The following is a 576,716-nucleotide window of genomic DNA, read 5'->3' on the forward strand; positions in this document are numbered from 1 at the left end:
CCATTCAACCCAGGCATTTGCATCCCCGTACCCAGTCTCTATCTCGATGGTCTGTTTCAAATCCTTTACCTCTATAATTTTTACTACTTTAGGATCATCGGGAGGGGTGAAAGGTTATATCTCATTACCCAGTAATTCTACCCATTTTCCCTGTCCTCTGCTAATTCGAAAACAACAGCCCACAAACTCCTTCCCATTTGCTTTCATTTCAATCCCAAATGTTTCATTTAATTGTATCTCATAAGTGCCACCTCCCAAAACTGCTTCGTGCCATGTGGTTTTTCTTATCGTTAAATATATGGGGTTACACTTTTTATCGGGACAATCGCGTGCTGGTCGGAAGGGGGTCCGGTGTATTGTGACAAGACCATTATACCAGGTACCATCCCCGAGGCCATCCCCATAGGACTTAAGATGTATCTCTGAGCTGCGGTATTGTCTCTGATTAGCTACATCCCCACAATTTACTAAGCTACATACATCAGTGTCTATTACTTGTGGATTATCAGACTCAGGAACCATTAATAGTACATATGAAAATGATATTTGACAAAATCCTAATACCAAGAGGACTAGCATCATAACTCTAAGCATTCCCAGTATTCTAATCACTATGCTAAAACACAAAAAGGCTTAATATACAATCTTACAGAAATAATCCCGCGCTCGCGTCGCCACTGTATAGTCAATTACTCAAAGTCTCTTTAGTCTGAGTTTCAGCGGGTCTTGCGTTGATTGCGTCCAGACTTCTTCCTCAACTGGAGGGTCCACTGGCCCTTTGATCCGAGTATAATGAGTCCAGCCTTTCTCCGCCGTCCTTATTGCCGTTTCGGTAGTCAAAAGAGCCTGATACGGCCCTTCCCAGTCTGGCTGCAGCTTAGTCTCTGTCCATGATTCTATTAAGACTCAATCTCCTGGCCGGATGGGATGAACGGCAAATTCAAGGGGCGGAGTCTGTGCCAATAGACCCTGTTTTCTGAGGAAAGATAAAGAGGAGGACAAGCCCAGTATATACTTCTTTAAAGGAGAAAGTGAGGTCTGCAGATGCTGGAGATCAGAGATGGAAATGTGTTGCTGGAAAAGCGCAGCAGGTCAGGCAGCATCTAGGGAACAGGAGAATCGACGTTTCGGGCATTCCTGAAGAAGGGCTAATGCCCGAAACGTCGATTCTCCTGATATACTTCTTTAAAAACAAATCTTTAGTTTCGGGAATTGGCAATTCTCCCTGCGTTCCCAGATAAGGTCATTCAAATAAGATTTCATAGGGGGATAGTCCCAAATCTTTCCTCCGCCAAGGGACAAGCCCAAAAGGCATCCTTTAAATCTATCACACTAAACCATTTGTGATCATGAGGGATCTTACTTAATAATGTGTAGGGGTTTGGCACCACTGGGTGCCTGACCTGTACTATCCGATTTAATGTTCTCAAATCCTGCACCAATCGATAAGTTCCATCAGATTTCCGCACTGGTAGAATTGGGGTATTATAAGGAGACATACATGGTTCCAATAGTCCATCTCTAATTAGTCCCTCAATTACTGGCTGCAGTCCTCGTTTACCTTCTATGGAAATAGGATATTGTCATTCACAGATAACGTCTCCTTTTCGTTTTAAATTTATTGTAAGGGGAGGGATCTGTAGTTTTCCACGATTCCCTTCTCTAGCCCATACAATAGGGTCTATTTTTCTCTCAGCATCCTCTGTCAACATCGCCAGTTGTACAACTAATTCTTTTTCCTGAACTCCAATCTCCAGTCCTAAAAGGATAATTAAATCTCTCCCCAGTAAGTTACTTCCTATATCAGGGATATACAGCAGTTCCCCTGTGATCCTATCCTTAGGATCTTCTATCATCATAGGTTCAAATACTGGAACAGTAAATCCTTCCCCTTTTACCCCTGAAACAAAGAAACAATAATTGACCGTGTTAACATTTCTACCTTCTTTGTTTTAAATTTCAGCAATGACCGTGCTGCCCCCGTATCTACTAGGAAGACTACCTCCTCCCTACACGGTCCCACCTTCAAGTTTATCAAGGGTTCCTGGTGGGCCCCCGAGGGCAGGAACCCCTGACACCCCTATTCTTCATCATAATTCATAAGCAGAATTGCCTTTTCTTCCCTTTGTAGATCAGGACACTCCCGCTTAAAATGCCCTATCTTTCCACAATAATAGCATCCTGCCTATAGCGACTTCCATCTCTGCCCCTGTCGCTCAAACCCTCTATCAAATGTTCCCCCTTGTCCTCTCCCTCTTCCTCTTCCTCTCTGTCCTACATGCTGCCTCCCGCTGCTCCGGTTGCCCACTATTGGTTCCATTCTCCCCTTAATTACCTCATCCACTGTAGCTACCATCATTTTCACCTTCTGTTTTTGTCTCTCATCCTCCCTTTTTACAAATACTTTCTGTGCCTCTCTCAACAATTCATCTAATGGTTTTTCGCTCCATGCTTCTATCTTCTGTATCTTTCTCTGTATGTCTGGCCATGCTTTTGTCACAAAATGTACTTTCAAAAGACCCTGTGCCACTGGGTCCTCAGGGTTCATTCCAGAGTAGTTCCGCATTGAGTCCCTTAATCTTTGCAAGAAAGCTGAGGGAGTCTCATCTTTCTCCTGTCTAATTTCAAAGGCTTTAATCAAATTCTGTGACTTCGGAACTGCCTCTCTTATTCCTTTTAGAATCAGGTCTTTCAATTCCCTCATTTCTTCTCCATGCTCTGGGTTTTGGTTTTCCCACTGGGGGTCTCTCCCTGTCCAGCATCCCCATCTCCAATCGGGTGTTCCCTGTCCCATATTTTAATGGCAGCTCCTCATATAAGTCCCCTTTCCTCCCCAGTAAATAGTATATTCAAAATAGACATTAATTCAGCCCAGGCATACAGACTGGGCCCCAAAAATTGATCAATTTGTTCAGACAACCCCACCGGATCCTCAACCAGGACCTCCATTTCCTTTTTAAATGTTCTGACCTCCCCACTGGTGAGGGGGGCACTTACAAACCCAATCTCTTTGTCCCCTATGGGTACCTCCCGAAGGGGATAAGTCGTTACGTTTTTCCCCTTTTTCTTTTTTTAAAGAAATATTGCAATATTTCTAGCTCCCCATAACTTCAAACACCAATTCATCAATTCATGCTTGACTAACCTTCAAAGCCTGTTCCTAACTTATAAATATATTTATATATATTTACGTTCATTTCTTCAGTATTTAATAGTCAAAATGCAAAATGCATACAGTTCCCAATTTTGCAATTCACTGTAAATACCCAGTTTTAGTCCTTTAATTTAGATCCAAAATTAGTTTTCTTAAATAGTCCTGACCAATCATTGCTCAATTACAATACTATAGGTCGTAAAATAATCAGAGCTTGCCTTAAAAGAATTTGTCTACTCAAGTTTTTTTTAAAAAAAAACTTCTAATGCATGAACAATGGCTGAATCCAAGGTCACAGATATTAACCATAGAATTTTGCTTTTACCACAATCTAATGTTGAACTGAAACTTCAACTGTCCTCCATAAATCGCTGTTATGTAAAGATAAAAGAGATTAGTTAGAAACTGATAGTAAGGCAGTCATGATCTGTAAAAAGAACAGGAGTTATCATTCCTTTTTTTTTAATCTCAATAGAATCCTTAACCTTAAAAGAAATCATGTTAAGTTTCCATAACAAAATCAGATTGAAAACAGTCCTGGAACACAAGCTCCAGGGAATAAAACACAAACATTCAATCACCAACAAACAAATGTTCACTCAAACCAAATCACAAAGGGTTAAACTTCCTACCAGCTGTACAGCTCTTTACATTCTCTCTCTCTCGCACATGGACATATAAACTCAGATATTCACAAACCCAGTCTTCGTCCGATCTGTACTTTGGCCAGAAGACAGCGGGACGAAGAATGGAGTCCTTAGTCCATACAAAGCAACAATATTTAATCATCTTTCTCCCTTGTACAAGTATTATTTTGCCAATTTCCACAACATCCTGCCCAAAGGACTTTCCGGAGGAATGTTGTAAGGGACCCCGCCACCATTTCCATTGCCGTGTCCTTACTTTGTTTCCCCGGAGGCTTTTTCCTTACCCAATGCGCAAGCCATAGTGAGTTCCTTCGTTAGTCCCTTATTAACTACTAAAACTCAATCCCGGCCACCAAGGCAATACTTAAAAGTCAATTTTCTTACCTTGGTCTGTGCACAGAATTGCCTGGCCCCTTTTATCACCGTATCTTCTATCGAGCTCCAATCACTGTCTGATTCAGATGTCTCTCTTATAGGATTCACATCAGTCACCCAAGGGAGCAGACCAAACCGGGACACGAGACCGTTCCTCAATGGGGAACGGGACGCGTCTTCCCAGTGTCCAAGGCCAGCCACTCCCCCCGGTGATGGAAGAAAATCCCGGACGAGCCCCCAATTGTGAGAAACAAAAGCTCACTCACTTTAATAATTTCAGTCCGAGACGAATATCTGAATCAGCCGTTTATTTGTACACCTATAGGTGGGTGCTTTGTCTAATTACCAGGTAAGGCAATGACAAAATGCACACCAAATCCAACAAACTCTCGAAATTTATACAGTTTGAATCCCCATATTTTTCCTTATTCCATTGTTTGTTCCCTGCTTCGCTTACATTACAGATTTCCTTAAAACTGATCCCACAACTTCTGTTTATCCTGTCTTGTCCGTGACAAACACTTATCTCTGACTCCCATAAGGGTGTTTGACGTCAGTCTATTGTAGATTATTGATTAGGCATATCTTTTCTTCTATCAGCATCTATCTCCATCCAGAGGCCACTTTGACCTCTTTAATTAGGGTTTGTTCCTGTGTCTCTGTGCAAGCGAGGAGAACAGATGTTTTCCTGTTTGCCCATATATCCACCATTGTTCTGTATTCACGTCTCATGCTAACATATCCTTTCTTTTTGCTGAATATCTATTTTCTCATTCCTGTTCTGTATCAGAATTTATACTTGCAGAAATAACATTAATTCATTTATATCCCACAGTCCATAAACAGAAACTGCTGGAAAAACTCAGCAGGTCTGACAGCATCTGTAGGATTAATGTTTTGAGTCTACTGACTCTTTCATATCAATGAATATGGTCCCTATACTTTATGTTTTCTCAGATTGCAAAATCTGAGTTATAATGGGAGGTTCAGTGGTATTATGGATACACAGCAAGGGGACTGACACTGAAAGATGGATTTGCGCCAGCAGAAAGTTAAGGGGGAGAAGAATCTATTAAAGGTTTTAGTACCCATCTCTTTTCCTGGTTCAAGTTAAAAATCACACAACATCAGGTTATAGTCGAACAGATTTATTTGGAAGTTCTAGCTTTCAGAGCGCTGCTCCTTCATCAGGTAGCTGTGGAGCAGCATCGTAAGACAGAATTTATAGCAAAAGATTACAGTGTCGTGCAATTGAAACGATATATTGAACAAACTTAGATTGTTCACCCCAGTCTAACACCGACACCGCTAAATCATGTTTTGCCGGTTTGTTTACTTCCGTTTCAAATCACTCCAAAGCAGGAGGAAGGGCCATCGATGTCAAATGTTAACTCTACAGATGTTACCAGAACACCAGCTGAGTCATGCCTGCATTATCTCGATTTCTAATAGACGCCTACTCCTTTCCATTGAGCTGCCGCTGGACCACAACTGATGGATACATCGCTCCGACGCCGGGGAATGATACACTGCTCAGAATCACAGCCAATCAGCGACCGGGGCGACACAAAGCGACACATTCCAATTGCGTGGGCAACAGCCAATCGGCGCAGTCGGACGAAATGATTGACAGCAATGGAAAACCGCTTAGCGGAGGTGCGGACGTGACGTCTCGCTCAGACACAGAACCAATCAGCGGTCGCTCTGTGGACGACCAGGAGGCGGGGACTGCGAAGTTGTCAACGTCAGTTGTCCAGCGTCACCTAAAGATGGCGACTACCAGGAAGAGGTGGGATTGGGAGCTGGAGACATTATAGTAGTTGACTGTGTGTGTGAATGGGATGCCCCTGTAGAGTTTTTGGCTTGTGTCTGTGTGTGTTTGTGGGTGGTGAGAATCGGCCCGATGAGCGGTATCGGAGGTGACAGAGAGAGGTTCCCACCCTCAGCCCTGTTGGGGTGGATGCTGCTGCTCGCTGTGTCCTGCCTTGGACTGAGGATGGTGGGCGCGATGGAGAAAGAGGAGAAACGCCAACTCAGGTGAGTAGATGTCGCCCTTTCACCTTCTCGTGACGCGTCACCAATGTGTACAAAAAGTGTGCCTTCTAAATCGGCAGTTTTTGCCACTTCAACACACCAGCCTGTTCCCAGTCCAACATCTCTGTCTCGGGCTTGCTGCAATCGTCTCGAGAAGCTCAGTGCAAGCTGGAAGAACGGCACCTCATTTTTCGCTAGGGAACTTTACAATCTTCTGGACTCAATATTGTGATCAGCAGGTTTTGGCGCTTGAGACACCTTCTTCCATGTCCAAACCCCAACTCTCTCACATCTGGCCTTGTTATCACATGGTCTGTTATTACACACAACTCATCGTTAGCCGCGAATAATCACCAATTAATAGCTATTCATTCTCCAAGTCTGACCAACTGTTCTTCAGTCTTTAGTCTCTCTCTCTCTCTCTCTCTCCAACTATTGTTTACTCCTCCGTTTCGGGGGCCATCTTCTGCATTTAAAAAAACTTCTTCCTAGCTACTATCAGTTCTGAAGAAGGGTCACCACCAGATCTGAAACTTTAACTCTGATTTCTATCCACAGATGCTGCTGTATATGCTGAGCTTTTCCAGCAATTCCTGTTTTCCTTCTGCTTGGGGTTAGTTCCCAACTAGACATTTGAACTTTAAGTGGGGGAGAGAAAAAAATCTGGTTTATTTCTTTAGATTTTGACCTAATGAAATAGTGACTCTTCCAAGAGGTTTTTCATGTTAAGTGTATCTTATGGAATATCTCTGTGCAAAAACAACTTCTTCCTAGCTACTGTCAGTTCTGAAGTCATTTAAGAGACTGCTGGACATGCATATGGTCAAAGAAATTTGAGGGTGCATACATGAGGATCAATGGTCAGCATAACATCGTGGGCTGAAGAGCCTGTTCTGTGCTGTACTGTTGTATGTTCTATGTTTAAAACGATTGTATCATTTTTCAAAAATGAATTGTGGTTAGTATGACTGTGTCTCCTGCTAAAATCTGACTTGAGAGTTCTTTGTAATTTCTTAAGGATCAAAGCAGAGACCATTATTTAGATAGTTTTCACGTTTCTGTCGACAGTAGTGCTGTCATTATTAAAAGATGGTTGTATGGGTCAGGAAATAAGAAAATATACTCATTGCAATGGGCAGTTTGTAATTTTGCACAACGCAAAAAAGGAGATATTGTGTGCCAGATCTTAATAAATTCAGTAGGGAAAATAATCTTTAAAGAACAGGGCTTTTACTGTTGGGCAACTAAAATAACATGTATTAGGTCTACTAGGTATTTTTAAAAATAAAAATAGGAACATTTCAAAATTATTTTTAAAAGTATATGACGGGTTTTGTATTTTTGAAGTTCCTTGCTGTAAAGGAAGCTCTAAAGAAGCATAGAGTTAGGTTAATGTAGTAGAGTTATTCTGCCTGATTCACCCCTTCATGTTTAGGTTTTTAGGTCATTGATGTCAGCTTCTCATTGCATCAATATTTCCTGGTTTTAAACAATTAATATTTAAGGTGTTGAATGAAAGACTGTGAAAATCTGATTTGCTATATTGACATTTTTGCTGGATGTAAACTGATATGTGAGAAAGTAATGATGATTGGATGAGGAAAATTTGTAGGCAAATTGTTTAAATTCAGATTTCATTATGGGACTGTTCACTTTGTAATATTGTTCAAATATCTGTGGGGACAATTGGTATTGACTGATGAAATTATCTGCAGATGGAATTCCTTTGTAAAATGAAATATTTATGTCTCTACGTATGGTTTAAAGAAGCACTTACAATTTAAAAACTGCTTCAAATAATTTTGTATAATGCATGCCACACTAAAAAATTGTCAGTTGAATGATAGTAGCTGGCATTTAGTCATTTGACTATAGATTATATATCTGATATACAGTTGGTCCTGTAGCCTTTTTCTGTAATATGAATGGAATATTATCACTGCAATGGGAAGTTAAATCTACATGTTCTTGTGTTAACTATTGCAATCAATTGTAATTACTGAAGCTTTTATCACTTTTTTGTTTGGACCATAAAGGCGAATTGGCTAATCTAAATGGACAGACATGGCTGTGATGCCTTATAAGCTGTACGGACCCCATCCACTTAGTGATGGATACTTCATGAGAGAGGTGAAAGGACTGATAAAATAATAGGCTAATTATGGGATAGATCCTGGAAAACTCCACTGTAACTCCTTAGGCAGTTTAAACTAAGTTGAGGAATTCACACTGACTTTGACATACATCACAGATTCCTCCCTTTGGTATAGCATAATTTCTGCCCTAGACTGAAGCAGGTTCACCTCTTTTCCTTTAAAACAAAAATGCAATTAATCTACATTCAGTACAAAAATTAGCAACCTGTTTCACAGGCTTACTATTCCTGAGAGAATAACTTCTAACTATTCAACATTGTCCTGTTCTTGGATAATCTATAAACATGGCCTTGTTCTTTGTTTGAATTCATCCAAAGCATCTTATTTTCAAATCAACCTGTTTCAGAAGTATTATTACCCACCTCTGGACAGGATAGAATTTGATCCTGGATGTCCTGGCTCAGAGATAGGGACATAATCACTGTGCCACAAAAATCCCATTATCCAAAGTATACAGAATCAAGTTCTTTGACCTTATTTGCATAGTTAAGGATTTTAAATTGTGAATAAATAATGTGACTCTCTCTTTAACATCCTCTTGAAAACCTCAATATCTCCTACCATGTGAGACCAAAATTGGACATTGTATTCTAATCAATGCATAACCAATACCTTAACCAACCAGAACAAAATAATATATTTTTGTTTTGTAATGAATTTTCCTCTGAGTAGGATATAGAAGACTGTTTCTGTTAGCTATTATTGCAGTTTATTTGTCATGACCATTTCATGAGTGATGTACAATAACATGGATTTTTCTTTCACTTCTTGATTAAATTAAGTTTGATGTAAGGTTTATATATAATTACTGCTAAATTTGTTACATGCTTAACACTACTTTTTTTTTTTCTCAGTTTAAACATGGTTTGCCAAATATTGATATGTTGTCTCAACATATCGAAGTTGACTTGCAGCAGTTGAATATTTGTTTCAGTTCCCATGCAGCTTAGTTTCATCCACAAATTTTCATATCATTCCTTCAGTGCACCCATCTAGGGTCATTAATGTAAATAATAAAGCTCTTACAGCTCAGCACCAATTGCTGTTTATATCTGCTGTTGCCAATTTAAATTCTATTATTTCCTGCCAAACTGTCTTGTAACCATCTTTGTACATACATCACTAATAATGCTTATTCATTCTTTTGAGACTCTGTGATTCTTTGTTTCCTGTGAAAGGACTTGTTGTTTTTTGATATTTTGCATCTGCCCTCTACCTGGAACTAATCAAGGATTTCAATATTTCAAGTTGAGTTTTAAAGTTTGGTAATGTTGCAGTAGGATTATTGATTTTGAAACCAAATTTACTGATTTAACTGGCTGTGGTATGAACTCTAGTGCTGGTTCTGTTATTAAAGGCAACATACTCAGTAACTTGGCTACTCCACATTTTTGGGAGTCCCTGTTAGGTTGTGTTAAATTGTATTCATCTCCATTGATTGCTGCATTGTTTTGAAACTGACAGTACATTCCAAAATCAATAAACAAAATTTTTCTCATAATGTAAACTATCCAACAGTATTGTGCTTATTTCTTTTTAATTTTTGTGAAATGTCCATGCCACTCAAAAGTTTTAGATTAGATTAGGTTAGATTAGATCAGATGCCCTACAGTGTGGAAACAGGCCCTTCAGCCCAACAAGCCCACACCGACCTTCCGAAGCGTATCCCACTCAGACCCATTTCCCTCTGACTAATAGTTTTAAGTTAATAGTCCAATAAATAATAAGGTACTTTCTCTTCCACCAACAATAGATGTGGAATGCCTGAAAACATAAGTGGTGTACTGTGGAAGATGGAATGGCACTTTAGGGTTGGTTTTGTTTTTGTCCATGGAATGTGTTAAGAATTTACTTCTGTTTACATGTTTTACTGATGTACTTAATAGTGGAAAAAAAGTCAAAATGTATTTCCTGTGCTCTTAGTGTTACATATGCTAAAATGGTGAGCACAGTTTGGAGATTAATCAGTTAAGATGTGGCTTTCTCAAATTTCAAAGGGGTAAATATTGGAATTGTTATGGCAAATAAACCTCTGAGAGGATGACTGCAAAGTACAAATTAATTATATCAGCCTTGAATGGCTTTATTGGCTGTAAATGCTTAGTTCCGGATATGTTGCCTATAGCTACAACAGATGTGATTACCAGCATTTTCAATAGACTACCAATATCTTTACTGTTTGTTGTTCTTGGACGGAATTACACTAAAAATAGTGGTGGTATGTACAGTTATGTCCTGTATAAATTGTTTAAAAATGTAAAAGGCTCTGAAAACAATATAATCTGTTGAAGAAGTTAATGTTAAGAATCTATAGTTTGCAAAACAAAAATTGCTTTTGTGCATTCCACAGAGTGAGAAATAGTGTGTAGGTTTGCTCACTGAGCTGTAGGTTTGATACTCAGACGTTTCATTACCTGGCTAGGCAACATCATCAGTGGCGACCTCCAAGTGAAGCGAAGCTGTTGTCTCCTGCTTTCTATTTATATCTTTCTCCTGGATGGGGTTCCTGGGGTTTGTGGTGATGTCATTTCCTGTTCGTTTTCTGAGGGGTTGATAGATGGTATCTAGATCTGTGTGTTTGTTTATGGCGTTGTGGTTGGAGTGGCACTCCAACCAAAACGCCATAAACAAACACACAGATCTAGATACCATCTATCAACCCCTCAGAAAACGAATAGGAAATGACATCACCACAAACCCCAGGAATCCCATCCAGGAGAAAGATATAAATAGAAAGCAGGAGACAACAGCTTCGCTTCACTTGGAGGTCGCCACTGATGATGATGTTACCTAGCCAGGTAATGAAACGTCTGAGTATCAAACCTACAGCTCAGCGAGCAAACCTACACCTTAAACCTCAACTTGAGCTACAAACCTTGCAAAAAAGAGTGAGAAATTGTTGCTCTATCATTCATAGTTTTTTAAACCTCCTGCTAACTCTCTTAATTTTATTTAGATGATCACAGAATGGTTACCATGCATACTCTCATGATTTACCCAAAGGACAAATACAGTAAAGTAATAAGAGGAGAGAGAAATAACTTGTATTTATTTAGTGCATCTCATCTCTTCAAAGTCCCAAATATTTCACAGGCAATAAATTGTTTGAATTACATACAAATTGCTGCATTTTGTCTGTACAGTATCAGGGTCTCACAAACCAAACACAATAATTTACATTTAACTTTTTAGGAATTGATAATTAATGGGTAAGTGTTGGCTCTCTCTCTCGCTTGCATGCTCTTTCTCTCACTCTCTCCACTACCACCACTCTCTGTGGTATATAGTACCATGGGGACCTGTAAATTGAACAAAGCAATCCCTTTCCAGTTGTCTGTACGACAGTAACACGTCTTTTAAATACCTTTTTTAAAATGTGTATTTTTATCTCATGTGTAGCAGTAAGTGCTTAATACATAAAATGCTGAAAATACTCAGCACAATCCGTCAGCATCTGTGGAGAGGAAATCAGTTAATATTTCACATCTGTAACCTTTCAGATGTGAAACAAATTCAATATCTAATGGCACAGTGGGAGGGCAAATTGTAAATCATATGAACTAAGAATTTTTAAATGCGTTCTAAATCCGTGATTTATGAAGTCTTAATTTATTTGATGAAATCGTGGAACAGATTGATTTAATATGAAAATGGGTGGAAACTTTGGGGTAAGGCTGATCAGAGATGAATTGCTTAAATGATTTTAGAACAGGTACTTTAGAAATAATACATTTGTCCTTTGCTGTATTCTTTTTTTAAAAAACTTCCAATCGTCAGATATATGATCACTTCTGGTCACATTTATAATGTGTTCTCTAATTGCATACAATTTTTAATTTCCTCTGTCAGCCATGCTTGACTGACCACTTCAGAGTTTTTGTATGCTGAACAAATGTACAGTTGCTGTAAGCCATGTAATAGTTCTTTTAAAGACTGTTTGTTTGTTGCCATATCTTTTAAAATATTTTTCCAATCCAATTCAGCTAATTTTGGCTCATGCTTTCATTATTTTTCCTTATCAAATGTAATATACTTGTTTGTTGTTTTTTTTTGGATACATGGTACCCACCTACTTTTTTTCCCTTTTGTTTTACGTGAGTGTCAAAAGCTAGTCTTGCATCCGTACATCTCCCTGCTGTATAGTATAAGAGAATCAGAATACAAATTGTGGCACTGATTCTGCATACACCTTATTAAACTTGTAGCAGAATCAAAGCCTATATTTTCATAGGGCACCGATGCCATTAATTTTCTGAATTTTGTTTTACTATGGGATGCTGTTGTTGTAGGGGAATGTGTGAATTTTATTGGCTACATTCCTGTCCGAGATCTTAGTATTTTGGTCACCAGCCTGAGACTAGGCAGTGTACAGATAATATTTTTTGAGAAGGTAACGAGCAAATTCTACAAAGGAGAGCCAGTGAATGTGACTTGTTTGGATTTCCAGTAGGCTTTTGTTAAGGTGCCTTACAGGATGCTGCTAAGTAAGATAAGAGCCCATGGTGTTAAGGTCAAGGTACTGGCATGAATTGAGGATTGGCTGACTGACAGGACACAGAGAATGAGGATAAAGGGTTAATTTTTCAGGATGGTAGCTGGTGATTACCGCAAAGGTCAGTGTAGGACCACAACTATTCACATTATAAATTAACGATCTAGATGAAGCAACTGAGGCCATTGTTAATAACTTTTCAGATGACACAAAGGTAAGAGCAGACAGTGTTGAGGAAACTGGGAAGCTATAGAAGAACTTAGGCGAGGAGAGTGGGGGCAAAGTAGCAGCAGGTGGAATAAAGTTTGGGAATGTCTGCAGTTATGCACTTTGGTAGGAAGAATAGAGGTGCAGTCTTTCTAACTGGACAGGAGCATTTTGAACACTGGTTAGAAGATAGTTAAAAACAATCAGTTACAGAGGTGTAATTAAAAGCCCCTGGAGCAGGCAGAACTTGAACCCAGACGCCCTGGCTACCACTGTGCCATAAGAGCCTTAAACAATCTTTTGTACTCCGCTATATAGTGAGATATTGGGGAAGATGGCTAAGAATTTAGATAAAGATGTTGGTTTTAAAAGAATATCTTAAATAAGGAAAGAAGGAGTTGGTGATATCCGAAGAAGGAATGTCAGATTTAAAGACCCCTGCGATTAACTGCAAGCTTCCACTGATGGAGCGATTAAAGATGGTCTTGTTCAGAGGGCAAACCCTATATGAAAATAAGGATGAGAAATTTAAAATCAAGGCATTGTTTAATTGGAAGTCATATTGATCAATGATCCCAGGGTGATGGTCAAATTGAAGTTGGTGAGTGTTAGAAGACAGCCAGCACAAGTTTGGATGACCTCCAGTTTATGGTGGATAGGAAAGGTGCTAAATTATTTTGAGTATGTTTAAACTAAAGTTAATTTGGGATTATGATTGGCATGGACTGAAGGATCTGGTTCTGTACTGTATGACTCTATCACTCTACAATGTTTGGACATGAATACATAGGATCATAACTGTTTCAGAAAATTTAAGACACGTGTTATTTTCTTTTGACCTTTTAAGACAAATAATTTGCTATGTCCCACATTCTAGTCCACAGTTGTAAAGTTTGAATTGATTGCAAGTTGCAATTGTGATGAACAGCAAGTATTTTTCTCTCGAGTAAATTTAGAAGTAATAGTTGTAACTTAAAACTAGTCAAGTTATGAGCACAATTACATTTTCAATATAAGAATATGCAAATTTTTGGCTTCTAATAATATATTAAATATCTTGGTATTGAACACTCTGAGAATAACTTTTCAGTCGAGTGTTAGTTTTAAAGTAGCATGAGATTTGAAAACATAACTGAAATTAGCATTGGGGATTTTCCCTAAGTGAATCAGGTAAAAATATCATGAAGTCTTTGAGATTTGTGTGGGGGTAGGAGAGAGGATTCTGTCGTGACTATTCTAAAGCGACTCAAAAGTGGCATAAGTTGTACAGTGTGCTCTTCTTTGCAAATAATACCATGCTGGATATGTAGCTTCTGAGTTTAGAATTTCAACACAGTAACAACCATAAATTTACTTCGGTTGAAACTAAATTTTGTTCTGTTCTTGGCAGTTATAGAGGAAAAATGTAGTTGTGCCAAATACCACATTTATTCCTCATACTATTAAACTTTAAATGAATTAAAAATAGCAAAAGGGAAGGCTTTATTTATTATATAAAATGGCAGAAACTTCACAAGTGAAATTAATCGTTGATCACTGGCTTGTTCTAAGAAGTTTTCAAATACCAGTCAGCTTTCTCTGCTGTACAGCAATTGTGGTCCATGCAAGTTGTAAATGTACATAGAAAATCTTGCATTAATAAAGTGCTCTTCACAACTAATGACTTCTCAAAGTGCTTTACAACCAATTAAGAAATTTTGGTGTGTAATTGCTATTGTTATGTAAAATTGTGTCCTAATTACAATTGTACTAAAATTTTGATTTTTTTTACTTGCAGGGATCAAGTACTAGAGATGTTTGATCATGCTTATCAAAATTACATGGTAAGCTGCACCAATCTTTGTGTTGAGATGGTTTAAATTTGCATGCATTTATGTTTTTCTAGGAACGTGAAAACATTGCATTTAAGGGACAGTTCTACTTCCGTAAAGACAGAAACGAAAATTGTGATTATCAAGACAGTGTTGAAAGATATTACAACAAAGTCCATATCTCCAACATATTGTAGAAACTTAAATGAAGATTTGATTGTTTTTGAGTATTTAGGTCTATTACTTGTGTCCGTTAAAATATTTCAAATTGACATGTATATATTATTCTTTGCAGCTGTTATCATCAAGTCATTAGCACAGTATTATACCAGACATTTTGCAATAATTATGCAAATGAAGGTTTTGGACTTTGAAAGTTTTTGTTTCTTAAACAATTTGTTAATTTAAAATGAGGAAAATTTTACCAAACTACTCCAGTCAAAACACTGAGTCTTCAGTCATTTGTGTACAGTTTTATTGTTCCAGTTTGATCATTTTTACTCTGCATTTGCAATTTGATCCATGGTCAGGTGCCAAAGCACTGAACTGGTTCAGCAAATTTACAAGGTTAGCAGGTGTGGCTGTAGAACTAGAGACTGATAATTTAAAGCCAACTATTTGCTAAGAGGGCTATAATTTTATAATTTGCCATTGCAGTCAATTCTATGTTAGACAGGATCTAACAATACTAATGTAATTTTAGAACAATGTGAGTAGTCAGCGTAGTTATTCTGCCAAGTCATATTTGATCAAGTGAGAGGCAAAACTGTTGGGCAGCCTCCAATTGCTGGTGAAAGTTCGAGTGTTATGGAAGATAACTTGATCATTGCTGAATTTGAATATTGCTGAAAAAAAGATATATTTTGTCAAAGCTTTTAGTTTTGCACTCATCAGGACAATTCACAGGAACATCAATGGAAAGGTGAACAACATTCTTTTAATGCTACCTGTAAAGGCACTGCCATAGAGAATACACCAGTTAGATAATAGCTGATTTGTTGACTGCCAGACTTTATTTAACTTTAAATCAGGCAAACTGACTGTGATTGGTCAAGGCTTTGCCCTGTGAAATGCACCAGAAAATTGGTTTCACCTATATTGTTCAGATGAAATAGACACGTTTGTATGAAAATGTTCTTTCTATCTACAAAGGACAGGATCTTGTATATTATTTTAAAATATTTTTTATGAGGTGGACTTTTCTGGCTAACCCAGCATTTATTGTCCATCCTTAATTGTCCAGAGGCTAGTTAACAGTCAACTGCGTTGCTGTGGATCTACAGCCTCATGGGTGCGAGGTCAGGTGAGTGGCAGATTTGCTGCCCAAAGGAAACGTGTAAACCATATGGGTTTTTATGATAATCAGCACTTGCATAGTCACCATCAGATTTGATTTTTATTGAATTCAGGTTTTACTGTCTTCTACTGGAGTTCACAACCACGTCCCAAAACATTAGCCTGGGTGGTCATAGATTGCCAGTTCAGTCACATTACCACTACTCCACTACTTCCTCAATTAACTGAGTTATGTAGTTTTTGGTACGCTCTGGAGCATTATACTGCGATCTTAAAATTGATTGTCAGCGTAATTATTAGCACAGTCTTGATTATTTAGCAAATGTTTCACAATTGCAAAATTACATTTGCTGTTAGGTATTGTATTTAAAGGTTTGCAATCATAGGCTGATTGTGTATGGTCAATATATAGTGTGGTCCTGAGAAGTGTTCAGTCTACCTCTGATTACCCTTTTAGGTATGAGATATCTCAAAAGTCTGAGCAAAAGTTGAAGCTAGCTGTTTCATAATGCATTCACAAGTGGTGGTTGCCACTAACAGTATCCTCCTGTCAAGTCAAAGACATTCAGCCAATGTCAAATGAGTAATATGGTTTGTGAATTTTGTTGTTGATGTGTTGCCAAGCCATAGGCTGTCACCCCAATTATAGATAGTCTATATTGATTAGCGTATATCCTTGTTTATTGGCATATCTCCTAGTGTCTCCCTTGCCTTGCAAAGTACTGATTGTATCCAATCAGTCCATGTTTACAAAGTTTTCTAACATTAGATGTGGTCCTATGATTGGATAATGAAATAATCCTGAGTGTGCTAAGAACTACACTGACATTTAAGTTTGTCAGTCAAACTCACAGTATAATGCATTTATATGCAACTTCCAGTGCATGTAAAAATGTAGGGCCCAATTCTTTGCAGACAGGGAGAACATGTTCACCACACTATACCTGTTTCAACTGAACAGAATAGGTAACAACCATTGTCTGATTCACTGGTGCATTCCTCTGATAATGCCTCGATGAATCAGAGTCCACTTGCCAACCAATCAGTATGTTATTATCATATAATATTAAAAAATTGTTTCCCTTTTTATCAGTATCCTTGTGAATGGTCCAGATGAGTGCAGAATGAAAAATTTCAGCAAAGTGTCAAAATATTTCAATGTTATCAAATACCTATTTTTAAATGTTACAAAGGCTACAAAGGTCCATTGGTCTACTTTTGAACGAAGCAAGGAAAGCATTAGTATTTAATTTGTGCCTTGTCACAAAGTGCTTCACTGGCACAGATTCACTTTTTGAAGTGCTACCATAGTTACTATGTAAGCCAATGCAGCATCTAATTTGCACACAGTAAAGTTTCTCAAACAAGAAATGAGCTGAATGATTACTTAAGATCATAAGACCTAGGAGCGGAAGTAAGGCCATTCGGCCCATCGAGTCCACTCCGCCATTCAATCATGGCTGATGGGCATTTCAACTCCACTTACCCGCATTCTCCCCGTAGCCCTTAATTCCTTGTGACATCAGGAATTTATCAATTTCTGCTTTGAAGACATTTAGCGTCCCAGCCTCCACTTCACTCTGTGGTAATAAATTCCACAGGCCCACCACTCTGGCTGAAGAAATGTCTCCGCATTTCTGTTCTGAATTTACCCCCTCTAATTCTAAGGCTGTGTCCACGGATCCTAGTCTCCTCGCCTAACGGAAACAATTTCCTAGCGTCCACTTGGCTGAGAGATAAATTAAAAATGTTCATTAAATTGTGCCAGGGATCTTTTCTGTCAGTAGGAAGATGGACATTGACATTCATTTGACATCTCATTCAAAAGTTAGTAATTTTAATAATGTAGCACTTAGTGCAATTAGGCTACATTGTTCATGCCCTGAGCCCAATTTCAGCAATGGAGCTTGAGCCCATGAACATTTGATTCAGTGATATGATTGCTAAATAACTGAACCAAACTTAATTTTAAAATTTAGGAGTTAACTTTGCATGGTTATCATTATAATGAGAAATTTGCATTATTGATGGCACTATCTCAGTTTAATTTACATGCACTATAACATAGGATAGATTCGATAAAATATCGAGATGTGGAAATTTAACTTAAAACTGCATTTAATACGATGAACTTGTTTTGTGGGAAACTCCATAATCTATCAAAACAATGTTATGTAAAGACTATTATTTCAAGTTGATTGTAATACAGTTCTAAAGTATAGTGATTGATTATAAGTTAAATATTTAATTTTCAATTATTAGCACTTTAAATTAATGTACTGTGGTAAAAGAACTGAGTCATGGTACTATACATACATTTTCTTAAATTCCTAGTTGACCATCGGTTTCAAAATAAAAGCTGAACATTGCAGATGGTGGAGATCTGAAGTCAAATTCTCCAGAAAGCGCTGGAGAAACTCAGCATCTGTGGAGAAATAAATTAAGTTAATGTTTTGAGTCTGATATGACTCTTTGGAACAGTTTCTCCAAAATTTCTGTTTTTGTTTGTTGCTATACTAAATTTGATATTCAGGTCAACAAGATTAGACAGTAGGAGAGGACTAACTGCACCTAGGTGGAGGTAGAGGATAAGGTGAGGGAGAGGAGGAGGGTGAAGGATCAATTTTAGAGCAAGCTGATAAGGTTATCAGGGTAAAAGAAGGCTTAGATTATGGAAGGAGGGTTCAGCAAAGTTTGGAGACATTTTTGCCTACTCTGTGGTTTGAGAAGAGGATTCCAGATCTGATTTTTTTTTTAGTCTGATCTGATTCCCTCATCACTGTCAGGATGGAAAGTTCGTCTAATATTTATTGTCAGCTGGTGATGATAACAGCATGACATAATTTGTGAGAATGGGTAAGATGAATGAGCAACGTGACTCAACTGGAGATATGAATGGCAAGTTTTTTTTTCACCTGAATAGGAGGGTAGATAAACTGTTCTTGTCAATGATGGAAAGGGATAGTTAGATTTTGTTAGGTCAGAACGGAACTGTGAGGATTGCAAAAAAAACAATTCAGATTTTCTAGTCATTGTAGGTCAGAGAGAGAGAGGAAAACAAGAGCTGATTTTGTAGCCCCAGAATGACTTGATAGGAATCGGCAAGGGTTATTGGCTGCAATTGTTCTCAGTGATATTCACAGATCTGTCATTGGAAGTTTACTCTGAGTTCCTTTTTTATGTTCTTGTTCATGTGGTTCATTTTAGATTAGATTAGGTTTCCCTACAGTGTGGAAACAGGCCCTTCGGCTCAACACCGACCCTCTGAAGAATAACCCACCCAGACCCCTATCCCTCTGACTAATGCACCTAACGCTACGAGCAATTTAGCGTGGCCAATTCACCTGACTTGCACATCTTCGGACTGTGGGAGGAAACCCATGCAGACACTGGGAGAATGTGCAAACTCCACACTGACAGTCACCTGAGGCTAGAATCGAACCTGGGACCCTGGTGCTGTGAGGCAGCAGTGCTAGCCTCTGAACCATCGTGCCATGAATATTTTTGAGTAATTATTTCCCTACATCCTATTTTTGTCCAGATATTTGAATGAATCAAGATTTCCTGTGGGATTTATGATGGAAGGATACTTGATTAAGACTAGCATTGTTGGGAGTTTTGTCCTTTTTTTTTGTCTTTGTCTTTGTATGGAAGGTCTGTATCAAACCGCAAGAACCTTTACTGTATAGTTTGTAATAATGTATAGGCAAATCATTTGATGTAGAATTATTATATAATGTTGGTTGAACCCCTTTGTAATTATGTATACATGGCACGACCTTCAGAATGCGAGCTAGCGAGCAATGTATGTGGAATGTTGCAATTACATGCTGTTTTTAATCTGTTATAAATAGACGGAAACTTGATTTCAGTTCAGGTAGTAAATACTTTGCGTTACAAAGTACAACACTGAGCATTTTTAAAAAATAATGTCTTGTTGAAATATTGAAGGTTTGGTGTTGACTGAACATGAATTTGTGGATTTTGATCATTGTAGAAATAATTATATTCCAATGCAGTGTTGATATTATTAGGACTTTTCAGTGGTAGAAATGACATTTGGCCTGCAAATAAGAATTAATGTTGCTACGTTCCAGCTCGGAAAAAGCAAGATATAAAAATACCACATCTCTGTCCATCAGGTAGAAAACTATTTGTTTTCCCAGTTAGATTCTGCTGTGGTCTCCCTGAAATATTGTCAGATGTGCAAGTGTAAATAACACATTCTCAAGATTTATTATCTTTCCATTGCTCAGCTAAGTTTCTTTCTATTACTGTAACCTTTACTATGTCACTGGGATGATCACAAACTTGAAAAATACAGACTTCCAGTTGCTCTAATAGCAAACACAATAAAACACTATCATTAACTCTGATTGCTCTGTGTTGAATAGGTAGCAATGTGGTTATTGCAGCATTCAAATCTGATGTTTTCTTTTGTCACTGAGCTCATATTGTCTATCCTTGGTAAACCAGCATATGAACAACTGATTTAACAGTTCACATCTGTGTAATAATTTCAAACAATTGTAAAAAGCCTCATGTTGGTAATAAGGAAAACTCTTGAATCTATCACAAAGGATGTGATAACTGGATGCTTAGAAAATAGTAGTAAGATTGAGCAGAGTTAGAATGGACTTAAAAAGGGAAATGATATTTGACAAACAAATTAAATATTGTTTGAGGATGTACTGTGCAATGCTAATGAGGGGGAACCAGCTGATGAGGTGTATTTAGATTTTCAGAAGACTATCAATAACAGAGGGATAGTAAGCACAATGAAGTATATGAGCTACTATACTCAGATGGATTTTGAATTGATCAATAGAAAATACAGCATAGAAATATGCAGTAATTGTCAGGCTGGCAGTCTGTGTTAGTCGGGGTGCTGCAACGATCAGGCGTAGGCTATTTGCAATATTTATTAATGATTTGGATTTGTGAACCTAATGTAATTTTACAAGTTTGCTGATGACACTAAGTGAGTTGTGAGGAAGGTGAAAGTGGCTTCAGGGTGATTTTAGATAGGTTAAGTTGAGTCGGCAACAGCATGACAGATGGAATATAATTATAGAATATGGGATGTAATCCACCTTGGTAGGAAAGTCAGCAGAGTATTTCTGAACTGGTGAAAGATTGAGAAGTGTTAATGTTCACAAAGACTTGGGTGATGATGTTTATAAGTCACTGAAAGTTAAAATGCAGGTCTAACAAGCACAAGAAGGCAGTTGGTATGTTGACCTTTATTGCAAGAGGACTTGAGTAAAGAAGCACATATGTATTGCTTCATAGAACCTTGGTGACACTAAACCTAGAGTATGGTGTTGCCTGACCCCAGGAAGGGTATTCTTAATTTTCACAGAGAAGGCACAGCAAAGCTTCATCAGAAGTAGAGACTTCTATCTGTTTTTTCTTTGGGGGGGAAAGTAGAAATTTGCCAACTGATGCCTCTATGCATTTTTATATGCATTCATGTTTCAAGTTCTCTCCCAGTATACACTGTCTAGTTTGTACCTAGATAACATAAGTTTGATATTGTTAGCTGGATTTTGCATTGAACACACCAGAAGTCTGGGTGCCACATAATTGCTGTCTGAATAGTCCTACTCTAAGTGTGAATGAATAACTACAGTCAAAGGTTCTTTTTCATGATGCTGGTTCAGTGCAACTCTATAACATTTAAAATATAGGACTTGTATTCAAAATGTTTGTCTCATCTAACCAGTTCTAAAGCATCGCAATAGGTTATCATACAATGATACTGACAAAGGTGCTGATATTTTTAGTTTGAAAGTCATGGTTTTATAATCCCAGCACCTTTTTTTTAACAAAAATAAATTGAAAACTCCCAGTCATTCTAATCAAAAGACAAATGCCGCAAGGTTTCACATCTTAACCAAAACATTTCTCTACAAGAGTTGAACAAAGCAAGCATTGCTAATTTCACACTATATTTCACAAGCATTTGTACTCTTACCCCAATAATTACATCAGCGCACACCCCATTCTATTTTTGTTTTCCTTTTAAGAGTTCCCCTATACTTTAGTGATCTTGAGGGTTCCTTCCTTTTCCTGGAACCAAACCAAGGTCTCGGGAATTCTTTTTGAATCTCGGGTGTTCCTACTATGTGAAAAATAGGAAATTTCTTGCGCCCTTCCACTGCCATCTGACTAGGTGAACCCTCAGACTGTATCTTTCAAAACCTCACTGTTATTGATTCCCCAGTTCCAGCATGGACCTCATGGCATTCTTGTTAAGTCTCTTTTTTTTAAAGAAAAAGCTTTTGTTTTATTCACTTGTGGTAGGTGGACTTTGCTAGCATTTATTGCCCATCTCTAGTTGCTCTTGAGAAGGTGATAGTGATCTGTCGTCTTGAACTGCTGCAAACTGATCCTTGTTTATGATTGTCCTCTGTTTCTGGTCCAATAGCTTTTGGCAAATTCTCTTTGTATGTTTCAAACCTGCTCCCAGCGTGTCCCAAACTACTTCTGTCCTGCGTATCTGTGAAAAATCATGCATACAAAATCCAAACCCAAGCCCTGCCTGGCTGCTATTGTTCTGTATTGAAATGGAGTGCACTGGGGTATCTCAGAAATTTAAACAAATTAATTATCTCTAACTTCAAACATCCTTTTTATGTAAATCCATGATTGAAGCAGTGACAGGATCTTGGCGTTTACTGAGGTGATCTTTTATTGAGATTGATGCAATCCAGGAGCGCTCTCTGCTGTGTCTGGAGTGTGAACGTCGGTCAGTGGAGGGCATTGGGGTGCTGGAGAGAGAGGCAGATGAAGGGCTGGGCTGGGTGTAGAGGGTAGCTAGGGAAGGAGGCTGCATGTGTTTTGGGGGTTGGAGAAAGGAGTTGCACATATTAGTGGTAGGTTTGAGGAAGGGGCTGCATATGGTGGGGCTGGAGAAGGAAACTGAAAGCAGGGGATGGAGCGGATGAATTCTGCAAGTGAGGGGTTCTAGGGAAGTTGGAGGATCCATGGGGTGTGGAAGAGGGCTGCAAGTGGCAGAGTGGAAGAAGGCTTCTATAGTGGGTGGAGAGGGTGGTTGCAAAGGATTGAACACTTTTAAACCCATCAGCAAAGGCACTTGGGATCCAAGTAAACTTTGAATCACCGAGATGGTGAATTTCTTGAAAATAATATGAAATCACTGGTTTAAAAATGCTTCACTTCAGGCACTACTACATTTGGAAAAAAATGTAGTGAGTTCTTCTAACAAACATGAGCAATTGTTAAATTTTAAATTTTGAAATGCAGAAAACAGAATAGTAGATGCATGCTTAATATGGTTCAGTTTTTGAGTATGTATGATGGAAACAGATTAGCTGTGACTTCATCCATCTGTGGAAATTCTGCTTTTGGGAGCATTTTTTGTGTAGAAGTATGGATCAATCATTTTGAAAACACATTTGTTAATTTACAACTGTTTTACACCAATTTTGAACAATGTAGTGTCTAGGAAATTAAGAAAAACATTGTGTTGTGGCTTTAAATTTAATGGAAAGCTACGTTTCCTCTTCTGTGTGGATATCCAAAGTCTGTATGCGGCAGGAATTCTGAAGCTGGAAGTTAATGCATTGGGCCACCGATTAGCCTGCATGGACCCTCAGAGTGGTAGCATGGCCATGTAATCTAGAGGGAGTGTTGTTGGAGAATAGATAATTAATGTAGATATTGATGACTTATTCTAATTCTAGCAACATAGAAACTGGAGTAGACCATTCAGCCCCTCAAACCTGCCCACCATTCAATAAGATCATAGTGAATCTATGGTCTAACTCCATATATCTGCTTTGGGCCCATATTCCTTCATACCCTTGCTTATTAAATACTTGTCTATCTTATGTTTAAATTCAATAATTGAATTGGCATTGACAGCTATTTCAGGAAGAGAGTTCCAAACTTCCACTACTGTTTGCATGTAGAAGTGCTTTCTTATATCTCCCCTGAATGGCCTGGCCCTAATTTTTAGTGTTGAGAATGTGTTGCTGGAAAAGCACAGCAGGTCAGGCAGCATCCGAGGAGCAGGAAAATTGACGTTTCGGACCGGAGCCCTCCATCAGGAATGGAAGAAGATGTGGCTCTAGTAGTGAGTCTGCTTGAGGACGTGGCTGAAGAGCTTCAGGGCAGAGGAGAGAACCTGGGGAGTACTGTGAGAGAGGGATTTACTGAGATCTTTGTAGAGAGAGGAGAGCTTCTTCAAGGTCCGCATTCTTTGAAGAGGCTTTGCAGTAAGGTTGAAATCAACTAGGAGATGGTGAGGTCTGCAGATGCTAGAAATCAGAGTTGAGTGTGTTGCTGGAAAAGCACAGCAGGTCAGGCAGCATCTGAAGAGCAGGAAAATCGACGTTTCTGGCCAGAGCTCTTCCTCAGAAACACACTCTCAACTCTGATTTCCATCATCTGCAGACTTCAACTGTCTCCTGGGCCAAATTTTTAATCAATGCCCCTGGTTCTGGACACTCCAACTAATGGAAATAATCAATTCTTTTCTACTGAGTCTTTCCCTGTTCATATCCTGAAGACTTTGATGTCAATCACCCCTTAACATTCTCAATTCTAGAGAATGAAGGCCACTTTGTCTAATCTCTCCTCATAACTCTTGAAGTCAAGGTATCATCCTCGTAAACCTACATTGAACTTCCCCCAGGTCAAAAGATCTTTTCTTGGGTGTAGTGCAAAGGTCTGCTCACAGTTCCTCTTATTGGGGTCTAACTGTGGCTTTGTATAACTGCAGCATTACGTTTATATCTCTATACTCCAGCCCTTTAGGTAGTCAAGACCATGGAATGATGGCCTTGCTATCTTCTGCATCTATGCACCTGAGCTCCCAAATCTTGTTGGGCATTCACTGTATTTAACTTTTTTGAAAAAAAAAACCCTGATCTATCTTTTCTCAGTCCGAAATGGATAATCTCACATGTGCTCACATCTACCACAGCTCTGCCACTAACCTAATCTATCCATATCTTGTTGTAATTTTGTCCTGTTGTAAACATTGTCTGCAATGCTGCCTAATTTTGTTCTGTCATAAAATTTAGATATTTGACTTTTTTAATGACACTGTCTAAGGTTGTTAACGAATATTGTGAATAATTGAAGCCTCAACACACATCCCTGCAAGATATCACTCATCTCTTTCTGCCAATTTAGGTACTTATCTATTATTCCAAACTTGTTTCCTGTCACTGCAACCAATTTCCTATCCACGTCAGTCATTTACCCTCATTTCTGTGTACTTCCAACTTAGCTAACAGTCTTTTGTGTGAGACTTTACCAAAAACCACCTTGAGGTCCATATAAACAATATCCATTGACTTACATCAATTGCCTTTGTCACCTCTTCAAAATGTTCTGAGATTTGTCAGACATGACCGAACATTTGTGAATCCCTGTTGATTCTCCCTGATTAACTGCATTTTTTTGAGGTGATCAGTAACCCTACACTTGATTATAGACTCCCAACAATTTCACCACCGCAGACATCAGGCTAACTGGTCTGTAATTCCCTGGTTTCCTTTTGACATCCTTTTAAAGAGCAGAAAGACATGAGCAAATTTCCAATCCCCAGGTACCACTCCTGAATCCTGGGAACTGTGAAAGTTTATGGTTAGGGCATTAGGAACATGCGTCCCTACTTCCTTCAACACCCATGGCTGAAAACCATCAGGTCCTGGGGATTTATCACTCTTCAGTTCTATTCATGATCACATTATTGATGATTTACTTCAGCTAGTTTCATTTAGACCTGTCCCTGATCCTCTGTTAATTTCTTTTGTACTTCTGGCAAGCTATCCTTCTTTTCAGTTGTGAATACAAAGCAAAATAAGCATTCAGCATATCTGCTATTACTCCATGATCATTAATAATATCTCCATACTCTCCCTTCAGTGGATCAATCGTACTGTCTTCCTGTTTGTCCTATGTAGTGTTTTGTGCAGTCCTTGCATGGGATTTTGTACACTACATTGGTTTTGCTCATGCTGGGTATCGGGTCCTTCGTCCTGGTGAGTTGTTGTCTGAGAGTGGCTGTTGGTTTGTGTGCTGTTATGAGTCCTAGTGGTTGCAGTAGTCTGGCTGTCAGTTCGGAAATGCTCTTGATGTATGGTCGTGTGGCTAGTCCTTTGGGTTGTGGCATGTCCTCGTTCCGTTGTCTTTCCTTTAGGCATCTGTTGATGAAATTGCACAGGTATCCATTTTTGGCGAATACATTGTATAGTACACCAGAACTGCAAAAAGAGGAAGAAGAACACCTATACAATGTATTCGCCAAAAACAGATACCTGCGCAATTTCATCAACAGATGCCTAAGGGAAAGACAATGGAACGAGGACATGCCACAACCCAAAGGACTCGCCACGCTACCATACATCAAGAGCATTTCCGAACTGACAGCCAGACTACTGCGACCATTAGGACTCATAACAGCACACAAACCAACAGCCACTCTCAGACAACAACTCACCAGGACGAAGGACCCGATACCCAGCATGAGCAAAACTAATGTAGCGTACAAAATCCCATGCAAGGACTGCACAAAACACTACATAGGACAAACAGGAACACAGCTAACGATCCGCATCCATGAACACCAACTAGCCACGAAACGACATGACCAGCTATCCTTAGTAGCCACACACGCAGATGACAAGCAACATGAATTCGACTGGGACAACACTACTATTATAGGACAAGCCAAACAGAGAACAGCCAGGGAATTCCTAGAGGCATAGCACTCATCCACAGATTCCATCAATAAGCACATCTTCTGGACCCAATATACCGACCACTGCAGCGGATAGCTGGAACTGACAACCGGAAGCGGCAGATTCAAACCACTACAAATGCCGGAGGAAAGATCACAGAAGCGCTTCACAGGAGGCTCCCAAGCACTGAGGATGTCACCTAGACAGAGGACAAAACGTCTGCAACACAAATTCCCAGCTCAGCGAACAGAACCACAACGAGCACCCGAGCTACAAATCTTCTCTCAAACTTTGAAAAAAAAAAAAATGTGGCCCGAAAGGAGACCTTAAATAATAAAAATGTTGACCCTTGATGCATGGCAAGATTCGCTGCTCAACCTTGTGTGTACAGGTTCAACTAGTGATAGGTTAGAGGATTTATTCATTCTTTGTGAAGTTTTTTTTAAAGGCTCAAATTGTATGATTTGAACAGAGGTGAAATGGCATATCTTCTATTTTATTGATGAAAATATTGATATAGTCTTTCTGAATGCTTTTTTGTACTGAGTTCAATTTTTAGAGAGAGAACTTCGGTTTTTGCATTTCTGCAGGAACACGCTTACCCAGCTGATGAACTAATGCCCCTGACATGTCGTGGCCGTGTGCGTGGTCTGGAACCTAGCCGTGGTGATGTGGATGATGCGCTTGGCAAGTTAGTGTATTTTAAGTCATTCTTGCTGTTATCCATAGCTATAGATTTTGTACAAGCTGAAGAAAAGGTAGAATGCAAATCTAAAGTTTAGATTGACAGTTTTACAATTAATATATCTTGAACGCTGTAATAAGTAAAAGTTAGTATTAATTTGGAACTATAGGAATTCAAACAGCTACGTCAGTCTAACTTGAACATTTTCAGTTGATACTTTTTCTTGTTTTGTTTCCAGAAGTACCAACTAAATTTATTAGGCTTTGGCCAACTGACTTGCAGGACATTGGAATTATAGAATCATAGTATCCCTATAGTGTGGAAGCAAGCCGTCAAGTCCACACTGACCCACCAAAGAGCTTCCCATCCAGACCCACCTCTCTTTTGTGTGGGGATTTACCTGTAGCTTCAGTGTAAGTTGGAGCCTGCATCCAACCATTTTCCTGCGTGACAGTCTCTGAAAAAAATAATATAAATCTACTAAGGCTGCAGTCTACTTAATATCCTGAGGAAAGATTTTACAAATTGAATTTTGAGAAGATTTGTAATTTTCTGACGTTTAGTCACCATGCTAGGCAACATCATCTGAGCCTCCGGTGAAGCTTCGGTGATGGTGTTATCTAGCGTGGTGACGAAATGACTGAAAATGAACTTTCCAGCTCAGTGAGCAAACTTACATGCAGATTTCACAAAGTTTTGTTAAGTTCCTTCCAAAAAAAGAAATCCATGAATTTTTACATCCGGTAGCCATCAGGCAACCCTGCATTTCCCATGGCCAATCCACCTAACTTGACACCTTTGAACTTGGATGTTGCAAAGAGTATTCTGAACTCTCTCAGCATTTTATTCAACTCAACGCTACATGGCTTTTAGTGGAATTCAAACCTACTGCTAGAACATATTAATTCCTTCAGGATACATTTTAATGTGCAGCAACTGGAACATTGAGAGCTCATTTTACATACACTCTCATGCATGTGATAAAAAAGGAGCACATTCGATTATGCATGTATAATCTGAAAACAGTTTTCATTCCAGCAACAAAATGTTTTATTGTCTGAAAGCTCTAAACAGTCCCAGTTGAGTTGTACAAACCATGTAGTTGGTGATCTAAAATACATAAATGTATCAGTCAGGGAAAAGGTTTTTGTAAGTCTTTTCTGGGTATCTGCAATTATGCGTTTGGCAGAGTAGGAATGAGACTGGGGGGGATTTAAATGGTGTAGCAGTGGGCTAGAATTTTCTTTGCTCATTTTAGTCCGGATCAGTGGTGCTGGAAGAGCACAGCAATTCAGGCAGCATCCGACAAGCAGCAAAATCGACGTTTCGGGCAAAATTCCTGATGAAGGGCTTTTGCCCGAAACGTCGATTTTGCTGCTCGTCGGATGCTGCCTGAATTGCTGTACTCTTCCAGCACCACTGATCCAGAATCTGGTTTCCAGCATCTGCAGTCATTGTTTTTACCTCTTTGCTCATTTTAGTATCTACCAGTAGTTCATTTAGGGATTGCTAGTGAGGCTACACAATGTCTGGTACAACTAATTGGAGCTCCTCCTAATTGTACCTGAATATTGCTGGAGATTTGGGAATCGCATTCTACAATTGTGTTTTTTATCAAGAAAAATATGAACCTGTAGTCATATGCATCTGTTCCACTACTGAACCTGTCGTAGTAAATATGGTGATTTTCTTTTTTCCTTACGTTTTTTTAATAAAAATTATCTAGAAAGCTACTAACAGAGTTCCAACTAATGTGTAAAGATGGGTTAAGTGGATACTAGGTTCAAAATTTGTGTATGTAGTCTTGTGTAACTAAAATTATTTTATTCCATCTTTGGATCAACTGTAACTACTCTTTCTTTCAGATTTTCTTTGACTTTAGTTGATACTCTGGACACCCTTGCAGTAAGTTAAATCTACTTTGCTCATATTTTAAATGGACTGAAGGACGAACAACTAGACAATATTAACTCATGTGCTTTTGTGTTGTAGCTGCTGAATCAAATAGAAGAGTTTGAAGTTGCTGTGAAAAGGGTTATAAGTGATGTTCATTTGGATAATGATATTGTAGTCTCTGTGTTTGAGACCAATATTAGGGTACTAGGGTAAGTTCTGAAAAAAGATGTCACTAAAATTTATTTTACTTATTTTCTATTTCTTCGGTAGAACACAGCACATTTAGATTGCATTTTGAAACAATATGAAGAGTAATTATAAAAACGAGCCTTTAGATCATAAATCAAAAGCAAGAATTGAAATGCATGAATAAAGCCAGTTGGATGCCTAATATAAATATTTTATCCATTAGGGGTTTGCTGGGAGGCCATACAATGGCTCTTATACTGAAAGATCAAGGAGAGCAGATGCAGTGGTATAATGATGAACTTCTCGACATGGCAAAGGAACTTGGGTACAGATTATTGCCAGCATTCAACACTACCAGTGGACTTCCCTATCCTAGGGTGAGTAAAGCATTTCATTTAATTTAATTCAGTTATATACAAATAGAAATACGAAGTGGGGGATAAATAAGCCAAGACCTTAGACCATCAGTAGAAATTAGAGGGCAAATTGTATGCGACAGATTAAATAATGGAGAAAGGAGGATGGGAAAATGGTGACTGGAGAGGTGAAAGTGAAAGACAGAATTGGAGGGTAACAAGAATTTGAATGTGAGGCAGGAAAGAGAACAGAAAAGGAGTGGGTCCTCCGATGCAACAAAAAGTAAAAATGGTTGCTGGAATAATATAGATGGAATTAAAAAATACATGCATGTGAAGGTCTAACTATGTTGGACGATTCAGGGAATTGATTCTGCAGCTGGAACAGAAATACTGGTTGTTAGCAGCTAAATCACAATCTGTTGGCATCTAAATGGTGTAGTTTTGAGCTGGGAACCGCATGGATCAGATTCACTATTAGAATAGACTTTCAAGCTATACTACCAACAGTCTGGAAAGCAGCCTGAATTGTAAGAAAGGGAGATGGATGGTTGGCAATCCTAGCCAAGTCCTTCCAGTAGTTTAGGGTTTACATAGAATCCATACAATCCATATAGTGTGGAAGCAGGCCATTTGGCATTTCAAGTCCACACCGACCCTCTGAACAGCACGCCACCCAGACCCAGCCCTGTACCCTACCCCTATAACCCTGCATTTCCCATGGCTAATCCATCTAGCCTGCACATCCCTGAACACGATGGGTAATTTAAGCTAGGAGAAAACTAGTTGTGTGTGGCTTCTAAAAATAGTGAATTATGAGTTATAGTCATTTTCATTGGTCTTATGACTGTATTACTGTAGTGCACTTAATATTTATTAGAGTTGGCATTAGAAAGCAACTAAGTGTTTTAAATGTTGGACCTTTTAATAGGACTGATGTTTTGGTATTAATATTTTAAAATTGCTAATTAAAATGATATAGAATTAATTATCTGGAGATCCTTTGCGTGTTGTGCTGTTTTTATTTTCCATTTTGATTAATTGCATTTTTTCTGAAGTACAGGTCAATCTGAAATATGGCTTGAGACGACCTGAAGCTAAAACAGGTACAGAGACAGACACCTGTACAGCTTGCGCAGGGACCCTGATTCTGGAGTTTGCAGCTCTGAGCAGACTCTCTGGAGATCCAATTTTTGAGGTGGGTGGTAATCTGCTGCTGTTGGAGAGAAGGGAAGTTGTATTACATAGAATGAATCCAGAATTAAAAGCAAATGAGCTCTGTTCCCCTACTAATTTTGCATTCCCAAAAAACAAACCAAGATCATTCAGTGTGTGACATATGTGCCTACTCTGTAAAAGGACAATCACATTCTTTTGCAATCCTCTAAATCTCTTAGATTTTTATTTGTTTTTCAATTATTTCTCTTTACAGTCATTCATGGAACCTGTCTGACAGGACTTTTCAAATGCTACCACCCCTCGAAATCATGTTTGCTTTTTGATAACAATCCTAAACTTATACTCCTTACCTACCAACTTAGAACAGTAAATACCTTTTCTGTCTCTTTGTCTTATTTAAGTACCTCATAACTCTGAACACCTACATTAAATCTCACTTTAATTCTCTCAGCTCTCCTCATAACTAAAATCAGGTATTAAAATGAATCTCTGCTCCATTGTCTTCATGGCCTTGTGTATGTTGCCCAAACCTAGATACAATATTCTAACTTAGCATTTGTAAATACCTCTGGGTTAATGGTCAGAATCGAACTAAACTGATTAATACAAAATATCAAAGTACATGCTGCAACAAATGTGTATCAGTCGTCATGCCAAGAATTTGTTAGGTCTGTTTAATAAGAGTGCTGGAATTGTTATGATGTGGCAGATCACAGTTTCCTTATGTCTGGCTTATTTGGTCTGCGCTGTTTCGTTTTTGAAGTGCAATTTTTAATTAATTTCTCTCCCTGGCGCTTACCCATTTTCCTGTAATGCTTTCTCCTTCAGGCCTGTTTCCCTTTTGAAGCCTACTGTAGAATCTGTATCCCTTACCCTATTAAACAGTGTATTTAAAATCTTAAACTTTGTTGGTATAAGGTTCTTTCCTTGTCATGTATGATTCTTCTACCATCCACAGTCCCATCAGCCTTTTAGCATCCAAAATAGCAAATCCAGCTATTGGATACATGACATCAATTTGAAAGGGCAGAAAATAAAATCAGTTTTGATCCATTTAAGGCAAAACACAGTTTTGCCCTTTTCCACCATGTCCTAATCCACAAAATTTAACTTGTGGTTTCTGCATTCATAGAACAGAGCGCAGAACATTTCAGCACAGAAACAGGCCCTTCCGCCCTCCATGATGCTATTCTAAACTAATCCCCAACTGTTTGCACGTGGTCTACATCGCTCTCGCTCTCGCTCTCTCTCGCTCTCTCTCGCTATTCATGTGCCTGTCCAAATATTCCTTAAACGTTGCTAATGTACCTGCTTCTAGCACCTTCCCTGGCAGCGTGACCCAGGCACCCACCACCTTTTGTGTAAACAAAAAAAAGAACTTACTTTGCACACTTCCCTTCACCTTTTTTCTCTCACGTTAAACCTATGCCCCGAGTATGTGACATTTCCACCCCTGGAGAAAAGGACTCTGTCGATCCACCCTATGCATGCCTGTCCTAATTTTATATATTTCTATCAGGTTGCCTTTTAGCCTGTGTCACTCTAACAAAAACAAACAAAGTTTGTCCAACCTCTCCTTTTCACTAATTCACTCCAGTCCAGGCAACATGTTCTGCACTCTCAAGTCTCCACATCCTTCTTATGGTATGGGAATTAGACTGCACATGTTACTCCAAGTGTGGTCAAACTAAAGTCTTATACAGCTGTAACATGACTTGCCAACTTTTATATTCAGTGCTCCGACTGCTGAAGGCAAGCATGCCATGTGCATACTTTACCACTTTATCCACTTGGGCTGCTATTACTTCCAAGGTGCTATAGTCTTGGAGCCTAAGAACCCTCTGTATAACCATTACTTCTAAGGGTTCTGCCACTAACTGTATACTTTTGTCTTGCATTTGACCTCCCAAAATGTATCAGCTCACACTTACTTATCTGGGTTAAACCAAATCTGTCACTTGTCCATCCAAATTTCCAACTGATCTTTCTTGTGCTGTATCCTTTAATAACTTTCCTCATTATCCACAATTTCACCAATTTTCATGTCATCTGCAAACTTACTAATCAGACCATCTACACTTTCATCTGAGTCATTTAAATATATACTACAAACAACAGGTCCCAGCGCTGATCTTTGCAGAACAATACTGATCATGGACCTCTAGTCATACAGACACTCCTTCCGAACTACCCTCTGTGTTCTCTGACCAAGGCAATTTTCTAAGCAATTTGCCGACTTAACATGGATCCCATGCGATTTAATCTTATGGATCAGCCTACCACGACGGACTTTGTCAAATGCTTTATTAAAGTCCATGGAGACAATATCCACTGTCCTATCCTCGTCCTTCATCTTCATCACTTTCTCAAAAAGCTCAATAAAGTTTGTAAGACAGGACTTCTCATGCATTCATTCAAGGACTGTTATGGGGTTCTGTTATTTGTAAGTTAAGTTGGGAAGTGAAAAGAAGGCTTAGACCCTATTTTATTTGAATATCTAATAAACTACTCTACATTTTTTGTGCAGCAACATGCACGGAAAGCCCTCGACTTTTTGTGGGAAAAAAGACAGCGTAACAGTAACCTGGTGGGAACAACTATTAATATCCATACTGGAGACTGGGTCCGCAGAGGTAAATCTGAATTTTGTTATTTCTGATTTCCATCTGTTCAAGATCAGGAACTTTTAATGTCGTAGATTTCTTTATCACTGGGAACTAATATTTTTCTTCTCTATTCTGACCTTATGATATTATTAGCCCTATGGATACAATAATATTATAGTCTTTGAAATGACTCGTATCTTCTGAATAATGTGAACAAGTGGTTTTCTGTGCATTTCAATTAATCTTTTAGATTAGATTAGATTACAGTGTGGAAACAGGCCCTTCGGCCCAACAAATCCACACTGACCCGCCGAAGCGAAACCCACCCATACATTTACCCATAACCTAACACTACGGGCAATTTAGTATGGCCAATTCACCTGACCCTGCACATCTTTGGACTGTGGGAGGAAACCGGAGCACCCGGAGGAAACCCACGCAGACACGGGGAGAACGTGCAAACTCCAGGCGGTCAGTCGTCTGAGGCGGGAATTGAATCCGGGTCTCTGGATATAGTGTAATTAAATTTTTTAAATTCAAAGCATTGTCGAGTGATTGTGTTGAATTTTAAGCGCATATTTGTTTAAGCTGAGTGAAAACAGGGCATAGATGGAGGTGAGGTCATAGCTTTGTCACAGGAGAAGGTACTGTGGAATTTGGATAGGAACACAGAATGCCATAGTGTTAGCGGTAGACGTGGTAGTATTGACTTAGGAGGAGGAGATTACGTTTGTAATACCATAATCTATGTTTGTTTGTATTTGGTCTAAGAGGAGAAGCTGTCCTAGCACTGAAACAGGTATAACGTTTATGTAGGAGAGAATGTTGTCTTGCTGAGTATACAAGTAGTAGAAAATCACAACTAACAAAAACTGAAATATATATGGTACTATTGAGATTATTTAACTGCATAATCCACTTTATGATAAGCCAGTTCTGTGTTTTAATTGCTAGAACTACTGGCATCATTCTTAACAGTTCATTCTATTTCTATATTGAATAGGACCTGTTGACTTTTTTTTGTTTCTTTTTACATATGTATTTATAGGATGTGGTGCCAGAGTGAAAAGTTTTACAAGGCCTAATTTTACTCCAGCATAATTTTGTAAAACCTTAATGTCTTCACCCTGATGCCTTCAGGAACTACAAGCGTCCTCTTAATTGTAACCAAGAAGCAATAGAATAACCATTTTAGTGAGGTCTAATTAGTATTTTTGTACCTTTTAGAATCTTTCCATGACCTTCCAGTTTTTTTTTCCCCAAGGGTAAAATGTGGTCTTGCTTGAATGTTATTGATATCATCTGGAGAAATGCTGTGATGTGCTCCTGATCCAGGCAGGCAGGGATTCTATTTAATTATAGGTAATGAATCAGTAATGCAGTCTATATGGGGTAAAAACAATGACTGCAGATGCTGGAAACCTGATTCTGGATTAGTGGTGATGGAAGAGTACAGCAGTTCAGGCAGCATCCAAGGAGCAGCAAAATTGACGTTTCGGGCAAAAGCCCTTCATTAGTTATTCCTGATGAAGGGCTTTTGCCCGAAACGTCTATTTCGGTGCTCCTTGGATGCTGCCTGAACTGCTGTGCTCTTCCATCACCACTAATCCAGAATGCAGTCTATACCACTATTTTAGCTTCGTAATATTTTCTGACTCTGTAATTTCTGAGAGTGTGTTCCTTTTTGTCCTCCTTGCATACTATCATCACTTATTCAACTGGTTATAGTTGAAATTTTAAAATGGTTTTTGCAGTCCCCATATGTATCTCTCTTTAATGTAAAAGTCATTCTGATTGTGAGTATTTTGAGTTGTTGTGAAATGCTTCTTGTATGTTCCTTAATATAGAGATTTTGCCAATTTTGAACATTTTGCTGGAACAAATAAGCTGATCGATCAGGTTGACTCATTTTCTTATATTTAAAATGATGTATTGAAATAAATTTATCTTTTACTTATTTCTTTTTAAAGATAGTGGAGTTGGAGCTGGGATCGATTCATATTATGAGTACCTCTTCAAAGCATATATTCTACTTGGTGATGATGGTTACTTACAGAGATTCAATACTGTAAGCTCTACTTTCTTGTTTGATCTTAGTGTATCTGTTTTTATTAATTCAAAATTCTTTCCTATCTTGCAATACAACTGTTTACTCAAAGGGTGATGAGTTTAATGTGCCACATTTATCAAATTGGGAAGCCATTGGAAATTACTGTTTCAGTAATGCTTACTAGTGTCTTAAATAATGTAAGATATGATTTTATATCCTGAAATTTGAATGGAAGAAAATTGAAATTCTCAGAAATATATTTGTGGCCATTGTGCAGTTCAAAGTGACAATCACTGTAGGTTATCAATTACTGCTACCAACACCATTTTCATTTGTGTTTGTTGTAGAAAACAACATCCTTCACAGTCCAAGAGTTTATATTCAACTTACTGTTTAACATATTATATTCCTAACTGATCTGTCATTCTTTTATTTGATTTCTTATTATCAAAGCTTTGTATGTATAGTGGTTCAGATAATGCAGTTCCAACAGAAGTCTGAAAAGGGCATGACTATTGTGGATCACAACAGAACAGAACACCTACCTGGACAAACTACAGTGGAAATTTGGACATATTCAGCAATACTTGCCTCAATACGGGGTGGCACAGTGGCTCAGTGGTTAGCGCTGCTGCCTCACAGTGCCAAGGACCCAGGTTCAATTCCGGCCTGGATCACTATCTGCGTGCAGTTTACACATTCTCCCTGTGTCTGTGTGGGTTTCCTCTGGGTGTTCCGGTTTTCTCCCACAGTCCAAAGATATGCAGGTCAGGTGAATTGGCCATGCTGGTTGTAGGTGAGCTAGTTTTAAAATAAAAATAAAGTTTTAAAATATCTAAAAACACGTGCTAGAATGCCTGTCGTCAAGGTGAATGGAGTCCACAAGGGATGTCTTCTGTTTCTGACATCAGGGGGGGACGAAGCTTTGGTAGGATTATGTATTGCACTAGAGATCCCTAGTTGCCTGATCATTGGATCCTCACTGCAGCTTGGAGAACAGGTTTCCCCTGCAGAGAAAGTAGGAACATAATTTTAAATGCAGGCAGGACATGCTCTTTCACTTTGGCCCAATCTTGCAATCAGCAATGATGTGTATCAAAGTATGTGTTACCGTCCCACTGTTCATGTCAATATGTTCTGCATTGTAAATTCGCAAATATGTTTATTAAGGTCAAACTATTAATTTACTATATTGAAACCAAACATGTTCCAGTTATTTATTGAGATTGTTACAAAAAGCTGGTTAAAACTGCCCAATATCGGAGTAAGATGTTAGTTTTCAAGCTGTAGGTTAATTAAAGGTAATTATAATTACTCTTATTAGCATAACCAATTTAATTGGAGCAATAACAAATCATTGCATAATGTAGAATACTTGAGTGTTAAATCTGGTAACTAAAAGTATGTTCATTGGTAAATTTGAGATTTGTCACTGGAATGTTTGGCCTTATGATTGTTGTTTGTAAATAGTTCTGCATTTACAGTATGTCATATCCTTAATTTGGGTATATCTTGAAAATTAAATCCTTAGAACTATACCGGCTCATATTTACTGAGATGACTAACTGCGTAATACTTGTATTTAAGAGGTTTGTTAGTTTGAAGTTGTAAAGAGTGTGTTCAATATTTTAGAAACAAAAGGCACTACAACCTAAATGATTTGTGCTACTTATACTTAAAACAGTTCTTAAATTTTAATTTAATTTGTTTTTAATTTGTGCATTTACAAAAAGAATTGAAATATTTCAGCTGAATAGTCTCATTCTGTAAATATACCAGTGAAGGGATGGCAATATTGTAATCATTTTGTTGTTTTTCTTCTAGCACTATGCTGCTATCATGAAGTATATAAGCCAACCCCCACTCTTACTGGATGTTCACATACATAAGCCAATGCTGAATGCACGGACATGGATGGATGCTTTGCTAGCATTTTTCCCAGGCCTGCAGGTGAAATGTGTTCATTCTGTCAAGAATTTTTTGAGTCTTGTACATATTGCTTATTAAAGTTTATTTTAATTTATTATTGATAAGGGAAAATTAGCTTAATACCTCATCCTCCTTTATTAGGATCAAAATTACACCAGTATTCAAATATGATGCTGACCCACTAGGACCTTTGTTCATGAGTATTAAACTGACGAGACAGTTGTTAAGGATTGACCACTGTAAAACTGTAGTATGTTGTGCATTGTAATTGACCTCAATTGCACATAATAAGAGTTGATGAGTTTAGAATTGCTGCTTCCCTGCAGAGAGAGAACATTGAAGTGAGAGTTTCATTTTAAGTTAAATGAGATTAGCATCGACAGAGCCTGTGTCAGATAATCCGTTCACAATAGAGTCAGAGCGGTCTGTAGCACTGAAAATGGCCCTTTGGCCCATCAACAGTGCGCTGGTCTAAAACACGCACCTAACTATTCTCATCCCATTTTTCCAGCACTGATAGTCAATAGCCTTGTATGCCTTTGCATCACACGTACCCTTCTAAATACTACTTAAATGTTATTAGGGTTTCTGCCTCTAAAACTCTCCTAGATATTATTCATATCTTGTGAATATTGTACAGTAACCAAAATGACACCGCTCTGAGAAATATATTCCTAATAAAAGAAAATTCTGGTCATAAACAAATCTCGCAGCTAAAATGTCTTCAGATTTTTTTTTTAGTGATCTCACTAGTTGTCAGCATAGTGTGTCTCCTCTGTTTTGTTGCAATGTCACAAAAGACGAACATCAAGTACAAATGTAACCTTGGATAAACCATTGATTGAAAGACTGTTCATTGATAAGTGATTATTTGCCCTTGTTTCATGTTATGCTGATTAAATGAATCTTAAAATAAAATTAGCCTGGTGGACAATCTGTAGGTGAAATTCTATGTTCGCAGGTAAAGGGACGGTTGGAAAATGGAAAGCCTTCAGAAATGAGACACCAAGAATCCAGAGAAAGTATATTCCTGTCAGGGTGAAAGGGAAGACTAGTAACTATAGGGAATGCTGGATGCCTAAAGAAATTGAGGGTTTGGTTAAGAAAAAGAAGGAAGCATATGTCAGGTACAGACAGGATAGAACAAGTGAATCCTTAGAATATAAAGAAAGTAGGAGTATATGTAAGAGGGAAATCAGGAGGGCAAAATGGGGACATGAGATAGCTTTGGCAAATAGAATTAAGGAGATTCCAAAGGGGTTTTACAAATATATTAAGGACAAAAGGGTAACTAGGGAGAGAATAGGGCCCCTCAAAGATCAGCAAGGCGGCCTTTATGTGGAGCCACAGAAAATGGGAGAGATACTAAATGAATATTTTGCATCAGTATTTACTGTGGAAAAGGATATGGAAGATATAGACTGTAGGGAAATAGATGGTGACATCTTGCAAAATGTCCAGATTACAGAAGAGGAAGTGCTGGATGTCTTGAAACGGTTAAAGGTGGATTGATCCCCAGGACCTGATCAGGTGTACCCGAGAACTCTGTGGGAAGCTAGAGAAGTGATTGCTGGGCCTCTTGCTGAGATATTTGTATCATCGATACTCACAGGTGAGGTGCCGGAAGACTGGAGGTTGGCAAGGGTGGTAAGGACAAGCCAGGGAACTATAGACCAGTGAGCCTGACGTCGGTGGTGGGCAAGTTGTTGGAGGGAATCCTGAGGGATGGGATGTACATGTATTTGGAAAGGCAAGGACTGATTCGGGATAGTCAACATGGCTTTGTGCGTGGGAAATCATGTCTCACAAACTTGATTGAGGTTTTTGATGAAGTAACAAAGAAGATTGATGAGAGCAGAGCAGTAGATGTGATCTATATGGACTTTAGTAAGGTGTTCGACAAGATTCCCCATGGGAGACTGATTAGCAAGGTTAGATCTCATGGAATACAGGGAGAACTAGCAATTTGGATACAGAACTGGCACAAAGGTAGAAGAGAGAGGGTGGTGGTGGAGGGTTGTTTTTCAGACTGGAGGCCTGTGACCAGTGGAGTGCCACGAGGATCGGTGCTGGGCCCTCTACGTTTTGTCATTTACATAAATGATTTGGACGCGAGCATAAGAGGTACAGTTAGTAAGTTTGCAGATGACACCAAAATTGGAGGTGTAGTGGACAGCGAAGAGGGTTACCTCAGATTACAACAGGATCTTGACCAGATGGGCCAATGGGCTGAGAAGTGGCAGATGGAGTTTAATTCGGATAAATACGAGGTGCTGCATTTTGGGAAAGCAAATCTTAGCAGGACTTATACACTTAATGATAAGGTCCTAGGGAGTGTTGCAGAACAAAGAGACCTTGGAGTGCAGGTTCATAGCTCCTTGAAAGTGGAGTCGCAGGTAGATAGGATAGTGAAGAAGGCGTTTGATATGTTTTTCTTTATTGGTCAGAATATTGAGTACAGGAGTTGGGAGGTCATGTTGCAGCTGTACAGGACATTGGTTAGGCCACTGTTGGAATATTGCGTGCAATTCTGGTCTCCTTCCTATCGGAAAGATGTTGTGAAAGTTGAAAAGGTTCAGAAAAGATTTACAAGGATGTTGCCAGGGTTGGAGGATCTGAGCTACAAGGAGAGGCTGAACAGGCTGGGGCTGTTTTCCCTGGAGTGTCGGAGGCTGAGGGGTGACCTTATAGAGGTTTTAAAAATTATGAGGGGCATGGATAGGATAAATAGACAAAGTCCTTTTCCCTGGGGTTGGGGAGTCCAGAACTAGAGGGCATAGGTTTAGGGTGAGAGGGGAAAGATATAAAAGAGACCTAAGGGGCAACTTTTTCACGCAGAGGGTGGTACGTGTATGGAATGAGCTGCCAGAGGATGTGGTGGAGACTGGTACAATTGCAACATTTAAGAGGCATTTGGATGGGTGTATGAATAGGAAGGGTTTGGAGGGATATGGACTGGGTGCTGGCAGGTGGGACTAGATTGGGTTGGGATATCTGGTCAGCATGGATGGGTTGGACCAAAGGGTCTGTTTCCATGCTGTACATCTCTATGACTCTATTGGATAATCTTTTGACTAATACACTACATGAGCACCAAGCTCTGATGGTTATATGGGTAGGAAACGCTTCACACTTAGAGATTTCATGAAAAATATGGACAAAGCAATGTTATTCAGAATAAATGGATTTCTGCCAGGCTGTTGGTTAGGGAATGTGATTGCTCTAAGGAGGTAAGAAAGTTAGACAACTATTGTCCTGCAATCCCTTCCTAAGGGGTGCAGCTGTTCAAGAATGACTTTAAAGAAAATAAATCACATTTACAAACATTAATGAAATGTCGGTACAAGTTACTTTGAGTTCTAAATTAGGTGGGAAGACAGTATCTGAATCTCAAAGTCAAATGGCACTAAATGCTAACCGAACCGTGACAACCACATCCCATGAAAGAATTATTCTTTTTAAAAGAAAACACAGGAAATGAACAGAACCAGGTCACTACTCATGGTCAACTTATGTTTTATCTGGCCCATCTTTGCTAATTGTGAGAAATTTGTATTTCCAATAGGTTTATTGTTGGTGTTGAAGCATACATCCTGAAAGTGTCTTCAATCACATTTAAGTATAGTGTTCAGGCAATTCAAGTATTACTCTAAGGTGTTATCAAATACTAAAATAATACAGATTTGGAAGCACTTGTAGCTTGTAATATATTCTGATTTTAATATCAAAAGCAATAGCAGTTTCACAGTTAGAGAAGTAAAATACAGTGGATGCAGGTAATCTGAAGTAAAAGCATAACAGTTGGAGGCCTTCAGCAGGTCAGGGAATAGAAGCAAAGGTAATATTCCAATTTGACCTTTATTGTTAGGATTTCCTTTTCTCTCTCCACAGACGCTGCCAGGCTTTTCAGGCATTTCCAGCATTCTTAGTTTTTAATTGATGTTTCAGCATTTTTCTTTATTAACACCATTTGACTTTGAGATTCAGATACTGTCTTCCCACCTAATTTAGAACTCAAAGTAATTTGTACCTACATTTCATTAATGTTTGTAAATGTGATTTATTTTCTTTAAAGTCAACCTTAGCAACTTTGTCTTACGTTTATACAGGCAGTTGCTTGTGCAGGATTTGAATCATGACTTGCATCACAGCTGGCTAGCTATTAACAGTTGCTTGTAATTCATTTTATTTGTTACCATTTAACTAAAGCATGATTGGCAGTTTTTTTTATAATTGTGATGAATTGAAATTTATTAAATGAATCTGATACAATGTTATTGTGAACTTAATTTTGTTTAATGTATGGAAACTTCGAACAAAAACAGGAAAATTCTGGTAATGCACAGCGGTTCAGTTAGTATCAGTAAAGACAAACATGCAAGTTCATGTTTCAGTTCACACTCAGTTTAGCCAGTCTCACCTTATTTATGGTGTCTGTGATTTGTGTTTCTAGCCTTTTCCATTTATAAGTGATATTGTGTTTAACTTAGTACATTATGAAGCATTTGCTAGTGTGTACAGTTCAGTCTTTATATCATATACAATTGTTTCTTAATTTTTAGGTGTTGAAAGGAGATATTCGCCCAGCCATAGAGACACACGAGATGTTGTACCAAGTTACGAAAAAGCATAACTTCCTGCCAGAGGTAGCAAAGCTTTCTGAATGCTTTAAATGATCTGACTTTGTTTTTGTTCTTTAAGGCTATTAATGTCAGTGGAGCTATTCGTTAGTCTATTTGACTATTCTCCCTTGACTTCCTTATGATACCAGATTTGTAGGAGTGGTTTGCAGGTCTCATCTGTCACTTCTGCAATTCTGTTTCTACTGAATTTCTGGCACTTGTCAAATAATGGTTGTTCTCTTTTGATAGATGTTGCTCATACTAAAAGTCTTCAGTTAGACCTTTTTTTTATGTAATTGAAGTTGGATGTCAAAGGTGAATGGGATGAAATTGAGTAGCTTTTTCAAATATATGTTGTGCCAAATGGCCTTCATCTGCATTGTTGCACTCTGCATTTTGAATAACGGCCACCTTAATATATTCTGCATTAACTCTGGCAACCAATTTAATTATGAACAAATGGTAAGATGTTAATTTAAAGGTTTTAGGTGTATGAAATGTCACATTTGCCTATATAACAGTAAGTATGTTGAATATAATTTATTCTAGATGAAGTACTTGGGTACATTTCTGAAAGATGTCCTTTCCTTTTATTTTCTCTTCTGTGAAGGATACAAAGAAGCATTTATTTATCAAATAACATCTTCCTCAGCTTTAGTCTCTAATCTCCATTGTGACAACCTTTTTTTTCCCTTCTTCAGTAATTACTACCTTGTAACTCCTGTCTTGCTAATAGATTTTTTTTGACTTCCGGCTTTATTTACCTTCAGACTCAACAAGTTCATTCTTAAGAAATGGTTGTTGCTGACAAGTCCAATATTTACTGCTAATCCTAGTTTGTCTGAGAAATTATTAATATGCCACCTTCTTGAACTGCTGTTGGCTTTGTGCTTTGCACACCTGAAGGCCCATTGTAGGCTTGTGTAGGTTTACTTCCTGAAAGAACAATAGCGAACCAGTAGATTTTTTGACAGTTTTATGACCATTTTTACTGATGATGATTTCATTTCAATTCCAAATTCAAATTCTCAAACTGCCACGGTAAGATTTGAACTGGTTTTCTCAGGATAATTTATCAATGTTGCTGGACTTATCCAGAAGCTATCTCTTGACTGCCCTCAGTCTTCTTTCCACAATCTTCAGTCTTTAAAATGCAGTGTTTAGTCACCTTGCATTTCTACCTGGTTCTGTTTTGTAGTTGCATTTGCTCTTTCAATCTTATTGCTCTCTTGCACTGAACTTTTAACTCTTCACAAAGTGCATTATTTTAAGAGAAATGTTTTCAAATTTATGGAGAAAAGAATTCTTAGGAATATTACTTTAAAGGCTAAAGTTGCAATAAACAAGTTTTACAAATCTAAGTTTAAACTTGTCAAGTTAATTAACAATATTTAATGGTTTCTGCTCCCAAATTATGAAACAAAATGTAAATAACTAATGTGTCAAGTGATGTGACTGCTATTTAACATCTAAATGTTCAATTCACAAAACTAATCTCAACATTGTTCTGTAAAATGAGAATTTTCTAATTGGAAATATTTGTTTTTAGGCCTTTACCACTGATTTTAGGGTTCACTGGGCTCAACATCCCCTCCGACCTGAATTTGCTGAAAGTACCTACTTCCTGTACAAGGTAAGCTTGTGCTTTATTCGTTGGATTTTTTCTTTGAAAATAATTCTATTGATTTTAATTGACACCTAAATATTGGAAGAATTCTGATTCATGTGTAAGTGACTATCATCATTACAAACAGGCTACAGGTGACAAATATTATTTGGAGGTGGGAAAGACCATCATTGAGAATCTGAACAAATATGCTCGTGTACCATGTGGCTTTGCAGCAATGAAAGATGTTCGTACAGGAAGCCATGAAGACAGGTCAGACCATTTATCATTTGCTGTGGGTAGTTCATTACCAGAAAACAGTATCTGGCAAAAAAATACCTAGTGTAATCCATAGAAGTTTGAGAGACAGTTGTCGAAGCTATGAAATAATTTCAGTCTTGAATAATCTCTGTTCTCACTTCAGTCATGGTTATTTTAACGCACAGTTTTACTATGTCTATGACTGTCACCATTTGGTCTCCAGAGGCAGGACCCTGGCTAACCATTTTGTATCATATCCTGCCAATCAGTATGTTATTTTTATTCGTGCTGTGTGCCTCCTACCCCTCAACCAATTACCAACTACTGTGGCTCAGGGTTATCTCTGATTCAACGTGATGTCATTGATGCCCACTAATGCTATGCAGACATTTATCACCTTAACATTTGGAAGTATTCCAAGCATTTTTATTTCGCCTCCTAGAGGTGATAATAATAACCTGTCGAGTTTTGGGAAGATTTGTAGCTCAGGTTGAGGTTCTGGATGTAGGTTTGCTCGCTGAGCTGGAAGGTTCATTTCCAGACTTTTCGTCACCCTACTAGGTAACCTCTTCAGTGGGGCTCCGGGCGAAAAACTGTTGATAATTCCTGCTTTCAATTTATATGTTTTGGGTTTCTTTGGGTTGGCGATGCCATTACCTGTGGTGACATCACTTCCTGCAGTGATGTCATTTCCTGGTCTTTTTCTCAGGGAGTGGTAGATGGGGTCTAACTTGATGTGTTTGTTGATAGAATTCCAGTTGGAATTCTCATGCATGTCTCTGTTTGGCTTGTCCTAGAATGGATGTGTTGTTCCAGTTGAACTGGTAGCCTTCCTCCTCTGTATGTAAGGATACTAATGAGAGGGGTCATGTTGTTTTGTGGCTAGTTAATGTTCACAGATACTACCTAAATGGCTTAAATACAAACCACCCCTTAACACCCCACTAGCCAAAACAACAAACTCTAAGTACTACCGAGAAGCTTTGCACCAAAAATCTTTACTCGCTCGTGCAACAGACCATAAATGGACAGAGACAATACAACAAGCCATCGATATTAGACAGCGATAAACGCAGAAAATGAAAAAATGATCTGCAGAAAAAACCTAGACAAACTTACACAAAATAACAATACTTAGAACACAAAAGCATAGATAAAAAACCTATCTGACCGATGTAAACAGACACTGAAAAAGCCGTCTTAGTAAGAGGATTAAATTACAACTGCCAGGATGTTGATAAGAAAGATTTCTTAGCAGCATTAGAAACAACACTAGAAGACAACCAATTCACAGAAGAAACCCAGCAAACTATCAGACAGGTAGTCGCACCAACGTTAAGCAGAAAAAAGGAAGGAAACACACTGAATACACAAGAAATGAAAGCACTGGAAAGACTAAAAAAAAAGCATTGTTATTTGCAGACAAAGGACACTTGACAGTCATTCTAAATTGAAGAGACTACATTGAAAAAGCGACTGCACTACTTACAGATACCAACACTTACCAACAAGTGGCAATAGACCCGACCCCACAGCTAGAGAACAGAATCACAGCCCTACTCAAAAAAAACTTCAGAAATCTTGAGAAATAAATAAGACCGAATTCCAAAAAAGAAAATTGATCCAACACACCAACGCTTCTACAGATTACCCAAAATTCACAAACCAGGAGCCCCCCTCAGACCCATAGTCTCGTTACGTGGAATACCAACTTACAGGTTGGTCAAGGAGCTATACCAAAGACTAAAACACTTAGTAGAAGACTCCCACCACTCCATCCACTCCTCCAAAGAATTCCTGAAGACCATCAAGGACACTAAGATGGAAGAGGATAAAATAATGGTCTCCTTTGATGTAACAGCCCTGTTTACATCAATCAACATTAACCTGGCCAAGGAAACACTGCCTACACAATTAGAAGACCAAAGACATGTACACCAAACACCACCAACTTCATCAGCAAGGATAGTATCGTCAAGCCAGTGGACCTATGCCTTACCACACACTTCACCTTCAACAACAAAACCTACAGACAAACCAGTGGAACACCCATGGGATCTCCGATATCAAGATTCTTAGTAGAGGTAGTAATGCAGAGACTCAGACAAACAGCTCTGGCAACCATCCAACCCAAACTTTGGGTCCGCTTTGTGGATGATACCTTTGTCATCACTAAATGAAACAAATTAGAAGAAACCTTCAAGTCCGTCAACAATATCCTTACTGGGATAAAATTCACTAAAGAGGAGGCAAACAACAACAAACTGCCATTCCTAAATGTCACAATAGAGCAAACAGCAAATGGGGAACTTGTCCGCTAGGAAAACAACACATACTGACCAAATACTGAACTACACAAACCTGCATCAGAACATTATTCCAACGAGCCACCACACACTGCAGCACAGAGAAACTACGCAGAGCAGAGGAAAATTAGCTATACAAAGTATTCAAAAAGAACGGGTACCTAATGAACACAGTTTGCAGATTTCTCAAGAACAAATCCGAACAAACAGACAAAACACCTCCAGAAACCCGAGCCACTCTCCCCTACATCAAAGACATCTTGGAAATGACCGCCAGACTACTCAGAACCCTTGGCATCATGGTAGCCCACAAACCCACCAACACACTAAAACAGCAGCTAATGAACTTGAAAGACCCTGTACAGACAACAAGCAAAACTAATGTTGTTTACAAAAGACCATGCAAGAACTGTAACAAACACTACATTAGACAAACGGGCAGAAAACTAGCCACCAGGATACATGAACATCAACTAGCCACAAAACGACATGATCTTCTCTCACCAGTGTCATTACATACAGAGGAGGAAGGACACCACTTTGACTGGGACAACACATCCATCCTAGGACAAGCCAAACAGAGACACTCATGAGAATTCCTAGAAGCATGGCATTCCAACAGGACCTCTATTAACACACACACCGAGTTAGACCCCATCTACCACTCCCTGAGAAAAAGAACAGGAAATGGCATCACCGCAAGAAATGACATCACCCACCCAAAGAAACCCAAATATATAAATAGAAAGCAGGAATTATCAACAGTGTTTGCCCGGAGGCCCATTAAAGGTGTTACCTAGTAGGGTGATGAAACGTCTGGAAATGAACCTTCCAGCTCAGCGAGCAAACCTACATCCATAATCACCAATGGAAGCGGAGCCCACAAAATAAAGTGAATAAATTATTTTCTTAAATTTTTTTTTAAAAATCCACTGAGGACAGATTGAAAGATAACCCCTCCAAACATTGCAGTGCTCAGATTAAAGTTATTTCCTGATCGAAATTTAGGCTCTTAAAAATTATCAAAATATCCTGGATTTTGAATACCAAACCCATCACATTCAGATAGGAGCCATAAGTCAGCTGCAAATACAATCAGGTGAAAATGAGGACTGCGGATGCTGGAGATCAGAGTCAAGATTAGAATGGTGCTGGAAAAGCAAAGCAGTTCATGCAGCATCCGAGGAGCAGGAAAATCGATGTTTCGAGCAAAAGCCCTTCATCAGGAATCATTCTACAAATACAGTCAATCAGGAGCCTTGTATATATTTCAGGATTGTGTGATTTCATTTCCTCATGAGCTTTCTGCTAGAGAACTGTCAGCAATGTATCAGTATGGCTGCTTAGCTGTTTTTGTGCAATGACCAAGTTTTAAAATGGCAGCTATCAAGCTAATACTAGGGAAAAATCCATTGCTTGTTTGATGCTAGTAATAGATTCAGATTTAATGTTTAATGCTTCCTCTTCTCTTTACACAGAATGGATTCATTTTTCTTGGCTGAAATGTTTAAATATCTGTACCTGCTGTTTGCAGAAAAAGATGATGTCCTCTTTGATGTTGAGGATTATATCTTCACCACTGAGGCCCATCTGTTGCCACTTTGGCTCTCTACCAATTTTAGCAAGAATAGAAATAATCAGGTAGGTGAATCACTTCAATTCTGCGAGTAGTTCAGAGGTATGATGAACTAAAGATAATGATGGGTGTGATAATACAGGAATATTAACTGGACTACCTGCTACGTTGGATACAATATGCTCCAAGTAAGTGAATTCTGTTAGTTGTAAAAATCTGAATTTTATTTTGGTATGTAGCATAGTTTCATTTTATTTAATGATTTTCTATGAATGTGCAGTTTGATTTATATAGACTGATTCTAATCCATTTACAATATTCTCCCCTTCATGCTGTAATGAGGTGCTTTTACCTCTTGGGTTGCATGTGGTTAATGAGCAGCTAAATTGTTTAAAAGTAGCAACTCTACATTGCATTATTTTTGAGTAGTTATGAAAGGAGATGCATTACTATTGACTTTAATGGGGATGGATGGGATTAGGCATTCTGTAGAATGTAGGGGAAACCAGGGATGACTGTATTGCACAGATACGATATCATTGATTGATTGGTTCTCCACCTGAAAGGCAGGTTGACTGACCGGCGTGGCTTAGAACGGTCCATCGATGGCTGCGGGGCAAGTTAAGCCTGCACTTAGGTGATCAGAGTTTGGAGCAGTGGTGCGACTGATCAATCCTAGGTGGAAGGTGGTGGTGATGTCGGAGGTCCAGGCATGAGGGATAAATCAAAGACTTTGGTGGGAGGGATGAGAACGGGGCAGAAGTTGTCTGATGCTTCATGGCATGACATGATCCAGCAATATCCAAAACATCATTGGAAAGATTAGGTATGTCAGAGCGTGGGGACTTGCTGTCCCAGCTGGTATGCTGGACCCAGACCATAAATGGAAAACAGCTTGACACCTGAACCTAACAAAATTTGACTGGGCTTAGCTGCTAGACTTCCCAAGATTCTACAAACCCAGCTGTAATTTTTAAATTGGGAATAACAATGAAATTGACATGCAACCTCATTGTAATATTTGAAGTGTTAACTCATCTCCTTGTAACAGGTTGGCTGCCCAACTCTGTTAAAGCTGATAATGGGATGTTTGGTGATGGGTTCCAGGTGGAATTTAGGTTAGTAACATTTTTTAGTCTGCAGCCATTTATTTTTGGATTTAAAAGCCCACTCTTAGCATCGAAGAGGAAATGTAACTGTAATTTTCTGCTGAGGGGAAGAAAAAACCATATCCAGAAAATGTAATGAATTCTTTTCTTTGAATGGAATAGCTAATAGCCATTATCATCTGTGTATTTCAAAACTTTGTATGAAATAGTGCAGGTGCACTATCAGGCTAATGTGTATTTACATTACTTATCATTAAATTGTGCAATTATGGTTATGTTATGGCAGGACTTTGCTTGTATGTGTTTTTAGTTTATTGGTTTGTGGAAGAAATAAGAAAAGTGTGCAAATGCTATTGGATTTGTTTCCACATGCTTCTACAAATGAATGACCTCTTTAAAGTTACTCCAGTAACAAGGTCCAAAGCTCTTGCAATCCTTTTGAAGCGAAATACATCCCCTCATCATCAAACTACTGATAGCATCTCCTGCTGGCTGTATTGACATTTTAGGTTTGGCAGTGAGCAAACTAAGGCTTCATTTGGCATTTGTTTGTTTATGTAAACATCCCAAGTATTGGTGAAGGACTATCCAGATCTCAAGTGGCCAAGAGTTAATTATATTTTTGAAAAAAGCCACGTTTATGATTTTAGAAGAACTGTGGTACACAGATATCAAATAACACACCGCGTGAGAGTGAAGGGCACCCCTGCAACATATTTCTAAACTTGTAGGCAAGCTGGATTTCCTAAATATTAAACATTAGTATTATTAGTACAGTTACAGCATAACTGTAGGAGACCACGATTTCTGACTTGGATTGGAGGCAAGTGCTGTATACTTCCCCTACAAAGCTCCACAGAAAACTCCAACTAGATTTGAATCACAAGAAAGTATGATTGATCCAGCACTTGGACAGGTACCCTCAGCCTATTGACAATATCTTTTATGGCAGATTGGTTGTTTCTTTGCAGAGATTGCCAATAAAACTCCCGTCAAGACATGGCATCACTGAAATAAACTAGTTTCTTGGCCAAAAGATGATTTCCTCCTGGATCACCACTAGCCCATTCTCAGTAGTGTGTCATCATGCCATCAGATGACGCGGAAAGCTTGCAGTGATCCTTGGAATATAACATGGACCATCTTTTCTCAGGAATTGGAGTATGGCACAGTGGCTGAACTTCATAGCTTTCATTAAACCTCATCTAACACAATCTTTGAAAATTTCTCCTTCCATTGGCAACTCGTTACTGATAAAACAAAGGACAAATAGGTTTTGCCCAAGCAAATGTTTGGTCCTTTTGCTCCAAGTGGAGTCTCAATCAGTTAGTCATGATGTTTCTCATTTTCTCTCCCTCAGCCTCCTGACAGTGGGGTGAAAGATTCATATCCATCACATCACTCAAGTTTAGCATTGTTTGCACATATGCGCACACAACCACACTATTTCAAGTGTGGACTTTCTCCAATTGAGAAAGTGAAGCACAGGTCATGTCTGAATCTAAGAAAGCAGATGTATGTCCTTTTCCATCAACTTCACACAGTCAAAGCAGACTACTGAACAAACAAGTCCCAAATCCCACCATTCATTGATTCTTTTTTGTCTCCTCCTAGACGGCAGGTTACATAGATTTGGACGACAACAACTTTGACTGGTCTTGCCCTAACACACAGGTTTTGTTTCCAAATGATCCGTCTTATGCTAACAGCATTCGTGAACCTTTTAAAAACGTGGTGGACAAAACTTGCCCAAAGGCCAGCATCCGACAGTAAGAATGGCTTGTATTACTAAACCCTGAGACTGCGTGCAAAATTTGTTTAAAGTCTTGTCTTTTCCAAGTGCACCTAATTTTGAATGCGTTATCCTGATTTAAATGAACATATAACATTTTATCAGTATACATCATTACTATACCGAGCTGTACCTACATTGATTTATCTTGTTTTTGTGGACATGCTGCTTGCCAAGTTAGTTTATCATCAGATTGCTAAAACAAAAGCATTTTCACTAATATGTTTTAAAAAGGCTTAATAAAGTGAGTAAGTCTCATTGGATACCTGTGTTTCAGTTTAGAGAGTGAGCTTATTTTTAAGCATTTATATTAAACAAATTGCTGTGTTTTTATTGAATTAGTTATAATAATGTAAAACTGGTGCAAATAATATTCAGTTTGTTTAAATTTGTGCAAAATGAAATTCAGTTTGGAGTATTTCCAAAATGGATTGTTCATTGCCTTTGCTAAGGTAGTTTTGTGTGGCAAGCAAACAGTGCATAATGGTTCATTATTTTATGTCGCTTTTCTTATTATTTTGCTGAAGGAAATTTAAATTCCTGTGTGTGTCTCTCTTGCAGGGAGGTAGGTGATGATCCTGGGACCAGGTCTCATCTGAGGGCCAGGGACTTTATGGCCAACAATCCTGAACATCTTGAATTACTGAAGAAAATGGGAGTCAGTTTGATTCACCTGAAAGATGGCAGGGTTCAGTTGGTTCAGCATGCAAACCAGGTGAAGTTGCTGCCATATAATATTGTCCATAAAGTAGGCATATATGCAATTTAAAATTATTAATGTCTAGGGAAAGTACAGAATGAAAATGGGTGGAAATTGTTTGGAAGATGGAATTTGCAATAAAAATAGAATACATGATATTCTCTGAGGTACATTACAAATAATAACAGTTGGATCCTATTAATATGATAGATATAAATAAAACAGATCAACAAAGCCATTTTCACTGTATTACTAATGGCCACGTGTGCAAAGACTGTTTTAAATGAGTTATAATAGAAAATCTCCATGCCATTTGTGTTCTACAGTCTGAGAACATATGAAGTACTTAGAGCAAATTAATAGATTCATCTGTCAGTGAATCAGAAATATTCTCATCTTTTATTAAAGAAGGGCCAAGCCAGGGAAACAGAGAGAAAACAGGGAAATGTGCACAACTTACACCCGGGTGCTGAGGGAAACTAACTTTGAACTTATGCTAGTAATTAGACAATGCATTTTCAGCAGATGAAAATGAAAGGATGAATGCCAAATTGCTGCTGTCTTTTAAGGAGAGTGAATTCAGTAACAAATGAACAGTGTATTGCTTTTCTCCTCCCCAGGCAGCCAGTGCACATGATGCTGAGGATGGCCTGCGCTTTATGCAGGAGATGATTGAATTGTCAAGTCAGCAACAGAAGGAACAGCTTCCACCTCGAGCTGTTCAGATTACCTCCCATCCATTCCTTGGTAGAGTGGTACTTACAGCTGGACCTGCACAGTTTGGAGCGGAACTTTCTAAAATTAGCAGTGGGGTATGGAGCCACTAGGACTCACCAATGATGAAATGTTTATGCATATATAAAATACAACATTTGCCAGTTTTTCTTTAAAATGAAATTAGACTACCTTGCAATAATTAGTGTTAGAGTAAGTTGATTTATCTAAGAGAACCACATATAAGCTGTTGCACTTTTCAGTGACTTGGTAAATTTATTTAACAACATTGTTTAAATATGAAATAACGATACAGCTGTACTTAGGGAGGATATTTCTTGGGAATACATCCAGGGAAGTTATTTGTGTCAAATTGAGAAATAAGAAAGGATCACCTTATTGGAATTATACTACAGAGCCCATAATAGTCAGCTGGAAATTGAGAAACAAATTTGAAAAGAGATCTCAGTAAGAATAATAGGGTGGTAATGGTGGGGAATTTTAACTTCCCAAACATAGACTGGGACTACCATTGTGTTAAGGGCTTCGATGTAAAAATTTAAACATGTACAAGAATATTTTCTGATTTAGTATGTGGATGTACATACTAGAGAAGATGCAAAACCTGACCTAGTGTTGACCTAAACTTGAACTGAGGCAAGGCAGGGTGACTGAGGTGTCAGTAGAGGGCCACTTTGGGGCCAGTGACCATAATTCTATTAGTTTTCAAATAGTGATGGACAAGAAAAGACTGGATCTAAAAGTTGAAGTTCTAAATTGGAGGAAGGCCAACTTTTCACAGTATTAGACAAGAACTTTCAAAAGGTGATTGGGAGCAGATGTTTGCAAGTAAAGGGATGGCTGGAAAATGCAAAGCCCTCAATGAGAAGAATCCAAAGACAGTATGTTCCTGTTCGGGTGAAGGACAAGGCTGGTAGGTGTCGGAAATGCTGGATGACTAGAGAAATTGAGGTTTCCGTCAATAAAAGGATGGAAGCATGTATCTGGTATAGTCAGTAGAGATCGACTGAATCCATGGAAGAGTATAAAGACAAAAAGAGTATACATGAGGGAAATCAGCAGGGCAGAAAGGGGACATGAGATAACTTTGACAAATAGGGTTAGAGAGAATCCAAAGGGATTTTTCAAATATATGAAGGATAAGAGGGTAACTAGGGAGAGAATAGGGCCTCCTAAAGATCAGCAAGGTAGCCTATGTGTGGAACCTCAGGAGATGGGGAAAATACGAAATTAATATTTTGCATCAGTGTTTACTATGGAGAGGGGTATGGAAGAGACAATACATGAGGAAATCAATAGTAACATTTTGAAAAATGTCCATATTAGAGAGAAGGTGCTGGGCATCTTAAAGTGCATAAGGATGGATAAATCCCTGGGACCTGATCAGATGTATCCTAAACTCTAAGGGAAGCAAGGGAAATGATTGCTGGGCCCCTTGCTGAGATCTTTATATCATCAATAGCCATAGGTGAGATCCTGGAACACTGGAGGTTAGCTAACGTGGTGCCACTATTTAAAAAAGGTGGTAAAGAAAGGCCAGGGAACTATAGACCAATGAGCTTGACATTGTTGGTGGGCAAGTTATTAGAAGGAATGCTGAGGGACAGGATTTACATGTATTTGGAAAGGCAAGGACTGATTAGGGATAGTCAACATGGCTTTATGCGCAGGAAATCCTATCTAACTAACTTCTATAAGGTTTGTCATAGTCGACTGGTTAGCAAGGTTAGATCACATGGAATATAGGGAGAACCAGCTGTTTGGATATAGAACTGGCTCAAAGATAGAAGACAGAGGGTGCTTTTCATGTTGGATGCTTGTGACCAGCGGTGTGCCACATGGATCACTGCTGGGTCCATTACTTCTCGCCATTTATATAAATGATTTTGGATTTGAACATAGGAGGTATGGTTAGTAAGTTTTCAAATGACACCAAAATTGGAGGTATAGTGGACAGCAAAGAAGGTTACCTCAGATTACAACAGGATCTCGATCAGAGGCCATTGGGCCGAGGAGTGGCAGATGAAGTTAAATTTAGATAAATGTGAGGCGCTGCATTTTGGAAAGGCAAAGTAGGGCAGGACTTATACACTTAATGTTAAGGTCCAGGGGAGTGTTGCTAAACAAAGCAACCTTGAAGTGCAGGTTTAAAAATTCCTTGAAAGTAGAGTTACAGGTAGCTAGGATAGCAAAGAAGGCGTTTCTTATGTTTGTTTTTATTAGTCAGTGCATTGATTATAAGAGTTGGGAGGTCATGTTGCAGCTGAAGCAGTTCAAGCCTGTAGCTATCTTTTCAAGGGCGACTACAGGCAGGTAATACAAAAAATACTGGCCAGCCAACAATACTCATGTTCCTCAAGTGAATAAATAAAATAGGGTGTAGCAGTTGTTCATCTTCCAGCACATCCTGACAGTGCTGTAAACTTGGTTATTAAGGGATACAGAGGACATGTCCAATATTTCCCTCCTTCCTGCTGGGAATTTTATGACATCCACTCAGCAATTGCCCTGGAGTTGTGACAGAAGTCGAGATCAAGGTGCATAAAAAAAGTGTTGGGAGCCCATAACCTATGAAGTTATAAAAAGCAGCATAATTCCTGAGTTTTGTGTTCCATTTTAGTTGTTATTTTCTATTTTCCTGTTTTGGTATTCTGTACATAAAGTCATTGGCCCTTCTTGTTTTAACTTTTGGCTTTAAAACTTCATTTGAATTGCACATTTTGAGCATCTTGCATAGATATCTTGATCAGACAGAATACAGTATCTCCAAAATACTTAACATTTCACCCTCTTCAGACTCTAATGTTCCACCACTTCAGCTATCTGATCCTGATAGTATGTCATATTTCTCATAAACATCTTTCCCCTTCCTATCACCTTTTATACCCACCCAGTACGACCATAATAATGAACACACAGAACTCCAGATGCTTAAAATCTGAAACACAAATAGTGTTTGAGAAATGCAGCAGGTCTGGCAGCATTTGCTGAGAGAGAAACCGAGTTAGCATTTCAAGTCCAGTGATCCTTCATTTAGACTCAAAACATTAACTCTGTTTTTCTCTCTTAAGGTGCTGTCAAATCTGCAATGTTTTCCAGCACACTTTTAATGAAAATTTGCATTTGTTCGAATGTTTTTATTAGTTTATGTAATCCTGCTGCTATAATACTAATCATAAATCATTGTTGACATATTTGTATATACAATATCTTTCATACTCAGTGCGTTAAAGGCAGACTCTCGCAGTAGAGTCATCAATGTACAGCATGGAAATAGACCCTTCGGTCCAACCTTTCCATGCTGACCAGATATCCCAACCCAATCTAGTCCCACCTGCCAGCACCCGGCCCATATCCCTCCAAACCCTTCCTATTCTTATACCCATCCAGATGCCTTTTAAATGTTGCAATTGTACCAGCCTCCTCCACTTCCTCTGGCAGCTAATTCCATACACGTACCACCCTCTGCGTGAAAACGTCAGGGAAAACAGCCCCAACCTGTTTATCCTCTCCCTGTAGCTCAAATCCTCCAACCCTGGCAACGTCCTTGTAAAGCTTTTCTGAACCCTTTCACATTTCACAACATCTTTCCAATAGGAAGGAGACCAGAATTGCGCGCAATATTCCTACAGTGGCCTAACCAATATCCTGTACAGTTGCAACATGACCTCCCAACTCCTGTACTCAATACTCTGACCAATAAAGGAAAGCATATCAAACGCCTTCTTCACTATCCTATCTACCTGCGACTTCGCTTTCAAGGAGCTATGAACCTGCACTCCAAGGTCACTTTGTTCTGCAACACTCCCTAGGACCTTACCATTAAGTGAATAAGTCCTGCTAAGTTTTGCTTTCCCAAAATGCAGCACCTTGCATTTATCTGAATTAAACTCCATCTGCCACTTCTCAGCCCATTGGCCCATTTGGTCCAGATCCTGTTGTACTCTGAGGTAACCCTCTTTGCTGTCCACTCCACCTCCAATTTTGGTGTCATCTGCAACCTTACTAACTGTATCACTTATGCTCACATCTATATCATTTATGTAAATGATAAAAAGTAGAGGATCCAGCACTGCTCCTTGTGGCACTCCACTGGCCACAGGCCTCCAGTCTGAAAAACAACCTTCCACCACCACCCTCTGTCTTCTACCTTTGAGCCAGTTCTGTATCCAAATGGTTAGTTCTCCCTGTGTTCCGTGAGATCTAACCTCGCTCAGTCTCCCATGGGGAACCTTGTCGAACGCCTTACTGAAGTCCATATAGCTCACATCTACTGCTCTGCCCTCATTAGTCCTCTTTGTTACTTTTTCACAAAACTCAATCCCATGCACAAAGCCATGTTGACTATCCCTAATCAGTCTTTGTCTTTCCAAATACATGTACATCCTGTCCCTCAGGATTCCCTCCAACAACTTGCCCACCACCGAGGTCAGGCTCACCGGTCTGTAGTTCCCCGGCTTATCCTTACCACCCTTCTTAAACAGTGGCACCATGTTTGCCAATCTCCAGTCTTCTGGCACCTCACCTGGGACTATCGAAGATACACATATCTTAGCAACGAGCCCAGCAGTCATTTCTCTAGCTTCCCACAGAGTTCTCGGGTGCACCTGATCAGGTTCTGGGGACTTATCCACCTTTACCCATTTCAAGACATCCAGCACTTCCTCCTCTGTTATCTGGACATTTTGCAAGATGTCACCATCTGTTTCCCTACAGTCTATATCTTGCATATCCTTTTCCACAATAAATACTGGTGCAAAATATTCATTTAGTATCTCCCCCAATTTCTGCGGCTCCACATAAAGGCCGCCTTGCTGATCTTTGAGGGGCCCTATTCTCTCCCTAGTTACCCTTTTGTCCTTGATGTATTTGTAAAAACCCTTTGGATTCTCCTTAATTCTATTTGCCAAAGCTATCTCATGTCCCCTTTTTGCCCTCCTGATTTCCCTCTTAATTATACTCCTACTTCCTTTGTACTCTTTAAAGGATTCACTCGATCTATCCTGTCTATACTTGACATATGCTTTCTTCTCTTTCTTAATCAAACCCTCAATTTCTTTATTCATCCAGCACTCCCTATATCTACCAGCCCTTCTTTTCACCCTGAGAGGAATATATTTTTTCTGGATTCTTGTTATCTCATTTCTGAAGGCTTCCCATTTTCCAGCCGTCCCTTTACCTGCGAACATCTGGATCCAATCAGCTTTTGAAAGTTCTTGCCTAATACCGTCAAAATTGGCCTTTCTCCAATTTAGAACTTCAACTTTTAGATCTGGTCTATCCTTTTCCATCACTATTTTAAAACGAATAGAATTATGGTTGCTGGCCCCAATTACAGCTCCCCCACTAACACCCTAGGCGCCTGCCCTGCCTTATTTCCCAAGAGTAGGTCAAGTTTTGCACCTTCTCTGGTAGGTACATCCACATACTGAATCAGAAAATTGTCTTGTACGCACCTAACAAATTCTTCTCCATCTAAACCCTTAACACTATGGCAGTCCCTGTCTATGTTTGGAAAGTTAAAATCCCCGACCATAACTACCCTATTATTCTTACAGATAGCTGAGATCTCCTTACAAGTTTGTTTCTCAATTTCCTTCTGACTATTAGGAGGACCACGATACAATCCCAATAAGGTGGTCATGCCTTTCTTATTTCTCAGTTCTACCCAAATAACGTCCCTGGATGTATTTCTGGGAATATCCTCTCTCAACACAGCTGTAATGCTATCCCTTATCAAAAATGCCACTCCCCCACCTCTCTTGCCTCCCTTTCTGTCCTTCCTGTAGCATTTGTATCCTGGAACATTAAGCTGCCAATCCTGCCCATTCCTGAGCCATGTTTCTGTAATTGCTATGATATCCCAGTAGTGTAATTTAGTAATCACTTTAATTTATATCCATCTTTTTTAAGATGTTAAGATATTTAAGTTGCATAAAGTAAGATCCATGTTTGTAGAAACTATATATAGAAACATGTAGAAAATAGGAGTAGAAGGAGCCCATTGAGCCGATTGTATATGTTCTGCCATTATGATCATGGCTGTTCCTCGATTATCGTATCATACCACTCCCTCACCATCCCCTTGACACTTTTAGCTTCTAGAAATCTGTGTTTCATTCTTGAACATTTTCAGTGACTTTGCCTCCACAGCTTTTTGTGGTAGAAAATTTCAAAAGTTCACCACCTTGAGAATGTTGAAATTTCACCTCAACCTGATAAGTACCCCTTTATTCTGGAACTGCCCAGTCAGGGGAAGCATCATCCCTCTATGCAGTCTCTCCAGCCCTATCAGAATTTCATACATTTCAATGAGATCTCCTCTCATTCTTCTAAAACTGCAGTGAATACAGGCCCAGTTAACCTTTCCTTAAATTTGCGCATGCATCCAGGAGTGGTCTCATCAACCTGTACAGATGCAGTGAAACTTCCTCACTCTTCTCAAACCCTCTGGCAATAAAGGCAAACATACCATTTGCCTTCCTGTCTTCGAGAGTCAGGGGACAGCTGTGAGTGTAGTGACATCACTATAAAGAGGAGGTAATAAGGAAGCTGAAGGTGGATAAATCACCTGGATCAGATGGAATATATCCCAGAGTTCTGAAGGAGATAACTGAGGAGATTGTTGAGGCATTGGTGGTGATCCTTCAAGAATCACTGGAGTATGGGAGCGTCCCTGTAAAATGGCAAATGTAACACTTTTGTTCAAGGAAGGAGTGACACAGAGATAGGAAATAGGCCAGTTAGCCTGACCTCGGTTGTTGGTAAGATTTTTAGAGTTCATTGTTAAGGATGAGTTGCAGAGTACCTGGAAAGCATGGCTTCGTCAAGGTGAGGTCAATCCTGACAAATCTGTTGGGGTTCTTTGATGAGGTAATGAGCAAGTTAGACAAAGGAGAGCCAATGGATTTCCAGAAGGCTTTTGACAAGGTGCTGCAGAGGCGGATGTTAAATAGGATAAGAGCCCATGGCATTAGGGGCAAGTTACTGGCATGGATAGAGGATTGGCTGACTGGCAGAAGGCAGAGAGTAGGGATAGAGGGGTCTTTTTCAAGATGGCAGACAGTGACTAGTGGAGTTCTGCAGGGGTCCGATATGTGAACAGATGTGGTCCTATTATACATTAATGATCTGGACGAAGAAACTGAGGGTTTTATTGCTATGTTTGCACACGACACAGATAGCTGGAGGGAAGGTAGTGTTGAGGAAGGCTGCAGAAGGACTTGAACAGATTAGGAGAGTGGGCACAGAAGTAGCAGATGGAATACAGTGTGGGAAGTTGTGAGGTTATGCATGATAGTAGGAAGAATAAAGGTGTAGTCTATTTTCTAACTGCTTCAGAAATCTGAAACACAAAGGGACTTGGGAGTCCTAGTTCAGGATTCTCTCGAGGTTAACATGCAGGTTCATTTGGCAGTTAGGAAAGCAAATGCAGTGTTTGTATTCATTTCAAAAGATTCTTAGAATACAAGAACAGATATGAATTGCTGAGGCAGTATAAGACTCTGGTCAGATTGCACTTGGACTATTGTGAGCAAGTTTGGGTCCTGTATCTAAGGAAGGATTGGATCCAGAAGTGGTTTACAAGAATGAACCCAAAACAAAGGGCTTGTCATATGAGAAACAGTCGAGGACTCTAGGTTTGTACTCAATGGAGTTTAGAAGGAAGGGGGTGATGGGTGGGATTTCATTGAAACTTACTTAAAACTGACAGGTCTGGATGGATTGGGTATGGAGAAGATGTCTCTACTAATAGGAGAGATGAGGACCCAAAGGTCCTATTTGAGTGAAAGGACGATACTTTAAAACTGCAATGAGGAGGAACGAGGGAGTGGTTAATCTGTGGAACCTGTTGCTGTAGAGGGCAAGTCATTTTGTCTGTTTAAGACAAACAGGTTCTTGAGTGGTAAGGAGGTCAAGAGTTATAGGGAGAAGGCAGGAGAATGGGTTGAGAAACATATCACATGGTGGATATATCAACATATCAAATGGTGGAGCAGACTAAATATGCCAAATGGCCTAATTCTGCTCCTGTGTCTTATGGTCATATGGTCTTACATTCCTAACTCTCCAATGCATCAATACAAATTAATTTTTATTTTTCTTACTAATATTGTCATTGCTGGGATTGTCAATCTGGTTTGAATACAAAATTGGCCAGACCTGCTGCATATCTCTTGAAATGAATACAAACACGGCATATCAGAAGTTCTGCTGTATTTCAGTTCAGTCAATATATTCGTACTCTATAATATTTTTAATAGAAACATTCCATAATTCTGAATTTCACACCATTTCAATTCTATTTGCCAAATTAAGTAATCGTGACAGTGAGAATAATTATTAAAATATAGTAGAACGTACTTTGTCAGCTGAGTTGCAGGTGTTTGCAAAGAAAGAAAGGATTGGGTGGGCCAGTGGATGAAATGTTTCAATTTCCCCACAAAACTTTGAATCAAATTCAGCTGAATCGATCTGTTAGTTTATAAAAGTCCTACCTGTGTAGTCCGAATCCACTTTTGAAGGAGCACTGATCTCCAGTGTAAAGCAGCAAAAACTTGCCATTAAATTAGTCATCTCACTTACAGATTCCATAATGTGTCTGGAGAATGCCACCTTGATGTAGTTCGGGCTTCTCTCCTGAAATTGGAGTTGAAAGCTGACGCTTATTGCTGGAATAGAGCAGAAGGAGCTTTGATCTGAATTTACATGTGCTGTATCCCATCTTTTGTCTTTGTGAACCAGTTAGGTGTATATTGTGGAGTTTCCGAGGCTTCAGAACTGGTTTGAAGAAGGGTCACTGGATTCAGAATATTAGTTTTGCTTTCTTTCCACAGACACTGCTAGACCTGCTGAGTTTTTGCAGTAATTTCTGTTTTTGTTTGATTTTTCAGCTGATGCATACTTTAATTAATAAGAAGTAAAACAAACATTTAGCTGTGCTGTCAGCTAGCTAATGTTACTCTTCTTTAATAGATGAGGTTGAATCATCAAACAGGAAAAACATTGTAGGTGGCACTTTATTGAACAGAAAGTTCATAGTTTTATTTTACCTTACATGTTTTGAAACTTGTACAATGAGTTCACTGCTGCAAGGCTTCTCTCAATTGCTATTGTGACACAAACAACATGAGGTTTCTGTCCATGTCACAACAGTGAATGGTACTTCCCAGTGTCTACTTCTGTCATGCCTCCAGACCTGATTACAATCTTCTCCATACTTCCGTTTTAAAATGTGATGGATTCTGCACATCCATCGTTAGTCTTCAATTGAATAATAACTGTGAGTTCTGAACCACTGGACTGACTAGCAGAATGGTTTAAGAGGCTTCATTCCTCCTGCCTTGTCAAGCTCGGAGTTCTTGAGCTGAGAATGGCAAAACGTTGCCAAACAGACTTTGTAGAAGTTAAACTCAGACTACCTTATTTGAGTTATAAACCTGTCAGATTGTTGCTTAACTACCTCATTACAGTCTTTATATCAATTGTACTTTCACATGACAATATAGATTGGCTTTGAAGAAATTTTTCACTGTAAAATTTGACTGCGTGTTTTTCTAAATTCTTGATAGGTACGTGGTTTTGTTGCTAAATGTGAACCCTATAATGGCTGCTCAGAGATATTAAATCCTGAAGCAATCAAAGGAAAAATTGCTCTGATGCAACGAGGTCATTGCATGTTTGCTGAGAAGGCACGGAATGCACAGAAGGCTGGGGCGATAGGTGGCATTGTCATTGGTAAGGAATGCAGTTCTTACTTTCACATTTAAGTGATGTTAAACATATTTATGTATATACTGTTGAGAGAATTATCATGTCCACCTGATTATTACAGAGTTAAAATAGTTTGGGATTCTCTGATTATTAGTGATTCATATTGTTGAGTGAAGATTCACACTAGTTAATATAACACTAGGTGATATAATATCCAATGCACAAGTTGAATCTTAATGCTTGTTTAGTTTTATCTGCAAACCCAAAATAATGTGTACGCATCTTTTTACTGTGTTCCCTCATCAATATAACTTCCGTGCTTGTGATCGTAATGCATTATCCCCCCTAATCCCCTTAACCCTGCTGCAGGCTTACCAGACAGCTAACCTTACTGTTCTCTTCTAATACCTCTCCTCTGTCATTTCACTGGATGGGTATTCCCTCGCTTGATTTCAGTCTTACTTATCCAGTCATAGCTATAGACTCTCCAGCAATATCCGTGTACCTTGTAAGCTCTGAGGGGGTCACTTGGCTGTTTGCAATGCAGAGTGATGCCAAGAGTGCAGGTTCAGACCTCACCAGCTGAGGTCAACTTGAAAGTCCCGCTTTCTCAGCTTCACCCCTCATCTGAGGCACAGTGAACCTCCAGTTAAAGAGGAAAAGCATCACCAGTCATCTATCTATCTTTCTATCTCTAATGAGAGAGTAGCCGTGTACCCGGTCTCTGCACTGTTACCTTTGGATTCACCTGAGGACCTCTCTTTGGCTGTCTGCTCTTCCTCACTTCCATGCTTTATCTTCAGATTTAAGATTAATTAATGAAGCCCAGCTCTACCTCTTATCATTTCTCTTGAACCTTCTACTGCTTCTCTGTTGTCAGTCTGATTTTTCAAAATCCTGTCATGCAGAAGCTACAATTTCCTTGGCTAAATAGCGGGAAGACCAAAGCATCAGCCCCACCACAAATTCCTGGTACTCTTGCCAATGACCCCATGCCTCTCCTTGCTTTCTACCTTTGGTGAACTAGAGTATTCACAACTTTACTGTCCTGCTCAACCTTGAGCTGAGTTTCCTCTCTGTCATGAAGACTACTGACATAAATCTCCATAGCATTGCCTGCGACCACCCTCACCTCATCCCATCTGCTGCTGTAATCTTCAATTTTGCTTTGTCAACTCCAGACTAAATTTATTTTAGTTCTGAAGAAGGGCCACAGGACTCATAGCCTTAACTCTGCTTCCTCTCTATAAATGCTCCCAGACCTCCTGAGTTTCTCCAGCGATTTCTGTTCTTCTTTATTCTATTGTTTAATTCCGTACTGCACCTTTAGTAAACTTGAATTCCTGTAAAATTACAGCACTTCCCATTCCTTCAACTCTCCCCTCACTATCCTTCATATATTTTCAGTTTCAAGACATGTCATCTTTAAAAATGTTCATGATTCGGAGATGCCGGTGTTGGACTGGGGTGTACAAAGTTAAAAATCACACAACACCAGGTTATAGTCCAACAGGTTTAATTGGAAGCACACTAGCTTTCGGAGCGACGCTCCTTCATCAGGTGATAGTGGAGGGCTCGATCGTAACACAGAATTTATAGCAAAAATTTACAGTGTGATGTAACTGAAATTATACATTGAAAAATTGATTGTCTGTTAAGCCTTTCATCTGTTAGAATACAGAGATAGTTTCATTGCTTTCATGTGTAAATCACAAAACCCTTTTTTTTTAAAGTTGCATTCTCGGGTTAGCTGTTAACAATGGTGATAGCTAGACAATATGTTAAAGGTATTAGACCCCTGTGTTCTCTGTCTATGACCTGATGTTTACATTGATTCTAATCTAAAAAGTGAGATAACAGAGTTTTACATAAATTCATGCAGTTTTTTGAGCTCAGAGTTCTACATGAATGTATGCAGTAATTGAGCAAAGTGCAATGTAACTCTGCAAGTACAAATTCACCACACAAAATATGTGTGCATGTGGGTCTTTGTGTGTGTGTGTCTGTCTGGGGTGGGGGTTGTGAGTGTGAGAAAGTGTGTGTGTGTTTAGTGAGTGCAGAGTGTCTTAAGTCTGTGAGGGGGTGCATGTGAGAGTGTGGGAGTGTGAGGGGGTGCATGTGGGAGTGTGTGTGTGTGTGTGTGTAATATGTATGTGTGTGTAGTGCAATGGTGATCACCTGTAATGTGACATGAACCCAAGGTCCCGGTTGAGGCCCTCCCTATGGGTACCGAACTTAGCCATCAGCCTCTGCTCAGTCACTTTCCTCTGCTGCCTGTCCCGAAGTCTACCTTGGAGGATGGTCACCCGAAGGTCCGAGGCTGAATGTCCTGGACCACTGAAGTGTTCCCCAACTGGGAGGGAACCCTACTGTCTGTTGATTGTTGTGCGGTGCCCATTCATCCGTTGTCGTAGCCTTTGCTCGGTTACCCCAATATACCATGCCTCCGGGCATCCTTGCCTGCAACGTATAAGATAGACAACGTTGGCTGAATCACATGAGTACCTGCCATGTACAAGGTGGGAGGTGTTCCCACGTGTAATAGTGGCATCTATGTCCACAATCTGACACGTCTTGCAGCGTCCACCGTGATACAACCCTGTCACGTTGCAGACTTCGGGACAGGCAGCAGAGGAAAGTGGCCGAGCAGAGGCTGATAGCTAAGTTCGGTACCCATAGGGAGGGCCTCAACCGGGACCTTGGGTTCATGTCACATTACAGGTGATCACCATTGCACTACACACACACACAGATATTCCTACACACATACACTCTCACATACACATGGACACAGGTACACACAGACTTGCACACAGACACCCACAAACCCTTCTAGACACACATACTCCCACACTCTCACATGCACCCCCTCACAGACTTAAGACACTCTGCACTCACTATACACACACACACACACACACACACACACACACACACACACACACACACACACTTTCTCACACTCACATCCCCACCCCAGACACACACACACACACTTGCACACAGACAGACAAAGACCCACATGCACACATATATTTTGTGTGGTGAATTTGTACTTGCAGAGTTACATTGCACTTTGCTCAATTACTGCATACATTCATGTAGAACTCTGAGCTCAAAAAACTGCATGAATTTATGTAAAACTCTGTTATCTCACTTTTTAGATTAGAATCAATGTAAACATCAGGTCATAGACAGAGAACACCGGGGTCTAACACCTTTAACATATTGTCTAGCTATCACCATTGTTAACAGCTAACCCGAGAATGCAACTTTTTTAAAAAAAGGGTTTTGTGATTTACACATAGAATACAGTGATAGTTTCACTTCTTTCAACAGATGAAAGGCTTAACAGACAATCAATTTTTCAATGTATAATTTCAGTTACATCACACTGCAAATTTTTGCTATAAATTCTATGTTACGATCGAGCCCTCCACAATCACCTGATGAAGGAGCGTCGCTCCGAAAGCTAGTGTGCTTCCAATTAAACCTGTTGGACTATAACCTGGTGTTGTGTGATTTTTAACTTAAAAATGTTCATCCTCTTACTTAAATCCCTTTCAAAGATCCTTTGGTTCTTATTTAGCCTTTGAAAGATGTGCCTGAGTGCTTGATATTTCTGAACAGTTGAATCTATGTTATGTTGAGTCTATTTAAAATTTTGTCCTGAAGCACGTTGCTGGGAGCAGAATAGAGAGAAAAGTAATCTTGTCTTTAATCAATTAATGTGCTTTGTGATTGCCCCAGTGCCTGAAATGTAAAATACTGTAGAATTAACATTCCTCTGTGACATCAAGTATAATTTTTTAAAAAAGCATTAAATGTAAAATCTCCACAGCTTGAGAGAGAACCATTTACTCTTCAACCCTCACCTATTAGCTTTATTATGACGTATAATAAAATCTTCAGTAAACCCAGAGAATTTTGCATGTCCAGGTGTACACTGCAGCTGTTATAACTGAATTTGCTATTGGGCAGATGACAATGAAGGAAGCAGCAGTGATACGGCTCCCCTTTTCCAGATGGCTGGTGATGGAAGGAATACTGATGATGTTACAATCCCAATGCTTTTCCTCTTTAATAAAGAGGGGCATATTATACTCAATGCCATGCAGGAGTACCAGGAAGTGGAAGTGCTGCTGTCAGATAAAGCTAAGGATAGAGGTAAGTTTATAAAGTAACAGCAAATGACCTTTCATTTATAAATTGAATAAAATGAATTGTCCTAATATTCATCATTCTTTAAATGTAGGCTCCAATCTGAATATTTCCACTATGTCCAGCTTGGCAAATTCAGTTATCTTTCTCTATTTAAGAAGTAATAATTTATGGTGAGGAGATTTTAATTTGGTTTTGAGAAATGCAAAGCTCCTTGGGGCAGCTTTTCTTTGAAAACCTTTTCATAATCACACAGAATGAGGCTAAAATAAACCCTTAATATTATGATCAAAACATTAGACTGTAAGGACTGTATAACTGGATCAATAAACCATATACCACAAACATTAACTACTAAAGCATGTGAAGAAAAAAGAAACATTTATTCATTCACATGAAATGTGGACATCATTGGATGGCATTCGTTTCTCATTCTTAATTAACCTTAACTAGATAATTTCAGATGGCAGGTAGAAATCATAAATTTCCTTTTAAAAGGATGTTGATGACCATTATTGATGCTAGATTTTTATTGCAGATCTGTTTCATGACTGAATTTAAATTTAGTTGGTATGGTGTGATTTTAAACCCCTATGTTAGTCTCGGCCTTAGGATTGCTAATACAGTAATTCACTTTTTAATGTACTCTATCCTAATTTTTCTTGAAATTTTCTGGGGTTTTTTCTTTAAAGATCAGTGGGTACCTGCCGTTGTGTAGATCTTGGGCCTGGCCATCTATAATGGGTTTGGAAACTAAGTTGTAAAGATTTGGATTGGATTTTTTAAAATGGTTTTCCATCAATTGTGGCTCATTATCTGGAAGGTTAACGTGTTTGTTTTGTGATTTTACTTTAAACACAGCCATACACGACTGTCTATTTTTAGAAGATATTGCTAAATCATATGGGGATTAGCAAAAAGTACAGTGCTCCATTTCTCAATAATGCCTCTGAGAAGCTAGCCCTTGAGCAACATGCTGCTCTCAATTGTGGCCCTAGGCAAAGATTTAGTCTTCTGTATTAGAATAAAATAATAGAGATGTACAGCACGGAAACAGACCCTTCGGTCCAACTCGTCCATGCAGACCAGATATCCCAATCTAATCTAGTCCCAAAGTGTTTCAGTGCCAGCAGAGTACCACTTAGGGGTGCTGCATAGGTCACTAATTTTAGGAAAATTACACACATTTTGCTGACTAAGCTAATGATATTAACAAAGCAGGGCTGGGTAAGAGATATTGTCCTGTCCTACTGATCTAAATTTTTGTTACAAGTCATGTTTTTATAGACTCTGCACATATGTATGAGTTTTTTTGTACAAATAGCCATGAAATGAACGTATACAGATATTCATTTAGTGGGCTTAATAGTCACAAAACTGGATAGAATTCATAGGTCAAATTTAATCTATGACCTGGAGAGTGTGTGTGTGTCCGTCCAGCTGTAGAATAATGACAGATTAATTTTGAATGATAACCAGTTTGCGTGACACTGTTTTTCTTTTTTGCATCACGTGGACAAACATAACAGCCACAATTATTAAAGGTCAAAGAATTACAAACTACGTTAGCAGTAAGTAGTTTTCTTCAAATATGCCATTACTTTTGTTGTCCAAGTACATCAGCAGTAAGATAATTTCTAGCACCCTACCATATCCTGCAGTAAAGAGACTGGCTGGCTGTTTTGGCCTTCGTTGATGCTACATTGAACCATCTACCAGACGGTGTATCATAATGATATTCAGATATTTATTCATTCAGCTTTCCTCCTCCTTCCCTAGGGAAGTATATTCTAAACAAAGAACTGTGGATGCTGGAAACCAGAAACTGCTGAAAAAATGCAGCAGTTCTGGCAGCATCTGTTGAGAGAATGCAGACTTTGGAGTTCTGGGAGAAGGCCCACTGGACCCAAAACTTTAACTCTGCTTTCTCTCCACAGATGCTGCCAGATCTTGAGTTTTTCTAGCAATTTTAGATTTTGAAGCATATTCTAACTTTGTTCAGTTGCTTCCCATAGCAACACAGCTGAGACTTGGAATACAAGTGTATGAACAATCCTGAAATCCAAGGTCATGCTTTAGTTTAACCATGAGGTTCTGGGGTCTCGTGGGGAAATGATATGAGAAGAGAAGCTATTGAAGGAAACTCTAATTGGATAGCTGGGTATGAAACTAGACAACTGATGTTGCAACCAGCTACTAGAGAAGGTACTGTGTGAGAAGGATGGTGTGGAAATTTTGAGAGGGACTGAGAACGGTGATGATCTCAGTCACACAGGATGTCATAGTCATACAGCATGGATCCAACCAGTCCATTCTAACCATAACCCCAAACTAAACTAGTCTTGCCTGCCTGCGCTTGCCCATAACCCTCCGTACATTCCTTATTTAGGAACTTCTCTAAATGTCTTTTAAATGTTGTAACTGTACCTGCATCCGCTACCTCCTGTAGAAGTTCATTCCATCTGTAACTTTAAGAACAATGTCATGCTTTGACAGGGACAGAAACTTGTTTGAAGGGATTTAAATATGGAGTAGCATGGTCGCCATTCTGGGAGGTAACATTCTTAAGGATTTTGTGGAAGTAAGGAAAGTTGGATATGAAGCAGTAGTTTGCATGGATAAGAGGTTGTGTGTCAATTATTTTGAGGAGAGGTGTGATACTGGCAGATTTGAAGGGGAGGGTTAGTAGCTTGAGAGAGATTACAACTACCATTAGCTAACCAGGGAGTCACGCAGGGAGGTTGAGTGGTCAGCACTTAGGTGGGAATAGGGTTCAGAGAACAGAAATTCAATTTCATGGATAAGGTGAGTTCAGAGCGAGAAAGCAGGGAGTTGAAGAGAAGGACATGAGTTCAGCTCCAGGGCAAAGGAAGTGGGAAGCTGAGGGAGATTAGTGAAAGGGACGGAGGCAGCTAAACAATTGGTCAATTCTGGCACAGTGAGCAGTTTTAACATGTGACAGAAGGTGAAGATGCTTGATGTAATCCAGTCAGATCTGACAATGAATGATTAAACATTCAAGTAAAATTAGAAAATACAGAGATGGCAGATGAATCGAACAGTACTTTTATATTGGTCTTCACTATTGAGGGTACAAGTAACATGCCAGAAATATGACTAATTCAGAAAATAGGAGGAAGAAAATTGTAATCCCCAGGTAAGTGGTAGTGAGTAAATTGTTCATGGCTGTGGGCTGGTATGAGTCGAGAGTGAAGTGCTGGAAAAACACAGCAGGTCAGGCAGCATTGGAGGAGTAGGAGAATCAACGTTTCAGGCATAAACCTTTAATCAGGAATGAGGCTGGTGAGTCGGGACTGAGCGATAAATAGGATGGGGGGTGGGGTTGGGGGCAAGGTAGCTGGGAAAGTGATAGATGGATGAAGATGAGGGAGAGGATGAAAGGTCAGGGGGGTAGTGATGGACGGATCTGGAGGGCAGTGTCAAGTTGGAGGTTTGGGACTGGGATAATAAGGTGGGGGGAGTGGAGAATGAGGAAGCTGTTGAAATCCACATTGATCCTGTGTGGGTGCAGGATCCCAAGGTGGAATATGAGGCGTTCTTCCTCCATGCATCGGGTGGTAACGGTTTGGCGGTAGAGGAGGCCAGGGCCTGCATGTCCTTGACAGAGTGGGGGGGAGTTAGTGTTCAGCGAGGGGGTTGATTGTTGCGGGTGTCCCAGAGATGTTCTCTGAACTGATCCACAAGAAGGCGTCCTGTCTCCCCGATGTAGAGAAGACCGCACCGGGTGCAATGGATGCAGTAGATGGCATTGGGAGAGGTACAGGTAAATTTCTGACGGATGTGGGGCCTTGGCGCCTTGGACGGTGGTGAGGGGAGTGGTGTGGGTGCAGGTTTCACATTTTCTGCGGTGGCGGGCAAAGTGCCAGGTGCCAGGAGTGGGGTGTGGGTGCGGGGATGTGGACCTGATGAGGGAGACACGGGGGGAATGGTCTTTTCGGAATGCTGATAAGGGTGGGGAGGCAAATATATCTTGGGTGGTGGGATCCGTTTGGAGGTGACGAAAGTTGCAGAGGATGATGCATTGTATGCAGAGGTTGGTGGGGTGGGAGGTGAGGACCGGGGGTTTCTGTCCTTGTTGCATTGGGAAGGGTAAGGTTCAAGGGCACTGGTGCATGAAGTAGAGGAGATGCACTGGAGGGCATCGTCAACCACGTGGGAAGGGAAGTTGTGATTGTGGAAGGAGGCGGCCATCTGGTGCTTTCTGTGGTGGAATTGCTCCTGGGAACAGATGCGGTGGAGGTGGAGGAATTGGGAATAACAGATGGTGTTTTTACAGGAGGTAGGGTGGGAGGTGATGTAGTCTAGGTAGCTGTGGGCTTGTAGTATATGTGCGTGGTTAGTCGGTCGTCAGAGTGATGGAGAAGTCCAGGAAGGGGGGGAGAGAGGTGTCAGAGATGGTCCAGGTGAATTTGAGGTCAGGGTGTAAGGTGTGGGTAAAGTTGATGAACTGTTCAACCTCCTCATGGGAGCATGAGGCGGTGCCGATACAGTCATCGATGTAGCAAAGGAACAGGTGGGGTGTGGTGGCAGTGTCACTGCGGACGATGGACTGTTCCACTTAGTCAACAAACAGGCAGGCATAGCTGGGGCCCATGCAGGTGCCCATGGCTACCCGTTTGGTTTGGAGGTAGTGGGAGGATTGGAAGGAGATGTTGTTAAGGGTGAGGACCAGTTCAGCCAGGCAGATGAGGGTGTGAGTAGAAGGGTACTGGTTGAGTGGATGAAGATGTGGGAGAGGAAGAAACGGGGGCTTGGGGATCTTCGACGTGTACAGGGGCTGGATATCAATGGTGAAGCTGAGGCTTTGGGGGCCGCGGAAAGGAAAATCTTGGAGCAGGTGAAGGGGATGGATGGTGTCAAGAACATTGGTGGGGAGTTCCTGGACCAAGGGGGACAGGATGGTGTCGAGGTAGGAAGAGATGAGTTTGGTGGGACAGGTGCAGGCTGAGACAATGGATCGACCGAGGCAATCAGGTTTGTGAATCTTAGGAAGGAGGTAGAATCGGGCAGTGCAGGGTGAAGACTGTGGATGGGAGATCCCCAGAGGTGATGAGGTTGTGGATGGACAAGGGATCCTTCCACATCTGTCAGAAATTTACCTGTACCTCTACCAATGTCATGTACTGCATCCGTTGAACCCAGTGTGGTCTCCTCTATATCGTGGAGACAGGACGCCTTCTTGTGGATCATTTCAGAGAACATCTTTGGGATGCCCACGCCCACCAACCCCATCGCCCTGTGGTTGAATACTTCAACTCCCCCTCCCACTCTGTCAAGGGCATGCAGTCTTTGGCCTCCTCCACTGCCAAACCATTATCAGCTGATGCATGGAGGAAAAAAGCCTCATATTCTGCCTTGTGACCCTGCAACCACATGGGATAAATGTGGATTTCAACAGCTTCCTCATTTCACCCACCTATCGCTTTAACAGCTACCTTCCCCCTCCCCCCCAGCCCCACCCCCCTCCCATTTATATCTCAGCCCAGATCCACCAGCCTCATTCCTGATAAAGGGCTTATTCTCCTGCTACTCGGATGCTGCCTGACCAGCTGTGCTTTACCGACACCACACTCTCTACTCTGATCTCCAACATCTGCAATGCTTGCTTTCTCCTGTGGGCATCTAATCCAGAGCGTTAGATGAAGCAGTTGCTACGTTGGTTAGAATTGTACAAGGCTTCCTAGATTTGGTGAACATTACATTAGACTAGAAAATGGCAATTATAAATCTTTTAATCAAGAAGGGAAGAAGACAGACGAAACAAACTGCATAGGTCAGTCAGCTTCACATCTGTCAGAGGGAAGATGTTAGATAATATTATTGAAGACTTGCAGCAGGCCACCTAGAAAAGTGTAGAGCCACCATGGTATTATAAAAGTGAAATGCACGCTCAACCAATTTGATAAAGTAGGAGCAGAAGGTCATTCAGCCCTTTAGGTCTGCTGTGGCCATTCATGGCCGACTTGTTAACCCTCGACTCCACTTTCCTGATTTTTCCCTAATAACCCTTGATTAAAACTTCCATCTATTTCAGCCTCAAATATACTTAACAACCCAGCCACAATATCACTAAACCTCTATCTATCTAATATACTACGCTAATACGGGCTTGTACTAAACAGCCTACCATATGGTACGTTATCAAACTCCTTTTGAAAATCCAAATATGTTACATCTTGATTCCCCTTTATCTGTCCTGCTTTTTGCCACCTCAGAGAATTCTAGTAAAATTGTCAGGCATGATTTTCCCCTTCAGGAAGTCCTATTGACTGTGCTTGTTCATATAATGTATTTCTGAATTGTTTGCTATTACATTCTTTATGATACACTTTAACATTTTGCCAATAACAGACTTTAAACTAATTGGCCTACAATTACCTGTTTTTGTCTCCTTCCCTTTCTAAATAAAAGTATTACATTAGCAGTTTTCCAATCTTCTGAGTCTTTTCCAGAATCTTAGGATTCTTGAATGATTACTACTAGTGCATTAGTTATTTCTGTAGCTATTTCCTAGCTACTTCCTTTAATGTCCTAGGACTTACTGTAATTGTTTGAAATAGTAACATATGTTGTGGATAAAAAGGAACCAGTAGATGGACTATAGAATCAGTTCTACTATGACGCTGTCGTTCCATTCTCATGCAATTCTGTGTTACAAGAAAATCGCATAGTTGATTACAACCAATACACACTTTAAAACTTTGCGCTTTAGAAACAGTGTCCTGAGTTCGACAGTCGCATTACAACAAATTTGCTTTAATGAAACACGTGTAATAGCAACATGACCTGTATTTAAATTTCCGGAAGGTATTTGGTAAGGCGTCAGAGTAAAGTTCATTTGGATGATAAAATAATAATGGCTAACAGACTTGATATATTGGCATTAATCGGAGATCTACAGCACAGAACAAAATTGTGTCTGTGCCAGTCAAAAAGAACCACCTAACAATTCTAATCCTGTTTTCCAGAACTTGGTCCATTGCCTTGAACGCTCGGCATTACAAGTGTATGTCTGAATACATCTTAAATGTTATGAGGGTTTCTGCCTCTACCATCTTGCAGGCAGTGAGTTCCAGATTCCCATCACCCTCAAGTGGGGGAAAGAAAATTTCTTTATATCCCCTCCAATCCTTCTTACTAACTTTCTGAATTTGTCCCACTTCTCTGACACAGATATTCCTACAGGTATCGGCTCCCAAGCCACTCTAGCCAAATCGAACTGATTTTGTTAAAGTTGCTCTTCCCCAGTTTAGATTCATACCCATCCTTATCCTTTTCAATAACAATCATGAATCTAATGGAATTATGATCACTGTTTGCAAAATGCTCCCTCACTGATAAATTCAACCACTTGCCTGGATTCATTACCTGAAATTAAGTCCTGGACTACCCTGTCTCATTGGGCATTCTACATACTGCTTTAAAAAGCTCTCCTGGATTCATTTTAAGAATTCTGCTGCTTTTAAACCTTTCACACTGTGACGGCCCCCATTTAATGCTGAGGAAGTTGAAATTCCCTACTATCATTACCCTATTATTTTTATACTCCTCTGAAATTTGCTCTTCTATTTCTCTGACTGTTAGGAGGCCTGTAGTACACTCCCAGCATTGGGATTGCTCCTTTTTGGTTTTTAGCTTCTTTCAATATGGCTTCAGTTGAAGAGCTTCTAAGATATTATCCCTCCTTAATGCTGTAATTGATTCCCTGAACAACATTATTTTCCCCTTCTTTTATCTATTCCCTGTCTTGCCTGAAGATTCTATTGAGCTGCCAATTCTGCCCCCCCCCAACAATGTTTCAGTGATAGCAATGACATCATACCTCCATGATTTAATTTGTGCTTGCTACTCATTTCCCTTATTTGTCAGACCCCTTGCATTAAAATAAATTCAATTCAACCTTGCCAAACTCCCTTGTACCTTTTTAAATGACCCACAATTTCCATGCTGCTTTAAATCACTTATTATTTCTTCTAATTTTGGCCATTTATCTCCCCCTACTGAATCTCCCACCTCCCTGTCAAGTTAGTTTAAACTCTCCCCTCCCCATTTAGAAGTTTGACTGAGAAACAGTAAGTATAAATTGTCCTTTTCTGGTTGCCAGCATGTCATGAGTGTTGTACCATGTGGATCAGTGCAGGAAATTCAACATTTTATAATTGATATAAATGACTTGAATGTAGGAACCAAACAAAGATTGATCAGAATGTAGGTTGTGAATAGGATATAGGTTGTCTACAAAGGGATATTGGTAGGTTCAGTGGGTGGGCAAAGATCTGGCAAATGAACTGAAACCTTGGAAAATATGAAATGGTCCATTTTGGCATTAAGAATAAAAAATTATCTAAATGGTTCGAGATTTCAAAGCTCTGAGGTGCTGAGGGATGTGGGTGTTCTTGTACTTGAATCATAACATGTTAGTAATCAGGTACAGCAGATAATCAGAAAAGCTAATATAATAATATATTTTACTGAGCGAGGAGTTGAGTACACTAGTAGGGGTGGGAGAGGTGCTGTGCTTCAGTTATACAGGACATTTGTGAGACCACATCTGGAGTAGTGTTTAGGTAAACATGTAAATGCATTGGAAGCAGTTCATAACAGGTTTGCTAGTCTGATACCTGGAATGGTTGAGTTGACTTAAGGTTGGACAGGCTAGACTTGTATCTGCTGGAGTTTAGAAGTGTGAGAGACAGTGTGTTTCACATCTCATTGAATTTATATGCTGGAAATCAAGCCCTGCTATTTAATTCACAAAAATTTTAAAAACATTCCAAAACTACTTGATTTTTCAGACCAATGTTGATCAAAATCACGGACAAGGTTTCTGTACTTAACAAGAAATCACAATTTATTGCAGGTCATTAGATTTTAACTACAAGTAAATAAGTAAACTCAAGAAAATTAAAGCTCTAAACTTCTTATAAACCCTATCTTTCTCTCATAGACAGACGCAAATAGGGAAAATAAACACGTGGATGGAGGGAAAACAGTTCTGTGGTCTGTGTTAACTAGATGTCTTGGGTTGGTGGTTGATGATCTAAACGTTTGCCTTCGACTTTCCTTTTTTTCCCCAATGTTTGCACTGGTTTGAAAATAACACAGGGTGGCTAATTCACTTATGAAATCTCTCTGACTTCTCCAATTCCAAGTCACAACTTGCAGCATTGCTGGTTTTGTCAGGTTTAAAATGGCTTACTGCAGAAAACTGAGAGTTTTTGTTTGCTCCAGACCTGCTGATTTCTCATCTAAGCTGACTAGCTTCTCAGTCTTGTTCACTATCCAAGTTGTTTAACTAGCTGACCATCAATCACATGGTTGTTGGCAGATAGAGGACCTTTGTCATTGATAGTTGGTCTCTAGTCCACAAGCTAATCAGCTTCCCTTTTAAACAACCCCTCAACTCCTGATCATTCCTGGAACTGACAGCTACACAAACAGGGTTCACAATATCAAATTCCTTACTTTCCAAACATTCAACCATCATTGTAAATTTTAAAACAGTTCTTTATCAGTTCAGAGTTTTAAAAAGAACAAAGAAATAAAGAAGCAAACTTTCCACTTGATTGAAACAAAAGATCCTGACTGTACTTAACACCTCTCCAGATCCACTGTTTCCTCTTGTGTGAGAAGTTAGAACTGGGGTCACTGTTTCAAAATAAGAGGTGCCCATTTAAGACAAAGGTGCAAAAGTGCTTCTTCACAAAGGGTCACAGGTCTCGGAAATTTTGTCCACAAAAGCTGCTGGAACTAGAATCCGTGAATGTTTTAAGGGAAAGGAAAGTAGATTAGCAAGTGGACTAATGGTTATTGGAGATAGGCAGGAATGTGGGATAATTCAGCCATGACCTGATTGAATGGTGGAAGAAGCTGGGGAGGCTGAGTGGCCTATCCTTGCTTCTAATTCATGTCCCTTGCTATATATGATATGGACTAATGAGAGAACTAAAACATTTATTTGGATAAGGGCATCAAAGATGGAGGTGAGAGTACAACTGAGCAGAACAGTAGCTACAAAAATGACACTTAGGAATTTGAAAATGCAGTTCAAAGTGACTAAAATCTCTTTTCCAAAAGCAAATACAGAAGTAATTGTAGTTGGGAGATGGGGTGAATGAATGAAAATTGATAGAAGGAAGTGATCAGTGACATTCTTATCTTTGATTGACATGATGGAACTTAAGAGGTTACCTGAGATGGCAGAGTCAAGTAGGTGATCATGAATATGGGTAGCGTAGGTGTGGGGGGACAAGTTTATGGGAGAATAGAGGCATAATTAACTCTAAAGAGGGGCAATATGACTTTAAGTAGAGCTTGAAGTACAAGGGCCAGAATTTAGTAATTGGAGAGGAAGGAAGTGTTAAGTATTAGTTAGCAGGCAGTTTATTGTGGGACATGTGACACATTTTTATTCAACCTTATTATCTCAGCACAGGCACAACCCTTAGAAGGTAAGGTAGGTGCAAACATGCTGGTGAGCTCTATATGACCTGTAACTAGCACATTATGTGCCTTGGAACTGGAGCAATGTCAAGAAATTGAATAGAATTTCCTTCTGACGTTCTTCAGTAGTAGTTTGCAATCTCTTTGAATTGTTTTAAAAAAATGTTCTCTCTATATCTGCTTCAAACTAATTGACACCATTATTGGTAAGAGTAAGGATAGTTCATCTCAAACTCAAAGACTCCTACTTTGTCTCTCAAACCTCCTGTGGGTTTTGGCTTATTTTCAGCTAAACTATAAATTTTGTTATAAGTTCCTAAACCAAATTAATCAAACATCAGTGATGAGCAGGGTTCGTCTAATTTTCTTTCTGTCAATGCGGCCCTCCGGGGTCTGTGCGTGGCAGTGACTTCAAGCACCAGAAGTTGATGCCATGATCCGCGTGCTGACACCAGTGGAACTCTGGAGTGGTTGTGTGCACAGCTTAGAGGTAATGGTGATATGAGATGAGCTGTTTGGTCATACAGACTTGAGAATTGCAGGGGGATAAAAAACATCTTCCATTAAAACTTATCATTTTGCACACATCAAGACAATTGACAAATTCTGTATCAAAGTAAAAGGAAACAGCAATTATACTATACGAGAGGGTACTGTTGATGGTAGAGGTGCTGTCATGGAAATATTGGCCAGTTGTGAAACCTGAGCTAATGTTGGATGCTATGTTGTGAATTATGCAAGCGTTGGGCTGGTTGGGTAGAGTCAGTATCCTGTTTGTCACAAAAGGACACCAGGCTGTGCTATTTTATATAATCTGTCAATCTTTGGCTTATATAGCCTATATGTCTGGCTGACATGAGCACTGAAATTCATATAACATATTATTCGTTTATATAATAGGCACAGCTACTTTTTTGTCTTTTGGAATGGCGTCTAACCCTTGCAGATCCTCCAATTTGTAGATTAACTGCTTGCTATGCGAGTTCATTTAGCTCAATTGGCTGGCTGATTGGCTTGCAAAGCATTGTGATGCCAACTGCATGGGTTCAATTCCCACACCAGCTGAGGTTACTATTTTCCTTCTCAACCTCTCCTGGTGTCCCTCAGATTGAATCACCACCAGTTGTCTCTGTAATGAAAGAGCAGCCCTATGGCCTAGTAAGACTGTGGCAACTTGATTTGATATGTTTGCTATATTTTGAATCCACGGCTGCTTATAAGAATTTCCTTACTTCCCTTAATGGGTTTGATCCTGTGCTGAAATTCACCATCAAAATGGAATGGTTGAATTGTTCTCTTTCCTTGATGTCCTGGTTGAGAAATTGACCGGGGGCTGTCTACTGCTCTACTACAAACCTATCTTCACTGGCCTCTATTGGTGTTAGAGTACCTACAGTGCCATGCGCGGACACGCATATATAAGATTGCCTTAATGGCACCCTGCAAAATAGGCCCCTAGTTATTTGGTCACCATGTAAATGTGGTGCTGAAATAGGGTACATCAAAGCCATCCTGCAGGATAATGACTACCCTGATCAGGTCATTTCTCACTTTATATTGCACATACTCGTAAACAAGCAACAGCCATTATTTCTGGCCCTGAAAACTGCTAGGTCTATTTCAATAAGCTGGATGTCTCCAAAGTTTAACCAACAGATTCACCACTGCCAAATTGTAAGCAATTTCATTGCTCTGAAGTTTTGTCAAATTTTATTTTGGAGCAAAGAAAACAAATGGATTAAAATTATATTTCGGTAATTATTATACACCAGAAATTAAGTAATTTGTCATTCCTGTTTGGTGACCAATTGTAAACTTGTAACATTACACTGGCCAAATGAGATCGGAGTATATGGTTTTCAAAGGAAAATTGTCATTTGCCTTATAGTTTTATATACTTCCATATCTTATTAGGCAGGGCCTTATTCTTTGCATCTAGAAAGAATGTGTGCATTCTGCACCTATTTCAACAGAAGATAACTGACGGCCATTCTTTGGTTCAGGGCACAGCCTGAGCTAATCGGAATCAATCTGCCTGGTTTAAAATTTAAATAAAGCTTGGCAGTTAATGGCTAGTCATCATTAACCAGCAATCCCTCTACCAATAAGCCCACTTGTCAACCAGTACAGTCTAATTGTAGTTTTCCCTTTATTTTGTTTTTTTTAATGAATTACCCAAATGAGTACAAGATGGAAAACTTTGACAACATGTTTTGTTTTCTACAACACTTGATGAGATTAGTAAAGTTAAGAACTATTTACAGACTTGTGATATCATGAATAAATACCACTGTTTGTAATTATTAACATTCTGAAATAAAATTAAGCTGTATTTTCTGGTTGCTCAGAACGCCAGGTGCCTAAGAATCCACTGTTTTGAATTGTTGGAAGAATTCTGCTCACTTTAAAGAAAATGTAGAAATAATTGCAAATAAATGGCCAGAGTTACTCAATATGCTAGTTAATGCAAGAATATTTTGCAGTTTCTTTTTTTTAAATATTTTAATCTTTGATTTTTAGATCTGGACATGAAAGACTCTGAACAGAATTCAGAAGATAATTTGCAGTCCACAGGACCAAAACCAAACAGTTTTGATTGTGAGAATGAAGCAGCATCATACGTTGTAAATCCTAGCAGTGAGAAACCAGATGCAACAACAGGTCAGTGGGATGCTAGTGGTCAGTCAATTGTGCCTGATCCAAAAACACAACAGGGGGATGATTATTTGTGTGAGTCGGAACAGAACTCAAATACAGCCACCACTGAAGTGTCATCAAATACTGCTGATGCAAAGGATCAGGATGTACAAAGGACAGATTGCCATGGCAGTGCTGCCGATGAACAGAGATCTTGTACTCCTACTTCAGAATATGGGAAGAAGGAGACAGAGGGTGAGGTAGAGTCAGAGCAAGAATCCAATCCAAATATCAGCCAGGAAACAGAGGCTCGGACAGTTGACTCTTTGTTATCAGACTGGAAGGAAGAGATAGATGCCTTTGAAATGATGGATAAGGATGAACTATGACCGTGAATCATATACATTGGAATGTTTTCTTTTCCCTTGAGGATCTGGGTACAGTTGTGCACAGTAACATTCCCTGACCGACTGGAAGAATCTGATGATCAGTTTCTGATTTGTATCAACATGTGTGTGGAAGGAAGATCAGGATTTACTGGTAAACATTTCTGTCAGGTCATTACATGGTTCATTTAAAGATGCCAGTCACATTAACTCCTGACTTCGAACACCTTGGATTCAGCTGATTGAAAAGTTGGGGGAACTTTCATTGCATTGTTTTCTTCTACTTTCTTCCTCCTGTCTACACACAATTTTCCTTTGTTGTGGAGCAGCAATATTTTGTGGTTTGATGCAGATTTCCTTTAAAACTCCTGCAGACATGTGCCATTTGTCCAGCGTAATTTAACAGGTTTATAATTGCTTTCCAGATTGGAATGCAAAATTGCTAAATGTATGGTTTTAATTAGTGAAATATGATTTTAGCCCATATGTTTTCTTCATTTTTTTTGAAAGGCGTTTAAATAATATTTGGTAAATCTTTGGAGCAATGAAATTTTGGCAACATAATTCCAACTAAATCGATAAAAAGTTCGAAAATTACTTGGACTCAATTTTGCCATCTATTATTTTGGCATTTGTAAAATTTGATTCTGCTTTTGGTCTGTTCTGTCTTAACTGTTCATTGTTTTATTCCTTCATTTTGGTCTTGAGCTTTTTGTCGAGTTTGTACTATGCTACAAGGATCAGACCCAGTGTATTCATGCATGATGTAAGGACTGACATGGGGGCAATGTTTCTACTCTTCCACCAACAAACAATGGGTTTTCTTGGTCAGGTGAAGATCCTAACATTGACACTGGTTCTAAGTCAGGAACCTGGAAGTAGCTGCAGCAGGATGTCCGTTACTATTGACCTGGTTAGCTGCTCAATGGTGAAGTTTGATGGATAGATCGGGGAAGCAGAAGACCAGTAGGGCAGTGATGTCTGGCCACAGCACTACTGGAGAAGAGAAAGATCTGAGAGCACTTCTAATTTGAATAAAGGGTATTACAGTAATGTGGATGTTTTCAGGATGGAGGGATAAACTTCTCCAGAACAGTCCCATGGGCTGACCTGAGTCCTTGTAGACCTTGTGGTCACCGAATGCAACCTGCAGTGGCCATAACCCTCCTCGTGAGACACTGCCAGGGTCTTCAAAATCAGAACAGGGCCACTCTGATGGAGGGAAGCTGCTGTTGCCTTCAGGGGGAAGAAGAAGCCATAAGTGGGGCTTTAACTGGACTAATTGGTTAATGGTCTCCATGGAGCATGCTGCTGACTTTTTCTCTAACCTGGCTCAGGAACCTTCCCAGAGGTAGGAAGGTGATGGGGAGCTGTCCCAAAGAAGCTTCCCCTGCTTTCCCGTGCAAATGCAGACACCTGCACCTCTCCCCCTCAGTAAACCCATCACCATGGGCCTGAAATATCGTCTTCTTCAATTTCTTCAATTCATAGACATTAACTGAATAATTCTATTGCTGTGAATTTCATTACCAGTTTTAGTCTTGGGCAGTTAGTTAGTTTCCAGCCACTAGGTGTCACCTTCTCCATACCATTGAAAAGGTAAAGATTTACTGCCAGGGATGGATTAGTCTGTAGGATCATTTCGACAGCAGTTAGAAAAAGTGTGGGTTGATGTATAGAAAAAGTCTAATTGACTTGCATAAAGCCACAGAACAGAATATTATTTTAGATTGGTACTTTTGGGGTTTAATACTGCAGTGCATAAAAACAATGTTCTATTAAAACGTTCACAGGGGTTTCCAAAAGATAACTGGTTGACATTGAGCACTTTGCAGAAGTATTTATCTGTTGCAGATTTCTTTTCCCACTTATGATGACCTAGAACACGCAAATTATTTAACCTTTGCATGTTTCAATTTTGAAGCAATGTTTGCTGATCCATAGGATTTTAAACAATTTCTGTCTTTTCTTTCTACCTGATGCAATGAAATCCTGTAACAGATAGCATGGTGGTGTGGTGTAATAGTTAATAGCTGTGGGACACTGTGCAATTAGTCAAATAGGCACTGACACTAACCTAAGTACTCCTTCAAAGTGATTCACCACTGTACCTCACACATTGAAACAACTAATTGATAAATGTTTCTATGCTCCTAAAACATTCTGCCATGTTAAAATCAATTTATGAATGCAAATGATTAATTATCTTATTAAAGAACAGTGAGGGAAATGTGTATTATCCAATGTGCTACTGGGTCCTGTATGCCAAATTCGAACTCTGTTGAATTGGCTGATTGCTATTGAAGGACTACAGCTGGTGTCACCATCACGAGCCCAGGGTAAGGAATGTGAGAGATATTTCCTGGAGAATTTCTGGCTCAGGTCAGCAGGTTGATTCTTTTGGCATTGAGGCAAATGGGTGTTCACAAACTGTCATCTCTCCTGGCTTTTAACATCTGGACACATGAAGAGTAGCCACTTGAGTAAAGTCCAAGGAACTTGCCAGCATTTGTAAAACTAATATCAATACCAAGATATGAAAAGGAGAAAAAAGGATAGGAAGATTTTCATTTTTAAAAAAAACACAGAAAATTGTCTCTTGGATCTGATTTTAATTTTTCCCAACAAACATTTTTTACAGTTAAAATGTCTTTGTACCCAGTATTCTTGTTAAACATTATGACTTTGCACACAACAGTTTATGACCTGAACCTCCTTATGCTGACAGTAAGGACGTACCTGTTCAGCTGAAAGTCCTTGCAAATTACTGTTGAATGCATTAGATATGTCAGATCTTAAATACATATTTCCCAGTTTATGTGGTTTAGTAATGTACTGTATATGAAAATCTGCTGGAGCCAGCAATGTGGATCCTTCAAGGACTCAAATTACCTTTTGCACATTGAAAGAATGTGCACATCTTTTTGTTCTATGAATGTAATTATTACAAAACTACCTTCACAATAGTCAGAGAGAGATTATCATTACTGTTTCTTTCCTTGAATATTGAAGCTGATTTTATTCTCCTTTTTTTACAGTGCAGAAATGCAGTACAGTAGTTTTCAGAGGGTGACATTGCTAAGGACCTTTTTGAAAGCTAGGTTGCTCTTTCTCTCTACTGTTGAATTGACAATCTATGTCACTATTACTGAGTATCAGATAATTATTATCTGAGTAAATAATCAATTATGCACATTTACAAAGTGCTTACCCATGTTAGTTTAATGTGGTATATCACCATTCTTAATTAGATCATATTTTGTCAACAGATGTAACATCTGTTGACAGATCTATAATTTCATTATAATTTGGAGCAGACATCTGGCAAATATAAGAGTTTTCACTTAAAAGTTGCTGAATGCTAGAGGTATAGATTTAATTGTTAATTTACAATTAAATTAACAATTATTGTCCTGGCATATGCATTAGGGAAGGAATGTTGGATTATCCAGATTTAGTAAAGACAAATGCATCTGCGGTAGTTAAATTGTTGCTTAACTGCGAAATATGACAAAATTAGGGACTAAAGTCATTTTATTTTAAATTGGAAGGGACGATTGGCATAGAATTTGACTGATCTTAAAATCCAGTAGGTGGCAGTATCTTTATCTGTTCTCCCTTTGGAATGGTTCTGCAGTTTGGGTAACCAATTCTTGTAAAATGGGTAAACATCATGTGATGGGAAATGCGCAATTAATGCACTCAAAAGTAAAACTGCTTAAAATTTTTAAAATGTCTATGTATAAACAAAAGTGATGGGTTTCTAAGGGTTTTAATTTGAATTGAAATTAGATTTCACATTGGGTTCTGTTTCTTCAGTGTGATTGTGGCATTTCTGCATTAATCAGACAAGCGTAGCTGTAGACTTTACACAGCAGGTACAGTGCAGTGTCTTTCTTTTAAAACAAAAGTGTATGCACCTCAGAACTCTGTAAATAAATGGACAACTGTAAAATGTAAGCTGTGATGTAAAACAGTCTGGTTAATTTTGTAGATATCACTGTATATATTTGTGCATTTGATTACTGTGATTACTTCTGACTGTAAAAATTTAATAAACCAATGTAAATATAATTGTCTTTTTCTATATTCTGAAAATTCAAGAATTTTAATCTGAAATTATTGCATTCTGCTCAACCTGTGAATTTTATAATTTTAGGTTTTACAATTTAATGTAGCCCTACAAAATGCACTGAAGAGTAGTGAATATTTTATATCTCTCTCTAACTGTTGTTTAGTGGTTTGTACAGCATCTATAATATGACACTATTAAGATATTCTAAATGCACACGCAACAAATGAATTCAAAGCATCAACCTTGTTGATGATAAATCATAGAGAGGATGATGGAGACACTCAGCAAGTCTGGCAGCATTTGTGGAGAGAGAGAGAGAGAGTTAACATTTTCAGTCCATTACGACTCTTGTACTTCAGAAACATTACTCTGTTTCTGTCATCACAGATTCTGCCAGACGTGCTGAGTTTCTCCGGGAATCTGTGTTTGTTTCATACATCCTACGCACCGCAGTATTTTGCTTTTAAGCTTGCTGATAACTTGGTTATTGTCAATATACCCAAAGAAACTGAGGCAGCCCAGGTAAAAGGAAAATAAGAATGTTTCCTTTTTTTGTATCTCAACATGTTAAAATGTTGACCTGGCAATATGAAAAATTTTGTCTTATGAAAAGTCACAGGGTAAAATCTACATTGGTGGTCCAGTGCAATACTGAGACAAGACATTAAACTGAGGCTCTTCCAGGTGGATGTAAAAGATCCCTTTTGAAGAACACAGGTGACATCTCCTTGGTGTCCTCATCCATGTTTATCTCTGAAGCAACTTTAGCTTAAGATCACTGCTTGTGGAATATTGCTGTGCTGCTTCATAATACACTTCAGAAGAACGTTTTTAGCAACAAATCAGTTTTAGAGATCCTGAGATATTGGAAGTCTCCATATAAATATAAGCCCTTTTGTAAGGAAGCTATCACAAAATGGACAGGTTTTTCAGTGACAATGAGCCACTCCCACCTAAATGATTCAACTTTGTCATAAGTGTATAGTTTGTTTTATCGCAGAGTCAATCAATTTTCTTTCTGTTTTAGAAATTTAAAGCAAATAACAAAAAAATTATGTTGGATTTTTAACTGTTTTTTGGAACTTAATTTCAAAACAAGGAACCTGATCAGGTGCACCCTAGAACTCTGTGGTAAGCTAGGAAAGTGATTGCTGGGCCCCTTGCTGATTTTATTTTTATCATTGATAGCCACGGGTGAGGTGCTGGAAGACTGGAGGTTGGATAATGTGCCACTATTTAAGAAAGGTGATAAGGAAAAGCTGGGAAACTATAAGACGGGTGAGCCTGACACGGGTGGTGGGCAAGTTACTGGAGAGAATCCCGAGGAACAGAATTTACATACATTTGGAAAAACCAGGACTGATTAGGGATAGTGCGTGGGAAATCATATCTTGCTAATGTGCTTGAGATTTGTTTGAAGAATTAACAAAGGATTGATGAGTGCAGAGCAGTGGACATGATCTAATTGGACTCCAGTAAGGCATTCAACAATATTCCTCATGGTAGATTGGTTAGCAAGGTTAGATCTCATTGAATACGTTGAGAACTAGCTATTTGGTTATAGAACTGGCTCAAATTTAGAAGACGGTGGTGGAGGTTTGCTTTTCAGACTGGAGGCCTGTGACAAGTAGTGTGACACAAGGATTGGTGCTGGGTCCACTGCTTTTCATCATTTATATAAATGATTTGGATGTGAACGTAGGAGGTATGGTTGGTAAGTTTGCAGATAACATCAAAATTGAAGGTGTAGTGGACAGCGAAGATGGTTACCTCTGAGTAAAATGAGATCTTGATCAGATGGGCCGATGGGCTGAGAAATGGCAGATGGAGTTTAATTTAGACAGATGTGAGGTGCTGCATTTTGGAAAGGCAAATCAGGGCAGGACTTACACACTTAATGGTGAGGTCCTGAGGAGTGTTGTTGAACAAAGAGACCATGGCGTGCATAGGTCCTTGAAAGTGGAGTTGCAGGTAGGTAGGATAGTGAAGGTGGTGTTTGGTATGCTTTCCTTTATTGGACTGAGCATTGAGTACAGGAGTTGGGAGGCCATGTTGCAGCTGTACAGGATATTGGTTAGGCCACTTTTGGAATACTGTGTGCAATTCTGGTCTCCCTCCTATAGGAAGGATATTGTGAAACTTGAAAGGGTTCAGAAAAGATTTTCAAGGATCTTGCTAGGATTGGAGGGTATGAGCTACAGGGAGAGGCTGAATAGGCTGGGGCTGTTTTCCCTGGCGCATCAGAGGCTGAGAGGTGACCGTAGAGGTTTATAAAATCATGAGGGACATGGATAGGGTAAATAGGCAAAGTCTTTTCCCTAGGGTGGAGAAGTCTAAAACTGGAGGGCATACGTTTAAGATTATAAGGATAAGATTTAACAGAGACCTTTTGGGCAACTTTTTCACATGTATGGAATGAGCTTCCAGTGGAAGTGGTGGAGGCTGGCATAATAACAATATTTAAAAGGCATCGGAATGGGTATATGAATCGAAAGTATTTAGAGAGATATGGACCAAATGCTCGCAAATGAGACTGGATTAATTTACGATATCTGATGGGCATGGACGAGTTGGACAGAAGGGTCTGTTTCTGTGCTGTACAACTATGACTCTAAATGTATCTGAAATTATTTGCCATTTAGATGTTATCCAGTCAGCACACTGACTGATTAGAAACATATTGAAAAACATTTTATCAGCAATTATGAGCTGGAAGACTCAAACCACAGAAAAATTGTAAAAATTGAACAGCTCAAAACAGACACACCCAGCAGTAGGTAAAATGGCCTTATTTCAATTCTAAGAGCTTTATACAATGCAATAATAGCCCAATAAGCAGCAGTCAGAATGGATTCTGAACGGAAAATTTTGCTGTGTACAACCTTAATTACTTCAGGCAAGCAGCAATCCAAACAGATTGTTAAAAGCTGTAAGGGTGATACTTAAACTCCCAATCAAGGTTCCACACACCATGCTATTTCTTACACAGAGCAGCTAGGGGTACTTATAATATTGGGTGATGGTTAGAAAGCAAATGATACTTTGAGGTGTTTTTGGCTTAGAGATTCACATTTCGGCCACTGCTGTTTCTAATTTACACCAATAACCTGCAGGGTTTCAGAAACTTAATGTAAATTGGTACTATTTAGATGATATCAAATAAGGAGGGGCATTGAGTCCAAAAATGCAAGTTCAAAATTTACGAAACAAATTGCACAAACTGGTAGGCAGAGAGATGTGCAGTTCCCCAATTTAGAGAGGAATAATAGTGCCTGGGGATGTATGCCACTCATATTCCATGAATATTATTGGAATAACTAAGAATTAAGTTGAGAGAGATCCAGTGATCTTAATACGCTTGATGCTGAAATGTCTAACTAATCAATAAAGCCAAATCAATGTTTAACTATCTGGTAAAAATTTTAGAATACAAGTCTGAGGAAGCAGTTATCGGATCATACTGTTCTCTTGTCAGATCAGTGTCCAGTAAAGGTCACCAAAAGGGAAGGCAGACATTTAAGTTTTCTTTAGTGGTAGATCAAAGTTATGAAGAAAATGGAAGTTTGGAGGAAGTGTCTCTGAGGTAACCTTACAGAGGAGAATGGTATGGTCAATGACACGTTTGGTAAATCTGTAAAATTTTAAGCTGTGTTGAGTATTGCTGAAAAAAGAAATTAGTTGTCAAACCTTCTGTCTTACACTCATCAGGACAAGTTACAGGAAATACCAAAAGGAAATTCAACATTAGTCATGTGACAGAGGGGAGTGCTAGTTATTGGCAAGTGGATTCTTGATACAGGCACTGCCATGGAGAATGCAGCAGCTAAAATGACAGGTAACTGCCAAGAATTGTTTACATTCTGAACTAGGTAGGTTGACTCTGGTAAAGATATTGCCCTGAGAAGAGAACCAGTGATTGCTTGTCACTTACTTTGGTTCAGTTGTAATAGGTGCAGTGTGTGTCCCTGTGCTTTATCTACAACAAGCAGGTCACTGAGTTAATAGTACATGCAGGTGTTCCAGACCGAACACAACTGACAATTCTAAATTGGTTGTCAGTTTAATTCTCCACACACATGGTTATTTTGCAAATCATATATCATGTTAAACATTGTGCTGAGTTTTGTAAGTGCTAATTGGTTGAGTACGATCAGTATCTTTTTTGTAAACATCGGAAGGGATATGCATTTTGATGCAACCAGGAATTTTTTTGAAATATACAGTCTACATTAGTAACACAGATGCACACAGGCAAACAATATTATGGGACTAGAATGAAAGGTAATGGACTGGGAATTTGTTTAGGAGAAAGTGAGGACTGCAGATACTGGAGATCAGAGCTGAAAATGTGTTGCTGGAAAAGCGCAGCAGGTCAGGCAGCATCCAAGGAGCAGGAGAATCGACGTTTCGGGCTTTCCTGAAGAAGGGCTCATGCCCGAAACGTGGATTCTCCTGCTCCTTGGATGCTGCCTGACCTGCTGGGAGTGTGTTTACCCATGTTTAGGGCATGGGATCATGATTCAGGATCTGCCATGCCCTAAACTTTGTGTATCCATCCCCTCTCTTTATTTGTAGTTGGCCGGTACTTGGAATTTTCCAAATGTTTGACTTGGACAAACTTGTAGATATGCAACAGAATTAAATGGAACCAAGTGTAAACATTTTGTGAAGCTTGTTACTGGAAGAACTTTGGAAAACATTTAAAGTACAAACACAACCATTAATGTTTTTTAAATTCACATTTGAGTCCAAATGCAGGCAAAGCAGTCAACTGCAATGAAACAATTAGTCTCGAGAGTATTGCTATTTACTTAGAACCAAAGCAAATTGTTAATTTTCTATTTGATTACAAATAGGAATGAAAACAGAAAAAAATAGTAACACACACCCCAGTTTATTTATTATCATCTGCAACAAATCCTAGAATGTTCATCATAGTTTGTATAGTACACTTCAAACTATTGCCATTTTTAAGAACACACCAATCATCAGTCACCCTGTACACTATGCATCTGGGCTTTTCAATTAACTTGTGTACAACTGCATTAGGATAGCCATACCCTACATACTCTTTTTCTGTCATGATTTCAATGCTAAAATTTATGTGAGCAGCATTCTGATAACAGTATATGTCCCAATGTAGCACTGAGGAAAAGATGAAAATGAGATGGGACCTTATTTAAGTGGGTATTTAAGGACCTATGCTTGAAAATGCTGTATGGGCATTGGACCAGAGTCAGCTATCAGGCTGTTATGTAGATGGAAGGATTCCCAAAACTTTGTCTACAGGCTGAAGCATTGCTGTCAGTGCTGGTGAAACTTTCCTCTCGGAAGAGACGGTAGATCTTTATGAAAGCTGTGCTATTTATCCAGAAGCTTGCTTGAGGAGGAGTTAAAATACCAACATAATTGGGAAATGTAATTTTCATCAATAAATGAGAAATAAAAAAAAGCATTATTGGGAATGCTGACTTTGTAACTACCAGATTATTTTTAATACTGCTCCCTAATATCCTTTTAGGAAGTGAATCTTGAAAACATTATCTTGTTTGACCCATGCATGATGCCAGAATTGTTGAAATAGTAGGGAACTGGGAATGAGTCATATTAGTAGATGCTGACACCCAAGTTTCATGAACGAATAGAGTACAGGAAACTGGAGAAAAGTTCATGTACCTCTTATACCACTTGCCTTATTTTAATCATCATTTGAGACACCCAAGATGTGCTGTATAGAATATGACGCTAGCTCCCTCACATCTAGAGTAAACACTGTAGTTTATTACGCTGATAAATTGGAAAAGTGCCTGGCTAGATCAGGGTCACTCACCTGATTCTGGTAGTTCACAGGGTTAACTGAATGTGATGTTACAAGTAAATATTAACAGAATAAAAAGAGTTTTTAGTTCAGCTTCTGGCACTTTCTCCTTTTCTTTCCCTGTCCCTAGTCCCTGTATTTCAGGCCTGAGCATTCTGTTCTCCAATGAATTTCCAAAGGCTCCTGCTGTTGTGCTGCTGGTTGCAAGTCGTGAAAGGAAACCTATTTCAAGAGCAGTTTGGCACATTTTCAGAGATGTTTCACTCTCTTCCTGGCCAGTTCTGGAATTCAGACTGTGAGAATAAAGAGATGACCGACATCTCGAAGCAGAATGGTGAGTGAGGAAAAATACGTGAGACATTCAAGAATAAAGTATCCCTGTTAATGAGTTAAAGACCACAATTTCATTTAAGGTTTGGCTGGAGAATAAAATAACATGTACGTGGGAATGAATTACAGACTGTAATCAAATGTCAATTTCCAGGAATTATTTTAACATTGCAATCTGCTTTGGGAGATTCAAATAGATACTTGAACTCAAGTAAAGTATACCAGAGTATTAAAATAACAGAAATGAGGCTAGAACATTGTGCCTGGGAATCACTGCACAGTCTGTCTATTACAATGTAGAAACTAAGGTTACATTGGAAAGGCTGGGGGTTGGTTTCCTTGGAGCAAAGGCAATTTAGAGGAGACTTGATAAAAGTTATCAAGATTAGGACAGCCTTAGATAAGATATACTGGGAAAATTCTTCCCATTAGACACTTGTAGAATGACTAAGAGTCACAGGTTTAAGATTTTGGGCAAGAGACGTCTGTGGAATTTTACAACTTCCTCAGTGAGTGGTAATGACTTGGGATCTGCCGCAAGCAAGGTGGAGTTCTAAGGACGATTGGACACTTGAAGAAAATAAACTTGCAGGGCTCCAGGGATCATAGTTAACCTGACTGAATTGTTCTGAGGAGTAAGCCAGCATAGACTCAGTGGGCCAAATGATTTTCTCCTGCACTATAAATGATTCCATGATTTTAAATGCTTGAATTTGCTCCCATACTCGGATCAGAATACATCATCCCATCTGACACCCCAATGCAATACTGAAGTTAGACTATATTGTCAGACTTATTCCTTCAGATGAGCCGTTAAACCAACTTTGTGCACTTTTACAGGCACTACTCGTGGAAGAGCTTCTTTCAGTCTTCAGGCTAGCATTCTTACTCAATCAGGAAAGACTGAAATAATTAAATTAATCCTACCTCTTATGTCTGTTTGAAGATTAGATGCTTTATTTGTTCTGATACCACTAACCACATTCCATAAAGTAGTTCATTTTGTGAAGGGCTTTGAAATGCAGCCAAAATGTTTCCTGCCAAATAACAACCTGCATCAAAAGTTACACCTTTCACATTACTTTGTGATAACATGTAGTTATGTTACTTTCAACATGACAAAATTTATAGGTAGTGCGTTTGAGCGATCTAATATCTCCCTAAATTGTAGCAAACCTAGAATGTTGTCCCTGATACCACGATGAGAGTATCATCATCACAAGGTTTCAAGGTGACAGCATTTCACTATCGCCTTCACTGTCCCCTCAGAGCACGAGGCATGGATAGAAAAAAACCTTTAATGGTAACTAGTCAGTTCTGGGCTTTACTTAATCTATCTTGCTTCGTTCCTCTAATTATCTTCACTGATGAAACTCCCTTTCCATTATTTAAAGTGTTTCTGATTATTTTAATATTTAATGACACCATTTGTACCTACGGATAAAACGTGGTAAAGATGTTACTCAACATTATTCATCTTTTCCCGTTTCTAAATTTTGTCTTAAACTGCACAGAACATTCAACTATTTAACATCCCTCTACATTCAAACCAGAGTCAATAGGACTCTGTACTTCTACAAATTACAGTTAACCAACTTTTATGATCCATGACATCAACCTAGATTTACAGATAAAACTAGTTGAAGGAAAATCACGCTTAAAACATATGAATGACAAAAGTTTCATAAAATCTTTTATAACCCACACCTCACTTACTGAGAGGCATGTGAATTGACTAGAATACAAGAAGTGACAGGCTGATAGAATGGTTCCATCATGCCAATGTTTCAGGTGGTTGAAATTATGATGCCTTGATAAAAGATTTTTGTGTGTATCATTGTGATGATATTATAGTTTTAAAAGGTGTATTTTGTCCCACTTTTTAAGTGAAGAGAGATTGAGACGGAGGTGAAGAATGGTCTGTTCCAAGCCAGTAAAGTTAACAGCTTGTGAGCTTTTGACTATAAGTTGGAACAATAGAAGCAGCATGAAGGAGTAGAGTCAAGTTCACATAGAACCAGGATTTTAGTTTAAATTTCAATAACTGTTGGGGTTTGGAAGCTGCTATGTATCTCTCCCTGCTACAGCAAAACGCTTCAGTTTTCTCTCAGAGTTTTCTCTTGATGTTTTCTCTTCCTGCTCTAGAGAATTGGGGAATCTGTGTGTCCCTTGATGACTTTTAGGTGCCATGGTATGGTGATTTATAAACTTTTCACTGTATTTCTTTTGTAAAAATACATGTGACAATAATTTGCTATTCTATTCTATTCTAATTGCATGTGCAATGATCTAGTTTACTGAACTTGCCTTTGCCAAGGGTGTTTATGGGATGTTACTACATTGGGACAGCTGCTGTTTAGTAGTTGAATATTCTATTATTCTGTTAAGATTTCCAATAGAGTGTAGTTATTCCGATTCTTCTTTCTTTTGTTTGTATTTATGTTATAGTATAAAAATAATGTGTTTTGCGTCAAGTCTAGTAGTTTGACCAATCAAATTGCATCGCAACACAATACCTTATACTTACCTTTAAAGATAAGTAGTAGTTGGGTTATAGCAATTGAATAGTGTCATCCTTAATATGTTTTGAGGGGGTTTGATCTGGTCCATAATAATCATTAGTAAATATGCCTGTAAATTACACAAATTTACATCTATTTCCCTCCAGATTTTTAAAAAAACTATTGTGGCCCCTTTACAGTTGATCTATGCATGCTGTTTGCTAGTGTTGAAAGCAGAGGTCCCTTCAAACTGAGTTGTCATTCACAGACAGAGAAGTACACCTTTCATCTGTTAACTCAGAAGGCCACACCTACTCTGCAAATTCTTCAACCTGAAACCGTCGGAGTGTGTGCAGACAGCCATTGCTGAAATTTACATATTATGAATCCAAATCTTACACCACTTTAAATCTTCAGCTGAAGATTGTGAAACCTGAACCACCCTGTCCCCCACTGAGGCTACTATGTCCACAGAGATAAGATCTTTGCTCTATGTAGGAATCCATGGGATTTCTCTTAGAACTTTTACTGTAGATGGACTTGTGATAAAAAGAGAAAAGTAGTTCTTTGAGATGACTGATTCAAATCTACCCCCAAATCACTGCACCATATTCATTGTACCAATGAGATGGCATTTCTTTGCACCAACTCCTGTCACCATATCCATCGTGAATAGATCTGAAAGCTGAAATGCCCTTGCTGTTTTCACAACCACACAGCACCATATCCAAGTGTGTGATATTAGTGATTTTAATAAAACTTTTTGTTCTATGAAGAGGCTTCTAAAAGTTTCAAAAAAGCTCGGTATAAAAATACTCTATCAGTATAAAACACTTTTTTCTCTTTGATTTCAGCAAAGACTTTGGAGGCCTGGTCTTTTTTAATCCAAGATGGTTATCAAGAGATATTGAGCTGGTACTGCAGTGTACACGAGTGCTGTGAATCAGGTGATTGCCGGCTAATTAACAACATCACAGGTTTGTAGATAAAGTTAAAATCACACAACACCAGGTTATAGTCCAACAGGTTTATTTGGAAGCACTAGCTTTCGAGGTGCGGCCTCTTCTTCAAATGGTTGTGTAACGTGACCATGCGACACAGAATTTACAGCAAAAGGGTTACAGTGTCATGGAGTTGTAATAATATGCTAAACAACTTTAGCTAAAACATCACAACAACACCAAGTTATAGTTCTTAAACAAATTTAGATTAAGACTTTCATCTTTTCAATTGGGATATGGTGGTTAGGTTCTTTAATATGTAAATCCTAGAATTCATTCTTAAGGTGGTATCAGTTTATCTAATAATAGGTGTCATCTCATCTCAGACAATGCAGTAAATGTGTGAAGGTAAAGTCTGTACCAATGTTGAGTCAATTCTATTTCTAAAATGGAGCTTACAAAATCTTGCATGCAGTTTTTGAGCAAAATAAATAATAATTCTGCAAATACAAATTCATAAACTTATTTTACCCCAAAGATACCTCAAACTTATATGTTGCGTGTGCAGGAGAGTGGGTGTGTATTTGTGAGTGCATGGGAAAGAGTGTATGTGTGTGTGTAAGCTTGGTCAAGAATGTGTATGAATGTGATGGGGTATAAGTCTGTGAGGGGAGGAGTGTGGGGGGCGGGTGGTTTGGTGCATGTGTGTGGTGTTTTTTGTAGACATGATTAATCTGTACAGTGATAGGTGTCCTTCAGCTGTAAGGAACACTGAATCTGTGATGAGTTCTATTGTTTTCATTTTGATAACCTTAAAAGTCACATAACACCAGGTTGTAGTCCAACAGGTTTACTTGGAAGCACTGGCTTTCGGAGCATCGCTCCTTCATCAGGTGGTTGTGGAGTACACAATTGTAAGACACAGAATTTATAGCAAAAGTTTACTGTGTGATGTAACTGAAATTATACATTGAAAAATACCTTTATTGTTTGTTAAGTCTGTTGGAATGACCATGATAGTTTCACTTCTTTCATGTAGATCACAAAACGTTTTTAAAAAGTTACATTCTCAGGTTAACTGTAACAATTGGTGTCAGTCCAGATAAGATGTTGAGATGGTGACTGTGTTCTGTTGCCTGTGCCATAATGTTTAGCCTGATTCTAATCTAAAAAGTGAGTTAACAGAGTCTTACATGGATTCATGCAGTTTTTGAGCAAAGTACAATGTAACTCTGCAAGTACAAATTCACCCCACAAACCTATGTGTGTAAGTGTGCGTGTGTCTGGGATGGGGGGTTGAGAGTGTCTGTGACACTCACTTTTTAGGAAGCGAAACTAACATGGTCATTCTAACAGATGAGAGACTTAACAAACAATCAAGGTATTTTTCAATGTATAGTTTCAGTTACATCACACTGTAAACTTTTGCTATAAATTCTGTGTCTTACAATCATGTCCTCCACAACCACCTGATGAAGGAGCGTCGCTCCGAGTGCCAGTGTGCTTCCAACAAAACCTGTTGGATATAACCTGGTGTTGTGTGATTTTTAACTTTGTACACCCCAGTCCAACACCAGCATCTCCAAATTTTGATAACCTGTTCTTCCTAAGGAACTCTCAACAGTATCTTGCAAATAACTGGCACTGCGTACACTGATACTGATTCAAGACTTCATCCCAGTTGATGACAATATCTTAATGATGATGAAATACTTTGATGCCCACCAGTGACACCCAGGATATTTCCCAACAGCACCACTGACATTCCATCCCTCCAACTGTGGATCTTGACAGACTGAGCGCTCCATGCACCTTTGGTCTTTTGTTCATGAACTGCTTGGCTAAACTGAGGGGTTTCTGTGCTCCTCAGTTTTCCAGCTCCTTTTCTCAGTTTCCTCCAAGAAGTAACCAGAACCTGCCTATTCTGCACACTGTCAGTAGGCATTGTGTGTGCACTAATTCCTTTCCAAATGCTGTAAGTTTAAAACTTGATGAGAAAGTGGTGCAAGTGGAATGGAGCCCAGTTCCACCGCAATAATATTCTATTTAGATGAAAAAACCAGTCACAAACAGAATTTCCTCAATGATGGGAAATGGGAAAGTACAATAAGCCTTGGGTTTGTGTTTTCTAACTAGGACTTGACCACGATCTGAACAAAAAGTTACATGGACAGCATCTGGCCAAGGAAGTTGTGGTAAAGGCAGTGAAAGGTTTCTTAGCAACCAAAAACCCAGAGAAAGCACTGGCACTTTCCTTCCATGGTTGGTCTGGTACTGGCAAGAACTTTGTGGCCAAAATGATAGCTGACAATCTGTACCGGGATGGACTGAGAAGCCAATGTGTGCATTTCTACATCGCTCCTTTCCACTTTCCACATGTCAACATGGTTGACATCTACAAGGTAAGCAGAGCTGAACAGAGCAAATGGATAGTCAACTCACTCAGCTGTACATTTCTGTCAATTTATGGGCTGAATGTCATTTAAATCTGCCCGCGAAATAAAAGATGCTTGTTCGATATTATTGAAGGAACACAAGTGTAACTGGTGAAAGTGAAGGGTTTCAAATTGAGCATAACGAAAAGGACAAAATGTGTGGTCACCTAGGAAAACTATAAAAGGAAGTGGAGATTAAAATAACTTATTTCTCATTTCTACTAGAATATTTTGAACCATGCTAGTATTCAAATATTGCAACTGTTTTCTTGATACGTTTTTAATTAGACCCGATAAGTTTAGTTACATTGATGTTTTTGGTAAATCTGTGTTTTAATTCTGCTGCATGATTTGGCAAATCTGCTATCAGTTGTAGTTCTATGTGGGACACTGTGCTAAGGTGGCATTTTAGGGAAGGGGCAAAAGGGAAAATGTGTATTTAATTGATACCTTTGAATTATTTAAATTAGTCTGTGCTTCCAACTTTATAGTAATTTTGAATTAATTAAAATGGAATATTATCAGCATTATTTTTAAATGTGTTACCCAATGTGAGGGAAGTTTAGCACAGGGTTGATAACGAAGTGACTGAGGCAAATGAGTCTTGATGCGAAGGGCAATGGATCAAATGTCAAATCAGTCATTCAGAACTATATTATCTTGAGACTATCTCCACTAATCTGACACATCTGTTGAGACCACCATCAACATAGTCATTCATTCGGTTCCTCTCAGTCATAGAGATGTACAGCACGGAAACAGACCCTTCGGTTTGACTCATCCATACCGACCAGATATTCTAAATTAATCTAGTCCCATTTCCCAGCATTTGTTCTATAACCCTCTAAACCCTTCCCATTCACATATCCATCCAGATGCCTTTTAAATGTTGTACCTTCTGCATGAAAACGTTGTCCCTCAGGTCCCATTTATATCTCCCCTCTCATCTTAAACCTATGCCCTCCAATTTTGGACTCTCCTACCCTGCGAAAAAGACCTTGTCTGTTTATCCTATCCATGCCCTGTGATTTTATAAACCTCCATAAGGTCACCCCTCAGCATCCGAAGCTCCAGGGAAAACAGCCCGAGCCTATTCAACCTCTCCCTATAGCTCAAATTCTCCAACCCTGACAACATCCTTATAAATCTTTTCTGCACCCTTTCAAGTTTAATAATATCTTTCCTATAGCAGGCAGACCAGAATTGAACACCATATTCTAAAAATGGCCTAACCCATGTCTTGTACACCTACTACATGACATCCCAACTCCCATACTCATTGCATTGATTAATGAAGGCAAGTGTGAACCTGCAACTCCACTGTCAAGGAACTGTGCACCTGCACTCCAAAGTCTCTTCGTTTGGTGACACACCATAGGGCCTACTAGAAATTGCATAAGTTCTGCCCCGATTTGCCTTAGTAAACTGCAACATCTCAACTTATGTAAAATAAACTCCATCTGCTACTCCTCACCCAATCGGATCAAGTGATGGTGCATGAGCAGGAAATGGATTGTGATACAAAGAATGAGGCCAGGGAAAATAAATATCTAACATAGAACATTAAAAGCTGGGAACTGCCACGTGCATTTATTCTCTCTTTCAGACTCAACTCCGGCAGTTTATCCAGGCAGCTGTACAACAATGCAAACAATCGTTGTTTATATTTGATGAGGCAGAAAAGTTGCATCCAGGCCTCATTGATGCTATCAAGCCTTACATTGATCATTACGACCACGTGGATGGGGTGGATTTCAGAAAGTCCATGTTTATTTTTTTAAGGTAATCCAAAGATAAAACAGTAATGTGGCTTAGTCAGAAAAAAAGTAGGGCCTAGTACAACCATTACGAAGTCTTTGAAATGAATTTGAGGTGATTGCTGGCTTGTTTGGCTGTAACAACATTTCCAAAATCACCTCTCGCTCTGAACTAATATAAGTAGGCCAAAGAGAGTTTTTCTCAGGTAGAAGGTTTAATTGTGCAGTGTTGGGTTTCTTTGTTGAAGTGTGTCAGCATAAAGGATTTTGTTTCACAGGGATATCATTAAAATAATGAATAGTTCATCAATGCACCATCATATTTAAATGAACTCCAAATTTTGCTCAGAAGACTAATATTAATTTTGCATGGCCACCACGTCAGTATATAGCTATATATATGCTGGGCAAATAAGCATATGGTTGGATAGTTAACATGAAGTCTTTTTATTAACCCTTACTACGTTATAGAACAGTACAGCACAGTACAGGCCCTTCAGCCCATGATGTTGTGCTGAGCATTTATCTTTATCTAAAATCAACTTAACCTACAAACCCCTCAATTTACTGCCATCCATATGCTTGTCTAGCAGTCAAATAAATGGTATTTAATATGTGTTATTGGAACTTGTCCTTGTGTTAGCTCCTAGGTAGAGGGAAGTAGTTCTGTGATTCTGCCAGAGAGCTGAGAGGTGGATGAACCAGAATTGAATGACTTGAGTTTCGTAGCCTGCTGGACATGCAGGAAGGGAAGATTTGTCTTTGAGCTACAGTGTTATTCAGTAACTCCAGCCAACTCTTGATTTGATAGTTATTACTGTAAACAAAATCAAACCAAATGAACTTAAAAGCGCACAAAAGTCCACCACCAATGTCTCTGTACTCACAACCCTATTTCTGAAAATCGCCAACTCAAATCAAATTTACTATTGCTAAATGTTGCGCAAAGATCAAATACTGTAGTTGCAGTGTCACAACACCATTTAAAAAAACTGTAGATGTGGAACTATCTAAATCGATGCTATTGTAGCTGATTGCATGTAGCTTGATATAACCTGCCCTGACACCACATTTGTTTTCATGGGTACTCCAAGTGCAATAGGACGTTTTGTGACGAGGTAATTTATAGTTTTTTTTATCCCTCCCCCAATTCACCCTCTGCTTCAACTTGTCACAACTTCTAAGCTAGCCTCCCTTTTAATCTAAATTTTCCAACTCACTAACGTACAAGAAAAATAACCTCCCTTAACTGGTGCAAAATTGAGAGATTCACAATAGCCTTTCAAAAATATAGGCAGAGTCCCAATTCCAAATGCCATCCAATGATTTCTATTGGAAAGTGTGTATGGGGTAGAATTTGATTAGATAGAAGTAGATGTATTTGTATTCTCAAATACAACTTGTATTTCTATTAATAAAATATTTCAAAGCTTAACTGGAGAGGATAATCAACAGAATTAGGAGACTGGAAAAAAGAGAAAATAAAGTATCTAAAACCATAGATTTTGAGAAGATTGAAGTTGGTAACAAGGCAGAAAATTTCAGAAAAATAGTGTAGAGAGAATAGAGAATGATTGCTTAGCTACTACCCATAGCAACACTAAGTGCTATTGAGTTAAAGTAGTGAAAACTGTCAGCCTTGAAGATTAGAATTGCATTGAGGCCAGGAAAAAAATGGCCAACATTACAGAAAAGACGTGCTGAAAGTGGGGAGTCAGAGTTAGGGAGGGAATGGGAGTTGAGGAAATGAGATTGAGTTAGCTTATCATTGATAATGTTGCAGCAAATTAGCTGCACCCTGACAGTCTTTGGTTAAAGGTAGTGCTGGGATAATAGTATTAGCACACGTATGACAGCTAACACTCAGTGGACACTGTCAGGTGAATCTATTTAGAAATTCTCCCATTCTAGGGCCAAACATTAAAAAAACCCAGTAGAAATGACTTGCCACTGCGTTCCTGGGGATTTCTGATCAAAGCCAAAGCTTTGATGAATAGTCAGATGAACCTTGCTAGAAAGTTACTCTATTTCCTACTAAGGAGAGGCATATATAAGAGAATAAAGAGAAGGAAAAGTATGAAACCATGGACCTTCAGAGGTGATTGCATGAATACAGCTGATGCTTTTGAGGGAGACCAGAGGATGAGATGGAAGAATTTTGGGTTAGGTGGAGAGAGACAATGAGGCTTTAAACAGGGTTGGCAACATATATCATAGCCATTCTCAAAGGGCTTCCTAAAGTCACAATCCAGCACAAGTTTGTGCAGTCTGCTGGAAACAGGGTTCTGGGACATCCTCGAGGCTGTGTAATCAGCTGCTAACTTTGACTCACTTCAGTTTATCAAAGGCTTGCTTTATAGGGGAAATTAATGAAACTTTGTCTTCTTCAACATTTCTTCTTGCACTGTGAACTCAGTTATTGTGCCATTTTGTGAAAAAAGTGCAAGGGAAAATAATTATTCGACAAACTAGAACTGTCTTAAATCTCATAAGTATTTTTAACTGCACTGATGTACAAAGGGCAATCCACAAAGTGAATAGGTTTTAATCTCAGCAGGTGAAAATCAATTTCCCTTCGTTTGGAAAAACACTGATTCTGATAAACTATCCACCCCGTTTTTGCCTAAACTTTGGAACTCAGCATAAAGGCTGACATTATTGAGAAACTTGTTATAATTCGTGACCTGAAATGATGGCTTTCTGCATTGAAAGGCAAGTCTGTATGGGGTTCAAAATATGCAATATTTGTACCAAACTGAGATGCTGCTGTTTCTATCTTGTTGTCTCAGGCTGGAGTCTGAGAACACACTTTCTCCAGTCTATCGATGACATCATCGATGGTGCTTCCTTCTCGTCTGGAATTCAAAGTTCCATCCCTCTGTCACCTTTACCCGGTCTGTATCCAACTCCTCCCTTCCCTTCCTCAACTTTACAGGAAGCAGGGTTTGAGGATGTAAAGTTTCTATTACATTCTCCTAGTTCCTCTCTTTCCTTTGCATCTGTTCTGATGATGTCAACTTTGATAAAGTTGCCTCTGAAAGGTCCACCATCTTCCTCAACCGAACACTGTGGTTGACACTGCCCTCAGCTGTGTCCAAATTATCTCCTACAACAGTGATAAGGTCCCCCTTGTCCTCACCTACCTTCCCACTAGCAGCCACAGCTAGAGGATCATTAGCTGCCATTTCTGCCATCTCCAGACACACATTCTCTTTCCCTCCCTTGTTTGCTTTCTGTAAAGCCCATCCCCTCCAGGTCCACTTTCCCTTCACTCCCAACACGTCCCCACAGCCCACTGCACCTTCCCCTGTAATTGCAGAAGGTGTGACACCTGCCTGTTCACTTCCTCCTTCCTCCATATTCAGTGTCCTAAATGCATCTTCCAGGTGAAGCAGAGATTAGTTGTACTTCACTCAATCTAGTGCACTGCTCACAATGTGGGCTTCTCTATATTGAGGAAATGAAGCGCAGACTGGGTGACCACTTTGCAGAATACCTATGTTCTGACTGTGAAAAAGACAGAGGTTCCAGTTACTTGCCACTTTAATATACCACTTTGTTCTCTGGCCAACATCTGTCTCAGGCTTGTTGCAGTGGTCCAGTGAAGCTCAGCACAAGCTGGAAGAACAGAACCTTGTTTTCCACGCGGGAATTCTACAGCCCTCTGGACTCTATTTTGAGTTCGACTATATCAGGGTTTGAGCACCCCTGCCCCCACCTTCTCACACCAGGCCTTGTCATTACATGAGCTGCTACACACATGACCCATTGTCAGCCATTAATTGTCCACATTAGCAGCTTTTTATTCTCCCAACTGACTTTTCATTCACCCCTTGTCTGTCCAATTCACTTTCTCTCTCTTTTGGCTCTGTCTCTACTTCTTATTTATTTTTGCCCCCACCCCATCTTCTGTACATAAAATATAACTTTTTTCCAGCTAGCAGCATTTGCGAAAAGGGTCTGAAAGATCTGAAACATTAACTCTGATTACTCCACACAGATCTGCTGAGATGTTCCAGCAATTTGTTTTACTTTGAGTACGTTGCACGGCCTCATTCTGAGGATATGTAGCATAATTGACTGTAATAAATAGTCACCTTGGCTGCTATCACAGATATTAAATCTCAGTCATTAATCCTTTGTTGTTAATGTCCAAGGACACTAAAGGTCAACACTGGCATTGACTGCTAGGCAATGCAAGAGACAAAACTGAAAATAAAAGTTATTCTCTTATGAATAATAATTGATATCAGAGTGATTATAAGCTAAGGATCTAGTTATAACTCAGATAAGCATTCAAATGACCTGGGATTCTTAATTTCTTTTTAAGTATCCAATGAAATAAAACAGGAGCAGGAGCAGACGACCTGGCCTTTTGAGCTTGCTATACTGTTCCATATAATCTTGGCTGATCTTCAGCCTTAACTGTGCTTTCCCTCCCAATTCCTAAATTCCTTGATTCTGAGTGATTAAAGATCTATCCGCTTCATATTTGAAACTGCTGAATGATGAAGCATTCATAAGCTTTGAAACGAGAATATTTCTCCTTGCCTCCATCCTAAATAATTGACCCCTTACAATGAGGCTTTTACCACGTCTTCCAGATCTCCCAGCAAGGCTAACTAACAAATCCCTTAGGAATCTTTTATGGTTCAATGAGATCGTCTCATTCTTCTAAACTCAAGAGGGTATAGGCTCAATTTATTCAGCCTCTTCCAATGTACAATCCTCAATCCGAGGAACCAATCTAGCGGACATTTGAAGTAGCACCTCCAATGCAAGTAGGCTTTTCCTCCGGCATAAAGATCAAAGTTTTATATAGAACTCCAGGTGTGGTCTCATCAAAGCCTTAACAATTGCAGGAAAATTTCCTTATTCTTGCATTCTAATCCACATTCAATAAGGGCCAAATACCATTTAACTTCCTACTTCCTTGTGCTACCTGCAAGTCAATTTTGTGTTCCTTGTACTGTAAAAAAAATCCCACTGGACATCAACATTTACAATCTTCACATCTTTTAATAAATATTCCAGTTTTCAACATGACCACACCAAACACAGCTACAGAGTTGTTGGTGAACCATGAATTTGGATGGCTCAATTAGTCTCCTTTTTAGTTTTTTGAGCATTCAATTTTAAAAATAAACAGTAGGAAAACTTCAGTCTAAACAAGATAAGGATTAGTTTATTAAACAAATATTGCTGAAAAATTGATGAGTAAAATTTTAAAAATATATAATAATTAACTACAATGCAGATCTAAAGTTTAGAAAATAGATATGGATAAACAGTACTTAGAAAGATGAGATAAAGACCAATCTGTTAACTTTGCAGGCCTGTTACTTGAAGAATTCTCTTTCTGAGGTGAAGAGGTCAAAAACTAGAAATCAAACTCTGCTATTATGATGGCCTTTGTAGTTGAATAGTTTGAGTTTGTTTGTAGAGATGGGCACATTGGACAGTGCTGGCTTAGAGAGCATTTAAGAGGCATCTGGATGGGTATATGAATAGGAAGGGTTTGGACGGATATGGGCCAGGTGCTGGCAGGTGGAACTAGATTGGTTGGGATATCTGGTCGGCATGGACGGGTTGGACTGAAGGGTCTGTTTCCATGCTGTACATCTCTATGACTATGACTATGACTCTCTCTTTGGGCCTGTTCTTTGCTTTCTGTCTATTATCAAATCCTCTAACCATACTAATATATTAACACCAACATCATGAGCATCATCTTGCATGTTAACCTTTTGTGCCATCTTATCAAATGTATTTTGGAAATCTAAGTATGCCACACTGTATTGGCTCAAACATTATTCCCATTTTGTAAAACAACATTGATTCTATTTAATCATACCATGATTTTCTAAAAATATTGTTCAGACTTCCTTAATGATAGATTCCAGTATGTGGTTCTATACTCCGCCTCTTCTTCCTTTCTTAAATAGCAGTGTTACATTTGTTCACGTCCAATCTCCAAAGACCGTTCTAGGGAAATCTGACAATCATAATCAGGAAATCCACCACCTCCGCACCTACCTTTTTATGAAGCCTTGAATATAACACATCATTTATTGACTTTTAGTACCTTAAGTTTCTCTCAAATGTTTTCTCTGCTGAAATTAAATTCCTCTTTCTCAACTGCATCTTGGATTCCCTCCATTTCTATAATGTAATATGTATATTCGAGAATGAAAACAGATAAACCATTTGCTTAATTCTGTTTATTCCTCATTCCCCATAATTCCTTCTTTCTCTCTCCCCCTAAAGGGCCAGTATCCATTTTTGATATTCTCCTCCTTTGTGGATACTTGTAAATGGTTTTACAAACTTATTTATATTCCTGCCAAGAGCAATGTTTTGGCCAATGTTGTGTGTTAATTATGTTCAAATATTCACTGCTCTCTAGCAATATAGGGGGAAACTCCATAAATAGGGTGACACTGGGATTTTGGCGAGCTGGACAAAACAGAGAGGATATCACTATGGAAGATTTGGAGCACCAGATCCAAAGAGAAACTGCAATCTCAAAAGGTAAATTACATTGGGAAAGAATGGAGGTGAATGAAAGAAAGAGCGATAACATAGAGGAACATGTCAAGAAATTCTGAAGAATAAACTGTAGTGCTGGTAATGGAACAATAGTGCATTACCAGGGAATCAGATAGTTAGAATGAGAAGACACAAGAAAGCAATTCAAGGAAGGTATCAGATTTTAAGTGGAGGCTGATGGGCATTAAATGATTATTTGGATAAAAGTAATGTGCAAGGAAATGGGGAAAAGCTATAGATTGACACTAGGCAATGATAGGTCAGGCAGCACCCATAGGAGCAGGTGAGTTGAGATTTTGGGCATTAGCCCTTCATCAGGAATATGGAGGGGGAAGGGGGCTGAGACATTAATAGTGGGTTTTTTTAGGTGGGGGTGGGGATGGGGATGCACATGGATGCTCCTGATCTGCTGTGCTTTTCCCAGTGCCACACTTTTCAACTCTGACTGTCCAGCATCTGTAGTCATCATCTCCTACTCAGCAATGATAGTCATTTAATGCATCAGTGCAGGCGCAATAGACCAAATGGCCTCGATCTGTACCATAACATTTTGTAGTTGTGATTTTTGTGCGATGATAATCAAAATAGTTTAACTGCTGTCTCTAAAATCAACTCAATAGCAACAAGTGGTAAATAGTTACCAGCAACAATGCCATCATGTATTTCTGGCAAAGACAATATACATCAGCAAAACATTTTAAAAAATTGCTAGACTAATGGCATCAGAAAAGGTCAGAATTAGAACTATCAATTCATGAATTGTTGCTTTGGAACAGGGTTCATGACACCTTCACTCAGTAAGGCTTTTGATAAGGTCCTAGCTAGGCGAATGATGACTAAAGTAATAAAGCTCAAGGGCTCCAAGGAAATTTGGTTAATTGGATACAGAATTGGCTGAGTGGCAGAAATCAAAGAATAATAGTTGAACGGTGTTTTTGCAACTGGAAGCCTATATCCAGTGGGATACCACAGTGTTGGGGCCCTTGCTGTTGATGGTATATATAAATGATTTAGACCTGAATGTAGGAGGGGTGATCAGTACATCCACAGATAATACAGAAATTGGTGGAGTGGTAAATAGTGAGGAAGATTGCCTTAGATTTCAGGAAGGTATAGACAGGCTGGTCAGATACTAGATTAGAGTGGTGCACAGCAGTTCAGGCAGCATCCCAGGAGCAGGAAAATTGACATTTCGGGCAAAAGCCCTTCATCAGGAATAGAGGTAGGGTGCCTGAAGGGTGGAGAGATAAATGAGAGGAGGGTGGGGGTGGGGAGAAAGTAGCATAGAGTTCAATGGGTGAATGGGGGTGGGGATGGAGGTGATAGGTCAGAGAGGAGGGTGGAGTGGATAGGTGGAAAGGAAGATAGGCAGGTAGGACAAGTCATGGGGACAGTGCTGAGCTGGAAGTTTGGAACTGGGGTGAGGTGGGGGAAGAGGAAATGAGGAAACTGGTGAAGTCCACATTGATGCCCTGGGGTTGAAGTGTTCCGAGGTGGAAGATGAGGCGTTCTTCCTCCAGGCATCGGGTGGTGAGAGAGCGGTGGTGAAGGAGGCCCAGGATCTCCATGTCCTCGGCTGAGTGGGAGGGAGAGTCAAAATGTTGGGCCATAGGGCGGTGTGGTTGATTGGTGCGGGTGTCCCAGAGATGTTCCCTAAAGCGCTCTGCTAGGAGGCGTCCAGTTTCCCCAATGTAGAGGAGACCGCATTGGGAGCAACGGATACAATAAATGATACTGGTGGATGTGTAGGTAAAACTTTGATGGATGTGGAAGGCTCCTTTAGTGCCTTGGATGGAGGTGAGGGAAGAGGTGTGGGCGCAGGTTTTGCAATTCCTGTGGTGGCAGGGGAAGGTGCCAGGATGGGAGGATGGGTTGTAGGGGGATGTGGACCTGATCAGGTAGTCACGGAGGGAACGGTCTTTGTGGAAGGTGGAAAGGGGTGGGGAGGGAAATATATCCCTGGTGGTGTGGTCTGTTTGGAGGTGGCGGAAATGTCGTCAGATGATTTGGTTTATGTGAAGGTTGGTAGGGTGGAAGGTGAGTGCCGGGGGGTTTCTGTCCTTGTTACGGTTGGAGGGGTGGGGTCTGAGGGCAGAGGAGGGGGATGTGGATGAGATGCATTGGAGGGCATCTTTAACCACGTGGGAAGTGAAATTGCGGTCTCTAAAGAAGGAGGCCATCTGGTGTGTTCTGTGGTGGAACTCCTGGCAGCAGATATGGTGGAGGCAGAGGAATTGGGAATATGGGAAGGAAGCAGATACGTTGATCAGTGGTGAATTAAGGTGATGTCCTTGGACAGAACAAACAAGACAAAGAAATGGCAGGACATAGACAAAGTAGACAGGAGGGATCAGTGTAGACAGGTTTAAGGTAGGGAGCAGTAGGTTTAGAGTGATGTGAGGAAAAATCACTCAAATGGTGTTGGGAATCTGGAACTTATTGCCTGGAAGGGTGGTAGAGGCAGAAACCCTTATAACATTTAAAAAGCATTTAAATGTGCACCTGCAATGCCAAGATGATCAAGGCTATGGATCAAAGGGTCTTTTTCTGCCCTGTGAACCCCACAAGTTTATCCAATAATGTGAGTGGATTAAATAAACCACCAGCTCAATTAATAAATCAAAACGACAATCAGGGAGAATCAAAAGTTACCTTTTCTCTGTTATTTCCAGGTGGATTTGCACACAGTGGCCTCGTGACTGAGAACCTAATTGACTTTTTCATCCCTTTCTTACCGCTGGAGTACAAGCACGTTAAGTTGTGTGTGCGTGATGCTCTTCAGTCCAGAGGTATCAAGTATGATTTCGACATCCTGGATGAAGTAGCTAAGGGAATGGTATATGTTCCAAAGGAGGAAAAGCTTTTCTCTGCACAGGGCTGCAAATCAGTTGCACAACGGGTCAACGTTTTTCTGCCGTGAAACTTTAAGGAGTTCAAGAAGCATCCTTGAACAAAGTATTCGAATGGAACTTGAATTGCAAAAAAATAAATTCTCTAACACTCTCAGAAAAGTCATGGCCTTTTTCATTTCATGGGCCAGGACAGAGATTTAGCCCAGAAAACAGAGAACAAGTACCTTTTAATTTAATTCAAAGACAGGGAAAATTAAATTCTGGTTACCTGAATCTCAAGTAAACCATTCTTGCTGCTTTGCCTATTATTGGTACAATCTCAGTGTTAACAGGAGAAGTTAGTTTATTAACGAATCCCAGCACTAAGTGGAAGCATTATGCCATCGGCATCATTATTCCTGTAACTTTTCCTTCTTGTAGAACCTTTTAAAGCAGCAGTCCTGGACATGTCCCCTGCAGAGACTCAGCATTCTTTCTCTCTCTCAAATCCTCAAAGTGAAGGTAAAAAGAAAAATATCCTGACATACCTCTCAAGCTGACTTTACCTTGCACTTCAGGTAGAGGAGAAAAGGTTAGAGAGTTACCTAACTTATCTAGTTGAAGACTGAAATTGGAATTAAGATTGAATGTGACTGGTATAGCAGTGAATAGAAGTAGGGCGAAGTTGAACATATTTTATATAATATGTAACTATTAGTTGCACTGGAGTATAAAATACTGTGTTGTTTTAAATGCTAAGTGCCATTTCACTGGGACCTTATTGTATTGTTTCAGGCATGTTTATGCATTCAAAATACTTGAAAGCACTTTAGTGTTGTGACATGTTTAGGTTTTTAAAAATGTATATATAGATACTTCTAAAAATGAAGATCATAAGAAAAATCTGATTTTGAAAATAAATATAGGTTACTTCTTCAGTGATGACTGATCTGTTGACTATCACCTTGCTTCATTCTTCCTCAGCCTCTCTCTAGTATTTGATAACAATAAACAATAATATAGTCATGGTTATGATGAAGTGGGGAAAGACGGTGACTGGCTCCCGTCTTTTCCCAGTCCTTGTTTGGCTGTAGCAAGGTTTTTTGTGAAAGGATATGCTTGCCAATTTAGTGGGTGTTTAACTATTAGCACACTGTGATCATAAAAGATCCAAAAGGACAGGTGGCCTTAAAGAAAGAGGTTATCCTAATTGCACAAAACCCAGTTTCTAAGAAAAGGAAGAAAACGCATAGCAGCTTCGTACTGTCACACATAGTCAAAATTCACAAACACAAATAAATTAGAGTCAGGAAGGAGTGATGTCTAATTAGACTCGAGAGAAATGCAAGGGGGATATAATTGTGGAGGCCAGTGACTCCGCGCATACGTGGCTGAGGAGCTGGTGCAGGGGAAGGGATTCAGATTTTTGGATCCCTTCTGATTGGCCAACTTGTCCATGCCAAAGGGCCTGTGTCCATGCTGCATGCCCCTATGACTCTAATTGTGAAGTTTAAGCATCAAATCATCATGGTTGATTTATATACAGTTGGCACTTAAAAGAATACCTCCCTGCATGGCAATTTGAATCTATTGATTGACTCTTTATTTGGTCAGATAATTGACTTGCTTAAAATTTCTGGAACCAAGCTCTGACAAAATCTACATAACAAAGTTCTGTGGCCAGTAGTGATTGCATTTTCCTACCTTGCTCAAGTCCCACCACTTCTCCAAGATGAGTGTGTTTCAAGGGAAGACTGAAGAGAAGGATCAATAACAGCCACGCCACCCACACCACAACACCCCCCCACCCCATAAAGATGTGTTGTCGGAATTTAAGCAGTTAAAATTATGTACACAGAGATTTGCCTATTGTGCAGCTGGAGCCCCTTAAACAGCATATTGATTTATAAAGCTGTGTAACAATACAAGCTCCTAAAAAGATGATTCCACAGAAACTAAATTAGGATGCAAGTGAAACTTGACTACCAACTGTGGGCGGCACGGTGGCTAGCACTGCTGCCTCACAGCGCCAGAGACCCGGGTTCAATTCCCGCCTCAGGCGACTGACTGTGTGGAGTTTGCACATTCACCCCGTGTCTGCGTGGGTTTCCTCCGGGTGCTCCGGTTTCCTCCCACAGTCACAAAGATGTGCGGGTCAGGTGAATTGGCCATGCTAAATTGCCCATAGTGTTAGGTTAAAGGGGTAAATGTAGGGGTATGGGTGGGTTGCGCTTCGGCGGGTCGGTGTGGACTTGTTGGGCCGAAGGGCCTGTTTCCACACTGTAAGTAATCTAATCTAATCTAAAACTTTCCAAAAGGAAGTAACTGAAAACAGGAATGACATGTTAATTTTCCAAATTACATTTTCAAGCAGTCTCTTTTGTAAGTGGGTAAGAATCTGAATTTGTTAATGATTACTCTCCACTCTAGTAATTTCATATGAACTTGGGAGTAGAACAGCTTAAGGTTTTAAAGGCGAAAAACATACATTTTTCATTGGCTCTGTCACAATGTCTATCAAGTCACTGTAATGTGTACTCATTTGTTGCTGTGTAATAAACTACAACTTGCTCAAGCCAACAGCCTCTACGCATTAGACTAATAACGGATTTATCCTATAACACTCTATACCAAGCAAATCCTATTGGCCCTCATTTAAAAAGATGACGGAGCATAATAACTTTGAAAACATGGTTAACAATGGTAATAAACATATTGACATAGCTTGTAGGTGAAAAAACCTGCAGGATTTTCCAAATTACCCTGGAGAGAAACTGTACCAATTAACTTTACTGGGTCTGTAAACTTGTTGGCTGGATGGCATAGTTCAGTTGGCTGGATAGAGTGGGGGGGGGGGGGGGGGGGGAGGGTTGGTTTAATTCAGTTGGCTGGATGGTGGGATTGGTTTAGTTCAGTTGGCTGGATGGCTTAGTTCAGTTGGCTGGATGGGAGTTGGTTTAGTTCAATTGGCTGGATGGTGGGGGTGGTTTAATTCAGTTGGCTGGATAGCTGGCTTGAGATGCAGAGTGACACCAATAGCATGGATTGAATTCCCACAGTGACTGGAGTTACCATGAAGAATTGTCTTTCTTAATGTCTTCCCTCACCTGAGGCATGGTGAACCTCAGGTTGAACACCACCAATTGTCTCTCAAATAAGAAAGCAGACCTATGGTTTGGTAAGACAATGGCAGCTTTTAATTTAAACTTGGTTGACTTGTTTTAAAATTTCCATGTAATAATCACATGGCAGAAACATTTTCCACCACCTGAACTTCAATCAGTGTCTGTGTTCACTTAATTCAAGTTGGCACTCCTGTTTCCCTGTTAATGCTGGGAACAGCTCTTCTGTTCTTCTCAGTTCACAGATACATTTCCAAAATACAAGTTTTCTACCTCCACCAAGACAGCTCTTCCCTTCAGCAAGTAAACTGTTCCCATTTTCAATTTCAACTGGCTCAATTTGAATTGATTCTCTTCCTTCTCTTAATCCTCAGTTAGTCAGAGTCCGACAGCACAGTGACAGGCTCTTCGGCCCAAACTGGTCCATGCTGACCAAAATGTCCATCTATGTTAACCCCAGTTCCTTGCACTTAACCCACATCCTTCTAAACCTTTCCTATCCATGTATTTGTCCAAATGCTTTTTAAATATTGCCAATGTCCCCGCCTCAACCACTTCTGCTGGCAGCTCATTCCATATGCATACCACCTTCAGTGTAAAAATGCTGCCTCTCATGTTCCCTTGTATTCTTTCCCCTCTAACCCTAAACTGATGCCCTCCAGTCCTTGATTCCCCAACTCTAGGGGAAAAAGACGGAGTGCATTAATCTTATCCATGCCTCTCATGATCTTATAAGTCTCTATAAGGTCCCCAAGCAGTTTCCTACGCTCTCATGAAAAACGTCCTGGCTTGTCCAACCTCTCACTAACTCAGACCATTGGATCCAGGCAACGTCCTTGTAAACTTCTTCTGCACTCTTTCCAGTTTAATAACATCCTTCCTATAACAAGGTGTCCAAAACTGAACACAATATTCCAAGCGTGGCCTCACCAACATCCATATAACTACAACATAACTTCCCAACTTCTATATTCAATACCCTGACTGAAGGCCAGTGTGCTAAAGCCTTCTTTACTGCCCTGTCTACCAGTGACTACACTTTCAGAGAACTGTGAACCTAAATTACAAGATCCCTCTGTTCCACTACACTCAAGTCCCTATCGTTCACCATCAAACTCCTACCTTGATTTGACTTTCCAAAATGCAAGACCTCACTTTTCTATTTTAAACTCCATTTGCCATTTCTTGGCCCACTTCCCCAGCTGATCAAGGTCCTGCTGCAATATATGATAATCTTCCTTACTGTCCATAATACTGCTTATTTTAGTGTCATCTGCAAACTTACTAATCATGCCTTATACATTCTCATCCAAATCATTGATATAAATAATAAACAGCAATGGGCTGAGCACCGACCCCTCAGGTACTCCACTAGTCACAGGCCTCCAGTCCAACAAGCACCCTTTCACTATTACCCTCTGCTTCCTACCATCAAGCCAATTGTGTAGCATCCAATTTACCAGCTTGTCCTGGATTCCATATGATCTAACCTTCCATAACAGATTACCATGTGGAACCTTATCAAAGGCCTTACTGAAATCCATATCGTCTATATCTACTGCCCTGTGCTCAACCACCTTCCTGGTCACTTCATCAAAGAACTCTAACAAATTTGTGAGGCATGATCTCCCATGCACAAAGCTATGCTGACTACTCCTAATCAAACTCTGTCTTTCCAAATGCATGTATTACTGTTCAGAATCTTCTCAAGTAACTTACCCACCTCAGATGTTAAACTTACTAGTCTATAGTTCCCAGGCTTTTCATTGCAGCCCTTCTTGAATAAGGGCACAACATTCACTACCCTCCAGTCTTCCAGGACCTCACCTGTGGCTAACGATGATGCAAAAATATCAGCCAGGACCCCCACAGTTTCTTCTCTAGCCTCTTGCAGTGTTCTTGGATATATCTGGTTAGTACCAGGAGATTTATCCACCTTCATATATTCTAATACATTCAACACCTCCTCTACTGTGATATGGACTGTCCCCAAGAAATCACCAATAATTTTCCTCAGTCTTCCTATCTTTCTCCTCAGAGAAGAAATATTCATCGAGGACCTTGCCCATCTCCTGCTATTCTACACATACATGTCCGCTTTGGTATTTGCGGAACCCTATTCACTCTCTAGTTATTCTTTTTCCTTTAATAATCTTAAAGTACCTCTTTGGATTCACCTTAATCTTCTGAGCTAAGGCTATCTCATGGCCCCTTTCGCCCTCCTGACTTCCTTCTTCAGTAAACTCCTGTATAACTCCAGGGAATCTCTTGATCCCAACTGTACCTGAGACACACCACCTATTTTCTGGTCAAAGCCTCAATTTCTTTTGTCATTCAGGGATTCCTATTCCTGCCAACCTTGCCCTTGACCCTCACAGGAACATATAGATCTTGAACCCAACTATCTCACATTTAAAGGCCACAGTTCCCTTTGCAAACAAACTACTCCAATCAATGCCTGCAAGTTCCTGTCTAATTCCATCAAAATTTGCCTTGCCCAGATTTAGAACTTGAACCTGTTCAAGCACCTGTTCTTCTACTATTTCATGTAGGCATGCCTTTCTCTATGTGACTGAAAAATTACAGTGTCATGGATGGAGAGAGAGAGAGAGAGAGTGGGAAGGCAGATCAATGGTACCTGTCCACAGGGACAACTGTGATATCTTTTTGGTTTGTCAAGTCTTGCTGCTCCTTGATCTTCCTTCTCCAGTTAGTTCCACTAGCTTGCAGGAGGCATAGAGCAATTGATTCACATTTATAAATTATCTGACTTATTGTCTGGGAGACTGAAAGAAATAATCCACTGCCATTGCTACTCACTGTGTGGTCTCCTTTGTCAGGGAGACCAAATGCAGATGAGGTGACTGCTTTATGGAACACTTCTGCTCTGTCCATGATTTCTCAGATCCTTTTCATTTCAATAAACCACCTTGCTCTCATTCTAACATTTCTCACCTGGACCTGTTGTGGTGCTCCAAAGCACAATGTACAAGGTCAAGAAACACCATCTCAATTACCACTTGGGTGCTTTTCAGCCTCGAGATCTCAATATTGACTTTATGTGTTCTCCATTTTTCTGCGTACATCCACATTACGTTAAGGCCATATTCAGCTCTGACAGCACCACCTCAGAGCATAACTTCAAAAGATCAAGCTCAGTTAATGCCCATATTTCATTTATATTTGGTTTGTTAGATTGTAACATGAGGTTTCTGAAAAAGGTGGCCACAAAGACAACAATATGTGCCTTGTGAAGTGGCATTCCTCACTCAATGAAAAAGAGAGCTGATATCATCAGTTCCTCATCTTTAAACTGCATTCTCATGCAGAACAACTCTGGATTGCCAGCCCTCTGCTCTGCTATACATATGCCTATAATAAGACTTTGTACATCTAGACTAAAAAAAAAACAAAAAATGTCTTACTGTTTCATTAAGCAACTAATATTTTCTTGGGTTAAGAAAATATTGATTTACCATGAGGATAACCCTGCAGCTAATGGATTGCACTGCAAAGTTACAGAAATTGGCATAATCTTCAGACAACAAACAGTTGTTGCAACAAAGAGACCTTGGCAGTTTTACTAATTGATATGCAGAGGTGAATGTGCATTCCAGTCACTGACTTCTCCAAGTGATTTAAGTTCAGCGAGTAAAAGTCAGGAAGGAGCACAAAGTTTCAGTAGATTTCAAGTTCTGTGGAAACTGAAAACGTGATTGATTGGTTTAATACAGGTGATACAGAAAAATAAATAGGTTTGCAATTTGACTGAAAGTAACCCTGTTCGAACAATAAGTGGGCAGTACGGTGGCTCAGCGGTTAGCACTGCTGCCTCACAGCACCAGGGACCCTGGTTCAATTCCATCCTCAGATGACTGTCTGTGTGAAGTTTGCACATTCTCCCCGTATCTGCATGGGTTTCCTCCGGTTTCCTCCCACAATCCAAAGATGTGCAGGTCAGGTGAACTGACCATGCTAAATTGCCCATTGTGTTAGGTGCATTAGGCAGAGGGAAATGGGTCTGGGTAGGTTACTCTTTGGAGGGTCAGCATAGACTTGTTGGGCCAAATGGTCTGTTTCCACACTGTAGAGAATCTAACCTAATGTAATCAACCACTTGTCACTCAGTCAGAAAAGGAGAAAGGAATTAGTTTTGCAGAAATTGAAAACTTGAATTAATTGATTGCTTCTTCTGATTTATCTGTCAATTCAGTAACTCTGCAGTTATATTTCCTCTTTCAATCTTAATCTAAATCTAATGCAACAATTGTACTAACGACTCCACTGGCCAGTTAACAAATTCCTTCTAATTCTAACACGGTCGTTAATTCATTTGCTGGGCAATTGGTGAATCAATAAATCTTCTTCTCCACTGCCATGACATTTGATTTAATCATAAATTCTGTTCCCTTCAATTGTTCAAACACTTTCAAGTTTAATCAATGTATACCAAACCCCTGCAGTGGTTATAGTCTCGACATCCTTTACAAACTAAATATTAGTATCTGATCATTATCTCATCATGGCTCATTTAATCAATCTTGGCATGTCCTGCATTATGAACTTTAACCCACTTCAGCTTTTCAGTTTTAAAAAGTTCTATATATGTGCTGCTTATCAGAACCAGATAGTTTAACTTCCAAACTAAGAGTGAAGTTGAGCAGAGGAAAAAGTGAAAGGAGGTGTTTGAAATGGTTAAGAAAGTTCACACTCCATTAGAGTAAATTTAGTTTCATTAATATGTGGTTTTCTCATCAAGCCTTCAGGGATGTCAATACGCACTTGATCCAAATATTGAAAAACTATACTCATGATTAACATGGATTTAAATAGGCCTAACAATCCTGAACCCATGTGCTCTTTTCATTTCAGAATTTAATAAAGCAAAAGATAAACAAGATGTTAGTTGTGGTCTATACCATAGGGGCAGGAAGCTGGTCATGAGGAAATTTCATAGCCTCATTCGAATGAGAGGGGCTTCTACCTAGTGATAGGGTTAGGTTTAAGGAAGGAGAGAAATTAGTTCAATGCTGTGTCTGGACTATGATGAGCATAGTGTTTTGCAGCACAAGGCACAGCTCGAGAATTTAAAGAAAAATTATTATATAATACAAATAATTTTCAAATTTTCAGTCTATTCCAAAGTTACAAGTGTATGTTTATAGCAAGATCCCACAAACAGCAAACAGATGAACATGCAGTTCATTCCTCCTTTTGCAATATTGCTTGATGAACAAATGTTGAACAGGACAATAAAATTTACTCTTCTAATGATAACACTGCAGTCTTTCTGCATTCACTTAAATAGATAAATGTGACTATGGTCTCATTCAAGTGTCGACATTTTCAACATGACAGCACTTCAGAACAGTACTCAAGAAACAGTCTAGATATTTGTGAAGTAGGATTCAAATCAACATTTTCCAATTCCTAACAGTTTAATTATGACAGAAAACTTTTATACAAGGCAGACAGGAAAGGATTGTTCGATATGAAATGCACATGCACAAGAGCACAACTAAAGCATTAAATACAAAGCTTCCATGTACCCACATATACATATCTAAAAATCAGATATTGTTGAGTAACGGCTCAGTTCAGAGATTTGTGAACCTAATCATTTCCTGAGTAAATTCATCACAGAAATTTGTCACAAAAATTAACTATCTATGGAGGTACTTTTCAAACCTTACATTAATTATCTTACTTAGATTAGTTAATTCTTCTAAACCATATGCATGGAAAAAATGTGCATGCACATTACATCACTACTTGTTTGGAAGGTGTTTTATAATGCATCTTTTCTCACAATTTCCTAAATGTATTGAGATGAGGACTTGTCTGCAAATTACACCTTAACTTGAATCCTGGAGGCTCAATATCTTGGTAACTCAACAGTTCTCAAAGCTGAAAAGTGGACAAATCTTTCCAGTGACATGGACAATAAAGGGTTATACAGCTAAAGTTGTCATTCTGTATTTTTCTATAAGTCTGTTTGGCTGTGAGAATACTATAGAATTTTTGAATAAACTAAAGCGATATAAGTAACAGAAATCAGCCATTTATCCCCTTAAATTTGTTTCATCATTCAATGAGAACATTTCTAATCTGCACAACTCAATCCATAAATGCACATTTGCTCCATAAAGCTTTGGTTAACAGAAATCAACCTCATAATGAAAATGTACAATTGATCAAGCTTAAAATGTCATTTGCAGAGGAGTTCCAAATTGCTACAATCCTGTAGGTAAAGAGGTAGTTCCTAATTTCACTCCAGAAAGATCTGGCTTTAAGGCTTAATTTTCAAACTGTCTCCTGTCCCAGGTCACTCAACTACTGGAAATAGCTTTCTGCCTACTGGTTCACCTTAATTCTTCTTCTAGCAAAAAGAATGCTAATGGCCTCCCCACACTCTGAAAAACCTCCTTCATGATCTGGAGGTGAAAATTCATCATCTGTAATGTATACCTCATATTGTGATGAAAGGCAAATATGTATCATTATTTTTGCAATTTAGAGTATTTTTTAAAAAACAGAGGAAACTGGATTTGGTTGGTTCAATGAAGATTCTTTTTTAAAAATCAGTCAATTTGAAGCAGTGACTGAAATACATCAGTTCAAGAGAGTATGTGACTACAGCTGAGTGCCTGGGAGAATCCCTGGGGTATTAACAGATAATAGGTTTATACTGTGGGTGTATGACTGGCCGAGTTTATTGACATAAAATCAATTAGTTTGGTTTTGATGTCAGAATAGGAGGCTCAAAGAACTAGACTTCAGTTCAGAAATGTTTAATTTTCTTAGGAGAGCAGTTTTTCAGTTCTATTTAGAAGAACCAGGTACCTCAGCGGAATGTTTTCTAATCTGTGGCGTTTCCACTCAGTTTGAAAAGAAATCTTCAAGTTGTTAGAACTGAGAACTTGGTTTTGATGCTGGTGTTAAGACTTTCTAACTATCCTCTCTCCACGTACATATAGCATTAAGTTTATTACACAAAAGGAAATATAATATTCTATTATTACAGAATATCTGCAGCTGGACTGTTTCAATAATCAACTGTGTTAGGCAACTGCAAACATTTAACAGCAGTTCTGAGGAAGGGTCACTCGACCAGAAATGTTAAATGATTTCTCTCCACAGATGCTGTCAGACCTGTTGAGCTTTTCCAGCAATTTTTATTTTTGTCACAAACATTTAACACATGATCTATCAAACTAAGTTGCAATGTGTGATCTGACTTGCGTATATGAAAGCAAAATATTACTGTTCAATGTTATCATCATCATGGATCATAACATCACTGAGACCTACAGGTCATCCTCTGAAACTCATTATGCAAAGAGAAGGATCAAAGTGCCACTTCAACCCCATCAATTTCAAAACATAATTGGGGAATTCTGGCAATGGACCATCAAAACTCAATTAATCAATCAATTTCCACTGTGGGCCAACAAGAGCAACAATAATTCTCACTTAAAAACTCTTATTTGTTTTAATCCATCTCCCCATTTCTTGTAACTTGTCATGTTTGTTTGTATGCTGTGTTCCTATATGTTAGGGATTTGGGATGAGCTTTACTTTTTAATAATGTTTTTGGTTTTATTGTACCCTTTCATTAAAAAGTAACTCTTTAGTCTTGATCGATTCGAGATCTATTGGCTTGGTTCTTCATAGGTCGATGCTGGATCAGATATAAATGGCATAAAAAATACATTTTTAAATATTTTAAACTTTTGTTGTACCAACCTTAAGAGTAAAAATGAGAGGATCACTCCTCCTTCAGTCGTAACATTTGATTGGAGAGCTACAAAGACAATCTCTGCAGCATCCATTGCAAACTCTCAAAATTCCAGCAGATTCAAATTTCCAAAAAAAAGTTTTCTTCCTTTACTTTGCAAACATAATCTCAGCAATGCAACATTATGCAAAGGAGCATGCATATTTGTAGCGTGATCCATTCCTGCTTATAACAAAATGGCCCATGTTTGCTCACACAAAATGGCTGAGCAGCCTGTCCCAACCTTTAAGTAAAGAAAACAATTATATCTTTGAACAAAAACTACACCAAAGCCAGTAAATGTGGCCTTGAGCAGCAACCATCCTGGACAGTTAAGATAAGAACATGTCTACAAGACAGGGTAAAAACAATGACTGCAGATGCTGGAAACCAGATTCTGGATTAGAGTGGCGCTGGAAAAGCACAGCAGTTCAGGCACCATCGGAGGAGCAGGAAAATAGATGTTTCGGGCAAAAGCCCTTCATCAGGAATACAAGCACCCTTTCGGCATTCTGCCTGAATTCCTGATGAAAGGCTTTTGCCTGAAACGTCGATTTTCCTGCTCCTCGAATGCTGCCTGAACTGTTGTGCTTTTCCAGCACCACTCTACTCCAGGTCTACAAGACAAACAAGCAAATATTAGATTAGATTACTTAGTGTGGAAACAGGCCCTTCGGCCCAACAAGTCCACACCGACCCGTGGAGCGCAACCCACCCATTCCCCTACATTTACCCATTTTACCTAACACTGCGAGCAATTTAGCATGGCCAATTCACCTGACTTGCACATCTTTGAACTGTGGAAGGAAACCGGAGCACCCGGAGGAAACCCACGCAGACACGGGGAGAATGTGCAAACTCCACACAGTCAGTCGCCTGAGTCGGGAATTGAACCCGGGTCTCTGGTACTGTGAGGCAACAGTGTTAACCACTGTGCCACCGTGCCACCCAAATGACAGATAAAATGATATTCTCAGCTTATTAGTGAAAGAATGATTATGCCACGAAATGGATAAACACCAGGTGGAAGATGTAGTTCATCAACTCCCTAAGCAGCTAAGAGAATGACAGATAAAATGATAGTTTTTTTTAAAAAAGTTACTCAATGTTAAAAAACAATAGGTTCTAGTTAGTTTTTAAAAGAATCATAGGGATAGTTTTCAACATAAAATATATAGTTAACCAATACTTAGAGGTATTAAAGAAAAAGCATTTAGACCTAGATGTGAAGTTAACTACCTTTAGGAAAATGACTTCTTTTATGCCATGAACATAGTTTGTTCACAGCATATTAACCATAAAACACTGAAGTAGAAATAGTTGTAAAACTTACATTATAACTAACTTTGTATCAGAAATTAACATTACAAAGGTTATAGCAACTTGTTAAAACTGTCTTTTTTTTTTACACACATCATTAGGACAGTAGGAAATATAAGAGGAATAACTGAATTTGATAAAGATACAATTAATAACAGAATTCAAACTGTCTCTACAGATAAAGCCAGCCGGAGAGGCCTGAAGAAGTGTAGCAATTATTTTTGGATTGCAAATGAATAGGATGCATAGAAAGATTCCAAGGACATCAATTATAGTAGCTGGTAAACACAACAAGGCCATGGGAACCTGAGGCTGGCCATAAGAATGCCCATCATTGATTAGGTGTTTTACCAGTTTAGATGTATGGATGAGGGGGGAGGGGCCATAACCAAATTGTATGGGATCATTGTAATACAGAAATGTATAAAAATACAGCTTTTTACTGTACAAGTTAGAGTGCGTGTCACTGATCTATCTTCTCATCTGAGCTATAGATTAAGCGAATACAGGTCATTCTGCTTTAACCTGCATTTTGTTAACACAGATTCCCAATAACACGATTGATGAATTGGGGGACACAGTTTCTAAAGGCCAAGTTTTAAACTGTCTATTGGTTATAAAACTATTCTGGCCCCATTCGTCTAAATGGTGTTGCTATTACGCGATTTTCTTATAATACGGGATTGCACAAGAACGCGTGATAGCATAGCTGACTGTAACTGAGTTTGTATGTTGAGGCCAGATTCAGGGAAGATCCTTTGGCCCTCTCCCTGCTTTAACCAGTTTCTGCATGAATAAACTTCCACTTGTCTGAGCTCTGCCTGCCTCCTGAGTTTTAATTCCCTAACAGGGGAAAATGCTCCTACAATATTGTTGTCAAAAGGTAGATTGTGCACTTCAGGACTTGCAAAATGACTCTGGTACTAAGTGTCAATATTTTTAAGAACCTATGTTAGCATTGGGTCTTCTTACAAATTAGAAGTAAAATGATATTTGGATGGCTATAGCTAGAAATCAACAAGATTAGGATTGAGATGTTAGATAGTGATATTGAATAATGCAAAAACTAGGCGGATGGAATATATTTTGGGAAAATGAGAGATTAAGCACTTTGGCAGACATATTAGATTAGCTTAATATGATTTAAGAGAGAAAGACTGCAAAAAGCAGAGGGATTTGGGGGTCCTTGTCCATAAATTGCAAAAGGTTAGCATACAAGTTCAATGGATAATAGGGAAGGCAAATGGAATATTAGCCTTTACTGTATTAACAAAGGGCTTGCTACATAAAATTAGGGAAGTTGTGCTAAACTATACAAGGCACCAGTCAGACCACATTTGGGACACAGATTTCGCTCTCAAATCGAAGGGAAAAATATAGTGGCATTAGAGGCAGTCCAAAGGAAGTTCTCTAGGTTGATACCACCTATGGAGGGATCGTCTTATGAGGAAAAGCTGAGGAGGTTGGGCCTGTACTCATAGGGGATTGAGAGGTTAGAGAGATGGTTTCCCTTTAGCAGACTGTCAAGGCACAGACGGCATAAACTCAGAATAAGGGATCGCCCAGTTAGGACAAAGATGAGAAGGAATTCTTTGCTTAAGAGGGTGGTGAATCTGTGGAATTCTTCAGAGAGCTGTTATGGCTGCATTAAGTATATCCAAAGCTGAGATAGAGAGATTGTTAATCAGTATGGCCATCATGGGTTCTAGGAAAATGGAATTGAGGATCATTACATCAGTTATGGACTGAATGGCCTACTTCTCCTACCTTGTGATCTTACACTGTGGCAGCATTCGAGGGGTGGAACAGTGGTCGGCACTGCTGCCTCACACCGCCAGAAACCTGGGCTTGATTCCTGCCTAGGGTGACTGTCTGTGTGGAATTTGCTCATTTTCCCTGTGCCTGCATGGGTTTCCTCCGGGTGCTCTGATTTCTTCCCAAAGTTGTCCGGGTTAAGTGGATTGGCCATGCTAAATTGCTCATAGTGTTAGGTGCATTCGTCAGGGGTAAGTATAGGGAAATGGGTCTGGGTGGGTTACTCTTCAGAGTGTTGGGCCAAATGGCCTGTTTTCACACTGTAGGGAATCTAATGTAATCTAAGCTTACCAAACTCCTATGATATTAGCGGCAGAGCAGCAAGGTGGCATGGCAGTTCAGTGGTTAGCACTACTGCCTCAAAGCACCAGGGATCAGGGTTCGATCCCAGTCTTGGGTAACTGTCTGTGTAGAGTTTATACATTTTCTCCGTATCTGCGTGGGTTTCCTCCAGGTGCTCCGGTTGCCTTCCACAGTCCAGAAGAAAATATGCAAGTTAGGTGGATTGTGTTTTCACCACAGTTAATGTAGGCTTTTGTGAATAAGGTGGGATGCTCTTCAGAGGGTCAACGCAGACTCAATGGCTGAATGGCCTCCATCTGCAGTGTAGGGATGCTATATTTGGGAATTCTAGCCTTCAATTGAATGGATTGTAAAAATATATGAAACTATTTGGTAAAGGAGGCCCTTTCAAAACTTCTCTTTACATTCCCATTCACTTACATGGCCACTGAGCATGAACACATTTTGTGCAGACATACTTTCCTGGATGATAAATAAGCGATCCATGATTGATAAACGTTTAAGAACACAAGAAATAGGAGTAGATGACATTATTCACCCACCAGCCTGCTATATAACTCAACACCACAGTTGATCCTCACTTCCACTTTCCCACTCAAATGTGCATATTAATTAGTCCCTTTGGATTTCAGAAATTTAATAATATTCAAGGTTGAAATAATTAATGACTGAGGATCCAGATTCTTCTCAGGTAGAGGTTTCCAAAGATTCACAACTTTGAGAGTGAATACATTCCTTGTCTCATTCTGAAATGGCTCATATGCTTCAGGGAGTCACCTTATTCTTTTCAACTCAAGATACAAGACCAATTCCATTCAACTCCCTGCTCACATGATAACTTTCTATTCCCAAGAATTATTCCAATGAACCTTGATTGCATAACCTCTGAGGCAAGTATGTCTTTCTTTAGCAATGGTGATCAAAACTAAACACAGTACTCCAAATTTGGTCTCAGCAGGAAACATAGTCACCAGAAAGGTTAATTTGATAATGAGGTGGTATTAGAGAAGCAGCCAGTGCTTACAGATGTAAGATGTCAGATTAAATGCATCCAAGGCTATTGAAGGAGGTGAGAGTGAAAATTACAGCGGCGTTGAGAATTATCTTTCAATCTTCCCCGGATTTGGACATGGTGCTGTAGAGGTTTGAAAAATTTCAAATCACTCTTCCTTAAAAAAAGTTGCTAAGATCAACCTATCAAATCCAGCCCACTCAGTTTATCTTCAATGATGGGGAAACTTCTGAAAACAGTTATTTGCTATACAAATAATAGCAACATGGAGAAACATGGATCGATTTGGAAGAGTCAGCATGTATTTAAGGGAAATTATATTCTTGACAACTTTTTAAACAGGCAAAGACGACTAATGAGGGAAAGGATGTTGACGTGATGAACATGGACTTGCAAAGGCGTTTCATGTAGTCCTGTAACAACTTAAGGAAAGTCATAGGTCACGGAATAAAAAGGGTAGTAGCAAAGTGCATACCAAAATTAGCTGAGGGCTAAAATACAGAATATAATGGTTAGCGAGTAGTTTCTAGGCTGCAGGAAGGTTTGTACAGGATTAACCTAAAGGTTGGCATTTGGACCATTGTTTTTCCTGACATAATGATAAGGGCCTTGGTATATAGGGGACAATTTCAGAGTTTTTGGATGACTGAAAACTTGAGAGAATTGTACACTAGTGTACAACTTCAAATGGATATTGCTAAGTTATTTCAGTAAGGCCTTTGATAAGGTTCCACATGGTAGGCTGTTATTGAAGGTTAGTTCGCATGGAATCATGGGGGACATGGCAAATTGGATACACAATTGGCTTGATGGTAGGAAGCAGAGGGTAATAAGAGGAAGGATGATTGTTGGACTGGAGGCCTGTGACTAGTGGAGTGCCTCAGGGTTCAGTGCTGGGCCCACTGGTCTTTGTTATTTATATCAATGATTTGAATGAGAATGCATAAGACATGAGAAGGAATTTTGCAAATTACACTAAAATAGGTGGTATTATGGACAGTGAGGAAGGTTATCAGAAATTGCAGCAGGACCTTAATCAGGTGGGGAAGTATGCCAGGAAATGGCAAATGGAATTTAATATAGAAAAGTGAGAGGTGCTGCATTTTGGAAAGTCAAATCAAGGTAGGAGTTTCAAGGTGAATGGTAGGGCCTTAAGGAGTGTGGTAGAAGAGAGGGACTTGGAGTTCAGTGCATGGTTCTCTGAAAGTGAAGTCACATGTAGACAGGGCAGTGAAGGCTTCTGAAACACTGGCCTTCATCGGTCAGGGCACTGAGTATAGAAGCTGGGAAGTTATGTTGCAGTTGTACGGTATATTGGTGAGGCTGCACTTGGAATATTGCGCTTAGTTTTGGTCACCTTGTTGCAGGAAGGATGTTATTAAACTGGAAAGAGTGCAGAAGAAATTTACAAGGATGTTGCCAGGATTCAAGTGACTGAGTTATAGGGAGAGGTTGGACAAGCTAGGACTTTTTCTTTAGAGGATAGGAGACTGAGGGGGAATCTTATAGAAGTGTGTAAGATTATGAGAGGCATGGATAGTGAATGCACTCAGAGTCTTTTTCCCAGGGTTGGAGAATCGAGGACTAGAGAGGATGAGTTTAAGAGGGGAGAGAATAAATGGGAACCCGAGAGGCTACTTTTTTTTTAAAAAGAACACAGAGGGTGGTATGCATACAGAACAAGCTGCCAGCAGACGTAGTTAAGTGGGTACATTAACAATATTTAAAATACATTTGGACAAATACATGGATAGGAAAGGTTTAAAAGGATATGGGTCAAGTGCAGGGAAATGGGGTTAATGTGAATGAACATTTTGGTTGGCATGGACCGGTCTGGGCTGAAGAACTGTCTCCATGCTATAGGACTGTCTGACTCTCTAATTAGTATCAGTGTAATGCAGAAAAGAATAAAATATGCAAACAGATGAACAAACTGTCAATTTCATGTCATTGTAAGTTATTGTCCAAACTGAAACACATGTCAATGTACTTCAGAACTAACGTGAGACACTAAAGTGTATCAAATATGGAGAGGGGTCTGATCATTAAAGGCATAACAAAAATAAATTTGTTTTCAGCACCTTGAACTTAGCATAGACTTAAAAATTTAACATTTTGTAGCATTGGAAAACCTTACTAACAATGAACTGAAGATATATATCATAAATATTTACCAAAACAATTCTTCATAAAATATTTGAAATACTGATATAACTTTTAACCATGGCATAGAGAAAGAATTTGTCACTTATAGATTCTGACCATATGCACAATAAGCCAGCATCGCCAAAAACAGTTATTTTATAATTCAGTGATAATTTAATTACAAACGCAAACATATTTATAGTACAAAAAGAACAAAATACTGTTTGTGTCATTTAGTGTTCATTCTGGTAGTTCTGCCATCCCTCAAACCCCAGTTAATTCACATATTTACATATCAAAGAGTGTTTAAAAGGCTGGGATAAATTCATTTCCACTTTCTAGCAAAACCTGATATATGTTCATATATACCCAATCAGTCTGCCCCAATCGTACCGCACTATCACTGAACACCTCACAAAAAAAAAAAGGTATTTTCATCAGACTGGGAATAGTGAGGCTCCATTGTTCCCCTTACACATTAACCTGCAATTAAGGATAAACCTTTTCCTTAAACATGCGAGGATAGATAAGCTGATATGTGTGTTCCAGTGAATCACTGAATTCTTGCACATATTAAGGTTTAGAACTACACTGCTACACTCAGAAATGTCATTGTTTAAAAAAGATTCCTTGCTGTAACACATCAACATTCATGACCTGCGATAAACTTCTCTTTCATAAATATGAATGAAGAATTAATAAAACACATTTCAGTATGTTTGTAATGATCAGTATAATTAACAACCTAAGTTGATTACAATTTTGAAAGTTAACATACTTCTGTTTATTCTGCAGTTGCATTGAAAGGATGAAATGGACATTACAATAACCAAATCAAGGCTAACCCTGACTGAGATTACTGATTTGATATGTCACAGCATGTCTGGCTAATAATTTTGAAATGCTAATCTCTACTGGATATGTTGCACGCTAAATCAAATATAAAACTTAAAAAGATTTTCTGACAATTTTAAATTTTAATCCAAATTAAAGAGGCTCCATTCTGCTCCAGATTGATTTTTTTTAAACATGCTGTCATTGTGACACAATAATCTAATTCAATGCAATTTTTCACTATTGGAGGATATTAAAATATTGAGGGGGAAAGCCACAAATGTTTTTTTAAAATCCTTAGAGTGAATCAGATCTCAATTTTAATTTTGCTTTTGACTTTAATTGTGCTTTTTGTTGACCTCTGCCGCATCAGACTGACCTCTGTGAAAGTCTGTCAGTTTGCAATGGTTTATGAAATTAGTACTTCCAAAGAATATGGAATTTTTGGCCCAGTAAAGTATCTCTGCTGTGCTCAATTTTTTCCTTTCATGTTAAATGTGTGAGGTGTTTCTGTTGGGTTGAAGCTTCTCTACAGCTGCACCTGCGTGGACACCTAAACATCCTGACAAATGCAGAAGTATGAGGTCGACTGTTGTATTTTGTGGAGACGCTATTAGCATTAATGCATTTGAAGTTTCAAGGGAGGTGCAGGTTTGTTTTGAACATCACAGTGAAGGTAACTGCAAAAACCAAATGTGCCACAGTCAACAATAGTTTTTCCGGGATTTCAATTTCTTGATAATTCTGGTTTTACCTTTTATAATTAGAGTCTCAGAAATTTTTCAGGCATAATTTTAATGATTTTTATAGTTGTGAGAATTTTAATTATTTTCATGATGTTAATATCATTTTGTTTTTGCAAGGAATTTGAAGTACATGTAAAGGAAGAGACTGCTTGGTCAATCAAGGAGATTTGTTATGTGAAAGCAGTTAACAAAATCAGGATCCATTATCTAGAAATGAGTTTAACCCAGCCTAAATTGCACAAAGAAATGACTGAACCAAGTGGCCTTTGGTATAAATGCACACAGAGTATTTCTGCAAATTATCAGCAGCAGTCTGAATTGACAGTCCACAGGCAATACTGCAAACATGATCAGAAAGTCACAGCACTCAAAAATAAAATAAAAATAAAAATTCTGTATTTCACTGGACACAGCAAGGTTATTCTATGTTTTCAGAAAACAGTACTTTTTTAGTTTGAGAACAAACAGTAGCGCACAGCGGAGGAGCGTGACTTGAGGGGTTGGTATCAAGTTCCTAGAGATCAGTACTGTATGATACAAAGGTATTTGCTTTTCCTAAAAAAATTGACACCACATATTATGAAGTGCTGCCTTTGTATTAACTAGTGCAGTCACAACTCCAAATCCCAACATGAATAAAACTCACCCTTGGTTGCATATCATGATGTTGCCTCTTTGTTCTAGGCACAGTGTAAACATCAACATTTTTTTTCTTTGAAAAGAAGAAATGTTTGCTTTTATTAAATATATGGCCTTATCTGAAATGATCTTGCCTAAGTGCACATGCTTTGGGACCACTTTGAGAGGCAACAATGAGCATGTTGGATGGAGTGTAGCAAGCAGTGAACATTTTAATAATTCTCTGATGCAATTAAATGAATTGGAACACCTTTAAAAGTACCACATACACATTGAGGATCAGTGCTATGATGGCATAGAGAAATACAGTTTTAAGAGTAGGTACACTGGCCTCCCATGGGCTCGTGTTTTAAAAAAAATTAAAAACTGAAAGAAGTTGATGGTAAAATAGCTACATGCTGGAAAGTTGTAAGGACAGCTTTTCAGGGAGAGTGTAAAAATTATATTCCTGGTCACTAATTTGACAACTAGTTGTTTCACAGAACTAATTAGTTAATTCATAGATAGGAACCTGTATTAAGAAGTTTTTCTTTAACAATCGTATAAAAATGGGAAAATGGCAAACATAAATGGTGCAAAACATCAGTATTTGTCATTGCCTGAATTCCTTTTACCAGAGAAACTGGGTTATCTGCACAGGACACATCATTTAAAGAAGTAATTCAAAAATTCTGTAATATTCTTGGTATAATCTATTGCTGTGAACAGAGAAAAAAAACAGATGCAATTTGTTCCTGTGGGACTTCATGACGACCCAGCACCACAGGATGAGTACTTGGGCAGGGAGGAGGGGTTTGCGGTCATTAATATTGACTGTGGTAGGGCTCTGACTTGACTGTGTGCATGATTTAGGGATGTCATTTTCTACACTCACAGCAAACACAGTAGATTCACTTAGCAATCCCAAGGTAAAACAATTCACATTGTCATTCTGAAGTCACAGCAGATTCTGCCACATAACTTGTTTTTCCATTCACCAAAAATAGAAACACGAGGTCCACTCTGAGAAGCAATATTACATAGGCATATCTTTAACCCCAAGACAGTTCTGAGGGACTTTTTGAAGTAGTGTTCCCATGGAATTCCAATACTGCTGCAAAAGAAGACAGGGCATTACAAAGGAGAAAACACTGCTACTTTGGGAAATACAGAAAGAATTATCAACCTGAATTAAATTTACAGGTCTGCTGATATTACAGTTTTGCCTGGCTCAGGCATTGTCAGCAAATTCTATCTGATATAAAGAGGAAGCGAACAGACCTAAGCTTAGATTTGCAATCTTGTCACTAGCATTTCAGTACAGGTTAAAAACGGGTGCATGACTGTTCATAATGTGTTCACCTGAATGGTGAAAAAACACCTGGCAGAGCTGATTACATTCACACTTCAACATGTTGGGGTGGCTGGTCAGAGTTTTGCAACATGTACCAGTACAACAAAGTACCTGTACTACTATTGACTGTGAAGGGAAAAGTGGATTATAAATTATTACCACACGAGCAATAGAAGGACAAAATTAAAGCAAATTGCTAACTTTTTTTTTGATAGTGCATCGGTATGAGTACACAGAATGTGTTCAGTGACAAGACAGTTGTGTTCTTCACTGGACAAAATGATCATAACTACATGATTAGGTTTTCAAAAACTATTAGGTGTTACTTCCTGTTCAAAAGGGAGAAGTCCCTGAGAACTGTCCAGTATGGGGAAAAAAGCTTACCTTGGCCCTGATTCAAAACAGCTGGTTTTGGACCTTTTCCACCAAATGAATTTAATATAGGAGCAGCATTCACCAGTAAAAACTGGATAGTGCTCTCCACACCCTCACTATGCACAGATAGCTCTAATCAGGACTTCACTGATTGAAAGAGATGAATCTGTAAACATTGAAAAGCTGAACATTTTGCTGAGGTACTTCAGATAATAAACTTGAGTCACTAAACCTCACACACACAGTATGGCCGCCTTGGCTACCTCTGCACAATGTCACTTAAGTCTTTAACACATGCCAGTACGTTACTGAGCACAGGATTTGTTGGAAGTCCTGTCGAGGCTGTGCAGGATACCTGGAGCTCATGCAGGCTCTGTTCTAATTTGTTTACAGCTTCACGGAAAGCAAACTTGTTCCTCATTTGCATAATGCAATCCACATAACCAGTACAATGATCAAGCAACCGATATCCTGCTTCAACCAACTGGCTGTTGGTGGTGGACTCTGAGCCACTGTCGATGACACTAGATAGAACCTCAGCACATTCTAATAATGCCTCCTTGCTGATTTTTTCTGTTGGCACCTTCTCCGGTGGCAGCTTGGTTTTTCGCAAAGAAATTCTAGCACTCGTAGTTACAGAGGCCCCATTTGCAAGTTTGGAGGAAGCTACCACAGGAATGGATGAAGCTGGAGGCACTTGAGGGGGTGGCAGAGATGGTCTGGAGATCTTTCCTAATGCAGCCATTGTTGGCCTTTTGCCACTTTCACCATTAATCTCAACCTCTTGTTGTGATGTGCTCTCACAGTCCTCTGCTGTTTCTGTGCTGTTGGGACCGGTGCTGGGAGGAGGCTGCAACAGTTTGAGAGGAGGTGGAGGGGGTGGGGGTGGGGGCGGGGGCGGTGCACATTTTGGTTTTACAAGCCTGGGCCTCTCCCTTTCTGATGCAACCTGGTGCTCTGACAGCAGTTTGAATTTGTTTCCCAGAGAATCTGTTCCAATCAATTGAACTTCTGCAGGAGCATGTTTCAAAGTTGGAGATATCAGTACAGGTACTTTGTGGTTATGAGTTGCTGGAAGAGTTGCAACAGTCTTAACTGGAGAGGACCAACTTCCCTTCTCCACATCCTCTTTCATGCCCACAGATCTGGAATGGCTATTAGATTCTGCTCGCCCAACTTGCATTGAATTTAGATTCTGTGAAAGATCACTGTCTCCATTGCCTACATTTGTCCTGAGAGGTGGTGTTGCAGGACCCCGTGCCAAGAGCTTGGCTTTTGATTTGTCTCTCAATGAGGAAACCCCATCTTCTGCTTTTCGATGTAATGGGTCTGTGAGTCTCCCATGTTCCTCGTCTTTAGAGATTATGGGAATTGGATGTTCTAGTTGAATTCTGTTGCGGTGACAATTTCTAGGAAGAGTCAAGGCTAGTCGATCCAGCTCCTGAAGCCCTGAAGACATGGAAGAAGTAGAATTTGACCGAGGGAAAGGTTTGGTGGCTTCCAAGCTTGAATCATCATTACTTGAAGGCTTCCCAGCTTTTAGGCCAAGTGTCTTTTTTATTAAGCGTGGTGTGAAAAATCCAGCAAATCCTGCCCACCCTCCACTAGTTACACCACCATTTCTTTGAACAGAACCCCTTCCACAGCACCTAGCCTGTGCGTGAGTCCCGTCAGCATGCGACTGGACAAATGTAAGACCATCTGAGTGCTGAAAAGATGAGAAAGAAGAAAAGTTACCCGTTATCTCATATTTCTTGTGTGGGTGGTTCTCCATCTCTCGGAAGGAGCTGCTGCGTTTAGGAGGCATAGGGACAGTTTTCTTCTTCATAAAAGAACTGAAGAAGCCAGCTTTTCTATCTCTAGTAAACAGGGTCTCTTTGCTATCGTCCAGGAGACCACTGGGAGATTTATCTCTTTGCTTACGAGGCAATGCAGGGGAGATGCTACACGGGGCTGCACTTGTTCCCATTCCTATTGGGAAACGAAAAACAAAATAAATGTAACTTGAGATGGAAGAAAACATGCAAGTGTATGATCAATCCACATTCATCATCTTGTTCTGTTTCCCACCACTTTTTGTCTTCTCATTTTCCACCTGGGTCACTTTTATATCTTCCTGCCTTAGTTCAAACTTAGCCACTTATGCGTGGCATTTAATATTGGGACTTTTAAAATGGATTATATTTACATTAATTTCTTAATGCTATAGAAACTGAGTGTGGGGAAACATAATTATATGGAAATTTTTGTACATTACAGTCAAGCAAATATTCATCATTTATGCTTGAGAATTTTATACAGGATGTTGATACTTGACCTGCAATCTCTCTGGACATTGTGTTTAAAATTAAACTCAGTCTTCCAGACTTGTATTGCATCAAATAAATAAACTTGAAGAAATTGCCAAGAATTGCAACTAAATTGCTCACTTCAAACTACATAAACTAAGAGTTGTTGGACAGGTGCCTGGACGTTTTATAATGTATTATTAGACAAAATAAAAGAACTGGCATTTGGACTATCATGGTCTATTACAAAATATGTTGAAAGGGGTTGGGCATGTTTCTGACCCGCTGCCACTTCTATCAAAAAAACCCTTGCTCCTCTGCCTCCAAATTGCCAATTCAAAAATCAGAAAGAGTTTGGTTCCCTGTTGGTGGTATTGCTGACATTGATTTACATTTTTTAAGTCGCTACCAAGTTAGCTAAAGGAAACTTTGCACCAAGGGGAAGGGACTAAGACAGGCAATATAAAGACAGAAAATTCAGAAAACAACCAAAAGGTGGACAAATACCTTGCAATGTGGTTTGAGCCAAAGCAGGATGATCCATGTCCATGTTTTCCTTATTTTCAGCATTTTTCTTTAGTGTTCGGGTTTTTGTTGGGAGCAGGGGTAATTGAAGCTGGTGGGTGATCACAGTTGAAGAAGCCGTTTTTCCAAGCTCTTCTGCAACTTCTGCCAGAGGAAAAGGAGCACAAGCAAGTTTGAATTTCTAGTTTTAGTCTTCAAAACTTATAAAAAATTAGATCAAAGTGAGATAGAAACATAATATAGACCCAGAGGGGGAAAGACAACATGCAAACAAACAGTGGAGCTGTTGGACACATTTTTGAGAATACCTCAGCCAAAGTATGAGGAGAGCAAGGGAGGATTTGACATTCATAAAATCATCAAATCCCTACTGTGCAGAAACAGGTCATTTGGCCTATCAAGTCCACACCGACCCTCTAAAAAGCATCTTACCCAGACCCAACCCACATCCATGTAACCGTGCATTCCCCATGGCTAAGCCATCTACCTGCACATCCCTGGACACTATGACAATTGAGTATGAAGAAAGTGAGGATGGTAGATGCTGGAGATCAGAGTATGAAAGTGTGGCGCTGTAAAAGCACAGCAGGTCAGGTAGTGTCTAAGGAGCAGGAGAATCGATGTTACAGGCATAAACCCTTCATCAGGAGGTGGTGGTGGGGTCTGGGGGGGGAGGAGGGGAAGGCAGCTGGGAAGGTAGATGCAAGAGGGGAGTGATGATGATAGGTCAGAGCAGAGGGTGGAGCAGAGAGGTGGGAAGGAAGGTGAACAGGTAGGAAGGTTGGTTCTGGGATGAAGCACGGGGAGGAGAAATGAGGAAAGTCAGCACTGCCCTCTTGAACTGTCCCACCTGTCCATCATCCTTCCCACCTGTGCTGCAGAATTTAGAAGCTTATTGAATCTTGAAGAAAATGTAAATCAAAGTCAGCAATACCACCATCAGGCAACCAAATTCTTCCCAATTTCTGAATTAGCAATTTGTAAGCAGAATGGCAAGGTTTTTATTTTAAAGCAGCAGCAGATTAACACGCTGTCAGCCTGTACTCATTGACTACACATGTAGGTCTTTTTAAGGGCCTATGAAAGTTCAACGTACCAAATATCATATTGAAGCAAATTAAGATCAGATACATGTAAGGAAAGAAGCGTGCAATATGTTTCGTGGGTGGCATAGTGACCTATCACCATCATTCCTCACCTGCATCTACCTATCGCCTTCATTGCTACCTTCTCCCCCCCCCCCCCCCCCCATCCTTCCAGACTCCTATTTATCTCTCAGCCCCCTTCTCACATGCCTGATGAAGGGCTTATGCCCGAAATGTTGATTCTCCTGCTCCTCGGATGCTGACTGACCTGCTCTGCTTTTACAGTGCCACACATTCCAGCAACTTAGCACGGCCAATCCACCTAACTTGCACATCTTTGGACTATGGGAGGAAACCAGAGAACCCAGAAGAAATCTACGCAGACATGGGGAAAATGTACAAATTCGATACAAACAGTCCAAGGCTGGAATTGAACCCGGGACCCTAGCGCTATGAGGGAGCAGTGGTAATCACTGAGCCACCATGCCACCCACGAAACATATTGCACGCTTCTTTCCTTACATGTATCTGATCTTAATTTGCTTCAATATGATATTTGGTACGTTGAACTTTCATAGGCCCTTAAAAAGACCTACATGTGTAGTCAATGAGTACAGGCTGACAGCGTGTTAATCTGCTGCTGCTTTAAAATAAAAACCTTGCCATTCTGCTTACAAATTGCTAATTCAGAAATTGGGAAGAATTTGGTTGCCTGATGGTGGTATTGCTGACTTTGATTTACATTTTCTTCAAGAATCAATAAGCTTCTAAATTCTGCAGCACAGCAGAAAGTTACAATGTTATACTTAGGACTAAGATTGATTGATATATTATTCATTAGTGTCACCAGTAAGAGATTTATGATCCTCTGTTCCTGGAACATCAAAAAACTGACTACTATACTGAGTTTTGTAAGAAGCATACTACTGAAAAGCATTACATTTCACTGACATCTTTTACCTTCTGAAATACTGGAGTCATGGAACATGGTCTCAAATGCTTGATGGATCTCAGCAAATGATGGACGCTCCATAGGATTCCACTGCCAACCTAAGTGAGGTGAACAGACACATGCTGCAGCTTAGTTTCATACCATCTTCTCACGTGAACATGCAGTTCTCAATTTTTGTGCAATCATAATAGATTTTAAAAGTTAGCTGCGCAATATGATAAATTACCATGGCAATTACAGGAATATTTGATGATGCTGTCACAATTTTATGACATGCTGCTCTAAACTTTAATGAATTTGTCAAGTTCGACTGTAACACAATGCTGCAGTTTTTTTTTCATTTGAAGTATTAGAATTAGGACTATCAATTAGAAACAGTTTTTCAATCATTATATCACCCTTTAGCTATTAAGACAGACAATTATCATTGGTATGACCAGGAAACCCAAAATATCCTAAGACAATAAACTTCAAAACAGAGACAAAGTTTGATGAATTCAAATAATTATAAGAATCACTCGCTTGAAATAGCTCGTCAGTGATTCCATAAATATCTGAACTGATGAGAGATAAATGTGATTTCTATTGGTTATATCAGTATTGACAAACACAAACTATGATTACAGAAAGACCCATCAGAACCATGGTCAAAATTAGCACTTTTTGTTCACTTACATGATCTCATCAGTTCATAGACTTTGGGTGGACAGCCCTCAGGTTGCTCCATTCTGTATCCTTTCTCAAGTAAATCATAGACCTGAGATAGATCAATTCCTGGGTATGGAGACATCCCATATGTGGCAATTTCCCACAGAAGCACTCCAAATGCTGAAAAGAAATTTAAAACAGACAATTTGATAAATGTCAAAACTTCCAGTACACCAATAAAAAATTGGAACAATGAGCTATATTTGCTGATATTGCAAACTCTTCTGATACTCAATACTTTACATACACACTTTTCTTCAGATAAGAAATAATATTCGATTAGAACAAAATTAGCCATTTAACCAAGAGTTTGAATTAATTCTCATTACTGTAATACATTAACTTATTTCTTGTAGCACTGTGCAAATCTCATCTTTAGGTGAAACTAGGATAGTCAGAGAAAATTGTTCAACAAGGCAGTGCAGAGGCAATTCATTTTCCATTTCAAAGTCTTACATGTTGTCTTCATTTTTACATTCTCCTAACAAATTCGTAATTCTACAGTTACATGTAAATTGAACACAAAAACATGTTAAGCATTAATGATAGCCAACCGCAGGGATTGCAGTAATTCAAGAAGGTAGTTCACCAGCAGATTCATGAAGGCAATTAGGAATGAGCAATAAATGAAGACCTAGCCAGTGACACACTCATCCCATGAATGATTTAAAAGAAAAGACAAACATTGGCTAAATGGATTATAGGATTTTACTATCTGCCATTTGTTCACAGCAGAACCACATCCTGCATCAAAAGAACCATACGGTGGTGATATAGTTTTTCAAAAGTGGAGAATTTGGTCGACTGAGACATTCAGAATTCAAGAATTATTTTTAAAAAGTTGCTTTCCTTCCCCTATTCCACCAAAAAAACTAGTTTGGATATTATGTCAAGAGATGAAAGACTAATTTGAGCTCAGTTCTGATTACTGATACTGAGTTTTGTTACTGAGTTTAACATTTGTTAAATCCTTGTACATACCCCACACATCAGATTTTATTGAGAAGGTATTGTAGGCAAGACTTTCAGGTGCAGTCCATTTAATTGGGAATTTGGCTCCAGCATGGGCAGTGTAGGTATCACCTGTCATTAACCTGCTTAAGCCAAAGTCTGCAACTTTCACCACGTGATTCTCACCAACCAAGCAGTTACGAGCAGCCAGGTCTCTGGAATGAAGAGCCAAAAGCTACATGACTAAATGTCCACACAATACTTGCATAAGCAGTTCAGTGGCAAAGCAAATAGCATCTACAACCCAAAATTAATGTCTAACCTTTCTAATGAATTTTCTGATGCACAGTAAATTCACCATGCCAACATATTTGGGACAGACTCAAACAAATAATCTTGGGCTGATTCTAAATCTATGCTTTGTATTCTTTAAAGTGCCTGACCTGTGAATGAAGTTCTTTTTCTCTAGGTATTCCATAGCAGAGGAGATTTGCGTGGCCATGTACAGCAACACAACAGCATTCACCTCTTCTTTGTGGCAATCACGCAGGTAATCCAGCAAGTTCCCATGGGGCATGTACTCAGTGACAATGTAAAACGGTGGCTCCAAAGTACAAACACCTGAAGGCAAACAATTCCACATTAGGTCCATCAATGACTGAAGTACATACATTCCACAGGCAAACAGTAACCAAAACAATCCTGCTTTTATTCAGCACCAGTTTTGTGTGCACAGTCCATAACTTTCTTGAAACCCATCTTCAGTTTTTCTCAATAACTTGCCCTTCTACAACAGTTTACATAGCCAATCAAATGTGTTTTGGAATTTACTCATAAGTACAACACAAGGAACGCAACAACCAATTTTCATATAGCAAAGTTACAAATTGCAATGAACTAACAGTCACATTATGTGATTTTGAATATATCTGTAGAGGCCAAGATATTTGGGATCTACTGCTTTGCTTCACCTAAGTTTTGGGATAATTTATATCCACCCAAAAGGATGAAGGGGGCCTGGTTTGATGTCTGGTGAAAAAGACAATCTCAGAATTCCACCTTTCCAAGGCTCTGCACTGAAATGTCAGCTGAGATTAAGTGCTCAAGATTTGGGCAGGACTGAAATTTTCAACCTTCTAGCTCAATGCTACCAAGACTGATACAACATAAACTTGACGGGGAACGTTCAAGACTGGAATATTGTATCCCAATCTCAAAGGCTCCATTTGTACTCTCACTGCTTCTCACCATGATGAGATCTTGCTTGAAACATTAGCAAGCTTAAATATTTAACGTGCAGCCTAAGCAGAAGACATGAGAAATCGTTTGATCACATTCAGTGCACTGACAATTCATGCATTTTCATGATGGAAGGGCCTGGTAGGATGGAATCTAAGAAATGTGAAGTCAAGTTGTAGATTGCACTACAGTCAACACTTGCCCTCATTACAATACAACTGATTCCAGAAACACTTGCCTAGTAATTGAACCAAGTTTGGATGTTTAATTTCTTTCATTACAGCAGCTTCCTTCAGGAATTCTTCTACCTCCATTGTGTCCTCCTTTTTGGGAATAAAGAGACAATCATTTACTAACTGACAAGATGTACCATATTTGACATAAATTGGAAATCTGTAATGTTGATGAGTTATTTTTACTTGGCACTGATGTGCTGAAGATAATGTGGAATCTACTGATTCCAATACACATGCATATTTCAACAATTCAAATGCTTATCATTACTTTACTTTTAAGCAGCTTTTTTGATTTTATTAAAGGCATACTTTCTTAGATTCTTGGTCTTTCATGCACCAAGTATTAAGCCTAGGAAAGAACGCATTGTGTCCTGCACTAACTTTGACAAAATGGTTACTTAGGTAATCTTTAGGCCAAGTACACATCACAGATCTAAACCTTGTGTTGACTTATTTGCATTGCCTATTACTCCAAACCACAGTGTGCACTAGACAGTCTGTTCCCAACTTTCTCCAATATTACTCTGCAACCAGTTAAAGCAGAAACGGGATTGTGAGACAGTTTGCTCCATTACATGCCTTCTGTATCATATGTCTGGACTCAATTCATGCCTTTCATTTAATGTCACAGGCAGAGCAATAAGGTCATACTTTCTGTATCAGATTGGTTTGATGCTTGCATTCTTTTGACAAATTACATTCTATTTGCTAAAGACATCTGCATATCTAATATTGGTAGATTTTAAGGCATCATTACTTCAATTTCAGCACAAAGCAGATAAAACTTAGCTGCAGAAATATGGTCTTCATACATAAGGGTGCGCTCTCTCCGTAAAGCTCGGAAACATTCTCTACTTGCTATCAGAGCTGGTTTGAATCATTTTATGCAGGAATGCAAGGATATTGCAAAATGTTTTATAACCCACTTGGACTTCTCTGGGGCCAGTTGGCAGAGACATTCGATTGGTAATGCATTTCCTTTCTCCAATCTGATGTCAAGGCATGAGGTCTGAACTGGATATGAGCGAGCAAACATAAAGCTGATGCCCAGGTGGATGACATTACATAAAAGTCAACTTGGTTGACACCTTTCTAGAGTATCTCTGGAATTGTTGCTCTGATATAGAGATTACTTCAGGGTTTGGTCTCATCTTTGAAGAAAAAGAGTTCCTGATTTTTTGAGACTGCCCTCAACATATTTTGCTCACTCTGAAACCACAGATAGTTGCATAACACTAGCTATGAACATGGGGTTTAAACAGCAATTTACAGCTGCACCAGTTAGGCAGTTTAACTAGTTCAAACAATGTCATGAAAATCCTGGACCAAATTTAAAAAGAAAATGTATTCAAGTTGCTTAAGCTGATTGCTGTCAGAAATAAAGCCCCTGCTAACAACATTAATTAACAGGAAGCATAAATCCCAAAATAACACAAGGATTTTACACGGGATTCATCTCAAGGCTGACTTTCCTCATTCTTCTAATCTTATGGTCAAGATTGGAACTGAAGTGGAGTGACCACTGGATGGAGCCATAACACCTTCCATAAACAAGTGTTATTACAATTAATTGAATTACTTAATTAAAAAACTAACAGAATTGAGCACTAAAAAGAAACTTCATTTTGCAAAAAATGGAGGCCTTGCTTTTCAGTAATTAGAAACTGCTAATTTTCTAACCATATAGCTTAAATGTGCTGAAGAAAGCAGATGGATCATAGAAAAAGAATGCCCTACAGAGAAGATACTACAAAAACAAATTAAATATCTGCCCTTTATTCAAATTAAACCACAAAGACCAACAAGGTAATTTCTTCTGAATGAACACAAGCAATCTTGCTAAACCTCTCAAACTCCAATCTCCATCAGATTCTCATCTTTTCCAGTTTCAACATCACATCATCTTTTGAGAGAGAGATTTGAAACTGCATTCCAGTCCTTCGTCAATAATATTGCACTGTAATCACTCAAGCACATGTACTGGAGCTACCTCTTCCTCATTTGCCCATCATCCCTTCCACTATATTCACACCTTTGATATGGCACTGAAATGGTCCATTATCAAGACCAGGAACTCAAATGCCTGCAAACTATCTCCTATTGCCCTGCATAATGAAAAACACCTAGAATGTCTGCATTTAGTTTTTAACAACATGCATAAACACAATTATTAACTAGATAAAGCATTGTATGTCAGAGTTTTTCTCCAAAAATCCAAACTGACAATAAAGAACAGTCTGCAAGTTTTCATTGAAAGCAAATATATTTTAGTCAAAATAGACTGCTGTATTTGCTGACCATAAGCTCTTGGAAACTCAAGCCATCGTTCTCTTCTAATATAGATCAAACAGGTATAATAATTCATTAGATATATTGGAATTGCATGTGATTTGTGAGAAAAGTCTTCAATTCATAACAGAGGACTTTTGTGCCTCTAACTGCACACTTGCACAGGAATAAAGATGACATGGGAAAATTAATTTCTCCAGTTCAATTTATTTACTTTCATAAAGAGATGATGTCTGGAAGTTGGGTAAATTCAAGTTGGAGGTTATAAGCTGCCAATGGGATTGCTAACAAATCTGTATCTCAGCACACCCTTGCCTGTAAAGTTCGACTCTTGTATGGTGTAATATAATACCTTCAGTGTTTTTACAGCAACAGTAAGACTATATTTCTTCCAGACTCCGACGTACACCTCCCCATACTGCCCTCCACCTAGCTTGTGCTTCATTGTGATGTCAGTGCGTTCCATCTCCCACTTGTCATGAATGGGAGAAACTCCGTAAACAGTGGGTTTGTTGCATTTTGGAGCAGGGTAGTGCAGGGTTGTGACCAGTCCGTCAGCCACAGTGGAATGGTGATGAACAAGCTCTGCCAAAGTGTTAAACCGGCTCTCTGCTGTCACGTACACCTGCGGAAAGAAAGCACACCTACTTATTGGATTGATTTTTGCCCAAGTAGCAAAGTAGTTAAAACAAACAGTAGCACTTCCCCCAATACAGAGACTTCACGTGACAGCAATAGAAAACACTTCAGGCTGTGTCTAGATGCACTGCACATGCAGATGAAAGAAAGCAAAACATAGGAAGGTCATTCTGAGTGCAATTTTTAAAATTAAAAAGTTGATTGAGCCATAAAAACCAAACTAGGAGAAAATAAATTTAAAAAATATAAAATAGAAAAGGAAACATTGCTGGGCACGCTGGAGAAAATGTAACTCAGGGCAACAGTAAATTTACATTAATTTAAATAGAATGCATCTGCCTAATTACATTTTCTGTTAATTTTCTTATAGGATCATGCCATCTCATGCCAACGTTGCAAAGTCAAAGGACTAAGTTCTTAAAACTAAAGCATGAACCAATTGCAGTCACATCAACTCAACCACTACCCACCACCTAACCAATTGAGGTTTAATACCATTCATCAAAACTAAATGTCACCAGTCACTACTGTCAATTTAAGAACAAATGTTCGCTTTGACGCAAGTTATTTTCATTTAGAAATCAACGTTGGATATAAGTTTGCTTGCTGAGCTGGAAGGTTCATTTTCAAATGCTTTGTCACCATTCTAGGTAACATCATCAGTGAGCCTCTGGTGAAGTGCAGGTGTTATGTCCTGCTTTCTATTTATGTGTTTAAGTTTCCTTGGGCTGGCAATGACATTTCCTGTGTCAATGTCATTTCCTGTTCTTTTTCTCAGAAGTTGGTAGATGGCGTCCAAATTGACCTGTTTGTTGATAGAGTTCCGGTGGGAGTGCCATGCTTCTAGGAATTCTCGTGCGTGTCTCTGTTTGGCTTGTCCTAGGATGAATGTGTTGTCCCAGTTAAAGCGCTGTTCTTCCTTATCTGTACGTAAGGATCCTAGTGACAGTGGGTCATGTCTTTTTGTGGCTCGTTGATTTTCATGTACCCTGGTGGCTAGTTTTCTGCCTGTTTGTTCAATGTAGTGTGTATAGGGTCTTTCAAGTTCATTAGCTGCTGTCCTAGTGTCTTGCCATGTTGCCAAGAGATCTGGGTAGTCTGAGAATCATTTCCGAGATGTCTTTGATTTAGGGGAGAGAGAGAGGCTAGGGTTTCTGGATGTGTTTTGTCTATTTGTTTGGGTTTGTTACTGAGAAATTGGTGGACTGTGTTCATTGGGTACCCGCTCTTTCTGAATACACTTTTTGGGTGATTTTCCTCTGCTCTTTGTAGTTCCTCTGTACTGCAGTGTGTGGTGACTCGTTGAAATAATGTTCTAATGCAGCTTTTTTTGTGGGTGTTGGGATGATTGCTTCTGTAGTTCAGTATTTGGTCAGTATGCATGTTTTTTCCTGTAGACACTGGTTTGAAGTTCCCCATTGACTGTTCGCTCTATTGTGACACCTAGGAATGGCAGTTTGTTGTTGTTTTCGTCCTTTTGAGAGTTTTATGCCAATGAGGATATTATTGATGGTCTTGAAGGTTTCCATAAATTTGTTTTGTTTAGTGATGACAAAGGCGTCATCCATGTAGTGGACCAAAGTTTGGGTTGGGTGGTTGGCAGAGCTGTTTGAGTTTCTGCATTACTGCCTCTGCTAAGAACCCTCATATCGGAGATCCCATGGGTATTCTGTTTGTCTGTAGATTTGCTTATTGAAAGTGAAGTAGGTGGTATGGTATAGGTCCATTAGCTTGACGAGGTTGTCCTTGCTGATGAAGTTGGTGGTGTTTGGTGTACGTGTCTTTGGTTCTTCTAATAATGTAGTCAGTGTTTCTTTGGCAAGGTTGAAGTTGATTGATGTGAATAGGGCTGTTACATCAAAGGAGACCATTACTTCAGCCTCTTCTATCTTGGCATCTTTGATGGTTTCAGTAATTCTTGGGTGGAGTGAATGGAATGGCATGAGTTTTCTACGAAGTGTTTTAGTCTTTGGTGTAGTTCTTTAGCTAATCTGTATAATGCTGTTCCAGGTAGTGAGACTATGGGTCTGATGGGGGCTCCTGGTTTTTAAATTTTGGGTAATTCATAGAAGTGTTGTGTGTTGGATCCATCTGGTTTCATTTTTTGGAAGTCTGTCTTGTTTAATTCTCCTGATTTCTGAAGTGTGATTTGGTTCTCAAGTTGTGGGGTTGAGCCTATTGCCACCTGTTGCTAAGTGCTGGTATATGCAAGCAGTGCGTTCACTTCGTCAATGTAGTCTGTCTGGTTTAAATTGACTGTCAAGCGTCACTTGTCGGCAGGTAGGATAACAATGTTTTTATCTTTTTTTCAGTCCTTCTAGTACTATCACTACTATCCTTGCATACAGATGAGGAAGGACACCACTTCGACTGGGACAACCCAAACAGAGATACGCATGAGAATTCCAAGAAGCATGGCATTCCAACCAGATCGATTTGGATACTATCAACAAACAGATCGATTTGGATACTATCTACCACCCTCTGAGAAAAAGAACTGGAAATTACATCACCAACACAGGAAATGACATCACCAGCCCAATGAACGCTAAACACACAAACAGAAAGCGGGACATAACACCAGCATTTCACCGGAGGCTCACTGATGATGTTACTTAGTATGGTGACAAAATGTCCGTAAACAAACCTTCTGGCTCAGCAAGCAAACTGACATCCAGAACCTCAACATGAGCAACAAGTCTTCTCAAAACTTGCCAAGAAATCAATCTTATTTATGGTAGCTAATTCGGGGAAAGGGACAAAAATATAGTGTTCTATGTTCAAAATGATAGATGATTTAGACAATAATAATTCAGATGTTATAATTACACAAAACATGCAAGCACAAATTAGTTTTACTCGAGAACTGTGTTGGACAATTAAATCAGAAGTAGATGATATCAGGGCCAGGAGGAGCAGGTAGGAGCTAGCTTTTGTTGATCTTCTGGACTGAATGGTTTGTGTTTCATGGATACTGCATTGTACTATATAACTTCTATTCAACATATACTGATCTGCAGAAATTGATTCTCAACGTGAGATGTGCATTCACCCATTATGTCAATTTTTTTTTCTTCCCGGTGGACAAGGATTAAAAGTTTCATTTTTTGAACACGAGGTTTAATAGTCATTGATGATTAATTGAAACATATGGTCCTTCTGTTTTCAAAATGTGACCATATGATTGGGGCTCATGGGTTTAATTCCAATCATATTTAGAACAGAGAACATCTGGAAGGCTTGTGGAAAAACTCCTTTGCCAAAACTCCATTAGCAGTCACTGAACTCTTTCACAAGAGGGGACTGCAGACAATTGTAAATAATGATGAGATCCAGCATAATCTGTCTTGTCAGTTGCAAGGAGGATCAGTCACTGCATCAACACAAGATGGAGAGAGAAAAAAGGTTTATTTTAAAATTTATTTTCATGGTGACGGAATTGTCCCTTTATTTATTTTCTGAGCACATTTCAAAGCACTTCACAGTCAATGACTTATTCCCTCCCTGAGGAAGGAAACCTGGAAGAATAAAGTCTGAGAAATCTACAGCACAAATAAAGGCGCAAATACCAGCCACCTAATTACATCTAAATACTTGTCAAACGTTATGAGGGTTTTTGCCTCTACCAGCCTTACGGGCATTGAGTTCAAGAATCCAACTACCCAACTGCAAGCCTCCAGCTGATCAATCGACTCTCCCCACACCAATCAACCTTAATACTGGATTAGCACCTCACCCATCTTCTCCACCTCATTTACTCCACCAAGTGCTAACTGGATCCAGACTCTATGGTGATACATGGAATTCCCTAGCTCTTAAAAATTGGGATCATTACAGCAAGCTGCTCCTGATTTGTGTCATACCGTGTCTGAACAGGTTAATTACAGATATATAGAAGTTTACCAATTCCTATGAGATCTGCAAATGACGTCAATAATTGATCATATGACAGCATCCTGTACCAGTTGATCTTCATTAGCAACAGTATCTGGGTGGAACAAGTGCATACATCACAATGATACCTCCTGTTTGGGAAGTCTTTTTTTACTTAATACAGCACGCAAATGACTCACCATCATTCCAACTGGTATGCAAGCTGCTATTGAGTAATTAAAATTGGATCAGTTCCCAGTTTTGGTTAGTTGTCTCAAGTACCTTCTGGCTCATTTTACCCACTTCCATCTCTCCTTGGCTCAACTAAATCAACTTCACACAGTTAGTTTTCCAGGATGAAAATCTCACAAATCTATGGCCACAAATTAAGAAAAAAAACCCCAAATACTTGCCAAAGCTACAGTTTTGTTTGCATTATTTCGGCAAGTTGAACAAAAGGCAATGGATCAATCTATTGCATTGATTCTGAAAATTTGCTGTAAACAGCACTCCAAATTCTCCATTAACCCAGCAATTTGAAGGAAGCACACATAGTTTACAACCTTGAGTTAAGAAGAAAGATTATTGACCTTAAACGTGAACTGTTTTTCTCTCAATAAATGATATCAGGTCTGCTCAATATTAACATTTTCTGTTTTATTTCAGTTTTCTCACATATGCAACGTTTTGCTTTTGCATCGTTTCAACTTGCCTATACAGGAAGAAGTGTCACCCCAAAAGCAATACAAAATTAACTGTGAATTTGAAGCAATGGCATATACAAAAGGTGCATGATCAACTGTTTTGATGTAAAACTGTTCCTCAGTTTAACCAAGAATGACCGAGTTAAAAAATATCTCAACACCAGGTTATAGTCCAACAGGTTCAATTTGAAGCAGCATCCAAATTCTGTATGAACCCAGCAATTTGATGTAAGTACACAGGAGTGTTCCGAAAGTTGGTGCTTCAAATTAAACCTGTTGGACTGAAAACTAATATTGTGAGATTTTTAACTTTGTACAGCCCAGTCCAACACTGGTATCTCCAAATCAAGAATGACAAACAGGCTGCCTTTCATGTCAAGCAAACAATTTTAACATCAACAGAAATGTTTCCAGAAGCCAATTCAGGGCTGTGATCTGTAATATAAATGCACAGATCACTTATCTTTTGGGCAATACATATAACTTAGGGAAGGGATACTTTTTTAATATCTTAGGAGTGCTGCTTTCTCACTGTCTTCTTGCCCTGATTTGTGTAATAGATGTTTCTTCAGTAATCTGATCAGCCTTCGTTTCAGAGAAGCATGAAAACATTTTAAGCACTTGAAAATTGGACAAAAGCACTCATTTTTGAGGATGGTTTTGCAAATTACGAGTACTCCAAATAAAAAGTCAGTCTTTAAAATCTTCTAATGTCATTGTTGCAGTGTAATCCAGTATTTTAACTTCGCCTTTTCCAGATGGATAGGGTGTCCAAAAGCAAAAAAAAACTTAGCAAGTAAAGCAGAGAGAAGGTATACACAAGATCTTTCTCCTTACCTTGGCATCATGTGTTGTATTGATTCTATAGTGGTAAACTCGACCTTCATAGCGGAGGGAAATCGAAAGTTGTCCTGGACTGCTCTCACTTTCCCGCACGAGAAAACTGCCATTGATAAGGCTGCTAAGTAGGTACTCTGCTGCACTACGTGAGACAGGGCCATGGTACCAGGAGTGCTTTTCCAGACTATTTACCGGTGTGATATAATTGCTGGGGACCCATCCCTGCCCGTTCTTCGAACGCACTTCACACCATTCGCCATTCTGATTATAGCATAGCACACGTAGCTTTTCACCTGTTGAATTAGCAGAACCCTGGTCAAAAATTCTGATGTTTGCAAAACAGAAGTTTCTTTTTTTTAAAACTTTGCTTTTCAGTGAAGCCCTATTCAGTGAAAGAAAACAAAAGTCGATTCTAATTATGTCGAATAATAATGAAAATCAAAGATGGAAGACAACAAGCTGATAACGGGAGCATTTTCCAAACTGCCATGGTGTAATTTCCACATTCCATTTAACTATTAGTCTCTGCTTTACACCAACTATTCAATGTCCTGGGCGAAGCAAAAAATGTTGTCTTCAATTTTGGCAGAAGCTTCGGGAATTGTTTGCTCAGCTCTTGGACATCAGAATAAGTTTCAGAATAGTAGGTACAGTGGGAGCTGCTTCCTTCCAACATCCAACCAGTTGGTATTTCACATTGGCAACTATGCGCAACAAATATTTGGGACCCATGCATAGGTCTACACGTTTCAATTCACATCCCAGTTCCCATCTGTATCACTTCTGGGATTTGCCATATCAGAGAGCAATGCATCAACCTAAAGTAGGCTGCAAACGAAGCAGAGCCAAGAATCAGGATATCACTCTGTTATGGACCACAAACCCCCTCAAAATATATTAAGATGGTCTAGACCCTAACTTTTTCTTATTTTAAAGGCAAGTGTAAGGCATGATGTTCTGAGTGCAATTCGATTGGGTCAAACAAACAATCAGGCTTGAAGCAAAACACAATTCATTTTTACACTGTGGTCAAAATACAGATAAAATAAGAAATTAGCTAAACTGTATATCTCTTGAAATACTTAAGATATTGTGTTAGCTACCATTGATTAAATGTTCTAAGATAGTAACATCCCATAAATACACCCTTGGCAGAGGCAAATTCATTAAAATAGATTGTCTCACATGCAATGTTTCTCCAGTCCAGGAACAAAGAACATTCAGAGAGAGAGTGTGCAGAGAGAGAGTGTGCAGAGAGAGAGAGTGTGCAGAGAGAGAGTGTGCAGAGAGAGAGAGCAAGAGCGAGAGCAAGCAGAGAGCGAGAGAGAACTCAAGTGTTTTGTTGCAGCAGGGAGAGATGTATAGCAGCTCTGAACCCCAGCAAATGCTGAAAGTCAAACTAAAATCCTGGTTCTGTAGGAGTTGACCTCACCCCTTTATACTGCTTCTGTTGTTCCAGCTTGTTAAAAAGAAGACAGGCTGTTTACTTTATTGGCTTGGAACAGACTGCTAAGCATCTCTGTCTCAACCTCTGTTCATTAAAAAAAAGAACAAAATACACCTCTTAAAGCCATAGTGTCATCATACCTCCCCCAGTCCTTAAAGAAAATGCAAGAATGGCTTCATTTTTAAAAACCTTTAGCCTTAAGCTATTAGAACACTACAATAAGTGTACGCAATGTTATAGTGCATCTGAATCAGTTTCTTCCACCACTGAACACCATCTTCCTTCATCACAGTTGTGACAGCTCATCAGCGATTATTTTCTCTCATCCTGCCACGTGTACGATTTTCAAATTGAAGGGGTGCAATAATAAGCTTTGTTTAAATAGTTCACAACTTTCATCTTTAATTTTTTCTAAAATATTTCAGGGGTTATGATCAGCATATACAATTGTCTCAGACATCACTGGCAACAAAAATGTTGAAATGGTGCAAAGTCATCACCAAACTCAAGGTCTCCTGAAATATGATTATTTCCAATGATGAATATACAACATTTTTGGAAAAATACCCAATAAGCCATTCTAGCTTCTCGTCATCATCTTGTAAGGGTACAGCACCAAGACCCAGATCACTCACATCAATAGCCATCTTGAATGGCTTAGGTGTGGCTAACACTGAGGCAGCGATTAGCACGGATTTCAGTCTGTCAAATGCCCTCTAACACTCTTCTGTTCACTCAAATTTTCTGCACTTCTAAAATTCAGTATGAACTTCCGATAAAAATCACTCTCCCAGAAAGCATGTGAAACTCCCCAATAACCTTTGTTTTCACATCCCGTGAGGCTACATTCAATAACATGGCTGAGAAATGTGACTTGGGCTTTTGCAAACTCACTTTTAGCTAGGTTTATCACCAAGCTTGCTTCCTGAAGTTGATCAAACAATTCTGATAGATCCTCCAAATACTCCGTCCACATGTGACTAAAAATGTCCTCATCGTCTCCACAAGAGAACCCCAAAATGATTTCATTGGTTAGGCTTTGAAATGTGGCTGCAGCATTCTTCATTCCGAACGGCGTAACTTTAAACTGGTACAGTCCATTTGGTAGGAGAAAGCGAAGACTGCAGATGTTGGAGATCAGAGTCAAGAGTGAGGTGCTGGAAAAGCAGAGCGGGTCGGGCAGCATCCGAGGAGTAGGAGAATCGAAGTTTCCCCTGTTCCTTAGATGTTGTCTGACCTGCCGTGCTTTTCCAGCACCTCACTCTTGATACAGCCCATTTGGTGTCATGAAAGCTGAAACTTCCTTCGTCTTTTGGATAAAGGTACCTGCCTGTATCCTTTGATTAAGCCCAACTTGGAAATACAAGCTGTTTGTCATACCTTCTCAATATAGTTTTCCAAACATGGGAATAGGATATGAATACTATAGGATATGGGGAGGCGATGGTCTAATGGTATTCATTGCTGGATCATTAATCCAGAGACCCAGGTAATTTTCTGGGGACCTGGGTTCAAATCCCATCATGGTAGATGGTGGAATTTGAATTCAGTAAAAGAAATCTGGAATTAAGAGGCCAATGATGATCATAAATCCATTGTCAATTGTCAGAAAAACCCATCTGATTCATTAATGCCCTTCAGGAAAGGAAATCTGCCATCCTTATCTGGTCTGGTTTTCGTGTGACTCCAGATGTGCCGTAATGTGGTTGACTCTTAACTGCTCTCTGGGCAGTTAGGGGTGGGCAATAAATCCTGGCCTAGCCAGTGATGTCCTCATCCCAAGAACAAATATTTTTTAAAAATATCAGATTTTATAACTGCATTGATTTTGTGATAGTTCATATATAATTGTTGGGGGCCATCACTCCATTCACTGCAACTCACTTTGATTAGGTCATCTGAGCATGCTTTCATTCTCTTTTTGAACCTTTGCCAATTTTACAGGGTGAAGTCTATAAAGATGTTGTTTTATTGGAACAGCATTCCCTCCATCTACATCATATGTAATGGATGTTGAGTGTTTGTAGTCAAGACTATCCAGAGGATTGGGATGAAGGAATTCCATTTGTTGTTTTCCAGCTAATTCCCACGTATCTCCACATGTGATATGGTAATAATTCTTTCAGGTCATTTCAAATGTATCTGCAAGATAACTCAATAATTTCTCCCAATTTTTGAGATCTTCCTCACTATCCAATTTTATTTGAGGAATATCCAATGTGGAATCATCTGAACTTGGTACCTTGCTCTGTGTTGCAATCAGCAACACATTCTTCTTTTGCTTTCCTTTCCTATCAAAACACCTTTTTAGCATATTCATACGACACACAGATTTCTATCTGGCATTCTTATCAAATAATTCACCTCACTCGATTCCTTTTCAATTTGATCAGGCCCACTGAATCTTGTCTTTAAAGGTTTACCTAACACTGGCAGTAAAACTAATGCTTTATCTCCACTAACAAAACTCTGAATTTTTGATTTCCTGCCTGCTTCCTGTTTTATCACATACTGTGCTACTTTCGAACACTGTTTTGCCAACTCACCCACTCTACTTAATCTTTCCCTAAAATTTGACACATTGACTTAGCAGTTTTTCCTTAATTTCAATGGTCCTCTCACCTCATGCCCAAAAGCCAATTCAAATGGACTGAATTTAGTTATTTCATCAGGTGCATCTCTAACTGCAAAAACAACAAATGGAATTCCTTCATCCCAATCCTCTGGATAGTCTTGACTACAAACACTCAACATAATGTTTGAAGTTTGATGTGACCGTTCTAAGGCTCCCTGCGATTCTGGATGGTGTGCAGCACATTTGAATTGCTTGATTCCTAAGCTGTCCATAACTTCCTTGAATGTAAAATTAGACCCTTGCTCTGAATGTATCTCTGAGAGTAGTCCATTATAGTAAAACATTTGAGTCACTCTTCTATAATCCTTAGCCGGGATACAGCGTAATGAAATGGCCTCTGGTAATGTAGTGGACATATCTATTATGGTCAACATTCCTACTCTCTGTTTTAGATAGGGGTCATAGAGACTCCAGCATGGAAATAGACACTTCAGTCCAACTCGCCCATGCCCACCAGATATCCTAATCTAATCTAGCCCCATTTGCCAGCATTTGGCCCATATCCCTCCAAACTCTTCCTATTCAATTACCCATCCAGGTGCCTTTCAAATGTTGTAATTGCACCAGCCTCCACCACATCCTTTGGCAGCTCATTCCAAATACGCAGCACCTTCTGTGTGAAAACGTTGCTCCTTAGGTCCCCTTTACTTTTCCCCTCTCATCTGAAACCTATGCCCTCTAGTTCTGGACTCCTCCACTCCAGGGGAAAGTCTTTGTCTATTTATGCTATCCATGCCCCTCATGCTTTTATAAACCTCTATAAGGTCACCCCTCGGCCTCCGACGCTCCAAGGTAAACAGCCCCAGCCTATTCAGCTTCTTCCCATAGCTCAAATCCTCCAAACCTGGCAACATCCTTGGAAATGTTTTCTGAAAACTTTCAAGTTTCACAACATTCTTCTAATAAGGAGGCCGGAATTGCGTGCAATATTCCAAAAATGGCCAAACCAACGCCCTGTACAGCCGCAACATGACCTCCCAACTCCTTTACTCAATACTCTGACCAATAAAGGAAAGCATACCAAAGGCCTTCTTCACTATCCTAACTACCTGTGCCTCTACTTGAACCTGCACCCGGAGGTCTCTTTGTTCAGCAGCACTCCCTACAAGCTTACCATTAAGTGTCTAGGTCCTGCTATGATTTGCTTTTCCAAAATGCAGCACTTCACATTTATCTAAATTAAACTCCATCTGCCACTCCTCAGCCCATTGGCTCATTTGATCAAGATCCCATTGTAATCGGAGGTAACCTTCTTTGCTGTCCACTACACCTCCAATTTTGGTGTCATGTGCAAAATTAACTGGTATGTTCACATCCAAATCATTTATATAAAATGACAAAAAGTAGTGGACTCAGCACCAATCCTTGTGGCACTCCACTGGACACAGGCCTCCAGCCTGAAAAGCAATGCTCCACCACCACCCTAGGTCCTCTACCTTCGAGCACAGTTTTGTATCTAAATGGCTAGTTCACCCTATATTCCATGTGATCTAACCTTGTTAACCAGTGTCCTATGGGGAACCTTGTGTAACACCTTACTGAGGTCCATATACATCAAGTCCATCGCTTTACCCTCATCAATCCTTTTTGTTACTTCTTCAAAAAACTCAATCAAGTTCAAGAGACATGATTTCCCATGCACAAAGCCATGCTGACTACCCCTAATCAGTCCTTGCCATTCTAAATACATGTAAATCCCATCCCTCAGGATTCCCTCCAACAACTTGCCCACCACTGATATCAGGGTACAAGTCTACAGTTCCCTGGCTTGTCCTTACCACCTTTCTTAAATAGTGGCACCACATCAGACAACTTCCAGTCTTCCGGCACCTTACCCGTGACTATTGATTATACAAATATCTCAGCAAGGGGCCCAGTAATCAATTCCCTAGCTTCCCACAGAGTTCTAGGGTACACCTGATCAGGTCCTGGGGATTTATCCACTTTTATGCATTTCAAGACATCCAGCAACACCTCATTTGTAATATAGACATTTTTCAAAATGTCACCATCTATTTCCTTACATTCTATATCTTCCATGTCCTTTTCCACAGTAAATACTGATGCAAAATACTCATTTAGTATCTCCCCCACCTCCTGCGGCTCCAACGTGCTGATCTTTGAGGGGCCCTATTCCTTCCCTGGTTATCCTTTTGTCCTTAATGTATCTATAAAAAGCCTTTGAGTTATCCTCAACTCTATTTGCCAAAGCTATCTCATGACCCCTTTCTGCCCTTCTGATTCCCCTCTTAAGCATACTCCTACTACCTTTATACGCTTCTAAGGATTCTCTCGATCTATCCTGTCTATACCTGACATATGCTTTCTTTTTCTTCTTAACCAAAACCTCTATTTCTTTAGGGACTCAGCATTCTCTCTACCTACCAGCCTTTCCTTTCACCCTAACAGGAATATATTGTCTCTAGACTCTCGCTATCTCATTTCTAAAGGCTTCCCATTTTCCAGCCATCCCTTTACCTATGAATATCTGTCCCCAGTTAGGCAAGAACTTTCAAAAGCTAATACTGTCAAAATTGGCCTCTAATTTAGAACTTCAACTTTTAGATCTGGTCGATCCTTTCTCATCACTATTTTAAATCTAATAGAATTATGGTCATTGGGCCCGAAGTGCTCACCCACTGACACCTCAGTTACCTGTCCTGCCTTATTTCTCAAGAGTGGGTCAACTTTTGCACCTTCTCTAGTAGGTACATCCACAAACTGAAATCAGAAAATTTTCTTGTACATACTTAACAAATTCCTGTCCATTTAAACCCTTAACACTATGGTAGTCCCAGTCTATGTTTGGAAAGTTAATATCCCCCTCCCTTAACCACCCTATTATCCTTACAGATAACTGAAATCTTCTTACAAAATTTGTTTCTCAATTTCCTGCTGACTATTCGGGGGTCTACAATACAAGGCAGAAGTGGGTATTGCAGATGCTGGAGATTAGAGTCAAGATTAGAGTGGCGCTGGAAAAGCACAGCCGGTCAAGCAGCATCCCAGGATCAGAAAAATCAATGTTTCGGGAAAAAGCCCTTCATTAGGAATGGTGACGAAATGTCACCTGATGCATCCTCCCTTAGCATAGCTGTAGTGCTATCTCTTGTCAAAAACGCCACTCCCCCTCCTCTCCTGCCCCCCATTCTATCCTTCCCATAGCATTTTTTATTCTGGAACATTAAGCTGTCAGTCCTGTCCATCCCTGAGCCACATTTCTGTAATTGCTATGATATCCCAGTCCCATGTTTCTAACTATGGCCTGAGTTCACCGCCTACCCTGTAGGCCTCTTGCCTTGAAATAAGTGCAGTTTGCGAGTTTTGAGAAGATTTGTAGCTCAGGTTGAGGTTCTGGATACAGGTTTGCTCGCTTTTGCCTGTGCTTGTTGGGTACCCATTCTTTTTGAATACACTGTTTGGGTGATTTTCCTCTGGTCTTTGTAGTTCCTCTGTGCTGCAGTGTGTGGTGGCTCGTTGAAATAATGTTCGAATGCTGCTTCGTTTGTGGATGTTGGGATGATTGCTTCTGTAGTTCAGTATTTGGTCCATATGTGCTGTTTTCCTGTAGATGCTGGTTTGAAGTTCCCTCTAATCTTGACCCAATAAACACAATCCGCCGATTTCTCAACAACAAACCCCAACAAGCAGGCAAAACACGTTCAGATACCCTAGCCACTCTCCCCTGCATCAAAGACATCTCGGAAGTGGCTACCAGATCATTTGGCATCACAGTAGCCCACAAACCAACCAACACACTAAAACAGCTGATAATGAACATGAAAGACTCTATACAGACAACAATCAAAACTAATATCATTTACAAAATACCTTGCATGAACTGTAACAAACACTACATTGGACAAACTGGCAGAAAACTAGCTGCATGAACATTAACTAGCCACAAAAAGACATGACCCACCCGTACTAGTATCCTTATATATGGATGAGGAAGGACACCACTTCAACTGGGACAATGCATTTATCCCAGGACAAGCCAAACAGAGATACGCACGAGAATTCCTAGAAGGGTGGCATTCCAACCAGAACTTTATCAACAAACACTGACTTGGATCCCATTTACCACCCCCGAAGAAAAAGAACAGGAAATGACATCACCACAGGAAGTGACTTCACCAACCCAAGGAAACTCAAAACACAAATAGAAATTGGCTACACGACCAATTTTTCATCCTGAGGCTCACTGAAGATGTCATCTAGTATGGTGATGAAATGTCTGAAAACAAACCTTCCAGCTCAGCAAGTAAACCTACATCCTAAATGCAGGTTAACTTATCAGGCCTACCTTGTTCTCTACTTTGTTCTTGCCTGCCCTGATTGTTTGACTTGCTCCTTTTCCCAATGGTACAGTCTCAGACTGATCTGTTTCCTCACTATCTCCCTGGATCCCACCCCCTACTGTACCAATTTAAGTCGTCCTGAATAGCTCTAACAAATTTCCCTGCCAGTATATTAGTTCCCTTCCAATTTAGGTGCAATCCATCCTTCTTGTACACATTACTTCTACCCCAGAAGAGATTCTAATGATCCAGAAATGCGACCCTTCTCCTGTACGCCAGGTCCTCAGCCACGTATTCATTTGCTCTATCCTCTTATTCTTACTCTCACTAGCTCATAGCACCAGGAGTAATGCAGCTATCGCAAGTCTCAAGGACTTCTTTTTTAAAATTCCTGCCTAACTTTCTATGTTCTCCCACCAGAATGTCATCCTTTTCCTTGCTGTGACATTGATTCCAGCATGTACAATGACATTCTGCTGGCCCCTCTCCCCCTTGAGAACATTCTGCACCCTCTGAGACATCTTTGATCCTCGCACCAGGGAGGAAAAACACCATTCTGATTTTTCGCTGCTGGCCACAAAAATGTCTGTCTGTGCCCCTGACAGAGTCCCTGATCGTAATCGATTGCTTGGAACCTGACGCACCCCTCATCACATTACAGCCAATCTCAGTATCAGAAACTTGGCTGTTCGTGCTACACTGACCTGAGAGTCCATCACTCCCCACATTTTCCAAAACAGCAACTTTTGAAATGGGGATAGCCACAGAAGACTCTTGCACTACCTACCTATGTCTCCTACCTTTCCTGGAGTTAACCCATCTCACTGTTTCTGCAGCTTTTCTCCCTTCCTATATCTGCCATCCATCATATACTCTAGCTCTTGTAAATTCCTCATTGCCTCTAAATGTTACTCCAACCGATGCATTTGATCGGATAGGATTCGCAACCAAAGATATTTCCTATAGACATAATTCTCAGTAACGTGACTTTTTGTAACTCATTCTGTATTTAATTCCCTCCATAGACTTGCTCCTGCTTAACTATTTTAATCTCCTATGCCCGCCACTCCTACAGGATTTTTTAACTCTTTCAGTTCTGGCCCATCACAAGTCTGATTTTCACCAACCATTATTAATGCCTGTGCCTTCAGTCACATCAGGTCCCAAGTCCAGCAAATCCCTTCCTTAACCTTGAACTGTCTCCTTCAAACCTAGCACATTGACTGAGTCACCTCTCAGTCACCTCTACTAATAGTGCAACGTAGCTTAGAAATCAAATTTGTCAAGCCTTGTGCCTGTAAAATACAAGGCAATATTTTTACTACATTAAGCTAGTTATATAAATGCATACTTCTGTTGTTGCACCAGCTAACGATTCAGACCAGCCACAAACCAACATTCAGTGATGCTTTACTTGATGGATATTATGGACTGCCTTTGCATCAACAGCAAAAATGCATTAAACAAGATGTGGTTCTTCACTTAACAGTTAACCAGAAATGTCACTGCTTACCTTTTGTAATGCTTAGTGTGTTGTCACCACTTGCAACAAAGTCATAAAGTGCAACAAATAGATTAGGGTCACTCTCTGTGGCCCCCAGGAGATTTTCCTTTGAGCTCCACCTCACTGCTTCATTCAGTGTCTGTGAATCAATGTCAGAACCAAATGGTCGGTGCAAAACTTCTGGAAAGAAAAATGAGTGTCCATGAGTACAACACAAACACAGCAACTGCTATTTAAATTAAAAATTTAGTGCATACATATTCTAAGGGAAACTCCAATTCTGGCAAAACTGGTGAAAACGTACTGAGCATTACTGCAGTTTTATGCCTGAATGAGCAATTCTTGCTATCAAGGGCTCCAGGCTATTCACACTGCTATAAATCACCCTTAGAAGGGTACTCCACATGATTTGCCGAACAAATGGACTTTATGAAAAGGATGTGGAGAACCATAACTAATCTCCCAAAACTCAAGATCCAAGTGGCTATGGAGAATAAGGAATTAAAGAAAATTAGTAGATTGTACTGGAGAAATGAAACGAACTGGGCTGAAAGTTGATAATTGAAGGAGGTGGCTATTGAGATTTCCAAAGCACTGGTGGAGGCGAGTACAATTGCAACATTTAAAAGGTATCTGGATGAGTCTATGAGTAGGAAAGGTTTGGAGGAATAAGGGCCAGGTGCTGGCAGGTGGGACTAGATTTGGTTGGGCTATCTGGTTGGCATGGACGAGTTGGACTGAAGGGTCTGTTTTCGTGCTGTACATCTCTACGATTCTATGTTGCTTATTTTTCAGAATTCCTTAGATTTTGGCATGATTGCTGAAGGTTAGAAGGTAAAGAAAATGCCAGTCGACAATTTAGGAAGAGTGAGAGAAAAAACAGGGAAGTACAGACCTATTTGCCTCTCATCAGAAATAGGAAATTGATAAAGTCCATTATAAAGGATGTGTTAAATAGACACTTGAATAATAACGATCTAACTGGGTATAGTAGAATGGATTGGCGAATGGGAAATGGTGTTCAAAAAACTTGGATTTCTTTGAAGATGTTAGTAATAGTATTGATCAAGGAAAGCATATTTTCAGGAGACTTTTGATAAGATTCTCCACAGGAAACTAGTTAGAAAAAAAATGAAGCATGTGATGGATTGTAATGGACTTGCAATATTAATGACTGGTTAACAGACAGAAACCAGTGTAGGAACAAATGAGTCATTCTCATGTTAGCAAGCTTGAGACTAGTAGGATACCACAAGGATTAGTACTTGGGTCCCTGCCTTTCACAATATATATTAATGATTTGGATGTGGGTGCAAAATGTAATATTTTTAAATTTGTGAATGATACATAGCTAAGTGGGAATGCGTGCTATGAGGAAGATGAAGTGACATTTCAAGAGGATTTGGACATACTTTTTAAATGGGCAAAATCAAAGCAAACAGAATATATTGTTGAAAATAGTGAGGTTATCAAGTTTCATCGGAGTAGCAGATTCACAAAGCATTTCTTATGCTAAGAAGTTGCGCAGCATAGATGAACAAAGTGACTAGAGTGTCACCGTCAACAGAACACTGAAGGTTAACATTCAATGCAGTAAGCTATTGGGAAGGCCAATGGAACATTTGCCTATCTTGTAAGAGGATTTCAGTGGAGGAATAGTCTTGTTTCAACTTCATAGGAGTTAGGTTAGTCTGCATCTGGAGCACTGTGCAGTTTTGGTTTCCTCAGCTGAGGAAAGATATCACCAATGGACTGCATACATCAAACTGCCACTTCAGGAATGTCATACAAAGAGAGATTGGACAAATTGGACATGTTTTGATGAATGAAAGATGATCTCACCTGAAACCTACAAAATATTTGAAAAGATGGACAGGGTAGATGTAGCAAAAATGCTTCCTCAGGCTGGGGAGTCTAGCACTAGGGGACACAATTTAAAAGTAAAAGGCCACTTAGATTCAAGATGAGGAGAATGCGTTTTTTACTCAGAGGATTGTGAACCTTTGGAATTCTGTATCACAGGGGCTGTGTTCAAAGACAGAAGTTGTTTAAGGTTGAGATTGACGGAATGTTGATTACTAATCTTGTACATACAGGTAGTTCTCCTAGAATGCTATAGTTGTATTCCAGCTAAACCTTGCTTAATAGAAATAATGGGGCCTATGGGAAAAGTGGGGTTAGGGACAGACCAGCAAAAAGTATCATTCATGATCGTTCAAAAATCACTCAGAAGTCTATGTCAAGTAGAGCACAGCTGGAATGAAGGATGGATCACATTTATTGACAAAATGAAAGTACATTTAACACAGTACATTAAAAAAATCTAAGAAAGCTGCTCTATGTACAGTATGTCTCTCAGAATTCTGCTCAGTTGGCAGCTGACATCGGCGCATTGCAGCACGAGGGCCAGTGCTGACATTGTGCATGCGCAGAATGGCAGGGACATCGGCGCAAGTGCAGAAGGAAGTGCGTGAACCAATCCCCACTGGAATCGCACTATTGCTAATGGAGGAATACCATGTGCTAATTCGTCAGTGACGTTATAAATAAATTGTGCTGCGCACACTAACCCAGAACCTGTAGTTATGGGGGCGAGATGAGTAAAAGGCATGATAACATTGAGAGGTGTGGTAGGCTTGACAGGCTAAATGGCCTACTCCTGTTCCTACAAACTCAAACGAAGTTGAAATGTTAACCTCAGAATTAAATTGGTATCGCGTTTATCTAATTCATATAAATGATGCCTTCATGACGAGCATAAAAATAAAATTCTATTTAAGGTAGGTACCATCCAAAAATAGGAAAAAGAAAGAAGGTAAATGTTTTTGTCCAAAGTCCAAATATTAATGGAAAGTAGCATGTCAACTCTGAAGTTGATAACAATATTAATGTGCTGCAGAATCAAACCACTGTTTCATCGGAAGACTGAAAAAAGAATTGCTGCGAGGTTTAACTTGTATGTCAGGGGTGAGGGAACATCAGTCTTGAAAGCCTGAAGGCAAACTTGATGAGAAATGAAAAATCACTTCACTTTAAAATATTTGACTGCTAACTTTGAAATATTCAATAAAAAGTAACACTTTAATTTGACCATGAAAAAGTCATAGTACAAATTGGGTTGACTAAATAGGATTAAATTTGCCTCTGGAACATTCACAATATAAGGATTTCTTTCACTGGTGCTCAATAATACAATGTGTGACAGTTACCGGATAGGTTTGAGACTCTATTATGCTTCTACTTTCCAGGCTGCACCCAAGAGTTTATTCTCTTGACCTTAACACGAATCTCTAAGTTGGGCTACTGGAAGATGATGTTGAAACATTTAATTGGTACCCCCTCTTTTCTCTCTGAGTACCAAGAACATGAAAATAGACAGTGAAAAAACAAATTGGAATGGTGTAGAATAGTAAAGAGTGTGTATTCAAAATAAAAGGCCAAATCTTCTTTGAACACAATTAGTGGTTGAAAGCAGAACCAGCCATCAATGAAACAAATCCTATTCTAGTCTGAAGGATTAAAATAATGCATTTTTGTATGATTAAAGCATTTTGATTCAAAACATTGAAACAGTCCATTTGAAGCTCAAACTATGTATCCTTAAGATTCAGAAAAGGGTATTTTACTTGTAGCAGTTTATCATAATCAATGCAATCTAACACAAAGAGTGAAAATGACAGCATACGTTTTTGCATTTGCCTGATTACACAATCAGTACAGATAAATGAGGATAGATAGAAAGGTGTTTATTATTCTTATAATTTCCTGACCTACTCCCAAACACAACAGCATCTCTCTGACAACAAATCCTCACCAGACATAAAGAAAGCAAAAACTAAATCAAAAGTTTAGCCAACAGGTTTAGGTCCAACTTGTAGTAAATTGCACATGCAGGAACCAATTTGATATCGATAACTGATCCAACATCATGGATTGCAATTTTATACCTGACATTTATTGCACCTTAAAAGTGAAAATAATTTGAATAAATGACTAATTATTGACAAGCATTCTAAATTATGAAAAATAGTAATCTTTCTAACAGTAATATTTTCATTTCATACCTTCAATAATGAATCTGGCAGGGAAAGACAAGGACTTCGAAGCACCCTTACTGAAGGAAGAGTTTAGGCTATGCCTGTCTTCATCAAAACTACCAGCCGGTAGCAGAACTGCTCCAGAGCTCATCGTAGTTTATTCTGTTAATAGTTCACTATGTTTCAAGTAATAAAACTTGACTTGCATCACATATTTGACAACAGATTTGTGGGTGTGAAATACTAGAAAATATCCACAGAAAGAATGTTTGGGCTGGTCAAGTCTTATCCTATAGGATAACAAACATGTGGGAAGATGAATGTTTCACAATTGAAATTGACACACAAATATCTTCCACCCAGTTAAATTATCTTTTCAGAGTACATTCCTAAGTTAACAGTCATGAAACTACTATTAATAGGCAGTAAACCCATAGGACATTGCTTTCTTTACGTCGCCGATTTTCATCTTTTCTGCAGCTCCCCTTGTTACTGTTTTCTGTAAATAGCACCATCCAGAAATGGTGCAATTGCAGTTAGAGTAACATTTCCTAATTTGAGCTCTCTGTTTAAAGAACAAAGAACAGAACAGCACAGGATCATGCTCTCCAGCCCACCAAGCCTGTGGCAACACATGGCATATTTCTAAGCTAAAAGTCTCTTGCCTCCAAGCAGTCCATTACTTGCCTATTCATGTATCTGGCAAGATGCCTCTTAAACATGGTACCTGCTGCCACGACATCCTCTGATAGTGCATTCTAGGCACTTACCTCCCTCTTTGTCAACAAAAAAATTGCTTTCCAATCTCCTATCAACATTTTCCGTTTCAGCTTAAACTGATGTCCCATATAGTTGAAATTTCAACCCAGGGAAATGGACTCCATTGTCCATTCGATCCATGCTTCTCGAAATTTGGTAAACTTCTATCAGGTGTGTCCCTCAGCTTTCGCTGTTCAACTGAAAATAAATCAGCTTTTTCCAATCTTTCCTCTTAGCTAATACCCACTAAACCAGGCAACATCCTGGAAAACCTTTATTTGTATCATCTCCAAAGCCCCCATTTCCTTCTGGTGGTGTGGTGACCAGAACCGTATGCAATATTCCAAATTGGCATAACTAAAGTTCTATACAGCTGCAACACGACTTGCCATTTTTTATACGCTATGTCCTGACTAATGAAGGCAAGAATGCCATATACCTCCTTGACTACCTTATCCATTTGCGTTGCCACTTTCAGGAAACTGTGGACCTAAATGCTTAGATCCGTCTGTACGTTAATGTTCCTAAGTGTTCTTCCACTTCCTGTACACTTGCCTCACACATCAGCTTCCAAAATGCGTCATTTCAATCCAAGAGAGGTCACATCTTACAAACTTTATTGATTTTTTGAGGATAGGACAAAGATCATTGATGAGGGCAGGGCAGTGGATGCTGCGTTCATGGACTTTAGCAAGGCCTTTCAGAAAATCCCTCATGGGAAACTGATAAAGACAAACTCACGTGGGATTTTGTTGAGGTGGTAGCATGGATACGGAACTAGCTTGGTCACAGTAAAGAGAGAATAGCTGTGGAAAGGTTTTGTTTTGATTGGAGATCTGGAAATAGTATTCAACAGGGACCTCTGTTGCTCATTATGCATTGTATAGATGTGTAAGTGATATCAGGATAGTGTAGGCTGTCTGTTTAGTAAGTTTGCAAATTTACACAAAGATTGGGGAACCCACAGGAGGGTTGACAGAGAAAACAGCATGATGTAGATTAGTGGAGACTTGGGAGCAGCAAAACTGCAGATAGTTTGATTTTAGTTTGATTGCCAGTATTTATCTTGATGAAAACCTCCCTTTATCAATACAATTAGGACTATGATCATTCAAACTCTCAGTCAAAAGACATTTCACAGATTGCAGAATTCTTCTTTCAAGTAGCGTAGACCTTCATATAATAAATTGGTTTCATTTCCCTGCAAATAATGATGGAGCAGAGTACAGGAAAGAGATGAAGTGCTGAACAGCATAATAGAAAGTAAAGAGAACAATCTCACCATCATCAGCAAAGCGAAGGAACTGATAATTGACTTCAGGAAGGAGAGAGGAGGGCATGACTCTGTCTGTGTCAATGGTGCTGAGGTGCAGATGGTCGATAGCATCAAGTTCCTGGGAGTGGTGATCACAAACAATCTGTCCTGGTTGACCCAGGTAAACATGAAAATCAAGAAAGCATAATAATGCCTCTAATACCTCAGGAGGGTAAGGAAATTTGGCATGTCCACAAAGGCTCTTACCAATTTATTTATAGATGCACCCTAGAAAGCATCCTATCTGGATCCATCACACTGTGGTATGGAAACTACTCTTCCCAAGATCACAAGAAACTAGAGAGTCTTGAACATGCATGCAAACCAGCCTTCTTTCCATTGACTCCATCTGTACTCCTTGCTGCCTCAGGAAAGCAACCAACATAATCAAAGACCCTTCCCACCAGTTTACACTTTCGCTCATCCTCTTCCATCGGACAGAAGATATAAATGTTTGAATATATATGCGAACAGATTCTTCTCTGCTGATACCAGACTTTTGAATGGACCTCTCCAATGTTAATATTTAACTCTCTCTCTGCACATTCTCGATGGCTGTAACACTCTATTCTGCACTCTCTTCTGACACCTTTATATGGTACTATCTGCCCAGAGCGCACAAAACATTTTTCACTGTATCTCAATACGTGACAACAACAAATCAAATCGTATATGATGCAATTATTAAGTGATTAAACAACTAACTTGGCCAAAGGAAATACATAATTTGGTGTTCCCTACCTGATACCACAGTTATTAAAGTAGTTCAGTATGATGTAATCATTTGTTTATTCAGAAACTGAATGGGAAAGCACTATTCCAGAGCACAAAGTGTGGCCACTCAAGCTCACTGCAACCTCAAGCATCAAGCAGCATACAAGCAGGGAACTCAGAAATACTGTCACTTCGAAATCATACAGCATACCAACTTAGGCATGCATTGTTATTCACTCATGGTCAGGGGGTCAAATGCCAGGAATTCTTTGCCTAAAACCACTGTAGAAACAGGGTCTAGATTAGAGTGGTGCTGGAAAAGCACAGCAGGTAAGGCAGCATCCGAGCAGCAGGAAAATCGACATTTCGGGCAAAAGCTCTGTAGAAGCAGTTTATTATGCACAGACTTGACTGATCAAGAAACAACAATTTGCGTTTTTCAGGTGTCCTGAAATAGAAAAAGGCAGCAAAACACCACACTGGAGCATTAGGAACAAACTTGAAGGGCCAATTCAGTGTTCTCAAAATAAACAATGAACAGGGAAACTAACTGCAACTTTGCAAGTGCTCTCATTTTACAAGTATACAACTTATATAATCTAATTGGTTAAATGGCTAAGCTCGTTTGTTTGAAATCCAGGAAGTAATTCAGTTTTTGAAAAGGATCCATGTGAATATGCCAATACAAACTTGCCATTTATATTCTCACCTACAAAACCAGCAGGGATTACAAATTAATGTGTTGGCCCAGATCTTTTGTTAGGAAGGCTGTCATTACATAGACAGCGTAGACAGAAGCTGCATATCGGGACCATAAGAAATCTGGATGCAGCTGACTCCACGATACCCCTTCCTCAAGCCCTCAAACTCTCCAACACCTATGCTACCCCCACCCCTTCTGCCCAATGGACACCAGAAACCCATTTGAAGTGGAGGTGACTTTGTGTTGAAGATGGGGGAATTGTGCAAGATGATCCACTCAATGTGGAGGTTGATGGTATGCAAGGTAAGGACAGGGGAAACAATGACATTTCCATTTTGGAAATTGGAAGGAAACATCAGTGAAACTATCCAATTCAGGATGCAAAAAGGGAGTGGTAATGATAGAACAAACGAGAAGTTGGAAAAAAAGCTGAGGGAGGGGCCCAAATTCAGATTGGAACAAGGAAAATTGTACAGATCCCACAAGAGGCAGGCATACTTGGTGCAACACAGATACCCATTGCAACAACTTCTGGCACACCAGTTTTGTAACAAGTCTGTTTGTTCATTGAATGCTTGCTGAAAGACAAGAGTATTTGGTACAAATACACTGCAATTCTTTTACCTATTCACACATTCCAAGAAACCATGAAATTTTTTAAACAGTATGTTTCTAATAAATAAGTGAATCCTGCAATAAATAAATTTATTTAAGTACTGCTTTTTTTCCCTGAAGTTGCTATGCACTTTAATTTCGAAGGTATGCAAATAATTTCATTCTTCTTTTTGAGGAAACTGAATCCTGTGTATTGTTCTATTGGCTGTTCACAAGGAACACAAATTGCTGCCTGAAGAGACTGCACAAATAAACTTCAAGCAAGACGCTTGTGCAGCTCAATTAATCATCTTAATTGCATGAGGAAGCCTTAAAGCTTAAATTGTGGTCCTTGCTGGGTATTTCAAAAACTATTTATAAAATACTAAATTAAAGTTAGATAATTTTTTTAAAGCACACAAATTCCACAAATTACTGTAAATCCAGATTCTATGGCACCAATTTATCCAGTTTGGGACAGTAATCTTCAAGTTGTAAGTACTGAAATACTTCAGGCCAGACTCGTGAAAGGTTCATGCCATCAGACTCAGAGATCATAAAATTGTCCCCACAGTTCAAGAAAACAACAAAGGAGCTAATCAAATTTAAATTAGCATTATAATTTCTCTTAACTGCAGTCTCTCACAGCTAGAGTTTGGGGAGGGGGGGGCAGGGAGGGTGGAGAAAGAGTTTAAACTTTGTTTTAACATGTGTTAGAACTTTTCTAACTTATTGTTATTTTTCTGTCATAAATTTGCTTTGATGTTGAACAAACTCTGCAGCTTCATATTTCAGTGACCAACGACTGCCAACCACCCCGTGGCTCAACAGTTCAACTCCCCCTCCCATTCCACCAAGGACATGCAGGTCCTTGGACTCCTCCATTGCCAGACCATAGCAACACGACCGCTGGAGGAAGAGCGTCTCATCTTCCGCCCAGGAACCCTCCAACCACAAAAGATGAACTCCGATTTCTCCAGATTCCTCATTTCCCCTCCCCCCACCTTGTCTCAGTCCCAACCCTCAAACTCAGCACCATCTTCCTAACCTGCAATCTTCTTCCTGACCTCTCCGCCCCCACCCCCACTCCGGCCTATCACCCTCACCTTAACCTCCTTCCACATATCGCATTTCCAATGCCCCTCCCTCAAGTCCCTCCTTTTATCTTAGCCTGCTTGGCACACTCTCCTCATTCCTGAAGAAGGGCTCATGTCTGAAACGTCAATTCTCCTGCTCCTTGGATGCTGCCTGACCTGCTGCATTTTCCAGCAACACATTTTCAGTTAATGAACTAAAGCCAAGTTTCATTCTGACTTGTCCAAGACTGTAATTAGCTGAGATCATGATATGCACCACCAAGCTCAATATATGGAAATATAGCCACTTAAAGTTTTGAATGCTTTGCAGGCATGTTGAATTGCTTCTTTAGAGCAGAAAGTGGGGAGGAAAAACAAAATCAACAGGAAAAAATCTTGATTGAACAAAGATGAATGGTGTGAGCATTTGCTTACATCTTTCACTTTTCACAAGACTTGCCAACACAATATTGCTAAGTGCTCAACATTAACAAATCACTATTATACAGAAACAATCACAAAAACTCAGCTTTTTATTACCTCCTCTGCGAAAAGAGTCCATTTCCATTAAAATCACATAATATCAGCCTCCAGGACATCACTCCAGAGCCAAGCACTGAATAGATCCTCGATATTTATTGAAGCATGTAAAAATTTCCAGCAAATCCTCACGTGCTAAATTCCATTTGAGAACCGCTCTGAAATATAAATAATGCCACTCCATTTCAACTGATGTGATGCTCAAACACTGCCTCAATTCCTCATCTGTACTCATGGGTTTGGGATATCTGCATAAGCCTATACTTCAGAGTGTTTAAACTCAACTTCCCATTTTTTGGATGACCTTCCTGGGCTAATGCTGCAATTTAACAACAGGGTCTTTCAGAGTCTGACTTCCAACAGCCGGTCACAGGCTGATGTAATAATGATACCATATGCCACAACAACTACGACTAGACCCACACAACTGAACAGCAGCTCACACCTGATAATCTTTCAATTAGTATGCTCACATCAAATCCAAGAGTCGATTTTCACAGCTGCTATGGGTAAGTGCAAGTTTGCACTAACAGCAGTCGCCTTCTCTGAAGTTAACAGTGTCATTAGCACAAATATTTATTTGTTCATATCATTTAAATTATCCAATTTTAATTGCTAAAACTCAAACCTCCTTTCAATTAGGATTTAGTCAAAAATTCTAGCTTCAAAGCAGCCGTGAAAACACTCCAATCTGGAGAAGATGTGCAACTGGGAGGGAGCAGACACATACACACACCCCCTCCAAAGCAACTTGATTGGGGGGTGGGGTGGGGAGAAACACATACAGCTCTCCTCTTTTTCCTCTTTCCTCACTGGGCCACAAGTGGAAACCAGACTGAAAGCTAATTATTTCAGGACTTGGACTTTCATATGTATTCTGTCGATCCCAGTTCAGAGTTGGCACCACCAGAGGAGAATGCAAGGTCAGTTTTAGTTGAATCCAATTTTTTTTAAACAATTGGCCCTGGTCCTCTCCCTCTTCTTGATGAGAAGACTTGGGGCTGAGTCAGTATCCTACTAGCTCTGCTTCTTAAACAAATGATTTCATGAATATATGTTCTGCTGCTTGTCACTTTGTTCACTTAACCTGTTGAATGGACAGCGCTCTGAAATCTTGCGATTTCAAATAAACCTGTTGGACTATAACCTGGTGTTGCGAGACTTTTGACTTTTTAATGGTCTTCTTTATCAAAGACCTTTTTTGAACTCAATTTGCTTTTGACTTTTTCTTGCTCAGTAACTTCTTTGTTTTCTTCATATCTTGACTAATTCCCAAGTTAAAAGTTAATCTTGTATCAAGTCTTGGCTTTCTGAAATTTACTCGTCAGCTCTCAGGTAAGAAAAACATTTAAATGTGGCCTTTCAGTCAAAAAGGTTACCATTCCTCAAGTCATTTCAATTCTTACTTGAATAGCGCTTCTTTGTTTACTTCGATATCAGTGCAGTGCTCACCACTCATGTCCAGATCATTAAAAAATTGGAATCCAAGAATAAGGATTGTATTTATTTCAAAACACGGTTCAGTATTCTCCAGTCTGATGACCATACATTTGCCAGTTGTTTTCTATTCTCCAAAATTGGATACTTGACCTGAAATCAACAAGATTCCAATGCAGCATCTAATTAAACAACCTTTTAAAAAAATCATGCTACCTTAAATCAATGCACACTTCATTAACTTAGAGAACACTATTTTTGTCAGACATGTCTTTTTGTCTTCCTGAGTTCATCTGTTAACTCCTGCAAAAAGCACCAAGGCTTTAACTCGATGAACACAAGAACAAAGTTGACATAGAGAGCAAGTACGACCACTTCCGAGTCTAAATTCTGAAGGACATGTACCTGGATTGACGGATTGACACAAACTGCCACAAAAAAATTAACCGCATATATGGGGGCACTTATCCCTTGCATTATATACAAATGATGAAATGCAGCTGTGGCAATTCACTTTAACAGAATATTTTACCCGGTGTACACAAATGGAGCAGCAACAGAAGGATGACTGGTGTGCACAGATCTCAATACTGTGACCATTCAAAAGACCACCAAGAGAGCAAATGCTGCAGAAGGAACCATGAATGTTTGCACTGAATCAGTCCTGGGACTTGACAATAGTTTTATTTAAACAGATTCAACACTGAAGAATCTTCAAAGGTGGCTGTGTATTACATGTAATAGAAGATGCAACTCCATCAATCAATCCTCCCAAAAAGTATAGTGTTAACATGCAAAAGTCATTTAGCAATGAACAGGCAATAATAATTTCATGGCATAATCCATCATGTGCATCAGTATGCAGGCTGCAACAGCTTTATTAAGTGTGCAGTGGAGATGGTGCAATCAAGGAATGGTTGTACCGAAGACATTTAAACTTTTCTCTGAATAGACGCACGCACAGAATTCTAACATTCAAGAAAGTGAACATCAAATTCACAGGAGCAATATTCTTTTCCCAGTCGGATGCCATGCATAAATACTGGTCAGTTCACGTAGCAAAGGAATCTCAAGAAAACACTACTTTAGGACACATTTTGGAAATTATTGGTTCCAGAAACTACCTTCTGTTCTTATAGTCAAGATCTATTCTAACAATATAGTGTATTGGGTAAAATTAAAGAAAATATTCCTGGTTGTCTAAGCAATGCCAATCAAATTGCAGTGATAGACAAAAATCAAAGAACAGCGTGACCGAATTTCACTTTCACTAATGGCAGCAGCTCATTTTGAAGGACATGTCTTCAACAGCAATAAATACCAGGTAAGTGTAAACCAAACCAATTCTTTAGGCTCTCTTTGTTCAAGTTACAGAATCTGCCACGATCCACAAGAATGTGAAACACATGCTAACTTCACAAGCTTAGCAAGGTGGCCCTGTATTTGTTTGTTTACTTTTCCAGTACCATACAAAGTAGGTGCATTGGATCTAAAAGTCTAAACACAATCCAATTATTCCAATATAGCAAATTAAATACTTGCTCTTGTACTAAATATCACAAACTACTCATTTGGCACAAACCACTGACAAGTGCATCACCTGGACTACACTGCTTTCTAATAAAATGACAGAGTTATGACTTGAACGCATGGTACAACCCTAATACTGAAATGGTGACCTTGGTTATTACCAAATGAGGAGGAGGAGTGCAGAAATTCAATTAGACTTGCAAGTAGACAGCCTGAATATTGCATTTGTGCTAACCAAATTCAACCAACTTCTGGAAGAAACAGCCAATGATCATGACTGAAGGCACAATGCAAATGTATCACAATACAATCAGACGTGATATAGGAGTTGCCAGATTTCCGTAGATGCTTTTGTCCACACTGAGATGAACTAGTTATCTCAAAAATTGTATTTGTAAAGAGAAACAAGTGCTCGTACCCAAAGCTATTTACCAGAACCTATTGTCACAGCTACATGAAGGACTTGTAGAATGAATAAACGCTCAGCCTAAGATAGAGTGAATTGGCAAAGTGATACAGAACAGATAATAAGGACGAACGATGCATGTTATAATCACCAACAGCAGCAACACAAAGAACTTCGTTAACCTCACAAAATGTTGTCAACCCCTTGGTCAAAAAATTTACTGACTGTAAATAGCAACAATTTTCTCCCAGTCACTGATTATGTTTTCAAATAGCAAACTATCACATAGTTAAAGGACACTTCAAGCAAGTGCATGGCAGATGCACTGATTGCAATGTTCATACACGTGAAGAGATCATATCTGACGGTGGCTCATAATATGCAAGTGACATTTATGAGCAAAGCATGTCAAATGGGGCAAAAAGCATGTGACAGCAGCATCATATAATCACAGATCCAAGAGTTTTCCGGAACAAATGGCTTGTATCTTTAAAGCACCTATTATGAAGTGCAGCGTAACAAAACAGGATCTTCTCCTCCTCTGCTATACTCTAAAGCCACATCTCTGGATATGGGTTTACCATCACCCAGATCATACTTTCAAGGCATGTTCGGACAATCTTGCTAAGTTATTACCTATTCAGGTTCTCAGAGATACAGGGCAAACTAGTACAACTAGGGATCGGCAATCAACACTGGCCAAGCCAGCCACACCCTCATCCCATGAACAAATTTTTTAAAATGCTCAAATTAACAGATTGAAAATTGTACACGACCAACATGGAGGTGCAGAGTTATCGAATCTGCATGTCGGTGTTATGAACTAGGCCAGACCACTCAAAACATTCTTAAAGCAGGCAGCCCAGACCATAATTTTGCAATTTGTTTCGCTAAGTGTACAATGAAAATTACCCGGATTAAGTTAGCAAGGTTGAATACCAGGTTTAAAACAGACAAAAACTTTATTCACAAAATTTCACAATGAAACATGAAGAACAGAATGAAGAACCCTTATAGAATTCAGACTATCCAAACTAGACTTAAGTATGCTGTTCCAAATATACACAACAGTCCCAATAAGCAAAGCCCCCCTAAAACACTATCAAAAAGGGTCAGATGCTTACAGGTTGAAGTTCGAAGGGCAGAGGAGAGTGTTTCCACACAGCTCACTGTTGAACTCCCAATCAGTTCTGGACCAAACTAAACTGCTCAGCTAGAGAGCTGACCAGGTCCCTTTCATTCTACAAGTCACTTCTAAAACACAACCACTTTGGCTTTACGACTCAGCTGTTTATATATGAACAAAAGGTCTCTCAAAATCCTTTTTAATCGCTGTACCAAACCAGTCTGATTGGAGCCCGGCCTGGTTTATTACTCATCTGGTGAAAAAAAAAATCAACAACAGAGTTTCCTTGAGCCAAGGAATAGCTTTTAGAAAAAAGGACTAGCTTTGCGACGGTCAGACATAAGGTCAGAGTCAGACATCCTATCCAAGGAACATGGTTATTGCAGAGGTACTCAATGTGTACAGTGAGCCCAGATCCTTCAAGTTATAACATCAAACACAACAATATTAAGGAGAAACACAAAGCAACCCAGAGAACAATATTACACTCCAATATGCACATATTAAACACAAAAATAAGCTTGAATAACAAAACTGTGAAAGACCATCATGACAAGAAACAACAGACCTACAAACACAAGAGTCCAACACACCTATGCGTCGAGAACAGCCAAATACAACGTCTAACCTCTGCAAGCTTATGCCATCACAAGATTGGAAAGGATTATCAAATCAATGATGCACTGTCCAGACTCCTACACTAGAGTCTAGGTCAGAGTGGTGCTGGACAAGGACAGCAGGTCAGGCAGCATCTGAGGAGCATCTGCTGTGCTTTGCCAGCATCACTCTAATCTAGACTCTGGTTCCCAGCATCTGCAGTCCTCACTTTTGCCCAGACTCCTACACTAATGAGTCTTTCAATTATTGTTCCTGTGCTAACAGTTTTGGAACAACTAAGATGCATATATATTTGCATTTTCAGTGTTTATACTTCATCTTGTAAAAATGGGGATGTTGTGTTCTTATTCTAAGAGCAATGTGGCTTTAAGAGAATCATATGTTAATTAGCCAAGACCAACTGTCACGTGCAGTTCAATAAGCAGCATGGGATCTGGAGGTTGCATAATTATCCAGCTGCAGCAGCAGGTTAATAAACCTGTTAGAACTTTACAAGTGAACTTAGTTTGCTCTACACGATCTGCATACAGAAATAATACATAAAACACAGTGGTAGACACAAGGCCATCTATCTCATTCGGATACGAAAACAGCTCTAAATTAATTATGATCTGAAAGGCATAATTCACATTTAAACTGTCATGACATTGTTAACTTAGTTTTCCTTGAATTTCACAACTTGCTTTACAAAATTTCAGATTTAAAGCAACTCATCCACCAGCAAAGGGCTCAGTATGTCTCATCTTTTAATTTCTGAACAAGATCCACAAATTGTCTCTGCCATCTGATTGCCTGAAAGAAACCGTCTTCAATGTACATAGACCAGACGACAGAAGTGAATCAATTTTCCACTTCAATGAGGTATGACCAAGGTAATCTGCTTGAACTCACCAGGCTGCAAGCTAACCAGCTTTCCTGGTACCCATTCTCACCAGTTTAAAAACAGCTGGTTAAACAGGCCATACATAATAATTTTCATCCAAGTAATATGACAAAGCTAGAGAGTTAACTAACAAAACAACTATCCCCTCTACTAACAAACATGTGTTAAAAAAATATTACTAATGCATATGCACACATCAATTACTGTTGAAGCAGCAACTTGCATGAATTATGCCTTTAATGCAATGGGACATCTTAAGATTCTATAAAAACAATTATAAAATAAACTCATTAATTCAATGTTAAATTGAATACATTTACCTTTATATTTTATAATTTGTGGAAACTGTTAAGCAATGTGATTATCTAATTCCTTAACTTAACCCAGGTATGTAAACATATGCACAGCTTACTATGTTACTATGGAGTCGAGCAAACAGAAGGTAATCAGGTACTTCCCCACAGCCTTTGTCACAGCAGTACAAAATGCTCTTTCAGGAAATAGGTGATTGTTTGTTTGCACATGAAGTATCTTTTTCTAATCCCAAATATTTACATGTAGAATAGCAATAGGGAGCTCTGGATAGACGAATATGAGATTCATGTTTCAGGTCAGTCCTCTCACCATTGTCGCCTTGCCTTAAGATATAGGAGCAGAAATTAGGCCATTCTGCCCATTGAGTCTGCTCTACCATTCAAGTATGGCTGATAGGTTTCTCAACCCCATTCTCCCACCTTCTCCCAGTAATCTTTGATCCCCTTAACAATCAAGAAGCTATTTATCTGTCTTAAATATACTCAATGACCTGGCCTCCACAGCTTTCTGTGGTAACAAATTCCATTGATTCACCAAGAAATTTCTCCTCATCTCCATTTTCAAGGGTCTGCCCTTTACCCTAAGGCTGTGCCCTCAGTCCCTAGTCTCTCCTGCTAATGGATACATCTTCCCAGCGTCGACTCTTTCAGTATTCTCTAAGTTTCAATTAGATCCCCCCACCCCATCCTTCTAAATTCCACTGAGTAAATACTCAGAGTCCTCAAACTTTGCTCCTATGTTAAGCTTTTCATTCCTGGGATCATTCTCGTAAACCTCCTCTGGACCTGCTCCAGGGCCAGTCCATCCTTCCTGAGACATGGGGCCCAAAATTGCTCACAATATTCTAAATGTGGTTTGACCAGAACCTTAGAAACCCTGCTTTTATGTTCGAGTCCTCTCGAAATAAATGCCAATATTATATTCGCCTTCCTTACTACCAACACAACCTGCAAGTTAACCTTATGTGAATCCTGGACTAGGACTCCTGGTTCCTTTGCACTTGAGATTTCTGATTTTCTCCCCACTTCGACAATAGTCTATGCCTCAATTCTTCCTACCACAGTGCATGACCTCATACCTTCTCACATTGTATTCCATCTGCCCCTTCTTTATCCACTCTCCTCACCTGTCTAAATGCTTCTGCAGCCTCCCTGCCTCCTCAATGTTACCTATCCTGATACCTATCTTTGTATCATCTGCAAACCTAGTCAGAATACCCTCAGTTGCTTCAACTAGATTGTTAATCTATAAAGTAAAAAATTGTGGTCCCAACACTGATTGTTGCAGAACACCACCAGTCACAGGCTGCCATCCTGAGAAAGACCCTTTTATTCCCACACTCTGGCTGTCTGGCAGAAAGTAATCTTCTATCCATGTTAGCAGCTTGCCTCTAACACCATGGGCTCTCATCTTACTCGGCAGCCTCCTGTGCGGTACTTGTTAAAGGCCTTCTGGAAGCCCAAGTAGACAACATCCATTGCCTCTCCTTTGTCCAACCTGCTCATTACCTCTAACATTTGTCAGATATGACTTCCCCTTGATGAAAACCATGCTTACTTTACCCTATGCGCTTCCAAGTATTCACAGATCTGATCCTTCACATTGGACTCCAAAATCTTAACAACCATCCTCTGCTACGTTTATATGGGCAGCATGCTGGCTCAGTGGTTAGCACTGCTGCCTCACAGCAGAAGGTACCTGGGCTCGATTCCAGCCTCGGGTGACTATCTGTGTGGAGTTTGCACGTTCTCCCAATGTCTGCGTAGGTTTCCTCCAGGTGCTCCGGTTTCCTCCCATAGTCCAAAGATGTGCAGGGCAGGTGAATTGGTCAAGCTGAACTGCCATAGTGTTAGGTGCATTAGTCAGAGGGAAATGGGTCTGGATGGGTTACTCTTTGGAGGGTTGGTGTGGACTTGCTGGGCAAAATGTCCTGTTTCCACACTGTATGGAATCCAAAAAAACCCTTCTTAAACAGGGGGGATTACATTAGTGATTTTCCAGTCCTCTAGGACCCTCCTTGACTCCAGTAATACCTGAAAGATCACCACTAAAGCCTCCAGTATCTAACTATCTCCTTCAGAACTCCGAGTGTAGTCCATCTGGTCAGGGATGTTTATCCACTTTCAGACCTTACAATTTTTCTAGCACATTACTCTTGGTGATGGCCATCACATACACCTCTGCCACTGGCTCTCTTGAATTTTTGGGATGTTATTTGTCTTCCGCCGTGAAGACTGACACAGATCCTCTGCCATTTCTTTATTGCCTATTACTACTACTTCAGTGTGATTTTCCAGTGGCCCATGGTCTGCTTTTACCTCTCTTTTGCTCTATATATGTACAGAAACTCTTGGAATGTATTTTATATTACTGGCTATCTCACCCTCATATTTATTCCTTTCCCTTCTTATTTCATTTTTACTTCTTCTCTGTTGGTCTTTGTAGGCTTCCCAGTGTCCTTCACTGCATTACATGTTTTCCCTTTTGCAATTACGCAGTCCCTGACTTCCCTGGTCAGCCATGGTTGGCCCGTCCTCCCTTTAATATGCTTCTTTTTCCTTGAGGTTAATTTTTGCCATCTCTCCTGAATTACTCCCAGAAAATTCTGCCATTGCTGTTCCACTGTCTTCCCTGCTAGGTTCCTCTCCCAGTCAATTCTGGCTAGCTCTTCCCTCATGCCTTTGTAGTTATGATGTGGAGGATCCAGTGTGGGACTGGGGGTTGGACAAAATTTGTTTTCGTAGTTGCCTTTATTCCACTCAATGGTAATACCATTGCATCTGATTCTACCTTTTCCTTCTCAAACTATAAATTCTACCATATAATGGTCACTGTCTCCTCAGGGTTCTTTCACGTTAAGCTTCCTTATCAAGACTGCCTTATTGCACAGCACTAAATTAAGAACGACCTGTGTCTTCATGGGGTCCACCACAAGCTGCTCCAAAAAGCCATCTCATAGACATTCCACAAATTCCTTTTCTTGTGATCCACTACTAACTTGATTTTCCCAGTCCTACATTTGAAATTCCCATGATGGCTGTAACTTTCTCTTTTCTATCTCCTTTATATCTTATGCCCCAAATCCTGACTACTCTTTGGAGGCCTGTAAATAACTCCCATTATGTTTTTTTTAAACCTTTGTGGTTTCTCAAAGGTTGACAAAAACAAAATTCTACCCACACAAATTCACATTATCAGACCCTATCTTATTCCTTGCTATCGATTTAATTTCAATTCTTACTAAAAAGGCAAACCCATGCCCTCTGCCTGTCTGCCTTTTTGATAAATACATATCTGTGGTTATTTTGCTCCCAGTCTTGATCCCCTTGCAGCCATGCCTCCCTGATGCCCACCACATCATAGCTGCCAATTTCAAGGTGCACCACAAGTTCATTTACTTTATTTCATATTGGTGTGCATTAGACACAACACTTTCGGTCCCTCTTTTCATTGTCATCCCTTTCGTCAATGTGCTTGAAGTTAGACTTCTAACCCTTTGCAAACAATCTGTCCAACTGTGTGTTCTGGAGACTTTAATAACCTCTGAGTTCACATTGCTTTTCATTTTTTTCATATTTTCCCAAGTAGCTGAATTTACCCCTGCACATGTTAACCTGCTGCTTTGTTTCTGAGGTGGAAACCATTCCAACGGTACGGATCCCTTCAATACAGGTGACAATGCCCTGTGAAATGGAACCCCTTTTTCCCGAACCACTCCTTTAGCCACGTGTTTACCTCCCTTATTCTCACCAATTTGCACTTGGCTCAAGTAGTATTCCAGAGATTATAACCCTTGAGGACCTATTCTTTAATCTAGCTCTCAGTTCCTGATAATCCCCAATCAGGTTCTCTTTCCTCATCTTGCCTATGTTGTTTGTCCTGATGTGGACTACTCAACAACTGGCTCCTACCCCACTCTCTGATGTCCTTTCAAGCCAGTCAGAGATGTCCCTCACCCTGGCAACAGGTAGGCAACAAACCATGTCGGACTCTCAATCCTGTTTACAAAGGATGCTATCTATTCCCCTAATTGTAGAATCCCCTACAACTAATACTTGTCTTTTTTATCCCCCTCTTGAATGGCCTCCTGTATCACGGTGTCGTGATCAGCTGGCTCATCCTCCCTACAGCCCTGTTCCTCATCTATGCAAGGAGCAAGTACCTTGCATCTGTTTGACAAGGTCAATGGCTGAGCTGAGGCCTGATTTGCAGAATGTTTGCAGCATTTTCTGGGTAGCTTCAGATTTCCATTTCAAGAGTTTTAAGAAAAGCAAACCTCTTCAGACTTGCAATTTATTTTTAACTGATGGAGTTGCTTAATGTCATCGAACTTGCTTCAGATGAGTGTCCATAGTGATGTTGCAGACGACGATCAACACAGTTCCAGATTCCTGTAATCTTGAGGATGGATATCTCGTTCTATACCAGCAGAGAAAGGGGCAATCAGACAAGAATGGGAAACTGCACAAATGATGAGGTAAAATCTCTTCCCATAATCATCCAATAAACAAGTGCTGGTAATGTAGCTGCAGCAATGAGGAAAACTGATTAAAGGTCAACTATTTTTGCCACTCACATCCCTTTGTGAAGAATGATCATCAGAACTTGTGAAATCACCTTCCTACTCCTGTGGATATGCCAATGACCAATTCATAGCAAAAAAGACAGGAGATGGGAGAATGTTGGAGTCAAAAAGTGTGATCAAAGTTTGTGAGGAGATTTGTAGCTCGGGTGCTCGTTGTTGTGGTTCTGTTCGCCGAGCTGGGAATTTGTGTTGCAGACGTTTCGTCCCCTGTCCAGGTGACATCCTCAGTGCTTGGGAGCCTCCTGTGAAGCGCTTCTGTGATCTTTCCTCCGGCATTTGTAGTGGTTTGAATCTGCCACTTCCAGTTGTCAGTTCCAGCTGTCCGCTGCAGTGGTCGGTATATATTGGGTCCAGGTTGATGTGCCTATTGATTGAATCTGTGGAGGAGTGCTCTCAGACAACAACTCACCAGAACGAAGGACCCGATACCCAGCATGAGCAAAGCCAATGTAGTGTACAAAATCCCATGCAAGGACTGCACAAAACACTACATAGGACAAACAGGAAGACAGCTAACGATCCGCATCCATGAACACCAACTAGCCATGAAACAACACGACTAGCTATCCTTAGTAGCCACACACTCAGATGACAAGCAACATGAATTTGACTGGGACAACACTACTATTATAGGACAAGCCATACAGAGAACAGCCAGGGAATTCCTCGAGGCATGGCACTCATCCACAGATTCAATCAATAAGCACATCGACCTGGACCCAATATACCGACCACTGCAGCGGACAGCTGGAACTGACAACCGGAAGCAGCAGATTCAAACCACTACAAATGCCGGAGGAAAGATCACAGAAGCGCTTCACAGGAGGCTCCCAAGCACTGAGGATGTCACCTAGACAGGGGACGAAACTTCTGCAACACAAATTCCCAGCTCGGCGAACAGAACCACATCAAAAAATGTGACTCAATCTCCACCATCTGCAGTCCTCACTTTTTCCTAGATGGGAGAATGTTGTTTGTCATGTTAATTTCAATTGGTGCATATCCCAGGGATACCGGAGAGGGGAAAAAGCAATACAGTTGTAAAATAATCTTTATTTTATCATCTATTCTATCACCATGGCCTTGCTTATAGCGGAGCAGAAAATAAAGCACAATTTCTTACTTATTTCAACTTAAGAGATGTGTTTCTATAGGTACTTTGATACTTGAACACTGCTGCAACGCAACAATCAATTTTGCAGTACAAAGTGTACATAAGTTACAGTTTAACTATTATGGGTGTGGTTAGAAATTCAAAATTCATTAGCAATTGGGTACTGCCTGGGGGAAATATTAGAATCTCAACTTGATAGGATGAACTCTGATCTGCCAGAATAACTTCCTCTCAACTGTAATTATCCTGCAATCCATTAAACCAAATTGGAATTTTAAAATTATGCTCTGAAATGGCATCTGATGCAGCCAACACCCTTGGAGATGGTAACAGTATATTCTAAGGTATTCCTTCAGGTTGAACAACGTATATCACATGATCAACATGTTTGTTTAGGAACAGATAATTGCGAGAGCGGAGACTCCTCCACTTCTACTTTCTCAATCTCCATAATTATCTTGTTGACTGTCACGAACTCTTGTCCTTGATCAGGTACCAGACTAAATCCTACATTAAATAAATAACAACAAGACTACTTCCTGGCAGCTCAGCCATCAGTCCAATAAATGTGAGCGAAAGTCCTTGCAGGCACATTCATTGAAACCTTGGATCAGGCAGGTGTTCATGAAGTGCCACATTTCATTGGCGTCCCATTTCGCCTCCTCAGTCAAAGCAAAATGCTCAGAGACAAAGTCTAGTTTTACCTCCTTCATCTTTATTCCTGGCCCTGGAGGGAGAGAGAACAATCGCCCATGTGCACAGGGACAGGAGTTCACAGTCGTCTCTGGAATAACAGTTTATCAATGAATTATATAGTTATCTTACAGTGAGCAGCATCCAGATAAGGCAACATACATATTGATTGTGTGACTGTTACAATCAGCAAGCATCAATGGTAAAGATTAAGCCATCTGCTGTGACAAAATGAACGTTCTTAACCTTAACTGGCTTCACATAATGAATACTTTTCACCTTGTTAAACTGACATACTGAATGCCTCCACATAATGAATGTTTCGATCAGAGTGGTGCTGGAAAAGCACAGGAGGTCAGGCAGCATCCAAGGAGCAGGAAAATCGATGTTTTGGGCAAAAGCCGTTCATCAGGAATCTGATGAAGGGCTTTTGCCCAAAACGTTGATTTTCCTGCTCCTTGGATGCTGCCTGACCTCCTGTGCTTATTCAGCACCACTCTGATCTAAACTCTGGTTTCTGACATCTGCAGTCCTCACTTTTTTCCACATAATGAATGCTTTTCCACCTTGTTAATCCATTACCCTTGCCTCCAGCACACCATTGTTAATTGCATGTTCTTATCTGATCTGAGTCATGCTCGGCTGAACCTTTTGTTTCATTAAACTCAGAACAACTTTTTCCCTGACTGCTTATATCTTATACACATTCTCACCACGAACCCACTCATGACCTACCCAGCAATCTTAACAGCATTTGATGAATCATTGTACAGATTATATTTGAATTCATCTATCTGGTGTGTGGTTATTATATCAATAAAAGTTCTATTGACCCAAGTGAAACTCCCTGGTTAAGGTAAATAGGAAATAGTCAACAACACTCTATTTGACTGTTAGTGAATGTTACCCATCGTGATAAATATTTCAATTACTAAAATTACCGCAGTTTTGAAAGATTAATTAAAAACTACTCCTCCAACTAATCAACTACCTGTTTTCCCTTGACAGCACAGTTGGGTTTTTCTCAAAACATGCACCCTGGAACCACAGACTGGACTAGATGGATATTTCTTCTGGATGCTGCTGTCCGTCTCTGGGTCATCCTCATGCTTAATCTTTTACTTAGTGCTACCTGTCTTCAAAATAAATTTCTCTCTAAGAGCAGCACAGAGGAAGGTTCAAAGGTGAGTTGGACTGGCAGATCAAATTCAGGTTACAATTCCAGAGAGTAAGGAGCAGCAGTTGAAGATTAAACCGAAATTTTGCAGTGAAGGAAAAGCCAGTACATATAAACTGCAGTGAGAGGAACAATATGGGGGGAGTGCCAGTGATATACAGCCAGGAGAAACAGCGATGTGGAGCAAAGTCATGTTTACATTTAAATAAATTAAGTAAATTTAAAATATGATGCACTGGGGCGAAGAGAAAAGGTGGAGGAACAGTAGGTTAGGTAAGTGCAGAAATACTGGACAATTGGAATGTTAACAGAGCATGTTAGATTGAAAACAAATTATGAGAGCATTGGAGAAATCAAGTCTGGTGATGACAAGGTGAGATTAAAGTGGAGGGAAGCATCGTAGCAGAACTAACCTGCCTGTGCGATGAACAGATAATTAGGGCAAATGCTGAATTCAAGATTAAACAGATTGGGAACACTCTGGTTTAGTCTGAGACTGGAAATGAGGAGGAGCATAGTGCAGTGGTTGGGGGAGCAGAATTTACAAGCAGACTTATCAATTTGTATGGTCATCAGGCATTTGGATGTTCAGGGGTTGTGTTTTCTCCAAACTGTTAATGTGAACTTGTGTATTTTATCACTGGAATGAGGCAGAAAAGTTTAATATCAACGACATCAGGGCAGAGCTGCTGAAAGGAGTACCTTTTCAGTACATATGCTTTCCAACTGCAATTCATGCTAGCCACAACAGTTTGTGAAATATTTACCTTTGGGATATGGGCATCACTGGCTGGACCAGTGGGCCTGTCCGTTCAAGCCCTTAAGACGATGGTACAGTTGAGAAAATCTTTGCCCCAGGTCAAATTTAACAATTGTTTCTGATTCAGAACAAACATCTCATGATATGTGTTGATATGACCAGATGTTGCGATGTGGGATAGATAATGGAGTGATCGCTCAGCATAAGTCAGCCTCACTATGTCAATGACTTGGTTGCAAGGAGTACTCTTGGATCCCATAAAACATAGGAGCAGGATTTGGCCATTCAGCTCATTGAGGTGAAAGTGACAACTGCAGATATGAGAGGTTAGAAATGAGTGTGTGGTGCTAGAGAAGCACAGCAGGTCAGGCAGCATCAGGAAAATTGACATTTAGGGCAAAAGCCCTTCACCAGGAAGGGCTTTTGCCCAAGACTTCGATTTTCCTGCTCCTCTGATGCTGTCTGAACTCTGTGCTTCTCCAGCACCACACGTACAATTCAGCTCCTTGAGGTTGTTTTGCCATTTAATAAGGTCATGGCTGATCTGATTGTCCTCAACTCCACTTTCCTGTCGTTTCCCCATTATATGGTACCCTCTGGTCTAGACTCTCCCAGAAGGGGCAACAACTTCTCTGCATCTTCCCTGTCAAGTTCCCTCAGAATTTGTATGTTTCAATAAGGTTGCCTCTCATTCTTCTAAATTCTAATGATTACGGGCCCAGCCTACCCAGCTTCTCCTCACAACATGATTTGTCCATGTCTGGGATCAGCCTGGTTAACCTTCTGTGGACTGCCTCCAATGCCTGTATATCTTTCTTTAGATAAGGGGACCAAAACTGTTCACAGTTTTCCAGCTGTGGCCTGACTAGTACCTTGTACAGTTTCAGCAAAACCTCATGGATGAGGACTCCCAAATCCCTCTGTCTGTTGCCTTATGCAATCTTTCTCCATTTAAATAAAATTCAGTTCCTCCACTCATCTCGACCTCGAGGTTCAGGCACATAGTTTTTTTGAAATTTGCATCACGGGTAGACAGAGTAATTAAAAAGGCATTTAGCACACCTGTCTTCATTGCTTGGACCATTGAGTATCGGAGTTGGAATGTCATGTTAAAGTTGTACAAGATGTTGATGGGACCACTTTTGTGAATAGTTCTGGTTGCCCTACTATAGGAAGGATATAATTAAATTGGAGGGGGCTCAGAGAAGATTTGCAAGGATGTTGCTGGGACTGGGGGGTTTGAGCTATGTGGTGAGGCTGGGACCTTTTTTATCCCATTGGAGTGTAGAAGTTTGAGGGGTGACCTTATAGATGTTTATAAAATCATGAGGGGCATAGATAAGGTGAATAACAAAGTTCAAAACTCGAGGGCATTTTCTTTTAAGGTGAGCGGAAAAAGATTTAAAAGAGACCCTAGGGGCAAGTTTTTCATACAGAGAGTGGTTTGTACGTGGAATGAACTGCCCGAGGAAGTGGTATATACAGGTACAATTACAACATTTAAAAGACATTTGGACAGGTGGATGAACAGAAAATGTTTGCAGGGATATGGGCCAAACATTGGCAATTGCGAATAGTTTAACACAGGAAACCTGGTCGGCAGGGACAAGTTGGACTAAAGGGTCTGTTTCCGTGCTATATGACTATGATTTACAGCATGAGGGGCATGGATAGGGTAAATGGACAAGATCTTTACTCCACAGAGATCTTTTCCCTGGCATGAGGAAGCCCAGCAGTAGAGGGAATAGATTTAGGGTGAGAGGGGAAAAAATTTAAAAGGGACCTAATCGACAACTTTTTCACGCAGCGGATGGTGTCTGTGTCTCTGTCTGTCTGTGTGTGTGCGCGTGTCTGTGTGTGTGTGCGCGTGTCTGTGTGTGTGCGCGCGTGTCTGTGTGTGTGCGCGCGTGTCTGTGTGTGTGTGCGCGAGTCTGTGTGTGTGTGCGCGAGTCTGTGTGTGTGTGCGCGAGTCTGTGTGTGTGCGCGCGTGTCTGTGTGTGTGCGCGCGTGTCTGTGTGTGTGCGCGCGTGTCTGTGTGTGTGCGCGCGCGTCTGTGTGTGCGCGCGCGTCTGTGTGTGCGCGCGCGTCTGTGTGTGCGCGCGTCTGTGTGTGCGCGTGTCTGTCTGTGTGTCTGTGTCTGTCTGTGTGTCTGTGTCTGTGTGTCTGTGTCTGTGTGTGCGCCTGTGTATAGAATGTACTGCCAGAGGAAGTGGTGGAGGCTGGTACAATTGCAACATTTAAAAGGCATCTGGATGAATATGAATAGGAAGGGTTTAGAGAGATATGTGTCAAGTGCTGGCAAATGGGACTACATTAGTTTAGGAGATCTGGTTGGCATGGCCGAGTTAGACCGAAGCGTCTGTTTCCATGCTGGACATTTCTATGTCTCTGATCACTATCTCCTACGTGATTCCCCGACTGATACTGGATCCACAATGCCCACCTCCTTTTCAAGGTGGAGGTCCAAAAAATGCATCCTTCACTTTCTGGACTGGAAGCATTCTCCCAAACACAAATCAAAGAACACTTGCTCCTCCCATCTTTTACATGACCTGAATCCCAGTGTATATTTCAGTAATTCATGTCCTCCATTATAACTACTAAACTGTTGGCATTTCTTGCTAATTTTCCTTCAGATTTGTTCTTCTAAATCCTTTTCAGTAGTTCGTGGCGTGTAGACTACACAATGAAATGTAACTATACCCTTTCTAAGCCGCAGCTCTAGCCACATTGACACTGTCCTTGAACCCTTGGAGATACCGTACCTACTCATGTATAGGTTGAATTTTGAAGACAGTTTTTTAAAGCTGCAATTAGGGGGCTGACTAATACATGAGGTATTGTTTTGAAGGGGATGAAATTCATGCTTGATATGGATCAAAAAACGGACAAGCAGATCTCTACATTAGCATATATATAAAATAAACAAGAGGAAGAAGAATTTTGGACATTATTGAGATATATCTACAAAATAACTTTCTCCAGTCTGCCTGCTACGGTAGAAAGGTACAGTTGTCCCCCCCATACCCGTGGGGGATACGTTCCAAGAACCTACCACGGGTGCACCCGTTGATTTAAATGGGAAATTTACCTTCCTGGAAGGCCTCCCATCCAGGTTCTGGAACATTCTCTGCAATATGTTCAGGCTGCAGTAAACCATGGGTAACAAATGTGGAGACAGACTCCTTGGATACGTCTGTTGCCCTGTATTATTGTACCATTACAGTACTTCTGAAAACCTGGACAGAGCACAATGGCAGGCAGACTGGAAGACCTGGAATGCAGCAGTACCCCAGCAGACTGGAAAGCCGGAGCGGAGTCCAACTGGCAGGCACACTGACTCATAGAATGTTGATCTGTATCTGTGAAGAACTCGGGTCAACTTATACATGAGATTATGGAAAATACAAGATTTTTTGGCCAAAATAAGGGGTATACTTAAACATGAGTGACATATACATAAATGTATATGATATTTTGTTTTTGTCGCAATGCAATTGTTTCTTTAACCACCACTGCTACCCCATCTCCTTTCTTTTCCTACCTTTCTTAAAAGCATATACCCAGAATACAGGTTAACTCTAATTTGACTTCCTTCTTTTCTCCCACTCCAACTTTATCAGTTAACTTTCTATTTTCTACGCTAGTGCTAGCTGTGTCTCTAAATATTTATAATGTGGAGGTGCTAGTGCTGGAGTGAGGTGGACAAAGTTAAAAATCACAACACCAGATTACAGTCCAACCGGGTTTATTTGGAAATACAAGCTTTTGGGGTGCTGCTCCTTTGCAGGTAGCTACTGGGGCAGGATCATAGGATACAGAATTTATACTAAAAGATGAAAGTGTCATACATGTTCTGGGATTTACATATTAAATCAAAGTGTGCATCTCCATTCTAAATGATTAAAGACTTAACAGCAATCCAGGTTTGTTTAATACTCCACATCAGTTGTATGACACTTTGTTCTTTTACTATAAATTCATTGTCCTATGATTCTGCCCCACAAGCTACCTGACAAAGCAGCAGAGCTCCAAAAACTTGTACTTCTAAATAAACCTGTTGAACAAAAACCTGGTGTTGTGTGGTTTTTAACTTTATCTAAATATTTCGTGAACCCTTGTATTCTTCTCCACAAGGTTTCCCACACTTTTACTAAGTTAGTTCAAAGCTCTCCTTATGACACAAGGAAAACACTCCCAGGGAACTCAGTCACAGCTCTGTTCATGTGCAGTCTGTCCAGCTTGTACAAGTGCCATCTTCCCTAGAGCCTCTCCCAGTGTGTCAAGAATCTAAAATCCTCCCTTCTGCACAAACCTTCCAGCTATTTGCCTTATCCTATTTTTGTATCTTCTTGCATGTGATACTGAGAGATCTGGAGATTGCTACATTTGAGGTCCTGCTTGCTGACTTTCTACCTAGCCCCCTAAATTCTGATTTCAGGACCACATAATTCTTACTATTTAAGTCACTGCTACCAATAGGGACCACAACCTTTGATTGTTTGCAGTGAGGGTGAACTATGTCCTTTTGCTTCTCTGTAACATCTTTGATCATGGTACCAGAAAGACAACATACCATTCTTGAGTCATGTTGATGGCCACAGAATTGCCTGTCATCCCATTAATAATGAATCCCCTATGTCTACTGCACATCCTTTCTTCTTTCTCCACCTGTACAATTGGGCTGCATGAGGTTCCAAAATAGAAAACTGATTTGTGAACAGGATCCAAGTTCTACCCGTCTGTTTCTCTTTGACTGTGTAGCGGTCACCCATTCCCCTTGTCCCTCCTTTCAGCTATGGTATGACCACCTCTATCAATGTGCTATCCATATAATATACAACCTCACAGATAAGCCAGTGCCTCCAGCCACCATTTGAGCTCCAAAACCCAGAACACTCAAACACTATTGGCTACCTGAGCAAGTCAGAGAATGCAGCTTCCAAATTATTCTAAGTCAGCACCTGATTACTGCAGAAATTTGGGCACCACAGTCTTGGGTTAATGGGCAAACAAAACTAAGTTGTTTAAACTCATAATAGCTACCTTAAGAATCCTGGTGGAAACATGTGCATTTACTTGTGTCATGCCTTAGTTAATCCTATTGGTGATAACTCCATTCTGAAATAATGTTGTCAAGCAACCTACACATGTGGACACCAATTGGTTAAGTTACACAACCACCAACTGTGTTTGTGGAATTATGTGAAGAGCTAAGAGGTTAAGGCAGCGTTTAGTATGCTTGCCTTCAATGCTCAGACCTTTTCAGCACAGGAGTTGGGACGTTATGTTAAAGTTGTACAAGTAGTAGATGAGGACTCTTCTGGAGTACTGTGCCCACTTCTGATTTCCTTGCTTTAGGAAGGATATCATTAAGCTTGGGAGGGTTCAGAAGAGATTTATCATGAATTTGCCAGAATTGGCTTGAGTTCCAAGGACAGGCTGGATAGGCTGGGGCATTTTTCATTAGAGCATAGGAGTTTGGGAGGTAAACTCATAGAAACACAGAAAATAGATGCAGGAGTAGGCCATTTGGCCTTTAAAGCCTGCACAACCATTCAATATGATCACGGCTGACCATGCAATCTCAGTATCCTATTCCCACCCTCTCCCCATACCCCTTATTCCTTTAGCTGCAAGGGCCACATCCAGCTCCCTCTTGAATATATCTAATGAACTGGCCCTAACAGTTTCCTATGGGAGACAATTTCACAGGTTCACAATTTAGTGAAGAAATTCATCCTCATCTCAGTCCTGAATAGCTTACCACTTATTCTTAGACTGTGACCCCCTGTTCTGGACTTCCCCAATACTGTGAATGTTCTTTCCACGTCTAACCTGTTGAGTCCCATCAGGGTTTTGTACTTTTCGAAGAAATACCACTTCATTCTTCTAAATTCAAGCAAATATAAGTTCAGTCAACCCAGTCTTTCCTCATATGTTAGTCCTGCCATCCCAGCAATCAATCTGATGAACCTTCACTGGACTTCCCCAATAGGAAGAATGCATTTCCTCAGACTAGGAGACAAAAACTACATACAATACTCAAGATGTGGCCTCACCAAGGCCCTGTATAACTGCAGCAAGTCATCCTTGCCCCAATACTCAAATCCGCTCGTTATGAAGGAGAACATGTCATTAGCTTTCCTCACCATTTGCTGCACCTACATGCCAATTTTCAGTGGCTATTCCACCATGACACCCAGGTCTCATTGCTTGACCTTTTCCTAAACTGCCAAGATTCAGATGATAGCTGGAAATGTGTTGCTGGAAAAGCGCAGCAGGTCAGGCAGCATCCAGGGAACAGGAGAATTGACGTTTCGGGCATAAGCCCTTCTTCAGGAATGGGGAAAGTTTGTCCAGCAGGCTAAGATAAAAGGTAGGGAGGAGGGACTTGGGGGAGGGGCGTTGGAAATGTGATAGGTGGAAAGAGGTCAAGGTGAGGGTGATAGGTCAGACTGGGGTGGGGGCGGAGAGGTCGGGAAGAAGATTGCAGGTTAGGAAGGCGGTGCTGAATTTGATGGATTTGACTGAGACAGGGTGGGGGGAGGGGAAATGAGGAAACTGGTGAAATCCGAGTTCATCCCTTGTGGTTGGAGGGTTCCTAGCCGGAAGATGAGGCGTTCTTCCTCCAACCGTCGTTTTGTTGTGGTCTGACGATGGAGGAGTCCAAAGACCTGCATATCCTTGGTGGAGTGGGAGGGGGAATTGAAATGTTGAGCTACAGGGTGATTGGGTTGGTTGGTCCGGGTGTCCCAGAGGTATTCTCTGAAACGCTCCGTAAGTAGCCAGCGTTTCAGAGAACACCTCTGGGACACCCGGACCAACCAACCAAATCACCCTGTAGCTCAACATTTCAATTCCCCCTCCCACCCTCCATCGTCAGACCACAACAAAACGACGGTTGGAGGAAGAACGCCTCATCTTCCAGCTAGGAACCCTCCAACCACAAGGGATGAACTCGGATTTCACCAGTTTCCTCATTTCCCCTCCCCCCACCCTGTCTCAGTCAAATCCATCAAATTCAGCACCGCCTTCCTAACCTGCAATCTTCTTCCCGACCTCTCCGCCCCCACCCCAGTCTGACCTATCACCCTCACCTTGACCTCTTTCCACCTATCACATTTCCGACGCCCCTCCCCCAAGTCCCTCCTCCCTACCTTTTATCTTAGCCTGCTGGACAAACTTTCCTCATTCCTGAAGAAGGGCTTATGCCCGAAACGTCGATTCTCCTGTTCCCTGGATGCTGCCTGACCTGCTGCGCTTTTCCATTTCTCCTCAAAGATTCAGATGATAATCTACCTTCCTGCTTTTGTGACCAAAGTGGATAGCCTCATATCTATCCGCATCATATTACATTTGCCAAATACTTGTGCACTTAGCCAAGTCACCCTGCAGCCTCTTAGCATCCCCATCACAGCACAAAGTGCCACCCAGCTTAGTGCCAGCTACAAATTTGAAGATATGGCGTTCACTTCCTTGGTCCAAATCATTAAAAGTACATTGTGAACAGCTAAGGTCCCAGCACTGAACCCTGCAGCACCCCACTACCTGCCACACTGTAAAGGACCTGTTTACTCCAAATATCTGCTTCCTGTCCGACAACCAGTTCTCTTGTGTGGAGCTTTGTAGAAAGCCTTTTGAAAGTCCAGACACACATCTATTGATTCACCATTGTCTACTCTACTGGTCCCCTCTTACAAAAAATCCAGAACATTTGTCAAACATCAGTGTCCTTTAGTGAATCCATGCTGACTAGGACCAATTCTGTCACCAAATGCTCAGCTATTACATCCTAAATAACTGACTCCAGCATTTTCCTCACCATCGATATCAGGCTAACCAGTCTATAATTCCCCTTCTTGTTTTTAAAAAAGTATGGTTACATTAGCTACCCTCCAGTCTACAGTCCAGCAAAATGCTGGAAAATGATTACCAATGTTTCTAAGCCACTTAAGTATTCTGGAATGCAAAACACCAGGCTGTGGGGACATATCTAGTTTTATTCCCCTCAGTTTCCCCAATACCATTTCCTGGCTAATAATGAGTTTCTTCAGTTCCACCACCATGCTTGATCCTCTGTTCCCCAGCATCTCCTAAAGATTATTTGTGTCCTCTTGGTGCAGTTGGACCCAAAGTATTTGTTCAACTGGTCTGCCATCTCTTTGTTGTCCATTATGAATTCACCGGATTCTAACTTCAAGGGATTAATTGGGTCTTCACCAGCTTTTGTCTCTTCACACATCTATAGAAGCTCTCGCAGTCAGTTTTTATGATTTTTTGCAAGCTTGTTTTCATATACTATTTCCTCCTTCTGAAATAAACCCATTGTCCTCCTCTGCTAAATTTTAAATTTCTCCCAGTCCTCAGGTTTGCTGCTTTTTCTGGCCAATTTATATGCCTCCTCTTTGGCTTTAGCACTGTTCCTGATTTCCCTTGTTAGCCATGGTTGGGCCACCTTCCCTGTTTTACTCTTACACCAAACAGGGATGTACAACTGTTGAAGTTCTTCCATGTGTTCTTGTAATGTCTGCCAGTGCCTATCCACTGTCAACCCCTTAAGTATCCTTTGCCAGTTTATCTTAGCCATGCATGCCTCAATCCAAAGTTAGCTTTCTTTCAGTTCAGGATCCTAGTTTCAGATTTAATTGTGTCACTGTGATATTAAAAAAAGTTAATTTGCTCTGCTGACCTGCAGGAAATTGGATGTCCTGAGGCTAGGGTGGGATGCCTCTGACTTACTGGTAGCTTGTAAGGAATTTGCATTCCCATCCCTTGCCATTCAGAGTCATTTACATGGTCATTTCCTAGGTATTCAGAAGTGAATTTATATGGTCATCCCTTGCTATTCAGTGCCAGTTACATTGTCATCATCTCCTATTCAGAAACCAATAAGAACATTACAGTTGGAATTCTGACTAGTCCCTGGAGTAAAAAAAAACAATTTGCAACAGATTTGACCATTAAGAGGAACTGGGGAAGGAACCAATTTGGACTTGTAACGGGAAGAGTCATCCAGGTCAAGAACACAGTTTAACAAGTATACTGATAGTAATGGCTAATTTGCTACAGTACGAGTTAAATTTCTTTAAGTGCATGTCTGTGGATAAGTGTTTAACTGCTATAAGAAACTGCTGCTTGTGCTGAAACAGCAAGAGGACAAGGTAGTGCCTGTTTCAAAAGCCCTGCTCTAAACCATTGTTAAGAGTAGTAGCCTTTGCCCCGTGCAAAGGTTGGGATTTGAAGTGGGAATTGAGGTGTCAAGGGCACTAGGAGCTGTGAAGCACAAGTGGCAAAGACAGGTAACATTGGACTCTGTAGGGACAAACAACGCAGAGTCCAGTTAGAGTTTAAGTTAAGGTTGGGTACTGTCTGTACTTGTAACTTCCCATGTGGTGAGGAAGAGGAGCTGATCACTCTGACCAAGAGTCAAACGTCAGTGGAGCGCACATAACCAAGGTGGGGAGCGTGGACACTGAGTAACCATGATACCCTGTCAGTCTGCAGTAGAACGACAGAGCTTGAATAGTGGCGGTAGCTGGGAAGGTAAAGAGTCCCACTGGTAGAGAGCACACCAGGCTAGAGATAGGTTTCTGGGCATATCGGGAGGCATTGGGTCAGTAGAGGTGGCCAGAAAGGTAGAGTCTCACCGGTAGAGAGCACACTCCATCAAACCAGCATTCCCAGCCGACCAGTAGGTACTGACAAGTAGTGGTGGCCGGGAGGGTAGAGAAGTCCGATCGGAAGAGAGCACACCGTGCGAGGAGGCTGCTATGGCTGTATGGAAGGTGCTGGGACAGTATTATTGGCCAGGGGGTAGAGAAGTCCCCACGGGATTAGGTACACTTTACTGTTGGTGGGATCTGGGGGTACACAATCTGCTAAATGGCAGATCAAAGCTCTAAGGGGGATAATGCAGTTTCCCTTATTGAGAAGTACAAGATAGACAGACAAGGGCTGACAGAGCAAATGAAGTAGTATGGTTGGGCCCCATCCCAGACATTAGAGAGAGAGTGGATAGATAAGCAGAAACCGTTTAAAACTAAAAATATAGGGGTAATGTTAGTACACCAATTAGCAGGCCTAATTCAACAAGTGAGTGCCTCCACGAGTAGGTAGAGAAAGGACCAGGAGCAAGTCAGAGAACTGGAGGGCAGAATAAAAAAATTTAGAATTCACCTTAGAAAAAATGCGAGGGGAGAGAGAAATTGACTGTCTCCCCTCCTACAAAACTGTCCAGAAGGAGCCAACTGCTCCCTCTGTTGGGCAAACCGTGCAGGAGTATAACTTAGTGCCTGTTACCAGAGGAGGCACAGAGTCACAACCTAAAGGTGAATTATAAACCCCTCATCCCAGGGGAGAGGCAGCAGATTGTGGCCTCCCTGGGCAAATTACAGCCCCGGAGCACAAACACCAGGTTCTGGGAAGAGCTGGATAGTGTATACGTAGGGCACTAACTACACCTGAGGGACATACACCAGTTAGTCCGGGCAGCTTGTCCAGCAGACAAGTGGAGGCAGGTAGCAGGCAGACCTGACGCTATAGCAGCCCGAGACTTTACGGGAGGATGGTGGACACATGCCGTTGTCCTCACAGCAGAGATAGACACCCAGCAGGCCCCCTTCATCGACTTTAAAGAAGAAATTCAGAGGGTACGAGGAAATGCTCCCACGAACTGGAGTAAGATCATGAACACTAAGCAACTTAAAGGGGAAGGAACCTCTGACTATGGGAAACAATTACTTAGGATCTATCAAGAATGCTCAGGGCAAGCAAACCCAAATCGGGGGGATTGGAAATTCATCCAAGCTTTTAAAGATGGGGGCTCTAGTGCCCACCAAGCCATCCTGAACCTGGGAGTAATAATGTCCCACGATTAATGATGATCTGGTTGTGTGGGCTAGCACGGTGCAGGAGACAGAAGCCCCTGCAACAAAGGCAAGACCTCACAAAGCAGCCTACTGGAATGGAGGCGAGAGTAGAATAAAACGATCTTGCCACAACTGTGGCTGGCAGGGACACTTTGCTAGAGTGTGTAGGGTCCCACAGGCAGGAGATAGACCAGGGAACAATGTAAAATACTGGAGCCACTGCAAAAGAACAGAATACATAGAAGCAGTGTGCTGGGAAAAGCATGGGGCACCCCCAAACACCACCTGGAACACTGCGGAAGTCCCAAGGTCAGCAGAGCTGATAACCAGCTGCCCCCATTCATGAGGGTAAGGGAGAGGGGAGAATTTACGCACCCGCAGTAATAGGAGGGAGGAAATGCGAGATGCTAGTGGACACAGGGGCCGCTGTAGCCATCACAAACCTACCATTACCCCACACAAACAAAAGGATTCGTTTAACTGGGGTAGGAGGGGATAAAACACCAGCTTTCCTACCCTCTTAGAAATAAATAACATATACAGAAGAACCTTGAGTTTCCAAACGAGATGGGCAGGCACTATTTCATTCAGGTAATTGATTATTTGGTTAATTGATTAAACGCCTTTCCTCTGGGGCTCGGAGTTTTTAAAGTCTGCTTGCCATTCATAGAGTCATAGAGATGTACAGCATGGAAACAGACTCTTCGGTCCAACCCATCCATGCCGACCAGATATCCCAACCCAACCTCGTCCCACCTGCCAGGACACAGCCCATATCCCGCCAAACCCTTCCTATTCATATACCCATCCAAATGCCTTTTAAATGTTGCAATTGTACCAGCCTCCACCACTTCCTCTGGCAGCTCATTCCATACACGTACCACCCTGTGTGGAAAATGTTGCCCTTTAGGTCTCTTTTATATCTTTTCCCTCTCACCCTAAACCTATGCCCTCTAGTTCTGAACTCCCCAACCCCAGGGAAAAGACTTTGCCAATTTACCCTATCCATACCCCTCATAATTTTGTAAACCTCTATGAGGTCACCCCTCAGCCTCCGACGCTCCAGGGAAAACAGCCTCAGCCTGTCCAACCTCTCCCTATAGCTCAAATCCTCCAACCCTGGTAACATCCTTGTAAGTCTTTTCTGAACCCTTTCAAGTTTCACAACATCTTTCCAATAGGAAGGAGACCAGAATTGTATGCAATATTCCAACAGTGGCCTAACCAATGGGCAATGATCTCATGAAAGAACATAATGTTCTAATCGATTGTGCAAAAGGGAAATTGATTTGGCCCAGACCGTCGGAAGACTGAGATTGGGGAAACCTACAAGTCACCTTGAAACTATTAAAGCGGCTTCCGTCACCAGTAGGGACTAGAACCTTGAAAAGGGAGGATTCAGAGCCATCTGCATCTCCGTCCCCAGAGCTGTGTCAGAAACAAAGTTAGATACAGGTCTAGTTAACACAGACCCGATAAAGGTTCCCGCAACACAACATAACCGGCAATACCCAATAAAAATCAAAGCAGAACAAGCAGTTGTACAGATAGTGCAAGGATTAGTGAAACAGAGATTCCTGAAAGAAACCACAAGTACAACTAATTCCCCAATGTGGAGAAAGTGAGGTCTGCAGATGCTGGAGATCAGAGCTGAAAATGTGTTGCTGGAAAAGCGCAGCAGGTCAGGCAGCATCCAGGGAACAGGAGAATCGACTTATGCCCGAAACGTCGATTCTCCTGTTCCCTGGATGCTGCCTGACCTGCTGCGCTTTTCCAGCAACACATTTTCAACACTAATTCCCCAATGTGGTCAGTAATAAAGCCTGATGGGAGCTATAGGCTCACCATTGATTATATAGGACTAAATAAGGTCACCCCCACTTTATATTCCATTGCAGCAGACCCATCCACCATTTTAAACGGCTTGGCCCTGAGCCCAAGATCTTTACTGTTTCAGACATAGCCAACAGCTTCTTGTCTATTCCGTTATACCAAGTCCCAGAACAAATTTGCTTTTACAGTAAGGGGCAGACAGTACATGTGGACGCACCTGCTACAAGGGTTCCACAACAGCCCCACTATTTTTCATGGGGTGATTAGCGATATCCTGAAGAGAAGAGAGAGTTACCAGAGGGTAGCACTGCCCTCCAGTATGTAGATGATATCCTAATTGCCTCAGAGTCAGGACACCAGGAAACTTTAGGGTTAGTATTGCAGGAATTGGCAACTGCAGGGTTAAAAGTTAGACGCACATAGGCACAGATTGGCAAAACACAAGTCTTCTACCTGGGACACCCCATATCCCAGGGACTGAAAGAAATGCCCAACGACCGCAAGAAGGCAATCCAACAGATGTCACAACCTGCCACTGTCAGGGGAATCAGAAAGGTCATAGGGCTATTCAACTACTGTCAGAGCTTTATACCAGAGCTCGCAAAATTGGCTGAACCGATCCAGAGATTAATTAGAGGAAGCAATGCTGCCTTGGAACCTGTAACCTGGGGCCCAGAACAGGAGGAGGCATACAGACAGGTTAAAACTAGGCTCATATTGGCCCCCGGGTTAGGGCTGCCAGATCCCAAAGATTTCCACATCCACTGTAATAATGAGGGAGGGTTTTCCTCCGCAGTGGTCACCCAAGACCACTGTAGCAGGAGAAGGCCCGTAGGGTACTACTCAACTACAGAAAGGCCAGTAGTCATTGTGTTGCAGTGCTTAGACTGTGCTGCTTGGGTTGTTAGGGTTAGCGAGCCCATAGTAATGACAGAGAATGTCATCCTCCTCACTAAATACACCCTAATAGAGATGCTAAACACAGGGAAACAGAGGGCTGTTTCCAATATGAGAAGGGCAAAATGAGAAGCAGTTCTTTTATCTCCAAGTCAGTCTGTGGTAACAGTCAGGGATATGGGAGAAAACCCAGCTAAGGGAATTCCAGACACAGAGGAACCGCACAACTGTGGGGATATAGATGGGGAAGAAGATAGGGGGTGAGTAAACGGTAGCCCCCTAGGTACAGCCGAGGAGACCCTCGTCACGAATGGGTCACAAAAATACGTAGCAGGGCCGCCCCGAACAGACAGTCAATATGCCTTCAGTGTAGTCTGTAACCACATGGTGGCATGGGGCAGAAGAGGGTTCACCACTGCAGGGGGAACCCCTATCAGACACCAGTTAAGAATTCAGGCACTATTGCATGCCAGTGCACAGCCAAAAGAGGCTGCAGTAATAAAAATAAAGGCCCATCAAAAACAGCCAGCAAAAGAGAGCCCAAATTGGCTACAATTTGAAGGAATCCAGGCAGCAGATTGAGCAGCTCAGAATGCATTAGAACAAGAAGCCATTAAGCAATAGCCACTACTTAATTAATGAAAGATGCTATCCAAATTCAGCAGCTGCAGGAGGACACCCCACCAGAAGAGAAACAACAATGGGAACTGCAAGGGGCATTTAAAGGGGAGGATGATGTTTGGAAACGAGCAGACAAGGTAGTAGCACCAGCGTGCATACAGAACACATTGCTCGAACTGCACCATGGGCTCTCCCATACAGGTAGAGACGCCATGAAAGCAAGCCAAGGGAGAGAGTGGTGATGGAAGGGAATGGGAACAGATGTGGCTAAGTCCTGCCACAGGTGCATGATTTGTGCACAATATAACCCATAAAAGTTAGGATAGGACATCAGCCCAGACCTCGGGGACCCTGGGAACACCTTCAGATAGATTTTTACAGAGCCACTACCAACTTCCAGTGGGAAAACACACTGCTTGGTCATCATAGACCAATTCACCCGGTGGGGAGAAGCATTTCCACCCAAAAGCTGCACTGCAACCACTGTGGCCAGAATATTAGCAGAGGTATTCACTAGGTGGAGGGTACCCCTCCAGATGGACTCCGTCTAAAGGACACATTTTACAGGAAAAGTCATGAAGACGGTATACCAATTGCTCAGCATTAGACGAAACTTCCACATCCCCGATCACCCCCAGAGCTTGTGAATGCTGGAGAGAATGAATAGAACACTCAAAAATGTTGTAGCTAAAGCCATGCAAGCCTCAGGCAGAACATGGGCTAAAGTGCTGCCAACCATACTAATGAGATTAAGAGCCACCACGAATCAAGCAACTGGGCTAACACCATATGAATTAATGACCAGGTGAGCAATGCAATTGCCAGAGACAATAATCACAGGTGGCACCGATGTGGGTCCACTAATAGACAAAATTCGATGACGTGTCATAGAATTAAACATCCAATTGAAAGGGATGCGAAAATCTGTAATTGACTGACATGGCAGGGGAACTTGAAGTCCTCCCTGATGTCCCAGCAGCAGGAAACCGCGACCTAGTGCAAACATTGCCTGACAAACCAGGCTTTGTCCCAAAATGGAATGGGCCATATGGGCTAAGTGGGGAACACCTGTGCCTACATAGATATTAAAGGAAAAGGCACATGGAAGCATTGGACCCAACTAAAACAGTTTAAAGACTCCTGTGACAAAACTAACATCATTTACCATTCCCCAGGTGCAAGCAGCAAAGGCAGACAAGACAGTCATCCCAGGGAGAGTACCGAAAACACAACAGAACAAGACACGACTGCATCTCCCATTAAGAACAAAGACTTTAACTGTTAACTCTATTTTAACTGCAACATGTATAGACCTATCCATATTTCATTGTAGTCAAGTATGACAACTATCAGGAGCATGCCAGGTTTTGAGGATAACCTCTTCTATAAAACCCACTGAAGCTTGCATGAGAACTGAACTGTCTGCTACCCAATGGCGCGATCAGTGGAATCACTATTTGTGGCTACCCAGGTGTGGAATCCTTGTGACCTGTATACAGTAGACATCTCGGAAGTACCGTGTAAAGGGCAGATAGGGAAATACAAGCGGGAATTCCAGGGTATATGTGTGCAGCTGGACAGGACCACCAGCCCATGAGGCCGGGCCCCCAATCCTAGGGAAGGGAAGACCCATATAAAATCCAGTAATTACCCACTCTGTTTCACAGGACAGGGATGGGGATGCATTTATACCCTGGTTCCCAAAAATGGCTCATGTATTCAGACTCAGTGCACTTATCAGCACTGTACGGTCACTAGAGGAGAGTTTATCTCCACCCGCAGCGAGCAGTCTTGCTTGAGTGTGACTGGGGGCACACAGTTCATATGTGGTCAGTGCAATGGCACCTATGTCAGCTCTGCCACATGGACACCTGTTCAATACTTACCAGCAAGAGGGATCGGGGCAACATGGATAGACAGACAAACAGAAGGACAGGACAATATCCGTAACCAAGCAGCGACGGGATTTATTTTCCTATTTAAGGGGACTTGGGCGACAGATACACCAGACCTCCCAAACTTGTTGGCAGTATGGGGAGTTGCGCCCCTGACTGTACCATGCCCCAGTGGGGGAACATATGCGGAGAAAGATAGTGACCTGCTCCACCAGCCAGGAGTTCTGTGCTGATTGGCAGGCCCCCAACACTTTGGGGTCATCCCTGGGGTATGAATTTCTCTCTTTGGCTCGGGGGGCGCAGCCGGAGTTGTCAGCACTAAACTAACTTGCATGTGGCCTAACCATCCTCGGCAACAGTAACTTGAAAGCTCTAGAAGCAATTAACATGGAGCTGGCTGAACTCAGATTCTACACACAGCAGACACGTTACGCAGTGGATTATCAATTAGCATACCAAGGGGGAGTTTGTACAATTATTGGCGATAACTGTATTATCCATGTTATTGATGCCTCTTATAATATTAAAGAAGCCATCAAGAATATCAGAGACCAGCTAGACAGTTTTCAACAGGAAACCACAATTACAGATAGCTGGCTAAATTGGTTGCTAGGCAAATCTTGGGGACCCAACTTGGCACACAGGATAGTTTCCTCATTGCACTCATGCTGGTATTCTGTGTGGGCCTTGGGTGTTTAAAGCTCTCCTGTAAGGCACTACTCACAAGAATTGTACCAGCAGAGAGCGTCACCATGAAATTGGCACTCCATGATACCGCTCGGGAGAAGGGGGTCCTAAAAATGACCTACCCTACGTTTAAATTGGGTTGCCTGCGGGAGATCTCCAAAGTCGCCTCCTTGACTGCAAAGAGTAGAAATGCAGAGGGAGATGGCACGGGGAAGGTGACACTAGGCACACGGACACACAAGATGGCCGCTGCACCATCAGTTGGCCAACATGATACACAAGATGGCTGCTGATCACAATATGGAGAGAAACAGCAGATCAGATATAGACACTGCCTGAGGCCACCAGAATGCTGGCACAATGCACTCATAACCCAGTTGATTAGTTTAAGGCGGTTGGGGGACAGAATACACATGAGTAACGTACACTGCCCGCTGAAGTGTCTGGATCCAGCCAACATCCCTCCTATAGAAATACTAACAGCTTGGTACAGACTCAGTAGGAAATGCTAATAGCCAGGGCTGCAGTAATCATCCTTCTCAGGAAGAGCGATTAGGTAAATCTTGGGGACCCAATTTGGCACACAGGATAGTTTTCTTCATTGCACTCATGTTGGTATCCTGTGTGGGCCTTGGGTGTTTAACTACAGCAATGGATTGCCGTGCAGACATTGAAACTGAATGTCTTCACTGAAACTGACAACAACCACATGGAAATTAACAAAGGCTGCACTGGAACTGACAAAGACTGTACTAAAAATACCAATGATTCTGCAATGATTGCCATAAACAAACCATGTTACAAAGACAATAATCTCACTGACCTATTATATTACAAGATGTATAAAAGTTTGTTGATATGTGCTTCGGGTCAAGAGAAGAATTGCAGCTGACCACTGTGCTGTTGGTGTCTTTCTCTCCCCGGAACTCTGGTATTTCCTTGTACAATAAACTCTGCCATTGAACCTTGACTCTGACTCAGAGGCTGGTGTTTTTCCCCACAACACCAGCAACACTAACCCACCTCCTTTTCCTTTCTGTCCATTTCTCCTCAAAACTGAATTATCCTGAACATTGAGTTCCCATCCTTAGTCACACTGGAGCCAGGTCTCTGTCATCCCAATTGCATCGTGTAGAGGTTTATAAAATAATGAGGGGTACAGATAAGGTGAATGGCAGGCATCGTCCCCTAGGATGGGAGGTTTCAAGATGAGGGAGCATATTTATAAAGTGAGGGGAGAAATATTTAAAAAAGATATGAGGGACAATATTTTTCAAAACACAGAGGCTGGCTCGTGTGGAATGAACTTCCAGAGGAAGTGGTGGACGCAGGTACAGTTACAATGTTTAAGAGACAGTTAGATAAATACATGAATAAGAAATATTTGGAGGGATATGGGCCAAGTGCAAACAGGTGGGTCTAGTTTAGTTTGGGATTATGATCACATGGACTGGTTGGAACAAAGCATGGGTTTCCTGCTGTATGACTACGTCTAATGGCTATAGTGGTACAGGGTTAGCGTCTACACCTCTGAACCAGAAGGCCTCAGTTCAAGTCACACCTGCTCTAGAGATATGTAATAACATTTCTAAACAGGTTGATTCTCGAAGATAGAGAGCCAAGTCCAAACAAAGGTCCTCCAAATTTGCAGAGGACACAAAACTGGGTGGGAGGGTGACCTGGGAGGAGGATCCCAACATGATTCAAGTATGATTTGGACAAGTTGAATGAATTGGCAAATGCACGGCTGATGAAGGATAATGTGGCAGAACTGACATACAAGGAGAGACGGAGTTGGGTAGTACTGTATTCTCCGGAGTTTAGAGGAATGAGTAGGCATCTCAGAAACCCAGAAAGTTCTAACAGGCACATAGAGGGTAATCACAAGAAGGGCATTCCTGATGACTGAGGAACCTAGAACCTGGGGTCACTGCATAAGAATTTATGACTGAGATGAGGAGAAATTTCTTCATCTAGAGAGTGGTGAGCCTGTGGAATTTCCTGTGACAAAAGTCAGTTGAGGCCTAAACACTGTTTTCCAGCACTTAAATATAGTTCTTAGAGCTATAGGGATCAAAAGGCTGAATAATCTATTCCTATTTCTTTGTTTGTGCTTCTATGTCCGTGAAATGCAAAACTACTTCTGCTTCCCTCTTAAATGTTGCCTGGCCAAGCAAGTATTTCTAGCATTTTCTAACTATATTTCACATTTCTGCAATCTACTGCATTTTACTTTTGTGCCGATGACCCCAACTGTTTAGAACAGATGTTCTACAGTGAACAACTTTAATGTAATAAGGTGCTCCAGTTTTATATTAAAATTTGATGAGGAACAGCACCACCATGCTACGAAACACAGAACCACAGTTGCTGCAGTCATAAGTGTACTGGGCAGGATGTTAAAGCAACAAACATGGAATCAAAATTAAACCAAATAAAAGTAGACAAAGAAAGCAAAATCTTCAAGATTTCCTGCAACAAAAGCCTAGTTTAGCCCAACCAAGCAAACACTAGCTTGAAGGTAGAAGATGATGGAAGAACATGAAGGTGGTGGTGGAGGAGATTTGCTTTTCACACCAGAGGCGTGTGACCAGTGGTGTACTGAAAGGATCGGTGCTGGATCCACTGCTTTTCATCATTTATATAATTGATTTGGATGTAAACATAGGAAGCAGGATTACGAGGTTTGCAGATGACACCAAAATTGGAGGTGTCGTGGACTGTGAAGAAGGTTACCTCACAGTACAATGGGACCTTGATCAGATGGGCGAAGGAGTGGCAGATGCAGTTTAACTTGGATCAATGTGAGGTGCTGCATTTTTGAAAAGCAAATCAGAGCAGCACTTATACACTTAATGGTAAGGTCCTGTGGAGTGTTGCTGGACAAACAGACCTTGGAGGACAGGTTCATAATTCCTTGAAAATGGAGTCCCAGGTAGGATAATAAAGGTGACATTTGGAATGCTTGCCTTTATTAATCATATTGAGTATAGGCGGTGAGTGGTGATGTTGGTGCTGTAAAGGACATTGGTTTAGCCATTTTTTGGAATACTGCGTTCAATTGTGGTCTCCTGCTACAGGAAGGATGTTGCAAAACTGGAAAGAATTCAGAAAAAATTTACGAGGTTGTCAGGGTTGAATGGTTTGAGCTATAGGGAAAGGGAGTAGAGGCTGGGGCTTTGTTTCCTCTGGAGGATCAGAGTGCGTGTGTGGGCGCGAGAGGGCGCGAGAGGGCGCGAGAGTGCGTGTGTGGGCGCGAGAGGGCGCGAGAGGGCGCGAGAGGGCGCGAGAGGGCGCGAGAGAGCGCGAGAGAGCGCGAGAGAGCGCGAGCTTATGGAAGATTATAAAATCATGAGGGGTAGGAATAGAGTAAACAGCCAAAGTCTTTTCCCCAGAGTGGGGGAGTCCAAAACTGGAGGGCATAGGTTCAGGGTGAAGAGGGGAAAGATTTAAAAGGGAGCTAACAGGCAATTTTTTCACGCAGAGTGTGGTGCATGTGTGGAACAAGCTGCCAGAGGAAGTGGAGGTTGGTACAATTACATTTAAAAGGCATCTGATTGGGGATGCGAATAGGAAGGGTTTAAGTTTTGGCAAATGGGACTAGATTAATTTAGGATAACTCATCAACATTGATGATTGGACCGAGGGATCGGTTTCCTTGCTATACACCTCTGAGTTTATGACTTGATAGATCCTTCACATGAAGAAGTCAAAATTTATCAATTTAAAGACTACGTGTTCACAACTTTTCCTTGAAATCTGCATCAATAATGAGTCACATAAAAGCAAAATTGACTGAAAAATTTCAGACATCACACTGAGGTCACCTGGAATATGGTGAGGAAATATGCAGGAAGATTTCTTCTGTATTTTTAAGACTTTTATGCAGCAATGTTGATCGCACCACATTGAATTTGAGAATTATCCAGCCCAAAAAGTGCCTAATTTGTGACTCTCTGCATTTCCAAAACAGCATATCCAAGCCACTTGACAATGTGGCAACTACATGTGTGCCCATGTATTTGGAAGAGAAAGACAAAACAAAGTCATGTACAATTTACTCAAGGCCACTCGCACCAATTCAGGTGCTGCCTCCAACAAAACCGTCAATCGGAATTTATTCTGGGTAGGGACAAGGCTGAAAAGAGGCAAAAAATGTAAGATTATATGTTTTGAACTGTAATTTGTGTATCCTTCAATTGAACAAAGTCATTTCTTTTTTGGAGAAGACAGATTTCTGCTCATGAACAACTCAATTATGCATTCTGCATTTCTGAAATAAAAAAGTGCCAGAAGGAATGTGGACCAGTGTCAAGTTGAGGAAATTGAAGTGGCAATCTGACAAATTTTGCTGCTCTACACAAGATTCAGGAATCAAATCAGTACAAAGTCCAGCTGATCTTACCAACAAAGTGCCTGCATTTAGTTGTTGCAAACATTTAGGCAAAAGTCAAAAGATGGGCAATCAGCCAGTTATAGCTAACGGCTTAAAAACAGGGCTTTCCAAACTGTGGGCCATGAACCCAAAGCAGCAATGGCTGACATTGAGCTCAGATTGATTGCTGACACTTACAGAAGTCAGAAATAAGGTGAAAGTTACAACTCTCAGTACCTCATTTTACTAACCCTACCATCATCTTCCACAGATCCTTTGGCTTAAAGCAGTGTCTTTCCTCATTTTTAAGTTAATACTGCAAAAAATGAAGGTGGTCTTTACAACAAGACTAACATAGAATGGCTCTGGAAGTATCAACATTGTTAATGAAGTGTTCCTGTTCAGATTTACCATTTGTCCACCTCGTTAAAAAAATGCTCATTCCAAAGGAAGCACCAACATAACGGCTGTAATTGGTAAAGGTAGATCAAATGGGATTCAGAGAGAGCTTGCCAATTGGATATAAAATTGGCTTGACAATAGGACACAGAAGGTGGTGATGGAGGGTTGTTTTTGGACTGAAAGCCTGTCACCAGCAGTGTTCCGCAGGAATTGGTGCGGAGTCTACTTTTATGTGCCATTTATAAAAATGATTTGAATAAACATTTAGGAGGCATGGTTATTAAGTTTGTAGACAGCACCAAAATTGATGGTGTAGTTGACAGTGAAAAAGATTACCGAAGATTACAAAGGGATCTTGATCAACTGGGCCAATGGGCTCAAGAGTGGCAGATGCAGTTTAATTTGGATAAATGCAAGGTATTGCATTGTGGTAAAACAAACAAGGGCAGGACTTATGAGTAGTGTTGTTGAACAGAGACGTAGGGGGTCAGGTACGTAATTCTTTGAAATTTGTGTCACAGGTAGACAGGGTGGTTAAGAAGGTGTTTAGCACATGCGCGCCCTCATTGCTCAGACCATTGAATGTAGGAGTTGGGAAATCATGCTGATGTTGTACAGGACATTGGTGAGGGCACTTTTGGGAGTGCTGTGAACATTTCTGGTTGCCCTGCTAGAGCAAGGATATTATTAAACTGGACAGTGCTCAGAAAAGATTTACCAGGATGTTGCCAGGACTGAAGGGTTTCACAAAGTAAATGTTGCTCGTGAGCTTGCAATTATTCCAGGGTTCTGAGCCCCAACTAGAATTAAAGAACCCACGTAATTCAGTTATGTAACTATTAATTGTGCACAAGTTTCTTTAGAGCCCTCACACCTCCTGGCACTTGCCTGAGCCCATATTGCAAGGAGCTATTTATCTGCTCTTAGATTTCCCTAAGCCCCAGTTGTGCAGGACCTGTACAGCTCAATTATTTTTAGCAGCAGAGCTAAGATCAGACCTCCCTGCCAGGTTGTCTGGTACAATGTCACTCAAAATTTGTCTTAATCTCATCTTGGAATTCCTCTGCAGTGACCCCTGCATTGTTCTCAGTTACCTGCTGAAACCCTTGCAACAGGTCCCATTGCAATTGTTCAATGAACTTTAATGCAAATACTATTTACAACAGTCTTACTACATTCCCTTAACTTCCAATGGCACTATCACAACTATAGGGGATAGGGAAAAAGGTCATGACTGACAAGAAGCTTAACTGAACCAACCAGATAAAAGCTATGGCTTTAACAGATGATCAGAGACAGAGACTTCAATGGCAAGAAATTTCACCTACTTCCAAAAGCCTTTCCACCACTTAGAGTACCTAATGCACTTCTGTGATGGAATTCTTGCCATTTGCCTGGTCAGATGCAAATTTCGTCCAGTACCGTAACCATCCACAGCCTCTATTACCAGTATGCAGTGCAGTTGGTTTTTATTCACTTATGGGATGTGGTGGTCATTGTCTTGGTGTGCATTACTCCTTGCTTTGGAGGAAGAGTGGTGAGTTGTCTTCATGCAGTCCTTGTGAGGAGGTACACCCAAAGTACCAGGGTGGGAAAGCAGTTCAAAGACTTTCACCCAACAGCAATCAAGGAACAGTGACGTAGGTCCATGTGAGGATGGTGTGTGGCTGGGCGGGGTATTTGCAGGTGGCATCATCATATTGTCTCGGTCCTTCCTGGCAGTAAGGAGGTTTGGAAGGTGCCTTCCAAGAAGCATAGGTGAGGTAGAGTGATATGTGATAGATATAAAGCTACCACTGTGCCTTGGTGGTTGACAAAGTGAATATTTAACATAGTACATTGAGTGCCTCTCTTAGATGATATCAAGTGACACCATGTTGGGACTGTTCCCATCCAGGCAAATGATGACTGTTCAATCACACTCATGAAATGTACCTTGTGAATGATGGACAAAGTTTGGTTTGCTCACTGAGCTGGTGGGCTGTCATGCAGATATTTTGTCACCATGCTAGGTAACATCAATGTGACTTCCGTGAAGCTTTGTTGTTCTACTCCACTTGATATTTATATGACCTGGTCTGTTAAGGTTGGTGTTGTTATTTCCAATTTTCTCTGTAGTAGTTTATATATGGGGTCTATTTTTATCAACAAGCATATAGAGATAGAGTGAGTTGGTGGTAAGCAGAAGGTTTTCTTGCCCACATTTGACCTGAAGATATGAGACTCCATGGGGTCTAGAGTCAAAGTAAAAGATTTCTGCAGCGACTTGCTTCCTGCTATACATATCCGGTTAAGAATGTACTATAACTCTGGGCAGGACAAACAAGGCATAGGAACACATGGCTGAAAGGTAAAACGCTGGCAAGGACAGAGGATCTGAGGGACCTTGACACACACATGAAAAATTGCCATGTATGAGAAAAGCAGGACAAATCCAACTCAGCCAATTACTGCCCTATCAGTCTACTCTTGATCAACAGTAAAGTAATGGAAGGTGTCATCAACAGTGGTATCAAGCAGCACCTGCTCAATGATGCCCAGTTTGGATTTCACGAGGACCACTCAGCTCCTGACCTCATTACAGCCTTGGTTCAAACATGGACAGAAAAGCTGAATTGCAGTGATCAGATGGGACTGACAGCCTTGATATCAAAGTTGCATTTGACCAAGTGACATGAAAGAGCCTTAGGAAAACTGGTGACAATGAGAAGAAAGGGACAAACGTGGATACATACCTGACAAACCGGAATATCATCACAGTTGTTGGAGGTTAGTCATCACAGTTTCAGGGTATTTCTGCAAGAGTTCCTCAGGGTAATGTTCTCGGCCCAAATATCTTCAGCTACTTCGTTAAAGACCTTCCCTTCATTTTAAGTTCAGAAGTGGGGACGTTCGCTGATGATTGTAGAGCACCATTCGCGACTCCTCAGATATTGAAGCAGACCATATTCAAATGCAAGAAGATCTGGATAATGTCCAGGTTTGGGCAGACAAGTAGAAGTAACATTCACACCACACAATGCCAGGCAATGATTCTCCAACCAGAGATAATCTAACCAATGCCCCTTGACATTCAATACTGTTACCATCAATAAATCCTAGGGGGTTACCACTGATGGGAAACTCAAATGGACTCACCGTATTAACACAGTAGCTATAACAGCAGGTCAGAGGTTAGGAATCTGTGACCACTAACTCACCTCCTGACTCTCCAAAGGCTCTCCACCAACGACGAGCACAAGTCAGAAATATGATGGAGTACAGACCACTTGCTTGCATGGGTGCAGCTCCAACAACATTCAAGATTCCACAAGAATCCACTTCCTCCACCAACAACACTCAGTAGCAGCAGTGTGCCCTATTTATAAGATGCACTGCAGAAATTCTCCAAAGATCCTCAAACAGCAAGTTTCAAACTAATGGCTACTTCCATCTTGAAGGACAAAGGCAACAGATACATGGAAACACCATCAACTGCAAGGTGCCAACCAAACCACCCTGAGTTGGAAATATATCTCTGTCACTGAGTCAAAATCTTCGAATTTTCTCCCTAAAGGCATTGTGGGTCTAGCTACAGCAAATGGATTGCAGCGATTCAAGGGGGCAGCTGACCACCACCTTCTCTAGGGCAGCTATGACCAGAGAATAAGTGCTGGCCAGCAACACTTGCATCCTATGAGAGTTAATAAGCCAAGTCTTTTCAAAGTCAAGTGACATCCCATTTGCTCCCCTTGGTTGAAGCAAAACACTCTGAGACACAGTATAGTTTTACCTCCTTCATCTTTATTCTGGGCTCAGGAGGGAGAGAGAATGATCACCCATGTGCTCAGAGACATGAGTTCAAGGTCTTCTCTGGAACTTTCTTCATGGATTATCCAGTCATTTTACAGGGAGGAGCATCCAGATAAGCAACATACATATTGATTGGGTGACCAGTACAATCAGCGAGTATCAATAGTAAAGATTAAGCCATCTGCTGTTACACAATGAATACATTTTACCTTGCGAACTGACATTACTTACTGAATGCTACCTCATCTTGTTAAATGGCTGTACATAATGAATGCTTTTCCACCTTGTTAACCCATTACCCTTATCTCCAGCACCCCATTGTTAACTGTAAGTTCTTATCTGATTTGAGTCATGCTCAGCTGAACCTCTAGTTTCACAAAACTCAGAACTTGACATTTCCTCTACCTGCTTATACCCTACACATTCTCATTCCCTCCTTTTATCATTTCATGATAACCACTGACATGGCACTACCAGCTTTCATAAGACTCTGACAGGAAGTTATTGACACAAAGCATATAATGATTATAACAAAAATTACTAGTCTGTTATAGTAGCTAGAGTTTCAAGAATTCTGCCATGTGGAAAAAAATTCACCAGTAAAGTTCTTAAATCCACAGTCCTTAGTAACCACTGCATCCCCTCCAGGTTGAGTAGAAACAAACCAGTTCTCCAAAATCTCCTTCAGTAAAGTCTAACCTGAAAACAAAATTCAGTCTGATTTTGCATCACTCTTTGGAGAAATCCGATTTCTTGGATAAGGGCAGTTGAATGCTTCACAAAACTGATGAGACTTACATCCTTCCGGAGATGTTTCAGATGGAGGATACCAGTGCACCCGAGTGTGCAGTGCAATAGCTTGATCAGTGAACCTTCATACCCCTTAAATGATCAAAAGACAAGGTAAAGCTCACGTGGTTTAATGCCCGTAGGAAGGCCACTGACAAAAAGCATTTCGACCTCCTCTTCACTGCTGTTAGCTTCTTCACTTTTCATGCTCATGACTGAGGAGCTGATTGAATACATTGGATCAGGTTGTGGAGGGGTGGGCGGTGGTCTGAAGGCGTGCTTCACTTGTGAATGGAGAAACTCTAGAGAAGGTGTCAGCTGCTGAAAGTATCTTTGCATTTCCTCTCTCATTCCTTCTTTACCAAGGTGTGTATCAGTACAAAGACACAGTCGCATATTTAACTATACTAAATGGAGTCTGCCTATTTCAACATTCTTTGAATCCTTGAAGTCTGTTACTCTGTTCACTATTTATAGCATTATCAAGTTTTATACAATCCATAAACTTCTAAATTGTACTGCCTAAAACAATTCAGTTATAAGCAACAATCAATGGTGCTAAAATCAAACCCTCAGGTGCCTCCATTGAGGCTATTCAAACATTATTTTCCTTTAACAAAATGAAACTTGGCTAATGTGAAAGCAGCCAGGAAAAGTATTTCAAAAGTCTGGAACAGCAAGAAAATAACAATGTTTCCTGTGCTTCAGCAATTGAAGAGGCAGTTTTAGTTCAGATTTAAACCTCAAATATTCGTGGGAAACTAATACTGAATATTTTAAAACATGTTCGCAAATGAAACTTTCCATATAAAACAGTTGAAAATACGGTGGCAATTTTGGTAGAGGTCAACATACTTTGAATTTGCAATATGAAGGGGCCAATGAGGTCTTAACAATAATTAATTAACAGAACTGAAACAGCTCAGCCTCATGTTCGAATATTCTCTAAAACCTTAACAAAACATCAAACTTAAAATGCTTCAGCAGCAAAGATATTTTAATACAATAACCTTGTGGCTAAAAAGCATGACTACTGACCCAACTATTTTTTTTAAAACAACAGGCATTGTAGAATTTCAAACAAATCAGGGGCTCAAGGTCCTCAATCAATTTGCTTTAAGGTGAAAAGTTTGATAATTTAAAAAAGGACACAATGTTGTACAATTTCAACGTAAAAATAAAATCTGCCCTATTACATAACCCACAAAACAACTGAATGAGGTCCTGATTTAAACTAAGTAGCGGGGGGGGGGGAAACGGAACAAACTATGTTTAAAAAGGAAATTGACGGGAAAGTTAGAACAAGAGAAGACAAGAAAGACAACTGTATCAACAAGGCAGAAAACTCGGAAAGGGATCATGCTGTAAGGTTGAGTGAAATACGGGTTGATGGGAAGGGTGAGAGCAATAACAAATACTATACATGAATACACGAAGCATTAGACAAAAGATGGATGAGCTTGAGGCTCTTTTGGAAATTGGTAGATACGATATTGTGGGGATAACTGAGACGTGGCTTCAAGTGGACAGGGCCTGGCAAATGAATATTCAAGACTACACGTGCTATCGTAAGGACAGACTGACGGGCAGAGGGGGTGGGGTGGCCTTGTTGGTAAGGGAGGATATTCAGTCCCTTGCGCGGAGGGACCTAGAGTCAGGGGATGTAGAGTCAGTGTGGATAGAGCTGCGAAATACTAAGGGTAAAAAGACCCTCTTGGGAAAGAACCCTCAAGAAAGAGACTTTGTGGAGTGCCTCTGAGATGGATTCTTAGAGCAGCTGGTGCTGGAGCCGACCAGGGAGAAGGCAATTCTGGATCTGGTATTGTGTAACGAACCAGAATTGGTCAGAGACCTCGAAGTGAAGGAGCCATTGGGAAGTAGTGACCATAATACATTAAGCTTCAATCTGCAATTTGAGAGAGAGAGGGTACAGTCGGAAGTGACAGTACTTCTGTTGAATAAAGGGAACTATGGAGCTATGAGGGAGGAGCTGGCCAAGGTTCAATGGTGCAATACCTTTGTAGGGATGACCGTGGAGGAACAATGGCGGATATTTCTATGTATAATGCAGAAGTTGCAGGATCAGTTCATTCCTAAAAGGAAGAAAGATCCCAGGAGGAGGCATGGGCGGCCGTGGCTGACGAGGGAAGTTAAGAAACATATAAAGTTAAAAGAGAAAAAGTATAACATAGCAAAGATAAGTGGGAAAACTGAGGACTGGGAAGCTTTTAAAGAGCAACAGAGGATTACTAAGAAGGAAATACACAGAGGAAAAATGAGGTACGAAGGTAAATTGGCCAATAATATAAAGGAGGATAGTAAAAGCTTTTTTAGGTATGTGCAAGGCAAAAAAATGGTTAGGACTAAAATTGGGCCCTTGAAGACAGAAACAGGGGAATATATTACGGGGAACAAAGAAATGGCAGAGGAATTAAATGGGTACTTCAGATCTGTGTTCACTGGGGAAGACACAAGCAATCTCCCTGAGGTAACAGTGGCTGAAGGACCTGAACTTAAGGGAATTTATATTTGCCAGGATTTGGTGTTGGAGAGACTGTTAGGTCTGAAGGTTGATAAGTCTCCGGGGCCTGATGGTCTGCATCCCAGGGTACTGAAGTAGGTGGCTCAGGAAATGGTGGATGTGTTGGTGATTATTTTCCAGAGTTCGATAGATTCGGGGTTGGTTCCTGAGGATTGGAGGGTGGCTAATGTTATACCACTTTTTAAGAAAGGTGGGAGAGAGAAAGCAGGGAATTATAGACCAGTTAGTCTGACCTCAGTGGTGGGAAAGATGCTGGAGTCTATTATAAAGGATGAAATTACGGCACATCTGGATAGTAGTAACAGGATAGGACAGAGTCAGCATGGATTTATGAAGGGGAAATCATGCTTGACTAATCTTCTTGAATTTTTTGAGGATGTAACTCTGAAGATGGACGAGGGAGATCCAGTAGATGTAGTGTACCTGGACTTTCAGAAAGCTTTTGATAAAGTCCCACACAGGAGGTTAGTGAGTAAAATTAGGACGCATGGTATTGGGGGCAAAGTACTAGATTGGATTGAAAATTGGTTGGCTGATAGGAAACAAAGGGTAGTGATAAACGGCTCCATTTCGGAATGGCAGGCAGTGACCAGTGGGGTACCGTAGGGATCCGTGCTGGGACCACAGCTTTTTACAATATATGTTAATGATATAGAAGATGGTATCAGCAATAACATTAGCAAATTTGCTGATGATACAAAGCTGAGTGGCAGGGTGAAATGTGATGAGGATGTTAGGAGATTACAGGGTGACCTGGACAAGTTAAATAAGTGGGCAGATACATGGCAGATGCAGTTTAATGTGGATAAATGTATGGTTATCCACTTTGGTGGCAAGAACAGGAAGGCAGATTACTACCTCAATGGAATCAATTTAGGTAAAGGGGCAGTACAGAGAGATCTGGGTGTTCTTGTACACCAGTCAACGAAGGCAAGCATGTAGGTACAGCAGGTAGTGAAGAAGGCTAATAGCATGCTGGCCTTCATAACAAGAGGAATTGAGTATAGAAGCAAAGAGGTGCTTCTGCAGCTGTACAGGGCCCTGGTGAGACCACACCTGGAATACTGTGTGCAGTTCTGGTCTCCAAATTTGAGGAAAGACATTCTGGCTATTGAGGGAGTGCAGCGTAGGTTCACGAGGTCAATTCCTGGAATGGCGGGATTACCTTACACTGAAAGACTGAAGCGACTAGGCTTGTATACCCTTGAGTTTAGAAGACTGAGAGGGGATCTGATTGAGACGTATAAGATTATTAAAGGATTGGACACTCTGGCAGCAGGAAACATGTTTCCGCTGATGGGTGAGTGCCGAACCAGAGGACACAGCTTAAAAATACGGGGTAGACCATTTAGGACAGAGATGAGGAGAACCTTTTTCACCCAGAGAGTGGTGGCTGTGTGGAATGCTCTTCCCCAGAGGGCAGTGGAGGCCCAGTCTCTGGATTCATTTAAGAAAGAGTTGGATAGAGCTCTCAAAGATAGTGGAATCAAGGGTTATGGAGATAAGGCAGGAACAGGATACTGATTAGGAATGATCAGCCATGATCATATTGAATGGTGGTGCAGAATCGAAGGGCTGAATGGCCTACTCCTGCACCTATTGTCTATTGTCTATTGATTCAAACACAGCAAAACAGTTACTTAAAAGGATTTTCTGAACCAGTATTTTAACAACCCAAAACATTTAAATATCAAACACGCTCAGCATGGCACAATTTACATTGCCTTTTCTGACCCAAGTATCAGTACAATCTTAATTTCAGCATTTCTCTTTATTTTTGCATCCTCTCGATGAAATTTCACTTACAAGAAGAGAAAGCCCTCAGAGAGGATAATTTGGGGCTGGAATCCAAGCCACTCTCTTCCCATAGAACAAAGATTCTCAAAGCCTCAAATTTCACCACTCGGGGACTTTAACCCCTTTCTCACTTTACTCCTCACAGGGTGGGGGGGCTCGAATCCCACTTAAACGCAGAGAGCCCAAATCTCAATTAAACACAGAGAACCTGAATCTAAATTAGACACAGAGGACTCAAACCCTTGTTTCTCAGTGCGTTGGGGACTTGAACCTCAATTAAACCCATGGGACTCAAACTCCAATACAGCGCAAAGGACCTGAACCTCAATTAAACCTCTCCCCTCCCCCCTCCCCCACCCAAATACAGCATGGAGGACCCAAACCTCAATTTAACCCAGGGGACTCAAACCTCAATTAAACGCACCCAGGGGACTCAAACCCCAAAACAACGCAGAGGACTCGAACCTCAATTAAACCCATCTGGGGACTTGAACCACAATACAGTGCAGAGGACTCAAACCTCAATTAAGCACACCCAAGGGACTCAAACCCCAACGTAGGATGAAGGACTTGAACCTCTATTTGTCAGTGTGCTTACCAAACTGTGTCCCTCAACTGAACTAAGTACTGTTCAAGGAACCCATAGAATAGAGAACAATCGAGCAAGGGACAATCTCTGGAACACAGGCATATTCAGAGAGACCAAGGTTTAAAATCTTACCTTGTGGGCCAATCCATCTTGATACCCCGGTGTCCCGGGTGATTGCTGACACTATCCGATCGTAACTATTTATTTATCATCCTGTTCCCGCCTCAGTCGAAGCAAAACACTCAGACACAGTACGGTTTTACCTCTTCATCTTTATCTCAGGCCCTGGAGGGAGAGAGAACGATTGCCCATGTGCACAGAGACATGAGTTCTCGGTCCTCTCTCGAACAGCAGCTTCTTAAGAGTTATATAGTTATTTTATAGGGAGGAGCATCCAGATAAGGCAACATACATATTACTTGGGTGACCATTACAATCAGCGTGTGTCAATAGTACAGACTAAGCTTTCTGCTATTATACAATGAATGTTTTTAACCTAAGCTGGCTTCATATAATATAAACTTTTCTCCTTATTAACTAACCTTACATACGGAATGTTTCCAATATTGTTAAATGGCTCTACATAATTAATGTTTTTCCACCTTGTTAACACATTACTCTCGCCTCCAGCACACCACTGCTAACTGCAAGTTCTTATCTGATCTGAGTCATGCTCAGCTGAACCACTTGTTTCACAAAACTCTGAACTTGACTCTTTCTGTGCCTGCTTCTACCTTCTACACTTTCTCACAGAGACCCAGTTAATGTTCCAGGGACCTAGATTTGAATCCTGCCACGGCAGATGATGGATTTTGAATTCAATTTTTAAAAATTCTGCAATTAAGGGTCTAATGATGACCATGAATCCATTGCCGATTGTCAGAAAAACCCATCTGGTTCACCAATCTCCTTTACGAAAGGAAACTGTCACTCTTACCTGGTCTGGCCTACGTGTGACTCCAGACCCATTGCAATGTAGTAGACTCTTAACTGCACTCTGGGCAATTGGGGATGGGCAATAAATGCTGCCTAGAAAGCAAAACCCACAACCAGTGAATGAATAAAAAAAAGTGAGGAAGTGAGGAAATAATCTGAGGATATTGGTGCTTTACCGAATACAAGTTTAAAGAGTGTTTGCCATTAGCTTTTTAGTTCATTCACATTATGATAGCAAATAGCTGAAAAATATACAATTCGCATTGAAGAGGGCCCTGTGGTGCAGTGCTCAGTGTCTCTACATCTGGATCAGAAAGCCTGAGTTCAAGTTCCACCTGTTGCAGAGGTGTTTCATAACATGTCTGAACAGGTTAATAAAAAGGGAATATATGCTTTGCATTCAAAAGCAATTAAAAACAAGAATAAAATAAATCAAACCAGATGTTGAAGCACATTTAACATTGATTCATATTGCGTCAGACAAACTGAAACAATAACAGTACCTGATCAACTGCAATTGATATAAATTCAACATGGAACTATGCTTCTTTACTGTCCAGCCACACAAATCTGAATCTTTTGAGCTATGGCAAGGCACATGGAGACTCACTTAATCCAATGTTGCTGTACAGGTCTTCTGGCATCTTATAATCACCCAACATGTTTGGTCTCCCAGAACTCCACTGGAGTGGATTAGCATTGGGGAAAGAAATGAGACCACACATCACTCTTTATGGCAGCAGCTATTATATTCTGGTGGAATATAAAAGGTGGAGTCTTTTCATTAATGCAAGAGGGCAGTTGTGGGTGCATATCAGTATACTAGTTAAGGAAGATGCTTGGGCTGGTATTTGGATGTTGCTGGTGAGCTGGGGAGGACGACAGTAGTCGGGTGCACAACAGGGCGGTCAGGTTAACGGTTGGTGGAGATGCATTTTGTTGTCAACCAGGTTGTCAATAATATTTCATAGCTAGCTATCTAATTCAGTATGATGAATCTCTGACTCCAGGATATGTGGAATATTCCTTGTCCCAATTCTACTCAGGCCCCACTTACAATTTCTTGGCTATATTAATGATGTCATCAGTTGTGCTTCCTGCTCTTGTCCAGAATTGGAAATGTTCATCAAATTTGCATCGCATTTCCATCCATTTCTCACCTTCGCCTGGTTCAACTCTGACACTCCTCTTCCTTTCCCTTCCTTGACTTTGCTTTCATAAGAACATAATAAATAGGAGCAGGAGTAGGCCACCTGGCCTGTCGAGCCTACTCTGCCGTTCAATAAGATCATGGCTGATCTTTTCATGGATCAGCTCCACTTACCCGCCCACTCACCATAACCCTTAATTCTTTTACTATTCAAAAATCTATCTTGGACTTAGAAACACTCATAAGGTAGCTTCAACTGCTTCACTGGACAGGGAATTCCACAGATTTACAACCTTTTGGGTGAAGAAGTTCCTCTTCAACTCAGTCCTAAATTTGGTCCCCCTTGAGGCTATGCCACCTAGTTCTAGCTTCATCTGCCAGTGGAAACAACGTCCCTGCTTCTATCTTACCTATTGCCTTCATAGTTTTATATGCTTCTATGAGATCCTCTCTGGTGATCGTCTGTCAACTCATATCAAACCCACTGACTCCCAGTTACTTTGACACTTCCTCGCAAACTATTTCCTGCAAAGATTCCACTCCATTTTCCCAGTTACTCTGACTCCATGCATCTGTGCCAATGAGGTCACCTTCAGCATGGAGCTTTTCCTTTATCCATAACTGAGATTCCATGTTCGCCATGGTCAACAGGGCCCTCATCCAAATTCGAAATAACTCTCTCATTTCTGACCTCATCACTTTCCCTCCCTGCCATGACAATGATAGGGGTCCCTGAATCCTTAGTTTTATCTATCCATTCTCCACATTCTTCTGCCATTTCCTTCACCTACAGCAGGATACCACCAAATATCTTATCCTCCTCTCCACTGTCAGCATTCCCCAGGAACACTCCCTCTATCACTCTGAACACTTTCTCACTTGCCAATGGCAGCTTTCCATGCAATTTCAGAAGTATAACCTTGCCCCATTCATCTCCTCCCTCAACATCTTGCAGAGAGGGAAACTCAGGTGAGCAACTGGAGCCCAAGTTAACAGTGAACAGAACTCAGATATTGCCAGCTTGGACAGCTCTGGGTGTAAAATAGTTAGGCCGTTTTGGTACAGTGCAGTATTTTGAAAACATTGAAGGCTGAGTATTTGAATCAATGAAACAATTTTTGTTCGTGCTTTATCAAATTTTGCACCTCGGGCACATGTTTATAACTGGTTCACATGTTTGTTGTTAGGTATCCTAACAATATTCTATAAACTCAAAATCCAAAAATCCAGAAACCCCTTAATCCCAACCATTCCGCACTTAAGCAATTTACATACAGTACACTTGTTGGCAAATTTTCTGGCAGCATGGTGGCTCAGTGATTAGCACTGCTGCCTCACAGCTCCAGGGACCCGGGTTCGATTCCGGCCTTGGGCAACTGTCTGTGTGGAGTTTGCACATTTCCCCGTATATGCGTAGGTTTCCTCCCACAGACCAAATATATGCAGGTTAGGTGAATTGGCCACGCAAAATTGTCCAGTGTTCAGGGATGTGTAGGTTAGGTGCATTAGTCAGAGGAAATGTAGAGTAATCGTGTATGGGAATGGATCTGGGATGGTTACTCTTCAGAGGTTCAGTGTGGACTTGTTCAGCCTAATGGCCTATTTCCACACTGTAGGGATTTTATGATAACCCTACAGAGCAATATGATACATGAGCATGTTTTAACGGCACTGAGTGAAGAATAAATATTTTGAGACTGAAATAATTTCACTGCTCTTTTGCAAAGACTGCCATAGAATCTTTGACATCCATCTGAGGTCAGATACATCTACAGCTTGAAGACTGATATGGAAGGCAGTAACTGAGCAAGCAGCAGCCACTCATTCAACAACATGCTTATGTGTCTGCTGAATTAGGTTGTGTTTCTAAGGTGGAGCTTGATCTTATTATTCCTATTATCACAGCATTAAAGAACTGAGTGAGTTTCTTCCACTTACCTTTGGAATTTTGGCAGCCCTTACAAATAAATAGTGGTGCCTTCCATATGTGGCAATCAGTATGGACACATTCAGATCAATTCCAGAGTTTGCAGACAGTACAGTAATAAATGGCTTGGCCAAATGAGGTAAAAGCATGTCCTTGCTGCTGGCGAATCACTGATAGTGGTCCACAATACTGCTAACTGCAAGAGGAAGCATTTGACAGAGAATTTTCCTGTTGCAGTTTACAATATAACCTTGAATCCAAGCATTTTCATTGTGCTCCTGGTTGAATTCTTTGAGAACAAAGAAAGGAAATGATACAGGAAAAGCATGATCATGCCTTTGCATCACTTCTTAGCTCAACTACTCAATAAGGACTGATATGTTGGTTATGAAAGGACACATCTGGATGCTGTAATAATGCTGTAACTAAACTCTTGGTGCTTTTTATAAAAGAAGCCCAGAAACCTTTCCTCAAGAAGGGCTCATACCCGAAACGTCGATCCTCCTGTTCTTTGGATGCTGCCTGACCTGCTGTGCTTTTCCAGCAACACATTTTCAAGCCTAGAAACCATGCTAGCGCAAACTAGTTAATGTTTATTGATTATTTACAGAGATGGATTATAGCAGGACTCTATCACAACCTCTGAAAAATGTGTTGCTGGAAAAGCGCAGCAGGTCAGGCAGCATCCAAGGAGGAGAATCAACGTTTCGGGCATAAGCCCTTCTTCACAGCCTCTCCCTTTAGGTTCTAGTTACTTAATGATTTTACAAGATCTGTAATCACTGATGATATACTTACCAATCAGCAAACTGTCTGCTCACACCTTACGATGCACCTCACCCTGGTCTTTCACTCTACTAAGTGGTTGAAGCAGTGACACCTGGTGGCCCAGTGCATGGCCTGGTCAAGGCCCTCCATGTGGATCAGGCTTTGAACGGAATAAAGCTTTCTCCATCACTATGAAATTCTCTTAACACCAGGTTGTAATCCAACTAATTTATTTGCAAGTATAAGGTTTCGGAGGGCTGCTCCAACTATAACCTGGTGTCATGTGATTTTTTTTAAAACTTTGTCCACCCCAGTGCAACACCGGCACCTCCAGATTATGAAATCCTTGCCAGCAGTCATGTGATGCCGGCAAGAAACAATTGCACTGGTCGCTAATGCAGACATTTCTCAAGTTTCTACTCTGTCAGGGCAAAGCATTTTAACTTTTCTGTTTTTATGGCCATTGACTGGCTTCCTTAGTAAACAGTTGCCAATACTATGGTCATGTATTCATACTGCAAACAGGATCTGGGTACCTACGATCCATGATAGAAACCATGCTCATATAAATTAGTGAACATTCGGAGACTATTCAGAGAGACAAAATTCAGTAACACTCTATTGGAACTTTTCTCCCCTCTATTTCCAGTTACATGTGATCTGACAACATCTATCGTCACTGATGATGTACAGAGCTACTTAGCAAAACAGCTATTAACCTATTCTTCTATAGAAGTTACCTAGGGATGTCAGACCAAGAGCAACAGTTTGGGTTTCCGCTAGTTGGCACAGTTTACATTCCCTAAAACTTTAATTCTGCTGTCCCAGAGTTGTACTTACAAATAAACCAGCATTCTATGTATGATCTGAACATAAAACTAATCAAAGGAAAATTTTCAACAAGTGTTCGGATAGTCCAAGGTAAGTATCAGTTTGATGTTACCTTTGTATTGTGTCAACCAAAGTAGAAGTGTTTGCACTTGACATCAGGTCAAAAGCTCTAGTACACGAGTACATTTACAATAATGATTATTCTCAACACCGACTTGGTAACTGCATAGCAAACCCAGAGACATGACCTGAATCAATTCCAAAGCCATAAAAAGACAGGCGCAACTTGGCATCTAAACTTGCTAAATACACATTCAAAGGAGAATTGTATTTGGAGTATTACTCAATTGATGGCAATTAAATCTAAGTCAAATCAATAAAAAAAAACTTAGTTTGAAGATTCTCAAAGATTTAGTGAACTAATAATAAGCAACTGATGCGCTCCTATTTGATTCCAAAGAGGAACAGAACTATGGAAGTAGGGAAGGGTCAAATTAGGGAAGCAAAGAAAATTAGCAAAACCATATCGCATCGCATTAAACCACCAGTCCAGCTTCATTTTTTGATTGGAACTGTATTAATTTAGTTACCCTTGCCAAAATGTTGCCCACTAAAGCCAAGACTGGATAAATATACAAAATGGCAAACAACCAGCGTCAGAACCGTAACCAACTTTCACCTCCTGGACCTAACGAAGTGTACCTTTTCAGAAAGTAGTTACTTATGGCACTCTTTATGATACGCCTCAAACCCTAAGTCCGTGGTATTTAGCAATTGTGGAGCTTGGTCTGAAGTTTCAATTGACTTTCATCAGTCAATCTCATGCATAAACACCGCTGGGTAAGGTACTGGGCCTATCAAAATCCACAGAGCTATGCATACAGGAGTCAACACCATAATATTTTACTCTAAGCAAGAGTTCACCATGAATCTCACTCCACTATAAGTTCAAGTCTCATGCTGAATTGCAAGTAGGTCAATTGGTTGCACTGGTATGCTTCAGATTCACCTTTACAATTCAATTATTTATTTTGCACAGTGTTTATGTCAATATAGCACTAAGTGACTGATATATTTGCACTCTAGCCAATAATCCTTAAAAAGGCGAGCCTCAACCCACTAGAAAAGGATGATAACTTAGAGTGAAGGATCAAAGTTCAAAACAACAGAAATGAGAATCTGACAAAGTATGCCAGGGTGTCAGAACAAATGCATCACTCAATACCCATGGATGAAGGTTAGCACTTTCCTCCACCTTACTTAGAAATAGTCTTAAAATAGGTTTCTGCAAATAAAATGAACAATGCAATCTATAACACTTAGGTCCAGCTCAACAATAAGAAAAGCTTGCCACATTTCACTGAAAAAAAATTAGTTATCCCATTTAAAGTCAGTTCTTTCCAACATTTTCCCCATTGTGACCCCATACTAAAGGTTCAAAATTGATGTCATCTTGGAGTGAGAGTAGGTATAGGGATGTAGAGATAAGGGAGTTGTGGGGGGCAGCAGAAGTTGAAGGATTTTTGAGAGTTATTAAGAGGGATAAAATAAGAGGTGTCTGGGGGATGTTGCAAAGTTGGCAGCAGCATAAAGGGAGGATGGAAGGAGGATGAAGTTGGACAGTGTGCAAAAGTGGGGCTACAAATTTGGACAGCGCAGGTGGGGGGGGGCAGGGGGCAAAGTTGCAGAGCTCAAAGGGAGTTAATGTTTGAGAGGGTAAGAAGGGTGGTTGTGTAAGGTTGAGTGTGGAACAAAAGAAAAGGCCGAGGGGGAATATCAAATGGTACACATCACTGAGTCATGTGCATTTTTGAGGCATCAAAGTGTTATCACCTGAGCAATCGGTCAATTAAGACTGAGAATCCAAAGTGTTGAGTCTGGTATGCAGACCCACCTGATTGACAACCCAGCCAATGACTGCTGCTGTTTTTAACATCGACTGACTAAAAGGTGTTCTCTCAGACCACCTATGACAACTCATGCAGTGTTAAGGGTATTTGCTTAATAGAGCGTAAGTGTGTGGGTGCAGGCCCAACTTGGCTAATGTGTGATGGCTTGGCAGGGAGAGAAAGAAAAAGTGCAGGAAAAGGCTGTTGTTAAGATCTGAACTAAAGGGAAAGTAGGAAGCATGGAGAGTTCAGCCCTTTTGTAAACAATCTTTGATTTTTTTTTGGTAATGAACTAGCTCTTCATTTGTTAACTGAAGGAATATGGTTGACTTCTTTCTGATACTAAACCATGAACAGTCTCACAATGTATGCATAACTGGCAATTACATTTGCCCTTAAACATAAAGCTTGCCACGGCCAGTGGAAGAATCATATAATCAGTCCATCCCTCCTAATTGGGTTGGAGCAATTGCAATGCAGTAGAACCAAGTTGCAATTCTGCTAAACAAAAGTTTATAAGTGACACTTCACTTGTAAATGGTCCTCAATAGTTTTAGATATTTTATGAGGATAGGTCAAATAGAATGGAGGTTTGAGAAGCAAATTGTACTGCACGAAAGCAATAATTAACAATTCTCCAATAATGAAACAAGCTCTCCACATCACAAACTTAAAACTATAAAAACAGAGTTAAACATTTTTATTGAGCAGCTACAAATATGAAATTGCAATCAGCATCCGATATACTTGAACTGATGAACAGTTTCCTGCAAGATATGGGAAGTCCCACATTGGAGCAGAATCTCATTTATTTCGGTGTTTCTCAAGACATCCGAAACTGCATGCATTTATAACTTCACAAACTGGACAAACTTGTGGAGTGGGAGATTGTGCAGAAAGTAAACCTATTAAATTAAGAGTTTTGAAGTTATTCCTTAGAAATATTTATGGTCAGATAAAGCAATATAAAGACACGCAGTTATTCTTCTGTGTACCCTTAAACAGAAAGGCTCCAACCTATCTGTTGTTTACAGCTCTGTTAGCTAAAGCAAAGGGATGTTAAGTCACTAATAGGCACTGACGATAGGAAATGTACAAGGTGTGGATGGACAGTCTGGGAAAATCTGTTTTGTCAGTATCACAAACAATTGGATTGGCATGTGATCAAAACAAGAAATGTCTGTGCAATAAAAAACATTTGTGTAGTTGGTTTGGTAGTGTAGTGGTAGTGTTGCCCAGGAAATACACTTGCAAATCCAGCTTAACATGAAAATTCTGTTTTGAGATAGGTGCAAATTAAAAGCTGGTCTCAGTCAATGGCCATGAAGCTGCTGGTTTGTCATGAAAACCAACTGGTTCAATTATATTCTCCCATTCTGTTTTTACCAGGTTCACCCTCCACACTAAAGTCACAATACATCACATTGCGGGGGCTCACCTAAAATTCACATGATTCAAGACAACTGAGGAAGGCCCTTGGTAACTGGTCATGTGGGGGAGGGGGAGGGGGAGGGGGGGGGGGTGGGAGAGATCGCGAGAGAGAGATCGCGAGAGAGAGATCGCGAGAGAGAGATCGCGAGAGAGAGATCGCGAGAGAGAGATCGCGAGAGAGAGATCGCGAGAGAGAGATCGCGAGAGAGAGATCGCGAGAGAGAGATCGCGAGAGAGAGAGCGCGAGAGAGAGAGCGCGAGAGAGAGAGCGCGAGAGAGAGAGCGCGAGAGAGAGAGCGCGAGAGAGAGAGCGCGAGAGAGAGAGCGCGAGAGAGAGAGCGCGAGAGAGAGAGCGCGAGAGAGAGAGCGCGAGAGAGAGAGCGCGAGAGAGAGAGCGCGAGAGCGAGAGCGCGAGAGCGAGAGCGCGAGAGCGAGATCGCGAGAGCGAGATCGCGAGAGCGAGATCGCGAGAGCGAGATCGCGAGAGCTAGAGATCGCGAGAGATAGAGATCGCGAGAGATAGAGATCGCGAGAGATAGAGATCGCGAGAGATAGAGATCGCGAGAGATAGAGATCGCGAGAGATAGAGATCGCGAGAGATAGAGATCGAGAGAGATAGAGATCGAGAGAGATAGAGATCGAGAGAGATAGAGATCGAGAGAGAGAGAGATCGAGAGAGAGAGAGATCGAGAGAGAGAGATCGCGAGAGAGAGATCGCGAGAGAGAGATCGCGAGAGAGAGATCGCGAGAGAGAGATCGCGAGAGAGAGATCGCGAGAGAGAGATCGCGAGAGAGAGATCGCGAGAGAGAGATCGCGAGAGAGAGATCGCGAGAGAGAGATCGCGAGAGAGAGATCGCGAGAGAGAGATCGCGAGAGAGAGATCGCGAGAGAGAGATCGCGAGAGAGAGATCGCGAGAGAGATCGCGAGAGAGAGAGATCGCGAGAGAGAGAGATCGCGAGAGAGAGAGATCGCGAGAGATAGAGATCGCGAGAGATAGAGATCGCGAGAGATAGAGATCGCGAGAGATAGAGATCGCGAGAGATAGAGATCGCGAGAGATAGAGATCGAGAGAGATAGAGATCGAGAGAGATAGAGATCGAGAGAGATAGAGATCGAGAGAGATAGAGATCGAGAGAGATAGAGATCGAGAGAGATAGAGATCGAGAGAGATAGAGATCGAGAGAGAGATCGAGAGAGAGATCGAGAGAGAGATCGCGAGAGAGAGATCGCGAGAGAGAGATCGCGAGAGATCGAGATCGCGAGATCGAGATCGCGAGATCGAGAGATCGAAATCGAGAGATCGAAATCGAGAGATCGAAATCGAGAGATCGAAATCGAGAGATCGAGAGAGAGATCGAGAGAGAGATCGAGAGAGAGATCGAGAGAGAGATCGAGAGAGAGATCGAGAGAGAGATCGAGAGAGAGATCGAGAGAGAGATCGAGAGAGAGATCGAGAGAGAGATCGAGAGAGAGATCGAGAGAGAGAGATCGAGAGAGAGATCGAGAGAGAGATCGAGAGAGAGATCGAGAGAGAGATCGAGAGAGAGAGATCGAGAGAGAGATCGAGAGAGAGATCGAGAGAGAGATCGAGAGAGAGATCGAGAGAGAGATCGAGAGAGAGATCGAGATCGAGAGAGATCGAGATCGAGAGAGATCGAGATCGAGAGCGAGAGAGATCGAGAGCGAGAGAGATCGAGAGCGAGAGAGATCGAGAGCGAGAGAGATCGAGAGCGAGAGAGATCGAGAGCGAGAGAGATCGAGAGCGAGAGAGATCGAGAGCGAGAGAGATCGAGAGCGAGAGCGAGAGCGAGAGCGAGAGCGAGCGAGAGCGAGAGCGAGCGAGAGCGAGAGCGAGAGATCGAGAGAGAGATCGAGAGATCGAGAGAGAGAGATCGAGAGAGAGAGATCGAGAGAGAGAGATCGAGAGAGAGAGATCGAGAGAGAGAGATCGAGAGAGAGAGATCGAGAGAGAGAGATCGAGAGAGAGAGATCGAGAGAGAGAGATCGAGAGAGAGATCGAGAGAGAGATCGAGAGATCGAGAGATAGAGATCGAGAGAGAGATCGAGAGATCGAGAGAGAGAGATCGAGAGAGAGAGATCGAGAGAGAGAGATCGAGAGAGAGAGATCGAGAGAGAGAGATCGAGAGAGAGAGATCGAGAGAGAGAGATCGAGAGAGAGAGATCGAGAGAGAGATCGAGAGAGAGATCGAGAGAGAGATCGAGAGAGAGATCGAGAGAGAGATCGAGAGAGAGATCGAGAGAGAGATCGAGAGAGAGATCGAGATCGAGAGAGATCGAGAGCGAGAGAGATCGAGAGTGAGAGAGAGCGAGAGTGAGAGAGAGCGTGAGAGAGAGCGAGAGCGAGAGCGAGAGCGAGAGAGAGAGAGAGATCGAGAGAGAGAGATCGAGAGAGAGAGATCGAGAGAGAGAGATCGAGAGAGATCGAGAGAGAGAGAGAGAGATCAAACTGCCTTTGCTGTTTGAATTCATGTATTGCTGGACATCGGAGTGCACCTGGGAAAATTAACAAACAGTAAAATTCATAACTGTTCTTGGAGGAATCTGTTTGGGAGAGGTCACAGCACAGAAACAGGTAAGTAGATATTTTAAGTATGGCCTTACAGTAAGTCTGCAGTAGTGAGTAGAGTGGGTTCATTCTTGATTATATGTTTTATTGAGATATGTCTCTTGACTAAACTTAAAATACAAGCCATAAATATTCATTTAACCTGGAACAGTGTTTAGGAGAGGAATAAGACAGTGCTATTTTCTGGGTCTGTAGATTGAAAGAAGTAAAAACAGCCTTTAGTAGAGTGATACGCTCTTCTTGTCAGAATTGGGAATTTAGGGAGAGTTTACGTGTTACTGAGGATTACATCTGCAATAAACGCCGTTGGTTGCAAATCCTATTAGATCAAATGAATCAGTTGGAGAAATATTTAGAGGCAATGAGGAATTTACAAGAACAAGGGGGTGTGATGGATGGCAGTTATAGGAAAGGAAAAAAATTGCAGATACAGTCACATAGATGGATTAACTCCAGGAAAGGTAAGAGGTAGGCAGGTAGTGCAGGAGTCTTCTGTGGCTATCCCCATTTCAAACAAATATGCTGTTTTGGGTAGGGGGTGATGGATTCTCAGGGGAAAGTAGCACAAACAGCCCTGTATTGAGATTGGCCCTAATACAATAAGGGGTACGTCTGGTTCCAAGAGATTGATCGTGTTAGGGGACTCTCTAGTCAGAGGTACAGACAGACATTTCTGTGGCCAGCAGCAAAACATCAGAATGGTGTGTTGCTTCCCTGGTGTCAGGATCAAGGATGTCTCACAGGGTGTAGAATGTTCTCAAGGGGGAGGGGGGCTTAATTACATTTAAATGATTAATGTTAATGTTCCAGGATACAAATGCTACAGGAAGGACAGAAAGGAGGAGAGAGGGGAGGGGGAATGGCATTTTTGATAAGGGATAGCATTACAGCTGTACTGAGGGAGGATATTCCTGGAAATACATTCAGGGAAGTTATTTGGGTACAATTGAGAAAGAAAGGGATGATCACCTTATTGTAATTGTATTATAGGCCCCCTAGTAGACATAGCGAAATTGAGAAACAAATTTTTAAGTAGATCTCAGTTATCAGTAAGAATAACAGGGTGGTTATAGCAACGGATTTTAACTTTCCAAACATGGACTGGGACTGCCATAGTGTTAAGGGTTCAGATGGAGAGGAATTTGTTAAACGTGTACAAGACAATTTTCTGATTCAGTATGTGGATGTACCTACTAGAATGCGCAAAACGTAAACTACTCTTGAGAAATAAAGCAGGGCAGGTGACTGAGTTGTCAGTGGGGGAGCACTTTGGGGCCAGTGACCATAATTCTATTAGTTTCAAAATAGTGATAGAAAAGGATAGACCAGATGTAAAAGTTGAAGGTCTAAACTGGAGAAAGACCAATTTTGACGATATTAGGCAAGAACCTTTGGAAGCTGACTGAGGGCAGATGTTCGCAGGTAAAGGGACGGCTAGAAAATGGGAAGCCTTCAGAAATGAGATAACGAGAATCCAGAGACAATATATTCCTGTTAGGGTGAAAGGAAAGACTGGTAGGTATAGGGAATGCCAGATGCCCAGATAAACTGAGAGTTTGGTTAAGAAAAAGGAGGCGGCATATGTCAGGTATTCAAAGTTTGGGAGAAGATTTGTAGCTCGGGTGCTCGTTGTTGTGGTTCTGTTCGCTGAGCTGGGAATTTGTGTTGCAGACGTTTCGTCCCCTGTCTAGGTGACATCCTCAGTGCTTGAGAGCCTCCTGTGAAGCGCTTCTGTGATCTTTCCTCCGGGATCTTTCCTCCGGCATTTATAGTGATTTGTATCTGCCGCTTCCGGTTGTCAGTTCCAGCTGTCCGCTGCAGTGGCCGGTATATTGGGTCCAGGTCGATGTGCTTATTGATTGAATCTGTGGATGAGTGCCATGCCTCTAGGAATTCCCTGGCTGTTCTCTGTTTGGCTTGTCCTATAATAGTAGTGTTGTCCCAGTCAAATTGATGTTGCTTGTCATCTGAGTATGTGGCTACTAAGGATAGCTGGTCGTGTCGTTTCGTGGCTAGTTGGTGTTCATGGATTCGTTAGCTGTCTTCCTGTTTGTCCTATGTAGTGTTTTGTGCAGTCCTTGCATGGGATTTTGTACACTACATTGGTTTTGCTCATGCTGCGTATCGGGACCTTCGTCCTGGTGAGTTGTTGTCTGACAGTGGCTGTTGGTTTGTGTGCTGTTATGAGTCCTAGTGGTCGCAGTAGTCTAGCTGTCAGTTCAGAAATGTTTTTGATGTATGGTAGTGTGGCTAGTCCTTTGGGTTGTGGCATGTCCTCATTCTGTTGTCTTTCCCTTAGGCATCTGTTGATGAAATTGCGGTGGTATCCCCACAGATTTGGTCTGTGTGTGGCTTTCCTGTGGCTAATTCAACCCAAACTCTGGGTCAGATATGTAAATGATACCTTTGTAATCATTAAAAACACAGAAATAGAGAACACACACCAGATCATCAATGCCACACTCACAGGAATCAGATTCACGAGAGAGGAAGAAAAGGACAACCAACTCCCATTCCTAGTCATGATGGTAGAGAGAACACCTAACGGAGAATTCACCACAAAGGTACACAGGAAAGCCACACACACAGACCAAGTCCTAAACTACGAAAGCAACCACCCCAACACACACAAAAGAAGTTGCATCAAGACACTGTTCAAAAGGGCCACAACACACTGCAGCACACCAGAACTGCAAAAAGGGGAAGAAGAACGTATTCGCCAAAGACAGATACCCCCGCAATTTCAATGGGCTGAGAAGTGGCAGATGGAGTTTAATTCACATAAATGCAAGGTGCTGCATTTTGGCAAAGCAAATCTTAGCAGGACTTATACACTTAATGGTAAGGTCCTAGGGAGGGTTGCTAAACAAAGGGACCTTGGAGTGCAGGTTGGTAGCTCCTTGAAAGTAGTGTGCCAGATAGATAGGATAGTGAAGGTGGTGTTTGGTATGCTTTCCTTTATTGGTCAGAGTATTGAGTACAGGAGTTGGGAGGTCGTGTTGTGGCTGCACAGGACATGGGTTAGGCCACCTTTGGAATATTGTGTGCCATTCTGGTGTCCCACCTCTCAGAAAGTTGTTGTGAAACCTGAAAGAGATCAGAAAGGATTTACAAGGATGTTGCCAGGGTTGGAAGATTTGAGCTATAGGAAGAGGTTGAATAGGCTAGGGCTGTTTTCCCTGGAGCGTTGGAGGCTGAGGGGTGACCTTATAGAGGTTGAGAAAATCATGAGGGGCATGGATAGAATAAATAGACTAAGTATTTTCCCTATGGTGGGGGAGTCCAGAACTAGAGGGCGTAGGTTTAGGGTGAGAGAGGAAAGACACAAAGGAGACCTAAGGGGGCAACTTTTTCACGCAGAGGGTGGTACGTGTATGGAATGAGCTACCAGAGGAAGTGTTGGAGACTAGTACAATTGCAACATTTAAAAGGCATCTAGTTGGGTATATGAATAGGAAGGGTTTGGAAGGATATGCGCCGGGTGCTGGCAGGTGGGACGAGATTGGGTTGGGATATCTGGTCAGCATGGACGAGTTGGACCAAAGGGCCTGTTTCCGTACTATACAACTCTATGACTCTATGATTGTATAATTGATGCAGTCTGCTCATTTACATGATCCTTACCTCAAAATGCTGAAGCACATTGAGGTGGTTTTGTTCGCTTCAGATTTTTGGCACCATTCACTTTGGAGCAGATCACAGTTGAGTCTCAATCCTTCCATGGTTTTCCAACATTGCTAATTATATTCTTAAACATTAAACACCCATCTGATAAAAGATGGTTTAGTAATCCAGTTTTATCCATGTTACACATATCTCTTGCGTTACACTAATTCAGGACATGGATGATTTAATTCACACAGTGTTGTGACAAATGTACACACGTTTGGTTATTCCAGAGTTACCAGTCCATAACTCTGGGTATTCCTCTGTTAAATTTTCTGTTCTGTATACTGGAATTGCCTAACAAATTTGCTACAACTGGGGTTGCAGATTATACAAATTTGCTTATTGTGATTTCAATGTACGTAGCTCCACAGCCTTTTGAAAAGGTTTAATAAGTCACGCAATTGACCCACCACTACAGTGTGGACAATACCCGTATCTTGAAGAAATTAAGTCAAAAGCTTTGCCAAAAAAACATGCAGATTACAAACCTGTCACTTCTTGGCAAATTTATTCTATTTGTCCTGGATCAATTAATTTCAACTCCAAGATTTGTCTTACTTTCAGGATAAAAAATTGAAGACCTCTGCTAAAATTCAATTGAGAAAACTCAAAGTCTTGATTAGATTAGATTAGATTACTTAGTGTAGAAACAGGCCCTTCGGCCCAACAAGTCCATACCAAACCGCCGAAGCGCAAGCCACCCATACCCCTACATTTACCCCTTACCTAACACTACGGGCAATTTAGCATGGCCAATTTACCTGGCCTGCACATCTTTGGACTGTGGGAGGAAACCGGAGCACCCGGAGGAAACCCACGCAGACACGGGGAGAACGTGCAAACTCCACACAGTCAGTCGTCTGAGGCGGGAATTGACCTGGGTCTCTGGCGCTGTGAGGCAGCAGTGGTAACCACTGTACAACCGTGCCGCCGTGATCTTTGTGTACTCAAGTGCACTTTACTGAAAAGTTTCAAAGTCTGATCCGCCTGGCCTCTGACATGATCACGTGCTGCATTCGGAAGCAGCTTAGTCAATCCAGTATGTTTCCAAAAGCAAAGTTACAGCTTTCAGAGTGAAAAGAAAAACTCAAACAGAAAAGGCTTTGGGTAATGAGACAAAATGTAAAAGATTGGACTCATAATTGAGTGAGAGAAAACAATTTTCCAGTTGCATTTTGAGTATCTTGGCACCTCTGTCAATCAGATTTATTTTTGTACTCTCAGATGAGCTTGAAATTCTGCACCCCTCCTGGAATTATTTCTTTGTGGCCTTGCTCCTCTTGTTCAAACATTGCTCACTGATTTACTTGAAATCTAAATCTCATGGGATACAAGTGTTACGATCTTAGAATGCAGTTAAAGCTATCTTTCCAGGAATCCTCAAGTTCCACTTCAGCAACCAAGATTGTAGTTTCCACTCTGGATACAAAGTCAGCCTGTCGCCCATTGTGACCACCTCAGTACAGAACTTTGCTCATTAAGTAGTCACGATTTGGAGATGCTGGTGTTGGACTGGGGTGTACAAAGTTAAAAATCACAACACTGGGTTATAGTCCGACAGGTTTAATTGGAAGCACACTGGCTTTCGGAGCGCCGCTCCTTCATCAGGTGCTTGTGATGACCACCTGATGAAGGAGCGGTGCTCCGAAAGCCAGTGTGCTTCCAATTAAACCTGTCGGACTATAACCTGGTGTTGTGATTTTTAACTTTGCTCATTAAGTATTTGCTTGAGGATCCAGTTACAGGACTGGTATTTAAGTTTTTTTTAAGCTTTTTGGTAGTCATCAGTAAACATAGCAAAATTCATAAATACTGAGGTTCAAAATGATACCAGGCTTTGTCATTGCGTGTGAAACTCACTTGAAGGAACACTTTCAATCATTCCATGAGACTCGTTTCTGACCTCAAACTTTGCACTTTGTTGAGACTACTTCCTGTTGCAAGATGTTCCTTGGATAAATTAACCACTTTCATCTCTGCTTCAAACACAGCATGCTAATGTCTTCCTTTTTCACATTTTTGGGATCACTGCATACAAGAATTAAAACATTTCCTGAGGTCAAAGCATGCAAAATTTACCCACGGCACAATGCTACGAGGTCGACTGACACTATTCTGTTCAATCTGACTTCACAAAGCAAAAATAGACAATTTTACTGTTTCATCACTTACAAATCACTCCAAAATAGCTTCTCTTGAATGCTTGATTCTTTAACTCTTTGAGCATAATCTTCAATTGAAAAAATGGCTTGTATTTCAGATTAGTTGACTGTATCATAAATGTAAAGTTAACACCTTTTTTTGCTTTCTAACTCTAAAACACTGTAGGCTCATCAATTCACCAACTGCAACTTATTCAGTGAGAAAATTACCTCGAGTGCCGAAATATAAGTCATATCATCACACCCTTAAACACTCAACCCCAAATGTTGCCTGAGGCAATTAATCATTCTAACTTGGAAGAAAATTTACTTCTCATCTTTCCTTTCAATCATTTGTTTCACATCAAAAGCCCCCAGTCTCGCTGACAATCTACAGTCAGACCAATTCTGAATCAAGTGTTTTTGTACAGCAATGTTCACACAGGAGGAGATATTTCAATACTTAGGATGACTAAACAAAGGAACAAGGCTAAAAATAATGACAGTGAGAGAAATAAAATGCACATAGAAAACATTCCAGTAGGTTTTTACAAGCAAGAGGCATTCTGAGGGAAGTCCAGATGGAATTTTATGGAGCACGAACATAGCACGTACATAATTCGATGGGAATAATGGAGAGTCAGAGAAAAATCCTTATTTCAGGAAAACAATCTGCATGGGAATACCTGTGAAATGCATTAAGCTAAGGCAAGTCAAGGCAATGAACTGAGAATGAGGACAAGAGTTCCAAAGTCAAGTCACAAGGACATAGGTAACCAGCAGAACTTGAAAAGCATGATGTGGTAGAGAGAGTTCAGAACTTGTTGCTGGGAGAGAACACAGGCAGCACTGTTTTTGATGAATTGAAGCCAATGGAATGCTGAAGCAGAAAGCCACTTAGGAGAAGCAGGGCGACCAGTCATCAAAATGATGAAAAAAATGGACTCATGTTTTAATCCAGTGGGCATGCAATGGCTGAAATGGATATTGATCAATGAGTCAACCTGGCAGAGAAATTCAGTTCCAGAATGAGCACTTTGCTAAGATTACCCAGCTCCTGCCTCAGCTGAACTGCCAGTTGGAGATTTAAATGGTGTTCAGGCAAGAGGACAGCTTCAGGTTTACCTACTTCATTAACTGCTTATCAAAACAGTAGGCTAGTCAATGCTTGGAACCCATGTCAATCAAGTCAAACTTAAATCATTAGAAATGCTGAAGAAACTCTACAATGAAGGGTTTCAAATCTTAACCTACAAAGATAAATCACAAGCATAGTAACAAGGCACATTAATCAGTAACGGTGCTTTAACAATATACTTGTATTTTTGGATGCCAAACTGTCACCAATTGTATCACAATCGATGATGTGCATCACTGTCAGTTGAGATTTTATTTGGGTCTCATTCTTTGCATTTGCATCTACAAAGCACTCTGGTCAGACTGGAAACACGTGTGTACATCAAGATGTAAAGTTATGATTCTAGCATATTGATGCTGTGGATCTCAATAGCATAAGATTTCCAGCAATATTTCTTACCCATTAAAAGTATTTGGAAGCAACTTGCACATCTATAGATTTTTATATCATTTCAGTTTCATATTTTGGTACATATGTCCAAGCAAACCTAAATGGAATACAGCACTCCAGATGCTAGCTCACTGGAGACCGATACAAGCTCAAAGTGATCTCTTTAAACTTAGCTTTCTGCATTCTACAGAGGCCAACATTTGATCTTCTCCACTATATGTAAGCACTATTGCAAATTAAAAGAAAGGAAAATGATGGCCCAGTTTGAGCTGAGTTGCGCTAATTATTTATCTCTTTATTTCTTTGCATTCTAATTTCTGTTTTATGTGAACTGCTTGCAGCAGCAACCTCAATTTCCCATGAAGCAAAGCATTTTCCAGTGATTAATTGAAGCTGCTGTGATAACGCTGGTGGTGGTGATCATGGAAGTAGAGGCAAAGATGAAAGGTTCCATTGTTTGCAATATGTCATAACATTTATTTTCTCTCGTTTGGTTCTACTTCGCATTTTATTTTTCACCCAAGCCCCCGTGGCATTTTTTCATGCAAGCTGGTATACATGCAACTGTTTGGCATGCCTCTGCTTTTGTTGCTTATTTTCAGTCCGCTCAGAGCTTCTCATTGAGAATAGGTAAAGGAGTAGGCCATTCAGGCCTTTGAGCTTGCTCCTCATTTTAGTTTTTTGTGGCTGAAGGGATAAAGGAAATGCGAGCCTTGAGTTCAATGATCATATTGAATGGTGGAGCAGGCTTGAGGGGTCAAGATGTCTGTTGCTGCTCCTATCTTCTATGTTTCTATCACTGGACAGAAACTCAAATGTAATAGCTACATGGATAATTCCGTTACAGGAATAGGACAGAGCTGGGAATTCTTTAGAGATTAGTGAAGCGATGGATGTAGGTTTGCGAATCCTCTCAAAACTCGCTATTAGTGAAGTGAGGTTATCCACTTCTGTAGACAATACAGAAAGAGTATTTGTTTAATGGAGAGGAACTGGGAAGTGTTGAATTTTAAAGGTACCTGGGTTTTGTTTTCCATGAGTCAAAGTTAACATGCAGATAGAGCAAGCAATTGAGAAAGTAAATATTATATTGGATGTATTGCAAGTCATTTTGAGGACAGAGGAAAATATGCCTTAAGCACAGCAGCATGTTCCACAACTTTTCACGGATCAATATAAAACAAAAAATGAAGATATTCTTAAAGAGGTATTGGGGGCCGAGGACCAAAAACTGAGGTAAAGAGCTGAATTTAAGAACTGTTTTAGAGGTGCAAAGCAAAATCAAAAGGTGTGCAAATATGAAGACTGCTTTCCAAAGCTTCTCTGAAGCAACTGAAAAACCAGCTACCAATACTGCAGTGATTAAAACTGGGGATGCCTAAGTGGCTAGAATGACAGAATGCACATATCGCACAAGTTTGTTCAGATTTCAGCAATATAATGTGACTTTACAACGTGACTTATATTCAAATATTTATTGGCAGTTTGAAAACTGAGCTGCAGAATCACTCAAAATAGAAAATAAGTCGCAACATTCAACAGAAAGCAAATATTCCCCTGCCAGCAGTTCTTAAACTAAGATTTATCAACCCTGGATAGCTGATTCACTCCTCAACTACATCTCACTATCCACAAAATCATTACAAGGGAACAACACAGATGCCACTTAAGAAAATTCTTCAATATAATAATCAAATAAAAAACAAATCGTTGATTCTGAAAATCAAAAAAGCAGAATATATTGGAAAGATTCAATTCATCTGAGAAAGAAAACTAAAGTTTCCAATTTAACGTTCACAAATGAAACATAAATTGATCTGTTCTCCATTAAATTCCATGTCAAGAGAGAAGCTGCATAGCTGATGCTGCAAGAGTAAATGCAGCACGGTGAGCATTTTCCGCTTCAAAACGTTACAGGTAGAATTCAGGGCACACGTACTGGATCAGACATACCAATTGACAGCTAGAAAACTTCAACTTTGCTGAAAAGCAACATGCAGCTTTTCAATCTCATTTGGACTGTGAAATTGGTCATTCGAGGGTGAGACAACAGCCAATTTCTGCTAAGGCAAGAATGTTCACAGAATATTTTGAAACTGATAGCAATACAAGTCAAAGCCAACGAGTTGATTTCAAGGCATTGCAGACAGGAACACGAAGTCACAACCCTGCTCTTGACCAAAGCAAAACTTTGATACTCAACGGAAGTGTCCTGACATCCCCTGTCCATCATCTTTCACGCAAATCCTGAAAACCCAAGGTCCTGCAAGTTCTCATATCAGCAAACAGATAAAAGCTACTCCTTGATTTGCTTATTTTAAATCAACAGCTTGCAAGATGTAAAATTTTAAGTCCATTCTGACTGATAAAGTTCTGCAACCCAACACTGATTTTATGCACAGAATTCACAGGAACAACATAGTTGCAACATGGACCATTGCAGATCATGGCTGATATCTTAATTCAAGGAATATGGTGTAAACTTAATATTTCAACAAAATGATAATCTATGTTGGCATTAGTTAATCATATTGACTGCAATCAATATGGCAGGATATTGCATTTAATCAGTGTTAACATAGAACAATAATTATGCAGCAAAAAATGTACAACTAAGACAAGCACCAAATCTTGTTCCTGGTCCTAAATCAGCACAGTTGGTAGGAAACAATTGTTCTTACTTCTCTGCCTTTTCCTCAGTGCCACATGAGTTCTATCAGAGTGCTTCTCCACTTGTTCCACTCCACTCTCCAAAAACCCTGTACTCTTTTTCAGCAGTAGATCTGGATATTTAACTGACAAAACATTTTTTCACGCTGAAGATATTTTTTTCAATTTCACTAAAATGTTGAGTTGTTGATTTAAACACGGGATTAAAAACAGCATATTCAATGCCTTTCATTTTTTGAGCCATCACATGTCTTGGCTTTATCATTTCCTTATTTTACCCTTAGTTGTTCTCCTTCATCAGTTGCATCCTACCACAGAATATTCCAACTATAGCCTTTGAAGTTAACTTAAACAAGCAAATGAATTTGCGTCTGTCCCATAATCATTTTTTAATGGCTGAACTTGTTCATAAATCCTGTTGATTAACAATATATCCAATGGTACCTCTCCAGTTTGAAACTCAAATCCAGACAGATCATTGTCTGGAATTTAGTTTTGATCAGCTCCAGAAATTTTAGACTTATGACATGCAGCACTGCAACAGCCAAAGATTTACTGTATCAACACTAGGAAGTCTAGCAATTGAAGAGAACGATGAGTGAACTTCAAAATCTCTCTCAAGATTAGAGTGGTGCCGGAAAAGCACAGCAGGTCAGGCAGCAGAGGAGCAGAAAGATCGGTGTTTCGGGCAAAAGCCCTTCATCAGGAACGACTCTGATCTCCATCATCTGCAGTCCCCACTTCCGCCCGCTTCAAAATCTCTCTGTCTGCTTGCCTTTAATACAGACTCGTTACCTAGGGATGGAGACTGGTACTGGCAACTAGACCTGAACATGTGGAGAGGAGGGCTGATTACCATGGCTGCATGAGAGAGTATGCACTAGTTAATTTTTGGGAAGCACTAGATGGTACAGATAATCTAAGAAGTTACAATAACTAAATGGCATCAAACGTATGACAAACACATTGGTGTTTAAAAGTTTCAATGAACATTTATAATGGTGTTTGTTGCTCAATTGCTAGTGATACTCCATTTTATTCTGAATCACTGAATTTCTAAATTGGCCTATATTTTCATATTAATAAGTTAGAAAATGTACATTTTTGTAGGTAACACTAGAATCATAGAGATGTACAGCAGGGAAACAGACCCTTCAGGGAGAAAGTGAGGACTGCAGATGCTGGAGATCAGAGCTGAAAATGTGTTGCTGGAAAAGCGCAGCAGGTCAGGCAGCATCCAAGGAGCAGGAGAATCGACGTTTCGGCAAGAGCCCTTCCTGAAGAAACGTCGATTCTCCTGCTCCTTGGATGTTGCCTGACCTGCTGCGCTTTTCCAGCAACACATTTTCAGCTCAAACAGACCCTTCGTCCAAGACGACCAGATATCCTAACCTAATCTAGTACCATTTGCCAGCACTTGGCCCATAACCCTCCAAACCCTTACTATTCATATACCCATCCAGATGCCTTTTAAATTTTGTAGTTGTACCAGCCTTCGCCACTTCCTCTGGCAGCTCATTCCAAACATGCTCCACCCTCTCCATGAAAAAGTTGCCCCTTAGGTTTCCCCTCTCATCCTAAACCTATGCCCTTTAGTTCTGGACTTCCCGACCCCAGAGAAAGGATTTGTATATTTACCCTATCCATGCCCGTCATGATTTTATAAACCTTTATAAAGTCACCCCTCAGCCTCTGACGCCCCAGGGAAAACAGCCCCATACTATTCAGCCTCTCCCTATAGCTCAAACCCTCCAACCCTGGCAACATCCTTGTAAATCTTTTCTGAACCCTTTCAAGTTTCACGACATCCTTTCCAACAGGAGGGAGACCAGAATTGCACACAATATTCCAAAGGTGGCCTAACCAATGACCTATATAGCTGCAACATGACCTCCCAACTTCTGTACTCAATACTCTGACCAATAAAAGGAAAGCATACCAAACACTTTCTTCACTATCCTATCTAACTGCAATTCCACTTTCAAGGAACTATGAACTTGCACTCAAGGTCTCTTTGTTCAGCAACATTCCCCAGTACCTTCATTAAGTGTATAAGTCCTGCTCTGATTTGCTTTGCCAAAATGCAACATTACTCATTTATCTAAATTAAACTCCATCTGCCACTCCTCAGCCCATTGGCCCATTTGATCAAGATCCCATTGTAATCAGAGGTAACCTTCTTTGCTGTCCACTACACCTTCAATTTTGGTGCAATCTGCAAATTTACGAACTATACCTCCCATGTTCACATCCAAATCATTTATATAAAATGATGAAAAGCAGTGTACCTAGCACTAATCTTTGTGGCACACCATTGGTCACAGGGCTCCAGTCTGAAAAACCACCCTCCACCACCACCCTCTGTCTTCTCGGTTAGAGCCAGTTCTATATCCAAATGGCTAGTTCTCCCTGTATTCTATGAGATCTAAACTTGCTAACCAGTCTACTATGAGGAACCTTGTCGAACATCTTACTGAAGTCCACACAGACCACATCCACTGCTCTGATCTCATGAATCCTCTTTGTTACTTCTTCAAAAAACTCAATCAAGTTCATGAGACATGAGTACTCATGCACAAAGCCATGCTGACTGTCCCTAATCAGTCCATGCCTTTCTAAATACATGTTAATCCCGTCCCTCAGGATTCCGTCCAACAACTTGCCCACCATCAATTCAGGCTCACCAGTCTACAATTCCCTGGCTTTTCCTGACCACATTTCTTCAATAGTGGCACTACATTAGCCAACCTCTAGTCTTCCTGCACCTCATCTGTGACTATCGATGATACAAATATCTCAGCAAGGATATTTGCAAGGATATCCTCAGGACCCAAAAACCACATCCCTAGCCTCCCACAGAGTTCTAGGGTACATCTAATCAGGTCCTGAGGATGTATCCAACTTTTTGCACTTTAAGACATCCAGTACCACCTCCTCTGTAATATGTCACCGTGTACTTCCCCACGGCATGGTTTGTGTCTCAGGTATGTAATTACATCCATTCAAAAACATGTAGCAAGGCATTGTAACATAATTCAAGATGTCATAAAATTCCAAACCAAAAGCATTTTGAATGGTAAAATTGACAACATGGTGGCTGTCCCGCCTACTTGCTCTGAATCCTTATCAAGTTATTCAGCCATGGGGTTGCTATTCCATGTCCACACATCAGTTAACTCATCAATTCAGAAAGCATCTGAACTAGATGAAAATCCCAATAGTTTTTTTGCATGTTTATTAGTTTCAAATATCTACCAGTCAGTCTCTCAAGATTGCTGAAGTATTATCTGCCCAAAGGCTTCTATTTCAGTCACATAATCATATCACGTACACTCTGCTGATAGGCAGGTCCTTGGCTCATTCTCTGCTGATATTTTATTGCAGCCTTTGCTCAGCTGTTTTCGTCACAGCAAATTCATAACTAATGGACTTGCTGCTCAGCATGCCCAGAGACCCTTAATTGAAAGCAAGGGTAACAGAAAATGCTTCCTGATCTTCGATAAGAACAATGAGCTGCTAGATGGTTACACTTATGATGGAGATTGTCCTCTCAGCTCATTGTGTCTTGGGCAGCCCGTACCTACATTGACAAACTTTACATCCTCTCTTAGCTATGACCAATTCTTCACAAATTTGAACTGGCCAAATGGTGGATGAAATGCTGCAATCTGTTTTGAGCAAGTTTTTCACAAGGATGATGAAAGATGTCTTCACATTTGTGAAGACCACACAGGACTTACATATTGATAGTGATGCAGTATTCATGCATTTAACATTAGCAACCTATTCACCAAGTTGGCCTTATGGTGATCATGCAATCATAACAGTTGTTATAAAAACTGATCAGGTTCATTAATGTCCTTTAGGAAAGGAAATCAGCTGTCATTACCTGATTGGTCTGTATGTGACTCCAGACTCTCAGCAAGGCGGCTGACTCTTAATTGCACAGAGGGCAGTTCGAGAAGGGCAATAAATATTGGCCTTGCCAGGAATGCTCACATCTCGAATGAATATATAAAATAAATCCCAGACTTAGGAACCGAAAGGTTTAACCGTTGTAATTGTTGCCATGTGTGAGCACCTTACCCTCTCTTTTAAGAGAAAGAAACCAGGTCTCCCCCCTTAAACTCTGACAGTCAGATCACCCAGACCTCTGGGGAAGACTTCAGAATTGGCCAATGACCACTTTCATCCTACAACTGAATAAACTCCATATTCTAACAGATGGAGGTGAAAAACTACTGGTGTTGGATCTGAAGCCGGTTTGTCAAATTGGATGTGAAAACTTACTTTCAAAATTACTGTACATCATATTTCGATACAATGTATTTGAACATTGATGAAAAAAAGAAAAGTTTTGTCATAGCTTTTTGCCTTGCATTCATGAGGACAAATTGCATTGAATAACCCAAGTAAATGTCTGATCTCCAGCATTTCTTGCTTTCAGTAAAGGAAAAACAACATTTATAGTAAATAAATGGAGTGTGCTGTTTAGCTGGCAAATGGACTCTTGATAGGCATGCCATGATGGAGGTTACATCAATTAATGACGAGTGACAGACAGAATAGATAAGACTTTTAAAATTTTAAAACCAGACTGTGATTGGTCAAGCATTACCCTGATAAATGAATCAGAGAATAGCTGTCACTAACTGTGTTGCGTTCAAACAAGCGCTGTGAGAACCCACATTCTTTATGGCTGACAAGAGCAGGGCATGTAGTTTCCAGTGCATACAGGTGTGCCATACTGTATTCCTAAAGTGACAATCTTAAATTAATCATTGCCGCTAATTCTGTGCATGCTGGGGACTATTTAGAAAATAAAGTCCAATTGCAGAATCCCATCTGACATCAAGCAGAGTGTTGGGAGTTTTTGCAAGTGTGGGCCGTAAGATACAATCAGTATCTTGTTTACTGTCAACAAAAGCGATATGCTGTTTGAAATGATCTGCCAGTCAGAGATGTACAGCATGGAAACAGACACTTCAGTCCAACCTGTCCATGCTGACCAGATATCCCCACCCAATCTAGTCCCACCTGCCAGCACCCAGCCCATATCCCTCCAAACCCTTCCTATTCATATACCCATCCAAATGCCTCTTAAATGTTGCAATTGTACCAGCCTCCACCACATCCTCTGGCAGCTCATTCCATACACGTACCACCCACTGCGTGAAAAAGTTGCCACTTAGGTCTCTTTTTTATCTTTCCCCTCTCACCCTAAACCTATGCCCTCTAGTTCTGGACTCCCCAATCCCAGAAAAAAGACTTTGTCTATTTGCAGCACCTCGCATTCACCTGAATTAAACTCCATCTGCCACTTCTTAGCATATTAGCCCATCTGGTCCAGATCCTGTTGTAATCTGAGGTAACCCTCTTCACTGTCCACTACACCTCCAATTTTGGTGTCATCTGCAAACTTACTAACTGTACCTCTTACACTTGCATCCAAATCATTTATGTAAATGACAAAAAGTAGAGGGTCCAGCACCACTCCTTGTGGCACTCCACTGGTCACAGGCCTCCAGTCTGAAAAACAACCCTCCACCACCACCCTTCTCTTCTACCTTTGAGCCAGTTCTGGACTCCCCAACCCCAGGGAAAAGGACTTTGTCTATTTATCCTATCCATGCCCCTCATAATTTTGTAAACCTCTATAAACCCCTCAGCCTCCGACCCTCCACGGAAAACAGCCCCAGCCTGTTCAGTCTCTCCCTGTAGCTCAAATCCTCCAACCCTGGCAATATCCTTGTAAATCTTTTCTGAACCCCTTCAAGTTTCACAATATCTTTCCGATAGGAAGGAGACCAGAATTGCACATAATATTCCAATAGTGGCCTCACCAATGTCCTGTACAGCCGCAACATGACCTCCCAACTCCTGTACTCAATACTCTGACCAATAAAGGAAAGCATACCAAACGCCACCTTCACTATCCTATCTACCTGCGACTCCACTTTCAAAGACCTATGAACCTGCACTCCAAGGTCTCTTTGTTCAGCAACACTCCCTATGTCCTTACCATTAAGTGTATAAGTCCTGCTAAGATTTGCTTTCCCAAAATGCAGCACCTCACATTTACCTGAATTAAACTCCATCTGCCACTTCTCAGCCCATTGGCCCATCTGGTCAAGATCCTGTTGTAAGCTGAGGTAACCCTCTTTGCTGTCCACTACACCTCCAATTTTGGTGTCATCTGCAAACTTATTAACTGTACCTCTTACACTTGCATCCAAATCATTTATGTAAATGACAAAAAGTAGAGGGCCCAGCACCACTCCTTGTGGCACTCCACTGGTCACAGGCCTCCAGTCTGAAAAACAACCCTCCACCACCACCCTCTCTCTTCTACCTTTGAGCCAGTTCTGTATCCAAATGGCTAGTTCTCCCTGTATTCCATGAGATCTAACCTTGCTAATCAGTCTCCCATGGGGAACCTTGTCGAACGCCTTACTGAAGTCCATATAGATCACGTCTACCACTCTGCCCTCATCAATCTTCTTGTTACTTCTTCAAAAAACTCAATCAAGTTTGTGAGACATGATTTCCCACGCACAAAGCCATGTTGACTATCCCGAATCAGTCCTTGCCTTTCCAAATACATGTACATCCTGTCCCTCAGGATTCCCTCCAACAACTTGCCTACCACCGAGGTCAGGCTCAGCGTTCTATAGTTCCCTGGCTTGTCTTTACCGCACTTCTTAAACAGTGGCACCACTTTTGCCAACCTCCAGTCTTCTGGCACCTCACCTGTGACTAGCGATGATACAAATATCTCAGCAAGAGACCCAGCAATCACTTCTCTAGCTTCCCACAGAGTTCTCGGGTACACCTGATCAGCTCCTGGGGATTAATCCACTTTTAACTGTTTCAAGACATCCAGCACTTCCTCCTCTGTAATCTGGGACATTTTGCAAGATGTCACCATCTATTTCCCTACAGTCTATATCTTCAATATCCTTTTCCACAGTACATACTGATGCATAATATTCATTTACCATCTCCCCCATTTTCTGTGTCTCCACCCAAAGGCCACCTTGCTGATATTTTTGCCAAAGCTATCTCATGTCCCCGTTTTGCACTCCTGATTTCCCTCTTAAGTATTCTCCTACTTCATTTATACTCTAAGGATTCACTTGATCTATCCTGTCTATACTTGACATATGCTTCCTTCTTTTTTTTAACCAAACCCTCAATTTCTTTAGTCATCCAGCATTCCCTATACCTACCAGCCTTCCCTTTCTCCCTGACAGGAATATACTTTCTCTAGATTCTTGTTTTCTCATTTCTGAAGGCTTCCCATTTTCCAGCCGTCCCTTTATGTGCAAACATCTGCCTCCAATCAGCTTTCGAAAGTTCTTGCCTAATACCATCAAAATTGGCCTTTCTCCAATTTAGAACTGCAACTTTTAGATCTGGTCTATCCTTTTCCATCACTATTTTAGAACTAATAGAATTATGGTTGCTGGCCTCAAAGTGCTCCCCCACTGACACCTCAGTCACCTGCCCTGCCTTATTTCCCAAGAGGAGGTCAAGGTTTGCTCCTTCTCCAGTTGGTACATCCACATACTGAATCAGAAAATTGTCTTGTACACATTTAAGAAACCTGGTGCACTGCATGCGGTTTTAGTCTCCCTACCAAAGGAAGAATATACTTGTCATGGAGGGACTTTAGCAGAAACTCACCAGGCTAACACACGGTATGGCAACATTGTTCTATGAAGAGAGAATGATTCAACTGGGCCTTATTTATTTCTTAGAGGTGAGAAAGATGACAGTGGATTGAATTGAAAAGGGTAAAATTCTCATAGATCTGGAAAGATTTGATACAGGGAGGATGTTTTCCCTGGTTAGGGAGTCCAGAATGATGGGATACATTCTCAGGATATCGAGTAGACCATTTCAGGGGTAACTTAGAAATCCTACCCCTTACAAAACTAATCTCTGTGACAATGTGAATAACATGGTCCTCATATCGAAGTAAAAATGCAGATTAGCTATCCTGAGGCCCAGCTGCATCTTGGAACTAAATGCACACTTCCATGTTCACTGGTTTGCAAACCTACATTCGGACCAAAATTTATCCTTCAACATTAATACAATGCCATGAAATAGATGGTTGGATGATTTATCTCAACGTCTGGATGTTCTAAGCAATTCGTTGATAATAAACTACTTCTGAATATGTCAAAGACTTAAAATCACTAGGTAAATGCAAGTTCTTTTCACTAATTTTGCCAAGTTTTGCACATTTCAATACAAAAAGAGCACATGTTCTTGGCTCATCACACTTTATGACTACAGATCCACAAATTTTCATGTTGCTTTTAAAAAGTAAAATGAAAAAGAATAAATTTTACACTTCTCTCATAATATTATAATTTTTCATTGTTACCTAACATTTCATTCTGTTTCTATCCTACAAGTCAAAATCAGTTATAAGTACCAAATTCTGAAAAGTTAAAATGTGAATTAACATTTAACATCGAGGATGCTCTAAACCATTATAGCAAAGTATAACATAAGACATAACATTATAGCACAGAAACAGGCCCTTCAGCAAACCACATCTACATCAACCATGATGCCATTCTCAACTAACCTCATCTGCCTGCACATGATCTGCATCGCTCTATTCCCTGTTTGCTCACATCTATTGTAGCTTCTTCTATAACTTCCCTTGATAGCATGTCCCAAGCAGCTAGCAGCCAATGTAAAAAAACTTGTCTACATAAGAACAGAGCTTTCAGAGTGCTGCTCCTTCATCAGGTGGTTGTGGAGTATAAGATCGTAGGACACGGAATTTATAGCAAACATCTACAGTGTGATGTAACTGAAATTATATATTGAAAGAGATCTGGATTGTTTGTCAAGTCTCTCATCTTTTAGAATGGGCATGTTGATTTCAGTTCTTTCACATGTAAATTCCAGAACTTTCTTAAAGTTACAACTACCAATCTCCGAGCACCGTCCAACAACTCATCCACTTTATCCTCGACCGTAACATTTTCACCTTTGACAACCAGCTCCTCATCCAGACACATGGAACAGCTAGAGGGGATCAAATTTGCAAGCCAATATGTCAACATTTTCATGCATAGATTCGAACAAGACTCCTTCTCTACGCCAACCAACACTATACACCAGGTATATTGACGACATTTTCTTCCTCTGGACCCATGGTGAGGAGTCACTGAAACAACTACACAGTGATATCAACGAGTTTCATCCCACCAAACTCACCATGGACGACGAATCCTCCGACCACGACGCTGACCCTCTGGTAAAAAACCAGACAGTAAATTGCCTGCTGCACTGGGTCCTAAGCAGACCCTCTGCAAAAATATACTAAACTGCAACCTCCCTGCTCCACAGGGATCACTTAACTGAAAGCAGTCATAATCCACTCCACCCAGACCACTGGACCACTCAAATGTAAGAAACCATTGAGGAAACTGGTGAAGCATGCAGCCTGCTATTAAAACTGAGACTCTGTGGTTTCAAGATCCCCCTTCCTAGCTTACTCCTGGAAAACAAGATGGACGAACTCAGATCATGGCTCAGCTTCCAGCATGAACTGCTGCGCACTCTGCATCACAGAAACATAGCTCAACCCATCCATTCTCGACTTCGCACTTCAGGCTGATGTTTTTTCTATCCATCATATGGACCGTACAGCATTCTCAGGTAAGACAAAGGGTGGAGGGGTTTGCTTTTTAATCAACAACTTGTGGTGCATGGACATTGCAACCCTGGGCAGCCATTGCTCCCCAAACCTTGAATTCCTCACCATCAAATGCCACGCCTTCTATCTATCACAGGAATTTACTGCTGCTATACTAACACTGTGCACATACTGCCACAAGCAAAGATTGAGAAACCTCTGGGTGCACTCCACCATTAACACCCTTAGTTAGGCCCTGTTTATTGTGACTGGTGACTTCAATCAAGCCAATCTAAGGAAAGTGTTGCCCAAGTACCACCAGAACATTACTGCCCCATCAGGGGCTCGAACATTTTAGACCACTGCTACACCACTGTAAAGGATGCCTACTGCTCCATCCACCCCCCTCATTTCGGGAACTCGGACCACAATTAGATTAGATGACATGAGATTCCCTACAGTGTGGAAACAGGCCCATCGACCCTCCAAAGAGTAACCCATCCAGACTCATTTCCCTCTGACTAATGCACCTAACACTATGGGCAATTTACCATGGCAAATTCACCAGACCTGCACATCTTTGGACCGTGCGAGGAAACCGAGACACGGGGAGAATGTGCAAACTCCACACAGATAGTCGCCAGAGGCTGGAATCGAACCTAGGACCCTGGCGCCGTGAGGCAGCAGTGCTAACCACTGAGCCACTGTGCCGCCATGTTTCTTTTCCTAGCTGACAGGCAAAACCCAAGAGATCTCTTGTGGATACAGGTCCAGTGCTGGTCAGAGGAGGCAACTCTGGTGCTATCTGGAACCGGCTGATCGGGCCATTTTCAAACAGTCCGCAGGTACCTTGGACGAGTGTGCCACCATCGTCACAGATTTTAATCAGCAAGTGTGTGGTGGACTGCATACCAAGGAAGTCAATCCAGGTGTTCCCCAAAAGAAAACCCTGGACGAATCAGGACATACAGAACCTGCTAAAAACCGGGCGTGATGTCTTCAGATTAGGAGACCCACTCAAAAGCAAGGAATCCAAGTATGACCTTTGCAGAGCTATTAAGACAACCAAGGACCAAAACCGATCCAAACTAGAAACCCAGACAGATACCAGGCGACTATGGCAAGGACTGAATGACTTCATAGATTCTAAAAAGACAGTGCAAGATAGCAGACGATGACACATCCATCCCAAATCGTCTCAACGCTTTCTATGTTTGCTTTGAGCAGAATTTCAGCAGAGAGTTAACACCTATTCCAACACATCCTGACGAACCTATCCCAACAATTACTGCATCAGAGTCAGATCAGTTTTCCTTCATGTGAATCCAAGGAACGCTATAGGACCAGGCCGTGCACTCAGAGCATGAGCAGATCAACTGGCAGAGGTCTTCTCTTAAATCTTCAACCTCTCCCTGCAGCAGGCCACTGTCCTTGCCAGTTTCAAGAGGGCCAACATCATCCCTGTGCCGAAGAAGGTTCATGCAGTATGTCTCAATGACTACCACCCAGTGGCCCTAACTTCGGTGGTCATGAAGGCTGATCATGGCATTAATCAACTCCAGCCTTCCCACTACTCTCAACTCACTCCAATTTGCCAATTGGACCAAAAGATCCACATCAGATGTCATATGACTTGCCCTTCACTCCTCCCTAGAACTTCTTTGAGGAAGTTAAAAATGCCACAGAGGGGTCAATTCCATGCTTTGCTTCTCTTTCAGGACACACTGGGGACTCAAGGGTTAAACATTCCAATACTAAAGGACTTACTGTAGTATCAATTGAAAGCCTGTACTGTGAGAAATGTAACAGAAGATCTCAGTAAAGGTAGGCTGACTGCATCTCAGAAATGGAGCCTAGTGGAGCCACACATGTGGATTCCCCTGTAGCCTCACAGGTATTTGCCCTTTCCAGCCAAGACTGAGCGCCTTGGCCACAACCCTGTTAAACTACCTCCCGCTCCCATTGTCTTACTTCCCCTCCATATTAGCATAGGTGTGTGAATCCCCCATTTACAGCAGGCAAAACCCTTTTGTCTTAATCTCTTCCCATCAAAACAAGCATGAAAAATACAATAATAAGGTTCTGTAATCCATTCACACATTATCACAGGACACCCACATAATTACCTATTTTAAACTAGGTTATGACAATAACCCATGCAACTGATAAACCTTTAGTTTAATTCCTATTAAAATATACTGTGTGCGTGTAGGGCAGAGATTCGGGAAGACGTGTCACCACAAGTAGACACATGGCTGCTTTGGAGACGCATTGAATCTTTCGCCGGCTGCCCGATAATAAAGCTACTGTTGTTATACAGAAAACTTGTCTCTTCCGGATTTGTGGAACAAAGCAAACATCAACATCTTGACACCAAGAACAGCTCCGTAAAAATTCTACTGATTGACTACAGTTCAGCCTCCAACACCATTATCCTTTTGAGACTGATTACTAAACTTAGTGATCTACTCTCTGCCCCACTCTCTGCAACTGGATCCTCATTTTCCTGACCCACAGGCCTCAGTGAAGATTGGGGACAAGATTTCATTCTCACTAACACTCCACACTGGAGTCCCCCAGGGATGTGCACTCAACCCCCTACTGTACTCACTGCATACCCATGACTGCGACACCAAATATCAGACTAATGCCATTTACTAGTTCGCTGATGACACCACCATAAATCGGTCAAATATCAGATGGCAACGAAACAGACTACAGACGGGAGGTGGAAGACCTGGTAAAATGATTCAACAAGAACAACCTAGCTCTCAATGCTGGCAAAACCAAAGAACTCATTATTGACTTTGGGTGGGATGTTACTCATGTCCCCCTACGCATTAGCAGCACAGAGGTGGAATGAGTGGGAGAGGGTCAAGTTCCTGGGAGCAGTCATCAACAACAAGCTTTCTTGGACTCTTCATGTGGATGCACTGGTTACAAAGGCTCAATTTCTCTTCTTCCTCAGTCGGCGAAGGAAATTTGGCATGATGCCGAATACCCTTGCCAATTTTTATAGTGCTCTATTGAGAGGATTCTGTGTGGATGTATCACTACCCAGTATGGCAACTGTACCATTCAAGATCGGAGACTGTTACAGAGAATGGTGAACTCGGCCCGACAATCACAAAGGCCAACCTCCCATCTATGGAATCCATCTACCAATCCCGCTATCAAGGAAAGGCCGCCAGCATCCTCAAAGATCCATGCCACCCTGGCAATGCTTTTCTACAACCTCTACCATTGGGAACAAGGTACAGAAGCCTGAACACACACACACACGCTAGTTTTGAAACAGTTTCTACCCTACTGTTGTTAGAATACTGAATGGATTCACAAACTCTTGACATTCACTTGTACCTGTGTTTTTGTTTTTGCGGCTGTTTACCTATTATTTGCTTATCTATGCTACTTAACTATGTGCCTGTATTGCTCACAAGACAAAGCTTTTCACTGTGCCTTGGTACATGTGACAATAAATTCAATTTAATTCAATTCAGGACTACTCTCTAGTGTCTGTCTCATTCTTAGACACATGCATCTTCATCATGGATGGGCACCTCACTCTACTGCAAACCGACGGATAACCTCAATGTTACACTTCTCCAGCTTCCACCAAAAGCATATTAAAACAACCATCCCCTAATGACAAACCCTACTCATAAACAGGAGATGTTCAAATGAGGAGGAGAAACGTGACAGGCACTTGTAAGTACTCAAGGATTCCCTCTTAAGAGCAGGGTACGATGCTCAACTCATTGACCAACAGTTCATAGGTGCTACAACGAGAAGCCATAACGACATCCTCAGGAGACAGGCACAAGCTGCGATCGACAGGGTACCCTTCGTTGTCCAACACTTCCCAGGAGCTGAAAAAACTACCCCATGTTCTTCGCAGCCTGCAACACATTATCAGTTAGGACAAGCACCTCGCCATGACCTTCCCCACGCTTCCACTTCTCACCTTTAAAATCACCAAACCTCAAACAGATTACTGTTCGTAGCAAACTGCCTGGCTTTCAGGACACCATACAACCTTGTCACGGTAGACGCTGCAAGACGTGTCAGAGTGTCGACACGGATACCACCATTACACATGGGGGACACCTCCCATCATGTTCACAGCAGGTACTCATGTGATTCAGCCAACGTTGTCTATCTCATACGGTGCAGGCAAGAATGCCTTGAGGCATGGTACATTTGTGAGAGCGAGCAAAGCTACGGCAACGGATGAATGGACTCCGCATAACAATCAACAGACAGGAGTGTTCCCTCCCAGTCAGAGAACACTTCAGCAGCCTGGGACCTTCCACCTCAGACCTTCGGGTGACCATCCTCCAAGGCGGAATTTGAAACAGGCATCAACAAAAAGTGGCCGAGCAGAGGCTGATAGCCAAGTTCAGTACCCATGGGGATGGCCTCTGGTGTCATGTCACACTATACACACACACACTCCTACACATCCATGCACTCACGCAGACCCTCTCTCATACGCTCACATACACATCCTCTCACAGACTTCTATCCCTTTAACTTTCATTCACATACATACACATACTCTCTCACAGGCACTCATACCTCCACCATCCCACCGCCCCCAAAATCCACGCCGCACACACCCACATACAAGTTTGTGGGGTGAATTTGTACATGCAGAATTACATTTTATTTTGCTCCAAAACTGCATGAATCCATGTAAGGTTCTGTAAATCCTCTTTTAGATGAGAGGAAGTCTGAACATTGGGGCACAGACAGCCTCACACAGGGCACCTCACACCTTGAATGCATTATCTGAGCCAACATGGCACCTAATGTTAAAGTTCACTTGAGAATTTAACTAAGTTCTGGGATTTACATATGAAAGAACAGAAACCAACAATCCCATTCTAAAAGATAAGAGACTAAGATAAAACAACCCAGGTCTTTTTCAGTTGCATCACACTGTAAACTTTTGCTATAAATTCTGTGTCCGATGATCTTACGCCCCACAACCATCTGACAATGGAGCAGCGCTCCTGTGGTGTAAAATTCCAAGCAGTGGAATGTGGTGAAACGGTTAAAAATTATGTCCCAATACATGTGTGAATCTAACCGGAATGGAGGTGTTGCTTAGTCCCGTGTGAATCTTATTACACACCTCCCCGTGTGAATCTTCTTATCTGTATGTAACCAGAATGGAATGTGTTTTTTAGCCTTGCTCTGCTGTTCACATGAATGTTTATATATCAGCTGGAAAAGTCTCCAGTTCGGTGAGTCTGCTCCGGGGTTACGTTTAACCGCCGAGCGTGGGTTGTTGGCAACCGCTCTACGAGAACTGACGGCTCCCAGTTCCGGTAACATGTAGAGTGAGTATAAGCCAGACCCGTTGTATGAGACCTAGTTGTGGCGACGCTGCGGGGAATAAAATGCCCATATTCTAGCAGACTCGCCTCTTGGTCGTTTGTTCTGTGTCAGACTACTCTCCTACGAACCTGACCTTGAGAATTTTTTAAAACAGCTCCAAAAGCTAGTGCTTCCAAATAAACCTGCTGGACTATAACCTTAATTTGGAGATGCCAGTGTTGGACTGGGGTGTACAAAGTTAAAATTGACAACACCAGGTTATAGTCCAATAGATTTAATTGGAAGCACACTAGCTTTCGGAGCGACGCTCCTTCATCAGGTGGTTGTGAAGGACACACTTGTAAGGCACAGAATTTATAGCAAAAGTTTACAGTCTGATGTAACTGAAATTATACATTGAAAAATACCTTGATTGTCTGTTGAGTTTTTCATTTGTTTGAATACCATGATAGTTTCACTTATTTCATGTGTAAATCACAAAACGTTTTTTTAAAAAAAAGTTGCATTCTCAGGTTAACTGCAACAATTGGTGTTGGCTAGACAATATGTTGAAGGTGTGGGTGTTATGCGATTTTTAACTTTATGTAAAGTCAGTTAAAAAGGTGGAAGGCTTTCATTGTGTCAAGCCAGTTAACAAGGTTAAGAACATTCATTGTATAATGCCAGATGACTTAATCTTTACTGTTGCTGCTCGCTGATTGTAACGTTACCCAATCAATATAGATGTTGCCTTATTTGGAGGCTGCTCCTTGTAAGTGACTATATAATTCCTTAAGAATCCACTTTGAGAGAAGACCGGGTACTCATGTCTCTGTGCATATGGGCAATCGTTCTCTCTCCCTCCAGGGCCCAGAATAAAGATGAAGGAGGTAAAGCCATACCAAGTGTTTGCTTCAACTGATATGAGGATAGGGAAATGGGACAAGCTTGGCCTCAATAGCTTTCTGCAGCCACGAGTTCCACAGATTCACCACCCTCTGGACGAAGAAATTCCTAAATTTTTCCTCATCTCACCTTTAAAGAGCTGTCCCTTCACTCGAAGGCTGTGCCTTTGAGTATCTTTTGCACCCTCCAACTCCTCCACATCCATCCTATAATATGGTGATCAGAACTGTACACAATACGCCAGATGTAGTCTAACTAAGTTTTTATACATCTGCAACATGATTTGCCAATTGTTTAATTCCATACCCCGACAAATGAAGACAAATATGCCATATGCCTTCTTTGTCACCTTATCCACCAGTGGTGTCACTTTCAGAGAGTTTATGGATTTGGAGTCTTAGACCGCTTAGTAAGGGTCCTGCCATTTACTGCATACTTTCCTCTTGGGTTTGACCTCATAAAATGCATCACCTCTTACATGTCCAGATTAAATTCCATCTGCCATTCTCCACCCAACTTTCCAACTGATTTGTATCTTGCTGTAACATTTCAGAACTTTCCTCATTATCCAGAGCTCCACCAATTTCTGTGGACTATGACTGTTTTTTTTAAAAAGAATCACTGCATACTATGCTGAGAGATCATTGTCCTTTAGAGCCTAAAATTCATTTTGTACTTTAATAGAAGAAACAAACTCGTTATTGCTTCAAACTATCAAACATTGAACATTTCATAATGGCTGCTCCAATCAACAAGGGTAGAAGCGAGATCCATACCACATTTTTAAAGAATACACTAATAGTTTAAAAGGGACCTAAGGGGCAACATTTTCACACAAAGAATGGTGTGTGTATGGAATGAGCTGCCAGAGGAAGTGGTGAAAGCTGGTACAATTACACATTTAAAAGGCATTTGGATGAGTACATGAATAGTAAGGGTTGAGGGGGAGATGGGCCAAATGCTGGAAAATGGGACTAGATTAATTTAGGATATCTGGTTGGCATGGACCAGTTGGACCAAAGGGTCTGTTTTTGTCTTGTACCTCTCTAGGAGTCTATGAGCTGAAAAACAAACACACATTAACAATACATGAGGAAAAGAGCAGGGAGTGAGATAATCAAACAATTTGAATGGTCTCCATTTGTGCTATAGGTCCCTTGAATTGCCTTGTGGTAACAATGTGTAGTCATATACTATAGTCAGCTGACTTCGATGAGTGCAACATCATGAACATCAACAAGGTTTCACTCACTTGATTTTTTCAACTAAGAAAGCAAGGAGGAACATCTGCTTTTTCTCAACATTGGAAACTTTGTTCATTTATTTAAGTTGTCTAATGATTCAATTAACTGCCTGGGGACCAAAAAATGTTGCTTCACATTGAGCAGAAATTAAATTGCATCCAAGCCTAAATCAAGCTGAGAGAGTCAGCATCTTGCCTGCAAAGTGCCAAGGAATAGTGACAGCAAGGCCACTTTGCTCCACATTTTACATCATTCACACACCAAACAAAATGTACAGTGCCATTGTATTTTATTTAAGAAAAGAAATGCAGTTTTATATTTTACATGGTTTTATTCTTTGTTCTATTATTTTGATTTTTTTTATAAATAAAAGTAACAATCAAAACTACATAAATTGGCAGAGCAATTCCCTACAGGTAATTCTTGAATCATGACAAAAGCTGCTGTGATCTATATATGACCATGCATACACAAGGCAGTTACATAAGTTAAAAGCGGCTGACATTTTACAATTCTAAATCAAAATATATTTCAGTTAAATTATTATGCCAGAATGTGGTTACAAGTCTTAAAATTTTTGTGCTTTTTTTTAAATCTCCTAAACCTTCATCAACTACAGTTATCAGCCAACATGAGAACAGTTAATCCTGCAGTGGCGAGATGAGCAGGATTCAAAAATATTGAGTCTGCAGTCAGTGTAGTAATCCAGCCTAGTAATAAACCCTCACAAAATAGTGATGGTTTCATTTTAATTGTCAAATTCTAAACCAAAATCCAAGAGAAGGGTTCAGCTAACAATTAAAATTACTTGTTCTCTATCCCAGCTGCTTTCATCACTTGAATTCTTCAATTCAAGTTCTTGCCTTGAAATCCTTTTCATATGTACACCAAGCTATTTTGCAGAGAATCAATTATTCTCGAATATAAAGCAAGATGAACAGAGTTTGCAATTTGAGAATGGGACATCCTTAAACTACATTGGAGGAGCTCTTTGGTAACATTAGAAATCAAATAAGCATCTATAATGCAGTTGAGTGCAGCCTCAGATATTCTCATGAATTAGTTCGCTCCAGCCAGAACTCAAAGCTCTAAGTGGAGAGAGAAAAGGCCAAAGTTGGTTCTCCTGATTATTTCCAGCAACTTCAGAAGTAATGACATAAGCGAAGAACAGGACTGGACAAGTAATGATAGATGCAAGTTTGCTCGCTGAGCTGGAAGGTTTGTTTTCAGACGTTTCTTCACCATACTAGATAATATGGTGAGGAAACGTCTGAAGCTTCCAGTGAAGCACTGGTATTGTGAGCCACTTTTTATTTATGTTTTAGGTTTCCTTGGGTTGGTGATGTAATTTCCCATGATGTCATTTCCTCTTCTTTTTCTCAGGGGGTGGTAAATGGGATCCAAGTCAATGTGTTTTTTGATAGAATTCCAGTTGGAATGCCAATCTTCTCCGAATTCTCGTGCGTGTCTCTGTTTGGCTTGTCCTAGGGTGGATGTGTTGTCCCAGTCGAAGTGGTGTCCTTCCTCATCTGTATGTAAGGGATACTAGTGAGAGAGAGTCATGTCTTTTTGTGTCTATTTGATGTTCATGTATCCTGGCAACTAGTTTTCTGCCTACTTGTCCAATGTAGTGTTTGTTATAGTTCTTACACGGTATTTTATAAATTATATTAGTTTTGCTTTTTGTCTGGACAGGGTGTTTCAAGTTCATTAGCTGCTGTTTTAGTGTGTTGGTGGGTTTGTGGACTACCATGATGCTAAGAGGTCTGTGTCATCTGGCAGTCATTTCCAAGATCTCTGATGTAGAGAAGAATGGCTAGGGTTTCTGGACGCATTTTGTCTGCTCATTTGAGTTTGTTGCTGAGAAGTCAGCAGACTGTGTTCATTGGGTACCCATTCTTTTTGAATACATTGTCTAGGTAGTTTTCCTATGCTCTTTGTAGTTCCTCTATGCTGCAGAGTGTGGTAGCTCGTTGAAATAGCAGCTAATAAACTTGGAAGCCCCTATACAGACAACAAACAAAACTAATGTCATTTGCAAGTTTTGTACAAACACTACATTGGACAAACAGGCAGAAAGCTAGCCACCAGGATACATGAACATCAACTAGCCACAAAAAGACATGTCCCACTCTCACTAGTATCTTGACATACAGACGAGGAAGGACACCACTTCGACTCAGACAGTACATCCATCCTAGGACAAGCCAAAGAGACATGCGCAAGAATTCCGAGAAGCATGACATTCCAACTGGAACTTTATCAACAGACACATTGACTTGGATCCCATTTACCACCCCATGAGAAAAAGAACAGGAAATGACATCACCACAGAAATGGCAACACCAACCCAAGGAAACCTGAACACAAATAAAAAGCGGATCATACAACCAGTGCTTCACCGGAGACTCACTGATGTTAACTAGTATGGTGATGAAACATCGGACAACAAACCTTTCTGCTCAATTAGCAAACTTACATCCAGAACCTCAACCTAAGCTACAAATCTTCTCAAAACTCGCGAACAAGCAATGATGTGAAATAAAACATACAAGCAAAGTAAAGACAAACAAAGAACATGGCCACTTGAGCAAAATAATATGGACTAATATGATCCTAGCTGATGGTACAACTGGACAAATCAGAGCCCACAATGAACACTGGCTTGATAAGATAATGAGTTTAATTTTATCGTTTAGTAAGTTATCATAATGGTTAGTCACTGGAACATATTTATACAGGCTGCAGATCTTATTCAGTAACCAAATATAAAATTATTTCACAAAACAACCCACATTTATATTAGAGGTAGAAAGACCTTAAGACAAACCTGAAAATGAAGTTTAATCCATTTCCTAACACCATCCATGTCAAAGGCTTCAGTCCAGTAAAGTTATCCTTGTATCTCTACCCTACAGTTCTATTTAACTGATTCTTTCTTTTTCTTGAAAAAGAGAGAGACAATTTTTTTCAGTCCATCCCAAGATTGCATGAATCCTTCACAATTCCATCAGCATAGGTTTTTTTTTCAAATTATAATAATCTGAAGAATTCTATTCAAAATTCTCCAGGTTGGATGGTTTAACAACTAGAAAAAAACATGTTGCTACAGTGACTGGTTTCCTCTGATCTGAGCTGGAAAAATCTCTTCCTTTTTGAACTAAGCTCTTGTTTTTTTCTGAACTCTAACTTAAACAAAACTGATGGCTTTGTTCCCTTTTTCCTGCCGATCATGAACTCCAGAGTACATACATCTTATTTCATCAACACCACTGGGGTATATCAGACACTTGACTACTGTCATAATTCTTGTTGGAACAGGTGTGTTTAAGTCAATGCCCCAGAATTACTTTGACTTCTTCAGAACAGCCATTGGCACACTAGCCCTTATCCAATTGTCTCTATTTAGAAATATGAATTTTTAAAAAATGCAGATTCAAAGACACTGCTGTTTACTCCCTGATTAGATTACTTACAGTGTGGAAACAGCCTTCGGCCCAACAAGTCCACACTGACCCTCCGAAGAGCAACCCACCCAAATCCATTCCCCTACATTTACCCCTTCACCTAACACTTTGGGCAATTTTGCATGTCCAATTCACCTACCCTGCACCCAGAGGAAACCCACGCAAACACGGGGAGAACATACAAACTCCACACAGACAGTTGCCCGGGACAGGAATTGAACCCAGGTCTCTGGCGCTGTGAGGCAGCAATGCCAACCACTGTGCCACCGTGCCGCCCACTTTTATAACACATGCTTCATCATTGGACTCAACCATGTTATTCATAACTGTTGTACTGTTATGGGGAAAATACCAGTCTCCGAGTTGGGGTTCAATGACAGTTTATTGCACAAGGAAATACCGAGCTCCGGAGAAGAGAAAGACACCAACAGCACAGTGGTCAGCTGCGATTCTTCTCTCAACCCGGAGCATATGTCAAGATACTTTTATCCATCTTGTATAAAATAGGGCAGTGATGACATTAATTGTCTTTGTAACACGGTTTGTTTATGGTAATCATTGCAGAATCTTTGATTGTATCGATAAAGTCATTGTCAGTTCCAATGCAGACTTTGTTAATTTCAGCGCGGTTGTTGAGTTTCAGGGCAGACATTGTCAGTTTCAACGTCTGCACAGAAGTCCATAGCTCTAGTAACGGGTGCTAAGCGCTTTTCCCGAGAAGGACAATTACTGCAGCCCTGGCTATTAGCGTTTCCTATGGAGTCTGTATCAAGCTGTTAGCATTTCTATAAGGTGTTGGCTGGACCCAGACACTTCAGCGGGCAGTGTACGCTACTCATGTGCATTCCCCCCAACTGCCTTAAACTAATCAACTAGGTTGTGAGTGCATTGTGCTGGCATTCTGCTGGCCCCAGGCAGTGTCTGTATTTGCTCTGTTGTCTCTCTCTATATTGTGGTCAGTGGCCATCTTTTGTGACAAGTGGCCCACTGATGGCTCAGCGGCCATCTAGTGTGTCCATGTGCCTAGTGTCATCCTGCCCATGCGTCTCCCACTTCAGTACAAAGTCATGCTGAATATTTGGTGAACATCATCGCAATAACAAAATTGTCTCAATATACAGCCAAAAAACTGATGGCTCTTGTCATCCTGTGATAGTGCCCCTACCTCTGGGCCAGAAGGTTCAGGTTCAAATCCATTTGCCCCAGATTTGCCCCAGAACACGCCTGAACTTGATGATTAAAATGACAGTGAAGAAGATTATCTAAGATTACAAAGAGACCTCAACCAAAGGATCAATGAGCTGAGGATTGGCAAATGTTGTTTAATTTGGATAAATGTGAGGTATTGCATTTAGGTAATAAAAACAAGGATCGAACTTTTACAATTAATGGTAGGGCCCTGGATAGTGTCATAGTGCAGAGAGACCGAGGAGTTCAACTTCACAATTCTTTTAAATGTGTGAGACAGGTAGACATGACCCACTCTCTCTAATATCCTTACATACAGATGAGGAAGGACACCACTTCGACTGGGACAACACATCCATCCTAGGACAAGCCAAACAGAGACATGTACGAAAATTTTACAATGAATGGTAGGGCCCTGGATAGTGTCGTAGTGCAGAGAAACAGAGGAGTTCAACTACATAGTTCTTTGAAATTTTCATGACAGGTAGACAGGGTGGTTAAGAAGGCATATCGCACACTTGCCTTCATCACTCAGACCTTTGAGTATAGGAGTTGAGACGTCATCTTGAAGTTGTACAGGATGTTGGCAAGGCCTCTTTTGGAGTACTGTGTGCAGTTCTAATTGTCCTGTTACAGGAAGGATATTATTAAACTGGAAGGGTTGAAAAAAAATTTACCAGGATGGTACTGGGAATGGAAGGTTTGAGGTCTAAACATAGACTGGAAAGGCTGGGATTTTCTTTCACTGGAAGCTAGGAAGTTGACGGGCGATCTTATTGAGGTTTATGAGGGGCTTAGATAAGGTGAATGACAAATGTCTTTTCCTGAAGGTTGAGGCAGTTCGAAACTAGGAGGCATATTTTTAAGGTGAGAAGAGCAAGATTTGAAAAGGACATGAAGACAACTTATTTACACAGAGTGATTCGTGTGTGGAATGAGCTGCCAGAAAAAATGGTGGATGCATGAACAGTTATAATGTTCAAAAGACATTGAATATGTTCATAAATAGGTAAGGTTTGGAGGAAAATAGGCTGAACACAAGTAGGTGGGACTAGTTTAGTTTGGGAATGTGGTTGGCGTGGACTGATTGGACCGAAGGGTCTGTTTCCCATGCTGTGTCACACTATGACTCTGATCAACTTGACTCATTGAGTCTCTACCAAATCAGAGCTGTAGATTCAACTTCATTCTCAGATTTCAGTACAATATCTCAAGTGGCATTTCATCTTTGGACTGAGGAATGTTGCTTTTTCTTGAGGCCAAGATCTGAAACCAAGAACCCACTTGTTTAGTTTGTACAAAAGAGTCATGGCAGTAATCAGGAGGATCTTCTTGATATTCTGGACAGCATTTATTCACCCCTCAAACAACGCCAAAAAAAATTCACTGAAAGACTACTTCATGGATACTTGGGGAGTTCAGCTCAGCACAATCTAGCTGCCAAGTTTGCCAACCACACCTTGCCAGCTTCAAAAGTAAACCGTTAGCTTTCAAATCCGTTTGCATATCCTAAAAACTTACAAGATACTTTATAAATGCAAGTCATTCTTGCTTGACAATTTTAATAATATAACATAAATTCAGTCTTATTTAGCCTCAAGCTTGGAATAAACAATAAGATTTGAAGATAACAATTTTTACAGATTAGAGATGGAGGGGCAGCTATCATGTTTTTTTCTGAATTCACATACCTCAAACTGAATATCCATGTATGAGGTACAAACCATCAGTTAAAAGATTTGTGATAAAATATGCTGAATGTTCTTCTGCAACGCGCCATGTTCCACTATCATTTCAACCTTCATTTCAAGTGTCCACCTAGACCTTGAGTGCAAAGTTTGTTTGTGCACTCAATATTGATTTTCCATTTCAAATCACTTCTCATTACTATTACTACGTAAGACCAAGTCCAAAATACCAACTTTGGTTTCCTCTTGGTTATCTGTCTTTGGCTACCAAACAATTTCAGATCAAAAACTCTTGGAACACTGTTTCATTATGGTATGCTAGAAGTTGCAATAATGACAAACTACTCAAGTATCACAAACATTTTATGAAATCTGTCCAGCCTTTTTATGTCATTGTCTCATTCAATATTCCAATCCATGGATGTCTAAGTAAATCTTCAGGATTTTATGTCTGTAAAAAGGCTGCAAATAAAGCTTTTCAATAAAGTACCATATGATCAAAGTAAAGTACACTCAAATTATAATGTTCTCTAATGAATCATTCATGAGACTTTGTATGAATGTTTAAATGCAATTTGACCTTCGACAAACCAAAAAGCTCATTTTTGTTGTTACTGCACAGACTATCCTACTACTACCTCCCTCCCATCCCTTCCCACAAAATGGATGATTTGTCTTGAAGTACAGGGTTCAAACTTGGATAAATCACAACTGATACACGTTTTATGCCTTAATCTCTCTGACATTATACTAAAAATTCATAAACAGCTTAGATATTAAAAGGCAGTTCAACCATGACAATAACATTCAAATAGCACTAGTTAAATGCACAAATTTCTTAGACATCAAGATTTTATTAAAAAGGAGGAATTAAACTAAGGCATTCTTCGTTTGTTTGCTTTAGTGTGGAAATTACAATTATGGTGCTGATATCATATTACAGGAGAAAAGGCCTACCAGTGTGAAGAAAACCGTCTGTAACATGCCATCCTATGGGAATGATATGTGCGAGGCTAGTTTCTATTGAAAATTCCTGGGGAAAATACAGGCAACACAATGCAATTTCAAACAAAACCCAAATTTGCTATGATTAGCAGCACCATGCTTAAAGGGAATCAAAAATCAAGTCAAACACAATAACCAAGTTAAATACGAAAGTTAAGGCTGAAGCTTATGTTCATATTTCTGTTGAGATTAAGTATTTTTCTCAGTATCTAACTCACTTTGGACAGAAATTAACAAAGGTCCAACCTCTAATGTGAAAAAATTATTTTCTTTAATTTAAAGTTCCTATAATTTGAGACAAGTTGGATTAAAACAATTGCTAATTTCACTCAGAGAAGGCACAGATAGGTTTGTCCAAGAATGGGAAGTGTAAAAACAATACTGTTATTGAATGGACTCAAAGTTCACTGCTGAGGTAGACTGGTGATTGCCTTAGCTTACTGTACTAGGTGCAAACATCACAATTTTTGTGTTTTAAAAATTTATTCATGTGACGTGGACATCATCGATCAAGCTAGCATTTTAATGCCCATCCCAATTAATTTAGGAATGGTGATGGTGACCCACTTCCTTGAACTGCAGCAGTCCTTGAAGCATCGACATATCTACAATGCTTTCAACCAGGGTGTTAACCCATGACAGTGAAGGAACAGTCAGGATGGATGTGAAAGATAGCCACTGCATCAGAGATGAAAGGAATAAATGTTGATGGTGGTGGGTAGTGAATTGAGCTCTTTTCTCCCTCTGAGTGTTCTTGGTGGTGCACTCAACCAAAATGTGGACTATTCTATCACAATTAGTGATATTATCACGAGACTATTAATCCAGAAACCCAGGTAATATTCTGTGAATTTTATTTCAAATCCCAGCATGGAATATGAATTAAATAAAAAACAAATCTGGGTTGAAGGGTCTAATGAGGAGCATGAAAGAGTTGTCAATTGTCAGAAACCCATCTGGTTTACTAATGTCCTTTAGGGAAGGAAATATGTCATCCTTACCCAGTCTGACCTACATGTGACTCCAGACCCAGAGCAATGTGGTTGACTCTCAACTGTCCTGTGGGCAATTTGAATCACTGAATCACAGAACCCCTACAGTGTGGAAGCAGGCCATTTAGCCCATAAAGTCCACACCAATCCTTAAACAAAAATCCCACCCAGACCCATCTGTCTACCCTATCCCAACAATCCTGCATTTCCCACGGCTAATCCAGCTAGCCTGCATATCTTTGGGCTGTGGGAGGAGAGCCGAGCACCTGGAGAAGCACATGCAGACATGGAGAATTCCACACAGAAGTCACCCAAGGGTGGAATCGAACCAGAGTCGAGGTACTGTCAAGGAGTGGAAGGGAGTATTGATCTCACACAGGGCTGGGTTGACTCAGACCTTAAAGTCATCATTCATCATCACCGTGCCATCTGTTCTTTAAGGTCAGAATGATGGCATTCACTGCTGGTTACTGGGTCTAACACTCAGATTCACCAGCCATTACAATTCCGCCTCCACTGGAGGCCAAAAGGCAGATGGTACCGGATGTACCTTCAGACTCCCAGGATGAGCCACTGGCTTCAGCTGCAATTTAATTTCAACTCCTTTCATTTCCCCCAGGGATGCTTTTAAGACATCTTTGTCCTTGCCCATGATTTCTTGCAAATTTATATTTTAGTCTGCCAGCTATTAACCAAGTCAATTTTTATAACTGGAAGTGTCCGAATAAGGCAGGGCATTGCCCTTTTACTAAGTAAAGTGGCAATTCTGTGCACTGGTCCCTTAATTGTACTTTGACCAGCAAATAACCCTTCAGTTGCACCACTTGTTCTGCATATGTCATCATCTTGGCAGGCTTCAATGGTAGTGTCCTCAACTCACCCAAAAGACTGATCCAGGCATCAAGGAGACCACTGTGCCCATATGCACTTCCACTTTTAAGTGTCTTCCCCTCTACTTGGGAAGAACCCAGAAATGATAAATTTCACCCTATACCAACAATATGCTTAACTGAAACTCTTGACATCGGATTCTTCCACAGACTGACTCCCTGTCTACTCACTGGCTGGTGCATGTACTCAATATCTTATCCCTCAGGATTGTTTCTGTCTGATTCCCCTTCTCCGATTTTGGTTGTACCCAGCAATTTCAGACATTATGATCCTCTCGCTTAACCTGCAGTACTGGGCTGCGAGCACAACGCATTGACTCCTTGCAGTCACTCTTGCTACATCAGCAGTATTCTGTGGTTGGTACCACAATCTGCCAAGTTTCCACTATTTCATGCAGTCAGGCATTGTCACTCAATTATATTGCCTTGCTTATGGCCAAATCCATCAAGGTAACAACTTTGAAAGTTGCCTTGAAATTCAAATCTCCCCTTTTTACTTGTTTCCATTAGAAGTCTTCATGTTGGCGCTCAGAAACCAAACCCTCCTGCAAAACACATTGGAGGAACCCTCCAAATTCACAATGTTCTGCTAGCCTCTTTAAAGTGACCACTAACTGGGTAGTGCACTCTCCAAAGGCTGTACCTGTTTGCAAAAATGAAAATATTCCACAATCAGTAGCTTGGGTGTGAAATACTTTCTCAACACTTCACATGACTCTTGGAATGTCTTCGCAGATTTCTCTGGCTGTTCCAAATTCCTTAGAATTGCGAAGGTCTTTCTCCTGATGGTACTTAAGAAAACAGGCACTATGATATCCTCAGCGAATATGCTCACTATTAAAAATTAATCAGTGTTCCAATTTTCTGACTCTTCTTCAAATTGGTCCAATTACTCCAAATTGGCTTGCCATTTTGTTTTCCATCCACCAGGCATTTTTCCCACTACTCAGATCTAGTAGCCATTTGTAGTCCAAGTCTGCTTGAACTCTCCCACATTAGTCCCTCCCTCACTGGCTGTACTTACTACCATTTCTCGCTGGCTTCGCTGCATCCCTCGTGACCACTCTCTGTGGTGAGCTCAGTAGCTTGTGGGGCATACTCTCATCTTCTGCCATTGGCTCAAACTGCCACTCTCAGCCCACTCTCCAGTGAGTACTTTCTTTCCTGGCATTGAGCGTGACCTGAGTCCCCTCACAACCACTTCCGTCAATGTGACCTCCTTATGATATTTCCAAAATCCAGGCACCATCTCCTTTGGGCAAATAAAAATGGCATTTGCACAAGATTCGTGAGCTGGATCCCATTCTTGCAGCTAGTTATGTTGGTGCTTCCTTTGGAACCAGGAATTACCCTGACTAATGCATCTAACACTATGGGCAATTTAGCCTGGCCAATCCACCTGACCTGCACATCTTTGGACTGTGGGAGGAATCCTATGCAGACATGGGGAGAATGTCCAAACTCCACACAGACAGTCACCCGAAGCTGGAATCAAACCTGGATCTCTGGTGCTGTGAGGCAGCAGTGCTATCCACTGAGCCGTGAAGTTCAGTGCTGCTTCAGCATATATCATAGAAGCAAGTCTGATACTGTCCTTTATTATGAAAGGAATTGAACATAAAACTAAGGATGTGATATTTCAGTTATAATGGAATTAATAGGGCCATATTTTGAATACTGCATACTCAAATGCACTTTTGATTTCCTTATTTAACAAAGATGAAAACGCAACAGAGGCAGTTCAGAGGAGGTTAACCAACAAGGTATCTGCATTGAGCCTTGCGAAGATCGGTTGAACAGGCTGGGCTCACTTCTGATCAAGTTCAGAAGAGTGCGGTGTGACCTGATTGAAGAGTACATGATCCCGAATTATCTTGGCAAGGTGGACATGGAAAGGATGCTTCCTCTTATAGGACAATCCAGAACAAGGTGACACTGTGTTAACATTAAGAGTTACCCTTTCAAAGCAAAGAGAAGAATGTTTTTCTCGCAAAGGGTTGAGAGACTCTGGCCACAGAATATAGAAGAGGTAGAGAGTCATTAAATATTTTTCAGGCAGAGGTGGATAGGTGGTTGCGAGCCTGGGAAATCGAGTGTTGTTTGGGATTGATGGAAAGGTGGAATTCAAAACAGATCAGCCATGATATCAGTGCTTGGCACAGCAGGCTCCAGAAGCTGAATTGTTTACTTGTGCCTCAATTTCATATTTTCTCTCCTTTGGAAGATGAGAATTTATGCTTTGATAAATATAAGATTCGTATGGTTTCTTCAATCATGAGACACCACAGCAAATCACTAGCCCTAATCAACAATTTTTATTTCACTTTTTCAAATCAACCTGTTCAGAGATGTTATTAAACGCCTCTGGAGAAGTTGGGAATTGAACCCAGGTCTGTTGACTCAGCAGCAAGGACACTACCATAGTATCACAAGACTGCTTCAACAGGTCTTCATAGAGACTTGTTTTAACCTGAAACAGCTTAGCTTGTTTCTGTCCTGTCTGAATCTAAATCAAGAGGATATGCATTCAAGCTGCAATTCAGGACTTGCTTATATTATCCATGCTATTTATGGTGGAAGTACCAACCTATCAGTGAGGTGTTAAACCGATGACCTGTTTCCAGGTGAATATAAAGGATCCTATAGAATTATTACTCTAAACGGTGGCACAGTGGTTAGCACTGCTGCCTCACAGCACCAGAGACCCAGGTTCAATTCCCGCCTCAGGCGACTGACTGTGTGGAGTTTGCACATTTTCCCTGTGTCTGCGTGGGTTTCCTCCGGGTGCTCTGGTTTCCTCCCACAGTCCAAAAATGTGTGGGTTAGGTGAATTGGCCATGCTAAATTGCCTGTAGTGTTAGGTGAAGGAGTAAATGTAGGGGAATGGGTCTGGGTGGGTTGCGCTTCGGCGGGTCGGTGTGGACTTGTTGGGCCGAAGGGCCTGTTTCCACACTAAGTAATCTAATCTAATCTAAACGCACAACCACCTGATGAAGGAGCAGCGCTCCAAAAGCTAGTGCTTCCAATTAAACCTGCTGGATTATAACCTGGTGTTGTGTGATTTTTAGCTTTGTACTCTAAATACAGGTTGACATCTTCTCTAAAATTCACTCCTCAACCATCATGAGCATAACATATCATCTGGTCATTTATGTTATGTTTACTCACAAAATATGAACAACTGCACTTCAAAATTAATCACTGGCTGAAGAATTTGGAACAGAGGTAGGGTATGAAAGGTACAAAGTAAATATTAATTCTTTATTTTGTTTGAACACAGTTCCAAGCATATCACCACTTCCTAAATCATAGACATCTCAATCTTAGCATTGCCATTGGGAAGGAATTATGTCACGCCTCAAAGCTTACTCACATGGAAGGAATACTACAGGGATCTAATTAAACACTTCTGTATCCCAGGCTGTGGTCCAGAAACCTGGCAACGTAATGTGTTTTCATGTTTTTTGTTTCATTCATAGAACGTGGGTGTTGCTGGCATTTATAGCCCATCTTTCACTCTTCTTGTAAAAAGATTAGATTAGATTAGATTAGATTAGATTGGATTAGATTACTTACAGTGTGGAAACAGGCCCTTCGGCCCAACAAGTCCACACCGCCCCGCCGAAGTGCCACCCACCCATACCCCTACATTTACCCCTTACGTAACACTACGGGCAATTTAGCATGGCCAATTCACCTGACCTGCACATCTTTGGACTGTGGGAGGAAACCGGAGCACCCGGAGGAAACCCACGCAGACACGGGGAGAACGTGCAAACTCCACACAGTCAGTCGCCTGAGGCGGGAATTGAACCCGGATCTCAGGCGCTGCGAGGCAGCAGTGCTAACCACTGTGCCACCGTGCCGCCCACGGTGACTTGAACCCACGGTGCCGCCCACGGTTACTTACGGTGACTTGAACCAAAAATTCTTAAACACAACTAATGGCTTACAAGGCCGTTTCAGAGGGCAAATTAAATTGTATATACCTCCCCTTTTCCTGCACATATGCACAGTTACATTATGCATTCAACACCTTGCTGTGTCAACCTACGATGGACTGCTTCAAAACTGCCAGCCATTCCAAAGGTTCATAGCTAAACATGTCTCAGTTATAGCCACAGCTGAGGAAATCTATTTACTGCCCATGTAAAATAGAAAATCCTGAGCTGAAAATTTGGTTACACAGCTCTACACATACACAAACATTTTTGAAGTAATGAAGAGAAAAGCTTCCAGGATGCACAGAGACAAGGACAATAAAGCTACCCTGGCAGTTGAGTTACTACACAATCCTCCATTGATACAAAACAGGTTCAAACTGCGTTTAAGACTGTTGAGGTAATAGTAGATCCATATAACTATTGGAGGTGGCAGAAAGAGACAACTTGTAACTATCCAAGTTACCCCCACTGTTAAGTGAGAACATGAATGTTGTTCAAAGATGTCATTGGCTCTAACATCCATTCATTGTGTTCAGAAAACAAATGGCACCCATTTAGGTCTGTGCAGACTTGCATAATTTTTTTCCGTGGGATCAGAGGCTTTGCCTCTAGTGGAGAAGGTGGAATAAGGGAATTTTAACAGCAAGGTCATAATTGCATTACACATTTGCTGTTCTTACACAGTCACAGAGACTGGCTTATTCGTGGGCAACTGACGATATCACTGCTTTAAGTCACTGTGAAATCAATGAACAGATGCAGATTATGAATTGCAATTGTGCACATGTCTGAAGATTTACATTTGTCATAGATTTAGTAGTAAAATCCTCACTCATTAACAAAACTGAGCATAACCTATCTTAATTCACTAATTAGCAACCTGAAAATTTACATGTGCAAAATACTAAATAATCTACAGGAGTTAATGCAGAGCTAAGCAAAATAATCTTAGAAAAATATGTCCCAGTTGGAGCAAACAAAAACCACATTCATCTAAAAATCAGGTCTATGCTTGTCAGTATAAACTCAATTACATCATCCAAGTAAGAAGCACTTGGGTAGATCTCATCCGGAGGCAGTTTAAACTCATCAGTTTAAACCATCTGATCGAAGCCCCTCCTGCTAACCAACACCAAATACAGCAAATTGCTATTGGCATTTAGACAACTTGCTTGCACCTCTAACCCCACCCCACACTCAGGATCATCTGCCAGATGATGCAGTTGCCCAGTCATTTCACTGTAAACACTTATGCAAAATAGTCCTACCCAATTTGAACCTTGTTTTCTACAGAGTGCTGAACATGACCTAAAAATGTTTCAACATCAAGTTCATAACTCATGAGCTTTGCAACTGTCAGCTCTCTCGATCATATCAATAGCACCTTCTGAGAGAACGCATTCTTGTCACTTACTACAAATTCTATCAGCCAAAATCTGGAAACCTTAAATGCCTTTTGTACCTCTCACTCAGAACTGTAAAGAGCCCCTCAAGCTACCATAATTGAAATCAGTGCCTTTAGGGTCTGCTCACTTCCGGCACTGTGAACCCAGGAGTGAGTGATGCTGTGATTTACCAGGAGAAAGTGAGGACTGCAGATGCTGGAGATCAGAATCAGGAATGTGGTGCTGGAAATGCACAACAGGTCAGGCAGCGTCTGAGAAGCAGGAGAACCGACATTTTGGGCATAAGCCCTTCACTAGGAATTGATTCACCAAACCTACTTTCCTACATCATTATATAAAAGTTTTAAATATCGTCCACAACAAACTGAGCTTCTTCCAAATAAACTGCGGTTAGTTTTACCAGCATTGGTTTGCCTTGCCTCATTGCTACCTGCATCAATCTACTCTCCATCAAGGAGAATTGGAAGCTAAAACCCAAGTCAAACAAATAGTCATTTGTCATCAGTACGCTTTAAATGTTTGCTTGAAAAACCCATCTTCCCATTACTCCCGTCTCCCAGACCGTACACCACCTCATCACCTCGGAGTTCTCCCACCCACAGCTTCCAACCTCAGTCTGGGAACCCTGCACCACCTGGTTCTACCTCCTATCCAAGATTACAAACCTGACTGCCCCAGCCGACCTATTGTCTCAGCCTGCTCTTGCCCCATCGAACTCATCTCCACGTATCTTGATACTATCCTATTCTCCCGGTCCAGGAACTTCCCATATATGTAGGGGACACCACACATGCCCTCCACTTCCTCCAAGACTTTAGTTTTCCTGGCCCTCAACACCTCATATTCCCATGGACATCCAGTCTCTATGGCAACTCTATGCGCCATGACGAAGGCTTCCAAGCTCTCAGTTTCTTCCTCTCCCGATGTCCCCATCAATACCCTTCCACTAACACTCGTTTGGATGAACTGGTCCTCACTTTCAATAATTTCTCCTTTGAATCCTCCAATTTCCTCCAGAACAAAGGGGTAGCCATGGGCACCCACATGGGTCCCAGCTATGCCAGTCTCCTCGTCGGGTACATGGAACAGGCTATCTTCCGCAGCTACACCGGACACCATTCCCCACCTTTCTCTCTGCTACATTGATGACTGTATCGGCGACACCTTGTGCGCCCACAAGGAGGTTGATCAGTTCAAGTTCATTAACACATTCCACCCCAACCTTAAGCTCACTTGGACCACCTCAGACACCTCCCTCCCCATCTCCATCAATGGTGACCAACTCAACACAGACATCTTCTACAAACACACTGACCCCCACAGCTACCTGGACTAAACTGCCTCCCACCCTGCCTCCTGTAAAAATCCTATCCCTTATTCCCAATTCCTCCACCTCCGCCACATCCTCCATCCCAGGAGGACCAGTCCCACCACAAGACACACCAGATGGCCTCCTTCTTCAAAGACAATTTTCCCTCCTCAAAGGAAGGCATCATCATGTGATGCCCTCCAGTGCATCTCATCCAGTTCCCGCACCTCCTCCCTTGAACCCTACCCCTCCAACCGCAACAAGTACAGAATCCTCCTGGCTCTCACCTTCCTCCGCCATTTCTGCCACCTACAAACAGACCCCATCACCAGAGATATATTTCCCTCCCCACCTCATCTGCATTCCCTAAAGACCATTTCCTCCAGAACTCTCTTAACAGGTCCACCTCCCCCACCAACCCACCCTTCCCTCCCAGCACCTTCCCTTGCCACTGCAAGAACTGCAAAACCTGTGCCCACACCTCCTCTCACCTCCGGCCAAGACCCCAAAGGAGCCTTCCATGTACAGAGATTTACCCTGCGCTTCCACATTATTTACTGTATCTGTTGCTCCCTATGTGGTCTTCTCTACCTTGGGGAAACACAACGCCTGCTCTTGCAGAACTCTTCAAAGAACATCTCCGGGACATACGCATGAAGCAACCCCACTGCCCCATGGCCGAACACTTCAACTCCCCCTCCCACTCCCATTCCGCCAAGGGCATGCAGGTGCTGGGCCTCCTCCATCAGCAAACCCTAGCCACCGACACCTGGGGGAAAGGACACTTCATCTTCTGTCTTGGGATCCTCCAACCACACGGGATCAATGTGGATTGCACCAGTTTGCTCATGACCCTTCCCCTCCACCTTATCCCAGATCCAACCTTGCAACTCAGCACCTCTACCTGTCCATCTTCCTTCCCATCTATCCGCTCTACCCTCCTCTCCGACGGATCACCATTAACCCCACCTTCATCCACCTATCGGACTCTCAGCTACCTTCCCCACAGCCCCACCCCTCTCCCATTCATCTCTTCACCACCTTGACACACAAGCCTCATTCCTGATGAAGGGCTTATGCACGAACTGTTGATTCTCCTGCTCCTCAGATGCTACATGACCTGCTGTGTTTTTCCAGCACCACACTCTCGACTCCATTACTTTTGTTGACTACTAAGTCTACTCCCCTCGATTCTTCTGTTCTGCTTATTTCTATTGCTCTTGTACAAGGATGAATTATGATGGCAGTGAACCCTTATCACAGTAACTTTCTCAGCAATCTTAACTAGAAGTACTACAACATCTGCCATTTCTCCCTCCAAAGCACAAGATCAGAATGGCCTTATGTCAAACTGATAGATATGAACTTGCACAAACAATTTTCTATTCAAGAATCCAAATGCAGCAATCCAGTCATTGCGAAGCAAAGCAATCTCTTTCTTCCAACAATCAATTTAATTGTTTTAAAATGGCATAATAATAAACCATTCAAATATTTGCCTGCATCGCTTACTTGTTTCCATGCATTGACACTCATCACCTGCATTGAGTATGGTTTCCTGAAGAACCTGAAATCACATGTAATGCTATGGACCAATAGTGTGGTATCGCGGTCTGCTCCTGAAACTGTCCTGAATATTTCCAAACTGGATTGCTACAGTTTTTATTCAAGTTTTTTTCGCAAAAGAGAAGTCAGAGTGCGTCTTGAAATGTACTGAAAAAACAACTGAACAGTCTGCCACGTAGCTCAGTACTAAACAAACCTTGTTCAACAAATGTACAAAAGACTCATCAACAACATCATCTTGCAAGTTCATCTACATAGTTAACATCGGTTGCACCACTTGAGTATCATTCTTCTGCATTTTGAATACGATGTTTAATGAAGACATTACAAAGCTAATGGATTGTTGGAGCAAATGGTGGCTCATACTGAATCCAAACTGCATATTTACATACTAAATAAAAAAAAATTTAAAAGCTGCAGAAGCTGTAAATCAGAAACAACAGAAATTGCTGGAAAAGCTCAGCAGATCTGGCAACATCTGTGAAGAGAAATTTGAATGGCCTTACTTCCGCTCCTATGTGTTATGGTCCGGTGACCCTTCCTCCAGACCTGAAACGCTAACTCTGATTTCTCTTCACAATTGCCGCCAAACCTGCCAAACTTTTCCAATTTCTGTTTTTGTATGTATTTACATGGATGACCAGAAATTATAAGGTGATAGCTATCCAACATATTGGGAAAGACTCGAGATTGGACCTTGTCCACTGCAAGTGTTGCAAGAAAACAACTGAAGCAGTCAAAATCAGAAACATTCTACAAAACAAACTTCTTGTATCTACATAGGTTGCTAATGTCAGAACTTCCAAACCTCATCGCTTATATGACTATAGTCTGCAGCAAATACTGAACGCCTGTTTCATCAAACACCTATATTACCGACACTCTCTCGAATGCAACAACACACATCATTACTGTAACCCTCTACACAACACCCATCCTCTGACTTCCTGTCTTTGACAACATAACTACCAAATATCCACCAACTGATGAGGGGTTGGCTGCAACCATCTATACTGTAACTCTCTAACCACGATGTGATGCTGACATGTTCAATAGCATGCTTTTTATCTCAGCCTCCATATGCAGCAACCTTTCTGAGCAAGATCCATCAGCAAACATTTTAATCAATGGAAAGGAAATATGGCAAGTTACTAACCAGTTCCTTTTGTCAAGCGCCATCTGTTAAATAGTAGACTTTGAGCCACCAAGGCAAGATTGGTCCTTTCTGAAGCATTTCAGGGCCAATTGTACTGAGGAGTCAGCACAAAGTTGTTTTGCACTTGTGTAAAAAGACAAATAATGCTGCACATGATCAGAAATATCCTCTCTGCAGTAGGGGCGGCACGGTGACTCTGTGGTTACACTGCTGCCTCACAGCACCAGGGACGCGGATTCAATTCCTAACCCAGGCGACTGTCAGTGTGAAGTTTGCACAATCCACCCGTGTCTGCGTGGGTTTCCTCTGGGTGCTCCGGTTTCCTCCCACAGTCCAAAGATGTTAGGTCGAGTTAATTGGCCACGCTAAAATGCCCATAGTGTTAGGTGCATTAGTCAGGGGTAAACGTAGGGTAGTGAAATGGGTCTGGGTGGATTATCTTCGGAGGGTCGGTGTGGACTTGTTGGGCCAAAGGGCTTGTTTTCATACTGTATGTAATCTAATCTAAATCAGTGGACTAGTAATCTTAAAATCAGCAAATGAGACAGTTAGCAATTGGCTTTGCGGATTTGTATTCACAAAATTGATGGAGATTTGCAAGCAAGGTTAGTTGACATTTATTGGGAGAAGAAGAAATGGGGGATAAAATCAGACTTAAGATATAAATTCCTAAATAAATTAGATGAAATACAGCAGCAAAAGATACTTAGGTACAAATATAAAATGCAATTCTGGATTGCTGCGATCCTGGGACTCTTAGATCCATACTACTCTTTTATAACTCAAATGCTTATTAAATTGCAGTTCATTTGAAGCACAACCTTCTCGATTATACATTTAGCCAAGGCTAATTACAACATTGAAAAAAATATTGGATATCTCAGAGGCTTCCTGAAAATAATAGTTGCTGCAAGGAAAGTGGTCCTGCAAACCACAAACACCCACTGGATAGACTCAGTAAGACCCAGTAACATATAATTTAAGTACATCCACTTGGTCTTCCTCCAGAATCACAATGTCTGAACGCCTTAGCTCAGTTTCTCGGACAAATACAAGAAGCATTGCCCTTTTCAGGCTTCAGATCTATTCTCAGTTCATCACATTCCATAATTTCATTACACTATCAGGTGGATGGTAACTGTTCCACCTCAAAAAGTACTCTCAGCTGCCCACAAATGAACATTCAAAAACATTTACACCATATAAAAACAAAAAAAAAAGGAATGCTCTTATCTCAATAATTCAAGGATGTTAACAAAATCTACAGAACGTGTATTGATTCCACACATTTTCACATCACACAATGTTCCAGAATACACAACCTAAAATTTGGCAGAAAGCCAAAAAAGAAATATTCAAAGGATGGTCATTAGTTTGGTGCAAGAGGTCAATTATAAGGAACATGGAAATGGTGCATACATAAGCCAAATGATAATGCAGTTTTGAATGTAAAGCCAGACAGTTTAGGGAATGACCAGAAAGGATGCAGTGATTATAGTCAGAGACATTCAACAGCTCTGATCTCCAGCATCTGCAGTCCTCACTTTCTTCTAGAGACATTCAACAGGTCAGGGACACAGTGATGGGGCTGGATGCTATAGACAGTGAGCGGACAAATCACACAGAGACTTACAAATAAGGATAACCATTTTAAAATCCAGGTATTCTGTAAGTCTACATTCGAGTAGGTTAGTAAGCACGAAAGAACAGATCAATGAGAATGGGTCCAACATGAGACGTTAGGTAAGAGTAGACTAGAATCGCCAAGTCTAGAAGTAACAGTGGCACATATGAGTTGATTCAGGGCAGAATGCCGCATTGCTAGTGATGGAACTGGGAGGCCTTGGTGATGGCAGGGTGGTGTGCGAATACCACTTTATAATACTGAAAATGTTACAGGGCAATCCGGACTACAATTTAAATCAATTCATTAAACCCTGACTTTCGTTCGGCAGAAAATTACACTGATTTGTAATCGTGCGCGCTTCCCAATAATAAACCCAAGTAAAATCGATGACTACCCAAAAGGTGCGACATGCAGTGTCTCAAATTTGGAAATAAAATCATTCTTTTGGGAACATGCACTGCGCTGATTTGGGATTACTGCTATCACTTAGTGAGGTGAGCTACCGTAATGTTCGTGCGAGATGTTACCGCTTCTCACCAACCGACGAACAGCAAAGAGAGAAAGTCATGGAATTAAAAACAATGGGGAAAGGATTTGTCTGTATTTGTGCTGCAATTAAATGATTGGCTCCCGGTCCCCACATACTTTGTACACACAGCGGCAAGTCTTACCATGGTGACTGAAGATGTTACAGGCGGCTTCATTACTCCTGGCTGCTGTGTCTCGCCTCCTTGCCCCGTGCCCGGGCCTCGAAGTGCCAACCCTCCCCCTGCCGGGCTGGACTGCCTCCCCGACCGCACCAACACCAGCAGCTCCGCCAACGCGGGCCTGCTGCTGCCCCATCCCCGGCCTTTCCAAGAGTGTCCGTCCCGAATCCCGGTCTTTCGGAGCCGTTTCCTTTACATCCTCACCCGCTGCGCTCTCCCACTCCTCGGCAGGTTTATTGTGTCGCTCTGTGCTATACCCGGCGCGGCGCGGCCCGGCCCGGCTTCCTCTCCGCCTGATATAGACTCACAGGTTAGGTTGGGTTAGGGTCGCCACCCGGTCCCCTTCCCTCAGGCTGAGAGGGGTCGGGGTGGGGTGATTCTTGTCTCTTTAAAGCGAAGGCGAAACACCGTCCTTTGCAGATACCGCAGGGGAAAGGGGCGGGCGATCACTCTTCCTCGGCTCTGGTACAGCAGCCGCTCACTTCCCACCAACTCCGCATCCGCCCCCGTCCCGCTGTCCCACTGCAAACGCCTGTGCCCCGAGCCACAACGAGGCGCTCTGTTTCACGGTCCTCCGAGGTGGTCCTCCAAGGCTCTCCTCCGTCATTGGTCTTCCGACATGGTCCTCCAAGACTCTCCTCCATCATTGGCCCTCCGAGATGGTCCTCCAAGTGTCGTCACTGGTCCTCCGAGACTCTCCTCCGTCACTGGTCCTCCGAGATGGTCGTCCAAGACTCTCCCCTGCTGTCGAGCATGGATAGAAGCAGGTGTCAGTGCTTCAATTTGAGTTAATGACAAGAATGGATATTTCTGAATATGAGAGGACTGAATACAGCTCTGAGCTGATAACAACGTCCTGCTGCTAAATCTAAACGATCGAATGGAAGGATGTCGAGTCTGAGAAGGGACACCTCAGCTGAGTTTATCTGGCCTAATTTTTTCACCTGTGGTGAATTTACGGTTAAGAACAGCACATTTTACTTTCAAAAATTTGCAGTACGTCCATCGTAGATGTGACACTTCAATGATAATGAATTATTTCTCGATGAAATGGAAACCTATTTTCCTCTGTCGCATTATTGCGTCTCAAGAATAATTGGACGAACTTTACAAATAATTTTCTGGAATTCCAGTGACGGTTGCTATATCGACAAAAATGTGATGTCTTGAGTATTAACTGGCATCATGGAAAAAGCTGCCAAAAGGTACATTCCACCACGACAGTGTTTTTATTTCTGCTATTCATCCAGAAAACTAAGTGCCTTGAATGATGTGTTGAATGATCTCATTCTTCCATAGGATAAATGTATGAGATAAAATAATAATCAAACCAAGATGCTGAAGATCTGAAATAGGAACAGAAAATACATCTGTGAAGAGAGAACCAGTTAAGATTACAGGTCAACTGTGTTTCTCTCTCCATGAATGTTGCCCAACCTTCTGAGTACACTGAGCATTTACTACTTTTAGGCTGCATTTATTTTCTTAAGAGATATATTAACAAGAATAACATTGTCAAAAATTTACAGAATTGGTGAAATCACCATATCATCATTACTTTAATCAGATTCTGGTTTCAAAATAGTTTTTAGCAATCCAAAAGCAGTAATATTGGGTGTGATTTGCAAGGCGTGATCCCTTTACTTCTCAAAGTCTTTATTCTTCCAGACTCTGTAAGTAGCTGAGATTTACATTATTCTGAATACAATGTTTTTGTAAAAACTGGATGGAAGTTCATGCCTGACAAATTATTACAGTTCATTGGAGGAGGTGACAAGCACGGGATATAAGGGAATGATAGAGCTGATATTTTTGGATTTCTGAATGGCATTCCATAACGTACTGCACATAAGACTACTTATTAAGGTAGGACATTGTGTTGGAGGTAGTATATCAGCAAGTATAGAAGAGAGAGAATGGCATAATGAGATACTTTCAGGATTGCAATCTGTAGCTCATGGAGTGCTGGGTCCACAATTATTTATAACCTACTAATGACTTGAATGAGAGAATTGAACATACTATCAGATGACCCAAAAATAGGCAAATAAACCAGTCTACAGAAGGATATTCATAGAGACAACAAAAACTGCATGTGCTGGAATCCAAGAATATACAGAATAGAGAATGATATAGACAGTTTAAATAGGTGGGCAAAAACATGCCAGATGGAATATAAAGTGGGTAAATATGAAGTTAATGCCAGAGGAAAGATCACAGAAGCGCTTCACAGGAGGCTCCCAAGCACTGAGGATGTCACCTAGACAGGGGACGAAACGTCTGCAACACAAATTCTCAGCTCGGTGAACAGAACCACAACAACAGAAAAGAAGGTTTAAGTATTATTTAAATGGAAAAAATCAGAAGAAAGTTGCATCACAGTGGGATTGGGAGGTCCTTGTACCTTAATCACAAAAAGCTAGCATCCAGTTCAGTGGGTACGAGGGAAGGCAAGTTGACTGTTGGACTTCATTTCAGAGGCAATGGAGTATAAAAATAGAGAAGTCTTGCTAAAATTACACAAGACACTAATCAAACAACAGCTGGAATACTTTGGTCCCCATCTGTAAGAAAAGGTACCTTGACATTGGAGAAAGTCCAGAGAAGTTTCATGAGGTTGATCCTGGATCTGGAGGGATTTCCTTATAAAAGTAGGCTGAATAGGTTGTGTTTTGTAGTGTTGTAGCAATACTATTCAAATTCATGTGGACAAAGAGTGTAGATGTATTTTTCTTCTGGCAAAGATCTTCATTTAATTCAAAGCTGGAGTTGCAGGCTGAGCCAATGCTGAACAACAATAATGTTAACTAGGTTGCATCAGGAAAAGGATCTGGAAATCTTCTAGGGCACACTTGTAACATTTTTACTTGATCTGGGGTCCTTCAGTTATACTCAAATTTGGGCATCATTTTAGTGGAGAAAATTGTGGTTTGAGGAAATAGTGCTAAAGAAAAACTGGAATGCCATGTTGGACAGAAAGATGGAATCAGGTTTAACAATAATTTTCAAAAATGAACTGGGTAAATACTTGGAAAGGTGAAAAAACGTTGTAGGGCTATGGAGAAAAAAAAACAGGAACATGAAACCAACTGGGTGGCTTTTTCAAAGAGCAGACACAGGCCTGATTGGCAAAATGGCATCTTTTGGGATGTTAAGCAGACAGTGAGTTACAAATCTTAAGTAAACTATAGTGTATTCTGTTAAGGTTTTGAATGCTGTGAACAGTCCCTAACAAAAAGAGGTGAGACACTTGAGCACTAGAGACGGTACAAATAAATTTCAACAATCTCAGTTGAGATGCAATGTTGTATAAAGTGGGGCTTTTTAGCCAAGAAAGGAAGTGCCTGAGATAATATTAAATTTAAGTGCATAAGGTAGCTCAGGGAATGGAACAAGTAAAGCTGACGTCATTGGCTAAGCTGAATTCCACACTTTGGAGAAGGGAGAGGAAAACTAAACTAGTAAAAGTTATGATTTGGAGATGCCGGTGTTGGACTGGGGTGTACAAAGTTAAAAATCACACAACACCAGTTTGTAGTCCAACAGGTTTATTTGGAAGCACTAGCTTTCGGAGCGCAGCTCCTTCATCAGGTGGTTGTGGAGTGTAAAATTGTAAGACACAGAATTTATAGCAGAAGTTTATAGTGTGATGTAATTGAAATTATATATTGAAAAAGACCTGGATTGTTTGTTAAGTTTCTCATCCTTTAGAATAAACAGGTTAGTTTCAGTTCTTTCATGTGTAAATTGCAGAACCTTTTTAAAAATGACATTCTCAAAGTCACCCATTGTTACAGGTATGTCATTTAGTTCATTTACAATGAACTTTAACAATTGATGTCATGTTGGCCTAGATAATGCATTCAAGGTGTGAGCTGCCCTGTGTGAGACTGCCTGTGCCACAATGATTTGGAGTTGCCAGTGTTGGACTGGGGTGTACAAAGTTAAAAATCACACAACACCAGGTTATAGTCCAACAGGTTTAATTGGAAGTACACTAGCTCTCAGAGCGTTGCTCCTTCTTCAGGTGATAGTGGAGGACTCAACCCTAAGACACAGAATTTATAGCAAAACTTTACAGTGTAATGTAACTGAAATTATACATTGAAAAATACCTTGATTGTTTGTTGAGTCTTTCATCTGTTTGAATACCATGACAGTTTCACTTCTTTCATGTGTAAATCACAAAACCTTTTTTTAAAACTTGCATTCTCAGGTTAGCTGTAACAATGTGTGATAGTGAGACAATATGTTGAAGGTGTTAGCCCCCTGTGTTCTCTGTCTCTCAAAAGCTAGTGTTTCCAAATAAATCTGTTGGACTATAATCTGGTGTTGTGTGATTTTTAACTTAATGAAAGCTAAATCTGACATCAAGAAATATGCGATGAATACACAATCAGCCCTTCAGCAGATTTACTGGAGAAAGCAAAATCAAGTGCATATTTAAGAAACAAATGGAGTAATTGGAGTGGACCACACTTAGGTTTTATCTGGTGAAATAGTTTAGGTGTGCCATATGAGCTTCATTATTAATTATCTTGTGACACAGACAGGCAACTTTTTTATACTTGAGCAATGCCTTGGAAGAACAACAGCCAAAACTTTCATTTACATGTCATGTACTTGAGCCGTCTTCTCATGTCATAAGGCAGTGTGGTTAAGATAACACCTTGCATTAAATGAACCAATGAAGAAATGAGCCACCTACATATGAACACAGGAGTAAGCCTTTCAGCCCCTCGGGCCCCTTCTTCCATTCAGTGAGATTGAGGTTTATCTATGGCCTAATTGCCCATAGCCCATGTCCCTCTTAATGCCATTGCTTAACAAACAAATTATCTATCTCAGATTTAAAACTAACAACAGACGTAGTATCAACTACTGTTTGTGAAAGAGAGTTCCAAACCTCCTCCATTATTTGTGTGTACAAGTGCTTACCAAAACCTGTCCTGAATGGTCTGACTCTAATTTTTAGACTATGTCCCCAAGTTTTCGATCCCCTAGCAGTGAAATTAGTTTATCTTTTATCTTCTTTGTCTTTTCCTTTTAATACTTTGAAGACTTTGATCAGGTCATCCCATAATCTTCTAAACTTTAGAAAAAAAAGGCCAAATTTGTACAATCTCTCCTCATAACTTAACTCACGAAGTCCAAATGACATTCTTGCAAATCTATGTTGGGCTCCCACCAAGGCAAATATATTTTTTGTGATGGCAATGTATTCTCCTTCATCATTATATAAGTCTTCACTTTTATAATACTCTATACAGCATTTAATTTTACAACTGTTCACTCTTCCATGGGTTGCCCCCATCATCAAGACCTTTCGTCAAAAAAAATCCTTCTTTTACCTCTGTACATTTGTGGAACTCTTTGGTTTGCACTGACCTTTTCATTGGGATCACTACACTGATTAGAGACATGACTGTTTCCCAAGTTTTCACTTAATGCAGCTGAATTGACACACCTGCAGGAAACTCATACTGATGACACCTGCATCTCTTGGAATCATGTGTATCTGTTCGTTAGGTCTCACATGTACAACATACACAGAACTTTTACTAAACTTCAAATTGATCTATTTTGAATTACTCATCTCCATTGTAGATTAGTGAGTAAAATCAGTGTTCAATGAAACCAGGTAATTCCTGCAAAAAAAGCTGCTACTTTGTATAATTGGGCCAGATAGTCTTTCAGAGAACTGGTTCTACAACGTAAGCTCCCCATTTAATGCAATGAAAAGTGAGTTAACTAGGTCTTTTCAATTTCTAACTGTTGATGACATCATATTTTTAATGTATATTTCTTTCTCAATGTTCAAAAGAAACAATGATTTTCTGATTCAGTTAAAATATAGCCAAATCTAAAGATTATGGAAAAGACGCACAAATTGTGGTGTAGGATGGATGTAATCAGAATTACAAGGAGAGGGGTAATATTTACCAGCTTCTATTGTCCACTCAATTGTCATCAGGTGTAATTTTTGTTTTTCTAAATTGGACCCAATGGTCTTAGTGTCATTTTGAATAACACGTGAAAGAAGACATCCTTCAGTATAAGACTAAAGCACGAAAATCTAGAAGGTACAAGATTTTAGTTTCGTGTTTGCAATGAGGTAGAAAAATACTTTCCAAATGTTTCCCATGTAACCCCATATAGAAGTTTTGCTATGACATCTTAGTGAGCATTATAAAGCCAAGCAGCAGGGAGGATATTGGGATTAAAAAAATGAAGCAAAATATTCAATCTTTGGGGATTTGTAACAGATTTCACTGGTGTTTGGTTTCTGATTTTAAAAAAAGCCAAAGGTCAGTCATGCCAACCATAAAATAATTCAAAGATTTAAAGAGTTCCCGGCTGTTAACATTTGGTCAGAGTGTCAAAAGGAAGGCTCACAACGCCAGAATTTTATCTCGCAGCCTATCATGTTGGGAATTTCTGACTTGGCATATCCCAATAGAGAAGCAGCTGGAGTCACGCTATTGACATCAGTACTTCAGGTCTAAAGAGGGGACAAGTCAGTCAGGATTCTTGAAGTGGTTTGCTGAAGCAGTGACAATTTGCTTAAACTTAGATCCAAAAACAGATTTATTTAGTGCTTAGACTGAGCGCTTAGCTGCGTTAGTAATATATCAGTTTGTTTTTGTAGACGTAGACTTTCTTAGCAGTTGAGCAAAATCAGTGAATCAGCGATTAGTGTCTGAGCCAGTGAAGCTCTTCTATGATCATTTGGACTAAAATCTTGTTTCTACTAAAGATTCCGAAAAATAGAGAGGTAAAACAAGATCGTGTTTGCCTGTGATCCATACTTGATTTTCAATTGGACATGGTACATGAGTGACAATCAGTGCATTTAAAACCATAAATTGGCAACATCTTATGAAGACATCGTGAGAAATTTCAAGAAAGACAAAAAAAACTTCCAGTTTGTAAGTTAAGCAGAAGTTAAAATTAGCGTATTTAAAATGCCTAAGAATCTACACATACAACAAAAATATGCTCAATTCATAAAACAAAGAAATGCAGATGCTGGAAATTGCTGGGAACCTCGGCAGGTCTGGCAGCATCTGCGGAGAGAAAGCAGAGTCAACGTTTTGGGTCTAGTGACTCTTCAAAACGAATTACTTAAATCATGTTCACTTCAGACCATTTCTAGCGCCATTCAATTTGGCAGAACTTTCATAGAATCTCCACAGGTAGAAAGAGGACATTTGGCCCATCAAGTCCACACCAAACCTCTGAAAGGTATATCTTTCCCTGTAACCTTGCATTTACCATGGCTAATCAATCTAGCCTGGACACTACAAGGCAATTTAGCATGGCTAATCCACTCACCTACACATTTTTGAATTGTGGGAGGAAACCAGAACATTTCAGTTGAAGTCCATGCAGACACTGTGAACATGCAAACTCCACACAGACAATCACCCAAGGCTGGAATTGAACCAGAGTACTTGGCACTGTAAAGCTGCAGTGCTAACCACTGTGTCACCATGCTGCTCCTTTCAGAGGAGAAATATTAAAATGGGAGTTCTGAATGACAGAAAAGAAATGTGAATTTGACTCCGATCAAATATAGAAAGAGAATTAAAAAAAAATAAATGTTGGATTAAGAATAAATGAAAAAGGACAGGGAAAGGAAGGATATACCAAGTTTTGAAATCAAAGGAGAATTTGCTCTCAGCAAGATTGAGAATCACCAATTTGAATTGGTTCCTTTCTGGACTAGAGAGATTAATTGGCCTTGTATCAACAACTACCATGCCGTTAAAAGAATATCTACATAAGTTCAAGCCCAAAAGTTCTTTGGTGTGTCCAATGGGCAATTAATGCAGGAATCCAATCTAAAAAATGTTTAACAGTAATAAGATGGTCAAACCGCTGTCTCTAAGAAGCAAATCAAGCATAAGTTTGTGGAGATTTGCAATGGATTGCATAACTCTTCAGCAGTGGATCTGCTGCTTAAATTGTGCATGAATAAAAGTAAGTTAGAGATAATGATGGAATCCAAGGTAGACAGGCAGAAGGCTAGAAGCAAGCCAGGCAGCATCAGGAGGTGGAGAAGTCGATGTTTCGGGTGTAACCATTCTTCAGGACTGGCTCTAGTGAATGTCATGCTACTTTGAAGAGTAAAGAAGTAATCGAGGATCCAGATCATTATTCATCAACATAGACAGTCTAGTCATTATCTTTGTTATTGATGGGAATCTAATGTGTGCAAATTGCCGTGTTTCCTACATCACAACAATTACTCAACCTCAAAAGTGCACCATTGGCTGTGGAGTGCTTATAGACTAGTGGTGTTGGTAGAAAGCATGATATAAATCCTGATTTTTCTTTCTTTAATAATTAATTTATTTCTGAAGTGTAATTATTTGTAAAACAAACAGCATCCATTCTTTATTGGTGATAACTCACCGAAAGCAATGTGATGAATGACCAGGCAGCATTCTGTTGGTGCTGATTGTGGGAGGGCAAAACTCCCCAGGTCCCTACCATCAACTGTATAAGTCGAATCCTGGTTTGCCTTACCTAAATGGAATACCTCACATTTTATCTGAATTAAACTCCATCTACCACTCCTTCAGCCATTGATCCACCTGATCAAAGTCCCATTGTACTCTGAGGTAAACTTCTTCGCTTCCACTACACCATTTATTTTGGTGTCATCTGCAAATTTACTAATCCTACCTCCGATATTCACATCCAACTCATTTTATGGAAAGCAGAGGTCCAGCAAATATCTGTGAAACGGAAACAAAGACAGAAATTTATGGAGAATTCACCAGATCTGGTAGCATCCATGGAGAGAAAGCAGAGTTAACATTTTGGATCCAGTGACCCTTCGGACCCTGCTGAGTTTCTCTAGCAATTTCTGTATTTGTTTCAGATTTCTAGCATCTGCAGTTCTTTGGTTTATTTTATTTGTGAAACACTTCTACCTTCTACCAGTCTGAATAACTATGTTTTATTCCCAAATTAATTACTGTCCTGAACTCAGGTGGTAATCCATTTTGCCACTTCTCCAACTCCACATTCTCTGGCTAAGCTGCATGTAAATTATACTTACTGCATTACCACTGTCTCGACTGTTAACTCATTAAAACAGAAGATAAGGTCAGTCAAACAAGATTTTCACTATTGAAATCCATGCTGATATTTCCAGTTTAGGTGCTCTTCTTTAGAGGGGTGCTATTATTTTTGCATAACTGATGTTATATTGATTTGTCTATAACTCGCTGGACACGTTCTATTTCCCACATCTTAAATGTCAGAATTGCATTAGATATCTAACAGATTTTGTATACTATTCCTTAATGCCTCTGTTGGCTCTTCTGATTGTTTAAAAATACATGGATGCTATTCACCCAGACCAGAGGCCACATCTTTGGAGACTGATTAGTATGTCCTTTTATTATTCTAGAATGACATGGCTCATTGTTCACACCATGTGTACTATGTTAGTGTTCTCCAGGGTTGGGTCGCAAATATACTGGTGTTGTTTACAAACATTATCCACACAGACTTATGATGAATAACGCAAGATTTTTTTTCACATCTGCAGTGCAGGTTAGACCATCCTAAATCATTACATTTGATTCTTAATTAGAAAAGGAAAAAGGACAGAAGCTGGTGAAGTTGTCCATTAACCACTTAGGCAAAGTAAATTTATCAACAACAATTTGCATCCATTGCAGCAGACCCAGAATTGTAACAGTCACTGGAAGTTAGATTGGATTACATTACAGTGTGGAAACAGGCCCTTCAGCCCAACAAATCCACACCGACCTGCCGAAGCGCAACCCACCCATACCCCTACATTTACCCCTTATCTAACACTACGGGCAATTTAGCATGGCCAATTCACCTGAACTGCACATCTTTGGACTGTGGGAGGAAACCGGAGCACCCGGAGGAAATCCACGCAGACACGGGGAGAACGTGCAAACTCCACACAGTCAGTCGCCTGGGGCAGGAATTGAACCCAGGTCTCAGGCGCTGTGAGGTAGCAGTGCTAACCACTGTGCCACCGTGCCGCCCAGATATTAGTGAAATATAATGATAACTATGAATAAAAAGTACAATGTATATGCTGAACAGAGCATCAGTTTCAAATATAAAGGTAGTAAAGAGATACTGCAGTGAGGATCAGGAGTCTGGCATACAACACCATTATATAAGATGATATTATATAATGTATGTTATATAATCATAATATGCATCATTTAGATGGAGGTCAGAGGCTACTAAACGATTTAAAAAGGGTCTTTTAATTATTCATGTTTGAATAATTTATATATCATGTTGCATTACTACATCGCATTCATATCTATTATATAATACTTTAATAGTTGAAAAATGTAGTGCTGGAAAAACACAGCAGGCCAGGCAGCATCCGAGGAGCAGGAGAATCGACGTTTTGGGCATAAACCCTTCTTCAGCTCATTCCTGAAGAAGGGCTTATGCCCGAAACGTCGATTCTCCTGCTCCTCGGATGCTGCCTGGCCTGCTGTGTTTTTCCAGCACCATATTTTTCAACTCTGGTACTCCAGCATCTGCAGTCCTCACTTTCTCCTATAATATTATAATAGGCAAAATGCATTGGATGTCTAAAAGAATCAGTATGTCTCCAGCAGAGTTTGGAGGGCGAATGTAACAAAAAGAGTATCATAATAACTAACTGGCTTCATCAACTATATTATGAATTTGGTATATATTCAAGCATAAGTTGAAAAGTTTGAAATTTGTGTCTGACTGAACTAGATAAAGTAGGCATTTGGTGTGCATAAATGGATGAAGCTTAACCATCCATGGCATTAGTGTGGAAACAGGTCCTTCAGCCCAACCAGTCCACACCGACCCTCCAAAGAGTAACCCACCCAGGCTTCAATTCTGACTAATGCACCTAACACAACGGGCAATTTAGCATGGGCAATTCACCTGACATGCACATCTTTGGATTGTGGGAGGAAACTGGAGTTTCCGGAGGAAACCCACGCAGACACGGGGAGAATGTGCAAACTACACACAAACAGTCACCCGAGGCTGCAATCGAACCTGGGACCCTGGTGCTGTGAGGCAGCAGTGCTAGGCACCGTGCCGCCCTATGCAGAAATATATCTAGTTAAGTTAATTTAACAATACACTATTAGAAAGATCAATCTGCAACAGTAATAGATCTCCTTCTACAAATCATATTGATCCACTTTCAGAAAATTGGGGCAGCATGGTGGCTCAGTGGTTAGCACTACTATCTCACAGCGCCAGGGACCTGGGTTCAATTCCAGCCTGGGGCACCTGTCTGTGTGGAGTTTGCACATTGACTATGTGCATTTCCTCCGGGTGCTCTGGTTTCCTCCCACAGTCTAAAGATGTGCAGGTTAAGTAAATTGGCCATGCTAAATTGCCCATAGTGTTCAGGGATGTGTAGGTTAAGGTGCATTAGTCAGAGGTAAACGTAGGGGAACGGGTCTGGGTGGGTTATTCTTCGGATGGTTCGTGTGGACTTGTTGGGCCGAAGGGTGTTTCCACATAGTTAGGATTCACAGTTAGGTTTACACTTACTTTTCAGAGGAGAATTCACCCCGATCAGCTTTCTCTTCAACAGATCAGTCAAAGCATCATTCACAAGGTGGTTGTCTTCTGCCTAGCCTCTCCTCATTAGATTTCCCTTCATCTTGAGACTGTGGCTGCTCAGGCTTTCTGCCAACCCATCTGATACTATGCTTTATCCAGATTATTCTTTCGTTGTCTGAAGGCTGGGCTGACATATTGGAGGCGATGATGAATTTTGCTCTCTGCCTACATTCATTGAGAAAATAGTCCACATTATCCTGGATTCTACTGTGGATCTCAATAGATGGTGGAAGTCTTTTGCTGTGGGAGTTGATTGGAACTTTAATTTTCTGAGTGAAAGGCCCAATTTCTCATATGTGAAGGCAGCAATTCCCAAAATGGGGATTGGAACTCCATTTGGAGTAACAAGCTAAAATGTAGTCACAAATTCTGAAGAAATAAAGACAGCCATGGAGCTCTGTTCAATTATAAAGCTGTTCGCCTGCACCATTGGGCCCTCCTCTCACAGCTTGACATCCACCCACTATCCACAGAGAGGTTTTAACAATTTTGAAATCTCAAAATGAAATCAGATTGGGAATAAGTTTGGGAATCACTATGGTATGGAGAAGGAGTCAGAAATGACCTGCAGCTCATTTTCACAGTGAGGGCGCACATAAGTAATGTTTGTGTCTTGAAATTCAATTGATTTTGGATTGAAGGTAATGTAGCGTGAATAGTTTCCTATCAATTCTGTAAATATATAGTTTCTGCATACAGTTAACCTTAATGATTGCACCTCTTGTGACAAGTGGTGCCAACGTTCAACCCATTGGGCTTCGCTTTGCGCCAGATTTCTGTTTTACTCATTGGTGTACTTGCCTTTGTGCCCAACTATTCTCCATCTGACGACATGATGTGGAGGTGTCAGTGTTGGACTGGTGTGAACAAGTTTGAAAATCACACAACACCAGGCTATTGTACAACAGGTTTGTTTGGAGGTACTAGCTTTTAGAGCACTGCTCCTTCGTCAGATAGCTAGTGGGACAGGATACATCGGACACAGAATTTATAAGTAAAAGATCAAAGTGTCCTGTCTTTTACTTTTGATCTGGTGTTATGAGATTTTCAACTTTGTCCATCTGACATAGTCATTCTTTGGTTTAGAGTCATCAATAGAGTCATCGAGGTCCACAGCACAGAAGAAGCCCTTTAGTTCATCGAGTCTGCATCAGTCGAAAACAACCACCTATTTTCATCCCATTTTCCAGCACTTGGCCCGTATCCTTGTGTGTATGTCTTGGCATCACAAGTATACAGTGCAATACTTCTTAAATGTTATTAGGGTTTCTGACTGTATCATCCTTACAGCCAGTTAGTTCCAGATTCCCATCATCCTTTGGGTGAAAAACATTTTCCTCATATCCCTCTAAACCTCCGGACCCATACCTTAATTCTATGCTCATTTATCATAGATCCATCCACCAAAGGCATAAGTTCCTTTCTGTCTAACTTGTCTAGGCTCCTTATGATTTTATGCATTTTAATCATGTCCTCCCCCCATCTACACCAAGGAAAACAACACCAGTCTATCTAATCTCTCTTCATCACTAAAACTCTCCACTCCAGGCAACATCCTGGTAAATCTCTTCCGCACCCTGTCCAGAGCAATCACATCCCTTCTATATTTGCTTTGGCATCTGGTCAGTTAACATGGTTTCTTCTCTTGAGCCTGAGTTGCTGATCTATTTACTTATTGCCTACTGTCTTTCTAATGCTCTTTTAACTTGCATTTTGTTTATTTAGATGTATCGTTCCAGATTATCTTTGTGCTGGTGCCCAGTGTATTGAAGCCAAGGCTATTTTGGTACGAGTCATTGAGTACAAGTGTGGTCCAACACTTCTGAATTGGAGCATGAGGAGAGTCAAGTGAGGTGTTGGGCTTCTTGAAGGTAGCATCTAGGCTCCGGGACAGTGTGGCCAAGGCGCCAGGAAGCCAGGAAAGGTGGTACCTGGCCCCTCAGTCTTGGGGAATTAGAAGATGCAGTTTGTGAGGAAATTAACACACCAGCTATGACGAAAGAAACTAAGATGACTAAATATTAATAGGACATTTGGACCTGTAGGGTTGCATCTGAGATTTTAAAGGAGGTCTCTGCAGAGATGTTGGATGCCTTCCATGAATCTTTAGATTCAAAGAAATCCATTAAAATGTTAACAACCTTTACCATTTCACTACTTGAAGAAATGATACTCCACCATTTAAATTGTTCCCTTTTTAGATGGCCTAGGCTGTTTGATGTTGCAGGAATATAATTCTAGTAATTAAGAAACTGATAACAAGAAGAATTAATTGGAAGGTTGTATGGTGACTATAACTGCATCCGAACATACAAAGATTTTCACTCCACCCCTGCTCCACCATTCAGTAAGATAAGAGCTGACTTATTATTTTCCATACCCATCAGCCCCTGCTTAACAAAAATCTTCAGCCATAGAAATATTCAGACTTTGTAAGTTCCAACAATACACAAACCTCTGCAAGAAAATAATTCTCTTTATCTCTGCTTTAAATGGGCAACCGCACCCCTTATTTTGAAGTAGTGACCTCCTAATTCTAGCTTCTCCCACAGGAAGAAACATCCTATTTATATGTACCCTGTCAAGACTTTGAGTCAAGGGACATTTTTATAATATGTTATGGAATGTGAGTATCACTGGCAGGGCAACATTTATTCCTGTTTCTTAATTGCTTTTCAGAAGGTGACATTAAGACATTTTCTGAAACTGCTGCAGTCCATCTCATATTGGTACACCCAAAGTCCTGTTACTTAGGGAGTTCCAGGTTGTTAGCTCAGTGTCAGTTAGCTTATCCCAGTTCCAAATCAGGATGCTATGTGGCTTGGAGGAGAATTTTGATACGGCAGTGTTCCTGTGCAAGTTCCATGGAATGTATATTCTTCCTTCGCTGAGGGGACAAAATTCCAAGCAATACTCCAGGTGTGGTCACATCAAGGTTCTATATAATTGAGCAAAAAGGCATCATACAGACCAACATACCATTTGGCTGAAAGAAAAGCTTAGTACTTTGATGCTGGAAATTTGAAATTAAACTAGATGCTGGAGAAACTCAGCAGATATGGTAGCATCTGTTATGAGAGAAACACTTAACATGACAAGTCCAGTATCACTCTTCTTCGGAACTGAAGGGTTTGGAAAATCTGTTGAAAAATAGAAAGAGGAGCAAATGAACCAGAGGCAACAAGAATGTGAATGGTAATGTAGAGGCGTTACAGATGAAAAGTTAGTGTTAATAGCAAGAATTAAGTCAGTTCTACTAAGACTACAACCATACAAACAGGACATAGGAACAGGATGGGGAGATGCAGTTTGAATTTCTCATTGCTTGGTGTGCCTCCTAACCTATTAACAAGGATTTTCAAGCTACTTCTGATGTCAATACTTGCCAATCTCTCACTATGTAAAAAAGACCCTGCACTTTCATTCCTCCTGCCATTGTTGGTCACCCCATACTTATTAACATGATGTTCAATATGCCATGTTCTTTCAGCCAGTCAAATCCCTCTGAAGCCTCTTTACATCATCCTGAAATTTCGCTCCATCCAAATCATTGTTATGAAACTGCTGGGGCCAAATACCCAAATCTTGTAGTACCCCAGTAGAAACAATCTGCCAATTTGAGATTGACCTATTTACTCCTACATTTGTTCTACCTTTATATAATTGCACTGGTTATTTATTAAGGAACCACAACATGCAAAAATCACAATAATCATATCTCTGCCTTACCTAAGTATTTGGCAATTGTTTCACAAAGAGTAATTGTTTTGAAATTATGTTTGTCAAAAATTGATTGTTGAATTAGTAATGTCAGTGCTGCATCAGGATGATTAAACCTGATTCATACAAAACCGGATAGTCAAGGTTCAATCCTTGGGCAGCGCTGACTGAACAAGTCAGTGCCTGTAGGCTAGGGAGGGAAAAATTCATATTCTTCATCAGTAATCGGCATCCATTAGGTGCAAATGTGACATGAAGCGAGGGAAGGATCAGTTACAACTTTCCCTTGTGATTGACTAACCTGCTGAACACTCATTGTCATGACTTAAACTTGAACAGTAACCACATTGCAATGAGACAGAATAATGAGGGGAGCAGCTGCACCACTGATTTTAAGCAGAGTAGACACAGTTTCTTCTATGCTTGTCACCTCCGTCAAGATGCTGAGTCATGCCATATACTGTTTGACAGGTGCTGTTACTTCTTCCCATTCATGTTGCTCTGTTCATGCCTGAGGCTAGATTTCACAAAAGAGCAATTCAATCTATTTGTTCTCATTCTTGCAGAATACCAGCTGTATGACAACTTTCCCACTACAACTTTTCAGTGTTCACCTGCATTTCCTATTTGAATAAAAGACTGTGCTTCTGACAATGCAGCATCACTGATTATTCTACAGATAATTACAATATGGATACAAAACAGATACCTTTTTAAATGTTGAATGAATGCAGAGAAGAGCTGAAAATGTGTTGCTGGAAAAGCGCAGCAGGTCAGGCAGTATCCAAGGAACAGGAGAATCGACGTTTCGGGCATAAGCCCTTCTTCAGGAAGTCTTATGCCCGAAATGTCGATTCTCCTGTTCCTTGGATGCTGCCTGACCTGCTGCGCTTTTCTAGCAACACATTTTCAGCTCTGATCTCCAGCATCTGCAGTCCTCACTTTCTCCTGAATGCAGAGAAGCCCAGTTTCTGGGAATTGATTCTTGATGTATTCAAAACCAGAGAAAAAGGTGGACTCACTCACACCTTGGGAATTATGGATGAGTCTCAGAAATTGTCAGTCCTTCCAAATGATGAAAAATAACACTGGCAGGCTGTATTGCCTGAAGCTGAATGAAATTGGATTATGAACAAATACAGTCAAACTGAAGCAATATCAAAGCAGAACATATTCAGTACATTTAAAACAATAAAGAATTAGATTCCTTACAGTGTGGAAACAGGCAAGTAACCCACCCAGACCCATTTCCCTCCTAACACTAGTGGGCAATTTAGCATGGCAAATTCACCTGACCTTCACATCTTTGGATTGTGGGAGGAAACCCATAAAGCCACAGGGAGAATGTGAAAACTCCACACAGTCACCCAAGGCTGGAATTGAACCTGGGACCCTGGTGCTGTGAGGCAGCACTGCAAACCACTGAGCCACCATGCCACAGTTCAGAACATCTGTTTTTTTGTGGCACAGTAACTATGTGCATAATGATGAAATGCTTGTAGATGAATAAACATTTGTCTCCATCAATATACTCTATCTGAATTAGCAAAAAACCCTAAAATATTTTTCTGTGTCAGTAAAACACTCATTGTGGAACTGTCAATCGAAATGATTACAAGTGTCACCTCTGGTTGATTGGTCATCACTAAGTTAGAATGTAGTAGGTGCAAGCTAATGAATTTGAATTAAAGATCAAGGTTGACATGCCAGTACAGTACTGAGGAAGTATATATTCAGAGGTGTCATCTTTTAGATGAGATATTAAAGGAAATATAAAAGTTGTCTTGTCATTATTTCAAAAAAGTACACTGAAGTTAGCTCTCAGTCAATATCGCTAAAATAAATTATCAGGTCATGATCACACTTCTGTTTTGTAGGAATTTGCTGTGTCTAAATTGGCTGGCATTTCCCTTACACTACAATAGTGGCACCATTTCAGAAGTACTTAATTAGGTGTGAGGTGCTTTGAGCCATACTGCACTTGTGAAAGGCACAATATCAGACAAGATTTCTTTATTTCCCTCAGTGACAACAGGCCAACACTCCAAAGATGGGCCAGAAATCCCAGAAGATTAAATCATAAGACCATAAGGTGTAGGAGCAGAAGCAGGTCATTTGGACCATTGAGTTGAGAGTGTATTGTTGGAAAAGCACATCAGGTCAGCAGCATCCGAGGAGCAGGAAAATTGACTCCTGATGAGTGCACAGATGTGAATATGATTGAATAGTAAAGTCATGTGTACTAACATAGAATGTAGAATAGAATGAATACTGTTGGATAGAGATAAGAATTTGTAAATATGTAACCTCTATATTGTTATCTGCATGAATAAATGCTTCGACAAAGAAATCTAAGTCTTGTTTGGTCTTTAAGGGACTGGCGGGTAAAAATTTTCCATTTTACTTCATCACCAAGCTCTACTGCCCTCTGTGGTAAAAATGTCTGAAAGAAAAGAAACCTCCATCTTAAATGAGTGACTCTTTATTCTGAGATTATGTCCTCTCATCCTAGACTTATCTATAAGGGGAAACAATCTCTCCACATTCTATCCTGTCAAGTCTTTTTGAGAAACTTATGTATTTTAATATTTAGGTCTTCTTCCTGCAAAAGTGCATAACCTCACATTTACCTATAATAGATTCCATCTCTTAAGCTTTTGCCCACTCATTTTACCTGTCTATATCCCTCCTTAGCCACCCTCACCACTTACCTTCCCACTTAGTTTTGTATTATCCACAAACTGGAGGATAGTATGATCATTTCCATCATCCAAGTCATTATATTGTGAATAGTTGTGGCCCTGGCACTCATCGCTTGGCACTCCACTAGTTATAGTTTTCCATCCTGAAAATGCCCCCTTTATTCCAACTCTCTGTCTTGTATTAGTTAGCCAATGCTGTATTCATGCATTCCAATATCATCCCAATATCCTGGGTTCTTTTTAAATGGCTTTATGTGCAGTATCTTATCAAGTGCCTTTATCTACCTTCAAATAATTCTTAAGAAATTTGTCAGGCATGATTTCCCTTTCATGAAGCCATGCTGATTTATTTCATTATATCATGGTTTTACATGCTCTGCTATTTCATCCTTTATACTGGATTCTAATATTTTCTCAATGACAAATGCTAAGATAATCGGTCCATAGTTACCAGGTTTTTTGTCTCCCTTTTTGAATAACGGTGTTACATCAGCAGTTTTCAAATCCTCGGCGCTTCTGAACTGCTTTGTAAATTTATCTGGCTTACAGCGGTGTTGATGTGGTTTTCTGTAGGTGCATCAAACCCGGGTCATTTTAATGTAAAATGTTGGTTCCTTTTCCAATAAATTTGAAATTGTAGAGTGATGTTCATTTCTCTAACAAAAATCAATTCACTTTTTCTTTGGGTCTGATTTTAACTTTCCTTAAGTGAATAGATTTTGCTGAAATAAATCCCCCGTCTTTGTTGCAGTAGACATCCAGCTAAAAATCAAGTTCCTCCTGAAGTATGTGATGCAGTCAGTTGCAATAGTTATCCAATAGATTTTTATGTTCGGCCAAAGATTGCAGAATGAAAAATCTACAATACAAATCTAAGGTATTACTTTAGAAATAGTTAGGCCAGTTTATCCAGTGGATATGAATTTAAATTAGTTCAAATTTAATTCAAATTAGATGGGCCCAAAAGAAATAGGAACAGGAGTAGGCTGTTCAGCACCTTGGGTCTGCTGTGCCATTGAATAAATTATGACAGGTCCAACATTCCACTTCCCTGCATTTTCCCCAAAACCCTTAATTACCCTACTGATCAAGACTCTTATCTATCTCAGCCTTAAATGTACACAGGGATTCTGCCCCAAAGGTCTCTATGGCAGGGAGTTCCAAAGATTCACAACTCTGAGAGAAGAAATTCCTCTTCATCTCAGTTTTAAATTGGCACCCTCCGGTCCTAGACTCTCCCATAAGGGGAAATGTTCAGCATTTACCCTGTCAAGTCTTTTAAGAATCCTACATATTTTAATAAGATTATCTCTCATTCTTCTAACCTCCAGAGAGCAGAATCCCAATCTGTTCAGCCTTTTCTCAGAAGATGATCCCTCCATACCAGGGATCATCCTAGTGAACTCTCAACTGCCTCCAGTACAATGTTATCTTTCCATAATAAAGGGACCAAAATGACTCACAGCACTCCAGATGTGGTCTCACCAGTACCTTGAACAGTTGCACAAAGACTTCCCTACTCTTATACTCCAACCCCGTTGATTACTTAGTGCATCTGTGTGCTAGCTTTTTATGCTCTGTGCACAGAGCCACCAAGTCCCTTTGTGATGCAGCTTTCTGCAGTTTTCTCCATTTAAATAATACTGTTCTTTCGTTTTTCCTTTGCAAAACTAACAACTTTACATTTTTTCCCACGTTATACTTAATTTGCCAATGTTTTATCCACTTAGTTAAGTTATCAATATCTCTCTGTAAATTGTTAAAAATCACACAACACCAGGTTATAGTCCAACAGGTTTAATGGGAAGCACACTAGCTTTCAGAGCAACGCTCCTTCATCAGGTGATAGTAGAGGGCTCAATCGTAACACAGAATTTATAGCAAAAATTTACAGTGTGATGTAACTGAAATTATACATTGAAAAATTGATTGTCTGTTAAGCCTTTCATCTGTTAGAATACAATGATAGTTTCACTTCTTTCATGTGTAAGTCACAAAACTTTTTTTTTAAAGTTGCATTCTTGGGTTAGCTGTTAACAATGGTGATAGCTCGACAATATGTTGAAGGTGTTGGCCAGCTGTGTTCCCTGTCTATGCCATGATGCTTAGATTGATTTTAATCTAAAAAGTGAGATAACGGAGTTTTACATAAATTCATGCAGTTTTTGAGCTCAGAGTTCAAAAACTGCATGAATTTATGTAAAACTCCGTTACCTCACTTTTTAGATTAGAATCAATCTAAGCATCATGGCATAGACAGAGAACACAGGGGGCCAACACCTTCAACATATTGTCGAGCTATCACCATTGTTAACAGCTAACCCAAGAATGCAACTTTAAAAAAAAAGTTTCGTGACTTACACATGAAAGAAGTGAAACTATCACTGTATTCTAACAGATGAAAGGCTTAACAGACAATCAATTTTTCAATGTATAATTTCAGTTACATCACACTAAATTTTTGCTATAAATTCTGTGTTACGATTGAGCCCTCTACTATCACCTGATGAAGGAGCGTTGCTCTGAAAGCTAGTGTGCTTCCAATTAAACCTGTTGGACTATAACCTGGTGTTGTGTGATTTGTAACTTTGTACACCCCAGTCCAACACTGGCATCTCCAAATCTCTGTAAACTGTTTGTATCCCCGCCGAGAGTGTGGTTCAGCTCTGCTGCGAAGCTTCCAAGGATGCCTACCCTGAAGAAGTTCTCCCATCTGCAGTTCTCACTTTCTCTTGTTAGTATTCCCTTCTCAACTTGCCCTTCCGCCCATTTTGTGTCTGCAAATTTGACTACAGTACCTTGCCTTCCTTCCTCCCAGTCAGTAATATTTATTGTAAACAGTTCTGGTCCCAGCATTGATTCCTGTGAAAGCGCACTGGTTACAGGTTGCCAACCTGAAAAAGAACCCCTTGCCCCCACTCACTAATTCCTGTCTGTGAACCGATTCTCTATCCATGCCAGTATACTACCTCCAACACAATGGAATCTTTTGGCTTAATCTTTTGTGAGGTACTTTGTTGTATACTTAAGTCCAAATACAACACAGCTGCTGGTTGCTCTCTGTCCATCTGGTTGAGACTACCTTGAAAAACTTATAAATGATCAGATTTCATGCTGACTCTGCCTGATTAGATTATGATTTTCTAAATGTGCTACTATTACTTCCTTAATTTTTGGTTCCAACATTTTTCTAACATCAGATGTTAGGCTAAGTAGCCTATAGTTACCCACTTTGTGTCTCCCTCCCTTTTTGAATATAGGTGTCACATTGGTTGTTTTCCAATCTGCTGGTAGAAAACATTGATTTTTGGAAAATTACAACCATTGTGTGCGCATTCTCTGTAGTTACTTCTTTTAGGATCCTTGTGTGCAAGCCATCAGAGCTGGGAACTTATCTGCCTTTCACAACATTATTTTGTTAAATGATATTAGACAATTCAAAATTAGAAATTATTTATATATCTAACCATGATAAATGTTTGAAAAATCTTCCAGGAAAGGTAGCGAAAGGGATGTAAGAATTTCAAATGCAGTCAGATACTGATTAGTTAAGGCAAGAGTGGTGGAGGAACTAGTTGAAGCAGCCCATTCGAGCATTTCAATCTTCTATCATTGTTTGTCTTGATGTCATGTGTATTTTTAGCTGCCTCATAATTCACGAAGGTATAGCGTCAGTTGTGTAAAATCTTACCACTAGATGTCACTATTTTGCACTAGGTGATTTTGTGATATTGGCAAGTTCTAGCAATTAATTGAAGTACGCAACATCACTTTATTGTCCAACAGGTTTATGTGGAAGCACTAGCTTTTGGAGCACCGCTCCTTCCTTCATCAGGTGGCGCCTGATGGAGGAGCGGGGCTCCGAAAGCCAGAGCTTCCAAATAAACCTGTTGGACTATAACCTGGTGTTGTGTGATTTTTAACTTTGTCCAGCCCAGTCCAACACCAGCACCTCCAAGTTAATTAAAGCAGTCCTTAAGGCTTCATTACCCGGGCTCTAAATCAACCTGGATTACTGGCATAGAAATATTTCTGCTCTGCCAGTTATAATTGTGTTTTGAGTGGTTTAACACAGATTCCAAAGACATTTTCATCAATCTGGTGTGAAAGTTGATGATATTTTGAGACTCATTTATCTAAGCTTCCTCAAGTGGTCACAAATGAGATCACAAAGTAAAGCTTTTGGAGTTGTGATCTCTGACAGGCATTCTCTTCACTTGGTCCTGCTTTTATAGTTCTTACTGAAAGGTTGCAATAATTTTCAATGCTGCCGTTGGTTTGATGAATGAATGGTATGTAGAAGAGTCCAGAGATCGAGCAACAGTGGTGATGCAAGGCTCAGAATGAGGTCATGAAGAGATTTAAATATAATTAAAATTGGATATGTAATGAATGGGTGGACCAGGCACTAATATTATTCAGGGGTGAAAGCAGGAACTGATGAATGGAACTTCTTGAATATAGGACAATGGCTCCAGAATTTGCAAGAGGCCATAGAACAGAAGCAGGAATAGGTCATTCAATAAGATAGCCGGTCTAATTGTGGTTTCAATATCCATCATCCTGTCTCACTTAGGAGAAAGTGAGTACTGTAGATGCTGGAGATCAGAGTTGAAAAATGTGGTGCTGGAAAAACACAGCAGGCCAGGCAGCATCCGAGGAGCAGGAGAATCGACGCTTTCGGCATAAGCCCTTCTTCAGGAATCATGTGTGTGGAGGTGCAGGTGAATTTGTGACGGATATGGAAGGATCCATTGGGGCCTTAGAGGGAGGTGAGGGGGGGAGGTGTGGGCGCAAGTTTTACCCTTCTTGCAGTTGCAGGGGAAGGTGCCGGGAGTGGAGGTTGGGTTGGTGGGGGGTGTGGACCTGATGAGGGAGTCGCGGAGGGAGTGGTCTCTCCGGAATGCTGATATCCCTGTTGGTGGGGTCTGTTTGGAGGTGGCAGGGAGGTTGGTGGGGTGGAAGGTGAGGACCAGTGGGGTTCTGTCTTGGTGACGATTGGAGAGGCGGGGTTCAAGGGCGGAGGTACGGGAAGTGGAGGAGATGCGGTGGAGAGCATAGTTGACCACGTCGGAGGGGAAATTGCGGTCTTTGAAGAAGGAGGCCATTTGGGTAGTTCGGTAGTGGAATTGGTCCTCCTGGGAGCAGATGTGGCGAAGGCAAAGGAATTGGGAATATGGGATGGCGTTTTTGCAGGGGCAGGATGGGAGGAGGTGTAATCTAGGTAGCTGTGGGAGTCGGTCGGTTTGTAGTAAATGTCTGTGTTCAGTCGGTCGCCCGAGATAGAAATGGAGAGGTCTAGGAAGGGGAGGGAGGAGTCTGAGACGGTCCAGGTAAATTTGAGGTCGGGGTGGAAGGTGTTAGTAAAGTGGATGAATGTTCAACCTCCTCGTGGGAGCACGAGGTAGCGCCAATACAATCATCGATGTAGCGGAGGAAAAGGTGGAGGGCGGTGCCAGTGTTGCTGTGGAAGATGGACTGTTCCATATATCCGACGAAGAGGCAGGCATAGCTGGGGCCTATGCGGGTGCCCATGGCTACTCCTTTGGTTTGGAGGAAGTGGGAGGATTGGAAGGAGAAGTTGTTAAGAGTGAGGACCAGTTCAGTCAATCAAAGGGGGGTGTCAGTGGAAGGGTACTGGTTGGGTTGGCGGGAGAGGAAGAAGCGGAGGGCTTGGAGGCCTTCGTGATGGGGGATGGAGGTGTATAGGGACTGGATGTCCATCGTGAAGATAAGGGGTTGGGGGCGGGGGAAGCAAAAATCATGGAGGAGGTGGAGGGCATGGGTGGTGTCCCGAACGTAGGTGGGGAGTTCTTGGACTAAGGGGGACAGGACAGTGTCGAGGTATGCAGAGATGAGTTCGGTGGGGCAGGAGCAGGCTGAGACAATGGGTCGGTTGGGGCAGTTGGGTTTGTGGATTTTGGGCAGGAGGTAGAAACGGGCGGTGCGGGGTTGTGGGACTATGAGGTTGGAGGCAGTGGATGGGAGATCTCCTGAGGTGATGAGGTTATGGATAATCTGGGAGATGATGGTTTGGTGGTGGGAGGTGGGGTCATGGTCAAGGGGGCAGTAGGAGGAGGTGTCCGCGAGTTGGCGTCTAGCTTCAGCGGTGTAAAGATCAGTGCACCAAACTACCACTGCCAGTTTGATGGTGAGGTTGGGGTTGGAGCGGAGAGAGTGGAGGGCTGCGCGTTGTGAGGGTGAGAGGTTGGAGTGGGTGAGAGGGGTGGACAGGTTGAGGCGGTCAATGTGGCGGCGACCGTTGGAAATGAAGAGATCGAGGGTGGGTAAGAGGCCAGCATGGGGTGTCCAGGTGGATGGGGTGTGTTGGAGGCGGGAGAAGGGGTCATCAGAGGGTGGGCGAGAGTCCTGGTTGAAGAAGTAGGCGCGAAGGCAGCGGAAGAAATGCTCGATGTCTAGCCACATGTCAAACTCATTTATCCGGGAACGTAGGGGGATGAAGGTGAGGCCTCTGCTGAGGACTGATTGTTGATCCTCAGAGAAGGGGAGGTCTGGAGGGATGGTGAAAATACGGCAGGGCTGGGAGCTAGGACCTGGGACCTGGTGTGGGGCTGGAGCTGGGTGTGGGGGCGGAGTTGGTCATGGGGGCGGAGTTGGTCATGGGGGCAGAGATCGACGTGGGGATGGAGATTAACGTGGGGGCGGAGATCGACGTGGGGGCGGAGATCGACGTGGGAGTGGCTTGGCGTGCCGTGTAGTCCTTGAGCACGTGAGAGATGTTATTGGGGGCGGAAGTGGCTGCGGCGATGGCAGCTCCGGGGGCGGAAGTGGCTGCAGTGACAGCAGCTCCGGGGGCGGAAGTGAGATGCCAGGCAGAAATGGCGCTGGTCCTGGTGGCCGTGGATCCCCCGGCGGCCGCGTATCTGTCGGTGATGGTCTTCCTGGCGATCGTGGAGGCGGTTGTCTGGGTGGCAATCGCGGGGGCTGCATGGTCGGTGGTGGCTGTTGTCCGTGCGGCGGTGGGGGCGGAAGTGACGTTTACTGTTCACCGCGGCATGGTGGCTGCAGCAGCCGCGTGGGCAATGGCACCCGAGCGGTTCCGGAAGTCGCGAGAAGGTTCAGGAACAGTTGAGGAATCTGGAGCGTGGGGGTAAGTACATGAAAGTTTTTTGTACTTACTTTCTTTGATGTTCGATATGGCTAGGAAAAAACGTTTGTTCAGTGTATGAATTCTTCTGAGGATGAAGAACAGAAAGGTCCTTTGCAGGTCTGGGAGAGTGTTGTCCTGAGCTGGGGCAGGGCTGACTGTAGGGAGTGTAGGTAGCGGCGCATGGCTGCTAGCGTGGAGCGGAGGATCCGGAGGGAGGTCTGTTGCTGGAGGCTTCGGATTTGTTGCAGGTACCGGTTGTCCTGGTTGGGTCCAAATTTTGTTGGTCTGAATGTAGCCCAGAGTCCATGTGGGGTCAGTCGGTTCCGTAGGCAGGTGCTGAGGAAGGAGATGTGGCTGTGGTAGCGAGTCTGTTTCAGGACGTGGCTGAAGAGCTTCAGGGCAGAGGAGAGAACCTGGGGGGTGCAGTGAGAGAGGGACTCACTGAGATCCTTGTAGAGGGAGGAGGAGAGCTTCTTCAAGGTAGGCATCCTTGCAAGAGGATTCGCAGTAGGTTAAGATCAACTAGGAGAAAGTGAGTACTGCAGATGCTGGAGACCAGAGTTGAAAAATGTGGTGCTGGAAAAACACAGCAGGCCAGGCAGCATCCGAGGAGCAGGAGAATCGACGTTTGGGCATAAGCCCTTCTTCAGGAATTCCTGATTCCTGAAGAAGGGCTTATGCCCGAAACGTCGATTCTCCTGCTCCTCGGATGCTGCCTGGCCTGCTGTGTTTTTCCAGCACCACATTTATCAACTCCTGTCTCACTTGCCTTACATTTCAAACATTTATAATTAAACCACAGAATAAATTCTGTGACTCATGCTCCATTGCTTTCTGGGATAGGTTGTTGCATGGTGGACTCACCACAGTTACCTAGGTGACCTAATGTTCTTGATGAAAATTACTTGACCATCTCTAATGAGATGGGCAGACAGCTTAAACCAGATGTAGTTCATTGCATAATTGCAATCGGTAACAAATTGCATTAATACAGGATACATTGATACGAAGACACAAAGGACACTAATTTGTTTGGTATGCTTTCTTTTATTGGTCAGAGTATTGAGGTCATGATGCGGCTGTACATGACATTTGTTAGGCCACTGTTGGAATATTGCATGCAGTTCTGGTCTCCTTCCTATCGGAAAGATATTGTGAAACTTGAAAGGGTTCAGAAAAGATTTACAAGGATATTGCCAGGGTTGGAGGATTTGAGCTATAGGGAGAGGCTGAACAGGCTGGGGCTGTTTTCCCTGGAGTGTCAGAGGCTGAGGGGTGACCTTATAGAGGTTTACAAAATTATGAGGGGCATGGATCGGGTAATTAGGCAAAGTCTTTTCCCTGGGTTCGGGGAGTCTAGAACGAGAGAGCATAGGTTTCGGGTGAGATGGGAAAGGTATAAAAGAAACCTTACGGGCAACTTTTTCACACAGAGGGTGGTATGGGTATGGAATGAGCTGTCAGAAGAAGTGGTGAAGGCTGGTACAATTGCAACATTTAAGAGGCATTTGGATAGGTATATGAATAGGAAGGGTTTTGAGGGATATGGGCTGGGTGCTGGCAGGTGGGACTAGATTGGGTTGGGATATCTGGTCAGCATGGACGGGTTGGACTGAAGGATCTGTTTCCATGCTGTACATCTCTATGACTCTATGACTCCTTTGAAATCCAAAGCTGCTTGCCTACCCAAGTCCGTATAACGTCATTTCGGGTGGTTTTTAATACGCTGCTCAGCGTAAATACCTGCAAAGCCAAACATTTTCTACATAATAGATAATTCCATTTTGTTGTAAAAGAATCATTGGAGAAAAGTGACAGAATTTTACATTAAGTTTGGTAAAGATATACTTCAAGCTGAAATTCTAGTCTTAAATCTAAACAAGCGTAATTTTGAAGGTATGAGGAGGATATTGGCTGTAATGCACTGGAAAGATATATTAGAAGTTTGACAAATGCTTGATTCAATTGTGTAAGATCTTGATTGGGCCACTCTTGGATTGTTGTGGGCAGGGTTGTTCCCCCTACCTTTGGAAGATATCATTGTGCTTTGATTCCAGCTAATGGTAAGCCTGGGCAAGTCGGATTCCAGAGTGAAACCTGGCCAGATAAACCCATAAGTTTTTTTAGTTTACTCTGGAGGTCGGTCACTCAACATGTTCACAAGAGGATGTCAACGTCTTATTAACGAAAAGAAAGTTTATTAAACAAGAGAAAACATAAACAAATGAACACTCGACAACAACAATTGGAACAATCATTATAAACATCAGGAAGAAAGTTTTTTTTCCCAGCGGTATCCTTACAACACTCAAACCTCAATGAAGAGTTGCCCCTGTCTCTAAACTGAAGTTTCTTGCTTAGTTGATATGGCTGTAATTGGTTTCCTTTTCACAAATTGCTGTACATTCACTTGATGCTATTTACTTCAGTCACTGTCTGTTACCAAAACTTGTAAAAGAAAACTGCAAAGTCCGATCACCTATTGCATAATATGGGTTCCCTAAACTCACGTCTTCAACAATTTTGTGTAATGTCTTCCAGCCATGACTGCACAGAATCTCTGATAAACAATATCTCTGTCATTATGGTCTTCTTCCACCTGTATGAACCTGCTTTCATCTCCTACCCTATCTTGGCTGGAACTCTTAAAACTCAAGTCACCAAATACCTTTGCAATTATCTCCCTTTGAGGTAATTTACTGGTCGTTTAGTTGAAATCATATGACTTCTTATAAATGCTGATTTGACCTTAATGTGCAATGACTTTCTGACCTTTTAAAAAAAAAGTGGTAAACCAAAATCCATTTTCCTCCACTTTAGGACCAAGTTCTCAAATAATAATCACATATCATGTACCTTCATAAAAATTGCCATTGAGGGAGTACAATAAAGGTTCATCACAACTTCCCTGAGATGGTGGGACTGTCTTGCAAAGAGCTTGGGCCTGTATTCTTGAGAGTAATGCTCCCCTATCATCTTCCTACTGTGACTCTGTAATGAGGCTTGAAAATTGCCCCTGCCCTTAATTAGAATTAGAAGAGTGAGTCAGAAAGCTGTGAAAACAAAGGCTTGCTTGAGCAGAAATGCAGTTCTTCTAACTCGGTTGGAACTCGTAGTGGCCATTGCTGTCTTAAAAGTCATGACCTCAAAATTTCAGCTCATACCTCCTTTTGGGGTCCCGATCCAATGCTGGGAAGCCCATACTTTAGAATTTCAAAGAATGTGAGGCAATCCTATTGAAACCTATTAAAAAATTCAAGGGACAATGAATAGTGTAAATTGAAATAAGATAGGTCACAGGGCACAATTTCAAAATAAGGGGGAAGCCACTGAGAACTGAGACAAAGGGAACTTTTACTCAAAGGATCATTGGAATTCTCTATTCCAGAGGATCAATGGAAGTTCAGTCGTTGAGTATGTTTAGAGATCGACAGATTTTGGAAATGACATGGCTTAAAGGAATATGGAAATGGTGTGGGAAAGGGGCATTAAAATGGATGATCAATAATGATCAGATTAAATAGATTGTAAAAACTTTCATTGTGATGTAAAAAGGAAAAGATTAGCAAAGACAAATTTGTGTCTATTACAGGTGAGATAGGGGAATTTATAATAGGCAATAGAGAAATTGCAAAGAAGCTAAGGAAATACTTTGTGTCTATCTTCACAGAGGAAGATACAAAATGTCTACCTGAAATAATTGAGATCTGAGATTCCAGTCAAAACTAGAAACTGAAAGAATGAGTTGAATAAAGAATGAGTAAAAATGTAATATTGGAATACGTATTGTGACTGAAAGTTAACAAATTCCTGGGACCTAATGATCTTCACCTGAGAGTGTTGAAAACAATGTCTCCAGAGATAGTGATCACCTTTCAAAATTCTATTAAATCTGCATTGTTGCCTGCAGATTACATGGTTGCAAGTGTAATCCCAGTGTTTTGGAAAGGAAGAAGAGAGAAAATAGGGAACTGCAGATCTGGTAGCCTGACATTGGCAGTGGGGAAAATACTAGAAGCTATTATAAAGGATATGATTATTGGATATTTTGAAAATAACTGTCCAATTGGACAGAATCAATATGGATTTAGATTAGATTAGATTACTTACAGTGTGGAAACAGGCCCTTCGGCCCAACAAGTCCACACCGACCCGCCGAAGCATAACCCACCCAGACCCATTCTCCTACATTTACCCCTTCACCTAACACTACGGGCAATTTAGCATGGCCAATTCACCTAACCTGCGCATTTTTGGATTGTGGGAGGAAACCGGAGCACCCGGAGGAAACCCACGCAGACACGGGGAGAATGTGCAAACTCCACACAGAGAGTCGCCTGAGGCGGGAATTGAACCCGGGTCTCTGGCGCTGTGAAGCAGCAGTGCTAACCACTGTGCTACCGTGCCGCCCATTTATGAAGGCAAAACTATTTTTGATAAACCTGTTTAAGTTTTTTTGTGGGTATTACAATCAAAGTCAATAGGGAGAAGCAGTGGATGTGATGTAATTGGATTTTCAGAAAGTTTCTGATATAGCCCCACATTTGAGGTTACAATGCAAAATGAATGTGTTTAGGATTTATAATATATAAGCATGGATCGCCTCACAGGCAGAAAACAGAGTAGGGGGATAGGTAGTTCTTCTATAACATGATGATCGCGTTCTTGTGCAACCTTGGATTATAGAAAACTCGCACGGTAGAAACGGTGCTTAAAGTGTTGGCAATGTGTTACAGCCAACACACATTTTAAAGGTTCGAGCTTATAAATACTGTCCCTGATTCATCAAATGCGTTACAGTGAATTTGCATTAACGAAACATGTATTATAGCAGAACGACCTTTAAATGTTTTTTTTCTCAGTTTGGTAAGTCTTTAGCTTTTAGTTTAATGCCAAATTATGACTTTGGCTCTTATAGACTGTTTGAGGAGCAGGCAACATCAAGCCTGTTTTCAGGCCTAAACTTCAAAGGAACACTCTATTATACATTCATACTAAATGCTGCTGTACGTGGCAAACATAGCTATTCTAGGTTCTAACTTATAGTTAGATCCACTAAGGACTAATCTATCTATTTTGTGTGTTCATATTCATACATTCTTTTGAGTCTTCTAGTGTCAAGGATAGTTTCACATAAAGTTCCAACTCCACCCAGACAGTGGTATTTATACTCAGTGATGTATACCTCCATGGCATCATTTCAAGTTTTCTCTGGGATCCTAATGCCCTTACAAAACACCCCTCCCCATGCTTTTCACCTCTTGTTATAAACATTGAGTAACAGTTATATAAATACTCAAATTAGTTACCCAGATTACTATGTTTTACCACATTTACTGTATATTCAGTTCTTATCTCTGTCACCCCTTCCCGATTCTTTGACTTGGTTTATCTATCTCTAATAAGAATTAAGAAAACTTGAGGTAAAGATGAGAATTTTACTTCTTCTTTCCTGGTTTTGCTGAGATCAGAAATTTGATCCAGCTGAAGAAACATGACAAATTAACTGAAAGTTTGTATGGGAATTATGAGGTAGTTATATCTTTCCTACTCCATTTGTAGCAGCTGATACTGTTGTTAGTTCCCCAAAAGAAATTAAGTCATCCATTCATGTGTTGTTTCTCTTCAAATGAAATTGTTCAGTTGTTCTATTGATTTGTTCTTCAAGGTTCGGATCCAAGATATGAAAATAGATTTTGAGGTTGGAATGATTTGATTCATTGCTTGGATTTTCTTCAGTCAATGGTGTATCATTGAGAAGTGGCCACTTTTTCCAGAGTGAGGACCTTGTTGATGCAAAGCTAGACAGTTTTGTCTATGCTGACGTGGGGTTCTGGAATCGCACCTGTGATAAGATATGTAGACTTTGAGTTTTGTTTTGATGTTGTCACATGCTGTATGTCAGAGAGAGATATGTCTCCTCCAGTGAGATGGTTTATTGCGCTTCAAATAACACTTAAGTTGTCAACATGTTCTGTAGAATATTCTGTATTAAATGAAACTTCTGCTGAATCAGTTCTTGATCAGTTGTCTAAACTCTGTATCCACAACTAGCTTGTTCTCGAGTTAGATCCTCTTTTGACTGAAGAAAAGCAGTAACAGTTCAACCTAAGAGGCTATACAATTCACTCACAAATGAGAACTTGTAAGTTTTCATAGCAGCGAGATTCAGATAATACATACAGGTCATTAATCAGGCTACCTCCAGAAAGCTGGTACATAATCTTGAAATATGAGTTTGCCAATGTCCTATTATGATCAAAGGTTATAAGATTGTAAAACATAATTTGCTTATTATTTATTTGTTATCTATGTAACACATGATCTCATGATCCTCTCAAGCTGTTGAGTTGGCGCTATCCTATTCTGAATTTAATTTAGCGTCTAATGCTAACGCTGTTCAAAATCTTTAGACTGTTTGTCACATCTGCCAATTTGTTGACATATCAAATGGATCAGAAAGTGTAACCTTGTATGGTGATAAGACTGATAAAGAAAACTTTTGATGCATTGTTTAATTATAGGTAGGCCCATGAACTTCTTGATTATTTTTCTGATTAGGAAGAATATTGTTAGGATTTTGATATCCTTGTCCTGCACTGTTTTGTTGTTTTGTTGTAATCCTTGTTGCTGTAAAGATTGTTACAGCACCAAAACTGAAAGCTGCTTCTGTTGTTCTCAGTGTAAAGTTCAGTTTTTCTTTACCTATTTATATCCTCACAGAGATGAATTAAAGGCATACCTGTTTCTTTATTTCATTTTTTTGTATTTCATGAATGCAATTGATAAACATTTTAGTTGTTGAATAAAACTTGAATTTGTGATTCAAACCATTGAAATAATAAATTCTACTAATTTCACTGTTAGTTCTCTGACAGTTTAATTTGTAATAACAAATTTTTGCTCCTATTTTTACCTCTTTCCAATTGACTTTTTTTAAACTTGTACGTGAAGATTTGTCTCAACTCATTGTTTAAATTCAGTTATTGAGTAAATAGTTCAGTAAGTTTGTTACTCACTGCTTGGAGTCTTACCTGTGCTCTGACTAGTTTGCCAATCGAACAAACAGAACTTCTATATCCCTTCTCTTGAAAGATCGAATCTGCCTTGGGTGTCTGTTAATTGGTATCTTTTCTAATGTACTCAGTCCAGATTTCTCCCTGTAACTGCAAGTGGACTTTAACTTTTTTTTTAAAATTCACGCGTTGGACAAGGATTTAGCTGGCTGGCCAGCATGTATTTCCTGTCCCTTGTTGCCCTTGAGAAGATAGCTGTGAGCTGCCTTCTTGAGCCATTGCAGACCATTGATACAACCAAGTGGCTTGCTTAGCTATTTCAGAGGGTAGTTTACAGTCAACGCTATTGCTGCGAGTCTGGAGTTTCATTGACGCCAAACCACGTAAGGCTGGAAGATTTCCTCCTGTGAAAGACATTAGTGAGCCAGATGGGTTTTTCTGACAATGGTTTCATGATCATCAGAAGATTCTTAATTCCAGACTTTTGTCGGATTCAAACTGGGGGACTCAAACTGCGTCCCCAGAACAGCAGCTAAATGTCTGGATTAACACCATGTGCCGGGTGCTGGCCGGTGGGACTAGACTGGGTTGGGATATCTGGTCAGCATTGCCCAGTTGGGCCGAAGGGTCTGTTTCCATTCTGTACATCTCTATGACTCTATTGCAGTTCCTCATTCTTGGTTGAATTGCTATTATTTGTAGAGTCATTGCTGACCATGTTCCCAAACCAAACTCGTCCCAATTTTGGCCCATATCCTTCCAAACCTTTCCTATTCATATACTTGTCCAAATGTCATTTAAACGTTATAAAGACATCTGTATCCATCACTTCCTTTGGCAGTTCATTCCACACACTAACCTCTCTGTGTAAAAACGTTGCCCCTCATGTCCTTTTTAAATGTTTATCCTCTCACTTTAAAAATATGTCTCCTAGTTTTGAACTCCCCCACCTTCGGGAAAAGACCTTTGCTATTCACCTTATCTCTGTCTCTCATGATTTTATAACCCTCTAAAAGGTTACCCCATCAACCTCCTATGTTCTAGTGAGAAAACTCCCAGCCTATTTTTATAACTCAAGCCCTCCATTCCTGGCAACATCCTGGTAAATCTTTCCTGAACCCTCTTCCTGTAATGGTACTCCAGAAGAGACCTCACCAACATCCTGTACAACATCAACATGACATCCCAACTCCTATTCTCAAAAGTCTGAGCAATGAAGGCAAACATGCTAAATGCTTGTTAACCCCCGGAAACTTCTGTTGTGAATATACTTATAAGGTAATTATGTACTTCGACATCATTTCTCTATTTTTTATTCTAAATTCTCACATTTCTGCCTCCAATCAACCTATGTTTCTCTGTTCTAATCATTTCCTTTTTAATGCCTAAAGGAAAGGGGTTCCCAAACTATGGGTTATGTCACCCAATGGGGATGTGGGATGGACAACTGACATTGAAAGCTCCATGGTAGACTTGGAGACTGGTGAGTGAATGAATGATTTATTGTCACTTGTATTTAACAAATAAATACAGTAAAAAGTTTAATATGTTGCCATGTTCCGGTGCCATTTTGGTTTGTAGAAGATATTAAGAAAAATGAGAATGTAACTAAAAACAGAGTTCTTCCTCCCTTCTTGTGCTCTGCTTGACATTGGGCAGGGGGTGGGGAGTTCTCCAAAATGGGCTCTACGTCCACCAATGCCACTACATCACAGTCCATTCCAGATATGCCACTCCAGGGTCAAGATGGCAGCTACTAGATTTGAAGAGTGCCATCCTGCGCCTACCACGCTTCCACCAACGTAACCACGAAGAATAGTGATTTGGGCCTGCTGCATTGCTGCAGCTGAAACGCAGCATTCCAATTCTGACACTGACCACTGATGCTGCCTTCTCTGTCAATTGTAGAGGCCGCCTTGATGGCATCTTGAAAATCAGTACTGCCGCCATTGCCTCGAGTTCTGCACTTGGGGGCCGACCAATGTTGAAATCATCATGCTCTGGTGCCATCTCTCACAGCTGGGCCCACACAGTCCCTGCTGTCTCGAGCTTCCTCAAGGCTCGCACTCCTCGCATTGGGCTTACTCTCCCACACACTGGGCTCATTCTCCCCAAGGAACCAATCCTTGCCGCCATGGCCGCACATGCTCGGGAGGCCAGGCCTGCTCTCACCCTGCTGAAGATGCCGAAAAGGCTTTGTAAAGAGAGGAAAAAAGTAAAAAGATAGTGAAGGAAAAGAGCAAAATTTTAAAAATGTGAAATGAAAAAACACAAAGAAAGTAGATGGAAGCAGACAAGCCCCTGGCCAGGAGCTCCGACACAATGCTGCTACCCCACCACTGTGCAATAGGGACCCTGTAAGACCCAATTAAATAAAGCTTTTATTTCATGTGGGCATGGTATCTAATTCAATGAGTTTTGAGGCCTTATCAATGACAGAGCTTGCAAAATATTATTGTTGTGTTCTGTGCCTGTGCCCCTGCTATTTGAAACCTTGCACTGTTCTCTCCCCCAACCTCTGTAGTTGTCACTCTGGATTTTCAGCAGGTTGGAAGTATTAAATGAGATCACAGTAGAAAAAGGTTTGGAAGGCACTACTATCAGAGATTTTACAGACCATTTATTATGTCTCTTGTGAATTAACAATAATATTTTACTCTCTCTTTCTTTATCAGTTTCTTGGCCCTCCTCTGCTGAGTTCTAAATTGCTCCCAATCCTCAGGTTTTCTACATTTTGCACATTTTATTATGCGCATCCTCCTTTGACTTTGAACAATCTTTAATTTCCTTTGTTTGCCACAGTTGACTCACTTTACCTGATGGATTTTTATACTTTAAAGAAATGTATGTTTTGTTGTAATGGAGTGATTATTAATAATGTAATATGGCTGCCGCGCATGCGCAGACACAGCCAATTATGTCCATGACCTTGACCACGACAGGACAGGGTGCAGGAAGGATCCATGTATGCACTGATGACATCACCAGATTCCAAACTGAGGATAACCTTTAGTAGGAGCAATGGAAAACCTGGAGTGGGTAGGGAGGGCAATATCTGCACCATGAGCCAGCCTTTGTGCTGAGGAATTATGGGAGGCTGCAGGGTAATGGGAGAAAGAGGGAAGATTTTCAGATAAAATAAACTAATTTTGTTCTGTCATGATGTTTTACATTCATGCAATCTAGACTTTAGACAGGCTTCTGGCACTTGAGAATAATGTCATTCATTGTTTACTTTGTTTAGATTTAAAATCCTAGTTTTGGATTGAACTGTATCATTTTTCAACCTTAATATGAAATTCTGTCACATTAGATCATTCTTCCATGAAGATTATTTTCCAGCAAGATTATTAATTAGCCTCTTTGCATAATGCCGGATTGATAATTGCTTGTATCCTATTGATACCTCAGCACACTGCTTTGAAAAGCCATCATGTACATAACTGAAGAATTTGTCTTCCACAGTATTAATGCTCCTCAGGTCTACCCAGTCTGTAGCTAGATTGAAATTCCCCAAGATTACTGCTTTATCCTTGTTACATGCAACTCTAATTTCTTCATTCATATCATGTTGAACATTACTGTTTGATAGACTGTAAACAACACCTCTCAATATTTGCTGGGCCCTGTTGTTTCTTAGCTCTATCCAGTCTAAGGTTAAATTTAAAATCCACTCTTACCAACATCCTGATTCCATCACTAATTAAGATCACCAGCCCACCTCCTTTATCTTTTTGCTTATCCTTTTTAAATATCAAAATCCTTAATTTTTTTCTATGTTTGTTCAAGCGATGTAGGCATTGCTGTTTGGCCACTATTTAATGACCATCCCTAAATACTATTGAGAATGTACTGATGAGTCACCACCTTGAACCGCTACTTTCCATAAGATGTGAACATAGGAGGTATGATTAATAGATTTGCAGATGATGCCAAAATTGGAGTTGTAGTGGACAGCAAAGAAGATTACCTCAGATTAAAACAGGACCTTGATCAGATGGCCAGTGGGTCACGGAGTGGGGTTTAATTTAGGTAAATGTGAGATGCTGCATTTTGTAAAGGCAAATCAAGGCAGGACTTATACACTTAATAGTAAGGTCCCGGGGAGTGTTGCTGAACAAAGAGACCTCACAGTGCAGATTCATAGTTCCTTGAAAATGGAGGTAGTCACAACCACCTGATGAAGGAGCAGCGCTCCGAAAGCTAGTGCTTCCAATTAAACCTGTTGGACTTTAACCTGGTGTGGTCTGATTTTTAACTTTGCACACCTAGGTCCAACGTCAGCATCTCCAAATCATTTATTGATCAGCACATTGAGTATAGGAGTTAAGAGGTCATGTTGTGGCTGTACAGGACTTTGGTTCGGCCACTTTTGGAATACTGCATTAAATTCTGGTCTCCCTCATATAGGAAGGATGTTGTGAAATTTGAAAGGGTTCAGAAAAGATTTACAAAGATGTTGCTAGGATTGGAGGGTTTCAGCTGAAAGGAGAGGCTGAATAGACAGGGGCAGTTTTCCCTGGAGCATCAGAGGCTGAGGGGTGACCTTATAGAGGTTTATAAAATCATGAAGGACATGGATACGGTGATAGCCAAAGTCTTTTCTCCAAGGTAGTGGAGTCCAAAACTAGAGGGCATAGAGGGAAAGGAAAGGTTTAAAAGCAACTTAAGGGGCAACTTTTTCACCCAGAGGATGGTGCATGTGTGGAATGAGCTGCCAGAGGAAGTGGTGGAGGCTGGTATAATTATAACATTTAAAAGGCATCTGAATGGGTATATGAGTAGGAAAGGTTTAGAAGAATATGGGGCAAATGCAACTGGATTAATTTAGGATATCTGATTGGCATGGACAAATTGGACAAAAGGGTACATGCTGTACAGCTCTTTGGATTTTTGTAGCCACATCTACAGTGCTGCTCGGAGTTCCAGGATTCTAAATCTGCAAGTAAAGAGTCAGTGATACAGTTCTAAATCAGGATGGTATGTTGCATAGTGGGGAACTTGCAGGTGTTGGTGTGTTCCCATGCATCTCCTCTCCTTTTTAGATGGTAGAGTTTGTGGATTTGTAAGGTGCTTTCAGGGGAGCTAACTGAGCATTTTGCAATTGGTTCACAATGATGCCACTGTACATCAATGGTGAAGGGAGTGCATATTGAACGTGAATGTGATGCCAATTAAGTGGCTGTCTTGTCCTGGATGATGTCAAGCTTCTTGGGTACTGTTGGAGCTGCACTCATCTCAGCAACTGGCAACTATTTCATCTCACTGCTGATTTGTACTTTCTGGATGGTGGGCTGACATTGATGAAATAGGAGGTGAGTAACTTGCTGCATAAGTCCTAGCCTCTGATCCACTCTTGTAGCCAAAGCATTTATATGACTACTCTACTTCAGTTTCTGATCAATGGAAACCACCACGATGTTGATAGTGGTGGATTCAGCAATGGTAATGCTGTTGAGCATCTCTGAATGATGGTTTGATTCATTCTTGTTAGTTATAATCATTGCTTGGTACTTGTGTGACATAAATGTTAGTTGCCATTTAACAGTTTACCCAATGCTGGATGTTGACGAGATCTTGATGCATTTGGACAAGGGCTGCTTCAGTAATCTGATGTGTTGTCAGTGATACTGAACATTGTGCAATCATCCCACTTCTGACCTTGTGACAGAGGGAAGATTGTTGTTGGCATCCAGAATCTACATGGTTAAGGCTATCACTGAATAGACTTATTTACTTTCTGATTGATATTTCACAATGAGGGCTATGCTATAACACCTTGTGATATAAACTGATTATGCTTGAAGTATTCTCCTCCATTGTGATTCATAAAAAGTGTACATGGAAACTCAGTTGCATGCTGTAAATTTTCTGCGGCCTTAATAATGATCCTTTTTATTGATGGTCTCCTGGGCAATGTTGATGAATCTAAACAAGCCAAATTTGAAGGGGCTGAGCTCTCTGACACAGACTTTTCATTGCTGTCATTGCCTTCATTGTGTGCTCTTCCTTACTTGTGAACACAGAGTTACCAGGTAAAGGCACAACGATTTGTATGATTGGAAGCAAAGTATTGTGGATGCTGAAGATCTGAAATAAAAACAGTGCTGGAAAAACACAGCAGGTCTACTGGCATCTTTAGAGTGAGAAGCAGAGTTAATGTTTTGAGTTACATATGAATGGAGTGTTGTGTACAGTTCACAATAGGAAGGATGTGAATGTTCTGGAGAGGCTGCATAATGGTTCCAGAGATTAGAGACTTCAGTTATTTGGAAAAATTGGAAATATTGGAATTGTTTTCCTTGGGGAGGAGAAGGCAAAACAGCGATTTGATACAATAGTTCAAAATCATGAAAGATTTGGACAAAATGGATAGGGAGAAATTGTTCCGACTTGTGATTAGTTCAAGGATCAGAAGGCCCAGTTTTAACAAGTTTTTGGAAAAGAAGCAAGAGCAAGGTAAGAAAAATCATTTTCCACACAGTGTGTAGTTAAGATCTGAAATGTACTGTCTAAATGTATGGAGATGGCAGGTTCAAGTGAAGCATTCAGGAGGGCTTTGGGTGATTACTTAAAGAAAAACAATGTGCAGAGTACAAGAGGATGGTAGGGGATTGACACAAAGTGGAGTCTCAGATAATTAGGATAATAAGGTGTTTGGTATACTTGCCTTTATTGGTCAGAGCATTGAGTATAGGACTTGGGAGGTCATATTATGGCTGTACAGGATATTGGTTAGGCTACTTTTGGAATATTGCATGTAATTCTGGTCTTCCTAAGGAAGGATGTTGTGAAACTTGAAAGAGTTCAGAAAGATTTACAAGGATGTTGCCAGGGTTGGAGAATTTGAGTTATAGAGAGAGGCTGAACAGGCTGGCGCTATTTTTCCAGGAGCGTCAGAGGCTGAGGGGTGACCTTCTAGAGTTTATAAAATCATGAGGGAATGAAAAGGTTAAATAGACAAGGTCTTTTCCCTGGGGTGGGGATTCCAGAATTTGAGGGCATAGGTTTAGGGTGAGAGGGGAAAAATTTAAAAGGAATCTAAGGGGCAACGCTTTCATGCAGAGGGTGGTGCATGTATGGAATGAACTGCCTGAGGAAGTGGTTGAGGCTAGTACAATTACAACAGTTAAAAGATGTCTGGATGGGTATATGAATAGGAAGGGTTTAGAGGGATATGGGCCATGTGCTGGCAAATGGGACTTGATTAATTTAGGATATCTGGTCAGCATGGACAAGTTAGACCGAAAGGTCTGTTTCTGTGCTGTCCATCTCTATGTATCTATGACTCTAAATGTAAATTGCTCAGAGAGAAAGTGCAGATACTATAGGTTAAATGGCCTTCTTCACCACTGCAACAATTTTATGGTTCTTTGGAACTGTCACGTTGGACTTGAAACGTTAACTCACTCCATGGAGGCTGCCAGACCTACTGAGTTCTTCCAGTACTTTCTGTTTTAGCTTTCTCCTCCGAGCATTCGTCATTGGTAATGTCCATTATCTGCTCATGTACATTTGAACGCTCAGGCAAAAAAAATGAATGGATAGTGGCAGAGCAAGAATGTTGCCGCTTGGTACTGTGACCATGTTTCAATTATTGTTCATGATTTGGAGATGCCGGTGTTGGATTGGGGTGTACAAAGTTAAAAATCAGACAACACCAGGTTATACTCCAACAGGTTTAATTGAAAGCCGATGAAGGAGCGTCGCTCCGAAAGCTAGTGTGCTTCCAATTAAACCTGTTGGACTATAACCTGGTGTTGTCTGATTTTTAACTTCAATTATTGTTAACATCAAACCACCACACATGAATGTTGTGTGACATGCGCATCTGTGCTATTTAATTTCATGTCCAGGTAGCTGGCACCGTCGAAATCTTTGATGCTTTGGGAAGCTAAAACAGTACTATGTTCAGCAATTCCTGCTGTCCGATTGTCAAATGGAGAATCCCTGAAAAGGACCTCTGTCAAACAGAGGAACAGTTGACCTTTTCTTGGATTAGCATGACTTTGCCAAGTCAAGGACCCAAGTTTTCCTAGAAACAAAAACAGAAATTGCTGAAAAGCTTAGCAGGTCTGACAGCATCTGTGGAGAGAAATCAGAGTTTGCGTTTCGGGTCGAATGACCCTTCCTCAGAACTAGTCTCCTGTCTGACATGGAAAATCTACTTGCTACAGGAATTCTCGTTTCCGGACGGTAGAGAAAGATTTGATGTGTACAAGCTATCCCCTCTCTTTGTTCAAAACTATGCTTAAACAGGGTCATCGGACTCGCAAAGTTAACTCCCTTTTCTCTCCAGGACATGCTGAGTTTCTCCGGCAAATTCTGTTTTTGTTTCAGATCTCCGTCAGCAGTAGTTTTTTTTGTGTTTAATCTCTCAACTGTCTTTGGGGTTTAAATGCTCCAACATCTAGTACCACGTCGGTTTCTGTGTTAAGGCCGTCAAGTTCTCTGCTCAACAATTCTGAAGCAAAAAGTTGCGAACGTCGGTAATCTAAAATAAAAAGAAATGCTGGATCAGCAGGTCTGTGAAGAGGGCAGAACCTTGCTCATTGAACATTGTCAGAGCTTATAATGCACAACGTTACTTGGGTTGATAGGAAGGCTGCGTACCCCGGTTTAACTGCTTGGAATCGAGAATTATAAAAAGAGACGAGAAGGGCAATCATTTAAAAAAAGTTCTGGCATTGAGGGAGAAATATCACCTCAGATTATCAGATCGAGTGAAAATTTGATCTCTCAAAAGTAAGTGTTAATTATTGCAGTAAAGAGGATAATTTCACTTTTTAAAAAAAATTCTCTTTCCTTTTAGTTTGCTGTTTTGTCTCTTCCTTCTTCCGTTCCCCGTTGGATCGGCTCCCGATACCTTCCTTGTACATTTGTATCCGTGAAGGCAGGGTCACGAACGGATAGGCGGCCCTGCAGTAGCACGCGCATTGACGTCTCTCCACCTCCCCCTCCCCCTTTCTTAGCGCGTCATGCGGCGCGCGCTCTCTGGGTCACGTTCTCTTTCCGAACGCGGACACTTGGAGCAGCGTTTGTATCGAGTGTTGGAGCAGGTGAGGGAAGCTTATAGACTCATGGCTTCTTCGGCTTTGATACCTGCCTTTCACCGCGGTGGGAATCCGCTCAGAGGGTTAGCTGCCAACTGTGGGATCGAGTTATTATACTACAGTACATGGAGCGAGGGAGTCGATTGATAATTGCGGGATGTTGTCGCTGGTCCTGTTCCATTTCCCCTCTTTCACATTTTAAGAGCCGTTCCGCAGTGCCCCAATACAGCTTCCTGCTGTCAGCTGAGAATGTGTCTGCCGACTGTGCGGTACCCCTGATGCCTCTCATTCCTTGGCCCAGGCTCAGAGAAGTTACATCAGTTCAAAGAGTTTTTCATCGAGGGTTTGTTCTGGCTCAGCAGCTAGTCAAGAAATTTATACCACTTACTTCCTTTTCGAACTCAGAATTAAAGATTTGGTTTAAGGGAAAATGTTTTTTTTTGTCGTCTTGTCAGTTTAAATTGTTTGATCCTTGTGATTTATCGTTCCTTTTTGGATGAAACACAAAGCTTATAATAACTTTTTTATTTTCTACAACAAAGGTGTAGAGTTTTAAGGACTAACTGCGGGTTTAAAATCGTTTAAGGATTTTAAACACTATTGCCCATTTATTTGCTCTGTCGCTGATTTCTCTCTTGTTCTTTGCCCATTGGCAGGAAGCTAATGGCGAGTGAGACGGGAGTGACGTTTAGGGGTCGGCGTAGTTCCGCGAAATCCATGAACGAAGACAGTCCGAGGAGTTCTGAGGGGACTGATGATGTTTACGTCCGACCAGTCAGCAATGGTGAGTAATTTCCTCCACGCCAGACTCCTTTCTAATGGAGGCGGTTAGCTTCACATCCAACGTATTCGTCACATTGTTGCAATCGTTGTAAACTCTGTATTTACAAAAGAATGCGAAGAGGTGTCGAAGGGAAAAGATGTGTTTGTATGTTATGGAGGTGAGGTATACGTCAGTGCAGTTGGCGGCCATCCACAAAAAAAATTCATACGACTTCTGGCGAGCGAAAACCATTGAAGTTGTACCCGTCACCTTTGTCAGAGACGCATTCAAGCCGAATATACCGAGGAGAAACCGTTTTATCCACTCACTCATTAGGGATCTCCTTGTACATAGAATCTAAATGTGTTTGACGTGCATGCTTAGTTTAATAACAAAGGAAAGGAAACGCTGTGATTTAAAAAAAACATTGCTTTATCTTTAGTTTGAACTCTGCGCAGAAGGCATGCGTGCATAATATTGGGGTAGCATGAGTAATAAGATCACATGTCCTAAACTGTGTCTCTTTCTTATGTATTGAATCAGAAATGCGAGTAATTATTTCTGGATTCCAGATTAGCTGCAGCGGTTAATATATTGGATAGCACTGCTGTTTATACATCTATCATCGAATAGAATAACCGAAAGTTTACAGCTCAAAGTCGCCACTTGGGCCGTTGTCGTTAATGATTTGAGTGTTTCTGCCACCGCACCCCTCGAAGGCAGAAAGTTCCAGTGGCGTTTGATCATGGTGACAGTGCAAAAGCTTTTCACTGTATTTTACTGTTTTTCTCACTAAAATACATGTAACAGTAATACTATTAATTGATCCATTCAATGCCATTGATAAACCTTTGCCATAACTCCCCTCCAACTTTTAAATGATTGGTAGAAAGTCAGTATCTCCTGGTCATTGACATCTCTGCTAAGATGAGTAGACCCATCCTATTCATTGTATCTAGCAATCCCTCCTTCCTCAATGTTGTACATCTTGAATCAAATCTCCCATAGGTACTACTGTATCGAGGAGAACGATCTGAGACTTTCCCTAGGATTTTCCTCCTAACTGCATTTTTCTGATCCTGGCCACATCTTCATAAATCTCCAATGTACCCTGTTTCATGTAATTATATCCTTTCTGTAGTGAAGTGACCAGATTGCATGCCATATTTAAGTGTGGCTTAATATGGTGATTTAGACAATCCCAGCAAAAACTCCACATTTATACTGTATATGCTGTACTTGAGTTAATAAAAGGACAGATTCCATGCTTTTTAACCATCATTTTGACCTGAAGAAACTGCAGACATTCATTTCAAGGTCCTTCCATTTCTATATTTTCCAATTGTGTATTCCTTTGTCTTATTTGACCTACTAGCATGAATCATCTCATTTCTCCTGGTTGAAATCCATTTGCCACCTTTCTGTCAACCTGATGAGTCCATTGATCTTTCTGAAGCTATTTTCCTTGCTAGCAATCACATGACCAATTTCTGTATCATCAAACATGCTCCCTAGATACATCCAAGTTGTTAACAATATCACTAAAAAGCAGAGTTAAAAATCACACAACACCAGGTTATAGTCCAACAGGTTTAATTGGAAGCACACTAGCTTTCGGAGCGACGCTCCTTCATCAGGTGATTGTGGAGGGCTCGATCGTAACACAGAATTTATAGCAAAAGTTTGCAGTGTGATGTAACTGAAATTATACATTCAAGAATTGATTGTCTGTTAAGCCTTTCATCTGTTAGAATACAGTGATAGTTTCACTTCTTTCATGTGTAAATCACAAAACCCTTTTTTTTAAAGTTGCATTCTTGGGTTAGCTGTTAACAATGGTGATAGCTAGACAATGTGTTGAAGGTGTTAGCCCCCTGTGGGGCTAACCACTACAAACACCGGAGGAAACATCAAAGAAGCGCTTCGCAGGAGGCTCCCAAGCACTGATGATGTCGCCTAGCCAGGGGACGAAACGTTTGCAACAAAAACTTCCAGCTCGGCGAACAGAACCACAACAATTTATGGAGTTTCTGCTCCTCGGATGCTGCCTGAACTGCTGTGCTTTTCCAGCACCACTCTAATCTAGAATTTATGGAGTCATACAAACAGGCCCTTTGACCCATCATTTCAATGCTAACAAACACCAGGCTATACTAATCTTATTTATCTGCACTTGGCCCATAGCCTCCTGTCTACTGGCATTTTCAGTGCACGTTCAGATGCTTAAAAGTTTTGAGGAAATCAGGCAGTGCGTTTCATTTCTGCCACCCTCTGGGTGAAAAAAATTCTTCCTTCAATCCTCACCTGAAACATAAAACCTCTGGTGGTAGGTACAGCTGCAGTGGGGAAAAGATTCCAGCGATGTACCTATTTATGCTCTCATAGTCTTGTGTAACTCATATTTTACTAGCCATGGTACATTGAGGTACTAGATTGGGGCTGTGTCCGCATCTAATACATTTGGTGCTTTTCTGTATTGTGAAATATTTATTTTGCATACTTCAGGTAATGGAGTGGTTTATGGAAAGGGTTCTGAACCTTTTGCTTCTGACTTGCTTCTCACATGTGAACAATACTGCCTGAAACTTAATGCAAGTATTTCCTCTTTTTAAAAAAAATCATTGTTTGGAATGTGGCTGGTAATGTTAGCTTTTATTGCCGTTGACCAGAAATGGTTGTGAGCTGTCTTTTTGAATTTCTGTAGCATATCGGACCATTTATTGTGAGATAGGAAATTTTAAGATTTTTACTCTGGCCATGAGTAATGGTACTTAGATTCCCAGTTAGGGTAATGTGTGACTTGGAGGGAATCTTTCAAACTGGTAATGTTGCTGTGTGCCTGTTGCCCTCGTTTTGATGGCAGGGGCTGCATATCAAAAGTAGAGTTTAAATAGCAATAAGAATTTTCAGTGCATCTCGTCAACAATATGTATTGCAGCCACTGTTAATGGTGAAGGGAGCGAATGTTGAAGATAATGTTGATGGAGTGCCAGTCAAATTTATTACTTGGTCCTGGATTATATTGGGGTTCATGAATAATATTGTGCTGCATTAATTCAGGTGAATGAGAAGTATTGCATCACTTTCCTGACTTGTCTTGTCGATTGGTGGAAAAACTGAAGGAACTGGTAGGTGAGCGTCTTGCAGATTTCCCAACCTCTGCTGTGCTCTTGTGATTACTGTATTTGTGGTTGGTACAGTTCCATATCTGGTCAATTGGGGCCCCCTAAATATTGTTAACGGAGGTATCAACAGTGGTAATGTAGTTGAAATTGAAAGGGAAGTGTTTGGACTCTGTTAATCGGAATTCTTTTGCACTCGTATGTGCACGTGTTACTCATCAGTCCACACTCGAATGTTTGCTGCACGCAAACACAGACTACTTTAGTATCTGAGAAGTGAAAAGCACAGAATACTGGAGCAGTCAGTTGAGGTCCTTAGCATTGCATCATATTGAAGGTTGTTCATTGAAGTAGTGGAAGATGGTTAGGCTGAGAACATTGAGAAACTGTTGCAGTAGTGTTGTGAGAGTAAGTGATTGCATTGCCAGTGAAGAGTTTTTCCCTTTTTGATTTCAATGGTTTCAATTTCGCTCAGACTCCTTGTTACCACGCTTGGTCCAATGCTGCCTTAATGTCAAAGGAAGTTCCCGTCCTTCCTGGAATTCGGCCATTTTGTTCACGTTCAGATGAAGGACGTAAGGAGCCAGATGTCCTGGTTTTACCCAAATTGCGCATCGTTGACCTGATGGTTGTTGAGTCATTGCAACTTAATAGTACAGTTGGTGATGCCCTTTTGTTGTTAGACTGACAAAGAAATAATCGGGTGGATTGGATTTGCCTAGATTTTTGTGGCCTGAACACAACCATGCTGTTGCCCATTTTGTTGGACAGGTGGTCACTTGGTTATAGATATGACTGGTCTGGGACCACATTTCCCAACACACAGCTAAGATGTTGAACAAACCTTTGTTTTTTCCCATATGCTCAGTTGTTTCTTTATCTTGGGGACTGAATTGAATTGACTGAAGACTAGACCATGTGATAGTTGAATCCCTGGGAGGAAACTGAACATTGCAGTCTTGTTTTTATAATCGCATGCTGGCTACACCATGATTTGAGGATAGGGATAATTGTGGAACTGCTTCCCTTGGTTATTTTTTAAATTATCCGGTGTTACTCATGGCAAGTGGCAGTACTACAAGAATTTACAACAGGTCTGTTAGTTGTGATTAGATTCGGCCTGTTCCAAACTTTCTGCAGTTTGGCACCTGTGACATTCAGTGTTGGCTTGTCAGCAGGCTGGCATCTCAGTTTGGAGGTATGTCTGGTGCTGCTCCTTTCTATATGTTGCTGTATCCTCATTGAACCAGAATAGTCTTCTTACTCAATAATAATGAAAAATTGAGGTATAGGTTGGGTCATGGCATTACATTTTGTGCTATTCAGTGTCATCATAGATGATCTACAGTGTCTTGTGGATGTCTAATTTTGAGTCTATCCAACTCAGTATTGCAGTGCCAGGCAACAACTGGAATGCATTCATCTGTATGAAAATCGGCTCTGTATTTGCAAGGAATGGGTGGTGATCACTTCTACCATTATTGTCATGGAAGGATGCCTCTGACAGTTGCAGTGAGGATGATGTCAAGTAGATTTTCTCAAGTTAATTCTCTCACTTATCTGCTACAGCCCCAGTCTGTCAGCTACGTTCTTCCGTGATTCAGCCAGCTTGATCAGCAGTGGTACTACCTGATCATGGATGCTCCAGACTTCCCACCTAAAATATATTTTGCTCTTGTCACTGAGTTTTTTTTTAACAAATCATATCATATTCAATTGAATCATCAGCTAAGTGAGGACAGTAGGTGCTGCAAGCAGGATGTTTTCCTGTGCCATCTGCTAAAACATCTCCTGGAGCCAGGACCAATATTGAAAACTTCCAATGCTGGTCTATCCTAACTGTACACCAGTATGCTGTCACATCTGGTGGGATTGTTCAACCTGCAGGACAGGATATACTCTGGGATGTATCGAACAGTTTGGGACATGGTTGCTAAGTAGATGCTATTCTCAGCACCTTCGCACAATACAATTTCACAATTGAAAAATCTCCCACATGTTACTGAAGAGAATTTGACAGGATTGACCCTGGGCTCTGTTATTCCTCACTAAGGTAGCACACTGTAAATCAAGTCCTGCTGTTCATGGATTGTCACAGAAATAAGATATTTTTTTAAAAATGCACAATTCTTTAACTTGGCTTGCAAACCCAGATTTACAGTTTTCATTACTTAGAAATAAATAGATTGCAGCTACAAGTAATCAATTATGAACTATTAGCATGTGACTCTACTTGTTAGATGTCTAACTCTTCCTTGTACACATGAAACAAAAATGATGGCTGTTTTGGAGGGGTGGGGGGGGGACGACTGGGATGACAGATCAGTGGTTTCTGTTCATACATTTGCTGAGATAATTCTTATACTGCTTGTGCAAGTCAGAATGCTGCTTTTCGGTGCACAAATATTTATTGCTCCCGTAAGTCTAGTTGTCTTGTTCAATTTTTTTTTTTGCTTTGACAGGACAAATAGATAAGAACACTAAAGTATTTACAACTTGGTCGTGCCGGTGTCGGATCCGGGTGGACAAAGTTTTTTAAAAAAACATACAACACCAGGTTGTAGTCCAACAGATTTATTTGGAAGCACTAGCTTTCGGAGCACTGCTCCTTCATCAGGTCGTTGTGGAGGACAAGATCATGATCACAGATTTTATAGCCAAAGGAGTTTATACCCAATCTAAAATTGTTTAGCGTATCACATGTCTGCGATACTGGACTCCTTTGCCTGTAAAGTCTGTGGTCATGATCTTGTCCACCACATTTGCCTGATGGAGTGGCATTCCGAAAGCTAGTGCTTCCAAATTAACCTGTTGGACTATAACCTGGTGAAGTATTTATAGGCATTTTTACGTTTAATTCCAAAATGTCGTTGTCTTTTTAAAAGAACTGCCACAGTAAATATGACGTGGGTGTTAATTCAGTGACTTACAAACTCCCATGTGAAGCCATTGGAATTTTGCACCTGTTGTGTTAAGGGGATCAAAAGTAGGAATTGAGTTTAGAGCTAAAAAGAAGGCTGACCATTCTCTCCCCTGAATCCTGACTGGATCCTTAACAAATAGTTACTTTCTGCCTGTTCCAGACAGCTTCATAGTAGGTGCCATTTTATTCTGCCTTGTTGAATCAATATTTGGACATACTTTAAGACTGAAAATTGACTTGTACAGGAGGTCAGTGAATGTTGGAGTAAATGTTTTAGATGAGAACTCCATCAGACTGTTCTCATTCCATAATGTTTGCAGCAGCAATTGAACTAAATTGTGGAGTAGTAATCTTATTTAAAAGCTTTTGTTTAAGCAAATATTGCCAGTGGTTCATGCAAGCTCAAACCCTTGATCCTACTGAAATCTCACTTGTGTTCACAGTATAGTGTAGAGTCACAGAGTTTCTGTTGTGCAACTTGCTTTAGTCTTCCTGTCGTCAGCAATGTGACCTGTATACACATTACCCTTTCAAACCGTTTAGTGCGGAGGAGTGTTTCAGTACAATCTTTTTGTGGATGTGACTCATGTCTTAAGTTGGTCAGAACTTGTAAGTGAGCCTGTAAACTTCATTTTGTTTTGGCTTGAAGTTCCTCATTGAGTATATAGCGTATGATGAAAACACTTGAGTACCACCTTCACTATGGAGTAGTTCAGTCACAATGTTGGTATCCTCCAGTGGTCTGTTTAAAAAAAATCACTTTTTTGAGCCATTTGTCTCCAGCACCTCAAATCAAATATGTTCCTCTTCTGTTAAAATTCCTTCATGACCACAGCTCTTAGAATGTCTAGAATCTCTCTCAGCATTGCAACACCTGCAATCTTTAGTCCTTTGATTCTGGCTTTTTGCACAGCTTTCATTCCTTTTCCAAAAACTATTGGTTAAAGTGTCTTCATCTGTCTCAGCACTTTGTCCTGGAATTCCCTCCCAACTCTGTTTCTTAATTTCTTAAGGTCTGCATCTGAGATCTAAATTTGGTTAACCCTTCTAACCTGGTGTCAATTTCTGTATCTTGCTTCTGTGAAACATTTTGGGACATTTGTTATGTTGCTTTTTAGTCAGTGTTTCCAGGGCTCTTCATTGTTTCCTCTTCCACTTTTTGGCGTTGGTTTCCTCTGGGAGAGGTGTTGAAGCTCAGGTTGGCTGTGCTTAATGAATGTAACCTCATTTTGATTATAATTTTAAATAGGAGCATCACGTCTATTCTGACATTGAACATGATCGTTGCTGATCCTGTACCTCAAAATCATATTACCACTCTCTTGTCATATCCCTTGTATCCTTCTGAAATCTATTTCATTAATATGTTCAGTGACTTCACAGCATATTGAAATATAGAATTCCAGAGGTTTACCATTTTCTCCTCCTCAGTCCAAAATAGCATATCACACATCCTGAGACTGTGACTACTTATTCTTGATGCTTTGGCTTGGGAAACGTTATTTCTGTATCCATTTTGTCCAGCCCTGTCAGTTGTTTTGCATTTCATGGTGATTCCCTCATGTTGTTCTATATTCCAGTGAATACAGTCCCATTCGACCCAAGCTCTTTGGACAAATCTGCTATCCCTGGAATCAGTCTCATGAACCTTTGCTGTACTCCACCTATGACAAGTGTATCACGTGTAAGAAGATCAAAAGTGCATCAGCATTCCAAGTGTAATCTCCCCAAGGCCCAATGCAGCTTCATTAAGACTGCTTTGCACCTCTACTTAAACCTGATTGTAATAAAAATCGGGAAACCAAATGATATGCTAACTGCTTTCAGGGTGTTCTTCTATAGCATGTGCGATAATGCGATTGAAGAACTTAGACTGTTATTTTCAGAATGTGAAATTTCCTTACCTCTTTGGCTATTACGTGATTCTGGCCTCAGTTGATTAGATGGCGCAATTATTGTGATTTCTTTTATAACGCAAGATTGCATGAGAGTGGATCTATCGTGTTATATCAGACTGTGCTGCACTTGCTTTCAATAACTGGTGTACAAGGACACCCAAAACCCTTTCTCGATAATTATTTTCAAATCTATAATCATTTAAGTTCTACTTTGCCATGCTGTTTTTCATACCGAAGTGGGCAACTTCATACTTACCCATATTATATTGCATCTACCATGCATTTATTCATTTGTTCAACTTGTCTAAATTGTCCTGAAGCCCCTCTATGGCCCACTAAAACAGTGAGCCAGTTTGGCTTTTTGATGTTCTCTTAAATTGTATATCAGTCTCATCTGGCATGAAGTTTTTATTTTATTTATTAAGTATCAGTGACTGACTGTTAAGTAGCCAGAAGCGTGAATAAGTATATGGTTCTTTAAGATTTGAAGTTTTGAGATATTCAACCATGGGTAAAGTGTATTTGTATTTGCCTTTCTCTTAATTTGTCTTTTTTTTCCTTCACTCCAATCATTCTTTCCCCCTCTTCCTGTAACTGGATTCATATTGAATTCGCCTTTCATTCCTTTTTAATGAGGATATTTTCTAACCATGAAACTTGATTGTTTAAGGAGATAGCCTGATGGTGACCCTGCTCTGTCTCAATCGTTTGCTTTTCTTGTGCCATGATCAGCTTGCTGTATCAACCATGTTTTGTGCTTCTTTGAGCTGAAGGCTACAGAACAATCTGTATTGGCAGATGTTGTCAGATGCTCTGCGACAGCAAAATCTAACTTCAATTTCTTTTCCAGTACTCCTACTCTAATATGTAAATTTTGAATTGTTAATTTTAATGACATATTTCCATTGAGTAACAAACCAATCTTTGAGCAGTCAGCCACTTAATGTTTGCTTCTATCAGATTTAGTCTGTGTGTTTCTTCAAAAACGTCAGTCTTTTAAAATGATTTTTGAATTTTATGACCATACTTGTGTCCTTCGCAGGCTTCTTTTTTCAAATGAGCATTCGTTGAATTTGGTCTCGCCACGCTGTGTATATGCATTTTTGTCCGAGCTGATTATGGTTTTTTTTTTTCTTTGGGTTATGTTGTTATTGGATATGGTGAACTTTGTCCTTTTTGGTTGTGTTTTAATGAAATCTTTTAGTTTTCAGTTGAGGGTCCTTTTGGATTTAATATCCCAGATTCCTAACCTTAACGAAAGATGCTGACTTCCTTGAAGCCCGCCTCTATGGTCATTGGCAGTGTCCCCAACTCAGGATCAGGAACCTTGGGTTGGTGTCCCCACTGGGATAAAACAATACCGCCGGAAAGGCGGATTTAAACAAAATTACAGGGAAACTCTCTTCTTTTTCATTAGAAACAGCAGTCACCTTGAGGATGGTGAGAAGAATATGGTGAATTGGTGACAAGATGTATGGATATCATTAAGAACTGGTGGTGTTCATAACCTCTTCCTTTGGTGGGAATTGCAAATGTGATCAATGTTAGGGATGGGCAGTCCAAATTTACGAGAAATGGATAATTGGCTGATTGACCTGCTAAAGCTAACGGAAGACATTAGTAGAGGACTGTGCAGAGAGAGCTGAGCAGGTTTCAGTACCAGATTGGGAAAATGTGGAAAATCAAGTGCTTTCCTGAGAATAGACTTTTGTTTAGTCTCTGAAGTGAAAAAAGCTGAGCATGTTCGTATGTTTTGGCAAAGTCTCAAGTGGAACTAAGAATTAGGAAGTGGTATATTAAGATTTTCAAGTTACAATTATATGGGCTTATCAATATTAAATCAGCAGTGTTTGCCTTGTTTCTTTCCTTGTACAGGAAACTTTTGTTTAAAATGTAAAACCTTGTTGCACAATTCATTTGGGTAACATTTGCAAGTTATTTATATTGAAGTTGATGATCCAAAGAGAGAGACCACTAATAGCTTATGTGCCTGAGTTGATAATCTTGAGTTAACACTTTTGCTGTTACTAACTGATTTAGTTAGCAATGTAGATTTGTGGACATGGTCTTTGATATTTCAGTAGATGCAAGGAGATTTTAATAAATTGTAGTAAATGGGTTTTCAAGGTGCTTGATCAAGTGTTGCATTGGTGGATATCATAAATTTGGGGAAGTGTTATACAGTAGTGTGTGACTTCATTGAAATCAGACGCAGCAGAAAACTATTGAGGTACCATTTTGGTTGAAACTGGTTTTGCTGAGGAATCCAACTGAGAGGACACTATCTATGTTACGTGTCTCACAGCAATGTTCACCTCTGCAGTTTTCATTCAATATTGTCCTGAAGTCTCGGTCGACATTATATAATCAAGTGTCTGGAGTGGAACTTTGCCACTATTGGACCAAGGCTAATATAAAAATCTAGACTTATTTATTTAATCAATAAATTAAAACAAACTAATGAGACCAAGGCACGGTCAGTAAAATAATGGCTTGGGCAGATATAAATGCATGATAAATCTAAACATCCAGAATATGTATGTATAATATGAATTTTGATATAAAAATATATAGATGAAACTATGAAAAGAGGAGAGGAGCAGGTCAGATGCACAAATCATGAATGGGAATATTGAATATGAAAGCAGAGGTGATAAACCAAAAGAAATTTCTGCTTTTGAGTTAAAGTTGGTTACCTTTCAAAGGAAAAGATTTTGAGGGCATGATGCATAGAAGAAATGCATTAAGCTTTTGGGATAAACATTTTATAATCAACCTGCTCGGAGATATTATGACACATGTCTCGAGCAGGTGGGTCTTGAAGTATAATTTGGTGTTGTGATTTTTTTAAATTAGTCAGAGGGAGAATTTCTTCAGAAGAAACAGAAATTCATTAAGGCTCCTTTTAAAGGGAGGTGAGAGTCTAGTCGAGAATGGAGAATTTCCTGGTTACTTTTAGTCTTTTATTTGGATGTATGACTTTGTCTGGTTAGTGCTCGTGAGCTATGATGTGATTGGAATTGGATGAAAAGGGTGATTGAACTTGACTGAGAAATTACCACAGTTGAAATGATCAGATTACTATTAATACCTATAGAAGAGCTGAGGCATTCCAGTATGCCAGTTTCCTAATTATGTCAGTGAGAGTTCAATAAAACAAGAGAGAAAAGAAAATCAGGTAATGGTGACAGACCAATCTGCTTATCCATTTATCTGACGTTGTGTAGATGGACAGTTATTCATACTGTGATTGACAAGAGCTGCATCAGGCAAGGATCCAAGCCAAGCAAGTTACAAGCTGCATTACTTCCAGTCATTGGGCTTTTAGGATAATCAAATAATTTTGGTGCCCCACCCCCACCCCGAATCTCTCTCCATCTGAACTTGGACATATGTTTGTGTTCCTTCTTTATACCACTATTGCAGCATTACCTGAATATGTTAACGCAAGATCTGCGGTAGTTGAAAATAGAAGCCCCATGTCTGTTTTAATGTCTGTCCTCCTCCCCCCTCCTCTTGTCCTTTAAATTGTTAGTTCCATATCTCAAGAATTGAATAATTTATTAAACTGGTAATGTCTGTGAACAGACAATTACATTTACGGTCAAAACTGAAATTTTGTGGGATCAATTTTGAAGTTTGAGCATTAAGCATGAACAGTTCTGCAATAATATTACCATTAAGTTGTCCTTAGCTTGGGAATCTCTAAATGGGAATGATTGGAAAGTGCTTGATCCCTTGAACTATTGTATGAGTCAAATGCATGCTTATCTGGATGGAGAATAGTTCTAAAGGTGACTAAGCCCAGAATGCTTTTCTTTCTCTGGCAATTATGTTTCTCAGTCACTAGTGTTTGTTCTCTTGCAGTTCCTCCAAGATCCCATGGGGTATGGACAATGGTGACAGTTGTGTAGAAAATTACATGACATTTCATGCAGTAAGTTACCCATTGTGCCTTTTGGAGTTATGAACTGCCGCATTATCTTGGCATCATGTTGCTACTTGAGCTTTGCTCTTATAGTCTGAAAGCAAAATTGGAACTTATCAATTGACTTATAACGTTCCATTTGGTTGCAAATGGTAAAAGTACAAAAAGATAAACCGTTTAATAATGTTTTGCTTTATGTTGCAATTTGAGTTTTGTTCATGTGATGGAGGTCACATGAAGATAAATATTTTGTCAGTTCCCTTTCAAAATACTAAGTTATTTTGCATGGTAGGCTATTTGTGTAATTTTGGAGGCAAGGTTTTTCCAGGAGGTATGTTGGATATTTTTAAAAGCTCTACTAGAGTTAATACAATGACATTGGGAATAATAAATGTTTTGAATTGGAACCTTTTTTGTTGAGGTGGTGAACTTCAGTTGAGGTAATGTAGGAGCTTTCAAAATGTTTATGTTTGGCAAAGGTACAGTACTATTTTCGTGAGCTGAAATTGTAAGAACCAAGGAAGAAGTTGAAGTTTTGAAATGAAATGCTTCATTCCAGATGAGAGAGGAATATGATTTTAAAAAATCGAATAAATATTTCCAAAGGAAAATTGAATTCAAATGCAAGGGTTGAAACACATTATTTAGTAATGGTTTTATTTAATTCTATGTTGAAATACAAGAGGGATCGAGGTGTGCTAACCTAACTGAAATATGCTGTTTCACATTTCTGGCTAAAGGTTGTAAAGACTGTTTACTGTTACTGTTCTATACAGAGTTAATATTTATTGTACCACACTGACAAGATGTTCAGAAATGCTGTTAAGGATCTGTTAACTGGAAAACTGTTTATAAAATAGTTGAGAGCCATTGAGTCATACAGCACTGAAACAGACCCTTCAGCCCAATGCATCCATGTCGTCCAGACGTCCCAATCTGACTTAGTCCCATTTGCTAGTGTTTTCCCATATCCCTCTAAACCCTTCCTACTCATGTAGCCATCTAGATGCCTTTTAAATTTTGTAATTGTACCTGCTTCCACCACTTCCTTTAGCAGCTCATTCCATACACTCATCATGCATGAAAAAAAGTTACCCCTCAGATCCTTAAATGTTTTCCTTCTCATTTAAGCCTTTGCACACTCCTCTGCTACCCTGGAGAGAAAGACCTTGGCTTTTTGCTGTGTCCATGCCCTTCATGATTTTTTCAGTCTCTCTAAGGTCACCCCTCTGCCGCCAACTCTTCAGGGAAACCAGCCCCACCCTACTCGACCTCTCTCTATAACTCAAACCCTCCAGTTCTGGCAACATACTTGTAAATCTTTTCTGCACTTTCTCAAATTTAACAACATCTTCCCTATAGAAGGGAGACCAGAATTGAGTATTGTATTTCAAAAGTGGCCTCACCAATGTCCTGTACAGCCACATCCTGAAATCCCAACTCCTATGTTCAATGCACTGACCAATGAAGGCAAGTGTGCGGTAGATTTTTTTTTTTATGAAGTGCTAAGTGCATGGAATATGTTGCCAGAAGAGGTAGTGGATGTGGATACAGTAACAACATTTAAGAGACATGTTCACAGGTATACGAATAGGCAGCGAATAGAGGGATACTGGCTGCATAGAAGCAAAAGCTTGCTTATTTAGAAAGGCATTGTGTTGATGCAGCCTTGATAGGCCAAAGAGCCTGTTCCTGTATTATACTGTTCTTTGATCTTTAGGTCTCCTATATTCACATTCAAATCATTTATATAAATGATGAAAAGCAGTGGACTCAGCACTGATCATTGTGGCACACCACTGGTTACAAGGCCTTCGGTCAGGAAAAAACAAGCTTCCACCACCATTGTCTGTCTCCTACCTTCAAGCCAATTTTGTGTCCAATTAGCTATCTGGTAAAGCTTTATCCTAAAGATGGTTTTTGCTTAATTTTCAAAGATTGGTACCTATCTGATCTTTACTTATCAACGTAACAGTACCTGCCATTTTTTCTTTGCAACATCCAGCAGCAGCTTAATAGTATTTTGTCTTGAGATAAGGCATTTATCCATGCGAATGTTTCCATATTTTGAATCCCTTTACACGTCTAAGAAATATGAGCTGAAAATGTGTTGCTGGAGAAGCGCAGCAGGTCAGGCAGCATCCAGGGAACAGTAGAATCGACGTTTCGGGCATAAGCCCTTCTTCAGGAATGCCCCACGTCTAAGAAATATACCCTGGTGACAGTATAGTACCTTCATAAAATTAAATCTCTGAAGCAATTATTTGCAATTTCAATTTGATTTAACCTACAGTGGCATTTGGAAAAACTAAAAGATTGGAATGCCTGAAATGAAAACAAAGCACCAAAAAGATTAGTTTTGGTAAGCTTCTATTTTGCTTTCATTTCAGATTTCTAACACACATTAGATTTGATTCCTTACAGTGTGGAAATAGGCCCAACCAGTCCACACTGACCCTCCGAAGAGTAACCCACCCAGAATCATTTCCCTCCAACTAATGCATCTAACACTATGGGCAATTTAGCATGGCCAATTCACCTGACTCGCACATCTTTGGATTGTGGGAGGAAACTGGACCATCCGGAGGAAACCCACACACGGAGAATGTGCAAACTCCGCACAGTCACCTGAGCCTGAAATCGAACCTGGGACCCTGATGCTGTGAGGCAGCAGTGCCAACCACTGAGTCACCGTGCTGCCCCAAAATCTTTAGCCGTGTTGGTTATGACGACTTGAGATTGCTGAGATTCAAATTTTGAGAAGTAAATTCATTGTCTTTTTTATGTTCCCAGGTTTTGTCATTGTTTCCTTGGGATTTTCAAAGGCATTTGCTACTCTGAAATCACTTCCATTGGAAGACAGATTGATTTCTCATTGTGAAAGCAAAACATCATCTCTTTGGCACAGTAGTTAAGTAGAATTTGCTAACCAGACACAGCAGGACTGTGGTTAAATTTTGGCTATATGCAGTGATCTTGGTAGAAGGGACATAACAAAGCAGTTAAATGAAATTTGAGTGTATTAACTTCATGAAGTTATGCCATGAATTTGAGACATAGCATGCTATCATGCAGCTTTGAAAATTGTCCTGCAGTTGGAGTAGTGCTTTGATTTTATCACAATGATTGATTGCTATGAATGTTCACTTGCACAAGATGTATCACGTCTGTCTGGTTCTCCTTCCAGCATACAGTTGGGTTCTGCTTGGCATTTGCCATGACATCTCGCATGGAGCTGCTGGCAATTGAGTTTTATTTCTGGCCTGGAGTACCTCATCCAGTTGTTGCTTTGACAATAGTAAAATCTCTGTTGTTTGGCTAGTGTTTCTAAAATCTGGTATTTTTCTCCATTGTATACAGAACTTGAGGAAATAAACAAGATAGTGAAGGACACAGATTTGTTTGTCAGTAAACAAATTCTGCTTTCCCTTTAAATATTAACCAAAAACAGGCCACAGCAGTTAAAATGACAATATCATGATGCATGGTGACTTTGTATTACTTGTTTTTATTCCTAAAATACACTTAACTGTGTGTGGATTCCCATTCAGCCACACGACCCTAAAAGGTAACTTATCAGTCAGACTTGCTTTGAGTACTGCATTTCATTTGTATCAAAGGTGAACTCTTGATTTTTCCTTCCACTCCTTCCTGCAATAATCATTGTGTTTTGAATTTTCAGCAGTATGTAGTCTTCATTTTTTTTCCCCTCGTTTTCCTTTTGTTGTACACCTTGGGAATTAAAATGCATTGGGTTTCTGCTTTCCCTATTTTGGTTTTGAAGAACAGAGATCACCTCCGTTCTGACCAACATGCTTGTGTAGTGTAAGATGCTTTCTATGTTGTTAAGATGTCGATGGGAAGGCCATATGTGTGATACAAAAGGGCAGTTACTTTGAACACTGTAAAAGTAGAATATGGATGCTATGAAAATAGGAAACAAGTTTTTTTAAAAACAAACCTCACACATACTTTCCACCCAACAATTCGATGGTTGTCCCTCTTTCAGTCCCTCTGGACTTGTTCGCTACTATCAGCCACAAAGTGTGTATAGTTTTTGTTTAAAAACCAACTAATACTGACTTCAATCAGATTAGGTGTGACACTTCAATAAAATGGGGCCTGTAAAACTGCCTGTTGTAACTTTTTTCACTGGATTTTGTTGACCGTGATGTAGAGTGTTATTGTTAATAGATTACCTGCGTAGTTGTCAGTTGAAAAGGCAGAACAGTGCCAATTGGGTGAGACTGGTGTTTAATTTGACAAGTTTAGGTTTCTCATTTTGCGCTCTCATTTGTGTCCTGATTTCATCAGTGGGGATCAAAGCTTATAAGAGTAAGTGTGAATGGATCAGGTAACTTGCATGTGGATTTCAGCCAACAGCAGCCCCAAATCTGCTATGAATGCAATAGGAAAATTAGAAGTTAATCCTGAATCATTGTGGTTACCTCAACTTGTGTGAGATTGTGGATCTGCAACTGACTGCCTTACGTGTGTACCCTGTGACATAGAAAAAACACCCCTCTAATTATGTATACTCCTTGACTTTCAACTCAGTGCATAATTTATAACATTTTGCATAAATTACAGGTTTGCTTTTTTTTGAGGGAACACAGTCGTATCCAGTTTAAGCAATAGTAACCATTCCTATACATCTTGTTCTTTTATTATTTTGCATGTTGTCAGAACAATTCAAGACAGGCACTGATATTTGTTTAAAGCAGTTGTAGACTTTTCCTCTTTGGATCGTGAAATTGGTGGTGTTTTAATCCTTCCTTACCCTGCTCCCACAGCTGTGACTAGTTTTTAATGAAAGTGAATTGTGAAGCTTTTCAGCCCTCATTGGCAAGGCATGTTGTTGCAGGCTGAAGGAACCAGATGTAACCTTTACATGAAAGCATTTGGACTGCATTGGTCACTCTTCATTAAATTCCCTGTTATTTTCAACCTCTCCTCCTCCACAAAAATAAATAATTGTACTTAGCACAAAAAGAATTACCAGAAGTTGTCATGTGATTTTGCATTCATGGATTGCGGGCAAGATTTACAATGGCTGACTAGTATGAAGTACAACCCTTGATGTGTTCTGTCTGGGAATGGAATATAATTAATTTTGTTGAAGATGTTTTTAATTTGCAAAATGTATTCCTGCTGCTTGATCAACCTTACGTTTTAGATTTATTTTGTTTTCCTCTTTAACCAACAGAAGAAAAAGTAAACGTGATGCAAAAATGAGTTTGCCCTCCATCCTTTCACTAGTATATATTAAAAGTGACTTGTTACTTCTGAATGGTATTGAGCAGAGGAAGCGAAAGTTATAGCCATCTCCTTTTCAGCGTCTCTAGTGTATTTGAGACACCTCTCAAATTTAAGGTTGGCTGTTATTAATTCAGATACTGATTGACCTCATCCATCATTATCCATCTTTACTCTTCCTTCTCTGAACTCCACAACACACTGTCAGTTCAAGTTGCTGTACTTATAGTTAATTCCATAGTGCATTGTAAATTAGTATTGGATTTTCTGGCCTTATGGAACCATGATGTCAGTGATGTGCAGCAGTTGCACTTTGAAGGAAGCGTTGTTCCCTCTTCTACTCCCATGCTTTCTTTGTGCATTGAATACTCACATGTAGGATTTCAAAGAATCCGTTTTAAGTAGAAATCTATCTAATTTGAATACTGTAGATGGGTTCTAGATAACTGTGTCACTGGTTCTTAAACCCACAAAGCTGATGTCAAATGCTGCTCGTGGAGAATGAATGAATAAGTTAGGAATGTTTTTCTTTAAAAATAGATAATGAAAATTGCAGCATTCAAGACTTTGTCCCACTTGCTAGTTCCCACATTCTTGTCCTCCACGCTAAAGCCTCAGATTATGCATTTCTCCTTTTTCAACATTTTGCTCTAAGTTTTGAGCAACTTTTGACTACGAGTTACACTAGAAAACTTCGACTAGGTTTTTAATGCAGACTTAATTAACTGATTTGTAACTTGGAATAAAGAAACGTAATTATCTTGACAATAAATTGTCCTTGTACACGTTCCTTTCTAGAGATTATCTTCTGATCCTCATGGTAATTAAATTAATTTGACATGATGTAATGCATTTAAACTGCTTTTTTTTAAAACTTAGTTTTTTAAAAACTTGATGGCATTACATCAAAATGATTTTCATGTGCCTGTTGCAGGAAATGCAAATTTAAGATTGTATAACAATCTTTTTGTCATTGATAATGACAGGCATGATTTATAATTAAATTAGGGTTGTCACTAATGGACTCTTTGCAAAGTTTATGTGATGATAATCTCCTTGTGTGCAATGAATCTGGTGATGTTCAGCAGGATTACAGACCCCATTAACTTAGCAATGTTAACTTTGGCAGCTTTTTAAAAAAAAAGTCTTTCATTACCTAGTGTCTCTGCAAGTAAGTTTAAAAGTATTGTGAATCTACTTATGTTTTTAAAAAAGCTATAGGATTTTGAAGAGAAGGGTGAGCGACTTATATTTGAGGTTATTAGAGACTAAGTAGCTGAAGGATAGGGAGGGAAAGTTTTCATTTCTTTGCCTTTAAAAGCATACGTTCAAAATGGATTCTGGAATGACATGATAAGCCACTGAGAGAGGAGGACTTGCTTAGCTTATGAAAGATAAATGTTGATATTTTTAACATTAGAATTGATGGTTGAACTGTGTTGACAATTGAAATGTAAACGTTACTGTGGAAAAGGATATGGAAGATATAGACTGTAGGGAAATAGATGGTGACATGTTGCAAAATGTCCAGATTACAGAGGAGGAAGTGCTGGATGTCTTGAAACGGTTAAAGGTGGATAAATCTCCAGGACCTGATCAGGTGTACCCAAGAACTCTGTGGGAAGCTAGAGAAGTGATTACTGGGCCTCTGGCTGAGATATTTGTATCATCGATAGTCACAGGTGAGGTGCGGAAAGACTGGAGGTTGGGCAAACATGGTGCCACTGTTTAAGAAGGGTGGTAAGGACAAGCCAGGGAACTGTAGATTAGTGAGCCTGACCTCGGTGGTGGGCAAGTTGTTGGAGGGAATCCTGAGGGACAGGATGTACATGTATTTGGAATGGCAAGGACTGATTAGGGATAGTCAACATGGCTTTGTGCATGGGAAATCATGTCTCACAAACTTGATTGAGTTTTTTGAAGTAGTAACAAAGAAGATTGATGAGGGCAGAGCAGTAGAAGTTTGCAGTAGAAGCGCCAGAGACCCGGGTTCAATTCCCGCCTCAGACGACTGACTGTGTGGAGTTTGCACGTTCTCCCCGTGTCTGCGTGGGTTTCCTCCGGGTGCTCCGGTTTCCTCCCACAGTCACAAAGATGTGCAGGGTCAGGTGAATTGGCCACGCTAAATTGCCCGTAGTGTTAGATAAGGGGTAAATGTAGGGGTATGGGTGGGTTTCGCTTCGGCGGGTCGGTGTGGACTTGTTGGGCCGAAGGGCCTGTTTCCACACTAATCTAATCTAATCTAATCTAATCTAATCTAATCTAATCTAATCTAATCTAGATGTGATCTATATGGACTTCAGTAAGGCGTTCGTCAAGGTTCCCCATGGGAGACTGATTAGCAAGGTTAGATCTCATGGAATACAGGGAGAACTAGCCATTTGGATACAGAACTGGCTCAAAGATAGAAGAGAGAGGGTGGTGGTGGAGGGTTGTTTTTCAGACTGGAGGCCTGTGACCAGTGGAGTGCCACAAGGAGTGGTGCTGGGCCCTCTACTTTTTGTCATTTACATAAATGATTTGGATGCAAGTGTAAGAGGTACAGTTAGTAAGTCTGCAGATGACACCAAAATTGGAGGTGTAGTGGACAGTGAAGAGGATTATTTCAGATTACAACAGGATCCGGACCAGATGGGCCAATATGCGAAGAAGTGGCAGATGGAGTTTAATTCGGGTAAATGCGAGGTGCTGCAAATAGACAAAGTCTTTTTTCTGGGATTGGGGAGTCCAGAACTAGAGGGCATAGGCTTAGGATGAGAGGGGAAAGATATAAAAGAGACCTAAGGGGCAACTTTTTCATGCAGAGGGTGGTACATGTATGGAATGAGCTGCCGGAGGAAGTGGTTGAGACTGGTACAATTGCAACATTTAAGAGGCATTTGGATGGGTATATGAAGAGGAAGGGTTTTGAGGGATATGGGCCGAGTGCTGGCAGGTGGGACTAGATTGGGTTAAGATATCTGGTCAGCATGGATGGATTGGACCGAAGGGTCTGTTTCCATGCTGTACATCTCTATGACTCTATATGCAGCTGTTATTTTATGACTTTTTAATCCTTGCATATTAAGTTATTTTTTCTTGAGATCTTTGCTCACTTGATGCAACTGCAATATGCCAACCTCTGTGAACAACAGCCAAAGTTTATTAAGTAAATACAATACCAACTTTGGAGAAACTCTTAACACGCTTCATCATGCTTGCGAAGCATGTGGAGAGGTCGTTCTGAACAAGGCAACCGTCCTTCCTTTATACAAAATCTTTACATCACAATCAGTGACGCCCACAAGATTGTACCCAACCAAACCCCCACAGTCACATGCCACTCAAGACGCAGTGATCCGACCATCTCCAGGAACAATATAATATAAATCATCCCTTAATGGTCATATCTGTTGCAAATCATTTTTTTTAACTCCAGGGAGTAGTCAGAATTCCAACTGTAATGTTCTTATTAATTTCTGAATGGCAGATGATGACAATGTAAATGGCTCTGAATGGCAAGGAAATGGCCATGTAAATGGCTCTGGATAATGGGAGATGATGTAAATTCCTTACACCCTACCTGTAGGTCAGTGGCATCCCACCCTAGCCTCAGGACATCCAATTTCCTGCAGGTCAGCAGAGCAAATTAATTCTTTAATATCTCATTCTCTCCTTTTATCATTCAATGATAACCACCTAGATGGGGATGAGAAAGGTGCTACCAATTTATTCATAAAAATCTTACTGCCAGTACTTAAGCAAGTTATTGACACACAACATGCAATGATTATAACAACAAAAATTACAATTCCATGCAGTAGGATAGGATTCTCTCTTGTGGGAAAAAAAAAGTTTACCAGTCAAGTTCTTAAATCCATTGTCTTTAGTGACCACTTTACCCCTCCAGGTTGAGTGAAAACAAGCCAGTTATCCAAAATCTCCTTCAGTAAAGTCCAACCTGAAAATAAAATTCAGTCTATTCCTGCATCACTCCATGGAGAAATCCTGAATTCTTGGTTAAGGGCAGTTAAATACTTAACAAAACTGATGAGACTTCCATCTATGTGAGATGCTTCAGTTGGAGGATACCAGCACATCTCAGCATGAGGTACAGCAGCAGGCTAGATGATTGCAGCATTCTTTGGTGCTTCTGCTCACACTCTGCTGTCAAATGTAACAAAACTAACTGGCTGTTTTGATGTTAGCTTGATTAGTGAACTTTCATATCCCTTAAATGATCGAAAGACAAGGTAAAGCTCATGTGATTTAATATCCGTAGGCTACTGACAAAAGTGTACCGACCTCCCCTTCGCTGTTGTTATCATCTTCACTTTTCATGCTCATGACTGGGGAGCTGATCGAATCCGTTGCATCAGGTTGTGGGGGGTGGTGGGCGGTGGTTTGAAGGCATGATTTACCTGTGAATGGAGAAATTCTAGAGACTGTTAGCTGCTGAAAGTATCTGTGTATTTCCCCCTAATGTAGGCAAAATTCATCTTTTTTCTTTGCACCTTAGAAATTAGTTAAAAGTCCAGTTTTACAGCAGATTCCTTTCACACATTTTTGTGCACTTCCATAAATGAGAAACAGAATACAAGTACAGTTGCCATAGTCTTTTTGCTTGCACTTAGTGTTTACTACTTGCATTTCCTGTGGTCTTTGAATAAGAAGCATCCATCTCTTGAGTGTTTTCCTTAAAAGATAAACAGCTGTAAAGACAGGCCTTCAGAGAACAGGACTACATGCGAGCTTCATGATCTGTATACAAACCCTTGGGTTTTCTAACAAAGCATGCATTTTAATTTTAATGATACTCATAGGCATTGAACCACCTAAGATTCAACTGATATCAAACTTGGTTCCATAGAATTCCTAAAACTTATCATTCACCTTCTGGGTTTGATTCATATATCCTACAGTAATGCACAACAGTGTACATCAATTAGCTGAAGCTAATCTAAGTTAGAACAACTAAATGCATGCTGAAATCCCAAGTTGAATACTCAAATTTCAAATATCTTCAAATTATTTCAAGTACTGCCGAGTTATTAGGACCATTGTTGAACTTTTATATCCTGCTTTTTAATAAAGAACATCAGACTTAAATCTTTAAAAATTAGTTGCTCAAATTAGGTTAATTCTAATCTTTAAATTATGTTTGAATAGTTGCTGTTACCAATCATCTCACTTGTCATGTAGTGAAGGGAAAAAGAAATAAGTAGGGTAATCTTGGGAGAAATATGAAGTTCCATAGGGAACAATTAAGACAAATGCCTTGCGCCATTTCGATCTATAATGCAAATTGAGCCTAATCTTGTTCTTGGCAAGTCCTCTGAGAATAATATTCCTCTGAACTTTTACTGAACAAAAAAGATAACTCCCTCCGTTCAAGTCAGAGAGGACAGGTGAATACAGGCCGTCCCCATGTTGCAAACAAATTCTTGAGTGCTTTCACGAGTCAATTTGTGCTCAAGTTGGAACACAATATAAAGGAGCCATTCATAAGTACAGGACCTATTTGCATGCCAGATCTTTACAATTTAGACCCCTGTATGTGATTGTGTTTGTAAGGACTTACAAATGCTCATACTTGCATTGAAGGATTACAGATATATAATGACAGAGCCCAAATTTACACGGTATGACACGTCACTTGTTTTAAGAGTGTAAGAAAGTGTATTATAAACCTGTTGGGGACATTTTTAATTTGGCAAGGACTGTTAGGAGTTTGAATAACAGCTGGCCGAATATTAGAAACGGCAATAGCAGTAATCACATTGGTGGAGCAGGCTTGATGGGCTCTTGTTTGAGGTATTGCACAGATGATCTTTTCTGGGGAAACTCATTTCATTCAGTTTGTGTAAAAAGATCTTTATTTCTTTTCAGGAAAAATAGATGCTGAATATGTGATAAATAGAAAGTTGCAGCTCAAGCACAAGGCTGAGGTAAGCTTTCTAATATTTGATTGAAATAATTTGCAACAAGATTAACTTTGGCCATTTTACCCTTTTTAACCTAATACAAAATTAGCTGAGTGATAGGAAACAGAGTAATGGTCATTGGATATTTTTCACGCTGGAGGAAGATTTATAATGCAGTTCCCCAGAAATTGGTATTGGATCCCTTGCTTATTATCCCTGATAATATTTCAGTATTTTGGTATATAGAGGCCAATCTTGAAGTGATAAAAAGATATTAACCTTGGAAGAATTGTGAACTATGAGGGGAGTGTGGAATTCCAAAAGACATGAGCAAGTTGGAGTGGGCAGATAGGTAGTAGGTGAGGTTCAGTGCAGAGGTGCATTGAGATACAATATGAAATAGGGGTTACATGTGCCGAGGGACCTGGGTATATCTGTGCGCAGGTCACTGAAGATGGACAAATGGAGAGAACAATTGATGAAGCATGTAGTGTTCTTACCTATGTTAATAGGGGCACATTGCTTTTTAAAAAAAGCAGAGAGGTACTGTTAAACTTGCATGCCATTTGTTAGATGGCAGCTGGAGTGTTGTCGACTGTTGAAAGCACCATATTATAGAAAAGATGTGAATGTATTTTTGAGAACATTTAAAGTGATTACAAGAATGATTCTTGGAATGAGAAGCTTCAGCTATGAGGATATGTGGAAGAAATTGGGACTGCTCTCCTTGGAGAGCAAGAGGCTGACAGGAGATTTGAAAAAGATGCTCAAAGCCTTGACTGTGTTGGACAATAGTTGGGGAGAAGCTGTTCACACTGTAAATGGAACAAAATTGAGGGACATAGATTTAAACTCATGCAAGTGAAGCGAGAGTAATGCATTAAGTCGTCTTCACTCAGCAATTAGCTAGGGTAGGAAATGCACTAATTGTAAGTGTGATGGCTGCGAGGTCAGCTGCGGTCTTCAATGGATCGTGGATGATGATTAGGATAGAAATGGTGTGCAGGGATATGGGGAAAAGGCTGGACTTAGGCAGTAAGCAACAGAACTGTTGCAGGCACCATGGGCTAATTGACTTACTTCTGTGCCATAACAGTTGATTGGGTTGAGTTCAAGTTTGCTATTTCCATGGAGGTGAAATGCATTGAAATTAAATAAGCCTGTTTCCTGTTGTTCAGTGTGTGGTGTTGTCTGTTTTGAAAGAAGTTTCAGTCTTCAAACAAACTATTTATAACAAATCTTGTGATTCAGACAAAGTATTCAGATCAGCTTTTAAGTGCAGTGTTCTAATGATTGCGAGAGACTATAAAATAATACAAAACATACAAATGACCATTATGTGGAGATTGTGTGATGTATTTACTCTGCTATGTATTTACTCTGCAACTACCACTTTTGCCCTGCCATGTAGTAGGGATTTGCTGCCAGTCATAACTCTATTAGAAACTGTGGGCAAGATCTAAATTACTTTCAGATAGTGTTTAAAAGTGCTTCTGTGTTCAGGGAACATTCTGAGCACTTAATATATGCAGTTTAACACATGCCATTAGATTTTCTTCCCAGGTATCAAAAAGTGTATTATTAGTACACCACCTTCATTGTGTTAGTTCTTATTCTTCACTTTTTTAATGTGAGTGTCATTGATAAGACTGGGTCAGCATTTATTATTCATCACTACTTGCCCTTGAGAAGGTGGTGTTGAGCCACCAACCTGTACTGCGATAATCCAACAAATATAGATGTATCTACAATGCTGTTGGCAGTTTCTGGATTTTTAACCAGTAGCATTGCAATTGTAAATGAGGTGGTGTGTGGATTCTAGGGGACATTACAACTGGTGGTTTTCCCATGCACTGGCTTTGTCCTTAGCGGCATTGGTTATGGATCTGCTTAGTGTTGTCAATAGAGGTTTTGAGATATATGGAAATGCAAAGTGACTTATTGATACCCCTGTATCAGTGGTGGTTGTATTGAAAATTATAGGTACTGGATGGGATGCTGATACAGTAGGTGATTGTGATGTTTCATATTGAAACTTCTTCAATGTTGAAACTGGCCTCATCTAGACTAGTGGAGAGTATTGATCTGTGTTTTATAGATGGGAAGCGGGCTTCAGAAAATTTGGAGGTGAATTCACTGCCTCTTACCTCTTGTTGCACAATTGAGTTTCTGTTATGGTGTTAACCCCTTGAGTGTTAGTGTAGGGTTCAGCAACATTATACCATTGGTTCTCTGGTTGTGATGGACACTGTTTTCTTCATTGCTTCATAGAATGTAGGTATCCTTAATTACTCTTGAACTGTGTTGTTAAGTTGCATCGTTCTACTGATTGCATGTTTTGTATTTTTCCTGAAAAAGAAAAACCTTTTAATCGCTAGCAGAAAAAGTTACACCAAAAAAGGTTTCAAGTGTGCAGCTGAAAGGGGAGAGAGGGAAAAATGTGGTTTAGATGATGATTTGCCCATTTTTCTTGACCCTTGAACTGCTACGCCATTTTCAGAGTGTAATTTAAATGCAACTGCATTGCTGTGGGTCTGGAGTTGCGTGTAGACCAGACTGGCTAAGGATATCACATTTCCTTGCATAAAGGAATGGTATTAGTGAACCAGACAGGTTTTTAAAATAGTTGATCAGTGTTTTATGGTCTTTATTAAGTTTTCAACTGCAGGTTTTTTTTTAAAGTCAGTTTTAAACTCAGGTTTTTAAATTCAGTTTAAATTGTCCCAGCTGCCTTGGCGGTATTCAAACCCATGTCTCTGACCATTGCCCTGGGCTTCTGGATGACAAGTCCACTGACATTACTACTAGGTCACCATCACTGACTTGTGTGGCCCCACAATCTATCTTGCTGCACAGTGTAGTGCCATATCTCTCCAGCCTCGCATGACAAATTATTGACTTGGTCAGTCCACTGCTATAGAGCTTTTATATGAAATTTGAACAAGTCAATATCTTTGGGCTTAGTAGGTTTCTGATGTATCTTTATTCTCTACCAATGTCCTCCCACTCAATTTAGTTCATTTCACCCTCACTCTGTGGTCGTTTTTGATGCACTTTATGGAGAACATCTCTGCTGTTATCCTCAATCACAGTGGTTGTGAATTCCATATTCCTATTATAATACAGCTGGTTCAGTTTTCTCCAGCATCCATCTAAATGCTGCCCAGGCCAGCCAACTAATTTAAAACTTGCTTAATATTACGTATTTCAGTGAGTAACAGGAGTCAACCTCAAAGGACATGAGAAATATAAGCAAGATTGGGCCATTTGGCCCCTCAGGCCTGTCTGCTGTTCAACAGGATCATGACTCATCTGCCTCCTGTTTCAACTCCTCGTCATAGCTCTCAACTGTTATGGTTCTGTTCACCGAGCTGGGAATTTGTGTTGCAGACATTTCGTCCCCTGTCCAGGTGACATCCTCAGTGCTTGGGACCCTCCTGTGAAGCGCTTCTGTGATGTTTCGTCCGGCATTTATAGTGGTTTCTCTCTGCCGCTTCCAGTTGTCAGTTCCAGCTGTCCGCTGCAGTATATTGGGTCTAGGTCGATGTGCTTATTGATTGAATCTGTGGATGTGTGCCATGCCTCTAGGAATTCCCTGGCTGTTTGGCTTGTCCTATAATAGTAGTGTTGTCCCAGTCGAACTCATGTTGCTTGTCATCTGCGTGTGTGGCTACTAAGGGTAGCTGGACAACCAACTTCCATTCCTAGACGTGATGGTACAGAGAACACCGAACGGAAAATTCACCACAAAGGTATACAGGAAAGTAACACACACAGACCAAGTCCTGAACTACGAAAGCAACCACCCCAACACACAAAAAAGAAGTTGCTTCAAGACACTGTTCAAAAGGGCCACAACACACTGCAGCACACCAGAACTGCAAAAAGAGGAAGAAGACCACCTCTACAATGTATTCGCCAACAACGCATACCCCCACAATTTCATCAACAGATGCGTAAGGGAAAGACAACAGAATGAGGACATGCCACAACCCAAAGGACTAGCCACGTTCCTGTACATCAAGAACATTTCTGAACTGACAGCCAGACTACTATGACCACTAGGACTCATAACAGCACACAAATCAACAGCCACCCTCCGACAGCAACTCGCTAGGACAAAGGGCCCGATACCCAGCATGAGCAAAACCAACGTAGTGTACAAAATCCCATGGAAGGACTGTACAAAATATTATATAGGACAACAGGAAGACAGCTAACGATCTGTATCCATGAACACCAACTAGCCACGAAATGACACGACCAGCTATCCTTAGTAGCCACACACTCGGGTGACAAGCAACAGGAGTTCAACTGGGACGACACTACTTTTATAGCTTAAAAATGTGTTGCTGGAAAAGCGCAGCAGGTCAGGTAGCATCAAAGGAGAAGGAGAATCGACGTTTCGGGCATTCGCCCTTCTCCTTTTCCAGCAACACATTTTTAAGCTCTGATCTCCAGCATCTGTAGTCCTCACTTTCTCCTTTTTTACTACTATTATAGGACAAGCTAAGCAGAGAACAGCCAGGGAATTCCTAGAGGCATGGCACTGATCCACAGATTCTATCAACAAACACATCGACCTGGACCCAATATACCAGCCACTGCAGCGGACAGCTGGAACTGACAACCGGAAACGGCAGAGACAAACCGCTATAAATGCCAGAAGAAACAACACAGAAGCGCTTCACAGGAGGCTCCCAAGCACTGAGGATGTCACCTAGACCGGGGACGAAACGTCTGCAACACAAATTCCCAGCTCGGCGAGCACCCGAGCTACAAATCTTCTCCCAAACTTTAAGTAGCTCTCAACTCCCTAATACATCATAAATTGATGTACCTCTGCTTTGAATTTTTTGTTATCTAGCCTCCACAACTGTCTGGAGAGAAGATAATTCCAGACATTCAGTACTCTCTAAGAGAAGAAATGCGTTTGCATCTCAGAGTGACCACTTATTCTGTAACTATTTATCCTTGTTTAAGATTTCCCCTACAGTTCAGAAGCAGCATCTCAAATCTACCATGTCAGAATGTTATGACAATTCTTCACTACAGAGTCACATCATTCCTCATTGTACTAAACGCTATTAAACAAAGCCCTGACCTTGATCAATTAACCCCTCCATCCTTGGAATAAGCCTAGTGAATCTCTCTTTTGAACTGCCTCCAGCCAGTGTATCCCTTTTTAAATATCAGGACCAACACTATGCACAATACTCCAAATTCACCAGCATCCTTTGCAGCTGTAATGCAACTCCCAAACAACAAAGGCCAAAATTTCATTTGTTTATTTCGTTATTTGCTGTACCTGTATACTAACTCTTTCAGATACAAGAACACCCAGCTTCCTCTAGACTTTTTTTTTCCATTACATATTAGTCTGTCTTTTGATTTTAACAGCCAAAGTGAATGCTTCCTTTCCAGCATCCATCTGTCAAGTTTTGGCCTCACTCGACCTACCTATCCCTTTGTAGATTCCTTATGTCCTCATTACAACGTGCTCTCCTATCCATTTCTGTGTAGTATGCAAATCTGGATAAAATATGTTCTGTCCCTTCCTCTGAGTCACTGATGTAGATAGTAAGTAATTGAGGCCCTAGAATTTTTGCCTGTGGCACTCCACTAGCTACATTATTTCAATCTGAAAGACTGTCAAATCCTCACTCGGTCTTCTGTGTGGTGACTAATCCTTGGTCCATGCTGTTAAAAGTGGATAAATCCCCAGGACCTGATCAGGTGTACCCGAGAACTCTGTGGGAAGCTAGAGAAGTGATTGCTGGGCCTCTTGCTGAGATATTTATATCATCGCTAGTCACAGGTGAGGTGCCGGAAGACTGGAGGTTGGGCAAACGTGGTGCCACAGTTTAAGAAGGGTGGTAAAGACAAGCCAGGGAACTATAGTCCGGTGAGCCTGACCTTGGTGGTGAGCAAGTTGTTGGAGGGAAACCTGAGGGACAGGGTGTACATGTATTTGGAAAGGCAAGGACTGATTAGGGATAGTCAACATGGCTTTGTGCATGGGAAATCATGTCTCACAAACTTGATTGCATTTTTTTGAAGAAGTAACAAAGAAGATTGATGAGGGCAGAGTGGTAGACGTGATCTATATGGACTTCAGTAAGGCGTTTGGCAAGGTTCCCCATTGGAGACTGATTAGCAAGGTTAGATCTCATGGAATACAGGGAGAACTAGCCGTTTGGATACAGAACTGGCTCAAAGGTAGAAGAGAGAGGGTGGTGGTGGAGGGTTGTTTTTCAGACTGGAGGCCTGTGACCAGTGGAGTGCCACAAGGAGTGGTGCTGGGCCCTCTACTTTTTGTCGTTTACATAAATGATTTGGATGCGAGCATAAGAGGTACAGTTAGTAAGTCTGCAGATGACACCAAAATTGGAGGTGTAGTGGACAGCGTAGAGGGTTACCTCAGATTACAACAGGATCTGGACCAGATGGGCTGAGAAGTGGCAGATGGAGTTTAATTCAGATAAATGTGAGGTGGTGCATTTTAGGAAAGCAAATCTTAGTAGGACTTAATGGTAAGGTCTGAGGAAGTGTTGTTGAACAAAGAGACCTTGGAGTGCAGGTTCATACATAACTCCTTGAAAGTGGAGTCGCAGGTAGATAGGATAGTGAAGAAGGCGTCTGGTATGCTTTTCTGTATTGGTCAGAGTATTGATATAGGAGTTGGGAGGTCATGTTGAGGCTGTACAGGACATTGGTTAGGCCACTGTTGGAATATCGCGTGCAATTTTGGTCTCCTTCCTATCGGAAAGATGTTGTGAAAGTTGAAAGGGTTCAGAAAAGATTTACGAGGATGTTTCCAGGGTTGGAGGATCTGAGCTACCGGGAGAGGCTGAACAGGCTGGGGCTGTTTTCCCTGGAGCGTCGAAGGCTGAGGGGTGACTTTATAGAGTTTTACAAAATTATGAGGGGCATGGATAGGATAAATAGACAAAGTCTTTTCTCTGGGATTGGGGAGTCCAGAACTAGAGGGCATAGGCTTAGGGTGAGAGGGGAAAGATATAAAAGAGACCTAAGGGGCAACTTTTTCACGCAGAGGGTGGTACGTGTATGGAATGAGTTGTCAGAGGAAGTGGTGGAGGCTGGTACAATTGCAACATTTAAGAGGCATTTGGATGGGTATATGAATAGGAAGGGTTTTGAGGGATATGGGCCGGGTGCTGGCAGGTGGGACTAGATTGGGTTGGGATATCTGGTCGGCATGAATGGGTTGGACCGAAGGGTCTGTTTCCATGCTGTACATTTCTATGACTCTATGATATTGCCCCTAATACTATGATCTTGTGTGATACGTTTTTATGTGACACTTTATTAAATGCCTTCTGAAAATCCAAATGCACTAAGTTTATCGTTTCCCTTTTATTAACTCTGCGTGTTATATCCTCAGAGAACTCTGGCAAATTTGTCAAACATTATTATCTTTTTACTAAACCAAGTTAACTCTGTTTGAGTTCAGCTTTTCTAAATGTTCTGTTTCTTTCTTAATGATGGACCCTTTCCTTTTCCTTTCAGATTCATGGTTCAATGTGTGTGGCTCATAACCTTTTGTGGGTTTGACTTGGAATTGTGATTTTGGATTGATTTCCTTTATACTCGCACTGCTGAAGTTTTGCCACTTGTAAAACTTAAATAATTGCAGTTCCAGCTTTTCTAGTTACTGAAGTTGTATGGGCATTAAGTTTGTGGTATACTGTGTTAGATTGTAAAAGCCAATTTTGGAGACTACTTCTTTGAATGAAAAAGTTTGGCATGTTTTTGATACATTTGTAACAATTCTTCACTCCGCAGCATTTTATCATGTTTTGTGGAACAAATTTAATCCTCAGCAAATGATTCTTCCTCCAACTACGGGGCAAGTTTCCCTCTTCCCCCAACCCAGTTCCAGAACTTCATTTTCAACATAAATACAACTTGTTCCTCGCTGCTACCGGTTCTGATGAATCACTGTACTCAAACATTAACTCTGCTCTCTTTCCACAGATACTGTCAGACCTGATGGATTTCACTGGCAATTTCTGTTTTTACCTTTAATATTAATGTTGAGACTTGAGATATGTAACACCTGTGAAGTTCCTTTTGGGGATTTTTAAATTAAAAAGCATCATGTGGATCCTAGTTGTGCTTTAAGCTTTAATTCCGTTTTTGTTTTTTTTTAGCAAATGAAGACAGACTTGTTGAAGCAGTTTGATTTTCAGTTTAACCATTTTGTGGATAACCTGATTGATGAATCAACCAGCCTCGACTCTGGTTCTCCTTTCTTATGTTCATCAGTGAATAAAGAACTGACAGCTTTAGCTCACAGGTAAGGAATGAAAGAAATATGAACACTAGAGGCAATATACATGAAAGCTCAAGCAGGCTAAAGAGTCAGTGTCAGAGAAGGCTGCCATTTTACCTAAGTCTTTGCCAGTTTTCTGGATCAGAAATTCAGCTAGTCCTATTCCCTTTTCTTTTTTCTCTGTAGCACAGCAAATTATTTCCCTGTACATACTTATTCCTTTTGAAAACCATTATTGAATCAGCTCCCAACACCCCTCCAGGAAGTGCATTCCACATTATAATCACACTGTGAATTAGCTTTTCCTCATTTGGTTCTTCTGCCAACCATGTTAAATCAATGTCATCTGGTTATTGAACCTTCTGTCAGTGAGAGTAGTTTCGCCTCAGTGTACACTGTATAAAGATTTGACTGCATTATTTAAGCCCCACTGTCAGACCACCTAGTCTATAAGGAGAAGAACTGAAAGTTTTCCAAACTACGTAACTGACACAGTTTAAGTGTCCAATACTCAGAACTAGTGCTGTTTGTGCCAGTATTGTACATTCAAGCATAAGTTCCAAGAATTTTGTGGGAGAGTAGTGTAGGGTGTTTTTTTTTGTGCCTCATGTATGCTACTTTGTGAAAGAGTAACCAAGGACAAATGTTTGCTTCATCCAGAGGGAGATGCTTACTTGATACGTGTGTGAGGTGTGTAAAGAGGCTGACTTGATAAATTCAACACTTATTTTCTGAACGGTGACTCAGTTCTTAGTTTTTGAAAGGCATTTTGAGTTCTGATTACTCGCCATATTAACCTTAACTTTTGACGTATTTCAGTTGGGGTTAATCATAATTAAATGCTTACTGTGTTGTTAAGTTCTAATTTAAATATATCTGGTTACAGACAGGCAAGGGCACCCCCTGAGAAAGGAAAGCATTTCATATCTCGGCGATCTCTGCTTGAGTGAGTACGCTCTTTACGTGGGTCACCCACCCTTAACTTGCTAAATCTCTCCAACTCTCAATTCTTGTCTGCTCAATTGGCTTGAGTTTGCACTTCTAAACTTGTGTTTAAGCAATTGAATTTTGTTTCCACTATCCTACGTCATGTGCTCCTTTTTAGTTCTTGGTGCAACTATGTTGCAACATACCACAGATTAAAAGTGCTTCTCTGTTCCCCATTCAGTGAGCTGTTTCAAGTGAATCATATCCGGACCATCTATCACATGTTCATCGCTCTACTCATCTTATTTATAGTCAGTACCCTGGTGATGGACTTCATTGATGAAGGAAGGTAGGAATTCGGGAAGATAATAAGAGGGCAGAAAAGGCGAATATAGTCTATAACTTAAGAGCTTGAGTCATATGTGTATTTGTAAATGATCTTGCATACATGGCCAAATATGCTCAACAAAAGCCGAGCATATTTAAACTTGCTAAAATGGAATATACGTTTAGAATAATATACTTTCTGCATCACTGAATTAGTAGCCTTGATGAATTCATAGCATAACGTTTAGTTACCATTTCATCACTAGTTATAAGTCTATTAGACAATGCGCAGTTAAGTTCTCAGGCAAAAACAAATTGCTGGAGAAACCTGAGGTGTCTGGCCGTATCTGTGGAGAGAAAGCAGCATCAATGTTTTGAGTCCTGGAATCCTTCAACAGAACTGATTTGTAGTTGGGAAAAGGTGGAATATATGCTGAGGTTGGATTGTCGAATAGGGTAAAGAAGTAAGTGATTGAAGATGGAGCCCAAAAAGAGAACAGCAGTTAAGCAGATTAAGAGATGGATAATGCTGAGCTGAGGAGAAAGAAAAGTTTGTAATAGAGATTATGAAGCGGTGAATATGGATTGGCGTGTTGAAAGAAGCCCATATGATTACAGAATCAGGGGTTTGGGATAGGGACATAAAAGGTGATGTTCAGGCTCTGAAATTACTGAACTCACTTGAGTCCAATAAGCTGCAGAGTCTCCAAATGTAAAATGAGATGTTATTCTTACAACTTGCACGAAACATCAATGGAGCACTGCAGTAGGCCCAAGCCAGAAATTTTGGCCAGGGAACACAGTGATTTGTTGAAGTGGCATGTAATCAGAAACTGAGTTATTTTTGCAGATAAAACGTAAATGTTATGCAAAGTGGCTGCCTAGTCTGGTTTGCCTTCACAATTTAGTGCAGACCAAATTGTGAGCAGTGAATGCCGTAGACTAGATTGAATCAAATGCAGGTAAATCACTGCTTCACCGAGAACATGTGTCTGGGGCTTTGGATGGTGAGGATAGAAGTAAACAGACAAGCATTATTTCAGCGATTGTCATAGCTTCATAGAGATGAGCATGGAAACGAGTTTGGTTGAACTCGTCATGCTGACGAGGTATCCTAAATTAATCTGCTCCCATTTGTCAGTGCTTCCTCTGGCATCTCATTCCATAATATGCACCACCCCCTGCATGAAAAAGTTGCTGCTTGGGATTCTTTTAAATCTTTCCCCTCTCACCTGAAATCCATGAACTTCCCCAAAAATCCTGGGAGATAAAAAAAGAGACCGTGGCTATTTAGCATATCCTTGCCCTTTGATTTTAGAAACTTCTGTAAATTCGCCCCTCGGCCTCCGAACTCCATGGAAAATAGCACCAGTCTATTTAGCCTCCGTCTTTAGTTCAAACCCTTCAAACCTAGCAACATCCTTGTAAATCTTTTCTGAATCATTTCAAGTTTCACAACATTTTTTCTATTAATACAGAGACCAGAATTGAATGCAGTATTCCAATAGTGGCCTCACCGATGTCCAGTACAGCCGCAGCATGACCTCCCAATTCCTATACTCTGCACTGACCAATAAAGGCAAGCGTACTAAAGCCCCGTCTACCTGCGACTCCACCCTCCATGAACTATGAACCTGCACCCCAAGGTCTCTGTTTGGCAGCACTCCCAGGGCCTTTTCCATTAAGTGTATATGTCCTGCCCTGATTTGTCTTTCCAAAACACCACACCTCACATTTATCTAAATTAAACGGAGATGGTGGGAGTGGGGGAGAAGAGGACCAGGATATCTCAGTGGGGATGATCCCAGCTGAATGCTAACAAGGGAGAGGAGGGAAATATTCCTCTCCTGGTGGCATTCTGGTGCAGGTGGCAGAAATGCCAGCGTATGATCTTTTGGATCTGCATGCTTGAAAGGGAGTATAGCAGTGGTTTACCTGAATGGACCCCAGTTATGCCTGTATCTCTGGGATTTGTGGAACATTTCTTGTTCCAATTTTACTTGGGATGCGTCCCCATCACTCTTTGTTCAGTACATCAATGACATCATTGCTTCTGCCTCCCTCTCTTGCCTGGAATTGGAAACGTTTAGTAATTTTGCTTCCAATTTCTACCTCTCCTCACCTCCACCTGGTCTATCTCTGACACCTCCCTTCCTCAACATGTTTAGTCCCCGTTTTTTGGTGATAGATCGACCACCGATATCCATTACAAACCCAATGACTCGGCAGACGTCTTACTCTGCTTCCGATAATTCTTCATTCCATTCTCCCTGTCTCTGTCTCCATTGCATCTGTTCTGATAATACCAGTTCCCTAGGAAGGCCCTTAAGAAATTTCCACTTCTGTTTTCTCACCTGAGGATTCCCCACCACGGGATTGGCAGGGCCCTCGGCTATATCCAACTACTTTGCCCACTTCTGTTGAACTATTTGTAAGCGACTATTTTTCTTTTATGCATTAACCTCCTTGTATGTTTTTGTTTCAGTCCAATTTTAAAATGAATGACTAGGTCAGCCGTAAATGTTGGACAAACTAGAAAAGTTGGACCAACTTATCTGTATGACTAATGATCAGATCAATGGAACAGTTGTTCTATTGCATCTAGATTTTGTTTTAGAAATAGCTTGTTTCCCTTGAACTGATGTTTTAGTCTGGGTGGGAGAAATTCTATCTTTCAATTCATTCATCAAGTTGATACAGTGATAGTATTCTGTAATGATGTGTACCTGAACCTGTACTACCCCCTTCAGTTCAAGGTTATATGTCAATGGCAGCATTTTGAGTTGCGGGGCACCAAGGTGAAGTGTTGGTGACTGCTGTTTTACCATAGGTACAGGTAGTACTGGGTGCAGTCTGAAGTGTTGAAATAGAATATCTTATAGAATGTACACTGACACACAACTTGAGTACACTGGTTTAGGTGTTGATATTTATAGCATTTTTAAATTACTCTTCTATACATATGTGAACTACTACAAAGGCCAGCAATTTTTGTCCATTCCTTGCTGTGTTTGACAAGTTAATGGTCAACAAGTTAATTGAACTGGTTATCACTTTTTAAAGTAATGAGACTGTAGTACTGTGAGTGAATTACTGAAGAAACACCTGTACGTATTTATTTAATACCTTGGTTGTCTTTACCTTGATTGCTCTTCTTCCTTTTTGCAGGCTGGTCCTTGACTTCGATCTGTTGGTTTATGCCTTTGGGAAATTTCCCATTGTCATTTCCACCTGGCTCTGCATGTTCCTGTCTACTCTACTCATTCCATATGGCTTGTTTCTGCAATGGGCGTTTGGATACTATGCATCAAAACATAAAGTTTTACGTATGGTGTTCTTTGGTGCATTATTTTTGTTGTTCCAGATAGTGGGCCTTTGGGCTGCCCCAGTCTACACAGTTATTCATTTTCGTCTACCTCCAGCCTCCCGTTTCATTGTTATATTAGAACAGGTTGGTATCCTCTAATAGGATTTGGTTTATCCTTTAATTACCTTAAGACCAAAATTTGAAAGGAATCTGAATTTTGCATTTTAATCAGCAGTCTATCTCCTAACTGATTAAAGGATTCAACAAGGGCAGCTAGCTTTAAAGTTAACTTTTTACTTATAAATACTGTGTCTTATACCTGTCTGTCATACCAGGTCTGAGGAAGGGGCTGAGCCTCTGAAAGCTTGCAATTTCAAATAAGCCTGTTGGACTATAATCTATTGTCGTTTGATTTTTCATCTTATCCACCCCAGTCCAACTCTGCCATCTCCATATCGTGTCCTTTCTTTTGTTAGTAATTCAAATTTTCGAGCTTGTTTTTGGCATTTATACTGCCAAGACTTATTTCTGAGGATTTGTAAATTGGGTTTACTACCTCATGATCTGTAGGAAGAATACTGAAGAACCTATAGGAGAAAAACAATTCCATTATATAAAAAAGAAATGTTGGAAGTACACAGCAAGCTTGGTAATATCTGTGGAGAATTAAACAGAATTCAGGTTTCAGATTGGCAACATAGCAATTTTCTGATCGAAGGAAATACCAGTATTTTCTTTTTTTTTTTGGTTGCAAGCATCTGCCATATTTTGCTCTTCCTTTTCATATCTCATTACTTTCTTCACTTCAAAATTGCCCTTTCCCTGGAATTTCATTTTGAAGCTAGTAACTATTTGTACTAACTTATTCAGACAAATGATCAAACATGTCTTTTGATTTCAATAAGTCTTGCTAAGGATCCCTCATAACCAGTATCCTAGTGTGAGGATGGCATAGCATTGTGGTGGGTATTTGTTATTCACTGTTCTAGAGTCAGACCGCATGGAAACAGACCCTTCGGTCCAACCAGTCCATGCTGAACATAATCCCAAACTAAACTTGTCCCACCTGCCTGCTTTTGGCCCATATCCCATCATACCTTTCCTATTCATGTACCTACCCAAATGTTCTTTAAATGTTATACCCTCATTCACCACTTCCTCAGGAGGTTCATTCCACACACGTTATCTCTTCCATTCTCCTCATTTGATCATGCCTGGCTGTGATATTCATGTGAACCAAATTGTGCTGTTCGAAACCAACAATCCCCTTCTCTGACCTCAACACACCCATGCACCCATTCCCATGCATCCCCACTCCTTAAATTTCCCACAACCTCCTTCCCTTGCACATGCAGGACATGTTAAAGCTGCAAGGTCTGGTACGACATCAGGATTTCCTGAGCAAGCAGTAAAGTTCTGTGAATAAAATAAGCAATTTAAACTGACATGGCATTTGAGGCCTGTGTATCCTTATGTATATGGTTGCTTGTGCAGAATCAGTGAACTGACCCGAAAGTGAGACACTGCCTGAGAATTCAAGAAGCTGCTCACTACCACCTTGTTGAGGGCTATTAAGGTTACATGATTAATGCTGGCCTAGGCAGTGTAGGAGTGCATGATTTTTTTTTTTAAAAGGACTTGTGTATTTTGTAATGCAGCCTATACAGGAATTTCTGCTATTACACATGTTCTGTCAATGCAAATTGGCTATAACAAGATTGACGAATGCTAATAGCTGTTTGGATAAAGCAGAATTTCTACTGTGTACAGGTATAGTGTTTTTTTTTGTAATGTGATTTTGCACAAGAACACAGTTCTCGTGTTATACGAAAAATACCTGTAATTTCTAGATTTCTAATATCATTTTGAGGGGATTTTTCCACTGAAAAATAGTACCAGTCAGTTTCCCATAGTACATGGCTTTATTATTCAAATAGGTAAAGGATCCACTGCTCTTCTCGCCATAGAATCTAACTGCCAGTTAGATTCTAAGCATCCACCATTTGTAAGTAAAGAATGAAATGTGTTGGTCAAATGTTATAATTCCAAAGTGGCTCGACTTAAGATTCATGACAGTGGTCTGTATGATCTCCTTAGGTTCGCCTGATGATGAAAGCACATTCCTTCATACGGGAAAATTTCAGCAGAGTGATATCAAATAAAGAAAAGAACAGTGAGTATGAATATTTTTATCTTTCTCTTTTTTTTAAAGCAGTGAGGTGGGAGTGGGCCCAAACCTCAGACTAGAAGAGTCTGTCTTTTCATAGAACATAGAACATAGAACAATACAGCACAGAACAGGCCCTTCGGCCCACGATGTTGTGCCGAACTTCTAACCTAGATTAAGTACCCATCCATGTACCTATCCAAATGCCGCTTAAAGGTCGCCAATGATTCCGACTCTACCACTCCCACGGGCAGCGCATTCCATGCCCCCACCACTCTCTGGGTAAAGAACCCACCCCTGACATCTCCCCTATACCTTCCACCCTTCACCTTAAATTTATGTCCCCTTGTAACACTCTGTTGTACCCAGGGAAAAAGTTTCTGACTGTCTACTCTATCTATTCCTCTGATCATCTTATAAACCTCTATCAAGTCACCCCTCATCCTTCGCCGTTCCAACGAGAAAAGGCCGAGAACTCTCAACCTATCCTCGTATGACTTCCTCTCCATTCCAGGCAACATCCTGGTAAATCTTCTCTGCACCCTCTCCAAAGCTTCCACATCTTTCCTAAAATGAGGCGACCAGAACTGCACACAGTACTCCAACTGTGGCCTAACCAAAGTCCTGTACAGCTGCAACATCACTTCACGACTCATGAATTCAATTCCTCTGCTAATGAACGATAATACTCCATAGGCCTTCTTACAAACTCTATCCACCTGAGTGGCAACCTTCAAAGATCTATGTACATAGACCCCAAGATCCCTCTGTTCCTCCACCTCACTAAGAACCCTACCATTAACTCTGTATTCCGCATTCTTATTTGTTCTTCCACAATGGACAACCTCACACTTGGCAGGGTTGAACTCCATCTGCCACTCCTCAGCCCAGCTCTGCATCATATCTAAGTCCCTCTGCAGCCGACAACAGCCCTCCTCACTGTCCACAACTCCACCTATCTTCGTATCATCTGCAAATTTACTGACCCACCCTTCGACTCCCTCATCTAAGTCATTAATAAAAATTACAAACAGCAGAGGACCCAGAACTGATCCCTGCGGAACTCCACTTGTAACTGGTCTCCAGGCTGAATATTTACCATCAGATAGTTTAGGAACTGACTTATAGTATAATAATGCATTTATTAGGGTTGCATCTCCTAAAAAGCTCAATTGAAACAATCTGTCAAGATTTGTAATGGCTATAGACTTGTCTGTTTATCCCATGTTTATACCAGTGCAGCTGATTGAGAATAAGATTTGAAATCTCAGATCGTTTTAATATCAGCCTTAAAACAAATATTTCTGGTTTTGATTTTCTTGGTTAATTATTTCTATTGCTTCTTTGTCCTTGTCTCCCTCACTTTGCGGAACACAATCCTGCTTTATCCCTTGACGCTCCCTAGCTCTTGTCAGGAATTTGTATTCCTGGTATCATCTCCTTTTTCTGAGAAATCACACTTTCCATAATTTATAATTTCACAAGTCCTTGAATGTTGTTAAAATGAAAGTGTATCAATCCACACTTGGTCACCCAAATAGTCTACGTCCCATATATTTTGAAGGAGACACTCTCGGTTGTATGTTGAGCACTTTCCATACCCCTTTCATAAGGATCTCTATTGACAAAAGAGATTGAATATTGGATCACCTTTGCCAGATCAGCATTCTACAAACTATGGCAGTGACTGTAGATGACTAGGATCTCTGCAAGTCATCTCAAGATGGTGCAGAGCAGTTGTCACCACACACATGTACTGCAATAAAACCTGAATTGTGTATTAGTAGCAGTAAGGGCACTACAGAATTTCCATCAGCAGTGCCTTTGCCTCTTGACAGTAACAGGACTGTCAAGTGAATGCTGTTTTCCATTCTGAAGTCAGCTCCACAGCCTTAAGGCAAAACTCAAATGAAGCAACTTGAAGTGACAGGAGACTGTGTCTGGATTATCAAAAAAGAATTTCCCATCCTGGTCTTATCCCCTCGACCTTCAAATGGCCAACATTCTATGGTAGGACAAATTATTTGCCAGCAAGGTCAGAGCACTGATTAAAAACTCTTTGAGGTGAGGATAATTTGTAATGTAATATTTTGCTATTCCCTTTGTACATAAATAAACTCATGAGGACTCCAGTAGAAGGACAAGAGAGATATGTGCCATAGTGCAGCAGAACTCTGGGGCAAAGAACCTTCTATCAGATTGTGAAGGGCCTGACACAACACAGATTTGCTGTTATTTATTTTAGTGTCAATGACAGTGAGCTATTTTGTAATGTTCCAAAATGTACATTCCAACTGTTACAAGGCCACATCACAATACAACACCGTGTTGCATTCTGTTTACACCAGACAGCAGAATTTTTAATAAACGGTGGAAGATATTTTTGATGAATATTGGAAACACTTATAGGCTGAAAGCCTTATTCTTGATTAAATTCAGTGCATAGAAATGAGAGAGAATAAGGAGAGACCATACATGTCATAATTTTTAAGAATATGGATGAGGGTTTTAAGACTGAGATTTACTGGAAATTTCGGATGTGGGAGATCACAGTAGATTGTTAAACAATAAAAGTTTGGATTGTTCATTTTGGAAGAGAGAAAGCCAAGAGGAGATTTGATAAGATTGATGTCATTAACTATGGAGGTAGAGAGAATAAAAAGAAAATTTTGCAGTTCTTGAAGGGTGATTAATGGGTGAGAACAGATTGAGGTGATTGATAAAAGAGCCTGGGTAATAGGCAGGAAGTGTCTCCAGCTGTTAATTTCCACATTTTGGATCTGGTGTGCTAGGTAGAGTATCTGCAATGCTATAGTCTTTGTGCAGCCATCTCACTGTACAATGATGCACAATCAGGTAAGGAGTGGATGGACCAAAAAGGAATGGGTAACTACCAGATTGAGTAAAAGCAAGTTTGTGGAGGCATCCCCTGGTCCGTGTTCTTTTTGAACAGTTTTTCTTTTTTTGGACACTACTGAGGAAAATGGTTCTTGCTGCATTCCCTTGAGAAACTAATTCTATCGCACCAGGAGTGGCTCAGCTGTGCAAGATGGGACAGAAAAGCATGGGAGAAAGAGAATTCTGTTTCAAGGGGAATAGATGTTTCTGCAGTTGCAAATGTAACAGCAGGATGACATGTTGCCTCTCTGGTGCCAGGGTCACGGCTGTTACTGAACTCCTGCAGGATATTACAAAAGGAAAGGATAAACAGCCAGCAGTCATGGTCCATGTTGATACCAATAACTTCAGCAAAAAGAGAGGTCAGGTCATGCAAGCAGGGATAGCAGTAATCTCAGGTTTATTCCTATTGTCACGTGCTAACGTGATCATTAGTAAGAGAATGGACTGCATGAATAATTGGCAGGATGGTAAAGGAGGGAGAGATTTTATATTCTTGAGGCACTGGATTGAACAAAGAACCAAGAAAATGTACAGCCCAGGAACAGACCCTTCGGCCCTCCAAGCCTGAACTGATCCAAATCTACTGAAAAATCTGTCGCCCAATTCCCAAGCATCTGTATCCCTCTGCTGCCCACCTACTCACGCATTTGTCCAGGCACATCTTAAATGCATCTACAGTGCCTTCCTCTACCACCTCTGCTGGCAACATGTTCCAGACACCCACCACCCTCTGTGTGAAGTACTTGCCGCGATATGCTCCTTAAACTTTTCACCCCTCACCTTAAAGGTGTGACCTCTCGTTATTGAATCCTTCACCCTGGGGAAAAAAGCTTATCTTTAACCACCCTGTCTATACCCTTCATGATTTTGTAAACCTCAATCAGGTTCCCCTCAATCTCTTTTTTTTCTAATGAAAACAAACCTTACCTACTCAACCTCTCTTCATAGCTAGCACCTTCCATGCCAGGCAACATCCTCGTAAATCTTCTCTGCACCCTCTCCAAAGCGTCCACATCCTTTTGGTAATGTGGCGACCAGAACTGTACACAGTATTCTAAATGCAGCTGAACCAATGTCTTGTACAATCTTAACTTGATTTGCCAGCTCTTACACTCAATACCCTGTCCAATGAAGGCAAGCATACCATTTGCCGCCTTGACCACACTATCCACCTGTGCAGCAATCTTCAGGGTACAATGGACCTGCACTCCCAGATCTCTCTGCCCATCAACTTTTCCCAAGGCTCTTCCGTTCATTGTATAATTCGCTCTAGAATTAGACTTGCGTAAATGCATCACCTCACATTTGTCCAGATTGAACTCCATTTGCCACCCTGCCGTCTATCTTTAGATTAGATTACTTAGTGTGGAAACAGGCCCTTCGGCCCAACAAGTCCACACCAACCCGCCGAAGCGCAACCACCCAGACCCATTCCCCTACATTTACCGCTGCACCTAACACTACGGGCAATTTAGCGTGGCCAAATCACCTAACCTGCACAGTTTTGGACTGTGGGTGGAAACCGGAGCACCTGGAGGAAACCCACGCAGACACTGGGAGAATGTGCAAACTCCACACAGTCAGTCGCCTGAGATGGGAATTGAACCCAGGTCTCTGGCGCTGTGAGGCAGCAGTGCTGACCACTGTGCCACCATGCCGCCTTACCTGATTGATTATCTATATCCTCCTCTATTCTTTGACAGTCCCTTATGCTTTCTGCTACTCCACCAATCTTCGTGTCATCTGCAAACTTGCTGATCATACCAACAGTGCCCTCTTCCAGATCATTTATGTATATCACGAACAACAGTGGCCCCAACACTGACCCCTGTGGAACACCACTGGTCACCTTTCTTCATTTTGAGAAATTCTCTTCAACTACTACTCTCTGTCTCCTGTTGCTCAACCAGTTCTTTATCCACCTACCTAGAACACCCTGCACATCTTCACTTTCTCTATTAGTTTACCATGGGGAACCTTATCAAAAGCCTTACTAAAGTCCATGTATATGACATCAACAGCCCTTCCTTCATCTATCAACTTGGTCACTTCCTCAAAGAATTCTATTAAGTTGGTAAGGCACGGTCTCCCCTGCACAAAACCATGTTGCCTATCACTGATAAGCCCATAAATAGATCCTATCCTTCAGTATCTTCTCCAGCAACTTTCCCACCACTGACGTCAGGCTCGCTGGTCTGTAGTTACCTGGAATATTCCTGCTACCCTTGTTGTCCCCCCTGCACAAGGTGAGCAACCTGCCAGTCTTCCAGCACCTCACCTATGTTTAAGGATGCCACAGGATATCTGTCAGGGCCCCAGTTATTTCCTCTCTCGCCTCCCTCAGCAACCTAGGATAGATCCCATCCGGTCCTGGGGATTTGTCCACCTTCATAACCTCTAGCCTACCCAACACATCTTCCCTCCTTATGTCAACATGATCCAGACTAATCAAACTTTTATCTCTAATCTCAACATTCATCATGTTCCTCTCCTCAGTGAACACTGATGCAAAGTAATCATTCAGAATCTCACCCATTCTCTCAGGTTCGACACACAGCTTTCCTTCATTATCCTTTAATGATTCTGGGCAAGATCAGCAGATTGTGCCCCAGCAGAATCTGGAACAAAAAAGGGCTGTGTTTTGTAATGTGGGGAAAACTTTAAATTAGATTGGTGGTGAACAAGAACCTGAGGGAAATGGATGTAAATATGAGAAAGAAAAGTGGAAGGCCGATGAAACTACAATAAACAGCAAGTCAGGCCATAGTGCAAGCAAAGAGAGAAAATGTCAAAGACCAATCTAATAGTAAAATATTTGCCTGCTTTCAATAAGGTAGACAAATAAAAGCACAACTAGTTAAGGGAAAGTGAGGACTACAGTTGGAGATCAGAGTCTAGAGTGTGGTGCTGGAAAAGCAGGCAGTCAGGCAGCATCCGAGGAGCAGGATAATTGACGTTTTGGGCATAAGCCCTTCATCAGGAATGAGGGGCAGACTCTGATCTCCAGTCTCTGTGTATGTGGGAAACATTTTAGAAATTAAGTCAGATGCCTTCGTTCACCGAGTAGGAAATTATGGAATCCACCAGCCCAGAAGGCTTTTGAAATGAGGCTACTGAATATATTTGAGAGAAAATAAGATATCTGGGCTCTAAATGTGTCGAGAGGTATGTGGAGAGAGCACAAGGGGAAGGATCAGCCATGATCATGTTGAATTATAGAGCAGGCTCAATTATCAGTTGACCTATTCCTGTTTTCTGTGTTGTGATACCCCTTTTACACAATAAGTGGTTAGCATTTGCCATGTAACTCTGAATGGGGTGGTCACTACCGATTTCAAAGGGAATTTGGTAAGTGAATGAAGGAACAGAACCAGCATTGTCTTGACTGACTGAATGCCATCCTCCAGTACTGTACTATTATTTGATTTAGGATGTCTGACTTTTGGGAGACAAGAACCGGATTTTGTAGGGAGTGTTGCATTGCCAGTAATGGAGCAAAATAGATTGCACAGTGGCTCAGTGGTTAGCACACAGCACCAGGGACTCTGGCTCAATTCCAACCTTGAGTGACTGCCTGTGTGGAGTTGGCATGTCCTCCCTGTGTCTGCGTGGATTTCTGTCAGGTGCTCTGGTTTCCTTCCACAGTCCAAAGATGTAAAGGTTAGGTGAGTCAGTCATGCTGAATTGCCCTGTAGTGTGTAGACTAAATGGATTAACCGTGATAAATGTGGGGTTACAGGGATAGAATGGTTTGCTTTTTCAGATGGTTGGTGCAGACTAAATGGCCTCAGTCTGCATTGTAGGGACTCTATGATTCTTAGGTAGTGGAGAATGCAGGAGCAGGGTACTGAGTTGGATGATCAACCATGATCATATTGAATGGTGGAGCTAGCTCAAAGGGTTGAAATGCCTATTCTTGTTCCTATTTTCCGTGTTTCTGTTTGTGTATTGTAGCTAGACTCTGTACACTTCAGTTGGGAAATCCTATATGCTAACGTGGCTGAAGTTAAGAACTCACTGTACAGATATTGTGGGAGCAAACTCTATGGTTAATTTTTTGCTCAGGCTGATATAAGGTTCCAACCTATTTATCATTATCAGTATTGCTTATGCTGATGCAGTATAATTGTTCGGGCTAAGATCTAATTCTTAGTCATGGGGTCAAAGCTTACCTGAGCAGAAGTGAAACAAGCTATTTCATTGTTGCTGCTTGGCGTGTTTAGTTATTACTTAGAAGTAAGAAAGTGGTTCTTGCAACCTCCAGCCTTGATCTGTGATCTGTGCGTGAGAGAAATCAGACCAGAACAAGGAAATTCAAGAACTCTGAAGGAAACAAATGCCCTTGTGCTTTGTACCTATTCATATCTATATAGTGATTCCAATATTTTGCATTAAGCTGGTTTTATTTATGGTTGCAAAAGCTTTTCATTTGGATAGGCTGCTTTCTTTCTATTGAAGGCTTCATTGAGATCCTAATCTTTTGGTTTTATCTTTCTCTTAGGTGACGTTCAAATACCACAGTTTTCTCACTATCTCTACTTCCTTTTTGCTCCAACTCTCATATATCGGGACAGCTATCCCAGGTAAACTCAGTCAGATCATTATCAGAAAGCAGGTTGAATGAGTAACAGCTGTATCTTTTTTGAACTATTAATGTTGAGGAAAGTTGCTATAGTATTACCACAACAGACAGCTGCGTTCACTAGGTGAGGAGAGAGGTTCAGAAGGACAGTCCTTAGAGCTAACCTCAGCCAGTGCAGGAACTGAACTCATGCTGTTGATATCACTCTGTATCACAAACCAGCTGTCCAACCAACTGAGCTAACTGACACTCGGACTAAGAAGGTAGATTTACGATGCAGAGTGATGCTAACAGTATGGATTTAATTACCACATCAGCAGACTTTATCATGAAGGACTCCTCTTCTCAACCCCTCTCATTGTCTGATGCATGGTGACCCTCAGGTTTAACTTATCACCAGATGCACCTTCTAATGAGAAAGCAGCCCTGTGGTCTGGTAGGATAATGACAACTTGACCTTTTGAACAAGTGAACAGTGTCTGTATGGTGTAAATTGTAATCTGCTAAATTATTTGAAGTTTTTAGCCGAAACAGAACTAAACCATTTAGCTTATAAACCTGTTCTGCCGGGACCTGGCCAGACTGTATCTCCACTCCATATCCTTACATTTGATGCATACCTCTTGATACTCTGATAAATATTAAATCTGATATGTGAAATTGCCAATGTAACTTCAGCCTTTTGAACAACTAAGTTCCTGATTTTGTTCCTGAAATACCCTAATTGTAATTTTAAGATGATCTCTTGTCCTGGATTCCCTTGTGGTAAGTGAAATGTTGTACAAGGTTATTTCCAAGTTATTAGTGATGTAGACCAGACCAGACCAGACCCCATCAATATATTTTAAGAAGGTAGCATAGACCCTAACCCTTTCTTATTTTAATGGTAAATGTGAAGTGACATGCTCCAGATGCATTGTGACTGATCAAACTACTCGATGTTAAGAAAACACTATAATTTAAACACTATAATTAAACTACAAATAAGTGGAAGAAATTTAGAATAACTTAACTATTGGAAAACTTAGCTGAAAATGTGTTGCTGGAAAAGTGCAGCAGGTCAGGCAGCATCCAGGGAACAGGAGAATCGACGTTTCGGGCATAAGCCCTTCAGGAATGAGGAAAGTTTGTCCAGCAGGCTAAGATAAAAGGTAGGGAGGAGGGACTTGGGGGAGGGACATCGGAAATGTGATAGGTGGAAAGAGGTCAAGGTGAGGGTGATAGGTCAGACTGGGGTGGGGGCGAAGAGGTCGGGAAGAAGATTGCAGGTTAGGAAGGCGGTGCTGAATTCGATGGATTAGACTGAGACAAGGTGGGGGGAGGGGAAATGAGGAAACTGGTGAAATCCGAGTTTATCCCTTGTGGTTGGAGGGTTCCTAGGCGGAAGATGAGGCGCTCTTCCTCCAACCGTCGTTTTGTTGTGGTCTGGCGATGGAGGAGTCCAAAGACCTGCATATCCTTGGTGGAGTGGGAGGGGGAATTGAAATGTTGAGCCATAGGGTGGTTGGGTTGGTTGGTCTGGGTGTCCCAGAGGTGTTCTCTGAAACGCTCCGCAAGTAGCCGGCCTGTCTCCCCAATGTAGAGGAGGCCACATCGGGTGCAGAGGATGCAATAGATGATGTGTGTGGAGGTGCAGGTGAATCTGTGGCGGATATGGAAGATTCCTTTGGGGCCTTGGAGGGAGGTGTGGGCGCAAGTCTTGCACCTCCTGCGGTTGCAGGGGAAGGTGCCGGGAGTGGAGGTTGGGTTGGTGGGGGTGTGGACCTGACGAGGGAGTCACGGAGGGAGTGGTCTTTACGGAATGCTGATGGGGGAGGGGAGGGAAATATATCCTTGGTGGTGGGGTCCGTTTGGAGGTGGCGGAAATGACGGCGGATGATGCGCTGAACATGGAGATTGGTGGGGTGGTAGGTGAGGACCAGTGGGGTTCTGTCCTGGTGGCGGTTGGAGGGGCGGGGCTCTAGGGCGGAGGAGCGGGAAGTGGAAGAGATGCGGTGGAGGGCATCGTCGACCACGTTTGGGGGGAAATTGCGGTCCTTGAAGAAGGAGACCATCTGGGTTGTGCGTTTTTGGAACTGGTCCTCCTGGGAGCAGATGCGGCGGAGTCGAAGGAATTGGGAGAATGGGATGGCGTTTTTACAGGGAGCAGGATGGGAGGAGGTGTAGTCCAGGTAGCTGTGGGAGTCGGTCGGTTTGAGCCACAGGGTGGTTGGGTTGGTTGGTCCTATTGGAAAACTTAACTGAATAATAGATCTAATACCTATTACTAATTAACTGTTCCCATAAACACATCCCTTGGCAAAAAGACAAATTCAAACACACATTCTCCCATGCAGTCCACCATTCCAGGAGGGGGAAAAAATCAAGAGTCATGTGTAGCAGCTAGGTGTCATTCACTGAAGCTTCCAACTCTTTTGAGATCCCAAAGGCTTCTGGTTAAAACTAAAATCTAAAAGAAAACTAGGAAGCCTAGTCTGAGAGAGCTGGCCAAACCCAGGCTGATTCTATTGTTCCAACTTTCTTCTTTTAAAAAAAAAACCCAAGGCACCTCAAATTGTTTACTTTCTTCAAGACAGCTCATCACTACTGCCTTACGATCTTTCTTCAAGTAGAAAGCCAGGACTAAATAACCTCTTAAAATGACAGCATTGTGACATTAGGCTCAGTGTTTAAAACCCTGAAAGGTTTGTAGACACCAAAGATTTACTGTACAATAGCCTAGCTTTTTTTTTGGATTTACACTGATGCAACGTCTTTTTTTTTCATCATCATGAAGCCTGATCCTCTCCTCCACTTGTTTTATTTGATGCAATGGAATGCAGATGTAGGCATTGTTTCAAGCCTGTGTCCTGAATAGAGGAAGCTGGGACCAGCTTAATTATTGGTGAGCTGTACATAAGAATGTAGGAACTAGAAGTAGGCCACCTGGCCCTTTGAGCCTGCTCTGCCATTCAATAAAATCATGGCTGATCTTTTCATGGCCTCAGCTCCACTTACCCGCCCTCTCACCATAATCCTTAATTCCTTCATTATTCAAAAAAAAATCTTACTCTGCTTTAAAAGTATTTACTGAAGTAGCATCAACTACTTCGCTGGGCAGGGAATTCCATAGATGCACAACCCTCTGGGTGAAGAAGTTTTTTTCTCAATTCAATCCTAAATCTGCTCCCCCACTATTTTGAGGCAATGCCCTCTTGTTCTAGTTTCACCTGCCAGTGGAAACATCCTCTCTACATCTATCTTATCCATTCCCTTCATAATTCTGTTTCTATAAGCCCCCACCCCTCCATTCCTACTGAATTCCAATGAATATAATCCCAGTCTACTTGGTCTGTCTTCACAAACCAACCCCTTCAACTCTGAAATCAACCTAGTGAACCTCCTCTGCACCCCCTGTAGTGCCAGTACATCCTTTCTCAAGTAAGGAGACCAAAACTGCACACAGTATTCCAGGTGTGGCCTTACCACACCGTACAGTTGCAACACCACCTTCCTGCTTTTAAACTCAATTCCTTTAGCAGTGAAGGACAAAATTCCATTTGCCTTACTAATTACCTGTTGTACCTGCAGACCAACCTTCTGTGATTCATGCACAAGGACACCCAGTGATTTATAAATCTGTTTTAAATCATGACTTGAGACTGCAGAATAACTGCAGAACCTATGATTTTATATTACAAACCAAACTCTGTTCCTTTTAATGTGAGCAGGAATTGTGTATTTCAATAAACAAGCTATTATGATATTTGCTGAATTTTTCTTAATGCAGGAATCCTACAATTAGGTGGAGCTACGTTGCTACAAAATTTGCTCAGGTAAAATTTTTTAAAGCCAAGTAATTTCTGACACGCTGGGTGATATTTCTGTAATGGAGTGAACTTCAATGATGTACTGCAATAGAGGTCTATCTGGTGGCAGTTGGAAGTTGGCAGGTATTTGGGCATCTCTGATCTCTGTTTTGCCCTTCGAATTGGAGAATTTAACAGTATTCCAGAAGGTCATTCGATTCATGTGTGCAACGACTCATGGAAGAGTTACCCAGATAATCCCAATGTCCAGCCCTGCCTCCAAAGCTCTCTTCAGTACTCAGCTCTCTTTTGTAACCATCTATGAAATCTGCCTCCACCACTCTTCCAGGCAGTGCATTCCAAATCCTAACAATTGAAGAAAGCAGTTTCTCCTTCTCTCACTCCTAACTATCTTGCTGACCAAAATTAAATTGTAACCCTTAGTTACTGATGTACCAACTCGTAGAAACAGAGTATCCTTCTTTACCCTGTCAAAATCTTTACAACATGAACAGGGAATTATCCCCACATGATGGCCAACCTTTGCATCTTCCACCCCTATAAATGAACTTGCAGTTAGTCTTAAAATAAGATGCTGCAACTATTAGAAATATGAAATGGCAAGTGAAAATGTGAGAAATATTCAGCTCTGCAGATTCTGTAGTGAGAAAAACAGAATTGACATTCTAGGTTATGTCTTTGTGCTATTTGTGGATTTTGCTGTGCAGGGCCAGCTATTTGTCTACTGAATTGTTTGTATTTCATAGTAATTTGTGTGCAGCTTTGTACTGTATCTATGAGAAATGACAAGGTGATTAAAAATGCAAATCTGTCTCTTGAAGATTTCAGTGCAGTACTGACTCTGATATGACTTGGACACATTAATGAGACAGATGTATTTCTTTCTGTTGTGACCCTGGATTGCTGTGTGGAAATATTTTGTTTTTTTAAGACCTCCAAATAATAGTGATACAGCATAGAAAAAGACTCTTTGGCCAACTCCTCTGCACCGATCACACATCCCAATCTGACCTGTTTTGTTTCCTAGCATGGCCATGTCATCTGAAATAACTCCACAGAGGCCGGTATCCCGTCACCAAGAACCCCCCCCCCCCCTTGTTTATACATGCATTGTACTTGACACTGGTCTGACTTCCTCAGAATCGGTGCTGAGTGAACAGAACCTCTGTTTGTCTGTCAGCCAGGGCTCCCTGTTTGGACCAGGTTAAAAGCCCCAATCAGGGAACTGATATTTGAGATCCATCTGGCTGACCTCATTACAATCACTCTAAACCCTTCCCATTCATATACCTATTCTGATGCCTTTTAAGTTTGTAATTGTATCCACCTCCACCACTTCCTCTGGCAGCTTGTTCTATACACACACCACTGTGAGATAAAACTGATCTGAGGGATAACTTTAAATCTTTCCCCCTCATCTTGAACCTATGCCCTCTAGTTTTGGGTCCCCCCACATCCTAACAAAAAGACAGCAGCTATTCATCCTGTCCATGCCCCTCATGGTTTTATAAACTTCTATAAGGTCAGCCCTCAACCTCTGCTCCAAGGACAAAATATCCAAGCCTACTCAGCCTTTCCGTATAACTCAAATCTCTGGTCCTGACAATATATTTGTAAATCTTTTCTGCAGTCTCTAAAGTTTAACAACATCATTCTTATAGAAGAGCAACTAGAATTGTATGCAGTTTTCTAAAAGTGACCTCACCAATGTCCTGTACAACCGCAACATGACATCCCAACTCTTATACTCAATGTTCTGACCAATGAAGGCAAATGAGGCAAATGCCTTCACTACCCTGTCTACCTGAGACTTCACTTTAACACTTGCACTTGTACACTTGTACACTTCACTTGTACACTTGCAACCCCAGGTCTCTTTGTTCAGCAGGACTCCCCAGGGCCCTATGATTAATTGTAGAAGTCCTACCATGATTTGCCATGACAAAAAAGCAACACCTCACATTTATCTAAATTAAACTCCATCTGCTATTCCATGCCCCATTGGCCCAACTGATCAAAGTCCTGTGGTACTCTGAGGTAACCTTCACCGTCTACAAGATGACCTGTTTTAATGTCATCTGCAAACTTAGTAACCATACCTCCTCATATTCACATCCAAATCAATTATCTAAGTGACAATAAGTAGTGGACCCAGCACAGATTCCTGTGGCACATTACTGGTCACAGGCCTCTAGTCTGAAAAGCAATCCTCTAACAGCACCCTCTGTATTCTACCTTCAAGCCAATTTTATATCCAGTTGGCCAGATCCCCCAGATTCCATGTGATCTAACCTTGCTAACCAGCATGGAACCTTTTTGAACACTTTGCCGTAGGCCACATAGACAATGGCTACTGTTCTGTCTTCATCAATCTTCTTTGTCACCTTTTCAAAAAAAAAACTCAATCAAGTTAGTGATACACGATTTCACACAAAGCCATGTTGATGATCCCAATCAGTCCTTGCCTTTCCAAATGCATATAAGTCCTGTCCTTCAGAATCTTCTCCATTGACTTACCCACTATTGCTGCCAGGCTTACTGGTCTGTAGTTCTCTGGCTTTTCCTTGATGCCTATCTTCTAGAATGGCATCACATTATCCAACCTCTAGTCTTCTGGCACCTCCCCCGTTGCTGTCAGTGATACAAATATCTCCCCAAAGGGCTTGGCAGTTTCTTCCTTAGCTTCCTATACAGTTCAGGTCCCAGGGATGTATCTACCTCTTAGGCATTTTAAGACCCCAGCACCACCTCTTGTCATATGAACTCTTTTCAAGCCATCGCTATCTATTTCCCCAAGTTCCCTGGCTTCCATGTTGTTCTCCACAGTAAATACTGACACAAAATATTAATTTAGTATCTCACCCCCATCTCCTGTGGTTCCATGTATAGATGGCCACATTGATTTTTAAATGGCCCTATTCTCTCCCTGGGCTCTTTCGTCCTAAATTATCTTTTTGGTTTTTCAGGTTCTGGGCTGTCTGTTTTATGCTTACTATATCTTCGTCCGACTCTGTATTCCTTTGTTTCGAAACATCAGCAAGGAGCCATTCAGCTTGAAAGTCCTCGTTCTTTGCATCTTCAACTCCATTTTGCCAGGTATGGACCATCCTTACACTCTGATGCTGAAAGTGGAAACATAGAGCATACTGCAGGAAGTGCTTGTTTTGAATGATGCAATGAATACATCATGAAACACAATTAATTGAGGACACTGGTGCAGTAATGTATTTAGACCACTCGAGCAGATCAGGCCTCCTTTTAAACTATTTCAACAAAGCATGTTAATATAGTGTGGACTAAGCTCTAAGTTGGAAAACCTCTTCTGCAGGCTGATTCAGATGGCGCTGATATTTAGTTTAGAGTACTAAGCGCAAGTGTGAAAGTTCACACTAGTCATTTGAGTACTGTTTGGAGATTTTGAAGTCGAGCAGAGACTTTCAACAGCTCATTTTATAGAACGCGTCTGGTGCAGATCTTTGAGCAGTATTCTTTCTATTGCCTGGAAAGCTTTGTTTTCTGTACCTCCATTTGACTGAAATTAATCTTTTTCTTTGTTTTTTTTCTTAATTTAGCAGCTTGTGAAGTTCAGGGATTGCTCTTCAGTAAAACATGAATTGGCAAAAGATCTAATATTGAGATTTTTTTCTATTTATCACAACATGGCCAATTTTTAGAACTACCCGAAACTTTGTTTTTTGTTTGTGTTTCAGGTGTGTTGGTACTATTCCTTGCCTTCTTTGCATTCCTGCACTGCTGGCTCAATGCCTTTGCTGAAATGTTGCAGTTTGCTGACAGGATGTTCTACAAGGTATCCTTTTAAATTAATTTTTTAAAATCCACCAGGTACATCTTGATGTGGTTTTCATCTTTGATAGAAGCCACTCCTCTGAAGGGTATATTTTTTGATTATCTAAGTGCCACTTATTTCACAATAGTCTTGAACTACTATAGATGAATTCTGTTGTGCTTCTGGAGTGCAACACAACTGAGTACAATGTGCAGTTTAATCACTTTGTTTTAAAAAAAGTATCTATTATCCCTGCTATTCCAGATATTATGCACATTTTCCATTTGTTGTTAACCAAGGTTGATGTCCACAAATGGTGATGTGCATGTTGTTAATGATAGCTGTGGTGTAGTCAAAAAGTACCAGAAAATATGTTTATTTTTAAAACTGAAGACTTTTGCTTCTCTCTGCCTTTAGTAATAAAGAAAAAAAAAAATGCAAACAAACTCTGATCATCATATGGCATTTTACAAAGGCTGGCAGAAAAATACTGATGGCAGAAACTTAGGAGCAGATGCCCTTTGAGCCTGCTCTGCTATTAAATATGATTGTGGCTGATCATCCAACTCAATATCCTATTCCACTTTATCCCCACGCCCTTGATCCCTTTAACCCTGAGACATATATCCAACTCCTTCCTGAAAACATTTGTGTTTTGGCCTCAACTACTTTCTGTGGCAGAGAATTCCACAGGCTCATTGCTCTGAGTGAAGAAACTTCTCCTCATCTCAGTAAGCAACTTCTCCTGGGCTTCCTGCAACTGACAAAGGTGCCAGAAAGGATAAATTTTTCTATAAACATTTGTATAGTGTATAATTAAATACATTGTCAGGATACAGCTGCTGACTCCTGTTTCCGAGCTTTTTTTTGTGGGATTTTAGTGGTGCTGTTGAGTGAAGATTAGCAAGGTGAAGGGAGGTGGGCTAAATTAGGAGATGGACTTCGAGGATGAACTGCATCCCAAATCCAAACATTTTCTTCTGGTTGTATGTTGTCGGATGACTTTATGCAGAATATTTATTTGCAAGCTGTTTCCAAGCACAGACTGGGAGAAGTATTTATCATGAAAAATGTACCTCTGTAAATCTGTTAACTTGCAGCATCTAGGTAAATTTATTGATTGATTTCAGTTAAAATCAGGATTAATGTATGTGGAATTTTCCTTTTATTTTATTAAACTAACTTTGCTTTCTTCATTTCCTTTCAGGACTGGTGGAATTCCACATCATTTGCAAATTACTACCGGACCTGGAATGTAGTTGTCCATGATTGGCTGTACTATTATGCATATAAGGATTTTCTCTGGGTGAGGAGCTATTTCAAGCCATTGGATTTAACTGAGAAAATTCCCTGAAGAGTTGAGGGGAAGAAACAAATTACAATTCTTAGATTTTTCACACTAGCTAGCCCTCAACAGAAAGCTATCAAAAATATCATTCAAAGTCAACTTTTCAGACTGCTTTTGTTCTGCAGCGTGAAACTTGGGAAAGTCACTCTCAGAATCTGGATTCACTTAGAATCATAGAATCCTTAAAGTGTGGAAGCAGGCCATTTTAAATCCACACCAACCCTCTGAAGGCCATCCCACTCAAACCCTCTACCCTCTCCTTGTAACCCTGGATTTTCTTTGGCTAATCCACCTAACCTGCACATCTCTGGATACTACGGGCAATTTTGGACTGTAGGAGGAAACTGGAGCATCCAGAAGAAATCAAGCAGGCACTTCGACAATATCTAAGCTCCACACAGTCGCCTGAGGGTGGAATCAAACCCAGGTCTCTGGCACTGAGAGGCAGCAATGCTAACCACTGAACCACTATGCCACTGGCTTGTTTTGCTTTGATTTCTAATGCTCAATTCTAACTAGCAGAACAAAGGCTGCGCTTAAATTTCTTCTTAATAACCATTGTTTGAAGCATTAAGATATTGGGAATTTTGTTCTGGGGTCCCATAGAATAATGCAGGAGTCTGAAGCACAGCTATTTTTTATGGAATCTTTATTGTGTGACATACTTAAATACAACTGAACCTGATGTCGGTGGTGGGCAAGTTGTTGGAGGGAATCCTGAGGGACAAGGTGTACAACGATTTGGAAAGGCAAGGACTGATTAGGGATAGTCAGCATGGCTTTATGTGTGGGAAATCATATCTCACAAACTGGATTGAGTTTTTTGAAGAAGTAACAAAGAGGATTGATGAGGGCAGAGCAGTAGATGTGATCTGTATGGACTTCAGTAAGGCATTCGACAAGGTTCCCCATGGGAGACTGATTAGCAAGGTTAGATCTCGCAGAATACAGGGAGAACTTGCCATTTGGATACAGAACTGGCTCAAAGGTAGAAGACAGAGGGTGGTGGTGGAGGGTTTTTTTCAGACTGGAGGCCTGTGACCAGTGGAGTGCCACAAGGAATGGTGCTGGGTCCTCTATTTTCCGTCATTTATATAAATGATTTGGATGTGAGCATAAAGGGTACAGTTAGTAAGTTTGCAGATGACACCAAAATTGGAGGTGTAGTGGACAGTGAAGAGCGTTACCTCAGATTACAACAGAATCTTGATCAGCTGGGCCAATAGGCTGAGAAATGGTAGATGGAGTTTCATTCAGATAAATGCGAGGTGCCGCATTTTGGGAAAGCAAATCTTAGCAGGATTTATACACTTAATAGTAAAGTCCTATGGAGGGTTGCTGAACAAAGAGACCTTGGAGTGCAGGTTCATAGCTCCTTGAAAGTGGAGTCGCAGGTAGATAGGATAGTGAAGAAGGCGTTTGGTATGCTTTCTTTTATTGGTCAGAGTATTGAGTACAGAAGTTGGGAGGTCATGTTGCGGCTGTACAGGACATCGGTTAGGCCACTGTTGGAATATTACGTGCAAATCTGATCTCCTTCCTATTGGAAAGGTGTTGTGAAACTTGAAAGGGTTCAGAAAAGATTTACAAGGATGTTGCCAGGGTTGGAGGATTTGAGCTACAGGGAGAGGCTGAAAAGGCTGAGGCTGTTTTCCTTGGAGTGTCGGAGGCTGAGGGGTGACCTTTATAGAGATTTACAAAATTGAGGGGCATGGTTAGGGTAAATAGGCAAAGTATTTTCCCTGGGGTCAGGGAGTCCAGAACTAGAGGGCATAGGTTTATGGTGAGAGGGGAAAGATATAAAAGGGACCTAAGGGACAACGTTTTCATACAGAGGGTGGTACGTGTATGGAATGAGCTGCCAGAGGAGGCTGGTACAATTGCAACATTTAAAAGGCATTTGGATGAGTATATGAAGAGGAGGGGTTTGGAGAGATATGGGCCGGCTGCTGGCAAGTGGGACTAGAATGGGTTGGGATTTGTGGTTGGCATGGACGGGTTGGACCGAAGGGTCTGTTTCCATGCTGTACATTTCTATGACTCTTATTCTAAAAGAACTGTAATTTTGTTTCATTTCCCCATGCTCTGTCACTGAGACATTATTCTCCTTAATTCTGTTGAATTTTATCTATTTATAGTTATTCGCTCACCGGATTAGGGTTGCTGCTACATTGTCCGTCTTCACAGTATCATTTGGTTTTTAGTGTTTGGAAATATAAAAATTGACAGTAATTTTGGAGAAAATTGACTTTCATACATTTTACTTCAAATTCCTGACTGATCACTATTGGACTTGCACCTTAGTTTGTTTAAGCAGATTAGTGTAAAGGGCTTATGCCTGAAATGTCAATTTTCCTGTTCCTTGGATGCTGCTTGAGCGTCTGTGATTTTCCAGCATCACGTGCTCTGACTACTGTAAATTATTACTGAATATCAGTCATTTGCTTGGTTTAGGCTGATACTGTGAATTTGGCACCACAAATGTTCTGAATTTGATAGCAAAATAGATTTTCTTTTTTAAGGCACCTGGCAGCATGAGCTCCGATTGTATGGCATTAAAGTGTCAAAAGTTCAGATAGTTGGTCATAGCTGAAGCTTCCAATCTAGAACTAGCACATGTCAGCCCACATGGATAATGATCATCACATAGCCAAACTGAAGAATGCTGTGCTATGTGACTATATTGACATGTTGGTTTTAAAATTGGACTTAATTTATAAGTACTGAAAATATGCATTTATATCTGATCTGGTAATACAGTAAAGTTCAGCTGAGTTACTTGAGTTAAAAGAACTAAAACATTTAGAAACGTTTTTAATATTATGATATTTCAAACTTTTAGAGTACACACATTTTAAATATATTTCAATTTGAAATTATGTATGCTAGTTCAAAAGTTGTACACTGTCAGTTGAAAGTAGCAGACCTGGCATAGATTGGAAAGTGCTAGACAGAGTTCTTAGCATTTGTGTTACCCTGCAGTGTTGGGTGATGTAGTAAATAGCATTGTTTGGAAGAGTAACTTGGGCTTTCCAATGGAATCAAATGGTTTAATAATTTAAATTAATTGAATTTTGGGTAGGTTACAAGCCTTTCAGGGACTGAACAGGTAATCCCTGGATTGTCTGTGAATTATGTTGGCCAGCAGAGTCTATGGCTGTTCTTCTAACTTTTTGTGCATTCACAGCTCTTGAAACTTGAGGTTTTCAAATTTCTGACTTAACCCTTTTGAATTTTATCTGTTTACAGTTATTCACTCACCGGTTTAGGGCTGCTGCTATGTTGTCCGTCTTCACAGTATCTGCAGTAGTTCATGAGTATGTACTGGCAATTTGCTTTGGGTTCTTCTATCCAGTCCTGTTCTGTCTGTTCATGTGCTTTGGAAGTAAGTATTTTTTGATTTTGCTTATGAGTGTAGTGTTCAGTCATACAAAGCCCTGATTATTTATGATGATGTTAAGCATATTATTGAATATATTACAGTAGTCTGCAGACTAAAGTTTATTGAAGTTTGTTTTTTAATTCTGTCCTTCATCAATATTCATGCCTAATATTCCCAGCAAGACCTCTTGGTACCAGTGAGAACCTGATTCATCTCGGTATCTTAAAACTTCAGTTTATACTATCACAATCTTGCAAGTTTTTAAAATTAATTTATAGGATATCGGGATTAGTGCCTAGACAAGCCTTTAGTATAATCTCTAGTTGCCCTTGGTGGTAAGCTGCTCTCTTGAACTTCTGCAGTACTAATGGAAAACCAACAATGTTATTCGTGAAAAGATTTCAGGAGTTTTACACAATGGCACGAATGGAACAATGATATATTTCAAAGTCAGGGTAGTGAGTGGCTTGGAAGAGTGTTTGTAGGAGGTGATGTTTCCATCTGTCTGTTGCCTTTGTCCTTCAAATGGAAATGGTCACGTATTTGGAAGGTGCTTTCAAAGGAGCTTTTGGTGAGTTTCTGCTGTGTGTTTTGTAGATAGTACAGGCTGCTGCTATGTAACATCGGTGGTGGAGGGAGTGGATGTTTGAGGATGCCAGTCGACTGGGCCAGTTTGTCTGAATGATGTCAGCTTTTAGTGTTGGAGCTGTACTCATCTAGTTATATGGGGTTCATCACAAATCTGACTTTACTTATAGATAGTGAGTAGGCTTTGGAGAGGAAGGAGAGTTATTTGCTGCAGGATACCCAGCCTCTGACCTACTCTTGTAGCCACTATATTTAAACGGCTATTCACATTCATTTTCTGGTCAACAGTAACCACCAGGATAATAGTGGGGTTCCACTGGTGATAGTGACTGTTATGGGGTGATGGTTAGATTGTTTCTGTCTCTTCCTGGAGATAATATTTTTCTGGTGTTGATGCTTTTGTCGCTTGTCAGCCCAAGCCTGGATATTGTCCAAACCTTCTTGTATTTGAGCATGGGCTGCTTCAGTACCTGAATCCTGAATGGTGCTGAACATTGTACAATCATCAGCGAACATCCCCACTTCTTACCTTTGGCTGGGAGACGGTCATTGAAGCAGCTGAAGGAAGATGAGCCGAAGACATAAGGCTGAAGAACTCATGAAGTCGTGACCTGAAGCTGAGATAACTGATCTTCAACAACCAGAGCCATCTTACTATGTGCCATGTACGGCACAAGCTAGCAGAGTTTTCCTCGTGAGTTCCCATTGATTCCAGGGCTGCTTGATGTCACACTCTTCAAATGTGGCCTTGATGCTAAAGACGGTCATTCTCACCTCACATCTGCAATTCAGCTTCATTGTCCATATTTGAACCAAAGCTGTTGAGGTCAGGAGCTGAGTGACCCAAGCAGAACTCAAACTGGTGTCAGTGAGCAGGTTATTGCTGAGCAAGTGCTGCTTAATGGAACTGATTGAGAGTAGATTAATGAGGCGGTAATTATCCAAGTTGGATTTGTCCAGTTTTTTTTAAGTAGACGACATAGCGAGCATGTTTTCCTCCATTGCTAAGTAGATACTGGTGTAGCTGCAGGGAAAAGCTTGCCTGGGATGTGGCAGGTTCTGGAATACAAGTCTATGGGACTATTGCTGGAATGTTGTCAGGACTCAGCCTTTCAAATGACTCCAATCATTTCTTGATTTCATGTGGCCTGAGTTGAATTTGCTGAAGACTGGGGACCACTGAAGGAGACAAATGGATCATCTGTTTGGCAGTTCTGAGTGAAGATTTGTTACAAATCCTTCAGCTTTATCTTTTGCGTTGATGTTCTGGGTTCCCCCAGCATTGTGGCTGGGGATAAGTGTGGATCCTGCTCTTCCAGGAACTTTTTAATTGACCGCTACCATTCATGACTGGATGTTTCAGGTGTGCAAAACTTGCATCTGATCCAATGGTTATGGAATCGCTTAGCTTTGTTGATTACTTGGTGCTTATGCTGTTTGGCATGCAAGTAGTCTTGTTTGGCAGATTCACCAAGTTGACACCTCATTTTCAGGTGTACCTTGTGCTGCTCCTGGCATGCCCTTTGTAATCTTCATTGTGCCAAGCTTGATATCCTGGCTTTATGGCAATGGTAGAATGGGAGGTGTATGAGGCCATGATGTGAGAACAACATTGATTGTTCAGCAATTCACTTGTTTCAAACAATCTGATTTCTGTGCAGAAGCAAACAAAGGTAATGATATTATTCTGTGCAGGTAGTTAACAACTTGCACCTGATGGTCAGTAATTACTGTCTTGATTATTAAAGTTCCTGCCAAGTGTTAATGGATATCTCTTCTTGTTAGTGGCATTCAATTTTGTACTGCATGATCGCCGGAAAGGTCCTGTGTGGAACGTGGTGATGTGGACATCATTGTTTCTGGGCCAAGGCATGTTGGTGTGTCTATATTCGCAAGAATGGTATGCCCAGCAGCACTGTCCCCTTACTAATGTAAGTCTGTGTGCAAAAATGAACTTGATAATTTTTCTTCTAATAATGTACTCAAACATTTTATAAGAATACTGAGGATGCAAGAGTGTGGGTTGCAGTTTGACTGGATTTTGCAAACAAAGAAAGCAAAAATTGAAATACTTTAATCAGAGTTTTAGTAAGTGACAGTATATTTATACCAAAGTGTTTGATAGAGTCAACCATAGTGTTGAAAAGCTTTACTAGAATCTTTTATTGTTACAGTCACATTTAATATTCTCCAACTGTTTTTTTTTTGAAAATAAATTGTATTTCGTCTTTTCAGCCCTCTTTCTTGGACTTGGTGAAGCCACGTTCCTGGACGTGTCGTTTGCACTCATAGTGGATGTGATCTGTGGAACATTTCCGTCTGAATGCAGCTGCACCTTTCATCAACCAAATGAATGTTTCTCTTACACCAGAGTGCCTGCTTCCTGAACTGTCTTAAATTTTGGTCATTAAGCTGGATGTTCTCCTGAGAATCACTAATCACAGGACAAATGCCAATTTAATGCTATACATACTGTATTAAGCAACCACCATCTGCATCATGGATAGGAGGGATGCTCAAAATTAAGTACTGACTGGAGGGGAAGGCGTTTTAGATCTTTAATTCATATTAATTCTTTCTCTCTTATCACACATTTATTCCCCTGCCCGGCCTCTCAAAATCCCCTGTAGAAACTGAGGATAAATGAGACTTGACTACTGAATTGTAAGGCCTTAAAATGTTGCACGTGCAGAGAAGGCAGTTGGCAAGTGTACTCTTTTATTTCACTGAAAATACAAATGTCAAGGAAGATGATTATTTCTTAGTTTAGCAATCTGGGTATTTGGAGGGAGATTAAAGGCCAGCATTCCATCCCCTCTGCCCATTGTAAACCCTCCAAGTTCCTTATTTCAGACCATTTTGGAAGGCATTTAGTAATTTCCATTGACAAGGAAAGGTGATGTTATTCACCTTTCAGCATATCCTAAAGTCACGAAAATCTAGCTGAAGTAACTGTGCTGAAACTGGTTTTTGAGAGTAGAGCATCGTCAAAATTGATAGTGCTCGAAATGTTAACTGCTTATTGGGCTATATCCAAAAAACTTGAGAGGAACATATCATTGTTGAACAATGTACAATGATTTTGTATTGGTGTTTGAATTTCACATGCCTTTTTTAAAAAATGTTGTCTTTGTCATGCTGAAGATGCTAACCCAAATTTCCATGGATGTCTTTCATTTTTTGGTACCTCATGCAGAATGTTGGTCTGGATACTCAAGACTGCACAGAGAACTTTGACCAGTGTTTCTGCTCTTAACACTGCAATCATTAAAATACTCTCATGGCCAGTCCAACTGAGGTAAACTGACTAATCACATTGGAAATGGAAGTAGGATTCTTGATGTCAGCACATTATATATGAAATTACTAAAACTAAGTTTTGTACTTGGATTCACTGTTAGAGTTGGAATTCAGAATTGAAAATCTTGGAGGCTTGATCATATTTTTTCATTTTGTCTAATCTTATGTTGTTCTAGTTGAATAATACAACTTGCCTGTTCCTGTCCTAATGTAGTAAAGTACCAAAAGTGAGTACTTCAAGGGGCACACTGCATCTTGACATTAAAATGACATTAAAATGTCAGTGTTGTGAATATTGGATTTGAACTTTGAATCCACTAACTGCAGAAATGTTAAAATATGACTACTTATTACAAGTGACATTTCAAATTCATACATTATTACATTTTTTTGTTTTATTCTGAAGATCGAAATTTTGGATTGGAAGCCTAAAAATCGAAATGAATGATAAGTAAAATCTGAACACATTTTGCTGTGTCTTCATCCTCCATTCCAAAACAGTGAACATTTCAATAGTGGTTAGGCTTCAAATGCACAGACCACAAATGTAGAGTCCAGAAAAATGCTTTTCATTATTGAGGCCTGCAACAATTCCACCATTATTATCCTGAAAACTGATTCATACCTACCACTGGTCAGATGCTTTTTGTTCTGGGCCTGGAACGATTTGTGGTTCCGTTACACTGCACAGTTTTCTCCAACTTCCTTGTATTATTCAACTAGAAAAGTATGAGTAGAGAAGAAAAGCACCTGACTTACCAACTCACCCAAGTATATCTTGTTCATTGTTAACTAATCTAAGCAGTCCTTCGCAGTGTTTTTGGTAAACAAAATAGGCCTTGTCTGCCCTCTTTCCTGACCAGAGGTGGCTATCCATTAAATGATTTCTATAGGAAAATTTAAAGGGATTTGAAAGCAATATTTATTGTAAAAGATTGTGAGGAGAACATTTTCCATGTGAGTCTTCTTGCTTCTCCTGATTGGCTGGGTACTAAATATACTTCACACCAAAGGCAACGGACGGAGCTAGAGGGACCTGTTTTTTTAATTACTAGAAATTCTCAGTTTTGTTTTGTGATGTATTTGCACATTTCTCTTGATTCTGCATTGAAAAGTCCTCCAGTGCCAATTGTTTCTCTGCGTTCACCAATATGGATTGTGAACTTCATTAATCATTTCTTGGGGAAAAAAAAAATGTATAGCTGAACTAAGCTGCACTTGTTCAGATTGTTTTGCTCTGTAAAATGCTCAATTTATTTTGTAACGTGCAAGGGAATGATGAGTGAATTCCACACTGGTGCTTGGAACTCTAATAACTGCTTCTGGTAAATCATTGTTTTTGTAACACATGTCAAAAAATAATAGAGTACGGGTTTCCACTTGTTCACTGTGTACAGAGTTACTTCACGTTGGCAGGCATTTTAGTTGGAAAGGTAAACTTGATTATTCAAGACCATAATTGAACACTTTGGTAACCATTTTTTTCCCCAAAGTTCCATATTCAAACATCATTTACTTATTCCCCTTGTCAAACAAAAGCTGAAAGTTTTATTGGAAAAAGCAACCGACGTTTTGTTCCCAATAGATGCACATATATTAGTGCTGACTGATTTTTATTTCTTTCACCAACCAACTAACAGTGACCAATCCACCTCAAACCTTTCTTCACGAATGCTATGTTTTTTCCTCTACAAAGCCTGTATGTTCTGAAAGGACTGTTTGATTTGAGAGATGCCATTATAGGTAACTAGAAGGGGAACAGTGTTTTGAAGAGCAGTATGTACTCCTTTTATGTTCAGAGTTGAAACACCTAATTGCATTTCATATGACAGTTGTTGATCCAAAGATGTATTATAAATGAATGCATGCTATTTTTGGAATATCTGTTTTGAAGGCTGATCATGTCCAAGAATGGGATCTTGTGAAATATTTTGTCGCAAATAATTGTATTAGTATTTGGTTCTGAATTGACAACCAGTTTTAAGATAAGGTCTCTTGGAGATTTGACTGCTGTCACAATGTTCATTGTTTGGAGGATATTTATTCATAGTTTAAACACAACTTTTGGTTAATTGGGGAAAAATGAAAGGTTTGTTCAACTCATTTGAAATATTGTTGTAATCCAATTCAGTGAGTAATCTCTGTCCATATTTTTGTTTAAAGCAGAAGTCATTTCAGATTCACGTCTACAAAAAGTTCATTGATTGTGAGGCCATATCATATGAATATCAGAAATTGTAATGAAGGATGCTATCCTGCCATTTTGGCATGTATTTTGTTTAGAAAAAATAAATATATCTAAACACCTGACCTCTGATTACACACTGCAAAAACAAAGTCTTCTAACATCTAATATATGACTCTAGTTTTTATACCACAAAGTTGATACCGTTTTTCATATCTTTTTAAAAACAACCTCCTATCTCATTGAAAGATAGATTCCATTTCCTTTTGTAGCAATATAAAGCTCAGTTCAATATCTATCTGGGAGAGATTTACAAAATTCCCCAGAAGCCTATTTATCTGACCATTGCAAAAAAATTACTCGACCATACAATGAGATCGATGACATTCAAATAACTGTGCAAGCATCTTGTACTTCAAGCAAGCAATTTTGATTTGTCGGTAAAAAGATGATCCACTCCAATTGGCATTGTTATGACAGTTTTCATTCGCATGGATCTTGCAGTTGTGGTGCAATTACAATGTGATACTTTCTGGAGGCTTGGTCTGGACTGGCCTGAGTAAAGCAAAGTGAGTATCTGTTAAAGCTTTACCATCCAGTTTGCAGTCCAAGTTTTGTGATGATGCAAAATCAAAATCACTTTGCACTAACACCAAGCTTGTATTGTGGTAACTTGCTACATTAGTCTTTCTTTTGTATCATTTGTTTGATGCATCACTCCATAAGACAATTTTGCTTCTAAAATGCATTACCTTTTCTGTTCATATTTGCAGTAAAAATTTCCAAGGAGCTGTTGTCTCCGAAATGTTCAGTAATGTGTGCAGACCTTATTTTGCTTATTAGAGTTCAGGATGTTGTCTGCTCTTTTGTAATTGTAGCTTGTAACCTTGAATATTGCCATTGTGCAACAGTAGACTGTTGTCATGAACCAATGGAACCCAGATTTATAGGAACAAATTACTGCAGATGCTGGAATCTGTACTGACAACAACAAATGCTGGAGCTCACAGCAGATCAGACACCATCCATGGAGAGAGAGCAAGCTAACATTTCAAGTCTAGATGACCTGAACCTAGATTTATTTAGCTTTTCATGACCTCAGCATGTCTCACCAGTTTTACAGCCAATAATGCTGTTTTATCTTGTCATAATGTAAGTTAGCTAAAGCAATAAACTTGTACAAGTTAGACTGCATAATTAACAGAGGTAGATTAACAAATCTTGAATAATTTGATTTTAGGGATAAATATTGACCAGGACATTAAACAATATGTGGTAGTTCATTAAATAAAGTCATTGGATCTTTAAAGCAGGCGTACGAGAGTAGAGGGAATCTATGACTAACATTTTGTTTGAGAAGCAGCTATTTGAACAGTGCAGTTGTGTCAACTTCAGTTTGTTCTCAAGGCTCTGGAATGGGGCCTGAGCCTCAAACTTGTCAGATAAGTGAATGCTACAAAGGCTAACATGAAGTTATTTCTTAACTTTTAAGAGGTCAGTAACAAGCTCACTTTTACAGTAATCTTGCGATACGGAACACTACAAACTATTTCACGCTCGTCCTTGAGGGTTGACATACTCTTGAATCATCTAAAGAACTAAAAACAGGTTACATGTTTTTGTCTCATAAATCTTCCACAAGTTGGCAATCAGACAAAATAGATCAACTTGGAACATATCAAAAATATTTTACCATTGAGCTTTTGGGTTTGCTCAGTTTCAGACATTGTGCCGGGGGTAGGATAACTACCTTTAAATGTGATGGAATGGTTTTCAATTTTTAGATGCAAATTTGACTGGGAGTAGTGTTAGAGTCTTCTGCTTTAGGTCTAAATTGTTGCATTTTTTAAAAATTCATGGATTGTGGGTGTTGTAGCATTTATTCCCCAGATATATATGCTCTGTAGATCCACCATCTTGAACAGCAGTTCTAGTCTTCCCAATGTGACTATATCCATAATGCTTTTGTCGGAGTTCTAGGAACAAAACCCAATGCGATCAAGGAATATTACTTTTTTTTTGAGTCAATATGATGTGCCTTTAGAGATCAACTTGATATTCCCACGTGCTTGCTGCTCTTGTCCTTTTGGATGTTACACAGTGAAGAAAGAAAAGTGCTATAAGCTGTTAACCTGTTAGCTCAGTTTTCGTGGTATGAACATGAGTTGTAGCTTGTAACATGAAGGAAGTGTAAGGTTTTAAGGTGAATGGTTTTTTGGGTAACCACCGAGATTGTGTGTGCTGGGAATTGCAAATTTATGTCAGTGTCGTATGAACAATGATCCCATTTGATATAGACCATTCAAGAATTTATTTTTTAATAAGATGAACTCCAGATATACATTATTTCTAACATTTCCATTATGGACTGGACCAAACCAGATCCTCCCCAGAGTATTGTACGGGGTAGCCTAGACCTTGGCTTTGAATAAACTTAAAAGTTAAGTGTAAGCTGCAGTTTCCACGTGTGTGTGTGTGTGTGTGTAGTGCAATGGCGGTCACCTGTAGTGTGACATGAACCCGAGGTCCCGGTTGAGGCCCTCTCTATGGGTACGGAACTTAGCTATCAGCCTTTGCTCGGCCACTTTTCTCTACTGCATGTCCCAAAGTCCTCCTTGGAGGATGGTCACCCGAAGGTCCGAGGTTGAATGTCCTGGACCGTTGAAGTGCTCCCCAACTGGGAGGGAACACTCCTGTCTGTTGATTGTTGTTCGGTGCCCATTCATCCGTTGCCGTAGCCTTTGCTCGGTTTCCCCAATGTACGATGCCTCCGGGCATCCTTGCCTGCAGCATATGAGATAGACAACGTTGGCCAAGTCACATGAGTACCTGCCACGTGCATGGTGAGAGGTGTCCCCACGTATAATGGTGGTATCCATGTCCACACTCTGACACATCTTGCAGTGCCTACCGTGACAGTGTTGTATGGGGTCGTCCTGAAAGCTGGGCAGCTTGCTACGAAAATGATCTGTTTGAGGCTTGATGGTTTAAAAGCGAGCAGTGGAGGTGTGGGGAAGGTCTTGTTCGAGGTGCTCATCCTCATTGATAGTGTATTGCAGGTCACGAAGAACATGGCGTAATCTTTCAGCTCCTGGAAAGTACTGGAGAACGATGGGTACCCTAACGGTCGCAGCACGTGTCTGTCTCCTGAGGAGGTCATTACGGTTCCTTGCTGTAGCACTGCCGGTCGATGAGTTGAGTGTCGTACCCTGTTCTTATGAGGGCATCCCTGAGTACTCCAGGTGCCCGTCACATTCCTCCTCAGCTGAACAGATTTGGTGTACGTGTAGGGCTTGTCTGTAGGGGATGGCTGTTTTAATATGTTTTGGGTGGAAGCTGGAGAAGTGTAGCACTGAGGTTGTCTGTGGGTTTGCGATAGAGTGTGGTGCTGAGGTGTCCATCCTTGATGGAGATGCATGTGTCCAAGAATGAGACAGATACTAGAGAGTAGTCCATGATGAGTGGTGGGATGAAAATAGTTAATATCAGTGTAGTTTTATCAGTGACTCCTTGCCATGGGTCCACAGGAAGAAAATGTCGTCAATGTACCTGGTGTATAATATTGGCTGAAGGTCCTGCATAGAGAAGAAGTCTTGTTCGAACCTGTGCATGAAGGTGTTGGCATATTGGGGTGCAAATTTAGTCCCCATGGCTGTTCCATGTGTCTGGATGAAGAACTGGTTGTCAAAGGTGAAGACGTTGTGATCGAGGATAAAGCGGATGAGTTGTAGGATGGTGTTTGGAGATTTGCAGTTGTTGATGTTGAGTACTGAGGCTGTTGCAGCGATGCCATCATTGTGGGGGATGCTGGTGTAGAGTGCTGAAACATCCATTGTGACGAGGAATGTTCCAGGTTCAACTGGTCTGTGGGTGCTGAGTTTCTGTAAGAAATCCGTAATGTTGCAACAGAAGTTGGGGATCCCCTGTACAATAGGTGTCAAGATGCCTTCTTCATAGCCGGAGAGATTCTCTCACGGGATCCCATTGCCTGATACGATGGGACATCCTGGTGTATTAGCTTTGTGTATCTTTGGAAGGCAGTAGAAGTCGCCTACACGAGAAGTACGTGGGGTGAGGGGACATAGGGAACTCTGAGGGACTGGAACCAAAGTCCTGATCAGTGTGTTTAATTCATGGGTGTGTTCTTTGGTCGGATCAGCTGGTAGTTGCCTATCATGTTCCTGGTTGTTCAGTTGTCGGTACACTTCCTTGCAGTAATCTGTTCTATTCTGAATGACAATGGCTCCTCCTTTATCACTGGTTTGATGACAATGTTGTGATTGATTTTGAGAGCCTGGATGGCGTTGCATTGTGAACGGGTGACGTTTTGCTCTACCTTGTGAGTACGGCTGATGAATCTGGCATTTATATATTTCCTGATGGTTTGAGCACACATGTCAAGCGGCCCTCCAGTGTGGTCCAAGTTGACACCTTCTTTGGTCACTCCTCTACAGATCCCTGTAATGACTCTTCCAGTTCGTCAGTGGGCCCATTGGGATCACTACTGGCACCTTGAAAGAATTCCCAGAGTCTCATCAAATCATTCTTTTAATATTGTTTTAAGTTGCACCCATGTTAAGTCTAGTATGATCTAGCTCATTGTTTATATTCTGGCATTAATTTCTTGTGATGGACATAAGATTTCTATGGAAGTGTTTGAAAACTTGCAGTGACTGTAGAGGACTAGGATTCTGCACCATACAAAAGGGATGATAAGGACGATGGCCTAATAGAATTTGATTTTCGTTATGCAGTTTCTAAACACTATCATAGAGATAGTCATAGGCAGAATTTGCTCGCTGACTGTGTGCACTATATCACTTATTTCATGCTGTCAAGATATTTTTTTTCTCCAAACTTTGAGGTTGATCCATTAATGGTTATGTATGGCACTTGACTGAAATATAACCGCATCTTGGAGCCACTGATTTGGAGACCAAAGATTTTGATGAGACACATTGATTGGATGTTTTCCATGTTGGGGACAGCTGGGGAACAATCATCCATGTGGCCATATATTTCGCTTAATGCCATTCTGAGGAGTAAAGTTGAGATAGAGAAACGGGTGCCAAAATTGAGGTCAGCGATTAAATCATTTTGTAGGAGGGTCATTGTACACTCAATGCAAGTTTGCCAATCAGGTGTTATAAACGTGAGGAAACAGCAAGTTTCAATTCCTGTTATAACTATAGAAACCTATTTTCTGTGAAAGGGGATTAGCATTTGACAGTGTAGTCACTCGTAAATTGTAGTTTTAGATTTCAAATAAAATTGCTGTCTCTAATGAATTGCTTTGAGTTATTTTAAATTGACTCTCATGTATTTGAATTTTCGGGTGGATATACTCCTAAAGTATCTAACAATTCAGGTACCAATTCAGGATTTGAATGGATTCTATTACAATATCATGGAGGGGAATGAAATCGACAGTCAAACCTCTGTAACCTCTCATTTGTTATCTGTATTAAAATTAAGACAAAGTAATTGAATCTCATGTTCTTCATCCCACATTTTAGAGATGTTGTCTCTGTTTTCCAAGAGATAGCAGCAGTCTCCATAACAATTTATTTTGGTCTGTGGCTGTGGTCACAAATCAGTTTAAGGCAACAGAAACTCAAAAGAAAACTGAAGCCTGCAGCAATGAGGAGAGGAAGAGTGCTTATTCAAACAGTTTATGAAGATATCAGTCTTAACAGTAATAGATGTGAAACTAAGATTGATTTATTCCACTCAGTACTTGTCATACATGTTTCAGAAGGCCATTTTACATATCTAAGACTATTGCTTTATAAATTGAAGATGACCAGAAATGTAGCAATTCTGGCAGAATTCAGGTATTTGAACAATTAAATTGGTTCACCGATCACCAAACAGTCTGACTTCTGTGCTTTTGATGATACTGAAGTGGAAACGATTCCCACTGTTTGAAGTTTTGGGTTTCCTTCAACCTTCAGAGGGATGCAGTTAATTATAAATATGAGAGAGCTATGTTTTTGTTAAGCAAATGTATGAAAGGATTTGGGCCAAAGGTAGGTACATTGCCTCCTTTGAGGCAATGGCTCCTCCATGGTCATTGGACGACTACTGTAGAGGCCCAGGTAAAGTTCTGGGAACCCTGGCAGGGCAAATGGTGGAATTTGAACTCAACAAAAATCTGGAATTAAAAGTCTAATGATGACCATGAAACCATTGTTTGTTAGAAACAAACATCTGGTTCATTAATGCCCTTAACAGAAGGGACTCTGCCATCCTAACCCGTCTGTTTGACATGTGAATCTGGGCCATAGCAATGTGGTTGACTCTTAACTACTCTCTAGGCAGTTGAGCAATGACTACTGCCCTAGTCAGTGATTTCCACATTCTAGGAATAAAGTTTGAAGAAAAATGGAAATAAACTACACGTCAGGAAGGTTCTCATTGAATGGCAGAACAGTTTCAAAGGGCTGAATGACCTACTCCTGTTCCTATTTGTTTTTCAGAATGATGTTTCAATTCCAGTAAATTAGGAGTGATTACAGACACCAGTGCTGTATTCCTTGGAATTTAGAAAGTTAAAGGGTGATTTGATCAATGTTTAAAATCTTAGTGGTACAGAGGGTAGGCAACGAGGGTAAATCTAGAGTTGTGCAGGAGGTGATGAAGCTAGCTATGCATTTGCATAAATCATTGAAGGTCGCAGAACAGATTAAAAATGAATTATAAAGCATGCAATATCCTAGATTTTATTAATAGGAACATTAATTAGAACAAAAGGAGGTTATATTAAACTTGTTTGACCTCAACTGGAGTATTATGTCCAACTCTTAGAGGATATTAAGGCATTCCAGTTCAGAGGTGATTCACCAGAATGGTTGACAAGGTAAGTAACGTAAGTTACATAGCAAGACTAATTGGTGAGAAGTTGGGGCACAGAATAATTGTTAAATACACACTTAGAGAGCTCAGCTGAAAACAAAAACAGGAAAATTAAGGTGGAGTTGTTCAGTGGGGGGTGGGTGGGGGCGAGAGGATAAGAAGTACTTCAAGTGTTAATTATGTAAAGTTGTTAAACTGAGTCCAAAGGTTACAAAAATCCAAATTAATGGCTCCTGAATGAAACTTTTATTTGGATCAAAATAAATGGATTAATGGCACAAATAGAGATTAATGGGTAATTTACTGCCATTATGGAGTGTGCTGATTGAACCTAATTGCATTCTTGTTAGAATGGACTGGGAAAGGATTTCGTAGCAAAGAAATTGAACCGTGATAAACATGTAAGAAAGTAATTCATAACTCAGTAAAATATATCTGAGAAAGAAGGATTCTGGGAAGGGCATAGGCCAACCATGATTAACTAGAGAAGTTAAGGATAGCATTTTTTATTTCAACATGACAGTAGTGGTAAGCCAGAGAATTGGATAGTTCTAAAATCAACGAAAAATGACCAAAATAAACAAACTAAATAGAAGAGAAAAGATGATTTCAAGTCTATTCTCAGTAATATCAAGACAGGCAGCAAGGGCTGCTTTTCAAACAAAAAATGTAAAGAAGAGTGAAGTCAACGTGAAATAGCCCCTTAGAGATGAGGAAATAATTATGGGGAGCCAGGAAATGGGAGAGGGAACTGAATAAATACTTGGCATCAGTCTTTACAGAAGACATTGATTATTTACTGTTTTTGGAATTATATTAAAGGCAAAATGAGGAGAGGAAATAAATACAATTATCCCAAGAGAACAAGTGCTAGGGATACAAATGATGCTAAAGCATCAATAAGACCCCTGGACCTAATGGGATGTATCCTAGAACATTAATAGTTTGAGATAATGGATGTTCTGTTATTAAAAGTCCCAGAGCCTTGTAAACTGCCAAGGTCAGACCTTTATTTACCAAGGGAAAGAGACAAAACATGGATAATTATCGACCAGTTTGCTTAATGTCTGTTATCTAGAAAATGTTGGGATCTATTATGGAATATATAAAAGCAGAGCATTTACAAATACATAATGAAGGAGAGTCAGCAGGACTTCATGAAAGAGGAAATCACACTTGAAAAATTTATTAGAGATCTTTAGGAGGTAAGCAGGATCAAAACTCACATCTAGATTTTGGTTCTGCCCTCTGCAACTGGATCCTCGATCAGTGAAGATAACAAACTGCATCTCCTCCACGATAAAGCTCAACACTACAGTGCCCCCCAACCCCCAGCATGTGTTTTCAGTCCCTTAATGTACTCCCTGTACAGCCACAACTGTAGCCAACTTCTGAATAACCAACGTCTATGTCAGCTGACGACACAGTAGTAGGACAGCTATCAAACAACCAAGTCAGAATACAGAAAGAAGATAGAGGGCTTGGTGCTGTGGTGCAATGAAAACCACTTTCTTAATGTTGGCAAAACTAAAGAACTGATTGTGGAGTTCAGAAAGAAGGGAGGAGAACAGTACCTCATCTACATCAACGGAACTGAGGTTGAATGTGTGGACAGTATCAAGTTCCTTGGAGTGGTGATAACCTACAACCTGTTCTGGTCTTCCCATGTCGATGCGATGGTCAAGAAGACACAACAATGCTTCTTCTTCCACAGGTGGCTCAGGAAATTTGACATGTCCAGAAGGTACCTCACCAACTTTTATAAATTTATAAACTTATTTATAGATGCATCATAGAAAACGTAAAGGCCTGGTATGGCAACTGCTCTGCCCAGGTCCATAAGAAACTACAGCAGGTTGTGTGCATTGCCCAGACCATCATGGAAGCCAAACTTCCATCCATGGATCATTTCCATGGCCCACTGTTGTGGAAAGGTTGCCAACAACATCAAAGTCCCATCATACCCCAGCAATGCACTCTTAACATATCTTCTTTCAGGCAGAAGATACAGAAGCTTACACGCAGGTGGCAGCAGCAGGTTGCAGAACAGCATCTTCCCTGCCATTATTAGACAAATGAATTGCACGTCCTGTGCGATGCAACCTGTTTGCCTCTGTCCAATTTTTCTTTCACCCGAGGATCTGTATGCCCTTGCTTACTGTAATCTACCTATACTCGTAAACAAAGCTTTTCATTGATTGTCATATGTACCTAAGTACAAGCAATAAATCATTCAGGATAGATAATGGATGAGTTGGACTGAATGGTCTTTCCTGTGCTGAACATCTCTATGACTCTGCCCCCTCCAAATCATTAATTATATATAAGTGTAATATATTCAAATTTGTAATTTATCCAAATAATATATCAGAAATAAGTAGGGAGGGCATGTTGTGATAAAAACATAATGATTCTTAAGGTGATAGGTCAAATAAGTGAGCAAAAAACTTAGCAGATGGAGTTTAATGCAAGAAAGTGAGAGGTCATGCACATTGGTAAGAAAAGTCTAAAGGCAGGCTGCTATTTATGTGGACAGAGAGTGTAAAAGAAGGGATCTGTGTGGTGTGTATGAAACCCAAAAACGTGTGCAAGTGCAGTAAGTAATTCAGAAGACAAATGAAAGTTTGTCTTCATTACAAGGAGGTTGGATCTGAAACTAGGCATGTCTTTTACAATTCTACAGGGTGCTGGTAGGCTGCACTTGGAGTATTGTGTACAGTTTTGGACCCCATATTGAAGACAGGACAACTGGTAATGGAAGCAGTTTAAAAGAGATTCACTAGGCTGATTTTGTTTTTCTGATAATCTATTTACCCATTCTTTAGAAAGTAACTATTTTATGTCATAGAGATGTACAGCATGGAAACAGACTCTTCGGTCCAACCAGTCCATGCTGACCAGATATCCCCACCCAATCTAGTCCCACCTGCCAGCACCCAGCCCATATGCCTCCAAACCCTTCCTATTCATATACCCATCCAAATGCCTCTTAAATGTTGCAATTGTACCAGCCTCCACCACTTCCTCTGGCAGCTCATTCCATACCCATACCACTCTCTGTGAAAAAGTTACCCCTTAGGTCTCTTTTATATCTTTCCCCTCACCCTAAACCTATGCCCTCTAGTTCTGGACTCCCGGCTCCAGGAAAAAGACTTTGCCTATTTACTGTATCCATGCCCCTCATAATTTTGTCAACCTCTATAAGGTCACCCCTCAGCCTCCGACGCTCCAGGGAAAACAGCCCCAGCCTGTTCAGCCTCTCCCTATAGCTCAAATCCTCCAACCCTTATAAATCTTTTCTGAACCCTTTCAAGTTTCTGATAGGAGGGAGACCAGAATTGCACGCAATATTCCAACAGTGGCCTAACCAATGTCCTGTACAGCTGCAACATGGCCTCCCAACTCCTGTGCTCAATACTCTGACCAATAAAGGAAAGCATACCAAACGCCTTCTTCACTATTCTATCTACCTGCGACTCCACTTTCAAGGAGCTATGACCCTGCACTCCAAGGTCTCTTTGTTCAGCAACACACGCTATGACCTTACCATTAAGTGTATAAATCCTGCTAAGATTTGCTTTCCCAAAATGCAGCACCTCGCATTTATCTGAATTAAACTCCATCTGCCACTTCTCAGCCCATTGGCCCATCTGGTCAAGATCCTGTTGTAATCTGAGGTAACCCTCTTCACTGTCCACGACACCTCCAATTTTTGTGTCATCTGCAAACTTACTAACTGTACCTCTTATGCTTGCATAATTTAGAAGCATGTTCCCATTGAAAATGACCATTATTGAAACATACGTACCCTGCCAAGACCCTCAATGTTGTATGTTGACAAGATGTTCCCACTTGTGGGGCAACCTTGAACTAAGGACACTGTACATTCATTTAGTAACTTCCATTTCAAACTGAGAATGCAACAGAATTTCTTGTCCCCTAGTTCAGTGAATGTCTGGAATTCTATACCCTATACGATGTGAAAGCATTTAGAGTAGGTCAGCAAATTTTTCAAATATTGGGGAGTTGGGATTATTAGATTAGGTTCCCTACAGTATGGAAACAGGCCCTTTGGCCCAACAAATCCACAATGACCCTCCAAATAGTAACCCAACCAGACCCATTCCCCTATATTTACCCCCTACGTCGATTCTCCTGTTCCCTGGATGCTGCCTGACCTGCTGCGCTTTTCCAGCAACACATTTCCAGCTCTGATCTCCAGCATTTGCAGACCTCACTTTCTCCCCTACCTAATGTACCTAACACTATGGGCAATTTAGCATGGTCAATTCACCTAACCTGCACATCTTTGGATTGAGAGAGGAAACTAGAGCACCCGGAGGAAACCCATGCAGACATGGGGAGCATGTGCAAATTCCACACAGACAGTCGCTCAAGGTCAGAATCTAACCTGGTGCTATGAGGCAACAGTGCTAACTACTGAGCCACTGTGCTGCCCAGATGGGCCGATATGATGGGCAGGCATGAACGAGTAGAAGAGACTTAGGAAGACAAGCCATGATCTTGTTGAATGCTTGAGGGGATAACTGCTCTACTCAAGCTATCCCATTTTTAGTTGTTCTATACTTGACTTCAGTCAAGTTTTCTTTGAACAGAATTCAGAATATTTTAACTAAATTTTAAAAAATCACTTGTCATAGCTTCTTTCTTTTGTTGTGAAAGCCTGCAAAATAGACTCCATTAGTATTCCAGGAGACTGTCAGTTATCTGCTCTCTGATATATCGTGGTTAAAATAATGATTCCAAATATTTTAATTATTAAACATCACAAAAAGTTCAGCACCCATATGCCACTCATTTGAAATCCAATCTCTTTTTAAAAGAGTATATATAAATCAGTCACCTATCATCACAATGTGATGGGATTTGAAATTTATTTCAATTTTGTGACAAATAAATAATGGGAATGATTTGTTTAAAATTGGAGATTTCAGTTCTGACTTTGTCACCGTTCATTAAATTATTATCATAGGTCTGTGCCTGTATGCCTAGTGTTTGTCCCTGCCCTGGCTAAATCAGATTCTGATCAAATACCAGGCTGACTATTCCTTAGTTATCTTCAATAGGAGAAAATACATATATGCCTGCTTAATATTGAGTACATTTTGTTGTGATACTCAAACCCTTTGATCAAACAATTGGTATTTTCACCATCTATGACACAAGCCTTTAGGTGAGATTCGTACAGTGTGGAAACAGGCCTTTCGGCCCACACCGACCTTCCGAAGAGTAACCCATCCAGACACATTGCCCTCTGACTAATGCACCTAACACTACGGGCAATTTGGAATGGCCGATTCACCTGATCTGCACATCTTTGGATTGTGGGAGGAAACCGGAGCACTCGGAGGAAACCCACGCAGACATGGACAGAATATGCAAATTCCACACAGTCAGCCAAGGCTGAAATCGAACCTGGGTTCCTGGGGCTTCAGTCTGAGCATGCCCGTTCAACTGCTGTTACCAATGCCACAGTGGAAGAAGTGTAAAGGTTAATGGTGGAAGAGTGAACAATCTGAGCAGAGTCATGGACCTGGAACATTTAAAGTAAACAAAGAACAAATTGATCCACTCGCTAAAGAACAACTGAAAATCAACAAGAATTAGGATTGTTAGTGGTTGAAATGCATATGATGTAGCCTTGGGTGAACTATTTTACTCAGGTGGGATTCAGAAAACCACCAAGGAGAGAAATTTGAGTTCTCGTAGGGATTTGGCTAAGAGAGGAAAATGTTTCAAAGTGAAAGTAGACAGTTCTGGAGCATGAAGTGTTTGAAACTTGACTCTGGTCTTACAGGATACCAAAGTTGCATCATAATACAAAACACCAGACTTATCTTGAAAAGTGCATGGATTTTGCTTTTGTAGTATTTTCTTATAACAGTTAAACAGCATGACTTCAGTCCATAATACTGGGAGTCTTTAAACAAATTGATTGTGAAAGAAATGGAACTAGGCATCATTTGCACTCTCCCAAAAATGCCTCCCCCTTGGAAATAGTTGTATATTAGTGACATTCCTAAATAAAGCAGCAATGACCTCGTGCTATTATTACTAGAATGTGAATCCAGAGACCGAGGTAATGTTCTGGACACCTGGGTTCAAATCCCACCATGGCAGATGGTGGAATTTGAATGTAATAAAAATCTAGAATTAAGAGTCTAATGATGACTATGAATTCATAATGTCGACTGTTAGGGCAACCCCATCTGCCTCATTTATGTCCTTAAGAAACTGCCATCCTTACCTTCATCTATGTACCTTCAGACCCATAGCAATGTGATTGACTTTTCACTGCCCTCTGGGATGGGCAATAAATGCTAGCCAGTGCTACCATCATCTCATCAGAGAGTTTTTTAAAAATTGGGCTATATAGAAATTGGTCCTTCTTTTTACTTTTTTTCCCCCTATTTTTATCATAACAGAGTCAGTTCCCTAACCTGAGGAGACTCTAAATCTCCTGGTTATATATTTTTTTCTTAAATTTCCTGGTTATGTTTTTATTTATTTAAAAAAAACCAACACTACCACCTAAATGCAATGGTACTTCTATTTCTCCAGCACCCATGTGTGTGTGCAGGTGCGAGACACAGTGAAAGACAACCAGGTGTACAAATCTTTATTCAATTCCCACCACCCAAAAAAAAGAAACCATCCAAGTGGCCAGTGATAAGCAGTGCCCTTCTCATCAAAGGGCAATGCTGCGTGATCAAAAAGGTGAAGGGGAGGGCAGGGATTAAATCAATATAAAGTTGGAGGGGAAAATAATACACTCCACTTCCTGTGGTGCCCACCTTTCCTTGAAAATCTCAAGGGTGTTAATGGACACCACGTGCTTCTTCTCCAAGGACACCTGGGCTTTGATATACTCATGGAAGAGGGTCAGGCAATCGGTCATAACAACCCCTCCATGACCCGCTGCCTGGACCTGTTTATGGCCAGTTTGGCCAGGACCAGGAGCAGACCCACAAGGGGGTCCTCCAGCCTGCCCTCCCTCCACTGCACCGGGTGCCCAAAGATCAGGAACATGGGACTGAAGTACAACCAAAAACCGAGAAGAAGGTCTTTAAGGAAATCAAAAAAGGGATGCAAGTGCCCACACCCAATACATACATGGTCCACAGACTCCACAGCACCACAGAACAAGCATTTGGGCTGGGAGTCTGTGAACCACCGCAATCTGCGGTTGCAGGGGACTGCTGCATGCAGCACCCTCCACTCCAGATCTCCGAGAGAAAGGGGCAGGACTCCCGCATAAAGGGCCCTCCACTGGGGATCTCCACCGGCCGGTGGTAAATGAGCCGCCAAAGTGTGTCTGGGCGGTGAATGAGGGAGAAGAGGTGGGAATCTACCGCAGACCTGAGCATCCTCCAACTGGTGCACTACGTTGGGTCCAAGCACTGATGTTTTAAGGCGTCGAACTGGATCTGCAGCAGCGTCCAGCCCAGACTCCTGCCACCCTGCTCACCCTCGCAGCCACAGCCCTCCCTCTAACAGCCACTCGAACCTGCGCTTTTGGAGGTGCGGATTCCTGAACAACGGAACCCTGATGACGACTCTACTCCTGCTGGAGGGTAGGCGTGATGCGATTCGACCATGTTCCAGACAGTGATCGGCTCCTGGTAAAAGACAGGCAGCGTCTTGAGAGCGACCTCCAAACTGTCATGGTTGACGAACAGGAGCTGCGTGTCGTAGTTGAGGTTACGCACCTGGTAGAAAAAATATGTTGCCAGGGTTCACCACCTAGGAGGAGGCTCAACGTAAAGGTATCGCTGCAAGGTCTGAAGATTGAACATCGTGACCTGGGTGCGAACGCACACCAGCAACAGACCGCCCTCCTCAATCGGGAGATTCAGGACCTATGCAGCGACCCAATGCGTCTTTTTGTCCCAGAAGAAGTGAACCAATATTCTCTGGATGTCAGTGAAAAAATGAGGAGAGACCAATGGGACAAGCTGGTACCACAGCATGGTGACCACCAGCTGGTTTATGACCAGCACTCAACTCCTGTAAGACAGCACGTGGAAAGACATGTCCAGCAGTCTAGGTGAGCCAAGACCTTGGCCTCCAGATCCTGCCAGTTTGCCAGCCAGGATTCCCCAGCTGGGCTGAGGTAGGAGGACTGAAGAAGGGCTAATTCCTGAAGAAGGGCTAATGCCCGAAACGTCGATTCTCCTGTTCCCTAGATGCTGCCTGACCTGCTGCGCTTTTCCAGCAACACATTTCCATCTCTGATCTCCAGCATCTGCAGACCTCACTTTCTCCTCCTGAGGTAGACCCCCCCATGTAGAGGAGTAGGGTGGTACTCCAGTTGAACCCCTGTAACTCCTCTGGCAGAGAGTCCACCCGCCACGGACTGACCAGTAGTCCGGAACATTTGGCCTAGTTGATCCTGGCAAAAGACGCTGCAGAGTACACCACCTGGCACTCGCGCATCCTCACCAGACAGCCAGGTCGGTGAAAGTGAGGAGCACGTCATTGGCATAGGCCAAGAGGACCACTCCTCTGCCTGCGCTGCACAGAACCAGCCCCAACAACCACCTCCGCAAGAGGCACAGGAAAGGCTCCACAGCCAGGGAATACGGCTGGCAGGACAGGGGGCAGCCTTGATGTTCTCCTCTCCCAAAGCGAAGGGGCACCATCAGGGACCTGTTAATATTAACCAGATACTCTATGGCGGTGTACAAAAGTCTGATCCGGGCAACGAACTGCATCCTGAAACCAAATGCCCACAGAGTTCCGAGCAGATACTCACGATCGACCCTGTTGAACACCTTCTCCTGGTCGAGAGACAGGAAGGCGCTCGGCAGACCAGCCTGTCGACAGAAATGGATCAGGTCCTGGACCAGATGGACGTTGTCATATATCCTCCAGCCCGGAACCATGTAGGACTGGTCCGGGTGAATCAAGGGGGTCCGCACGAAGCCAACACCCTGGCGAATATTTTATCGCGCGTGCTGAGAAGGAAGGCCGGATGCCAGTTCTTTAAAACTTCGTCGGCAGCAGGACGATGATCGCCCTGCGCCAAGAAAGGGGCAGCTCTCCGGCATTTAAACACTCCCCCCAGAACCTGTGCATAGTCACTCCCCAGCATGTCCCAGAACGTCCTGGAGAACTCCACAGTCAGCCTGTCCAGCCTGGGGGAAATTGGTCCTCTTTCAAAAAAAGTGATTCAGAACAAGTTGAACTTTGCATTTACACCATTTTATTTCTCGTTTTCCTTACATGAACAACTGCTGCTTTATTCATCTTGCCTTTGATCTTTTTTCTTTATTTGCTTACTTTGGAATTCAAATTTGTAATGAACTGATATGAATATCTATTAATTTAATTGCAACACAAAAACAAAATCCTGCAAATCTGAAATGAAAACACAAGATTTGTAATGTCACTCCAGTTTTCCACATTCCTATTCAAAACGAGAGCCCTACTGAATGATTCCATGTTCATAAATGGGAATTCCATGTCCAGTCAGTGGGACAATCACCAATGTAGCTTAAGTCCTCAACCATGTTTCTGGCTCTTAGGCGGGAATGTTATCTCAACCAAAAGACTGAAAACTTTAAATTCTCTTCTCCCTCCATCACGCTTTATTGAGCTCTCCTGTAAAACGGTTGTGTTTTGAGCATTTTCTGTTTGTATTTCTTATGTCACATGCTGCGTACACTATTATTCACTTCAGTGGGCCCTTGCACATTTCTTCCCCCAAGGAATTGCAGGATTTTTTTTGGGCTTCCTTATTACAGTTTATCAAGAATTGTCATTATATGCTTGCCGTTCCTCTTAATTTTCCTCGAGTGCTCAGGATTAAGGCGTCTTCACTGTTGCTGAACAACTACCTCTGATCAATTTGCTTGGGGTCCAACCGAGAGAAAGTAGCTGGAGGAGCTTGAGCGTACAAGTTCTTGTTGGAAGCTGTGGTGGCCTGGGTCTCTGGGGTTTGCCCTAACGTAGTAACCAGGGCGACCGCTGGGCCTAGGACCCTCCAGCCCCAGCAGCGGCCTGTGGGAAGGGGCTGGGGGAGACAGCACGCGGAATCTCCGCGGGGAAGGCCCCCGTGTGTCCACAATCCAGACGGTTACCTGCCCCGCGTGGTTAAAAACTGGCAGCAACGTCCTCGATGGGAGGAGGAGTGAAACCGGCAAACGGCGGGGAGCTGTTTAACTGTTGCCATGGTAACGGGGCGGATCGCCGCCTCCTTGGAGATCGGCCGCCGGCAACAGGCGGAACCTCGAGCGGCCCCAGGGGAAAGGACGAGTGGGCTCAGTCCAACAGTCCGCACTTTGCACTTAACGTAAGTGTCGTTAACTCCAGGCTCACTCACCACTTACTGTCCCACGTTGATTTTTTTTTGGTTTAAATTCATTCGTGCAATGTCGGCGTCGCTGGCTGTCGGCCCGCATTTCGTGCCAATCCCTATAACCTGCCTTTGATAGAGTGTCACTGTTCTGTGTTCTTTTTTAAAATCTATTTTTCTCATCAACCTGTTCGCAGATGTTATTACACACCTCAGGAGCAGGTGGGACTTGAACCTCACTGTTTTATGCAGTGGAGAAACACCAATTCTGGATTTTGTATTGACTGGTGCTGGTTCTTAAACCATCAAACAATTTAGACATCCGAGGGGTTTTGTGGTGCAACTGTCATCGAGTCATAGAGATGTACTGAAAATGTGTTGCTGGAAAAGCGCAGCAGGTCAGGCTTATGCCCGAAACGTCGATTCTCCTGTTCCTTGGATGCTGCCTGACCTGCTGCGCTTTTCCAGCAACACATTTTCAGCTCTGATCTCCAGCATCTGCAGTCCTCACTTTCTCCTCATAGAGATGTACAGCATGGAAACAGACCCTTTGGTCCAACCTGTCCATGCCGACCAGATATCCCAACCCAATCTAGTCCCACCTGCCAGGACCTGGCGCATATCCCTCCAAACCCTTCCTATTCATATACCCATCCAAATGCCTCTTAAATGTTGCAATTGTACCAGCCTCCACCACTTCCTCTGGCAGCTCATTCCATACATGTACCACCCTCTGCGTGACAAATTTGCACCTTAGGTTTCTTTTATATCTTTCCCCTCTCACCCTAAACCTATGCCTTCTAGTTCTGGACTCCCCGACCCCAGGGAAAAGACTTTGTCCATTTATCCTATCCATGCCCCTCATAATTTTGTAAACCTCTACAAGGTCACCCCTCAGCCTCCGACGCTCCAGGGAAAACAGCCCCAGCCTGTTCAGCCTCTCCCTATAGTTCAAATCCTCCAACCCTTATAAATCTTTTCTGAACCCTTTCAAGTTTCACAACATCTTTCCGATAGGAAGGAGACCAGAATTGCACGCAATATTCCAACAGTGGCCTAACCAATGTCCTGGACAGCCGCAACATGACCTCCCAACTCCTGTACTCAATACTCTAACCAATAAAGGAAAGCATACCAAACACCTTCTTCACTATCCTATCTACCTGTGACTCCACAGGAGCTATGAACCTGCACTCCAAGGTCTCTTTGTTCAGCAACACTCCCTATGTCCTTACCATTAAGTGTATAAGTCCTGCTAAGATTTGCTTTCCCAAAATGCAGCACCTTGCATTTATCTGAATTAAACTCCCATCTGCCACTTCTCAGCCATTGGCCCATTTGGTCCAGATCCTGTTGTAATCTGAGGTAACCCTCTTCGCTGTCCACGACACCTCCAATTTTTGTGTCATCTGCAAACTTACTAACTGTACCGTTTGTGCTCGTATCCAAATCATTTATGTAAATGATAAAAAGTCGAGGACCCAGCACCGATCCTTGTGGCACTCCAGTGGTCACAGGCCTCCAGTCTGAAAAACAACCTTCCACCACCACCCTCTGTCTTCTACCTTTGAGCCAGTTCTGTATTCAAATGTTCTTAGCTCTGGGCCAGATGGTCCAGTTTCACCCCCACCCCCCAAGGGTATGACTGTCACATACCCAATGGAAAAGAACTTGGTTAGAGACAAAAAATACTACAGATAATGGAATCCAAGGTAGACAGGCAGGAGGCTGGAAGGACACAGCAAGCCAGGCAGGGTCAGGAGGTGGAGAAGTCAATGTTTCAGGTGGAACCCTTCTTCCTGAAGTCGTGAAGAAGGGTTACACACGAATCATTAACTTCTCCACCTCCTGCCCTCCAGCCTCCCACCTATCAAGAAAAGAAAATGACAGCTACCAAGTGCTCTGCACCCATCACGTTTACTCTTGAGCATTTTCACGTAGTTGTTCAGGTCAAAAGTAGATTAACATCTTAAAAGATAATAAATGTTGGGAACTTACTCCATGACTTATGACATAATTAAATTATACTTTTTGAAAAGATTGTTAGCTCGGGTTGTGGATGAGGTTATAGATTCATTCGCCAAGCTGGTGTGGTTTTCAGTAGATGTTTCATCGCCTCGCTAGGTGACATCGTCAGTGCTTCAGTACGGTGTTGATGCTCTGTTCTGCCTGGTAATTATGTGTCTCTGTTTTTTGTTACTTCCAGTTCTGTATCTGAGTGATTTGTATATGAGATCCAATTCAATGTGTTTATTGACTGAGTTCCATTTAGAGTGCCAAGCTTTTGCACCATCTAAACGTTTTTTTTGGACACGCGAGAGAATTCCTGGATGCCTGCAAGGGAGGTGCACCCTACAACAGCCAGAGTCAGAAAGAAGAACATCCAAGATCTTCTGGTCTCTTGTTAGAACTTAGTACCAGATGAACCCCATACCCTTGGAGGTCCTGAAGCAGTGACTACAACAGAATTGTCTGAGAAGTTTAAACTTCTGATGTGCAATTACTCTGCCTCTGGGTTCTCTGAGAATGTTTCCAACTCGCAGATTGAGTTAAAGATTTGGGGGATTCTGATTCATGTATCTGGATAGTTAATGTGGGAAATCTTTCAAAGGTTTAATACCAGTTCTACCTCCTTGGTAATTCTACTACTGACAACCTCTGACTCCTTACTACATCCTCTGACTCCACTTGTTAAATATAACACTTGTTTAATTTTAGCTTCTGTATAATCTGAAACGTAATATATTTTGTTATCTGAAATTTAAAGTAAAAATAAATGATATTAAGTGCTCTTAAGCTACCGTTTTATACTGTGATTACTTCAGTGTGGTTGGCTTCTGGATTAGTGGTGCTGGAAAAGCAGAGCAGTTCAGGCAGCATCCAAGGAGCAATAAAACTGCTGTGCTTTTCCAGCACCACTAATCCAGAATCTGGTTTCCAGCATCTGCAGTCATTGTTTTTACCCAGTGTGGTTGGCTGTTTGCTTACTGAATTTCTACGACTATATGCCAAAACAACTCTTTAACTCTCTGCCAGGTATAAACTACCACACAGGAAAGAGAAAATCCATGGCAAGAGTCGGCAAAATCTTTGTGACTAACATTCTCTGAACACAGTTCCAATGCTGTCACTGCAAAGTCCAGGCTATGCATTGAGACATTGGGAGCAGCATAGGTCAGAGAAAGATCAGTGGTTGATCAGGGAGACTTAGTGTGGAAATGAACATGTGCAGCAGATGTTTAGTCAGGTATTCAAGAGAAGTGAGGTCAGCATAGAGTCCTTTAGTGCGGAGACAGGCCCTTCAGCCCAAATTGGTCCATGCTGACCAAAATGTCCATCCACACTAACCCCATTTCCCTGCACTTGGCCCATATCCATCCAAACCTTTCCTATCCATCTATTTGTCCAAATGCCTTTTAAATGTTGTTAATGCACCCACCTCAACCATATCTGCTGAAGCTCATTCCATATGTGTACCACCCTCTGTGTAAAAAGAAATTGCCCCTCAGGTTCCCATTTATTCTTTCCCCTCTTGCATTAAAACGAAACTCTTTAGTCTTCAATTCACCCAATCTGAGGAAAAAGACTGAGCATTTTCACCCTATCATTGCCTCTCATGATCTTATATACTTCTATAAGAATCCCCACCCTTAGTCTCCTACGCTGTAAAAAAAAAGGTCCTAGTTTGTCCAATCTCTCCCTATAACTCAGTCCCTTGAGTCCTGGCAACATCCTTGTAAATTTCTTCTTACACTCTTTCCAGTTTTATAACATTCTTCTGAAGCAAGGTGATCAAACTGAACACAATACTCCAAGTGCGACCTCGCCAACAACCTGTACAACTGCAACATAACTTCTCAACTTCTATACTCAGTGCCTTGACTGATGAAGGCCAGTGTGCCAAAATCCTCCTTCACCCCCCTGTCTAACTGTGACTCCACTTTTAGAAAAGCACAGACCTGAACTCCAAGATCCGTCTGTTCCACTACACTCCTAAAGCCCTACCCTTCACCATGAAACTCCTGCCTCGATTTGACTTTCCAAAATTTACCTATATTAGACTTCATTTACCATTTCTTGGCGCACTTCCCCAGCTGATCATGGTCCTGCTGCATTTCTAATAACCTTCCTCACTGTTCATGATACCATCTCTATTAGTGTCATCAGCAAACTTACTAATCATGCCTTGCACATTCTCATCCAAATCATTGATTATAGATAACAAACACAAATGGATCCAGCACTGACCCCTAAGGCACACCAATAGTCACAGGCCTCCAGTCCAACAAGCATTCTTACACTATTACCCTCTGCTTCCTACTCTCAAACCAATTTTGTATCCAATTTGCCAGCTTCCCCTGGATTCCATATGATCTAACCTTCCAGAGCAGCCTACTGTGTGGAACCTTATCAAAGGCCTTACTGAAATCTATATCTACTGCCCTGCCCTCATCAACCTTCCTGGTCATTTCATCAAAGCACTCTAACAAGTTTGTGAGGCATGCTGTCCCACTCACAAAGCCATGCTGACTACTCTGAATCAAACTCTGTCTTTCCAAATGTGTGTATATTATATCACTCAGAATCTTCTCAGATAACTTATTTACTACAGTTGTTAGGCTTACTGGTCCATAGTTCCCAGGTTTCTCTTTGCAGCCCTTCTTGAATAATGGCACAACATTTGCTACTCTCCAGTCTTCCGGGACTTCACCCATGGCTAACAATGATGCAAGTATATCAGCCAGGGCCCCTATCTTCTCTAGCCTCTTGCAGGGTTGTTGGATATATCTGGTCAGGACCAGATTTATCCACCTTCATTCATTCTATTTGTCCAACACCACTCTACTATGATATGAACTGTCCCCAAGATATCACCACTAATTTGCCCAAGCTCCCAAGTCTTCATGTCTTTCTCCACAGTGAAACACAGAGGAGAAATATTCATTGAGGTGTTCAAGAGAGGTGAGGTCAGCATAGAGTCCTTTAGCGTGAAGACAGGCCCTTTGGCCCAAACTGGTCCATGCTAATCAAAATGTCCATCCACACTAACCCCATTTCCCTGCACTTGGCCCATATCCTTCTAAACTTTTTCTATCCATGTATTTGTCCAAATGACTTTTAAATCTCCTGTGGTTCCACACATACATGTCCACTTTGGTCCTTGAGGGATCCTATTTTATCACTAGTTATTCTTTTTCAAGGATAGATGTTTAAAATAGTCACATTTAGAGGTGATCAAGGTTTTGTAAGAATTTAGTGCCAGAGAGGTTGAGGTAAGGTAGAGGTAGGCAATTTTGTGGAGGTGAAAATAATATCTGTTTTAAGGTAGAAAATATACTGGTATAAAATTCAGCATAGACCATTCCTAAATCTGAATATTGAGTTTTATTACTGTTGGCAGGTTATATGCAAACTAGTGAAGTATTAATCTTAACTTAAATCACAGGACTAGACAAGAACAGAAAACAAAGCTTCTGCAAATCTGCATAATTATTAGCATTTTGAGGATCTGCTCTGTGTGTGGAAGAAGGTCAGTATTGATATGATTTTAAAATTAATTTTATTTATAGTTTTCACTAGAAACCCTGGAAAGCTGTTGGAAATGTCTGATTCTGTTAATGAGGTTCCTAGTGATGAAGTTCTTACTGGCACGCCAAAACCTGATGTGGATGGCATTGAGCTCAATTCAAATGTGTGCAAATATTTGAAAGAGCAATCAGGTAAGCCAAGAAAGAATTTTTATTTAATTAGCTCCTTTTACATCTTCAGAATATTCCAAATTTCTTCGCAACCAGAAAGTTACATTAGAAGTACATTGATTTAATTTTCTCAAAAAATGTGATAAATCAGTTTTGTATCTTTTTGAAAGAAAGTATTGAAATGAATTGTGAGTGGAATTCTTTTCATTACCCATTTATCAATAAGCAAAATGGAGGCAGAGTTGGGTTCCTGGACTGCGCTTATCTGCTCCAATCGCTTTTCTTTCTTCTTTTCTCCCTTTTTTCTTTTAGTACTTATAGGTTTTTTCTTTCTCCACTTAACTTGTGGAGGGAGGTTGGTCGTGGAGACAGCGATGGCAGCGGCTGGGGGACATTGACAATCAACCTCAAAGCAGCTGGTCACAATTGGCGGTTTCGCAGCCTCATTGATATTGGGAGCAGTAATAGAGTGGGACTCTGCAGCAAGATAGCTAATGCAGCAACACAGTGTGCCACCAGCCATGGCTCAGCACAAGCTTGGATGGCACCAGTGGCAGTCAGCGATGAGATGGAGGCAGCAAAAGATTGTGGCAACAGCGTTCAGTGGCAAAGAATTTTGGTAGCAGCAAAGTGGTAGTTGGGGGCTAAAGCCTTATGAGCTGCAACAAAACCTGGCATGCCTGCTGGAGTTCAGCAGCAACAGTTGATGGTGAAGATGCTGGTAAGCACGGGCAGGTCTTAGTCCAGTGTGGGTGAAAACATGGAATGGTGGGATTACCTTACACTGAAAGACTGGATCAACTGGGCTTGTATACCCTTGAGTTTAGAAGACTGAGAGGGGATCTGATTGAGACATATAAGATTATTAAAAGATTGGACACTCTGGAAACATGTTTCCGCTGATGGGTGAGTGCAGAACCAGAGGACACAGCTTAAAAATACGGGGTAGACCATTTAGGACAGAGATGAGGAGAAACCTCTTCACCCAGAGAGTGGTGGCTGTGTGGAATGCTCTTCCCCAGAGGGCAGTGGAGGCCCAGTCTCTGGATTCATTTAAGAAAGAGTTGGATAGAGCTCTCAAGGATTGTGGAATCAAAGGTTATGGAGATAAGGCTGGAACAGGATACTGATTAAGGATGATCAGCCATATTGAATGATGGTGCAGGCTCGAAGGGCAGAATGGGCTACTCCTGCACCTATTGTCTATTGTCAGTGCAGGGGAGACTGAAAGCCCAGCTGGGAGTATCTGCAGGGCCATGGCTTAAGAAAGGACTGTAATCTTGACTTTATAACTTTATTTCTTTATTTTTCTGCTTTTATACTAAGAAGACTGTAGAGCTAAACTTCTTAACACAATTCATTATTTTTCAACTTAAGTAACTAAGATTTTGCACCTAGGTACGTTCTACCTAAGATGGCGCTGTGTGTGGCGACTATGTGCATTTTTCATTGTGCTCTTGTACCCTCTACTTGAGTGCACGTGACAATAAAATGTAAAACCTAAAGCCTGTCTCCTCCTTCCTCACTATCTAAGACAGTAGACACACTTTGCAGATGAAGTAGCGTTTTACTTGAACTTTTTCATTCTAGTCTATAGTATTCATTGCCCATAATGAGTCTCCTTTAGATTGACAAGACCAAATGCAGTCTGAATGACTGATTTGCACTCTGTCCATAAGAATGACCCTAACCTTCCAGTTGCTTGCCATTTCACGATACCAGCCAACCTAATCAAAGACCTCTCCCAGCCTGGTTATCCTCACTACCACCCTCTTCAACAAGGCAGAAAATACAAAGGTTTGAAAACACGTACAAACAGATTCAAGAACAGCTTCTTCCCCGCTGTTATCAGACTTTTGGACAGACCTCTCATATATTAGAGTTAATCTTTTCTGTAGCTGAAACACTGTATTTTGCATTGTGTTCTATTATCCTGATGTACTTATGTGAGGTATGATTTGTCAGGATAGCACACAAAACAATACCTTTCACTGTATCTCAGTACATGTGACAATACAAATTAAATCAAATTTCTGAAAAGTAGTAAATTTCTGGAGAGTGTCTCAGCTAGTTTCCTATAGCAGTATGTCCTGGTTGCAATAAGAGGATGAGCAATATTGGATTTAGTAGTGAGTAATGAAAATATTTAATTATTGCACATGAATATTTATTAAATAGTGATCATAACATGATCTAATTCAATACAGCATTTGAAAGCAAAAAGTGTGAATCACCTACAAGAGTTCTAAAATTAAGGCCAACTTTAAAGAGATTGTTCACAGTAAACTGGGAAAATCTGTTGGTAAATTAAAGAATAGTGGAGAATTTAACAATACAAAAACAGTTTACACCTTGAGAGGGAAAAGTTCCAGTTCACAGATAAAACAGCCATGGGTAATAAAAGAGATAAGGGACAGCATAAAACCAAAAGAAAGGGCTTACTAAAAATGCAAAAAGCAGCACATATCCTACTAAATGGATAAGATCCAAAGACAAAGTAAGGGCCACAAAACAATTTATAAGAGCCATTTAAGAGATCATGAAAGGAAACTTGCCAGGGACATCCAAATCAATAAGAAGAATTGTTATAGTTCCATAAAGGGAACACAGTTGATCAGGAGCTTTGTTGGCTCACTAACGTTTGAAATTGTGAGTATTGACAATGACTTTGGGGAAATGGCAAATATGTTGAATAATTTATTTGCCTTAGGATTTACAGTTTAAAAAAAAGGAGGATAGCTTGTCAGCAGTCCCGAGGAAGTGAAAAGTGGATTAGGGATGGGACTGAATGAAATTAATGTAAGAAAAACATCATAAATGAGGAAATTAATGGAGTTTAAAGGTGATAAATCCCTGACGGTCTCCATTCAAGGATGTCAAAGGAGGTAGAGGAGCACATTTTGGACATATAATCTTTCAGAGCTCCCTCGGTTCAGGAAGCAACCCTCTGGATTGGAAAATTGCACACATCACACACTTGCTTTATTATAAAGGCGAAAGATGAAAACCAGGGAATTACAGAGCAGTTAGCCTAACATCTGTTGTGGGGAAATTGTTGGAGTCTATAATCTAGGAACATTTTTAGTTAATCAGGGACAGCTAGCATGCATTCATGACAGGAAGGTGATGCCTGACAAATCTCATTTGAAATTTTTGAAGCAATGATTAAGGTAATGGACGGGGGATGTCCATAGATGTTGTTTATGTGGGCTTCCAGAAGGCATTTGATAAAATCCCACATAAGAGACTATTAACTAAGCTCGAAGCCTACAGAACTGAGGACCAATTACTGACATGGCTGGGATATTGACTAAGTGGTAGATGAAAGAAAGTAGGGACAATGGGAGTATGTACTCAAATTGACAGGATGTGACCAATTGTGTCCCACAAGAATATGTGTCAGGGCCTCAATTCGTCACATTATTTATTAAGGATGTGGATAATGGTATAGAAAGTCATACGTCCAAATTTACTGATGAGATGGAGATAGAGACCATTATAGACAATGTAAATAATAGTATAAAATTACAAAAGGATAGTGATAGACCAAGTGAATGAGCAAAACTGTCGGCAGAGTTCAATATAAGCAAATGTGAGGTTATATATCAGGGTACTTTCTATCGGAGGGTTTGAGTTATAAGGAGAGGCTGGATGGGCTGAGACGTTTTTCACTGGAGTGTGGGAGGTTGAGGGGTGACCTAGAGGTTTGTGGAATCATGAGGGATGTGGATGGGGTGAATGGCAGATGTCTTTCCCCTCGGGTGGGCGCATATTTTTAAAGTGAGAGGAGAAAGATTTAAAAAGTACATGGGGGCAATTTTGTTTTACATGAGAGACAGGCTCATGTGTGGAATGAACTTCCACAGCAAGTGGTGGATGTGGGTACAATTACAGCGTTTAAAAGACATTTGGATAAGTACATGAATAGAAAAGGTTTGAAGGGATGTGGTTCAAGCTCAGGCAGGTGAGACTAGTTTAGCTTGGGAACATAGTCGGCATGGACTGGTTGGACTGAAGGGTCAGTTTCCATGCTGTACGACTCTACAACTCTATTACATGAAGTTCAAGACATTGGATTTCCACAGAGACTTGGGGATTCAGGTGCATTGATCTTTAAAATGCCGCAAACAGGTGCAAAAAATAATCATGAAAGCTAATGGAATGCTGGCCTTTATAACTAGGGACTTGGAATGAAAAATGCAGGTGTTATCCTGCAGTTATGCAAAACCCTGGTTAGACCCAACTTTGAGTGCTGACAGCAGACCTCTGCACTGCTGCACCTTTTGAAGGATAAATTGGTTTTGGAGGATGTACAAGATAGCTTTTCAAGAATGATACTTGGATTTCAGGGTTTGGGTTATGAGGAGAAATTATGTAAATTAGGCCTGTTTTCTCTAGAATTTAGAAGGCTCATGCGTAATCTAATCAAAATCTTCTAGATGTTATCAGGAAATGGCAGGGTAGATAAAGGTAAAATATTTCCAGTGAATGGGAATTCTGGAACTAGGGGCATAGTCTGAGAATTATACCCAGACCATTCAGGAGAGATGAAATTAAGTACTTCTAGCGGGCTTTGAGAAAATTTGTAGCTCAGGTTGAGGTTCTGGATGTAAGTTTGATCGCTGAGCTAGAAAGTTCGTTTTCAGGCGTTTCGTCACCATGCTAGGTAACATCATCAATGAGCCTCCAATCAATCACTGGTGGTATGGCCCACGTTTTATTTGTGTTTAGGTTTCCTTGTGGTGACTCATTTAAATAATGCTCTAATGCAGCTTCGTTTGTGGGTGTTGGGATGATTGCTTCTGTAGTTCAGTATTAGGTCAGTATGTATGGTTTTCCTGTAGATGCTGGTTTGAAGTTCCCATTGGCTGTTTGCTCGACTGCGAAAACTAGGAATGGAAGTTTGTTATTGTTTTCCTCCTCTTCAGTGAATTTTATGCCAGTAAGGGTCTTGAAAGTTTCCTTTGGACCGCTTCCAGAAACCCTAGCCACTCTCTCCTACATCAAAGATACCTCGGAAATGACTGTCAAACTACTCAGACCTCTTGGCATCATGGTAGCTCACAAATTCACCATCACACTAAAACAGCAGCTAATGAACTTGAAAGACCCTATACAGGCAACAAGCAAAACTAATGTCATTTACAAAACACCTTGCAAGAACTGTAACAAACATTATAATGGGCAAACAGGCAGAAAACTAGCTACCAAGATACATGAACATCAACTAACCATATAAAGACATGACCCACTCTCACTAGTATCTTTACATACAAATGACGAAGAACACCACTTCAACTGGGACAACACATCCATCCTAGGACAAGCCAAACAGACACATGCGTGAGAATTCCTAGAAGTATGGCATTCCAACTAGAACTCTATCAATTCTATTTACCAACTAGATCCCATTTAGCACCCCTGAGGAAAAGAACAAGAAATGGCATCATCAACCCAAGGAAACCCCAACACAAATGAAAAGCGGTCCATATCATCAGTTCTTCACTGGAGGCTCACTGATGATGTTATCTTGTATGGTAACAAAATGTCTGAAATCAAACCTTCCAGCTCAGCGAGCAAACTTACACCCAGTAAGTACTTCTGCACACAAGGGGTGGTAGATGTTTGGAATGGTCTTCCACAAACCGCAGTGGATGTAAGATCAGTTATTAATTTTAAATCTGAGATGGATAAATTTTTAAGCAAAGGGGTATAGGTTAAAGGCAAGTATTTGGAGTTAGGCCACAGATCACCCAATATCTCATTAAATGGTGGAACAGACTTGAGGGACTGATTGGCCTACTCATGTACTTATTTTCCTAATATTTCTGTCCTGCTGCAATGTTCCAACAAAACACAACAAAAACTTCAAGAAAAGCGCCTCATTTCTGCTTAGGTACTTTCCAAACTCTCGAACTCAATATTGATTTTCACAATGTCAGAGCCACCATTTTCTTTCATTCTCCACCATAGCACCTTTCTCACCCCCCAAAAACGGGCTTGCCTTTTTAACTTTGCTCTCAGCTGACAAGACCCATTATCACCCTTCCATGTCTTAACTTAGCCAATTTTACTTCTCTGATTCTGTTTTACCCTAATTATTAATCTCTTTTCCATTTGCAATACCCTCTACACCATCTGTTCCATTGGTTCCACCTCTGTCAAATGTATAAAAACACCAATTTCCAACCCCTTTCAGTTCTGAAGAGTCATATTATACTCAAAAGGCTAACTCTCTTTCTTTGTTCACAGGTACTGCTGGACCTACTGATTTCTCCTGCATTTTCTGTGTTTAATATTTCAGATTTACAGCATCCACATTACTTTGTTCCACATTACACATTTCTCTGTGCCACATTGGAGAATTAACCTAGATAATGTGCCCAAATCTCTGAAATAGGAACTTGAACCCAAATACTACTGCTACCACTGAGACAAGGCAAAGTGTAGTTGGTATTTATATCACCTCTTTAAAACATACACGACTAGCTTGTTTTTACAAGTATTGTGTGGTTCAGATCACCTACAAAACTAGTTCAGCCTCACCCTTTTAAAACAAAGTATAAAATATATTGTGAATATTGGAAATCTGAAATAAAAGAAACAGAAGATGCTGAAAATACTCAACAGGTTTGGCAGCATTTGTAGAGAGAGAAGCTGAGTTAATGTTTCAAATCAGTAATGTTTCATTAGTACTAAATATTTATTAGAGACAAACCTTAAGACAGTGACAATTTCATTTTTGAAAGCAATGGAAGTTTTCATCAGATCTTTGTTTTAAGTTTTGATTTGGCCAAATTCATTGAGCATTTCCTACGTTTTAGCTTATACAATATTTCAGACTCATTCTTTAATGGTTGATATCATTCAATAAGAAAGGAAGCTCAAAGTCCAAATCTTCCACAGGCATAGAAATAGTGAAAAGGGAGAAAAAGAAATCGTGGAGCTGAGAAAGCACCATAAAAAGTGAAACAAGTACATAGGCATAAGGTATTACCTTAGCTATGATATGAGTAAAGGTAAAGACATCATATTCCTACTGGACCATGTGGTTGCTGTCCTATTAGAAAGAGATGACTAATGGTAGTTTAACCTGAAGGTCATGATGCCTCAGATGAGGGGAGAGGCTGAGAAGGGGAGTCCTTTATAGTAACCTCCCAGTATAGGAATTGAACCCATACTATTGGCACCACTCTGCATCACAAGCCAGTCAACTGAGCTAACTGATTCTTACATGACTACACCTTTCTTAACCAAACAGGAAGATGCTGGCAATATAAAAGTGAAAGGAGAAGGGAGGTAGTTAAGATACTAGAGGGACTAAAAATTGAATAAAGTGGATGTTCGATAGAGTTGAAACTTTATTGCTGGAACAGCACAGCAGGTCAGGCAGCATCCAGGGAACAGGAGATTCGACGTTTCGGGCACAGGCCCTTCTTCAGGAATGAGCAGAGAGTGTTCAGCAGGAGAAGATAAAAGGTAGGGAGGAGGGACTTGGAGGAGGGGAGTTGGAAATGTGATAGGTGGAAAGAGGTCAAGGTGAGGGTGATAGGTCGGAGTAGGATGGAGGCGGAGAGGTCAAGAAGAAGACTGCAGGTCAGGAAGGCGGTGCCGGGCTGGAGGGATCCGGCTGAGACAAGGTGGGGGGAGGGGGGATGAAGAAACTGGTGAAGTCCAAGTTCATCCCCTGCGGTTGGAGGGTTCCCAGTCGGAAGATAAGACGCTCCTCCTCCGACCGTCGGGTTGTTGTGGTTTGGCGGTGGATGAGTCCAATGACCTGCATATCCTCGGTGGAGTGGGAGGGGGAGTTGAAATGCTGTGCCACAGGTTGGTTGGGTTGGTTCGTCCGGGTGGCCCAGAGGTGCTCTCTGAATCGCTCCGCAAGTAGGCGGCCTGTCTCCCCAATATAGAGGAGGCCACACCGGCTGCAGCGGATGCAGTAGATGATGTGGGTGGAGGTGCAGGTGAATCTGTGGCGGATATGGAAGTTTCCCTTGGGGCCTTGGAGAGAAGTGAGGGGGGAGGTGTGGGCGCAAGTGTTGCACCTCCTGCGGTTGCAAGGGAAGGTGCCGGGAGTGGTGGTTGGGTCGGTGGGGGGTGTGGATCTGACAAGGGAGTCGCGGAGGGAGTGGTCTCTACGGAAAGCTGATAGGGGAGGGGAGGGAAATATATCCTTGGTGCTGGGGTCTGTTTGGAGGTGGCGGAAGTGACGGCGGATGATGCGCTGTACATGGAGATTGGTGGGGTGGTAGGTGAGGACCAGTGGGGTTCTGTCCTGGTGGCGGTTGGAGGGGCGGGGCTCAAGGGCGGAGGAGCGGGAAGTGGAGGAGATGCGGTGGAGGGCACCGTCGACCACGTCAGGGGGGAAATTGCGGTCCTTGAAGAAGGAGGCCATCTGTGTTGTACGTATTTTGAACTGGTCCTCCTGGGAGCAGATGCGGCGGAGACGAAGGAATTGGGAGAATGGGATGGCGTTTTTACAGGGGGCAGGATGGGAGGAGGTGTAGTCCAGGTAGCTGTGGGAGTCGGTAGGTTTGTAGTAGATGTCCGTGTTGATTCGGTCGCCTGAGATAGAAACAGAAAGGTCTAGGAAGGGGAGGGAGGAGTCCGAGACTGTCCAGGTGAATTTGAGGTCGGGGTGGAAGGTGTTCGTGTAGTGGATGAACTGTTCAACCTCCTCATGGGAGCACGAGGTAGCGCCGATACAGTCATCAATGTAGCGAAGAAAAAGATGGGGGGTGGGGCCAGTGTAGTTGCGGAAGATGGATTGTTCCACATACCCTACGAAGAGGCAGGCATAGCTGGGGCCCATGCGGGTGCCCATGGCTACTCCTTTTGTTTGGAGAAAGTGGGAGGATTGGAAAGAAAAGTTGTTCAGGGTGAGCCCTGAACAACTTTTCTTTCCAATCCCTCACCCTGAACAACTTTTCTTTCCAATCCCTCACCCTGAACAACTTTTCTTTCCAATCCCTCACCCTGAACAACTTTTCTTTCCAATCCTCCCACTTTCTCCAAACAAAAGGAGTAGCCATGGGCACCCGCATGGGCCCCAGCTATGCCTGCCTCTTCGTAGGGTATGTGGAACAATCCATCTTCCGCAACTACACTGGCCCCACCCCCCATCTTTTTCTTCGCTACATTGATGACTGTATCGGCGCTACCTCGTGCTCCCACGAGGAGGTTGAACAGTTCATCCACTACACGAACACCTTCCACCCCGACCTCAAATTCACCTGGACAGTCTCGGACTCCTCCCTCCCCTTCCTAGACCTTTCTGTTTCTATCTCAGGCGACCGAATCAACACGGACATCTACTACAAACCTACCGACTCCCACAGCTACCTGGACTACACCTCCTCCCATCCTGCCCCCTGTAAAAACGCCATCCCATTCTCCCAATTCCTTCGTCTCCGCCGCATCTGCTCCCAGGAGGACCAGTTCAAAATACGTACAACACAGATGGCCTCCTTCTTCAAGGACCGCAATTTCCCCCCCGACGTGGTCGACGGTGCCCTCCACCGCATCTCCTCCACTTCCCGCTCCTCCGCCCTTGAGCCCCGCCCCTCCAACCGCCACCAGGACAGAACCCCACTGGTCCTCACCTACCACCCCACCAATCTCCATGTACAGCGCATCATCCGCCGTCACTTCCGCCACCTCCAAACAGACCCCAGCACCAAGGATATATTTCCCTCCCCTCCCCTATCAGCTTTCCGTAGAGACCACTCCCTCCGCGACTCCCTTGTCAGATCCACACCCCCCACCGACCCAACCACCACTCCCGGCACCTTCCCTTGCAACCGCAGGAGGTGCAACACTTGCGCCCACACCTCCCCCCTCACTTCTCTCCAAGGCCCCAAGGGAAACTTCCATATCCGCCACAGATTCACCTGCACCTCCACCCACATCATCTACTGCATCCGCTGCAGCCGGTGTGGCCTCCTCTATATTGGGGAGACAGGCCGCCTACTTGCGGAGCGATTCAGAGAGCACCTCTGGGTCACCCGGACGAACCAACCCAACCAACCTGTGGCACAGCATTTCAACTCCCCCTCCCACTCCACCGAGGATATGCAGGTCATTGGACTCATCCACCGCCAAACCACAACAACCCGACGGTCGGAGGAGGAGCGTCTTATCTTCCGACTGGGAACCCTCCAACCGCAGGGGATGAACTTGGACTTCACCAGTTTCTTCATCCCCCCTCCCCCCACCTTGTCTCAGCCGGATCCCTCCAGCCCAGCACCGCCTTCCTGACCTGCAGTCTTCTTCTTGACCTCTCCGCCTCCATCCTACTCCGACCTATCACCCTCACCTTGACCTCTTTCCACCTATCACATTTCCAACTCCCCTCCTCCAAGTCCCTCCTCCCTACCTTTTATCTTCTCCTGCTGAACACTCTCTGCTCATTCCTGAAGAAGGGCCTGTGCCCGAAACGTCGAATCTCCTGTTCCCTAGATGCTGCCTGACCTGCTGTGCTGTTCCAGCAATAAAGTTTCAACTTTGATCTCCAGCATCTGCAGACCTCACTTTCTCCTCGAAGATGTTCGATAGAGGCCTGGATGTACTTAAATTGACAAGTTACCATATCTATGTGAGTATTAATAAAGATGCTGAGGAAAGAATGGGCTGGAAGTTACAGAGGCATTAGCCATACTCATTAATTATACCAATGTTGAAAGAGGATTAAGAGAGCTGGAGAATTGCACATAATAAATCTATGTTCAAAAATGGTTAAGGATAAACCCAACTTCTACAGATCAATCTTAACCTCAGTGGTGGCAAAACCTTTAGCAACTGTATTCAAAACAACATTAATAATCACTTAGACAACATGTTTTGATTGAGGAAACCTCGTGACTATAATGTTGCCAAGTTGCTTTCTCCTTTCCACCTTCTGATTTATGGCTATTACTGGAATGTTTGTTATATCCATCTGTATTGAAGATAGAAGCAAAACGTTTGCTCATTTCATCTTTACTTTCCTTATTATCTATTATTAGGCAGATTCTCGTTCTATGGGAGATTGCCAGTCAGTTAATTTTATTTTTGTCTTTTTCAATATGTGCAAAAACTTTTGCTGTTCCTTTTTCACATTCATAGCTAGCTTACTCTTTCCCTGTAGTTATTTTCCTTTGATAAAACTTGTAGTGATTCATTGATGCCTTTATTATGACCAATCATTTGTGCTGCCATTTACCTTTTGTTTTGGATTACTTAGATTTAGATATATCAGATGCAATTTCAAAATTTGCTCATGACACAAAAGTTACAAATATAATTAACTGCTAAAAGATAGTGCTGAACTCAAAGAGGTCATAGAGAGGCTGGTGAAGTTGATAGACACAGGCATGATTGTGAAACTTTATGCAGAAGAAGTATAAAAGAATACAATTTGAGAGGACAATGTATTGAAAAACTGATAAATCGGCTAGATTGGTGCATTATAAATATCTGATAAAGTTGATAAAACTCTTGTCTCCAGGCTAACAGATTGTAGGACGTTGACAGGTAGTTGATGCATGCTTGATAGTTCTGAGAAATTACCATCGGTATCTGAGTTCTGTCTTGGAGATTTAATAATCCTTAAGACAGATTCAAAACCACATACGTTATTGCTATGAATTCAAGCAGCACATCTGTAATGTTGCAAGAGATTTATGATGCTACCACCCCTTGGATGATCAGTCCACCATGGGTTGTGGGCACTTGCGGGTAAGATGTCTGGTTAAGGCAGCACCCATATCTTCTTGTCATTATCTTTCATTTGTTTCTTTTTCTGATCTGTAAGTTTCGGTCATGCGAAGGTGTCTCCCAAATTTTGGCTTGAATTGTCTGAGCAGTCAAATTTTGCAATATATATATTCTGTGCGTTGCTCAGCTCCTGTGCAAAATTCCTGTGCAAAATTCCTGTCTTCAGTCAGAGGTAGATGACTTATTTTGCAACTTTGTGAAGCATTCTTAAATGTAGCTCAAGAAATAAGACACACAATTCAATTAAAATTATCCAGGTGGATTACCAGAGATTGCAGTTTGACACTTGGGAATATATTATAGCTATTTATGAGGCATAGTTGAAAAAAAACAGCAGAAATGCTCAGCACTTCTGGTTCCAAAAAATTCAAAAAAACTGCAGAGGGTGGAAATCTGAAACGAAAACAGAAATTGCTGGAGAAACTCAGCAGGTCTGGCAGTATCTGTGGTAAGAATGCAGAGTGAACGTTTTGGGTACAGTTGTCCTTCTTCAGAACACCTGTTTCCAAGTTTGTCAGATGAGATGGAGAGAGGGATGGAAAAGGTGGCTTCATGGTATTGATTAAAGAAATGATGATATTCTGAAGGGGCAGGATGAACAACCAAACTTGCTAGCTCACGTTGGTATCAATGATATAGACTGAAGAAGGATTAGGTCCTTTGGGCAATGTTTAGGGACCCTGAAAAAAATTGAAGCGAAAGATTGCAAAGCAGAATCTCTGAGGTAGTAATCTCTGGATCACTACCAGTGCCACCTGCAAAGGACGGATGGGAAGGTAAAAGTTAATGGAGAGATGGTGAGGAGAGAAGGCGTTAGATTCCTGAGGCATTGTGATCACTTCTGGGCTCGTCCAATCTATACAAACAATTGAATTACTGCGTCAGAGCTGCATATGTTAAAGAGCCAATGACCAGCAGCCATGTTAGGTCAAAGCAGCAGCATACTAGACCAAGGCTGCATACATAAATTACAGTTACACAACAACTCATTAGTTTGTCTGTTAAATTTACCCAATGCCACTCATCAATCCAATGTGCAAGTGGTAAATCTTTGTGAAGGAACATAACACAAAGATATGACCAAGCCAGACAGGTTGCATTTCAACAGATCCAAGACCAATCTCCTGATAGGTAGTTTTGTCAATGCTGTTGGGGAGGGTTTGAACTAGGTTGGCAAGGGGTTGGAAATTTGAAAGTAGATTCCAAAGGGGGAAGAGTTGGAAATGGAAGGCAGATATTTTGAACTGATCACCATAATGTTGAGAAAGCAGAGGAAACCAAAATTTGAACAATGATAGAATTTGACAGTGCTAAATCGCCTATACTTCAAGAAATCCAGGGAATAAGGCAGAACAGTTGAAATTACAGATGACATGTAATATTATAATGCTGTATTATTGCTGAGTACAGCTGAGAAAAGTCAGGTTTGGAAAGTCAGGTTTTCAGGTGAGATAAAGAGAGGTATGAAAAAAACTGTGGGTAATGATAATTTCTGGAAGTCACTGCCTGAAAGGATGGGAGTTGCAGAAATATGTAAAAGTTATTGGTTTGCATTGAAATGTCAAAACCTACAAGGTGGCCAAGATCTGCACAGTGGGATTATACAATAATCCTTTTTAGTTGCTGCAGACGAGATTGGCTGAAAGGGATCCTTCTGTGGTGTAAATTTCTATTGTATTCAATGATCTGAAAAGATAGTGCTATTTGAACTGATTGCATCATTTGGCATGATTAGCCTTCACATCAGTACTGAAAGAGAGCTCATTTTACAAACCAGAGCAACCTTCAACTAACTCCTTTTCTCCGGCAGTGAATTTTGGTTTCCTTTATCTGTAAAAAGATGTTCTTCCACAGGGAGAGTGCAGCAAAGGGTTACCAAATTGATTCCTGAGGTGGCAAGAATGACATGACGAGAGGTTGAGTTGGTTAGGATTGTATTCACTAGAGTTTAGATCACTGAGAAGAGGATCTCACGGGAACCTGTAAAATTCTAACAGCATTAGACAAGAAGAATGTTCCCAATGGTGGGGAGTACAGAACCAAGGGTATTATTTAAGGAGAAGCATTAAACTTTTGAGAACTGTGATAAGGAGAAATTTCTTCACCTAGAGATTGGTGAGCTTGTGGAATTCATTGTCATAGAAAGTGGTTGAGGCCAAAACATGGTATTTTCAATAAGGAGGCAGATATAAATGTTGTGGCTAAAGAGATCAAGGGGTATGGGGAGAAGGCAGGATTAGGGTATTGAGCTCGATGATCACCATAATCATATTAAATGGCAGATCAGGCTTGAGGGGCCGGTCAACCTACACCTGCTTCTATCTTCAATAAATTTAATCTGGGCCCCTAATAGCTATTTGGATCAGTTCAGATGGATGTTAAAAATTTCATTGCATTATTTTAGAAAAAAAACAAATGTTTTCCTTGTATTCTATCTAATACTTGAAGTATTCAAACAGAAATAGGCTGTTTTGCTGCTCAATTAGATCATTACTTTATTGCCTTTGTTCCAAATCTTTTTATATTCTTACCTGATAGAAAAAGAATGATCCCTTCGAGAATATAATTCCTCCATCTCACAGCTGTTCACAGTATATATTTGTTGCAGGATAACTCAGCATCATCCTACATAACAAAAGCAAATTATTGTGTGAACTGCTAAAAAATGATTTAATATCAAATAAAATGATTTAATATATAATATATATGTGCAAATATATCATACAAAATTGAATAGGAAATTACTTAATTTGACTTGGGGAGACTATGATCAATGTACTCGAGTTAAAGATCTATGTATGACTAAATGGGCTTTGATGGATAGTTTACATGTCTATTCTGCATATAGAATGAAGATTTCAAGCAGCTTTGAAATAATGAAGGCCACATTTATACTTTGTTTTCAATAGAGCCCACTCCAACTTCCGAACAGATGTTGAACAGAAGAGATTGTATTGGTGATGGGAAAAAAGACCCGGGGAGCAACAAATCATACACTGACATTTGCATGCACTTAAAGGAACAAACAGGTGAAGTGTGAACATTGAACCTTATTATGTATCATGTCAAAAAGTTAATTTTAATATTTCAATCTTAATCATTTGCATATAAACCCCTTGAGAGAATTATGATTTGTCTGCCTAGATTTTTTTCTGAATTTCTCTTCTAGTCTGATCTTGAGTAATGATACTAGATAGTATTGGATTAAGCCACACAAAACAGATTTGGTTTCCAGCATGTATCAGGTGAACTTGCTGATTTAAGTCAGGATGTAAACTGACATGATGTAATTACTGTGCAAGCCATTGGACTACAGATGGGAGAAAGTCAGGAGCTGTTATACCTGCTACTGATCACTATCCAGTGATTCCCAAAGGAACAGAAGTGCATGTGGAATTTCTGTTATTCATTCATGGGATATGGGTGTTTGTGGAGTAAGGCCAGCATTGTTTGCCCATCCCTAATTGTTGTTAAGTAAGCTCACTTCTGGAACCATTACACTTTGTATGCTGAAGGTACTCTCAGAGCACTCTCAGGAGGAATTCCAGGATTTTGACCTTGTGACAATGAAGGTAGGGAGAAATTTGCCAACTTAGGCTATGTGACTTGGAGGGAATCTTGTATCTGTCGGTACACCTATTCATTGCTAAAAATAACACAACACTAGGTCATAGTCCAACAGGTTTATTTGGAAGCACTAGCTTTCAGAGTGCTGCTCCTTCATCAGGTGTTTGTGGCGAATAAGATTGTAAGACAGAATTTATAGCAAAAGTTTACAGTGTGATGTAACTGAAATTATATATTGAAAAAGATGCAGATTGTTTGCTAAGTCTCTCATCTTTTAGAATGACCATGTTGGTTTCAGTTCTTTCATATGAAAATCACAAAACATTTTTTAAAAAGTTGCATTCTCAAGTGAACTTGAACAATTGGTGTCATGTTAGCCCAGATTATGTATTGAAAGTGTTAGCTCTCTGTGTGAGGCTGTCTGTGCCACAATGGTCAGACTGATTCTAATCTAAAAAACGGATTTACAGAATCTTACATGGATTCATGCAGTTTTTCAGGAAAATAAAATGTAATTCTGCAAGTACAAATTCACCCCACAAACTTATATATGTGTGTGTGCATGTGGGTGGGTGTGTGGGGGGAGAGGTGGTTACGAGTGTCTGTGAGAGGGTGTGTGTATGTGTGAGAGAGTGTGAGTGTAAAGAGGTTTAAGACTGGGTGTGTGTGTATGAGAGAGGGTCTGCGTGAGTGTGTGTGTGTGTGTGTATAGTGTAATGGGTCACCTGTAGTGTGACATGAACCCAAGGCCCCGGTTGAGGCCATCTCCATGGGAAACAAAATTGGCTATCAGTCTCTACTCGGCCACTTTTGTTGTTGCCTGTCCCGAAGTCCGTCTTGGAGGATGGTCACCTGAAGGTCTGAGGTTGAATGTCCCCGACTGTTGAAGTATTCTCTGACTGAGAGGGAAAAATCCTGTCTATTGATTGGGGCATCCTTGCCTGCAGCATATGAGATAGACAACGTTGGCTGAGTCGCATGAGTACCTGCCACCTACCGCAAACTCACGGATAACCTCATGATGCTACATTTCTCCAGCTTCCACCTGAAACATATTAAAACAACCATTTCTTATGGACAAGCCCTACGCATACACAGGAGCTGTTCAGATGAGGAGGAATATAACAGGCACTTGGAAGTACTCAGGAATGCCCTCATAAGAACGGGGTACGATGCTCAACGCATCGACTGCCAATTCTGACGTGCCACAGCAAGGAACCGTAATTACCTCTTCAAGAGACAGACACGAGCTGTTCACTTCATTGTCCAGTACTTCCCAGGAGCCGAAAAATTACACCATGTTCTTCGCAACCTGCAACACATTATCAATGAGGATGAGCACCTCACCAAGACCTTCCCCACATCTCCACTTCCAGTCTTTAAACAGCCACCAAACCTCATACAGATCATTGTGTGTAGCAAACTACCTGGTGTTCAGGACAATACTGTACAACCTTGTCATGGTAGGTGCTGCAAGACATGTCAGAGTGTCGACACAGATATCACCATTATGCGCGGGGACACCTCTCACCATGTATATGTTGGTACTCTTGCAACTCAGACAACATTCTCTATCTCATACGCTGCAGGCAAGGATGCCTGAGGCATGGTACATTGGCGAGACCAAGCAGAGAATGAATGAACACCACAGAACAATCAATAGACAGGAGTCTTCCATCCCAGTCAGAGCACACTTCAGCGGTCCAGGATTTTCAACCTTGGACCTTCGGGTGACTGTCATCCAAGGCAGACTTCAGGAGAAGCAACAACGAAAAGTGGCTGAGCAGAGGCTGATAGCCAAGAACGGTACCCATGGGGATGGCCTCAACCAAGACCTTGGGTTCATGTCACACTACAGGTGACCCCATTGCACGATATACACACACACACACACACACAGACACACACACAGACACACACACATATACCTTTGTGGGGTGAATTTGTACTTGCAGAGTTCTTGTACTTTGCTGAAAAACTGCATGAATCCACATAAGACTCTGTTAACTCATTTTTTTAGATTATAATCAGTCTAAACATTATAGCACGGACAACAGCACACAGGGGGCTAACACCTTCAACATATTATCTGCCTGACGCCAATTGTTAAAGTTAACCTGAGAATGTAACTTTTAAAAAAGGTTTTGTGATCTACATATGAAAGAAGTGAAACTAACATGGTCATTCTAACAGATGAGATACTTAACAAACAATCAAGGTATTTTTCAATGTATAATTTCAGTTACATCACACTGTAAACTTTTGCTATAAATTCTATGTCTTACAATCGTATTCTCCATAACCACCTGATGAAGGAGCAGCACTCCGAAAGCTAATGCTTCCAAATAAACCTGTTGGACTATAACTTGGTGTTGTGTGATTTTTAATTTTGTACACCCCAGTCCAACACCGGCATCTCCAAATCATCACTTATTCGTCTGTATTCTAGTACAAAAGGAAACTGATGTAGCATTACAGTTACATTTATTCGTTAGTGGTATTGTTAACATATTAACATTACAAATAGCATCTAACCATATCAAATCCATTTAATATTTTTAAGTCACAAATCAAACAGTCTTTCTGAGAAATATAAATTAAAATGGAAATGTCTTTGACCTTCTAACTTCTGTTGATAATTTAGTTTTTTATTCATTCATAGGCTGTGAGTGTTGCTGGCTGGCCAGTATTTATTGCCTGTCCTTCTTTGCCCTTGAGAAGGTGGTGGTGGTGAGCTGCCTTTTTGAAACACTGCAGTCTACTTTCTGTGGGTTGATCCACAATGCTGTTAGGGAGGGAATTCCAGAATTTTGACCCAGAAACAGTGAAGGAACAGTGATATATTTCCAAGTCAGGATGGTGAGTGACTTACAGGATAACTTGCTGGTGGTGGTATTCCCATGTATCTGATGCCCTTGTTGTGGATTTGGAAGGTGCTGTCTGAGGATCTTTGGTTAATTCCTACAGCGCAACTTGTAGATAGTACACATTGCTGCTACTGAGTGTCAGTGGTGGATGCTTGTGGATATGGTGCCAATCAAATGGGCTACTTTGTCCTGGATGGTGTCAACTTCTTGGACTGTTGTGGGAGCTGCATCCATCCAAGCAAATGGGTTTATTCCATCACACCCTTGACTTGTGATTTGTAGATGATGTCGAAGAGTGTGGTGTTGGAAAAGCACAGCCGGTCAGGCAGCATCCGAGGAGCAGGAGAGTTGATGTTTCGGACATAAGCTCTTCATTAGGTGATGGTAAAACCATTGAAAGTCAAGGTGTGGCAATTTGTTTGTTTCTTAATGGTGATGGTCATAGCATGGAATTTGTGTGGCAGAAATGTTATTTGCCACTTGTCATTCCAAGCCTGTATATTATCCAGATTATGTTGCATTTGAACGTGGACTGCTTCACTACCTGAGATGTGCTGAATATGGTGCAGTCAGCAAACATTCCCATTTCTGACCTTATGATGGAGGGAAGGTCATTGGTGAAACAGCTGAAGTTGGTTGTACCGAGAAAACCACCCTGAGGAACTCTTGGACTGAAATGACTGACTCCAACAACCACAACCATAACCATTTTCCTGTGTGCCAGGTATGACTCCATCCAGTGGAGAGTTTGGCCTCTGATAACCATTGATTCCAGTTTTTCAAGGGATCCTTGATGCTGCACTTAGTTGAATGGCGTCAAGGGCTGTCACTCTCACCCCACTTCTGGAATTGAGCTCTTTTGTCCATGTTTGAACCAAGGCTGTAAAGAGGTCAGGGCTAGGTGGGCCTGGCAGAATCCAAACTGGAAGTCACTGAGCAGGTTATTACTGAGCACGTGCTACTTGATAGCACTGTTGATGACTTTATCACTTTACTGATGGTCAAGAGTAGACTGGGGCTGTAATTGGCTGAGTTGGATTTGTCCTGCTTTTTGCATACAGGCCATATCTGGGCAATTTTCTACATTGTCTGGTCTGGTGGATATCAGTGTACTTGAAGATTTGGCTAGGGGAGCAGCAAGGTCTAGAGCACACATCTTCAGTGCTATTGCTGGAATGTTATCAGGGCCCATAGTCTTTGCAGTGTACAGTGCGTCCGATCATTCGTGATACCAAATGGAGCGAATCGAATTGGCTGAAGACTGGTATTTGTAATGTTGAGGACCACTGGAGAAGACTGAGATGGATCATCCACTCAGCAATTCTGGCTGAAGATTGTTGTGAATGCTTCAGCCTTATCTTTTTGACAATTGTGTTGGGCTCTTCCATCATTGAGGATGAGTTGTTTAATTGTCCACTACCATTTCTGACTGGATGTGGCAGGATTGCAATGCTTAGATCTGATCTATTGGTTGTGGGATCACTTAGCTCTGTTTTATCACTTGCTGCTTATGCAGTTTGGTATGCAGGTTAGGAAGCTTTACCAGCTTGACACATCATTATTAGGTATGCCTGGTGCAGTGCCTGGCATGCCCTACTGCACCTTCCATTGAACTAGGGTTGATTCCTTACTTAATGGAATTGGATGAAAGGAGACATGTGCCAAACCATGAGGTTGCATATTTTGATGGAGTACAATTCTGCTGCTGTTGATAGCCTATAGCACTTCATGGATGCCCGATCTTGAATTGCTCGATTTGTTCAAAGTCTGTCCCATTTAGCACGGTGATAGTGCCACACAATGGATGTTATTTTCAATATGAAGGTGGGATTTTGTCTCCATAAGGATTGTGCGGTGGTCACTCTTACCAATACTGTCATAGATAGATACATCTCCTGCCAGCAGCTTGGTAAGAATGAGGTCAAGTATGTTTTTCCTTCTTGTTGGTTCCCTCACCATCTGCTGCAGACCCCAGTCTAGCAGCTACACACTTTAGGACCTGAACAATTTGATTAATAATGCTGTTGCTGAGCCACTCATGGTGATCGATGTTGAAATCCCCCACTCAGAGTACATTTTGCATATTGGCACCTGCTGCTTCCTCCAAACGTTGTTCAACATGCTGATTCACAAGTGGAAGAGGGAGGGGTATGTAATAATCAGCTGAAGGTTTCCTTCCTCATGTTTAACCTGATGTCATGAAACTTCATAAGGTTCAGAGTCAATGTTGAGGACTCCCAGGGCAAGTATGCCTCCCTCGTGACTGCATACTACTGTGCCGCCACTCTGCTGGCACTGTCTTTGGTTGGTGATGGTGATTTTTGGGACATTGTCTGTAAGGTATGATTCTGTGAATAAGACTATATCCGGCTGTTGCTAAACTAGTCCATGAGACAGCTCTCCCAATTTTGACACTAGCCCCCAGATGTTAGTGAGGATGACTTTGCAGGATCAACAGGACTGTTTCTGCTGTTTTTCTCCAGTGCCTAGGTCAATGCTAGTTGGTCTGGCCATTTTCATTTCTTTGAGATTGATACAACTGAGTGACTAGCCAGGCCGTTTCAGAGGGCAAGCATTCTGAATCAACCACATTGCCATGGGTCTAGATTCACATGTAGGCTAGACCATGCGAAGATGGCAGATTTCCTTCCCTGAAGGATGTTAGTGAGCCAGATAGGATTTTCTGACAATTGACGATGGTTTCATGGTCATTAGAAGATCCTTCATTCAGATTTTTTTTATTGACTACAAATGCCACCATCTGCCATGGGAGGCTTTGAACTTGGGTCTCCAGAACATTACCTGGATTTCTGGCTTAATTGTCTAGCAATAAGGCCGTTGCCTTCCTGTTAAACCTCAATTTTAACACTTCTTGGATTACTAGATTTAGTGGATTACTCAATTTATTATTTACAATTCTGAATTAAACTGAAGTATTGCTATCCTCCTCAAATTTTTTCTACTTGTATGCAGATTTGGAAGTACAAAGGGCATGCATGCACCTCAAGCTATTCTTTGTACTCGAGATAAGATAATAAGTATTGACAGGCAGTTAATCCTGAGACAGGATCACAGCAAAAACAAGATCCCTGTTCTTGAACAACAATGGTTTGCTATTGTAATGTTTCTATTTGTGTACTAGGAATCTAGATTTGGAGACAGGAGTTCACATTCTCCTGTACTGGTTGGGAGATTCTAAGTTAGTTAATTAAATAAATCTGGAACAAAAAAATTTTGGTATCAGTAATAATGATCTTAGAACTACTGGGTTATCGTAAAGCCAGTCTGGTGCACGATTGCAGTTTTGAGAACGAAATCTGCTGCTTTTACCCAGACCTACTGTGATGTTGTTGACTCTTAACTACCTGTGAAATAGTCCAGAAAACTACTTTGTTATTGCAAGATCGCTCCGAAAGCAAACTATTGTACAAATAGGTCATCATCGTATTGCACCAACCTAGAAAACACCAAAGACTAGTCGAGCAACAGTCTGTCCAAGTCACACATATCGGCCAACAGCCAGACTCCACCATCATCAGAATAAATATAAAGGATTGTGAATGCTGGAAATCTGAAACAAAATAGAAAGTGCTGGAGAAACTCTCAGGTCTATCACCAACTGTAGAGAGGTATACAGAGTTGACATTTGTCAGGACTCATCATCAGCTCTGGAAAATCATAGTTTTGGTAGAGCAGACTCATCAGAAATGCCATACATACAGAGGAGTGTGTCACTGGGAGTGCTCAACATTGAAACTAAATTACATTAAGCCTGTGGCATCAGATCAAACATGGGCTGGGAAACCCCTGCTTGTTACCACTTCCACCGGTTGATCTGTATGTCTCCAAGGTGAGGAGCATTAGGAAGAAGCACTGATGGAAGCAAGGACACGAGGTAAGGGAGATGTAATTATCCATCACCAAAAGTGGTTACTGACCAAGTCCTGCAGACAAATGTGCCAAATTGTGCCTATAGTAGACAGTGAGGGTCTCACCAAAAATAATGAACAATTTGATTTTGTTTTCATTGATCTGCCTATTTTAGACGCCTCTGTTCATCACAGTATTGGTAGAAACAACCACTGCTAATTGCTTGTGAAGACATATCTGTCCTCACAATAAGAACACCCACAGTCATTCTGTATGACGCTACCACCATGTGAAATGAGGTAGGTTCATAATAGATTTTAGAGTTCAAAACTGTGCACCCATGAGGCATTGTAGACCATCAGGAGCAGCAGAATTGTATTCTATCACAATCTGTGACCTCATGATCCAGCATATCCTTCACTCTCTCATTGAATCACAAGGCTTGATGGTAATCACTCATGTAGAACTGATCCTACAAAAATATTTATTCATTTACACCATGTTGCTGCTGTCATTGTTCTTAATGCTCACTTCAGAGACAGCAGCACCACCTTGTGGATGGCAATATTGTCTTCACAGTCCAAGCTTCTTGGGTTTTATGCTATTGGCCTTGGGCTGTCAGTGAGCAAATAATTTGGGTGGGTCATTCTCTCCAGTATCATCACAAAGGAGATTTAGCTGTGGGAAACTGTTTCAGTCTGGCTCCTTGAAGTGGTTCTATTAAATGTTGTTACAAAAACAGGTTCTGCACAGTTGCCATCTCCCAGGCAGTTTTAAGAAAAATCCTGATAGGTGAGAGTTTGAGTCATAATTTAGTAGAATACTGTTTTTTATTTAAACCTCAATATGGGTTGACATATCAAGTTCAGCCACATAAATATTTATTCATGCTAACAAAACTCTGGTTAGTTTTGCATGTGAAGGAGTTGAGTGAATTGTTGGCATGGTTCAGCAATAAAGAAGGACCTCTCACTTCAAGCATGTATGCAAATCTGTTTGACAGTCAGCAAGGCATGCCCAGCAGTGATGTTTACTCATTCATTAAGGTTTTATATTGAATGCCCGGTTAATTTGTTTACTGAAAGTGTGTGTAGTTTAATGTTTTTTAAATTCCATCTTTCCAGAAGTACGCAAACTTGAGGATAACCCACAAGTCATTGATCAACTTCCACCAGCATCTCTCCAAAATGATTTCATCCCAGAAGAAATCTTGCTGGCTTTGACGACTGTGACAAATACATGCTGTCGTGATGAATCCATTAGACCACAAATGAAAAGTAAAATTCAAAAAGATCATAAAGTAAGAACAAGACACGTGGAACCAGGAAAAATAGATTTGGGATATCGATTTGTTATGATTTAATTGAAAGAGAGATTATCCCCAAGAGGCTAAATTGCCAAATCCTTCCATTTTTTATGTTCTTAATATTCAAATATTTACAGTCAGTTTAAATTGAGTTTGGGCAGTTTCAGTCTTGGCTTTGTGACAACAGAGCTAACAGTCTAATTCAGCATTAAAAAAAATTAATATACCTCCTTTCCACAACATGGTGTCTTCAGTGGTTAGCACTGCTGCCTTACAACGCCAAGGACCCTGGTTTGATTCCACTCTTGGGTGACTGTGAGGAGGTTAAACATTCACCCTGTTTCTGTGTGGGTTTCCTTCCACAGTCCAGAGATTGGCCATGCTAAATTTCCCGTAGTGTCTGGGAATGTGCAAACTAGGTGGACTACCAATGGAAAATGCAGGATTACAGGAATAAGGAAGGGGGTGGATCCGAGTGGGATGCTCTTCAGGGGGTCAGTGTGGACTCGATGGGCTGAATGGCCTGCTCCCACACTATATGGGGTACTATCATTCAATTTTATGATCACATAAGTAAATACACATAGTTGGCTGTGAAGCATTTTGAGACACCTGGTGGTAATGAAAAGCACCATAAAAACTGAGGTTTACTTGCTTACCTCCCTCTCTCTCACCTGTAAGATTTTAGGATGAGGAATCACAGATTGCCCAAATTAAGCTGATAATTCATGCGCAATTTTAAGGCAGTGTAATAAGAAGTAATAATTGGATATGATTCACATACTGTAAGGAGAAAAACAGGTGAGACGACGATCACTGAGAGGTGAGGTGAGGTCCCTGTGACAGACAGTCAGCATCACTGAGAGGAGTGGCTGAGGTTGGGTCCCTGTGACAGACAGTCAGCATTACCTGAGAGGAGTGGGTGAGGTTGGGTGCCTGTGACAGACAGTCAGCATCACTGAGAGGAAGTGGGTGAGGTGAGGTGGGGTCTCAGTGACAGACAGTCAGCATCACTGAGAAGACTGGGTGAGGTTTGGTCTCTGTGACAGATAGTCTGTATCACTGAGAGGAGTGGGCAAGGTGGGGGTCCCTGTGACAGACAGTCAGCATCACTGAGAGGAGTGGGTGAGGTGGGGTCCCTGTGACAGTCAGTATCACTGAGATGAGTGGGTGAGGTGGGGTCCCTGTGACAGACAGTCAGCATCACCTGAGAGGAGTGGGTGAGGTTGGGTGCCTGTGACAGTCAGTATCACTGAGAAGAGTGGGTGAGGTTGGGTCTCTGTGACAGACAGTCAGCATCACTGAGAGGAGTGGGTGAGGTTGGGTCTCTGTGACAGACAGTCAGCATCATCTAGAGGAGTGGGTGAGGTTGGGTCCCTGTGACAGACAGTCAGCATCACTGAGAGGAGTGGGTGAGGTGGGGTCCCTGTGACAGACAGTCAGCATCACTGAGAGGAGTGGGTGAGGTGGTACCCTGTGACAGACAGTGAGCATCACTGAGAGGAGTGGATGAGGTTGGATCCCTGTGACAGACAGTCAGCATCATTGAGGAGAGTGGGTGAGGTTGGATCCCTTTGACAGATAGCATCACTGAGAGGAGTGGGTGAGGTTGGATCCCTGTGACAGACAGCATCACTGAGAGGAGTGGGTGAGGTGGCACCCTGTGACAACATCACTGAGGAGAGTGGGTGAGGTGGGGTTCCTGTGACAGACAGTCAGCATCACTGAGAGGAGTGGGTGAGGTGGGGTCTGTGTTACAGATAGCATCACTGAGAGGAGTGGGTGAGGTGGCACCCTGTGACAGCATCACTGAGAAGAGTGGGTGAGGTGGGGTCCCTGTGACAGACAGTCAGCATCACTGAGAGGAGTGGCTGAGGTTGGGTCTCTGTGACAGACAGTCAGCATCATCTAGAGGAGTGGGTGAGGTTGGGTGCCTGTGACGGACAGTCAGCATCACTGATGCGAGTGGGTGAGGTAGGTACCTGTGACGGACAGTCAGCATCACTGAGAAGAGTCGCTTTGGTGGGTACCCTGTGAACCAGTCAGCATCACTGAAAGGTAAGAGTGAGGTGAGGTCCCTGTGTTAGCCAGTCAGCATCACTGAGAGAAATGGGGTTCCTGTGACAGACGGTCAGTATTATTGAGGAGGAGCCAGTGAGATGAGAGTTCCTGTGACAAATGGTCAGTATTACTGGGAGGAATGATGTGTGATGGGGTCCCTATAAAAGACAAAAGCATTATTGAATGGGTGAGGTGGGGTCCCTATGACAGACAGTACATGGAGAGAAGCAGTCAGACTGGTGGCAGACCTGAGTGGGAACCAGAACATCAACAAAATAAAATATTTCTAGTTGATACTTAAGTAGGAATAAGAGTAAAATAAAAGCAATGTTTTACATACTATTTGATTGAGGTCTCTGGGTAGTTCATGCCAGTAATGTGCACATTCTGGAATATGTGGGAAAGCCTTGTTATTTTTGTCAGTCTGGATGACAATATAGTGCCTTCAGGTGGTGCAACTTGAGCTTAGTTTTAGAGGTTAACCAGCAGCAGAGGATTATAGTGTGTTCATGAGGCTGAGAGGTTTGTGGATAGCATGGTTCAGGACATGGTCAGGCAGAAAGAAGCGCAGACAGAATGTGAATGGATGACCACCACACAGAATAAGGAGACCAGGCAGGTCTTGGGAGAAATCTCCAAGTGCAACATGTTTGCAGACCGTTTCTTAGCTTTGGAAAAGGTTAAACACAATAGTTTCTGTATGGAGGCTATAGCAGAACCAAGGCTATAGCATTGTGAATGATCCAGCTGATTAATGGTGAAGGGCGATGGTGGTGGGAGACTCGAGTGAATAGAGTAGACAGGTGTGTTTGTGGCCAGGGACATGACTACAGGATGGTATTTTGCTTTGCCAGGAGAAAGGATATCACATAATGGCTACAGAGCATTCTGAAGGTGGAACATGAACAATCGCAGATTGTGGTCCATGTTGTGATGTATAATGTGGGAAAAAAGAGAAGTGAGGTCCTACAAAATTTTAGAGTTGGGTTGGAAATTGAAAAGCAGGATTTCAAAGGTAGTACTCTGTACATTACTCCCAATGTCATTTGGAAGCGAGTGTAGGAATAGAAGGATACAGCAGATGAATGCATGGTGAAAACTATACAAGGCATTCGACAGACCACAGTTGGAATACTGTGAATAGTTTTGTGCATCTTATCTAAAGAAAGGTATACTGGCATTGGAAGCAGTCCAGAGAAGGTTCACTTGGCTAATGCTAGGTATGGAGATATTGTGTTATGAGGAGAGATGGAATAGACAGTGCCTGTATTTATTGTAATAAAGAATAATGAGATGTGGCCTCATTGAAACCTACAAGACTCTTAGGAAACTTGACAATGTAGATGCAAAGTTTGTTTCCCATTGTGGGAGAGTCAAGGACCAGAAGACAAAAATCTCAGAATAAAGGGTTGCACATTCAAGACAGAGATGAGGAAGACTTCTTTCTCTCAGGGTTGTAATTCTGTTGAATTCTGTACCACAGAGGACGATTAAGGCAAAATAAGTATTTTTGAGGCTAAGATACATATTTTTAATCAGTAAGGAAATCTAAGATTATGAGGAAAAGGCAGGAATTGAGGATTATCAGATCATCCATGACCTAATTGAATGGTGGGAAAGACTTGATGGGCTAAATGGTGTATGTCTGCTCTTCTGTCTTATGGCTGGAGAGGTGGTGCAGGATGGAGGGCTTTAGATTCCTGTGGCATTCTGTCAGTTTCTAGGGGAGCTGGGAATTGTACAAATTGGACAGGTGACATCTGAAAGGAACCTCAGCATCCTCTAGGGAGGTTTGCTAATGCCATTGGGGTGAATTTAACCTAGATTAGCAGGGAGCTGGTATTTTGACAAATTGTTCACTGGAGAGAGAAAGAACCTAAAAATGGAATTAGAAGTTAAAATGCAAGTAGGTTTGTTTGCAAGGCTAAATAGAATATATTTTAATGCAAGGAGCCTGAGGAATATGATGGACAAGCTGAAGTCACAGATAGCTTTAATATCATGCTGCCTATGATTAATACTTAGTTGAACAATAGGTAGAATTGTCAGCTTCCAGAATGGGACCAAAACCTGAGAATCCTGGATATGAAGATTTGGATTACTTTTTTAAAAATGCGAAATTGGGAGGGGGCCTTAAAAAGGAAATCAGGAAAGCAAAGATAGTACATGAGAAAGCATTGGCAGGGAGAATAAAGGAAAACTAAAATGAGTTTTCATAATATATAAAAAGCAAGTGAATAGCTCGACAAAGAGTTGGGCCCATTAGGGATCAAAGAGGTAAAATGTGTGTGGACCTGGAAGACATGGGCACAGTCCTCAATAAATATCTTACATTGGTTTTCACAATGAGAAAGGATGGCAATATTGTAGACATCAGGCTGGAGGACCGTGAAATATTAAAAGAAATGATCAAATAGCTAGAAGAGATAGCAGAAGGCTTAGCAGCCTTAAAAATGAATAAATCTGCAGATCCAGATGAGACATATTCCAGGTGGTTGAGGGAGGGAAGGGAGGAGATAGCAGGGACATTGGCAGTAATTGTGAAATTCTCTCTGGCCACAGGTGAGGTGTGTAAGCTTTGAAGGACTATTAACATCGTCCCATTATTAACAAAAGGGAAGAAGGAATCGACAGAAAATTACAGGCCAGTCAGTCTAATCTTGGCGGTGGGGAAGTTATTAGAAAGAACTTTGAGGAATGGAAATCTGCACGTGGAGATCTATAGATTAATTGGGGATAGTCAGCATGGATTTGTTCAGGGAAAGTTGTGTTTAACAAGTTTGAACTTTTTTTTGAGGAAGTAACCAGGAGGATTAATGAGGGTAATGCATTTGATCTGTTTTATATGGCCCTTAACAAGGATTTTGATAAGATTTCTCATGGTCAAGAAAGTAAGAGCCCATTGGATCCAATGCAAAGTGATCGAGGGATGTTTCTGTTAATGGGAGTCGCAGATTTATTAGAAAGAAGTCTTTATGTAAAACTTATTTAAATATCTAAGGGAAAATAAAATACATGTTGTTAGTTATTCTGGTACATTCATTTATTTCTACTCCCAAATGACTCATTTTGTCAGTCTCTGCAGATACACGGCATCCGACCAACTGATCGTGTATGGCATCACCCAGTTCGGAGAAAAAAATTCAAGTACTTGATAGATCAGCCTGTCCAATTGGCTCAAGCTGGAAGGTATGTCTTCATGGTACACAGGTCACACACCTGTTGAGGTGGGGAGGTTTACATGGAATATATTGCACTATATTTGAAGAGTGCAGTGTACTTCACAGATTTATAATGAATTCTTTTTGTGTAAGATTTTGTACCCCTTTAAATTCTGAATGCACACTCTTAACTCAGTGTCAATGTGGAGAAAAATATAAAATTGGCACTTCATAGGTAAATGAAATGTCTTGGATATCAACCATTAAATGGTATTCGGTTTCCCTTGATTATCCGATATTGCCATTGCTTGCAGGCACGGAGTTATTTGTTGTTCTGACTTGACTTTATGGCTTTTCTTGATGCAACCAAGGTTGAATTGTCTGATCTTGCTGGGACTGCATGGTCTTTCTAGTTTGCCTTTTGCCCATAGCTACCTGTATTCTTTGCCATTTTAAGTAAACAACACCACTACTTGAAATTGCTCCTGTTTGCTCTTGCGCATTTTTTCTCAGTCTGTGAATGTGTGGCATTTCCTGAGGCTTGCCTTCAAGATATCCTTGAATTCGAGTCTTGGCTTACCCCTCAGCTGGTTTCCATAAGTACATAATTGCTTTAGGGATTTTATCATCAGTCATACATACTACATTCCCAATATGCCTGATGATGAATGCACAGTTCAATAGTTTTGCTGTTACGTATCTCAGAGCTGGGTACTTTGCTCTCCCATTTGATATATGTGATGTTCCAAATGCATCTCAAGTGGAATTTGCCCAACTGCTCAATTTGTTTGGAGTAGGTAGCCTATGTCTCACAGACATGGAAGAGGTAGATATTACTGCAACACTGCACACCCTCCTCCACAGACCGTCACATAAGCGGACAAATTCTGAGTATGCTTGGTGATTTTATTTGCTGTCTCTATGTCTGTGCAGACATTTCTGGAGATCCTGGATCTGTGAAGTTATCCACAATCTTTAATGTTGTTGTCATTGATTGTTATAGTAGATGACATATAGTCAGAATTTAGTGATGGAGTATCTTTGTATCCTTAAAACTGATGATTAGCCCATATTCATCAGCAATTGGAAAAAATCTGTGATTTTTTTGATGGCTATGTTTACAGGGCACAGCCATTAACAAGGAGAAAGTGAGGACTGTAGATGCTGGAGATCAGAGTAGACAGTGTGGTGCTGATAAAGCATAGCAGGTCAGGCAACATCTGAGGAGCAGGAGAATTGATGTTTCGGGTGTAAGCCCTTCATTAGGAATGAGGACTGTGGGCCGGGGGCTGAGAGATAAATGGGAGGGGGGTGGGGCTGAGAGGAAGGTAACTGGGAATGTTATAGATAGATGAAAGTGCGACTGAAAGTGTTAGGTTGGAGGAGAGGGCTTGTAGAGAGAGGAGGAGAACTTCTACTAGGTTGGCATTCTTGGAAGAAGCTTCAGAGTAAGGTTAAAATCAACTAGGAGAAAATGAGGCTTGTAGAGACAGGACTCACTAACAAACAATAATTCCCATATCATCACCTCTGATACCTTAGTTGAGGATTTCATTCATCTCAGGTTAAAGTGATCACCATCAATGCTGATTTGGATGTATATTCCATCAACAGTTCCAGCCAATACCCCAGGAATCAAAGTAGCAAAGAATATATGGCAGAAAAGGTAGGCCATGACACACCTCTGCTTTACACCACCGGTTTTGCTAAAGGAGCCAAAAGTATTCACCCCAGAGTCAGTGACTCTTGAATCATCCCATCATGAAACTAAACAGATGAATGGCTCTGCTAAGACATCCAAATTTGTCTCAAGACTCTCCACAAGGAATCAGTATTTACTGTTTCAAAATCCTTCAACAAAGGCATTGTAGTATTATGTCAACAAAGAGACAGTGGAGTGCAATGTCTGTACACAGCATTTCTTTTGTATTTGCGAAAAAGTGAAGATCGTATTACAAGTGCTTTTGCCTCTCCTGTGTCAGTTTTACTGTCTGGCAGTACATGTTCTGCTATGTGGCTCATCTGTCTGTTGAATTGAACTTTTGCGAGAATTTTATCAGCTATTGGAAACAATAATTGGTTTCACATAGGTTTTTATCCTTTTCCTTTCTACACGTGAACAATTATGGTATTCTTGAAGTTCTGAGGATTAGTTTGTTGATCTATCATTTTCTGATATAATTTGATATAATTGTGGTTTTTGATGGCTAGCTCCAACCTCCCAGATTTGTAGATTTTTTCTGTGATCCTATTTGAGCCTGGGCTGTGCTTGAAAGTAGAGATTTGTTGGTTTTGTCACTCACCACAGCAAAGTTCCTGTACAAGTATCTACATCTGGGAAAGTCTTGAAGTTTGTCTATAGCTACCCACTTGGAGGGTAAGTCTGGTATACCACTGAGCAGGTGAGTAGCAAATTGAGGGAGGAACAAACAAAATGTTCAGCGCTTCATAAAAGTTCAAGCTGATGAGCATAGGCTTGAAACTGTTGTTGATGCTTGGCCAGCCAGATATGTTGTAGCTCACGTATTGATTTGATTTGATTTTTTTGTAGTCGTGTGTATCTAAGTACAAAGAAGAAGTTTGTTTGTGAGCAGTACAAATAGATCATAGTAAGCAAGGACATACAGATCATAGAATGGTTAGACAGCGTGAGGCATGCAGGTTACACTGCACAGAAGGTACACAAAGCCAGATCAGTATTAACAAGGTCAATATTATTTGAAGTTAGAGTGTCGGTTCATCAGTCTAATAATGGCGGGAAGAAGCTGTTGGCACGTGTATTCAAGCTTCTGTATTTTCTGCCTGACGGAAGAGGTTGTAGGAGAGCAGGATGGGAGGGGTCTGTGGTGATATTGGCAGCCTTTCAGTGGCAATGAGAAGTATAAATGGAGTCCATGGATGGAAGGTTGGCTTCCATGATGATCTGTGCTGTGCACATAATCTTCTGTTGTTTCCTATAGTTCTGAGCAGAGAGGACATATCAGGCAGTTATGCACCTGAATATTAGGCTTTCTATAGTGCATCTGTAAAAGTTGGTGAGGGTCCTTATGGACATGCTGAATTTTCTGAAGAAGAAGAGGCATTGTTGCGCTGCCTTGACCATTGCGTCTATGTGGGAAGTCCAGGACAGGTTGTCGGTTATTGTCACTCTTCGGAACTTTACGCTCACAACTCTCTCAACCTCTGCTGTTGAGGTAGATGAAGGCATGTTCTCCTCTTTCTGCAGTCAATGATCAGTTCTTTGGTTTTGCTGACATTGAGAGAGAGGTTATCATTACACCATGACACCAAGCCCTCTACCTCCTTTCTGTATTCTGACTCATTTTTGTTTGATATCCATTCTGCCATGGTGGTGTCGTCAGCAAACTTGTAGATGGTGTTCATTCGGAATTTGGCTATACAGTCATGGGTGTACAGTGAGTATAAGAGGGGGCTGAGAATGCATCCTTGTGGTGCTCCATAGTTGAGGGTTATCATGGAGAAGATCTTCGGTCTTGAGGTTTTGAGCTCTGTCTGGAGAGGATAATGGTGTTGAAGGCAGAGCTGTAGTCAAGTAGGAGTCTGACTTAGGTATCGTTGTTGTCCAGATGGACCAGGGATGAGTGCAGGGCTAGGGAAATGGCATCCACTGTGGACCTGTTGCAAGTTGTTTTTGTTGCAAGTAGGAATCTCCTACAGTGATTCCTTTGCAATGGACTTTCCAGACATGCTGCAATTTTTCTGTAGAAATTTCTAAATTTCATTATCACTTTCATCCAACCAGTCTGCGTGGTTTGTTTTGTGTTCCCAATTCAAGAACTATTAATTCAAAGATTGACCATGCCATGTCACTTCTTCTCTCAGGTTTTCCTAAGAGGAAAGCTGTATCTCAAGTCTGAGCTTCACGGATGCTTATGGATGGCAGCCTGTGTACATTTAACTACCTTATGGGGAGGGGGAAGGGCAGGGGCAAATGGGCATTGTACTCCTTCAGTTGGGATAGAAGAGTCATTCCTGTCATCTTTAGTGCACTCTGTTCCTCTCACAACCTTGGTAATTATAACACTATTTTATGGTTGTCTGCTGAATGTTGACAAAAATAGCAATCTGTTGCCAGTGTTTAGACCTGGGGTTCATCCAAGTATTTTTGTACTTTGCATTCTGTCTGGAGATGATGTTGGTGGCTGACATCATTCTAGCATGTTCAAAGACTCAGGAGAGTTGTTCCATTTCTCAGGACACCATCCAAAGGTAAATAGTCAGTTCTTATCCTTCAACTGAAGTGCCCCATCACATTGAGCTCATCCTAAGGTGGAGCATTTGCAGTTGTTCAGTGCAGATCTTCTGAATTTGTCCTTGATAATCTCAGGAGTATTCGTTGTTGGAGCATGTGCTTTGATGACTGTTATTCACAAGAGCTTGAATGGAGTGATGAGGTGATTGTTTATGCATTGAAAGAGAGTATCCAAATTTATTGCAATGTGTGTGCCCATCATGAATGTGTCTGCTAAACATTCAAGAAAGTATACATCCACAAATACATTTGTTTGCTTGTTTATTCCATTTCATTATTTGTTAACCAGTGAATAAAATGTCAGGATTCAGTTAGGACAGTAACAAACTGTGCTTCGTTATCACCCATAGCTAAAATACTTTACAGTGAGGACGAAGAACAGTGAATACTAAGGAGAAAAGAAGGTGTTAGGTGTAGATCTAATTATGATGAAAGAGATTTTGAGATTTTTGGAAGTGGGGACAGAGGCAACAAGGCGGACGCAATTTAAGAAATTGTTCTAAGAGTCAGTACACTACTTGTGAAACAGAGAAAATTAGTCATGTTCAGTCACGGTGTAGATTGGGCACAAACAAGGGAATAAAAATGTAAGTAAGGCACATACGGTTAGAGGACACCAGTAGACTAGATTGAATGATGAAGAGGTTTGACAGTGAGGTTGAGGCTGAAGATCTCGACCCATGGGAGGGTCTTTCGGTTCCATGATCGGTCAAAAGAACACTAGTAATTCGGTCTGGTTATTACGGCCAGGCTCAGGTTGTCCAGCAACACAGACATTAAACATTTCTGTGTTCCTAAGAGAAAGCTGCGCAAATGGCTTAAAACAAAGACAATTTTTATACTGTTTTTGAAAAATAGTACAGCCTTAATTACAGAGCAAATCCAATAAAATTTAATAAAATGACATTATAGACATAAGGTTAAGCCAATGATATTTCCTGGGAACTAACTTTGTTTTGCACATTTTATCTCTTGGCACATGTGTCTCCAAGGTTAGCTTGAATGGTTAGTAATGTCCTATCTAGCTTAGTTAATTCCATACTGTGAAGGAAGGATTGTCCACTAATCTTTGGTTCAGTTAGTTCAGAAATGCCGTTTTTATCAGGGTTAAAAGCCATTTTAAACAGAATTGTCAATTTGCAACCTATAAACCATTTTGTTATGTTACTTTATGTTACTTGCATTAAGAAGCCATTTTGTGGTTAGTAAGGGCATGTATTAAATAGTTGCTCCTGACGAACAGCCTAAATCCAGATTTTAGACCCTCATCTCCCCACTTTGGTCATTCCATGACCACACCATAGGATGTGAGGGCATAGATTAGATCAGTCCAATTGAATGGATGCCAGAGACTGCCATACTTCTCCTTCATCAGGGAGGAAGTAGGGGGTAGACAATTGCACCTCCTCATCATCATTTGAATGGAAAAGAAGCATTTCTGTGGGGGAGCCGATGCTGTCAATGGAAATTAGTAGCTTAGCAATAATACATTTAACAATAGCAATGCCGGCAAAAAGGCCAACTAAAACAATGCCAGCATACATCGCTATATTTATCAGTCAGTTGTACCATGAGCCAAAACCCCAATCTCCCCATCCTGTGCCTTCTGTCATTCGACTGACGAAGATGCGGATGTTAACTACATGCCTGGTAGTATTCTTAGTGAGGTCAGTGACTCCCATGGTACAGTTGCCTTTGACATGGTGCAAACCCAACCCTCTCTTGTGAGCAGGTAGTTGAGGGTGTACCGCTTTTGTTGGGAAAATAGGCGCAATTCTGAAAGCATATCCTTAATTCCTGCCAGGGCAGCAGCCGTCTCATTGCCCATGAGGGTGAGACCGCAAATGAGATGACTTCAGTTTTGGTGGCTAATAATTCCTGTAGACTCTCCTAAGGAAAAAGTCCTAAGAAATGCGTACCCCACAGACTGAGCATTAATGGTGCCCAAAGCCTTAGCATTCCTCCAATGTGCACAGAACTCAGGTGAGACTGAATGTTTGACAGGGAAATCCCAATCCCATTCCCGGGTAATTGGACAAGGAACAGTAGTCAGGAAAAGTGTCCCTACAGCTACAGCACAGGGAGTACTGAGAGTACCTATTTCACTAAGGACAAGGAGTTTAGTTGTTTTATCTTGATAGAAAAAATAGTAACCAGGTTTAGTATAGATAATGGAGGGAGTTTCCCAGGAAGAAGCAGGCCTGTCTTTGTGACTTCCCTGAACATATGGGTAGTCTATGGCTGCAAAGTACGGCTGTCCGGAGTGCTTGAGGTGAAAGCTGTTCAATAGAAAGAGGTGGGTCTTTCGGTAAGAGATACGGTTATTGTTCCAGAATGGTTCCTTCATCCCACAATTGGGAAAATGTGGGTGCTGTTCGGAGTCTCATAGTGAAGATGGCTGCTATTACCCATGCCACAAAGGGCCTGAATACCAACGATCACTTTCACGTACGTGCACCCCCATCCCTTAACATAGTAACAATTGGGATAGGCTACTGTGGAGTTTTTAGAAGAAGTCCATAAGCAACTAGCAGATGGGGATAGGTAATCGTCAAAAGAAATATTATGTCCGGTAAATGCTTTAAAAGCGTTCCATTCCTCCGTTGGGATTCGGGAGAGGGAAAGTGGTCAAAGAGTCTTTTGCTGACGTAAGAGTGTAATGGATCACTTCATCCTGGCCGAATATTTTATTATGACTCTGAAGAAACAGATTGTTACTGAAAGATAACATTTCCCCCTTTTCTCTTTTGTGGTGTGCCAATGTAGACCTATTTGAATAGGGGCAAAGCTTACCAGGGCTGCCCATAGCACAACTGAAATCAAACTGGCACACAACACGCTGACAGGACAAAGACCATTGAGACTTGTCCTGTAAATCTTCTTGATGCAGTTGACCAATGTAACAGTCTTTCTTGGTAATTTTCCATGCATTGAAGGAATCAATCTCTCGGCACACAAGGAAGACCCACCTCTTTCTATTGAACAGCTTTCACCTCAAGCACTCCGGACAGCCGTACTTTGCAGCCATAGACTACCCATATGTTCAAGGAAGTCACAAAGACATCTTTTCGGCAGAAATGGTACACAGTCTCTGGTTGCTCAGGATCACACTGGTAAACATTCCCTTCTTGAGCACCAATGCTGGCGATGATGAGTCCATATAGCAAGGTAAATTCAATCTTCATCATCTCCCCCCTTGCAAGGGGCTCGTCTGATGACCTTGAAATAATGGAGGAGTCCGGCAACTTTATCAGCAGTAGGGTTGGTAAGGACAACCTGGAAGGGCCCCTCCCATCGAGGTTGGAGGCCGCGGCTTGTCCATTGTAATAGAGTATAAACCATTCCCTCCTTGTCCAAGTGTGTACAAAATGAACATAATGAACTAATATAGGCAGTAGCAAAGAAGGAACACAAACTTGTCCAGCAGGGGTCACCCACTTTTGGTTTGAGCATTGAGGGAATACCCCATTTGAGGCCATAGTTAGTGTTCTTCAGCAGGGAGTTTCCACTGTGATTGCTGTACCGTACTCAAGTCTGGCACACCCGTCTTTATACTGTGTCTAACCGGGTTTTGTTGGGGACCCAATGAGACCAGAGGTTTGGGGTGTAAGGCTGCCGGCTTTGCAGTTGCATCCGCCTGCCCACTACTTTGGAAACTGAATCAGTTTCTTCAGCGTGAGCCGAACATCTTGATAACTGCCAAATTGATTGGACAAAACAGAATTACGAGAACGCTGCCCCATGGGGGTTAAAAATCCTCTATGTTCCCACAAGCCTCCAAAATTGTGCATCACACCAAGAGCACACCAAAGAGTCAGTGTATATGTCGATTCCCCATGTTAGCTCCAAGGTAACATTAAAGATACATCACTCCCCAGTGGCTACATTTCCACATTTCCATAGCTGCTTAACCAAGTGTGCGAGAATTGTGTCACTGGCCAGCTTTCTTCTGTTTAACACGACAAAAGCAGCAGCCACCCTCTATATTTCATAAACAAAGAACAAACATCAAAACAAAACAGAACAAACACAAAGCAGCAAAGCAAGACAAGAAAAGCCATTCAGATACAACGGAGAAGATAATCTTGACATAAAACTTTCACTAATCAGTAACCTGACAACAAACAACAAGACTAATGATTTCTGCAAAGCATTGTCAACATTCTAAAACCCTGACAGTTTTGTTTTAATAAATCACGATACTTCTTTATTTTGTCTTTCACAGGACAATTTAAGAATCAATTTAGACAGCACCAATTTGACCGAATCAGAGTCTCCTGACTCTGTGCTCAGGTCCCCAGCCTTTAGTAGAAGTCCCCAACTCCATAAAGGTCCTCGACCTTCTCCCTTTTTAGGGTCCTCAACTCTATTCAGATCTCCGATCCGCCTCCCAACTCTGTACTCAGGTCCCCAACCTTTTAGGTGGAGTCCCCAATTCCGTAAATGTCCTCGACCTTTTCTTTTCTCTTTACTTTCTTTCCCCTTTTATTAGGGTCCCTGACCCTATTCTTACCAAGACTGATTCTCTTCAGGCTGGACTGAGATGATAGACAGCGAGAGGTCAAGTCAACCACTACTTGAATGAAAGGAAAACCAGACGGATATGAAATACTCACATCTTAGTGGCTGATTCCTCAACATTCAATACTGGAGGACACAAAGCTCTTACACCACTGTCCACAATCGTCTGTAACAAATCCGAGTCATGGCACCAGATGAAGATCTCAACCCACGGAGGGGTTTCTTGGTTCCGCAATCGGCCAACAGAACACCAGTAATTCGGTCTGGTTCTGCAAGATTTCACACTTTATTATAATAGCCAGGCTCAGGTTGTCCCAGCAACATTGAGGTTAAATGCTTCTGTGTTCCTAGGAGAAAGCTGCGCAAATGGCTTAAAACAAAGACAATTTTTATACTGTTTTTGAAAAATAGTACAGCCTTAATTACAGAGCTAATCCAATAAAATGACATTATAGACATAAGGTTAAGCCAATGATATTTCCTGGGAACTAACTTTGTTTTGCACATTTTATCTCTTGGCACATGTGTCTCCAAGGTTAGCTCGGATGGTTAGTAATGTCTTATCTAGCTTAGTTAATTCCATACTGTGAAGGAAGGATTGTCCACTAATCTTTGGTTCAGTCAGTTCAGGAATGCAGCTTTTATCAGGGTTAAAAGCCATTTATAACAGAATTGTCAATTTGCAGCCTAGAAGCCATTTTGTTATGTTACTTTATATTACTTGCATTAAAAAGCCATTTTGTTGTTAGTAAGGGTATGTATTAAATGATTGCTCTTGACAATAACCTAAATCCAGATTTTAGATGCTCAAGGCCACTTACGACAATGCATTCAGCACAAGAGCTAATGGAACCTGGAAAATATACATGTATTTTAATGAGAAAATGGCCTTGGAATTCTGAAATATGAGCATTTAATGTTACAACAACATCCGTGGCATTTGAAATATTGTGAACATGGGAGCAAGAAGCAGCACTAATATGTTAACTAATTGTCAGAAAGAATTTAAAACTCTTTTTCGGGTGATGGGTCTGATTGGCTAGGCCAGAGTTTATTGTCCTGTTGACCCTGCTCATTTCATATATGTGTAAAAATCATATAATTAAATATTTTACTTGTACTTTTTGTTCCTGCCTCAGCACAGGGACGATAACATTTTATTATTATTTATTTAAAATTAGGTGTATTTGGTTTTATTTCCTTTGTGACATTTTGATAATTGTGTAATGATTTTCACTGTTCCCAATCTTATTTGCAGAGATATCTCATTTTTGTGTGATGCTGTATATTCCCAATGTTCTGAAGAGTCAGTACCTCCTGTGTCAGTAACCATGGACAAGAGCGCAGTCCGGGCTCAACTTGAAAAACAACCTGTTATCGTGAGTCAATTTGACATGTTTAGATATCAGATGGTTTAGTGGCAAAGTCTGTTACATTTTGTTTTCAGTCAACATTGTTTAAATATTTCAGCACAGTGTGACACTAATGCAATTTTAATTCAGTTTTGGAATTGTCAAATAAAACTTACTGATGGTAGGAACAGAAGTTATATTTGAGGCCTTTACTTGTAATAAATGTCACTACATAAACAAAGGACTGTCAGTTAAAAGAGGATATCCTCCCTTATTGAGACTTTTGAAAGACACCTTTGAAAAGGTTACTGGAATATTGACACCATACTTGAAATTAGTTTTGCGCATTTGCAGCCATTATTATGACATTATTATATTTCAGAGTTTTCTTTTTAAGCAGATTTCTTTTTCTTGTGGCAGTCAGTCTTCTGTCAATATTTTACAAGAGGTCTAACTTGATTGAGCAAAGTTCTATTCAGTAACGTTGATATATCTCTAGTATCCACCGTGTCGATCATCAAGTACACCAGTCGAAGCTCTCTTTTGAGTAGCTAAGTCAATTTCAGAGGTCCAGGAATAAGGACTATGCTAATAAACAAAATGTTTAACTCGACAATGTTTAACTCGACAAATATCTAATTTAGTGAGAGCTGGTTAAGAATCTTGAATGATATGTTAACTACTGAGGTGTTAGTGGGGGAGCATTTTGGGGCCAGCGATCATAATTCTATTCGATTTAAAATAGTGATGGAAAAGGATAGACCAGATCTAAATTGGAGAAAGACCAATTTTGATGGTATTTAATAAGAACTTTCAAAAGCTGATTGGGGGCAGATGTTCGCAGGTAAAGGGACGGCTGGAAAATGGGAAGCCTTCAGAAATGAGATAACAAGAATCCAGAGAAAGTATATTCCTGTCAGAGTGAAAGGGTAGGCTGCTAGGTATAGGGAATGCTGGATGACTAAAGAAATTGAAGGTTTGGTTAAGAAAAAGAAAGAAGCATATGTCAGGTATAGACAGGATAGATCAAGTGAATCCTTAGAAGAGTATAAGGGCAGTAGGAGTATACTTCAGAAGGAAATCAGGAGGATAAAAGGGGACGTGAGATAGCTTTGGCAAATAGGGTTAAGGAGAATCCAAAGGGTTTTTACAAATACATTAAGAACCAAAGCGTATCTAGGGAGAGAATAGGGCCCCTCAAAGAATTGCAAGGCGCCCTTTGTGTGCAGCCGCAGAAAATGGCGGAGATACTAAACGAGTATTTTGCATCAGTATTTACTGTGGAAAAGGATATGGAAGAAATAGACTGTAGGGAAATAGATAGTGACACCTTGCAAAATGTTCATATTACAGAAGAGGAAGTGCTGGACGTCTTGAAATGCATAAAGGTGGATAAATCCCCAAGACCTGATCAGGTGTACCCGAGAACCCTATGGGAATCTAGAGAAGTGATTGCTGGGCCTCTTGCTGAGACATTTGTATCATCGATAGTGACAGGTGAGGTGCTGGAAGACTGGAGGTTGGTTAACGTGATGCCGCTGTTTAGGAAGGGTGATAAAGACAAGCCAGGGAACTATAAACCAGTGAGCCTGACCTCGGTGGTGGGCAAGTTGTTGGAGGGAATCCTGAGGGACAGGATGTACATGTATTTGGAAAGGCAAGGACTGATTCAGGATAGTCCACATTGCTTTGTGCGTGGGAAATCATGTCTCACAAACTTGATTGAGTTTTTTTTGAAGAAGCAACAAAGAGGATTGATGAGGGCAGAGCAGGAGATGTGATCTATATGGACTTCAGTAAGGCGTTTGACAAGGTTCCCTATGGGAGACGGGTTAGCAAGGTTAGATCTCAGGGAGAATTAGCCATTTGGATACACAACTGGCTCAAAGGTAGAAGAGAGAGGATGGTGGTGGAGGGTTGTTTTTCAGACTGGAGGCCTGTGACCAGTGGAGTGCCACAAGGAGTGGTGCTGGGCCCTCTACTTTTTGTCATTTACATAAATGATTTGGATGCGAGCATAAGAGGTACAGTTAGTAAGTTTGTAGATGACACCACAATTGGAGGTGTAGTGTACAGCAAAGAAAGTTACCTCAGATTACAACAGGATCTTGACCAGATGGGCCAATGGGCTGAGAAGTGGCGGATGGCGTTTAATTCAGATAAATTGTGGGCGGCACGGTGGCACAGTGGTTAGCACTGCTGCCTCACAGCGCCAGAGACCCGGGTTCAATTCCCGACTCAGGCGACTGACTGTGTGGAGTTTGCACGTTCTCCCCGTGTCTGCGTGGGTTTCCTCCGGGTGCTCCGGTTTCCTCCCACAGTCCAAAGATGTGCAGGTTAGGTGAATTGGCCATGCTAAATTGCCCTTAGTGTTAGGTAATAAGGGGTAAATGTAGGGGTATGGGTGGGTTGCGCTTCGGCGGGTCGGTGTGGACTTGTTGGGCCGAAGGGCCTGTTTCCACACTGTAAGTAATCTAATCTAATCTAATCTAAAAAAATGTGAAGTGCTGCATTTTGGGAAAGCAAATCTTAGCAGGACTTATACACTTAATGGTAAGGACATAGGGGATGTTGCTGAACAAAGAGACCTAGGAGTGCAGGTTCATAGCTCCTTGAAAGTGGAGTCGCAGGTAGATAGGATAGTGAAGAAGGCGTTTGGTATGCTTTCTTTTATTGGTCAGAGTATTGAGCACAGGAGTTGGGAGGTCATGTTGCGGCTGTACAGGACATTGGTTAGGCCACTGTTGGAATATTGCATGCAGTTCTGGTCTCCTTCCTATCGGAAAGATATTGTGAAACTTGAAAGGGTTCAGAAAAGATTTACAAGGATGTTGCCAGGGTTGGAGGATTTGAGCTATAGGGAGAGGCTGAACAGGCTGGGGCTGTTTTCCGTGAAGCCTCTATAAGGCTGAGGGGTGACCTTATAGAGGTTTACAAAATTATAGGGGCATGGATAGGATAAATAGACAAAGTCTTTTCCCTGGGTGCGGGGTGTCAGAACTAGAGGGCGTAGGTTTAGGGTGAGAGGGGAAAGATATAAAAGAGATCTAAGGGGCAACGTCTTCACGCAGAGGGTGATGCGTGTATGGAATGAGTTGTCAGAGGAAGTGGTGGAGGCTGGTACAATTGCAACATTTAAAAGGCATTTGGATGGGTATATGATTCAAAAGGTTTTGGAGGGATATGGGCTGCATGCTGGCAGGTGGGACTAAATTGGGTTGGGATATCTGGTCGGCGTGGACAGGTTGGACCGAAGAGTCTGTTTCCATGCTGTACATTTCTATGACTCTATGGCTCTACTGATGCTTCGACAAATTAAGTTCCAGTTTAAAATGATACAGTTACAGATTTCAGTGTTTTTGTCTAATGAAGGGCTAAAATTATTCAATTCATAGAACATAGAAATATAGAAGGTAGGAGCAGGAGGAGGTCATTTGGCCTTGCAAATCTGCTCCGCTTTTTATTGGGATCATGGATTATCCAACCCAATAACCTAATCTTGCTTTCTCCCCACAACTTGTGGTCCCAGTAGCTCCAAGTGCAATATCTAGCCATCTCTTGAATACACTCAATATTTGACATCGACTACCTCCTGTGGCAATGAATTCCACAGATCCACCACTCTTTGGGTGAAGAAATGTCTCCTCATCTCCATCCTAAATGGTCCAGCCCAAGTCCTCAGACTGTGACGCCTGGTTCTGGATGCACGCACCATTGGGAATATTTTCTCTGCATCTATCCTGTCTAGTCCTATTAGAATTTGATAAGTCTCTATGAGATCCTCCCCTCACCCGGCTGAACTCCAGTGAAAACAATCCTAACCTAGTCAATTTCGATTCTACGTCAGTCTCGCAACCTCAGGATTAGCCTGGTAAACCTTTGCTGCTCTCCCTCAAGAGCATCCTTCCTCAGAAAAGGAGACCTAAACTGCACACTATATTCTAGGTGCTGTTTCACCAAGCACCTATATAACTGCAACTACACATTCCTGCTCCTGTACTTGAAACCTCTCGCAATGAAGACCAACATACCATTTGCCTTCTTTACCGCCTGCTGCACCTGCATACCTACCTTCAGCAACTGGTGTATAAGGACACCCAGGTCCTCCTGCACACTCCCTTCTTCCAATTTACAGCCATTCAGGTAATCTATCTTCTTGTTTTTGCTTCCAAAGTGAACAACCTTGAGTTTCTCCAAATTATACTGCATCTGCCATTGATTTGCCTACTCACCCAACCTGTCCAGATCATGCTGAAGCATCTGTGCATCCTTGTCACAGTTCACCCTCCCACCCAACTTGGTATCAGCTGCAAACTTTGAGATGTTACACATTGTTCCCTCAACCAAATTATTAATATATATTGTGAATAGCTGGGGTGCTAGCACCAAACCCTGTGGCACCCCACTAGTTACTGCCTACCAATTTGAAAAGGACCCATTACTGTTTGTTTCCTCTCTGCCAACGAGTTTTCTATACTTCTCAATATACTTCCCCAATCCCATGTGCTTTAACCTTGCACAATAATCTCTTATGTGGGACTTTGTCAAACACTTTCTGAAATTCCAAATATCCTACATCGACTGGCTCTCCCTTGTCAACATTACTAGTTACATCTTCATAGAATTCCAACAGATTGTCAAGCATGATTCCCCCTTCATAAATCCATACTGACTCTATCAGATGTTCACACTGCTTTCTAAATGGTCCGCTATAAAGTCCGTGATAATGGATTCGAGAACTTTCTCCACTACCAATGTTAGACTTACTGGTCTATAATTCCCCAGTTTCTCTTTACCTCCCTTTTTGAATATTGGAGTAATATTAGCTACACTCAAATTTGCAGGGACATATATATTCTGGGATTCAATTATCTGGCCCTGGGATTTATAGCCTTCAATTCCCTCAATTTTCCCAGCATCATTTCTCTACTAATGTTGTTCTCTCTCAGTTCTTCCCTCTCACTAAATCTTGCATTCTCCAACATTTCTGGTATCCAATTTGTGTCCTCTTTTGTGAAACCAGAGCTAAAATATGTATTCAGTTACTCAGGCATTTGTTCCCTATTATACATTCCTCCATTTCTGTCTGTAGGGGACCTACACTTATCTTCACTAATCTCTTTCTCTTCATGTACCTATAGAAACTCCTAGTGACAGTCTTTATGCTCCCTGCAAGCTTACTTTTGTACTGTATTTCCCCTTCTTAATCAATCCCTTGGTTCCTTCTTTACTGAATGTTAAACAGCTCCTCTTCCTCAGACCTATTGTTTTTCTTAGAGTGGTGCTGGAAAAGCACAGCAGTTCAGGCAGCATCCGAGGAGCAGTAAAATCGACATTTAGGGCAAAATCCGTTCACCAGGAATACAGGCAGAGTTCCTGAAGGGTGGAAAGATAAATGAGAGGAGAGTGGGGGTGGGGAGAAAGTAGCATTGAGTACAATAGCTGAGTGGGGGAGGGGATGAAGGTGATAGGTCAGGGAGGAGGGTGGCGTGGATAGGTGGAAAGGAAGATAGGCAGGTAGGACAAGTCATGGGGACAGTGCTGAGCTGGAAGTTTGGAGCTGGGGTGAGGTGGGGGAAGGGGAAATGAGGAAACTGTTGAAGTCCATATTGATGCCCTGGGGTTTCCTCATTTCCCCTTCCCCCACCTCACCCCAGTTCCAAACTTCCAGCTCGGCACTGTCCCAATGACTTGTTTTACCTGCCTATCTTCCTTTCCACCTATCCACTCCAGCCTCCTCCCTGACCTATCACCTTCATCCCCTCCCACATTCACCTATTGTACTCTATGCTACTTTCTCCCCACCCCCACCCTCCTCTCATTTATCTTTCCACCCTTCAGGCACTCTGCCTGTATTCCTGATGAAGGGATTTTGCTTGAAATGTCGATTTTACTGCTACTCGGATGCTGCCTGAACTGCAGTGTTTTTCCAGCACCACTCTACTCTAAACTCTGTTTTCCAGCATCTGCAGTCATTGTTTTTACCTATTGTTTTTCTTGGCCAATCTGTAAGCATCTTCCTTGGATCGGATACTATCTGTAATTTTCATTGTAATCAATGGATTGACCCTCTTGCCCATTTTGCTTTTGTGCTAAACAGGAATAAATGATTGTTGCAGTATCTCCATGCATTCCTTGAATATTTGCCATTGCCTATCCACTGTCATCCCTTTAAGAAACTCTCCCCAACCTATCAAGGCCAACTCATGCCACACATCTTCGTTGTTTCCTTTATTGAGATTCAGCACCCTAGTCTCCAAATCAACTATCTCACTCTCCAACCTGACAAAAAATTACATCAGGTTATGGTTGCTTAACCCCAAAAGGTCTCACACAGCTAAATTGGCAATGGTTCCCTTCTCATTACACAGTACCCAATTCAAAAACAAACACCTTAGGGATTTATTCAGCCACATATTTGTTTAGCAGTTTCACTCCACATCCCTTTTGATGATTCAGAGAGGTTGGTGGAACTCGTCACAACTAAGATTGTACCTCAAAGGCAGAAAGTTGTAAGGCAAGGACAATGTTATTGGTTTGAGATATCTTTTATGTAATGTTTGTGCTCTGAGATTTTGAGCACATATTGATTAATTAATGCTGACTTTGAGAACTATTGAACTGAGATTTAATGTGCAAAATCATGTGGGTTGAGAATGGATGAGAGATTTAAACTAGGGAAATTGGCAGCACACCAGAAATCTGTTGCAACAACTTGACATTTACATTTAACTGCAATATGTTAAGCTTGGTATGAGCAATCCCCTCAGTAGAGAAGAATTTTCACTTTTAGTGTTGAATGTTAACCCTCCAGACAGCCAGGCAAGAAAGGATAGAACTGGAACCTTGTATTTATCCCTTATAACCTTGGAGGGTAGAGTGCCACGTGGATAAGGAGCCAAGTGGACACACTTGTACAGGAGTTGTTGGTTCCTATGGCAGAGAAAGTGGATCGTCTGGCAACAAGGCATGAGGGAAACATGTTTCAGGGTATGGGTTGATGTTGAGTTTCAGCTCCAGATTTTCATATCCCAGAATGGTGAAAAATGGTATCAGGTCAGGATTTAGGGAGACTGTAAGGGGTCTGGGAGGAGTGTAGTTGGGATGTCAGCTTCATAGTTATTTAAGAATTTAACTAGGTTTTTAATAGGCTAACTTTTCCTGAGTAACAATTGTCATGAAGTTGAAGGCATGTACTGTACTTTTAAGAGAGAGAAAATGCTGTTCTGAACTGAGAGATTATAAGTACCTGTGTATCTGATGAGATGGCAGTCCCAGAGTGTACTGGAAAATTTAAAATATGTAACATTTGGCTGTGAAATGGATACCTGAGTTTTAGTTGCTGTTTTGACAACAATTCGAATTTAACCAATCAGTTTAAATTGTGCCCCAGGATATTAAAACCCAAACAAGTTTGAATTTACTGTTTTATCAACATTGAACCAATAAGAGGACCTGGTGTTGAGAGGGGTATAAGAATGCGAACATTTTGAAAATTTGTCAGACAGCAACTGTCATGGAGAGAGCAACTGCTGGAGAGCTAACTGCCCATCTAACATCGTGCCCTTAAAGAAATGAGAAAAAACCTCTTTATCAAAGGTACCTTTTCATGTAAAGCCTATTCTCAGTGAAAAGAAAGAAGACAATCCAGGGAGATCATCAGGAACACTGAAGACAAAGACTGTGTACTTTTGAGATTAACTTAATGTAATTTTAATAAGTGTGTTATTGGATCAGCAATTTTTTTATAGAATTGGGGTCAGATAGTAAATAGTTAAGAGAAAGGGGGGGCTTGGATTTGTGAATAGTTTTTGTTTAATGTTCACTCTTAGAATTAGAAAAATAAATTATTATTTTTTCTTTAAATAGTGGAATTTGGGAGTTCTCTGTCACTCACATTTTAACAGATTGCAAGGTGAGGCGACCTTTTTTAGGTGTTTGGTTTAATTGACAGAGGGGTTTGACAACCGCTTTGTAACACTACATACTTCAGCAGAACTGTCCAAGCTTTGCACTTCAAATGAATAGTTTTGGAGGTTTCCAGGCGATGAGAATTGCCCAACTGAAAATCTTCGATTTTCTGGGCTATTGCTTTGTAGTCTGCTACAATGGGGATTTCATAATATCCCTATGCGGAATTCTCATCTATGTTTCAGAAATGTTTATGTGACCTCAGAAAATCTGGTCAATGTATAGTTAAAAGTTTGTGAGAAGATTTGTAGCTCAGGTGCTCGTTGTTGTGGTTCCATTCGCCGAGCTGGAAATTTGTGTTGCAGACGTTTCGTCCCCTGTCTAGGTGACATCCTCAGTGCTTGGGAGCCTCCTGTGAAGCGCTTCTGTGGCGTTTCCTCCGGCATTTATAGTGGTTTGAATCTGCCGCTTCCGGTTGTCAGTTCCAGCTGTCCGCTGCAGTATATTGGGTCCAGGTCAATGTGCTTATTGATTGAATCTGTGGATGAACGCAAGGACTGCACAAAACACTACATAGGAAAAACAGGAAAACAGCTAATGATCCGCATCCATGAACACCAACTAGCCACGAAACAACACAACCAGCTATCCTTAGTAGCCACACACGCAGATGACAAGCAACATGAATTCGACTGGGACAACACTACTATTATAGGACAAGCCATATAGAGAACAGCCAGGGAATTCCTAGAGGCATGGCACTCATCCACAGATTCAATCAATAAGCACATCGACCTGGACCCAATATACCGACCACTGCAGCGGACAGCTGAAACTGACAACCGGAAGCGGTAGATTCAAACCACTATAAATGCCGGAGGAAAGATCACAGAAGTGCTTCACAAGAGGCTCCCAAGCACTGAGAATGTCACCTAGACAGGGGACGAAACGTCTGCAACACAAATTCCCAGCTCGGCGAACAGAACCACAACAATGTATAGTTAACATTAATTACTCAATTACAGCAATGTTATCATAAATTTTACAATTTGATATGTGTCCATGTGTCTTCTGGGCCTCTTCAAAGTCAGTAATGAAAGCAAGGGCAGTGACAAGGGGATACATGGCATGATGGGATATATGTGAGTAAATACTTTCTTATCCACTTATGTGAAAGATGTTCACAGTATTTGTGCTGAAAGATTCCTTTCCAATCTTTGGAGATTGCTTTGACATGCTTGAAAATTACTTGACAATCTTGGAAGTTCGCTCTATAAGATTAACTTGGATCCCCTTGAAATGTTTTACTTTACACTTCCAATACAGAGCAAAATAATCAGTAACAGCATAACCAGGAGGTGAAACAAGATCAGGAGCAGCCTGTTTACATGAATCCTGTCACCACTTTCTGTCTTTGCTCACCTTGCTCCTGCCTTATGTTAGATACCAGGTGAAAAGCTAACCATCAGCCGTAATGGTCACAGTGAAATGTAAACATTTGAATGAGTACATAATTTGCATGGGTTCTGTGAGAATATGTTCTCAGACATACATCTCCTCCGTGCGTCATTCATTGATTTTTGCAGATTTTTGAAGAGCCTATGGGATATTAAAGACATGAATTAGAATTGCTGAGGTCAAGTTATTTCAAGTGTCTTGCATGCGCATGACCATATATCATAAGAAATTGGATCAGGAGTGACCAGATAGTCCCTTGAATCTGCTTCACGATTCAACAACATCATGGGTGATATGATCATGGTCTCATCTCGGCTTTCTGTCCTGTCCACAGAAGTCTTGGTTTTTCCATAGTTCAAAGATTATTTTCTCAGTGTTGAATAGGCAATGACTTGGTCTGCACAACTTTCTGTAATTAAGAAATCCAAAGGGTCATGACCCTATGAAAGAAGAAAATCCTGGTATCAATTTTGTAATTGGGCCACTCCTTATTCTGTACCTATATCCTCTAGTTTTGGATTCTCCCAAAAAGGAGAACATGTTCTCAGCATCTAACCTGTAAGATCCCTTAGTATGTTAAAAGTTGCAATAAGATGTCACTTCTTTTTGTTCTAGACTGTCTCCTCTCACAAGGAGGAAAAGAAGAGACACATGAGTGTTGATAATGACATTCATTGAGTGTTTGGATAGACAGCACTTGTTGAGGGTGATTAGGAATGAGAGACATGACATTCCATCAAGATATTGGTATCGGTGGTGAATGGATAGATGGGGATATGAGAAAAAGCACAAATGGGAAAGAATCGATCTTGATGTGAGGAGAAGCATGCTAGAGTGCACATAAGAAGGCAAAGTAAGATTATTTGGGTGATTCATCAGGATATAGATGAATGTACTCAACCTGTTCGATTACGCCTAGGTAATAAACTACTTTTAGCTTTGAATTCATGGGTGTGGCACCCTATTCCTGACTTCCTCCTGCTATTTGCCACCATTATCTTTTTGTTTCACTGGCAGGACTGTTCTTCTGTCATTAAAGAATAGTATTTCTCTGTGAGGCCCTTATAACCTCGAGTATCGCAATCAGACAGGTGTCACTAATATGAGGAGAAATATTTGAATTTATGCAATCTATTCTGTCAGCTGATTCTGTTATGCTCCAAACCTCAAAATGTAACCAATTTCTAGTTTAGAGTGTCCCTGTAATTGCTGGGAGTTGAGATTGACTCATAGATTATTCAGGCTAATTGCTCAAGACTTGGAAAAGTGATGGTAATGTCATTGGTGGGCTGCACGTTTTTTTGGGTTTCTGAGGTGGCACCAAACACCCCTGCTCCCAGTGCTTCAGGAAATTAAAATTTTGGCAAATATTTCTCTCAACAGAAGCAATTTGAAGTGCCTGAGAGCCTGATACCAGACGAGTACCACATTGTAAAGAATAAAGGAGTCCTAGGATTAGAATACTATGAGGAGTGAGTAACTCTAATACAGTAGATATTTGTCTTGAAGTGTTGCTTTAGTTTAGAGGTGAATATCTTTTTTTCATGTTTTACCTACATTGGTATCTACTCACCATTTGCATTTCATGGTACATCACATTGAAGTTACAATTCGTTCTGTTATTATGGTAATATAAGCTAAAAAGATAACATTAGAAAGCTGGAATATGCTTTTAATACAAGCTATAATATTGCTCCTGCCTTACTTTTGAGTATATCTTCCTTCAAGCCGTTTAAGCTCATTTGTACACATTAAGCTATGTGTAATACCGTGTTACCTTAAAAGAATCTGCTAATGTATGTAATGATCTGTACCTGTTCTTTCTTCTAGTAAATATACAACCCTACTTCAGGACCATGAAAAGAAACTAAGGGTATTTCCATCTATGTGAGTAGTTGCATACACTGACTATTTAGTGGAGGAGTTTTATACAGCCTGCAAGAGCAGAAAATATGTCATGTGGGTGATCGATTGAGATAGGATGTAAAATTTTTATTACCTAATTATTGGCTGAGTTGCATCGATGCAGTCAGCGGCCTGGTTGCGGGGTCTCAGGCCTCTCAGTTTGTTGTGGCAGTTTTTTTTCCTGTAATATATTTGCATTCAATGAATTCTAATGAGCATAACACTCTATTCAATTATGTCCTACCTTCAAGATAAAGTCTGGGAATCTCATGACACCCAATTTATATATGTTAAAAATTGAGTGGTTTTGTGCAGTTGTGATTGAGCCCTGAAGTTTTCTTGCTAAACTCTATGGTATGAGGGTGCAGAAAGGGCGAAAAGTAGTTTGAATCGAGGCAGCGTACTGGGAAGAGTCTGTTAAAGTGGAGGGGCACTTGAGATTGGGCTCTGAAAGTTTGATGTGTGAAGTCATTGTCACTTTCTTCATGCTTGCGCGCACACGCAAGCGCACACGTACACACATACATGCCCTTCCAGTGGTTCAAATGCTTCTGCTTATATTGTTAACATCCACAAGCTGTTCAGTTACACAGCAACCAATTAGAGAGTTGTCATCAGACCGATGACCTTTTGCATCCATAGCTGGGCTACACAGACCAATCAACTACCAATCACAGACCAAATCTCACTTTAAATATTTTATTATATAAACATTGTCTCCAGTTCTATGTTTCACCAACTGACGTTTTAGTATTCAACCAGGGGGCTTAATCATTCGTTTTGGAGAACTACATTCAAGTATCCAGAAATAGCAATCTATCAAATATTCCATTTATCATTGTTCTTGTAAGATGGATACACTTTTGGTTATATTTATTTTTATGTTGGGATTTATTGTCAATGTCAAAGTAGAGTAATTATACAATATGTAACTGATTGGCCTCATAATGAGCCATTGACCAAATTCTTACATTCTGGTAGTTGGTGATAAGTTGTTTCTTAGATATTTGTGAGCTTTCTCCCTGTAGTGATCCTGTGGAATACATGGAGTAAGTATTGGAAAATTACCAACCACCAAGTCCTGGCTGAGAAATCATGATCAAAGAATAAAGTATGATTGAATGATGTGATAATAATTGTTCTCAGGGTTTCTATCATGGTCAGAAGCCTTTCAGCTTCCATACTTGCGAAGCAATATTCTAGAATTCACTCAATTTTTTTGATTTCCTTGTCCCTCAGAGGATGTTTGGACAAAGTCACCATGGTTTTATGAAAGGGATATTTCTTTCTTTTATTTCTTTTTTTTTGCATATGTAACTATTCAGATTTAAAGGGGAATCAGTAGATGTGGTTTACTTGGATTTACAAAAGACAATTGTTTAACTCGCAAAATGAGGACTTATGAAGCTGGGTGTAATATATTAGCATTGATAGAAGAATTGATCACTGGGCAGGAAGGAAAAAAGCAATAAACAAAGCACTTTCAGATTGACTGTAATTAGAGTAAGGTCCATATCTTTCTATTTTTGTGTTTTTAAAAACTGGAGACAGAAATGAGAAATGGTTTATAGCTGTTTATCTGTAGTTATAGTCTAATTACTAATAAATAAATAATAACTAATAAATACTAATAAATAATAATTCTTGATTAGCAGTTAGACTTGATCTGTGCTTTTGAGCAGCCTTGTTTTGAAAGTCAGGTAAAATTGGGTACAGTGCTTACTATTAAAAAAAGTCTTTAACATTTGGAATGACTCCAGGAACAGCAGGGCTTGATTTACAGTGTACTACCCCAAGTGAGTCGTAACTCTAATGGAATATCACAAGATGAGTGCTCTTTCTTGGCAATCTAGAACCTAAGAATATTTTGAGTTTACTGAATAATCAAAGCTCAGTGGAAATGGGAGCTGTGAAGAGGACTCAAGAGGTCCCTAAGATCAAGTGAGTGGGTAATACAATGGCAAATGGAGTTTAGTGTGGGAAAGTATGAAATGATTGACTTTGATTGTAAGAGCAGGAAAACAGAATATTTGCGAATAGAAATGAAACTTGTGAACATTGCTGCTCAGAGAGATTTGTGTGTACTCATACAAAGAACCCTGAAAGTTAATATGAACATACAGTAAACAATCTGGAATGCAAATGACATTGGCCTTTTTTGCAACGGGACTGGATGCACAGTAACTAACTCAAGGTCAGTCTGATCGAATTGTGCAGGGCTTTAATGAGATCTATAATATTCAAATACTAAATATATCTAAGGCTGAGATGTACAGATTTTCAGTCTCCCCAGGAATCCAGGTTTTACTATCCAGATAGTAAAATGGATTTGAAGCTGATGATCTTCTTGGATTGTGGAATTGTCCTGAAGGGCAATATGGTCTTCTCTTATCCCTATTTGTTATGTTCTTGTTTTACTGTTATTTATCGATCAACTTATCCCAAAATGCAGAGGAATGCTTACTATGCTTAGAAGCAAAGTTGGAAATTTTCAATGGTGGCTATGAATGGCAATGGAGACCTTTTCATTCACTGACACTGACCCAAATTAATAAAAAAGGTCACCACCACTCAAAGCAAAACTGCTGACCCGATATAATTATGTCATTTGGATTTTGTATCTGTCTTGTCAGGAAACCAAGTGGTAGGGTTGAGGCCATTCAGCTCTCTCAAGTGATGGATTCAATGCTGGAAAAAGTTGGATTTAATGAAGATAATGAACAGCAAAATAAAGGAGAAACACAGGTACTAATTTAAAAGCTAGTCTATCATTGTGACTCATGCGATAATAACATTCTGGAGAAATGTAATCACCTTTTCATAATATTGAATATTAGTAAAACTTTTGAAACTATTAATGGCAGAATTAATTCTTACTTCCCTCTCTCTTGCTAAGTTATTCATATCCATTTCACTAGTTTGTTCTCCCATTAGTTTCCACCTCCATAATATTTATTGTTCATTAATATCCATCAGTTTGTAACATTTTTAGATTTTTATTAATCTCTTACTCTCGATTAGTTCAGCTCTTGGATCTCTCTGATGGGTGGTACCCAACTTCTCATACACTTGATGGTGTCTCTCCCTGTCTTGGGATCTAATTAAGCTTTCAATCGCTTGCCCCGGGAATGACAATAAATCTGTCTTGTAGAATCATAGAAAGGTTACTGTGCGGGAGGAGGAGCAATTTGGCCTGTTGTGTCTGTGTTGAATTTCTGCAAGATCAGTTTACCTAGTGTCATTCTCCCTCCTTTTCCTGCATTTTTTTTTCCTTTTCAGCTAACGATCCAATTCCCTTTTGAGTGCAATGATTGAATCTGTCACACCACATTTCAGGCAGGACAGTGCAGAACCTCGCCACTTGCTGTGTAATTCTTTCTAGCACTGAATTATCTAACGTCATCATAAAATTTCAGCTCAATTTTCAAAAGTTATAGAACATTTCATTAGAACTCATTTTAAGTTTAAAAACTGTTGAATGTATTTATTTTCAAAATATGAACAAGCACATAAGAAACAATCATATAATGCCTTTTCATAGTAATGCAGACAGTACATGAACATCAGCTAGCTGTTTCTTTGAATGATTACTGCAAATTGCCAGCACAAAATTTGTTGTCCGCTGGCTGCACATAACAGAGGCTCGAAATCGTAGCTTGTTAACAAAAGTATTACTTAAAGCTGGTTTGCACCTCTTAAAGAGGAGTTACTTTGTGGTTTAAAGAGATCAGATGTTTGCGCAGGAAATGAATCTGACCTGGAAAAATATTAAAGACTGGCACAATGTGCATTAGACACTGCACTTGAGGCCTTGGTGGAGGAAATGGAAATTAGGAGAGATTTTCAAATACATAGGGGCTAGGAGATCCACCGGACATGTTAAAAGGCAGTCGAAATAGATGGCCATAAAGGTCATGTCAGAATTCAAGCCTCAAGAATCCTGTGCATTGTCTGAAGAAGTTCACTGGTCTCAGGTGGTTAAGGTCATTGAATGCATCTTCAAATTCCATATCCTGCCACATGCACCATAGACTCAGTCGTTTTTCAGTTCAATACCTCTATCACCCATCTACTACCATTCGATATCTATCAAGAGTTAGATTGCATACTTTACCTCACCCTCACATACTGAATGCTGCTGTAAATATCCCCACAGCTTACAGGTTGCAGACAGTGTTAGCATTTCAACCTTGACAACCACATAGATGAAACAGATTGTATGATGCTCACAAACACTTTTCACTTGCACTCACAGAAGCAGATGATGCAAAACTGAAGGCAGAAGAAGCTGACTGTAGTGTGTACAGGCTACCTGCATATCCTACTGCAGATAACATTCAGGCCATTGCTCAACTGTAACAAACATGAGCTGAATTATGAAAGACAATGGTTGAGTCAATACCGGTCCTCCTGCTAAAATTGCATTTGTTCCTTACCTATATTTTCTCTTCTTAGTGAGTTTTGAGATGATTTGTAGCTCAGGTTGAGGTTCTGGATGTAAGTTTGCTCGCTAAGCTGGAAGGTTTGTTTTCAGATGTTTCATCACCATACTAGTTAATACCATTAGTGAGCCTCCGGTGAAGCACTGGTGGTAGGGCCCACTTTCTATTTATGTGTTTAGGTTTTCTTGGGTTGGTGACATCATTCCATGTGGTGATGTCATTTCCTGTAGTGATGTCATTTCCTATGTTTCTCAGGGGGTGGTAAATGGGATCCAAGTCAATGTGTTTGTTGACCACCACAGGAAATGACATCACTAACCCATGGAAACCTAAACTTGTAAATAAAAAGCGGGCCATACCACCAGTGCTTCACCGGAGACTCACTGATAATGTTACATAGTATCATGACAAAACGTCTGAAAACAAACCTTCCAGCTCAGAGACCAAACTTACATCCATTTTCTCTTCTGATTCTCAAATTGCAGAGAGCCTACTAATCCTCTTCTTTCTTCTCCCTTTTCCTAGCAACACAATCTTACCCTTGTTCCACTATCTTTTCAGAGTAATTCAATCTGGCCAAGTAGTGGAGGACCAGGAAGAAGATGGGGAGGATAAAGACAAACCATCACTCAATTTCATTCTTACAACTTCCAACTCAGATACTGACAAGGCCTATATCTTGGAGAATAGATTAGAGATAGGATGTGAAAGTGTTGAGATATTAGGCGTGAGTGGACTGCAACCAAGACGGGGGCAAGAATAACAGGAATGTTAGATGTTGATAGGACAACGTCACACAAGAGGTTCACTGCAGAAAATCCTAATGAATAATTAAATCAGGGTACCCCAAGTCAAACTGCTAATGAATAATCACAACCAAATGTTTTCTTCATTTGGATGGCGCCAGAAAGCCAGTTTTCGATGTCAATTACATGCAGGTGGCTTTTTGAGCATGACAATGGGGCCAATTGGAGATTGTGCAGCTGTGAACCATGATGCAGCATTGATGAGTAAGCAGAATAAGCAGTTGCAACATAATCACTAGGTATAACACATACAAGGCCAGTTTGCTGCCTGGGAAACTCAAGAATGCTGCCATTATGACAATGGATTACACTGTTGGGTTGCTGTAACAAGCCCATTTGTAATCCGTCCTCTGACAGAGCCAGGAATGCTGAGACACAACCCCAGGTGTGTGTACTGGCTCCATGAATGCAAGCTGTCTTCTCTCAGGAACGCAATCACATTATTAATTCTCCAACACGCTCCAACATGTCTCAGCATGTGATATACTCCATCACATTGTGTCTGCCATACAGTTGTGAGTAAGCATTGTGTTGAGTCTGAATTTCTTTGAATCCCTTCCACTGCTCACGATGAATCAACATGAGACAATGGTATAGTACTTAATTGAAAAAAAAACAAAAAAATTAATATTCAATGCCCTGTTCTAGACTAACCTAGTTTTAAACTTTCTATATTTTCTTTTCCTAGATATTAGTGTTCAGACTTTAGTAAGATTTTGGAGAAGATTTGTAGCTCAGGTTGTGGATCAGGTTGTATGTATCCTCACTGATCTGGTAGGTTTGTTCTCAGATATTTCATCACCATGCTAGGTAATATCATCTGGTGAGGCCTTGGCGTTCTGTCCCACTTGATGTTTGTCTGCCTAGGTTTGTTGTGGTTGGTGATAACGTTTCTGGTTCTGTTTCTGAAAGGATGGTAAATGGGGTCCAAATCTATATGTTAATGGAGTTCCAGTTTGAATGCTAGGCTTCTAGGAATTCCCATGTGTGTCTTTTTTAGCCTGTCTTAAGATGAATGTATTATCCCAGTCAAACCTTTTACTATTATTTCCAATACTATAAAGAACATTGGTATTTAATTTTTGAAAGGACTGCAATGTAGTAACATTTGCTTTAGCTGCCCAAGAGTCTCACTTCCAACCTTAGCTACACTGCTGACACTTAGATTTTATTCTTGTGCTTTAGCTTTCTAGAATGCATCCAGGAATGTTTCTGTTGCATAATTCTGTCATCTGCTCTAGCTGGGTATAAGTAGAGATTTGGCAGCAGGCGACAAATTAGCAGCTCAGCTTTCCTTTCCTATTGGGTTTTCATGTATGTCAAAAGTTATTTTTGATTCACTTAGTTTTCTCTCCAATCTTCACATTAGGGGCCTTCTACTACGTTACTGAAAATGAAAACATTTATATTTTGTTGCTTTTCATAGATCTTTGTGGTTCTGACTGGATTTGTGGCAGCTTTGTGGCTTGTATCGTTTACTAACAACAGATTTGCATATTCACTATCTAATTCAATTTCCAAATTACTTTGTTGTTGTATCCATTTGCACAGATGCATCATTTGCTAGACCTAGTGAAAAAGGAACAAGACATTTATAACATTGTATTCCATGAGCTTATTCGTCAAATCAGTGTGGATTGTGCAGAGCGAGGAGAACTTCTTGCCAAAATCAGGTCTGTCTTTGCTGTAGGAGTTTGATGATCAGAATGTATGTTACTTATTATCATTTGATTGTATGTTACTTACTAACATTTCCTTGATTTTACAGCCGAGCTACTGCTCAGCATGTAGTAAATTATGTATGTTAATGGTGCTTTGGTCATGTTATTTGTGAGTTGTAAGAAACAAGCAAAAATATGCACTTGAACTTAATTTTGTTTTTGTAACGGTGCTATGTTAGTAATAATACATAATCAAAATCCAGCGAGTTTGCAGTTGTAATCACGGAACCAACATTTCCTCTCTACATTCGACTTGCTATTTTCTTTCAAGTAGTAGTAAAACATGTGACACAGTGGAAGTTATAATTTATGACTGATGTGCATTTCTCTCCATTATGGAAGGATAGACAACACTGGATGTAATTTCATATTAATAAACAATTACTTAAACAAAGATGAAGAAGTGAATACTTAGAACAAATGTGTATGCCTAAAACAAATCCTTCTATTTATCTTCTTGAAATCAAAGCAATTAAATGTCTCAAGCCAATTAAAGTCAATGTGATTGCGGGAGCAGTGGAAGAACGGATAAGAAATTGAAGTAAGAGACAGAAAGCAGACAACAGTGGTGTATAGTTGTTTATAAACTAGAGGAAAGAATACAGTGGTATTCACCATGTGTTTGTGGTAGGACCGTTCTGACCCTGGCTCTTTTTGATAAATGCTAATAACTTGGACTTGGGTAGGTCAGCTATGCTTCCGTTTATGTTGTCTAAAATTCAGAGGTTCAAGCACAATGCAGAAACTTGAGTATAAACTTTATAGTACTGAAGGAGTTCTGTACTGTCAGGGACCTGACAGTTGAAATGTTAAACCAAGGTCCTGTCTGCTGTCTTAGATAGAAGATTCCATGACACTATTGTGGATGTGTATGTGATGTCTTGCTTTGGCCAATATTTATCTTGCACTAAACTTCACTGAAAATAGGTTATGTTGGAAAACCAATGATATATTAACTCCAATTTTCTCTACATGAATGCTGCGAAGATATTGAGTATTTACTGTTTTTGTTTGTGCTAAAATCAAGATAATGGATCCTTTTTATTTATTGGATTATTACATGGAGTATGGTCATCACTGATTTGACCAGCATTAATTATCCATCCCTTATAGCCCTGGAGAAGGTGGTGGTGCATCACCTTTTTTAACTGCTGCAGTAGTCCTTAGTGGTATAGGTGCATCCACAGAGCTGTTAGCAGGGGAGTTCCAGAATATTGACTCAGCAACAGTGAAGGAATAATGATATAGTTCCAAGTCAGGATGGCAGTGGAGGGGAATTTACAGATGATGGTGTTCTCATGTCCTTGTCATTCTGAGTGGTAGAGGTCAAAGGTTTGAAAGGTGATGTTGAAGGAGCGTGGGTGAGTAATTGCAGTGCATCTTGTAGATGGTACACACTGCTGTCACTGTGTACAGTGGTGGAGGGAGACAACTTTTAGGGTGGTGGATGAGTGCCACTAAAGTGGGCTGTATATCATGGAAGGTTTTCCTGAATGTGGTTGGAGCTTCCCTCATTCAGGCAAGTGAAGAGTATTCCATCACACTCCTGACTTGTATTTTATATGATGGACAGGATTTGGGGGGTCAGGAGCTCAGTTAGATTAGATTCCCTACAGTGTGGAAACAGGCCCTTCGTCCCAACAAGACCCTCCAAAGAGTAACCCACCCAGACCCATTTCCCTCTGACTAATGCACCTAACACTACGGGCAATTTAGCATGGCCAATTCACCTGACCTGCACATCTTTGGACTGTGGGAGGAAACCGGAGCATCTGGAGGAAACTGACATAGAAACAGGGAGAGGTGTGCGAGGCTGGAATTGAACCTAGGACCCTGGTGGTGTGAGGCAGCAGTGCTAACCACAATGCCGCCACAAAGTTACAAAGCCACACAGTTCCTAGCCTCTGACCTGCTGTTGTAGCCAGAGTATTTATGTGGGTGGTCAGTTAATTCTCTGGTCAGTGATAACTCCCAGGATTTTTATAGAGCATTTAACAGTAGTCATGAATATTAAGGGGAGATGGTTAGGTTCTGTCTTATGGGCTCTATGACACTTATGTGATCCAAATCCTTAATGTATTTGTAAAAACCCTTTGGATTCTCCTTAACTCTATTTGCCAAAGCTATCTCATGTACCTTTTTGTCTTCCTGATTTCCCTCTTAAGTATACTCCTGCTGCCCTTATACTCTTCTGAGGATTCACTCGATCTATCCTGTCTATACTTGAAATATGCTTCCTTCTTTTTCTTAATCAGACCCTCAATTTCTTTAGTCATCCAGCATTCCCTATACCTACCAGCCTTTCCTTTCACCCTAACAGGAACATACTGTTTCTGGACTCTCGTTATCTCATTTCTGAAGACTTCCCATTTTCCAGCCGTCCCTTTACCTGCGAACAACTGCCTCCAATCAGCTTAAGAAAGTTCTTGCCCAATACCTTCAAAATTTGTCTTTCTCCAATTTAGAACTTCAACTTTTAGATCTGGTCTATCCTTTTCCATCACTATTTTAAATCTAATAGAATTATGGTCACTGCCCCCAAAGTGCTCCCCCACTGACACCTCAGTCACCTGCCCTGCCTTATTTCCCAAGAGTAGGTCAAGTTTTGCACCTTCTCTAATAGGTACATCCACATACTGAATCAGAAAATTTTCTTGTACACGCTTAGTGGGCAGCACGGTGGCTCAGTTGTTAGCACTGCTGCCTCACAGCACCGAGGACCCGGGTTCAAATCCAGCCTTGGGCGACTGTTTGTGTGGAGTTTGCACATTTTCCCTGTGCCTGCGTGGGAATCCTCCAGGTATTCAGGTTTCTTCCCACAGTCCAAAGATGTGCAGACCAGATGAATTGGCCATGCTAAATTGCCCTTCATGTTAGGCGCATTAGTCAGAGGGAAATGGGACTGGATGGGTGACTCTTCGGAGGGTCAGTATGGACTTGTTGGGCTGAAGGGCCTGTTTACATACTGTAGGGAATCTAATAATCTTAACAAATTCTGCTGCATTTAAACCTTTAACACAATAGCAGTCCCAGTCTATGTTTGGAAAGTTAAAATCCCCTACCATAACAACCCAGGTATTCTTACAGATAACTGAGATCTCCTTACAAACTTGTTTCTCAATTTCCCTCTGATTATTCGGGATCTATAATACAATACCAATAAGGTGTCCATCCCTTTCTTATTTCGCAGTTCCACCCAAATAACTTCCCTGGATGTATTTCTGGGAATATCCTCCCTCAGCACAGCTGTAATGCTATCCCTTATCAAAAATGCCACTCCCCCTCCTCTCTTGCCTCCCTTTCTATCCTTCCTGTAGCATTTGTATTCTGGAACATTAAGCTGCTAGTCCTGTCCATCCCTGAGCCATGTTTCTGTAATTGCTATGATATCCCAGTCCTATGTTCCTAACCATGCCCTGAGTTCATCTGCCTTCCGTTAGGCCCCTTGCATTGAAATAAGTGCAGTTTAATTTATTAGTCCTACCTTGTTCTCTGCTTTATCCCTACCTGCCCTGACTGTTTGACTCATATCTGTTCTCAACTGTACCAATTTCAGATTGATCTCTGTCTTCATTATCTCCCTGGGACCCCCCCCCCCCCCCAACCTTACTAATTTAAATCCTCCAGAGCAGGTCCAGCAAATCTCTCTGCCAGTATATTAGTCCCCTTCCAATTTAGGTGCAATCCGTCCTTCTTGTACTGATCACTTCTATCCCAGAAGAGGTTCCAATGATTCAAAAATCCTTCTCCCATTCACCAGCTCCTCAGCCATGCTCTATCCTCTCATATCCTCTCATATATTCTATCCTCCTATTCCTGCCCTCACTAGCTCGTAGAACCGCGAGCAATCCAGATATTACTACTCTCTGTAATCTCCCTTGAGAATCTCAAACTTTTCCCTTCCTGTGTCGTTGGTTCCATTGTGTACAATGACCTCCTGCTGGCACCTCTTCCCCTTGAGAGCATTCTGCACTCTCTCTGAGAATCCTTGATCCTGACACCAAGGAAGCAACACACCATTCTGATTTTTCACTGCTGGCCACAGAAACGTCTGTACTTCGGACTAGAGAGTCCCCTAACACAATTAAACTCTTGGAACCTGACGTACCCCTCGGAACCTGACGTACCCCTCATTGTATTAGAACCAGTCTCGATACCAGAAACTTGGCTGTTTGTGCTACCTTCCCCTGAGAATCCATCACCCCCAAAATTTTCCAAAACAGCATACTTGTTTGAAATGGGGATAGCCACATGAGAGCCTTGAACTACCACTTCTCTTACCTTTCCTGGAGTTACCCCATCTATGTGACTGTATCTGCAACTTTTCTCACTTCCTATAACTGCCATCCATCACAGCCCCTTGCTCTTGTAAGTTCCTCATTGCCTCTGTCTCTCTAACTGATCTATCCGATCTGATAGGATTCACAACTAACGGCATTTATTGCAGATGTAATCCTCAGTAATCCGTAAACTCTCCCACATCCGACAAGAAGAGCATATCGTTCTACTGAAGGCCATTTTTGCTCCATCACAATCTACAGACCCAGAAAATAATACTGTCTTATTCCACTACAAAAACTGATCCAGGTTAAATTAATACTTATGGCTTATATTTGAAGTTTAATCAAGAGATATCTCAATAAAACATATAATCAAGAAAGAACCCATTCTGCTCATTACTGCAGACTTATTGTAAGGCCACGCTTAAATATTCACTTCTGTTTCTGTGCTGTGACCTCTCCCAAACAGGTTCCTCCAAGATCAGTTGAGAATTTCACTGTTTGTTAATTTTCCCAGACGCACTTCGATGTCCAGTGATACATGAATTCAAAAAGCAAAGGCAGTAACTGTGTAGGTTTACTGCTCTGTCAGTTAGCAATGTGGGTTTCTTTCTCTCTCTCTCTCTCTCTCTCTCTCCTGCTCTGACCTCACCACGTGCTTCCTTTGTCTGTTCCTTTCCCTTTTAAAACTGCTATGTTTTGACTTCTTTTTCTCCAAAGTTCCAAAACAGTGCAACAGCATCAAAAACAGTAATTGCTGCTCCTGGAATTTGAGGAAATCACCTCCAACACCTAAAATACCTCAAAAAGGAGCAGCTGTTCTAAGGAAACCAATCCTAGCCTTGTCAAGTTTGCCTTGTACCTGCAACTTTCAATCCCTGGTAATGTTCTTGTAAATCTCCTTTGTTCTTTCTCTTTTTAGAGCAGTTACATCCTTCCTGTAATGTGGTGACCTGAATTGTACACACAATTCCAGATGTGGTCTAACCGGTATCTTATATAGAACTAGTGTTATTTCCCTGCTTTTGTATTTAATACCTCTGAATGAAAGCATGCCTTCTTTACAACATTTTCTGTCCTGCCACTGTCAGTGACATGTGGACTTGCTGTACCCCTCTCAATACCCTTCAGTTTATTATATAATTCTGCTTGCCATCGCCAAATGCATAATCTTGCAGTTATCTGGATTGAATTCTGTTTTTGCCTGCTGAACCAAACCATTGCAATCATCCTGATATTGACAATCATCCTAATCAACTGCTCAAGCAATTTTTGTGGCATCTGTGAATTTCTCAATTATGCCTTTCACATTTAAGTCCAACTCAATATATATCACAACTGGCAAAGAATTTAACAGTGAGCCCTGTGGAACACCACTGAAAACTATCCTCCATTCTCAAGGACATCTGTTGACCGTTATCCTTTGTTTCCTGTAGCTGAGCTAATTTTGGATCAAACTGGCCACATTCCTCTATAACCTGTGGGGATTTCATTTTTTTTGACCAGTTTTCCATGTAGGACCTTGTCAAATGCCTTATTAAAATTCATGTAGTCACCATTCACTGTGTTGCTCTCATCAACCATCCTCGTTACTTCCTCAAAAATTCAATTAATGCCATAAGACATGACTTTTTCTTAACATAACTATGTGGATTGTTCCAGATTAATTTATGCTTTTCCAAGTAACAGTTAATTCTATTTCCCAATATTATTCTAATAATTTACCAATCACCAGGGTTAGATTGACTGGCCTATATTTATTCAGTCTATTCATTACACCCATTTTGAATAATAGTACAACTTTTGCAGACCTGCAATCCTTTGGAACCTCATCTGTATCTAGTGAGGATTGGAAAATCATCCTCAGTGCATTTTCTATTTCTTCACTGCCCTTCTTTAACAGCCAAGCATACAATTTACCTGACACTGGTGAATTAACCATCTTCAAGCAAGTCATTCTCTCCAAAATCTTCTTGCTTATGAACATACAAACTTGTAAATTAGGAGTAGAAGTTGGTCATTTAGCCTTCCACTATCCGATAAGATCATGGCTCATCTGTTTGTGTTTCACATTTGACATTTCCTTTTAATGTTGAAGACTTTGGTTCCCTCATCTTCAATAAACAAAAACTTTTGCAATTTTGAGAGATCTGAAATAAAAACAGCAAGTCTGATAACATTCTTGGAGAAATAAACTGTTAACTGTGTGAGTCTAATGTGATTTCTTGGAAACAACTTGTCTAATAAGAATCTATCTACCTCTGCCTTAAGAAATATTCAGTGACTTCTCCTCCACAGTCTTTTGAAGCAGAGAGTTCCAAAGTTGCACAAATTTCAGAAGCAATTCCTCTCATCTTTGTTCTAAAATGGCAAGCCCGAATTTTAAAACCATGTCCCTGAGTTCTGAACTCACTAAAAGATGAAATAGCCTTTTCAGGTCTCGCTTGTTGAAACCATTCATGATCTTATAAGCTTCACTCAGCTTATAACACCAGTGCAAACAAGCCCAGAAATGTTCACTATTTCTTCTCAAAGCAACCTGCTCAATCCAGGTATCAATCCAATCAACCACCTCTGAGTGATTTTCAACATATTTATATCCATGCTTTAAATAAGGACACTAAAACCGTACACACTATTCTGGAATTTCAGTTAATCTGAATATTTTGAAAATATACATAAACATTTTACAAAATGTCACCAATATATTCCTTAACTAATATTTAACACTCCTCCTTAACTAGCATATCTGCATCATCTGTCTCTTTTTTGAAGATTGAGACAAATACCTATTAAGAAGTCACCTGATGAAGGAGCAGTGCTATGAAAGCTTGTGATTTTGAATAAACCTGTTCAATTATAACTTGGTGTCATGTGGCTTCTAACTTTGTCCACCCCAGTCCAACACTGGCACCTCCATATCATGGCGAGAAGTCGCCTAAAAGGAGATTCTGTAGAGGTTTTCAAAATCATGAGTAGGCTAGATATAATAGATGGGAGAATATTTTCCTGCTCGTAAAAGGAACAAGGCATAGTTTTAAAGTGATGTGCAAATAAAGCATGAGTGATGGAAGAAAAACACACTTTCATTCCGCTTATAGTTAAAGTATGGAATGTGCTGTCTGGAAGTGCGGTTGAGACAATTTCATTTGAGGCATTCAAGAGAAGATTGGATGATTATTTGGATAGAAATAGTATACAAAGGTCTGGGGAAAAAGCAGGAGTTTGGCACTAAATAGTCATGCTTATCTTAAGGGTTGGTGCAGGCATGATGGGCTGAATAGCCTTCTTCTGCACCATAACAATTGTGTAATTCCTTGATACTTCTAATTCACACATACTCTTTAACTGGTATTGATAGAATTCAAATGGAAGTGCAGACTGGAAATGTGTTGCCTCTCAAACTTGACTTTCCTCCTCTCCTGGCTTGATTTATGGATTAGATTTTGAGGAAATGTGTGTGTTGGGTGCACGTGCAATTTCTAGTTTCAGGATTCTCAACCTCATGCATATAGATTTTAGATTAGATTCCTTACAGTGTGGAAACAGGCCGTTTGGCCCAATCAGTCCACACCGACCCTCCGAAGAGTTACCCACCCAGACCCATTTCTCTCTGACTAATGCACCTAGCACAATGGGCAATTTAGCATGGCCAATTCACCTGACCTGCACATTTTTGGATTGTGGGAGGAAACCGGAGTATCTAGAGGAAACCCATGCAGGCTCAGGGAGAACATGCAAACTCCATGCAGACAGTCGCCCAAGGCTGGAATCGAACCCGGGACCCTGTAGCTGTGAGACAGCAGTGCTAGCCACTGAACCACTGTGCAGCCCTTGCCACATGTATTCTCTCACTCAGGCTTTCTCTCTCAGACTCTCATTCTCTCATGCACACTTACAAACACACTCCTTCCAATACACATTCATACATGCTCACACTCATTCACGCTCATCCATTCATACTAACTCTGAAATGCACTGTCTCATACTCACACCCACTCTCTTTTGCGCACACATTCACTCTCACACACGCGTGACTCATGCATACAATTGTTCACTCCCTCACACGCACTCGTTGGAATGTCGGCTTCACTGACTGAAGAAGAATGTATTGCCCATCCCTAATTACGAGCTGGTGATGATCTGTCGTCTTGAATCGTTGTAGTTCTTGGGATGTAGGGATGCTCAGTGTTGTTAAAGAGGATGTTCCAGGACTTGGACCCAGCAACAGAGTAGTACTGGTGATATAGTTCAAATCAGGATAGTTTGTGGCCTGGAGAGGAACTTACAGATAATGGTGTATCAATGGATCTGTTGGCCTTGTCCTAGGTGGATTCTGAAGTCATGAATATCAGTTCTCATTATACAGTGTGTTTAAGGGGTAAAATGCCTCATGACATGCTATAGAAGCCTTACCATACCAACATAAGGAGATGTTCAGGCAGATACCCAAAAGGATCATCAAGACATAGGTATTAAGGATTGTTTTAATGGAGCAAAGATTGGTGGAGAGGTTGAGTGAGGGAATTCCAGCACGAAGAGCATTGACAACTGAACATATGGCGACTAAGAGTGGAATGATCAAAGTTGGGAATGTGTAAAAGGCCAGAGTTGAAAATAGTTACAATACAGCCTGCTATGACACAGCACCGTTTAAGATAAAATCACATTCCAAGGAGCTTCATAAGAACATTTTCAGACAAAATGATCCCCGGAGTTCCAACTTCTCTCACTGCTCTTTTAACCTTTATCGCATTATATTTACTAATGTGACATTGTGCCAAGTTAATGTGAGTTGATAACCCTGATGAAGGTAGGTAAATTGAGGAAGAATTGCTTGAGGGTATCGGTTGCACACATAATGGAGGAATGAATGTCAACTGAACTGGCAGAAAATCAGAGACACACTCATTCACTTTCTTGACTGGTAATGACATGCAGTAGCCTCAATTTGCACTCGTGTGAGAGAGGGATGAGTAATCTAAGGACAAATGAATTGAAAATGAACTGAACTAGGGAGAGAACAAGTTACAAAAGTCATATGCACTCATTCTGATCGATCTTCTATTTTAAAGAATGTTGTTTTATTTTCATTAATTTTTCTCAGAGAAAGATATGTAAATTTATTGGATTATATTCCTCGTCATTTGAATAACATGCACAACGAAATCATGATGCAACGAGTGTTGGACAAACAACTTATTGTGGAGCTGTTCGTTTTCCAGAATGCTGTTGAAAAACTTAACAGGTAATTATTTCTAATCATAGAGCCAATTGAAAAATTCTTTCTTAGGATGCCAGGAAGAGTTAAATTTGAACAGAAACTCAAGAATAGGACTGATAAAGGCAAATGGATGCAGTTCATCTGATGGTTTATCAATTTTCTTTTGTAGTGAGTCACTCAGAGGAGGAAAATCCAATTTTTAATTCTTACTTTGTGATGAGTTGGCTGCTTTCAGCTAATAAAGCAGTAGTAAGTTTAGGATTGCTGGGGAGGGGTTGGGATAGGGGGGGCTAAGATATACCCCAAGTTTTACACATAGTCCATCAGGGTGTAAGTTTGCTCGGTGACTTGGTAGATTTGTTCTCAGATGTTTTGTCACCATGCTAGGTAACATCATCGGTGAGCCTCCAATGAAGCACTGTCCCACTTGCTAATTATGTGTCTTGGTCTGTAGTATGGGTAATATCACTTCTGGTTATTTTTCTGAGAGGTTGGTAAATGGGGTCCAAATTGATTTGTTTGTTAATGGAGTTCCGGTTTGAATGCCAGGACTTCCCATGCGTGTCAAATACAAACCACGTCTCAACACCACACAAGCCAGAAGAACAGCGAACAGAACGGCTGCAGGATGGTATGAGAAATGATAAATAATGCCCACAACCGACTCCACAAATACAAACGAGAAATTTTGCACCAAAAAACTCTGTACACTAACAGGACTGAAAATGAATGGAAAAGTATGCTAGAACAAGTCATTAACACTAAACAACAGCGGACCAAGACAAAGAAAAGACTAGCCCTACAAGGAAAAACTGGCCAAGCTCTTATACAGCAAAAACACAGACAATTCAGGGACTTGGATAAAGAACCTGTTGGACTGACCACTCACAGACACGGAAGAAGCTGTCCTAGTATGAGGGATGAACTTCATCCACAGGGACACGGGAAAAAAAGGACTTCTTAGCAGCATTGGAATCCACCCTGAAAGGCGATGGTCTTACAGAAGGAATCCAGCAGGCCATCAGACAGACAGTATTACTGCAAACCCTGAGACAGGTGAAATTAACAAGCCAGACCGCCAAAGAATGAAATCTGAAGGATACAACATACCCCGTTTCTAGGGATTGTGGAAGGTACATAAACAAGGGACCCCTCTCAGACCATAGTCTCACTTTCTGGTACACCAACATACAGACTAGCAAAGCAACTATAACGCAAACTGAAACACCAAGTAGAAGACTCAAACCACTCCATCCACTCCACCCAGGAATTCTTTAACATCATAAAAGACACCAAGATGGAGGACGACGAGGTCATGGGTTCCTTCAGTGTGATGGTCCTATTCACATCAATAAATATCACCCTAGTCAAAGAAACACTAGCCCCACTGCTAGACGAACCAAGGACACAAACACTAGACAATGCCAACTCCATCAGCAAGGACAGCATCCTCAAACTAGTAGACCTGTGCCTCACAACTCACTTCACCTTCAACATTAAGATCTACAACCAAATCAATGGGATGCCTATGGGATCACCAATATCAGGACTCTTAGCAGAAGCAGTTATGGAGAGGTTAGAACGAACAACACTTCCCATGATCCATCCCAAGCTTTGTGTCCGCTATCTGGATGACACCTTTGTCATCCCAAAACGCAACAAATTAGAAGAAATCCACAAACACATAGATAACATTCTTACTGATATAAAATTCACCAAAGAGGAGGAGAACAACAACAGAGTCCCCTTCCTAGATGTCACAGTAGAACGAAAGCCAATGGAGAGCTGCAGACCAGCATCTACAGGAAAACCCTACACACTGACCAGATGCTCAACTGCAAGAGCAATCAAGCAGACAAAAGCAAGGACTGCAGATGCTGGAAACCAGAGTTTAGATCAGAGTGGTGCTGGAAAAGCACAGCAGGTCAGGCAGCATCCAAGGAGCAGGAAAATCGACGTTTTGTGCAAAAGCTCATCATCAGAAATAGTCGATTTTCCTGTTCCTCAGATGCTGCCTGACCTGCTGTGCTTTTCCAGCACCACTCTGATCAAAACTCTACAAGAGTAATCATCCCAACATCCACAAATGGAGCTGCATCCGGATATTATTTAAAGGAGCCACAAGACACTGCAGCACCCAGGAACTACAAGAAGCTGAGGAAAAACACCTGTACAACATATTCAGGAACAATGAGTATCCGACAAGCACAAGGTAAAAACAATGACTGCAGATGCTGGAAACCAGATTCTGGATCAATGGTGCTGGAAGAGCACAGCAATTCAGGCAGCATTGAGGAGCTTCAGCAAAATCGACGTTTCGGTCAAAAGCCCTTCATCAGGAATAAAGGCAGAGAGCCTGAAGCGTGGAGAGATAAGCTAGGGGAGGGTGGGGGTAGGGAGAGAGTAGCATAGAGTACAATGGGTGAGTGGGGGAGGAGATGAAGGTGATAGGTCAGGGAGGAGAGGGTGGAGTGGATAGGTGGAAAAGGAGCTAGGCAGTTCGGACAAGTCCGGACAAGTCAAGGGGACTGGAAGTTTGAAACTAGGATGAGGTGGGGGACAAGTCCGGACAAGTCAAGGGGACTGGAAGTTTGAAACTAGGATGAGGTGGGGGAAGGGGAAATGAGGAAGCTGTTGAAGTCCACATTGATGCCCTGGGGTTGAAGTGTTCCGAGTCGGAAGATGAGGCGTTCTTCCTCCAGGCGTCTGGTGGTGAGGGAGCGGCGGTGAAGGAGGCCCAGGACCTCCATGTCTTCGGCAGAGTGGGAGGGGGAGTTGAAATGTTGGGCCACGGGGCGGTTTGGTTGATTGGTGCGGGTGTCTCGGAGATGTTCCCTAAAGCGCTCTGCTAGGAGGCGTCCAGTCCTCCCTGACCTATCACCTTCATCTCCTCCCCGCTCACCCATTGTACTCTATGCTACTCTCTCCCCACCCCCACCCTCCCCTAGCTTATCTCTCCACGCTTCAGGCTCTCTGCCTTTATTCCTGATGAAGGGCTTTTGCCCGAAACGTCGATTTTGCTGAAGCTCCTCGATGCTGCCTGAATTGCTGTGCTCTTCCAGCACCATTGATCCAGAATCCGACAAGCACAGTCCGCCGATTCTACACAATAGACCTAAACAGGAAGACACAACATGCCCAGAGACTCTAGCCAACCAGGTGAAGACCAGACTACTCTGGCCCCTAAGCATTATGGTAACCCACAAACCTACCACCACACTGAACCAGCTCCTGATGAATTTAAAGGACCCCTTACCAACAAATAACAGAACAAATGTCATATACAAAATACCTTTCAAGGACTGGAACAAACATTACATTGGACAAACAGGCAGGAAACTAGCCACCAGCACACATGAGTACCAACAAGCCACCAAAAGACATGACCAACTATCACTAGTATCCTTACACACAGATGAAGAGGGACACCAGTTTGACTGGGCCAACACATCCATCCTGGGACAGGCTAAACAAAGACATACCGGGAATTCCTAGAGACCTAGCATTCAAACCAGAAATCCATTAACAACCATTTTGTTTTGGTCTCCATTTACCTACCTCTCAGAAAAAGAACCAGAAGTGATATCACTCACCACAACAGACCAAGACAGATAAATAGCAAGTCGGACAGAACATCAGCACTTCATCAGAGGCTCCTTAATGATGTTACCTAGCATGCTAATGAAATCTACCAACTCGGTGAACAAACTTACAACCTGATCTACAAATCTTCTCTAAAATTGCAAACCCTAGTCCATATCTATTATCCTCTGCTAGAAAATACACACTTGGATTTTGGCAAGGGGGTGGACAAGTTTGGATTTGGCTGTGAAGCCTCCTGATGATTGAACCAGCTGCCACTCATTACTTAGATAATAATCTGGCTACTAAGCAATTGCCAGCTATGTCCTGATAAAGTTGCAGATATGGATTAGGAGCAGAAATAGGCCACTGTGCCATTCAATAAGATGGTGGCTGATCTGATTACTTCACCTTCCTGCCACCCCCAGCAATCTTACATCTCTTTAGATTATATTATGAATAGGTCAGATTGGAATTGTGAATCCTTTGGTATTGCTATACTAATAGTTCTCACTACAGTGAATTTTGACAGTACATGAAGGAGGGAGATGCTTGAGTCCTACAGAAATCAGGGGAGGGTTTAGAAACCTCAAAGATCGTTGACTTCTGACCATATTGTAAACAGGGTGGACAAGATCATAAAAACCTAAGGCTGTAGAAATAGGAACAGGTGTAGGCAATTCAGCCCTCGAGCTTATTCTACAATTCAGTAGTATCATGGGTAATCTGACAATTCTCATTTAAGCTTTCCTGCATTTTTCATGTAACCTTAGAATCTTGATCAGTTGGGGAATCAATCTATCTCAGCCTTAAATATATACACAGACTCTGTCCCTAGTTATCTGTGGCAAGGGATTCCAAAGACTTTCAAACCTCTGAGAGAAGAAATTCCTCCTCAGTTCAAACTTAAATTGGCATCCCTTTATTCTGAGAGTATGCTGTTTGGCCCTGGGCTGTCCCATGAGGAGAAACATCGTCTCAGCGTTTACCATGTCAAGCTTTTAAAGTCCCTATGAGCTCATTATTCTAAACTCCAGTGAATAGAGTCCAACCTGTTTAGTTTTTGCTCATAAGACATACCTTCCATACCAGGAGTCACCCGAGTGAAACTTCTCTGATCTGTCTCCAATGGATTGCCATATTTCTTTAAAGAAGAGGCCCAAACTGCTCACAGTATTTCAGTTTTGGTCTCACCAGCACCTTGTATAGTTGCAGTAAGCTTCCCTACTCTTATACTGCAACCCCATTGAAGTAAGGATCAATACTCCATTAGCCTTCTTGATTACTTGCTGCACTTGTGTGTTAGTTTTCTGTATTTCATGCACATGTACCTCCAAGTCCCTTTGTGTTGCAGATTACTGCAGTTTTGATCCATTGTTTTCCCTTCCAAAATGAACAATTTCACATTTTCCCACATTATAATCAATGTGCCAGTTTTTTGCCCACTTACTAAACCTATCAAATATCTCTCAGTAAACTGTTTGTAGCCCTCTTGCTGCCTACCTTTCCAACTATTTATGTGTCACCTGCAAATTTAGCCACAATATCTTTGCTTTCTTACTTCCAAGTTATCAGTATATGTTGCAAACAATTCTGGTCCCAGCACAGATCCCTGTGGAACCCTATTAGTTATGGGTTGCCACCTGGAAAAGAACCCCTTATCCCACATGCTATTTCCGACACATTAGTCAATTTTCTATCCATGCCCCAATGTACTACCTCCACTATCACAGACTCCTATGACTTCATCTTTTATGAGAGACCTAGTTGAACTGGAAGTCAAAATACAACACATCTCCTGGTTTCCTGAAAAACACTTCCTTGAAAAACTCTAAATTAGTCAGACACCATTTCCATTTTATGAAGCCATGTTGATTCTGTTTGATTAGATTATGATTTTCCAAATATTCTGCTATTTTTTAATAATTGATTCCAATATTTTTGCAGTTATAGATGTGAGGCTAATTGGCCGATAGTGATCTTTTTTGTCTTTTGACCTTTTTGAATAGGGGTGTCACATTGAAATTTTCCACTCCTCTGGTACTTCTCCAGAATCCATGGATTTTTGGAAAGTTACAACTAATACATCACCATCTGTTGCTACCTCTTTTTGGATCCTAGGGTAGTGCCAGGGAACTTATTTGCCTTTAGCCTCATTAGTTTATCTAACACTACCTCTGTCGTATTGGTGATGGTACTTAACTTCTTCCCCATATTCCTTAGTATTAATGAAATGATCCCATATTGTCAAAGACTGGTGTCCAAGAAAATGCAAGCTAAACTTCCAACATGTACCAACATATCAGTAATCATCACTATTAATTTTTTGCAAGCAGATAGTTCCTCTCTTGGAATATTCAAATTTAGTCTTTATGCCCGATAAATTATATGATGGGCAGTAATGGGCTAGTATTGTGATATTACCTCATATGCTATCCTGTTGTGACTTACACTGGTGTCCAGTTAAAAACCCACTACACAGATAGCATTTTTAATTCTGTATGTGGATCTTGAGCATTTGGAGGGGGGAGGTGAGGAGGACATCAAACTTCAACTTTGACCACCATGCGAGAAATAACCTGTATTGGATCACTATAGTAAACAACACAATTTTGCACTGCAATCAATAGAATGTAGAATGTAGCAAGTTGTATGTCATGCACCCAATCTATTTGAAATCCTATTCTGTGTTTTCATCAGAAATCATTAATCCTATTCTGTGTTTTCATCAGAAATCATTAAGGAATGATCAGTGGGTGCAAATATAGGCTATTTTCCTCAAGGTAATGGGCTCTAAGATCCTTTGTAACCTCCTTGACAACTCAACTAACATCTCAGCTAATTCAGCACAAAGCACAAAAGATGAAAACCATGTAATACTTGCATCACATTGAATAATATAATTAAAACTTTTAGTGTAAACTTTTATGTCGTACATCTAAGTCATTTTTGTTTCCACACTGTAATGTAATCTAATCTAATCTAGTTCATAGCATCATGAAATGAGCAATATATTTTATGAATCATCGAGGTTTTTAAATTGCCACAGTTAACACTAAACATAGGTGTGCAGACAAAATACTTCCAAATGTAATTAGCTCCTTTATCGTAGATCATGTGAACTATGCCAAATCTGTGTCTTTTTTCCAGTGAACTTGGTGAACTTCGAGAACGTGATCACAAGGTGGCTAAGACCGTTGAGAAAACACAGACTGATCTGAGTGATGCATTGATTGATGCCCAGAAACATGCCAAGTGAGTCTGCAGTGTTCTGACACACATACTGGCAGATTAAAAAAGAAAACTATGAATTCTGTAAACATGAAAATGAGTTCTATCAAGGAAGAGTTTTGACCAATCACAGAATATGTATTAAGGTTTCAGTGCAGTAGGTTAGAGGCATACATTGCTTTAGAATTGGAAATAAATTGCCACAATGATTGAAAGAATGTGATGTTTAAAACTTAGCTCGAGGCTAAACAGGATTTTAAGGTCTATTTCAACGTAAAAGAGTGAGAGGTAAGGACAATAAAAAGAGGACTAAACTCCATAAAGATTTGTATTTTTCATGATATGGGAGTTTAACATGTCAGTCCAGAAGGCAAGGTTGAAATTTTTTCACGGCTATCTTTGTAGCAAGGTAAGCCCAGTGGCGAAGCATGGCACCTGAGGATGAATAACTTCGTCATTGGCTGGGGCCGCAGTGGTGAGAGGGCACCATGGCAACATCGACTGCAGCGATATTCTCCAATGTTGGTGTACCTGGCACGGGCAGTGGCGAAGGTGAATGATGGTGCCTGAGGATCGGAGATTTTGACATTAGTTGGGTCTGGCAGGGCAGTGGTTGTTCCGAACTGGCTGCTTCTGCTTTGTTCACCTGTTTCCTGTGGCAACATTCTTTTCCCTTGCTGACTGTGCCTGCTTCAGTGCAGTGCAGCCACCTTTTGATTTCTTTTTATTGAAGCGCTTCCAAAACCTGCAATGAAAACCATAATTCTGTTGTCTTTTTTGATGAATCTGTGTGATGAATCTGCGAACTGGTCAGGTGGTTGTACAGGAGAAAAATGTTGAAGAGGAAGAAAAGGCTGCTGATGAAGAAACTACTGCTACTCATTTTCACACTTTTAGCCAGCAATTGACTGCATGTAACTTTGGTATAGTTGAGACAGCATACATGAATGATCTTGAGCATGGAGGAATTTGCTTTCAATTCTGCAAATTTGCCTTTGCACTGGGATCAATATGTAAGTGCTGACTAACTTGTCACAGCCATGGACCAACCATGATACAGCATCTGATGACTGATGTCTCAGTGTCACAGTGAATGGGCAGGGATTACAGGCTGGAGAGTACTGAAGTAGGAAATCTCAGCCACAGCTCCTTTAGATAAAAGTGGTGGATGTGCAGGATGATCTACCAAAGGAGGCTGTACAAAACGTATTGCAAATCTGATAAAAGCAGTGTTTGTTTTGCAGATAATGTTGCTGAGCACATTTGAAAGTAAATGGCAGACTTTTACTAGTTCCCTGTAGGCAGGGTCGAGCATGAAACTTACATTGGACCAGTCCCTAATGTCTGCTCACCACTTAGGACATTTTCCTAAGTTTTTGTGATTTTACTAATGGCATGCAAAATGCATACGGCCTTGCAAATTCAAATGAGGCAAGATCTTATTGATGGCCTGGTTGGTATTCAATTGTGCCAGGAACTGAGAGCCAACAGAAGAGCTGACTGAAAGCTTTGTCTTTTAGAAGCAATGCTCTCAGTTTAGAGGTTCTTCAGAGTGTGGGACCAAAATGAAGTGCTACTACTAGAAAGGTATCTCCTGTAGAATGAGGGGTGAGTGGGCTGCCAATTGGATGATATGAGTGGAAAGTGTACGACAAGTGGGTGAAGAGGTTCAACCACATATCAATCTCCAGGACAGTCACAGATGCTTAATACCGTGAGTTTGAAGGAAGCCACATGTTCACACTGTTCTGAAAACTGCTTTCCAGCAACAAGAAAAGGCAGGATGACATTCTTGAAACTCATCACCATGAGACATAATTTGGCTGTGCAAGTCAATGCCTTTAGACTTTAATTTCTCCATGAAGAGGAGAATGGCATAGAGATAGGATAGAGCCAAGTGGAGTAGTTCATGCCTTCTTAAATTCTACTTAGTTAATGTAATGGTATGTTGTGTCATACCTCCAGGGGTCATAAACAAGCTAAAGGCTTTCGGTGCAGTGTCAGTTGTGTTCTGCAGTTTGCACTTTCCTAAACTAGACCTCTAACCATAATTTCTTATTTGTCCAAGAGCTGTAAAATTCAAACTCTACCTGCTGACACCTAGGATTAAGTGTCTTAACAGTGACATCTCTGATTTAAATTGAAGTAAGAGTTTTAGAAACCTTGAAAACAATGTAAAACTATTTTAAAACATGTATTGAGGAGGGAGAACACCTGTTAGACATAGTAGATTTTTTTTAAAAAAGTAAGAACTGGCATTGAAAGTGCATCCGTATGCACAGCCTGAGGGGGACAAAAGGGGTTGAGCATGTGCAGTCAGTAGGCATTTTGTAAAACTTATCACGTACATAGCTTGTCCACTAGAATGACTGGTAGTTGCTACTCAACCAAAGTTTTGTTTGATTCCAAACAAGAGAAATAAATTGTTTTTATATTCACAGTCTGCTGGATGAATATCACCAGTTGTATGAATTGCAGAGAAAAAGATTAATTTCCCAAGTGAATGCCCTGACCCAGGAGAAGGATTGGTGGAGTGAAGCAGCCTATAGCCTGGCATTGAAGGTAAATCACACTGCATTTTTATGTGTTGTACTTTGACTGCAATAACTAATTTGCATCCTTCACCCTGCCCCATCCCTCACCCCTGTCATTCATCTTAAACAGCATATTTATTTGTACGTTTCAATCATTTATTTAGCTGCCTATCTGGATGGGATGCATTCTTGCAGATTCTAGTAATAAGTCATTGTCCATGTAAGTTATGTGATTTCTTGACAAGTGAATCCATTCAAACATTGCACACACACCTGGGGATTCTGCAAAATATACAAATTGTCTTGCATTCAGTTTTGTGGATGTCATAATCACATTGCATTACTGATGAGAGATTATGCTCAATTCAGTTAAAATGTATTGTTCAATACATTTGGTTATTCCATAGTTCCTTCACAGATTGAAAATATAGGTCCCAATCTCTTTATTATAGGAAAACAACTCTGCAGTGCATGTCATTGCTGCTATACTGGTAGAATGGTGAGCTAACCTGTAGAATTTGGACTGTCCAGGTCATTCTCCTCATTTGTTTTTAATGTCCACACTGGCAGTAGTGGATTGGAAAATATTGATTTATATATATCTATTTTGGGTCTATATGATGGTCAGAAATAATTTTTTACCTTGTTCAAAACAAACAAGAAAATAATTGGGCTGGGTGTCCCATTTACTAGTATCACCATCCCTGAGTATGTTGTTTCCTAATGGCCACCACCCATCCTCCCCACCTTTGGCTGATTAGTCTATATTGCCCTATGTTGAAACACATCCGGGAAGAAGCACTGAGGGTGTCAAGGGCACAAGGTCAGATACTAAGTTGCCTTGTCAGAATCTAAACTGAACGCTGGTTAGCACGTTATTCCTTTGCAAGTGTCTCTTGGCAGTGTTGTCAGTGAGCCCTCCGATCAATTTGCTGATGATTGAGAGTGGACTGTGGATGGAGGATTTCAAAGCCATCACCAAGAGTGGCTGTGTAGCACTGCTACTGACTAAACTGGTCTTAAAAGACACAGCTGCTAAACTGCATCAGAAGGAGGTAGTGAAGGATCCAACAAGAGTGAAAAATTTAATTGATCTCACCCTTCCCAGTCTGCTTGTCACAGATAGATAAGTCCATGAATGTATCAGGAGGAGTGACAACTGCACACTCTGTGTGAAGGCAAATCCTGTGTACACACATATACTCCACCCTGGGTAGCACTACTATGATGTGAAATGGGTCAGACTTCAAACAGAAGTAACACTCTAAATGTGAAGCTCTGTGGCCACACCATCAAGCTAAGAGTCGAAAGGTGATGAAGAGCTTATGCCCAAAATATTGACTCTCCATTCCTCGAATGCTGCCTGATCTGCTGTGCTTTTCCAGTGCCACACTTTTCAACTCTTGACTCTCCAGCATCGCAGTCCTCACTTTCTCCATCAAGCTGAGAGATCAGTTCTTATTTGATGAAAATTGCAGGAGTAAAGAAAGAAAATAGAGAAGGTCTGGCAGTGGCTGTGGAGAGAGCAACAGACTTAATGTTTCTAATCCAAAGACTTTCTTTGGAAGAGTGCAGGAGGGCATGACAGGAGCAGCACAAGGCATAGCAAAAAAAAAATGTCAGCCTTAATCTTGGGTGAAACTACAACACAGGAGTGCTAGCATGCCAAATAGTGGAAACAGTAAATAATAGGTAGGGCTAAGAAATTCCACACCAATGGATCGTATCTAAGTTTTGCAGTCCTGCCACAACCGTTATAAAGTGGTGCTGGACAATTAAACAACTGAAGAAGGTGGAGGTTTAACTAGTGTCCAATCCTCAATACTGGGGGAGTCAAGTTGAAAACCAAGGCTGAAGCATTGCAGTAATCTTCTGCCCAAAAGTCCAAGTGGATGATCCATCTTGGCTTTTCTGAGGACTCCAGCATCACAGACCCCATTCTTCAGTCAATTCAGTTTATGTCATATTCAGAAATGGCTGAAGGCACGCGATTCTGAAAACATGATGAGTCCTGATAACTTTTCGACAGTAGTACTGAAAACAATATGCCCCTAGCCGAGTTATATTAGTACAGTAGTACCCCTCAATACAAAAAAAGATAAATCCACTCTCAATTATTAGTAAATTGATGGAAGGGCTCATTGACAGTACTATCAAGAGACACTTCCAAAGGAATAACCTGCTAACCAGTATTCAGTTTAAGTTCTGACAAAGCAACTTACCATCTGACCTTGTTACAACTTTGCTCTAAATATGAACAAAAGAACTAGAGTTCAGAGGTGAGGTGTGAGTAACTGTCCTTGATATTAAGTCAACATATGACTGAATATGGCATCACCTGTATGTTCAGGACTGAATGGCCTACTCTTACTCTTAGTTTCTATGTTCCCTTCCAATGTACACGCTACCCTGTCTTGGAAGTGTATCATCATTCCTTTATAGTTATTGGATCAAAATCCTGGAAATCAATTCCTAACAGGACTATGGGTGCCCCCACACCTTAAAAACTGCAGTGGTTCACAAAAGCAGCTCACCATCATCTTCACTAGGGCAATTAAGAATGGGCAATAACTTCTAGCATAGCCAACAATGCCCACATCCTATGAACAAAAGAGGCTGCCAGTTTGATGTAATCTATTTTGCATACTGCATAAAATCGGCTTTACTGTCTTCATGTCACTATAGTTTCTCCATTACTTTATCCAAACAATCTCCAGCAAAATCACGAGTTAATTCAAAACTGGTATTGCAGAGATGACATGGACTGGGACTCATCTGTCACTTGAAATGTTTTGAAATGCAAGTAAATGAAGTAAAAGAGGGATAAATAGTTAAAGAAATTCCTATTCATTTTGTTTTATTAAGCTATTTTAATTTGCTGTGACAATTTTATTTGACAAATATAAGAATTAAAATAGTGCAGCAAAATCCAACTTTGCAGTTTTAAAAACAGAATTTTGTCACTTAACACCATGGAATCAGGAAAGTGTCCAGTTTATTAAATAAATTGCATTTGGTATGGGACCAAGTAAGGTAAACCAGGTGAAGGTCTCTGTACTGAACCATACTTAGAAGTATCTTTAACATCTCATGTGCAAAATGCCTCCATTATAGATGACTGGACCAAAAATCAGTTTTGTAATTGGAATGTTAGATCTTGGTGAAATCCTGAAATTTACACAAAGAAATCTTTGTTCATTGTTCTCTTTATAGGTGATTGAAGAGCAGGATCTCAAACTAGTTCATGACCTTCAAGTCAGTGAGAAACTCTGGGTTAAAGTTGCACAACACTTTGCCACAGTGCTTGGTACAAAGGTAGTAACTCTTTCATTTACTGATGTAGTTGAAAATTAAACATTTAATCCACAAACATTACCTGAAATTGCATGAAATGTCAGTTTGGTTGCCTGGACCAAATTTGTGGCAAAACTCATAGCCTGTGCTGGAATTTCCTGCAAATGTTATGATTACTCTTGAGGATAAAAATAAAACTGGAGCATATTTTCTTTTGAGGCTTAGGTACAGAATAACGCATTGTTCTGACATTAAGCCTTTGTTTAAATGGCAATGGTAGGTGTTGTACAATTTGTCTCCAAAGTACCTACTTTATAAATCAATGAAAAGTGTCTTGTCCCTAATGCTCACTCTATCATTCACAATTATGTGTGCCCTAAAATTCTTTGTTTTAGATCACTTTATCAGAATACAGGCCTTTAATTGACAGAATGTCTTTTATTATTGTTGCCAATTGTGTTAATATTGCACCATTGAAAATATTCAAAAAATATGACATGCAAATTTATAATTTTCCATGTATTAGTTTGAAATTTCTCATAGAATAACTCTGACTTGGACTTGACTCTCTTTAAAGTTTAAAAACAGAATTATTTGAACCGCTATTTGATTATATGAAACTTTACAGGGCACAGAAGGAGGCCAGAATCACAGAAGTGTCATAGCACAGAAGGAGGCCATGTAACCCATCATGTCTGCACCGACCCTTCAAATGAGCATAATTATCTACTGTCAATTTCCTACTTTATTCCCATGGCCTCATTCTTGATTTCTATCAAAATAATCATCTAATGCCCTCATGAATACATCAGTTAAGCCTGCCTCCACCAGAGTTCCAGGCAGTGTTCCATTACCGAACTAACTTACTCTGTGAGAATCTTTTCTAGCATCACTTTTTCTTCTTATGCAAATCACTTTAAATCTATGCTCTCTGGTTCTTGATCCTTTTACAAATGGGAAACAGTTTCTCCCTATTTATTCTATCATGGCTGCTCAAGATTTTGAAAACCAGTATCAATCTCCTGTAAGCCTTTTTTTTGTCTAAGGAGAACAGCCAAAACATCTTTGGTCTATCCTCAGAACTGAAGGTTATCATCCCTGGAACAATTCTTGTAAATCACTCTGCATTCTCTCCAAAATGTTCACATCCTTCCTATGATGTGGTGCCCTCAACAGTGCACAATACTCCAGCTGAGGTCTAGCAAGTATTTTATACAAGTTCAACATGTTCTGGGGAAGGGACGCTGGATGCAAAATGTTAATTCAGTTTTTTTTCTTCCAGAGATGCTGCTAGACCTGCTGAGTTTCTCTAGCACTTTGTTTTTGTTTCAAATCTTCAGTATCTTCAGTTTTTGTTTTATTCAACATCATCTCCTTGCTCTTGTAGTCTATACCCCTATTAATAAAGCTAAGGATGCTTTGTTTTATTAATTGGTCTCTCAATCTTTTCTTACACCTTCAGTGATCTATGAACATATCCACCCAGGTCCTTGTGCTCCTTTACCCCTTATTTCATAATGTCTTTCAATGTTCTTCTGATCAAAACAGATCATCTCCTACTTCTCTGCATTGAACACCACCTACCATACATTTACCCACTTCAACTTGTTTATGTCCTTTTGGAGTTCTACACCACCCTCTTCACAGTTTACAGTTCTACACTTTATATCAACAGTAATCTTTGAAATTGTCCCACACACCAAGACCTCGATCATTGATATATTTCAGGAACAGCAAGGATCCTATCAGCAGCTCCTATGAATCTTCAATACAAACCTTCCTTCAGTCTGAAGAATGTTCATTAACCACTATTCTGTTTCCTATTACTTCATACTGCATTTAGTCCATGACCAACAACTTTCCTCATGTCTGTTATGTGGCACCATATCAAATGCCTTCCAGAAGCCATATACGCTGCATCAACAACATTAAACTCATCAAACCTTTGTTGAACCTGAGATGAGGGCCAAAGTTGAGAAAACAAGGACTGCATAGTGACTTAATTGAGTATGGGAATTGAACCTCCACTGTTGATTTCACTCTTTCAAAAGCCAACTGTCTGAAAACTAACCTAACTAACCCTCTCACTTCCTTCATAATTCTTGGACGCATCTTTTTCTGTCCTGGTGCTTTGTCAACTTTAAGTACCAATAATCTATCAAGAACTTCTTCCTTTTGAATCCTTCTTTGCTAGAGTTTCCGCCACCATCATCATGGTATGGGTAACATCTTCCTTTTGGTTAAGACAGTTGCAAAGTATTCATTTACTGTCTCAGCCATGTCTGCCACTTTTTTATGTAAATCCCCTTTCTGGTCTCTACTCAGTCTTACTTCTCTTTTAAGCATTCTTTTACTATTTACATGTCAGTACAAGTCTTTGGGGCATACCTTCCATGTTGGCTGGAAGTCTTTTCTCATAATTTCTCTTTGCTTCTTTTATTTGCTTTTTCATCCCCTGCTCTGGTTCTGTATTCCTCTTGGTTCTCAATTGTATTTTCTACCTGACACATGTTTTCTTCTTTACCTTAATTTCTTTCTCTTTGACAACTCTGGGTTTATTTTCACTATTTTTTCCAATATATACCTCAGCTGTACTTGAACCTTCTCCTCTTTGAAGGTAGCCCACTGTTCAGTTACATATTTTCCCATCAACGTATTGTTCCAGTCGACCTTAGCCAGCTCTTCTTTCTCCATGGAAGTCAGCTCTCTGCCAATTGATTTTTCTTATGTTGGATTACAGTTCAGAAGGAGGCCATTTGGTCTGTCGTTTGTCAGCCACCCTCTGCAAGACCAGTTTAGCTGGGGTTGCTCTCTGCCTTTCTACCCAAACTTGCAAATTTTCACCTTCAGGTAATTATCAAATTCCTTCTTGAGAGCCATGATTGAATCTGCCTCCATCACACTATCACTAGAACATTTTATAAACTAACCATTCACTGCTTCCAAAGATTTGTCCTCAAGTCCTTTTTTGTCTCAGTCGCTTTATGATTTTGGACACCACTATCAGATCTCCTCTCAAATCTGTCTTCTTACTGGAGGACAATCCTATCCTGTCCAACCTGTACATTGTTGTCTCTCAACACTGGAACCTTACAAGTACATCTCTGCACCATTTTTAATGACTTTGCATCCTTTCTAAAACATACTGACTAAAATTAAACAGGATATTGCAGTTGAGACTGTTCTATAAATGTTAACCTAACTTCCACACTTTTGTGTTCTTTGTCTCTGTAAAGCCCATGATCCTGTTGACTGTTTTCTCAACCTGTTCTGTTACCTTCAATAACATGTGCATATATACCCCCGGTACGTAGACTCCTGGATCTCCTTTAGAATGATCATATATTTAACATTGCTTCTCCAAGTTCTTTCTCCCTTCCAAAATGTATCATTTCACAATTCTCTGCATCAATTATCATCTCTAGTGCATCTGCTCATTTCACTGGTCTGTGACCTCTGGAGATCTATCAATATCTTCTTCATAATTCACAATACTTCCATTTTGTGTTGTATTTTGAAATTGTGCCTTGCGCATCTCAGTCCAGGTTACACATATATATCATGAAAAGCAGTAGCCCTAAGATTCACCTCTAGAAATCCCCTATATTCATTTATCCAATTAGAAAAACAACCATTCACTATTAATTTGTTTGCTATCACTCAGCCAAGTCTGCATATGCTATTACTATCTCATTTATTTCATTGCAGCAATTTGGCTGGCAAGTTTTTTGATGTCGTAGTTTATCAAAAACCTTTTGGGGATCATGGCACCACATCAATCATAGTTCCTTTGTGAACACCCTCAAATAATCTCATGCTGCCACTTTGGACCTTGTTACTCTGGTAAACACTTGTCATGCAATATGCTTTCAGCAGAATGAGCCCCCTCCCCCGCCCCTCAAATTAGTTCCATTTATTGGATCATTAACAATTTAAAAGTTTGTTGTTTATTACTTTTCAATAGCTTTGCTTGAGTTTGTGGGAGTACTGTGGAATTGCTTACAGTGATAAAGACTGAAGTAATTGGTGCTGTGCATGGGGAAGGCATTCTTTGTTACTGCAAGAACTCTGGGTGCACCACTCGCTATAATTGTACATTATAAGCACTCTCTCCCAGGCTGTTGTGTGAGGAGAGAGATACAGATCCTGCAGTTAAGAAGGCTAGTTGTTTGCATTAGCAAGAAGAGCAATGGAAAAATAGTTTCCAGTAGGAAACCTGATGTGTATCAGGTCTTCTGCATCTATTTTTGTACTCTAACCTAAACCATAAGTATCGTGTTTATCAACTGTGATTCACAAAGGAGCTACACTGCCATCTGTTTGAATCATGACCTGCAATGTCAGCATCACTCCTAGTGACAGTCAAAGTGACTGCGCCTTTCTATGCTTCTCCTGATTTGGTGGAGCTCTCTGTTACTGTACTTAGCAGACTGAAAAAAAAGAAAAAACAACTTGTCTCAGTGCCAGAGGACCATAGCCAGAGATGACTGGTGGGTCACCATGCCTGAGGTGAAGGACAGGCTTAAGAAGGCACGACCTTCATGGCAACTTTAGTTGGAATTGAGTCCCTGCTGTTGAAGCCATTTTGTATCATAAACCAGCTATCCAGCTCACTGACTTTTGGATTCATAATAGTGTGGTGCGATATCTGTAAACTCGCAATTATGAAATCACAATTATTGTCGACAACTTCAGGAGGAGTAGAGGGAATAAGAAAGGGAGCAGGTGACAGCTTTTACAAGGACATTTGATCTTAAATATTGCTTTGAAAATTTAGGTTTTGAAGGATTATGGAAATGCTTGTCGTGATTTCTTTAAAATAGCTAACTTAAAATTCATTGGAGACAATGGAGTTTTTAAATTAAACAAGGCTTCCTGTAAATCACATCACTGATGATAGCTATCTGCTTTACAGTAAAGCCCTGTTGGGGCTGTTTTGATCAGTGGTTTGGTGAGGTTCTTATGTAGTTTGGTTCAATACAGGAAAGCTTGCTAAGAACAAGCTGAGTTGGAGAAAAGCTTGCTAAAAGTAAGCTGAGTTGGAGGAAAGCTGGTTAAGAGCAAGGCACCTAACTGTTTTTTGTGATTTCAGAAAACACTTCTGTCTACTTCAAGGTGAAGCCTATTCATTCTTTTAAACGTGTGATTAAAGGAACATCTCAAAATTGTATTTCACATGCAAACTTTATTTGCATAATTTTGACCATACTTGACGATACATGCTAGAAGATCACTGCAACAGACTCTGGTATATTCTAAGCTTTATCCTTTTGCCTTCAAGATCAACACATTGGTTAAAGTGTTTTATTATCAGGGAGCTGATCTTTGCAGATAAATTAATTTTTTCTCTTCCTGAAGAGTGTGTATTTTGGGATATTTATCAGGATAAGCATTTTTATTTCTGTATTATTGACTGTGCACGTTAACCAATTATAGCATCTTTATTGACTAAATTTTGTTTTGATAATAAAACTCTCCATAGTTATGTTTATTAAGAAACCTGAATAATAGATCTTGCTATTTAAAACTTGATTTTGGTAAGGTATTTAATTTGTCCTATTGATAACTGGAAAAGTATTTTGTAGTAACCCATGTTGTAACTTATGCAGTGGTGGAAATAGCATACTGATAGATTTTTTTTTAGATTACTTACAGTGTGGAAACAGGCCCTTCAGCCCAACAAGTCCACACCGACCCACCGAAGCGCAACCCACCCATACCCCTATATTTACCCCTTACCTTACCGCGTGGGCGGCACGGTGGCACAGTGGTTAGCACTGCTGCCTCACAGCGCCAGAGACCCGGGTTCAATTCCCACCTCAGGCGACTGACTGTGTGGAGTTTGCACGTTCTCCCCGTGTCTGCGTGGGTTTCCTCTGGATGCTCCGGTTTCCTTCCACAGTCCAAAGATGTGCAGGTCAGGTGAATTGGCCATGCTAAATTGCCCGTAGTGTTAGGTAAGGGGTAAATGTAGGGGTATGGGTGGGTTGCGCTTCGGCGGGGCGGTGTGGATTTGTTGGGCCGAAGGGCCTGTTTCCACACTGTAAGTAATCTAATCTAATCTAATCTAATCTAACACTACGGGCAATTTAGCATGGCCAGTTCACCTGACCTGCACATCTTTGGACTGTGGGAGGAAACCAGAGCACCTGGAGGAAACCCACGCAGACACGGGAAGAACGTGCAAACTCCACACAGTCAATCGCCTGAGGCGGGAATTGAATCCGGGTCTCTGGCACTGTGAGGCAGCAGTGCTAATCACTGTGCCACCATGCTGCCATAATGTGCAGCCATGCTGACTGAGAGTTCATAATTTGCTTCCATTCATACAACACCAGCTCACATTGTGCAATAGTCCCAAAAAATACCAAGCTTCAGATATTAACCATTTCAGTATCCTCTTTACCAAAGTGCTGAAATAAAATCAACTTCAAAATGATTATTCTATACAAGCTTGAAGCAATAAAACACAATAATTCATACAGAACTCAAGTAGTTATCCTTAGTGACTACCTTGAGAGTGCCTTTACCATTGACAAACAACCAAGTTTCTAGTACCTAGATTGGATCTAATGTAAGGAGGAGTACGTCAGGTTCCACGCGATTGATTGTGATAGGGGACTCTCTCGTCAGAGGCACAGACAGACATTTCTGCAGCCAACAGAATGGTGTGTTGCCTCCCTGGTGCCAGGATCAAGGATATCTCTGAGAGAGTGCAGAATATTCTCAAAGGGAGTGGGACTAGCAGGAGACCGTTGTACACATTGGAACTAACACCAGAATTAGAGGGCATAGGTTTAGGGTGAAAGGGATAAATTTAAAAGGGACCTAAAGGGCAACTTGTTCACAGAGAGGGAGGTGCGTGTATGGAATAAGCTGATACAATTACAATATTTAAAAGGCATCTGGATGGGTGTATGAATAGGAAGAGTTTAGAGGGTTATGGGACAAGTGCTGGCAAATGGGACTAGATTTATTTAGGATATCTGGTCGGCATGGACCAAAGGGTCTGTTTCTGCGCTGTACATCTTTATGACTGTGATTTTAGTGCTCCTATGTAGTTCGACCACAGTGGCTGCAGCATGGCTGATGGAAGATTGCTGACTTACAATTGGATATAAAACATGCCTGCAGAATACTCTGAGGTAGGTCTGGAACATAAGACTTGTTCTGGACTGATCTACCCTCCATGGGCAGCAGCAGTCTAGGGTGGCTAGCTAACAAGCAATACTAAGGGCATTGGCAAAGTGGCAGTGGTGAGAGCCCAGTTGCTCTCATATTAAGAGCAGAACAGGTTCATTCTCCATGAAGGCATTCAACTGCCCTGACAATTGCGAGTGATTTTTTTGCAGCACATTTTGTTGAACTACTGTAGGACTCTCAAGGCCCATTTGAACTGTAATATTCACAACCATGATGGCAGCAATCTGACCTCCCTCGGCAACAAGCTGAAATTTCATGATATCAATTTGCACTTTAATTGTACTAGTCAGGTGTTGAATAACTTCTGCTTGTGCTTCAATGGAAGTGAAGAATTGGCCGAAAAGATGAATGTTTTAGCCGCAACTGCTTTCTGTGGCAGAACATTCTATGCGCTCACCACTCTCTGGATGAAAAGAATTCTCCTCATTTCAATCCTAAATGGCCTTCCCAGCAACCTAAACTGTGACTCCGGTTCTAGACTCTCTGGTCATCTGAAATATCTTTCTTGTGTTCACCTGTGTAGTCCTGTTAGAATTTTATAGGTTTCTGAGAGATCTCCTGCCCCTCTCCCCCATTCTTCTAAAACTCCGAGATGAGTTTCCAAATGGATACTTACACTATTACCAAGGCTGCACATTTCTGTCTTGGCAACACCACCCAACTACATCCTTGCTTGAGCTCATTTGCTACTGAAACTCTCATCCATGCCTATGTAACTTTGAGATTTAACTATTCTATAGGTAATTTTACCTGTCTCCCATGTATACTTGAGGTCCTCCAAAGCTCTGCTCTCTCAGACTTAGGGCTGTTGTGGCACAATGGTTATTTTCCTTGAATGGTTTTTATTTCTGATTTTCAGCATCTGCCATATCTTGCTTTCATATTGAGAGGCTTGTGCAATGGTGTCGAAGATCATCTTGCAGAGATTCATCTCCTTAAATAACTTACCACCAACATCTTAAACCATTGATAAATAACAAACTTATTTGCTTTTTTTTAACTCTATGGTGTTAGGATGCAGAAGACCAGACCAGATTACAGCAAATTACTGCACGGTGGAGAAAGCTGATGACCAAGTTTTCTAAAATTCTTGAAGCTGCAGAGAATTCAAGTTATGAAAAAAGAGAGCAGGTTCTACTTGGCTTCAAGAAATGGCATGAATATTTTTCTGACAAAATTTCGTAAGTATTATCAACCATTGGGATTTCTTGATTATGGTGTAATACTGAGTCACTTGATGCCCAAGATAAAACCTTCCAAATTCCAAATGCTTCTTGCTTGCATTTCCCCATTCTCAGGCTCCATTCTAGAATGCAAGTTACATGGACACAAATTTACATTAGTAAACAAAGAAGTAACTTACATTTGTATAGAATATTTTCAAAGTATTTTGCACCTGATTTAAAGTTTTTGAACATTTTAATTATTGAAATTAGTCACTGTTCTTGGACTAGTATGACAGCTAATTTTTGCCAATTAGTAGCCACTTAAAGTTATTGATTAGGTTATGTTAAATGCCATTTTGAATACTGCAGCACTCCCTTAAGATTGAATTCTCAGATGAGATTATGAGCCCAAGTTCTAAATATGGCTTGAACTATAGGTCAAGTTGATATTCCAGTGTGCTGTTTTGGAAATACTTTTCAACTTCAAGTGGTTGAGGCAGGCACAGTAGCAACATTTTAAAAAACAATTGGAACTAACTGAGTGGGCACTATGGTCAGCATGGACCAGTTTGGGCCAAAGTGCACAGTGGCTCAGTGGTTAGCACTGCTGCCTCACAGCACCAGGGTCCCAGGTTCGATTCCAGCCTCGGGCGGCTGTCTTGCACGTTCTCCCTATATCTGTGTGGGTTTCCCCTGGGTGCTCTGGTTTCCTCCCACATTCCAAAGATGTGCAGGCTAGGTGAATTGGCCATGCTAAATTGCCCACAGTGTTAAGTGCATTAGTCTGAGGGAAATGGGTCTGGGTGGGTTACTCTTCGGAGGGTTGGTGTGGACTGGTTGGGCCGACAGGCCTGTTTCCACACTGTAGGTAATCTAATCTAATCTAATCTAATTATAATTCATGACTATCATCCAAAATATATCTCAGTAAGAAGGAAAGATTCTAAGAGTGTGTGAAGCTAACCAAGGAAGTTAAGGAGAGTACTAAGTGGAAAGAAAATGCATAACAGAAGGCCAAATTTAGTGATAGCCCTGAAGACTGAGATAAATTCAGATGAATTCAGGTGATGGTTATGGGGAACAAGGAAATGGCAGATGAGTTAAACAGATAATTTGCATCTGTCTTTACAGTAGAAGATACTTTGAACATCTTATTAATACTAAAGAGTACGGTGAAGAAATTAAATACCATCATTATCACTAGAGAAGTAGTATTAGACAAACTAATGGGGGAGGGGCTAAAGGCAGATAGGTTTCCTGGCCCGGATGGCATGTATCCTAAGATGCTAAAATAGATATCTATCGAAATAGTGGATGCAATGGTTGTAATTTTCCAAAGCCTTTTGGATTCTTGAAAAGCACCAGAGCACTGGGCAACTACCAATGTGACATCTTTATTCAAAAGGGCGGAATGGAAGAAGTAGGTAACTAATGGCCAGTTAGCCAAATGTCTATTGTTGGAAAAATAGTGGAATCACTTATTAAGGAAAAGCAGAACATTTGAAAAATCATAAACTAACCAAGCAGAGGCAGCATGGCTTCATGAAAGGGAAATAGCATCTGACTAATTTATTAGTTTTTCAAAGAGTTTTTCAATCACAGTGGATATGGGGAACCAGTAGATGTGTTGTATTTATATTTTCAGAAGGCATTCAGCAAGGTCCCTCATAAAAGATCAAGTACTAAAGTAAAGGCTCATAGTGTAGGTGGCAGTATATTGGCATGGATAGAGAATTGGCTGTTGTGCAGGAGGCAACATGTGAGATTAAAGGATCCAACTCATGACCAGTGAAGTTCACAGGGATCAGTGCTGGGACCATAACTGTTTATGAGATATATTAAGGAGTTGGAGGAAGAAAGAGACTGTACTGTAGCCAAATATGCAGGTGACACAAATAGGTGGAAAGGTGGATTACGAGTTTACAGTTTACAGACCACAGTTTACAGAGAAATATTGATAGGTTAATAAAATTGGCAAATCGAGTATACTGTGAGAAAATGTGAAGTTGTTCATTTTGAAAGTGAGAACAGAAGAACAGACTATTAATTAAATAGAAAGAAACTGCAGAAAGCTGCACCTGAAATGAGCTTGTGGGTAATATAACATTGGTCATTATTTCAAGAGGGTTGGCTATAAGATCAGGGAAGTATTACTGTAACTGGAGAATGCGCTGGTGAAATCGCTTATGGAGTACTGTGAGCAGATTTGGTCCCGTTATTTAAAGAAAGATAGCATTTCATTGGATGCAGTTTAGAGAAGATTCACTAGGATAGTCCCTAGAATGAAGGGATTGTCTTATCAGCAAATGTTAAACAGGTTGGAACTCTACTCACTCGAGTTTAAAATAATGCCAATTGATCTCAAGTGAAACATACTGGAACTTTAAAGACTTGACAGGGTAAATGCTGAGAGGATGTTTCCACTAAAAGAGAGTTTGGGACCAGAGAGCATTATCTCAGAATAAAGGAATTTCCTCTCTCACAGGCTTATGAGACTTTGGAAATCCTTGCCACAGGCAACTGTGGGGGCAGAACCGTTGTGTATATTCCAGGCTGCCTTGATCAGGCAGGGACTCAATGGTTATATGGAGAAAATGCAGGAAAGTGGCTCTGGGGAATGTCAAAGCAGCCATGATCCTATTAAATGTTGGAGCATGCTCGAGGGGCTGAATAGCCTACTCCTGTTCCTATTTCTTGTGCTCTTATGTTGGAACCTTGGCAAATTGCCATTTTTCAATGGTAAACCATGAATTTAGTTTAATAGATTGTTTAAATTTGGTTGCATCACAGCTACCCGACAATTCTTCTGATGTCTGCATACCTATACTTCTCAGCTGGACAGTAGTGACCAGGATCATGAAAGGGATGTTTTTATTCTAACCTCTTTCCCCTGGAGTCCTGTAGTCAACTAAGGAAAATTTAATGTCTGTCTCGAAAAAAGAGATTATTTGACCAGACATCAAGCCTAGAGTCTCCCAGAGTTCACCATGCATTTAACATACTGATATATTCTCATTAAGCATTCGACAACGTGAAGGATCTGGCAAAAATGGAGCATTTCAGGCGAGAGTTAGCATGCTTCTGACTGTTTTATCTCTGTCACATAAATAACTTAATTCACATATATCATATTCTAGCTTTGTTGAATTAATTAGCATGTTGAGACCAATATTAACAGGAAAGGTTGCAGCTTTAAGTTTGTTCAAATATTTTCTGAATTTCTGAATTTGAAAAATATTTAAATTTTCTTTGGCCTTTGCACAAAATCTTTATTCATCCTAGTTTTTTTTTCAAATTAGTGAATTGTTCCAAATAAGTTAGAAAAAAAACACTTCAAAATAGTGAACCTTCATCACATGCATCTCTCTTGCATCTCTCCATGTCATACGAATGTATAATTGCAATTGGAACAGCTCAGAGAAGGTTTGCTTGACTCATTCCAGGGTTGAGAGGCTTAACTTATGAATAAAGCTTTAACGCATTGAAAGCTAGATCATGTTGGAGGGGAGGAGAATGCAAGGTGATCTTATTCATAAATGTAAGATCTTGAGTGATCTTGAATGTAGGGGCTGGGGACTAGAACTGGGGATGGTATTTAAAGTTAAGAGATTTTAGAATGTGATAACGAGATTCTGTTTTTTTCAGAGGATCATTAGTACATGGAATTCTCATCTGCTGAAACCAGTCAAAGCTTTGTCAAAAATTTTATTCAAGGCAGAGTTTTATCTCTTTATAACTTTTATAAAGTTCGATCATTCAGTGAATGACAGAAAAGTCACACAATAATTTCTCAAGTTTAAGAGTTTTAGCACAACAAATTAAAATTAATAATAATTTAAGCACTACTTCAGAAGGCAACTTATACTCTAAACCAAAGAAAAGATCCCACATTTAACTTTCATAATGATCAAAAATTCCCTATCACAGTTATACTTTACTCTGACCTTTAATTAAACACTTCATTCAGAAACTAGTCCAAATTGATCCTCAGCTCAGTTTTTTTTCCCCACTGGACAATTTCTAATTCCTGAACTGACTTTTAAGATCTAAGTTACTCTGGAGATCCTTCCCTGAAGCCAATACTAGGAAAATCTTTCAGTTTTATTTAAACTTTCACAATCTCGGTGTCCTTAATCCAAGTGTGAACTTGTATCCACATTTTGCACTTTGAATAATAGAGGTTTGCAACTTGTATCTCTCTGTTCTTCCTCTCCCCCGTTTCTCTCAGATTCTTGGTGAGAGGTCCTGTCTGTGAGATGCAGTGATATCTTTAGGAACACTAATTTGCTCCGATAATGGCTTCCAAAAGGTTTGTCTTCTCTCATAGCCCATCTTTGTGACTGACCATGGACCTTGTATTCCTGACAAAATCATAATTACCTTTCTTCTATACCCTTTGCCCAAACTGAATTCATCTCAGAGTTAAATAGACTGGTAAAAGTATAACCATTTACAAGATTTGACATTGCTAACAACTATCCTTGAAAACTAGGTCTACCTTCCATTAGCACATCTTCTCTGGTTACTGTTTAGAGATGGGAATATTTGCACCTTATTTCCAATAGTCACATCTAAACTATGCAGGCTTGTTGTCATTAGATTTCAGAACAGGTCACAGGGCTGTCTCATTCTTCCATTTTATTCTAAATCAAAGAAATAATCTCAAAACAAAACAAAATTGCAAACCTCATGTTTGTAATAGTATTTACATCTGGTTCAAATATTGGTGGTTAGGATGCTATATCATATAATCCAGTAAATTTCAAAACCCAGAGAGGTATTTGCTTTATCATTCTGGACTGGAAAAGTTACATCACTGTGCACTCTGAAAAGGAAGCAATGCTAACTTACAAGAATAAAAATGAATACAGTCAGTTTCTGGGTGAAGCACTAACATGTTTCATAGTGTGTTCAGTTCAATTAATATGAATTTAACAAAATATATTCAATACTGCAATGAAAAGTCCATTAGGTATTGAAGACAAGCATAAAAATGTATATTTTGTAACTTGATGACACGATGAGTTTAATTTATATTCTGTCATAAACCAGTTTCAGCATTGGTTTTATTGTTTGGTATGACGAAGGTGTTTGGTATGCTTTCCCTTATTAGTCAGAGCATCAAGTATAGGAGTTGGGAGGTCATGTTGCGGCTGTACAGGATATTGGTTAGGTCACTTTTGGAATATTGTGTGCAATTCTGGTATCCTCATGTTAGAAGAATGTTGTGAGACTTGAAAGGGTACAGAAAAGATTTACAAGGATGCTGCCAGAGTTAGAGAGTTTGAGCTATAGGGAAAGGCTGAATAGCTGGGGCTGTTTTCCCTGGAGTATCATAGGCAGAGGGTTGACCTTATAGAGGTTTATAAAATCATGAGGGGCATGGATAAGGTGAATCAACAAGATCTTTTCCCTGGTGTATGAGAGTCCAGAACTAGAAGACATAGGATTAGGGTGAGAGGGGAAAAATTTAAAAGGAACCTAAGGGGCAACTTTTTCATGCAGAGGGTCATGCATGTATGGAGTGAGCTGCCAAAGGAAGTGGTGGAGGCTAGTACAATTACAGCATTTAAAAGGCATCTGTATAGGCATACGAATAGAAAGGGTTTAGAGGGATATGAGCCAAGTGTTAGCAAATGGGACTAAATTAATTTAGGATATCTGGTTGGCATGGACGAGTTAGACTGAAGGGTCTGTTTCCATGCTGTACATCTCTATGAGGTCAGGCAGCATCCAAGGAGCAGGAGAATCGACGTTTCGGGCATGAGCCCTTCTTTCAGGCTCATGCCCGAAACGTCGATTCTCCTGCTCCTTGGATGCTGCCTGACCTGCTGCGCTTTTCCAGCAAAACACTTTCAGCTCTGATCTCCAGCAGCTGCAGTCCTCACTTTCTCCCGGTAATCTCTATGACTCTACCTAGAACACAATAAACGTATTTGGCAAGCCCTTAATAAAAACATGTTGATGCTTGTGACTACCTGTGCATCATTTTCAAATATAAAGGTATGTTTTTGACATTTTCTGCTCTTATAGGAGTCCTGCAGGAATCAAGTCTATTTCGAGAGAAAAGTTGTTATTGCTGAGAAGTGATATGAAATACTTTCATGAGGTGAGCAGTTTATTTAATTCAGTTTGCTGTTACAGACTTTTTCCCCTAAACTAAATTTTGGAAGCCAGATGAAATAAAAACATGATCATTTGAATGGATTCAGGAGTACTCTGACTGGACTTCACATATATCCACTGGTGGAGGGGCCTGTTAAGTTCAGCAGGTGGACATCCTCTGTAATTGGTTATTTATCACTATCATAATTCAAGGTCGTAAAACAATTGCCTTGAAAGTAGAAGTGAGGATGGGGTAATCAACTAGCCTTTTATTTCTCGAGCCAAACTTGGCGTCAACTAATGAAATGAACCTTTCTTCTCCTTGATGGCTACAAGAATTCTTTGTAAAATGAGTTTCAGTAGATATCATAAATTTACCCTTAATTTAGTATACAGCATACTGTCAGTGAGACTACAAGAATAGCTAAATGTATGTGGACATTTTAAACAAGCATTGCAGACAAGGGTATCTAAAACAATTGGTTAGAACCCGACACATTGAGAGACTGGACTATCCTCATTAAATGGTGAAGCCAAATCTGGTATAAACCGATGAGGTGAATGTCTTCTCTCTTTGCTGGATATCTGACCCTGGAAGCCCTTTTTTTCATTTGCTTGTTCATGGTGTGATGATTGTTGAGGTGCTCTGTAAAATGGTATTGTCAGCTTGGTTATATTCTAAATGGTAACATTTTGATCTGTTTATGCGTTCAATGTAAAGTGTCTGCAAATTAATAGAAATGCAGAGGGTTGAATGTTCTCTTCCCTAAAGGTGACAGGGCCGGTGGCACAAAGGTCAAATAATCGGGTAGTTTGGCTCTGGCAAGATACTGATCCCCTTCTTCCCCCACTATCCACCCCTACCTCAGAAATGAAATTATAGGCAGCAAACTCTGTAGCCTGGGCTGATGTCAATGTACTCTAGCTCCCAGTGTTAACGTAATATTGAGCTATAGAGTAACATCTGTGATCAGTGAGACAAAAGCATATGAGCCTCTGTGGTAAAGCACTGTTCTGAGATTGAATGTATTTGTATGGTAGAAGGATAAAGAAGGTTCAGTTTGTATTTGACCTGGTAATGTTTAATGTTTAAAATGGAAAGGAATTCAGTGTCCAGTGTGTGTCATTTTGATGACTACTGCAAACTTTATAGAACAGCTCCTTCTGGATATGGATATGCTATATCTAGAGCTACGTTTGTCTTTACTTTTAAAGAGGTTCATTTACAAGATGACTCCACATTTTTGCAATAATAAAGATGCTCACACATATTAAGGATAATGAGTCAATGTTTCATATAAACCAATTGAAAAGCAATTACTGATGAGAGAATTTATTTTTGTCTATTCCTAGGCCATCCATCCAGAAAGATCACGTGGCCTCCCAGTGTAACATTCAATTTTTTCTTAGCTAATTCCAGGTTTTTCAACATCGGTTTTTCTGAATTAACTCAGTTCCATATATTTATCATGCTTTGCAGGAAGATGAACTTTCTAATATAGCTCAATGTTTACCTGTAATTCATTTATGCCCGGTGTTTCATTGTTCTGCCTATAATTTAATTAAAAGTAGTTTATAGGAATGTCCTTTTTGTACAGTTTGCCATTACTTGCATTTTGTAAAATCACCAAGCAGTTTTCTTTCAAAATTGCTAATCTCAAATTTACTTAAATCGTCTTGTAAACTTCTAACATGAGATATCAATCTTCAGGCTCTGTCTGCATGGCTTCTGTTAATTGAATGTCTTCAGGTAACTCAGTGACAAGACTGTTCACAGGACTCAAGGTGTGAACAGTACAGCACACAATACAATTTGAGTGTGACTTCCTTTGATTTGTATTTCCAAGCAATTTTCAATCCATGTCTTAAAATTGCCTCCAATTCCATTTTCCTCATTTTTGTGAAAAATCTCTTTTGTGGAACCCTTGTTAAGGAAGTTTATGTAGAGAGTACCATAGATACTGTAACTTTGGGGTGAAGATTTGAAGTAAGCATTTCATGCTATTTACAATGAACAGAGACTCAATTTTGGGATGAGTTAATTGAGATTCATTGTCTCAGTGTGAAATTAACCTTAAGCCATAATGTTCCACGCATTGAGTTGTTTAACCTTAATACATATGCAAACTGCCTATGGTGTTTTCTTAAAGCTGTCCAATTTGCTCTGGTCTGGTGAAAATACAGTACTTAAATGCAAATCGATTAAATAAAACCTTCCTGTATAGAAAGCATTTATTCAATTATTGTGAATAGAAGGGTTCAAACGTCAGTAGAATTGAGTATTTTGTACATTTCCTAAGTGCACACAGATTAAAATGATAATATTTTGTCATGGCATTTTTCACTTTCCTTTTCATTATGGCAACTCAAGCAGTGATTTGTGATCCAAAATTGATCAAAAGGATGTTTAAATTAGAAATGTGACTTTCTTTAGATATGGTCTGAATAAATCCGTCTCATTTCCCTGGAGGACTTTATTTTGTTTTCCTTAGGTGATCACTCAAGATTATACACGATATGAGGGGTCATTATTCTTAACTACTCAAGAAGATCTACTGGATGCAGAGCAGCTGCAACACGAGTGGACTGATCTCACCCTAATTCTGTTTGAACGTCACCGGTGGTCAGATAATGATAAAATGCCAGAGGAGATAAAAATGGAAGAATTAAACAATAGTGCGAAAGAACTGTCTCAACTTTATACGATCATGCTAACAGGGGATAATGGTATTATTTTAATTATTTCACATCCATGTACTTTGATTCAAAGGCTCTTTTCTTTGTGAAATATCTACAGATGAAGGATAAGGAGTTAGCTCAGGTTTCTGTCTCAATCCCTGTGGCTGACATTAGCTACTGTCTGTGAATGCCCTTAGAAGGAAACCACTGGTCCACATCCTTTCTCAGGATTTTAAATGTAACATCCAAAACAGGTTATTTCTTAAATATACACAGCTTTTGTTTATGAGGCTTCACGAATATGGCATTACAATGTAGGCTTTTAGAGTGAGTTTAGCCAAGAGATGCTGTTGCAAGTTGTTAGTTATCACACAGCTTCATTTGCTTTAGTGTGATTTTCAAACAATATTAGAAGAACACATGGTAGGATTAAACTTACTTAAATTACCTCTAACCTATGTTTCATTGACTTGATGGCATTAAGTTTAAATTTGGGGAAAACAAATTATATGGATCTGTACATTTCTCTTTATTTCCTTTTATTTCTCTCCTCCATTTTAATTTTCCTCCTATTAAGACACCAACTCACTGAAATGTGTTGATCGTTTTTGTACATATCCAAGTGGCTGGTGTAATACTCAAATCTTTAATCCCAAAGCAGGATGGCATATGTGAATATAAAGAAAAGTAGGGGTGAGAGAAATTCAAGAAAGAGTAATTAATCCATTGGGTTAAAATTTCTGCATATTCTTTAGCTCTTCTACACAACATACTGAGATACATAGTCCAATGCAACCTCATGCCCATATCTGCAAAGAATGATTTCTCGGTCATCATCTATAATCCCAAGTGGCAAGTATAGGAAGTTGAAATCCATTTAAATTGAGATGAACAGAGTTTCTTAACAAACAACAGTAGCCTCTGTCAATCCTTATCTTATATCTGGTCATTTTCCCTCTGCAACCATTTTCTATTGGGTTTCCCAATAATAACATTTCTCTTTCTTTTCACTGCAAATATTTGAGGAAACAGGGTGAAGTACAAGTGTCTATTGTACTGGTAACAAAATTGGAACAAAAATAAGATAGTAATTAAATTAGAAAGTGTAATTAGGTAACATTAAATCTTAAATTTTAAAATCTAAAAATGAAAGCAAAAAGAAAGTACCGAAGGAGGAAATTTGTATATTTAAGTCATGTTAGAAGTTAAAATATAAAAATCTGCAACAGAAACTCACCCTTCTTCAATGTCACCTATTTCTAGTTTTAATGCAGATGCATTGAGGGACAGGTGACTAATGTGCTTGTAGAATGTACATTGTTTATTTAGATATTTTAATAAGGCTGTGTACTTTCATCTTAAGCCATTCTATTTTTAACCACTGGTGGCATGGGATTTCCCAAGTCTCAGGAAAGTTGACAACATGAAGGAGGGAGATAGGGTGATGCCTTTACAGTACTGCTTGTGGGCAAGGAAGACAAGGAATCCTGAGGATCAACAATCTAACCTTAAATGGCTGAAATCCCCAGTAATCTGTTTCTTTCTCCTGATCACATTGTACGGCACTTCTATGACCCATCAACTTCTCATCCCAACGTGGTCAACAGCTACTGGCTCACCCCAACAATCAGAATCTGCTGATCTGTAACCACAATAAAGACATTACCTCACATGCATGATCCTTATCACCATGCTCGCAATCATTCTTTCTCGCTCTCCCAGTATAACTATCTTCACTCATGGGTTTGGCCCTGTGAGGCAGACTTTCTGCACGAAAGGCCTCAACTTTTCAATCTTTTTATGGGCCTTGTCTTTAAATTCTACAGGAATTTTGGGAAACTCCTTGATGACGCACTCCTCCTTCGGCACCTCCCCCTGCGCCCCACCCCTCCCTCCACCTCCAACTCCTGCACTGTATTTACCCGAGGTTACAATGCATTTCAAAAATTTAGGATGTAAGGTTAGGGTAGTGATTGTGAATTGCCCATCACCAAAAAAAGTTATATTTGTATAATACTTGTAATAGAATCAAAGAGATGTACAGCATGGAAACAGACCCTTCTGTCCAACTCGTCCATGCCAATCAGATATCCTAAATTAATCTAGTCCCAATTGCCAGCACTTGACCCATATCGCTCTAAACCCTTCCTATCCATGTACCTATCCAGATGCCTTTTAAATGTTGTAATTGTATCAGTCTCCCCCAGTTCCTTTGCAGCTCATTCCATACAGGCACTGCACATGGAAGATATAGAATGTGAGAAATAGATGGTGACATCTTGAAAAATGTCTGTATTGTAGAGGAGGTGATACTGGATGTATTAAAACACATAAAAGTGGATAAATACACAGGAACTGATCAGGTGTATCCAAGAACTCTTTGGGAAGCTAGGGAAGTGATTGCTGGGCCCCTTGATGAGATATTTGAATCATCAATAGTCACAGGTGAGGTGTCGGAAGTCTGGAGGTTGGCTAAAGTGGTGCCACTGTTTAAGGAAGGTGGTAAGAAAAAGCCAGGGAACTATAGACCGGTGAGCCTGACATCAGTGGTGGGCAATTTGTTGGAGGGAATCTTGAGGGACAGGATTTACATGTATTTGGAAAAGTGATTACGGATAGTCAATATAGCTTTGTGTGTAGGAAATCTTGTCTCACTAACTTGATTGAGTTTTTTGAAGATGTAACAAAGAGGATTGATGAGGGCAGAGCGGTGGACGTGATGTATATGGACTTCAGTAAGGCGTTCGACAAGGTTCCTTGTGAGAGACTAGTTAGCAAGGTTAGATCACATGGAGCTGGAAATGTGTTGCTGGAAAAGCGCAGCAGGTCAGGCAGCATCCAGGGAACAGGAGAATCGACGTTTCGGGGCTTATGCCCGAAACGTCGATTCTCCTGTTCCCTGGATGCTGCCTGACCTGCTGCGCTTTTCCAGCAACACATTTCCAGCTCTGATCTCCAGCATCTGCAGACCTCACTTTTTCCTCATAGATCACATGGAGTACAGGGAGAACAAGCCATTTGGATACAGAACTGGCTCAAAGGTAGAAGACAGAGGGTGGTGGAAGGGTTGCTTTTCAAACCGGAGGCCTATAGCTGTGGTGTGCAGTAATGATGAGACACTTTACAGAAACATCATACTATACTAAACCACATAAGACATTAGGAGAAAGTGAGCACTGCAGATGTTGGAGAACAGAGTCAAGAGTGTGATGCTGTAAAAGCACAACAGGTCAGGCAGCATCCGAGGAGCAGGAGAATCAACATTTTGGGCAAAAGCCCTTCACCAGGAATGAGGCTTGTGGGTCAGGGTTGGAGTTCAGGGAAGGTAGCCCAGAAAGTGATAGGTGGATGAAGGTGAGGGAGAACGTGCTAGGGTCAGAGGGGGAAGTGAATGGGCAGATCCAGAGGGTGGTGCTGAGTTGGAGGCTTGGGACTAGGATAAGGAGGGGTGGGGGAGGAGAAATGAGGAAGCTGTTGAAATCCACATTTATCCCATGTGGTTGCAGGGTCCCAAGGCATTCCTCCTCCAGGCGTTGAGTGGTAACTGTTTGGCGGTGGAGGAGTCCCAGAACATGCATGTCCGTGATGGGGTGGGAGGGGGAGTTGACGTATTCAGCCACAGGGCGGTAGTGTTAGTGGGTGTGGGTGTCCCAGAGATGTTCTCTGAAATTATCTGCAAAACGTTTGCAGATCGTTTCAGAGAACATCTTTGGGACATACGCACCCACCAACCCCACCACCCCTTGGCTGAATACTTTAACTCCCCCTCCCACTCGGTCAAGGACATGCAGGTCCTGGGCCTCCTCCACCGCCAAACTGTTACCATCCGAAGCCTGGAGGAGGAACTCCTCATATTCTGCCTTGGGACCCTGCAACCACACGGGATAAATGTGGATTGCAACAGCTTCCTCATTTCCCCTCTCCCCACCTTATCCTAGTTCCAAGCCTCCAACTCGGCACCATCCTCTGGACCTGTCCATTCACTTACCCCTCTGACCCTAGCACGTTCTCCCTCACCTTCATTCACCTATCGCTTTCTGAGCTACCTTCTCCCAAACACCAACCCCTCCCATTTATCTCTCAGCCCCGACCACAAGCATACCTGATGAAGGGCTTATGCTCGAAGTGTCAATTCTCCTGCTCCTCGGGTGCTGCCTAACCTGCTGTGCTTTTCTAGCACTACACTCTCGACACATAAGACATCAGGACAGATACAGTGGCACAGTGATTCGCATTGCTGCCTCACAGCACCAGGGACCCGGTTTGATTCCAGCATTGGGCAACTGTTGGTGCAGACTAGATGGGCCCAATGGCCTCTTTCTACACTCAATCAAAACTTGATTGAGATGTTAGGTTTTAAGGAGCAAGAATGTGAGAAAGAGAAACAGGTTAAAGGAATGAATTCTGAAACACTCAGCTCTGACAAATGAAGACATAGCTGTTAATAATGGTGATTAGGATACAATTTTGGATAATCTCTTGTTTAAAGATGGTAGAGCATAGGAGACAAACCAGGAATGCATTGGAGTTTTGAGGCAAGAACAAGGGTTTAATCAGAAAATGAGCTATGACTGGGCAGCAATGGAAAATGTTGTGAATATGGACATTGGTGCTTTTTGTTATGGCACCATTTGTGGTCAGAAGCTCACCTCTAACAAGTACAACATCAAGGTTAAGAATAGACTGGTTTCGTTTCGGACTATTCCCAGAGGAAAGGAGAGAATTTTAGCTTGGAAATGGAATCCAAAAATAGTTGCTTCGCTCTTCCTATATTTAATTGGGAAGATTTCTACTCATCCAGTGCTGAATATTGATAAAGAAGTCTGATAATTTAGCAACAGTGGCAAGGAGTTGAGAGAGGTGACTTTGAAGTAGAGCTAGATATTATCAGCATATTTGTTATAACTGATACTGTATTTCAGATGATGCTACCTGGGGCAGCATGTGGATGAAAAATGGAGGAAGCCAAGGATAGATCGTTGGGGGACATCAGAGGAAGTGGTGTGGGAGAGGCAAGAGAAGCTATTGCAAGTGACACTCTGGCTGCAAGTAAATAGATAAGAATGGTATTAGGTGATGACAATCCCAAACCGGATGATGGTAGTGAGACTTTTGAGGAGGATGGTGTGATCTGTCATGCTAATTGCTGTAGTCCAGTTTAAAATAATGTGGAATAGCTGACATGTGTTACAGTCAGGTCAGTATAATTTATGACTTTGGTAAGAGCCATTTCTCTGTTGTCACAATGGTGAAAGCCTGATTGGAGTTATTCAAAGTTGGTATGCTGGAAAGATGGGCAAAATTTGGGAACCAGCTTCTTAAATCCTTCCCTCCTGTCTTCTCCAACCTTACTTTCAACAATAAGTACAAAGGACTCATGAATTTCTTTGACATGAAGTGTGAGCACTGAGACAACAGATAATACTTTGATCTGCTCTGAGATCTTGAGTATGGCTTTAATGACTTGAGTACATTGCAACTAAATAAGCCATGAGCTGATGCAGTGAGTTGGAGTATTTTCCTGTTAGTTTTGCAAATTGGTTTAAATTAGACCTATTGATGGAACAGAAGCCTCCCCGCCAGCTATAAGGCCTCTACATGAAATGACCTTATTCTATTTCATTCTAGTTCACAGTAGGCTAGAATTAATGGTGACTGTTGATATTGCAGAGAATTATACCTGCAGTTATTTTGACAGGAACTGCTTGGTCTATAATGAAGCTACAAGACCAGCTTGAATCTTATCGGGTTAAGTTCGACTATGCCAATATGGAAGACGTAGGATCTATAGAATTTGATTTGCTGAAGCTTCATGAGCAATTACCCACTTTGATAAAACTCTTGAAGGATGCGATGAACTTAGCAGCATTCTCACAAACCGAAGAGGAGAAAAAGAATAAGAAGTATTCTGTCAGGTATTATTAACAACATCTTGTTTGACAAAAAGCCATTAACTTGAATTGTTCATTTCCTTTCTCTTTCCACAAATTCTGCCTGACTTGCCTAATATTTCCAGTACTTTTTGTTTTTATTTCAGATCTTCAGTGTCTGAAATATTTTGCTTTAATTTACTTATCTACTTCCTTTCAAGATCACTAGTTAGCAATTATCATTGAAAATGAATGAAGTCAACGTATGCAAGTCCCAAAAATCTCTTGCAAATTACTAGAATTGAATGCAGTAAAATCAAAGCTGAGTCCGTTTAATCATAAATTAATTTAAACATGCAATATCATTTCCAAAATGGGTGTTACAAACGTTACAGGATAACAGGATGTCACAACAGAAGCTGGTTTATTTACTAATTTTAAACCAATGGACTACATTGATTATACAAGGACTTCAATTTACCCAGAATTTTTTTTGTTTTCTTCTGATAAAGACATACATTCCTTCTCGACCCAAACTTCTTGCTAGCCTTTATTCGATGCCGATCATAAGTTAGATACTAATTGTTGCATGTGAACTTTATACATTGACTTCTTTCTGTTTTCCTTGCCCTCTTGATGAGATGCACTTGGATTCTGCACAATGATATTAACCTATACTGGAAATGTTGTGGAGAATCATGAATATGTGGGTCACCTGTGCATGAACAACGTTGGCTTAGGACTTAGAGAGATAGAATCAGTGACTTGGGAGAAGGGTTTCCAATGGTGTCCAAAGAACATTGCTTCACTCTTTCCAATATTTAATTGGACAAGTAGGAGAAGTAGTTTGACAGTTAGGTGATCAAGATATCTTGGTGTGGTAGACCTGGATATCATCAATATACAGGTGAATTATATACTGAGGGCAGGATATACATGAGAAATAGGAGACCAAGGATAGATCCTGGAAACACGTTTAATAGAAAACTGTAAACCTTCCAAGTTAATGTTGATTATTTGATTTCAGCCATGATAGAAGTACAACTGATGTCCATTCCCTAGAATAGAGAGTGGAAAATAAGAGTTCCTTTAAGAGTTATAATTCAGTGATTAAAACAGAACAATCTCTGTTATCCGAACATCAATTATCTGAATTTTGGATTATCTGAACAAAATCTCAAGGTACCTTTACATGCATTTCAATTGAAGGAAGACAATTCTATTCCTCATCCATTTAATGTAACATTTTGTAAATTTGAACAAGAATACAGATGCAAGTATGCTTTAATAAATAATTAACTTCAATACTCGAGACGTGACCTTATAGTTAAGTCTTACACTTTCTATAAGAAGGCTCTCCAATAGTTATTCTCCCCCTAGGACAAAGGTTTGCGATTGTGGACATTCAAGAACAGCAAACATGCAAGCTCGAGCTGTGCACTCCGGAGATTTAAGTCATAAATACGCTCGCACTTTCATTTTCATTTCCATTGCTTTATCCTCCCGTTATCCCATGACGACTCTTTATTTTCCATACAATAGGTAGTTCAATATCTTTCAGCTGACATGAAAATTTAATGTAACTTTTTTTTGATGGGGGAGAGCAAATCGTAGTGAGTTAGCAAACATGAAAATAAACAGGAGGAAACACGAGGAAAAAACTCACTAAAAAAAGATTGATGAGAGGATGGAAACTGAAGTCAACAAGAAGATCTTTCCTCTCTCTCCTGTTCCCCCTGAATTTTGCGCCCCTCTCTCTCTTTGTTGCTGAGGAGGGAGGGACAACACTTGGTTAGTCTGGACGGCGGAACAACACCAGACAAAAAGATGCCGGCTGCTGTCAAGGACCTGGATAAAACCAAGGAAATGTCAGTGAAAAATTTCACAGACTTTAGTCGAACTCTAGCCAAAAAGTGATTTTATTTGTAAAATATAATAACTTTTTAAGCAATATCTAGTGTTTGTACACATTTTATCGATTGAATGAAATAAAAACTCTGTAAACATGCTTTTTTATGTAATTATGTTCAATATGGCTTCCTGAATCAGATCTGTTATCCAAACAATCAGTTATCCGAACAAAATACTCCCTGCCCGTCTTGTTCGGATAATCGAGGTTGTTCTATATTAGAAAGTCAAAATATGTGGACATCAGATGAAAATGGCAGCAGTCTGTGTTCTGATTACTGTGACTCAAGTAACTTTCCTTCAATAACTGGCCTGACTTCCATGTGAAGAATCTATACTCAGGTGATGTACAAGAGAATTCCAGCAACTCATAGTAACCCCTATCCCAGGCTTGTATCAGTTAACACAGTGCATTTTGGTTTTTGTGCTCAGTTTTATCGTGAACTGTAGAGTTAACTGTTTTATGCTACCATGGAAGTCATAGAAAAGATAGTTAAATTCCTAGCTTTTAAAAAACAAATTATTTCATGGAATGTGCCTGCCACTGGCAAGGTCGGCATTAGTTATCCATCCCTAATAAGGCCAGAGGATGTTCAGGTAGAAATCAGCCATTCAGCCCATCAAATCTACTCTGCCATTGAATGAGATCATAGCTGTTCTGGAAACTGTAATTTCTGTTAAATGCCCACCCCCACTCCATTGTCCCTGATTGTGTGGACCTTTATGGTATGTAGGAGTGTATCTGTGTTTTCTGTTAACTGTAGGAAGTCTGTGCCCCTATCATTCTCTAATAACTAGGGCTGAATGTATAATATACTGTATTATAGGGGCAATAAGCCAAATTGAGCAATTTTTTAACCATGTTACGGCAAATATGGGGACGTATATTTTCCAGTAATAAAATGATAAAACATACCAAATGAAATTATTGTTTTCTACTGCGAATCATGAAAACCATTAGGCTAGAATTTAAGCTTCCTCGTTTATTTTCTCAATTCTAGTCGACATCTTGGAGAAGTAACTCAAAAGATGCAGGATTGGTTGTTGGAACTATTTAAGATGATAACCCACATGGACACTAAGCTCACTAAGCAGGTAAGCAACAGGAAATTTGTCAGCTTATGAACGTTGAGGAGATAGGCTATGGTGTTATGCCAAGATTGAGGTGTCTTACAATTAAGGGAGACAGCAGGTTCTTGTCAGGGAAAGCAATCATGGCGGTGGTGTTTCTCCTGTTTCTGCAGCTCTTTCTTCTCATGTACAGAATTAGGAACCATAATCACAGTGGGGTTGTTTTTTTTTACATAGATTAGATTCCATACAGTGTGGAAACAGGCCCTTCGGCCCAACAAGTCCACACCGACCCTCTGAAGAGCAACCCACCCAGATCCATTCCCCTACATTTACCCCTGACTAATGCACCTAACACTACGGACAATTTAGCATGGCCAATTCACCTAACCTGCACATCTTTGGATTGTGGGAGGAAACCGGAGCACCTGGAGGAAACCCACGTAGACACGGGGAGAATGTGCAAACTCCACACAGACAATTGTCTGAGGCAATAATTGAACCCAGGTCTCTGGCGCTGTGAGCCACTATGCTGCCCAAGGGTTTAGGCTTTTGAATCCTATATCTTTATTTATAAAAATCCATCAAACGCTCAGGCTTCAGTCTGGTGCATTTCACAACCACTGCTTTTTCAGACAATTACATGCAACTCAGGTGTTCGCATTATATTGAGAGTATGGTGCTAGAAAAGCACAGTAGGTCAGCAGCATCCAAGGAGCAGGAGAATTGACATTTTAGGCAAAAGCCCATCATCAGCAATGCTTTTGCCCAAAATGTCGATTCTCTTGCTCCTCGGATGCTGCCTGACTTGCTGTGCTTTCCGAGGGGAAAGTGAGGACTGCAGATGCTGGAGATCAGAGCTGAAAATGTGTTGCTGGAAAAGCGCAGCAGGTCAGGCAGCATCCAAGGAGCAGGAGAATCGACGTTTCGGGCATGAGCCCTTCTTCAGGATTCCTGAAGTCATTCCTGAAGAAGGGGTCAGGCCCGAAAAGTCGATTCTCCTGCTCCTTGGATGCTGCCTGACCTGCTGCACTTTTCCAGCAACACATTTTCAGCTCTTGCTGTGCTTTCCCCACACCACACTCTTGACTCTAATCTCCAGCATCAGCAGTCCTCACTTTTGCCCTGTTCACATTATATACCAAACTCCACCAATTTGAATCTGGCCCTACACCATATCTGGATGGCAACATCCAAAAAAAGCCTGAACTCCTCAAGCACTGCAAACAAATATCCCATGTATAGATGCAAACATCTTGAATTGACAGTGACATATTTTGTGCAATTCATTTCCTGAATTTACATCCAAGTTTAAAACTGATAAACTGTTCCAGTAAATAACCAATTGACCTGCAATAACATACTGTTTCTATGCACAAACAAGCAAGCTTTGTAAACCATAGGATTGGAATTTAGAATTCACTGTAGTATCTTGACAACTTTAAATGCATTTAAAATCTAGAAATAAAGAAGACACCAGATTTATTATTTATTAATTAATTATTAGTTATTCATTAATGTCTTTTCATCTAGATTCTGATTCTCCCTTACGTGGTAATTTTTGTGCTTCTATTTAATTTATATCCTCCTTTAATCTTAAACACCTCAATCCAATTTAGAGCAAATAAGTCCTAGCCAGTTGAAACTTTTCTGATAGGTTTAACTTCTCAGTTTTGGTGTCATTCTAGTAAATATTTTTGACAACTTCTACTGCATCTGGATCTTTTATACAATATACTAAAACTCTTCGCAATTTTCCAGGTGTGGTCTAAGATTCCATAAAAACTTGAAATAATTCTTTATTTTTCAACAATATAGAAAATTAGAAAGTAGAGACAGATGTTATCCATTTGGCCCATTGACCAACTCCAGCATTCAACATGATCAAGGCTTCTATCTGTTATATATTCAGTGACTGGCCTCCACACTCTTTAAGTGAATACATTTTTTCTCATTTCATCTTTGTCCAATTTGTCCAGTCCTTTATTAAAACATATAAAATAAGGAAAATGGGAAAAGATTCTTTCTCATTCTACTAAACTTCAGTGAATACAGGCCCAAGTAATGCAATCTCTTCTCCTATGACAAACTTGCCATTGCAAGAATCAGCCTGGTGAATATTAACTGGACTCCCTATATGGCAAATATATACTTTCTTAAGTAGGTAGACCAAAACTGCACACAGTGCTCTAGGTGATTTGTCACCAAAGCCCTGTACAGCTGCTGGAAAACTTCCTTGCTCCTATACTCAAACCATCTCGCAAGGAAAACCAACATACCATTTATTTCCAACTCTTTGCTGCATCTGCATGCTTTCTTTAAATGACTGGTCTGTAATGACACCCATGACCCTTTGTACATCAACATTTCCAAATCTATCACCATTCTGTTTTTCTTAGGAAAGTGGACAATTCCACATTTATCCACATTATACTGCATCTCCCACAAATTTGTCACTCAACTTGTTTAAATTCTCTGAAATCTCTTTATGTCCTTCTCATCACTCACACCTCATTTTGTATTGTTAACAAATATGGAATTATTACATTTGATTCCCTAATCCAAGTCAATATATATTGTTAATAGTTGGAGCACAAGCACTGATCCCTGTGGTAAGCCACCTTTCACTCTGAAAATAACCTACTTATACTTACTCTCTATTCTTGTCTGCTCACCAATTCTCAATTCTTAAGAGTAAATTACCATCAATCCCATCTGCTTTGATTTTACGAAATAACTTCTTACATGAGATTTTATTAAAATCTTTCTGAAAATCCAAATACATTATCTTTACTAGTTGTCCCTCATCTATTCTACCAGTTATGAGCTCAAGAGGTTCAGGTTGATTAGCCAAACACAATTTCCCTTTCGTAAATGCACACTGACTTTGTGTAATACTGTTTTTACTTTGAAGTATCACATGCTTTCTGATAGAATCCAGCATTTTACCTTCAACTGTTTTTGGGTTAACCAAACTGTAATTCCCAATTTTCTCTCTCCTTTCTTTTTATGTTCTATTAAATTTGCCACCCTCCAATCTGTTGGAATTGTTCCAGAACATGCAGAATGTTGGAAAATAACAAACAATGCATCCACTATTTCCAATGACCATCTCCTTTAGTACCCTGCTATGTAGCTTATTAGGTCCTGGAGATTTATCAGCATTTAGTTCTTTAATTTTTCCAACTCTTTTTCTTTCTGCTGATGCTAATTTCCTTCAATTCTACCTTCTCAAGAGGTAGAATTCTACCTTACTTTTTTATCCTTTTGTGGCTCCCTTTTGTGTCTTCTTCTGAGATGATGGTGTGACAAATAAGTGTGAGGTAGTGCATTTTAGAAGGTCAAACAGTAAAAAGAAATACACAATATACAGGAATGTATTGAGAGAGGTAGATGAAGGAAGAGATCTTGCTGTACAAGTACACAGGTCCCTAAAGGTAGCAATGCAGGTAGATAAGGTTATAATGCTGTCCTTCATTGGCAGAGGTATGAAGTACAAAAGTAGGGATATAATGATAAAGCTGTACAAGATACTGGTGAGGCCACAACTGGAGTATCGTGTGCAATTGTGCTCACCACATTGCAGAAAAATTGGGGTTCTTTACCTTGAAATAGAGAAGGCTGAGGGGTGACATGATTGAAGTATACAAAATTGTGAGGGGTAGAGACAGAGTAGACAGGAAGAATCTGTTTTCCTTCTCAGAGAGTTCAAAACCAGGTGTCATAGATTCAAGGTAAATGGTAGAAGGATTAGAGGGGATGTGAGGAAAAACTTTTTTATGCAGAGGATGGTGGAATTCTCTGCTTGAGTTGATGATGGAGGTAGAGACACTCAGCTCTTTTACAAAGTAACTGGATCTGTACTTTAAGTGCTGTAATCTGCAATGTTATGCAGGACGATGGGATTAAAAAGGGCATTTGGGTGTCTTTAGGTCAGTCTGGACAAGATGGGCCAAATAGCTCCCTTCTGTGCTGTATCATTTCTATAGATTCTATGATGGAACAAAAGTAATTGTTTAATTGCATTGCATTTTCGTTGTCAATTCTCCAGAAATTTATCTGTCATTATGTTAATGCAAATATGTTTTGGCCAGTCTCTTGAATGATATGAAGACGATGAAAGACCTGAATTAGAACTTGAATTCCGAATGTGTTCAAAGTGCAGATGCTTTAATTTCTGATGGTAGACAGTAAATCACCATAGATAGTTGGTCTGTGCCATGTGACAGTTATTACGTTCTTGGGCATCTCCTCTTTGCCAAATGGCCATTAGCATGGACTTCACCACCACTTATGTGACCTCCTCCTCCCCAGTGGTCAGGGTGGTTATCTCTTACTTTTGGTTCTGCCTTCTTTTCTGCAAGGAAAGAAGTCAAGAGATACTTGTGTAGAAATAAATCGTGTGTAGAAAGTGGAAAGCCTACTTTTGTGGGGAGTGACTGAGCAATGGGAAAAGATATCACTAAGATTAGCCTGAGTGTCAATGTTAGCTGTCCAGGTGAGGTTGTAAGGCAATGTCTCGAGATAGGAATGAATAAAGCTGCAAGACCTAGCAATCTGAGGTTTATTGTCGAAACAAGTGCTGGCAAGTTCAAAATATGGGGATAGAGCCTGAATATGGGGTGCCAACCATGAATTTTATGAATCCCTTGGCCTCTGAATCTACCTTCAAAGAAGCATACTTATGTTCATTTCATCTGCCTCTTTCAGCATGAAAACAGACGGATATTGAGGCTTTCCTCTTGTTCTTGTAGAGCAATAGAGTCATACAGATGTACAGCATGGAAACAGACTCTTTGGTCCAACCCGTCAATGCCGACCATATATCCCAACCCAATCTAGTCCCACCTGCCAGCACCCAGCCCATATCTCTCCAAACCCTTTCTATTCATATACCCATCCAAATGCTTCTTAAATGTTGCAATTGTACCAGCCTCCACCACTTCCTCTGGCAGCTCATTCCATACACGTACCACCCTCTGCGTGAAAAAGTTGCCCCTTAGGTCTCTTTTATATCTTTCCAATGACCCAAGCTTCACTACTGTCTAGGGTAGAGAAATGTAAGGATTAAGACATCTGAAAGAAGAAAGACCTCCTTATGTACATCTGAAATTACAGACCTCTTCTGAAACTGTACCTCATGGTTCTGGATTTCCACAAGTGGCGAACCACATTAATTTCATGTACAATGTCAAACCCTTGCAGAATCTTGCATGTTTTAATAAGATCACCTCTAATTTTTCAAAAATGAGCAGAGGCTCTACCTGCTCAGCATTTTCTCTTCATCTCAGGATTAAATCTTGTGAACAACTTTGAACTCCTTCCAATGCAAGTAAATTCCTCCTTAAGTAAGGAGAGTAGATTCCCTATGCAGTTGTAGAAAAAATTCCTTCTTTTGTATTCCATCGCCCTTGCCTTAAAGGCCATACGTTGCTGCAAATCCATGCTTTTTTTTATAATTCATGTGCAAGTATACCCAGATCACTCTTTACTCTAGCATTTTATGGTCTATTTACATTTAAGTATTATTCTGCTTTTCTATTCTTCCTACCAAAGTGGGCAAATGTATTTTTTTCACATTGTTATCTACATGCCAAATGTTGCCTATTCACTTAATTGATCTATATCATTTTGAAGACTCTTTGTATCATCTTCAACTTTACACAGTGACAGATTATAAGCTAACTGGCCTATATTTTTCTGCTTTCAGGCCCTTTTCTCAAAAAAGGTGTTTCATTGGTGGTTTTATAGTTCACTGGAACTTTTCCAGAATCTACAGAGTTTTGGAAGGTTACAACAAATGCATCCACTATCTCTGCAGTCAGTTATAGAGTCATAGAGTTATACAGCATGAAACAGACCCTTGGTCCAACTCATCCATGCTGCTTAGATATCCTAAACTGATCAAGTCTCATTTGCAGCCATTTGGCCCATATCCCTCTAAACCCTTCCTATTCATGTACTATCCAGATGCCTTTTAAATGTTGTTCTTGTGCCCACCTCCACAATTTCCTCTGGCAGTTCGTTCCATACACACACCACCCTCTGCATGAAAAGGTTGTCCCTTAGGTCCCTTTTAATTTTTTTCCCTCTTACTTTAAACCTATGCCCTCTAGTTATGGACTCCCTTACCCTGGGAAAAAGAGGTTAGCTAATTACCATATCCATGCCCCTCATGATTTTGTAAACATCTATAATATCATCCCTCAGCCTCCAATGCTTCAGGGAAAATAGCTCCAGCCTATACAGACTCTCCCTATAGCTCAAACCCTCCCCTAGGATGCAGCTGATTGGTCCAGGGAGCTCATCATTCTTTAGTCTTGTTCGTTTTCCTAGTATTTATCATTTACAAAAGTTATTATTTTGAATTGCTCCCTCACTTTTTCCCCTTGAGTCTTGTGTCTTGCAACATGAAGATCAAAGTCTTGAGGCACATCTCAGATGTAGGATGTCGTACTGTAGTTATGCAGGTCTTTGTTGAGAATAAATCTGGAGTATTGCATGCACTTTTGGACTCCACACCTTAGAAAGGAAATGTCTGGAAATGTACCAGAAATTTTGCTTGGTGATATTGGGGATGGCACGACTGTCCTGTGAGGAGAAATTTGTTCGACTGGGCCTGTATTCAACAGACTTTAGAAGGATGAGACCAGGGACAGACTAGATGCTGGGAAGGTGTTTTCCCTGGTTAGAGAGTCTAGAACCAGGAGACACGATCTCAGGATACAGGGTAAGCCATTTAGAACTGAGAAGAGGAAGAATTTTTCTTTCAAAAGATAGTGAACTGAGGCTCTGGAGACCATTTCATTGAATATAAGCAAGAAAGAGAAAGTTTTTTTAGATTTTAAAAGCATCAAGGGGTATGATTAGAAAGATGGAATATGATAATGAAGTAGAGGATCAGCCATGATCAGATTAAATGATGAAGCAGGCTAAAGTGCTGAATGGCCTATTCCTCCTCATTTCTATGTTTTATTGCTTAGAGATCCTTCCCCATCCTGATCTTTCTGTAAGTTTTTATGCATTTTTAGGATAAGTTGTTATTATTTTTATATTTCTCAATAAATTAGTTTTGTAATTTCTGTTTACCTATGGGACCTTTTCATGTCTGTTCTTGCCATGTCTCCTTTGTCTTCTTGATACACAGCATTTGTAGTTATCTTCAGTTTGAATTTTGTCTTTCTTTATTCAGCAATTTAAAAAATGAATTCATGGGATGTGGATATCACTGGTTAGGTCAGCATTTACGGTGCATCCCAACTTGCCTAAAAAAAGTGGTTAAAATCAACTAGGCAAAAGTGGGTACTGCAGATGCTGGAGATTAAAGTCAAGATTAGAGTAGTGCTAGAAAAATGCAGTAGGTCAGGCAGCAACCAAGGAGCAGGAAAAACGACGTTTCCGACAAAAGCCCGGAAGATGGGCTTTTGCCAAAATGTCGATTTTCCTGCTCCTCGGATGTTGCCTGACCTGCTGCGCTTTTCCAGCACTACTCTCATCTTGCCTAAAAAAAGTGGTGGTGAACTGTAGAGCCCCCCACTCCCACTCCTTTCAGTTTAGGGACAACCACAGTGCTATTAAGAAGGGAGTTCTGGGTATTGACTCAGTCATAATTAAGGAATGAGGATATAATTCCAAGTCAGGATGGTGTCTAAATTGTAAAGGAACTTGCACGTGGTGATGTTCCCATTCATCTGCTGCCCTTGTCCTTCTAGGTATCAGAGGTCGTGATGCTGTGTAAGGAGCTTTGGTTGATTAATGCAATCTTACAGAGCCATAGTGGTGAAGGGTGTAAATATTGAATGTGGCAAATGTTACTTTGGTCAAATGGGCTCCTTTTTGTCCTAGATGGTGTTGAATTTCTTCAGTATTCTAGGAGCTGCACTCAACCAGCTCTTACTTTGTACATACCCACCCGGTTCCACTTATCTGCAGTAACCTTCCCCAACTACTCAAACAAGTAGAAGTGTAAACAGTAGCAGTGTAAACAGTACTTACGGGAGTAATTTGCTTTCAAAATATTCAGCAACACCTTCTGCAATCCTTAATTTTTATAATAGTCTTCAGCCCACAAACAAAATTACGGTAAATAAAAGGATATGGTCTTTACACTGGAGAGTATTCCATCAGACTCCTGACTTGTACCTTGCCGATGGTGGACAGACTCTGGGAAATCAGGTGTCTAGTTACTAGCTGCAGGACGCCTTAGCCTCTGATCTGCTTTTGTAACTGCTGTATTTAAGTAGCTGGTTCCATTCAGTTTCAGATGATTTCTTCCCAAAATGTTAATAGAGGAAGATTCAGCAGTGGTAATGCCATTGAACACTGAAGGCCAATATTTAGATTCTCAGTTGTTTGAGATTGTCAGTGCCAGTGTAAAGACCATATCCTTTCATTTTTCTGTAATTTTGTTTGTGGGCTGAAGACTATTATAAAAATTAAGGATTGCAGAAGGTGTTGCTGAATTTTTTGAAAGCAAATTGCTCCCGTAAGTACTGTTTACACTGCTACTGTTTACACTTCTACTTGTTTGAGTAGTTGGGGAAGGTTACTGCAGATAAGTGGAACCGGGTGGGTATGTACAAAGTAAGAGTCAACTGTTAACAATTACCTATTAGTCTCGGGTGGTGTATGAATGGAATGAGCTGCCAAAGGAAGTGCTGGAGGTTGGTATGATTACAACATTCAAAAAATATCTGGATGGGTATATGAATAGGAAGGGTTGAGAGGGATATATAGGCCAAGTGCTGGCAAATGGGACTAGATTCATTTAGGATATTTGGTCAGCATGGACAAGTTGGGCCATCTCTAGGTGTTGTACATCTCTATGACTTTATGACTGTAATTGTTTGCTCTTCACCTTATTAATTTACAATACCTTCTCATGGAATCACAGAGAAGTGGAGGTGCTTGCCACTGTTGAAGCTCTGGCATTCTTGCAACTGGCCACATGTTTAATGCCCAGTTGCACCCAGTCAGATGCTGTATGCCAGGAATACCCTCACACTGTGTGGTTCTTGCATCATTATCACAGTGAAGAGGCCAGAAAGGCAACTTCGCTCCCTGATTCTCCCATAGGGATATACAGGTTTAGGTGGATTGATATGAGGGCAGTTTTCTCAATAAACCTCCAAAAGAGGATATGCCACCAGACTCGGCTAGCCTGGGATCTCCGGCAGGGAGAGTGGGCAGTCTGGTATGAGGGGGAGAGGGGTGTCCTGGGTTCAACAGGGCAATTCACCTATTGTGCCCGACTGGAAGAGGGCCTGTCAGGTCCTCTAGGAGAGAGAGGTGTGTTGGGTCCTCTGTTGGGCCAATGGGGAGAGTGGGTTATTGGGTCCAGGGAGAAGAAGGGGTTGTCAGGTCAGCGGAAGAGGGGTTATTATGTTCTGTGGGATGTTAGATCCAACAAGTTGGGTGTGTGTTGGCCCAGCAGGTAGGAGGTTAGTTCCGACCTGAGCATTCAGACCAGCAGTTGGGGACATTGCATCCTGGTTTGGGGTTGTGAGGTGGTGTTAGAATTGTGTTGAATTGGGTGCTGCTGGTTATGGGGATGTTGTCAGGGATCAGGGGTTGGAAAAGATGTATTTTGGGGAAAATATTGCTAACATTCCCAACAACATTTGTGGTTTGACTTCTGTAATCACCATGAATCCATGTTCCTGGTAATGTATTTAAAACCTGAGAGTTTTTTTCATGCAAATGCTGTACATTGTATAAAGTATTGAATGATTAATTAGTATGATCTGTGATTTAAGAAAGATTAAATTGGTTGTTGAAGAGAAAAGAAATAAGACTTAAGGACGCTTGGTATACTTAAGTGTTACAAACACTGCTCACATTAAAGACCAACGAGACTGGTTTGGCTAAATGACCTTTAGATTAGATTACTTACAGTGTGGAAACAGGCCCTTCGGCCCAATAAGTCCATACCGACACTCGAAGAGCTACCCACCCAAACCCATTCCCCTACATTTACCCCTTCACCTAACACTACGGGCAATTTAGCATGGCCAATTCACCTAACCTGCAGGTCTTTGGACTGTGGGAGGAAACTGGAGCACCCGGAGGAAAACCCACGCAGACACGGAGAGAATGTGCAAACTCCACACAGACAGTTGTCCGAGGCGGGAATTGAACCCACACTGGCGCTGTGAGGCATCAGTGCTAACCACTGTATCACCGTGCAACCGCTGTTTATGTTGTGCTATCTATGGATTCCAATGACATAGAAATGATAGACAAATCCATCATAGATTTTAACTGGAAATTGTGAAATATTCAAAGTAGAATTAATAAAAGGACAAGAAAAGTGCAAGGGATGTAATTTAATGAACAGCTCTGAGAGCTAGCACAAGTAGAATGGATCAGTTGACCTCCTTAGAGTTATTAATTGTTGTGATTCTATTCTCTATGTGACAACACTACTTAAGTTACCATAAATTGCTATCCCTGATAATATTGATATTTTCTGTCTTTATGGGCAATTTTATTTGAGATCAGTACTGATGTCATTGCTCACAAAATGCAGACCACAATTTTTTGCATGGATATTCAGGAGCCTCTGATGTTCACAACATTGAATTGCTTATTTTGCTTGAAAACATTTGATGATCTGACTGCACAGGACCTCAGGTTTATATTTCTTCTGCTTTTCTGTCATGTTATTTCTGTTGTACTTTCTAAAAAGTTCTTTGATTATATCACAGCAAAACTATAGTAAACCAGAGCAACTCCATTGAAGGATTGTCCAACCTTTTCACATCCCCACACCATCCAGTTTAAAAATGGGATGCATCTCATGTAACCACATGCAGTGGCTGTTTGGGGCAATGATAAGAAACCTGGGTCCATTTGATGGTGATGGGGTCAATGAACCACAATCATGGAAAGCACTCATAACAGGAAGCTCAATCCTGTGAGGCTGGGAAATCGGGCAGTGCAGTCAAATGTTAAGGCTTACAGCAGCATTTCAAAGGGGGGTTAACATTTGGAAATTATAATGTGTAACAACATAGAGCAGTAGTTATCTTGATAACAAAATCAAATACATTTCGTTTTAGATATTCTTGAAACACAGAGTCACAAACAACCTGCCATAATTTGTTTCCATTCAGTAGCCCCTGAGAGCAGATCCCTTACAGTTATCAATGAGAATGACTTCCTCCTGATGTACTGCCATAACAATATATGGCTGTTGAGTGGAAGCACCAAGCAGCAGTAGCATGGGCAGGAGAGGACAATGCACTGGGGTCTTTAATTTGTCATCTGATCCCAATTCGCATATATTAATAAGCCTCCTGCCTGTCTCCCACAGGAGCTCCAGCTGCCTGGATGGAAGTCTGTCTGAAAAATAGAACGGACAGAAATTCGGCGGTAAGTTGGCACAACTACCTGCCGTGTTATTTTAAATGCAAATGGGTGGTAGTCACATGAAAATAACCTGGTAATATATTCATGGAGGGCTCTCCCAAGACTGAGCTACTCAAAAGGATCGAGGGGATGTATTGTTTTACTATACAATACACAATAAATTATCATAGCCAAAGATTTACAATAATCGAGTATGTCAAATTCAATTAACCAGATCTACCGTCATTGCTACAGTCATCAGGCAGCAGCTTCCAGAGTTTAGACATGTACAGAATAACATAGAAATGAAGTGGTTGCTGCCATTGATTCGTACTCTTCCTTTGGATATGTTGCAGAGATTTCCACAGACTCAACTACCCTTAGAGTTAAACATTGATGAGAACTTAGATTTATACACTTTTAATCTGTCAAAAGCCCTTCGTGAAGTTACACCTTGTTGAAAGAGGTGGATGTAGCATTCTTACTGATATATTAATCTCATAATTACTGCTCAACACTCTTATTGACCATGAAAAACTAATATTTTTGTGGAATGTCAACATTTTCCACAATGATAATTAAAATGCACATTTTTCAAAAATTCTTAAAGGAATTCTGCTTATTTTTATTTTAGATTCTAAATACAGAGATACTTTATATCAGTTCATGCAACTTACAATGAACGATTAAATATTTTTTATTTCCTGGTTTCTTGTATATAACAATTTCATATTGATTACTTACTTACTTGCTAGTATCACTGTTGTTTCACAACAGGCAATCAGCTTCACTTGGTTTAAGCTATTGTCAGAAAAGGGGAAATTCCTGCCACAGACGTCACCATGTCTTTATGGGCAATTTTATTTGAGATCAGTACTGATGTCATTGCTCACAAAATCCAGACCACAATTTATTGCATGGATGTTCAGGAGCCTTTGATGCTTGCAACATTGAATTGCATGAACCTGCTTACTTTGCTTGAAAACATTAAATGATCTGACTGCACAGGAGCTCAGGTTTATATTTCTTCTGTGTTTTTCTTATGATTTAAATCTACAAAGTGTGAACAACAATAGTGACAAAGATATTAGAATAAAGCATGATGGGAAAATGTGACAAAAACATTATAATACGTGTATGATTTGGAAAAAAATGCTAATTTTAAAGTATATTAATGACATTCCATTTCTTTACCATCCAGATTGTCATCATTCAAAGTGCAATGAGTCACCTGTTGGTAAATCTATTGCTTCAAATGGTGCACGATCCAATTGCTAATATCAGAAAAAAATACTTCAAACACCTCGCTTATCCGGATTCACCCGCAAAACTGGAGGAGAAAGCTCTGATGGTAGCTAGTCGGCTGAATATCTTATCAACACAGATGTACAAGTAGGTCAAAGTTTACCCTGAGTTAATTAGCTGAAGGCCTTAACCACTCAAAAGTAATAAGAGATTTCTTCAAGCTACCTTTACTCACTTTACTATATAGACAGATATTTGACAATGTTTGCTATTATATTTTAAAAAGCAAGAATTAGTACGGGTATTTAATAGCATCTTTCATGACCTCAGATTGACTCAAATAGATTCTTAGCTATTAAAATATTCTTGGATTTCAGTTACTGTTTTACTTTAGAGAACATCGACAAATTTACAAACAATAAGATCTGCAAATCGATGAAATAAATTATTGGATGAGATTTTAACTTTTGATTGAGAAATCAATGTTGACCAGGCTACTAGAGTTCCTAGTTCATCTTAAAATAACCAGTTGGAATATTTTACATCTGTCTGAGAGGCCAGAGAGGTCCTGGGTTTGAAACATGCACCTATGGCAATGCAGCATTACTCCAGTACTACATTGGAATTTCAGCCGAGAGTATAGAATAATGCCCTTTCTGGAGTAGGGCTAGCATCAAGTTGCAATACATCAACTTGTATGTATCGTTGTGCAGATACTATAAAACTTGGTATTCTGATTTAGGATTTGTTCATCAGAAATTATTTTCAAGCTTCCAAACCACAAATTCGTTCCTCCAAAAGTGGTCATGTCCCTAGTCAAGTTGTTGCAGTACAGCTACAGCACTGGTTTACCTACCTAACAATGCGGAAATTAATCAACTATGTTGTCTACATAAGAATCAAGATAAATCTTATCTACCCATCTACTTCCTCACCACTACACTTGATCAAGGTCAAAAATCACATGATACCAGACAATACCAACGGGTTTATTTGAAAACACAAGCTTTCAGAGCCCCGCTCCTCCTTCAGCTATAAAAAGCTGAAAGCTTACATTTTTAAAGAAACCATGTTGGATTATAACTTGGTGTCATGTGATTTTTTTTACCTTGTCAAACCCAGTCCAACAGGCACCTCCACATCATGGCTACTCTTGATCACCAGTAAAGTGATGAAAGGCACCACTGACCATGCTGTCACAAGTCACCTGTGTCACAGTGAACTGTTTACCGATGCTCAGTTTGGTTTTTGCCAGCGCCATTTGCTTCCAACGTCTTGCAGCCTTGGTCCAAACATGGATAAAAGAACTAAATTCTACATATGATTTGCAAGTGACTATTCTTAACACCATAGCAACATTTAAACAAGCATAACATCAAAGAGATCAAAGGCTCACTCACTCACTCAATCCCCACCACTCAGTCTCGTCGCTCATTCACCCTCCTATAATCTTTCAATCCTCAGCCATTCACTCTTCCCTCCATATAACTCCCTTCCCAATCACTCCATGTCTCCTCCCCCTCCCCACTCACTGCCTCCTATGCCTCATTGCCACCTCCACTCCCTCCCATCACTCACAAACCCATCCCTCCACTCACTGTCGCATCTGCACTCACCAGCTACCTCCCCCACACCCACTGAAAGCACCCCAAATCACTGTCTGACAGCCACCACACAGATTCTTTGCCTGGAGCTACCAAGTGGTTAAATGTCTGTGAGATCCCACTTTCTGAAATTAAGCAACACCCAGTCCAATTTTTTTCATCTACATGTGAAGATGTACAATTACCATGACTCCTTAGTTGATGCTTATCCTCTCTCCCTCTCTCCCAAACCCCCCTTCACAATAGCTCACTCTGCTCTCAGTCCCCAGCCACAGTGACCCAGTTGTTATTCCACTCATATCAAACTTGTGTCTCCTTGTAACCTTCCAAGTCCTCATTCTGCAGACAGACTCACCATTTTAGTTCCAGGCCTTGGGCTAAGTTTGATCATTCACATTATGCTGCTCACTGCCCTTCCAATTACAGACTGTTTTCTTCTCCATACGAGTGGCACGGTGGAACAGTGGTTAGTACTGCTGCCTCACAGCGCCAGAGACCCGGGTTCAATTCCCGCCTCAGGCAACTGTCTGTGTGGAGTTTCTCCCCGTGCCTGCGTGGGTTTCCTCCGGTTTCCTCTCACAGTCCAAAAATGTGCAGGTTAGGTGAATTGGCCATGCTAAATTTCCTGTAGTGTTAGGTGAAGGGGTAAATGTAGGGGAATGGGTCTGGGTGGATTGGACTTTTTGGGCCGAAGGGCCTGTTTCCACACTGTAAGTAATCTATCTAATGTATTATGTGTTTCTGAGGTTCACTAGTAAATCTATATCAGAAGGAAATGTGAGAATGAAGTGGCCTTTGATTAGAGTAGCAGCTCCTTTCAAAATCTTCTAGTTACACTTATCTATATTTTGAAGTAACGATTGGCAGACCAAATAGGTCCCCATTGTCGCCTATGGGCTGTCTATTGGACAAACCTGACTTAAAGGAAGGAGTACAGAAGATGTATGGAAACACTACCATCTTCTAGTTTCCCTACAAACTACTCAGAATCCTGACTTGGAGCAATATCTCTGTTTCTTCACTGTTTGCCTGGCAAGATCCCAGAACTTCCTTTCTAAAACACTTGACCGTCACTCCCCTCTTTGCAGAGCAATTAGGGAAGGTCAACAAATGCTGGTATTGCTACTTACACGTATATCCCATGAATGAATGAATGAAAAATAAATTCTGTAGTCTTGAACAATTTAATGTGTAAATTGTTATCCAATAATTTTCTTTGTATTTATTTTTACAGTTGGTGCAGAGATATAGTTGAGGAATTAGTTAAGCAACGGTCAGCAAAGCACCTTGAAGATCCTGACAATGAACTGAAGGAACTTGAAAAGCTCAAGGTAACCATCTTTATTGCACGGTGGCTCAGTGGTTAGCACTGCTGCCTCACAGCGCCAGAAACCCAGGTTCAATTCCCGCCTCAGGGAACTGTCTGCACATTCTCCCCATGTCTGCATGGTTTTCCTCTGGGTGCTCCGGTTTCCTCCCACAGTCCAAAAATGTGCAGGTTAGGTGAATTGGCCATGCTAAATTGCCCGTAGTGTTAGGTGAAGGGGGAATGGGTCTGGGTGGGTTGCTCTTCGGACGGTCGGTGTGGACTTGTTGGGCCAAAGGGCCTGTTTCCACACAGTAAGTAATCTAATCTAATCAAGTGGATGACAACAAAAATTGTCAAATACATAGTGGCAATGCATGGGATCATTTTATGGTATCTGCAATATTTTTCAAGTATTTTAGACACCCAGACCACGTTGTCTTTCTCTAAAGAAAATCCATTTAATTATCATTTGAAGATCACGATTGTTAAGTTGTATTTGCTACATAACCACTATGAATTCTTTGTCTGGAATCACTAGGTGGAAAGCACTGAGTGGATAAACATCTGTGAGATGCTGCTTTCTGAAATTAAGCAACAACCAGTCCATTTGTTGTCATCCAGACAAGATGATGTACAGTCACAAATTAACCTGACACGTGACCTATGCACTGCTTGCTTGCGGGTAAGGATAACTATGATGAATAATTCTTTGACATTAAACATGCTTTTTCTCCACTTCCCTTTGTGAAGGTACTAGCTTCTGTCACTGAATTTACTGACTCTTATTCATAATTAAAAGTTAGATATTGACTACAGCAAGTATATAATATTGGTGGGAACAAATACTTCAGCTGGGCTAAACTTGAAATTGTTCAAGTTCAACAAATGCATATTTCTAAAGGGAAACTCCCAGATTTTCTTCATTTCAATGTCTTTCTGTTTTTATGCTACCCAATTTTACACTGTTATTTCACGTTTACAGCAAAACAGCCTGACATCCTGAAAATGTTAAGGTCATTAAATTTCTGTATAAAATGAGTATCCTACTGTTGCCATTTGGTATAGTGAGAATTTACAGGAGATACCTTATAAGGATTTACAGTTTACTTATTACACAATCTAGTCTTTTATGTTTTTAATGCTGCCAACTGCTTCACTATGTGGCTATGTGTGAACTGCTTCAACTCTGCTCCCAGTTCCCATTTTTTTCCATGGAGTCCACATTGGCAGTCTGAACAGCATTCCATCAAAACCCATCCCCCTACCCCAACACCCTGCATTTCCCATGGCCAATCCACCATCCCTGGGCACCATGGGTAATTTAGCATAGTTAATCCACCTAACCTGCACATCTTTGGACTGTGGGAAGAAACCATAGTACTGAAGGAAACCCACACAGAAATGGGGAGAATGTGCAAACTCCACTCAGTCATATGAGGGTGGCATTGAACTCGAGTCCCTGGTGCAGTGTGTTGCCCATTCTGAGTAACTGTGAGAAGATGGTAATAGCAATGAAATTTCTTGTTGAACTGCTTTAGTCGTTGAACTGATTGTTTGTCCATGATAGTTTCAGCCAGGGAAATCCAAGATATTGTCCCTGGAGCAATACAAAGAATAGCAGCATTTGTCCAGGTCAGGATGATACGTCAGTTCGAGGGAATCTATCAAATGGTACTGCACATATTGCTGTTCTTGAATTTCTTGTTTGTAGAAATCACGGGACTGGAAAATACTTTTGGAAAAACTGGTTGCAATCTATCTCTCAGCCACAGTACTGGGTACAAATGTAATTTTACATTTCTATATTTTCTCAGTGCTATTGAAAAGCCATAGACCCAAAACTTTAACTTGACTGAATTTTATGCTCCCCTGGGGACGGGTTGGCAATGGGTAAATGTGTAAAAGTGGATGCAATACCTTTGGCATCATTCTAAGCATTTACGCACCAGCCCCCACTACAATTGTATACAAGTATTGGGAGTCCCATTCACCTGGGGTCCAATAAAGACAATGATTGGCCACATAAGAACCTGTTGCTACCCACCAGAATTCTTTGTGTAGGAGATGGAGACTGTTGCAAAGTTAGACCACGTCACTTTCATTGCACAGCGGAGACTGATCACCACCATCTGGAACCCCTCCCCCACACCCTGCCTGCCTCCAATTTACTCTTGCTGCCTGGCCTGTCTGCCTTGGTCTCACATTACAGTCCCAGGGCCTACCCGCAGAGCCTGTATGAGGATCGAATCTTGTTGCAGTGAAAGGCTGTAGCGCTAGTTTAGGGATCGTAATCAAGTCACCCCTGTTCACTGCTTGGCTGCTCATTAAATCTTTAGGTTCTGCAAACAATGTGGTGGGGTGGGGGAGCAGTGGGCCTGAATCTTGGCTAGTGATTGTGAGTTGGTGTTAATTTTCAATGACACTGACGGGGCCTGGTGAGAACAGGCCAGCTTGGTATTGGTATTAGGCTTGGAAAGGTCAGGTTGTGAAGCGAATGACTGGGGGAAGTGGTGGGGAAGGAGTGGTTGAGAGGTAGGAAGAATGAGTGAATGGGATGAATGTTGGGAAGAATGGCACCTTGTGATAGAGAAAGTCAAGTGAAGACTTTCAGAAGAGAATCTGTTGAGCAAGAGCCCCCTGTTTTCTTTCCACTTTGTGGACCAATGAGGTGTGGCTCTGACCTTTGCATGTGGATGTCAATACATTAGCATGCTGATAGGTGTGCATGGCACCTTGGAGTGGCCACGCAGCTGAGAGGGAAAGTTCCTGCTGAATGGCTATGTGTGGACATCCATCAAAAAGAGACTGCTGAGTTAATGACCAGTGGGGAATTGGCTGTTGCGTGAGTGAGTGTATGGAGTTGTGGAGTTTGAGAAGAGGAGCTATCTGTTATGAGGTGAAAGTGAGGACTACAGATGCTGGAGATCAGAGTCTAGATTAGAGTGGTGCTGGAAAAGCAAAGCAGGTCAGGCAACATCCGAGGAGCACAGACACTAACAACTCACACAACAATGGTAAAATGAAAAATGTGATGCAAATTGATGAAATGTGATGAAAAATCAGGTCGCAAGAAATAATGTGAGTGCTCCAACATTACATGACAACTGTCTTTAGTATGGGTCTAACAAAACCACCTGATGACTTCTACATTTTTGAGGAAAAGTGAACAAAATGTATCAAAATGGAGGTAAAGGCAGATTCTCATCCTGAAAATCTAATAAAAACCCATCCGCGCACACTCCTGTTCCCATGGTTAAAGTTCCAAAGGCCTTGGAGATGCTCCATGTTTTGCACTTTGGTTTGAAAATACAAAACAAAGCGCTGTTTGACTACATTGAAACATGAGCTGAAAATGTGTTGCTGGAAAAGCGCAGCAGGTCAGGCAGCATCCAAGGAGCAGGAGAATCGACGTTTCGGGCATGAGCCCTTCTTCAGGAATGAGGAAAGTGTGTCCAGCAGGCTAAGATAAAAGGTAGGGAGGAGGGACTTGGGGGAGGGGCGTTGGAAATGCGATAGGTGGAAGGAGGCCAAGGTGAGGGTGATAGGCCGGAGTGGGGGTGGGGGCGGAGAGGTCAGGAAGAAGATTGCAGGTTAGGAAGGTGGTGCTGAGTTCGAGGGTTGGGACTGAGACAAGGTGGGGGGAGGGGAAATGAGGAAACTGGAGAAATCTGAGTTCATCCCTTCTGGTTGGAGGGATCCTAAGCGGAAGATGAGGCGCTCTTCCTTCAGCCGTCGTGAGGCTATGGTCTGGCAATGGAGGAGTCCAAGGACCTGCATGTCCTTGGTGGAGTGGGAGGGGGAGTTGAAGTGTTGAGCCACGGGGTGGTTGGGTTGGTTGGTCCGGGTGTCACCCGGACACTCTGGGACACACTTTCCTCATTTCTGAAGAAGGGCTCATGTCTGAAACGTCGATTCTCCTGCTCCTTGGATGCTGCCTGACCTGCTGCGCTTTTCCAGCAACACATTTTCAGCTCTGATCTCCAGCATCTGCAGTCCTCACTTTCTCCTCCTACATTGAAACATAACAGACTCTTAAGACAGCAAACTAAACAGAAAAAGATTATTGGGTTTTTCCAGAGCTATCTTTCATTGCTTATCAGTGTCTTTTACTGTCCACAGTCAGGCCATGATGTGATATGATCAGATTGAATAATTAAGAAGTTTTTCACATATTTACAGTACCACTGTTCAGGTTTTTTTGTTATAGCGCAAATTAGGTTACATAGTTGGCTTCCTCGTTTACCTCAAAGCTCCACTTCAAATGGACTTTAGGGTGAGCCATGTGCAATTCAACTTAATATAATTTTTTAATATGCAGATATTCATATTTATCAGGCATTATTTATTATATGTTGATCTGAAACTGTGTGATGGAATAGTTTGTGGTATTGAAAAAAAAATAATTTAGTCTATTGAGTCCATGCTGACTCGCACTGATGAAAGGTCCTTACCTGAAAGGTCGACTTTTCTGCCCCTTGGATGCTGCCTGACCTGCTGTGCCTTACTGGCTCCACGTTTTATTGACTCTGACGTCCAGCATCAGCAGTCCTTACTATTTTCAGTTTGATCTGTTTGATCCACACAGCTCTGCATGTTAGTGTTGATAAGGGGGAGTTGCTGGATGTGGTGTATTTGCACTTTCAGAAGATTTTTAATAATGTCCCACACAAGAGGTGTATGTGCAAGCTTTGTTTTCATATGTTTCTGATTTACTTAGTTACTGAGACTTGTTTTAAACCAGTACTGAGATTTGGTTTATCCCATGATGTGGTTTATAGTCATTGAAACACAAAATATATCCAGGCAATTTTATGAAACCTATCTTTATCTGTAATTACAGTTCTTAAAGTGCTATGTGCACGGCGGTGTACCCCTCTGATAATTGAAGTAAACACCTATAAAAGCTCACCTCTCCTCATAATCTAATAAAATGTGAGTGACAGAGAACTCCCAAATTCCACTATTTAAAGAAAATAACATCAATTTACTTTTCAACTCAAAAAATGAACGTTAAACAACAACTATTCATAATTCTAAGCCCTCCTTCTCTTAAATGCTTATTATCTGCCTCCAATTGTATAACAATATGCTGTTCCAATAAGACATTTATTAAAATTACATCAACTTAATTTCAAAATCACACAGCCGCTGACGTCTTCCGTGTCTTTCTTTCTTCCGGCTGAAGATGTCCTTGGGTCATCTTCTTTCTTTTTACTGCAAATATATTACATATGAAATGTACCTTTGATAGAGAGAGTTTCCTAATTTCTTGGAGAGCAAGATGTTAGATCTCCAGGCTTTTCTGTCTCAATGGTAGTTGCTCACTTCTGCCTGACTCTCTTTCTGTTCAGGTTTTTCCTGCACCAATACGTCAAACAGGGTGTCTGCTAACTGAGCCTCAACTCCTTCATCTTTCTCTTGAGTTTTTGCTTCTTGCTGTGACTTATGATAGTGGGATCCTTCTACTACACAATATGGGTATTTTTGTTTTAACTACTTAGAAGATAAAGAAAGGGAAAGAAGAGCCATGAGAGAGTTTTAACTACTCAATTCCCTGTTCTTCTTTGCTCAGCTAAAAACTCCTTCCTTTTTTCTCTCTCTCTTTGCTCACCTAAGAACTTTCTCTTCCTTTCATTTTCCTCTCTCTTTCTCTCTTCCTCTTTTTTCTCTCATGGCTCTTCTTTCCCTTTCTTTATCTTCTAAATCCATTTGCCTCAATTGCAATTTACATTTTTGTAACTCTATTGTACTTCTCCGCTTCTCTGATACACCTAAGTGCTTGACCAACTACTTTACAATTTCAGCTTTCCTTTCGTCCCTGGTTAATTCCAAATGTAACCTATTTGCTAATTCTAAAAGTGTATCCTTCCTCTGTCTTTCTAAACTTTCTTGGCAAATTGGAAAGCATCTTCAAGCAATTTTAAGAGCCATTTCTCTCACTTTTAATTTACCCAACTACAAGTAACCAAAATTAAACTTTTTTTTTCACCTGGTTTTCCAATAGAAAGGAGACCAGAATTGTACGCAATATTCCAAAAATGGCCTAACCAATATCTGTACAGCTGCAACATGACCTCAACTACTATACTCAATACTCTGACCAATAAAGGAAAGCATGTCAAACTCCTTCTTCACTGTCCTATCTACCTGCGACTCCATTTTCAAGGAGCTATGAACCTGCACTCCAAGGTCTCTTTGTTCAGCAACACTCCCTAGCTACCTTACCATTAATTGTATAAGTCCTCCTAAGATTTGCTTTCCCAAAATGCAGCACCTTGCATTTATCTAAATTAAACTCTATCTGCCACTTCTTAGCCCATTGGCCCATTTGATCAAGATCCCATTGTAATCTGAGGTAACGTTCTTCACTGTCCACTACGCCTCCAATTTTGGTGTCATCTACAAACTTAATAACTATACCTCTTAGGCTCATATCCAAATCAATTATGTAAATGACGAAAAGTAGTGAAACCAACCCTAATCCTTGTGGCATTCCACTGGTCATAGGCCTCCAGTTTGAGAAACAATCCTCCACCACCTTCTGTCTTCTACCTTTGAGCCAGTTCTGTTTCCAAATGGCTAGTTCTCCCCTTATTCCGTGTGATCGGACCTTGCTGACCAGTCTCCTGTGGGGAACCTTGTCTAACACCTTACTGAAATCCATTTGGATCACGTCCACCACTCTGTCCTCATCAATCCTCTTTGTGAGTGGGAAATCATGTCTCACAAACTTGATTGAGTTTTTTGAAGAATTAACAAAGCCATGTTGACTATCCTTAATCAGTCCTTGCCTTTCCAAATACATGTACATCCTGTCCCTCAGGATTCCCTCCAACAACTTGCCCACCACCAAGGTCAGGCTCACTGGTCTATAGTTCCCTGGCTTGTCCTTACCATCCTTCTTAAACAGTGGCACCACGTTAGCCAACCTCCATTCTTCTGGCACCTCATCTGTGACTATCGATGATACAAATATCTCAGCAAGGAGCCCAGCAGTCACTTCCCTAGCTTTCCACAGGGTTCTAGGGTATACCTGATCAGGTCCTGGGGATTTATTCACTTGTATGCGTTTAAGACATCCAGCACTTCCTCTTCTATAATATGGACATTTTTCAAGATGTTGCCATCTATTTCCCTATATTCTATTATCTTCCACGTCCTTTTCCACAGTAAACGCTAATGCAAAATACTCATTTAGTATCTCTCCCATCTAATGTGGCTCCACACAAAGGCTGCCTTGATGATCTTTAAGGGGCCCTATTCTCTCCCTAGTTATCCTTTTGTTTTTAATGTATTTGTAAAAACCCTTTTGATTCTCCTTAACTCTGTTTGCCAAAGCTATCTCATGTTCCCTTTTTGTCCTCCTGATTTCCCTCTTAAGTATACTCCTACTGCCTTTTTACTCTTCTAAGGATTCACTCGATCTATCTTGTCTATACCTGACATATGCTTCTTTCTTTTTCTTAACCAAACCCTCTATTTCTTCAGTCATTCAGCATTCCCTATAACTACCAAAAGAGAAAATGCTGGAAAATCTCAGCAGGTCTGGCAACATCTGTAAGGAGAGAAAAGAGCTGACGTTTCGAGTCTAACTTAACACCTCTCCCATCACACACGGCACCTTCTCATGCAATCGCAGAAGGTGCAATACCTGCCCCTCTACCTCTTCCATACTCACCATCCAAAGCCCCAAACACTCATTTCAGATTAAGCAGCGTTTCACTTGTACCTAGAACATAGAACATAGAAGAATACAGCGCAGTACAGGCCCTTTGGCCCTCGATGTTGCACCGATCCAAGCCCACCTAACCTATACTAACCCACTATCCTCCATATACCTATCCAATGCCCGCTTAAATGCCCATAAAGAGGGAGAGCCCACCACTGCTACTGGCAGGGCATTCCATGAACTTACGACTCGCTGAGTGAAGAACCTACCCCTAACTTCAGTCCTATATCTACCCCCCCTTAATTTAAAGCTATAGAACATAGAACATAGAACAATACAGCACAGAACAGGCCCTTCGGCCCACGATGTTGTGCCGAACTTCTAACCTAGATTAAGTACCCATCCATGTACCTATCCAAATGCCGCTTAAAGGTCGCCAATGATTCCGACTCTACCACTCCCACGGGCAGCGCATTCCATGCCCCCACCACTCTCTGGGTAAAGAACCCACCCCTGACATCTCCCCTATACCTTCCACCCTTCACCTTAAATTTATGTCCCCTTGTAACACTCTGTTGTACCCGGGGAAAAAGTTTCTGACTGTCTACTCTATCTATTCCTCTGATCATCTTATAAACCTCTATCAAGTCACCCCTCATCCTTCGCCGTTCCAACGAGAAAAGGCCGAGAACTCTCAACCTATCCTCGTACGACTTCCTCTCCATTCCAGGCAACATCCTGGTAAATCTTCTCTGCACCCTCTCCAAAGCTTCCACATCTTTCCTAAAGTGAGGCGACCAGAACTGCACACAGTACTCCAACTGTGGCCTAACCAAAGTCCTGTACAGCTGCAACATCACTTCACGACTCTTGAATTCAATCCCTCTGCTAATGAGCGATAATACTCCATAGGCCTTCTTACAAACTCTATCCACCTGAGTGGCAACCTTCAAAGATCTATGTACATAGACCCCAAGATCCCTCTGTTCCTCCACCTGACTAAGAACCCTACCATTAACCCTGTATTCCGCATTCTTATTTGTTCTTCCAAAATGGACAACCTCACACTTGGCAGTGTTGAACTCCATCTGCCACTCCTCAGCCCAGCTCTGCATCATATCTAAGTCCCTCTGCAGCCGATAACAGCCCTCCTCACTGTCCACAACTCCACCTATCTTCGTATCATCTGCAAATTTACTGACCCACCCTTCGACTCCCTCATCTAAGTCATTAATAAAAATTACAAACAGCAGAGGACCCAGAACTGATCCCTGCGGAACTCCACTTGTAACTGGGCTCCAGGCTGAATATTTACCATCTACCACCACTCTCTGCCTTCGACCGGTTAGCCAGTTTTCTATCCAATTGGCCAAATTTCCCTCTATCCCATGCCTCCTGACTTTCCGCATAAGCCTACCATGGGGAACCTTATCAAATGCCTTACTAAAATCCATGTACACTACATCCACTGCTCTTCCCTCATCCACATGCTTGGTCACCTCCTCGAAGAATTCAATAAGACTTGTAAGGCAAGACCTACCCTTCACAAATCCGTGCTGGCTGTCCCTAATCAAGCAGTGTCTTTCCAGATACTCATAAATCCTATCCCTCAGTACCCTTTCCATTACTTTGCCTACCACAGAAGTAAGACTAACAGGCCTGTAATTCCCGGGGTTATCCCTATTCCCTTTTTTGAACAGGGGCACAACATTCGCTACTCTCCAGTCCCCTGGTACCACCCCCGTTGCCAGTGAAGACGAGAAGATCATTGCCAACGGTACTGCAATTTCCTCTCTTGCTTCCCACATAATCCTAGGATATATCCCGTCAGGCCCGGGGGACTTGTCTATCCTCAAGTTGTTCAAAATGTCCAACACATCTTCCTTCCTAACAGGTATCTCTTCTAGCTTACCAGTCCATTTCACACTCTCCTCTTCTACAATACGGTCCCTCTCGTTCGTAAATACTGAAGAGAAGTACTTGTTCAAGACCTCTCCTATCTCTTCCGACTCAATACACAGTCTCCCACTACTGTCCTTGATCGGACCTACCCTCGTTCTCGTCATTCTCAGGTTTCTCACATACGCATAAAATGCCTTTGGGTTATCCTTGATCCTATCCGCCAACGATTTTTCATGCCCTCTCTTAGCTCTCCTAATCCCTTTCTTCAGGTCCCTTCTGGCTATCCTGTATCCCTCCACTGCTCTGTCTGAATCCTGTTTCCTCAACCTTATGTAAGCCTCCTTCTTCCTCTTTACCAGACATTCAACCTCTCTCGTCGACCATTTCTTTCCTGCCTGATAGGTACATACATATCATGGACACGTCGTATCTGCTCTTTGAAAAAGTTCCACATTTCCACCACATCCTTCCCTGACAGCCTATGCTCCCAACGTATGCTCCTCAAATCCTGCCTTACAGCATCGTAATTTCCCTTCCCCCAATTATAAAATCTACCTTGTTGTGCGCACCTATCTCTCTCCATAACCAAGGTGAAAGTCACAGAATTGTGGTCACCATCACCAAAATGTTCACCCACTAACAAGCCCACCACTTGTCCCGGTTCATTACCGAGTACCAAATCCAATATGGCCTCCCCTCTGGTTGGACAATCTACATACTGCGTTAGAAAAGCTTCCTGGACACACTGCACAAACACCGCCCCATCCAATCTACTTGATCTAAAGAGCTTCCAATCAATATTTGGGAAGTTGAAGTCGCCCATGACTACGACCCTGTGGCTTCTGCACCTTTCCAAAATCTGTTTCCCAATCTGTTTCTCCACATCTCTGCTGCTATTGGGGGGCCTATAGTAAACACCCAACAAGGTGACTGCACCTTTCCTATTTCTGACTTCAGTCCATACTACCTCCAGAGGCAGATCCCCCTCAAACTTCCTTTCTGCAGCCGTTATACCATTTCTAATTAGCAATGCCACCCCCCCTCCTTTTTTCCCACCCTCCCTAATCTTACTGAAACACCTGTAACCAGGAACCTCCAACAGCCATTCCTGTCCCACATCTATCCACGTTTCCGTGATGGCCACAACATCGTAGTCCCAGGTACCGATCCACGCCTTAAGTTCACCCACCTTATTTCTGATACTCCTTGCGTTGAAGTATACGCACTTGAGCCCATCTCTGTGTCCGCAAGTAGTCCCTGTCAGTGCTACCTTCTCCACAGCCTCCCTACAGTCTTGGGCATCCTGACAAACAGCTAACCTACTTGCTGGACTACAAGTCCGGATCCCATCCCCCTGCCAAATTAGTTTAAACCCCCCCGAAGAGTGCTAGCAAACCTACCCCCCAGGATATTGGTGCCCTTCTGGTTCAGGTGCAACCCCGTCCTGTTTGTACAGGTCCCACCTTCCCCAGAATGCAGTCCAATTGTCCAAATATCTGAAGCCCTCCTTCCTACACCAGCCTTGCAGCCACGTGTTCAACTGCACTCTCTCCCTATTCTTTGCCTCACTGTCACGTGGCACCGGCAACAACCCAGAGATGACGACTCTGTCTGTCCTAGCTTTTAGCTTCCAGCCTAACTCCTTGAGCTCTTGAATGACCTCCCCACCCCTCTTCCTACCTATGTCGTTGGTGCCAATGTGCACCACGACTTCTGGCTGCACACCCTCCCCCTTAAGGATTCTGAAGACACGGTCTGAGACGTCTTGGACCCTAGCACCCGGGAGGCAACAAACCATCCGTGAGTCTCGCCCATGTCCACAGAACCGCCTGTCCGTCCCTCTAACTAGAGAGTCCCCTATAACTAGCGCTCTCCTCCTCGCCCCCTTTCCCTTCTATGCCCCCTTGTAATACCCAACTCCATACGCGGGAAAAGGTTCACACTGTCAACCCTATCTAACCCCCTAATCATCTTGTACACCTCAATCAAGTCACCCCTAAACCTTCTTTTCTCTAATGAAAACAGCAACCTCTTTCAATTTGGTCTATTGCATTCGTTGCTCCCAGTGTGGTCTCCTCTATATCAGGAAGACAAGACGTCGACTGGGTGATTGCTTTGCTGAGCACATTCGGTCTGTACGCAATCAGGTCCCGGACCTTCCCGTGGCTTGCCACTTCAACACACAATCCTGCTCCCATGCCCACATGTCTGTCCTTGGCCTGCTGCAATGTTCCAGTGAAGCTCAACGCAAACTGGAGGAACAGCATCTCATCTTCCAACTCGGCACGTTACAGCCTGCCGGTCTCAACATTGAATTCAACAATTTCAGACAATTATCTCATCTCGACCCCTCTGTTTTCATTCTGCTCTGTAATTTTATTTCATTGACCTTTTTTTTATATTTTTTTCACTGTTCTGTACCTCTTATTTCTTGAATGTCTCTCTTTCTCTCGCTCCCCCCCTCTCATCACCTTTTTCCTCTCCTCTTCCCCCTTTGCTACTATTCTCCCCTGTTTTCCATTTTGCCTCTGCTTCACCATCCCCCCATCCTCCACATATTTTGTCACATAGCACTGGCTTCAGGCTTGGTCATTCACAGCTCCTAATCTCCCTATAATCTCTCTATGCACTGTCATTATCACCTCTTTATTGCTACCTTTGCTTCTGGAGCCATGACTCACCTTCTCTCAGCCTAGTATAAATACCTTCCTACTTGAAACGTCAGCTCTTTTCTCTCCTTACAGATGCTGCCAGACCTGCTGACATTTTCCAGCATTTTCTCTTTGGTTTCAGATTCCAGCATCTGCAGTAATTTGCTTTTTTTTCCCTATAACTACCAGTCTTTCCTTTCACCCTAACAGGAATATACTGTCTCTGGGCTCTCGTTATCTAATTTCTGAAGGCTTTCCATTTTCCGTCCGTCCCTTTATGTGCGAACATCTGCCCCAATCAGCTTTTGAAAGTTCTTGCCTAATACCATCAAAATTATTCTTCCACCAATTTGGAATTTCAACTTTTAGATTTGGTCCATTCTTTTCCATCACTATTTTAGATCTAATAGAGTTATGGTCATTGGCCCCAAAGTGCTCCCCCATTGACACTTCAGTCACTTGCCCTGCCTTATTCCCAAGAGTAGGTCAAGTTTTGCACCTTCTCTCGAATCAGAAAATTTTCCTGTACACACTTCACAAATTCCTCTCCATCCATACCCTTAAAACTATGGCAGACCCAGTCTATGTTTGGAAAGTTAAAATCCCCTACCATAACCACCCTATTTATTTCCCTTGGTCCCATCCCCCTACCTCACTAGTTTTAAATTCTCCTGAGCAGCTCTAGCAAATCTCCCTGCCAGTATATTAGTCCCCTTCCAATTCAGTTGCAATCCGTCCTTCTTGTACAGGTCACTTCTACCCCAGAAGGGCTTCCAATTATCCAAAAATGTGAATTCTTCTCCCATACACCAGCTCCTCAGCCATGCATTCATCTGCTCTATCCTCCTTCCCCACCCTCACTAGCTCGCAGCACCAGGAGTAATCCAGATATTACTACTCTCAAGGATCTCCTTTTTAAATTCCTGCCTAACTCTCTATATTTTCCCTTCAGCATCTCATCCTTTTCCCTTCCTATGTCATTGGACCTTTTGCTGGTCCCTCTCCCCTTTGAGAACATTCTACACCCGCTCTGAGACATCCTTGATCCTGGCACCAGGGAGAAAAGACACCATTCTGATTTTTCGCTGCTGGCCACAGAAATGTCTGTTCATACCTTGGACTGGAGAGTCCCCTAACACAATTGATCTCTTGGAATCTGACATGCCCAGTATGTTTCATATGAAAAGGTACCTTTGTTAGAAAGTGTATCCTAATTTCTTGGGTCTCTCTCGATGGCAGTTGCTCTGTCTCCAATTTCCAAAATTTCTGCATTTTTATATCCTCAATATCAGATCGTTTCATTAGTTCAATGATGGCAAAATAACAAGTTCAAACTCGGTTGGGTTTTAGTATCCTGTGACATAATTTAAACTGGTTAAATTTGAATTGTTGTCAGAAGAGCAACCAAAATTCAGGTATCCATTTCACAGCCAAATGTTACATTTTTTCAATTTTCCAGTACACTATGGGACTGCCATCTAGTCATATCACAGGTGCTTGTAAGCTCTCAGTTCAGAACAGCATTCACTCTCTCTTAAAGGTATAGTACATGCCTTCAACTTCATATTATATGTTCTCATGCTGGTTTAAAATCCACTTTGCAAGTGCAAGATTTTAAAGAGGAGAAAGTGAGGTCTGCAGATGCTGGAGATCAAAGTTGAAACTTTATTGCTGGAACAGCACAGCAGGTCAGGCAGCATCCAGGGAACAGGAGATTCGACGTTTCGGGCACAGAAGCTTCTTCAGGAATGAGCAGAGAGTGTTCAGCAGGAGAAGATAAAAGGTAGGGAGGAGGGACTTGGAGGAGGGGCGTTGGAAATGTGATAGGTGGAAGAGGTCAAGGTGAGGGTGATAGGTCGGAGTAGGATGGAGGCGGAGAGGTCAAGAAGAAGACTGCAGGTCAGGAAGGCAGTGCCGGGCTGGAGGGATTCGGCTGAGACAAGGTGGGGGGAGGGGGGATGAAGAAACTGGTGAAGTCCAAGTTCATCCCCTTTGGTTGGAGGGTTCCCAGTCGGAAGATAAGACGCTCCTCCTCCGACCGTCGCGTTGTTGTGGTTTGGCGGTGAATGAGTCCAATGACCTGCATATCCTCGGTGGAGTGGGAGGGGGAGTTGAAATGCTGTGCTACAGGGTGGTCGGGTTGGTTCGTCCGGGTGGCCCACAGGTGCTCTCTGAATCGCTCCGCAAGTAGGCGGCCTGTCTCCCCAATATAGAGGAGGCCACACCGGCTGCAGCGGATGCAGTAGATGATGTGGGTGGAGGTGCAGGTGAATCTGTGGCGGATATGGAAGTTTCCTTTGGGGCCTTGGAGAGAAGTGAGGGGGGAGGTGTGGGCGCAAGTGTTGCACCTCCTGCGGTTGCAGGGGAAGGTGCCGGGAGTGGAGGTTGGGTCGGTGGGGGGTGTGGATCTGACAAGGGAGTCGTGGAGGGAGTGGTCTCTACGGAAAGCTGATAGGGGAGGGGAGGGAAATATATCCTTGGTGCTGGGGTCTGTTTGGAGGTGGCGGAAGTGACGGCGGATGATGCGCTGTACATGGAGATTGGTGGGGTGGTAGGTGAGGACCAGTGGGGTTCTGTCCTGGTGGCAGTTGGAGGGGCGGGACTCAAGGGCGGAGGAGCGGGAAGTGGAGGAGATGCGGTGGAGGGCACCGTCGACCACGTCGGGGGGGAAATTGCGGTCCTTGAAGAAGGAGGCCATCTGTGTTGTACGTATTTTGAACTGGTCCTCCTGGGAGCAGATGCGGCGGACACGAAGGAATTGGGAGAATGGGATGGCGTTTTTACAGGGGGCAGGATGGGAGGAGGTGTAGTCCAGGTAGCTGTGGGAGTCGGTTGGTTTGTAGTAGATGTCCGTGTTGATTCGGTCGCCTGAGATAGAAACAGAAAGGTCTAGGAAGGGGAGGGAGGAGTCCGAGACTGTCCAGGTGAATTTGAGGTTGGGGTGGAAGGTGTTAGTGTAGTGGATGAACTGTTCAACCTCCTCGTGGGAGCACGAGGTAGCGCCGATACAGTCATCAATGTAGCGAAGGAAAAGATGGGGGGTGGGGCCAGTGTAGTTGCGGAAGATGGATTGTTCCACATACCCTACGAAGAGGCAGGCATAGCCGGGGCCCATGCGGGTGCCCATGGCTACTCCTTTTGTTTGGAGAAAGTGGGAGGATTGGAAAGAAAAGTTGGTCAGGGTGAGGACCAGTTCGGTCAGTCGAAGGAGGGTGTCGGTGGAAGGGTACTGGGTGGTACGGCGGGAAAGGAAGAAGCGGAGTGCTTTGAGTCCTTCGTGATGGGGGATGGAAGTGTACAGGGACTGGATGTCCATGGTGAAAATAAGGCGTTGGGGACCGGGGAAGGGGAAATCCTGGAGGAGGTGGAGGGCGTGGGTGGTGTCACGAACGTAGGTGGGGAGTTCTTGGACTAATGGGGACAGGACCGTGTCGAGTATGCCGAGATGAGTTCGGTTGGGCAGGAGCAGGCTGAGACGATGGGTCGTCCGGGGCAGTCAGGTTTGTGGATTTTGGGCAGGAGGTAGAAACGGGCGGTGCGGGGTTGTGGGACTATGAGGTTGGAGGCGGTGGATGGGAGATTTTAAAGAAGTTTGTACTACCCCAAAAACAGCTGGCCAAATTGTGGTTGAAGCTCCCAAGGTCCCTGCTGCTTGTGCTGAAGTTATCTCTGGAATGTCAGGCCCTCTTATTCGTGGGATCCCTTCAAATCCACTTCTCTGGATCATCCCTCAGTGCAGTGGCATGGTAACTGACATGCAGATTCCTCCTATGTAGTTACAGCAATCTGAAACAGCAATGTCATTAGCATAATTCAGTTACACCATGTGAGTTTTCTGTCCCAGGAAAAGGTGTTACTAAAGACAATGTATTGGATATTGTAATTTCCCTATTGATTGAGCCCGACCCGAGGAGTCAGGCTGTCTCAACCGAACCTCTGATCTATTGGTTCATCCAAGACCTTGCAGCATTGTCTCATCAATTCAATACAGTCAATCAAGATAAATGGCTTGCATATCTGTCTGGCCTGATCCAATTTGGCAGGGAATTCTGCAAGCTTTGTGGCTGGCTTACTACCTTTGTTCCTATCCCAGCATGAAGTTCAATTGACCAATGTTACTTCTTGTGTCTTAGAAGAGCTGTTGTTTTGTTTAGAAAGGATATTCCACTGTTTACATATGTAATGCACAAACATCAATGGAGGTAGAGAGCGGAAAATAGGCCATTTTCCCAACTGTCTTTTGCTGCTTCTCTGACCTTTCCTCATCCATAAGGTTAGAAATGGGGATGTTTGCTGGTGATTGCACAATATTCACCATCATTTGTGACTCAAAAAGAGAAATTGCTGGAAAATCTCGGGTCTGGCAGTATGTGTGGAGAGAAATCAGAGTTAACATTTTGCGTCCAGTGATCCTTCCTTTGTCCAGATCACAAAGGATAAGGTGGTCTTACTGAAAATTATACAATTGGGACACAGCCTAAGAGTGAAGGGACGAGCCTTTGCAACTGAGATGAGGATTTTCTTCAGCCAGAGGATGGTGATTCTATGGAACTCATGGCGGCAGAGGGCTGTGGAGGCCAAGTCATCAAATGAATTTGGACAGAGATGGATAGGTTCTTGATTAGTAAGGGTATCAAGGACCTCCTATGTCTTATGGAGATCCAGTGAAAATAAGCTCAGAATGTCAAACCTCCTCCGAATTTCCTGCAAACGATTTGCATCCTTCCTTAATTATGGGGACAAAAACTGCATGGGTTACTTTAGAGAAACATAAACAGAAATTGCTGCCAAAACCCCACAGGTCTGATAGCATCTGTGGACAGAAAAGAATTCATGTTTCGAGTCCTGTAATCCTTTTTCATAACTAAAGAACTGGAGAAGGGCACAGGCCTCAAAATGTTAACTCTGTTTTCCTGCCACAGTTGCTGCAAAATTTGCTAATTTTCTCCAGGAATTTCTGTCTTTTTTTTTGTTTCCCGATTTCCAGCATCTGTAGTTCTGTGTTTTATTTCAGGTTACTTGAGATGTGGTCCCATCAATACCCTGTAGAACTCAGACATGCCATATTTAGTGTTATGATTTGAATAATCTAGTTTTGATTATTGGTCTCTATCAGAAAATAGCTTAAACTTCTGGAAGAACACACTGCTTAAGCCCATTATTGTAACATTTTTGTGTCCTATGCTAAATATTTGTTTTAACTTTCATAAATGAGACAAACAATGGTAAATTGCCATTTTTATTCTAGAAATCAGTATTGAGCTGAAACTGCTCCAAATGCTTCTCATTTTGGACTATTACAATTGCCAACAGAACAATATTTGTACAATAAACTTGATCTAGATTTTAACCGCTGAAATGGAAGTTCAATATTATTAACTGACTGTGCTATTCTGTAGCAGATGTGCTTTGAAACACTGTTAAGACATGTAAGGCACTAAGAGCAAAACTTTCTTTTTTCATCTAAACATCATTGATGGACATGCCGCAAAATGATTCTAAGTAGATACCTTTGGCATCCAGATTATCTTACTATTGCAAAGCACTCAGCAATTTTCTCTTAATATACACATCTCTGAATTTCTTCTCTAATTCCTGTGTAATCATATGGCTGTATTTTTCTTTGGCTAATTTAAACAGAAAAGTGGATGTGGATTCTTGTCTACTTTTCCATTAAAACCAGGAAATGTTGAAAACCCTAATTATTTATTCAATGTTTTTGATGCATTCTTTCCTTCATGCTCCAGCTGTCAACTTTATATTGATAAACGTAATATGTCTGGGAGAAGTTCACCTATTTCTGATTTTATGTTGTTCTGTGCTGCATAGTTTTCAGCTATGATTGTTATAAGAATATTCTCATTTTTCCCTTTTATTGCAGGGTTCACCCACTGAAATACTTGGCATGCCTGACTCTGATCTATCTGTGCTAATACCAGGAGAAACAGAAAGTGATGATGGACCAAAAACCATTGCATCCTTCCAGGTTAAATCAAGTGACATATGCTTTTTCTTAAGGGCGAGTTACTGCTTCAGTAGAAAAGATGTATCACTAATCATTTATTAGCTCTACAATTATTCTAAAAAAATATTATTAGTGGATTGTTCCACAGTGCCATTGCAAAGTCAGAGGAATGCTATTCTATTTATTTTCAAACAGTGTATAGTTATGTGTGCCAAAAGAATTCCCTAAATTCTAATGTTTACCAATATGTTGTCATAAAGCACTCTTCTTCTCAACCTCTCCCCTCACCTGAGGCATGGTGAACCTCAGGTTAAATCATCGCTAGCCATCTTTGTCTGATGAGAGAGCAGCCATACGTTCTGGTAAGACTGTGGCAAATATGGAATTATATTGTTGAACTACTCTGGTCCATTTGGAAGTTTATCCATGAGTCATCGAGTTTTTTAATAAAAGTGGAGGGGTGTGGGGATGAGGTAGTGACAGTGACATAACATAACTACATTTGGTCCTGTATTCACTGATGCCCATGCACACTTTCCAGAAGTGGTTTAGTGGATCAGAATGGAATTAAAGCATTGTGTTCTGCTCTTTCCTCCTTTGACTAGCTCCTCTCTGTCTTGGTGTTGACAACATTTGGAGTATGTTAGTTGGTGTTAATTGCCTCATTTAAGATTTTCTGTTTAGTATCGATGAAATGTCAGTAGCCAGTCCAACTATGGAGTCAGCACAGCCTTTTGTCCTATACGTTGCTTTGCAATTGAGCTTTAGGAAAATGCCTTTCATGAGTGGTACTGCAACTACCAGATCAGTTGAGACCATCGAACTCAAATTTAGGATCTTGTATTATGGTCTTGATGAGCTACTGAAGTAACCTATAACAAATTATGGTGGTTACCTTTGTTTTTCACTCATAACCAGTAGTATTTAGACTGAAATTTCAAAAAGTAATCTTGCTTTGAATATTTGAAAAGCTTTTTGCTCCTATTCTTTAAGTCCTGAATGAATTTATGGAATTCATTTGGGAGTGGGTATTGGAAGTGCGTTAGTACAATTCTGCTGAAGGTTTTGGGGATGCTAGGCAAGTTGACAAAGAAGTGACAAATGAAATACAATGTGGGCAAGTGTGAGCTTATGCACTTGGTAGGAAGAATAGAGGCTAAGACTATTTTCTAAACAGGAAAAGTCTTTGGAAATCTGAGACGCAAAGGGACTTAGGAATCCTAGTTCAGTATTCTCTAACATGTGGGCGGCACGGTGGCACAGTGGTTAGCACACTGCTGCCTCACAGCGCCAGAGATCCGGGTTCAATTCCCGCCTCAGGCGACTGACTGTGTGGAGTTTGCACGTTCTCCCCGTATCTGTGTGGGTTTCCTCCGGGTGCTCCGGTTTCCTCCCACAGTCCAAAGATGTGCAGGTCAGGTAAATTGGCCATGCTAAATTGCCCGTAGTGTTAGGTAAGGGGTAAATACAGGGGAATGGGTGGGTTGCGCTTCGGCGGGGCAGTGTGGACTTGTTGGGCCGAAGGGCCTGTTTCCATACTGTAAGTAATCTAATCTAAAACATGTAGTTTCAGTTGGTGGCTAGGAGGGCAAATGCAATGTTGCCAATCATACCAAGAGGGCAGAAAACAAGTACAGAAATATACTGCTGCGGCTGTACAAGATTCTGGTCAGACTGCAGTTTTTTTTAAAATTAGAATTCCTACAGTGTGGAAACAGGCCCTTCGGCCCAACAAGTCCACACCAACCCTCCAAAAAGTAACCCACCCAGACCCATTCCCCTACTACTCAACTCTACCCCTAATTGATGCACCTAACCTACACATCCTTGAACACAATGGGCAATTTAGCATGGCAAATTCACCTAATCTACACATCTTTGGATTGTGGGAGGAAACCGGAGCACCCAGAGGAAACCCACACAGACACGGGGAGAATGTGCAAACTCCAAACAGACAGTCGCCCAAGGTGGGAACGAACCCAAGTTCCTGGTACTGTGTGGCAGCAATGCTAACCACTGAGCCACCATGCTGCTCCTGGCCATGTACCTGAAGAAAGATGTGCTGGCCCAGAAGAGGTTTACCAGAACGATCCTGGCATGAAAGGCTTGCCATATGAAGAGCAATTGAAAACTCCCAATTTATACTTGGTGGAGTTTAGAAAGATGAGAAGGGATCTTATTGAAACTTACAGGATACTGAAAGGCCTGGATAGAGTGTAGGTGGAGAAGATCTTTCCACTAATATGAGAGAACTGGACCCAGGGACACAGCCTTAGAATGAAGAGTCGATCCTTTAGAACTGAGATGAGGAAGAATGTTTTGATTCAGAGGGTTGTGAATGTGTGGAACTCATTGCTTCAGAAGGCTATTACAGAAATATGGCAAAGGGAGGGACAAGACTGGTAGCTTAATGTGCCAGGGTGCTTTAGGTGGGACAGAAGTGGTGGAAAGAGGGGAGGGGGAATTGCATTTTGATTAAGGCAAGTATCACAGCAGTAGTCAGGTATGAAATAACTGAAGGATCATCCAGTGAATCTTTGTGGGTGGAGCTAAGAAATAAGAAGGGGATGGTGATGTTTTTGGGATTATACTATAGTCCCCCAAATAGTCAACGGGAATTACATGAACAAGTATCCTGGGAGACTGGGGAGACTTGCAGGAGCAATAAGGTTGTCATAGTAGGGGATTTTAATTTTTGTAACATAGACTGGGACTGCCAGAGCGTTAAGGACTTAGAAGGGGTGGAATTTGTTAAGTGCATTCAGGAAAGTTTCCTCAAGCAGTACATAGAGGGTCCTACTTGGGAAAGGGCAAATCTCAACCTATTCTTGGGAATTAGGACAGAACAGATGATGGAGATGACAGTGGGGGAGCACTTTGGGACCAGTGACTACAGTTCTGTTATTTTTAAAATAGTTATGGAGAGGGACAAAACTGGTCCACAAGTTCAAGTTCTAAACTGGGGCAAGGCAAATTTTGATGGAATGAGACAGGAGCTTGTCAGGGTTGATTGGACTGGTTTATTTAAAGGCAAAGGGACCTCTGGAAAATGAGAAGCCTTTAAAAGTGAGATAGCTAGAGTTCAAGGTCTATATGTTCTTGTGAGGGTGAAGGGCAAAATTGGCAGGAATAGGGTTTGCTGGATGACATGAGATATTGAGGCTTTGACCAGAAAAAAGGAGGAGGTTTGGCTCAGGTTTAAGCAGCTGGGATCAAGGGAATCCCTGGAGGTATACAGGAGTTTACTGAAGAAGGAAATCAGGAGGGTGAAAAGGGGGCATGTGATAACTTTGGCTGAGAAGATTAGAGTGAATCCATAGAGATTCTTGAAGTTTTTAAAGGAAAAAGAATAATTAGAGTGAGAATAGAGCCCCTCAAAGACCAAAGTGGACATGTATGTGAAGAAATGTGTAAGGTTCTCAATGAATATTTCTCCTTTGTGTTTCCCATGGAAAAAGACATGAAGATTTGGGAACTTGGGGAAGTTAGTGGTGATATCTTGGGGACAGTCCATTTCACAATAGAGAAAGTGTTGGATGTATTAGAATGTATGAAGGTGGATAAATCTCCTGGTCCTGACCTGATATATCCAAGAACACTGCTAGAGGCGAGAGAAGAAATTGTGGGGACCTTCTGTGATATATTTGCATCATTGTTAGTCACGGGTGAGGTCCCAGAAGACTGAAGGGTAGGGAATGTTGTGCCATTATTCAAGAAGGGCTGCAAAGAAAAGCCTGGGAACTATAGACTAGTAACCTAACATCTGTGGGAGATAGGTTACTTGAGAAGATTCTGAGGGATATGATATATATGTATTTGGAAAGACAGGGTTTTATTCGGAGTAATCAGCATGGCTTTGTGAGTGGGAGATCTTACCTCACAAATTTGTTAGAGTGCTTTGGTGAAGTGACCAAGAAGGTTGATATGGGCAGGGCAGTAGATATAGTCTATATGGATTTCAGTAAGGCCTTTGATAAGGTTTCACACAATAGGCTGCTCTGGGAGGTTAAATCGCATGGAATCCAGGACAAGTTGGCAAATTAGATACACAATTGGCTTGATGGTAAGAAGCAGATGGTAATAGTGGAAGGATGCTTGTCAGGCTGGAGGCCTGTGATTAGTGGAGTGCCTTGGTGCTGAGCCCATTACTGTTTGTTATGTATATCAATGATTTGGATGAGAATGTACAAGGCATGATTAGTAAATTTGCCAATGACACTAAAATAGGCGATATCGTGGACGGCTAGGAAGGTTATCAGAAATTGCAGCAGGGCATTGATCAGCTGAGGAAGTTGGCCGAGAAATGGCAAATGGAGTTTAATATAGAAAAGTGTGAGATCTTGCATTTTGGAAAATCAAATCAAGGTAGGAGTTTCAAGGTGAATGTTAGGGCTTTAAGGAGTGTAGTAGAACAGAGGATCTTGGATTTCAGATTCATAATTCTCTGAAAGTGGAGTTACAGGTAGAGAGGGCAGTGACGAGGGCTTTTGGCACACTGGCCTTCATCTGTCAGAGCATTGAGCATAGAAGTTAGGAAGTTATGTTGCAGTTATACAGGACATTAGCGAGGCCACACTTGGAATATTGTGTTCAGTTTTGGTCACCTTGTTATAGGAAGGATGTTTTTAAACTGGAAAGAGTGTAGAAGAACTTTACAAGGATGCTGCCTGGACCGAACGATCTTGAGTTACAGGGAGAGGATGGACAAGCTAGGACTTTTTTCTTTCAAGCATAGGAGACTGAGCAGGGTGAGGACCTTATAGAGGTGTATAAGATCATGAGAGGCATGGATAGGGTGATTACATGCAGTCTTTTTTCCAGGTTTGGGGAATCGAGGCTTAGAGGGCATCAGTTTAAGGTTAGAGGGGAAAGAGTAAAAGGGAACCAGAGGGGCAACTTTTTTAAACAGAGGGTGGGATGCATGTGGAATGAGCTTCCAACAGACATGGTTGAGGTGAGTACATGAACAACATTTAAAAGGTAAATGGACAAATACATGGCTGGAATGGTTAGAAGGATATGGGCCAAGTGCAGGTAAATGGGGTTAGTGTGTACAGACATTTTGGTCAGCACGGTCTTGTTTGGGCCAAAGGGCCTGTCTCCGTGTTAAAAGACTCTATGACATCCACTGGCTCTCCTCTATCTAACTTGATCGTTACCTCCTCAAAGAACTTTAACAGATTTCTCAAGTATGACCTCCCCTTAACAAAGCATTGCTGATTCAGTCCTATGTTACCATGCACTTTGAAGTACTCCCCAGTTCATCCTTAATGATGGAATCTAAAATCTTACCAAAGAGTAAGATCAGGCTAACTGGCCTATAGTTTCCTGTCTTCTGCACCAACCCCACCCCCCCCACCACAAACAGGGATCTAACATTACCATTTTCCAGTCCCAAGTGACCCTCCCTGACTCCAGCAATTTCTGAAGGCTCACCACCAATGCCTCTATAATCTCCTCAACTATCTCCTTCAAACTCTAGGATGTCGTCCACTCTAGGGGTTGACACGGTGGCTCAGTGGTTAGCACTGCCGCCTCACAGCGCCAGGGACCCGGGTTCAATTCCAGCCTTGGGCAACTGTCTGTGAGGAGTTTGCACATTCTCCCTGTGTCTGCGTGGGTTTTCTCCGTGTGCTCTGGTTTTCTCCCCCCCAGTCCAAAGATGTACAGTTCAGGTGGATTGGCCATGCTAAATTGCCCATAGTGTTCAGGGATGTGTAGCTTTGGTGCATTAGTCAGGGATAAATGTAGAGTAATGGGGATTGGATTTGGGTGGGATACTCTTCAGAGGGTTGGTGTGGACTTGCTGGGCTGAAGGGCCTGTTTCCAAACTGTAGGGATTCTAAGATTTGGTCCAAGTGATTTATCCACCTTCAAGCTTTTTAGTTTCCCCAGTGATTTCTCCTTAGTGATAACCACAAAACTCACACTGGCTTCCTGACTATCTTGAAGTTCTGGGATGTTGCTGGTGTCTTCAACTGTGAAAATTGATGTAAAGTACCTATTCAGTTCCTCTGCCATTTCTTTGTTCCACATTACTACTTTTCCAGCCTTATTTTGCATTAGTCCAATGTCTAACCCTCCCTATAAAGCCTTAAGTAATGCATGTTAGCTTTTAGTCAAGCTCTCTTGATTTTGGCTCCTGCTGAAGCATTCATCCAAACAACAACATGGTCAGCATTGGCTGAATGTGGCAATGTTAATTAATACAGGCAAGGTTTGTGAAGATTTGTAACTCAGGTTGAGGTTTAGGGTGTAGGTTTGCTCGCTGAGCTGTAGGTTTGATACCCAGACGTTTCATTATCTGGCTAGGTAACATCATCAGTGGCGACCTCCAAGTGAAGCGAAGCTGTTGTCTCCTGCTTTCTATTTATATCTTTCTCCTGGATGTGGTTCCTGGGGTTTGCAGTGATGTCATTTCCTGTTCGTTTTCTGAGGGGCTGATAGATGGTATCTAGATCTATGTGTTTGTTTATGGCGTTGTGGTTGGAGTGCCAGGCCTCGAGGAATTCTCTGGCATGTCTTTGCTTAGCCTGTCCCAGGATAGATGTGTTGTCCCAGTCGAAATGGTGGGTTTTTTTCATCCGTGTGTAGGGCTACGAGGGAGAGAGGGTCATGTCTTTTTGTGGCTAGCTGGTGTTCGTGTATCCTGGTGGCTAACTTTCTTCCTGTTTGTCCTACGTAGTGTTTGTGGCAGTCCTTGCATGGAATTTTGTAGATGACGTTGGTTTTGTCCACGGTTTGTACTGGATCTTTTAAGTTTGTTAGTTTTTGTTTGAGAGTGTTGGTGGGTTTGTGTGCTATTAGGATTCGAGGAGTCTTAGTAGTCCTTGCTTTTGGAGTTTTCAAATTTGCCAGAGAGTATTAAATAAGATCTGAGGAAATAATTTCTGAGGAAGGATCACCCCACTTGAAATGTTAACTCTGATTTCTTTCCACAGATGCTGCCCGACCTGCAGGGTTTTTCCAGCACTCTCTATTTTTGTTTAAGGTTAAATAAGAGTTCACTGACCATGCAAAGCAGGCTAAAGAATTAATCTGTAATGAATTTGCAAAGGGTTATAGGTCAGATGGATGATTGACCTGAAGGTAATAGATGGAAGATAATGTAGGGAAGTATGAAATTTTGATAGGACAAATGGAAAGCAGGTTTTTTTTAAAAAAAAGTGAGGCACAAGAGTATGTGGGAATCCTTGTACATAATTCAAGGGAAGCTTATTGTGTCAATACAATCAATGGTACATTAGTCTTTATTGCTAAGAGTTTGGAATATGAAAGTAAGAAAGTCTTGCTGTAATTATGTAAGGCTTTGGTGAGACTGCAGATGGAGTATTATATAATGTTTTGCTTTCCTGCAGAAAAACAAATGTGCTTACCTTACTGAGGGGGGTGGCTGTGAAGGTACAGCAGTAGTTTATGAGACTGGTAGGTTGAATGGAGAGCTGTATTGTATATGAGAACGAGCAGAACAATCTTATATTATTGAGAGTTTAGAAGGATCAGAGATGGTCTTGCAGAAATAAATGTACCAAGCAAAGATTGGATGCTGAAGTAGGTAGTAGATGGAGAGAATGCTGTTCAATTGGAGGATTGTAAAGTTTTGGAATTCTCAACTGCAGTAGCTGTGGATGCTCATTGAGCAGATTCAAGGCCAAAATGTTTTGTTCGAAGGAAATTAAGGAACTGTATGGCATAAGGCAGATAAAAGTTGAGCCATGATCATACATAATGACAGAGCAGGTTCAAAGGGAATATGGCCCACTCCTGCTTATATTTCTTGTGTTCTTAAGTCAGACTGAAAGTGAAATAGTATTATAGATGGCAAAATCAACATATATTTGAGAAACTGGAGATTTGTTCTGAGACCTCACCCAGATATTGTAAAGGATACAATAGTTATGGTTGTAAGGTGCCCAGTTGCTATGCATTCTTCTTCCCAAATGCTATACAATGTAATTATGTTTGAAAAAAAGTTGCATGAAACTTGCAGTGTAGGAAAAATTCCTTTTCATAAACTGCTGCCAGCTTGAATTAATACACAGTGAAAAATGTTACTAATTATTATTTGTCCTCTCTGGACTGTTTTTATATTGTAACAACTAATGAGACTATTTTACTCCTCCTCCTCCTCTCTTCATATCTTATAGAAATTGAGCAACATTGACAAATCTGAGACTGAAGTAAGTTTGTCTTAAATTGTATGTTTAATTATAATGTTTATAATGATATCTAGTAGAGGATGTGAAAAGGCTTGCCAGGATCGATGTAATGTCTACTTTACACAATGTATAATATCTTGGTGATTGCCTAGCTGATATGCTACCAAGGTGCGTGTTCCATTGCACGAGTCAAGATTAGAGTGGTGCTGGAAGAGCACAGCAGGTCAGGCAATATCTGGGGAGCAGGAAAAATCGATGTTTTGGACAAAAGCCCTTCATCAGGAATGGTTTCCTGACCTGCTGGGCTTTTCCAGCACCACTCTAATCTTGATTTTAATCGTCAGCATCTGCAGTACCCACTTCTGCCTAGTTCCACTGCATGAGGGGAGTGAGCAGTAGGATGTCTTGTTTGGCACTATAAAATACCTCCCTGGATCACAGTAGTGATGACACTGAATGGTGTCTACAGTACCTCCATGAACAGTGCAGCATAAGAGGTACAGTTTGAGATATCTGACAATGTTAAAACTCACAAACGTTATCATATACCCAATATATTCCACAGTATATTACCTATGAGTTAGCTTGGGATTGATTGGGTCTTTCTGTAAGGCTGTTAGAAAGGCCAAGCTGCCAAATAAATGTGAGAGGGGAGGGGAGCTCAGGAAGTGGGGCTGCTGGATGAGTGATTGAGGGAGAAGTTTGGGAAGAGGGGTTGCTGAGTGAGAGAGTGGTGGAATGTAAGATTGGGAAGGGGGCATTTCTTTGCAGGTGAGGGTGAGTTGTAGATTTGCGTTTATGTATGGGGTGAGGTGGGGCTGAGTGAAAGGCAGGTAGAGAGAGGCTTGACTGAGTTTTCTGTCGACAGGGAATATGAAAAGCCTGGCTGAAACCTGTATGAAGAAATAAAATATTAGCATTTTTAAAAAGTATCTTAAAAGCCCAGATTTTCATATTTAAATGATGTAATTATATATTGACCTAAAATAGTCATTTACAGTAATGAGGCCATTTTGCCCACTAAGTTCATGCCAAATTGCCATGGAGCAGTCAGTCCTCTGAATACTCATCCCAGTACATTTATCTCCCTCAAAGTGGCCATCCACTTTCATTTTCAAATCATTAATTGTTTCCATTTCTCTCACCCTTGTCATTACTACTTGCTGCATATAAAAATACACATTTTCACATTCTACCTGTGCAAAGTTTAATAATTATACTATGCTATCTTGGAGAAAGTGAGGATTGCAGATGCTGGACATCAGAACTGAAAAATATGTTGCTGGAAAAGCGCAGCAGGTCAGACAGCATACAAGGAGCAGGAGAATTGATGTTTCAGGCATAAGCCTTTCTACTATACTATCTTGTTGAGTTTTTTCGCTCTTGGTATCAGGGAATTTTACATGCACAACTGCATTGAATGCTAACCTACTGATGTCATTTCAATGATTTATACAAATGCATTTTTCCAGAATCTTGATAGCGATAGATGGTAAACCAAGAAGAAACAATTATTTCCAATCACTTGAAGCCTAATAACTACACACTTCTGAGTGGCCTAAAGGACTTGTATTTGACTGCAGATCATAAAATGTGTTTTATTTACTTGATTCTGTGTTACAAAAATATCTAACACCTTTTGTTTTGAGCCACTCTCAGCCCTCGATAGCATTTTTTCCACTGTATCTTATGCATAGCCATGGCACATGGTACAGATTCTGTAACATGATACCCATCAGGCACTCAAATGGGCCTGTCCTGTTTCCCTTGGCTCTGTTGTAGACCTCGTAGCACTCTTGTGCATTTCAACCCACCAATGTAAGTCTCCATTCACCTCTTCACAAGAAGGGAATGTACATGTTATATGGTGGGTTCATGCTGAAGGTAAGCCATATAACATGTCTATTTCCTTTGCAATGGAACCATTCCCTCTGTAATATACTGATTCTCTCTTCTACATTCACATTATCTCATTGTCCTTTCTCTGGCTGTTCCCCATGTAAGTCTTCATTCACCTCTTCACTCATTCCATGTGCATTTTCTTCATGAGAAAGTAACTTCAAACAAGCGTACTGCATCCATTGCTCATAATGATCTTCTCTGAACCGGGAAGACCAAATGCAGATCTGCAGATTTGTCAAACATTAGCATCTATCTACAAATGTACCCGAGTTCCTCATTCTTTAAGGTCTCCATCTCACTCCATTCTGTTCTCTGGTCTTATAAACATTTCCAGTGGAGTCCATGCAAGCTGAAGGAAGAGAATCAGATCGTTTTATTAAGCATTTCTCCCCTACTGTATTGACTTGAATTATTTCAAATCTAAACTTCTTTTACACAATGGAGTATGGGGAACGCAGTGTAGCTCAATCAACACTTTGGGCTAGAGAGAAAGGATGGTGATCATGAATTTGGTTACTAATCTGGTGAAGCAGGCTCCACATCTGTTTTTGTCTCTTGCACTTGACTGGATTCTATTCCATATTGCCAGCTTTACCCGATTCCATTTCGTTTCTCTCCACTATCATTTCTATGCTTAAATTTCTTTGTGGATAGGGTCAACCTCTTCCTTGTCCTCAGCCTTGCTATTATGATAGCTCTACCCTCTGTAGAGCTTTACAGCATGGAAAGATGCCTTGGGCTCAATCTGTCCATGTCAATCAACAAGACCCTAACTCTCTAATCCCACTTTCCAGCATGTGTCTTGTTGCCTTTTATGCTATGACATTACATACCATCCTTTCAGGCAGTAAATTCAAATTAACCCCCACCTTTGGGTGAAAAAACCTTTTCCTCAAATCTTGTTTAAACCTCCTGCCCCTTACCTTAAACCTGTTAGCTCCCTTTCTAAGGGGTAAAAACAATGACTGCAGACGCTGGAAACCAGATTCTGGATTAGAGTGGTGCTGGAATGAACTGCTGTGCTTTTCCAGCACCACTCTAATCCAGCTCCCTTTCTAAGTGTTAATTACTTTATTAAGTACTAAGTCTCTTTTACCCTACCTTTTCCCTGCCCCTCATAATTTTGTATAACTCAATCAGGTCGGTGTCACCTCTAAGGGAAACAACCCCAGCCTTTCTACTGTCTCTTCGTAGCTAATATGCTGCATCCTAGACAATATTCTGGTGAATCTCCTCTGCACCCTCTCCAGTACAATCACATCCTCCCTACTGTGCAGTAACCAAAACACTGTGGGATTTTCCTGAGTACATTCCTGTCTCTCTTGTTCTGACTGGTGGTCAACCATTCCTTTTCTGACTGCGTTTCATTCAGCTGCAGGGTAATATTGTCTAAATACATGTAATTGATGTGTAACCCAGCATTGTGGATGTATTGCTGTGCCTCCAAGTGGCACTCGTTCTCTAAAACACAGTGCTCTTGCTGGCCAAACCAGTTGCACTTCCTGCAATTGTGATCATCCAGATTGTCAGGAGTGTGTAAGATTTCCGACATTCTGCAACACACAGGACTGAGGATCTTGCCATACCTCTGATAATTTAGTTCCATTCTAAATTTAAGCCAAGTAGAAAATTGTTTGTTTCTTTTTTTTTAACAAATAGCTAGAACTCCTACCTTTCCTTAGTGCAGCTTTAAATAGTGAAAAGTCAGTTACCTATTACCTATCAGTCACCTCTCTGCTTTGTGCTGACATCATTTTTGTCAGCCATTTTAAATTCTGGCAGGGTTGCACTCATGATTAGCTGCTACTCTGACTAGCTTGACCCCAGCCTCAACCCTTTGGCTTTATTACGTTGTGCTGCTGCTGGTGTTCCAACACGTTCACTCTGCTCAGTTCTCACTGCTGCTCCACTTGACTCTGTCTGGGCCTTGATCCTTCAGTTTTTCTTTAGATGCTCCAATGCTGCTGTTCACCCATGGTTCACTCCATTCCTACTCCTGCTCTGACCGGCTCCATTGCATGATAATCTCTAAATAGAATATAGAACATTACAGCGCAATACAGGCCCTTCGGCCCTCGACGTTGCGCCGACCTGTGAAACCAATCTGAAGCCCATCTATGCTACACTCTTCCATTATGATCAATATGTTAATCCAATGACCATTTAAATACCCTTAAAGTTGGAGTCTTCTACTGGTTCAGGCAGGACGTTCCATATCCTTACTACTCTATGAGTAAAGAACCTACCTCCGACATCAGTCCTATATCTATCATACCTTAATTTCAAGCTATGTCCCCTCGGACTAGCCATCATCATTCATGGAAAAAGGCTCTTACTGTCCATCCAATTTAATCCTCTGATCATCTTGTATGTCACAATTAAGTCACCTCTCAACCTTCTTCTCTGTAATGAAAACAGCCTCAAGTCCCTCAGCCATTCCCCATAAGACCTAAATAGGATACCTTTTCTCCATTTATGCATTATTATCCTGCTGCCCCTGCAAGGTAAAAGGGGAAGGTTGTTACTGCACTGTTGTCCTCCATGGCCAATGGCATCCACTCCAGTTCATTGCAGAGATTATATTTCAATGCTGACAGGTCCTTAACAGCAAAATGACTCAGAACCATTCTAAGTACCCTTAAAGTGTGCTATAACTCTTCAGTTGGTATGTCTGACGCAGTGGTGGTTGCTATGGTGAGATTAAGACATGCATAAGCTTGGATCTGCTGGCCTGTGTTCCTGTCGCCCACTGCTAATAATTGACAAATTTGTCTCTGTATCAATTAAAAGGTCACTCAGTCAAAATCTGGGCTCATTTCTGTTTTGCTTCTAGAGATGGGATTCGCAAATAATCTCAACGTCCATTCTCTGCTGACATGCTTTCTGTATGTCGCTCAGCTGGGTTGCGTTTTTCATTTAAATGCTTTATAGGCATGCCGTTATTCTATTCCAGACACTCCCATGCATTATTTAATCCATCACCATCTCTTTCAATTATTCCTTCACACAGGGTATGGGTATTGGTAACTGGACCAGCATTTATTGTCTGTCCATGATTGAAGGTGTTGGTGAGCTGCTTTCTTGAACCACTGCAGTCCATGTGGTGTGGTACACTCACATGCACTTATGGAGAGAGTTCCAGGATTTTGACCCAGCCACAGGAATGGTTATAAAGTTCCAAGTCAGGATGTTGTGCAGTTTGCAGGGAAACTTGAAGGTTGTGGTGCTCCCTTAGGTCATAAAGGTCACATGTTTGGAAACTTTATAAACACTGTTCAACCGTAAATTTTCTGCATTCCTTTGAAAGGTCTAAACGTAGAAATGTAACTTGTCTGTTCTTTCTCCCAGATACTGACAAACCTATTATTTATTGTCAGCAATTTTTCTTTATGTTTTCAGATTCAGATTTTGTTTTATGTTTGTATTAACTCTGTGGGCAGGTTTAGCTTTCTTTGATCACTGTTATATCATTCATATGCTTCTACAATATAAATTGGGGTAGGCAAAGCAATTTTATTTTTCAAAAATGAATAGTGTTTGGATTAGTTTGTAGTTGATTACTTGCTTTCTAGTGAAATTTTAGGTGCAATTGGTTTTCTTGAAAAATATTTTATGGTTTAGCCACATTTATTTGTGGTTATTTTCTCGTTATCCAGTGAATTGCGACATGTTCTTTGATAGGTGCTTTTAATCAGCCTGTTTGGATAAGTTAGAATATGTGTTTGGGGAATATGGTAGTTGAACCTGGACCTCCATCCAGAGACACTACCACTGCACCACAAGGACCCTCTGGTGTTTTTTTCCTCTGCATATTAGCAATGGAGCGTTTAAGTCAGGCATCATAAGTAATTGAAAAGGAAGCGGCTTTCTGAAACAATCAGAATCAGATGAGATGGCAGTGAAGTGTCATACTTTTTGAAAGTTTAATATAGATAAGAGTTTAAATTATATAGATCAGTTAGCTACCTGGCATTGCACTGTATAAAGGAAATTGTTTTATGCATAACTTGAATTCATATAACAAATGTTTCCTGGAGAACTGTTGTTGAATTATGTCTGTTGTTCTGTGTCCCTCGTTGCTATATATTTGACAGTGACAGTTAATGAGAATGCTGTGTAATTAACCATTCTACTTTTCCTTGTATCAGATGCCAGGTGTTCACATTGTCAGTGATACCAGTGTGACTGAAGAAAGCTTATCATTGTCAAAATCAAGAAGTCCACAAGAAACTGAAGGAACAAAAGATGTTGAGGTTTTATAAAATCTTAAACATTTTCTTTCAGATATCATTATGTCTTAGATAATTCTGCAAAAATGCAGCTCCATAGTACCCACATTTTAGCTGGCTACATTGCCAGTTTGTGCGTAAATGATGTTGGTGCATTCTGTGCACAGATCCAGTGCAATTCATGGCAGTAGCCATTGTGGTGAGGACTGTAGCATTATTGTTCGAGCACATACCTGCAAAGTAGTGAGACTTATTTTACATCATGTACTTTTTTGACCCAAATGTTCCAGCAAATGCCCTTCTTAAAAGCACACAGCATAAAATGCGTTCAGCAGCAGGAAGGAAATCCCCCATGTGCTATTTGAAGCAATCGTCAACTAATTTAAGCTAATTGCTAATTGACTTCTATTGAGGTTGCTGTGTTTGTGAAAGTGCTATAAGGTTTTTTTAAACATAAATTTGAAGCCTGAGGGGAATAATGTTGCATGTGATGAGGGCTTTGGTTGTGACCAGTTTGTCAGAGGGCCTTGTGCAGAGATTGAAACCTGTACTGTTGAGCATAAAAGTGGTGACCAGCTTTATCAGGACATTTGTGAACACAACCGTGATGCAGTGTTTGGTGACCAATGTCTCAGCTTCCATTGTGGCACAAGCAGATTCCACCGAATGCCGAGAAGGTCATACTTCCCAGCAGTCTCATCAACTAAAGCATTGTTTTAGACTACTGTTTTTATTTGTGTAGCAAAACACCTTCCATTGTATGCCTGTTGTACACAAATATGTATACATGGGTTTTAGTCTGGAATCATCAGCATATAATTAGCTGATGTCTCTAATTGTTCAGCGACCAACCTTTTGTTTGCTGTGGTAACTTCAATGCACCTAGCACAGTGCAGAAGGAAGGCATCGAGGCCACTGCAAAAGCACTTGAATTGAGCTGCATGAATCTCTGGCTTTGGCTGCACATATGTTGGGGTAGTAGAATCCCTTTCAGTTACAGTATGGAGTTGCGTGAATGGGGGTGTGTTGTATATTTGATACCTGGAATACTTGAAAGGCTGTGCAGTCAATCCATCTGCTTCTGTCTGACAAGAGAGAATGAAATGTAGTTAAAAATTTCAATGATTAGGCAGGTTCAGTGGAAGGCAAACTGAGATGTTGCAAAAATCCCCCAGTTCTTCCTCAAAGAAGCTAAATACAAAATACAGAGGAACCTCAATTATCCGGCATTCGATTATCCGAATTTCAGATTATCTGGCAAGATCGCAAGGTCCTGATGCTTGGCTAAATTATGTTATCTGGCATTTGATTATCTGGCATTCCATTAACTGAACGAAATACTCCCCACCCATGTCCTTCGGATAATCGAGGTTCCACTGTACTTATGACCAAGGTCACATCCAAAGTCACTGGCAATACTGTCACTGAGTTTGCAGGTACAATTACAGCAGGTAGCATATTTCACTGAGAATGTCCTTACTGAAGTGTAAATGTCATGTGCATTATTCCTTAATGAGGTTTAGCTCCCTGAAAAAATTGGGTAGATGTGGCCTCCTGCGAAAAGCCCTTCAATCCCCTCTTCTCCCTCTTCCCTCTCCCAAAAACCTGCCTTGGTCTACACGACCTTTGTTCATTCTTAAAACTTGCTGTATTTCATGAAGAATGGTAACTATTACACCTATTTCTGTGAGCAACTGGCAATTTTAATCTACTATACATCTGAATTAAAGCAACAGATAGCATTAAAAATCTTCAGCAACTAAACTGCAGGCATTAAATGGTTCACTTAAAAACATGGGTGGTGTTAGTGGATCCTTCTTGGTGCTGAATAGGTTTACATTGTGCAAAATTAAGTTAAGCTGCAGTGTTGATCAAAATGACACAGCTGATACTAAATCAGCATTGTGTGTTTAATGTAGTTATGAAACTGCCTGCTCTGCATACATCTTGTAGCCATGTGCTGTTTGCATGCTGACATCCTCACCAATGTGATGCTTGACACAATTCACCCCAGAAGTATGCATAAGAGGTGCAAGTGTCACTTTGGAAACTAAACAGCATCCATAGTGCACAATAAAAGGTGCTACCAATCGGAAGTTCATGTCACTAACCTATTTCATATGTCTCATCCGTTTAATTAGCACATAAAGAAAGGTTTAGGACAAAAAACTCTTGAGTTCTAACAATTGAATCATTTTGTGTAGGATCAAAGTCCTGGAATGGTTGAAAGTCAATTAGGTCATAGTTATGAAAAATCCATCCTGAAATTTATCGGTGATGATACTAACATCCATGAAAGAGACCTGAAAGAAACTCCTGTTCCTCTGTTAAAGGTCAGAACTTAAATATTACTATTCACACTGATCATGTTTGTAAAAAAGCTTAAAGCAGAACTAAGCTGTGTATACTAAGGAGGTTTTAGTTTCCTCTTTGAGCCAATCGCAGCCAGAATTATGTGGTGCAATTTATATTAACGTCCATAAGTTAATAACAGGAGTAGGGCATTCAACCCTCCAGTTTGTTCCAACTTTCATTTTGATCCTGCTGATCTGTATCTTAAAGTAAGAGCAGAAGTAGGCCATTCAGCCCATTGAGTCTGCCCTGCCAGTCATTATGTTTGCGACTAAATGCCTTCTACATAGCCAATCTCCATATTACTGTGTACCACTGGAAAACAGAAATCTGTCAATTTCTACCATAAACATACTCACCACTGAATCTCCATAGCCCTCTGTGGTAGAGCACTCCAAAGGTTCACAATCCTAACAGTAAAAAAAACTCTCCTCGTCTTGGACCCAAGTGGTATCCCCTGATTCTAGACTCCAAAACCGGGGTAACATCTTACCAGTCTATTCCTTTAAGTATTTTGTAAGTTTGAATGAAATTACCTCTCATTCATTGAAACTCTACAGAACATGGACTCACTTTGCCCAGTCTCTCTTCATAGGATAGTGCCTCTAACCAGGAACAAGTCTAGTGAATCTTTGTTGCATTCCGTCTATGGTAATGACATAAGGAGACTAAAGTCTGCACACTACTCCAGATGCAGTCTAACCCAGCTCCTATATGGTTAAAGAAAGTCCATATGCTTGGTCAGTTTTCTCAGTTGGCTGGGTGGCTGGTTTGTGTTGCAAAATGATGCCAACAATGTGAGTTCATTTCCCACACTGGCCGAGATTATCATGAATATCCTACCTTCCCAACCTCATCCTTCACCTGAAGCTTGGTAACCCTTGAGTTAAACTCACCTACAGTTGTCTGTCTTTCTAATGAAAAAGCAGCCCTGTGATTCTCTGGGCCTATGGCAACATTTTTTTAATATGCTTGCCTTGATTCTGTGATTCTCCCATACTTGACTAATAAAGACTAGCGAAAATAAAATCAGTCTTTTCTTGATTGCGTGCAGGCTGTGAAGAGAGTCAGACTTCACTTCATGTTGTACAAAAATGTACCTACCTAATATTGGTCTAATACTTTATGTTTAACTTTCAATGTCTTGAAGGTATCTCCTATGTGTCTAATACTGTAGTTTGATTTCAGGTTGGTATTGAAGCTGTTGTTCCTAAAAACCCCAAGTCAAAGAAGGCATTTGAGGCACTAACTGCTATGGGAATATTACAGCAGCAACTTGTGTGAGTAGCTGAGTACAATTGTCTTGAATTCATCTTGATTCTGAACTGAATTAATTTTCACGTGCTGCATTGTTTAACCAATTATTTCAGATGGAATGTCACAAAAGTGTAATCACAGGCAATGTTTAACTCAAGCAAATTGGCATAAATTTGTAGGTGATGGGGTTCTGGTGCCAGATCTAGAAGTAGGCAGCATTGTATAAGGCAGAAGCAGCTGAGTGAACAAATTACATGTTGGGCAGCCAATTAATGAAGCAGAGTTGCAAGGCCCATTCAATCAACTGATTTTTGGGGGTAGTAGGAAGGAACGCAGAAATTACAAGTTGCTGCCATTTTTAAGCATCAGCCAGACCTACGTGGACGTTTTATTCTCAAACTATTCTCTTACTGCAGTTGAGATGAGTTATTGTGCAAACTCAGAACATTAGCTTTCAGCTTCAAGCCAGAAAAGGTGTGAGGGATGTGACGAAATGTGCCTTTAAGAAGGCTATGTTCTGTGTTGTAAACCTGATGCCAAGGTGTCTGCTCCATGGAGAGCTTTAGGGTCTTTTAAGGGAGACAAAAGAAGCATGAGTGGGTGGAATTATGCTCACACACACCCAAGCTTTTAGTTTTTGCTTTCAGTTGTTGAAGTTACTGTTTTTGGAGTTGCAGCTGCTAGGTACAGCTCTTTCTCTGCTGCAAAAAAAAAACTTGAGCTCTCTCGCTGCTTCTAGGTTCATTTTGTCGGTGTTCATTTTCCTGGGCTGGAGGAGATAGCAAGGGAGAGAAATGTCTTTTGCTGAATTTGCCTTTGCCAAGGGTGTATTTATGGGATGCTGCTATACTGGAACATTTGATGAACAGTAATAAAGTATTATTTTACTAAGTCTTTTTGTAGAGTTAAGGTTATTCTTTTTTGTTTGTATTTTAATTGTGGTGTAAGAATAAAGTGTGTTTTGCTTAAAGCCTAGTAGTTGAACCAATTGAATCACATCTGGAACACAGTGCCTTACATTTGCCTTTAAATAAGATAGAAGTTTGGGTCTAGGCTATCCCCTTGATATATATTGGGGGTGTTTGGTGTGCTCCATAACAGGGGAGAGTTTGATACTCCAATGTTTACAACACATCCTGCAATCTAATTTTCTACGTCCTTCAGTGGAGACAGAAAGAGACAAGAAGCTGCGGAATGGTATAAACCAGATGAAGGATGGCTCCCAGTGACCTCCTTCATACAACCAGGTGAATGTAAATTGTTGATGAGCAGAGTTTTGCTATGAGGTGGACAAAATATAATGGATCTGAACAGAGAGAGATTGACTGGGTGAAAAAAGCATAGCATACAGCAGCAGTTGTACCATGGTGAACTCTGTCTTGTGGGTGTTGAGAACTTGCCTCCCAATAACAGAGTCCTCCACATTCCATGTCAGTGAATGTGTGAGAGAAACATCCATGAGGATCCACCACAAGGACTGGCAGGTAAGGAAGAGACCAGTTAATAAATGTCTGAAAAATGACATTGCACTTCTGCCAGCAAGACAGCAAGGTCAGAGAAAGTGTGAAGAATGGTGGAAGTGAGCCAAACCTGCGAATCTTGATGGCTACTTTTGAATAAAGTCTGAAATGCAATGGAAAGCAGGTTCATCCATAGTCAGGGATCTTGCCTCTAAATCACTATCTTTTAATAGTCAAGATTCTAACAGCATGGGAATCCATAGGCACTGCTCATTTAATTCACCTAATTTCTACTTAACTTGTTCAGAATGTTATTACACTCCTCTGGAATAGTTGGGGCTTGAACCCAGGCCCCATGACGCAAAGGTAGGGATACTACCACCGCACCACAAGATCCTCTGCTCATTTAATTCAAAAGACAGCATTTAATTCAAGTCAGTAGTATGTAAAGTTGAATTAATGAGCTTTTTAATGACCTGAATTACTTTTCTGCCACTTACTGCATGTGGCATTGCTGCCTTCCTGCCACCTATATATAAATATAAGAACTAGTGCAAGAGTAAGCCACCTACTTTGCCATTCACTAAGATCATGGCTGATCTGATTCCTCCACATTTTTACTCTATGCCAATAACTGTTCACCACCACCCCCAACCTTTATTTTCAAAAATCTATGAACTACTGTCTTAAAAATAATCAATGACTTTGCTTTCACTGTCTTTATAGAAAGAATATTTCAAAGAATCATGAGAAAAAGTTTCTCCTTATCTCTATGCTAAATGGATGATCCCTTATTTTTAAAACAGTGATTCCTAGTTTTAGATTATCCACAAGAGTAAACATGCTTTCCACATTCACCCTGTCAAGACCCCTCAGGATCTTGTATGTTTTCATCAAGTTGCCTTTTACTCTTCTTAGCAGTTGCAAACCTATCCAAACTTTCTTCATAAGACAATCCACTCATTCTAGTTATCAGTAGAAGTGTTTCCAACACTTTTACATCCTTTTTCAAATAAGGAGGCCAATACTGTAGAGAGTACTCCAGATGCAGTCTCATCAATGCTCCCACACAGACCCACACCATTCCTATAATCCAAGGATTCAAGAGTTGTACCTCTGGAATGGAAATTTGCTTATGTCACTCTGCTGTTTATGAAGGACGACAGATGGAAACCAAGGAATTACAGACCAAATAGGCAAACATTTATGGTGGGGAACTGTTTGGAGTCTATATCAAGGATAGGGTAACTGACTACCTTGAAAACTTTCAATTAATCAGGTAGAGTCAGCTTGATCATGAAGAGTAGGTCATGCTTGACAAAGTTCAGTGTTTTTTGAAGACGTGACAAAGATAGTAGACAGAGGGAAATTGATGGATGTTGTTTACATGGACTTCTAGAAGGCTTTTGATAAAGTCCCAGACAAGAGACTGTTGACAAGAGACGAGTGGAAGCCCACACAGAATGGAAGACGTGGATTGACAGTCAGTTGAGTAGCAGGAAGCAGAGCTAGAATAATAGGTATATACTCAAATTAGCAGGAAGTGACTTAAGGTGTCCCGTAAGGATCTGTGTTGTGGCCTCAATTATTCACAATATTTATTATCGACTTGAATAATGGTATAACAAGTCAAATATCCAAATTTGCTAAAGACACAATAATGCGTAGCACTGGCCTTGACAACAGCATAAAATTACAACAGAACTTGGACAGATTAGGTCAATGGGCAAAGTTGTGGCAGGTGGATTTTAATATAAGCAAATGTGAAAGTATCCATTTCGGACTGAAAATGAATAGATAAAGATTTTGTTTTTTAAGAAGGCACAAAGTTAAGTACAGTGATGCCTAGCAAGATTTGGAGCTTCAGGTGTATAGCTCTTTAAAATGCCATGAATAGGTGCAGCAAATAGTCAAGAACGCAAATGAAATCGTGTCTTCATATCTAAAGGACTGGAGTATATGGATATAGAGGTTATGTTGCAGTTACAGAAAACTGTATTTAGACTCCATTTTAGAGTACTGGGAGCAGATGTGGGCCTCACACCTTGGAAAAGATGTTTTGGCTCTAATTGTGACTAATAGTTCTAATGACTTTTCCTTTTCATGTCTGTACAAATGCACATATTGATAATTATGATCATTTCACTGACATTGTCCATGGATTTCTTATGAACTTTTGCATTGCTAATTGTTTTAAATCAGAAGCCGTTCAAATGCATCACCCTCTACACTGTATTCTTTTCAGTGCCTGCATATTAGTAGTAATTATGATTCACCATGCCATTAAAACTTAAGCTGAAATGGAGTGAACTAGCAACAACTTTATTTTCCATATTTTCCTCTTCCATGTGTTGTGATGTTTCTCTTGACTAATTGTAATTATGGCATAATTTGTAGAGAAGCAAGGCAACTGAGCCAACAACTTCCTGCTTTCTGTATTTCATTGTGCACGCTTAATTGCTGCCAATTACTGTTTGGTTTATATATTAATAAGCATTAGTAGCCTCATCTGTATTTCACTGCACTATCTAAGTCGCTGGGTCACACAATGTTTACTTGCACATTTTCGGCAGGGGTAACAAGGGATTGTTGGCAGGACTCATTTCCCTAAAAGAGGAATGCAGAAACCAATTTTAGCACTTAGCATAGCCTCATGGTTCAGCCAAATCAGCATACACCAAGCATATAACCTGGGTCATTCTGGTTGTATGGTTAAGTCCCATACTCATCTGAAACATGGAGAACCAGTTGTTGGTTTAAGCAATATTGCAGGAAAGACTCCAGAATGTATTTTAAATCATTCAGTTTGAACAATATAATACTCAATTCAGACATACATTTGAATGTTATTTTATAATTCTATTTTAACCTGTCAGGTCTAATCGATGTGTCCATAGACATACATTATTTTAAATTGTTAATTTCACATGTCCACTTGATGTTTTCAGTTCTTTTTGACAATTGATTAGAAATCTTGATCCTTCATAGAGAAACAGAACAGCGTGCCATGTACGCTGAGGAACGGGCAACATTTCTGGATGAAAGTCTGCATGAGGCTTTGGATAAAATTAAGGATCTAACATTACAGTTGAAGGCAGAAGAATCAAAGGAGCAAATTCCAAAGCCAGAAAAAAGTGAGTTTACGTCCAAAGAGGAGAAGTTTCATAGCCACCATTAATATATACATATTGGTCATGGAGAACTTCGAACGATAGCTTTAATTAAGTATTTAAATCCTTCAATTAGTTAAATGAATTTAAACCATTGAAATTCAATATGTCAAAAATAGTGCACATATCTGTAGAGTAATAGACCATCTATGTAGGAAAAGTGAATGGAAGACTTTATTGCTAGAAAATGTTGCCTTCACAATATAAGATAGAGGTACTGGTTATCTTTGTCTTTGGCATTGAAACCAATAATTCAAAGCTTACTTTTGTCAATGCAAAGTAATAATTTCTGGTCCTCTTCTCTAGTCAAAAAACATAAATGAAAGGGCCATAACACATAATATTAACCTTTTGAAATAATTAACAATAGTATCTGCTATGATTGATCAGACTGTAGGTAAGTGATGCTGTGTACTAGTACCTTCAGTTATTAAGGTTCACCGTTCATGTATGTCAGAAGATTTTTGAGCATTGGAAACTTTGTGAATAAAGACGGTTCTCAGCTAAGTAGGCAATGACAAAAGAAACCTGTATCAGAACATCATTAAAACATTCCTAATTAATCAGTGATCCTCCAATATTCTTGTAGAAGAAAGTGGTTGAATCTTTTTTATAAAAAGAAAGTTAATTACTCGAATATAGATTAATCATCTTTCAAATTACTGAATTTGCTCAAGTGCATCCTGTTACCTTTAAAAATTAACAATTAATATGTTTGGTCCAGTCTTTGTTAATGGTTTAGTACTGCTGAACTGTTATAATGTTGTTTTCTTTTATTTCTATAATTGTAGTTAAATAAAGTGGTTACTCGTAATCTATTGAGTCTTGTGTAAACTCCTAAAAGATTTCCAAGTCCGCTCAATGCAATTGCCAGTGTCAAATTGCATTCACTAAACTATTGGCTGAGTTTCAGTGTAGGTTTGTGTAGGACAGTTCATGAACTAAATATCCCCACACATAAACAAAAAATTTAAATTTGATTGTTCTTGTATAATTGAGAGCATTGTGTGACATGTTTGATTTTACACTTCCCATCATTCTTCAGTATTGAACAGAAGAGATTTCGACAAAGCTATTTTTCCTACCAGTTAGAAGTCTTTGACAGCTGTATGCAGGTTCATTTTTTTCTTGAAACTATCTCATCCATTCAATTTCCTGACAGAATGTTCTGCATGAGAAACTGCCAGATATTCCAAAATAATCAACAATGCTCCATTTTACGTTTGGACTGCGCTACCCAGAGATGAGAAAGTTTCCTCCTGCCTCATCTGAATCCATCACCAGAGGATCCTTCAGTGATCTGAAGTATCAATCAATTTCATCTGAATCTGCCTCACAATATTCACTCCATTGCCAATTATATTTTTATCCTGTAGTTTCTTGGAGAAAATCATCATTATGTTAATAACACTAATAATCCAATGCCCTAATGATCCTGCAACTGCATTGACTGTTTCTATTTTAGTAAATTCCTAAGGCTCCCAATGAATGTGGTTTTCTAATCTCTTCTCATTTGTTAAATTTGGTGCTACATTCTTTATATCTGTATTCACTGTCAGAATCTTCCCACCTTCTATTCCTTGTCAGAATCTGGAGGTTGGGTGCTTGCCTGGCTTCTCAATCCTTCTGCTGCTGAAGTAGGGAAAGTATATCTGCACTGGTTTTTGTGGCTGGCTTGTAATCAGAAACTCAAATCTGCTAAGTAAATGAAATTGGATCCCTAATTGGTTACAGATTTTTTAGAGTTTTGCTGTCGAGTCTGAATACTTTGACAGAAAGGAGGGAAGTCGCCATCCCACAAGACAGCAGAAAGTACTCTGTTCACAATTATCTTCCTCTGTCTCCAGTTTTTCCTTCTCTGTCACTTCCTGCTCCTGCACCTCTTGTCATGAACTATCTCTTTAAGAGTCTCACTGTTCTCCGAAGTCAATGCCTCTTGAAAGCCCTATATGGAGATTGTGACAAACCACATCAATGACTTGCAGGAGAATACATCATAGGTATATGTTACATTGTACTTTTAAAGTAGACATTCAATTCTCCTGGAGTCAGCTCAAGGAGATTCTTAGTTCCTAATGTTTTACTTCTGTTCTTTTACTTTCTCAGTCTGGGAAATTTAATCTCAGATTATGGTTACTCAGTGAGGCTTTCCTACTGTAGCATACAAATCCAGATAAATCTTCCAACCTTGATTCAACTCCTCATGAATTTGGTGTTTTACACCTGAGCATAAGCTTCAACCCATATTCCTACATAGTTCATCAAGTAGGAGCATTTTGGCTTCCAGATGCTCTGCTTTCCCAGATCCTAATAGACAAACCTTGCCTTAGAATTTTCAGAGATATCTACCCTACACTACCCTCTCAAAGGCCATGACCCTGGAAACATGAATCACAGTCTTCCACCCCAGGAGATATGCTTATTAGCTGTCCTTGAGAACCCAACTCTCTCTTTTATCTTGGACGTAAATGGACAGTGTAAAGCACAACTGTTTATAACCTGAGATTCTCAATGCTGTTCTGGGAACTTGGAGACTCGTGGTCCATTTGCTAGCATATAGGCTGCTGCCATTATCTCCAGGTATAAATACCTTGCATCTTTTTCCCAGTAATACAATCTGGGCACCTATTAATCTCTATCAATTAAACCACCCAGGCTTCCTGTCCATTGGTGTTGATTACTACAGTGCCATCAGTCTCTCTGAACAAGAGGACTTTTAAAAACTGCATAGTCAGTCAGGACACATACTATGCTGGAGGCAGAATCAGTACGTGGGGAATTTGATTCAAAGTGGTAATTTGGTAAGTGGGGGAAAGAGATTCTTTAAGGCAAGAAGTTAAGCTGGCTGAGTAGAGGATTCAGTAAAAGAAGAGTTATATTGAACATGAAATATTAATTCAGTTTTTTTCTCCACAGATACTGTCAGGCTATTGAGTTTTTCCAGCACTTTCTGTTTTATTCCATTTCTATCCCTGTGAATCTGCATCTGTTGTGAAATGAATATGTTTTCCAGCTTTGGCAAAGAGAGCATCAGTTACCTAGAAGACGCAGTGTGCTGTTGTTTATGAGATGTCGCTAAGGGCGACATAGCTTATTCAAGGGCATTCCTTTTGCAAATAGCAAGCCCCTGTTTGCCATGCTGTGACTGTCTAATGGGGCTAAGGAGATTGCTTACTGCAACTATGATTTCATCAACTTCCTATGAATTGATCTGAAATAGATACTTTCTGAAACCCATGTGCCCCTTGAAAATTCTGCTGTCTGATTGTCCCCCCACTGCCATACCTCTTCCTCATAATTTTTTAATTGGCTTCAGTAGGGAGGTGGGTGGGATCAGTATCCCATGTTGTCTTCCCGTATGTTGGCGGGACCAACCAGAATAGCACTCATTTATCCCCATTCTTTGCTTACTGTTCCAGCCTTGGGCGACTGTCTGTATGGAGTTTGCACATTCTCCCCGCGTTTGCGTGGGTTTCCTCCGTGTGCTCAGGCTTCCTCCCACAGTCCAAAAATGTGCAGGTTAGGTGAATTGATCATGCTAAATTGCCCATTATGTTCAGGGATGTGTAGGTTAGGTGCAGTAGTCAGGGTTAAATGTCATGTAATAGGGTAGGGGAATGGGTCTGGGTGGGTTACTCTTCAGAGTGTTGGTGTGGACTTGTTGGACCAAATGGCATGTTTCCACACTATAGGGATCCTATGAGGTCTAGCAGTATCCGTGTAAAGGTGACCCCTCAGCCTCTGATGCTCCAGGGAAAATAGCCCTAGCCTATTCAGCCTCTCCCTATAACTCAAACCCTCCAACCCTGGCAACATCCTTATAAATCTTTTCTGAACCCCTTCAAGTTTCACAACATCTTTCCTATAGCAGAAATGCACAAAGTATTCCAAAAGTGGCCTAACCAATGTCCTATACGGCAATGTGACCTCCCAACTCCTTTACTCAATGCACTGGCCAATAAAGGCAAGCATACTGAACACCTTCTTCACTATCCTACCTACCTTGGATTCCACTTTCAAGGAACTATAAACCTGCACTCCAAGGTCTCTTTGTTCAGTAACACTCCCCAGGCCCTTACCATCAAGTGTATAAGTCCTGCCCTGATTTGCCTTTCCAAACTGCAGCACCTCACATTTATCTAAATTAAGCTTCATCTGCCACTCCTCTGCCCATTGGCCCATTTGATCAAGATTCCGTTGTACTCTGAGGTAGCCTTCTTCGTTGTCTACTACACCTCCAATTTTGGTGTCATCTGCAAATTTACTAATCATAACTTCTCCGTTCAAATCCAAGTAATAGTGAAAAGCAGTGGACCCAGCAGTGATCCTTGAGGCACACTGCTGGTCACAGGCCTCCAGTCTGAAAAGCAACCCTCCACCACCACCACCACCCTCTGTCTTCTTCCTTCAAGCCAGTTCTGTATCCAAGTGGCTAGTTCTCATAGTATTCCATATTTTTCATGTCCTTTAGGAGTTCCATACTGTCCTCCTCACAGTTTACAATTCTTCCAAGTATTATGTCACCTGCAAACTTTGGGATTGTTTCTGCACACCAAGATGCAGATCACTAATATATATCACAAAAAGCAAGGATCCAACACCAATATCTGGGAATCGGTAATATTTATCCTTACCATTCCTTCTTTCATTTGGCTTTGCATTAACTATGGCTTTAAGGAGACCTGTGGAGAATGGAGAGGATATCTGATATTGCCATGTGTCAACTCCTGCGAGATGAATTTGAACAGTATATTTGTGATAATCATTCTGGTTTTCTCTTCCCCAAAAGGAGGATGTCTGGCTTCCATTTGGCAGATCAAAAGCATAAGGTCTGAGAGTGGGATTTTAATCAAATGAAAGGTGCAGTCTTTGAAATTGCATTACATAACTGCATTATATTACATTGGCACTGCAAAGCTACATGCTCAGCAATATCTGTTATTTATTATAATCTGGAATTTTTTAAGTAATTTGTTTTTGTTGGAGCTTCTCCTTTTATTATATCTTCTTCTGAATATATTGACTGCTGTGTATTGCTCCACATATACCAAAGGTCAAATTATCTTACCTGCATGTCCATTTCTAGCATAGGTACTTAAATACTTAGAGCTCAGGTATTTACTTAGGTCTTGCTGATAGAAAATTTTTTTGCGGGGACTGTGACATAATTAGAGGTGATTTGGGAGTCCTATATTGAATTGTGTATGGTAATGATGGCAGGAAAGTCAATGAGTGAAGAAGGATAGAATTTTCAAAGGTAATATGCAGTAGCTATTAAATTCATCTATAATTATGTGTTCTTTCAAGCCCTTTGTATATGGTTTAAACTTCAAAAACCTTACTGAATTTGGCGCATGGTTTCTACTTGCTCAGCCTGTTCAGCATGAACGTTTTGCCCATTGCTACATTGTATAAAACTTACAATTGCAAAGGGACATATGACGAAGTAAGGTAAGACTATTATATATTGCTGATACTGAAATAAACCGGCATCACAAATCTATTGCAAAACTATTCCCCTTCATTTTAGAAAATACATTTACCATTCATACAACTGTTTGCTCTTCGCTGTAAACCCCAAATTCTATGTTCCCAGCAATTTACATTTGAAAATATATATGCTTGCTCTACTGCCTACAAGGCACTTCACTTGCCTTTCTCCAAATCTTATTTCTTCTCTCGGTTAACTTCTCTGAGTGGATTCCAGTTCTTGCTGGAGTTGTCCTTGATGGAGTAATACAGCAGAAAGTCATTATTTCCGCCATTGTGTTGAGTTACTTATTCAATATTCATCAATTTATTTGGTTACAAAGTTTGATTTTAGTTGCAACACCAAATAATCTCATGAATATGCTGCTTCTTGTGCCGACACAAATATCAGACGTATTCAGTGACATAATTCTCTAAAGTGCTGGAAAAGTTGCTACATTTTTATTTGTTTCCTTTTATCTTCTTCATTCACTGCTCTTTGTAAATATTTCATCTGGTTGTCATAATATGTGGGCTGTCATCACTCTGGCTGTAATTATTCCAAAGGTAAGGTAAAAGCTACAACTCCTGTGATGCATTTCTCTCGTGCTCATAGACCTTATCACCAGGTCTCAATAAAGAATTCAAGCTCTGGGAACAGAGCGGAACTCGCATCTGGACTGCACAAAGAAGGGCAGATCTGCACAGAAGAATATTACAGCATTTCAAATATACAATGGATAACTTTATAAGTAAGTTTAGAGTTTTCTCAAAATTATATAATTTTTGTAAATTAGTTTTTATATATGTTGTGTGAATATGAGGAAACAACTTGCTTATTCAAAGGATGAAGAAAATTTTAATGCCTTAATCAGTTTTATAGAACTTGTAGTTTAGCACATGATAGTTTTGGAAAGAAAATAAAATTACACAATTTGTTTTGATGGCATTTGGTTAATTATTGAACAACTTTTTTGGGTGGAATTGAAAATTAACTGTTTAGAATTTAAGCACATTTTAACAGTGGCATGATTAATTTAAAAACTGGTCGTTATTTGACACAAATGTTGCCTTTACCCCAAAACATTAAAGGCCTGGGGTGTGTGCCACTGTAGACATGCATTAACTTTTATTAAAAGCAAGAATAGATGATTGAAGGTGATAGAAAACAAAGTATCCCCTCATTGCTGCTTTTGATATTTTTCATCTCTCCTATTTCTTAATTGTTCTTGGTATTTCGAATATGGCTATTGGATTTTTAACTATGAGTTTCACAAGTTACAAGGTTGCAAAGATTTAGGCTTTTGTTGTGAAGTGTAAGCAGTGATAAATAAAACTTGATTGACTCAAGAAAGATGCATATGTTTAATGCCATGTCCTGGAGAAACAAGCTGAAGCAATAGCAAGAAACTTAGAAAGCTGATAAATTCCAACACTCATCGCACTATAATTTATTCCCAGGACTTTAAAACTTAAGAATTTCTCACCTATCTCGGCTTCCCTTCTTTCAACATTTTAACTTTTGATGAACAGAAGTGTTTGATTTGTATGTTTTCGCTGATTTTCCATTTACAGCATCAAGCATAATGACCAAGACCTTTCAATCCAGGTTTCCTAATTTATTTTAAATGGTTTTAAAAAATATTGGCTTATGTTCGAAGATATGAGTAGGAGAAAGAAAATTCAGAGAGTGTAAAACATTGAGTAACATCTATCATTAATTGAAAAAATATGACTTCTTGAAGATTGGGCTAAAACGTTTTTGTATATGAACTAATTGTAATTTTATTGGTGTAGTTACATATTTTCCAGATTAGTAGTTCATGCATTAAAATAACATTGTTATTTTATCATATTGCACCTATGAAGCTGAATTTGATTCTGATCCCCAGGTGTGGGCTGAGAGATTGGGGTTTATAGAATTAGCAGGCAATCTGCTGCCTTCCCAACTCCCTGTAATTAACTCCCCCAGGGAAAATTGAGGACAGAATTTGTGGTAGAAGCTGAATTGAGGCTCTCCTTACAGAGGCAAGGGCCACCTTGCTGAAGGAGCTGCCCACATCCTACACAATGACTCCTCTGCACCCCCGCACAAACAAAGTAAAAACCTATGCATACTGACAATGGCTAAGCTGACTACTTTACTGATATTATGAAGCCTCCTCCATTTGGACTGGTCAGGGGCTTACTGAGTCCCAATAGTTATACCCTTTGACATTGTTTGTACTGAATAAGTACCAACCTTCTGATAGGCTGTTTAACACATGGAAACTGGCTTTCAACTTTCAAGAAATGGAAACCATAATAACAGATAGTTAAGTACATGTATGGCAGTGAATTCCAGCCTTTGAATAGTCACAGCTATTTCTGACAACCATCATTCAATTCTGCCTATAGTTTGAGAACCTTCTACCCAACAGAACTTGACAAGAAATATTCTTGCTCACTCTGAAATGAAAATTGGACAGAGTATGAAATGGGCTACCAATTAGCTTTGTGTTTTGCATTGTCACATAAAAGGGTTGTGTCCTTTGTTAAATTTTAAAGGGATTATATATTTGATAATAATTCCTTTATCTTCTAGGTGTATTGCCGACCAGAACTGTATCTGCTCGATCTGTTGTGAAGGTTGCAACACCAACATCAACCAAATCAAAAAGCAGCAAAAGTAGCAAAACAAAGCCTAAAAAATAATGCTCATTGCCTCATGTTTTTACATCATCATAAAGCTTTACATAAAAATAATCTTTTTTTCACAATCGTGTGTTGTGTTTTCTTTAAACCAATGATACATGTTTTAAATGTTAGTCAGCAAATTTGTTTTGAATTGAATTTGTGTCATAAGAGAAAATGTGTTCCAACTTTGTGGTCAAGAAAACATCACAAGCAGTTGTCTCACAAAGTAATCAAACCAGTATTAAACGCCCTTAATTTAAAATAAAGGAATTGCTTTGTTTAATGGAGCTTAAAATGCCAAGGGCCACAAATTTTGGAAAAGACTTATTGGGAACTAATCTCTGTAGTGGCAGAGCTATCTCCAGCCCATGGTATGAATGTATCTATAACCCTGACGAATTTAAATATTTCTGATGGATTATAACTGCAACCGGGCTAATACCCGGCATTGAACAACAGGATCTTCTATGGCTTGTCTCACACCAACAGCACATTAATTGAGTGGTAGCCCTTGTGATCGAGATGCTGCATCTTATTAATAAATGGGGACTAAACACAGTTGATAGCACCTAGCTCCCTTGAAAATTCAGTCAATGTGTGGCAAAAGCTTGTATTCACACTTCCTGGTTTTCTCTAGAATGAAAGAAAACAATTTAGGCCCTTTTCGGTTCTGGCTATTTTTCATCTCTCTGATATATCAATGCACAATGAAAATTAAAATGATTGTAGATGTAAAATCTCTCATGATTCAGTGGAGTCAAACATAATTAATTCATTTCTGGAACAGAGGCAATGGCCTCCCGGTGCAAAGATGCCACATAAAAGGTAGGTATAACTAGGTTTCCTTCAGAATGAAGCTAGAGACGAAAGATGAGCAACACTTTTTCTGTCTGTTTAAATGACCACAGGTGACTGTGCACCAGAGTGAGTACAACTTGAGAATAATTGATTGTAATTTGCTTGTGTATTCAATAATTTGAATTCAATAAAAATCTGGAACTATGAGTCTAATGATGACCATGAATCCATTGTCGATTGTTGGAAAAACCCATCTGAATCACTAATGTCCTTCAGGGAATGAAGCTGCCATCCTTACCTGGTCTGGCCTACGTATGACTCCAGACCTAGTACAATGTGGTTGACTCTTATCTGCCCTCTGGGCAATTAGGGATTGGCAATAAATGTTGCCTTGCCAGTGACACACACATCCTCTGAAATAAATAAAATGAAAGCACTGAATTTCTGTCCCCAAACTTGCCACCTCTCCTTCTCTTTTTGCTTTATGGTTTCCTTCAAAACAACCTCTTCATTCAAGAGTTTGGTCACCCTCAAGGGCGATATGGTGGCTATGTGGTTAGCACTGTTGCCTCACAATTCCAGGAATCTGGGTTTGATTCTACCCTCAGGTGACTGGTTGTGTGGAGTTTGCACATTCTCCCTGTATCTGCATTGGCTTCCTCCAGGTCCTCTGGTTTCCTCCCAAGTTCTAAGATATACAGGTTAGGTGGATTGGACATGATCAATTGTTTGTAGTGTCCAGGGCTGAGCAGGCTAGGTGATTTAGCCATAGTAAATGTGAGGTTGCGGGGATAGGGTGGGAGTCTGGATCTGGGTGGGATGCTGCTCAGAGGGTCAGTGTACGCTCAAGGAACTGAATGGACTCTTTCCACACTGTAGGGTTTCAATTATTCTGCCTGCCCAAATGTTTCCTTCTGCTCGCTTACACTCCTTTGATTCGCTTTGGGATGTTTTATTATGTTAAAGCCATGAAATAAATGCAAGTTGTTGTTTATTTAAAGACTACATTTTTAAATTTCCTTTATTTTTGGACTGTAGACTATAAAAGGTAACAACTGTACTGCTTTAAACCAAGGAAATTCTGCAAAGATGGAACACATTGTGACTTGCCTTTTCCTGGATCAGTGAGAGCAAAAGCAGACAACACAGAGCCAAATAGTTCTCAATGAACACACTATCTACCTTTCTCTGCAAATCCCAAATTGAAAAAGGGAAAAAAAAATCACCTTTAGAGTTTATCTTGGTCAAAGAGATTTGCTGAAACTATCCTCTTTTTCTGATAGGGACCTAAACACCTTGATGGTCTAGTATAGTAGAGAAAAGGCACTGGTAGGCAAAGAGAAAAGGCTCTTGTCTTAAATAGGATGTAGTTCATTGCATGATAGCAAATAAGTACAAGTTTTATTGACAATGATAACATTATTACAAGAGTCTGGATTAGTGGTGCTGGAAGAGCACAGCAGTTCAGGCAGCATCCAAGGAGCTTTGAAATCGACGTTTCGGGCAAAAGCCCTTCATCAGGAATAAAGGCAGTGAGCCTGAAGCGTGGAGTGATAAGCTAGAGGAGGGTGGAGGTGGGGAGAAAGTAGCATAGAGTAGGAAATGACCTGGGAGTTGCAGTGGGAGAGGGACTCCTTGAGATTCTTGTAGAGAGAGGAGGAAAACTTCTTCAAGGCAGGCATCCTTAGAGTGGAGAGCGAGATCTCAATGTTAGGTCTTACTCCTTTTGAGGCAAAAAGCTGTTCTCCCACACAAGTCCATTTGCTTCTATCATTATAATGGGCAGTGCTTAATGCACTGTTCAGCATTAACCTTTTCAAAGTTTTACATAGAATCTACCCATAAGATATTTTCCCCTTTATAATATTATTTGTATATTTATGTATATAATACCATTTACCATTACCCCATCTCACTTCCAAGTCTCTAACTTCACAAATTCAGATTGTCTGGTGGTTCTGCTATTCTGCCAGAAAAAGTTTTCTTCAGATTTGAGATGAATAGTTCTTTGGGTTGAAAACTGTTGACTTTGAATAATTGTGACAGTGTGAGATCTTTGAGACATTTACATTACGATGTTCCTAGTTGGATTTGTCTCAATCACGTGTTGGTGGACAATTAGTCTTCAGTAGGATGAGGTTTTTCATGCAACTTCTTCAAGTGTGTGAACAATATATCTTCTGTTGTGCAGCTCTTGATTGACTGTACCTCTCCTGTTAAGGTCTCCTATCCACAACTCTGTTGCCTTGGTGTAAATGTGTCAACCATCTCACATGGTGACACTTGTTGGTTATGGTAGAAATGCTCCTTTTTGTACACGTTTTGATAGTCCTGTCAGTGTGACTATGTGGTCAATTTTCTTGGTCAGGTAGAGATCTGAGGCTTCACGTTTCTATCTATCAGCAGTTTTCAATACAATAAATCATTTGACACTGGGGTAGATCTATAATTTAGCAATACTTTAAAAAAATCAACTTTTTTTATCAAAAGCAAGCAAACACTTCTTCATTTTCATTCCATGTGAGTACCTTGGTCAATTTCAAATCCAGAACTGGCAGTAGATAGACTGAAGCACTTCTTTGAAAACTGTGGTCCATTATCCATTGCTTATCTGATTACACCACATTCCTGCCCACTGCTGATAACTAACTTCCAATAACATGAGATTTGAGTGCATGGACTACTTAAAGGTCACAAAATCAGAATTCCTTATTCTCCTGGGTATTGGGACTTTACAGATATTAAGGAAAATGAAAGTAAAGCTGAAAAAGAGAGTATTTACAAAGAATTAAGCCTATTGGTCATCTCTGGTTGAGGAATCCTTTGCATCTCTACCTCCCTGTCTCTGACAAAGAGACCCTTGTATCTAGAGAAGGTCTGCTAAACAGCTCAAGCTTCTGTGCCCAATGACTTCTCTTACCATCACCACTCGCTGTTGGAGACCCTTTTACACACTTCCCTCTTTGCAACTTGCCACCTCAACAACTACACATAGCACATATTGACTGTTTACTAAGCAGTTGTGTGATCAGCTGGTTTGATTGTGCCACGAATACTAGAATGTTTGGGTCCACATTGGCAATACAAAAAGGAATTCACTCAATGTGATCAAATGGTAAGAGTTGGGGTGATATCCAACATTTGCTTTACAGGACCTCTTCAAAAACTTGGTGTGGCCACCTGCGTCCAGCTACTTGATGATTCTGTGGACTGATGGTCCCAGATGTATATTATCTTGTTCTGATGATTTCAGAAGAAAGCCCCTGGCTGACTTGGTCAGACATGTCAGCCTTGCAATAGCTCAGTGTTTTTAAAATTAGATTAGATTCCCTACAATATGGAAACAGGCCCTTCGGCCCAACAAGTCCACACCGACCCTCTGAAGAGCAACCTACCCAGATCCAGTCCCTTACATTTACCCCTGACTAATGCACCTAGTACTACAGGCAATTTAGCATGACCAATTCGCCTAACCTGCACATTTTTGGACTGTGGGAGGAAATCGGAGCACCTGGAGGAAACCCACGCAGACATGGGGAGAATGTGCAAACTCCACACAGACAGTTGCCCAAGGCAGGAATTGAACCCGGGTCCCTGGTGTTGTGATGCAGCAGTGCTAACTGCTGGGCTACCGTGCCGCCTCGTGTCACAGTCATTCTCTCTTGGTCCTCTCAGACACCATCTTGAATGCCCAGCTTAGTCATTTGTGATACTTGCCTATCTACTCATTCACTTGGCCATGTCTGTTAGGTGTGGTGAGCCCAAGGTGATGGTTCATAGGAAAAACTGGAGAAGAGAGAGTTTGGAGAACTTCCTATAGATTAATCTGGGATATTATAAACATCAACCAGATCTGAAAGGTACTCTGACCTCTTGCATTTCTACTCAGGAGTCAAGGTCCACAGTCAGTCATGTTGGTTGAATCATTCCACCTGTCCATTACCCTTTGGGTGATGGTGGGTATGTAGCACTTGGCAATGCCATAGTTCCTTGCAAAATTCCTGTGGGATCCTGTTTTTGAAATTGAGCCCTGGCCTGAATACAAGTATGTAGTGGTGGTATGTAACTTTTTCACTTTATTCCACCCTACTGAAATAATCAACAGCTATAAGGTAAGACTTCCCACCAAATGTGAATTAATCTATTCACACTCATCCCCACTGCCTGGTAGATAAAGTGGTAGGTATCAGCAGTTCGAGCTGCTTAGGCCCATTCTTAATACGAATTTCATAATTAGCAATGAAATCCTGGATTGCTCATTCAATGGCATTGCAGCTTGCATTGTGTTTTGTGTAAATTCTACTTTTGCATAAATTGGCTGAAACTAAGTAGGTCTGGCCGCATTTGTAGAGAGAGAAACAGAGTTGACATTTTGAATACAGTGACCAGCTCTGTTTCTCTGCAGATGCTGCCACAGCTGCTGAGTTTCTCCAATACATTCTGTTATTGTTTCAGATCCGTAAATTCTGTTTTATTTTTCTCTATCTTGTGATTTGTTTTCTCCAAGATCATAAAATGTAGGAGCAGAAGTAGGCCATTCAGTATATTGAGTTTGTTCTGATAACCCTAAACTGAACTTTCCAGCATTTTCTCTATAACCCTTGAATCCCTTAACAAATAAAATTTTATCTCAGCCTTGAATAAACTTGATGACCCAGGCTTAACAGTTTTATATGGTAAAAAAAATCCTCAGATTTAGTACCCTCCAAGAGAAGGGATTCCTTCTCATCTCTATCTTAAATATGCAGCATCTTATTCTGAGATTATGACCTCCAGTCCTAGACTCTCCCACAATGGGAAGTAATCTTTCCCATCTACCCCGTCAAGTCCACTAAAAATCTTGTATGTTTCAATAAGATGACATTCTAATCTAAATTCCAATGAGTATTAGGCCCAACTTACTCATCCTCTTTTGATAAGATAGTTCCTTTGTGCCTGGTATCAGCCTCATGAGCTAAAATTTATAGTGATTAGAAGAAAATGATGCAAAGGGAATTGGAGTCACTACCAGCACTATCCCTAGTTCCAAGGCTACAATATACATGTAATGCACATGTTGCCTCACACACTCAGACTACACAGGGTCAGTTGGTTGGACAGCTGACATGGTTCAGATCGGTGCCAACAAATCACTGGAGTGGATACAGGACATAGCACCCTATCCTTGCTATAGTAAAGATTGTGGTGCTATGGGTCAGACTGCCTTGAGATGGAAAACTGAAAGATGATGCAACTTGTGATAAAATGTTGCTATGACTCAATTGATTTGCAGATTGCTCCATGTATTGGTACCCTACTGTGCACTTCTGTATGGTGACCTACAAATCCAGCAAAAAGAAACTGTACAATTTTTTTCAACTTCAACTGAGTCCTTTCCATTACTATAACATTGGAGAGTCAGTCTTGTTTTCCTGTTGTTGAGGTTGTTCCGATCCACGTGCACCAGCTGCAGCAGTGGCCACTAAAGATTTCTGGGTAACAGTTGTCATGCCATTAAGGAGTTCTAAAGGCACAGGCAGAATAATGGGAGAAGTTTTCTGAGCAGACAGTGTGTGAAGGTAGCGCAACTGGACAGCACCAGAGGATTCTGATAGAATGTCTGCTGCAATTCTCAAGGCTTCTGAGGCTTCCTTCTCAGCTTCTGCTGCAATCACCTGCAATTCATTTACAAGTTTTGAGAGTTAGGCTTGGTACAAATTACTTCTTTTTGCAGAAGCCCATCCTTTCCTTAGTACTTGGAGTGAAAGATAATTCTTTAATTGGTCCATCTGCAAAGTAGAAATAAATATTCCAACACCGATTAATGCAACAGGGAAAAATGACTGAGTTTTCTTTTTATTCCTATTTGCAACGTTACTTTTGCATCTTTGTTACTTGTCACTTTTAGATCGATTAAAAACACCTATTTAGTTATTTTCCTAGCAATATCCATGAAAGGGGTCCTACAGGAATACTTGTCCACAGTCTTTTAAATCACCTGTCAATGAAAGAAGGGTCCACTCTCCTTAATTACAAAAGAGATTCGAGAGAGAAAACACTGAATGCATGAACAGCTATCTAAAGGAATATCTGACAGAATATCTAGGAGCTTTGCCAATGACTACAGATTAAAATGTTGCAAGAATATCTTGCTGTCTTTCAACACAGAGAATACCAGGAGCATCCATAAAGAATCAAAAGGCAATTGAAACATCAAAATAAATAGTTCAATCAAAAACAAAAGGAAGAAGTGATCATCACTGACTGTGATAAACTGGAGAAGTGGGTGGAACAATAGCTTGGCTTGTACCATAGCAAGGACATTGTCACCAAGGAAATTTTAGACACCATAGAATGCCTGCCTGTTATGGTCGAGCTGCTATTTGAACCCAAAGCTGTTGATTCTCTTGCCATGAACAAAGCTCCAGGTTCTGATACTATCCTACCTGAAACCATTAAGCAGTATCTGCATAAATGCCTCTGTCCTGTCCCAAGGTATGTCAGATACAGAGAATGTGATCCTGTACAAAAGCAAGGATGACAATAGCGATTGCAATAAATATCGTGCCATCTCCCTGCTGAGCATGCTGGGAAATGCATTTGCTTGTGTTGCCCTATTTAGATTCCAGATAAAATCAAAGTTGTTCATAACTGGAAAATCTGCAGTTAATCTTCTCGGCCTGGAAGTGGTAAGAGAAATGCTGTGAATGAAAGAGACAGTAAACATTGTCTTTGTTGATCCCACCAAGACAAATGACCATGTGATCTACTTAAGCTGCTAGAGAAAAATGGCTGTCTACTAATGATGCTTAGTGTGATCTGTTTTCATGACATGACGGCTGAGGCCAGTTATGATAGGACAACATTCATAGTGGAGTCCAACCATCCAAATTCATGAACTGTACCATCTTGAATGATTGAGACAGCAGATGCATAAGAGCAGCACCACTTGCAAATCCTCCCACAAGCCACATGCTACCCTGCCTTGGCATTATATTGTTGTGCCTTCACTGTCACAGGACACAATATGGAATTATCTTTCTAATAGCACTGTGGGTGTACCTATATCACAATTCATGATGGATTATAAATATTGGCTTTGCCAGTGATGTCCACATCTCATGAATGAGTATATCCCAAAAAAAGGCACCAACGCTCTATCATACTCTAATCTTTGTAGCTATTTCACATATCTACTTCTGTACCAGAAGCTATTCAGTCTTTTTCACCTGAAATCTCATATAAAGATGTGCCAAGTCCTTATGAGAGAATTCCCAAATGCCAATCCTGTGTTAGTAGCATTCCATTTCAGGAACACCTTCAATGACAAATAGATAACCTCCCTCACGCCTGACTATGAGGACGAGGAACAATTAAGTCATGGTCCATGATATTCCCATACTACCATCTATTAGCAATGAAATGTTAAAATTGGAGGTGTTGATAGCTTCACATATCTAAACTCAGCAAGCCCCAGCGATTGGTACCTTGCTGATGAAGTCAACACACACAAAACAAAGGCTGCAGTTGTTACATTCAAGCTGAGTAAGAGAATGTGGACAATAGCAACCCGACTCAGAATACAAGTGCAAGTCTACTAAGCCTGATCTGCAGCATGCTTCTCCCCTGTGGTGAGACCTGAACAATATATGCTCGACAAAGGACAAGGTTAAGCAATCTCCACTTGCGCCATCTCCGATTTATACTTGACATCTCTTAGAAGGAAAAATTCACCAGCTCAGAAGTCCTGGAACATACTAATTCCATCAATATATACTTAATGATGTGTATACAGCTTGGCCACATTCATCAGATGGATAAGAACTGTACACTC

The 576,716-nt window shown here is 40.8% G+C and overlaps 6 protein-coding genes across 19 annotated transcripts in view; 4 read left to right on the forward strand and 2 right to left on the reverse strand.

The window, feature by feature from the left end:
* Positions 1–5,941: 5,941 nt before the first annotated feature.
* On the forward strand, positions 5,942–83,928 carry edem3 (ER degradation enhancer, mannosidase alpha-like 3). Of its 3 annotated transcripts, XM_087990758.1 has the most exons (22): positions 6,120–6,213; positions 14,843–14,888; positions 18,507–18,616; positions 27,481–27,581; positions 29,441–29,480; positions 29,568–29,680; positions 29,884–30,037; positions 31,080–31,214; positions 33,723–33,828; positions 35,772–35,869; positions 37,676–37,801; positions 42,343–42,426; positions 43,952–44,035; positions 44,157–44,281; positions 48,054–48,216; positions 50,875–51,029; positions 51,614–51,767; positions 52,373–52,564; positions 62,060–62,225; positions 66,183–66,368; positions 67,892–67,933; positions 79,347–83,928. In XM_087990758.1, exons 4-22 carry the CDS (start codon positions 27,508–27,510, stop codon positions 79,850–79,852), a joined length of 2,703 nt encoding a protein of 900 aa, XP_087846884.1. In that variant the 5' UTR covers positions 6,120–6,213; positions 14,843–14,888; positions 18,507–18,616; positions 27,481–27,507; the 3' UTR covers positions 79,853–83,928. The 3 variants fall into 3 exon arrangements, with proteins under 3 accessions (XP_043555498.2, XP_043555499.2, XP_087846884.1); XM_043699563.2 differs by lacking the exon at positions 18,507–18,616 and having other exon boundaries at positions 5,942–6,213; XM_043699564.2 differs by lacking the exons at positions 18,507–18,616; positions 67,892–67,933 and having other exon boundaries at positions 5,943–6,213.
* Positions 83,929–89,826: 5,898 nt separating this feature from the next.
* Positions 89,827–107,266, forward strand: tor3a (torsin family 3, member A). 2 transcript variants are annotated; one of them, XM_043699567.2, is made up of 6 exons: positions 89,827–90,076; positions 93,428–93,520; positions 95,651–95,916; positions 97,556–97,731; positions 104,113–104,237; positions 106,928–107,266. In XM_043699567.2, exons 1-6 carry the CDS (start codon positions 89,908–89,910, stop codon positions 107,173–107,175), a joined length of 1,077 nt encoding a protein of 358 aa, XP_043555502.2. In that variant the 5' UTR covers positions 89,827–89,907; the 3' UTR covers positions 107,176–107,266. The 2 variants fall into 2 exon arrangements, with proteins under 2 accessions (XP_043555502.2, XP_043555501.2); XM_043699566.2 differs by having other exon boundaries at positions 89,829–90,076; positions 93,428–93,550.
* Positions 107,267–124,720: 17,454 nt separating this feature from the next.
* abl2 (ABL proto-oncogene 2, non-receptor tyrosine kinase) lies at positions 124,721–270,297 on the reverse strand. 3 transcript variants are annotated; one of them, XM_043699569.2, is made up of 11 exons: positions 269,770–270,297; positions 154,733–154,900; positions 144,834–145,129; positions 139,133–139,405; positions 136,494–136,578; positions 135,460–135,637; positions 135,047–135,231; positions 134,033–134,185; positions 133,366–133,455; positions 131,303–131,464; positions 124,721–130,478 (listed from the first exon to the last, which is right to left on the reverse strand). In XM_043699569.2, exons 1-11 carry the CDS (start codon positions 269,939–269,941, stop codon positions 128,767–128,769), a joined length of 3,474 nt encoding a protein of 1,157 aa, XP_043555504.1. In that variant the 5' UTR covers positions 269,942–270,297; the 3' UTR covers positions 124,721–128,766. The 3 variants fall into 3 exon arrangements, with proteins under 3 accessions (XP_043555504.1, XP_043555503.1, XP_087846885.1); XM_043699568.2 differs by having other exon boundaries at positions 154,733–154,903; XM_087990759.1 differs by lacking the exon at positions 269,770–270,297 and adding an exon at positions 158,788–158,949 and having other exon boundaries at positions 154,733–154,903.
* Positions 270,298–270,546: 249 nt separating this feature from the next.
* On the forward strand, positions 270,547–375,868 carry soat1 (sterol O-acyltransferase 1). Of its 4 annotated transcripts, none has more exons than XM_043699579.2 (16): positions 270,547–271,010; positions 311,701–311,828; positions 334,803–334,861; positions 343,012–343,157; positions 344,020–344,079; positions 344,302–344,409; positions 347,556–347,838; positions 349,792–349,867; positions 357,264–357,345; positions 361,114–361,159; positions 364,120–364,249; positions 364,864–364,961; positions 366,148–366,246; positions 369,538–369,673; positions 372,044–372,189; positions 372,494–375,868. In XM_043699579.2, exons 1-16 carry the CDS (start codon positions 270,991–270,993, stop codon positions 372,548–372,550), a joined length of 1,674 nt encoding a protein of 557 aa, XP_043555514.1. In that variant the 5' UTR covers positions 270,547–270,990; the 3' UTR covers positions 372,551–375,868. The 4 variants fall into 4 exon arrangements, with proteins under 4 accessions (XP_043555514.1, XP_087846886.1, XP_043555516.1 ...); XM_043699580.2 differs by lacking the exon at positions 270,547–271,010 and adding an exon at positions 310,961–311,050; XM_087990760.1 differs by lacking the exon at positions 334,803–334,861.
* A 13,366-nt stretch (positions 375,869–389,234) lies between these two features.
* On the forward strand, positions 389,235–569,158 carry axdnd1 (axonemal dynein light chain domain containing 1). 5 transcript variants are annotated; one of them, XR_015758172.1, is made up of 30 exons: positions 389,235–392,913; positions 398,487–398,636; positions 413,279–413,398; positions 421,798–421,973; positions 427,117–427,229; positions 437,254–437,374; positions 448,100–448,188; positions 448,547–448,603; positions 451,255–451,366; positions 455,421–455,542; positions 464,978–465,118; positions 471,827–471,931; positions 474,349–474,469; positions 477,655–477,756; positions 485,953–486,119; positions 492,138–492,213; positions 494,702–494,936; positions 500,587–500,803; positions 503,668–503,761; positions 516,288–516,478; positions 519,170–519,266; positions 519,783–519,926; positions 537,348–537,452; positions 545,579–545,611; positions 551,641–551,745; positions 553,926–554,054; positions 555,262–555,353; positions 559,779–559,924; positions 561,123–561,265; positions 564,750–567,554. XR_015758172.1 is itself a non-coding variant. In XM_043699575.2 (29 exons), exons 2-29 carry the CDS (start codon positions 398,519–398,521, stop codon positions 568,121–568,123), a joined length of 3,429 nt encoding a protein of 1,142 aa, XP_043555510.2. In that variant the 5' UTR covers positions 389,235–392,913; positions 398,487–398,518; the 3' UTR covers positions 568,124–569,158. The 5 variants fall into 5 exon arrangements, 4 of the variants coding, with proteins under 4 accessions (XP_043555510.2, XP_043555511.1, XP_043555508.1 ...); XM_043699575.2 differs by lacking the exons at positions 561,123–561,265; positions 564,750–567,554 and adding an exon at positions 568,014–569,158 and having other exon boundaries at positions 427,126–427,229; XM_043699576.2 differs by lacking the exon at positions 564,750–567,554 and having other exon boundaries at positions 561,123–561,439.
* Positions 569,159–569,330: 172 nt separating this feature from the next.
* LOC122554482 (podocin-like) overlaps positions 569,331–576,716 on the reverse strand; it is a 55,297-nt gene continuing 47,911 nt past the window's right edge. The window contains exon 8 of one of the 2 annotated variants that reach the window (XM_043699582.2): positions 569,331–574,557. In XM_043699582.2, the coding sequence (XP_043555517.2) occupies positions 574,285–574,557 (273 nt within the window). In that variant the 3' untranslated portion in view covers positions 569,331–574,284. Of the gene's footprint in view, positions 574,672–576,716 lie in introns of both variants that reach the window. The other variant, XM_087990762.1, reaches the window with a different exon arrangement.

The sequence above is a fragment of the Chiloscyllium plagiosum genome, unplaced genomic scaffold (assembly GCF_037043375.1).
Source record: "Chiloscyllium plagiosum isolate Xiang-an unplaced genomic scaffold, Cpla_swu_hap1 HiC_scaffold_9, whole genome shotgun sequence".
NCBI lineage: Eukaryota > Metazoa > Chordata > Chondrichthyes > Orectolobiformes > Hemiscylliidae > Chiloscyllium > Chiloscyllium plagiosum.

What these genes read in the sequence shown, in the direction of transcription:
- soat1 (XM_043699579.2), top strand. Translation starts at nt 270,991, where the DNA reads ATGGAAAAAGCTGCCAAAAG. An exon ending in TATCGGGACAGCTATCCCAG is followed by an intron (nt 357,346 to 361,113) that starts GTAAACTCAGTC and finishes TTCTTAATGCAG; the next exon opens with GAATCCTACAATTAGGTGGA. An exon ending in TCTGTTCATGTGCTTTGGAA is followed by an intron (nt 369,674 to 372,043) that starts GTAAGTATTTTT and finishes TCTTCTTGTTAG; the next exon opens with TGGCATTCAATTTTGTACTG.
- abl2 (XM_043699568.2), bottom strand. Translation starts at nt 269,941, where the DNA reads ATGGGGCAGCAGCAGGCCCGCGTTGGCGGAGCTGCTGGTGTTGGTGCG. An exon ending in AATAAAATCTGATGTGTGGG is followed by an intron (nt 134,186 to 135,046) that starts GTATGTACAAGG and finishes ATTTCTTTTCAG; the next exon opens with CATTTGGAGTGCTTCTGTGG. An exon ending in TGACTCCAGTATTTCAGAAG is followed by an intron (nt 131,465 to 133,365) that starts GTAAAAGATGTC and finishes TTCCTCTGGCAG; the next exon opens with AAGTTGCAGAAGAGCTTGGA.
- edem3 (XM_043699563.2), top strand. Translation starts at nt 6,080, where the DNA reads ATGAGCGGTATCGGAGGTGACAGAGAGAGGTTCCCACCCTCAGCCCTG. An exon ending in CCAAAGGCCAGCATCCGACA is followed by an intron (nt 51,030 to 51,613) that starts GTAAGAATGGCT and finishes TCTCTCTTGCAG; the next exon opens with GGAGGTAGGTGATGATCCTG. An exon ending in AGATAAAGCTAAGGATAGAG is followed by an intron (nt 66,369 to 67,891) that starts GTAAGTTTATAA and finishes CAAACATAACAG; the next exon opens with CCACAATTATTAAAGGTCAA.
- axdnd1 (XM_043699575.2), top strand. Translation starts at nt 398,519, where the DNA reads ATGTCTGATTCTGTTAATGAGGTTCCTAGTGATGAAGTTCTTACTGGC. An exon ending in TTGAAAAACAACCTGTTATC is followed by an intron (nt 437,375 to 448,099) that starts GTGAGTCAATTT and finishes TTCTCTCAACAG; the next exon opens with AAGCAATTTGAAGTGCCTGA. An exon ending in GGATTAGAATACTATGAGGA is followed by an intron (nt 448,189 to 448,546) that starts GTGAGTAACTCT and finishes TCTTTCTTCTAG; the next exon opens with TAAATATACAACCCTACTTC.
- tor3a (XM_043699566.2), top strand. Translation starts at nt 89,908, where the DNA reads ATGAATTTCCAAAGGCTCCTGCTGTTGTGCTGCTGGTTGCAAGTCGTG. An exon ending in CGACATCTCGAAGCAGAATG is followed by an intron (nt 90,077 to 93,427) that starts GTGAGTGAGGAA and finishes CTTTGATTTCAG; the next exon opens with CAAAGACTTTGGAGGCCTGG. An exon ending in ACATGGTTGACATCTACAAG is followed by an intron (nt 95,917 to 97,555) that starts GTAAGCAGAGCT and finishes TCTCTCTTTCAG; the next exon opens with ACTCAACTCCGGCAGTTTAT.